The sequence below is a fragment of the Anser anser genome, assembly GCF_964211835.1.
Source record: "Anser anser genome assembly, chromosome: 9".
Lineage (NCBI taxonomy): Eukaryota > Metazoa > Chordata > Aves > Anseriformes > Anatidae > Anser > Anser anser.
In genome coordinates, this window is record NC_139729.1 from 16,528,990 (window position 1) to 17,102,746 (window position 573,757).

The 573,757-nt window shown below is 46.7% G+C and overlaps 5 protein-coding genes and 5 long non-coding RNA genes across 23 annotated transcripts; 4 read left to right on the forward strand and 6 right to left on the reverse strand.

The window, feature by feature from the left end:
- The first annotated feature begins 27,673 nt into the window (after window positions 1-27,673).
- MB21D2 (Mab-21 domain containing 2) lies at window positions 27,674-84,259 on the forward strand. Of its 2 annotated transcripts, XM_083847782.1 has the most exons (3): window positions 27,794-27,911; window positions 80,081-80,196; window positions 80,580-84,259. In XM_083847782.1, exon 3 carries the CDS (start codon window positions 80,582-80,584, stop codon window positions 81,842-81,844), a length of 1,263 nt encoding a protein of 420 aa, XP_083703908.1. In that variant the 5' UTR covers window positions 27,794-27,911; window positions 80,081-80,196; window positions 80,580-80,581; the 3' UTR covers window positions 81,845-84,259. The 2 variants fall into 2 exon arrangements, with proteins under 2 accessions (XP_083703907.1, XP_083703908.1); XM_083847781.1 differs by lacking the exon at window positions 80,081-80,196 and having other exon boundaries at window positions 27,674-27,911.
- A 7,523-nt stretch (window positions 84,260-91,782) lies between these two features.
- On the forward strand, window positions 91,783-319,348 carry FGF12 (fibroblast growth factor 12). Of its 7 annotated transcripts, none has more exons than XM_083847787.1 (6): window positions 91,783-91,880; window positions 108,118-108,245; window positions 243,246-243,356; window positions 249,622-249,725; window positions 310,643-310,841; window positions 318,824-319,348. In XM_083847787.1, exons 2-6 carry the CDS (start codon window positions 108,233-108,235, stop codon window positions 318,940-318,942), a joined length of 546 nt encoding a protein of 181 aa, XP_083703913.1. In that variant the 5' UTR covers window positions 91,783-91,880; window positions 108,118-108,232; the 3' UTR covers window positions 318,943-319,348. The 7 variants fall into 7 exon arrangements, with proteins under 7 accessions (XP_083703913.1, XP_083703914.1, XP_083703911.1 ...); XM_083847788.1 differs by lacking the exon at window positions 91,783-91,880 and adding an exon at window positions 107,917-108,031; XM_083847785.1 differs by lacking the exons at window positions 91,783-91,880; window positions 108,118-108,245 and adding an exon at window positions 185,606-186,010.
- Window positions 319,349-319,498: 150 nt separating this feature from the next.
- Window positions 319,499-431,746, reverse strand: LOC310903836. The gene is made up of 3 exons (XR_014587852.1): window positions 425,984-431,746; window positions 345,740-345,905; window positions 319,499-329,312 (listed from the first exon to the last, which is right to left on the reverse strand). It is a non-coding gene; the product is annotated as an uncharacterized lncRNA (long non-coding RNA).
- LOC310903838 lies at window positions 358,065-367,100 on the reverse strand. The gene is made up of 3 exons (XR_014587854.1): window positions 362,382-367,100; window positions 362,012-362,120; window positions 358,065-359,279 (listed from the first exon to the last, which is right to left on the reverse strand). It is a non-coding gene; the product is annotated as an uncharacterized lncRNA (long non-coding RNA).
- Window positions 431,747-472,444: 40,698 nt separating the features above from the next.
- LOC310903837 lies at window positions 472,445-474,430 on the forward strand. Its single transcript, XR_014587853.1, has 3 exons — window positions 472,445-473,976; window positions 474,109-474,149; window positions 474,255-474,430. It is a non-coding gene; the product is annotated as an uncharacterized lncRNA (long non-coding RNA).
- Window positions 474,431-476,482: 2,052 nt separating this feature from the next.
- On the reverse strand, window positions 476,483-518,840 carry CCDC50 (coiled-coil domain containing 50). 2 transcript variants are annotated; one of them, XM_083847779.1, is made up of 12 exons: window positions 518,657-518,840; window positions 502,822-502,884; window positions 501,394-501,523; window positions 497,102-497,192; window positions 494,005-494,122; window positions 489,797-490,501; window positions 487,044-487,150; window positions 486,410-486,454; window positions 485,772-485,876; window positions 484,770-484,849; window positions 483,596-483,693; window positions 476,483-482,607 (listed from the first exon to the last, which is right to left on the reverse strand). In XM_083847779.1, exons 1-12 carry the CDS (start codon window positions 518,703-518,705, stop codon window positions 482,588-482,590), a joined length of 1,611 nt encoding a protein of 536 aa, XP_083703905.1. In that variant the 5' UTR covers window positions 518,706-518,840; the 3' UTR covers window positions 476,483-482,587. The 2 variants fall into 2 exon arrangements, with proteins under 2 accessions (XP_083703905.1, XP_083703906.1); XM_083847780.1 differs by lacking the exon at window positions 489,797-490,501 and having other exon boundaries at window positions 518,657-518,827.
- A 1,293-nt stretch (window positions 518,841-520,133) lies between these two features.
- Window positions 520,134-521,855, reverse strand: LOC310903834. The gene is made up of 2 exons (XR_014587849.1): window positions 521,782-521,855; window positions 520,134-521,686 (listed from the first exon to the last, which is right to left on the reverse strand). It is a non-coding gene; the product is annotated as an uncharacterized lncRNA (long non-coding RNA).
- Window positions 521,856-521,871: 16 nt separating this feature from the next.
- Window positions 521,872-526,731, reverse strand: LOC310903835. 2 transcript variants are annotated; one of them, XR_014587850.1, is made up of 3 exons: window positions 525,960-526,731; window positions 523,924-524,181; window positions 521,872-523,348 (listed from the first exon to the last, which is right to left on the reverse strand). It is a non-coding gene; the product is annotated as an uncharacterized lncRNA (long non-coding RNA). The 2 variants fall into 2 exon arrangements; XR_014587851.1 differs by having other exon boundaries at window positions 521,872-523,379.
- A 912-nt stretch (window positions 526,732-527,643) lies between these two features.
- On the forward strand, window positions 527,644-538,634 carry UTS2B (urotensin 2B). The gene is made up of 5 exons (XM_083848222.1): window positions 527,644-529,200; window positions 531,213-531,314; window positions 533,841-533,878; window positions 534,784-534,877; window positions 536,587-538,634. Exons 1-5 carry the CDS (start codon window positions 529,077-529,079, stop codon window positions 536,610-536,612), a joined length of 384 nt encoding a protein of 127 aa, XP_083704348.1. The 5' UTR covers window positions 527,644-529,076; the 3' UTR covers window positions 536,613-538,634.
- A 141-nt stretch (window positions 538,635-538,775) lies between these two features.
- On the reverse strand, window positions 538,776-547,535 carry OSTN (osteocrin). Of its 5 annotated transcripts, none has more exons than XR_014588005.1 (5): window positions 547,114-547,519; window positions 546,626-546,724; window positions 544,233-544,450; window positions 541,371-541,535; window positions 538,776-541,143 (listed from the first exon to the last, which is right to left on the reverse strand). XR_014588005.1 is itself a non-coding variant. In XM_083848219.1 (5 exons), exons 1-4 carry the CDS (start codon window positions 547,384-547,386, stop codon window positions 541,451-541,453), a joined length of 675 nt encoding a protein of 224 aa, XP_083704345.1. In that variant the 5' UTR covers window positions 547,387-547,519; the 3' UTR covers window positions 538,776-541,143; window positions 541,439-541,450. The 5 variants fall into 5 exon arrangements, 4 of the variants coding, with proteins under 4 accessions (XP_083704345.1, XP_083704344.1, XP_083704347.1 ...); XM_083848219.1 differs by having other exon boundaries at window positions 541,439-541,535; XM_083848218.1 differs by having other exon boundaries at window positions 541,456-541,535; window positions 547,114-547,515.
- Window positions 547,536-573,757: the final 26,222 nt, after the last annotated feature.

The window sequence follows — 573,757 nt, forward strand, 5'->3', positions numbered from 1 at the left end:
AGATCCCACCTGTATCCATTTCCACATATGTGGTTTTAGCAGTCTGATCGGTTCTTAGTTCCTCCACGCATTTCCAGATTTTACTTGTCTGAATCAGTTCTTGGTACCATAGTCTCATAGTAAAATATACCCTGCTTTGTCTGAAGTACTATCGTTACTATTGCCTGCCACACATCAGCATTTATGTTGTAAAAAGAACTTGCCTTTGATGGAGCTTGTGATCTTTTGGAACCTAATCTGGAAATGCCAGCAGCAGACCATCAGCTGCAGACAAGCTGAACAGATTCAGTGGAGCAGGCTTTCCGTTCCTTGTCCCTCTTCACCAGCCCTTCCCTCTAATGTTTCACAGTTAGCTGTGAATGTTGAGTACTGCCGAATACTTGAGTACTTGAACTGTGACTCTGAGTACAGTCAAGCCTTACAAGCTTGTAAATCACAGTTCTGTTTACCTAGAAGCAAGGAGTTATTACTAAGCTTCATCTTTGTACCTGCAATACTGGACAGTAACACTTCTCCCAGTTATAATGACGGTCTTTTAAACCACAGCTAAATTTAATTTTAAATGATAAAAAGTGAAAAATCATGAAAAAAAAAAAAAGGACCTGTTATTACAGCAAAACATATCTGATCCCGACCCAATGATCAAAAGGTATTTTGCTGGTGTTTTCTAAATCATGGGTTCCAAGACACAGCTTCCAGTCCATCACCTTGGGAACTCACACTGACTACTCTGGTGCATTCATGAGAAACAGAGCACAGAAAATCTGAATACAGATCAGACAGAGAGAGCAAACTGAATGTTGTTGTGGTTCATACAACGCAGAGTATTTGTAGAATGCTGTCAGGAATTCAGGAGTAGGTTTTAGACACCTACTGCTACAATTCAGGAAGTCTGGGCTGTCTCCCAAATCTCTTTATTTCTCAGCAACAGAGAATAGGAATGCAGACCTGAAGGAAGCTGCAAAAATGACAAAACCCAGTCCTTCTGCAACCACAGCAACTAGGCGATCATTGAGATACGCATTCTGTGAGTCCTTCTCTGTTAGGAAGCAGGAGAGACCTGGAATCACTCTTTCATCACGTGGAAACTTCACTCAACCAAGTCTTTCTCCTCTGACTTGGGTAATGGCTGGGCTGTTACAGGAATGCCATGGCCCTTCGTTGCTTACTCTTTTCATTGGTACTGATTAGGAGGGAGGGGACAGGAACAACTGGGGAAGGCTTATTCCTTGGTGGGGGGAAGGCACAAACTCCTACAAGTATTTTCTGTGCCTCATAAAAAGGTACTCCTTTTCTTCATCAGAATTCCATAAGCAAAGCCCAGCATTTTCTTCTTTGGCAATGGCAAGTTTCCCTTGCTTCGGGGTAAGGAGAGAGCTCACCAGTTTTTCTGAGGAAAGGGAGAACCTTATTCATGGGAAGTTCTGAAAGGAAGAGAACACTCAATTCACTGATGATGTAGCCCCAGATAGCAGAAATTAAGGATTCAAAAATACATTTGTCAGTATCAGTATAACTAAATAATAGGGAAGAATGCTGTTCTGCAGGAGATGGCTTTGGCATGCTGCATCTCTCCTTGCTCCAACCCCCTGGCAGGAGGCTGGCCAGGTTACTTGAAATGGGATTTGATTATGGCCTGCCAGCCAGAGCCTCTGCTGCTGTGCTTGGCTGCACAATGTGAGTGTGTCAGGACGAGTTCACTGCAAAGGAAACTCTGCTGAAGTCGAGAGAGTTGTACTAAGAACAAATCCAGCCCATTGTTAAGCTTTCTTCAGGGTGAATTAAGAGCTGATGCAAGCAGGCACAGGTCCCACAAGGTTGGCAGGAATCTCTTAAGAGGCACAGGCCTGTTTATGTGGCAGTGCACTGCTCTACAACCTGATGAATAGTCTAGTGCTTCTTGCCACACAGCAGTCCTCTGCAGGTGGAGATATCACTAAGAACAAGTATCACAAGTGCTTATAGCAGTGGAAAAAACTTAAGAAATATAATCAGAAAATATGTCACTGATAAACTACTACTTACCTGAGACTGCAAACAACATGGAAAACTAATTTTGGGAGATCCACATGCAGTCATCACAAGTGAATTACTGTTGTTACTACCATAGCAGTGCATTTGTCAGTTCCATTTTGTCACTGATCATATTACAGAAGCATCCAGCTAATTTACTTAGCTCATCATCCCAAATTACCATCTATGCCTGTCTGGCCTGCGCTCATTGCCTTCCCCTCCCACTGTTCTCACTGGCTCTGTTTGGGACAGCTTCTGCATACCCGTGCTGAGCTATCAACATGGAGATCAGAACACATGAAGCTGAATATGTGAGGCAGCCTAGTGATTTAAACTTGATTTAAAATAAAAAATGTGTAAGTAGCATAGACGCTGCTCCAAACATTGCATCATTTGTGGCAACCATTAATAGAGGAGAAAACACCAGTTTTTGAACGTATTTGCTACAAAGTTTTAGGCCTGCTGCATTGATCAAATGTAGAAATGAGAGGGCCTGGCTGCAAAATGGAGGCTCAAAACGTTCCATGAGGTCTTCAGCAGTATCCTGGGTTTTTGAAGTCTGTCTTCCTGGATTATTTTCTAAGATTTTACCCTCACTTTCTTCTCTTTTGCAAAACACTCACTGGGGCAAAAGAACCAACTTTGCAACAGGATCTCTGTCACCTAACATACAGTAGCACAACTACTTCATCGCCCCCAAAGGCAACAGAAATTAGCTTCAGGCAAAGGTCTGGGCAGGCATGGTAAAAATTGAGACATCAGTGGATTAACATTTTTCCAGATTCCAGCAATAAATCAAGCATTAGTGTTTTTAGTGGTGGTGGCCATGATATTTTGCTGAAGATCTGTAATGCAACAGGGAGCTTCTGTCCTTTGGTAGTAATAAGCCTGAAATATGGGTCACAAAACACACTACAAGGTCCTTCTGTTACCTGCTTTGCAAAACCTCGTGGACTTTTCATGCAAACACTGGCTTGAAACCATGCCCAGGGACTGTACAAACTTCTTCTTTACAGACAAACTCACCCTTTGCAGGTAGTATTTCTTGAATACAACTTCTGCAGATGTACTGGGCTGTCACTGCAGTGTCACTACACTACTTTTTTTTTTTTTGGTTTTGGTTTTGTTTTTACAGGGCAGAAATATATGTAGTATTCATTTGTAAACAGTATGTCATATTCAGTCAGTCAGTGAATGGCTGAGATTGTACGTGCTGATGTGCAGTCTCTGGCATTTGGGATTTCTGAGAGAATGTTGTAAAGAAAAAAAAGGATCTGATTATTCAAACCAACTGTTTCTTCGTAGAGCAGGGCAGGAAGGGGTGGGAGTGTTCTCTGAAACACTCTGAAATTGAGATGGCAAGTAACATGTGATGGAGAGACCACCAGTGGAACCCAGCCAGGTTTTGATTATGCTGGTTCAGATCAACACAAAAGAGTCAGTGACCTGCTGGATTTAAACGGTCAGCTTTGCTGGCCTGATTCTACCTTTTATGTTAAAACTCATCAATGGTTCTTTTAAGCTATTTTAGAAGCCCTTTGCCTGATGGAGGCTATAGAGAATGAGCTAAGTGCCTACTGTGGTTCAGGGGACACAGCAGTGCTGAAGTCAGGGAAGCCCTGTCCACTCCGCTAATTGTAGGATTTGACCCTGGATGCCCTCATCTGTGGGACAATACTGGAAGGTGGCAGCTTTCCAAAATGTACTGAGTCACGTGTAAGCATTTCATACCCATCTGCAGCTGTGGCCAGCTGTTGTGTTGGGAGAGCAAGATACGTGACGGTGGGAAGCAGAGGAAATAAACAACAGAAATACATTTACTTGTACATGTGAATGCACAGTGCCCAGAACAGGTGAAGTGTGTGCAGCTTTACCTGCAGGGACTGATAGGACAGGCTTGGGAGACACTGAGATCTGTTCTGCATTGTTACATACGTGTTTGTATGTCCACAGACAGATGGCTTCACTTTGCTTTCTCATATTTTTATCCACCTGTAAAATGGGATGTCTGTGATCCAGTTGTGGGAAATTAGGGCTAGAAGCACACTCGGAATAAACTGAGTACAACTATGTGGTAGTCCAGGCAGCATCAACTTCACAATGACTCTAACTCAATTTTCAGTTCAGAATAATAAGGCGCTCAGCTGCTGGTAACATAGCAATCACTCCATCCATTTCTCTTGCCATGGGCTGTGCATGGATAGGGGATTTGGGGTTTTTGCTGTACCCTGGCTTCTATTTTATTTTATTGACTTACATGACACTCTATGCCATGTTTCTACATATGTTGATGTAAATGAAGGAGAACAGGAAGTCTAGTAGGATAAAACAGTCATTTAAAAGGACTGTGCATTTAAATAGAATGCCTTGGGTTGGAAGGGACCTTAAAGATCATCTAGTTCCAGCCCCCTGCCAAATTAAGACGAGACAGCTGATCTCAGTGCCAGAGAAACAAGCCTGAGGCTCAAGAGACTTAGGCTGAGTTCCTAATTCTGCTAAACTCCAAAGAGAGGCTGAATTTAAACATTTTTCCTCTTAGCTGTTTGGCTTTGAACAAGACAGCATTTCTGAGTCTGCTTTCATAAAATGAGGTAGATGTATTCATTCATCTGCTTTACTAAGTTTGGGCTGATTAAGGTCTTCTCTAAACCATGGGCCCGATTCTCCTCTTCCACAAATTGCAATCAGCAGTAACACTGTTAAACTTCAGTTCAAGTGAAAATAAAGCAGATGTTTTCTCGGTGTCCATAAAGTAGGATCCGTCTGTCATTTCTCTTGGTGCTCATTCCCTGGTAGCAGAAGGTGAGTTTTTTACTCTACAGCAATTTTCAGTTTTTGTTGCATCATGCTTTGCCAAAAAGCAATTAAACCACAACATTTAATGATGTATACTAAAACCTTTCTAATACCAGCGCATCTTCTGCAGAATTTAATACGTACATCCATTTATTTAATTTTAGAGTTGCAAACTGCTTAGGCACCTAGTCTCAAGTATGATTTATATCACAATTCCCAATGAAATAGGGAAAATAAGTTAGGTTTAAGTTGTATTGTCAGCTAAGAGGGCTAGAGTAGCATGAAGGTATGTGCAGATTTGTACATATGCATAAATGCAGTCTTATACAACTTCTGCTCGCACCACAGAAGGGAAGAACATGGCATATGTGTATTTCCATAAATAAGGATGAAGAATTTTTTTAAGCTTTCCATAAATAAGCTACAACTGGGAGCAAAGAAAGAAGCAGAATTTCATTATGAAAGGGATTAATTGTCTAAATCTCTGAGGAGAATAAACAGAGTTGTTCAAGACATGGAAATGATTTTTTTTTTTTTTACTATTATACTTGCTATATTAAATGTAGTTGGATTGATATGATAGGCCGGCACGTAAATACATGCAGTTCTTGACTGTGCTTTTCTACAGTTAGTTATTTTGTGTTGTGTGGTGTTTTGAATGCAAATATGTGGCCAGATTTGTAGCTAATGGTGTTTAGCAATTGGTCTAGAAAGCAATAAGAAACTGCCTCCTGTGTACCTGAGTTATCGCTGAATAGGTGAGCAATATCCCCAGTTTATGAATGTCCCCTGAGCCCAGCAGGTCTCCCAGCAGCCTTGCTGTTCATGAAATCTATCTTTGTCACAAATAGCAAATCATAGGCTACGGAATATCGCAATCTCATTATGGGATGTCATCCTGCAGCAAAAATACATTATTCTCAGTGGATTTACAGACAGCCTAGCCAACATTGCCACCAGGACATGACAGATGTACTGGGTCCAGACTTACACTGAAACATGATTTACACTTGTCAGGACAGTGGCAAGAACAGACTGCAGAGAAGACTAGAAATACTGTCGAGAGAGTTTCTCCTTCATGGTTCCTTAGACACCATAATCCCTGTCCTAAAGCATGAGGAGGGGGAGGGAGCAGCTCTCCCTGGCTCTTTTAGTTACAGCAAGATGTAGGGAGTAATATTCTGCTCAGAATTTCTGTTGGTGGGGCATGAACTATACATTCCCTCATGGGAGCAAAGCATGTTACTCCCCTACCAGTAAATCAGCCTTGTAACATCCTTGTCAGCCCAGTCTGCAGATCCTAGAGATGTATTACAGAGGTGGAGGAATAATGTCTATGTCTGTCCAAGTTGCATTGTCTTCAGTGCAAACTGAGTAAGGAGTGAGGCTGCACCCTCAGGTGGCTCTGTAGCAGCCCTGGAAGCACATTTGTGTCTCCCATTTGCTCTGCCATTCCTTGTACACAGATCCGGTGAACTGAGGCCATGCTCAGGGAGCAGGGAGAGGAGGAGCAGGGCCATGCTGCCCGATTGCCACGAGGCAGTTCCACCTTCACCAGCACATGGCCTTCTCCAACGCTTTGCAGCAGTACGCAGTTGTCATTCCCAAACGCCACCAGCAGCAGAGCGCTTCCAGTGCCACGCAGGGAACGGCAGGCCGTTAGGACAACGGGCTGAAAGCTGAGCTCTCCAACCCATGAACCCAGTTGGCTTCTGCTCCTGTGGCACTAATAGAGCAGTCTGGAAATTTACTAAACTAATTGCTGTGTTGGGTCATCAGAAGAACAAGATTAGGCAGGAGACCATGAGGTTTTTTTTCCCCTCAGGAGGCCTCCAGTTGTATTGTGTGAAGTGTGCTGTAGTCCTGCCCTGCGGTCCCCTGAGAACTCCCCCGCAGCAGCTCCCCAGGCACTCCCTGCGTGCTGGGGCAAGCATCTCTTGGCCTGTCTGCTCCCTGCTTGAAAGCAGGGCTGTTGGCTTTTGTGTATGCTTGAAATCCATCCTCCAGCTCAAGCTGTGTAGGAGCCTACAAGCTTTTTGTAAGCTGCAGAGGGAGTTGTGCTCACTGCACGTAGGTCAGGGTACCCTGACTGAAGACAGTTGTCAGTTTACCGGTGGAGACAGGCTATCCAGTGTCCCAGTGAGTGAGGAGTGGGGAAAAAATTACACCAGTAATAACAGCTTGGTTTCATTTAATCCAAGAACTGGTCTCCCTAACAAGGGAAAACATAAATTGTCTGGGAATGAAGTTAAATCAAACGGAAACAAGGAAATCAGCTTTGTGTGAGACTAAAATAAATGGGAGCAGACCTCCAGGCTGCTGTGAGATGAGACAAATGAGAGAGGAAATGATCCACTTAGAGCTAGAGGAGTCCAGTTATCATACTACATGGAGGGGACAGCAGGAAAGCCCTTAGGAGATGTCTGCAGAACAAGAGTGAGAAATGTCACCCAGAGAGCCTGCAGGACTGCTGGTACTCAGTATCATGGCAGCCTGTAAGGGCAGCGTGGAGTTGGTGTTCCTGGGACACAAGGAGGAGACCTTCACTGTGTCTTAATGAGGGAGGCAATCCGAAAATCCTTGCACAAGCATGTAGGGCACGAATATGGGATGCTGCAGGGGAGAGGACACACTGCTTTCTGGAAGTAGAAGCAATGAGGGGTTCTCTGAGGGAAGGAAAGGAGGTTGGCTGGGATGTAAGCAGAATTTGGAGAGAGGAGTGTGAGTTGTGGAGCTCACCCTGCCATCTCGAATGGGATCTGGTTGCCAAAAAGGGGGTAGACTTCACCCTTGCCTGAGGTTTGAACTGTTGTACAAAGCACGGTGCCCGTTCACCTGAAGCAGCAGGCCTTCCGCAGACAAGTGCTGAAGTGAGCTCTCGATCCAAATTCAAGGCCACCCTGGTTCAATGATCCTCTAGCCCAGTGAAATGGAAGCAAAACAGAAAATAGCTGGCATATCTCCATCTAGCAACTAACAACCTAATTTCCATTTCTCAACTATGGGCATTTAAAGCCCAAAGCCTTTCTGAGTAAAGTGTCTGAAAACCAGGGCCTTTCCAATCCAGAGGGGTTGTTTATAGCTCAGGTCTGCATAAGCCTAGTGTTTAAATTTCTCATCTGTGAAATTTTAATGGGCAAGCCTTAGAAATAAGACAGTTTTGCATGGTTTTACAGTAAAATCCAAGACTCACAGATTTATGTTTTAAATATGAGATATCCACTGTCACAGTCAAGTGCAAGGTGAGTAAATGAAAAAAGTAAAAAGCAAATGAAAATTAAATGAAAAAAGAAATGTATCTGCATGAAAGTGAAAATCTGTTGACAGATTACACTTGTTCCTGTGGTCACCAGTACAAATAGTCTGGCTCTTAAGCAAAATGACCAATTGTTTCTGTGTTTCTGCTGGGGATACTTTCTTTTTGCAATGTTAATACTAGTATTGATTCACTCTGGGCTTTAAGTATTAAGAAAAATGGAAGGAATTTATGAAATGCTAAAGAAAAAAAATCATGCAGAAGAGAAATTGATAGTGTTGCCTATGCAATGGCAATACGATGTCCATTTATAAATGATGCATATCAGACACTACCTCTCCCTAAAACTCAGCAGGCTTGAATTCACTGTGTAATCACATTGTTTTCCTAACCCAGAGAGATAGAAAACCACATGCCCACCTGGGAAATAAGCATCTCTAATGACAAGGTAGCTGTAGAAGCAGCATGCAAACATTGCTGTGTCTCATTAGGTCAGACTTCTGGGAGAAAATCCCCAAATTAAGCTTCTACAGCCAGCATTGCAGCATGCAGCATTGCCCATTGTATGGGCCCTGCTGCAAGGAACAAAGTGGGGCTCCTGTCCAGGCAGTCCCTGTTCTCACCTCCCCATTTTCCATCTGCTTAGGCCAGCACCAGTGTTGCTGTGCTGGGGGTCTTGTTGTTGTGTGCTTCATGGCTGCATCCTCCTACACAGCTTTGAACTTTAGCTCTGGGCCCATTTCTCTTGACAGATGAATAATGTTGCTTCTGGATTCAAACTTCATCATAGCCTATCTCTGAGTTTAGGCATTTCTGCTGAGCCAAGACTGCTAAAACAGTGTACTGTTATTTACCTTCTTAAATACATTACTCTTTGGTTGTCTGTGGAAGCAGCACCTCTTGAAATTCAGGTGATTTAAGTAGGCTGTAGGAAATGGCTCCTATGTTGTTCAAGGCTATTGATTAGAGCCCCGTTCTCAACCCCCAACTCCAAACAGTCTCACTAACATCCTGCCTGCAGTGTTTTGCCAGGAGCCTCATGTATCCCCTTTTATTATACTTTCTCCATTGTGCTGACACTGTTACTTCATCCTGGGTTCTGCCTCATGGGAACTCATCCACAGCAGAGTGAAGTCCTCAGATTTACTTCAAGGTCTTCAGTGATTGTTAGATCAGCTCCAAAATTGGTGGTGGGTCTTCCTAAATAACGTGTCTTAATTCTGCCAGGAAACCTTTCCAAAGGTGCTTAAATGTAGTCTTCTAAATCCTCCTTTTGGCATCTGGCTGAAGCATCAGAGCCTTCTAAGAGCTTTAGCTGGCTGGTGTTAGTGACACTGTAGCCATAAGCAAGGTGTCAATAGAGTTTTGCTGTGAAGTTAGTTCCCTGTAGTACAAGGAAAGGTTATATTTTATTTATGGGTGATAGGCCTGTGAATAAATACAGTTATTAGTGCTCATAATCCCAACACTTACTGCTGCTCTACAATAAACATGAAGCATTTCATGGCAGTTAGAAGTATTGCAAGGCAAATATTGGCCTTTTGAGACTCTGGAAAACTTCCTAGGTCTTTCACTCTGTATACAAGTGTGTGTTTTTATTGGCCATGCCAGTAAAGCATTGCCAAAGCCTGTCTCTGTTTCTGTAGCTTTCAGTACTCAGCTCTAAGAAAAGAGGAGAAGGAGTCATCCAGGTTGGTCAAAGGTGATCAGACTCAAAGACGGTGTGACTGCAGGAGGATGCCTACCTTATGTCCTGAGTCTCACAAAAAAATTTAGATCTGTTGTAAGGTCTGCTAAGACTATTCATCTGTCAGTCAGCCTATGACAGATGACAGAAATCTGAAATTTCTACAAGCCTTCCACATTACTGGAAGAAAAATAAAACAAACTTGTGATTTTCACTTCTTTAGAAGTCTCCTTTCCTGCAGCACCAATGGGAAAGTGGTGTTGGGTGAATGTGGGTGCAGGACTCTCCATCTGTCACGCTGGCCAATTGTTTCTTCACAGACTCTTGCCTTATGCTTGTATGAGAGCTCTCTGAAGCAGAGATCCTCCTTTTGATTTTTTTATTTTTTATTTTATTTTATTTTATTTTTTTGTACAGCATCATATACAGTGGGGTTTGAATTTATGCATTTGACTCCTGTGTGGAAGCATAAAACACTTCCAAGAAACACTGTTGAAGCTTTGTTGATCAGCTTTTTAAAAACGCACCTCTCTCTTGTGCTAGGCTTTTGTGTACAGGTAAACTCAGTCCAGTCCTTTGAAATCTTGTTAAGGGTAAGGGTTTCCTGTCCTGAAGATGTGGCAAAGACAACAGTTTAGGGAATTGCCATGCCTACATCTCTTCCTGCTCTAGGGCAGGAAGATACAACCCACTTGGTTGTATCAGTGCAACTGTTTGTGAAGCCCATGCTAAGAATAGGGAACTGATCTGTCTGTAAGAAGAAGAAAAAGGCTAAAGAGTGAAGCTGTATATTCATAGCTGGGCCACTAAGCAGATTCTCAGACTGTAGCACAACTCGAGGGCTTCACTGCAGCGAGTGGGAATCATCAGTAGGGCTGGGGTGAGTGTGCATTGCTGCTAAACACTTGCTATGCTGAAACACAGCCTGGAAGTGATGCTCTAAAGTCTTGTCTTCCAGTTTCTTTTTCACCCCAATGAAATAATAAAACTTCCTACCCACTTATTAAGAGCCAAACATCTCTGCTGTAGGGGAAGAAGCTGGTTAGGGGGGAGCAGGAGCAGTGTGCTTAAGCACATTATCTGAACTAATGGAGATGCCAATCTGGGCCAACAGGGACTGGCCAAGCCAGGCCAGGGGTGTTGTGAGACTGTTTTAGTTAGCTGCTGTGCTCCACAAGCACTGATCTGCTTGCTTTTTCTTTCATCTCATGCAGAACGCATAGTGCAAAGGGACAGGTGCTCTGACTCCTGTGATGAGCTGAAGTTGATGACTCCTAGTTTGCTCATCTCTTAAGCAGGGAAATCAGACAGTTGAGGGTAACATGCCGACGTGCATTTTGCCCCAAAGCCTCTCCAGCTACAGCAGTAAGAAGGGCTTTTGTTCTGCTACAATGGAGAGGAAATTTTTCATGTGTTATTTTAAACAACATGCTGAAAGCAAGGACTGATCTTCCTTGCTAAATCCAGAGAAATTCTGTTGAACTCAATGAAAAACGCATCTGAAATCTCCTGATATCTCTGAGTGATATCAGGATCAGGTCTTGCAAGGTGTGTGTTATGCCTACAGGGTTAACTGCCAATAGCAAATTAATTTTCATTTGATTCTGTCTAAATGAGCCACAAGAATCCAGCCATCATTACAAATTAGCATACTAACACTGGTAGCATTGTCCTTTCCTGTCTACTGCTTCTCTCCTATCCTGAGTTGATTTGGACACAAGTGACAGAAGTGAGAGATTGCAGACAGGATATGTGGATGAGGCAGAGAAGCAAAATCGCACGAGGACCTTGCATAAGTCTGCTTACCTCATGCTCTTACCTCATAAATAACTACAGAACATCTGAGGGCCCCTGGGTGTGAATGAAATTCACAGGTTGTCATAATTATAACTATTCTTCCATCCTGTCCTTAATTTTGGTAACTGAGCAGGTACAAATTCTTGTATCTGCAGAGATTTGCACATACAAAACTGTATTTTAAATTCAGAGGTGTTTTTCACCCTCTGCTTTCACTGCAGAGCACGTAGTTGCAGACTGTATTCCCCTCTGAATTTAGGGACCCTCAAGTAGACTGATAACAGCTTTGAAACTTCTTTTCCTCTGGCAGGCTCACACAGTTCTGCTGGAGGATGCCAGGCTGTAGTGGAGCATCCCAACACTACATAGGCTCGTTAAGAGAAAGGAAGCTAGTGTTGTTAGAGAAACATGCCAGCAAGAAAGTGAGGTTTAACTTACCCCTGACATCTTCATTGTATGGGGCTGTATGGGGAGATGGGCAGACAACTGAGGGGCTGATCAATCTTTTGGCTATAACACACAGCTGTCAGTGTCCACTCCCCAACACACTGCAAGGCACAGTTTCTATTACAGCTTTCCTGCTGGAAATTGAGTAAATATACTTAAAACAAAACAAACTAAAAAGTCACAGTCCATTAACAATAACTGAGCAGAACTGAGAAAGTAAGAACAAGATAGCTCTAGGAGTTGGGAGCTAAATTACCTGTGGAGAGCATAGATAACAGATCAGCAGTACCACTGTGTATTATAGCCAAAATGTCGGTCAGCCAGTCATCTATCCATCTCTGTAACAACCCTGCATTATGGACCTGCCTGCATCTGCTTTCCTGTGCAATACAATGCAGCAGACGTCAATGACTCAATAACTTTTGCTTGTAATATCCCTGGGTTGCCCTGGCTGAAGGCATGATTTGTTGGAGTTTTATCCACAGCATTCTGCAACCAAGTCCGGTGTCTGCTTTACTCTTCCATGAGCATCTGATAGAGTCTTTCTTCTGCGTGCTCAAACTCTTCATTTTCTTCTCCTATAGGAATGTTGTTGTTAACATGCCCTGAGCAGAGTCATCAAAGGAAGTTGAGAGATGGTCAGTTCATTCAGTTTGTTTTTCTGCAGCAGAGCAGGCTCTTTCCTTAAACCTTGGGGTAGCATTATACAATCTACCTCAATTCTCCCTTTGTCCTCAGAATTAAGAAACCAGTTCTGCCCAGCTCAAGACACTGTTTAAAATCAGATTGTGTTTGTCTATACATCAGTGGGAAAAGTAAACATCTGCACTGAATTGCTATCACACTGGGCTCACAGCCACTGTAGTTTCATCCACCTGCTTCATCTACTTTAGTTCAGAGCTCTATATATGAGGAAATCCTTTTATTTCCTGTTTACATAGGGCCTAGCTGATATACAGAAGTCTGATACAAACCATAAAAACAGTAAAATTTGCAACTGAACTGTTGAGGTTTCTAAAGCTGTTCCAGTGGATTTTCTGATGCCTAAACTGATGTTTTAGCAGAGCTTTTGTTACTGCAGCCAGGATACTGAAAATACAAAATAACTGTATAAAAGCATCTTTACACTACAACAGACAGTTCTAAGTCTGAGACTGTTTCCTTGCCGTGCCCTTGCTTCTAGGTACAACCAGTTGAGAAGTACACAGTGGGATGAGAGAATGTGTTGGTGACATCAGGTGACACAATATAGTGCCTACATTAGGACGTGCCATGGTGCACGTCCAGTTAATGGAGATAGGGAAGCTGATCAGGTTTAATCAAATATGCATGCATGCTATTGTTTTAGTTACAGGTGGGCCAAGAGGAAATCATGGTGACCTTCCGAGGTTCTTTGTAAGCAGAATTTGCCTCACTGGCAAACAGATTGGGAAGCAGTCCTGTGGTCATCTTTCCTTATTACTTATCGGTTTTGTGATGTCCTGTATCTGTTTTCTCATGTTTATTTTCTATCACTTAATCTGTGTGCAGGACATGAACAGCTCAGTGGGCCTGTTTCTCATGGCCTTCTCCTCTGACCATGCAATGCAAAACAAGTCTTCAGAAATGCCTCCTCCGTAGACATTTCTCCCCTCTCCATCACAACACAAATGCCTACCGGGGCTTCTCAGCTCTAGAGCAGAGCACAGCTGGATAAAAGGGCACACAGAGGTACTGGTAAACATCTCCCTTTTTTCTCACACCCCTATGAAGGCAGGTGCATGGACAAGGTATCAGTTTTGGTGTCCTGCATGAATGGGATAGGCAATTTCCTGCTGCTTGCCAGGTATTACCATGCTTCACGGGTGGACAAGGTTATCCCTTCCCTTCCCCTCCAACCCACATCAGGAGAGGTGACAGGCTCCCTCTGGGGCCTTCCTGATTATCTTGACTACTTTTACAGGAGCTATGGAAATAAATGAGAACATCAGACACTTGTCAGAGGGGTGGGGGTCTGTCTGGGAGGGAGCTCCTGCTAGTCAGCATTGCCTGGATGTGACTTGAGCTGCCCCTGAAGGAGGACAGATGTGGGCTAACCCACTGCAGACCTGCAAAGGAAGGCTTTTCCATGCCCAGTGTCTTCAGCTGAGGACTTCATCTAACCAGGGATTCATTTATGTTCTAGTACTTCCAAGTAATGTAGGAAAACACAATTAAAAGGACTTCTCTGAGATTCATTGTGCAAGCCAACGTGCAGAGGACAACCCTGTAATCTTTCTTGGTGTTATGGTAACGTACTGCCCATAAGGAATAACACATATCAGCTTCAAATTAACTGCAATACACACGCTGAAAGCTAAGTGGAGTGAATGGGGAGAGACCAGAGATAAAATGGGCTGCTTTCCAGATATTATTCTGAACATTAAAGTGAGCGGATGGAAGATATACATCACAACAATAATCTATTATGCTCCGTGTACTAGAGCAGAACTTTCACCCTTTTAAACTCTCATTAAAATGCAGCCATTTTTGTTTCAAAGGATTAATATGTTGGCTCTAAAGAGGGAGGAAAAATGTGATTCATGGTGCGCATGGAATTAGATATTGTTAATTGAAAATAACCCTAGGCGCTTACACAGTGCTTTTCAGCTCAAAATCTCAAAACTTTTTTTTTTTTTTAATGAAATTCATTCATGTAAAGTAACTGCTGAAGGAGCTGCGTGCAGCAAAAGTCACACAAAAAATACTATGAAAGTTCTTGTGTACCTACACAGTGCACTAAGGCAAACATCAGCTATGGGCAGTAGGTATTTGAAACTGTGGGGTCTCACTGTCACATAGGAACAAAACACCTGTCTGTAAAAATAACAGGAAATGATTTGTGAAGGTTTTGCTACAGCTGAATGAATGTTTATACAGCTAGCTAAAACAAGCCCAATGGAAACTCTGAAAAAAACCACTGGTGCAGTCTGAATTCTGTCACTCTAAACATGGGAAAAAAATCATTGTGAAATGAGGATTTTATATCCATTTGCAAGCTCCTAATCCAAATTAATGTAGAGAAGAAAATGTGCTTGTTGACCACAGTGCACTTAAAGATGCTCTGAGTCCTCCAATTTAACAGGGGAAGAGGTGGGGAGCAGGAGGCTGGGAGGATTTGGAGCATCATAATGTCTACTGTGGTCAACAGCCACAGCAAAGTTCCCAAAAGACTTCAACAAGAGCTCCAAGGTAGGCAGACTGTTAAGGACTTTACTGAATTAGGGTCAGCAGCGCTCAATTTGCCTGCAGAGCAAATAATGCCTGTGCTTGGCAGATGGGGAAACTGAGGCACTCACAGTGTGGTGGCTTGCCTAAGTTCACAGAAGAATTTAGTATGGAGTAAAACAGAAAATCCTTGAGTCCTTTCCCTACCCACTCACTCTTCCAGTGACAAATGAAGAAGGAGCACTGTTCACAAGTTATGGTAATTTCATAAAGCGCAGAGCAAAAGCCTTTAAAATTAATAAAAGCAGAAAGAGCTCATTCAGAGAGCGCTCTGTTCTTCCTTGGTCTCTGGAATATTACAATGACATCCTGTAGTGGTGCTGCGAGGATTTACGCTTTACTTGCTTATACAGTGCTGCCATTGACATGTTGAAGATTTAGCTTTGTAAGCTATTTGTTTCCCAAGTCATTGTGACCTACTTTAAGTTTGTTGCTAAGTGGCTGGGATTTAGAGTGGCTGGGACACCGATGTAATCAAAGCCACACTTTGGTGCGTGGAGGCAGCAGGTCTAGGGAAGTGATTGTGCCCCTGTACTCGGCTCTGGTGAGGCCGCACCTCGAGTACTGTGTTCAGTTTTGGGCCCCTCGCTACAGGAAGGACATGGACGTGCTCGAGCGAGTCCAGAGAAGGGCGACCAAGCTGGTGAGGGGTCTGGAGAACAAGTCTTACGAGGAGCGGCTGAGGGAGCTGGGGTTGTTCAGCCTGGAGAAGAGGAGGCTCAGGGGCGACCTCATCGCTCTCTATAGGTACCTTAAAGGAGGCTGTAGCGAGGTGGGGGTTGGTCTGTTCTCCCACGTGCCTGGTGACAGGACGAGGGGGAATGGGCTAAAGTTGCAGTCCCCCTGCAGACAGGGGAGGTTTAGGTTGGATGTTAGGAAGTACTTCTTTACCGAAAGGGTTATTAAGCATTGGAACGGGCTGCCCAGGGAGGTGGTGGAGTTACCATCCCTGGAGGTCTTTAAAAGACGTTTAGATGTAGAGCTTAGCGATATGGTTTAGTGGAGTACTTAGTGTTAGGTCAGAGGTTGGACTCGATGATCTTGAGGTCTCTTCCAACCTAGAAATCTGTGATACTGTGATACTGTGAGGCAAGACAGGTCACCGATATCAGTGACAGGCCAGGAATTGTGCAGTGCATCACCAGAAAAGATAAATGACTGTGGGATAAAGATGAGGAGGGCCCCATGCACTGAGAGGAAGGATCTGCTTGAAGTGGGGAGAGTATGATGTTTTTATGTGGCTAATTGATGCAGTAACTCCAGCAGAAAGTCTTGTGGCTGATGAGTGTATCCAACACCTCCAAAGCCCTGCTGGAAGCAGAGGTGATGATCATCTCTGATAAGACATTTCTGCAGGCTTCTGTTCTTCAGTAAGGCAAGGGGTGGCTTCTCACAACTTCTAGCTTCTAATGACTTTCTTGTTTTATTAGCCCATTTTCTGGTTATAGGAATAACTTCCTTTTACACTGTGTCTGGGAGGCAGACAATTAGATAGGGAAAAATACAGATCCAAGAATCAGAGAAGAAGACTAAAGCTAAAGTGATTTATTCTCTACCCAGCTTCATCTCTGGCTTTTCCAAAGGAGAGCTAGCTGTAAGCTGCATGTAAAGAAGCCAGCGATATTAAAACACTTGGCTCTGAAGAGATGTAGGATTGAGAAACGAGAAGAAGCCATAATTGTAATTTTACTGTGAGCAGCTTCCTGTTAACCTCAAAGAGTGGTGCAGGACAGGGTGGAATGGAGAAGGCTGGAGGAAAAAGCATGAGGATGTGCAGAGGGCAGTACCTGGAGGGGGCTCATGGTAGGTCCGTGGACAAACCCCTCATACCAGAAACCCAGGGAAGTCAGCAAACAAGCTCTTGCTGTTGTCAGCAAGGTCAGGATTTCACAGAGGTCTGACTGTCTACTTTATGTAGTCCAAAATACAGGTCACAACCTCACAAGGGGAGCTCCCACAAAGCATGGCACAAGAGTGATCTTTGTCTTTAAGGTCTTTCATGTGTCACCATGGCTTTTATGACCTTGTCTTCTCTCATATGTGTGACCTTTTCCCCAGGCTCTGCAGTGAGTTCCCTGCAGAGGCCATTAGTGCCTCTTGTGATGCAGCAAACAGAGAGAAAAGGGACAAAGAAACATTTGGGTTTCTCAGGAGCTCGGCACAATGTTGTAGAAACATCATCTCTGTTTCCTGGACAAGACACAGGTAGGCACAAAGCAAAGTTGCTCCTCAAAAGGTCTTTCAATCACGATTGGAAAAAATAGTAGCGGTGTTTCAATTAACACTCTGAGGGTGCCCAGACATACCATGGGCCTCAGAGCTCAGGGTTCGCTGCAATACTGAGCCTGCATGTGTTAATGGAGTGCAATGCCTCCACAAAGCACACGCTCCCTGCCAGCCCACAGGAAGGAAGTGGCAAAATCACTGTGGTTGTTTGGGTCAAGCAGAAGGTGGAGTTTGTTGTCCAGCCGTTAAAATCACAAAGAGTAGACCTAATCCTTGGTCCCCACTGTCTCCCAAAATTAAGCCAATTTCCCACAGAAATGAAAGGAAATTTTATCTGAATAAATGTCCAGAATTTACTGGTGTTACGTTGCTTAAGTAACCAAGGAGAATTTAAACTGATCATTTATTTTCCCATGGAAAATTCCCATGAACAGTAATAGAGGACACCCTGAAAGGCTTTTATCTCAATTACTACAGAAAATTACAGAGAATTAGATCCTTTCTAATGGTTTTCTGAATCATCCTTTGGGATTTGATAGCAGGAATGTAATTCGCTATTGAATTGTATAGACTAATGGAAAAACAATGCCTATAGAAGAGTGTTCACTATCTATTAATGTCTATAGGGCTTCCCTATAAAAGGTTTCCAAGAGCCTTTTATTTACAAATACTTCCAGGGGGGTCTATTTATGCTGTACACCTCTGTTTATAATGCACACTCATTAGGGTAAGAAAGGCAAAAATAGACAGCAGAGACCAGTGATCTTGTTTCTGAGAAAGAAAGACAGCATGAAATCACAGGAAAGCATCCTCATAACCCCATGAAAATGCATTGCACATAGCAAAAATGGCAGAAAAACTCTGAGATTTTGATCCTGCATAGAGTTCCCACTGGCATACCCTTGACCCTACCTAAACTCTCTAGCTCTAGGGAGGTGCAAAGAGCTTGCTTTACTTAGGATTACATGAGTACACGGACTAACAGTATAAGTTGCTAATGGTGTTTGATTGTACCCTGGAAGCTTGCATGCAAGAAGCCGTGACTGCATGTGTCATACAGCAGCAACTGATCAATTCCTTGTTTGCTTCCTTTAGCTGAGCAGCCTGGTCCCTTAGCTGCAACTACAGACCCCTCCTGGGTGGACTTTGCTGTCCACAGCTTGTTTCTTTCTCCCCTAGTACTCATCAGCCTAACAGAATTGGACTCCCTGAACCCTGCTCTGCCCCCTCACTCCCACCTCACAGACATCAATAGCACCATGGAACTGTAAAGTTTTCTGGGTCTCCATGGTGCAGTCGTTTGCTGCAAATTCAGTCAACATCAAGGTTATCTCTAATGGCGTCAGCTGGAACACTTACGGCTGTCCAGTTTGTGAGGGAGACTCTTGTATTCCCTTCTAGCTCTGGGGAGTTTTCTCTATAGCCATCACTTTTCCTACTTGTTGAGGGTGCTCACGGCACTCAGGCCTCCAGGTCATATCCTACTGCTCCAGTCTCCCTAATGACGTTGGTGCTGCAGGGGATGGGGCTTATGATGAGGAGATGTCATTTCTCCAGCAAGCAAATGACAGTGACAGGAATGCTGTACCCAGAACTGAGCCCTGGAGCAAAGCTATATCCAGTGGCATCTGCCTTGCTTAAGCTGCTGCTTTTTTTATTATTTTTTTTTTCTATTTTCTTTCCTCCTTCCTTCCACACATTTTTTTTTTTCCTGGGGGATTCTTGGATTCAGAGCATGGTAGAGTGCTGTCATGGACTTGGTATATTTTAGGAGTGGTGCTGAGCTCCTCTTCCAAACTCACTGGTCAAGAGACAGTGTAGTGGCTACACAATATCTGTTTTGAGACTTTTCCATTTCTAATGAGCATTTCTGTTCCCTTTTCTGCTTATGCTAACTGCTTTTGCTCTGTTGTTATTAATACAATCCCTGAAGGAAAACTCCTTGCTGACTGTAGTTGTAGGCTTTTCAGCAGATTTGTTATTCTACCACCTGATGGGAGGGAGACATGCTGAACAGCGCCTGACACTAGCGCTATGCTGCAGTTCCCCTGAGTTGAAGCCATGCAGCTAAGGCTGTCAGATGCAAGTGTCTGCTGGGCTGAGAACAACAAGTCAGAGCAAATGTCCAGGCATCCATCCTCATTCACCTCTTGCATGTTCATAGTAGGGGATAGGAAAGAAAGCTGACAGGAGCAACATCAGGATTTGCCTGTGTCTGCAAAGTAGCTGGGGAGGGAAGGAAAAACATGGTGACTTTATTTGATTTTCTTCTCAGGAGACAACATGCCAAACTGTCAGAACAGGAGCCATAGGTGGATTCTAGAACCAAAGGATATGGTTTTGTTCAGTTTTGGTTTTGTTTTGTTTTTGTTTTTTTGTTTGGATAATTCAATTAGGAAAACGTTTCAAAAGTGTCACTGTGGCAAATAACCCAACACTGCACATCCATGCATTGAATGTCCATGGGACAAAAGGTGATTGATAACCTTGAACCAAAGAATGTTCTGCATTTCCAAGGGATCCGTGTGTATTTCAGGTATTTGTATGGCCAGCTGCTAGCACGAAACACTTATCAGGAAATGCAGATCATTCCAGCAAGCAGGAAATAGCATGCCCAGTACTCAAAGTAGAAAAATTATTTTAGTTATTTGATTTATAAGTTGAACTAAAACTAGAAAACCCCATTCATGTCCAGGTCCTGGCACAATAATAACTTTCTGTAGTGAAAAGCACAATACCCTTGATTTTCCGTATCTTTTCCTTTTCCCCCTCATTTTTTCATTATTTTTCATTTGCAAGTGTCTGTCTTGGCAGACAGACAAGTCCTGTGTTCAGGACATGAATGCCTACCCCTTATTAGAGACCACTAAAATGTTTTATCTGACACATTGGCAGTCTGCAACAACCATTACAGGAGATTTTTTTCATTATAGATTTTTGTTGTCTTTTGTTTCTCTTCATCTCAGGTCTTCCCTTCTTCCATGAATGAAACTTTTTGCCAGCTAGAGTTTTGCTGAATTCTGCTTCTCAGCAACAGGAAAAAAAAAAAAAAAGGGAAAAAAAAAAGGAAAAAAAAAAAAAAGCTCTTAACAATGTGTCTGCAGTGGCCAGGGAATCTCCCTTTTGTCATCAGATGTGGAAAGGTGGAAGTAGAAGATGTGTGAAGTAGAGCAGTTAAATACATGACAGAGCTCAGGTCTCCTGGATTTCATTTATGCTAATGTATTTTTATAGAAATACACTCAGAAATCTCTTAGCTCCTCATCCTAAGGAATGGGAAACTGAGAAATCAGTGGCTTGACAATCAGTTACAGATTAGGATATTCTAACGGGGAGCACAAGGTGGGGAAAGGCAGAGGAAAGGGAGTATTGGCTTTTAACACATGACCAAGGGACTGCATTTTCTCTTTGTGTGGATGCTGTTACAGGGAATTGTAGCATTTCCTGCAAACCTCCTGTTTTCCCACTGCTTTCTGCCAACTTGTAAGTAGTGCATTCTTCAGGGACACAGGAGAGTGGCTGGGGAAACTTGGAAAAAATGCCCATCTTTTACAACTACCACCACTGTCCCATAGTCTGGGATTGCTCTTAATGAGGCTCCAAAGTAGTAGCAGGTATGTCTAAATCACAAGGACAGTTGCTATTTGACAGTCTGCATGCAGGGTGCCATGTTGAAATCTGCTCAAGAGCTGCAGAGTTTGATGTGGGGCTTAAACTGCTGCCGGCAGCCACCCTGTGAGCAGCGGGATGATGCAGGAGAAATGGTGTAATTGGTTTTTCTCACCCTGGATCTATCCATCACTGCAGGCACAGACTCGCTGGTAATTTTTCTAAGCTCTGGGAGCAGGAAGCAAGTTGTTGAGTGAGATCTCTGAGTATATACAGTGAAATAAAACAGGAGTGCTAATGACCAGTTCTTCATTATGTTTATATCTGATTTCCAGTACAATGGGACCCTGATTCTCATTTGTGGCTTTTGATATTACTGTAATACAAGTAATTAACTACAAACGAACATCAATGAGTGTAGTCAAGCCATACATAATGCATGGAGATGTGAAAGGGAATGTGTCTTTCTGTTTGTATTCTCCAATCTGCCCAACCAGAATTTATTTATTCTATATGGAACAAAAAGCAAACACCAAATCTGTATCCTCTCTGTGTAGGGGGGAATTTGCACATGGATCAGGTGTTTCATGCTCTGGACATATCCCTGTACCAGAGCTGTAGCTCCAGTGCAGCACTACAACTCCCAACACTGCTCAGATCTGAATCCAAATTTTACTATTTGAGATAATCCCAATTTATAAATAAAACTAATGACAGAAAATTGACATAAACCATGGAAATGAGCAGCAGAAATATTTCCAAACATTGCTTACAGAGGCCCTGAGCCAACCCACTTAGAGTCTATTAACTTTATCATATCAACTTCAAAGGAGCCATTGTACAATCTAGTTATGTTAAACAATGAGATAAACAGATGACCAGTATATATATATATGTATGTATATATTTAAAGGACACTAAGAACAGTAAATGATTTGTCTGAGGTCTTTAAATATTTAGTGTTTGTAGTTAGTTGAGAATCAGGAGTCTACTTCTCAGAACCCTGCTTCAAAAGCCTTGGTAGATATATGAGCTGCAATGATAGATTTCTTGCTTGGGATATGCTCTAAGTGTCTGCTATTTTTTTAGAAAATGTTATAAGCATCCTGAGTATGGATACTTTGAGGTTGGCTATGACAGATGCAATCCCATTGTTTCAAAATGTTTTAATGAGCACAGCTCCAGTGCCATGTGGATGGCTCGATGCTGTGTTCTGCTGACAGGATGTACATCACAACTCTTCATGGGAGGGACATATTCTTTTTTTAATCTGGAGGAAAAGTTTAAGTCTGTCAAAGAGGCGACAAATCCCTTTTTAAAACAGTCTCGAGACTGTGGTATGTGCTGGGTGCTATTGATCTATTACAATCCTCTGTATACAGCAATTGTGCCTGCAACCACCCAGATTTTTACTTACAGACTCTGAGAAATAGTCTCTGGTGTCTGGAGAGAGAACAATGGCAGGGGAAGCATCTCATGGTCTCTGGGAAGTATCTTGGGCACCAGGTGTTTGGAGAGGGACAGAGCTGAACAGAATCCATGCTGCTTTGGCTGGCAGACTTTCACAGCTGGTACCACACATGTCGCCACGTGGAGACAGTTCCAGGTGGTAAAATGAATGGGGTCCACGGGCCAAAAGGACACTGACTTTGCTCTGTAAATTGGGAAATGGGAGGGGGAGCCCTGTGGATACAGGGCAGAAGCCCATTTCCTTGACTGATTCAGATCTCCCAAGTCTGGGTGTGCTCTGGTGGGGCTGCATGAGTTTATGTTCGGTACAGTTCCCTCAAGTCTTGCCAGACTTCATCAGAAAGTCTCTTTTTGCCCTGAGTCTGCACTAAACCTGGTCTTTTTTGATCCCAGCCTTGGGGAGCCTAAAGCCTGCTAGCTGTATCTGCCATTTTGAAGACATTTTTAGAGTGTGTGCAGCAGAAGCAAAGTTTCTAGCACCAGTATGAGGAAGTCCTGATGTAGAGAAGCACGGGGAATGCTTTGGTGAGGTCCTGCCTGGGACCCCCGAAAGGCCCCACTCCAGAGCCAACCTAGGGGCTGCTAGTGGAGGGAAAGATCTGAAGATCAGCAAAGCCGCAGAAGTACACGAGGTATTACCAGGGCAGGATAATGGAAGTGAGCTCCCAATAAACGTGAAATCAGCTTTGGTTTCAGCTGCTCTGGCTCCCTACTCCTGGGACCATCACAGGTCTGGGAATTAAGGCCACGCAGAAGAAGTGAGCAGGGAGGAAAAAAGAGGAGTGTGGGAAAGTGCTGGGAAAGGAGGGAAAATTTGTATTGGGCTCAGCTATCTGTTGGAGGAGCAGAGCCAGTGAAGGAGGGAGGGGGATGGCACAGCAGGATCCAGGCTGCCACTGAGCATCTCCCTGCCTGTGCACGGCTCACTTCCCTGCTCCATGTCACTCTTCTAATCCATGCAGACAGCCTCTTCTATAGGCCAGGACCAGGTTTCTGCAACACAAGGCAAAAAGGGCCCTTGAACACCTTCGGATGTACCACAAAAACATGAGGCATCAATTGCAGCCACCAGGCAGGAGAAATAGAGCATTTCCAGTCAATAATTTTGTTCCTGGTGAAGCCCCTTGCCACATGAGGCTTTGAGCTACAGCTGCTTCAGTGCTAAGGACAGAAAGGAAAGATGCTCCTCAAGTCTACTTGTAGCCTCAGAAAATCTGCGTACAGTTCCTATGAAGTGAGGGATGAAACTAGCTCATTCTGTGGCATACCATAATTTCAATTGCAGTGAAATAGCCTAAGACGATTTATCTGACTCCATGCTATTTCTGTGTCTTGCTCCAATTAATCTCCCCTACCAGTTTTCAGCACCTCAGTGAGATGCACCAAGGGTCAGGCCCTGGCTGTCTGCTCTTTCTCCCTGGGTATCCTGGGCCAGTTGCTCTTCATAGCTACTGCAGACCTGTTTCCTCAGTCTTAGGATGGTGGTATTAATACTCACTTGCTATCCAGCAGTTTTTTGAGAAAGCCTATTCAAGTGTGAAAAGCATTTTGAGGTCTCAGGTCATGCAACAGAAGTGAGAACAGTTATTTCTTCTCTTTCGATTCATTTCTCTGTGGCCTATTCTGTTGCTAAGTGCTGGAAGTGGCACTGAGCAGAAAAGAGGGTATCTGTTCTGCTGGAGAAAAAGATGGGGAAATCTGTTTTGCAGGAGCAAAAGAGGAAGACACTGAAGGAAAGAGAAAACATAGGAGAAAGGAGGGGTATGTGTAAGAGGGAGGGCACAGCTTCCAGTGCAGGCAAGGAACAGCTTAGTAGTCAGGGTGTTCAATCCCTATCCTAAATAAGGTGAGTATCCTTACTGGTAAGTCTTGGACCCACTATTGAGAGGCCATAGGTTCTTCCAAGGTCCCAGATAATGCCCACAGAAAGAGCTCTAGGGATGCTGCTGTGTTTCCACAAAAAGTTCTGTTTCAGAAAGAAAAAAGATTTGGTAGAAAAACCCCTGGCCAACCGTACTTGCAATCTCATTCTCATTTATTTGCTCAAATAATCCCCAGTGCTTGATTTACGTAAGACTTGAATTAACTGTGTATTTATTCAGAGATCTTAAATTGCACTGATGTGATGAGGGAAAATTGCAAAGTGATGCAGTTTCAAGGGTATTAACAAGCATATGACAGTGCAGCAGATCCCACTTGCCACTGAGGGACCCAAGCCCATTCAGAGGTTTCTGAGGAAGACAGTAAGGAGGCTCCTTGTTTTGCAAGTACAATGCTTTTCTTGAAGGTGAATTTCTGTTAGCACTGGGGTGGGGACAGAGAGGTTCAGTACCTGTCAGACTCCTGAAGAAAATGCAATCTGACTGCTCAGTGCTCTTGGTGAGCAGTGTTGGTTTGAGCCCAGACACTAAATGAACACATGCTTTGGGTCTGACAAATGTCTGAATAATGCATGGTACCAGAAACAAACCAAATTCCAGACGAGCAAGAAACATGGAGCAGTTGACACCCTTGTCTAATGGAAACCTTCTGGAAATACGAAAATGACTATAACTTCAGGCAGGGGTGCCATGAAAAAAGACAGTGAAACTGAGATCTCCATTGCTTCTGGCATTTGTTGTCTCTGAAGTACTTTCTGTTTTCCATAGGCATTTCGTGAATTCAGGCAGTCAAAGCTAGCTATAAAACTTACTGAATGGGCTTTAACCATTTTGAACAGAGGTAAAAAAAAGAGAATGGAAGTATGTCTGAGACTGATGTGGGTGGAGAGTTGGTCTGACCATTTGGAGACCCACTGAAGGACAGGATCTGAGACAAAACACTCATGAAGAGACTACTGGAAGTTCCAGTACTGAAATATGATGCAGCAACCAAGATACAGGTAGAGGAGAAAGCCCGCCAGTCCATGAAGCCTGTGGAGAACATCAGCTTGAAAGAGATGAGGCAGGAGAGTTAGGGCTGAAAAGCACAGCTCATATCTAAAGGTCCAGCTACTTCACCAAGTGGTGCCAGCTACGCATGCACCATAGCAGCTGGCAGTTTGCACTCCACAGAAGCGGAACAAGGTCCCCACACAACTAGAAGTGGTTATAGCAGGCATACGAGACCTAGAACAAAACAGAAGGTCTCGGCATGGTTTGGGGTTCAGGAGTTAATGCGACTTCTGTGCATGCTGATGATGGGGAGCGGTGTTATCACAAGAGGGAGCTGTCTGCCTGCATGAGATTGACACCCCAGACAAAAACACTGCAGAGAAATAGCAACAGGGCTCTCAAAACCTGAGGGGCAGGAAGCAAGAGGTTCTGAACGCTCAGACAGACTACAGCAGGGCAGCATGGGTGCGCATGGGCTGAGCCAGGTTAGCAACACCACTCTGGGTAGGCCACCACCACCAAACACCTCTAATTGCTCCTCTGCAATTCAGGTCCCACAGTGTGTTAACACCATCAGTAAATTGGTTTTATTTGTAGGCTTTGCTGGGGAGGGAGATGAAGGAAAGGTGCTTGGTCAAAGTCAAACAGGTTCATGTGGCAATGCAGCTGGTCTCCAAAGGCTCGCACGGAGAATGAAGTCCATGTGTGTCACAGTTGGCTGTGCGTGGCGTCTGTGCAAAGTGAGGCCCGTGCACCCAGCAGAGGGCATGTGGATGCACACTCCGGCACTCCTACCTTTGCCTTTGGGACATAATTTCGTAGATAATGAGATATCAGTGCCCTCAGAGTCTGTGTAAGGCAATACAGAACAAAGCCACAGGCGGTGCCTGTTCTCCTTTGAATAGGCTGTGGTTTCTGCCACAGGGGCCAAATCTACCCTTGATTTTCATTCTTGTTTCAGATAAGGTCCCACTGCCAGGGGTGCTGAGCTCCCATTTCTGACCAAGGTTAGTGGTCCTGTGGAACCAGGCCACAGCCCTGAGCACAGGTCTAAACGCTAATATCTGCATTTACCATGCATCAGGGAAACCAGCCTGTGAACGCTTAGTTCCACCTTCCTGGTTTTTGTCTGAATGCCTCACTCCAGAATTTGGTACAGAGAGTTTACCTTTGTCTGGGACTGAGACAAAAGCTTTGTTTTCTGCCAAGCTTCAGAGGATAATACTTTTTGATGCAGTTTGCATCAGTGCCATAGCACTGAAGTGCCCTGCAGAAGCTAACAATGTATTTGTGGGTTCCCTGGGCAGGAAGACAAATGGATGCAGCAAGGTAGATAACAGATCATGCTATATATGCTCCGTGATGGGACCAGGGTCAGAATATCAGGCTAAGGGGAGGATGTAACTTCAGGTTGAAAAGTCAGTAGGTGTCAAAAACACATACCGAAGGAAAGCATGCTGTCTTGACAGTGGGAGAATGGATGGAGATCAGAGGTTTGGGTCCTTGGCACAAGCTGCTGGACTTTCAAGTCTTCAGACACCTCACCTCTCCTACCCTTTGTCTGTGGAGCTCACGGTGTTGGTGCAGCAGTGAGGATACTTTGTCTTGGTCTTTGCTTCACAAACATACAATAAAATGACTTCATGTATGCATGTGTGTGTGTGTACATATATATACACACAAAACCTACGGGATGCCTTATGGAGCCAGAAAGGAATAAGCACAGAATGCCTCTGGGAACACGGGGGAAGAGCAGAGTTCCAAGCCGATTATTAACCCACTTTCAGGACAAGGCTTTTACTGAAGTTTACAATTCAATTTAAATTAAAAATAAACAAACAAACAAACAAATAAATAAATAAAGGCATCAGATTCTGAGCCGGAGCTCCGACCCCAGCCGCCGCACCACCCCCCAAAACCCACCGCCCCCGGCAGCAGGCGGCCCCCACGCCGCTCCGGCACGGCTCAGCCCGACTCGGCACGGCTCAGCCCGGCCCGGCACGGCTCGGCACGGCTCAGGCCGGCCCCCAGCCCGGCGGGCGGCTCGGCGGGGCCGCGGGCGGGCGGGGGCAGCGCGGCCGCTTGTTGAGCGCCGTGCCCGGCCCCGCTCCGCACCTCCCCGCCCACGCAGCCTCCGCGCCCGGGCTGCCCGCCCGCCTTCTTCCATTGCACCATTGCAAACCCCTCCCGTGTGCGTGTGTGTGTGGTTTTTTTTTTTTCCGCCCCCCCCCCCCCCGGCCTTTCTTTCCCTTTTTTTTTTTTTTTTTTTTTTTTTTTTGCATGAAGATGGCGGCGCCTCTCGCCAGCAAGGCAGGGTCCGCCGGCACTACTAGCAAGCCTCCCTTCCCGGAGCTGGATTTCCGATCGGGAGCGAGGGTGGAGGAATTGAATAAACTCATCCAGGAATTCACCAAGCACGACCAGAGGGAGTACGACGACCAGAGAGCCCTGGAGATCCACACGGCGAAGGACTTCATCTTCTCCATGCTGGGTAGGGCAGGGACCGGGGGCGGTGGCGGTGCCGCTCGGGGACCTGGGGGACCTCGGGGACCTGGGGGACCTCGGGGACCTGGGGGACCTCGGGGACCTCGGGGCAGGGCTCCCGGCCGTACAGCACCGGCAGAGCCTTCCCCCGCTGCGGGCTCTCCGGCCGCGGGGCCGCTCTCACCGCCAGCAAACTGTTTTTTCCTGGCCCTTCCACCTCCCCTTCGGCAGTGCTGTGTGTACAAGCAGAGAGGAAAAGCAGGGTGGCAGAGCCGGCCGGTGCTGGAGGAGTACGCCGAGCCAGCAGGGCTGCAGGCGAGGCGAGCCCGAGCCTGTATTGTTTTTCCCCCCAGCTATCCAAGCTGTAGGAAACACAGGTTTTTATTTTTATGTATTTTTTTCCACTCGTTTTGGTTATTAGACCGGCTGATGCTTGAGCAGGAGCATCCTCTGAGCTGCGGTTCTTGCCTGGGTTGCAAAACTTGCGGCGAGTGGAGCAAGTCAGATTGTGGCGGGGGAGTCCTCGTCTGCGCGAAACTTTGAATCGCGGGCAGGGATCCTGAAACCGGGGTGAGACGCGTTGGCCCTTGCAGAAATCACCTGGGCTCTGGCATGACTAAGGCTTATTAAGATTAGCAGCGGAATGACAAACAACTCTGGTTCTGTAGGCATTAATTTCCTGATAAATATTTACCTTATTTTGACTAAGAGATAACTCGTAGGAACGAGAGCCCTCAAGATACAAAAGGATGCTCTTCGCTTGCAGGTTAGAGTTTAAATCAGTCTTCTGGATTTGAATCGATATCCCAGCCGTTTCTGGGTGTAAAATAAGAACACGGGTAATCAGCAGGTGTGGCCAGGGAATGGTTCTTTGTGGCTCAGAGGTGCACGTAGACCCTTGAAGCATATGTGGCACAAGCCAAATGTATGGTCTGTGTGTACACAGTGAATAACCTACATCACTTTTCTGATTCAGCAGCACAGAGCTATCCCATTGTGATCATAATTATTTTCTGTATCGTGGGGGTATCCTATCCCAGAAATAGACCACTTTCTCTGTAGCCATGAACATACCTACGCTCACCAAATGACCATTTACCTGTTCAGCTGGTTATCTTATAAAGTACCCGGATAAGTATAATTGTCTGCTCTGGGATTTGCACAGACTATTTTGTTTATTGCTTTTTCACCAAGGGCTGGACAGGATATAACAGACTAAATTTAGCTTGAGAACAAGGACAACAAGTTGAAAAGTCAGTAGCATGTATATTTATAGTTGCTGTTATAAATGTTTTTCCCTTCCTGTTTAAAAAAAGTTACATGGTAAAGCCCTGGTTGCAACAAAGTCTGTAGGATTTTTGTTATTGAAAACCTGATCCCATGGAAGTCGTCCACTATTATGATGTGATACATTTTTCTATCAGGGCTTTAAATAACTGGCTGAGGAAGAAGGGCTTGATGAGATGAAGCAGAGAGGACAGAAAACAGTGAGAACAGCAGTTCTCAGTGTTTGGCTGGTAGGTAGAAAAAGCTTGATGTGATCGTGTTAAAGCATTGCTTGTCTTTGCAGGGGACAGGGACCACGGCATTTTTTCCTGTCTCACTGGCAGGAATAGGCAATAGAAGAAAGAATAGGTTGTGGTGTACCTTGTATTTCTGCGGGTGCACCGCAGAAGGTGCTTGCTAAGGGCTTGCTGTTCATGAAAACAGCTTTGGGTTGTTTAGGAATAGCATAGATTAACATGGCTATCTGTTAATGTAACCGGTGGGAGATAAGCATTCTTCAATTTTCAGTGTATAGACTAAAAATGGGTTTAAACAGAAGCTATATTTCTATTGAAGTTACATCTCACAGTTAGCAATGAGACGTGTTTCTGTAAAAAGCAAGACCTCAGGACCAAGCCCACGACAGAAATAGAGACGGGGTATCTGAGTCGTCTGCCTTAGACCCAGAAGTTACATTTGTAGATCAGACCTATCTTAGCCAGAGAGGCTCTTAAATCTAAAAATGATTTAACTTATTAATAAATGGCTCTTTCCCCTGTGCCTGATCCCTCCCATACGTACTGCTCTTATCTCATCGGGTGATGATAGGAAAATTAAACGTAGCTTTTCTGATTTAATTACATTGGTCCGTAATTCATGGATGACTGATAGGCGAGCAGACTTTGCACAGATTCTCAGATGTTTGTACTCTGTGTGGCTTGCCCTCTCGCTCAGATCTTGGCTTTCTGTTTATATTAACTCATTTTCTTCCGTGTGCTGTCTTGCACAGCTATTAATGACTGAACTATGGGAGATCTCAAGAGCTGTGCTGCGATAAAATTAGGGAGAGGTTCTGCTTGCCATACCTTTGTCCAAAATGTTGTGCCCCAAGCATTAGAATAGGGCTGTAAATGACCTGGCTATTGGTTGGGGGAATTATTTTTTGCATGTAGACTATCCGTGGGCATCCCATACTTAATCACCAAAACCAACCATATGGTCCTGCCAGCACCCTGCCCTGAAACAACAGGTGGCTTTTCGTGCCTGTGCTGGGTAACCTCCCATACTCGTGCTGATCTGTGCCTGATAATTACTTGTCTCCAACACAGGTATAACTGAGCCTCAAGGGAGGGGAGGCTGCATTAATCAAGAAAAGGAGTGGAGGAGAGTCTTGTGTCGTAGATGATGGGCTGGCTGGGATTGACTGGGAGACCAAGTCTCTGCCTGCCAGTCGCAAAAAGAGCTGATTACTTAGTCTGTCCGTGACTCTGGTGGTTTTTTGTGCTTAAGGAGTGATAAAGGGTTATTTTTATTGAGTGATAATGTTACAGATGATGCTATTTTGGTTTTTAAAGCACTTGCTGCAATTGTGATGAGAGCACAGCATTAATATTGCAAAACCTTTTAGGGGTACCTAACCTTGAGAGCGTTGTTCCTGCAGTACAAGTACTTCCTGGAAACTTATTTAATAAAGACTACCTGTCTCTTTCTGTTCAGCACCTAAATAAAAAAGTGCTGTAAAGTGCAAATGTGCTAGGCTTAAAAAAAAAAAAAAAGGGGGGGAAAACATATATTATGCTCTTGGGAACTAGAACATTGCATATTAAACAGCCTCTTGAAATTTTTAGTGCTGTTGCTGTCTCGCAGCAGCTCCTGCTGTTAGGGATACTGACTCTCACGTTTTACTTCTTAACAAGAGGAGACAAAAATAATAGAGCAAGGAGTTATGAACAGATACAGACCGTTCCTCCACTCTAGGCACGCACTAGCAGTCAGTTGTCTAGAGCAGTTCTTGAGCTCTTCAGGCTGGCATTTTGTTTCTATTTCCTATCATGAGACCTTTTCTGCTCTGTAGGGTCAGAACGGGGATGCTCAGGGCGTTTCATGCCCTTCCCTTTGCTCTTGTTGCTCTCTCCCCCCCCGAATCGGGGAAAGGACTAGTTCCAGTTGGTGCCCCTCTTTTGGTGCTCCAGCGGCTGCACCTCACTTGTGTGGGACAGGACAGGAGCTGCACACCCCAGGGCTGGGCCTGGGCTGCCGACAGGCTGCACATCAGGGACTGGCAGCCAGCTGCCACTCCGAGCTGCTGACAAGACCTCAAGAGAGCCTGTATCAGCACCTGATACGGGAGAGGTGGAGAGCCTATGCTCGGAGCATTTCCTGGCGCTGAGGTTTGATGATTCCTCTTTTCTGGGGTGTTTTCCCGGTGCTGAGCTGGGTGTGCCAGCAAGTGTTTGCGATGGAGGCAAGTTGTGGCGGAGGCAGAGCTGGTGCCAGCAAAAGCCTTCTGCTGCCAGTACCCGCTTCCCACATGGAGTTACCCTGCTGGCCCCTGCATCTGCAGCAGGGCTTCCAGCTGCTTCTTGGACTGCGGGGCCTCTAAAACGTGGTGGAGGTGCAGATTGCTGTGCTGAGGACACAGGTGTCCTGACAACAGCTTGCTTTTATTAGCATCTTCTACAAGAGAGGCATTTCGTGGCCTCCCTTGCGCTGGAGGTCTGTATATCAGGACAACGTTGGTAGTGTGACTCTGTGTGGGTTTGTGTGGCGTTTTTTCCCATTCCCTACTTGGTATAACTTGCCGATGAAACCTTCCATTATAGTCTAGATTTCAGGCATTGTTGGAACTGTTGCCTGTTCATCTATGATAAATCACAGAAATTCTCTTGTTTCTGTTGTGGCGTCGGGCTGATGAAATAGCAACAGGACTGGTGTGATCTCTCTGGGGTTAAGTCTTTTGTATGTGTGCACCTTTTCTCAAGAGAGGCCAATCATGACAGGAGCACACTGTATACTCGGAGGCCTATGTTAATAAAGGCTCCCTGCTGGCATTCCCCGTGCTGCTGAATGCATAATGCACAGCTGCTAAAACCAGCCCTACTGTACTGCAGATTTCATTTCTGGCTTCTGGTGGGTCCCCACTCCCTGCAGACCACAGGTTTCTCTGCTTGCATTTGAGGTCGTGTTTTCTTTTCTTTGTTTTATTTTAACGGACAGGGTGCTACGCTGGCGGTATAACCCTAGCAAGGCGTCGATAGCTTCCAGTTGGCTGTAGCTATCAGAAGCTAACCAATTTCACCTCCCCTGGGGATTCTGTCTCTGTTACCAGTTAAAAAGGACCGCTAGCCTCCTCCATCTCTTTGTTCGAAGGGGGGTCGCTCGCCATGTGCGGTGCAAATAGCTTGAACATTTTCTCTCAATTTATTTTAAGACACCGGTACTTCACTTGCTCAACTACTGTTTTGAAACATTAGGCTGTGATGCAAAGTATTTAGTGTAATAGCTAGGAACATGTCCTAAGGGCACAAATTCGCATGGCAGGCTTGTCAGGCTGCCCACCGCCTGTTCCTTCAGTCTGGGGAAATATTTGTAAAAGATTTGGGTGAATGCTTGCCAAGCCCAATTATGTAATTATGTTTTAAGGGCAATTTTATAATTATAGTGGAGGATGGTAACCAGGATACACGAGTTGTTGGGTTTTTGACTTTTCCATTTTTCTTCTACATGACTTTGCACGAATGCTGGAACATTTGGAGCAGCTCTAGTCAGAAACCAGTTGTTCAACTTTCTTTTCGGCAGCTGATTATAGGTGAAGCTAAACAAAGGCACGTACAGCACTGCTCAGGAGGGCTGGAGGGCATGTTTTTCTGTAGCTTTGGTGATTTACAAGACAGATGTGTAGTCAGAGAGGCAGAGCAGCCTGCACGCACAGTCCAGCCTGGAGGAGGCTAGGTGCTAGTTCGGCCTGGTCTTCTCAAAGGGAGCCCCTAAACTGTGCAAGTTTTTTGGATAGCGTGGATTGTCTTTCTTCATTTTGATTTGTCAAAAGCCAGGTTCCTGATGACTTTAACAATATCTTGTACAGACAAAACTTTTGCATCTTTTCTCAGGCCTTGTTCCATACAGTTTTGCCCCTGTGCAGCCAATCCTTTGGCTGCAAAGACAGTTTTCCCAGGTACGTCTCTGAAACCCATCCCTGTTCTCTTTTCTCTGTCCACACAAACCCTCCATGTCTGTACTCTGCAAGGTAAGTTAGATGGGAACAGTGTAGAAAAAAATGTGGTTTAGACCGAGAGATGAGCTCTCACTTCCAGTCGAGGGGGCTTCAAATCGCCAGGGTTGCCTCAGCATGATGCTCTGAACAGTGACTGAGGTGACAACGGAGCTCCAGGCATGTCTTTGTGAGACCCTGCAGTGGCAGCTGCAGGTAGAGGTCCTGGCATGGACCTCTCAATTCTCTTGGAGTCTAAGAAAAATAGTCTGCCACTGAATCCATTACTTACGTCTAGGTGATGCTAGTGTATGAACCTGGTCGTTGGACTATGTAGGTGCTAACTTGGAAAGCAAGCGCTGTAGTTTATTTGCTATGAAAAGTGAGCTTTAAGAATTGAATGCATTATGCAGGGTGACATCCCTCCTGAGCTGGGTTTTCCTTTAGCAACTGAGAGCTGGGCTGGGTTAAGTTCTGTATGCTAAAATAAAACCATCAGTTCTGTCCATTGGTATCTTGGTGAGATAGCCTCTGAAAGAGGAGTTAAAATTTCGTGAGACCAACAGTCCATTCATCGCAGAACGTACATGTAGAGGTTTCTTTAATTTGCCAATCTGTAGGGTATGACACAAGCACTAGAGTAGATGGAGCTGTGGGTGAGGAAAGGGTATCTCCCCTGGTTTTCTTAGGAAAAACAGACAATCTACCACGGGAGATAAAGCAGAAGACTGCTTTGGATGCTGCACTTGCAGAACTTCCCTTATTGAGAAAAGAGAGGTGTTCATGCATGGGAGCAAGGGTGAGAGAGCTGAAAAATGACCTTTAGATAAATATCTCAAGTTCTTCGCCCAAGTCTTGTTCAGATCACTAGTAATGGGGTGTGAGTTCAGCAGGCTGAAGTGAAGCACTATTGGAAGCTGCAGCTATACTTCATAGGTTCCCCATCCTACCTATGGATTTTATATCTGGCGAAGTTTTATGACTTCTGTTAGCACAACCCTGTCTTCCTGTCTAACTGCGAAAAATATGGGATTTGGCTTCTTTCTTTTGTTAATGCAACTGGAAGGCAGATTATGAGACATTCAGAATAAATCTTTCAGCAGCAGCTGACGTTCCAATTGACAGATGCTGCTATGGATTTTCCTTTCTTTTTATTGCAGAGAACTCTGCTGTCTGCTTTCATTTCTACCACTTTGCTATATTCCCTTTCATTGCAAAGAGGAATTGTCCTGGACCTAGTGGATTAGTACTTCAGCCAACCTGGCAGGTTCCTGAATCATGTACACCCTTGTCAGATAGACTTCCTTTAGTTCTTTCAAAGCACCATTTCAGTGACTTTCTGGAATTAACATCTGCTGTAGTATTCAGTTTGAGGAAGATTAATTTCCACCCTCCCCCCCAGCATATTTGACTTTTGAGCTTTTAATAAACACTTGATGCTAAGGAAGTTATTACAGTCCTGTTAATGCATTATATTTAATCTGTCGGACAGTATAATTTTAATCTAATTGAAAGTATTTAATTAGAAGGTGGTTAATGCATTTTGTTGTGAGCATGCTGTTGTAAAAAGTACAATTTGCACAGCACCGAATGGGGGGAGTTCATTCCTTTAAGGTTCCTAACATCCTCGCCTTTGAAACAGCAGTGGCAGCTACTCCCGCCCGCTCATGTTTAGGGCTCTGGGCAGAAGTTTGCACTGCTCTGGGTGGTTTCGGCTGGTAGAACAGGAGGTGGGTGGTATCCATTTCACCCAAAGAAAATCACGCTTAAATACTGACTCCAGACACCCTAGAACTATGTTCCATTTTGAGCTGTCCCCCAGTTCACACAGCAACTTTCTGAGGCTAATAATGTGAGACCTCAGTGCTACTACAAGGCTTCCCCTGTCTCCTGTGCTTCAGCAGTTGGTGAAAGGTTGTGGTGTTGCTGTTCTTCATCTTAGAGTACTTTAACCGTGCAACCCTCTGAGACTACAGCTGGAAATGGAAGTCTGCTTTTGAGAGCTTCAGGGAGTCTTCCAGTAGTGACGACAGGTAGTTGCTCTGCCATCATGTGTTGATCTAGTGGTGGCTTTGGGATCAAGTACAGCTCAGCTTCTGGGAGAGACATTACAACCTGACTGGGTTAGGCAGTTGTAGCAAGTAATCTCATTTTATTCTGAAGGGATCCCAAAACTCTGATAAATTAGTTTAAAGAATACAACCTGGGTACAGGCTGTATGCTGATGTAATTTGGCAGAATCTGGCAATGCCAAGCAAGGGGAAAATGCCAGACAGAGCTGAAGCTAGAAATGCTGCTGAGGTAGCTGTAAGAAATTGGGACAGAATCATTTATTGTGTCCTATGACACCTTTCTTAGGTCATGATTTAGATGAAAAGTAGAGGTTTATGTGTGGGATGTTGTTGGTCTTCTTAGATCTTCTCTACTGTGGCTTTCAGTCAGACCATGTGGAATTTCCTTCACCCACTGATGGAGTGAGGGTTCATAAATGATTTGGTCCTGAATTGCTGAGTAGCTAGGGAACATTTCTCAGCAGTTGCATCCAGAAATAGGTAAGTTGGTTCTCGCTCTGTAGCAAAAACAGTTAGGCCATGTGATTTTTCTGTTCTACAATTACTTATTTCAGCTCTCCTGCTCGTGTTGTAGGGTCTTTTGATGCTGTTGCACACCTCTCTCAAGAAAGGATGTTTTTATTCACTGGTGCATATATGACCTGGTTTAGAAAATCAGATGCTGAGACTGTGAGGAAGGGATTGCATTACAGAACTCTCAAAAATATTAAGGCAAACAATGCAATCAACTTCAGTGTTTTTCCCTTCAGGCTTCTACATTTGCATTTTAATGGCTCTCTTGGTGATGCTTTGGGTGATCCTGGGACCCAGTGGAACTTCCTCTTGGAAAGGAATCCTGTGCTAATAGCTCTGGCTGGGCCTGATCCATGGGGCAGGTGCTTGGAGATACTTCATGTTTGTTTTGTGCCTCACTAATTAATGTATAACTTAGTGGTGTAACAGCAGGAAAGCTACGTCTGCTGACACCTCATGATATAATGTTTTAATCCTTTGTGACACAGTCCTGCTGAGTGTCAAAGCTGATAACTAATCTCTGTCCCTAGCTCCGTGTGACAGGAACCTGCTCTAGAGGACATTCTGCAGGAGCTTGTGAGCTCTTGTAGGCACTTTGTGACTGATTCGTATGAACTCTTTTTGTATGTTGCCACTCTTGAATGTGGTTGTCCAACACTGCCTGGTGCACTGAGGAATCTGGAGCTGAGTGCAAGCACAGGAGCTAGCCAATTTCATTCAGATGGAATAAGGCTTGTCTTGGGAGAAGGGACAAGATAGATATCCTAATGTGCTTCCAAATACGCTTCTTTCTTTGCCAGCATTCAGAGTGGTGTGGTTTTATTGATTCAGAGGTGCCTTAGCTCACTGTTCTGTTATATATAGTTCTGAAGCCTGGGTATGGATGCGGATCCGTACACAGGGATAAGCTGTACAGCTATTCTCCCGTGGTCAGTCCCTGCCATACAACCAGCACAGCTTGCTTCTGTTCCAGCATGGACAGTGAATTACTGTTTATTTTAATCTTTGGGTTGAATGGTATTCATAAAACAATTTTCAGCTCTGCAAATAGAGGAGGGAATGTTGCTGTAACAACTCTTCAGGGGCTCTGTTGCCTTCTGCCTCTGCAATTTGCCTTTTGGAAGTTGCATAAAGCGTGGTGAATGGCAGATCAGGTATTGATATTGGCCCCTTGATATTTGGCCCTCCAAGCTTAAGTTGCCGAAATGTCTGTATATCATAGACAGTAGGGCAACCAAGTAAGCAATCACTAGCTTAAGGAAAATGCAACTCTCTGCAAATGCAATATCTCTGAACAAGCTGCACCATTTGAATTAAATGCCTGGTGTTTTTTTTTTCCTCCTGTGTGCAATCTGTAATGCACATCTAAGTGCAGTATTGAGAAAAAGGAGATATTAGAATTTGCCTGAGCATCTGTCAGAGGGGTTTGTTTTATGTGCTAACTTGTCTGTAAAAGCTTGACCCTGTACTCCCAGGTTTCCCCAATACCCTCTGAACTTTGTGAATGTGTAAAGCACGCAGGTGAGGCAGAAGCGTTATCTGAAAACAGCCACTTTGGCAGACTTGCAACACCAAAGAATGACAATATCTCTGCAGTTATTTTAATTATCTTGGGGAAGGGGGGGGTCGTATGTGCTATTTAAGCACAGCATTCTTTGAGTCAGAGCTGGAGACATTAAAGCTACAAGTTAGTCTGGAAAATTAAAGGGAAAAAAGTGATTTTGATCTTCTTAAATATAAATTCTGGCTCTGGAAAAATGAGCACTCCTGAGTTGCTTTAAAAGCCAGACAGTCCCTCTTACTCCCTCACCAAAGCCGCAGACAGGAGGTTTAGAATCATCTTTGTATCTAAGCTGCTTCTTAACAATGCAGGTAAAGAAATTGATGTCTAAAAATTTGCTCTTATGCTGAGACCGGTCTTGTCAGACATCACTTGTGTGTATGAATCACCTCACTCTAATGTGCCAGTGCGTGTCACTCGGAGCTCTCAGCTCTTTGTGACTAACCCTTTCGTTACCCTGGGAATGTGTACGTGTCTTTATGTATGTACGTATGCATTTCTAACTTTGCCCAAACCAAATAATTTAGGTGACAACATTCTGGTAATCAAGGGCATCGATGACAGTGCTTTGGAGTGTAGGAGAGAGGTGTGTGTAGAGAGATGGTGCCGCTGAGGTTTGCAGGTGGAGGGCTTGTCCCATCTCGGCAAAGCTGTTCCACTGTGGCACACAGCCCTGCTTGATGAGGCTTGCAGCAGTCCTATTGAAGAGGCTTCTGTAGGAATGGGGAGAGACAAATGAACAAAATCCCCAGACCCACAGCGTGTCCATAGACCTCCTGTTGTTCTTAATTTGCGTCTGTAAATGGCAGTGCTTTCCGCTGTTGTGCACCAAAACAATAATAAATAACAATCCTTAGCATTTATATACTACTTCACAATTTTCAGAGTGTTCAACACACATCAACTAATTCAGCTGAGATGCAAATATTCTCTGAGCAAAGCCACTTTTCTTGCTACCAGGGGGACCCTTCATTACAGCTGGGACAAGGCTTTTCTTTTTCCCCTTATCTGGAGCTGATGACAGGAATGCTCTATACAGGGACTGTGTCTTTCTTCCTGACGTTTCTAAGCATTTACATACATCCCTGTTTGCCTAGGAATTGGCCTACTCCCAAGTCATATGTGGCACTATTAAGAAAATTATGCAGCAGTTCTGTGCTACAAATATGCAGGCCCACAGTTAATGGATTCGTGGTTTCAGACGCTATTGAGTTAGCAGAGATGTTGATCCATTAAGTGCATCTCTGTGCTTGCATAAGGCCTTGGGGGAACACCATCTCCGGCAGACCTCAAGGCTGCCTGTGCCAATGACCTCGCAGCAGCTCAGGAGGGGAATAAACATCCATCAGTTCTGGACTATGGTGGATCATCAGAGCGTGTGCTAAATGGAATTTAGGATGCTTTGTGGATGGTGTTGGTCCATGTTTCTCTAGATCCAGCACCTGCTAGTGCACCAATCTGTCTTTTGGGGGAGGAGACAGCCCAACAGAAGGCCTGTTGCATGGTAAGGCATTTGGGGGGAGATTAGAGACCTCATGCCCATCGTTCACAATCCTGAATTCCAAGCATGGGGTAATATTTGCATTAGCATGAATCTAATCTTGCTGGCTTTCAACTTACTTTCTGTCATGACATTTTGTCTCTGTGTCTAGTGCTGGTGATGGGGAGTTTGATGCATCTTTGAGCTGGGCAGGACTGGCTCCACTTTTTATTTGGGAGAATGGCATCTCTTTTTAGCATCCCATTAAAGGTCTAGGATATAAGCATCTTTTCTTATCTGGTTACGTAATAACCTGCTTTTAGGGATTTATTTTGGAAGCAAATATTTGGTAGTCTGTAAAATGATGCCCAGTGCTGTAGAGCTGCTGCATGCTTTGTAGTACTAAAATCTTCCTAATTCTTGCAGTTTAGCCATAACTAGGTGGCACTTCTGGATTGCCTCTTTGTCTAACCTTGCGGTAACTTTCTTTTTAAGGAGTGATGGCTGCAAGTCTGACCTGAAACTGGTTCTGAAAGAACAGCATAGATTGTAATTTTCACCTAAATGGCTATATGTGCAGGAACACCATTAGCCTCCTTGTGACCTAATTACACTGGGAGGTAGCAGCACATTTTGAGATCAAAGCTCTCCTCTTGCTGCAGCTTTTCCTTCAGCTAGCAGTGCATGGGAGACGAGCAGCATGTTTCTTTCAGGTGTTGATTTCTCTTTCAGTGGCTTTGATATCCTCATTTTCTCTTTGAAGTTAATGTGCAGATTACTAGGTAGCATCACTCAAAGTGACTGACTGAGCTTTTGTTGACTGTGAAGATATCTCCAAGACAACCTATTTCCTGGTCAAACAGCACATTGGCTTCTTCCACAAGACGTTTTAAGGGAGTTGGTCAGCTGAATGAGCAAGATATTTTAACAGTTTATTATTAGCACTGTAGCTACCAAATACAGCTCAGAGTCTATGGCTGAAAATGTTCCTGTTAAACACTGCATATGAATAGCTTAAAAACAAGGATTGTGCAATTTGACTAGCACATTTGTCAAAGCTGATTTGTCAGGGAACTTCTACCATATAATAGAAATTAAATGTCTACCTTTGCAGTTCATTTTCTCCACTTGCTGTTTGTGTTCCTCTGCTGGAAGCATGGGGAATTTAAGGACCTTCGTTCACTCATATCTTATTATTTTACAGCCAGGCTTCCCTGCTACATTTCAGCTCTGTTTTTTCCAGTGTTAGTGTGCCGTATTTTTTCTAAAATGTGCCCGGAAATTAAATGTTTATTTCCATTTCTCTTCTTCTCTAAAACTCTGAAGTTTTTATTGACTCCTTCCCATTCTGAAGTTAGGATAAAGTAAGCTTAAAGCACTGGATTTTGTTTTCTGCTTTGTCCCTTCCTCCCACTCCTCTTTCTCTCTAGAGGAGCAGTGTTACTGAACAGGTGTAGAGCACTTCCAGGTATTTTTCATCTGCATTTCCATTTTTTGTCCGTGCTTTTTTCCATAAAATACTCCCCTACACATTCCATTTGAAGGGACGAGGTCCAAAACAAAATTTTAAAATGCCCACATATTTTCCTGCCTTCCTTGCAAGCCTTGGCTGTATCGCTTAGCTGAACAAACCCCACCTTTGTCTTCACTTTGGAATGAGAAACAAGCGGGCTTGTTGATTCCTGCTGCATTAACACGATCCTCCTCCCTCACGCTGATGTAGTGGTTATGGGGGGGAGTAGGGTGGAAGCTGCTTGTTGCTGTTTTCATGAGACCTCCCAGGAGGCTGCTGCAGTCCAGATCTCCTGCACTTCTGCCCCGGAGACCTTACAGCATTTGCTTGGGCTGTAACGGCTGGAGGAATGCAAGCAGAAACTGCTTTGTGCAATAGTGGGTGAGGAAAGGACACTGAGGGTGCCAGGCTGAGAATACTTGAAGACTTCCAAAAGCAAACCCTGGAGGGACAAGGAGCCCTGACCTCTGTCCCGTGGCACATCTGAACCTGAACTCTCAGCTAATGACCCCTGAGCCACCGAGCAGCCTTCTCTGAGCATGCCTGCCTGTGCCGGGGAATTTTAGGAATGCGGACTTCAGCACCGTGTGGGGCTGCCGCTGCTCGCCCTCTGTTCAACCAAGAGCTTTAGAAACTGCAGTAGGGTTCGTATCGCCACGAAAAAGCCCCATTGTGGTTGTTTGCAGCCTTCTTTAATTAAAGATTTATTTTTCTGGGTAAGGTTCCATTAGAACAGCAGGAGCCTACATCAAAACGCTGCAGAGAGGCCTCTTCTCTTCCCTGGCACAGCACAGCTTCACACCACTCCCTTCACCACCCCCTCTCCCAATCCCTTTGTTTTTAAGGCATTAAAACTTTAGTGACTGGGATATTAAAGAGGCTGTAGTTAGTGGTGTATCGCCCTAAATTACAGGGGCAATTGACCTAAGGAGGTAAGAGGAGAAAGTGCGTGCGTAGGATGGAGGTGGTATTGCTTTTGAAAACCTCTTTTTGATGTCCTCTCCGTGCTAAAGCAGCCTCATTTTTATCATCCATCCACTTGAATCCTTCCTGTTGAAGGACGTGAAAAGGTCAGGAGCTAAGCTGGTCTCACAAACCCCACCACTTGCTTGGCTTTGTCCACAGCCCTGTGTTGTGTGTCTTTGCCTTGTTGGTGCCTTGCACAGCAAGGTGGCACGAGTCTGTGGTTTTGTTTTCCAGCTACAGGTATGGCAGCAGGGGGTGAAGGGATGGGTCTGTGCGTCTGGTGGATAGGTGAAAGGTTCCTCCTCCTGTCGGCTTTAGAAACCTGCTGACACAGGAAGGCAAAACAGTTTGTGTCCTCAGCGCAGCAGAACAACCGTGTGGCCAGCATCCCTCCAGCAGTGATCTGGGAGTGCCGCCCAAACTGTGAGCATGCAGCGCCTGTACGTGCAGGTGTTAGTGCCCTGCTTAGTAACCTGGCAGTGATTCCAGCTGTCTGAGATGCTAAGAACAGAATGAGAAGTAGACTAGACCCAAATGAGACCCCTGAAGTAAAATGTAAGGTTATTTTTAGGGTTGTTGCTATTCTGTTCTGCACCAAGGAGGACAGTGCTCCAGTTTTGCACTACGGTTCAGGATTGATTCCTCATTTCTTGTCTGTACCTAATCTAACTGGCAACTACTGGTTGCTTGAGTACCTCCTTTCCTGACTCCGTGTCTTAGCATCAAAGGTGCTGGAGAAGGCCATGGTTTGAGACAATCCAAGGTTTGTGTTCTCTGTAAAATACTTTTGTTCTTGAAATTGTTCTTGATTGCCTTGCAGCAAAGCTATTTCTGTCCTACCGGTGGCCTGGCTTGCAAGCTGAAAATGTAAGGATAGGATTTATTATGCTCTGACCATTAAATTTTAAACTGCTTTTAATGGTAGATGTTAAATCACTGCTGTCCCAGTTCCAAGCTCTGTGCAAAACTCCCGAGTTCCTGGGAAGGCATTTCCCCTGCCAGCAGCCTGTGACAACTCTTGGTTTCTGAGGACAACGAGGAGTTACAGGGCTGTTTGTGGGACAAGAAGGTTTGGTGGGGGACCCGTGCGCTATTGGACGGGTGGCTGGGCCAGTGTCCATGTGTAGTGTGGTTTGCTTTCTTTATCCTAAAGCTGGGCATCACACAAAGTCATCATTCAGCATTAGCCTGGTGGGAAATTCTTGAGGCCAGCTACCAAACAAGGCTGCAGAATTTTACTGCATGCTGTGGCAGAGTTCTCCCGAGCCAGTGCTTGACCGAAGCAAGATATCCCCAGCCCTCAACGAGGTATATAAAACCACTAGCAGTGTTTGCAGTGATGGCAGCTGGAAGTAAAGCTCTGGGCCAGAGTAGCCAGATGCTTAAAACCGTCTTGTATTTGATAATTTTCCTCTTACAGAAGATCAGTGCTCTCTAACTGTAGGGTTATTTTACTTTGCTTGCAGTGGGAGAGGCAGGCGACGGCAGAGAATGGAGATGCTGAACCAGGGGTTAAAGGAAAACCACTCTCAGCAAGAATGCTTTCCCTGAGTGGGTCTGCCCATCTCGAGAGAAATGGAGACTGTCTTTTTCTCTGCTTGTTCTCACACCTGTAAAGTTTGAACAGACCATTTTAACAGTGCTGCCGTATGGCTTCTTCCCATATTAGAAAGGAAGGTGCTGCACACAGCCATCCCGGTGTGCATGCGTCTGTCTGTCTGGACCTGTCCCATCAATTAAACACAAGCTGACGTCATATTTGAAGGTCAGCTGTTTTATAACCTAATATTACCATTTTGTTTCCTCTGGGCTTATTATCTCCCTCCAACCTGCAGCTCGGCACCATCTGGTGCAGCCACACAAGGGAGAAAGATTAGAGGAAAGTAAAGCAGCTTTGTTCGCTTCCCCCATTGCTTCCGATGTACAGAGGAGTCGGCAGTCTCTGACAGTATTGAATTTTAAGTGGTGGGAAGGGCTGGATCCTGTTAGCTGTCTAAAGGAGGGTGAAATAGTCTGTGCTTACCAGCAATCTGTCAGGAAGCGTCTCATAATTCTTAAGTGACTTGCTGTGGCCACAGAGTGCATTTCATTGCATTTTATTTTATATTTAAATAGTCTTGTTTATTTATGAGCTGCTTTTGCCAGCACCCATATTTTCCTCACCTGCAAATTGCCAAAAGCACTCCTAAATGATGTGTACACACAGTGCTCACCCAGACTACAGTGTGACTTGATACTGAATTGCTGTGGACACCTGAAGTGCACTTGTATCCGACAGAGCCACCAGACTGACACAGCACAAGCATGTTCTGCCACACAGGGAGAGCTTCATCTGCCCCGGTGGCATCTGTCTGCACAGACCAAGGAGATGTCTGTTCACTTGTCCATCCTCAGCCTTCTGATGTAAAGGCTGTTTGCAAACAGCACGGGTTATTTCCATCTCATAGGCGGGAGGGGTTGTGTCTTCACCCTGCCTCCCACCCTCTTTTTCTCCATCCATCTGGAGGTGTGATTGCTGTCCGTCCAAACTACGTACTCATTGTTTCCTGTAAAAGCAAATTTCTTTCCTTTCCAATAATAAAAAGGTAACAATTCAGGAATTCTGATCTCCTAGGCCAGCAGGATTACTTGCAAACTAGTATCTTATTGTTTAGCTTCAATGCTGCAAATTTTGCATTGGGCTATTTTGAAACAAAATGTCTCTAGCCATAAATAACTATTATGTGTTTAGCTGTTTGGAAAGGAGAGCTAATTGATGTGCTTTGGTTGGATACGAATACACGAGCCAAGTAATGAAGGCATTTGGCGGACTGTGATTCATGGCATGTACATGGCACTGTATCATAAAGCATATAATGTGCAAACAGACTTTTTGTCGTCTGCCATTTCTTTGCTGCTATGTAGCATTCTTCCAAACTGCTGTTTTGGCAGGTCAAGAATACTTTTGTACAAATTCCTAATTCCTGGAAAGAGGGTAATTCAGCTTGGAGGCTTTGGGGGAGGTTCATTATTTCTCATACATTTAAGAAAAATTAAAATGAATTTCCAGCCCCTCCCATTATGTAGAGAATCTTGAACTAACAAACAGTAGACATTCAAAAAGGGGAGATTTACTTGGGAATAAGGAGGGAACTCAGAGTTTTTCCATGTTTTAGGTTGGCAATTCCAAGCGTGTCCTTCATTCTTCAGCTGCCCATCAGGATGGTTAGTTAGATCTGAATACCAAAGACCCGGGTAGGCTAGGGGTCATCTCTGTGGTGCAGGAAGGCTCACTATAAACACTGGATGGTTGAAATTGATGGCATAGCAGCCAGGATGCGTGTGCTTCATGTACAGTGGATTAACAACCCGGAGTCTTGTTCCAGGCAACATGCATTTTTTCCCAGATTAATACGGAGCAGCTCTTGCTTTTGGCTTAAACAGCTAATTTAGTTCAGGTAGTTTGAAAGTGAAATCAAATTAATAAATAATGTCAGCATTTGAATTTGATCTTTTGAATTTGATCGCTTCAGATTGGTTGTGCTATTTAACTGGGCAAGTTACGTAGGAGTAACCATGTGCAGTGCGTTATGCAAAGAGAGACAGACTGAGAGTTTACTTAACGTCCTTTTAACCGGGCTGGGCTTTTCAGGGATTCCTGGTTGTTGCTTCTGTAAGGGAAACAAATCTGTCGTGTAAAGCAGTATCGGGAAGCTCCAATTTGTGACAGAAATGCGTTTGTGTCCTTTCACAGGTGTTTTGCAGCTTAACTGAAACAAATGGTGTCATGGCCTGTAAGATGCCGAGAAAGGTGTTTGATCCTTCCCCCCCCCCCCCCCCCCCCATATTGCTTATAAGGCCATTCTTGAAGTCATTTTGAACGGCATTCATTCCTTGATCACTCTGTCCACTATAGTTTGAGACACATATTACTTGCTGTGCAGACTGGCTCAGTTTTCTCTATACCATAGCACTTTATAATAAAAAGATGCTCTTGAAAAAAAAAAAAGAAAAAGGAAAAAACAAACAAAACTTCTTTGTGGTTCACTGGAAGGTTTTACTCGTTTTTTGCAAGCTTGCTTTGTTTTCAGTGCCAAATGCAAGAGGAAAGGAAGATTTATTATTATTTTTATTAATAATAATATTATTCAGTTTATAATGTTTTTTCAACCTAAAATGCTCCTAGACAGATCAATTTCATGCTTCTAGTGATGTCTCTGAAAAGATCTCTCACTTTTTGTTTCAAGGACAGCATAGGGCAGCATCTCTTGGCTTAGATCATTGTGAAATCCCCTTATCTGCCTGTTCTTACTTTATTTTTCTTCTGTTTCTAACTCTTGTCTTCATTGGTATTGAAAGCATGCAGCCAAGGTTGATGAGGACGAAACCTAAGCTGTGGTCAGTCCTTACTTAACTCTTTGCTGCTTTTCTTTAAGGAGGCCTGTGAGTGAGCAAAGCTTTTTAATCTCTCTTTTTTTCTTTGTTTTTCTTTCCGTGACAATGCAACAAGGAATTTTATTCTGTCTATTGAAGAGCTGAGAGACCTGAAATGGTGTACAGTGCCTGGTGGTACTGAGTGCTCTGCAAGGAGCTCGGGCTCTTCCATCTCTTAGACTTTTCTTCTGGAGGACAGATGCATACACCTTATCTTTACCACAGGTGATATTGTACATGCCAGATTTCCAAATGTCAGGCTTCAAAAAAGAGACGACACGATAGCTGGCTTTGCTACCCAAGATTTCTGCCCCAGAAGAATGTTCTGCTGACAGACATCTTCACGTAGCTCCCGGTGCTGCAGTCAGAGGAGTGCCCACACTCTCCAGTGGGGTCTTGGCAGAAAATGAACCAGCAATATGGGTTCATCTGATACGCATCCAGTAGTGCCATCCCAAAAGTGTCAAGTTAATGTTTGGCAGTAGCGCTTGAACTAGCATATGATGTTGAAAATCAGAGGCTTTTAGTTTATATTGCCAGTAACAATCAGTAGTCTTGGTTGGGGACAGAGCCCTCTAGTACTCAAGTCTGTGCAACAATTAATAGGACACAGTTTCCTTTGCTTTGAAGCATGTCCTTAGGATATAAGTAGCAGTGGCATTTTAAGTAGCCCGGCAGCTTGTGATCCTTTGTTAACTTTTGCTTTCATTGGGTTGTTTTAACCATTGACTGAGCTGTTGCCTTTGACTGTTTCTTTGGTTGCTTTTCTTCATACCTGAGCAAAAATCCCTGCTGATCGTCTTTCGGAGGTTGTCCTACTTGTTCCTGGAAGTTCTGCTGAGGAGCTTGGCAGGGCTGTGCTCACTGTCTGCAGCGATAATTGAGGTGGTTTAGTGAGTTATGGAGAATAAACTAGATTGATTTCTCTTTTGCAGCCTGGACTAGAAAAGCTGATTCCCTCAGTCTGCTGTGTGCTCAAGGCCACAAGCCAAGCTGCTATCAATTTTACCTTCTCCTCCTGTGAAATTGTTGAAGAAAAGATGCTTTCCAGATCACGTGTGTGGAACAGATGTGGTTTATATTACTACATGATTCAGCTAAAAGTGGTGCCAAAACATCTTCCAGAACTCTCAGCTGGCTTTCGAGTTTAGAAGGGTAATAACTTGATCAAACGGCTGGGCTGCGTCTGTAACTGCAGCCATGGCAAGTACAGTTCCTTTTGATTTAGCAAAGGTCTAGGAGAATGGTGGGATGAGAGATGCACACAGACGTCTTGCAATAGTCCTGGTTAGTACATGGAGATACTTACAGACAGTCTGTGCCCAAATTAACACGGTTTCTCCCCTTCCAGGTGTTACTTTATTGTCAAATACCATCAGCATAGAGATCACTGGGGTCTTATTGGCCAACTGTATTTCCTTCCACCTTCTGCTGAGATGGAGGAAATTGTTTTCATAAATAGATGTGTGATTTAGCTCACCTATTTTTCTCTTTGCAGTCATAGTTGGCAGCTTCCCAGAGAGCTGCTGGAATAAGTTTTTTTTTTTTTGGGGTGGGGGGGCGCCTATATATATACACAGACTCATGGCAAAGATGGGACTGGGCAGCTGCCTGAAGTCTTGCACTGTAACTGCATATTTGTTTGTTTAAGACTTGCTTATATAGAGACTGAGAAGTGCAGGAAATGACAAGTGCTTAGTTGCATTTAGTCCATATCTTAGCAGGTAGCTCTTTGGACTATAGCGTTGATGTTGTAAATTGGGGCATTTCAACTCCAAACCAGTTTAAACTTTTATTCAGGGGTTAAGTCCAAGGACCTGTGTGCTGCTCTTGGTGCCTGGGGAGTCCCGAAGAGCAGAAACTGGTGGTTTGGCAACCCATAATAAGGAAGTGTTAAGTTCGACTGATGAACAACTGAACCAGACGTTTTACTGCACAGAGGGAGTTTCTGGTGTATGCAGAGTAGCAAATCTTGGCACTGGGGAATGGGGATTCTACATTTTTGTGTCTGTGATGGTCAGAAGTCCCATTTATGCAAAACTTTTGCAGGGTACCACCAGCTGCCTCCATCATCCAGAGCACCGGGTGCTAGTAGCCTGGCGCACAGACGCATCAAAGAGAAGTACAGGTGGTGGTGGTAGGGCTTGTCTCCCCTTCTTAGTCCAAGAAGAGCTCCAGTTCTGTCAAGTCTTCTGCTGAAATCCATACCATATTCTGCCCTTAATAAAGGGAACTGTAGGAAGAGCTGTGGTTTGTTTCTGTGACTGCTGAGTCAGGAAGGGGTGGAGATGAGAAGTGCAGAGTTGTCATTATGTTCCCGTGGGAAAGCTGTTTGCACCTTGACACAATGGTTCCTCTCTGTGTCTGCCTCTGTTGGAGCTTTCTCCGTGGCTCAGCAGCGCTGCCTGCCTTCACTACAAATTAGGATTTCTTCCTATTGTTCCTCGGGTTTGGACTGTAGACTGTAAACCAGATCTGCAGTGCCAGTGAGCAGAGCAGCTGACACAGCGATCTCTGCTTAATGCCCTTGGTACCTCTCCCAGTAAACTGGGAGAGACCAAGCGTTGGGCTGCCACAGATCACTGGGTGCAGTCTTGGTGTCCTGTGGGAGACGGTGGTCCTTCAAGCAGCATGTGGTGCTCCCTCAGCTCTGTGCCTGTAGACCCCGACAGCTCGGGGAGCAGTGTTTGCATGGTCTGGCTTGCCACTTTCTATGTAATTATTAAATAAGGTTCTTGGGGTCCCAGCTGCGCCTCTCTCATTTCTTCAGTTTTTGATGTTGTGTCTGATGTTCTCTACCCAGCCACTAAAGACTTTCCTTCTGCTTAAAGTGCAGAGGCTGGTGCTTTCAAAGCAGGAAGCTTGCTCTTCTTTCAGGTCAGTAAGGCCAGGCACTGTCAGCAAAATCTTGCGAAGCTGCTCACAGTTTATGCCAGGAAGGCTCTTTCCTGCGTTCACCTGTGTCTAAGCAAAAGGCGGCACCAAGTGGCAAATTGACTGGGCTTATACGGTGAGTGTTTAAGTGGCAAAGCTCTGTTAATCATGAATCACACGCATCTCTTGTACCTTTTGGCTGTGCTGGCAGAAGACCTTACTTCTGGGTTGCTACCAAATTCTCTTAAATATTGGAGTACTTTGTGGTCCCTTTAATGTCATTCAGAACAGCGTGCACACTTTGATGCTAAACAGTGTAATGCTGCATATTGCAGGCTGAGGTGTGAACTGGTAGGTTAAAAACCGCCCTGTTAGCACAAAACCCAAGCCTGGGTGGATGTAAAGATGAAGTAAAATGTATTTACCAAGCCTGTGTTTACTTTCACCACCAAGATTTAAAATGGAAGCGTGGGTGCTGTTTGGATAAAGAGGCTGTTTGTGTATTCAGTGTGAAAGTTTCCAGTCACTTGTGCTCTGAATAACTTGCAGCAGTACCAGGAGTTTGCAGTTCCCTTCCTAGCTCTGTGACCATTGAATAGTGGAGAGGATGCAGTGGGCTAAGGACGTAATTTGGAGAAAATTCATTTCTCCCTGCCCCACCTCTTCCTGTGAGCAAAAGGAGGGGGAAGGCACAATGAAGACATCTGTTCCTTTGAACCCACTCACAGACTTGCAGGGTAATAAAACTCGGGGAGAGGAGGAGAACCTATTGCTGCTGTTCAAGTGGTTGGTAATTGCTGATTGTTGAGCACTGAGGGGGTGAGCTTTTATCATGTTGACCTTCTTAGGGGATATTGAAAAGAAGCTGGCACTGACCCCTGCCAGGATTTAAATCCAGAAGCCTCAGAATCCCCTTGGGCCCCTTTCGGAGAGGAGGCAAATCTCCCTGGTAGCCACGCTCTCCTCTCTGCCTCAGGGTAGGTGCCTCTGCTGTCCTGACCCCGATGCTGCACTCTCCTCTCCTGCACGAGTCTTCTTCTACCCATATACAACCACGCTCTGGGCTGCAGCAAACCGAACACGACTTCTGCAGAAAAAAAATTACCTTGTCATCTGGACCCAAAGCCTGCCCTACCTCCCATGTGCATTTTGTTTTTCGTATGTGTAGTGCCTAATATCTTGTGGCCATAAGCCCAGGGCTGCGGGGCCCTCCCCTTGGCCCCCACTCCTCCTGTCTAATCTCATTGTGCTGCTTAGTCACAGTGAAGACCCCTCTGATGGGTTTAAGCTTCGTGCTCAGCCTGGGCCAGTTGATGCAGGAGATCAGGTTGCACATGTCTACTGCTTCACAGTCTTCCTGTTGTATCAGCAGGTGCACGCATGAGTATTAGGTTTCCCTCTAACTATCATATCTGGAAACAAAAGCTGTCTGGTAAACAGCATGGCAAAAATGCCAAGGGGAACCATTGATCTCAGACCCTTTCGTGAGCTCAGCTGCAGAGTGCAGAGGCAGATGGCACCCTGAGAGTTTTCCCAGGCCCTTAGAAGTGTCTTAAGGCATAATCCTATGGCTGTAGCACCCACCTGCACCGATGAGGTGGTTGGGAGGCATTCTTATGTTGTGGATTTGGAGTCTCCTGTGTATTCCTCCTTGATATCCTCCCTTAGCTAGGGAGGAGCTGTCAGAGAAATGACCATCTGGGAGACAGTATGAGGTCTATAAACCTGGGATGTTTGTTCAGGATGGGAATGGCTCTGCCTTAACCAGAGGTAACAAGCAGGCAGCTGTGGGAGAGAAGAGACATGGCCTTGTGCAGTGATGTGAGCCTGCCGGTGGGTATGTGCAGAACTGACCGAGTTGGACAGGAAAAGTCTGCTTGGGGTGTAACACACACAAAGGTGTCTCTGTGTGAGGGAATGGGATGGAAACCAAGCTGAGCCAAGCAGAGGCTTTCAAGAAGAGAGAGAAATTCCAGAGCGAATTGAATGAGATGGCCAAGGTCTTTGTGCATGCGCCCCTAGTGATTACGGCTCGCAGCACAGCTGGAAGCAGCAGTCCCTGAAAAATTTCTCATACAGCACTATAGAACCGGTCGGGAATCTCACTGGCCTTTCAGTTTCTCTCCCAAGGTGCAAGTCTGATGAAATCACCCAGTGGAGGAGAAATGGGGACCTTCTTAGTGTAGGTGGGACTGGAGCATGATGATGTGACTAAAACTGATGGGATTTTCAGATTTGGGGATAGGCATATTATTACATGATAGAGGTGAGGAAGGAGTATAGGAGCCACCAAACACCTTCATAAATTGTAACAGGAGGCATAACCTGGAGGGAAGAGATGGCTCTACAAAGTAACATTACAAATAGCCTGGTCTATGAAGTTGAGCAAGCCAGCAGGGCTAAGCTGCGGCAGTGCCAGGAAAAAGTGTGACAGCCAAACACTGTTAGAAGAGGGGCAAGTGAGGCTGATAAAGCAAAGAGCAAGAGAGGCTGGAGCTGAGCTAATCTTATGAGCTGGACAGGAGTTTGTTCCTGAATTAAACACTTGAAATATTGAGCAGGGAGACCATTAAGTAGCTAAACTTAATTTCCCTGGTAGGCACAATTGTCCCACACCTTGTAGAGGACCCTCTGAGTGCAGACTGAGAGAAAAAAAAATAAATAGAAAAAACCTGTGTTTCTCCACCCTCTGTTTTTATCCCCCTTCTCTCTCATGTCGTGGAGCATCCTGAGGTGCTTTGAAGGACCTATGGAGACAGATTCAGCCTTAGCAAGAGGAATGGGAGGGAAAACCCAGCACACTGATGTATCTCAAAGCTCCAGAGGAGGCAACAAGTGCCTATAAACAACAGAGGGCTGCTTGAAGCCAGCACAAAAGGGTGTAATATCTGCAAGAGCTCATCAAGGGAGAGGAACACAAAGCCAAGGATGTAACTGATGGAGGCAGCCGTCAAAAGCAGCGTGCATGTAAAAGTCTGTGGGCGAAGTGAGCAGCTGAGCCGGAGAATGATGCTACCAGGAAGCTTCCTGAGGTCAGGGATGAAGCTGTTCTGTCATTAAATATGTGATATTACTACAAGCTGATCTTATTATGCAGATGGCTACTGTACCACTTATGCACTATGTTTGCGTAGCTTCAGGGCAAAGCTATAAGCAAAGACAAGAAGGAAGGGAATGAAGGTCAAAGTTTCCTTATAGTAAATGAATAAAGGTGGGTACACGTGAGTGGCAGGTCCCTCAGTGCTAGGTTGCAGCACATTCCAGAGGCTGGTTTAGTTTTAGTATTAATGGGTACAGAAAAACCACAGGTAAAATGGGTTACTCTTGTCTACCCAGTGGGTAGGAGTCCAGGCTGATAGACCGTAATGGGCGGTCTGGAAAAGGCTTGATTATATGTGTTACCATCAGGAGCTCTCCTCTTTCTTGAAAAATATTGCTTAGCTGGAGTAAACCTAAACAAGAAAACTAGATGGGAGCAGACGTTACAGGTGTATTTGGAGGAGGTTACGACACTGCCTAGTAGAGATGATAATACTACCCAGTCACCTTTGTGGAAAAGAGAAGTTTTTATACTGCAAAGTACCTTGAATAAATTATATTTTTTTTTCCACTAAAGCAGGTTTTCTGGCAACACGAACATTATGCAGCATAGTTATACAACGTACTATGTTCTGTCCTAGGGACAGGGGAATAGACACCATGGATTTGGTTAGGATCGTGTGGTGTCTTCCAAGCTGACAGGATCACCAGGAATGCAACCTGTGCTGAGTTTGTTTTGGAACAAGCCAGGCTTGCTTGTTCTTTTCTCTATCAATCCCCAGCCGGTTCTGAGTCTGTAGTTAAGATTTGTATGCACCACCACTAAGTATGGACTCTACTGCATGCTGGGGACTTAGAGGACACTTGAAAGGAAAGGCTGGAGAAACAAAACCTGTGAAGTATTGCTCTTCTCTGTCCCTTTCTTGAAGTGCTAGCCTTGGGCCTGAAATGTCCTGGATGGAAAAATACCCACACTGCTGTTGGCTTTATGGAAATGAAATCTCTGTGCAGCAGTGCTCTCTCTTCACTCTGCCTTTCAAGACAGTTTGGTCCACGCTGCTGTGGTGCTGCTGGGAAGAGCAAAGGGTTGCAACGGTGCCCTGAGAGCCGCTGCCTGGCCTTGCTGTAGCCCGACAGGCTGAAGGCTGGATGTGAAACTGTCAGTTATGGCTCGGTGTGCTCTCAGGTGTTAGTTTTGCCATTCGCATTGGCCAGTATGTGATGAGCAGAGGAACATCTCGGCACCCTGCTTGCCATTTGGCTAGCTATTTCTTATTTCAGAGCTGTGTTTAGTCTAGAGCTGTTTCTGGAGTTGCTTATTCTTGCTTGACCTGAGCTGTTAAATGAAAGTGCTACTGTGTGGGTAGACTTGGTCAGGATGTAGGAAGGAAACAAATCACCCGGAGAAATAGACCTTAGATCTATTATTCTGCTTCAACAAAAAAAGAAAAAAATAATGCTTTTATTAGGGCTGAGATTATTGTCCACAGATTTTTCTTCAGGTGGGAGTAGAATACACCCGTGGGAGTACGGGACAACAAGCGAGCTTTTGAGGCAGCTTAGAGTTGGCCAAGCAGGAATTTATTTTTGCTGACATCCAGATTCTTTAAAGCAAGACCAACTAAAGCCCTAACCATGGATGGGCTCCCATCCTCTTCTTCTTCCAGCTCTCTGCAGGGTGGGCTGGACAAAGAAACTGTTTTTTGCTAACAAATCCCTGTATCATCCCTTTTGCCATGACAGCATGCTTCTATTACAGCTCTTCTTACAAATCCCTCAAATATCAGCTTCAATTTAGCAGTGCATGGACCAGACAGAGCAAGTTTGTCAGTTCTTTCCCCTAGAGCAAGATCTAATTAGCCAGCAGTGCTAGAAGGGATGTGCGTGCCCTGGTGCCTTCCTCCCTTTGCCCCATCCTCCGTTATGCAATGGGATTTGTCTGGGCTGATAATGCTGATATCGCTCACAGAAGCACTCTGCCCGGACCTGGCATTGGCTGGGAGAGACGATTCTTTCTGATTGCCAGGCCTGGGCCTGAATATAATCTCCCTCTTCCTTCTAAAGCAGCAGTAGAGAGGCCCAAACCATTGAGATAATTCTCTAGAAAAGCCGCAGCTTAAAATAATGAACTCCTGACCTGTGGCGTTTGCTCCTCTGTTTTAAGATGAGTCTCTTCTTTGTGCTAGCCTCCTTTGTCCCCTGACCGGAATGGTAGTGAGTGGTGTGGAGAAGGTGATTATGACAGGGCTTCTGTCCGTTTTCTGCACCACAGAGGAATGACAGGCACCAATAAACTTACTGGGTGGCCAGCGAAATACACACAATTCCCATGGCCTGTGGTTACAGAATGGAGCTTTTTGTCCTGGGCATGTAAAGGACAAAATATAAACAGGTTTAAAAGGAATTGTGCAAATTCAGAGAGAATTTATCTGCCAGGAGCTATTTAGTATTTAGAAGTCTGCATGCCGAAACCTTAAAGCCACTCGCTGCCTGAAGCTGGGGAAGGTGTATCAGAGGAGGTATTGCTCTAAGTTTTCTCTGCTGCTTCACACCTTCCCCTGACGTTTCTCCTACTTGCCACGGTCAGACAGTCTGCGGCAGATGAACTGACCCAGGATTGTTTTTCCACTGGTGTTGAACACTGACTGTTGCTTTGTCAAGCTCTCTCTCCCACCCCTGTCACTTTTGCCTTTTGCACAGACGTGTCGTGCAGACATCCCAGTCGGCGCCTGCTTGTGTGAGGCATCGTCCTAATGAGTGCTGGAGCTTACAGGTTTCACGCAAGTAGGGCTGCTGCTCCGGTGCAGGTGAGAGAGAAAAGAGGAAAGACAGACACAAGTATCATGAGCAATAAGGGTGTTTAAAAATAAATGGCACAGCAGTTCAGTTGTGCAGACAGATCAGCTCTTTTGCTGCTTTTTTTTTTTCCTTTTTATACCTGTGTGAGCTTCTGTGATGTGCTCACCGTTGTGTTTTGCAGCTTGATAACTTCTCGTTGGTTTTCCTCCACCACTCTGCCCTCTGCTAATTGCTTTTCATCAAGTTTATCTGCTGTTTCTTAGTAGACAGGAATGTCACCCACCAGTCAATAGATGCTTTGGATCTCCGGTGAAAGGGCTTCTTCCTAGAGGAGCTTCAGGTTTTCGTGTCCTTGCTGCAAAATTTCATCAAAGGAGGAGGCTTCCCCTGTTGGGAGCGCTGGTCTGTGAAGAGTTAGCTGCTGCTGTTGGACAAGTTTTGCCCTGGACTGCTAGGCAAAGGTATCCTGATGGCATTCACTGCTGAGCTTTTTTCTTCCTGCACAAACTGTTCACACAGCACATCAATGTGACTGGGTTTCTGTTCCAGTTTTCTTCTGATAGGTGTGCCTTTCTTTTCCCCAGCACTCGCTCTGCTCCCTGTCAGCTCATCACCCACCTTGGGGCTCTGGGTGAAAGTTTCAAACACATGCTGGGTCAGCCTCTCCTCCTCCAACAGCAGGTGAGGCAGATGGCTAGGTTGATTTTTAAGGTCATATCTGTGTGTTAGGTTACCTTACTGTGTTTCTGTACCTTCAGGGAGTCTGTGTGCTTGGAAGTAATACAATGCTAGTCTATGTGCTACAAAAATTTGCAACCTAAAGCTCTTTCATGAAGAAAAACTATTGCACTTGTTTAGGACTACTTACTAGTTTCACCTCAACTCCCTTCTCAAAACATCCCATTAAAATTTGACTCCATTCTCAAAAGCTCCATGTATGACCTTTCTGGCCTTTGCAAAAGCGATGCGGTTGGTTTTACTTTAGCTTCATTCCCTAGTTAATCATGAGTTCAGTTATTTATTCATATTTATTAGTTATTTGCAATGCCCAGCTATGTGACCTTATTGCTGACCCCATTCTCTACTCAGTTCTTCCCATCTAGTAGGAAAGAAAATAAGCACATACTGTAGTTTGTGTTACAAATTGCCCTTGTGCTTCTGTATCTCAGCAGTGCCCATGCAGCTGTTTTTCACCTCCACGTCTTGTGGAAGCTTGCAGATTTTAATGTTTTATAGGCTCCAGTCCAGGTCCCACTTAAGGGGAAAAAAAATCATATTGGTTTCAGTGGTCTCTGGATCACTCTTCTTAGCGTGTGAAGGAATGTAGCCGTATTCTTCTGTGGATTTTAGCATGACTGTATGCTGAATGCCATAATGACTGCTGCGATATTAGCCTGCATATTTTCCATTGGGGTGTGAAATCATCTTGATGTTTAGAACTGCTAACATATTTTTCTAAACCATTGCTTATCTCTGCATGGGAGCACTGTGCTGTAATAGCCTTAGGACTGGTTGAATATTGCATGCTACTGGATTGTGAGTTCTCCCTTAATCCCAGGGATTCCTACAGTCTTTCTGCAAACCAGAATAGGGAAAGGGGAGGAGAATGTGAAAAAGATTTTTAAAAGAATTTGTAATGAACCTTTGCAGACAAACAGTTATTTATTACAGGCCTGTTAGTGTGGCTTTCTGAATAAACTGATGTCTTACTTTGAAGCCATTCTGTAGATTTGCATCATATTTTTAATCTTTGTAGCATTATTGAAGCGTATCTAAATAATACCAGGAGGTTTTCATTGACTTAAAGATATGTGGGGTCTCTGACAGTCTTTCAATGCGATACTTAAATATTTTTGGCAGGTTCTGTGGAGTGCTGCATATACACAGACTTTAAAAAGGAGTTTAAAAATCATTTCTCTGTGTTAATAACACCGCCTGTATCAAGACAAAGTAGAGGACAGTGGGTTTTCTTTCTTTATGCTGTCACATTTAACTTGCTGCACTTGAAAAGTTCATCAGAGAGTGGCTACTTTCCCTGCTTCTGCTTTGAGCCTGTTGCTTTCATGCAGTGCCAAAATAGTGGCTATGGATACTAACGTCACACTCTCTGCAAAGAACAATCTTCTTAATAAAAGTAAAAACATGCAACTTCCCCTTCCCTTCCCTCAGGGTCTGGCTTTTCTTTTTCTGTCTGTAAAAGCTGGGTAACTTTTAGCCTCATGCAGATTTCTTTGGAACCGACAGTTCTAGGTAGCGATACGCTGTTTCTCTGAAACAGTTTTGCAAATCATTTCCTTCACATTGCACACTAGGATCATGTCTGTCCAGGGTGGCAGAGGGCACAAGGTAGCGTGCCATCCGCCTTGTTTTAGTTCCTTTTTCAGAGGGATTCTTTGCTGTGGTGTTGTGTTTCTGCAGACCGCTTGACAAGAGTCTTGTATCCTTTTGCATGGCAGTGGGAGAGCCAAATGCCACCAAGCCAGAGGGCTGACAAGATTCCAAGGATTGGCTGCAATGGCTGAACGGGGCAGCTGAAGACCTTGTCTGAAAACCTGGTACCCCACGGACTTTGTGACCTTGTGCAGCATGATGACAATTATTTTTCAGAAAGGGAGCTACCTTGGAGTTTTTCCTACAGTGAACCAGAGTCCCTTCCTTGGGCTGATCAGGAAAACAAGACGTGGCAATAGTGTGTTCCCAGGCCTTGGTGGCAGATGAGAGCAGACCTTCCTTGTGCAATTCCTGCTTTTTCTGGCTTTCGTTGCTCTGTGAGACCCATCTACCCAGCCATGGCAATGAGCTGCAGAGAGCTCCCATCCATCCTGTGTGTGGAAGTGGAAATAGCGGCTTCCAGGGCACCGATGGTGACAGCTTGGGGAGAATTGTCTTGGCACAAGGGGTGCAGAAGTGCTTCACTTGCATTTGGTGCCAGATGTCTGTTTATTTCTGGCTGCTGTAGTAATGCCAGATCTGGGCTGGATGTGGAAAAAGGGATTTAGGCAGTTAAGAGCTGGATGGGGAAGAAAGGTCAGGCCTGGCTGCTCCTCAGTGCCTTGCAGGATCTTACAGCAGGAGCTTCAAGGGGGTGTGTGGCCTGCTGCAGCACCCATGGGCAGCCCTGTTGTCTGTCCCCAGACCCCACTACTGGCTGCTCTCCTGTTTTAACATCCATGTGAAATACGTGAGGGCTGGCTTCACACATGCTTGGCATGAGCAGAGCCATCTGGAGCATGCTTCTGAGCATGGGAAACATTCTCCCTGTGAAATCCAGCGGGGAGCATGATTGCAGTAAGTCAGATATGGATCACAGGGTCAGGATAATGATTAGTCCTACCCTTCCCCCTAGTTGTAATTAACTGCAGTGATGTCACCCTCCGTTCTGACTTCTCACGGGCATTAATTACAGAGCAGCAAATTTCCTGCCTTTCGCTTTTAATTGCTCTCTAGGAAACTCAGAGTGTACGCCCTCTTCTCAACGTCTGCCAGCAAACTTCCTCATCACGTGCTACAGGGCCTAACCTCTGCCTTGCAGGCAGCCTGGAAATAGGCTTGCTCAGGGGGGTTTGCTCAGGCACCTTTCTGATTATGAACTTTCCAGGGTTAGGAGTGCTCCCTCTGCATCTCTTGAGCTTGTGTCCTTCCATCCCATTTCAGTTTGGATTCAGCCCTGAGGGGCAAGGTCCAAGATGTTCAAAACCCACAGAGATGTTGCCTTTCCCCTTAAGGAAATTTGTCCCCTCCAGGAAATACAATTGCCCCAACTAAGCTGAGCTGTAGCCTTAATGCTAGTAGCTGAGGAATTGGTGTAGGAATTGCCTCTTCCTGCTGGAGATACCTTCTGGGCTGGTGGGATGGGGTTGGGGGAGTCTGAACTGGAGCAGTTCTGCATAGTCTGAGTGGTGGTGTCTGTCCTAGTCCTGTGAAGACCCTACAGCCTCTGCTTGGACTGCCCTGCTGATGGACCCTGCCTGTGCGGCTTACTCCTTGCTTCAGGGGCTATGGCGTGGCTTGGGCAGCAGCAGCCTGTGCGAGCTCTGTGCAGCCTCTGGCCTTTGGGGTCGAGTGGGAGGGCAGGAGAGCACTGCCAGAAGGGTGTGGGAAGGAGGCAGCAGTGGTTGCACTAAGTGGTGTCAGGGGAGAGGGATTTGGGCTGTTCAGGGCAGCTGAGACACCGGGGCCCGGGAATGTTGGTCAGCACGAGCCGGCTGGGTCTGTAACCAGAGAGGTGTGGGCAGGCCCTGCGCAGTGCCAAGGCTCCAGGCTTGGAGATCTGTCAATCCCAAACCAGGCTGGTGCCGAGGGAAGGCAGGGAGTCTGTCTCCTCCACTGGGGTGCCGCTCTTAGGATGCAGGTGTAGAGCTGTGCTAATACTCCCCCTGTCAGAGGAGATCATAAAAGCACACTCCTGATCCTGCTCTGAGAAAGCTAAATCCACAGCAATTGTAGTGGCATTTGGAGGATTTACTTCGGTACTGCAGGGTGATATTTCACCTTGATGTTCATGCTTGCTTCACAGCCATTTATTTTCCTGGACAACTTCTTGGCCTTGTGCATTTCGCTCGGTACAGACCTCAGCAAGGTGGCCTCCTGCCTCCTCCAGTCAAGCGTCTCACAGTCAATCCTCCTTTTGTTTTGGGTGTCTCTCCCCTTTGAAGTGGGGCACATCTATCACAATGGATCCGCCAGTAACATGAGGGGAACATATCCCATAATCAGGAACGTTCTGTCTGGAGAGAAGTGTTTATTATACACAACTTGTTAGGGACTGTCAATCAGCCGGGCTCCCTTTGTTATTCCATAATGCATCATTAATGATGGCTGCTGCTATGCATTTAATTTCATGGCACACAAGGGCCTTGTCTCTGTCTCCCCATCCCCTTCCCCCTCTTCATAATCACCAGCACAGGAGAAATTAATAAATTGATCCAGGGAAGGAGAGCTACAGGCTTGCTACAGGCTATGTTCAGTGTCCTTGCTCACACTGACTTGTACCTGACTCTGAGAGAAATCTCTTGGATATTGGTAGAGCTATTTTGGGACTGCTGCTTGCTTCTCATACCGAGGAAGAGGATTGGTATCTGCCAGCACACATGCATGAGCAGGGATAATTGGCCATGTAAAGAAGGGCCAGAGGTATCTCTTGAAAGTGATCTGTTGAGTGCTGGGGATGCAGACACCACATGCTTTTCAGCTCTTCATTTCTGCTGCCACCCCTCTGGATCTTTGAGCCTTGAGAACATGCTGATGTTTGCCTGATTGTCATTTTGCTTGTTCAGCCCAATGCAATTAACTTTGTTCATAAAAGGTGAAGAATATTCAGTTCCTCCAGGGCTTGTGGCTGGGAGAAACAAGCTTCCTGAAGGCTATAAATTCACAAAAAAATGACTAAATAAATAAATAAATAGATAAATGAAAATCCTAAGTTAAGCCTGAGAAGAGGCTAGTTGTAATGTGTTTTGTTTGTTAAATAAACCTAACTTTGTGGTTTGGGATTGGCTTGTTGGAGGCCCTGAAGCGAATTTCCCCTACTGTCAAAGTTTGTGGCCTTCATCTGCAGCTGAAACTCAGCACACCACTAACGGCTAGGATAATTCTGCCTTCTGGCTGGCGTCTGCTGATTACTTTTGGTTGGCCTCCCTATCTCATTTCTTTCTGAATGATTTTCTCCAGGGCTTTTTTTTGAGCAGAGAGGGCCAACCCCTGGTGTGAGCCATGGATTCCAAACTCTCATTTTGTTGCATTTCCCAGGATTAGAAAGGTATGGGCCCGTTCCTGCTCTGGGGACAATCCAACTGGCTCTGTCGTTCTGAATCAGCTGTCTGGTGTCTGTCTTGGCACCAAGTCTGGCTTAAGTCCCGTGCCGGTGCTGCCTGCCCACGTCGTATGTTGCCTAGGTGTGCAAGACGCTGACCTCCTGTGTGTTCACATGGAGACAGGGGTTTGTGGGGCCAGACCGGCAAGAGTGCAAGGAGTGGCTTGTGCTGAGGGTAGGACAAGCTCACAAACATATTTCTGCTCCATTCTCCTTTGTTTCTCCAGTGAAGTGTCCTCCTTGTCCTGATACCTGTTTCACAGAAAGATCCACAGCTATTTCACGTCAGTCCTGAGGACACTGCGTAGCAGTTGGAAGAGAAGGAAATTCGGTCAACTTCAGATGGACTTCTTTAATTCTCTCTCCCCACATCCTTGGATCCAGGCCATACTCTTTTGGGATTTCCCCCTGGCAAACAGCTTTGGCAAAGTGCTCCAGGCTGGATTCCAGCTTGTTCGCCTTTATCCCATGTGTGTTGGGGCAGCCAAGCCTGGTAGCCAAGCCAAGCCTAGGCTTCTGGTATTGCTGGACAGGATCCCAGTTCTGTCCATCCACATGGGCACTACCTCTCTCGTGTGCAAAAGCGAGGGAAGAGGAAGCTATGCACGTGTCCTTCGGTGCTTTACAAAAGGGAAACGCTTGCCTGTGCTGCTCACGGCTGAACATTCAGCCTTTCAGTCATGGGAGCATCCTATTCAGCTCCCTTGTTTTAAACACCTGATAAACACAGCTGTTACAAAAACATTTGACCATTTTCCATCTGAACAGAGTAACTCACAAAACTGCTCTGCCTCAGTTTCCGTTGGAAAGGAAAAATAACAAGACTTGACATTTCTTTTCTGGAACAGAGCACTCAAGTTGTTTTAAAAGCATTTTGCGTATTTTCTATTTCCTATACCCAGCTATCTGAAATATTTTTAGATTCTTCCCTTTGTGAATAATTTCAGAGGTTTTTGGCCTTTGTTTCAACTCAAAAAGAAGTCAAATTTTCAGAATGTTTAAATCCTGATCATAATGTATTCATCATCTGTACAGCTCTGTGGATTTGTTTGATATTTATTTAACATAGAGAGGCACAATTTTTACCTTTCGTTTCCAATTTATTTATAAGACCCACCGTTTCACTAGAGTCACATTTCTTAGGTTCCTTTCTCCACACTGGGGTTTCTTTATCCCTCCACTGAGCACTAATTCTTCTGAGGCCTCCATTGGCTTACCAATGGAGATAGTAGCTTTGGGGGATGGTTGTGAACCCATTTTCCCAGGGTGTCACTTGAGATGACATGTCACCATGTTTTCACCATGGTGCTGAGAAGATAGCAGTTCTTGTGGTGATGACTTGTAGAGTTTATACAATTTCGCAGGGATCCTAAGTTCACGTTACTGGGAGGGAAGTGTGAAGGTGTAGCAACTGATCTTTCCTAAAAGAAAAAAAAATCAAATTTTCTTGTACTTCTTGATTTGCTTCTGTAGGCTGAATGGCCCTTGGACTTCAATAAATATATCCAGTAAAAAGTATTTAACAATTTATCTGCTAATACTTTCTTCTTCTTTAGTAGAAGTTTCTTCAAAGAAGACCTTGCCATGTGAAGAATTGGTGCTGAATTGCAGCTACCAGACAATGAGAGGCTTAACTGCCTAACTCTGTATGATGGTGGGAGACTGAGCAAAAAATTGATGTAAGAAAGAAATTCTCAGCTTCACAGACTGAGTTCTTTGATGAATTTTGTTCATCGCCATCCACTGAATTTTCAGGCTTGCTTTATCTCAAGAATGGAGCTATAAACCTTGGTACTTCCCTCCTCATTCATGGCTGGCAGAGAGCAAATAATTAATTATGGAGTCTTAAATCACTACTTGAAACCGTAACATCAGATTATCATTCCCTTTAAATGTCTCTAGCACAGGCCTGCTGTCTCTGATTTTCATGTCTTACCAATTGCTATTTTTACATGTTTTATACGGAAGAGGCTGCACCAAATAAAGCTACGTGTTGTAGTAAGTGCTTGTGGACTTTAAAATGGCTCCCTCTCTGTTGTGTGCCTTATAACCTGAATTCCCAGCTTAGCTTTTTCCTTATGCCAGGAAATGTCTCCTACCTTTGAAACTCCTCTCAAGAGATAAAAGATTAGCTTTATGCTGTCAGGAGCTGTCATTTCAGGCAATTAGAAATGCATCAGCTGACTCCTGGTGGTTTTGCAGATATCTTCCTTCCCTGTGACTGCTTCGTTTCTGCCTGTTTTTGAAGGTTACGTTTGGGTAACTCTCCCCAGTTGCCCACATATGTTCTTTGTTTCTGGCTGCTGTTTTCTGGCTGCTTTTTCACTGTTTGTGAAGCTTTTGGTAGCTAGTGATGCTGCTGTGAGGTGGCTTTATTTGCAGTTAGAGGGCTAGAAGTGGCAAATGGGACTTCCATTGCTCCCTCCTAGCTAACCCAGCCCCTGAAGGTGGGAACATAGAAGAGGAAATAGAAAGTGGTATTGCTGAAGGCAGGCAAATGAGAAAGCAGTTTTTATTGCCCTGAAGATCTGTCCTCTGCTAGGACTGGGAGCAAACATGCAGGAGCTAGAGAATTGCATGTTCTTTGCATACCCTTTGGCTATGTCTTTTGTTAGGAAGCGCCTGCCAACTGTCTGCTGAGCACTGATCCCTACCTGTCTGGTCCTGTGCTCTCTCCAGATGGGTGCTCCTGTTTAGATCTATTTCTAAGTTAAATATTGCCACCTGTAGGATGCAAGGCCCTAGACAGTTCCCAGAGGAGAGACAGTCTGTGTCAGCTAAAGGCTGGGATCTGTTTCTTTGCATTCTGGAGTGTGGGAGAGCGAGAGGGAGGCTGAGCCATGGCAGCCAGGAGGGGCACAGGCCTGTTTGGTGACCTCTGCAGTTGCCTCCAAAGCATCCTGTATGTGTGTGAAATTACGATCTCCAGGGTTTGGCTCAGCTGCCAACTCCTTTTTGGCTTTCTCTTCCATCTCTTCCAACTGCAATTGAGCTAGCAGGCAGTTAACCTCCGTGTTCTACCTCGGAGATGTGCTACCCTTGACAATAACAGAGTTTCTACCGAACTGTTGTTTGAAAGGTGTCTCCTTGACAACTAAGTTTCTTGGCAGGGATCCGTTATCACTGGATGGAAGCTAAACAGAGAGCCTGGAAGGTAACCAAATGCCAGGAGCTGGCCTGTCTGCTATTTCAGACATCTTCAGTGGCACAGGCAGAGGAGGGTCTGCCTGCATCCAGAAATAGCAAGGCAGGGAGCCTCTTGGCTCCCTGCGTGCACCTAGACACGTGGAAAGACAGACGAGTGATCGCAAGGAGCCTCGTGTCCAAAACATCCTTTTGTCACAGCCTCTCAGAGCTTTGGAGGAGCCCTTTGTAAGGGCGTCTGAAGGACGGGAGAGCAGGGACTGGGCGCTGGGGCTGAGTGCCCGTGCCCGCTGCATCAGCTGCGTGCTGAGAAAGGCCAGGACTTGGCCAGATGGAGTAACGGGGAAGGGAGGCTGGGGAGCCTGGCCTTGTGCCAGCCCGTGGAGCCGGGTGGGCAGATCAAAGAACGGAGCTGGAGGGGGTCACAGGAGGATAATCCCCAAGCAGCGCTGCAGGCTGCAGCTGTTGGCGTCAGAGCGTGGCATTACAGAGGTTTGCTGCTCCCGTGCTGTGGGTGTCAGCAGGAGTCTGCCAGCCCTGAGAGCTGAGTCAAGTCGGGTGCTGATGGTCTTCTCCCCTTCCTTTAGTCAGCGGCCCGGGGGATGTGCTGGGCTGTTCAGCTGAAGGTGGAGGAGCCTGGAGGTGTGCAGAGCCCTGCATGCACTGCATCACTCCTCCCCAGAGAAGGAAGCTGTCTGTCCTGGGAGGCACATGCAAGGCTCTTGCCATCCCTAGGGCTGCAGACAGATCCCCTTTTGGTGTGTTTTCCCAGGGCATCACCGTCCCAGGGGATAACTATCAGTGATGTTCCTTCTGCCCCTTTCCTAGCAGTGCCACCTTTCTGCCCAGTGAGTTTTACTTTGCCATTGTTTTACCAAGTAAATTTGTAGAGAGAGCTGATGCCAGCCAAACAAGGGAAACCTCACAGGGAAGAGCAGTGAGCTGGTTTGCAAAACCTGTGGCACTCAGAAGCTGTAAGTTTGACTCTAAAAATAAAAGCTCCTGGTGTATTTTTACTTCTGTTCTGTTTTCTTCAGCTTTTTTTAATCTTTCTGAGCTTCATCTCCTTCAGGGTATTTTTGGTTATTTGCAGCTGTGATGGATGGAAATTGCTCATTTTTTCCATAAATTTAAGTTGAGACTTTTGCACAGTCTTATGACTTCAGAAACTGGGGTCTTCAGCAAAAGGACAGATGCAGAAGGCTGGCAGGAATTGGTAACATGACCAAATGCTGAGTGTTGAAAACTTGTCAAGCACCTCCAGCATGTCTTTGCTTAGTGACAGGACCCAAACACAATGCAAACGCATATTTATGGCTCAAGATTTGAAATCTCTGGGACGCACAGGTCTGTAGGTGTCTGTTACGTTAGTACGCGGAGGTGGTGGATAAGAATGGGTCTTCTGTGTCATAGCCAGAAACGGTTTGAAGCAGAACATAATGATGATTTCTGCCCAACTGCCAGGGGCCGTTGATAGCTACCGTCATAAAAGTTCAGATGTTTCTCTTTTTTCCCCTTTGTTCACTGGAAAGTTTGAGATCTGGCTTGAACTCTGCCAGCGGTTCTGTGTGAACCGACTGGGGATGCGCTGGAGCAGGCAGATCAAATAGTTGCGAAGGGTGTGAATAAGCCCTGGGAAAGAGCAAGCAGGCGGTTTGTTTAATGTTTGCTTCCTTGTGTTTGTGTGAGTCACGGAGCTGGCGGTGGTCCTGCTTTCACCTCGCAGAGAGCAGAAGTAAGGGTGTAAGAGCCCCACGCTAATTTGCTGAAAATAGCTGAGAGCCAGGCTCTCCAGATACTCATAAGAGATTGCAACTCCTCCATCTATCGATTCTTTTTCTTCCCCCCTTCGTCTTAACAGCTTTTAAAAGACAATAAAACGGGAAGAAAATGCGTGCAACACACAGCGTGCAGCTTTCTGTCCCAGCCCTTGCCTTGGATGGCTTGTGTGTGTGTGTGTGTGACCTCGCAGTGTGTGCACAAGGACTGCAGGGCGCTGAGTGGGATCAGCATTGGGGAGGCAGGCAGTTGCAGCAACAGAGAGGTGGTAAAAATGCCTTCCCTGTTATCCTGGAGACTGCTGGCATGCCGTGCTGCTGTCGCAGCAGCAGAGGGGCAGGCTCTCCACCATCACACACCAACTCTGCCCAGAGTATTCAAGGGCCAAGGTGATTTGTACCTGAGCTGGTGCAATTCTGGTGCAGTTGTGGCGTGCTCCTGTCTTTCTCCAGTGCAGGGGGCAAAATACCAGTTGGGTGCCATGCAGTGTTGCCAGCTCATAATTGCAGTTTTTGTTTCTGTTTTTAATCAAGAGTGATATTAAATTTTATGCTCTCATTAAAGCTTCAACTTCTGGAGTCAGTAGATGATGCTGTGAGAATCCCAGTTTTATTTTTCTGAGGAAGGAAGTCTGGAAATGCAGTTTGGCAGCTTGTAGCCTGGAGGCAAAGGTAGCAACAAACCCCGAGTTTCTTGTGTGTTTCTATGGGCCAGGTTCATACTTGAGCTCCTGTTACAGGCTTTGAACACAGTAGTTGGCAGAGCTGCCTCTGATCTAGCTGGCTGCACGTTGGGAAAAGCAGGATGAGCGCCTCTGCTTGCAGGGAACACAGGGCTTGCGTGATGGCCATGGATTCAGGTCAGCTCAGCTGAGCTGGGGGGGGATGAGAGCGGCTGCTGTCTCTTAAGCTGCTGACATGGGGAATGCAGCTGTGGTCTGGGGGCTTGCTAAACCAGAGCTGTTTACATGCCGAGCATCTCAAGTGGGCAAGAGCCAGCCATCACCCGGCATTTGTCCTTCACGCAATCAAGTGATTGCTCTTCCGCAGTGCGGGCTCCCCTGAAGCCTGATTCCTGTATTTCCTCCTTGCCTTAAGCAATCTTTGCTTCACTTGTTTCCACATTTATTTCTTCTCTTACACAAACTCTGGTCTCAGGCTTGTGAGCTGAAATACTCTTCCGAGCTGCCACGATTTTGCTTTAAACCCAGAGTTCAACAATTGTTCCTCAGGGAATCTGCAGGTTCTGGGGCTATGTGAGGGCTCAGTTCGCTCTTGCCATTTCATTTGCATCTTCTGGTTCCTCTGGTACTCGGCAGTTGTGTGACTGCCCTCAGGGACCTTTAATGTCCCTGCCACCCTGACCTCCCAAACGAGAATATTTCCTCCTGTCGGCTGTGAACTGCTCCTTCTACACAGCCTCCTAGCAGCGAGTGATCTCCCCCTCCTGCCCTAGAGCATCAGTGAACCCATGGCAAGCTGTGCAGGTGTTACGTTCCAGTACCATGGGTTCTGGACCTTGAAATGGGCTTGTTGTATAGATCACCTGTGGTAATGTTTGCCTTGAGCCAGCAGGAGAGAGATGCCAGCAGCATCTCCCATGAGAGCCTCTGAGCGGTGGTTCTAGAGTGGGGAGCATCCTGGGGTATGTGGAGAAACATGTTGGTGTCACCCACGAAGGTTTCTGCTGCTTAAACCTGACATGTGGGTGTACCAATAGCTGTGTAAATGCAGCTTCAGAAGGGTTTGTAGGAGACCCGAGTTTATTTAGTTCAGAAATTTTATAGACTGGTCTTAAACATACAAATGCTGCTTTACAAGGACAGTGTTGTTGGTTTTTTTCTTAATGCTTCCCCTTCCTCTCCACCATCTCTGGGAAGGCTCTCAATTTATTGCCTTGAAACAGCTCCAAAATCCCAGTGCTGCTCCTCAAATACATAGCGTGGATGTATGCGCGTTCGTAGATGACCCCGTCTGCATTTAATTTAGAGTACTCCTAGATTACTTTTGTTGTATTCGCTCTGCTCTGAGGATGAGAATAAATAAGGGAAACTGACTAGTTAAGTGCTGGTCTCATCTTTCAGTGTTTAGTCAGAATCATCCAAGGGATCTCTTCCTTAAAATGAAGTACCTGCTGGCATCGAACGTACGAGCTGTGCCTCTGCATGGGTGCTCACTGTGAGTTTGCTTGTTTTTGAGTGGAGAAATAGAAAATCTAAATGTTGAACTACATTTACCTGTGATTCATTTGGAGCAGTGCTTTTTCCGTAACTTATTAAAATGCATTAGCAATAAATTGTTAACAGTGCTTCTATAACCAGCCATTGTTCTGCTTTGAAGCCACAGTGCACATTGCCGGCTCTGTTATGCTGCTGCTAAAGCGGCACAAATACTCAGAGAAATGGCACAAAAGGCTCCCTGTACAGATGGCTTGGGAAGAACGCTGGCCTTTCCCTTCAGTCCTCATAGGCTGGAAATCTGGCATTAAATAGGATTTGTGGACAGGTTTGCTGTCTGTCTTCTGGCTTATCCATGCTTAGACTTGCATCCTGCTCTCACCCCATGCTCTGTGTGCTACCTGAAGACTTCTAACATACAGTGGATGAAAATTGTATACCAAATGTGGTTTGGTAGGAGACAGCCTGGTACTATAGGTCTCATCTTCTCCCTTGTAGTGATAATTGTGTCAGAGCTGGCTTTCTCTTCATTTTAAACCCTAGCAGGTGGCAGGGAAAGATGTTTGTGTGCCTGCATGTGGCTTCTTCCCTTGCCCATGCTGCAGTGTGAAAACTATCGCCTTTTGTTTTTCCCCGATTCTTTTTCTCTCTGCTCAAATCCCAGAGGCGTGCTGAGCTCTGCAGCCCGGGCACACTGATGCGTTTGTGCCATCTATTGACGGAAGAGGTGATTGCATGTCCCGATTTTCCTGGATTATTATTATTTTTTTTTTTTTACAACTCCTGTGGGGATTTCATACATAGAACAAGAATGAATGTGTCAATACTAAGGGGGAATGTTTCCTGTCTTATTGTTAAGGTGGCTGGATAACTAGTCTGAATGGGGATTTGAACCTCGATGTTATTCTCTCAAGAGCCAGCAGCAAAGCAGGATGTCTCAGTAAAGCAAAGAGATGTTTATTAGCATCGTGATTTCATAAGCCATCTTTTTGCCAAGGGGTAGAATAGTGTTTCTTTCTCAAACCCAAGGCTCTGTGGGATAGTTTTTGCTTACTCAGAATATAATTTTGGGCAGGAAGTTGTGGTTTAGCAGCTAATTCTACTTTACAGGGTCCTTCTAGAAGATGCTTCTGTCTGTAGGCAGGGAATACCGATGCCATATCTGAGCGCAAGCAAACATTGCCTCTTCGGGAACTGGCATGCTTTTGTGCTCCTGTAGGCTATGCCTGTGGGTGAAGGTTGGCTGATGTCTGAGCGTAGCTTGGAGATGCCCCAAGCTCTATTCAGTATGAGACCTTCCGTCCCTGGTGAAGAAGCAAATCTGAGATGTTTTTTTTTTTTTTTTGCCTAATGACAGTGCTCCTCCTGGTGGGTTGTTTTGTGAGGCAGGGAGAGCAGAGCAGCGTGTGTTTGAGTAGAAGAAATTACATAATTGACGTCTGGAGGTGTCCAGAGGACAGCAGGTATCTGGAGATGTATACAAAATCCCAGGATGAGAACAGCAAGGAAGCAAATCCCCCATTATTCCTTACCAGGCAAGACTTTAGCCTCCTTTTCTTTCCTGCACGTGGGCCTGTTTGTGCTCTAGTGCTCTTTGTAGCCCCAGTGCTGTGGCAAAGCTCTCCATCTGCCCGTCGGGGTGACATGTTGGGGCTGCACACGCAGAGCAGGACCGGTGATTAGTGAGTGGAGCTGCCTGTCACAGCAGCGTCTTTCCCATCCAGAAGGCCAGTGCAGCTCAGTGTATGGCTTGTGTTTTGTTGCTGATTGGCTTCAGCTAAAAATCAGTATTTCTCTCTTTCTGCCTCTGCCAGGCTTTTCCCCAAATGCAGCCAGGAACAAATAAGTAGGATTATGCTCAGATGTCTTCGGGGCATGAGCTGTACATCAGCTTTGTCTGACTTCAGGAACGAACATCCTTGTTATAGGGCCATCCCACACCCACATGTTCCTGCTTCAACCGTGTGCAATTAATATATTAACTGTTAGCAAATTTAGGTCTATAATCTTCTTTGTTTGTCCATTAATCATGGGGAGAGGGGCCAGCTGTCAGTGGGAAACTAGTGAGGACACTATCAGTTGTTGCTTCCTTTGTAGCAGGGCTGTGTTCTGACAACATCCACTCCTGTTGTGCTGACTGGGAAGTGTTTTCATACAAAGAATGGCAAGGCCCTGCAGGAGCTGAGCGTCCATGGGGAAATTTTGTAAAGTGTTTTCACAACAACATCTATAAAATATAAGTGAGTTTTCTGATTACTGATTTCATGTGAAAGTTCTGCATCCTCCATGTGCCTGCTTCTTCTAAGCCTAACTTCTCTTTATCAGCACTTGTCAACAAAGCTTTTCAGCATTTTTCATTATTGCTACAGAAATATTAGGGAATTTCATAGAATCATAGAACGGTGTGGGTTGGAAGTCCTGTAAGGATCATCTAATTCCAACCCCCTTCCATGGGCAGGGACACCTCCCACCAGCCCAGCTTGCCCAAATCCCATCCAGCCTGGCCTCGAGCACCTCCTACTCCATGAGGTGTTCTGCATAACTTTCTGACAGTTCTCTGAACCCAAATCTTGCTTATGCCCACACTCCACTATTTTTTCAGATGAGAAAGGACTTCAGAGAGAATGTCTTTGTGGAACATATTTTGTGAATTGTCTATGTGATCAGCAACAATTTTGCTTTTCCCTTCTGTCCAGTCACCTCACAATTTAACTGTCGTCCTGGTGAGCTGGGAGATCACCAGGCCTGCTCTAACTAAATGCCTCTGTGAGGCTCTGTTTCACACCAGGTGAGCATGAAGAGGCTTTGTGACAGAAGTGGGGCTGGTCTCCTGGAATTTCTCCCAAGTGAGCAGAGGAGGCAAAACTGAGTGAGAGTGCTGTGCAAAGGACCGTGAGTGCCTCATGCCTGGACTGGCACTAGCATTCCAAATCCTGTTCCTGGTAGCAGAGCACTGCTCCAAAACCACATCCCTTGTCTCACCGCAGATGTTTGCGGGGCGTCAGGTAGCTGTGAGCACTGCCAGCCCTTGCCAGAGCTCCCCCTGCTCCTCCTCCCCACCAAACACTTCACACCTGGCAGAGGAAGGAAGGCAGAGGATCCTGCAGGGCCACCTGGCTACGTGACTTCTCACTGCTGCTTTCTTAAATCGCAGTGCTCTGCACCTTTGGAGTCCTGTGCCAGACGGTGACAATTTTGTGCGTGCATTCATTCAAGGTGGCCCAGGTTCTGCTGTGTCGTAGCAGAGATTGTTTTGCTCTCTTGCTGAAATTGTCCCAGCTCTCTGCTTCCTGGCCTCTGCCTGTGCTGCGGGGATAAGAGATCCTTGACAGCTGCTAGGGCTGAGGGCTTGGCACTCGATGGAGCTGGAATCCACACAGTGCTTCCTGCTATGCTCTTTAGCAGATAACAGTGCTCAGCCGCACATAAGCGACTCTAAAGTCTGAGAATTTAGGGACTGACAGTCACTGTTAGAAAAAAGATCATCCATTCCCTTCCTTCTGCTTGCTTTCGTGGGCTGTCAAATGCAACCACTGCAAGATGAGGCTGGGGCAGGAGGGTAGGAGCAATGGGACATGTGCAAGCAGGTTTGGAAAGCTAAGGTTTTCCTCTGTCTGTCTCCCATGGAAAGGGAGGAGGAATGCCCCTGCAATTTCTGCCAAGTGTTCCCACACACTTCAGGGGAGCTGCTATGTTTTCTGCTAGCAGAAGATCTGGCCTATAACTTCTTCCTCTGGCAATGTGTATGCGTGAATGTCAAAGCCAAGCAGCAATTTTCTTTCGTGCAGCTGATGCTGTACATGGGGCCTTAACAAATACATTCTGTATAGATATTTTAGTCGATCAGGTTCCACATGGCTTTGGCAATGTTCTCTGTGGTGAGTGGGAAATTGGTTAGTACTGCAGGGAAGCTTGCTGTCAGCTTCATGGTGTTAGGCAGCACGGTAGTGTTTAAGCCTTTTTGAATTCAGCGCTTTCTGACCGAGTATTTGCATTCCCTGCCTTGTCTTGCTAGTCTAATCTGTGCTGATCTGCAGGGACAAAGCAGACTGGTTTGTAGTTCTGGCATTGGGTGGCTCAGATGTGTTTGGCCTGTTTGTCTTGGCTTGTCCCAGTTTTTGGATATGGGATCTGTCAGAGGGGCCAGGCCAGGGACGTATGCATAGAGTCCAATGAATTCTAGGGGATGGGGAGAGGATTTGCATCATGTCTTCTCCACCAGATGCCTCAGAAGGGCTTCTGAAGACACGTGCTTTCCTTTGGCATTTAGAGAACGGAGCTTTCCTGTGTCCAGAGCTCTTTTGAGAGTTGGTTGGTTTCTTGGAATCATCCTTTGTTCCCCCTTTTCTAACCTATCCCATGGTATAATTAAAAAAAAAAAAAAAAAAAGCTAAACAGATTTTAGTCATAGGCAGATGAAGAGGTTGATAGTGACTGAATGGGATGCCATTCTGATCATGTCATTGACCCCAGGAGCCATGTGTGATGGATTTCAGGACACAATCCAGAACAGTAAATTGAATTACAACTGTGGTTATCCGTCAGCTTTCTTATGGCTTCCTGTAGCCATATACACCCCACAAGGAAGTTTTCCTGTATAATTTAGTGACAATTTTTCCAGTCAAGGACAAACGTGTTGCTCTGCAACAAGGCAGAGCTGTTACTACAGAACAGGCAGGCACTGAGGATGGGCAGTGTATGTTCAGGCCCAGTTCGTAAGGAATAGTGCTGTGATTTGCTCGGACTGTGACTTGTCTTTGTAGAAAACACCTGGTCCCCGGGAACAGAAAACTGGCTGGTGGTTAGGCAGCTGGGGAGAAAATTCCCAGTGTGCTAGATAACTGCAAGCAGGAAGCCTGCCAGGAACAGCTCGCAGTGCATTTATGATGGAGGCTCTTGCGTTATTTACAGGACGTGAGGGTGTGCTGGCATTCCTCTGGGCATAGCCCACGGCCGGCACCGCAGCATGAAGTGTTGTAGCATCTGAGCCCTGTCGGGACAGGCAAATGGAGACTAGGCAGGAACTAAGAACAGAAAACCATCCCAGAGGGGCCCAAAGTGCTTTTGCAACCTTGGAGTCACGTTCTGCCCATCATGTACACGTGCCTGTCCGACTGACTTGCAGCACGAGGAGTTCCTGGGTTGGGAAGAGAAGGGAAGGGCTTTGCTCTCCTTTTGCTCACTGCTGGAGCGCTGCCGCATCGTCTGTGAGAGGCACCTGGCGCTGAGTAGCCAGGTCTGGATGGGAGCTTGAAGGAGGATCAGGGTTTTTTTCTCCAGTGCAGTCTCCAAAGCCTTCCCCTGTCCTGCTTGCAGTTATTTTCCAGTGTCATCGATGCCCTTTGTAAAGTGGTGAGATCAGTGTTGGCTTCTCCAGGTGGAATATCCTGAAGGTGAGATGAAATTCTGGGGAGAACTCCATTGCATTGAACAACCTGGCAGTGGAGTGGAGCTACTTTAGCAGCTAGGGCTGTTGAGGTATTTTCCTGTGAAGACATCCACAGAGAAGTCACTTTTTGTGCAAAATGCAGGGTTGGCCACCTCATTTCTTGTAGGGCCCAGCAATCCCAGGGGTCACCCAGGTGTGACATTAACACCTTTTAACCCTAACACATTAACACCTTAACACGTTAAGTCAGGCGTACAAAGCCTAAATAAGCTAGCTTTCCCAGTATGGAGAAAAGTTGACTGGCTGTGCCTTGTAAACTCATGAGCGACCTGTGGAAGGTGCTGCGGTTAGGTGAGTTTCTCCATTTCCTGCCACACCAGCAAAAGGAAATGCTTTCTGGCACCACAGACCTTGTGAAGCAGTGCTGCAAGGCACTGACTCTACCGAAAGCATGAATGATTTACAAAGCAGCGAGACATTCCCAGATAAGTCTGTCAGGGCTGTTAAAGACAAAGCTGTAAATACTTCCTCTAGTTTGGGAAAACCCAGATACTTTCTTTCCCATCTTTCTTCTGCTTGTCATCTGCTCTCAGTCACCATCACACATATTCAAACAATTATTTCACCTGCACTTCATATTCTTTGCTAGGCTTTCAGACCCTCTGATTGCAGTTTGGCTAATGTAACTCTGTTGTAAGTCCATTGGATAAGCCAATCGGCAGGCAGGAAACCCAACATATTTTTTTCTTTTCTGTTTTTCTTCCTTTTCTTCTTTTTTTTCTTTTCCTCTTTTTTTCTTTTCTCTTTTCTCTTTTTTAAAATTTTCTCTTTTTTTTCTTTCTTTTCATTTTTCTCTCTCCTTCCCTCCCCCCTCCCCAATGCACTATGAAATACCCCTTTGCATTGGCATACAGAATTTCAGCTAGCTGGGTGACTTCCACTAGTGCACATGGGAACCAAAAAAAAAAAAAAACCACAAAAAGTGGGACACTATTTTTAAGATTGTTTTTAAATGAGACTTTGGAAAAAGAAGCTGGTTTCTTTTACAAGGGGGTGCTGGGCCCCTGCAGTGTGTTCTGTCACTGTATCACAAGATTTCTAAAAGGAGCAAAATCAGTAGGACACTGGTGTATCAGCCTGCAAAGAGCAGCTTCCCTCGCTCGCCTCCCATGTTTGACTAAATGGTATCACACGGTGCAGTCTCCCCGCTCCCCTCCCACCCCCTGCCTGCTTCCGCCAAGAGCCATCTCACAAAGTGCTTCGTAACTCAAGACACTGCGAAAGAGCTGACTCCTTCAGTTCTGCGTAACAGCAACTCGTGCTGCTCATAAATAGATTTGCAATTAGCAGGAGAAACAGAAGAATCGGTGCAAGCCAGCTGCGCCAGAGTTAGCCTCTCATCCCTGTCTTAAAGAAGCCCCTCACATTCAGCACGCGTCGCTTGGGCATAACTGGGAGACCTCTGCAGGGAGCTTGCCTTTGAACAATGTTCCTTTTCTACAGGATCTGCTGTTTGAAGCAGAATTGTCCAGAAACTGCAGAGTGCCTATCTAGTGTCTTTACTGAAAATGACAAAAGCTTTTTGGTTCTGACTAGATTGGGGTTTCATAGGATTCCTTTCGGCAGTCAAGGTTAAGAATTTGCTGGCCGAAGTGAGAGATCCTGAGATTTATCATGGGTGTACAAATTGGTTCTCTGCTGGTAACATCTGGTTGTGCGTTCAATGCTGTCTGAGCAATTCCAAGAACTTTTTGAGCATCCTGGAGGTCAAAATTCCTTAGCTTTTGGTGCTAAGGGGGGCAGTGGTTTTATACAGAAGAAAAAACAGACCCAAGGTTAAGCATTGAACTAGATACAGCTGGGATGGACTCGAGAGCCCTGATTCCGCTGGGTCCTTTGGACAGATTAACCAGGGTAAAGAAGGGAGGCAAAGTGGTGTATGTGGGTGATTCCTAGCCCTTCCTGTAGAAGAGTTCATTATACAAGGATGATCGGTTGTACATGGCTGCTTCCTAGGCTGCCAGGGGATGAGGGTGGCAGGCACCCAGCATAGTGTTGTTTGGCCACCCTAGTGGAAGGAATGAACCCTACCCCTGCTTTTGACAGCTGGTAAGTCAGCTCCTGCCAACGGGTGGGCTCAGCTATTCTTCCCAATAAAGCATAGCTAGTTTCCCTGTTAGATATTTCTGCATATCTCAGAAAACACGCCTGGAGCTGGGGCATGCAGTTCTACAGACCAGGCTTCCGTGCATGGGACTCTTGCTGCAAGTGCTGAACAACTGAGGGCAAATGAGATCTGTTGAATCAAAACTGCTGCCAGCATTTCTGTCTCCTCAGAGACGTGGTTCCTTCCTGGAACCCCTCTGGAGAGCTTCCTGGTGTGGGAGTTCGCTTGTCCCTGGCACCTTGGATGGGTCTACCCTGGGTGGCTCTACAGGAGAATGTAAACATAGAGCCCTGTTGATGTCAGGGGGGATTTAGGCTGATTTCTTTTGAGGGGGAGGTAGCTATGTTTCTTCCCAGGTGTTGGGGCTGCAGTTGCAGCAGTCTGATACTCTCTTTCTTTCTCTTTCAATGCGATCGCTAAAAAATGTTGCTTAAGACAGTAGGCAGGTCTGTGCAATGCTGGCTGCAAGTAACAGGAGACTTCTGTTAGAGCGCAGGCTAATGGTTTGGAGAGGGCAGGCTTTAAAGGCAAGGTCAACCAATGATGAGTGCCAGAACACCACATCATTGCTATTGATTGAGGAAATGAGCATCCGACTCCCTTGCTTTGTGGAAATCAAGTTACCTGCAAAGTAAAATGGAGCTGGGGCAAGAAGATATCGGTGAGAATACCAGCTTGGGTGTTGGATTTCACAAGAGAAAACCACAGTTTTAATTCTGTAGGCTTTTTCCTGGTGTGTGTGAAAGAAAGGAGCTGGGTGAAGGATACTGCCAGTTTTGTCCAGTCCTCCCTTCCCAGCCCTCTGTCGATGTACGCGTGCTAAGTATGTAAAGCATCTGAGTATCAAAGTTCCTCCGATCCCTCACGGGCTGCACCCTGTCCCTGGGCTGAACCCACAGCGCTCTGTGCCCGAGTGTGGTTGGACAGGGGACCCACTGGCTTCTTCTCAACTCCAGTGCGGGGCCAAAAGGCAGGAACTGGGCATGTTTGTTCTGTGCTGCAGTTATTTGTAACAGCTGGCGCTGTGCAGAAATTCTCAGATCAGATTAGATGGGGAAGTCCAGAGGTGAGCAGAGAAAGCTTGGCAATGAGGAGCAGCAGCTGGCTAACATCACTTTTACTTGCTCAACTCCCTTGTGCAGCTGCCTGTGGGCTGCAGCCCCTTGCTGTTAACCTGGGGTCCTTCTTGGTATCTTTCTGGTTTAGTAGCCTCTTGTTGCTTCCTGTGCTGTTGATGTATAGAACACACCTGTGGTCTGAAGAATTTGAAGGTGGTATGTAAGGGTCCACATTAGCTTCCTGAGCAAGCTTGCAAACACCTCCTTTCCTGGCATCGAAAGCCTGCAAGGACAGGGATGTTACAGTAACTCTGGGTCCCCATAGCTTGCAGGGAGCACCACAGGCTGTGCAGGAGGAAAGTGGAGGCCGTGCACTCTTTGGGCTGTCTCCTCCCCAGCAGGCTGATGTGGAATGTGAGCAAGGTGTCTGCAACTGCAGGCACTGGGGTGTAAGGTGCAGCAGGGAGCAGTGCAGAGTTAGTGCCTGGGTCAGGCTCGGCTCCCAGAAGCACTCCTGTGATATGTTTCTGCTGCATGCGAGGTTCTGAAAGCTCCTCCTTTGTGGAGCCTTTCTGAGCACCCCAGTGCTTTTTTGACCTCTCAATTTCACATGCAGCAGAAGCATCCCTTAATTCAGTGACTGCCCTGGACATCTCCGCACTGAGTTTGATGAGACTAGGTCAGGCTAACATACTGGTATTTTCTGCTCACATTTTCTTTTAATGGTAACAGCTGCGTATATAAGGCCTCAGGAAGGAAGGCATCAAGAAGGAACCCAAAATAAGGAAATGCATATGTTAGAAATAAGTTTTTGTGTAATTTTTTCTTGTGGTCAGTTTCTTCTAAGACAGGTCTGTAAGTTCCTCCTTATTTACACAAAACTGGTCGTGAAATAGCAGCAGATCCCAGCACACACTGTGAAGACTGTGAAATCAGTTCATCTGAAATTCTGTAGTGGCTGGAGAACATCTTTGCATTGCTTTTTTTTTCTTCTTCTTTTTTTTTCTTTTAATGGACAGAACAGTCTCTGTGTCATGTGCATCGGAGTCCCAGTTCATTCAAGGATGTATCCCAAATCTAGTTGTTATGTAAAATTAAAATATCTTTTCTCTGTCCTTTTTTTTTCCTTCTCCTTGTATTTCAGTGCTTGGAGTAAAAATAAATCCTATTTTCCTGCCACTGAAGGAACAGCAAAGAAATGAAAACCTCTCTAGACCTCATTTGCTCACCTGCACCACTCTGAATTCACTGCTTAGAAAACTAACCAGCAAGCCTGGCCTACAGTTTCTCCTTCTTATTTTGTCGTATTCTCTGCTTTCCTCATGCTTGTAAGCCTAGTTACTCAGTTACTTGTTATGATGCTGAGTTTTGTATCTTGGGAATGTCTTAAACTGGTTACACAACTAAGAAAACAGCTTCTTTAAGGCACTTCAGACAGAAGTGGTAACTGAACACAGATCTCTTAGTGAGATGCCAGCTTTGCCAAACAACCTTTTCAAAAGAACATTATGCAAGGTATGGTTGCAAATTGTTTTCCCTAGTAGCAGCAAGAGTCTTCTTAAATAGCTATGAACCTCCTCTGATGCCATGAGAGCTGGTGCTTCTGCTAAGATAAAAATCCTGTGTTTGACCCTACAAGTTCTGGGTTCAGTCCTTACAGACAACTCCATGGGGCTTCTACAACTTCCCCAAGGTTATCTGTAACCCCTCCTGGCTGCTCATGGTACGAAGATAGGAAGATGAGAATCCCAATGGCTCTCTGGTGCTCTTATCTTAAGTACTTGGGTCAAGTACCAATCTTGATTACTTTTCTACATACTTGCACTTGCGTGCTTGCTGAGCTGGAGTACCTGCTTCTGCTGTGCATACACGTGGTTCTCGCAGCTTGCTTTTGGGTTGCTGGAACTTGGGACGAAAGCTTTGTGCCAGGGTAGTGTATGCCATGCAGTGCTGGCTAACGGGATTCCTTGAAATCCTTTCACATATCAAATAGATTTGTGAGTAAGGGGGTCAGTCTGAACATACCACAAACCCCAAAAGCCTTACTGAATCCTGATTTTGGCTGTCCCAGCTATTTATAGAACACTCTATGCTTATTCTAAATATATTTTCCTCAAAGGGACCTCATCTCAACCCCTTGTTCCACAGCTTTAATTGGATCAGCGATGCTGCTGTGACCTGTTAGCAGAAATTCCTTCTCTAGCTTTGTGGCAGAGCTGTAGATGTTCCTGGTCAAAGCCCTGAAGGGGAAAATTTGTGACAGGCATGGCTCAAGGGTTTGGATTTAAACTCTGCAGCCATCCAGGTAGAGAGGTTTTGATGATGTATTGGATCGTTTCCTGTAGCCATTGCCTGATTATTTTTTTATGTTCCTCCTTTGTCGGTAGATCTAGAGTTCTGGAGGGAGAAGAGCAAGTGACTTACTGGCAGTGTACTGCACCTTTCCCTTTCAGGAGTCTTCAGCCTTGCAAACTGGACTTAATGAAGAGCACAACAAACATCCTCTCTCTAGAGGAAGTGTGAAGAGCGTTCTGTGGGCAGAAAGCATTTCCTATTGCAAGGATGTTTGAAATTGGTGTTCTCCTTTTCTTTCTCTCCTATAGGGAAGAGAAGTGTCTCTTCTGTGGGAGTGTCTGTGACAGTGCTCGGACAGCTGTGGCTCTAACTCTATGGGATAGTTCTTACTAAAATGTTTTCCACTCACCAGGAGTAGAAGCCTCTTCTCTGCTACCTGGCATTTTGCAGCCCCTCTGGCAGTAGAGCCAGCTGCCCAGGCTTTGTCCAGTGCAAGCTCTGCTTTGTGCCAATGAAGTCGGGGGCACTGTAAGCTGGCGTTAGAGTTAATGTTGCAGGAGTGGCTCCTGCTCTTATCTGGCTTTGGAGGTAGATCATACGTGTCCTGGAGCTTCATTATTGTTTTCCCAGCAGATGATCTTGGTGTGTTTAAAAAGGCAAGACTTCAGTCTCACTTGCTGTTGATTGAATGAGGTCAGTTCATCAGCCTTATTGCTTCTGAATAAGAACAGAGGATCTCTTCTGGTCACAGAGAGCAACTCATCCTAGCGTAGATTCCCCAGTGCAGAATCTCTACCTTTCAGAAAATTATATGATCTTTTTCAGTCAGAGGTTCTGACTGTAACATAGGATAGAAGTTTTGATGCAAAGGGGACACTACAGAACTTCACAGGATGTTTTTCATCCCTCAAATTAAAAAAAAAAAAAATCTTTAGAAAAAATGCATCCTTTATTGAATTTTGTAGGTTTGAACAGTTTATACTATAGGATGGTCATGTCTTGTTTGTCTCGCTCAGGAACATCTGCAGATCTGTGTGGTGGGTGCCACAGATCACAGTCCTGAGTGAAAAATTCTGGATCAGTGTAGAGGCATGATGGGCCATTGGGACACCACAAATCCTGAATAGCTGTGCTGCCCCACAATAAGGGTTGGTGCTGACTTGTATGCGTGGAAAAAAGCAACTGCTCCCCGTCCTTGTGATGTGATTGACCCAGCCTCCACCCTCTGGGTCTCAAACACAACTTGCGACTGGGGTATACAGCACTGAGGATCGACTAGGGTCTAAAGCAGTGCACTGCTTGCACTGGTTCAATGTTAGGGTTTGGAAGCTGTGTCAGTACTGTCTCCAGAAGTCATATTGATTTAGGTACCCTTTAGAAATCCCAGTCATCTGGGTGCAAGGAAGAAGTGACTGCCACTTACTTGGCCTGCGCAAGGCTTTGTGCTCCATAGGGTAATGTCGTTTGCTGTGTATCTTAGCCTTAGAAAATGTCTTTGAGGTTGACAGAAGCTTTTCTTGGTTATTATCCTTTAAGGATGAATGGGGCAGCATGTGGCAGCATGTGGCAAGATCGCAAAATGGAATTAGCTCAGGTCTTAGCAGGAAAAGTTTCTTAGCACTTCTCCAGAGCTATTTCCTTCTCTTGCAGCCTCTGGAGCTGCATGAAATGAAAAGGGTTATGCCCTTACCTGCCTGGCAGGAAAATCATCCCAGTTCATGGCAGAAAAAGAACTGGGTCCGGTGCTCTTGGAAGCAATAAAACAGGTAAAGTATATTTTACAAGAAATTTCACATGGAGGATTGGACAGAAACACCAAATATTGCCACAAGATGTTTTTCCTTCTGAATTTATTCCTCAAAACGGTGTTGCTGTGTTTTTACAGAGGCTTTTGCTTTTTTCCATTGCTCCTGATATGATGTTTAGGATGGACTTCAGCCATTCCCAGGGGTGCAGGGATGGCCCTGCCTTGAGTTCAGTGGACTAAAAGTTGGCCTGATGTACGTTTGTGTCGCATTAACAGTGATAGATACCCTTGGTGGGGTTATTTTCCTGCTGAGCATGGGATGGGTTTTAGCCCTATTTAAATCCTGTATCCCAAATCTGTTTGCCTTCTCATGGAAGGATTCCTCTTTCTCTCTTTTTGCAGGCATGGTTCAGAAACTTGACCAGAAGCTGCCTGTAGCCAATGAGTACCTGCTGCTCTCAGGCGGTGTGCGGGAAGGTGTAGTGGACATTGACCTTGATGAGCTGAATGTGTATGCCCGAGGCACAGACTATGACATGGACTTCACCCTGCTTGTGCCCGCGCTGAAGCTGCATGACCGCAACCAACCAGTCACGCTGGACATGCGCCACTCAGCGTTGTGCCACTCCTGGCTGAGCCTGCGGCTCTTTGACGAGGGAACCATCAGCAAATGGAAGGACTGCTGCACGATCGTGGACCATATCAACGGAGCTACCAATTACTTCTTCTCCCCAACGAAAGTCGCAGACTGGTTCTATGACTCCATTAGCATTGTCCTCTCTGAGATCCAGAAAAAGCCACAGCGAGGGATGCCAAAGGTGGAGAAGGTAGAAAAGAATGGGACTATCATATCCATCATTTTGGGAGTGGGCAGCAGCCGCATGCTGTACGACATTGTTCCTGTGGTGTCCTTCAAAGGCTGGCCAGCTGTGGCCCAGAGCTGGCTGATGGAGAACCACTTCTGGGATGGGAAGATCACAGAGGAGGAAGTCATAAGTGGATTTTACTTAGTGCCTGCATGTTCCTACAAGGGGAAGAAGGACAATGAATGGAGGCTGTCATTTGCCAGAAGTGAAGTGCAGCTGAAGAAGTGCATCTCCAGCAGCCTCATGCAAGCCTATCAGGCCTGCAAAGCTATCATCATCAAGTTGCTGTCCCGCCCCAAAGCCATCAGTCCGTATCACTTGCGGAGCATGATGCTGTGGGCGTGTGACAGGCTACCGGCCAATTACTTGGCCCAGGAGGATTACGCCGCCCACTTCCTCCTGGGTCTCATTGATGACCTCCAGCACTGCTTGGTCAACAAGATGTGCCCTAACTACTTCATCCCCCAGTGCAACATGCTGGAGCACCTCTCTGAAGAAACCGTCATGCTGCACGCGCGGAAGCTGTCCTCAGTCCGCTCAGACCCTGCCGAACACCTTCGAACTGCCATCGAGCACGTCAAAGCAGCCAACCGGCTCACGCTAGAGCTCCAGCGGCGAGGCAGCACCACCAGCATCCCCTCCCCGCAGTCAGACGGAGGGGACCCCAACCAGCCCGATGACCGACTAGCCAAAAAGTTGCAGCAGCTAGTGACTGAGAACCCAGGGAAGTCCATCTCTGTCTTCATTAACCCAGATGATGTCACAAGGCCCCACTTCAGAATCGACGACAAATTTTTCTGAGCTTTCATCAATGTTTCTTGGGATTTTTTCTTTTGTTTCATTTTTTAAAAACAAAACAGTGTGCAGTTTTTTTCAGTTGGTTTTCCTTGATGACTTAGTCTCTTGTTTTTTACATATCCAGCGTAGATTGGATCTGTTGAGAACAATCTGAATAAATTATAATTCCTGGTTCTGCAGGACGGTGCAGATTTTGAAACAGTATATTAGTATTTCATATGCTGCTTTGATTTTTTTTTTTTTCACGCACCCATCCCCGTTGTCTGTGAGTAGTTTCTAAAGGAGGACAGGCACCATAAACACATATACCAGTGTTATATAGATTTTTTTTCAAGCTTCCATAATTAATAGACACTGTTGGGCCCCCAGAAGGGAGCACTCACCTTCTGCTGCTTAGGAAATTCACATGTTTTTTTCCTTGAGCTTCCATGACCCTAAAGAAATGAGAGAGACTCTGGGTTGGAAAGCACTCCTGGTAATTTGATGAGGCCAAATCTACTGGGCTGAAGCCCAGTTCATCTGTTTTCACATTTCTCACGCTAGGGGAGGAGGTTGACTTTAGAGATGTTGATGCTTTTGGGGGGAAGAGTTGTTTCTGTTTTGATCTACTTTTTGAATGTAATTGTTCATAATTGGACCCTGTACAGTCCAGAGGGTTGTTTCTGCTGCTTTTCCATGCGGAATAAGGTTATGGAATGTTAGTTTTAGTGTGTGTAATTATTCAAAGCCTTATTTAAATTCTATTAAAGAACATACCATTATAAATGTTAATTGCACTAATGAAATCTCTGCCATTACCTCAGCCCCACTGTTTATGTTTCTTTCATGAATTAGCATCTGTTATTAGGTACCGGTTGCTTGAGGCCCTTTGGGTCTCATGGTTTCAGGTGATTTCTTGATTGTCTTTTGTAAAAGACTTCCTTGTTAGCCCTGCTATGTTTGAGAAGTCAGATTTTTGCATTGGCATATTTCTTTGGATGCGTATTGTGTGTTGCAGTGCATATTGCATTGATATGTATTGCATGTTGTTGAAACAGATTTGCCATTAGATAAGGACTTAATGCTAAAGCAGTGGTGTGTGCAAAGTGAATCAGCCAGACCTCGAGCAAAGGAGCTACCTTGCTTCTCTGATGCATGCATTAGGCCTGATCTCTTACGGCAGTTACTAGTCCCGTGACTCTTGTGGACTTTTCTGACTTACCCTGGGACATACGAGATCTTACCTTGGTCTCGTGTCTGCAGAAGTTGTTTGCACATAAACTTGTAGTGCAACACTAACAAGGGTTAGTCTGAGCCAAAAAAAAAATTCCAAGGATAATAACCATACCAAGGATAATAATTCCAAGCATAAAAATAATTCCAAGGATTCCAGCTTCAAGGATAGAGTGGCTTTTTGTGGCTGGCTGGCCAGTGACTGATATTTAGGCCTTAAATCAGCAATTTGGGCTTACTGATTTTCCCAGAGAAGCTGTTCTGATCCAAACTTGATGCATGTTTTAAAATGTGATTATTAGAGCAGGTTGAAGTATTTTTTAAATATGTGGCAGACAAATGAGGAGCGTATCTAGTAAATTCTAACAGATAAAAATTGTGTGTGAAAAATGTGTCACTTCTTTAGCCCAGCCTGACCAGTAAAGAAACCAGGCTGGTGGAGCAACACACCAGCAGCTTTGGAAACTGCATTGCTTTATTAGATAGCAGGGAGGTTTCAATACCTTATCTAGTGCCCAGGTCACAACTTAAAATTAATTTTTGGCTCCTCCATCTCTTGGGCATGCTTGAAAAGTTTATCTCATTGCTGCAGCCAAGATGTTCACATTTACCTGAATCTACTGGTACACACGAGCATGAAGAAGCTCTCAGGAGCTGTTGGCTAGATGGATGTTGGATGAGGATTTAACCTTAAAGCACAATCGGCTGGTGATGGTGAGCCCCGGTGCAGCTGCAGTTATGGCCGGGGAAGGACGTGAATTGACTTCAGTGGAAGCAGAACTGGGTCCTACCAGCGCGGCTACTGCCAAAGATGAGTCTCTGTAAGCCCGTGTAGCCTGCCAGCGGGGGCAAAAGAACCATCTGGGAATCCTCTCCAGAAGCGCTTCGAAAATGCAGATTCATTGAAACCGTCTTTTCCCCTATCTCCAGGACTTCTGTCTGTTGGGAAAAGAGGCTGGGCTCCAGGATGCAATTCCCCATCGCCACGTGAGAGATCTGCTCAGCAGAAAGCCCTCCGGCAGGCAGGGTGCTTTCCCAGGCGCCCCAGCGTCTGTGGCGCTGCTCCTGCGTTGCGCAGGAGCACAGCTCTCAGCCTTCCTCATGCCACTTCAGCGTCCCGATGACCAGCGGTTTGGCTAGCCCACGTCAAGCTCTGGTGTGTGCTCCTTTCTTTTCAGTTTTAATTAAAAAACATGTTGAAAAGTATCCATCTTTGTCTTCATGCGCTATGAGGAAAAGGTGTGTGTGTTTTTTTCTGTGGGGGGAATGTAGACTTGGCCTTTTACCAGACTGGAAAGCAGTTTCCCAGGTAGGTCTGGGGAAGCATTGTATCATCTGCCTGGGTTGTCTGTCTTCCAAGGAGGCAGAATCCTAATCTCCAGGTGCTTTTGATTTGCAGCCTAGTATTTGCTCCTTTCCACAAACTTACAGCGCTACTTAATGAAGAATGTTGTCAGCCCAGAGAGGCATTGTGTGCTCTGTCTGTCAGAGGCTCAGTTTTCTCCCTCTCCTACTCCCTTCTTGCCTCCTAGTATACATCAGGGCAGACCTGCAAAATGCATAGGTCTCTGTGTGGGATTTAGAGCACTCAGGCAGTTTAGATAGCAAAGACCTATTATTCTTCACTACCTCCTGCAAGTTTTGAGGGGACTGCAGTGCTTTTCCTATTGGGGTGTTCTAGAAAGTGCTTCGCACAAGCATTTTAGAGCACTCCATCCCACTGGGCATCCTGGCTGTGGTCCTACTCCTGGGACAAGCTTTTGCCTTTGCAGTTTCCCTAGGGCTTCTGGCCAGTAGCACGATGGGAGAAACAGCTCATTTAACTGGTTCCAGTTGTCATTTCTGGGAGACTGTCTGTGCAAGGCTATATACCTGAGCTGCTGGCAGAAACACCAGCTTGGCAGGGAGTACTCAGAGCACAGGGAGACAACAGAGAGCCCAAGAGCTTTGTGAAAGGCTGCAATCTCTGTTCCTTCGAGCATGCTATGTGAAGCCTCGGTCACTTCTGGCTGGCTGTGATAAATCAGTTTCTTCATGTTTTCCACTACTCCAGCCTGCAGAAATGTCAGTGCCGTAACTAGAAAGCTACAGCTGGGCATCAGTCACTCATTGCAGGAGGTTCAGCAATATACTGGTAATTTAACCATCCACTAGGCAAAGAAAGAGCTATTCTTTGAAGGTCTGCCTTTCCTATTTTCCTCCTGTCACTGTGAGAAATAGCTCTAATTTTGATTTAAATTCTTGGGCTTTCCCTGACTGCTTTGTTCCAGTGGGGAGCAACCTTGCTCTGGCAGCCACGGCAGTTCTGGTCTTGGCAGGGGCACCTGAGCTCTGCACCCTTCTGCATTTGGTGTCCTTATGGAGGATGATAGCACATTGCGAGGCAGACTTGTGTCTGCTACAAAAAGACAGGTCAGTGACTGAAGCCCAAAAGTTGGGACTGGAGGGCCGTGGGACAGACTTCAAATCCCATTCAAGTCCACTGGGACTTGAAAATGTGCTTGAAACTGAGTGTGTATTCTTTGCAGGATCAACTTGATTGTGATCAGGTGAAAAGTAAGCAGACATCTGTCATCTTTTATTAACCTATGCATAATGCAAGCAACTGTGCATAGTGCAAGTGAATGTGGCAGAGGGAAAGGGAAGATAGGCTTTGCTAATGATTATTTCTTCAATTTTTGGTAGCATGTGCATAGCTGTAACCTAGAATTGATTAAATAAAAAAAAAGTCCCTTTTTGCAGGTTCAGCACAGGATACATTTTGCCACTTGGTTTTGTATTAAAGCGAGTGCGTTTGAAAGGTCACTGGGCAAGTGAGTGCAGTGATGTTCAGATTCTCCTGGCACTGCTCGGTGATTAGAAATATTCAGCATGCAAATAGCTTGTTCAACTTCAGCAAGTACATCATCTCCCTCCTGCCAGCTTGCTTGGGGTGAGCTAATGGACTTTTAACATTATACAGCTTAGAGAGTTACTGTCTTTAATAGCTCCTGATTAAGCTCTCCAGAAAGGAAAATAACCATCATGGGGCAAAGGCTAAACAAGGGGCAGAGTGTGGAGGGGGTAAGGGTGCAAAATATCTATATGTATATATAGTAGAAAGTTGCTGGTCTCTTGCTGTCATGTTTTATATTTAGGGAAATTCAGCTTTATATTTAGCACATTTTGAGAACTGTCTGTCAAATGGATCCCGATTTATTTCCTCTGAATGCTTTTAGAATAGTGACAAAATAGTCCGCCATCCCTTCTCCTCCCATTGCCCATTTGTAATCTATAATTTTAGGGCTGATGTGAGGAACTATTGTGTCTTCCCATTATCATTGTCCCTGGCTCAGCACTGTGCTTCCAAGCTGAATGTGGGCTTTTGGGGGTTATTTTTATCTTACTGACCTTCTGTGGTAGAGGAACACACACTCGTTCACTCACCAGACAGCCTGGTTTGCCAAGCAGAGAGATGTGGGTGCATGCAGGGGGCATCAGGCTCTTTAATTGACTTGGCATCAGGCTTTTCAAGTTGATTTGTCTCTCCTCCTCAGATTTTGTGCGTTAGGAATCATCAATAATCAAGGCATGGATGAGGTCTTGCTAGGAAGAGAGAAGCCATTTGAAGATATGCATGATTCTCAAGTGTTAAGCAAGCTGTAGTGCAAGGTGAAAGTTGCACCCAAGCAGATATTTCTGTCCCTGATTCTCATCTCCTCTGACCCCTTTGTTTCAGCTTTCTGTTTGGGAGGTGGTGAGGAGAGAGGTGAGCTGATTTTGTCTACCCCAGTGAGTACAAATCTTAGATTTAGCTTAGGTTGTTAGACACTTTAATTAACGCATCTGTTTATCTCCAAAGCTCCTTTCTACTTTTCATCCCATCATGACATTGGCAGGACAGGACAGGATTTTACGATCTGTCCAACCAATTCACAACAGAACTGTGAGAAGAAAGGAATGGACTTTTTTTTTTTTTCCTGAGGTGCGAATGACCTTGTGTCCTTCTCCTGCCTCCTGTGTGCCAAGGCTTGTGCGCACAGTATGTTAATAGCCACTGCTAATGGCTTCAGCTGATTAGAGAAGAAAGGCCAAGGTGCTGTTGTGCAAGCCAGCCAGCTCCCCTTCCTGACCTTGTGCCTCCTTTGCAGGGTAAGTCAGCACTCTCAGAGCAGACGCGGCTGTTGTGCTTGCAGGGTGCACTGAGTCTGAATCCGCAGATGATGGCAGGCTGGGGGGAAGCATCCTGCACCTCCCACGTCAAGAGATACTGCAAGAGATGCTGAAACAGCACAGACGAGAAGATCCTTCCTTGAGGGAGCCCACTGCAAAATCTAACTGTTGCCATCAGCAGCGTGACCTGTGTAGTGACCATGAGAAGACTCCACGACCAGTGCTGCCAGGAGGGCACGCTTGTGTCCAGGAGCTTGTGAGTGTCACACAGCAGCCACTGAGCTAATGCACAAGAGTCAGGGCAATGAGGAACGAGGACCAGGAACAATGTCTCTGTGAGGGCCGTGTTTCCCCTCTGCCTCCCATACTGTGCAGTACATGTGCAAAAACGCCCAAACCTGCAACCTCCTTTTAGCTTTCCTCTGAGGTTCCCTCTGTTTGCCAATGGTTTTGTCTATTCTCGATCAATGTGCACAGTGTTAGATTCATTACATTATTTTGTTGACCACTGGTGGCAAAACTGGCATCTGTAAGTGATGTCGTTAACCCCTGGACAGCTCTGAGTGTATTTAGATGTTAAATTGCTAAATATTTTAGCTAGCTCCACAAACGTTGTCTCTGCTACTAACAGAAATGGAAGGAGCAATGGTGTGAAGTTGTTACAGAAGGCCTCCAGAGAAAGCACAAGACCATCAATTAAAGGGAAGTGTAGAAACTGAACCACAGGGTCCTGAAACACCATCAGCCAATTGTGACTAAAGGACCCATAAGTCCACCAAGGTGTATGTTACCAGGTCAGTAGTACGAGGCTAGTTCTTCAGTTGTTCTTTCCCCAAGGCACAGCTCTACTCAGCATCAAAATCCACGCTGAATATAGAGAGTGTGAAACCCAGCATCAAGGAGGGATGGAAAGCAAACGCTGCCCAACTGGTCCCTCCCTATTTCACCCAGCCTGCCCTATGCTCCCCTTCAAAACATCTTTAAATAAACTCTCCAGAGGTGTTCTGCTACACAATAATGAATTAAAAGGAAATAAAATGCTGCTCAGAGGAGCTGGATAAATGCATTGTCATTTTTTGTTATAATCGTCTACAGCAACCTCATCATCTGTGTCATCTGGCTCTCCAGCTTATTCATGGAGTGGCGAGCGTCATGGTGACTGTGCAGAAAAGGAAGAGAAGTACAAGTCCATGTGAGCTGGAGTAAATAATTCAGAGGTGCTGGCTTGCTCTTCTGATGCACAGCGCTGCGCAGGGCTGCCAGGCATGCTGGTCCAGCACACACAGAAATCACGCTCTCAAAAGAAACGCAAGCTACGAGGACAACCCAGTCAGTCCTCTGGGCTGTTCCCTTTGCAGCCCACCCGGCAGGTGGAAACCCAGCAGTGGGACTGCGAGGAGGGAAGAATGTTTTGGTGCTTTCTGGAAAAGAGAGGTGTGATCATAATAAGCCAGCAGCCTGTTTTTCCTCTTCAGTGCTCTGTGGTTGAAAGGAATGTGCATCTTCCTCTGAAATCACTGGGAAAGGGAGTAGGACAGTGGATGCTGATGGGAGCTGCTTTATGGGTGAATAATGCCCAGTACTGGGCCATTACAGACATGGGTGTTCTTCCAGGCTGGATTCCCCTCGGGGGAACATGACTTCTCACGTGGGCTGTTTCCTAGCCCTGAGAAGTGTATTTGTTAATAAATAAAAGAAATCAGTACGGGAAGAGAGCAAGCAGAGCTCTGTGGAGCAGACACAGGCTCCTCCACACATGAAGTCCAGCCAGGCTCCTGGCTGTTACCTTTACACCCTTCCTGTGTTCCTGGAGCTTTCCTCTTCTGCTTCTTACTGCAGTGGGGACACCATGGCTCTGTCTTGGAGGAGCTGAGTGAGTTTGGACCCTATTGCAGGAGACAAAAGGCTGTAGGAAGCCCAGACCTGTGCATGGCTGGGCAGTGCTGGAACAGTGCAAACCGGAGTAATGAGGATTATTTTGCCCATCCCTGCAATCAGCCTGAGAGCTGCACAGCACAAATGGGAGCAGCTGGGTTTCGTGGAAAACAGGCTGTGCTTTGAAGGCTGAGAATCAGCTCAGGTCTTGTCACTTCCCCCCTCAAGACACAGTGCAGGTCTCTTGCCTGCAGTCTGATATAAGCCCACACAGCTGTGGATGTTTAAAAAAAATACACTCTCAAAAATGCCTCCTTTCCCTTGGAAAAACTCAAACCATTTAAAAGCCAGTGCATTGTGGACAGTCCCTCCACAGGGCAAAGCTGAGAGGGAAAATGAACTTCATAAGCTTTTAGTCTTCCGGTTTCTTGCTATATCAATGTCTTGGAAGTTCTGATTAGAGAAGGTCTGCAGGAGATATTTCCCACCTCAGTGCTTATGCCTAAAAAAGCCAGGAAGACAGTGCAGTGCAGCAGTGCGAGGGCAAGGCACGGTAGGCAATTCCCATATGATGGGCCAGGGGGTCTTTATGGTGTCTGTAGAGGAGGTCCTGCCTGGTTTGCCATTCCTGCCCTGCCGTGCCTTCACACAGCAGCATGCACAGAAGGGTCTCAGCTGTGCTCTGGAGGCACTGGGAGCAGAGTAGAGGGGACGCCTGGGTGATCGTGTCCGCTTGGAGCCTGGCTGTCCCAGTGGCCCAATCCTGTTAACTGCTTTTATTTCAGGCATGAAAAACTCCGGCTATACAGCTGCACATGGCTTAAAGACCTAAACATATCTTTGCACAAAGCTCGGGGGGTTATGAATTTCTGCAGTTTATTTGTGACCGGGGGTGGGATTTATTTATCACGAAGACCTCAGCTAACCACATCCAGCGAGCTGCCTCCCAAGTAACTCTGAGTGCATCTTCCCAGCAAGTGCGGTCCCTGCTGAAGAAAGAGCCGGTGTGCCCACACAGCACAGATCCATGCGGGACCAGCAGCCAGGGCGGCTCTGCTGCTGCCACTCTCCATGCACGCTGATCTGCTTTTCCCTTCAGCAGCACTAATTAGACCCCATGCAGCTTCTGTTTCTGGGAAGAGCTCTTTTAGCGCCAGCTCAGGTATCTCTCGACTGCACAACATTCTCCAGCTTGGAAATATCCACTCTGCTTACAAATCTAAATAGGAACAAAGCCTCGCAGCAGCGCTGCAGGCGCCCGGTTCTTACTGGAAATAACCTGCTGTTGTCTGCCTGTGGCCTTGTCCTTTCACGTGCCTGGCAAGATCAAACATTTTGATGGCCAGGGTGATGATGGGGAAGATTTCTGCTGTTCTGTTTTACACACAGGACTTCAGCAAATGTCCACGTTTGCCAGCCTGAATTCAAAGAAGAGGGGGATGGGGGAAGTGGGTGGGGTAGAATTCATGAATTTGTTTGTAGAATAATCTCCTATATGCATAACTCACTTTTAATACCCGATTTTCATTCTCCTCACACGTTATGTTGATTTGTACTACTGCAGCCACTGAAATTCCCTAGCAGTCAGGTAGAGCCAGGAATTTCTGTTAAATATATATAGAATTTCTCCAGGTTCATTTGAAGAGAGCGATAATATATCATTGCTCCCAGTGGGGACATAGCTGCCTCCTAGCTTATGTCTGCTGACATGCATTAGAGCTGGGCTTGAATGGTAGCAATCAATAGCGGGAACTGCAGCGGCTGAAACTGCTAAGTGCAGCTCTAATGTTCCTTATGCAAACACTAATACTCACCAGAGAGCACGCCTGCTCAAGTGAGCAAAGAAATAAGATTGACTGCTCAATTTGCTAAATGATTGCCAGCATTTCCTGTTGTTTTCTCATGGTTTGCATATCTTAAGGAAAAAAAAAAAAAAGAGTTGCAGAAACTGGAGATGGTAGCAGCAGCCAAATTAGCAAAATAACACTTCTCTTTTTGGGACAAGTGTGGGTTGTGCACACTCCCAAGTGCAGGTGGGCACACTGTGACACAGCCAGGGGGTTGTCACCCCCAGCTACTTAGTGCCTACTGACACCTACCCTGACACGGACCAGAGCAGGCACATGTGCCCCTGATACAAATCATGGACTAGACTCATACAGGGGCATTAAATCCTTCTGTATAGCTCCTGGGCACCCCGTGCACAGCCTGACACTGTAATTTGCTGACCCCCTGCTCATCCTGAACCTGGGCCCTGCCTGCCTCAGTAGCTGAGCACCTGCTGCTTGTAGCAGATTAACAGGACCTGTGTGAACTCAGGGTTACCAGTGGCCGGACCTGGAATTTGCTCGTGTTAAAAGCCAATTCATTAGCTCTGAACACACAGCTAAAGCATAGAGGGAGAACAATGTTATGACAGGCCCCGAGGGTCTGGGATCCGTTTCTTACTCCATCTGCAAGCTGGAGTAACGACAGCGGTGGCTGAGCTTCACAGCAGCACTGGCTCCTTCCCATCCATAAAGCACAAAGAAGTGGAACAGGAGAAAATCCCTTAGCTGTCTTATTTCCTTCTGCCCAGTAACCCTTCGTCACATACAAGCAGCAGCTGTGGAAGGTTCATACCGGGGGCACAGCCACCTGGGTGCAGCAGCCCAGGTGAGGAGGATCTGTGTTAGCGGCCATTTGGTGGCACAGGGTTATAAAGGAGGAAGGGATGCCATATGAAGGTCACCCTGCTGGGTTTCTGCTCCAAGGAATAGTGGGTCCTGCAGGTAGAGGAAAGCTAGCGATGGACTGAGAAGTAAGTGGGCTTTTAAGTGGGATTAGCGTGAATCTGTGTACAAAATAAGGAGTAGGCCCTGCATTCTGGGCCTGGTCTCCTGAGGAGATTTGGGTAGGCCCTGTGGTCGTGATAAGGCTGAACCCCAAACTGTGAAGTGGTGGAAATTGTCATCTCAAAGGATGTGGGTGAATGTTCTCCCCTTTCCCTTCAATTATTTTGTCAACAGGAGATTTTAACAAAGCTGGAAGCAGACTTGTGAGCAAGTATGAGGAAAGGCCAGAGCTTGGTGGTGTGTGCCAGGAGCTGGTGGGCCTGGAGAGCCAGAGCCAGCCATAGGGGTATTGGAAGTAGCAAGTGCCCTGCTGCCTGGCCTTTCACTGTGAAAGGGCCAAGGTAATAAATCAGCAGCAGGGGAGATTTGCTTGGTGTTGAAGCCTTGGAAACACTGCTGGGCTTAAGATGTCTGAAGGTGATGGTTCCTTGTGTGGTAATAATGCCTCAGCCAGCAACAACTGCACATCTTCATCTGTGGGGAAGAATGTGGTCAGACTGTAAAGAAAGGATGTACCTTGGACCACTGTCAAGTTTACTTGGTACTATTACTAACAAACTGAGCTACCAACAGGTATTTCTTGGTGGTCTTAAACCCTTGCAAAGCATCATGGAGGGAAGGAGAAAGGGTTCCTTGGCTTATGTGATTAATTGCAAGGAAGAGGGCATTCATTTCCATTGGAAGCTGAGTATGAGCCTGCTGAGCCTTGCAGACTATCTGCTTTGTATATGTATCATTGGGTGCTCACCTGAACCCAGCTTGGGTACAGGGGTACATCAGAAGAGCCCCTGTGCTGTGTTGCTGGGTGCGGTGGGCTGAAGCACTGGAAGCCTTGAAGGGGTCCTGCTGTGAAGCCAGGCAGTTGCCCTGCTCAGGAGGGCAGCTGAACTCTCCTGAGCAAGCTAATACAGCTGCTTAGTTAAACCTCACCTCAGGAGCATGTAGTCTGTCTGCTGGTAGGTGGTGGCAGGCGAGCCTGGGCTTGTGAGAGCAGAGCTGAGCTCTGTGTATGCCTGGGTAAGTGAAGATGGGGGAACCTGAGTCGGTCTCCTTGTGCGTGATCCTGGAGACATCTGCAGAATTGCAAATAAGACTCTGAGCAGGAAAATGTGCTGTAGCAAACAACAAAAAAAGATGAGCACTGAATAATGCCAGGTTTCTTCTTGTTGGGCTGTGAGAGGACTTGCCGTTGAATCTCAAAGAACAGCCAAGCACAGATTAGTTAAGCTGATAAGCAGAAGACCATCCTTCCCCTGCAAAGAGAAATATCTCTTTTCAGTCCAGGATCTTTAAGCTCACAATTATTCTCAGCAAGCTCAATTGCTGCTCAGCAGCAGCAGACCTATGCTGTAGATGTGTGGTGGGGAATGGTGTGATGTGAGGTGTCAGTGGTGCAATACAGGGAGACTGGTTCAGCTTGGACACTTCATGGCACTGATACAGTTCTGCCATCAGATCACATCTTGGGCTGCCAGCGTATGCAGGGATATCCCTGCTGTGTGCATCACGCACCTTGCAGAGAGGGTTGTGATGCTGTCCTGGCTAAGCACAGCTGGCAGGGAGGGGAGATGCTTCTGTCTCTAGTTCCCTAATAGGTCACTTGTTGAAATTGTGAGTTAAAAAGAAATATATTGTAATTTGTGGTCTGTGATAAAACGTGGAGCTAGATATGAGTGGAGAAATGTTTTCATCTTCCCACAATTGTCCAGAGGCATCTGAGTTCAGCCTCATGAGCTCTCACAAAAGCAGTGCAAGTTAACAATAACGTCTTTGCTTTACCTCCACTAATGTTGTCCCATGGTGGGACAAAAGGAGGGGGGGAGATAGCTTGTACTGTATGGCAAATGCCAAGTTCCCAGAGCCCCGGTGTGCTGGGCACTGACTGTTCCTTCTGGACTATCCCTGCCTGAAATGCTTGCAGTAATGATTTCATTGACCTGAACAGTGTGAGAGTCCTCAGCAAAGCACAGGTGTGTTGTATTTTTGTTAATGTTAATGTCTGAGTGTCACAGACTCTGTTCTCAAAGTCCTCATTACCTCCACAAAGTTTCTGGCTTGTTAAAATCACAAACTGTGCAACAAGGTGTTCTCCAGTGTATCAGCACAATGATTGTGCTTATTGCACTTTAATATCTTCCTTCCTTCCTATGCTATGCCACCTCATTTCTCCACCTTTCCAAAGAAAGAAAAATAGCCTAGAAAAGCAATTTTTTCCAGCTTGTGTCATTATTTTTAAGCTAATGTCCTGCTCTTGAGAAGGTGTTTAGACCACAATTTCCATCCCATCGTTATGTTGTTCCATCTCCGCTCACCTGTGAACATAGCTGAGGGATATGATTGCACCATCTATCTTCACTGAGCCCAAAGAAGTAAATCCACCAGGGGCTATGGCGGCTGGTTTTGTCAGTCCTGAAATAAGAATTTTAGGCAGGTCTCTGTGCCACAGGTGGCAGATGCATTTTCGTTGCTCTCTGCACAGCCTGATTAGCAGCATATCAGTGAAAACAGGCAGAAATCAGAACTCTCAACTTCAGTTTCCATGACTGAGTATGAAAAGAAAAGCTAACCCCTTTTTCTTCCTGTCCACCTTTTTCTATCAGATTCTAGCAACTGCATCTAGACACTTTTGTGTGAGTTTTTAACTTTCCTCATGGATATGTCTTACTAGGTTCTGTTACAGGTCAGAGAAAGGGAGCTGCCCTGGATTCCAGCTGCTGGATGAATCTGAAAATCTAATGACAAGGATGTTTTTTAAGATCTTTTTATACTGACTGTGTATAAATGCACGATGAACAGTTTCACTACAAAAGTGAACATCTCAGTTCTCAGTGTCTGACTCCAGCCAGCTGCTGTTCCTATTTCCTTTCCCTGAAGCTTAGTGAATGAAGGCTGTTGATTTCCACATGGAGATGGCCTAAAACAGCATTGATGCTCTTGATCTGGTGAATTTTCATCACTGCTGAAGGATGTGGTTATCTCAGGTAACAATCCATTGTCTCTGGTGGGAGATAAGATTGTTTCATGCAGCCATTTATACCCTTGCAATGATAGTGCCATTTTACCTTTGAGATTTTAACAATGCAGAAAGATAGTATTGCATGACCTTGCTTTTGGCAGTGTGTGCGAACTGATGGCAGCCAGCAACATTTTCATCTGTTCTCAGCTCAATGTCTTCCTTCCCAGTCCTCTTCTTCCTGTTCGCCCTTGTAATTGGAGATAAGCTGGACCCACATAGTTATGCAGCATCAGAAATGTAATCTAGGCATCTATTCTGTTTGAAGGGCACATTAGAAATGCGATTCACAGAAGTCAGATGCCTACGGTCTATTTTCTGTGAGCTGCTTGGAAAAAATCTGAGCCGCAACTATTGATAGATACGTGTTTGAGGGACACCTGGAGGTGTCTGATGTTCTCATGAAAACAGCACAATGCCTCTCTGAAAAGCAGCTTTGCTCAAGGACAGCTTTATCCTCCTCCTAAAAGGAGATCAAACTCTTCATGGGAGGGCAGGCAGGGGCCACTAGGGACTTTGATAAGGTGATGAAAGCCTCCAAGTGATTCATTTTTCAAGCAGAGCAGGAGTTCAGTTTGTGCAGGGCTGCAGAAGAGATTTTAAAATACCCTCTCATGCTGTCTGAGAACAATGCAGGGCTTGGTGAAAGATCAGGTACATTTTCTGTCTTCGCGCCCTGTCCGTGCCATTTTATCGAACAAAGCCTCGCTTGCTGTGCAATGCAGCTGCTAGGCGAGGTTCAGGTGCCCGAAGCTGGACTTCCTTCTCAGAGCATCGCCGAGCTCCTAGTTCTTGTTCCAGGGTGATGAACTTGTAGAAACATGGGAAGGAAGGTCTCAGCTGAAGAGGGGCAGGGGTGAGCATAGAATTTTGAAAGTCTCTTGCCTTTGTCCAGATATTGAATTCTCCAAGTGAGGAATAACCCTCACTTCTAGATCTTGTCCCCTCTCCAGGATCTTTCTCTCAAGGTGGTCTCATGGCTTCTGTAAGCACAAGCATTGTTTGGCAAGGTTAAGGCCAAGAAAATGGAAACTTTAGAGGGGGTTATCTTGACCAAAAATGCTGTCCGGAATGGGCAAAGCTGCACCTCCGTGCTCCTGGCAAATGCATTGAGCTCTTGAGGCTTTATCAAAAAAACAAAGTGGAGATTCTGCCCTGACTGCTGGGCCAGGGAGCTCTCAGAGCCACAGCAATTAAGCAAGCTATAGCATTCGACTAAATTTGGGAATTCTTTCCTTAGCCTTCCCTTATGCACTAGTCCTGTGGATGTCTGAGTCCTCAAAGTGGTGGAAATGAGATGTAATGCTTTGGGATGCCCTGGCTGGGTGGTCAGTGAAATCCTGTGCAGTGAGACCCAGTAAGGCTGAGTTATCTGGATTAGACAGAGCATCTGATTATCTTGCTGATAATCCTGGCCTCAGTAATTTAATCAGGATGGGGATTGCGAGGCCAGGATCAGGCAGGAATAATGGGTGATTGTCCCCTTTGTGCATCTGTAGCACTTAGGGCTCTGTTTGCAGCAATATCTGTAATGCATTTAAGTGAATGTACCTGCGTGGCCACTGACATCACAGCTGGAGCCTCCTGTTGTTTTTTCACCATTCATAGGTGGGAAGTCTGCTATGGAGTGGCTCGGGTGAGACAGATTCCTGTAACTGATTTCTCTGAGTTCTCATCAATTGTGCGTGAGAGGGGATGGGTATGTGATGCCAGTTTAAACAAAGTGGAACAGCAGAGAATGATCCAGCCCAGCAAGAAGAGCAGATGGTGTTAACCTGCCCATCAGAGAGAGCAGCAGGCAAGGAGACCTGCTTCTGGGGGAGGGCTGGGTGGTGTGCTCCCTGTCCTGACCCCAGCTCTGGCAAGGTTCTCCTGGTGGGGATTGGGAATGGAGCTGCTTAGGCACGTGTTTGTAGAAGTGCCTGAAGAGAGACTGTGTTTGTGTTGGTTTTTAATTGCAAAAGACAGTGATTGGGATGGCTTCACACCTGGAGCACCTGGCATGCTAAGGTCCTGGAAAAAAAAATAAAAGGTGTCCAATGCAGCCAGCTTCCCCAAGCCCAAACTGGATTAAAACCTTATGTGGCCCACCTGAAAATATGCACGTGGGAATAAGAGCCACTAAAGGGACTGCAGAAGCAATTTTCTCCGTGTGTGCTCTCATGCTCTGCCTGGCCCTAGCAGTTGAGCATAGTCTTAGCCCAGAATGAGTGGTGGTGCCTCAGGATTTGGGATGCTTGCTGTAAGATGCTGGCTAGAGAATAATGGGTGCACTTGGAGCTGCTCCATGCCTAGCTGAGCGCAAGCTGCTTTCTGTACTCCTTGTCACAATTTACGCAGGGCTCTTACCACGGTGCATGTGTGATCTGTTAGGAAGGCATCTGGGCAATGCTAATATGCCTGGAGGCATAAAATATATACACTGCACAGGCCCACAATTTTGCAGGGATGGTTAAAGTAAGCCTACAGTGTGAGCATCGGCTTTCAGAGAAGTGTTTGCAGTGCAGGGGACGGAGAAAAAAAACGAGCTCGCCGTTTCTTGTTCCAGCCAGGAGAGGGCAGAGGTAGGTACACAGCCTCGCGTGGCCTCGGGAGGCTGCAGGCACGGAGCGGTGGCGTTTCGTGGGCACTGCCGGGGGGCTGAGCAGGGGCGGCGTGTGCCCCCTGTGCCTTGGTGCTGGAGGAAGCAGGGGACACCAGCGAGACAGGGCGAGCGCTCAGCCTTGTCTGGGGAGGGAGCCTGCTCCAGCACAGGGCTGAGCAGAAAACCTGAAAAAAGGAGGAACGAAAAACCAAGGGAGAGGGTGGGTGCTGCAGGAAGGGAGAGGAGTATCAGGTGGCGATGGCACGGCTGGGTGCTGGGCAGGGAGGCCAGAGCTTTCCTCCATGTGGTGAGCACGGCTGGTGCCTGTGTGCAGGTGCCAGGATTGCGGTGCCTGTGGGAGGCTGCGGCCGGGAGCTGGGGAGGTGTTTTAGCTGCAGCTCCCAGCCTGCAGGGCTGCCTCGCAGCCTGAAGCACCAGGGCCAGGGGGGTTCAGTTCAGTGTGACCCCTGCCCGCTGCTGGCCCCGGGAGGTGGCACCCTGAGTGCTGTGTTGCTGCACTTCTTGGACGTTCATGACACGGTGAATTTTCAGGATCGGGCAGTAGGTGTTTCCAGCAGATGCTTTCATTCTGGAGATGTTTGCCAGTTCGTGCTTTCTTGGTGCTGGCAGGAAAACATCCCACAGGAAAACAACCCTGTTGCTTTCCCACTTGCTCTTTCTATTTTTTTTGCTGCTGCCAGTTTACTGCATGTGCCATCATTCAGTGTTTATGCTGCACCCAGCCTTGATGTTGCATCTTTTCTGTTTGCTGTCTGTCCTCTTGGTTGCTCCTGCTGGTCCCTCTTCACCCCGACCCTCTCGCTTTCTCACCCCAGTGCAGTGTGGAGCCTGTTGAAGCCCAGTCCTGGTTCATTCCAGCCTTGGCTTCCTCTGCTTCTGTTACTCAGAGGGTTTCAAACTCCACTGCCATGCTGAATGCGCTAAACTTTTCCAGTTCTGCCACCTTGCTGACTAAATAGTTTTCCTTCTCCAGCTTGCTTGCTGGCATGGGATTCAGCTGCAGCTGGCTTCCTGCCACCTTGAGTCACTCCAAACCTCCTTCCTCTGCCTTCATTTCTTTTTCTGACCAAAATCTCTTCTGCTTTTAAGACGTGCAAGATGATGTGCTCTCCTTTCTCCTCCCTGTCTCCTGGATATGAGCGCAGGCACCCTCTCCCATTTCCCAGACTCCCTCTATCTATTCCTATCCATGCTGTTATTCTTCCCCTTCAGCCCACCCTCTCTTCTGGCAGCGCTTCCTTACCAAACAAGCTTGCTGTTCAAGCCCCCACATGTTTCTCTAAATACAGCCTGTCTCTGCACCTTGACTTGCTAAATGCCTTCATCAGAGCCAGCCCTTCTGTCCCCTGATGTCCTACTCGTGCAGCCTGGGACACTTCTCAGCTCTTCCCTTCCCTCTCTAGACTGTCTTCCACAAAGTCCCCTGGAAGATGCTGTGCTTTGGCCCTTTTCAATCCAAATTTGTGCAAGTGTCCCACATCAGTCTGTCTCTGGGCCCTTCCTCTCCTCCCTTTACATCTCATTTGACTTCATCCGAGCAGTAAATTGTCTTTTGTAGGTATTTTGTCATCTCTTCTCAGGCTGAGACAGGAGGAGACAGGTCTAGCCTGAAGATTTCTATGCCAGTTCAGCTATCTGCTTGGTCTAGATCAGAACTCTTCGTTTTTTCCCTCATTTTTGATTCCTGCTTTCCCAGTGGCAGTGGATGTTGCCATTAGCCCCTCAAGCTGTGTGTCACTTGCCTTGGAGATGTCAGTGGCTTCCCAAGCTGTGGCTACTTTCACGCACGCTCTGCAGAAGTCCCCCTTTCCCACACCAGCCCTCCCTGGCATCTTTTCCATTACTTCCCCACGCCTCCTCCCCTGCTGGGGATGACCTCGGGCTGCTCCTCTCCATCCAGAATGTTACTTCCAGGGGGTCCTTTCCCTAGCTCAGGAAAATCTCTTGTAGTTGGCATTTCTGCATTGCTAGCTGGTACATGCCTTCAACATACCTCTGCAGGATGAGTGCAGGACTTCTTCAAGGCCTTCTTGCTGTGTCCCTAGCGTTCACCTCAATTCAATCCAACGGCTAATGCAGCATATACTGTAAAAACTGCCCAAGGAGCTGATTTTCTTCTCACCATTCATCCTCTGCACAGCTGCTCCTCTGACAAGAGAGGAATGTCCTCGTAGTGCTGTGTGAAGAAGCTGCTTGGTTCTGGTGTTCTAGTTGTGGAAAATAGTCACTTTGACTAAGGAAGAGGAATTCCCTTTTGCCTGAACAAAGAGCTAAGAAAAGGGCTCTAGAAATGCAGAGGAGGGAAGATTAGTTCTGTGTGCTGCAGAAAATGAGATCCCAAGAGTGAGCTTTGGAGGGAAGGAGCAGTGGAGAGCCTGTTCTGACTCCTGAAGCACATGGAGGTCAGCTTTGGGCATGGCTGGGGCAGGCAGAGGCAAAACTGCACCTTGACATATCCTCTAACCTGGCTGTTCTGCCAGCTATGGTTTACATACCAGATGTGTGTAATACTGTGACACAGCTAAAAATCTGCCTTCCTAGGGCTTCTGGGCCAGAGCAGGATCTTCAAGGGTAAGGTCGGAGGATGGGAAGAACGTGAGTCTGATCCTACATGGGTGTAAGCTGAGTGCTTTCTGGACTTGGTTCTTGAATTGACCTCTGAAACCCCACCTGGACAGCTCTTCATGATGGGGAAAAAATATAAAAACTTAACGTATGTTGGACTCTGTAGAATAAAGGAAGAATATGTACCGGTGCGTGTGCTTCTACCTCAAAGCTCTATGCTTGCCGCAGTCCATTTGACTATCCAAACAGCAGCAGGTTACAGACACTGCCCACAACCTCAAAACCTTGTGTTAACCTTTGCTGAAAAGCTTGCAACAAGAGCAGAGGTGGAGAAGTGCTGGAGAGTGAACAGGTTTTTGGTATCTTGCAGCTGAGTTTACTGTCAAATTTGAACCTGAGACTTTCCACACTTATATTTCGCTGTCTCTAGAAGATGATGCTGCAATGTTAAGAAAATACTATAGCTAGGTTGCTGTGTCTCATCCACCCATGGAAGGGGACGTACTCACCAGGTAGGGCTGAGTCCCTGCCAGTTTTTAAGCAGCTGTATTTTGCAGACCATGTGGTGAATGTGTGTGGTTTGGTCGTGTGGGTGGGGATGTAGCTGAATCCCCTGCATCCATCTCCTGGCTATGCCGTGGCCACAGCTGGCAAGGGGGCAGCAAGCAACATCTTCCAGATGCTGCTCATACTTCCAGGCTCAGGCATGCTGATTTTCATACTGTTTGGGTTGGTTGCAGCCCAAAGCTTCTGGGATGAAAACAGTGAGATCCCATCAATCAATGAAAGCAAGGCTTAAAGAAATTGCTATTTATGTATACAAGCTAAGCAAACAAGCCAACCAAGCTTTTCTATAAGAAAAACCTCTGCAGAGAAGAGCAGACACATGCAGTATCCTGGCAGACTTTATGAAATAACCCACTGAAGAGTGTTTATGCTTAGTGTCCAGTGGATTTGGGGACAGGAGGCAGGTGAAGTCCCTTTCTGGATATAGAACTGACTGAAAACTAGGGTTTGCTAAACTTTACAGCCTTTGGGCGTGTTCTGTGCATGACTGGTGCTTTCCTGTTGGTGACAGACCCCCTTCCTCCAGGGGAAAAGGATTGTCCTTGCAGCTCTAACCAAGTCACAAGGTCTAGTGTTCTCACTGCACACCTTATATCCCACCGAGAGGATGTAGGAACAGAGAGCAACCCACTCTTAGGAAAGCAGCGTTGCTTCTTGGTGCTAGATGGGCTGGGTGCTGGTGCCAGGAGGTTAAAATGGGGTTGGAGCTTGGCTTCACCAGGCAAGCTAGAGCTAACAATGTTCCCTTCAGGGATCAAGTCTTCCTGCAAACCTTACAACCCTTCACGTCAGGGATGGAAGAACCCTGCATGCTGCCCATTCTTGTGGGTTTGATTTTGGGGAGGACTGATGCAGCTTTTTTCCACTTCTATTTTCCCCGCTAGGAGTGTAGGTGCTAGTCAAGCAAAATGCATGAGTCTGTACTTCAGGTTGAGCATGTGAATGGGTTCTGCCTTTACCATGGCTGTTCAAGTGCTTAAAATTTGTGTCACTGCCTGGGCAACTAATGCAGAGATAAGTAACTTCACACCTAAGGTTGGTCTGTCTTCCTGTTTTGCAGCTGAGTGTATTAGTTTAATTAGCATTACCGTCAGCTTTTGTCATTCTTCTTCCTTCAGTCCTTTTCTTTGTTTCCTATTGCATATCTGTCTCCTAATTGAATTTTGCTGCTGTTGTCAATGCTCTTTGCATGGTATCTGCCAAGAGGAACTCAAGCTCTAGTGGTCAGGTCAAATGGCTGCCAGAGGTGCTGGTATCATGCAGCACTTTTTCTTTCTGCCTTTTCTATTTGGATACACCATTTTTCTGCCTTTTGTATTTGGATAAACTCTGGGTTTCAGCCCGAGCTATCGCAGCAAGATCTGATTCCCTGAGGCAGGGGAAAGCTGCACTGTGAATACACTAATGCTGCTGGTCTTGGTTCTGCAGGTTTGGTTGCGTTTGTTTGAATGTAACATTCCGGAAAATGATGAAAATGAGCAGGGTAAACACAGGCAAGTGGAAAAAGCGTTGGATCTCGATAGAAGGCGACTTCTTGTGCCCGAGGCTCTGCCTGTTCCCTACCTCAGTGATGCTGGGAAGGTCTGGCAACTGCTCAGGATTTTGGTGGGTACCAAATAGTCGTCTTGGTGTGCACCTCACAGGACTGCAGGGTCAGAGGGCAGAGTTCAGTGCTCTAGAAACAGTTGTTACATGGTAGGAATAAGGCAAAGAAATTGCCTGCTGGGAGCTGGGCCTCAGCAGAAGTCAGTCTGCTGTGATGTCTTGTAATAGCATATAAAGGATATGAATGTTGCTCAGCCTTGATGGCTGAAGAGTAGTGATGAGCTAATAGCTTTTTATTGTAGGAAACAGGAGCAGGCAAATAGGTAATAGGATTTTAAGATAAATAGTCCATCCCCTGCAAGCATCCTCGCACTCGGCTCTTAGGAGGGCAGGCTGCCTGCTGCTGCCACAGGTGAGCTGCCAGCAGGAAGCTCCTTCCTGCCTCTGCTCTGAAAAGCCTCCTTTTTCTTGTGCAAAGCATGCTGAATGGATGTAATTACCTTTTTCAATTAAGTCAAAAAGGGGCTAATGCTTAAGTGGCTCCATTGAGCAGCTTATTTTCATATTTACTTTTTTTTGCATGAAAGCCTTAAGCTTCTATAATGGTATAATAACCTGCCTTCTGAAAGCTCTCTGCCCACAGCTGGCAGAGGAGGTGACCCAGGTATTTACTAAACTGAATAACCAGAAGTCCGTGGTGGGGCTCAGAGGGCCCAGGAGCTGGCACTGAAAGCACTTTCTGCAAGGATGGGGAACAACCAGCAGCTTCCCTGGGCTCTGAGGAGCTCAGGATGCTCAGTCCCTCCCAGAAAATGACATTTTGGAGTTGAGGAGTTTGGGTCAGATCCAGCTACCATTAAAGTCAACACCAAGACTCCTGTTAATGGTGCTAGGGTTTCTTCCGGGTGGCTATCTAACGCCCTGCCTTTTTCCCAGCCTGGCAAGACAGAAAAAGCTGGGGGGGAGTTCTCAAGTTATGTTCTGGGGAGCTGCTTGCTGAATGGGCTGGTGTGTTCCAATATACTTCTGCACTTCTAAGGGAGTTTTGATGCACAAATCCTAGGACTTTTTATCTGACCTTTCTTGTGACTTTTTTAATAGCCTGGTGAATCAAACATCTAGTCTTTGAATTCAGTGTTTGAACAAACTGATGCAAACATCCGTCTAAGGATACTTATAAAGAACAGCAGTAGAAAGCTGGTGGTATTCTCCCAGCCCAGTGCTGGTGCTTGGAACGACCTTCTTGTGAGCCAGTAAAAGGCTGGTTACCTTCCTGATTTTCTTCCACGGTGATTTTAGACTTCAGTTGCATGTAACTGCAAAACTGCTCCCTTGTTTTGGTACCTCTGTGGCTTTTAGTGCTTTCTGCTTTACTAATACAATACTGTCTGATCAATCTCAACGTCTGATCAGCAGTTTTATGTAATTAAACTGCACTTGCTCAAAGATTGTGGCATGCTTTAGTCTCTATTCCACACACCAGCTCCTAATGCGCTTGCACTCTGCATGCAGCAATTACTTGGGTGATGTGAGGAAGTGACCTCAGCTGGTGATGGTGTTTCTTGTTCACAATCAGAAGCTGTGTACATCATCACAAGGTGATGGATGGCAGGTTGTAGAACATTTTTTTTGTACTTTGTAAATACTTATTTTCTTTGATAACAGCTTCTGCTCTCTGTTTACTCCTCCTCTTCCCCTGCCCCACTCCTTATCTCAGTAGCACCCGAGGTCCTGCCTGCTGTTGCAGTGTCCCAGCCTATTTTCTTGCAACCTGCTCTTTTGGCTTGTGCTTTTCGGAGCACTGCTCATAGTCCTTGGATGTCTTCTGAGACTGGTGTGGTAATGGAGCAGTCTTATTTTCTGTCCTAAAGGAGTCTTCTACTGGCTAATGATGGCAGTTAGCTAATGATGCCTATCATTTTGGGGGAACAGATGCTACAGAAAATGGGATTTCCAGAAGCACATGGCTGAGCCCTGCTCCCCATTCCTCAAGGGGTGCACTGGTTTCGAGGTTAGGCCCATGCTGACCATGGAGGCAAGCAGTTATTCTACCTCCTTGGTCAGAACTCAGTGCAGCTGCTTTTTGGCTGAACTGCTCCTCATCTTCAGGGTCTCTGGGCAGGGCAAGTGCCTTTCTGTGACCAGCAGTGATAGCAGCAGGAATCTGTCTGATCTGGATGCTGAGGTTGGCTTCTGGGCACTTTGGGAGCCCGTTGTGTTGTTGGCACCTGGATTCTCTCTGGCAATCAAAGCGTAGAACTGAAGCAGGCTGATGGCCAGCTGTGTTGTGTAGTGCTCAGTACAGAAGCTGTCCCCCAGCCCTTGACTTAGTGCCTCTGTGCCTGGGTTTGCTGCCCTTTTTAGGTGGTCATCACCAGAAACTGGCAGTGAGCAGATGAAATCCCACCACTGGTGGTCTGCTCCTTCCTGGTGCATCCACCCTCCCGCAGAAGTGCCCCGTGCAGATCCAAGAGCACGTGCATGGCTTCAGGCACGACCTCCTGGTTTGGCTGATGCCTCTGCCCTCACCAACGGAGGCTCCCTCTGGAGAAGGAGGCACAGTGCCAGGGGAGCAGATGGGCAGGAGCGGCAGCAGCTGGGACACCATGTATGATCATCACACGGGCTTACTCTCTGCAGCAGTGTCGAAATGGCCGCTTGGCTTTGTTGTGTCTGTGCTCAGGGGAGCTCCTAACCTAGCCGGTGCAGAGAGGGGGCAGGCAGAAGTGGCAGGCTGTGCCCCCATCAGTGGGGAAAGCAGCGGGTTCCTGGGGCCCAGAGGCAATGCTTCCAGCTGTGGAGCACCATGGGGGAGCAGCAAAGCTGAGCCCTGGTCGAGTCCCTTTTCATCTGTCCAGGCTGAGGCTTCCTCTGCCACGTAGAAGCCTCACCTCCACACACCCCATCCTGTACCTCAAGGGTGAATAACTCTGCCTTTCCCAACCACAATTCCCTTGCCATGGCACGAGCCAGGGACACACCAGGGCACTATGAAGATGGGGTCTGCACAGGGTGGCCTGTGCTTGGACTGAGCAACCTCCTTGTTTGTACCACGATTCCAGTCTACTCCCAAAGCTTGAGCATGAGAGGAAAACAGATAACAAGAAAGGGAAATGCTGCTGGCAATGCCGTGGACTCAATACAGGAGAGCGGTGCTCCAGAAGCTCTCCTACCTTGGCTCAAAAGGTGCGGGTGGGAAGGGGTCTGGGGTCAGCACACCTGCCTCTCCTGAGTGCCGCAGTGCTCCATCTTTCTGTGGTTCAGAGAACAACTTGCTGTGTTACTGAGATGTTGGTAACGCATGTATCTTTATTTGATGCTTGCTTACTTGGAAAGCCACGGTAGAAACAGATCTGACTTTCCTGAGATGCTAGAGGAGGAACAGTAATGTGATCTAACTCGAGCTAGTCCAACCTTTCTGAGACTTTAATGTAGGCTGCAGTTGAAATGCAGAGAACAGTACAGGCAATATTATGTTCATTTCTAGTGGGAAGTAGTTTGAAAGACTATCTGTGAATGGCAGTTGGATATAGCCACCGGATTTGTTCCCCGAATTTGCTGCTTCAAACTGAGGAGAGGAGCCTTCAAGGGGTGCAACTGTTCTACATAGGAGGGCTTCTCCCTTTTTTCTGTTCTTCGGTTTTAAGAATGTAGATCTTAAGGCTTTGTAATGGTTTCGTGAACAGGAAGGGAGGTTGTGACATCCCAGATGTGATCCACAAAGATCTGATAAGCTGTGATTGAGCATGAATGTGTGGACTGGTGGGGCTGGGTGTTCTGCACAACTCTGCTCCTACCTGTTATGTCAAAGGAGGAAAGGCTTCGGAGTTCAAAAACAAAATAAAAACTGACAAATGTTCTGTTTTGCATCACTGCCCAAGAGTGAGTCCTAATTCAAGTCTGTTTATGTCAAGAGGAGCTCCATGATGAAAACAAAACCTAAACAAAAGCAACCAGTCTTTGCACATGGAGAGCATGTTACAGGTCTCCTTTTCAGGACACTGGAAAAAGCTCCCCAGCTTTTCCTGCCAAGCTGAATTTGCTGGCTGTTGGCTTTCCAGGGAGCATACAGCTTTGAAAAGTCTTTTGCTTCCTTGGTCCAGCACCTGATACTGCAAATGCTGCCTCAGAACAAGTTGTTGGTGACTAGCCCAGCCATACCCTACCAGTTACGGTGTCCCTTTGCCCTCACTTCTTCCTGTGAAAGTTGTTCTTGGTGCCAGGAACCTTAACGTCCTCCGAGAGCTGCCTGGCTCCCTGGCTGTATTCCCTCTCCTGTGCTGCGCGTGGTCTCTGAACAACTTCTCCCTTCACCTCAGTCCATTTTCCTACCGCGTGGTTCTGTCTGCTGGTTGATCAAGATTCACACCAATGTACAAAGTTACTACAAGTCTGCTCCTCCAGCTTTGGCTGGCTGGTTTTAGTTTGTGGGAGCTGATCATTTGATTCAGAGTTTTAAAAACTGGCTGAGGAGCTCTTGAGCACTCTGGTGTGTATTCTGATTGCATGTTGGAACACTGATAAGGAATAATAGGCTATGAAAGACCCATCCCCTCATTGCTTTTTGGAAAGCACACGGGTTGACCCCGCAAATGTAGTCTGGTCAGTTTGGTATCTGTGGTGGGTAAAGACAGCAATGGGGAAGTAGGAGTCCATCAGTAAATTAAAAACTTATAAAACAGTAGAAATTTTGATTTGATTAGAAAGTCAAATTAAGGTAATTGTGCTTTGTCAGTTCTCTGTAATGTATTTGGACTCTGCTCACCCAGAAAGCCTGAATATTGAGTCCTGGAATAGATGAGATGTTCTTCTCAATGGGCTACGGTAGCTTGGGATGAGGTGCTTGGGAAAGCCTCTGGGACCGTTGACTTTGGTTTGCCAGTATTGGGCTGCAGGTGAGAAGGTGAACACAACCACCAGTTTGTATTAGGAAAGGGCAGGAGAGAGGAATAATTGCTCCTTTATTTAGGAATGTACATAGTACAGGAACCATCTATCCTCCATGTGCAGCTCCCAGCACGCAAAGGGGATGCTCTCCGATGCTTTTTCAGTAACACAGCTCATAAAATGAAGCCCAGAACTGTGTTTTACGATCCCTGTTCAAGTAGAAAAGTGTGGGGGGGAAATTGAGAATAATAGAGGAGTAATTCCAGGTTTGGAGGAACTTCCTTGTAGGGACAAACTTAAGGCGACAACCTACTGTCTATGTAGAGGTGACTTGATCCTGGTACGAATGTTTTACCAATGTGTTAGCGGAGGGCTGCTCACTAGTAAGCGAAGGGAGAACAAAATCCAGTGGTGGATGCAAAAACTCAAATCCGTAAGGTGGACGTTTTATGAATCAGCATAATTAATCTCCCAAATCCATACCCAGGGCAGGCCTTAACCTGAGGCTGGGCTTCCCCGGGAACCTCTCCATGTCTGTGGGCGCTGCGGGCTCGGCTTGGCTTCTCCTTTGGGGGCGAGCAGGGCGCTATCCCCCACCCGAGCGGGGCACTTCAGGGGGTCCCCCCTGCCTACGGACCTGCGGGAATTCAACCGATGCCGTGCCCCGGGCTGCTGCTTCCCCCCCCCCCCCAGCCGTGCGGGGAAGGAAGGGCGGGGGGCGCGGCCCTCTCCGCATCCCCCGGCGGCGGGGGGCTCTGCCCCGGCCCCCCCGCAGCCGTGCCCGGCGCTGCCGCGGTGCGGGCGGCGGAGGCGGGCGGCGGGCGGGGCGCGCATGCGGGCGGCCCCCGGCAGCGCGGCGGGCGGCGGAGCCTCTCGCCCCCGCAGCGGCAGCGCCAGCACCGCTCCGCCACGGACAGCGCCCGCCCGGCGCCCAGGTAACGCGCAGCGCCCCGCAGCCCGGCCTCCCGGCCTTCCTCCTCCTCCTCTTCATCCCTCCCCCCCGCTGCTTGCTTGCTTGCAGCTCCCAGGCTGTGACGGCGCCGTCCCCACCGCGGAGCAGGCTCCGGGCTGCGGGGTGAGGAAGGGAGAGCGGCCGCCGGAGACTGCCCCCGGACGCTTCGCAGCAGGGCTCCGAGATGGAAGGCAAAGGTGGGTGCCGGGGGGGCGGCGGGGAGAGCACCGCAGGGGCCGGGCTCCGGGCGCGGAACGGGGCCGGGAGCTGCCGGGAGCCGTGCCGAGCCGTGCCACTGCAGCAGCGGTGGGGAAGGGGGCCCGGGGAAGGCGCCGTGTCCCCCCCCCGGGGGGTGTCGGTGCCTGCCGAGGTGGGGCAGCGCGGCGAAGGGCGCCGTTTGCTCCCGGTTTCTTTGCGCGGAGGGCGAGCCAGCTGGTAGTTGGCGATTTGTTTTCTTAATGCCGGGGATTTGCATAATAAACAGGAGGTCTGTCCCGTGTTCCGTGCTCGGGCAGCGGCGGGGTTGTTTTTAAGAGATTTTTTAAGAGCGTTTCGTAATTTGGATGGCTTTTAAAAATACCCCAGGTTTGTTTTTTTTCGGAGATGGGAAGAGCGGGGCTATAGAGCTCTGCCCTCATTACGCTGCATATTTAACACATCAGAACATCCTGATAGATCGGAAGAAATGCACCGAGTACTGTGCTATTGAACTGTCCACCTTAGGAAGAGGGAATCGTTAAATATCACCTGCCGAGCTTCGTGTTTGCGTGCAGAGACATGGATCCAACCCAGGCGTATGTGCCCCACACGAAAGGATGTGTATTTTTCTGCACGTAGCTGTGTAGTCCTGCACGTTTATTTACCTACCTACCTCTACAATTGCATCAGACATCACACGTTCAACTGGTATGGGAACTCGAAATCTGTAAATGTTAATTGCCGATGAAATATTGATGGTAAGTCAGTCCACGCAGTGACAAGGCCAGCTGCCATTCCCACCTAACCCTAGCTGCCAGCTCTCCTCTATAACTCAACTCCGGTAGCTGCTTAATTGATAGATATCAAGGCAGCGGGGGAATATGGGCTATATTAATTCAAGGAAAATGATGGTAGACTTGTATAACACAATAGTACATACCTTCCAGGGAGCTGAGCAAGCTATATTTAAACCTCAGGTTTATTTTTGTAACTATCTTGTCAATCAGGGCTATAGTTCTCCTGTGTGGGAATATCTGATTATATGCTGATTAAGGAAAGCTATTTCAATCATATGGAGGCAGCATGTCCTACAAAGTACAGTTTCTTGTGAGCAGTAATCAATGGAATTAGTAGGGCTTGAGGACAGGTAAGTTTTTGTTTTAAATGCATCTGCAAAGACTTGATTTAGATCAAAAGCTCATAGCAGTCAGGCTAGTCTTGGTTTCTTTTTTGGCTGCTGACACTCTTTTCACAGTTAACCTGAGATGGGACACCTTTAGCTTTTTGTATGTCCTACTGGTGCGTGCCTTGATGCGAAGCGAGTAGACTGTGACCTCACAATAGCACATTATGTGCCCTGTCATGTGCTGCACATGCAGGCAAAAAGCTTTCTGGAACTTCTGATGGAGCTCACGCAACCAGAGGAGTTGTGCAGGGGACAGGAAGGTAACATCTGCGATGAAATCAAAGGAAAAGGATCCAGCTAGCTGGTGGCAAAAGCAGCACCTGGTAGAGAGCCACCTGATTCCTGTCTTGTGCAAACCGATCTGTTATGGTGCAATCGCTGCCTGAGTTGGGAACGAGCAGCTGGGCAAGGCAGCCTTTTGGGCTGCTGGTACTGGTGTTTGTTGGTTGCAAGACAGGCTCCATGGTGCTCTGCTCCTGGGCTTTTGGCTTTGGTGGAAGGGCTACTGGTGGCGAAACAACCCCAAGAGTCACCCTGTTACGTTTTCCAAAATGTCTTAGCAGTTTGCACTTACTAGAGGTTTTCTGTGTTGGGGTAGAGGTGGGAAACATCCTCTGTGGGTTTGATTTACCTAGGCAGAGAAGACGGCTCTTCAGAGCAACCCTGGCAGAAATCATGCTACCAGAATGGGACAGGTCCAAAGCAGAGATGGCTTTAAAGGAGGTATGCCAGCAACTTTGGCATCTCAATGGAAAAATGAGAAGGCAGGTAGTCTGTTTGTGATAGGGGTCCAGTTGTATTGGCACTGAAGTAATTCTTGAAACTCCCTTCGTGGCGGAGCAGCACGGGAAGGCCTGCGGTGCGCAGATCTAATGGGCTGAAGTTGTGTACTTGGGTAGCGAGGCACGATGCAGGCTGCCTCCCCAGAGGGAAGGTACAAGCCAGGCCAGTCCTTTCACATCCTGAGCTTTTGTGACTGACCTTAGATGGACCTGCAACTGCATTGCCTTGCTAGGGACTTGTTTACATTTTGTGTATGTTATTAAGCAAGCCTCTGCATTGCAAGCCTTGTTAGGAGACTGCTGCTTGTGTACTCCCTGATAAGGCGTTTCTCTGAAGTCATCCCGTGCTTTTGAATGTTTCCTCCTGCAGCCCTCTCACACCCCACAGACCTCCCCAGTGCAAGTCTTAGAACGTCCAAATTCAGCTTTGTGCAGGTACTGGTAAAGAGCATGTGCTATAAAAGAGCATGTGTTAAAACCAACACCTCCCTTCTGGGCCCTGAATTCAGCTGTGCCTAGTGATTTCTGTGGATGTTCCTGCCTGGGATTTGCCATCCCAGGACAACTTGGCTGCCTGGATGTGGCCGGTGCTGAAGCTTTGCAAAAAAAAAAAAAAAAAAAAAAAAGGCCTCTGTAAAAAGGGGGCTGGAGGCTCATCTCTGGAGCTGCTCAGAGCCGCTGGAGCTGATTGTGGTGGTTGGGCGGGTTGGGAACGACGGAGATGGATGCACCCTGGGCTTTGTGCAGCGGCAGCAGGACTAAGGACTTTGCAGTCTCTTGGGCTGTTGCAATAAGAGTGCAGGCAAGGGGGTCCTGGCATGGGCTGGAGAGGGAGGTGGTGGAGCAGCCTGTGCCTCTGTCTAACAGTCAAACCCAGGGACAAATGTTTTGACCTCCCCCAGTGTACAAAAGGATAAATAATTGCTGCCCTCTGCGAATCTGCAATGCACATCCGAGTGGCCTGGAAGTAACGCTTGGCCTCACCTAACTTCGAGCTTCTGTAACAGGCTCGGTTCTGCTTGTTCACAGTCCCCGAACCTTGTCCAGCAGAGAGGAGCTTAAAAGAGTTGTAGCTGCTCCCGAAGCTCTGTAGGTGATGGGGGAGGGAGGACGCTGTGGGTGAGCGCTGTGTTTGTGCATCTGCTACCTGATCCCTGTTCCCTGAATCTCGCCGCTACAGCAGTTCCTGCGGGCTGCAGCAGTAAGCGATACCGCTCGCGGCATCCCGGGAGCTGGGCTTTGCCAAAGCTAACAATAGTTAATGTGGAGGTTAAAGAATACTTGGTCCCTTGCCAGGTTCTTCTGTCAGTCAGAAAGACGTGTAGCAGGGAAGGGAGCATCACACGGTGCTGTTCGGACTCGGAGGCTGGGGAAGAAATCAGCCAAGCAAGAGTCGAGCTGCATGGCCCTAGGCTTCGGGACGGAGCGGGGGCGGACTGCAGGAGCCTTGCTGCAGGGAGCCCTCCTTCGTCCAAAGCTCCTCTACCCTTTTCTCTAGCAGTGGAGATGTAAGGAAATCCCTTTCTTGCAGTGAGAGAGAAATGTCATCCCTTGTACCTTGTCTGAGGTGGGGATGAGGACTTGTGTGTGCTGCATGGGGAGCAGGGGTACGCTGCCCACCTTCTGCCAGGGCCCAGCCAGTTTTCGGTGCCCTCTCCTCCCGTGGAGAGGGCTTGTGCAGGGCAGGCTGCTGGCAGCACTGGATGCATACTGGTGGCTGGGAAATGCAGGAGGACTCATTCTTGTCAGCCATGTGGCTGGTCTGCTGGGACAGCAAAGCTAAAGCAAGATTGCTGGCTGCCCCGCTGGCATCTGGGTGTGCTCCTGTCAGTCTTCTGAGCCACGGTTCTGCCCTGCTGGTTGTGGTGTTGGCCTGGAGATGTATCCCTGGTGCAGCAGGTCCTCTTTCCCTGGGGAAGAGCAGCCTCCTGCCCAGAAGGCTGGGTGGCAGGAGACAGGATCTGGCCTTACAGCTCTCTTCTGCTGGAGAGTCCCAAAGCAGCAGGGCTTTGAGGTGTCTGCAGAGGACATCTCTGCAGAGTGACTGTCCCAGGCAGGTGCTATCAAAGTTGTTTTCTTTCTAGTTGCAAAGACTAGGAACAGGCTTTTTGCTTTTGCAGGAAAGCCACAATGCTGCTGTTCACAGACTTGCAATGTTCAGGCTTTTAAATGAGGTTCTGTAAAAACACTAGTAAGGTCTGGTTTACCCAAGAGCATGGAATTGCCCTTCCTGGGACTGGCTAACAGCTCTGAGGTCTCTGCATCCTGCTGCTTCGCAGATACGTGAATGGGCAGGGGGGTTTGATCGATCTACACCCCCTGAAGCCTCCTTGGCCAGATCCAGCATCATGGCCAGCTTTCTCTGCGCAGCTATCTGCATCCTGTGCCCCAAAAGGACAGCGTTGTCACCTTGAAGAATTTGTGATCAAAACTTAACAGAGCCGGTGAACGTCAGGATTGCAGACAGGCTTTGTGGACAAGGGGAGAGAGGGCAGCGAGTGAGAACAGGCGGTTCTGGAGATTGCTGTGTGCTCTTCCCACCTTCGTGGCTTTCTTTTGGTGATCAAAGAAAAGATCTTGGTGAGCCCAGCAGTAGCTCGTGGCCTGGAGCTGTTTGGGGTGCTGACGTCAAATGTACTTTATCATGGAAAAGGTACTACAGCATGCGTTATCTGGAGGTGTCCTGGTTATTGTGAGCCTGCGGCACGTACTTCAACACAAAGTTTGTAAATAAGTAGTAAGGTGGGTGGCTTTGGAGACCGGGGTCACATGTGTTGTCTTGGTTTATTCTGTGTGACGGAAACCAAGCAGTGGTGCAGTTGCTTTTGTTACGAAACTGTTCCTTTCCCAGGGAACACCTGAACCTCCATCAGGCCGGTCAGAAGCTTCCCCACGTGGCTCCCTTTCCATTAGGGAAGGCGCTGCGTACGCGCTCTGCCTTTCACGGTGCTGTGCTGTGCGGGACGTGTTACTGAGGCCAACGCTTCTCAAAACGGCTGCTTGAGGTTTGACACAGGGAAACATATTTTGGGGTGGGGATAAATGTCCTGATGTATTTTATCCACCCCCCTGCCCCAGGCTGTGCTTTTCCACAGGGGGAACCAGTGTTGTGTGTAGCAGGGGAGCACTTTGGTTGCCTGACCTTAACACCTGCACTTGAAGAGAGAGAGAGGTACTCGTGTCTCTGAGGCTGGGTTTCCACCTCAGCCACCGGAGCAGGGCATTGTGAAGGTTTTGTTCCTCTGCTTCCGACTCGGTCCCTGCTGGAAGATGCTGGAGGAGTGTAAGGCGCTAAGCCACGACTGCATGCGTGCTGTTCTCTAATGCATTTTAGAGAGCGAGTGAAATAAATGTCTGTTCCTTTCACAGACATTAGAAATCACATTAAATGCAGCACAAATATGGCCATGTCCTGGGAGAGCTCCATGATGGCAAGAGCTTGAGTTGCTCTGTGGGACTGGCAAATGTTCTAGTGAGCAAACCTTGGCGATGTGCTGCCACCTAGAAGAGCTGATAACTGGGTCCGTAGTGCCTTTATTAACCATCCGCAGGGAGCTGCTGAGACCCTGTGGGTAGGCCTGGGCAGCTTCTGGATGAGAGGATGGCCGGAGCCCAGCTGATGCTGGGGGCAGTGGGCATGGTACCCCAGAAAGCGGCTGTGCTCCAACACGCCTGATAGCGAGGAGGAAGAAGTGGCTGTGCGCCTGTTCATACCTGCAACCCGCCGTGTTACCAAAACAAAGTGGAAAGAGGACCCTAGAAATAGGCTTAAATATTATAAAATCGGGAGGAGGACTTAGTCATCTGGCTATTATTAAAATACCTAAGGAGCAGACAAATTCCTCCACCCCACTTTTCTGAGTTACGTGGGAGCTGTGGAAGTCGCATTTAGCGTGAATGAAATGCTGGAGTACTTCAAAATGTTTCTTTTAATGTATTAAGTTGTTCTGACATACTGTTTATACGTGCAGTGGCTGGAAGCCTAATCTGTGGATACTTTGAGTAATGACCTGCATGCAACTGTTCCATTCTTAGTTCATTTAGGGTCCTGAAATTTAAAAAAAAAAAAAACAAAAACAAAAAAACTTTTTAAAAGCATTTTTTCAAAAGGCTTAGCTTACTGCAAGATTTTTCTTATCTGCTCTTATCTTTCCCTCTCTGTCTACTCAGCTGTTCAAATCCTGTTTGAATTGCATTCATTTCTAATATGCCATAAAACCTGATATGCAAAATCTGGTTATTTAGGAGAATTGCAGAAACTATTTTAGTCTGTCTTTTGACCTGTAAATGAGATAACATGATTAATTTTTACATGCAAAGTTTGGTGTTTATTAGCATGGTAAAAGGCAAATTGACAATGAAAAATATTCCTGATGGGTGTAATAATTAATGCTTTCACTCAAAGTATAAAGATTTGAATAATGCTGTTATGCTAAAATGACTGAAGAAAGCATTTACTATTTTTCTGTCAGTGATACAAGGATGTTTCCCTTTTTTTATAGCTCCTATATCCCTCCCTGCTTTTTCTAAGTGTTCTTTGTACTCGAAAAGAGTACAAATCATCGAGCTAATTCATTGAGTTTCTTCTCCCAGGTCCCAGGTTTGGATGAACCTTATGATTTGATATTTATGCGGGATACACATTGAAAGCTCCAGCTTTTCCTTAGGATTGAATTAAACTATTTAGAGTGTCGTCATGTTTCAGAAGAGATCTTGTGGCTTGAGATGATGGCTGTTTGCTCAATAGTGTGGAGGCCTGGGAGCAATACTGCAGTGTCTTGTGTACGTACCAGGATGTGTACTTCCAGAAGCAAGGTGTTTTATTCACTATTTTTAATAGCATGTGTGAAACAAATCAGGAAAGTATGGAATAGTGTTTCTAACTAGGAAATCTGTTTTTCTTAATCTGTGTAGCTTTTTTTCATCCCTATGTTGAAACCTGATTTAGATGGACTTTATTTGCCATCAGTCTTGAATAGGTAAGTTGTTAGTTTGCTGAACATGGCTGCTTGGGGGATTTATGAAGAAAAGTCAGAAGTACTGAATGTTTTATTGGCATAATGAGGGAAGGTCCTTGCTTCTCAGTCACTAAGAATGTATTATTAATGCAAAAACACTTTCCTTGATTTTAATGGTATCTGTGAAGAGTCTGACAAGCAAGAAAGCCTCATCAGGAAGAATGAAGCATTTCTGGTCATTAAGTTTCTTATGCCACGCTTACTCCAATGTGAAGTACTATCACTGATTTTCTTTCTCCAAGTCCAGCAAGCCAAGGGTTATTGGTAGGATGGGCGTGCTCAAGACTTATGATAATCCTTTCTCAGGCCTACGTTAGACTAGAGACCTTCTTGAGGTCTCTTCCAGCTGATGTTGATCTCTGACATGATCCTACTGAGGAGTTTGAACCCCGACTCTGGTTCAGAATTCATCATCCACTCAGGTACTTATCCATATCCTCGTTTCATAGCCGAGTGTTTATCACTGCCTGGGCATTGAAGATCTGGCTCCAGGCATTGCAGCTGCAACTTGGCTGTGATCTATACAGTAGGGGGAAAATTACAGGTGGTTATGTCAAATCTTATATGAAATTCAGCAGGGGAATAATCTTCTGCCTTGAAGGACAGCCCTCAGAGCTTCCCCCTTTACTGATGGGCAGTCCTGAATGTGTATTTTGGGAGAGAGCTTCACCGGGTGTAAAACTTGCCTGACCTTTAGTTAGGAACGTCTTAGAGCCATGGCTTTAGAATGCCAAGAAGCAAACACAAAACATTAAATAATGCAAATGGCCAGAATTACTCAGTTTCATCACAGGTAGTCTTTGAGACTGTTTGGTTTTCTGAAACTTTGCCGACGAAAAGACGTGGTATGAATTTATTCTTGAGAATCGTTGCTATGATGCGGAAGTGTGCACTTTGTTGCTGCTTTAGAGTAGTCCCCCATCCAGTTTCCTAAACTTCAGTGGTTCCAATACCATAAACTAGAGGAAAATAGCAGACATGCCAACAAAACCAGCAAAAAAAAAAAGCAGAATCCAACACCTTCTAGTATATGGAGGGGAAAAAAAAACTTATGTAAAAGTTATGTAAAAGAAAACTTGATTTCCTAATTTGATACTAACAAGCCATGCAGTGTAACTGGGTTGACAGCAGAATAAGCTTCCTCAGCAAGACCTGCTTTCTGTAACACTTTGAGCATATTTGATCTCTTCTGAAGGCTGAAGCTGAGCTTTTCAGATATCTTCTAGCCTTCAATTCGTATTTCCTTTTATTATCAACCAGTGAGCCTGGTATTCTGACGTTGCCTATTAACCAATGCCATACATTCCCAAATAATTGCACTGACAAAGTCAGCTGTTAATTTTTAAACTTTTTCTTCCCATCAGTGTCTCCCAGTGGAGAAATTCCATACTGTAAATCGTAGCCATTTTGTTGCCATATGAGAAGTGAGGGAGAAATCAGTGGAGAAGTTTAAAAATTACTGTCCTGAGTCTTTTCCAGTTGAGCTTTTAAATAAAGCCCATGTGGAGCTACCCTGAGCTTGCACTTGAAGAAGTGAATGAGCGATTTGGTCAGTAGGCGAAGGCCAGGTCTCTGCTGCCTTACCTAACTGAGAAGACAATGGAGATAGTTGTGTGATTATAGGCTGGAAGACCTAGTTAAATGACTTGAGCCCTTAATTATTAACGAATTAAGTAGGTTTGGAGAAGACTTCTTTCATATTGGTTTAAGGGAATGTTAAAATACCAAACAGTTGTGGCTTGATTTACTTCTGATTTTCTTCCTGCTGCTTTGAAGGCAGATAGTTTGCCTTATTGGTTGAAATCATATAGCTTTGAGGATTTTGTTAGCAACTGCTATTAAAATCATTATGCACTGTCTTCAAGAGTAAGAATATTCACCCCATCTTAAAAATGACTATGAAGTATGTTTATAACAAGTGGCTATGTGTAGAGACCCCTCGCTCTCATACTACTGAACATAGCACCAGGCATCTAGATTTACCTGGCAATTTCATTTGCATGATTCATCTCTCAGTAACATGAGTTTCAGGCTTTCCTACCTAAACTGTATTTATAGTGCGTTTTCCCCAAAATAAAAGAAAATGCAGCATCTAGTAATAGCAAGACTTGTAACAAAACCAGCTAAGATTAAATTTTCCACCCCCTTTGATTAAAAAGTTCCCAGAAATAGTGAGGACAGGCCTGACATGCTGAAGCAATGCAAGTATGCAGCCGTGGGAAGTATACGAGGACAGAACAGACTATTTAAAAACCTAATTGTTTTTTATAGTAAGAAAATACTGGTTTTGATAAAGTTGCCCCTTCTGTGCACACTCTGAGGATGGTGACAGCAGAACTGAGTGCAGAATTTAGCCTTGTGTTGTGCTGCTTGTGGAATGGAGAGCAGGGAACTGGGGCTGAAGCTGACCTTTGAATGCCCAGGGATCTTCTAGTGCAAGTAATGCTTTGAGCTGTGCAAGTCAGTCAAACGGTGGCAATTTTTAGAGTGATGGTCTGTTATAGCAGTACTTCTATACATATACAACCATACGCGGTTCCTCTTTTATTTAAAGGTTTTCAGGAATAGTCTGGAAGAGTCTTGCTGAATCCCAACAACAGTTAAAGCTGGTGTCACCACCACTGAAACAAGTTTATGCTCACCTGGACACTGAGTTTATACTCGGTAACCTCAAAGGTAAGTCTGGTGTTGAGCTGCTTTACTGCTCTTCCTGAAGTCATCGTTATTACCCAAAAGCTGCACAGCTCTTTAGTCATCCAGGGCAAACGGAGCATGTCCTTAGTGCAGCTTTCCATCTTATCCTGAAAGTGGTTGTGGTGGGCTATAGGCACGGAGACAGACAAAAGGAACTGCCTTAAAAAAAATGTCAGGTTTTCTAGCCTGTAGAAAACCCTCTGCTATTACTATTACCTTGGACCCTATTGGTGTGTGCCAGTGCCTGAGGTGCAATGAACAAAACAACTGTTTTTCAGCCCGACACTTCCACTGTGTGCTGTGTGGTAAGGAGGTACCACAATAACTCTTGGTGATTTCACAGAGCCACTGTTGATTTTGTGCATTGCTTTTAAAGCCTTCCCAGGTAGAGGTACATATGGATTGTAAAGCACTATAATTATTTTCAATGGTATTATTTCCATAATCAGCATTGTAGCTTTTCTGTCTGTCTGTTGAAGTACAGATGTTAAGTTGTTGGGAGAAACAGTTGCTTCTAGCTGTCTAAACCATTTTTTTAAAAAGTAAAGAGTGGTGTTTGCTGGGAAAGGAGGGTCATGCGGGAAATTCTGTATTTTTCTTTTCAAGTGTCTTTCAGTCCCAAATACTATGCTTTACTTTGAATGAGTTTTGAAATTGCTTCACTTAAAAAAAAAAAAAAAAAAGACAAAGCCCACTTCAAACAGAACAAACAAATGCTTCATTTAAAATTTAAATATTTGTTTTTCCATGCAATTCCCCAGGACAGTTAAGAAGAAGTGGTTATGAGATTTTAAGTATTATAATTGACTATATCAGGTATTTCCATGTGCACCTCAGCTACAAATGTTTTGTCAGCAGTTACTGGCTCAAATGCTTATCCAAGGCCCCGTGAAACTGGTTAGCCCCATGAAGGTTGCTGCTCTGGCCTTACCTGGATGGATTATCTTGTAGCTTTATGAAAAAAGTATTACTCAAAACAGATAATTGTCTTGATTTGTGAGCCACGTGCCTTTTGCCCCTGTGTCTCAGAATAGCCCCAGTTGGCACCAGTAGCTACGAGCTACGTGTATGTGTGGTGGTGCTGCAGGGTACCAGAACCAGTGACCACGGTGGCTATCAGCCAACGGTTGCTGGATGTCACGAGTCTAACGAATTGCAGCTTGTGCATCTCCTAGAGGAAAAATGCAATCAAATTGTCTCTAATTGTGCCCCCAGATGATGACAGAGCAATACAGAAATAGCAAAGCGTGGACAGTGAACTCGGTTCTTGCTGGAAGACAAACCTGGATGGGTCTGGTGTCGGACGGTTCATTTTGCTGAAAGACACATCGGGCTGCCTGCTCTGTTCCTGGAGGGGCTGGTTGCAACTGCATGAGGCAATAAATCAGTTGCTGCTCCTCCAGGAAAGAAACCCCTTGGCTTTCAGCTCATCCCCTGCTGGCAAAAAAGTGTGGAGATCGGGAGCCAGGCTTCTGCCCAGCTGTGCCAAGTCCAGGACACCAGCCTGTAAATCACCTGGGTTCAGCCCCTGATGTCAGTGCTCTACAGGAGGAGAAAGGCGACTAAACCTCTGGTTTACAGAAGTTTTTGTGCATGGGGACAGAATGCGTGGTGTGTCAGTCTGGCTTTGTAATAAATGGGATGGATGTTGGTGTCCCGGCAGTACTGTTTGTGCACACTTTAGGGCTGAGGCATGTCTTCAGTACCTATGTAGGGATTTGTATTAGGAAGCCAGTGTGGTTTTAGTATCTTACCCTGCTGATCTCAGACCTCGCTTGGGTGATATGTGCCATTGGCAGGGGTTGGATCCAGATCCTAATGTTGTGGAATTGGCTGGAGAGGTTGGGGGCTTTGGGAAGGGGACTTGGGGCTGGTGTGGGAGTGGAAGGCATGGAGCAGCAGGACTCCAGGCTTGAATCCTCCCTCTGACTTTTCATGTTGCATTGACATCACTTTAAAACCCTGTCTGGTTTGTTGCTGAATGGTAAGGAGATCACTGAGGTAACAGCACGGTCTGGGAGTGCAAATGGTTGTATTTGTTCATACTGGGCTGGTGCTCAGGAGAGTGGAAGCTCATTAGATTCAGAGGTCAGCCGATGCTTGCACCTGAGAATGAGAGTGATGAGAAGTCCAAAAGCGAATTGCCTGATGCAGTGAAGGCAGGAAAGTGGCAGGGGGTGGGTGTACAGAAATGGAGCTGTTCGGGAGAACGAACAGTCTGCTGGAAGCTGGGCACTGAGGTCTTGTTTTCTCCTGGTCGTCCTAAAGGTTTGGAGCCGTTTCACCACTAGAACATGCTTCTGCCTGGGCTGCTGGTGCTGTCAGCTCCTCCCTCTTGTTCTGACTTCGTGGCTCAGTGATGCCCTGAGACAGCCGAGGTTACGGGATGCATCCCACACCTGCTGCTCTCATGGCTAGCAGAGTTAGTGCAGCAGTTCTCTGTTCTGTGGATGATGGGTCTGTTTTTCAGCAGTTCAGCAACAAATAGAGCAGCGGTGTTTAATAACAGAAGGTAAGAGCTTAGTGTCAGGCCCGGAGACATACAGGACATACACACTTGTGCTGCAGCATCCTAAATGGTGGTCAAAGATTGTAGAAGGATCAGAGCCCCCCTGACCTGTTTGGCAGGATAGGCAAGGATGGCAGGAAACCTCTGTTCTGGCTTTATCTATTTGAGGTGATTGCTGTTGTAACATGTTTTGTTCTCCGGTTTTTCCTTTGAGCTCTTGTCAGGTCTGTACCTATGAGGCAGGCAGGATGTGGTAACGTCTCTCCCATGCCTCAGACAAAGCCCTGATCTTGTCCCTAGTAAAGACGGTGTGGCAGAAGGCACTGGAAAGAACTTAAGGTCTGAGAACTGCTTCTCTAACAGTGGGCTGTAACCCAAAGACAGACATCCTTATGGAAATGAAGATGAACAGACCTAAGGAACAGTCCAAGTAATTGTCATGTTTTTGTTGCAATTGCTAATCAGCTGGCATTTCATAACATCTTTTTCTCCTCCTATGCTGTCGACTCCAATAACCGCTTTACAGTCTCATTTATTGTGATGGCAGAAGTTGGGGATTCCATAACTGTGGCTGATTTGCCACAAGACCTGGTTGGATGGATGTTACCTTGAATGGTAAATGAAGCTGTGTGTGATCTAATGCCGGCATGCATCACTGCCCACTTCATGTCTTACGCTGAATGGCGTAACATTTCTATAAGCTATAATTGCAAGACTGTTCCATTTGCGTTTGCATCATTTTGCAGGATACAACAGACTTCTGTCTGAAAGACGATCCCAGTTTTCCTTCTGATAAGGCTTGCTTTATATGCACTTTCTGGTGGGACCTAAATCCTTCAGTATAAGAGATTTTACTTCTATAATACATTTCATATTTTAAAATACAAGAGCATACTTATAAAGCTACAAAAATGTTATTAATCTTGCATATAATCTGCTGCTTAATTTTAAAATGTACAAATGTTATATAGAATTATTACAATAACCTTCTTTTATGAAGTTTTAAAGTGTAGTTAGCTTGAAGTAATAATCTGTAAAGTTTCCATGCACAGTAAATCTCACTCTTCATGCAGGAAAAGATCTTCAGAGACAAATATTTGCAGTAATAGAAAAGGCAACATGGAGAAATAGTGTCAAAGAACATTATTCTTTATATAATTGTTTCTATTCTTTTCCTTACGAATCTTCACTCAAGGCGAATACCTAGGGATGCGTGAATGCGTGCTTCAGCTGTCTGGTACTCATCACCTTTTTATGATGGGAGGGGATCAGGAATTTTGAATGACAGGATTTAGAAGAGTTGTGCTGCCTTAATGTTTGAGATCTCTCAGGCAGTAGCTTACTTGGTTTTGTTGGTGCCAGATGCATCCAGGACTGCTCCAGAGAGATCAGCAAGTCTGTCTCATCGGACCCTGCCAGGGGCGTGCCACTTGGGTCTTGGTTTCATCCTGTGCTGAGGGAGTGAGAGCTGCTGCTGAACCAGTGTGACACGTTTTGCTTCTCAAAGACGTGTTCTGTGTGTCCCCCAGGCAAAAAGGGGACTCAGTGGCTCTAGTCCCAGTCTCCTCTTTTTTTTTTGGTCTAGTAGCAGGAGATGCTTTTGTAATATCTGACCTTGATCCAACCTTTCTCAGCAGCTGCTGCTGAACTCAGGGTGAAGGTACCTACCTGTATGCTGCTGGCTTCTGGATAGCTGTGCACGTGGGAGGGTGTTGTGACAGCCTGGGACTGGTGGCATTTCCCTCCCTAGTTAGAGATACTCATGGAAAACCTTGCATCCACCATTGAAGAAGCCCAAGTCAATAAGCATCTGTATCAGTGAGTGCTTATTTAGTCTCTTTCCCTATTTTTGCTTATTTGGTACTTATTTGGTTTTATTTCCCTAGTTCTTTCCCTATTCGTGCATTTGTATTTACATTGCTGGTACTTAAAGGTGCCCATAGTGCTGTAAAGTTGATATTGTCTGTTCGAATAATGCAGCCATTTCACAAACACACGGCAGATCCCTGGGAAATCAAAATCCTTGTCTGAAATTGTTCCATTTTGTTCTTTTGCAATGCCCAGCCAGGAGCCGGCAGCGTCAGCTCCTTTTGGTGATAGAAAGCTTTTGGAGTAACGAGGCTCATCTTGTATACAGCAAGGGACCCAGCAGCCAATTAGAAACATTAGACTACTTAAAGCCAAGGCCTTTCAAACCTGGTTTAGACTTGAACAACTTTCAGAATATCCATCTTCTGGAAAGTTTGTGTTCCAACATTTTGTTTTGCCCAGACAAAGAAAAATGAGGAAAATTTGTGGGACATAAAAGAATCAGTTCCGCAGCATTGAGTTGTTTTGTTTTGATGTCTGTTCAAAATGAGCTCAACATCTAAAGCATGTTCAGGTGAGGTATGATCATATGAAGGTTACTATTTTGCCAAAAGGGCCAAAATGCTTCACTTCCATTGACTTTGATATTTTCTTTCTCATAATGAATATGGTTTCAGGAGCTGAGTCTGGCAGCTGGACTCCCCTCTTTCCTCCCATCAAGTCAGTCCAGCAGGCGAAACTCCAGCACTTCGTAACGCGCAGCACTCGGTTGGGTATCGGTGCCACAAAACCAGAAGCCCTGAGCATTGCTGGTGTTACAGAGGGAAATGAGGCACTGAGCAGGAGCAGCTTGCTAAAGGTCACCCTCCAAAGTGAAAGGATGAGTTCTTCTAACAGCTTGCAATGAAACACCTTTTCAGGTGTTACATGAGGAAATTCATATGCTTAATGAAAGGCAGACTGCATTGCTTTGTGGAAGATGTAATTCTCCGGGGATTTTCCCTCAGAGAGCAGAGGCATGAGCCACAATTTTTCCTTGAAGCAGTGTGGTAGTAGGGGAAGGTGGCTGAATTTATTAAAGATCTTTTTCAAATATTTGGGGTCAGTTCAACATGGCAGAGTGCTCTTATTGGCCCCGTGTCAGATGCCTCACTGCAGTTACCCTGGTGAGACTGTCTGTGGTGAAAATGCAGATTTTTAGAATTTTTCCCCATTATGCAGGGAAAAAAAATACAATTCTCAATGGTGGTAACGAAGGAAGCCTGGGGGCTTGTTGAGGAAGCATCTGTGGGCCTGGTTCACAAGCAGATGATTTCTCTCAGAGTATTATGTTGTTGCCCTCCTTTGGCATAGAGAAACAGTGAGAAGGTCAGCTTAGAGCAGCAGTAAGTGGCACAGTATTTATGCCCACTTCCAGCGCTTATTACTCCTGGGGTTTAGGGAGCTTTGAGGAAATTAAATGCTTTTCACTGTTGACCCAGGTATGTAAATATCTTTATGTATGTATAGACAGATATTAGAGGTATCAGTTCTCATCTTAAATGAAGATTTTTTTTTGCAGAGTTAAGAGAAAGCTAGGTCTCGCAGGTGTATGCTTCCTTCCTCCACCTGCCAGCATCCTATTTGTCCTCAGAGATTACTGTGGTCCTAATAAATAGGTGCTGTGGTCCTAATAAATAGGAGCTGAATGCCCTGCTGCAGAGCTGTTGGCTGCCTCGTGCCATCAGCCTGCCCGAAGGAGTAACACTGACACAGAAGAGGAGTGCGCTGAGGACAGCGCTGCCTTTGTTTGGGGTGGCGAGGGACGGGAGTTGTGTTCTGAGGCATAACCAAACCTTCAGAGCCAGCCTTTGAATTCCAACTTCAAAAAAAGTTACCGGCAGGAAAATCGGGGAGTCCAGAGGAACAGTTGCATAACTCACTCAAATGTGTATTTTTCCTAGAGGTTGATGTGAGCTGTGCGGTGATTTAGAGGTGTGTGCATGTTCTTGTGGATGTTTTTTTCAAGTTATAGGAGCTGGGGTACCAAGCAGTTAGTAGAAATGGAAGCGTGCAGAAGTATTTCAATGTAGGTGACACCACTGCTTGTAATGGAAAAGGACATATAAGTATTTAGTGTTTATCTCTAGCCTACCTATATAATGATATACTTTGTAAAAAGAGAAGAAACTGGGGGACCAGGAAAGCAGTGTTATGAAGCAGAGTAACTTAATACTTTTTCAGAAAGCCTAGACTTCCTCCATTCTGAAAGTAACAGATACTTCTGGGTAGTGTTGGTTTTTGCTTTTATTCTAAATTCAGAACACTTGCTTTCAATGTTTCAGTGTCTCATGGTTGATTGCACTGTATGGAAGATGGATATTTTTCAAAGATCTCTGCTTAGTGTTCACTGTATCAGGGAAGGTCTAATCTCTGCTTGGATAATATTGAAAAGCAACAAATGAGAAAACACATCTCAACAGCTGGAGGAAAAGAATCAAGGTAAAGACTTTCATAGTGCATCCTTCAAGAAGCAGTGTGTTGCAGAAGAAATTCTCTAAGTTTGTGAAAGTCTGCCCCTTTGGCTGGTTTTCTTCAAGCAGTGCACCCAGGTGACAGGCTGTTTCTTATTTAAGTCTAAAAATTTGGTAAGGCTACATCATATGTGAAAAGTAGTCAGAAACCAAAGGTGGGCATGAGAATTATTTCAGTATGTTTTTTTTTGCTTTCACGAACCATGGCTTGGTAGGTCAGCAGGTATTAATTCAAGCTCTGTATGCTTTCCCTTGTGGTGGTATCTTAAAACCAAAGGGCAGCACTTCACTGAGTGTGGCTGGTGGCTCCTTCTCCAGAGGAATGGATGGAAACAAGCCCAAGATAGACTTGCTACAGACTGAGCTACACGAGGCAGTGCAGAGCTCCAGGATGATCCTGGTGCTGCAGAGCTCGCCATGCCCGTGAACTGGTCCCAGAGCTGGTGCAGTCTCATTTCTCAGGCTTGTGCTGGCCTTTCCCAGTCCCAGGTCTTGTGAAATGTTGATCTGTGCGTAGCTGCCGCAGAGGTGCGTTGTGTCGCGGCTGTCCCACCACTGCTCATGGGTGCTACCCAGGAGGGGTGGGAGCACTGGGTTGTCTCTGAGGTGCTGGAACAGCACCAGCTGCTGCATTGTCTCTCCAGCAGAAGTGAGTTGTGTGCAGATGGAGGCTGAGATGCTGGATGGCTTCTAGAGTTGCACCAGCGTTACAGCTCAGCTTGCTTTTGCACTTCATTCTCAAGCTTGGTTTTGCATATGAAACATTATGTGTAGCTATTTATATATTTGTCAGGCCTTCTCTGAAGCTCAACCAACAAGATATTAATGGATATTTGTCATCGATAAATCCTTTCCTCTGGTTACTTGGGTTTATTGATTTATTTTGAACCACTGCTTATTAGCGTATTACATGGAAGAATTCTATTGAGAGGTATCTGATAGATGTGGAGGTTCCCTCTGTTCAGTCTTTGATTCATTGTCTTTGAAGGAAACAAGCATGGCAAACACAACCTTCACTCGTCTGTAGGCTGTCCTGCTTGCTGGTCTTCTGGGCGCTAGCAGGGATGGCCATTGTAGAGGGCAGGGATGTAGATACTTGGCTATCCCTATCTGTGTAGTCTGCAAAGGTTTTTTCCCCAACTCAGGCTTTAGCAAGCTGTGGGAACAGCCTGGCTTGCTTTGGGGTAGTCATCCCTTTGGATGTTCCGAGGGGACCTGAAAGTTCCTGACCCAAACCAAACTGAGTTGAGGATTATAACCAGTAGAAGGGACACTTTCTCCCCTCTCAGGGCAGCAGTGCTCATGGTTTCTGTGCATGTAACCTTTCCTTCTCTAAGAAAAGTAAACCCTATCTGAATGTCCTGTGGAATTTCTGGGGAGTTTGTTAAAAATGTGCTTGGGTTTGAATGCAGAGAGGGCATCGATGCTTGGTGCAGAGGGCAGAAATGAATGCAGAGATCAGAGGGTGACAAAGTCAGGTAAATCAGGCTTAATGGCACAAGTCATTGGAGCTAACAGAAGGCTGGACAAACCACAAGACGTGAATGTGATGCTATGCAGCCCGAGCAGCTCAGTGGCTCTGTCAGATGGGTTTGGCCAGCAGAGTTTTAGCAATGATTTTCTGGACATTCTTGAGGTAACTGGTGAAAGAGCAGGGTCAAATCCTTGCTTTGGGTGTACAGTACCTGTAAGTCTTGTGTGCGCTCATCTTGAACCCTTGGATTCTTGCGCTCATCTTGAACCCTTGGATTCTTTAGGGGAGCTACATGAGTAGCATACAGCCTGAAGGAGAGTGAGGCTAATCATTTAGGAGGAACCCTTGCTAAGGCAAACATGTATTTTAAGGAGTGCATAAAATGTCTGCTGCAGCAAGGAACTTGCGCAAGACACCCCGATGGGTGCTGAGTTCCAGTAATTTTCACATGGATCTAATGAGATTGCTTGGGTTAGCTGCAATGCACAGTAGGATGCAGTCAAAGAAATTACCAAATCATTGTCCTACAGAATATGAATCTATGAAAGCCTGTTCTCCAACTAAGCACTTTGGAGAAGTTTTAATGTGGATCTGAGCACTGTCCTGGCACTGTGTGTGTTTATGCTTTTGCACCCCATGGATTCTCATTTGCCAAATAAATTAGTCTCCCACAGATGACTCTGTGGAAAATGCAGTCATCCATGAGCGGTCAAAACCAGCCAAAGATGTCCTGAAATAGGAGAAATCTGTCCTTGTTGTTCTTGGACTCTTCTGAGCTTCTTCCCCCAAAACTTCATCCTGTGCTCTGCTGGGGAGTCCCAAGGACTAGGGTGCAGTGTTATTGACGGTGAAAGGTTGGCTGTCTTCAGGAGAAGGGAAAATAATCTTTTAATTGATTTGTTAATTGCAGATCATGCTCAGACACTATGGAAGAGTAATTGGCTTACCTTGATCTGATCCCATAGTAGTCTGTGCTCCCGCATTAGTTACTGCTGGTACACGACCAGACAGTGATTTTGGGATCGAAGGGAGCTGGGATGGGTGAGCAGCACCCAGGGGCAGTGCCTATTGACTTCAGTCTTGGGTGCTGCTGCTCAGATAGGCTTTGCCAGCACAGGATTCACGTGTTTAGAGGCATTTGATTGCCAGGTATAGCTGCTGGTGAGCCTGTGCAGCTCTGGTTTAGCCAACGGATGTCAGGACAGGCAGTGCCTGTGTAGCTGCAGGGAGGGTTACAGGAGGAGGCTATGGAAATGCGATCAGCCAGTGTGCAAGCTGCTGATTCCCTGGTCTGAGCTCCCAAAATAAGCCTGAAGTCTTTTTTTTTTCTGCTCTGAAAGAATGAATTTGCCTGGAAATGAATGTGGTTCTGCTGCTATTCCAGCACCTCAAGAGGGATGGAGGCTGTGATGATCTGTGCCCTGGAGAGCCATTACTTCAGCCATGTGACGGGACCCTGCAGTTACGGCCTTTCCCCATTGTATCAGCAGCCTCTGCCTCAGCCGTGTTTCGGTTCGAAGCAGCAAGGGCTTTGATGGCAAACCGTTCTGCTTTCAGGGCAGTGTGAGGGTAGGGAACTGCATTGTGCTTTGGCTGGAGGAGGGGAGGGCAGGACTGGGGCTCTGTGCGTCTGTATTTTCACAGCACTGAGCCCAAACCTAACTTAATGGGACAGATTTGCAAATTCACACCTGCAAATCCTGCCTTCCCGGGGTTTTCATGCGCAAGCATTTTATTTGGGCCCCAGAGAGCAGCCTGCACCTGTTCCATCTCGCTGTGAGACGGGCAGCTCAGATCCCTTGGCAGCTTGATCTCGGTGGTGAGGAATGCCATATCCTGCAGCACCGGCCTCTTTTAGGGGTGGGGGGGCTCGCCCAGGTGAGCAGGGGCCAGAAGTGCAGCCCTGCCCCTCGGTACACGCTGCTAATGCTGTCACAGCACAAGTGCAATAGAATTCGTGTATAGTACTAGTGTTGCCGAAGCCTGCAGATCTCCAGGCGGTCAATAAAAGCCTTTTTTTTGCTGGTGCCTGCATGAAAAATGTCGAGGAGCTGCGCTACACACTGCCCATGAGTCTGGCCTTGTTTCTGCTCTTTCCTACCCGCAGTTCGTGCGTTGCATTTTTCCTGAGACAAGAAGCTCAGGCTCCCATAACCATGGAAACCTGGTTTGTCTTCCCTAATAGCTTCAGATGTACTTAACATCCGTCCACTCGGGAAAAGGAAGGCTGCAAGCTACAGGTTAGTTGTCTGCACCTTTTGGGATGCTGAAGGCAAAACCCCCTGAGCCCCCAAAGCGTGCACCCGGCCCAGCAGAATGAAGCAGCAGTGCAGAGGTGATGCCTGAGGGGCTTATGAAGATATGCCAGGCAGGAGGGGGAAGTGGGGAGTGAAGGAAGGGTCTCTGGAGAAGCAGGAAGGTGCTATGAAGCTGAGTAAGAAAATGGTGCATTTCGGTTGTCTTGTTCTGTGTGTGTTGGCTTGGCATGCTGGGCACGCGGAGCTTTGTTGTGATTTTAGTTAATGCTTTAAAATAAAACAGCTATTTTCCATTTTGGGTTAGCAACCCTTTAAATAGCTTGTAGTAGGGGAAGAAATCTGGATATGAGCCTGTGAGCATCAAATAAGCTTTGGAATGGAGGGTATGGGCCTCTCTTGCTTTGACAACTGCTGTGTGTCTCCGTACAGCTCCGTGCTTAGTACTGGACGAGCGATTGCTGATAACTGTGTCCCAGGGCTGGAACCTGGTGACAGACCTGTTAACGTGGGGAGAAATGTCTTAGGCTTTAAAAACTGATTCAGGAGGGCTCTTTCTGCTGTGTTTTGGTGTAGATGTGCACACATCTCCTCTATGGGCTGACTTCAAACTTTCCTCTTTGCCTTTCAAAGCTAGGTACGTCAAACAGAAGCTGAGCACAGTCACGCCTCTGAACTCCAGGCTTACGCGAGAAGCCCCTTGGGCATTGCAGGGCCTGGCTGGGCTTCATCCCTTCCCTGAGTCAGGTGTGGTGCAAGCTTTGGGCAATGTGTGGGGAAGTATTGTCTTCCATCACCAGGGCAGTGTTTGGTGCAGCAACCTGTGCCAAGGTGTTTGTGAACTGGGGCAGAAGCAGGACCAGCAGCAGCCTTGGCTACTGGCAAATCCCAGCCTCTGTCTGTGAAACAAAGGTGCCAGTGTTTCCCTGTGGCTGCTACAAGGCTTAGTGCTCATGAAATGTTCTGAGCTTTGGGGTGGTACCTGCACTTATAACAGTCCCCAAATGTCTTCATTGGCACGGCAGGCGCGTGGAAGCACCAGCATCTTCATGATGTGAGGTATGCAGAGATGCTGGAAACGCTCACGAGTTAAAAATCAGAAAGAGGCTTGGCTTAGAAACAAATATTCATCTGGCATCTATCACATGGAGGTGTTCTGAGTAAGAAGAGAAGGAAAATGATAGTAGGTAAAATCCAGGGTTAAGGTTAGTGCCTGGAGAAGAAAAGCTGTTTTGGAAACGCTCCGGACCTCTGCTTAATATAGCTGTTGACATTCTGCCTCTGAGCAGAGCCACCCGTCTGTGTGATGGGTCCAATTTTTTTGTGGACATGACAAGCATAAATCTCTGCTTTCTCCATAGCAGCCTGGAAGGAAGGGTTTTCATGCCAGTTGCTGCAGTGTTAGAAGAAGATTGGACTGAAGCAGGGAACCACACTCCAAACTCGCCCTCTCAGTAGGGATTCTGGCCAGCACAGCCATGCAAGATGTAGCCTTACAATAACAATATGCTTCACAGAAACAGTTCTTAGTTTTCTAGCTCCTTGAGTGTTTGGTGAGCAGAGAAACAAATGCTTGCCTCTTGTCTGTGCAAAATCCAAGTAAGGATTTGAGGAATTAGTCCTGCCTGTGTGAATCCACATACACAGCAACTGCAGTAGGTTGTTTTACTAGCAGTTAAAATCAATGTTTTTTTCTCCCCACAATTTTCTGGTATTATAGATGTTCTTCCTACTCCTTCTTTACACGGACTGAAATGATCTTTGAATAGCTGGGACACAGGTATCCTGATCAGAGTCCTGGTCTCTATTTCCAACTCGGACCCGAGGAACACATTTCTCATGTAAATTTAATCAAGATTGCTCCTTCTAATTCAATCACAATTGAAAGGCATTTCATAACAACAAAACTAATACAAAAATACTAATACAAAAAAAGCCAGCTGGGAGGACTTTTCCCCATGGGGGGTTTCTGGGAGACAGCAGTTCCAGCTGTTGGCTGTGCCAGGGGTGTCAAAAGTGCCCCAGGGCCCCTGCAGCTCACTGGGCTGTTTCAGTGCTTGACCCCATGGTTGGAAGGCACCCTGAATGGCACCAGGTTTGCAGCTTTGTCCTTTGGCATCAGGGATTGCTCTGGTATTACCAAATGGCAGCTGTATTTGTCCAGTGACTATGGACTTAAATGTACATACTGTTGTTTTATTTCTACATACCCCCCTGCAATGCCCATGTTTGTTAATTTTGCTACCACAGCAGCCGTTTACCACGCTGTCTGAAGCCAGTGGGCTACACTGATAGCAAATGGTACCTGAACTATCTTTAGTAGCAAATCAGCATAATTGCAATGGTGATGCAAATGGTGCCTCTTAGTTAAGTCTGGTATTTACATTGCTACACAGCTAAGTTCATGGCTAATCGCTGCATCAACACCTAAGAGTCAGGACTGCAGCTCTAACAATATTTGCTTGATCTGGCATAAACCTTTGTGCGTGTACAAGAGAGACACCTCTGCCTGGTCGCGTATGCAGGGATGGACCTTCTCTGAGCTGTGCTGAAAAATCCGTTCTTCTGAGCCCCTGCTTGCACCCAGGTCAGGATTTGTACAGTGATGGGTCTTAATGATGGAGATGAGTGGAAGTGCGTTTGTGATGGCCAAGTCAGCGTCAGGAATTGGGCAGGCCGTGCTTGTAGATCCATCGATCTGGAGTATCCAGGGTCACTTTGGTTTGCTGGGGCTGGTGATAGGTGCCGGTGCTGTTTGCTGAATTGCACTTTCCTGGTGACCTGCTTCTTGCCAACCCGGTCTATTTATGGATCAAATGGCGAATGAGTGACTGCTGTTTGGGCTGTGTGTGTGGAGCTGAAGAGCCTAAGTGAATGTGAATGCAGAAGTGACAAATCATCCCCTAGCTGCTGCTGAGGAGAATATCTGATGATGACTGCAGTTGTGGTGCAGATCCCACGTACTGTTAATATTTTTGCATCTGCAATGAAGCTATAGTTAGGGGTCAAGATCAGTGGCCTGGTGACTGTGGTCAGGGAAGGAGAACAAGCTGCTGGCATGGTTTCCAGACACCCAGGTAATAACATTGCCTCTCCACGGACTTGCTCTGAGACCTTGGTCAAGCCTCATCCCTCTCTGTTTTTGATGTGCAGCCTGCTTTTTTTGATTTACCTGTTGAGGTTAAGTGCTTGGTGACAGGCTGTACCTCTTGTGGTGTCTGTGTATGATGCTTCATGCTTTTGGTCCTGATTCCAGTCGTTCCTTTGAGGTATTACTGAGCTGAAAATAATCTGGTAGTGGTTATAAAGCATAAAGGAGCTGAATGTGAACATTTAGGCAGACTATTCCCCACTCCCCCCACCCAGTCCTTCAGGGAGGGGACATGTTTGAGAATCTGTTAATGGTTTACACATCTTTAACATCTAGTAACAAGTTCCCTATAGCTGTACGAAACCTAGAAGCAGTGGGTTGATCTTATTAAGGCACAATAGAAAAGAAAACATGGAAAACAACAAGGAATTGGGCAAAACTGGGCATATTTGTCTTCCAGACTGGATTATAATACAGTTTCAATTGCAAAAGATCCAGTGACAGCTTATCTTGTACAACATGCAAGGCAGGGAGAAAAATGTGAATGCTTTTAGTTCTGCTCTTGGCTTTTGTTTTCCCCTCCTGGAGGTGAGATGCCCATGCTGGGCTGCTCGCAGCAGGCAGGGTGGTGGCTCCTGGCTCTGGCAGCGTGGCCAGCCCAAGTGTGTCGGGGCCTGTGCTGAGCAGGAGCAGAAAGCTGCTCCTCTGAGCAGAGAAGCTCAGGGAGGGAGCCGAAGGCATCTGAGCTGTAATCCCAGCTGTTCTGAGGCTTGAATTTTGGGTTGAGTCCCAAATGTGGAGATGCTTTTTTAAGGAAGCAAGTCTTAACTACCGTGTGGTTAAAGCAATCGTGCATGTCTCCATAGGGCGACTTCTGTCATTGCTGCCCTGTGACGCCTGGGTGTGAAAATGTGCAGTGAAAAGGTGGTGGGGTATGGGCAGGGATCTCCTAGTGGTCTGGGACTGCAGTGCCTCTTCTTAGAGATGAGTTGGAGATGCTTTGAAAGGTAACAGACTTGATAAATTGTTGCACATTATCTTAAATGCAATTAAAAGCCATCTGAAGAGTCTCAATTTAGGGCATCCTCAATCACCAGTCACTTCTGGAAAACAAGCAATGCTTCATGTTGTTCGCAGTGCATATGGATGGAGCAAGAGCTGTATGACAGTCTGGAAAGGGACGTGGCACCAATTTCTATATTGTTCCCTCCCTACAGGGAAAGAAAAACACAGAAAAATGTCTCAAACATTCCTCAGCTGGCCAGTTGCTTGTTTTCTTTGGAATAGATTCTTGCCATCCCTTCCTCTGACAGTTCTCTCACTTCATGCTGTCAGTGCCTCCCTTGCTTTTCTCTCTCCAAGATGCCTGTGCTTGATATTGGAGAACCCAAACTCCGCTTTCTACTTGAAAAGCTTCATCTATTAGCTACAGTTAATAAAAGTGAAGGGGAGAAGCTAAACGCAAAGATCTTCCACAGCTGGATGAAAGTCCAGGGTCAATGATTTATGGGGTATGTTTTGTGCATGTGGTTTGAGCTCCTGGAAGCTGTGTAGCACAAAGCAAGGCAGACTCTGAAAGCCCCGGGTTTACGTGGTGATGTGTAGGTTTCTGCTCAGAGCATCGTGTGGAGGTGGCAAACAGGAGAGGATGTTTCATGTTGTATCCAGCCCTGTGGCGTGTGGTAAATGGTGCTGCAGGCCTGGCAGATCTGAGTGAGGTGGGCTCTGGACTGCAGCTCTTCTGACTGAGAGCCTCACGTGTTTAAATACTCCTTTCTTCAGGTTGGACTAGGGGGTGGTGGTTACCCCAAAACAGAGGGAAAAGGATCAGCTCCAGCTGATCCAGCTCAGCCTTCCTCTTCCACAAAGAGCTGAGGGCTGTGCTTTTTTGGGTGACTAACAAACAGGCTCCTGGGGACTGACTGCAGGAACTGAAGCCTGTGTCCGCATCCAGTGAAGATGCCCCGGTTTTGTTTCTAGTCACTTGTGTGTACTGGTGCTTGTGAAATGCCTTTGTGGGTATCAGCTGCTGTGGAGCCTTATCAAGGAAACAGCTTTTTTGTTTAAGCCTGAAAATTCAAGGGTTCTAGGGACTGAAGTCAGCCTCTGAGGGAAATGCAGTTTTCCTTACTTAAAATAACTTTATAGTGTCCTTTTCTCACCAAGGTCTCTTTCAAGGCTCTGCCTGGGTTGTGTTTTGACTTGTCCAGAACAAGTCTGCCTGAGGAAAGAGGGCCAGGAAATTTGGGGAGGGCAGTTTGGGGTGAGAAGGGAAGGGGAAATGCTGATAAGGGTGACGAACGCTTTCACCTTCAGGAGTGGCGAGCTGTGGGAGAGCTGGCTGCAATGAGGGTCTGGCACAGCTTCAGCTTGCGCACGTGGGGATGGATCAGCTGAGAGAAATGACTGCATTTATTCAATGAATTTACATGAGGTGCCTGCGCTGCCAGAAAGGGCTGGGCTCCCTCCTTCCCTCCCTGACATCAGTGGCTCCACGCAGGAGCGGCAGGACCCGGCCGGGGGTGGCAGCGGAGCTTTCAGAGCACGAGGTGAGAGAGCTGGGGCTGGAAGCAGGGAGCCCCAGGGCACCTCGTGCATCCACTGGGCTCCCCCAAAGTATCCCACATGCCTGAAAACCACCTCTGCTTGCTTCTGCTCTTATTCCTGGCTCTGAGGAGATGTCCTGCCAGAGACCTGGGGCACACAGGAATCGCAGCTTGTTATGAAACCATGCTGGAGAGGTTAAATTGCTCATTTCTTAACTCTGTGGGGTTATTCCCCCAGGTGACTGTTAAATATGCTGCCCAGGCCTGCAATAAGGGAGTGTTTATCCTAAAGCCCTTCCAGGGGCATTGGCTAACCTCTGCACAACCTCCTGAGCCAGAAATAAGTGGTTCAAGTGGGGAACTTGAGGGTCCTGCAGCTGGTGCTCTGCTCCCTCAGCTTCCTGAGCTGAAGAACATTTGAAGGAAAGCCACCTCCCCCGTCCTTCTAAAAAATTAATATACAATGTTTAAGCTGAAAATGGAGTTTCTTTAAATAAGGACTTTGTGCCTGGTTATAGGACTGGGGATCTGCAGCATCAGATCTGAGCTGAAGCTCCATGCCGTTGGGCTCCAGGTGAATCCCCATGTCCTACCCCAGTAGTCACATTTTGTGGGAGAAGCTGAGGGGTGAGGTGCTGTGATAAACAGCAGCTTGGAGAAGAATGCTGGGCAGCCCATGACATAGCAGCGATGCTTCAGGCTTAAACTTTTGATTCCTGAGAGCTGCCGGAGTGACAGCCTGTCCCCAGCGGCACGCCGCAGTCCCACCTCGGCGCACCGCTCCTGCTGCAGGGGCCCTGTGGGACGCACAGAGCTGCTCATGCAAAGCCTGTGCTGTGAAAATCCCCTGGCAGCCCTGGATGAATCCCTGCTTTAGCTAGAAAGTTGCATCTGAGGAAGGAAAAAAAATATCATACTGCAATTTTAATGTGTTGGAGAATCCATGACAGCCTTCGCTGCTATGGATTCAGCCTGGTGGGTATCGGTACTGATAACACTGTCAACATCATCGCGAGCTGATGAGCTAGCTGTCATAAACACATATTGCTTTGGGCACGCGTTTGTCCAGTTCCGTGTTGCCTCTTGTTAGACTGTATTTGCTAAAGGACAGAGCTCTTTGATCACATTTCTGTTCCTTACGTAGGTACTTGCAAACTGTGATCAGATTGTCCTGTTAACCTTCCCCTTCGTTCAGGGGAACAGATGGTGCTTCTGGAGCCTTTCTCCAAGCTGAGCTTTTGGTCCTTTAATCGTTCTCTTGGTAGTTCTTTGAGCTGGATCCAGTTTTATTCAGTATCCTTCTTGAATCACAAGCGTTAAAACTTATTGTAATGTTGATTGTACTGATGTCAAACACCACATTAATTTTTCATTTGACATCATCCATCCAAAGTCTCTGAGCTCTCTTGACCTCAGGACTCTTCCAGCACAGCGTGCTTGGCTGTTGTTGTTCGATGTTGTTATTGAGTGTTGACCAGTGAGTTCCTGCCAAAATCAACGGCTTTACAGGATGCTGCTCCCATCACTTAAAATTGCTGCATGTGGCAGTGCAGAAGTCTGTACTATATTTTTTGATGCAGCTTATTTAGCCAGGCAGATTTGTTGGTAACATCTCAGTTGTCAACTGTTTGTCATCTTCAAACTTAATTAGTAATGATTTTAGGTCCTTCTATTCATTGACATGTGTTAACACAGGCTCAAGAACCAGCCTCTGCCAAGTCCTCAGTAGGAACATACATGTGTAGCTGTGACTTAATCGTCACTGCATGAAATGCTTTTTCATACGTTAATACATGTCAGATTATTTTTCCTCATCTTATTCAAATCGTGTAGTATGAGCTTAAATTCTGCATGGAAAATCAGCAGTATCACTTTACTGACAAAATTAAGAGTAAAAGCAAGTTGAGTAACGGTATAAAATAAAGTTAATATCAGATACTGCTGGTTCTGAAGAAGTTCCATTTTGTACAGTTTTATCACTCTTAGTTTGCTGGGGATCATTGTTAGAATTTTCTATTTACCTTTTAAAATACTTGTCACATCAGCCGGTTTTATTCCAGCCACCCCAACTTCCACGTGCCCAAGATGTTTAAAATTGATAGCAATAATAGAGGGTTTCAGGACGTTCTTCTAAAACTGGTGCAAGTCATCCAATCCTGCTGAATTCACGTTCTGCTTAATTAGCTGCAGTCTAAGGTTCTGCTTAGTCGGTAGTAGAGAAAGGAGCGCAGAGATGGTGATGTAACACGCATACAGCACCAAACTGCTGTCCCTGTGCAAAGAAGTGTTAATCTGTGAGGTTTTTTTTGTGCTTCCTCCTCACCACCAAGTGGAAGTGAACAAAATAGCACTGAAATAATCATTAATATCTTAAAAACCTAATCTGTATGGTTCTTAATTTTACTAGCTAGCTTCACCCCTGCACCCTTCTTTATAAATGTACAGCTCCTTGCTTTTGGCTCCTTGTCATCACCTTTCCCTTTCTCCAGGGTGATGTGTTTAATCCTGGGCTTCTAAGTGGCTCAGTGTTGGACACAGCACTTTTGAGTTCGTATGTTGTCATCCGGACGGTGGTGTTAACGTTTGGAGGGCGTTTGGTAACAGCCGTGTGGCTCTAGTTTTTCCTTGCTGAAATCCACTGCAGTAGCACAGTTTTTATTCTCATCCATTCCTGATGATACTTGAGGAACAAGAGTAAAATCTCTGCTTTATCCTTTTTCTGAAAAAAGGAAAGGAAGTTCTCCTTTTGAGAGTTGCTCCATTTTTTCCCTTCCGTACTTATTCCTAAATAGGACTTGTACTGACTTCCCCATATTCTTGGTGTGTGACTGTCTGCCCAGATTCAGCACTGCTGAGTAGCAGAGTTCTCAGAAATGAGCAGTGCTGGCTCCTCTGTGCTAGTCCTGCTTCAGCTGCGCAGACAGATAAAGCAAATTAACCTAATAGGAGACACGCAGAGAAGAAACAAATCCTGAGGTTCATTTACTTCAATTTTTTTCTCAAGCATCAGTGTTTTGCTGTTGGCTTCTCGCTTGTCAAACCTAGAAGAGAGGGTCTTTCTTTAAGACACCTTCTAGCTCTTGGAGGAGCTCTGTAGCACAACGTCAGCCTCCTCTGTGCCCCACAGGGCTGCTTGGTTGGGCACTTTTGAGCTGAAAAAGCTGCTATGGAGGAGCAGCGAGGTGTTCTCTTCCCGTGAATTCCTCCAATGTGGCTGTATGCTATTAGTCCCTTGGGATATTTGCCGGCCAACTTCAGAAGCCCTGAAGTTTGCATCTTGTCTTGGATCTGGGAGGACAGCAGGCCATGCTGCTCTTCTCTTGCCTTCTTGAAGAACACATCCTCTTTCCATCCAATGTTCAAAAGCTGTCAGTGTAGAAGGCTTGCAGGGTGAGAATCCCCCCCAAACACATCCTAATGAAAGGACCATTCAGGGTAGATAAAATGGATTTTTTTTAATGCTTTCCCAGGGACAGAATGGTGCGTTCATCCCAAAACCATCCTCAGACTCATGGCTTGAGCTGACCTGCATGCATAAGCTATTGCATAGTACCAAGAATAAACTAATCCATAGCATCTGTGAAGTACACAGCCTTTGGGTGCAGAGGAGCAAACCCAACACAACCCAGGCAAACTCAGCTTTCCTTCACTGAAAGCTGAGCTGATTCAAGTTATCTCACATTGGGTTTGAGCTCAGGGTTTCCTCAGCTCTGTGTAAACAGGGTTCCTTGATCATCTTGCTGCCTTGTTTGTCTCAGTCTTCTTTCCTGAGAAGGAAGTCTTTGATGGTTTGCGTGGCACTCAGTTAATGGGATTTTTATAATAAGAATCAGCTGATATGAAAAAAAGGCAAATAGAAAATATTTTCTAAAGGCTTCCTTTGAAAAAATAGTGTCTGGGTGTTATGAATGACCTTGATATCAAAACAACAAAAGCATCACACAGCTTATAAGTTAGCCTTTCTGAAATCTCATCCTAGTCTGCATTTGAAGTAGTTCTTTTAAGGATTATCTCCCCTACCCTCAGCCTCTCCCCGTCGTAATTGAAAGTTTATTCAGCAGTCGTGATTTCGATGTGGGGAGCTAGCAAATGTGATGTCTTGAATTTCCTGTCACTGCTGCGACGTGGTGGGAATGAAGATGTGTGTTGTTACACCAGGTAGTAACTGTGCAAAGTTGGAAACTGCAAAATGTGAACCGCGTGGGTTAGCTGTAAGCCCGCATGTCCAGGCTTGGAAATTTGAGCGCTTGCCTGTGGCAGCTGGCAGGTCTCTGTGGGCTGGTTTCTGTGCTATTGGTATGCATGCTTTCAACCTGTGCTCTGCTTTAATGTAGCTTTTAATCAGTAAATATATATGGAATTAAATATGGCCCTTGTCAGGGCTACTGGTTAGGTGTGCTCACAAGTCAGAACCCTTGAGAGTAGTTGCAGGCGCAGGTGTTGCCAGGCACGTGCTGTTCCTGCAAAAGGGAGGATGTCCTTTGGATAAACAGGCTCAGGTTATGGGTAGTTAGGAACTGGTGCTTTAAATTGATCTAATGCAGATGGGAGTCGCAAAGCACATTTTTCTTTCCTTTTACTTTTTATACTGTGGTTTGTTTTTTCTTTTTTTCCTGTTGTAAGTTTGCTTCACCTGCATATGCTCTAAACATTTAAATCAGTAATGGAGAGTGTAGCTACCACTGTTGTGTCTCCTAGCCACAGACTGGAGGTACTGGGTCCTTATTAATTAGAGTAGTGTGGTGGGACTTTTGCCTCTCCCTGCACAGCAGTATGCTGTTGGAATCCTTTCTTCTACCAAAGAAATAGCTGCAAGCTTTAAACTTAATGGAGCGAACCCAGGGCTTTAAAGATGCCTGGGAGATCTCCTTTGTTTTTGAAGCTGATGACCGGTGCATGATGACTTTTGAGAGATGAACAGCCTGTGAGAGATGAATAGTCTGCTTTGGAGAAACTACCCTTTGCCCATGAGCAAGTCTGTCTGTTAGCAGTGGGCTGTGAACTTGTTGTGGGCTAAGTGGTATTTGAGTCATCTCAGAAATAACTTCAGATAAATGATCTTGACACAGGATTGCCTTCAAGAGCTGTATTTTTGCCAGGCACAATGGCAAATTTGAGATCAGATTTTTAGGATGCGGCCAGGGAACTTTACTCCTGCAACCCCTGTCCCACAGTGCTCCTAAATGATCGGTGCTACGGGAGCTGAGGTCCTGGTCTGGGATTGCTCTGGGGAATGGCTCAGGAAGGAAATTCAGGTGCAGCCCTGAGGTCCTCCGTGGAGGGGTTTGGGTTCAACCCCGGGAGCTGATGTGGTCTCGGCTGCGCTTGGCAAGGGCGTTGTGGGTGGGGTTAATGAATGCCTAGATCCCTGAATTTCGGGGGGGGGGGAGGTGTTAAACCCTGAGAAGTAGAAAATGATCACTGAATAAGAGAATACTGTGAGAAGTAGTTAATATTCATGGTGTGTACCTAGATGCTTTTGCTGTGACTGCCTGTGAATGCTCTGGAGGAGACGGGGTACTGGGCTGTGCAGCCCATCTTTCTGTTGAGGGGGGAGAAATCTAAACAAACACGAGTTATTTGTGACAATTCACACTTAAACTTCTTGTTGCTTGTGTGGTAACCATCCTGTCAAATGCTGTGATACTCTGTATTAAGTATACCAATACCTCGGTTCCTTCTTAGTGCTTCTCCCCATTTATTCAAGAAGACAGTTCTTGGCACAAAAGATAAAATATATTTGTTCTTATTGTTAATAAACATCCAGGTACGTTCAGTGGCAGGACAATGAATCAGTGCAGCAGCACACCGAGTGTGCTGAGGCCACTTCTCAGATACACGGTGCTGCTGCGGCCCACTGAGGGCCACGCACAAATGCCTCGTGGGGGTTTTGTTTTCTGCTGTCCAGCTGGGAGAAAATTAATTACAGAAGATGGTAAAAGGAACTTTTTTTTTGCAAGCTACACATGCCGTGAGCAGAGATGAATGGAAAAAGGATTTTGAAAATAACCGAGTCATCATTTTGGAAAAGGTGGAAAAATGATGTTGGCTAATTCATCCCTTGTGGGATTCTGCTGTTATGGAGATAATCACGAGACAGATTTGTCCTTACAGGATGGTATTTCTGTAACAAACTTGCTTGTTTGATGGACAGAAAGGGGTTTACAGAGGTGAGAACCAACCTGGCTGCACTCTGAGAGATGTGCTAATGTGATTTTAGCCTGAAATGGTCCCAGATGTTGACCATGTTCCATGAAAATACTTTAACACTTCGGAACAGTGATGGTCAGTTTCTGCTTTTATGATTTGGGAGGAAAAAGTGTTGTTCTTTTACCTAAGGCTCCCCTTTCTTTCCTTTATTCACTTGTTACTTGGATTAGGCTGTAGAAGAAGTTAAACTTTTTCTTTAATTGTCAGAGGCAAATATCTATTTTATTTTTTGTAATGGACTTCTTGTTATTTGGAGTAATTACGTACATTCATTTTTGTCTCTAGGCTAAGAGCATTCTCCTGCCGTGCTCTCTGTAGAGGAACAGAGGTCCTGGAGTCTGCTCCTTCCCCATGGGCAGAGTTTATCCTCAACAGGGCTTTCTTCCACTGTGTGACTTCGGTCCGAACACATGGCAGTGACATCCAGCCCACCCCCATTGTAAACGGGACCTTCGCTCTTCCCAGAGAAGGATCTGGAGAATTGCTTATAGCAGTGAAATGAATTCAGCATGGGGTTTCGTGTCTGATTTCTTTTCAACTGTGCAAATTGTTATCCTAGGAAAATTGAAGTGAATATAATTTGTCCTTAAAAACAATTACTTTAATTATTTTTTGCTATGCTGCACTCTGGTGTATGTGGCCAGTGGGACTTACTTTAAATATGTATGCCCTTAATATCAGCTCAAAAAGAAAGATAGCTCGGCTGGAAAAAATTAATGTGATGGAGAAAAGTAGATTGTTTTTCCAACTGACCTTGCCTCTGTTTAGTCAGCTCTGCTTTTGACGTTGAAATTTACAAATTAATAATTGTAGCTGCTTGAGTAAAGTTGAGGCAGGGAACAATTATCAACGGCAAACAAATCTCTGCTGTGCCTCGCCCTCAGTCGGAGTGCAGTGTCTGCAGCACGGTTATAATTGTACCCACAGTGGCTCACGTTCCTAATAACTAATGAAAACTAATTACTTTCTACGGGCTGCTCCCTGCTGAAGGAGGGTTTTCCGTTGTGTGGCATGGCTGCGGTGCGCAGGGTGCGTTTACACGGCACCATTGTGATGTCAGGCCCGGGTTTATTTTCTCAGAGCTGCCTCTGCCGGCGGCAGCAGTCTGGCCCGGGCAGTGCAGAGGACTGGTTGGGGCTTTGCATGCTGTGCTGTGTTTGAGCCTGCCCTGGCTCACCTGCTCTCCACCCCGAGCTCGTTGCTCTGAAGGTAGCGTGTCTTGCTCCGTGGCATGCTGCCAGTGCTGTGCGTGTTCCTGCTGTGGCCATGCCGAGTGACACCAGCCCTGCTCCATCCTCAGAGGTGAGTGCCATCCTCGTCGGCTTCTCAACTCACCTACAGCAGGCTAAGTTTGGCAAATACTTCGGTATCTTCTGGATTCGGGAACATTGGCTGTAAAATGGTCTGGTTTGTAGGAGTAAGTCACTGAGCTGTTACGGTTACTAGCAGGCTGTGGCTGAGCTTTGCCTTGGGTACCGTGTAGCTCATGTCTAGAGGCTGAAGCCCAGAGCTATGGCAGTTGCTGGCTGGGTATGAGGCCATAAAGGTGAAGCCGTACAACTCGCACAGCTGACTGCGCGTGACTGTAGCTGTGACTTCCTGAAGGTGCTGCTGCAGGCAGACCTTGCGGAGTGCAGCCTGCTCGCAGAGAACGCGCCGTTCTTGGAAACTCGACCTGAAATTGGCGTTGCCGTCAGGATTTTGTGGTAGAACATCCTGTTACAGCTTAGCTACCTGAGTTTTGGACTCGGAAGGGCTCTTAATCATCTCGTAAATCTAATCAGTGCTGTAATTTGCTGAAAAGCTGGGATTCAGTTTGGAGCTGAATCCAAGAGTTCTTGGAAAAGATCTACATCTGTTGGGGAAAGCAGACCCTCAGGCTACAAGGGTGATGTGGGGGGAGCCGTCCTCACCGGCACTGACAGGCACTGGAGGGCTGTCCCCCACGCTGAGCTGCTTTTACTTCCCGTCTGTGTGGTTTGAGGGTGCTTTGAACCCTGGGCACTGATCAAACCTTTCAACCCTGAGCACCAGATGAAAAGTATGATTGGGAAATTTAGTTATTGCCTCCTTAGATACAGACCTGCTGTACAGGGTCTCCCTTCCCTGCTCCCAAAGCTGTTTCTAAAGCTCAAACCCTTAAATACCGGGGTACTCCAGCTGCTTAGGGGATTCTAAAAGAATTAAATACCAAGTGATCAGCCCCTGCATAACTTTCGGCCCAGCTTTTTGGTTGTTAAGGCTAGGGGAGTCTGAGAGCTGCCTTAGTGCTCTGGCCAAGTAGGAGTAAAACCTCCCTCCAGGTAAGGGGAGTTTTCTGGAGCCTGCTGGGCCTCCCTGACTTCATCTCTCCCTGGATTTCCGTGACTGTGAAACGACTGAGAAATTGTGGGGTTGTGAAGACGTAGGTACAAATAACTGCAGTGCTTCCTGTGAAGAGGCAGTGACACGCTGTTAGATGGCCACTGCTCTGTTGTGCACGCTGGCTGCAGTTCCTGTTACACCAGCGGCAGGGCTGCTGTGATCAGCTGATGGCGTGGTGAGCGCTGGTGAAATGAGCTCTCCTTGGGAATGCCCCAGCTAGTTACCAAACACATTGCCTTCTAAAAGACAAGCTAATGTCGTCATAAAAGGGACTTGGTGAGTCTCGACTGGCGCTGTTTTACAGGTTATATGCGTGGAAGTATTTCTGTTTTATAATCCAGTGATAAATCCAGCTAACCACCCCACTAATTGAGTAGAAGGGAGTTAAAGCAGTAAACTTAAGATACCCTTTTTTTTTGCCTGCTCCGTCGTTCCAGGAACTGGATTTTGCCATATGCCTGGTAGTTCTGCTGGTTCCTGTTCCTGCCAGGAGCGTGGTGGGTTTTACATGTGGTTTTGCATCACATCGTGTATTGTTATATATAACGTGACCTCCTCTCTACCCAGTCCTATCATTGACTTCAGCGTCACTTATTTTTCATGCAAGTGTGAATAGCTCAGTGTGGTGGAAGTCTGGGGGACTGGGACAAAACCTCGATGGAGGAATGCCCCTTCTCCCCAGCTGCTGCCAGCCAAGCCATCGGAGGAGCTGTGAGCACTTGTATTTGCAGCAGTGATTCCCAGCATTTCCCACTACAACACCTGCCCTCACCCTGTAAGTCATTTTGTAGCTGAGGTTTTGCTGGGCTTGCAGCCACACTTCTAACTGTCTTGAGTCCCTCTTTTTGGAAACAACTACGTTTGGGTAAGTGAGAAGGACGCACAGTTCTCAGAGTTTGAGTTTGTGCTTTCTGCTTGTGCCGTGGCCATCTTTGAGTGCAGTAAACTTTCTGTAGCCTGGTTTGTATATCTGTACTAACCCCTACATGCCTCCCTATGGAGGCAAATTGCACTTTTAAACCTCTGGGTTTGGGGTTGGTGCCCAACTTCTCTTTGTTCCGGCCTTGCCTGTGCTGCCTCAGTGCAGCTGATCCCCGTGCAGTGCTTGCAGCCCCCTCCTGCCTGTGCCTTGCCTTGTGCTGTTGGCTGTGCAGCGTTTGGGGGCTGTGCAAGTGACCCAGCTGTGATGCTGGAGGTGGGCATGGGTGCTGGCATGGGGACCATGTGTCGTTTGTGGAAGGCTGCTGGTTTGGGAGGATATGAAAGGGCGATGTCAGCCCTGAGTGTCACGGCGCTGTGCTCCCTGGGAGGATTGCCCGTAGTCCTGCACTGCCCATGCACTGCCCACCTTGCTCATCCAAAATGGGCCTGGGCATGGGCAGTAGGAGCTCTGCCTGCCCCTTGGCTGGGCCCACGCAAGGGTGGGAAGAAGTGAGCTTGGGCAGGCAATTTGGGTGGAAGTCCCAGAAGTGCTCTCAGGGCAGTTTGCACAACTGTCCGCACCCTTCTTCCAGGAAATACCAAAAAATACTTGCTATTCACTTTGACCTATTCAAAGGGTGTTTCTTATAAAAGAGACAAATGTGTGAAAAACTTCACTGCTCTGGTCAGAGGTCACCTATCACATGCCATCAGGAGGTAACGCTACAGATGGGGATCAAATCCCATCTCTGCCTGGAGCTGCTCTGTCCGCAGATCTCCACTATACCCCAGTGTCTGTTGCTTCCACAATCCCAGCAGAAGCAGGACCTGCAGGACACAGATGCTTGTGTTGGCAGCCTGGTAAAACACTTGAGTAAACACTTGTTCCTTCACATGGTCCAGGAGAATCTCTAATTTACATGCTGGTGGCTGCAGAAAAGATGCTAATGAAGCAAGCCTAGCAGCCTCATTTACCCATATGAAATCATTACCAGGAGATAATTCATTCTCCTGGAAAATACAATAATGGTAATGTAATACGCAGAACACAATACTACCCTCTAATAAGTCTGACAGGCAGATTGCAGTGTCTATTTAGGCTATATTAGCCAGCCAGCAATTTCAGATGCTTTTATGTGCAGACCCTTGTTCCTCAACTCTGCTCTTTGCTGGTTAAGCTAAACTAATTAAAGAAAAATGTGTTACAGCTAGAAGGTCCAAGAGAAAGCTAAAAACATGCCTTCTGAACAAAATAACCCTTCCTCCCAAGTGATTGGCTTTCGGTTGTTCTTGCAGGAACACAAGTCACTTTGTTTTTTGGAGGAGTGGACAGGGCAGTTACACTGGGCTTAATTTTGCTCGGTGTCTTGGGTTCCTAAATGCAGGGTGTCATTGAGGACTGCAAGCACTAAACAAGACTTGCATAACCAGGCTCTTCTGCTCCTTACAGCACGAGGTGACAGCTCTGGTGAGACAAAGGCTGCTGGCCATTTAGCGCATGATATATGGCCTGTAGCCTCTAATCACCCGCGCTCCTGCTGTGTGCTTAAGGCTCATCCTGGCTGAGGCTTGCAGTGCTTGGGGCTGCCTCAACACGCTCCCAGGAGCAGGTAGCGTGCGGAGGACTCGCCTGCTGCTCCTTCCACGTGCTGCAAAATGCTGCCCCTCTGCTCGGCCTGATGTGACTCGCCAGGCAGAGGACAGCCGTGTCCTCTGGCAGGAGTGGGAACACCTCCTGTTTCAGGAGCTGCTGTGCTGCTCAGGGGGTGCTTTGCTGCAGGCCAGCAGAAATGTAAGGGTTTTGTGAGGAGCATGATGCCTGTAGCAGTTGTTGGAGAGTTGTGCTTTTGGGCTGCCCATCAGTTGAAGACCTTACAGCTATGGGAGATTATTAGTCTTGATTATGGTTGAGTAAGGCAGCTGAGTACATACTTTGCCTGTAAAGAAGGCTTTTTTTTTTTTCCCTCAGCATTTCTGAGGCAGAGTTTTGTCTTCCTGATGCTTGTCCCCATCTGGTTCCTGTCCTGCCCCAGGGAGAGGGATGGGGATCTTTCACCCTTCCCACTAGTGGGGTAAATACGGCAGGGAACAGGATTGGAGAGGAGGGAGCAGAAGTAGAGAATTCCCTTTCTGGAGCCTCTACACTGGCATAGGGGTAGAGATGTGCAGCCCCTGAGGATGTCCCCTCATCACCTGCACAACTTGCCCAGATGTGAGCACGGGTTGGGCTGGGGGCTGTGCCCTGAGCTGCACAGCAGAAGCAGCATCCTGATCATCAGCCCGTCTGGGACAGGGCTGGTCTCACTGGTGCACCCGCACCCCCGGAGGAGTCCTTTCTGCACCCTGTCCTGGCCCATAGGTCAGCAGAGAAACCAAAAATCCTCATCTCATCTATTTTTTACATGAAGGTCTATAGTTTCTATTTTAGCTCTCTTGCTCTGAAGTGCAGTTTCTCTTTCTGGAGCAGTGAACTTGTGCCTTTGTCTCTCGGACTGCAGACGCTGCACATCGCCAGGACTGTCCTGACGCGCTCCCTGCTCCTCTGAGTTCAGCCTCGCAGAGCCCCGGGCAGGCTCAGCCCTTCCCTTGCTCTCTTCTCATTTGACTTGAGTGATCCGTTCTGATCGTGGTGAAAATTCATGCGGGGCAGAAAACTTATCCCTATGTCACTGCAGACTGCTGCTGGCTATCTTGAGCAGTGGTCAGAACTGAACTTCAGAAAGCGCAGCATGCGGCGGGTTCACTCTGCAGCCTGTGCCGGAGAGGTGCGCTCCACTTGGGCGTTCGAAGAAAAATTGGCACCGTGTGCTGTTGAATGCTGGCCCACTTCAATTACCGACTGAAAGATAAAACACGTTTTGCTCTTGGCTGGCTTCCTTGCTTGCTGATGCTAATAACATCACGAGCTCAGCGTTTCAGGGGTCATCTTGAAAGAAGCAGAGATCTGACCCCCTGCTCCTGCCTCCCCGCTGCTGTTACTGGGCTGACGACCAGCGCTGGGCTCTTCCTTTGCCAAAGCACAGATGACTGCAAGGCATGCTCCAAGGCAGGGTGGTTTGGTTCTTTTCCTTTCGGCTGGCAGGCTTCTCCATGCACAACTTTTATTTTGTGCCTGTGCGAAGGTCAGCCTGAAAGCCTGCAGAGCTGCAGCTTTGACAGCTGCTCTGCACACCTTTATAGGGCGCAAGGCTGAGGGCCACCTGGCTGTATGTGTGTCTTTCTCACCCTCTAGAAAGTTTTGTAGTCTTCTTTTTTTTTAACACTCTGGGGTGCTTCTCTGTCTCTGCCAATTAATTCACTGCGGTTATTTCAATTTTGTTCACAACCTGCTTGACAGAAGTTTTTTAATGCTAGACTTTTCGCACTGAGGAAGAAGGAAAAACCTGAAGCGAGGCTGAATCACCAGTAACAACAGGAGACATAACGCTTAGCCACAAAGAACTGCAAACATGCCTAGAAGCTGATGCATGGAAAATTCGAGTGCTTCCTCAGCTGCCTGCCACTGCGAATGATAAAGATGATAGAAATGAACTTAACTTGTTCATTAGTGTGAAAATCAAACAACTGCAAGGCCAGCTCTTGCTATTCCTATACCACGGGCAGTTCTGCTACAACTACTTAATGCCAATTTTTTCTCCAAGAGTCCTTGTCCCATGTGAAAAGGCAAGAACTTTTTTTTTGCATCTGATAGTGGGAACTTGTACCGTTAGCTCTGATGAAGTTTTAGGTTTTTCTCGGGAATTTAACATGGGTGCTGCTTCCAGCTGCTGTTGAGCCAGTTTCAGGAGCCTGCAGGTCCTGGGGAGCCCAGGACAAGGGCTGCTGCGCAGCTCTTAGGGCCCAGGTACTCAGCCAGGCTGCTGTCAGGAAGGCTTTGACTCATGGATCTTAATTAACCTAAAATTGTTTTTTCGGCCTCCTATGTGGTATTTCTTCCTCAGCACTTACGCTGCTGTGCGGAGTTGGTTTGTTTATTCTGCATCCCCAAGAGTAGCGAGTTTTAATTCTGTAAGCACCAAATGTCTTTTTTGTTTTCCCCACCCTACAGCCTTTCATTATCGTGCTGCTGTAGGTCAGTAATTAGCTACGCAAATGTTTGCAATCATATTTTTTGCTTGGGGAGGGTACAGTAGGCACGGGATGGCAGTGGTTCAGCCAGTCCATATATAGACATATATCGGCAGCCATGCTTTGTCTCTTGGCAGCTTTCTTTCAGTGTGCTGCGTAATTGCTCTAGTGAAAACATTTCCGTTAATAATGGAATAGAACTTCCTAATGTGCTGTTAACTAGATTTTCTTCTTTTGGGTTGACATTAACGGTGGTGGTGGTTCATGAGGCTTTTTGCACGCACACAGATGTAATTGTGCACAGAAGTTGGTCCTCTCACTCAAGGCCACGACTCCCAGGGCCCTCAGAGAACTTCCTCAGCTGACCTGAGGCAATCAGATCCAGCAAATGTGATTTCTCTTAAAAAAAAAAAAAAAAAAAAAAACCAAAACTCATATCGTTGGTTTTGAATGTGTCTTTAAAAAAAAAAAGGCTGCTCTGGGAAAAGGTGGGTGTCCTGTGCCTCAGTTTCCTCTAGCAATGACAGCCCAACCCATGAAATAAGCTGGGTCCTCTTGGGGTTTGATGCTACTAGCTAGTCCTAGCAGGTTATAATTTTACATTTCCAAGGGTTTACTTGCATACAAAGATCTGCTAGGTGGTCTCCCACCAAGAAAAGGTGGCTCGATAAAGCCTTCTCTTGCAGACGTGAGGAGCAGTGCGATGACCTGTGTGTACAAGGGACCTCGTGTCCCTTCCAGCATTGGTGGAGGACTCTCCGTGTCCCATCACAGCTGCTTAGCTCACACCCCTGTGGCTGCTGGTCTTTCTAACTAAAGACTGTGGCAGTTATTTTTATCGGAAAAGGGGTTTTGACTTTTAAAAAGTTCTTCAAATGTATACAGATCTATTTTCCTTCTCCTGGTTATGAATTAAGGTAGTGCTTTCAAGACTCTTTAATTTTGGCTGCAACAAGCCGCGAGGTAGCTGGCAATGATGAATAAAGGGTTTGGCTAGAGCATATGTTAATGCACAGAAAACAATGACACTTAAAATAAATGCCCCTAAAGTGCAGGATCTGGCAGCGGCTGCAGGAGACGTGTAGTAAATGATGCAGTGCTGCCACTGTGCTTACGAGGGACAACAGCCGCCGCTGGCTAGTGCAAGGGTTTAATTCTGCTGAGCTCCCCCAGCAGCCGTGTGGGCAGCGACCTGCAATGGGTGCCTCTGAGCCAGGGTTTTAAAACCCTGATTTGAGCTGTATATAAGAGGTTTGGTGCCAGCTGCAACTCTCCCTGCAGAAGGCTGGGAGTGCGAGGCAGCTCCAGCACCAGCTGCACGGTACGTGGGGGCTCTGCAGGCTCCGTGCATTTGAAACCTGGCTGGAATTTGAGCATTTCTTAGAATAGGCTTCTGGGGTGAACACGGTAAAGGGGCTGCACCTCTATAGCTGGAATATAGGTCCCCTCTCTGCCTGTTGCAGGGTCCCACCTACCAAACAGTGTCCCCATGTATTCATTTGCATGTGTTGCACAGCTTCAGTCAGTAGGTAGAGGAGCAAAGTGCTGTTTGCACTCAGGTGCAGCTGTTTCAGGAGGCTGGTGCTTGTACCACAAGCAGTTATTTAAGCACAGCAAATGCCTCTTGCAAGATTGCTCTTTTTCCTCTTTTCCTCTTTCTCTGTCTTAAGTCATGACTGAAGCAACCAAAAGACATTTGTGTCTTGCAAGGGTTTTGGTAGTAGCAATGTGATGGCCGTGGAAAGGCAAATGTAGTGAAAAGCTTGGGGGGATGAGAAGGGGGAGAACTGCATGTTTTTGGATTAAAGACTTATTTCTTGCCCATGGGCACAAAACCTTTGTTGCACATCAACAGGCAACACTCATTAATCAGCTTAAAGCCAACAAAGCTTGCTAGCAAGGCATAGTGGTGTTCTGAAATGAAGTGGGAGGTAGGGGACAAGGATGACTGATTTGTCATGCAGCAGCAGCTTGGAAACCTCACCAGAAGTTCTGTGCCTCCCAGTGCTGCATCCTTTTTGGGGGATGAGGGGGGAAAAAAAAGTGTAGGTAAAGTTGCTACCTCATTTTTCCAAGAAAAGGATCAATGGAGGGGACAGGGCAGCTCAAGGTAGTGTGGGGCTGGTTCAGGTGTTGAGGAGGGGGTCACCTCCTGCTCCGAGGGGTGGTGGGTTCCTAGCATCTGGGCTCCAGCACTGCGGGGCTGGAAGCTGAGCAGGATGAGGGTCTGTGCCACGTGTCCCCTGGGGTCTGTTGTGTAATTCCATGTCTGCATGCACAGCGTTGCTGAGGCACGTGTGTGGCTGGACACAGCTCTGTCATGGTGCTGGAGCTGCTCCAGCACACCCATGGGCAGTGGCATATGGGGCAGCATGTTGGTGGATGCTGTGTCACACAGGGAGCTGTGTCTGGGCTGGGGTCCCAGCCTCGCAGGGAAACAAACATTGCAAACCACGTGCTGTGCCTTAAACCGCCCCGTGCTTGCTGCTGTGTTCAGGCTCTAAGCAGGCTGTGCAGGGGCACGTGCGGTGGTGCTGAGAGCCAGCCCCTCTTCTCAAGACAGCACATCTAACCCCTGTGGCAGGAGCAAAACGCTTGGCAGTATTTCTTCATTCTCTGACAGAGCAGGGTGGTCACAGGTAACACAAGATCAGTGTCAAACAGCTTGCAGCACCCCCCTTGCCACAGCTAGAAGCGGGCTGGGGAAAGCTGTGCACATCTGTGCCGAGGAAGGAGCCCTCTTACAGGTGGTGGTGATTTTTTTGCCTGAAATGACTGCAGGTATAAACTTACACAGGTGCAGAAACTATTTCTATCATTACCCTAGAGAACTGCTGTGCTGCTGTTGTTACTATGGGAATTTAGGATACTGAATAATAGAAAAATTAAATTCTGGCTGGTAGAGGGATTTCTATCTCCAAACGCTGGTTGGGTATCTTTGCACCATGGTTCTTGTAGATCCCCAATCTGGGCAGATTTACGAAGCCAGCATAGAGCAGCAGATCTGCCAAGTCAGATCTTCCTGGCCTTGTTAACTCAGGCCAAAAGTCACGGTGGAGGTGACAAACCCTGCCACACCTGCACTGGCCTCAGGAGCAACCTGAGGTGCTGGTGCCTTTTACTTGGGATCCTGCCCATGGCAGCAGCTGGGTTTCTCCAGCACAGCTCTACAGACACTACAGACACCAAGGAGCTAGAAGAGAGGCTGCTGCTTAAGGTATAGAAAAAGATGCTTTCCTCCCCCTTTTCTGAAAATAGATGTTCCCTAAACCAGCTCTCAGTGCTTTAGAGCATCTGACAACCCGCCTGGCTATTGCAGCACACTGGGATTTAATGCTGAGTAAAAGCTTGGTTTCCTTTCTGTAGTTGTTCCTTTAATAGGGTTGTGCTAGGGAAACGTCAGTTCAACAGGGAGGAAAATTAAACTGTTAATCCTGTGGGAAATTTTTCCATTTTTTACCCCCAAGTTCTTGCTTTATTAGTGAAATAGAAAAAGAGGTGATTTCAGATTTTTTTTTACAGAAACGCTGATGAAATGAGCTTGTAACAGCTTTTGCTTTGAATCAAGGACTGATACAAATTAACTAAAATATGTTTTGTAGTCTTGATCTTTGATCAGCGTGAGAAAGGTCTGTACTTGTTACCTGTCTCAAGACTAGAAACCTGAGCCTGAAAACCACCTCTAGGACAAAACTAATTTGTTCCCTGAGTTACAGCTTCCGACCCACTGGGACAAGCAGAAGCACAAGTAGATGTGTAGTTGCCCATGCCGTTGTCTCTCACCTGCTCCCAGACCAGTTGCAGTGAGCTAAAACCTCTGGTTTTCCACGTGCTGCTTCTAGCATGTAGCTCTTAGCAGGTGTCGCTCACAACTTTAAAAGTTCTTGCTCTAAATCATCATTCCTTGTGTTAAGTGGCGAAGTTCCTTGGTTCTTGCTAGTATTTCATTGAGCTTAGGCTGCATGGGAAGGCAATAAATGTCACTGGCTGGTGTAGGACAGCGGGACTTTGCGGGTTTGCAGTTGAACTGAGACCTCCCTTGGGGGCTGGCTTACAGGCAGAAAAAGTCCTACAGACTGCATATTAAACTTCCTATTTTTAACTCTGTCAGCTTGAGAGAGCATAGCAAGACAACCCAATTTTCCCCTGAGGATCGAGTAGAAATATCAGGCTGTCATTTCAGTTCACTACTTGGGGATAATTAATTACTGCTGAGGACAATTAATCATTTTAAAGAATTTTTGTTTCTTGTAGGGGGCAGGGACAAATACAAGATAAAAGCCTCCAGCTGACCCAACATGAGGCCAGGCCCTGTGCTATATTGACCATAACAGTTATTTGCTGCTCGGGGTGGCTTTGGTGGTGCTCAGGCTCCATGGCCATGTCCTCGGTGGTGACTCCGTAACCCAGCTGGGACGGACGAATCCTGAGCAGTTTGTTCGGTAGCAGTTCGTGGTTTGGGGTGATTCTGGAGAAAGCTCAGCCTGTGGGAAGGGGCCCAAGGGGGTTGCTCAGAACTGTGTTTGAGTGCAGCTGGGAGGAAAGGGCCTTGTGCCCCCTGGCTCTCTTTTGCACCGAGGCCAGCACCATGAGTCCACCCGTGAGGCACGAAATCATCTGTCTGTGGCTGCATTGCCGGCTGCAAGTGCAATTGGTCTGGGCTCAAAGTGTCACTGACTTTGCTTAGACCCGATAGCAGCTGCTGCTCTCCTACCGGTTATCCCATCCCATACCGACTGGTAGGCGCTTGGCGTGTTGCAGAGCCAGCCTTCTGGTGACATGCTAAAAGAGGAGCTTGATGTGAGCTGCTTTTCTCAAGTTCAGCCGTGTTCTCTCTGTGGGCTTGGCAGGCTTCATTGGATGGCTGTTTCATCTCCAGCTTCATGAAAACAAAGGAGAAGAGTGACCTTTCCCAGGGGTCTCAGCCGTGCTGTAGGTTTTCTGGGATGGAGATGTTGCATTGTAGGAAACCATACAAGTTTTTCTGAGCACTGGTAATATCCCACACCTGTTTTGTAAGCAGAAGGAAAACAATGCTATTAGCAGGCACAACTTAGTAAGTGCCCTAAAACATGCACAGTAATCACTGCTCCTGACAGACCACGAACCTTGTGTACTCCCTTGTGAAGCTCTAATGGTTTGGGAAGGTTGGTTTGTGTCCCTCTGCTGCTAGAGGATGGTTCACCAGTTGGGTTTCAGAAGATGATGTCTGTGCCTGCTCAGATACGTGAGATGCTGACTGTCAGATACCATGGGCTCAGCTGGGCTGAAAGTGCTGGGTGCTGTGGAGTGCTGAGGGCAAATACACACCTGCATGTGTGCTGTTGTACTCCTAGTCTGTGTGCTGCAATGCCCTTTTGTCTCCTGCTGACAGGCCGCTGGTGTGCTGAGCACAAGGGCTGCTTTGTGCCAGTCCTGAAAAAGCCTAGCAGGACGTAGCAGTTCCTGCTTCTACGGCATCATTTCCTCATAACCTGAGAGAATTGCTCAGCTTGTCCTCATGAGTGGTTGGCTGCATTATCCACTGCAGTTTGCACCACCAGTTGTACCGTATGCAAAGCTGTTGCCTGTGCTTAGGCTCCTAAACCCAGCACCAAGGGCTAGGGCTTTGCGAGAAGTTGTAAAGGAAACTGAGTCTTGGCAGTTTTGGAGGTAACATCCATGACAACAAATGATCTGAGAAAGAAAGGGCAGGAATAAATGAGAGGACTTGGCATGTGTTAGAAGCTTACTGTGAGGTGTGCTGAGGGTCCCGCAGTGAGGATCTGGTGTTCGGGATGTCTGTGGACAACCTGGAAAAGGTAGGGAGCAGGATTTAGGCCTGTTGGACTGAAGCGTCATCCCAGTTGATCACTGGTCTCATCCGGTGTCTGCATCTACAGCATTTCAGTGCCTGGCCCAGCCCATTGCTCCCAGGCATCTGTGTTGTGAGCTCATCCTAGGTCTCCTAGTAAAAAAATAAATAAATCATCTCTAAATTGGAGAAACTGGGGACTGGTGCTACTTAACCCCTGGCTCTGTCACGCCCATGGTGGCTTCTCTTTCCCTCTGTAGACTGTGCTGCAGGTGTCAACATAAAATCATGAAGCTGAGTGTGATAACAGGATTTCCGGAGGTGTGTGCAGGGCAATTATTGAATGTATTGATTTCCAATAAAAAGATGCTTAAGAGCTAAGTGGAACATATTTTGGAAACATGCCAGATCAAGTATGCTTCATAAATAAACCATAGCTGTGATATGTGGTATGAGGCTGTCTTATGAATAAATTAAACCGTCTGGGGTCAAGCACGCTTTTCTTAGGTCATCAGAAATGTGAAAGAAAATAAGTCAGTTGTGTCTGTGCTGCAGCTTGTCCAGGAAAACAGGGAAGACTCCACGGTGGGAAGGAGCACAAGCAAGTCGCTAACAGGAAGAGTAATAAATAATGCCCTGATGTTTTTCGGAGAAATTTCTCTGTGGACTGAACAGGCAATACTGCAGTTTCTCAGCAAGTCCCCCAGGCTATGTCAGTGGGCACAAACTTAATTCTCTGTGTTTGCTCTGTCCCCATTTAACCTGGCTTTGTCCTGCTCTGGCTTCTCTTAGGAAAATCAGGACCGAGCTGTCTGGTTTAAGTGCTCCCCACAAGCACAGTCAGTTGTGCAGCGATATTGATTGTAGTGGATATTTGGGAATTTGGGATCCAGGTATTTGGAACTGTGTCCTGAGGAAGCACAGAGAAGAAACGTAGCATGCAAGCGTGTCTCCAAGCGGAAGATCCCTTGTCTCACAGCACTTAAGTAGAAAATCTGACTGCCTGCGCGCTCAGACGCCTGTCACGTACTGTGCAGCTGGTACCTTGTCTCTCCTGGGGAGTCCGTGGTAGACCAAAGCGGTGCTTTAGCATCTGACCAGAGTTAGAGGTGAGGTGCTCCATGGACAAGGACGGTGCCATGGCTGGGTTTTGCTTCATTCACGCAGCAGAAGGCTGGTGCAGCCCTTCTTACTGCAGATGGCTTCCTTAGCCATGGCTGTTCTGCTGCTGGCTGCCTGAGCCTGTGCATGCTGCTAGCTGATGCAGAGGCAGTTTTTTTCACCGCACAGGGTTGAAGACAGCTGAGCTTTTACGTAAGTAAAGTTTACTCCTACATGCATGCACGCAAGCCCCAGTGCTGGCTCTTATTTGAAGCTGGCAGGTTTTGTCCCTAGCCTTGCGGTAATCAAATTGGTGAGTTGCTAGTTTGTTCTTTCTCCTGTCAAACCTCTGCTGAGCTGAGCGGGCATTTAGCAAGAGTAGAGTCTGTAAGAAACGCTAATAGAGAGCAGCTGTTATCTCATGAGAGAAACATCAGTGTGAATTTTCCCTCTTGGTATTTGTGTTTCAAAACTGAAAGACAATATTTAGGCATCAGCTGGCCTGCAGGTGGAAACTGAAGCGTATTTTGGAGAGGTGGGACTGACTAAAATCCCTTCCCAACATAACCTGCCACTATACTGAATAAGGAGGGGCAGAGACCTAGGCCACTTGGCCTGCTTTCCTCCCCCATTGCTAAACGTGTACGTCGCATTCGTGAACTTCAAGTGCCCTCTTAAAAACACTGTTCCTGCTGGGAAACTGTTTCAGAGCCTCCCAGCGCCGATCAAACTCTTCTGATTTCTAGGTTATGTGTATTCCTGGCCATATTTATCTGTACTGGCTCCAATACGGAGGTTGTCCTATAAATACCTCCGGGATGATCATATTCCCTCTTGCATTTGGTTTTGCTAGGCTTAAATGGGCCAAGCTGTTTTAGTCTTTGTCACAGGCGGCTCCGTTCGGCGGCCGATCCTGCTGACCCTGCTCTGCGCCTGCTCCAGATGGACTTCATCTCACTCAGATGCTGTAACACAAGCGAGCCATTTTCCTTAAATATAAAAAGTCTTTCAGGTTGACAAGCTTAAAGATCAACATCTTGTCTGGCATAAGGCTGGAGTCTGCAAATTCAGCATTTGGACTTAAATAGTTTTTCATTTTTCACACATTTTTTAAAATTGCAGTATACACACTAAACAGATGATGCTCAGCAGGGCACTGCATAAGCTGCTTTCTGTTGTGTGTTGCTCTCAGTGACGGCTGAAATTAGGCTTCGAGAGTTGCTGGCAACCTTTTTTTCTGGATGTTGTGTATCCAGGTCTATGTCAGGAGACGTTTTTTGGTGATTTCACTTTCAACTTTTTTGCCAGCACTTTTCAAAGTGCCTACTTAGCTCTGCCAGCCTCCAGAGAGGCTGGGGAACGTAGAAACATTTGGATCCAAATAGTTTGGAGGGTTTAGGACGTTGAGATCCAGCTATGAGTCTGACAAGTGCCAACTAATGGAAATTATCACACTAGCTGGAATTTATGGTTGGTTTTGCCCATTGTTATTTCCCTGACAGCATCCAGGGGCCAGTGCTTTACAGAGACCTCTTGCAGAGCAGCAGCAGATCGATGCTTCTGCAGGAAAAGCCTCTTCCAACATCCAGATTTGGGCTTGTTCCCTAAAGCAGGAATAAAATGTGTCATCCAGTAAAATATAAAAATAGATGATCCTTTGCAGATTTGTGCCAGCCTCTTCCAAAATAAGATACCGTTACTGTGAGTTTCAAAGGTTGTTACAGCCGAATTGTGCTGGGCCAAAATATGGGGAATGTTGGAAATGCTGGGATCCAGCTACAAGTCAGGTTTCTTTGCACTTATGAGTTGCACAGAAAACAGAGCTGTTCAGTGCAGTGAGGACTGAGATTTGATAAGTTTTTCCCCTGTACTCCTAATAGAAGGTAAGAATTACATGAATTTATTAAAGATGCTATTAACGTCCTTAGTTCCACTTTATTGCTGGACCTTAAATTAAGCTCAAGTAATAGAATAAAATATTGCCTGTAACGTGGGATTTAAATGATTTCTGACGCATCCTTTTGGAAAAAGTGGATGTGAAGGGAGCAGCAGTTGTGAGGCGACTGGTTCCTGAAGCTGGTGTAAGCGTGCTGTTAATTAACATTTTTGCAGCACTTTGAAAATGTAAATTGCTCAAGGAATGTTAAGTATTATTATTATGGCAGTCTTGAAAAGTAATAACTTAATCTATGAATTTAGGAGTCTGTTGTTCAGAATTACAAGTGGGACCCTGAAGTGGCTGCTAGTGTAGCAAACGGGTTGGGGCCCCTGGGTTCAGGGCTTGGGGTTTTTTAGTGGGGTCTGTCAGAGGTTGGCTCATGGCTGTTGAGTGCTTGATAAGTGACCTCGAAGGGTAAAGATGAGGACAGATCATTCAGAGTTGTCATGCTGGTGAACTGGAAGCAAGTCACATGTAAAGTGTTGCTTGGAAAAGCATGCATTTGGGTGCAGAGAGCTGCAGGGGTGAGCTGTTCCCGAAAAGCAGCCAGTCTGAAAAGGTGCAGGGCCACTGCCGAGTTGGCTGAACCAGGGCAGCAGGACATAACCGGAGCTCTCCCTATCCCCATCCGTCGTGGCTGTGCTTATGGGTGCTGTAGGGGTGCAATTGCTTCCCTGGAAGAGAAGATTTGCACGGGGTGCCCTGGCTGGTAACTGGCAATAGGCGAATGTCCTCTGTGGCTGGGCACCCGCCGAAATTCGGAGCAGCAGTAAGGTGATCTGAAACTGGCACTGGTGCAATCTCATGTAAAATACCTGAGGCTGTTCCTCATACCTGTAACCAAAAAAAGGACACCGGGGGAAAAATACCAGAAATTATGACCTATAATGAGAGGCTAGAGGAATGTGATTAACTCAATTTATCAAAGTGTGATTTGATCCGTCTGTATCTAGATGGGGAACAGCTCTTTAATGTACAGCAAGATCCAGTGGCTAGAAATAAAAGGTAGGCACATTCTGACCAGAAATAAATTGAAGTTTAACTGTGAAGATAATTAGGCACGGGAGCAGTGTAACTGATACTGAGGATTTCAGTGAACTCTCCATTGCTAGAAATGCTAAAATCGAGACTGAATGGTTTTCTGCTCCAGCTTTCATGGAAATTGATTCAGGACTATCTCCTGGCCTGTTATGCATAATACCTATATAAATGACCTTTATTAATTCACCGTGTGGCTTTGGGCAGGTTTAATGGGGACAGCCTGATTCTAAGTACTGGCAGTGAAGTCCTGGCTCCAGTAGAGTTCAAAGGCAATTTTACAAGTGAATTTGTCAAGGCCAACATTTCTCCTGTGCTGACTTTGAAGAGTGTTGAACACTCCAAAGCCTTTACATTTCAACTGGAGTTTACTCAGCAGCTGTGGAAAATACAGCAGTCAGCTGTGAAAATCAGCATTTCCAGAGGTACATCTCCAATTTGCGCCTTATTATTGTGGTGCAGATGAGGTGAGCTTCCTGTGAAACAGGAGTTAATGCTGCCGGCTAGTTCCAAGGACGTTATGTGACCTAGGGAGCGTTTGCAGCGCGTGTTGCAGAGAGGTGCGTGCAGACCTGTCCCCCAGCGCTGCCAGGAGGCTGACGCTCGCCGGGCTGCCTGACGCAGCGGTGAGCTGACCTGCCGTCTGGCCACAAAACACGAGTTCTGTCTTGCAAAAAAAAAAGTGTGGATTTGGTGTATCTTGCCTGCATGTGGAACTTTTCAGTCTCTTGTGTAAAACCCCAAGGAAAGGGTGTGCAAGCACTGCTCCAGGCTGGGCAGCGCAGGACGATAAATGGGCAGTACTGCAGAAGGGAGCTTGTGCATCAGCACCTCTCCCTGCTTTGCTGTTTTTATTCTTTTTTGTATATATATATTTTTAACTGTAAGCTTCATTTCTAACAGTAATTCCATTGAAAACAGTTCCGTTAAAATGAGCTGGTGTTCTCCAACAGTGGCATTTTTACCTGTGAGATCCTAAGCAGTTCTTAATAACGGCAGAAGGGTCTTTAGCCAAGGAAGACCCTTTGATGTATGTTTCATCTCACAGGGCAAGAGAAGGTTTGAGGCAGGTCGGTGGGGATGGTTGTTCCTTGTGTTGGAGTGTGTATTCCCCAGTTTAGTTTGCCTGAACTCATCTGTCATCAGAATATTTGCTAAGTGAGGGACACTGACATTACAGCTCACTGGTGGGGTACAGCAGACAGAGCTACCTGTCAACAGAAGATTCCAATTTTAAAACAAAATGTGTTTATATTTGCATGCTAACTGTCTAACCCGGTATTAATGGATGCATCTTGTTCTCATATATGGGGAGCCTAAGCATGGTCAGTCACTCCAAATGAGCAGGCATCAAAATTTGACCTATCCAAAGTCACACGTTGAAGCCGAAAGCAAAAGCCAGGAATAGATTCAGGGTCCTGAACTTCCCCAACCTCTAGAATGGGAGCCAAATTTCATCTCTCATTTGTAATTATGGTCAAAGCCTGGGCTGGAAATAAGCAGCACTGATTTCTTTTTCTGCTCTGCAGTAGATTTTGTGTGACCTTGGAGGAAAAGATGTGTCCTTCTGTGTCTCAGTTTACCTCCCCACTAATGGAGATAATTGTACTAGTATGCAGTAAGCTTTAATGGACTCTGTTCCTGCACCTACTGAATTATTGGCTCTCTTTGCAGTGGGAAGAAGACCAGATGCACTATTTGTAGAGCATCTGGATAAAAGGATGTTGCAGAAGTGACAGATATTATTTGTTTTAACATATGGCCCAGATAATACATAAGATTGAGTCGATCACTTACATGGGTAGTAAGGGATAACAATGCAGTCCTGAGAGCAACAGCTGCCTCGACCCTCCTCCTGCTGCCACTGTGTGTGTGCATGGTCTCACCTGGTGCTGCCGGAGCTCAAAGAGGTCTTGGGGGCATTTGTAGGAAATCTTGGACCCTAATCTGGCAATAATTCACGGAGCCAGGTGAGTGCTACATGTGGATGCTAGCGGGTGGTTATGGTGAATAAAAGCAGTGTGGAGAGGGCTCTGCCTTGTGCATTATCTCTCTCGTTACAAAAAACAGCCCATGCATTCCTCCAAGCATGGGGGCTGCAGTTCTGCTAGGCTGCTAGCTGTCCCAGAAATGGGACAACTAGCAACTACATGGGAAAATGAAGCAGCCTGTGACTCACTATGGCTCATAATGCTGAGCTAGAGAAGTTAGCAGCCCCAGCACCGTGGAAATGAGTGCAGCATCACTTGTCGCTCTGTGTTCCTTCCTGAGCATTGCAGTGGTCTCGGTGGCTCTTCCAAAGAACTAAGCTAATGTTGCAAAGCATATGTGATTTGTTTCCTGGTAACTGGTGTCACTGAGTGGAATATTCCTGGCAAGAGTTTTTTTCTCTCTTCTCTTCTGTTAGATGAGGTCCAAGCATTACCGTTAGTTTATACCTTTTGTGCTGATTCCACGTTTCCTAGGCCAAAGGGAAATAAATCATCGTGCGATCTGCTGACCATCCAAAAGTCTGTTAACGTAAATTATCCCACAAAGACACTTTCTGTGCACTTTACTTTGGAGATTTTCAGAACCCGATTAAGAAGTCCCTATTTTGAAGTATCTAGATTGGTAAGGTTTGTGTGTTACTGCGTCCTCAGTGCTAGCAATGGGGATCGCCAGAGCAAACACGTTCTTATTGACGGACACTTGGTTTCCTCACTCAGTGTGGGACTGTGGCTGCCTGATGGAGGCATATGGCTACATCCAGACCTGTCTAATTGCTCTCTTTTGTCAGCTGCTGCAGTAGGTTTCCTTGAGATTTGACTGGGTGAAGAAATGCATGCTAAAAGACTGCCTTCATTGCAAAAACTAATAATTTGGAGAAGATGAAGGGAGCTTTAAATCTCCAAAGTTTGTGTCAGTTTGCACAGGAAGGCTCTTCATCCTTCCTATCCAGGGAGGAAGGTCAGGGTTTTCATTTGCTTGCCATTACGAAGCTTTATGCATACACCCTCCCCTCACCACCTCTTTTTTGGTTCTAAAAGGATTTTCTCATGAAATTGCCCTTGATCTTCAACCTGAGATTCTGATGCATATTTATAACTTTGTACTTTTTTTTGTCACTTGACTTGTCACCAAACCCCAGTCCTTGTCTGAGTGGATGACAATACAAAGCACAAGCTGCAGCCCCAAGTGGGGGTGAAGTTGGAAGGACTTTCTTGTCTTGTCTTTGCCCTACTTCAAGCTCCAGATGAATAAGGGGGCATCATTTCATTGCCTGCTGATGAAGACAGCCAGTGGGCTGCGATCCCATGTTTAGCCAAATCCCCCCAGCCCTCGGAGTCCCGGCTGACTCAGTGTACGGGTAGCTGAAGTCCTCCGTGGGCAACCGAGAAGGGGCAAAATCCCCAGTAGTCCTCCTGTCCCCACATGGCTTCCAGAGGCACATCTCTATAACACTGCAAACGCAGAGCCCAGCTCTTCGCTGGTGCTCGTGTTCACAGCTCCCTCACCTGACTCCGTTTTAACTCACAAATGACTCAGGCCCTGCTGCTCAGCAGCAGCCAAGAGAAAATGGGATTTCTCAGAGCTCCCAGTGTCTGGAGCCATGCTGGAGCAGTGGGGCATCAGGCACCTTCCACCTGAGCCCGTGCGAAGCCACATCACAGCCACGGCATCTCCGCAGCTCGTCCGTGAGGGTGCTGGCAGCCTGCAGCTGCCTTGCTCGGAGCAGCTCCCTCTTCTCCCTGAGAAGCAGAGCACGAAGCAGGACGGCATTGCATCGCCGAGCCCTGGCGGTTGTAATTCAGCAATTCAGCTCATCCCGTGCTGTAATCCCGGGGCCTATTAAAACAGGGCAGCAAGCTGGGAGAGGTTGTTGGGAAGAGCTGTAAAATGGCAGCATATTTTACACTGTCCTTGGCTGTGAGTCATGGAGATCTCCGTCTGCTGAGGGTAATGAGCATTTGTATTCAGATGGCTTCTCAAGCTGCATGTTGTTGAATGCTGGGAAGAAAAAGTGTTTACTGTTGTTGTACCAGGCAGGGACAAAGTGCAAGGTGCTTTATCAAGCTGCTTTCTGAAAGCTGTTCTCAGAGATGGGTTTGGGCTCTTTGCTTGCTCTCTCTCGCTGTGCAGAGACAGACGGGGCTTTGGGTGCTTCCTTTCACCCCCTGTTGGTGTGAGACAAAATAGGAGTCTGCACAGATCTCAGCAAAAGGCCTGGTTGTGGTTGGGCAGGAGGGTTCCTACCTGCTGGCCTTTGTTGCCTGGATGCTGCTGGGGTCTGGTAGATGTGAGTAACACCCCCTGCCTGCAAGAGTTTGGGGTTCTTGTCGTTTTGTTTTTTTATTTTATTTTTAACTGGAAAATAAAGATTTCCTGTAACATGGAGAAGGAGATGCCTAGCCCAAAGCTAACTGGCCTGTCAATGCCAGGGCCCAGGCATCCTGTCTTCTGTGGATGAAAGGAAATGGGCCTCATGAATAGTGCTGCACAGGTGTCCTCTCCTCCTGTTTACGTTGCACCATGATGGTGGCCTGGCAGAGCTGCTCTTCCTGGTAAACCTTCTCAAGAGGTGCTTGTGTCTCTGAAGGCACAGAGGGCCCTTGGTGTCATAGGCCTTGTCCATTGCCACAGCACCTCCCCATGCAGTGACGGTCCAGGTCTGGTGCTAAGTGGGACCCTGCAGTTGGTGCCGTGGATCAGCTGTTGACTGCTGGCTGAGAGCACAAAAAAGGCCACCCCACCGAGCTCACCAGCTGTCAGTGAAATAACTGCATTTTTCATCAGAAGCCACTGCTTTCTGAGAGCCGCAGAAGACGCCATCTCCCCTGGGAAGACTATTTTTGAGCTGCTCTTGTAGAGCAGGTGTGAATGTGTAAGAAGTGGGGTCATCTTCAGTTAAGTGCCCTCACCATCAATCAGCTCCCAATATTTCAGCTCCCTTCCCTGGTGTCTTTGGAGGCATCCGACATCCATCAAATAAAGCAGCCTCCAGATGGCCCCGACATATGGTCCATGTCTCGGAATAGCTGAAATCTAAATGCTCGCCTCCTTGGGAAGCTGCAGCCCCTTGCTGAGTCTCGGCATCCAAGGGAGATGCCTGCTGCTTTAATCAATGTGTGTTCTGGTTTTTTTCTGCTTTGTCATAGTCATAATACTAAGCAAGTCTCGCTTTGGCATCCCTAGCTGCAAGAACCTCTCTGTGCTTGAAATACTAAATGCCTGTTCGTCCCTTCCTTCCCTCTTGTCTTTTCCTTGTCGCTCGGGCCCTACTGATCTTCCTGCTCCTGACAGCACTAATTATCCTTTTCTTCCCTCCCACTATTTGTGCCTTTCCTTCTTTCTTTTAATCTCTTGTTTGTGTGAATTACCAGGGGTGAAGGGACAGTAAATATCAATAAAGCCATTCAAGCTGCTGGTGATGTTTCTGCCCGAGCTCCTACCTGGGGAGCAGCAATTAGTGATGGCATTTATTGGTCTGCCCCACTTCGGGCCAGAGTTTATCTCCCTATGACATCTCCTTGGTCTTTTGTCCTCAACCTCCTTAGCATTGTTAAATGGCAAAGCAGTCCCGGGGTTACTCCTCAAACCTTGCATTCCCTTGAGTCCCCTGCCTGCTGCTGGTGCCACACTCCTACAGGGGCCAGGAGTGCTGTGGAGGGAGTGCTGGGAGCTGGGCAGAGCCAAGGAGAAGTCTCACAGCTTGGGCCACCATTTTCCTTCTCATGTAGGGGGAATAGTGCCTGAGCAAAAACTTTAGATGGAAACTAATGCTTCTGAATATATATTTATACTACAAGAGCGTTAAATTCCCTTTAAAAATGGGGGATGCGACTGAGTATGTGAATGTGTTGCCACACTTAGGGTATGTGAGTAGTTGTGACTCCTACCTGTTCTGTGTGCTTATGACTTTGGACCCAGACCTTGCCTACATCAAAATGTCAATTCCCATTGCTGGAAAGGCCCAGCTCTACAAATACAAAGACAGTGAAAAGGAGTTGTTACTGCAGTGGTAAATCTGTCATTCATGTACAGCTCACAAAGTTTGCCCTGTGAGCAATGTAACTGTGCTGCAAGTGTCAGAGGCTGAGCAATTTGCCCAGCTCTCCAGAGTCCAGGTCCCTTATGGCTTTGCCCCACTGAGCTCTGCCCAGGAGCATTGTTGCAGGGCTGTGTTCACACACCCTGTGGACTGAGATTGTCATTCAAACGGTGCAATCCACTGCTACAACATCTCGCCTTGTGTACTCATCTGTGTAATATGCAGCTCAATTAGTTTAGCCTGTGGCAGCCACTCGCAGGACCATCACACTTTATCTAGCTTGGCGGTAGCTCTCTGCATTACTTGAAAATCATAGCAGATGCTCCTGATGCTCCCCAGACTGTAGCTTTTATTTTAAGTTTTTGAAACTGGAGATGAGGATGAGATTCTGCAATAAGGGAAGGACAGCACAGTATTTCCTATTTCACTGGTAAATTTGGTAGAATACAGAAGTAGAGGGTTTGGGGTTTTTTAAACAGCGAAAATGTGTTGTGCTGTGGAATAAAGTATTTTGCCTTCCTATGTTCCCTTGGGGTGTTCACCTGGTTATGGAAATACTTGATATGAAAAATGCTAGAGTCTTTTGATTTTAAAGGACTGAACATCTTCATTTAAAGACATGCCATAAAATCCTTCCTTTCTTCCCCTATAATCTGAAGGGGGGAAGGAGGAATTGATCCTAAATTTCGTCTTTGACCTTTCTATTACTGTGATGGGCTGACCCCCACAGGGCTGTGAACCTTCACACATTGTCGAGCCCAAAATACAAACAAAGAACAGTCTCACATTCTCCAGCCTAGGCCATTCTTAGCTACAAGGAGGTGTGGATTGACAGTCCTTGTCAGCGTCCCGGCACTGCGGCACAGCACTGACAGCAGGTGACGTCCTGTGCCTGGGCCATCTCTTGGGATGAGACCTTTTGTTGTTCTTCTGTTTGCTGGTGCCTGGCCTCTGCTGTGCCTGCCAGCAGGGATTCCCGTTAGCACCCACTGCAGATAGCTCGATTAAATCTGAGCTATCAAATTTATGTTGGTTTAAGTCACCAAAGAGCCATCGCGTAGCAACAGCTTCCCAGTGACCTTACAGCTGCCCCTTCCTCGTCCTCCCCTTCCCCTGGGATGGCAACGTGCACACGTGTACTGCAGAGCAGCTCCTCTGTGTGCAGATGGCAGCATATTCGTGTCTCTTGTAAATGATTTACAAATCTTGATGCTTATGTGCAGGATGTGTAGGGCCTTGTATTGTGCCAGTACTGGAATTACGGCCATAAACTTAGGCTGGAAATTGGAAGGAAAATTTATGACTAGCAAAAGGACAAATTTCTGGAACAGCCTCCTCTAGGAGTAACAGCCTGTTTGGTTCTTTTTTTAATGTTTTCTTTTAAGCTTTTGTGGTGAACCTGTTTAAAGTGTTGAACCATGCTAGTTACAGATGGATGTATGGGACAGGGCAGTTGATGTTTTGGAGCAACAGCAGTTGTCTGCGGGTTTCATTCAAGATAGCACTTGCAGTGGCTTCCCTTGTTTTTTTTCCTGAAATGAAACATCGTGGGAGTGTCCCCACACTGCTGCCTTTGTGCTGTGGACACCCGGGCAGGTTTGGCTTTAGGTGACTCCCCCTGGGCAGCAGGGCTGGCAAGGCTGCTGCTGAATCAGGTCAGGAAAGTGCCTGCATGCTGGCTGGGGTCTGAGGTGCTGCTCTACTATGCCCCCTGCCCAACCCTCTATTTCCCATTATCCTTCCCCTGCTGTTGCTGAGAGCCCAAAGTATCTTTGGGAACACTGATGAGGGCAGTTCCTAAACACCCCATCGCTTCCCTTTCCTGCTTCTCCTACAGCTCAGCAACTCCCCCGTCCCACGCCTCGTTGCCAGCAGCAGTTCCCCAAGTAGCTCCTCTAAAAGGTGTCGATGCCTTCTCCTCAGTGAACCCGTGGGAGCTGCCATAAGCCCAGGCAGCCTGGAGCCTTCCTTACACCTTATTGTGCTGGTTTCAGTTCTCTCGCTGCAGGCAGATGCCTCTTATAATTGGTGCTGATAATGGTCATAAGACGTCGCTTACGGAGTGCGAGGTGGCAGCTAGCTGAGGGAGAGAAAAATCTTTCCAAGCAGATGGTTGGATCAGCAACAGTGCGGTGCCAAGGTTGGCTCGTGGTTGAATTGGGATCCCACTTTGCTTGCTTACGTCTGCTAGAGGGAAAAAAAGTTTGAGCTGGGGCTGTAAAATTAACACTTCTTGTCATGGTGTCATTGCTGCATTGTCTCCTTGTATATGCGGAGCATACAGCGTTAGTAACATACAGCATAAAAAACATTTCTAGGTATAATGTTTTGGTGTTGTGGTTCTGTGCTGGGATGAGTCAATTCATTCTGTGTCTGCTGAGAGGTGGAAAGAAAATCTCCGTGGCTGTTGTGCTCCATCAGCTTTCCTAATCACTTTGAACACATTCTTCTGAAGGTTGTTGTTCCCTCACCGGCCCGATAACTTAAAATGTGTTTAAGAGCACCGATAGTGTGTGGGTATAAGCACACGTAAGTGTGCTGTGTCTCCGGAAGGTTTCAAGGGTGGCAAGCTCCTTGTTTCTGGGGTTATTCTCTGTGTGTTTATAGGTAGGTAGATGGTAATGAATAAAAGCCTGTGCTTTTCCATTGAGACCTTGTTGGGTCTGTTCATGAGGATGACACATTGAAAACAAGTAGTTTTTGTTCTTCTGAATTCATCCTTGAATATGAAAACACGAGAAAGCTCTTGCCCCTGCAAGCTGATACTGGGAAAAACGTTCAATGTTCTGGGAAACGCTGAAGTAAAAATGGGGCCTCAGGGTGATGGGGAGGTGTGGAGAGGCTTATTCATATAGGTTTGCGGTCTGGGAGTGACTTCTCTGTGACCACTCTGCAACCAGGAGCTGCTTTGCCCTGGAAGCTCTGGGGTGTTGTTATGCCCACCGTGTGGTGTGCCATGACTGGTTCAGTGTTCCTGGGTTAAACTCTGAAACTCACCCTTTAAGTGAGGCAGAGCCTTTTGCCCGTAGATATCAGGAGGTGCTTTAGTGTTTGGCATCGTACCAAGCTGTCGGGACGGACACAGCCAGTGTGTTTTGTCTGCAAATTTTAGATAACTTTTTCTGCTCAACTTTCTCTTTAAAAGCTTCATTTATAGAACTTCCTATCATAGCTTTTACTAGTTGCAACGCTGTGTTGAAATCTTCTGGAAAAAGAAGAAACTGTGAACTCTGAGCACATCTGAGATGGGATGTGTTAGGGATACTGATCAATCTATGGCAAAAAGGTTTTAATGCATTAGAAGAACCCTTTGGGTGCGATCCATCTCAGCCTGTGGCTTCTCCACTGCATCATGTTTTGAATGCAATGAGGGCTGTGTCGAAAGCACACTCACACAACCTGGATTCACTGCACACTAAACTTAATCCATAGGTAAAGTTGCAAATCGGATTATTTTTCCCATGATGTTCTATATCTTCATTAAAAATACACGTATACATAAGAACCCTAAATGGCAAATACGTGAATCAGAAGTTTATAGATATCCTATTTTGAGGATATTCCATCTCTTATGAAGCAATTAGTCTGAAATACTGTAAGAAAATCTGTATTATCTGCTTCCTGAGAATTTGCAAGTAGGGCTTTGAACCAAAATAGAGCTTTAGTGGAGGCAAGTAGCAGTTCTTCAGGTAATCTGACGATCCTTTCCTGTTACACCACATGCTTTGCAAATGCTAGTTTCCCACACATTTTTCTTAGTGGGAAATGTGAACTTTTTCCCCAGTCAGCCAAACTACAATACTTCTTCAAAACTGAGGGGAAAAAAACACAATGACTTTTTTTTTTCTGGAAAATGTCATTAAAAAAAAAAAAAACGTTTTGTGGAGGAGAAACATTCAACCTGCACTGGCCAACACCCATGGCAAAGTGCAGACCAAGCGTGTGAGAACGGGCAACGTGTTTCTGAGGTGCTTAGGGCACTTGGAGATGGTCTTAGAGATGTTTGGGGCTGGGCTAAGGACTGATACAGCGATTTACTGCTCAGCCCTGACATAAGGCTTTTAGCAGGAGCAGAAGCATTTGCTGACAATTCTGGCAAGCTGCTCACGTTGCACGTCATCTGACTTGAGGTGAAAACAGAATTGTCTGGAAAGTCTTTGTGGGTGAGGCTGTTTCTGAGTACGGGTGTCTAGCGCCACTTCGGCCTCCTCAGGAAGCCTGAGATATGGGCACTAGCGTGGGCAGACGGACCGTGGGACCTTCGGGAGCCTGCAGTCCTCTGGAGTGCGTGGAGGCCGGGCAGGACACCCTACAGATCTTTCAGCTGGGGAAACACAGCTCAGCTATTGAACAAATTAAGCAGAAATCTGTAAGCCCTGGTTAGATGAGAGCACCTTCGGGTGTGGAAGCCCGCCAGCAGCATCTGCACAGAAGCCAGAGGGACCAAACCAAGTGGAAAAGCAGGAACGGTGGGAGGTGGTGGTCGTTCACCTGTGTTGGAGTGGCAGGAACAAATGGGTAAAACCCCACTGAGCTGGGTAAACACTGTGCTTTGTGCTTGCTTACCTGCCTCTTCCCCAAAAGCTTTGTAAGCCCTACACAGGCTTTTGACACACTCACAGGGTTACGTTATGCAGTCCCCAAAGCAGGGTGGGAGCGGCTCCCTGCAGACACCAGCGATGAACTACAAATACCTGCAGGACGGGAGGGCACTTGCCCAGCCTCAGCTCCCTGCTAATCTCTGCACCACAGCTCTAATTAGCAGATGAGAAGCCAGCCCTGTCTTTCCCGGGTAGCACTCTGGAGCCAAATTTCTAATGAACTGACACTCATTGAAACCACATGTGCTCTGTTGTTTTTTCCTTGAGCTATAATTGAGTCTGAGCCACTGTTCTTGGCTCTTTGTTAAACTGAGCCTGCAAAAACATGTGTCAGAGCTGAATCTAGAACTGCACTGAGGTGTTGGCTCACAAACAAGGGTGTTCACAGCTGGGGGTAAGAGTTGGAGAAATTTTCTTAGTACAGGGATGCAAATGTGCAAAGACTGAAAGCTGTTGTCTTGCTGTGTCTTTTGTTTGTTTCCCTGGTAAGATAATTTCTGCTACAGTGGGATTTCAGGGGTTTCACGGGAGAGGACTTGTGTCTTCTCAGAGAGCGCACGGTGCAAAGCTCTAGCCCTCGTGCCTTGCCCACACCTGGTCCACCTCAGGTTTTAGCTCTGTGTCACCTCTTCCAGGATGGGGTCCAGTGGCTGAATGGGGCAGGTGCAATATGATGTCCAGGCAACTATCACTTTCTGTAGACTAAGGCTTCTCCTAAACCCATTTATTACATACTTTCTGTTTAAAATCTTGCAGTCTGAGCCACCCATGCAGGCTCTATGTGAACATGTGCAATCTCACCACTCTTAGTAAGCTTTTGCTTTTATTAGCCTTAGGTCCAGATTTTGTACAGTTCTCACATATTCAAACCTGAAAACGAATGCCTTTGTCTTCCCACAGCACTTCTGTGCTTCTTCTGCCTATGTAAACTTGGCTATAACTCCTCTTTTTCTGTTGATCATCTTTCCTCACGCTACCCTGTCTGCGTTCACCTGCTATTGAATTGCCACTTTGGCTACAGAACTAAAACGTTTAGGGAAAAAGTCTGCTTGTGGATGTTCCTTGAGTGAGAAGCCAGAGCTGACTGTTTTATCAGGACATCAGGCATATCCCAGGTAAGGGATAGCTTCATCTCCCTGTACCCCCAGAAAGCCATCAAGTCCAAGCTTGAGCTTAAAATTGCCACTCAGTTGTGCAACAACACGCTCTTGACCCTCTATGCAAAGGGAGCGTTTTGCCAAGGGAGGGCACCTTCTGGGCAGGAAAGACTCATTCATGTGCAAGCACCTTCTGGCCTCCGTCCCTGCCCTCGAGGCTTGACACAGTGTCCTGCAGAAGTCAGAAGGAGCGAGGCCGGGCTCTGGGCCTCCTGACCAGGTTTCTTGTTCCCTGAGCTAATCGCCTGTCAGGCTTCTTCCCATCCGTGCTGTAATTCCATGTGTGCGCAGACGTGTCAGCGGGGGGAAGGTCGTTCCCTTAATTGCTTTCAGTCGTTACATAAAGGCTGTCAATGAGGAGCTGGAGCTACTCAGAAGATTTAATTCTGGCCTGACGTGATGGCATTGTCCTGGCCCGCAGACCTCTGTGGGTGTACCTCTGAAGAAGGTGGCTTTTGTTGCTCCAGGCTGACTCCTCCTCCTACGAAGTTGTTCTCTCCATCAAGGTGACGCTGAGGAACGACGGTGCGACACGTCACTGAGGAGGAGGAGAAGCGCTCAGCGGGGAACTGTGACTTGGGTGTGATGTTATCCCATAGCACCAGGGTCTTTTCCCAAACGGGTATTAGTGACCCTCCAGATTTGCCTATGGCCTCATCCCCAGTAGTCATCCCCTTAGTCATGAGGGGAAGTCACACTCTCCTAAGCAGGAACAGCCAGAAAAATTGGTGATGTGCAGCTTTTGTTGCAGGTGTGGTACCAACCTACAGCTCCTGGAGTCCAGGGAAACTGAGCTGCATGGATGCAGAGCCAGACCCCAAACAGGGTGGGCGAGGGTGCTCAGATCAGCACGTGGAGCCTTGTGCTGTGGTTAGCAGGTCGCTAAGCTCTGTCCGTTTCCCCCTCACAAAACAGAGGTCTTAATTGCATCTGCTGGAGATGCTACGTAGTACCTGCAGTTACCATACCTTGAACTCCCCAGTTTCTCAGGTCTTTTATATATATATTTATATTTGGGTCATTCTTCCCCACAGTTGCATGGAGCTGCTCTCTGTATTCACACAATAGCTTCAATGGAGCTCCTCATGGGTTTGGAAGTAGAGGGTTTAGACGCAGGTCGAACCCCTGAAGTTGTGACATTGGCAGGACTATTACAGACATGCAGTGGCAAGGCCGTAGCCAGGAGAGGACTTTGAGGGCTGCCCATCACCCTCTTTGCCAATTTTTCAGAAAAGCAAGATTCTTCTTTGTGCTTTTTGCAAGTTGGAGAGTGGAGAGAGTTGTCTTGTGAAGGTGTGTACTTAATTTGGTGTAGCAAAAATTAATTGTAGCTTCTTACTGAATGGGGCGGCTAGTGAGATCGTTAAAGTGCGACAGTCATGCAAATGCATAGCAATGAAATGCAGCCCTCCTATTAAACAAGGCAGCTCGTTTTGCCAAGTACTTGCTCTGTTTTGGACATTGGCAACAGCTTTCTTTGTGTTGTGAAACACAAGGATTACTGGGGCAAAAATGATGAAAAGGAGTGGATTTGTATTTGGAAATGCACATACCACACAGTCTGAGGAAGGGGCTGTTCGAGCTCACAGTCTTCTGGAGTGTGTCAGACTGGAGATTAGGGGGAAGTTGGTGGAGTCATTTGTAATAATGTTTATATTAAACATCCAGACGTGTTGGGTGGACAGTGGGGACCATCTCAAACGGAGATGCCTGTGCTCTGACTGTCCTAGCAGGGATGCTCAGTGCTTCCAAAATATCTCGTCCTCCTGAGGTGTCCTAACCTCAGGTACAGGAAAGTGAAGATACCCTTAAATATTAGATACTTTCTTTAAAAAGACATCTAAATGGACCTTGCCCAGAATGTGTTCTTGTGCTGAGTGTGTTCTGTTTCACATTTGTCATTCAAGCAGAAGATGTAATGGAGGAGTGAGCTGCTGGACTGGATTTAGATGATGCTAGAAATTTTTCATGATGCTACAAGAAGATGGTGCTTCTGAGGTCTTTAGCTTTGATAGTGCCTTTTCAGGGAGCTTGTGAGTAAATGCCTCGTTTCAACTATTGATGAGGCAAGGCTGGCAGCTAAGTTCTCTACAAGGGCAGTCATTTTACCCCAAAATTGGAGGTCTGTAATAGCCTTTTCTTTACCTCCCGTTGCTTCCTGACATTGTGACAAAGCACTGATCCTCAGATGTGGCACAGCACCTCTGCAGAACAAGGATGATGCTCCAGTCTGGGGTATAGTTTGCATAAAATATATTTAATGACTTCCATCTCTCTAATATGCACTGAAAGCAGCTGCACTGGACAGATATAACCCAACAATCAGTGCAGTGTGTCAGCTGCACTACAGCGTTAGCCTGCTTGGTGAGATATACCTGTATTTAACAAATAGGATGGCCAAAGGAAGGCTAATTTGTGTATTTTTTTAGCAATGAGCAGATATGAAAGAACTTCTGATTGAGAGGCTTGATGGAGTCTTTGAGCTTAGGTCTAAGCAAACGGAAATTTTCAACTCCGCAAATGCAGCTGGATGAATAATTTGTAGTGAATAATCTATCTGATGGCTCTCACCGCATTTAGGATTGACAGCAAACACATCACAATTTTAATTATTGGGAATGATTTGCTGAAATATTCAGGAGCTATTTTTGGTTCCTGCAGAGTGTGCAAGGAAAAGTTAGCTATTTAAAAGCCAGACTCATTTTTTGCCGAGCTCCTGGCTGGTCTCCTTGTTCCATACAGAGCATCTCCAAACAGGACAGCAGGATTGCTTGCATCCTGATTCGAATAATCCTGGTGACAGTTTCACACGTGGGAGCCTTAAAAATAATAATAAAAAATAGTGCAAGTCTTCCTGCCCAAACACTCAGCAGAAGAGGTGCGAGAGGATCTGGGGCAGGGCTGATTTGTTGGCTCTGGGGGCACTTGCGATGCTAAGGGGCTTCCATGCAACTAGGACGGGAACCTGCAAGGTAGAGAATGGAGGCTTTTGGAGAGGTGGAGAAGGCTTTACAAAAATTAATGTTTCTCCCCCTCCTGTACTTTTCCCGGCTTTGAGAAAGTCAGAACCTCGGGACTGGCCATCAGCGTGTCAGGCAGGGTGTTTGAGTTCTGCATGAGTGAAGCCATTGCAGTAATCCCGTGGCTCCTACTATAGGGACTTACCAACGGGGCTGGTTCACCCAACCTGCTGGACACAGCTTTTTGCCCTCCGGACCCTCATCCCCTTCTCTCTCCTCCCCATCGTGTGGCACCACCGCTGCACAGCCCCTCCGTCCTGGTGGGAGGCTGTGCGCTGCCCTCCGCTGCAGGGGAGAGTTGGCCTGGGGGCAATGCAGGCACTGTGGGGAAAAGCGGGGGGAAACAAGTCTCTTCCCAAGGGGCAGGGCGAGAGTAACACAAAATATAATTTCCCTTCTCATCTGCAAAGAAATCGAGGTGGAATCTTTGAGAAAAGAATGGACAGGGGTGAGTAAAAATGTGACTTACGTGAATAACTGAAATAGTAAGAGGAAGGAAGGTAAGGAGAGCTGCAGGTGCAGATCAGGCTGCTCTGTCTGGGCTCCGGTTAGCTGCTCTCTAAAATGTTTTGCTACCCTCTGGTGGCTTTCTGAGGACTTGTGTGGTATAGTTTTCATTCCTCATTCAGTCCCCTGCCAACTTTTTATAGGAGATGCATTGAGAAACCCAGATCTGACAAGGGAGGTTATTTTTGCTGATTCCAAAGCAGTAGTACAATAATAATGGAAAGGCAGCTTTGATTTGTTCTTCTTTTTCCTTTTGTTTATATCCAGTCTCTTTTAGCCTAGCATTACAGCTGCAAAGGCGGTTTGGCCAGTGAGCTAAAATGAAGGAACAGCTTCGTGCCTAGGTTGGCTGTGCCGTGGGACTGTTCAGTGTTTGGGACCGACGCTGGCTTTGTGACCCTGCAGAAAGCAAACCCGTGTCCTCTGCAGCTGAGCAGAGGACACAAACTGAGTACCAGTGATGTCAGTAACAGCAAAACTCCCGTGATCTCCATGAGCCCAGAATAGGTCCTATTCAGCCTGGTGCAGGGCAGTGCTCACAACTGCACCTTCCTGTCACCGTGCCTTGGTCTTTGTTATTCAGTGACTTCTTGTTTATTTTCCTTTTTCCTTCTTCCCCGCTCTCTAATTGATTCTGTGTCGTGGCTTCATGGCAGAGGAGTCATAGGTAAGGATTTAAAGGGCAGTGGTTTGGCAGATTTTACAAGAAGCTCCTCCCAGGCATTAATTCCTGGGTTATGGGGTCAGAGAGGCAATTGTGATCTTCTCAGTCTGAGCTCCTGCAGAGAGCAAGCGGCAGGACTGCCCTCGATTGACTCCTGCTTGAAGTGCAGCATCGAACATAGAAAACATCGCATCTCGATTTAAAATTGTCCAGCGGTAGAAGATTCACCGTGTTAAATTGTTCCAGTGCTTTATCACCTTCACTCTTCTCGTTTCTTAGCTCCTAGCCTTGGGTTTTCATGTTCCTTTGTGAGCTTGAAAAGCCACGTGTTGCCAAAACTGTGCCCTGTGTAGGGAGGACTAGTGGGCTCGGTCAAGTTGTCAGCCAGGCAGAGCTCTGAAAGGCACCTTGGTTGTAAGAAGCAAAAAGTTGTTAACTGAAAGGGTCCAGGGTGTGAGGCTGGTGTGATGGCACAAAAAAAGAAAAAAAATAAAGGCACTGTTGGAAAGTACGTGGACTTTTCCCTAATGCATTTCTGCGCTGGGTGTTTCCATAGTTCCCCTACTTAAAACATACAGGGAGGATTTATAAGGGTTTTCAGAGGAGATCTAATTGCAAGAGCATTGCAGAGACTGGGTTTGACAAGAGATGCCATGAAATGTAAGAGTGTTGTTTTGAGTGTTTTTTGTAAATCAGCTGCGCTGAGGTCCTTTGGGACGCAGGCTGCTACGTTCAGCAGAAGGACTGTTGGTAGCTTCTTGCACTGCTGCAAATTGCCGTACGTTTAAAACCTCCTCCATCCATCTCAGCCTGGCAGAGGTTCGGGGTGGAGAGCAGCCAGCGCCTGTTGTGCTGGTAGCAGGATTTAGCCTACAAAAACCCTGAGACAGAGGAAGACCAGAAGCCTGATGGGGCAGTAAACACAGCGAGAAGGCCACCTTAAAGGGAAAAAAGTGGTGTGTTTTTTTTTTTTTCAGTCCTGCTGCAATATCTGTGCTTGGAAAGAGGGGACAGAAGTGCCAACCTCAGCGTCTCTGTACAAGATTTGTTAGCCTTGTACGCAGCTGCCGTGGGGACAGCGCTGCTGCCGCTGTTCAGCATCCCCAGTAGATCCCCAATCATCTGGTGTTGATGCTTTCCAAAACCGATGACACGTCCTGAGTTAATGCCAGTAGTCATAGGTATGTCTTACACCATCTTTGGCAGCCAGGTGCAAAGTTGTTTGGGCTGTGTTTTGGGCTGGCTGAACTCACTCTGGTTCAAAACTGCAGGCGGTGTAATTGCTTGGGTGTCGGAGTTGATCCAGGCTCCCAGCAGCCCTAAATTAAGAGCAGCGCTCTGCTGATGAGGCTGCGAGGCTTTGGGATAGGAAACAGTTTGCATCCATCCCACTCAGGGAAACTTCTTTCTTGGATTTTTTTTTGGATTTTTTCTGCAGTTGGATCAGCAGGAAAGAGCTTTTTCAGCTGTGATCACTGAGGTTCCTGGAAGCCTTTGCGTTGCCATGCACTGACAATGGACATCCATTTTGTGCAAAATGGGAGCTCTTCCCCAGCTCCTTGTATAAGAGGGCATCAGAAATGGAGATTTAAAAATAAACACAAACAACAACAACAAAAAAAACAGAGAAAGCGTTGCATCACCTACCAAAAGGAAAAGAAAACAGATGATGAAAAGGGAAAGAGGTCTCTGTCCTTAACAGCCTTTCCATCACATTTGGAAATAAAGCTGGCAATGGTTAGGAAAGAGCACTCCCATCCAAAAGCTTCACCAGCTGGGTTTCGCTCCTGAGAACTGGGAGGGAAACGCACCCCTGAAGCTCCGCTCCTCCCTGTTTTCCAGGGCACTGCACCCTCGGCTGACTTTCCCAAAAGGCACTTTGGGGATGTAGCCTACATCTCTGGAAGGAACAGAATGGGGAACATGTCTCTGCTAATGAAGGCTGCAGCCAGAAATAAGAGTTCTGGAAGAGGAAAACTAGGTTAAAAGCAGCCAGCAACGGAAAGCAGCTGAAGCTGGAATGGGCTAAAGAGCTCTTGAGCATCAGACAGTGGATGGCTTTGCCTCCCTCCAAGTTCCCAGGTAGTGCAACCCTGGCAGACTGACAGGGCTTCTGGGGTGACTTGTCACAAGATGTTCAGCTTGTTGTTTTTTCTCCCCTTAGCTTTTTATTTTTAGTTGAGTTCTCCCACTTACCACACGCTGCAGTGACCCCTGCTGCTGCCAGCAGTGAAGGGCCCATCTCCGTGCAATTATTAAGCTCTGGGAAAGTACTCCGTGTAGTTTTATAAACAGCATCACTTATACTGGCCAAGCCAGCATGTGCCCATCTTCATCGATCCTAAGTCGGTGTGAGCACCCCTGAGAGAAATGCTAACTGGCCTCAGCAAGAATCCCACGTTAAACATCCCTCAGTGGGAGCGACGCTAAGGAAGAAATCTTGGGTACCACAGGCATGAGCCAACAGTTTCTACAAGGTGAGGACCTATGTGAGGAAGCAAGACGGCAGGAATAGAAGGAAGAAATTTTAAAATGAGATTTTCCAAGCAAGGCTGTCTCCATCCCCGACAGACCAGTGCTTTCCCAGTGACTTGTTCCCCAGGAATGGGCCTGCTCTAGTTTTAGCTGCTCAGAGGCTGTCCCACAGGCTGGAGCAGACGTCAGCTCAGAGATTGCTCTTGATTATTAATTTACTCTGTCTTAATGTAGGCCCATTACCCGGCGCTTCCCTGATGGTGTGCAAGTAAAGCTGGCATCTCTGCTGAGAAATGTCCCCTCTTCTTTTGGTTCAGATGAGAGGGCAAAGAGGCAGCTCTGGTGCCCTCCTGTCTCTGAGCCTGGAGATGCTTCGCCAGGAGGCAGGGGTGCAGCAGGTCGAAGGCTCAGACCCCTGTTTAGTAGCTTCAAAAGGTCCCTTGGGCAGTCTGTCCCACGAGAGCATCATCCTGAAAGGATCCTTCTCCTTTCACCCTCTTTGCCCTGCACAGAGTGCCGTTGGCACTAACCTTCTTGGACGCTTGTGGTCCTGTCTGACAGCTCTCGCTGTGACCGGGAGGGTGGCTGAGGGAGCAGGGAGAGGAGCACAGCTCTTCTCTGCCATGCCTCGCTGCCGCTCGCTGCAGAAGAAGTGAAGCAAATAAAACGGGGAGCCTGATCTCTCAGTATCAGTGTCTTCCCTTCCCTGCAGCACTGTGTGCTGTGCCATCCGGCCATGCAGAGCTGGACCAGAGCACTTCTGTACGCTGCTGAGCGATGCTGGGTTGCTTATGGTTGTGTTATGGCTTGACACTGAGCACAAGGGAATAAAAAGCAGATGATGTGGCTGTGACCCCTGCTGTAACTCAGCAGGGGAAAGGAAAGGAAAGCCACCTGGGAGCCGACCTTTCCATTCCTCACACCCTCAAATATCACGTGTACTCAGGAGCTCCTGGCTCTGCCGTCCTGGGAAATGAAGAGCTAAGCTGGTCTTCTACATTAGTCTTTCACAACAAGCTGCTCCAGTGGGCCTTGAGAAAGGACAAGCGGGGACAGGGAAGCAGCAGGAGCTGTGGCTTGGGCAGGACATTCCCCGCTGTGTGTCTGTTTTCCTCATGAAGCAGCCATTGCTTCTCTCCCTGGCACAGGAGCCCCAAGTCAGCCCCATGAGGACCTCGTGGAGAAGTGCAGTGATTGCTCCACAGCCGGGAGCACTGAGCTGGCACCCTGCTAGATCTGTGCTCCGCAGCGGGGTGAGAAGAGAGGTGCGGGGTGGATGGAGGTCTCCTATGGGAGTCTGGGGAGCAGCGAAGGAACCGAAGTGGCGGAGAAAGGGAGTCAAACCTCTGTGTTGGGATTTGGACATGGGGATGGCCTTCCAAATAAGCAGGTAGAGCAAAGGGAGCCCTTGTGGCTTCCTCCACATTTCCTGTTGTGTGTAATATGTACGGAGGGTTTGTGTGAACCACTTTACTGCATAGTTCAGGTTGCCTCTCTGCTGGGGGTTAAGCAGGTGCTTAAGGCTAGCTGCAAGGAAATCATTTGGCAGTGGTCCAGGGGTTTACGTGTGATGTGAGAGCATGCTTGGAGCATTTTTGCTTTCACCGTACGTTTCTTCTCATTTATGCTACTGAATGTGTAGGCCGCAGCTCTGGGAACGGGGAGCGATGGCTGTGGAGCCCCTCGCTCCCGGCAAGAAATGGTGTGTGGGGCTGGGCAGCACTGAGGACTCGGGGTGACTGAGGTCTGCACTTGTGGCTTTTGATTCTGCAGGGGCTTCCTCAGCTCAGGGTTGCAAAGCACTGGACAGGATTCCTAAAATGTAGTACTGCCATCGCGTGGCACTTGTTTGGACGATGTCTGTGGCTTTTCTGGTATAGGCAGGCACAAGGCTAACGCAGGGCTGGCTGGAGGTCCGATATCTCCAGCTGCTGAGGAAAGAAGGATTTTTACCTTGCCATAGGGGAGCAGGGCTTCCCAGGGGCTGATAATCAGCCTGAGCCTCAGCAGCAGGGCAAGGCCATTACTGAGCATGTCACAAGGCAGCAGTGGTTCCCATCCCTGGGAGCTGGCGATGTTACCTGTCACTGGCATGATTATTGCGAAGCAGTGTTGCTAACTTTCAGCAGATTTGGGGCCTTTCTTAAATCCCCAAGCCGTTACGTAAGAATCGCAACCTGACATAGTTAGTTATTTTCTGGTTCTAATGGCTGCAGAGAAACGCTAACAACAGGAACCTTAAAAGACCTGAGTCAAAGGCAGGGAAGAACCCCAAAGGTGTTACTTGGCTTTGTTTCTATCGCCACAGCAGAGGATGGAGGAGATGTCTCTGCCTCGTGGCTGGCAGTGTCAGAGGTGGCTAATATCGACTCTTTGTCCTGAAACCATGAGCAGCCCAAACTCTCCTCGTTCCCGCATGCTTGTCAAATGTTGTGTGAGAAACTTGTGGGAACGTTTTGTTTTAATAAGGTCAAAGTCTCTCCTTGAGACTTTATTTTTCATCATGTTGTCAACCAAAGTATTTCAGCAAAGTTAAAATAATTTAGAAAATGTCATTTTAAAGAAAAGTGAGTGTTGATTTTTGGACCTCTCTGGAGCATCTGCCCCAAACAAAAGCAGTGGTGGTCCCTGAGAGAGGAGGTTCTGAGGATCTTTCTTTCTCTCTCTTATTCTCTGATAAGGATGACACTACATGAGAGATGTTTTCTGAAAAGAACTTTCCCAGACACAAAATCCTGTAAACCAAGTTCATGGAAAAAATGTACGCGGTGGGAAGCCCTATCCTAAGAAGCCAGGATTTTCAAGGTTGGCTTTTCTAAAGGTCTCGTAAATCCAGTCTTCAATTCTCTTGATACATGAACTTTCCAGTACGCGTATAGGCACATTATAACTCCTCTGTAATATTATTATTTAATGCCCAGCTTCTGTCATTTCTTTGCCGTGAGGACCAGCAGGGACAACCTGTGCGTGGGTCTGGCAAAGCCCCCCCAGCTGTAGCAATGCTGCACTGGAGGAACTGGGAGCCGTGGGCTCCAGAGGAGGGGTCTTGCCAGTGCAATCAGGGTTTCAAATGTGTCTTTAGTTGTGATGGCCAGCTACTGAGTGAGGGCCCGAGCAGATGTGTCCTGGTAGCAACTTTGCTGTGGACTAAGGAGCTGTGAACTGGAGCAGAAAGCGTTTCTTGTACTATTGCTCCCAAGGCGGGGAGTTGGGCAAGTACTTGCTTGTCTAGATGAGACTGCGTTACGTGTCTTCTGTCGGTGTGCCTGAATAAACAACTTCAGAGCTGGGCGACAGCACCAGGCTCTGAGTGTCACTGGAAGCAGGCAGATGGGCCCGCTCGTAATGCCTGACCCCAGGGGCACTCCAACAGCAGCAGTGGCAGGGGGAGCTGGCTCCCTGTAGAGGTGGTCTGCCACACTTGTCCTCAGAAAATCTCCGTTATTAAGCCTCCCAGCGTTTCCCTGTGAGACGGATGGATTAGCTGTGCACTCTTAAATGAGGAAAGGGGCCTGCCAGTTGCTCACATGTCATGTAATAGGTCGGGGATGAACCAAGAGCATATCCTGGTTGAACATAGAAGATGCACCAGCATTGAAGTACAAGTTCCAGTGTTGGCTTCATATCAGAAGCCACCTGCTGAAGGCGCAGGAGACGAGATGCCCCAAGGCCTGCTGGCTGGGGAGCTCACCCACCTCCAGGCCCCTTGGCACAGCGGTGAGCTGTTGCCCTCTAAGCATGGGTCATGTCTCAGGCAAAGCTGTTGCTGCCTGTTCTGGATTAATAACCTCAATTACCGGGGCACCGTGGGTCAGAACTTCCCAGCGCTGACTGTATTATGGCTCTTTAATCTGCTTTTCTCTCGCATGATCTCCGAGCCTGGAGGGATCAGCAGACGGGGAGATCTCCTGCCTTCCTGCTCGCTTTTCCCTTGTGAGAGGCTGGAGAGACTGGTCGGATGGGGAGCAGCGAGCAGAGCTGGCAACTCTGGAAGGTGCTTCTGCCACTCCCAGGTGTGAAGGACAATGTGTCAATGTCTGGGGCTTGTGCTGGACTTCAGCTACCTGCAAGACATTGGAACCCCTCTCCCCATGGGGGTCTGGCAGTCAGGTGTGATCGGCTAGGGAAGGGCTGGGGGGATCCTGCCTTCTGAGTTCTCTCATCTGGGTAAAGGTGATCCAGCTGAAGTCATGAACTTGTATTTTGAAGATGTTCCCCCCACTGAGGGGTTCCTTCAAAGAAAACAGGTCAGGTCTCATGAGTGGGGAAACTATCAGAGGAGGAAGAGACATCTGCGGTCCAGCGTGGTCCTAACTGGTCTTGAAGAGCAAGGGGATGGAGAGGAGACAGTTTGCCAAGCAGAACAAAATCACTTGGAGAAAGGAAAGCAGAACTGAGCAGGAAAGAGTTGTAGAAGGATCTCCTGATACGGAGTGTCTGGCGAGCTAACAGCAGTATAAAGCGAGGGGTGCAGGGTAATGCACCCATGGATGAAACACATCTATTCATGGTCATTAATGGTAGGGGTTGCTACTGGGGCCGTTTCCTCTTTGGTAGAAGACCTCAGAGATGCTGTGGATCTGTCTGAAAGTGCTAGCTCAGCAGAAGCAAGCAGAAATTACTGGGAAAGGTACGGAGCAAATGGGAGCTCTCATTGCACTGCAGTAGACATCCCTGGTACGCTCGCACCTCGAATACTGCGTACAGCTCTAGTTATCCTTCTCAAGCAAACAATAAATAAAAAGGAACAGAACCAGAAAAGATGCAGGGAACAGTGACAAGGTCAGCAGAGCATATGGAATAGCTGCTGCCCGGGGAGAGATGAGACAGATTAGGCATTTTCAGCGTCTTCAGAAATGAAACAATTGAGAAGGGAAATACGGCGGAGGCGTCTAAAGCCATGACTGTCATGGAGAACATGAAATTACCATTTCACAGTATAACTACTAAGGTGAGCATTAAATGGAGCTTCCGAGAAGTGGTTTTAAACTAATGAAAGCTTCTCCCGGTGCATGATTAACCTGTAGAACTTCTTGCCAAAAGACAGGGAGGAGACCAGCAGTATTACTGGCTTCAAAAACCAATTATAAAAATTTGTTGCGGAGAAATCGATCAAGGGTTTTTAAATGCATTGTGAGACATCCCGTGGATGAGGAAATCGCAGAGCTGCGGGGCACTGGCAGTGGGTGGACAGAACAATGTATGGCTGCCCCTTTCTTGCTCTGTTTTCCAGAGCATCTGTTCCAAGCCAGTGGCACTACTACCAAAATATGTCTGGAGAAGTCTTAAAAGTTCCAGTTTCTGAGGAAGCGTCCCTGTGCTGAAAAATATCCCAAACAACCACTTTTCACTAACTCCAATTCAAGATATTTGATACATACAACACTAAATTTCTTTCTAATGTCTGGAAACGCAAATACTACGTTGAGCTTTTTGTATGTCTGAGGATAAACCTATTAAACCTATTAAATGATTAAGCCTATGGGACATCTTTATTTACCTGAATCTGCTTTGGCGAGCTGAGAGAAGGCTGAGGTTTTATCAGGCAAGTCTCCCCACCAGCAGCTGGAGTAAGTGGGTTGTTCACGTGCGTTCATGTGAGCTTTGCTTTCTGAGCACGGAAAGGCAACTAAGAAATTGGTCTTTCTCATCAGATGTATGAAATCAAGCTGTCTTTTTTTTTTCTCATCTTCCATTTGCTGTCAGAAGGTGTGTGTGTGATATACTTTTTCCCTGGTAGTTTCCAGCAGAATAGCTGCCATCTTTGCCTTATAATGGGCACTGGTCAGGAAGAGGCTCACTGAATCACCAGACCGAGCAATGACAGGAGATTCCTTCCTTACACAAATCGTCCTGTGGCCTTCAGTAAACCCCTGAACTTTTGCTGCAGTTCCCCACCAGCTCTGGGATGTGTGCTCTGCACCTCGGTGAAGCTGGGTGAGAAGAAGCTGTGTGTGGTTAGCATGGCTCTACAGCAAGCACAGCTCTTGTGCTAGTGCTCTGCCTCACGAAGGAGGGACAAAGGACAGCAGGAATACTCAGAGCACCATGATGACAGCAGGATAAGCGCTTGCACTGTAAAGGGATGTAATTTTTTAGCCTGTTCCTGAGCAGGTTTTGCTCAAATGGCTCCTGCAAAGAAAGATGCTGAGAAGAAGCAGTTACGTCTTCGCTGAGGAAAATACACCAAATGATCACAGATGGATCTATGGGGTGACGGTCGGGAAATGAGCCCCAGGTGCTCCCAGGGAGACGTGTAGGTTTACAAATGGGGGCAAGGTCTGAGGGCTGTATTGGTGCCAGCCTGAACAAAGCTGCCAGGGCTCATGGACCATTTCTCACCACATCCACCCGCACTTGGCCAGGAAATATAATGAGGGCAAAGACTCGCAAAAATGACCTACTTGTGCAGGCTGTTTATCTGCGAACCAGTCATGGTGTTCAAAGGCCTGCAGGTAGTCAATATAGGTAAAAACAGAAGCAGAAGGGACCCACCCAGCACCTTGAAAGATCAGCACCTGCCTTTCTGTGAGTACAAGGGGATTGCATTTCCTGCCTAGTCTCGTCTGAGCTTTTGTTGACTTTCTTTTTGGGGCTTTACTAACTGATAAACTCCTGCACATTATGCTATTTTAATACCTAGCAAAGAGCCTTGTCTGCTAAATCACCTTATTTTTCTCTGATCGGAGCACAGTGTATTCCTCTTTTTAGTAGAAGGTATTAATTTAAATTCCATAATCCCAAACATATTCTCGTTTCTGTTCTGTGCTTCAGAAGGCCAATGGCATTTTAATTTAATAAGGGAGAAACACACATGACACTGTGTTCCCTGCAACTGTCTTCTGACCTCAGTGAGTCTTTCCCAGCTTTCGTTATGTTTCAGCAAATGCGATCTCCGCTTTTATTGAAGAACTCTATTCTTTCTAATACCCAGCTTCTACCTGGCAAAACTTAAATATCTGTAACATTTTCACAGTAACTTTTTATACGTTATTTGCATTATTATTTAGTAATAAAGTCTGTCAGTGGAGCCTTAGCAAGATTTACGTCCCACTAAAAAAACTGTCTGAACATATGCTGGCCTTTTGCAGAGAAATAAATTTTATTTTGGTTTGCTTTGGTTTTGGATTAAAATGAGTTAACTTATCTAGCAATATCTTGATTTATGTCAGCTCCCTTTGTCTTTCCAAGTTCCATAAGCTTTGTTTACTGGGAGAACACTTACCTAATTGGGTACATGGTATTACTGAGTGTTTTGTGGCATGTACACATTTGAGTCATGCATCACGGTTCCTAAAGAATCATCCTTTGCCTTTTTTATGCTTCCATTTTGCTGTTTAAGCTTACTTAAACCTACTTACTCAGTTTGAAAGAACGTGTGCTTGTTGCTGTCCTCGTGCCCCTCCTTTAGAAATGTCAAGGAACACTTGCTCGCTCTTTTCACCAGTTTGATTCTGCTCCCCTTTGCTGTTGTAAGTCAGGATCTGACCCCTTTGGAGCCTGCCTCATGCACAGGTGCTGGCAGATCAGAACCTATCAAGCCTGGCTCATCATCCTGGCTGGATGATGATGGAAACCCCTCAAGGAAATGGGGGTTATTTTGTTGGTAGTTTTGCAGACTTTTCTGAGTAGTTTTTCCAAGAAGTGTTATTTTAATGAACAGAGGTCTCAAACTTCAGCTGCCTGTTGCATTCTAATTTGTTCTTCTTACAGACTTCTGTAGCTTGTCTAATACACATCTTTGCATGTCCGAGTGATAGCACCTACCTCTTCCTATGCTGCCTTAACATAGATAACACCTCAATGCACCTCTCTCCTGGTACCCAGCACTGCACTTCAGCGTTGGCATCTCTAAATCAGAGCCCCCTCCCTTAGCTCCTCCCTGGCTGCTAAGCAAGGAGGGCACCTTGACTTCAGATCTCGCTGTGCTGTCCTTGATCTGCCAGATCCAGAATTGTTCTCGTCTCAAACACACTGCTGGGGCACTTGCAGAGACAGGGCTGTTGCTTTTTGTGCTATTACAGAAGTACCCGAGAACCACCGGTTGTGATTTAGGGCTTCACTGTGCAAGCTGCTTCTGGCCTTGTTTCAGAGGGGCTACAATTTTCCTCACTGATCAGGTACAGCAGAGAAATGAAAGCCATGGGTGGTGGGGAGAGGTAACAGCTGCAATCTCAGTTTGGTGTCAGCCCTGCTAGGCCCTGACAGTGCTCTCCCAATGCTGTAAAGCAGGCATTGCTAAGGGTTTCGGCTGGAACAAAGATCCCGGGTAAGTGGGGACGTGCAGAGAGAAGGGTGGTTCTCTTTGGCTTTATTCTGTGACTTGGTAAGTTTGCCAGGTCCTGTGTAATATTGTTTATTAATAACTAATCCCTGGAATCTGTGCTACTTTGCATCCTTTTAATGGTGCTGAGCTCTATGTTACTGGCTCTGCTTCTAGCTAAGTACTGTTTTCGGTGTACTAAGTAGGACGGACTGGAAAATAAGAGCTTCCATTTCATGAAACATTTAGCATTTTCATTTTTTGTCTTGTTTTCTTCATATTCTAGAGGAAAACTGAAACTGTGGGGGTGTTTACTAAGGGCATGAAAGACTGTGGTGCTCTCACAAACACTGGTTTTGCCACAAATTCTCAATAGCCTCTCCCAGTAGAACAATGTTTATCTTGCTATCCCTGGGACTGGTTCATGTGCCTTGGTACTCTGATCTCCATGTGTTTTATATCTTTTACTTTTCCAACTTAGTGGGATTCCCAGTGCTGCAGCCCAGGTGCTGACTGTGCCTCACTTTTTGTTTTGAGGGGCATCCTGCCATGGGTTAACAACACAGCCTCTGTCCCCACGTGCACAAAGAGTGTTATGTCCTAAGTGCAGCCCCCAGAAAAACTTCAGTGTTTTTTTTTGTTGGTTTTTTTTTTTTTTTTGAATTGCGATGTATTCAGGTGGAAGAGTTCATGGCAGAGGTTGTTGTGTACTGTTTCCCCTTTCCATGGAGGATGCTTCCCATGCAGGCTGTGTGGGGTGGGTTTTGCACTGAGTAGTTTCATAAATAAATCAGACAGCTCTCCAGAGAGCATCTTCCCCCAGGTGCCTGCCTGTGCCCGGGTACAGCCTTGGTCTGTGCAGCTCAGAAACTGAGCTTGGAGTAAATCGAGCTGTGATGGGTTAAAAATAGAGAAAAGAGACCAAACGTTGAGATTGGGCAGAGTGCCCTCAGCCCCGCGCTGTCGCTGTAGGATCTGTAAGTGGAAGCGAGGATCTGTAAGTGGGGAAAAAAGGCTCCAGAAGTGGAAACAAGGACCCGTAAGCGAAAGGAGGCAGGCCCAGCCCTGCCTGCAGGCACGGCTGCTAGTGGTGCCCGAAGCCGAGAGGTGTGTCCTGGGCCCGGCCCAGCCACGGTGCGGGTCCCGTGCTCGGGGCCGAGCGGGGAGCCCCGGCCCGGCGCTGCCCGAGCCCAGCTCGGGGGCTCCCGGCGCAGCCCCGCTGCCGGCAGGGCCGGGGGGCGCCCCCCGTTCCCGGGCGGGTCCCGGGCGACTTCGGCAGGGAGCAGGGGAGGGCAGGAGGGGAAGGGGGGGTCCCGGCGGGGGCCGTGCCGGCAGGGGGCAGGGCTGGGAGCCGGCCGCTCGCGTTTCTAGGGCTTGACGTCCTTCCAGCTAGCCCGACCCCCTTCCCGGCACAGCCTGCCCTTCCCCGGCGGAGAAGTCCCGAGAAGTGGCGGCGGGCCCCCCCCTTCGTCCCCCTCCTCATCCCCCTCCTCATCCTCCCCCGGAGCCCGGGCGCGGCGGGGCCGCGGCGATGGGCCGGGAAGTTTGGGGCCGAGGGGGGCTCCCGGCGCCCCGCCGCTGAGAGCCGGCCGCTGCGGGGCCGGTCCCTTTTCCGAGCAGCGGGAGGGCGCCACAAAGTGAAATCCATGAGGATTCTCGGGCTTCTCCTGGAGAAAGGCTCGCATATGCTGCAGTGTCTCTGTGGAAGGCGCCTGAGATCCAGCAACAGCCCAGGTGGGGAGCGCGCGTCCTTGTCCCCGCCGCCCTCGGCTCCCAGCCCGGGCGCCGCTCGGCCTGGGCTGGCCCCGTTTCCCCTTCCTCCTCCTCCTCCTCCTCCTCCTTCTCCCACAGGTGCCCGGGCTCTGTCCGAGGTGCTGACCCCAAAGCTTCGGCCCCTTTCCCACCCCGCTGCCTCCCCCGCGTTCCCCTCCTGACCTGGATCCCCCATCCCACCGGCAGCCCCCCCACGGGTCTCATTTCCCCCCGCAGAACCCTCTCCTCATGAGCAGCCCTCATATGTGTGTCCCCCACCCCATCGGGAACTCCCCACCCTAGGCGTTAACCCCTGCTCAGTTTAGGGGTGAGCTTCCTCAGGGTGCCCACAGCCCCACAAGACTCAGGTTTGGGGCTGGGCACGCTGTGAGGTCTCCCCGTACCCTTTGTTTGCAGTACCAATGTTTGCATGGAGGGTGGTGAACGTCTTGAGTGGGGATGCCCCTGGGAGCACAGGGAACCCCTGGCTGCTTCCGATGGGGGGTGGGGGGCTCCCAGCCTGTCGAGGAAGGAGCACTGCACGAGGATGGGGGCACAGTGGGGTGAAGGGCTGGAAGATGTGCTTGATCCTGAGCTGTAACTAAGTGGTGTTTGAAGAGGGGACTAAGTATACAAGCGCCTTGGTTTGGTGTGGTACTGCTCCCGAGTTTTAGGGTGATCCTACTGAAGTCCTTTAAGTGGTGTCTCTGCAGCTTCCTTTGTGCTGTGCGTGTTTCAAGAGTCTGACTTTCCCTTTCTACAACACCGGGTAAACAGTAATGGAAAGAAACTCCGTGTTGTTATTATTATTATTTAAGATTTGTAGAAGTTATAGCACTGAGCCTGCTGCTTTGAGCTTGACTGGGTTTTAGTGCCTAGTTGGCTTTCTGCTAGATCTGCCTATTGAACCCTGACCATTGCAATCTTTGGGTACCGGATGCTTACAAGGATGTCTTTATAGTATCATTTTTTAATGCTTATGTTGTTTCCTTATGAGAGATCTTAGTCTCGTGAGAGAGAATTTTCCACACCTCCCGCGTAAGCACTCGCTGTTACTCATCGAAGAGACGGGCGGTGTTTGGGGAGCTGTTGCTGAGGTAGCCTCGATTCCCTTCTGGCCTAGCATTTGTGGTAGCCTCTAACTTCAGTACACCAGGAGCTGGATGTGGTGCCCTGACGGTTACCCTGTTGAGCTGGTTTGGCTTTTCTGATGGATCCCGTCCTAAGATGTGATTGATGGATATGCGGTGACTGAATCTTTCCTCATTTCTTCTGCTTTGGGTGATACTGGACGTTGTATAGTCTGTGTTTCATGATGCTGTGCTATAAAGAGGCCTATAAAAGCCCATGGCAACGCTCTCCAGTCACTACACCCAGCTGGCCTTGTTCTCTGGGTACTAGGCCCGAACCACCACAAGGCCACCAACAGACCGCTCCAGGTGTGCCGTGTTGCTTTGGATCAGGCTGCTCAAATATGTTTCCTCTTCCTGGCTGCATTTGTTCCCCCTTCCATTGGGGTTGGACTTTACGTTTTTAAAAAATATGAAAATGGGGGGGGGGGAAGGAAGAAAGCTGCTGCTTACGATGAGGTCACTGGCTGGGCCTGCTGGAGGAGAGATCTCCTTGCTACTGCTTCACAGAGTCAGCATGCCTCAGGAAATAGGTACATACTCCTGCAACAGCCCTTAAACGTGTGGCATTGTGCCTAGTGGGACTACACCCGTCAGAGATATCAACCAACATAAGAATGATAAATTACAGGAGAGGAAGGACCATGGAATCACAGACTAGAGCAGCAATGGCATGAAGTGCTGTGAGCTACTTCCATGCCCTTGATCATCTTGTCTGAGCAGTTGTACTGATAGCCGGGTGGTTATGCCAAACTGTTTGGCCTTTTGTGCACTAAGGTTACCCAACAGATTGATCAAGACCTTCAGCCTCCTCCTACCTACGTTTTCTTTCATGAAAACAAGTCATAAGGATATAAACGCGTGCTTAAAGTCAGATTCATACTTGTGTGTGGTGCTGACTCAGAGCCCTAGACCACTCCTGACTGACAGAAACTAAGGCATAATACTTCAAAGAAAAACAGCAAAACACTGAAGGTGGTTGTAGAGTGCTGTGCAGCTCTGTTGTGATGCTAGCAGAAATCTTAGCGAGATTTTTGTTACCACTATGCTAAGACACCCCACCTCCACTCTTAGCTATCTCTAGGCTGCTGTTTTTGTATGCTTCGCTTCTGAGGTCTGCTGCCACTTGTCTCAGTCTGTGCAGGGGCAGACTTCTCTGGTTGTTGGAGCAGCACCTTGCAAAATGTGGTTTAATGGGTCCCTAAGGTACCACGACAGTGCAAGTAATTCATAGCAGTACAGAACAAGAGATTTATTCCTAATCCCTTGTGGATTTCTTTGCAAGTATTTTGGCACAGCGATGTCCTGTCTCATCTTCCATGCACATCACTTGTTATCTCAGTTTCACAACTCGTGAGCTGACTGATTGTATTGCACGTGCAGAGTTATTTCCCTTCTGGATGATATCATAATTAATTTTGTTGAATCTTTATTTCTTGGTTAATTTATTTTCTCTGCTAATAAATTTCCCCATTTGCTTGGGATGTGCGGTTTGCCAGAATCACTTTTGCTTTTAGCTTCGAAGTCAAAATAATGAAATAGATTGCTACAATGCGAAGGGTGAGATAAACATCTGATGACCATTGAATTAGAGATATAACTGTCACTGTAGTTATGAAAAAACATTGCAGATGGCCAGTACCTGGTTTGCAGGGACTTGATGTAAAAAAAGCATGTACTAACTACACTAGTAGGAGCATGAAAACTTCTGCTGGTGAGTATTTTAGTCTTCGTCTGTAAGACTTAGTATTTGGCTGTTCATGGGGTTCTGTCTCTTGCCTGTTCTGCCCTAGGCTCCTGTGTAGACTCCCCTCTGGGTGCATTATTGCTAAAACCACAGATATTTCTCACGTTGTCTCATCAACCAGAATGAACGCATCTAGCAGCAACGTTTTCAGCCTTGTTTTTAGTAGTAGAGGCCTGGCTGTGTCCAGAGACTGATCTATTTTCAAACCTCTGGGTAAAAAGTACCTCTCGGTTTAAATCCCTTTTCTGCAAATCAATGCCTTCAGTAGAAATTAAGATCATATTGAAAGTAACCCCTGAACTTGGCCTCACTGGGACTCTAACACTGGTAAAATTTGGAGATGCTCCTGGAAATGTGCTGATTGATGCTGGCTTTATGGCAGATTAAAATGCTGTCTGGCACAGAGTGTCTTTATATTTCTCCATGCATCACAACACTAAGCCTGATATTTGGGGCAATAGCAATGAGCATTCTGTCTAGGTAGGCAAGGTCAGATTGTGGCTCTGCTATTAGCCTGTCTGTTACTCTCCGTACACATCTCTGCATTTGTCCTGAGACTATTTGGGGCACTGCCATAATGTGCCTGCACTTGCAGGTGCAAATGGACTCACACACATAAGATGTAAAATTGCATATTCAAGATTAACGTTTGGCTTACAAGCAAAACCGATGTGCCTTGTTTTGCTTGGCATTCCTTGCTTGGCTTGTGCAGTGATCTGTGCATTTGTGTACACTTATGTACGCCAGTTCTGGAAATTTTTCCCACTGCTGTTTATTCAGGTAGACAGCAAGTTAGGTGTAGGACATACACTGTGCCCTCAGCTTCGTTAGTGGAAGTAATAGTGAGCTGGAGGCAGGAGCTGGTCACGGGGCTGAGAAGCGATGCCGTTGCACTGGGGGTTATCGGCATCGTTTCATTCCTGCGCCAGCTCCCTTACCTGCCGCTGTTCAAAGTGTGTCAGCGTCCCTGCGTGCATTCTGCTCAGGCTCCCCCATCCCGTTGTGTGTCTTTGGGAAACTAATGTGTACTGACCAGTGGAAATTAAGTGCATGTGCTGTTGCAGGGTAATTCCTGTTGTTGACACTCATACGCTAGCTGAAATAATACCTTTGTCTGATTTAGTTTAATTCATCTGGGAGATGAATTAAGCAAAACTATGAAAATTCTTTTTTATTTTGTAATAGGAGCACTCCTCTAGGGTATTATTCAAGAATAGCTATAGCATTTTAAATCCCCGCTTTCCTTTATTCTGAAGTAACCTTCCCGTGTAGACATATGCTGAGTATCTCTCCTGGAAGCTGTGGTGCTGGGGTACCTCTGGCCTGTCTGAGCTAGAAGTGATGGCTTTGATAGAGTTCTTATTTGGTGAAATAGCTTGGCTTCTATCATGCAGAAGTTCGGAGATTTACAATGATTTTAAAGATTATACGTATAACTTTTTCTAAGTGTTCACAGCCAGGTAAGTGTAGCTATGTGAAGGAAAGTCTTCAATTTCATGCAGGGCTTTATGGTTCACTTTGTGATAAAATTTTTCAGAAATCTTCAAATGGGGGGCTGGAGGCTTCCTGGGTGTGAGGTGCGTGGCTGGCAGCCAGGTGGCTGGGCTCCAGAGCTGGGAGCCTGGAACTGGCAGGTCTTCAGCGGGTCTTCTGGGTCTGAAACTTCTCTGGGTCCTACTAGAGCACCACTGATACTGAATATTCGTGAAATGCTTTTCTTCTGGTGAACGAACAGCTGCAGGCAAAGTAAGCTTCATCTGAGCTTCCTTAAGCAGCTGGAATCAGGATGAGAGGCAATCTGAAGCAGAGGTTGGCTGGTTTGTGGCACTTGTCAGCGGGAGTTTTACAGGGTTTTGCAAAGGAGGGAAGTTTCACTCTCTCCACCTCCCAAGCTAAACCAAGGGCGGAGTTTAAACACTACGGGCAATTGTAACACGCTGTAAACTTTAAGTCCATGTGGGAAATGTTAACCAAGAATTTTGTGAAGGATTTTTCCTACTTTTCCATTGGTTTTCCTGAATAACTGCATACACACAGTTCTGTCTTCTGTGTTAATGTTTTTCCAATGTGAAAGTAACAAAATAATCCACGTTCATAAGCAGATGCTTAAAGCGGCTGACTTTCAGAGCAGAAGCTTTCAACATAAGAGCTGTGTGAAGATCATGAGGTCACGTCCGCTCCAAGACCAAGGAGTTTTTCCGGACCTGGGTCTCAGTTCAGCGAACTGTTTAAGTGCACTTTTAACTCTACGCATGCACCTAATCCCATTTTAAGGTGATCATGTGCTTAGCAGAGTCATTGCTTTAGATGAGTGGCTTTCAACCTTTTCTAACAGGCATCACCCCTAAAATTCTTCCTGTTTATCCAACTAATTTGACATTACTGGTGGTAGGCTTATTTTCTGTTTTTTTTTTGCTGGCCATTTTGGAGGTATTCACGAACAGTTTGCAAAGCCCTGTTCCTTAAAGAAACTGAAATCCCATGGCTTTGTTTGTGAGAACGACCTGCTGCTCGTTTACTTAATTTTGTTCCCAAATCAGTTCACTTCCCTTCGCACAGCCCTTTCTGTTGCTTACCAGAAGGAAACTATTCCTTTTTTACTGGTCAAACTGCTGCTCGTCGTAGATGTTTAAAGCCAGGTGGTAGAGATATCATCAACAGTTCAGCAGGCTTTGGGAGCGAAATGAGATTGCTTATGAGATGGTAGTACACAGGGCTTTCAATTGTATGAAGAGATGTTTGCTTAAAAGGCCTCTAAATAGATTCTGCCCCTCGGAAGAAAAGAGATGTGTAACATTTAATAATAAAAATAGCGTTTCTTCCCTTAGCCTGAAATGGCATGGAAGGAGGTAATCATGTTTTGTACGGCGAAGCATTTTTCTAAATGGCATGTTTGTGCCTTTCGAGTATTGTGGCTGCGATTGGCTGCCGGGCCCATTTGCATGTGCTCAATTGCGGTCCTGGAGATCTGTGACAGCAAGCCAGCAACGCCAGGCTCAGCTGGGAGCATGGAAGCTGCTGCTAATTTAGTGATGAGCCACCCACAGGCCCAGCGTGAGTCATTAGCATTGTTTTGTTTTCCACATTCGGCACTGAATGCTTCCAGGATCCAAGCTGGGGATTATCTCTGGAGTTGTATTTATTCCCTCAAAGCTTTGTTTGTTTCAGATAAGAGGGAAAAATTCCATTCTGCAACCCATGCAATAATTAATTGTTTCCTTATTAGTGTCCTCTTCCCGCTTTAATGTGCATTCACAGCCGTTTGGTCACTTGAAAACTCACTCGTGCGTGGCACCACGATCGCGCTGCTCCATCCTCGTTGCGTTACCTCGTGCACCGAGGGGACGGGCGGGCAGCAGCAAGCACGGCGAGGCGAGGCAGCTTGGCTCCGTCAGAGCTGAGATGGACGGTTACTGCCCTCTGTTCTTGTATGTGCCCCAGTACTTCCCCAGCAAGTCTTTTTCTTAAGCGACAGCAGTGCATGGGAGCAGCTGGGGCATCCCGTTTGTTCCAGGTCAGGAGTCTGACCTGAGGCTGTATCCCCAGGTGGCAGGCCTGGTCCCCTCTTGCTGAGATTGCTGGTGCTCCTGGAAACAGGACAAGGGCTTGAAAGAACAAGAAAATCCCCTGCCCCGTGCTGTTTTCATGACAAATCCAATCAGTTTGGTCCCAATTTTTAGCCTGTCTTCCACACTGTCTTCTCAAACAGGCTTCTGTGGCGTGCCAGGGACCAGGCAATTGTGCCTGGGACACCCGGGCAGGATACAAAGGAAGCGTCCAGGAGCAGGAAAATGGGTCTGTGTGGGCATACAAAAACATGGAAAAGTGTTTTGAACGCAAAATTTGGATGCACACTGGGTGGGGAAGACATGGGCAGTGTGGGAGGGAAACACGAACATGGGGGTAGAATGAGGGACCCTCTCGCCAAGGGAGAGGGACGGAGAAGGGGGGACTCTTAATGAAACTGGCTTTAGAAAATCTGACTGAAAATGTTGTGCTGTCTTTGTGAGTAGAAGTGCCCAATGTTCTGCCTTAGTCTAGGGAAATTTCAGGATGGGGGAGTGTGCTGGGGGGACCCCAGGTGTGCAAGAAGGGAGGGACAGGCTACAGCAGCCTTCCCTATGGGGCATGGGGTGGAGCTGGCCGTGCTTAAACAGAGCTTTTGAACTGGAAAAGCAGAAGGACCAGAAGTGTCTGATACTCCCACGGTGATGATGCTCAAGCATCTCAGTGTTGGTATATCTAGAAATGACTGCTGGAAAGGAGCTGCCAAGTCCTCTCTGTTGCAAATTCCTTCTCAAGTTCTGCATTTCCTCTTTTGTTGAAGTGTGAAATGAAAACCAAACCAAACCGAACAATCACTGGTAGCCCGATGGGACCAGACAGCCAACGTGCTGTTAGTGTTTGTCTGAATTCCTGTGACTTACTGTTGCCATTGCTTACCTTCTCCCATGGTGTTTTTTTGCTGGAGGAGACAGCAGCTTTTCCTTTCTGTGTGGGCAGCCCTGACTCTCTGGTCTCTCACAGGGGCTTGCAGGCCATCATCCTTCAGAAGCAAAATCCAGCAGCAGCCAGAGCGTGTTTTAAGTGTGCCTGGCTCTATGCAGAATTGCAGCGGTGAAATTCATGTGCAGACCCTGACGTTTTGGGGACAGCCCCCATGTCCCAGCGCACCGTGCTTCCTTACCTGCTTCCTAAGTTTAGAGGCAGCTCCCCAGCATCGCAGTCGGTGTGGTGCTAGGGCTGGAGGCACTCTTACACGCTGCTTTTGAAAGGCTGATTTCCCCTGGCATTTTTGTTCTGTGTAAGCAGGGTATAATCTTTGTGAATATTTGGTTGGCTGATCAGACAAATTTGTATATAAATATTCAGGCATGGCTCGACTTCCTGCTGCTGGGCTCCGGCGTTCCTCTCGGATGACTGGGGTTTATCTTTTATGGATAAGACAAACTCGGTGTGCTTTTTCCTCTGCTTCAGAATTGCTGGAGTTTGTGTGATGAATCCTTTCCTGTTCTTACCCTTAACCTGGAGAGGCAGTTCTGGGGACAGGATTCATGTCTCTCAGCTGCTTGCAGGCTGCTCAGCAAGGGAAATGCTCCTTCCCTGCCTCCACCTAGCCTGGTAAATGGCTGACACACATCTTGCAACATCTCTGGGGAGATCTGTTACTGCCCTGCAGCTCATTCACAGCACCTCGCCCAAGAGGTGACATGACTTGTTGTTTATTTTTCAGGGTTGGCTTGTTGGTGGTTTCTTCTTTTTTTCTTTCCCCCTTTGGTTGATGTTAGGAAAGGTGAGTTAGAACAATGGGATTTCTTCAGATGACATGTCAAGCGTGAATAAAAAGTACAGTTAAGTGGGAGCACATCCTTTTCTGGTGAAACACTTCTGTGAATTAATTTCACTCCTGTTGGGCATTCCTGGATGCTGAGAGCCTCCCTTCTCTGTACACACAGCCCATGCCCTTTGGGTTGACACTTCCCTGTCTAGCACGCTGGCTGGCAAGCCCCCAGGGAGGGATCCTCCAGCCTCCTGGAGAAGGCCAGGAAACACGGTTTTGATGATAGAAGTACAGAGAGAGAAATGCTGAGCCCAGAGCATGCTGGAAAGGCAGGTGCGTGTCTGCCTCCCATCCAGAAGAGGGAAGGCTGTGTACAACCCCCTTGCACCTGGAGGTGCCTCCTCTGTTTCTCTCCTGGCCCCCTACTCACTCGGGTGAGCTCCACATCTGGTGCCAATTTCAACCTGGCGCAAATTTCAGCCACCAGCCTTCGCTGCTTCTGTGCTCCCAGGCTGTGGAAGGGGAAACCAGCGCAGAGCTGGGGAGGAGAGAAAGGTAGTGCGCCTCTATTATTTATGGGAATGTTCACTTGGCTGGTAAAACATCACTGTGTTTAAACACTGGAAGGATGTGCTTGCTACTGAATAAGCACGTTGCACCACTCACTGCCAAGGGACAGTCTTCTGTTGTAGCACTTCTGTAATCTCTCTTTAAGCCTTGAGACCAGGAGCAAGCATGCCCTACTCCCTGTTTCGGCTTTGCTTTATCCACAGCACTGTTGTGTTATAGAACCAGATCGTCACTGGGTTTGATATATGCTGGAAAGCATTATTTGGCAAAAAAAAAGAAGCCCATTTGAAAAAAGCCAGCAAAAAACCTATATGGAGTCAGCATCAATTAACAGAAAAACATGAGAGCAATTAAAATAGGCCAGAATGAAGTGTCCATCTCTCCCAGTAGTATTCCTTCTCCATTCACATTAAACAGATAGAAAAAAAAGTGAGAAAACAGCAATAGGGCATGTTCCCCAACTGTTCTCCCAGCTGCTATTTTCAGCTTAGGAAGTTTTCTGAGCCAGTCATGGTTCAGTGTATTTCGAGATTGTCAGTGGATTTCTCTTCCATGTGCTTGACCAGGCTCCCCTTGAGTTCACATACATCTTTAACATCCTAGACATCCTAGTGTCCTGTGGAAACGGTTTCCCCAGCTCCACTACCTGATGCACAAAGACGTCTCTCCCTTCCCTCATTTTGCACATGGTTCCTGCTGGCTTGGTTTGACGCCTCCCTGAGACCAGGTACTGAGTGAGCTGGTGCAAAACTGGTCCTGTCCTCTTCTCCCGGCACTTGTGATTTCATAGACCTGAGACATATCCCTCCTGAGCCATCTGTCTTGCAGTCTGAAGTGTCTTTGCTACCTTTCTTTAAACCATTCCCAGTTCTGGTAAGTCTTTGTTGCAACGGAGGGAGCACAGCAGTTTGCACAAACCATAGCTTGAGCATTGCAGAGGTAAAGGGGAAAAATGAACTGAAACCTCCTCTTGTGCTTCTCTCTGGCGAGCTGTGGTGAGGGTGGGCTGCCATGGTGCAGAGGAGCAGCTGATGGGAGGCAGCGGGGAGCTGCTGCCCCTCCTGCCCTTCCTGGTGCAGATCTCTGCAGCCCATCTCGACCTGGGCTTCCCCCACAGCCAGAGTGAGCAACCAGAGTGTCTGGGCACAGCCGAGGTCCTGCAGCACGCATCTCCTGCATGGTGAGACGAGCTGAAGCTTAAAGCCCTCTGATTGTATCAGTGAGGTGTCCACGGAGTGCTGGGGAAGGCAGGGAGATGCGCTCAGCCTGACGTTTAGGCTGTGGGTGTCTGCGTGTAACCACCCCGGGTGGCAGCGCACCTCCTTCTGTCTGTCCCGTCTGTACAGCACAGACAGTAACACCCTTTGTGAGGCGGCTGTGGGACCAGCTCGGGCCACTGCAGAACTCTAGATTTCAAAGTGGTTTGATATTACTCCAAGTCTGGACACTGGAACTGGGGAAATGGGTTTGGATTTTAAGTATTTAGCAGAAAACACTGAGAATTTTAGAGTATGGATGCGATTCCTCATTCATGCTTGGAAACTCGTTTGAGACGCCAGCCATTCACTAAGCTCCCATTAAAAGTCCATGCATTATACATTTCTCGCAGAAAAGTATTTAAGGCTCAGTGGGAATGCAGCTTACCAGGGAGGTTCGGAGGAAGAGATGCAGGCCGTTGCTTTCCAAGGGTTAAGCGTGACCAGGGTTAGAAGGTGGCCGGCGAGCAGCCGGGGTCGTGCAGTGGTGGGTGTGTGGGTACCCACCGCCTTGCCCTTCCGCCTCTCCAAAAAAGCCTTGCTCAGGGAAGGTGTCTGACGCTGAATCCACAACAGCACTCATTTTGAAGTGCTCAGTTATCTTTTCTGCGCGAAGGCAGAGACATTCATGGCACTAAATATTAATGGCAGTGTTTCAGGAGGTAGATTTCATAGAAAAGAGGATTTGGGTTGAGGCTTGCTTGTCGGCTCTGCATCACCTGCAGCAGTGTGCTAGTGCACGGGCGAAGTGGGCTGTGACCTCAATCAGCTAGTTCATTTTAAGCCCGTGCTTAAGTGATTTGCTAAAACTGTGCTTATTCAAAGAAGGGAAGCTGACTGTGGTTTCCTTGCTCCAGGTAGGTGAATTACAACATGTAAGTGATTTTAATGATGAAAGGGCAAATTACGCTTCTGAACAATAATTTAAATTTCCATAAAGAATGTTAGTAGCAGTCAGGATGTCAGATGGTAGATAGTCGTGTTTGTACTTGGGTAACAGCCCCTTCAAAGTTACTTGAGACATTCTTTCGTGCATTTACATTTTTATCTCTGATTTTTTAAGATGAGAGGAGTTCATTAAACCCAAGTTGTTTTATGGCTTGTGTCAATAGAAAACGTTCTGTGAAATGTTCAGAAGGAATTGGTTACAGAAGCGTGGGGAAGATGGGGAAGAGATTGTTTTCCTGTCGTGTTCCCTGTATTCTTCGTCCTCTTGCTTTTTGATGACTAAACTGTTCTGTATTTGAAATTAAGAACTGTTGATTGGAAACTCTTGCAAAAGTAAGACAAATGAGGCTTGATTTTGAAAAATGCATTCCTAATTGTTTGCCTAATTCGTGTGTGCAATTAGCATGATTGCCATTGGAAGTGGCCATCTGAGAGCAGTTTTGGAGATTTCTCTCTTTTTCTGCTCTGTTTTCTCTGTCTCCTTCTTAAGGCACCAGCTTCTGTGATGTCTAAATATTACCCGTGGAAGTTTAACGTGGTAATATGTTTACTGATCTCCGTTCATCTCTTACCTCTCAACTTTCAGACGTTTGTTGAAAGCCTGGAGCTGATTATTCCCTTCTGCTTCCTTCTCAGGTCCACTTGGCGCGATGTAAGAGAGGTTCTTTCATCTAAGGGGGTGATCTTGCAGTTCAGAGACTCAGATCCCATTGGAGTCTATGGATTCTTAAATGGCCAGAGTAATATTTAAGCACTCTCCAGGCACGCATAAAGGATTACGACACTCATCTGTCAAATCTCTTGCTCCCTCCTGAGGAGATCTGTGCATGCAGGGGACATTTACTGGTGTCAGGGTGGCATTTTTGTTTTGTCTGAAATGTGATAAATTGAAAAGGAAAGACGGAAGAACCTCCTGAGCGTTCTCTTCAGAGAGGCTGAGAAACCTGGTTCAGGTTAGGGATTTGTGGGACATGTTCAGTTTTTGGATGGACCTGGAGGTTGTTCTCATGGGATCACGGTACCGGGGCCTCAGTGCTTCCGACATCTGTGGTCTGTGTGCATGTACTCTTGTTCCCTCCCTCTGGGTGACAAGCCAGAGCAGGAAACTAACGTTTTTTCTTTTTTAATTATTTTTGTTAAGGCTAATTTTCAGTCAAATCAGTAATTCTAGCTGAGTCGTTACGGGGCCACGCAAGTGCTGCTGCTGTCAGGAGGGGAAGGGGCAGGAAAGGTGCGGTGGGAGGCAGAGGAACGGGTCATATGGCCCCCAGCGGCAGCTGCCCCCGCTTAGCTGGGATGGAGGCAGTGGGATATGCACCCCTCCTGGTGGCGTTCACATTGCATTCATTGCTCCTGAAATGTTCTCCATCCGGAGATACAGATAAGTCCCTGCTAAAGGCTCGGTGCCTCTCCTCTTGTGGGATGTGACTCAGAGCTCTAGGTGCAGAGGTGGGAGAGCCACGGTTGGCAGCGCTGTAGGAGACAAACATCCCCTGGCTCATTAATCCCGGGGTGGAGAGCACGCCGCCTGATTGCTTATTGGCTGTGGCCTTTCATTAAGGGTAAACTTAATTTTCCCATATCGACAGCTGCCTGATGGAGGGGCCGTGCTATGTGGCAGGCACTGAAGCGCTGAAGGCAAACACCCAGATAAAGCCATATGTCAGGAATTATACCAGCAGTGTGATTCCTTCTTTTCTTCTCCTCCACACTCTCTCTCCTTGTTGAGAAGAAACCATCTCTGTGGATGAGGTGTTAGACGTGCCAGTCCTGGCCACTTCGCTAGCTAGGAAATGCTGGGATGTTAACGTGCTTCGAGTGGGACAGCTGCTTCTTGCTGCTCCTTGCTCATTCCTGGCCTAGGTTGGGACTGATTTAATTACAGAAATGTGTTACCACTGCCAAAGAGTCCTCCGAGCCAAACAAAACTTTTGTTTTCTTCCTGCCCAGTCCTTCTGATCCATCCCAAAGCACACACGTTTATTGTGCTATGAGGAAAAACATTGTAAAGAATCGGGCAGAGCACATTTTGCCGGGGAGCATCCATTTCTGCTGGCCCCAGCAGCGCTCTTCCCACGCCCCGGCCTCTCCATCAGCACAGCTCCCTCGAGCACCTCCCCTCCTCGTTCTGAGAGCTGCTCCAGCCCCTTCCAAACATAATTATACATATGAAAAAATAAACTTGTTCTTATTCGGCACCTGATAAAATGGTGACTCAGGCATTTTCATTTCGCATTGGAAATGCAAGTCCTCTCGCACTCTGAGTGCTCGCCAGCACGCAGCTTGAATCTTAAAAGGAGCTGTGTCTGCCCACTGGAAGGGCAGATACAATGGGTACAAGGCTTTCATGGGTAACTTCATTTGACCCCAGGATTAAGCAAACCGAGGCCACTTACCTGCCTCTGCACTTGCCCTTGCCATGTAGTTATCTCAGCAAGACCCTGACCCACACATAGCAATGGGCTGTGGAGGTTTTGTCTTCATTTATCCATTCCTGATAGGTAGGATAAATATCCTGCCCTTGATATCAGCCTGCAACAAAGGGTTTTCGGCAGACAGGCCCTGATGAGGGGGTCAGTGTTCTGCCAGCTGTGCAGGAGAGCAAAGCACCAGGGGGCGTGCAGGGGAGTGCAGCAAGCGCTGAGACTCTCAGCCCCTTGCTTCACCCACCGGGCAGTGCTTGTGCAGTGCCACCAGGCCTTGGCAGGAGGTGGCAGAGCCCAAGGCATGGGAGGGCTGACGAGCTTCCACAGTCCTGGGGCATCTCCTGAGCAGGGGGACTCCACTCAGTCCTGGCACTGCAAGTTCGTGTGGCAAGGAGAGATGGCACAGAAAGCAGAGGAGCAGCAGGGAGAGGTCTTGGAGCAGGCACTTTGTGGCTTGTCCCCGCAGACAGACTCATCCAGCCTTCTGGGGGATTTGCTTTAGCCAAACGTGCACAAGACTCGTTTGGCTTCCCGTAGGGCTGCCCACGTGCTGCTGGTGACCTGCTGACGCACAGGCAGGCAGGTTGGACCCACAGGAGCGAAAGAGAGGAGTGAACCTGGCCAACCTGGCAGCTAGGAGCCCTCTGGCCAGCCGGGCGTTCAAGGCACATAGTGGAGCAAGGACGCCTGGTTGGGTTTGGGATGGCCCTTGTGAACGTGGTGCTGACCTCCTGTTCCTATTACAGAGATATTTCTGTGCTGTGTCAGGACATCGCTGCTGTGCAGGCTGGAAGCAAGGTGCTTGCTGAAAGGCATAAATCTTCCTAACCAGTTTCAATTGAGTTATTTTTAAGCTCGGGGCAGGCAGTGCTATGAATCCCATCCCATTAGGGCAGGAGGAGAGGCAGCCAGCTAGACAGGCTCTCTGGAGCACAATCCCCTCTTCCTCCCATCCTTGTGCCGAGCAAGGAAATTCTCTGGGCTGTGACAGGGTGACAGGGTCTGCCACCAGAGCAACGCTGCCCTGTCCCTGCCAGGCTTTGTGAGGGGGACTTAAAAGTCCTTGCAGTAAGCTGGGTACATACAGCATGTTGTTTGATTTTGGTTTAGAATTAAGAATTCAGAATTATTTAGAATTATGTAAACGCTGTTTTGTTGTATACGTCTAGAGCAGCCAGAGCTGTGGCAGTATTTGTACAGAACAGGTGCTGCGTTAAGAAAAGAGGCAGCAGATGTACAGATATATGGTTTTGCCCTTGCTTCTACCTGCAGGACCCCGAGGACTTTACTGGAATCAACTATTTGTTATATGCACTCATATAATTCAGGAACCAGAGGCAGCAAGAGGCAAAACCAAAGTCTTCCTGCTTCTCCTCCTCCTTGTGCCCACCCTGGCCCCAAACCCAGCAGCTCCCGGCAGCTTTTCCCAGGAATACACCGAGCTGAACCCAGACCCGGGGCTCGTCCCTCCTTCTCCAAGCATTTACACTGACATCGAATGCTGATGGAGCTGAGTAAAGAGGGACCCCACAGGGGAAGGGCTGTAACATCTCTGAACACGAGCCAGAATCCTTTAATCATAAGGAAATAATCCACTAAGTAATTTGAGGCCAGCAGTCTGCAGGGCATGGGGGCTGCCTTCTGGCTTTGCTCCCAGAGTCAAAAAGTTCTCTGGAAACTGCTGCCCTAGGGAAGGAAGTGGAGGGGAAAGCTGCTAGAAAAAGACATTTGGATTTGGGCTTTTACTTTTTCCCACAAGAACATAGCTTGCCCAGTGAAGAAAAAATAAAAGCCTTGTTTTGGTCTCTCTTTTTGTTGGGGGAAAAGTTGTTCCACGTTGTGAGTAACGCCTCATGATGATGTTTTTGTCTGTGCTGTAATAGTCATAGAGTGAAGCACAATGGGGAACTGGAAAGAGCATTTTTATGTAATTTGTGATACCTGTTAAAGTGCTTTGCATGCTTATCTCAATGAAGCACTTGAACTCCGTGCTGTTTCTGCTTTTTGTGGCACCGTGCAAAAAGCTGCGTAATGAGTGGAGTGAAATAAATGACATTTGGGGAGCAGAGATGCTGATGGGGGGTAATCCACTGCGAATTCCCGAGGGTCGGGGAGCAGGAGCCCATCGAGCCACCTTGGAAGAGTGCCCTGTCAGTGCGGGGCCAATCCCGAGCGTGTCCTGGTACATTTCCATAGCGGAGCAGGGAATCGTGCCACGAGGCCGCCCGATCGACCGCCTGCCCACGGCTCGCCCCGAGCCCCTGCAGCTGCTGCTGCGCTCCTCCCGGCTGCAACCTGGGTGTGATCAGGGCAGGAGCAGCCACGGCTTTGAAACGTTCGGTGCTGTGTGTTACAGGGCTGCTTGTGCTCGGTGCTCGCCAGCCTTAACTGGAGGTGTGCCTGCCACAGCTGGAACATGAGTCCAAAGGATGCAGGACTTTGCTGTCTGCTTTCCAAAGCGCTCACCGCTCTTCCTACCTTCTTAATTTTCCATCGCCTGCACGTTACCGGTCCTTTCTAAAGGCCAGGAAAAATAAGCCCACCTTCCAGTTGCTCTCTGCTGCGCCTGCTGGCACCGCACCGGCCTCGTGTGGGCATCGCTGTGAATGTCACCGCCACTGGCACCCGGCAGCTGCTGGCAGGGGGAGCTGCTTGCTGCGGAAGCAGGGAAGCACTGGTGCTGCTCGCTGCCCAGATGCTCTCCAGGAGCTTACGTTTAACTAAGGGGCAAGCTCCCCGCCTGCCCTGCAGCGTGGGTATCCGGGCTCGTTTCAGGCAGGTGCTGCTCTGCTGGGTGTTTGTGCTCTCTAAGAGGTCTGCGAGTGCTGGTGGCTGTGTTTGTGCAGCTGCGCTTCAAAGGCCGTGCATCAGGCCCTGTTAGTGCGCAGAGCTGACAGCTTCATTAAGTTAATTATGCCCAGGGCCTTCCCTTCACCAGGTGCAATGAGGAGGCACAGCATCCCCTGGATGCCACCCCGTGGCTGCTGAGCTGGGGAGCTGCAGGGGGTTGTCCTCTGCCCCTACAGCCTGGGGCTGGGGAGGGGGCTGCTGCCCTCACCTGCAGAGCCAAATGCCGGGAAGGTGAAGTTGGGCTCCTAGGAGCACGTTTTGGTGCTCAAACAAGTCAGTTCTTATGCTGTAGGGACAGGAACTGCTCCTCAGCCTTCCCAAACCTTCCTCCCTCCGTCAGCAGCCGAATCCCCAGAGCAGCAGCAGCCCTGGCAGGGATAAAAGTGCCACGCGCTCTGCAGCATGTTGGTGACAGGGTGGCAGGGACGGCCTCTGCCTCAGCGGCAGAACCGGCGCAGTGATCACAGCTGGTGGGTGGCTGAGAGCCCCCTCCCTTGGGGGACAGCCTGAAAATGGGCACGTGGCTCTGGGAGCTCCAAATAGCCCTGCTTAGAAGTCCCTTAACGTGTCCGCCAAGCCCAGCCTGCTTCACTTCTCTGCACTCCTCTCTTTGGACCCAGCACAGGAAGGCCTTTTCCACGCGGAGAGGAAAACGAAAGCGCTTCTGAGCCCGGTTTGCGATGCACGTTGACATCTTTAGTGAAAATGAACATTTTTCCTGCAGCGTTTGCAGACATCTGCGTCCCAAGTGTAGTTAAGGAGAGGGGGATTTCAACCCAGCACCTCCCACCGAGGAGCTTGGGAAACGCCTGCAGAAGTGCACCTCTGTGCCCTGCTCTTGGAGCCGTGCTCCTGTGCCCAGCAGGTTTCCAGCCAGCCTTTTCATTCATTAACAATGTTCCAGGGTAATGATAATTAATTACTCACGACGAGTCATTTTGGCTTTTCGGGGGCTGCCAGAAGGTGCCTGTGGGACCACGGGGAGGCAGCCAGGGAGGTGAGACCCGGGCTTGCTCCGTGCCAGCACCGCACTGGGTCGGAGCCTGAGCCAGAGTCCTGCTAGAGCACAAGGGGCTACGCTGCCTTCTGGTCATATCAGTGTAACAGGCATTGCTGAGCACCAGGAAAGCCAGAAGAACCCTATAAAATGGAACTGTCCCATAGAGCCCCTAACGACTTCCTCTGGCGTAAAAGCTAACGAGGTGCAGCACGGTGTTCTCAGGCCGTTTTATTCCCAATAAAGTTAACGCTCAAAACAAAATCTGCTGGAAAAATCGCAAGGAGCACCGGCCCGCTGAGGCCTTGCAGCATCCTGCCCGTACTTGTTACTTGCTGTGATCAATGGCACTGCAAAGGGCACGTCCCAGGGCAGGAAACGCCTCGGTGTACAAACAGGCTGTGCTGGGACGGCACACAGCACCTGGGAGAGAAAGCGGTGGTGCGTTAGAGATAATGGGCTCTCTGAGGGTGATTTTACTGGGCAAGGTAACCTCAAAGATTTATTTAAATAGGCCAGAGATGCGAGGGACTGCTCCGTCGTCCCTTTGTGATGTATGTGCTAGTCGGAGAGCAGCTGGCAGTGAAGTCCCAGCTTTTTCCAGCGTAAGTTCATTTCGGCTGTGGCTCTGCAGTACTTGTTCCGTGGCGAGCTAAGCGATGTCCAGCAGAGACTGTGGAGAGAAATGGGCAGTCAGGCAGGAATATCTGCATTTGTGTCTCTTTTCTGTTTGTTTTCTGCAAATTTTGGAGATCTCCTCGAGAATAAATATTGAGTAAACCTGTTTCCAGAGAAGAAACTCAGAAGCTTTGCCCCCGTGATCTGATCTCAGTTGTTGCTGCAGTCAGGATGTGGGACCAAGTCTGTGGAAATTTCCTTTTCCCAAGCAAGCAACTAGCCGGTGCAGCACAAACTGATCTTTATTCCATTAAAATGGAATATAGCGCTGGATATTAATGCGGTGGTGGAAAGCTGTACGCAGCCTTTTTCCTACGTTAATTTCCTATTTTACAGGACAAATTACAAACGTCCGGCTTGCATGACTGGCAGAGCAAGAACCGCTGGAGGCAACATAAACAAATAGCGCTGAATAACAGAGCGAGCAGGGACTTGCACAGCTCGCAGACAAATGAACAAGCAATGCAGCAAAGGCCAAGCTAGTTAGCTAATGTTTTCCTTTGTAATCTGTGCGTCTGCACTGCCCTGCGGGTTGTAATACCCAGGACTGATGGGGCAGTGCTGCCTGGTGTCCTCTGCTGCTGGGTGATGTGCCCAGGGGCGCTCGCCAGATTTCGCTGGGTGTGTATTCTGGCAGCGGGGGTCTTAAGCTAAGCTTCGCTGTTTGTGTAGGATGACTGTGGTAAAAATGGGTGGTGAAGGAGCAGAAACTGTCTCCCCGCTGTAAATTTTGTGTGTGAGGCAACCGCAGGTCCAGACTATTTCAGGTGCCTCCTGCCTCTGAGCGAGCCCTGGGCTGCAGTGCCCGGGACCAGGCAGGAGGGGAGGAGCATGCAAGAAGCTTTCGTACCCCTCGTGGGGCAGAGAAAAGCACTTGAAACCCTTATGGTCTCTGTGATCAGCTGTAAAACGTGGCCATGGTGATTAATGATGCCCACCCCAAAGCTCTGATGTGCTTCTGACTTGGCTGCTTGGGGCTTGCTTGAAAATTGGTGTCTCCCTTTGCCGGGCAGTGCTCGCGGGGACGTGGCCGGGTGCTGCTGCACGCTGCTGGGGCTGTTCTGCCCTTGCTGGGTGGCTTTGCAGCAGGAGGGGAGGTGACCGCGGTGCGCGCTCACTGTTCTGCACTCTGGGGCAGAGCGAGCTCTGGGGAGGCGAGCAGGCGCCGCAGTGCAAGGTGCAGACCCGGCCCTTGGCGGCTGGCAGCGCTGCCTCACAGCTTGGGCTCGGGGTGAGCAGCACAGGGGCTGCACGGGCAGCTTGAATTAGTGCTGCACAACAGAGCTGGGCTGTCCAGCAGTGCCGAACAGGACGGAGAGAAAAAGTGTAAACTCTGAGTCCAAAACCCCAACAGAAAGAAACGCTTTATTTCTAACTTGTTAAAAATCCATCGAATAAAGCGCACTGAATAAAAGAACAGTCAGGCGTCAGACTTACAGAGAAAAACATTTTCCTGGCTTTCAGTTCGTTCAGATTTTGTTTTCAATCTGATGCTATAAAATAGTGCAAATTCACCAAATATCCTGGTCAAAGCACGTGCAGGTGTCCAGCCCGGGGACGGTGAGACTGATCGCTTTGCTGGCCTGCAGCGCAGGGCACCTGGTGCTGCTCGTAGTTGGCAGGGGAAGCCTGGCTAAGCAGGACCCGGGGCTGTGACATTGTGACAGCAGCAGCAGTGACCGCAGGCGGGCAGGAGGGCCACCAGCTCGCTGCAGAAGCTCTCTCCTAGGTAATCGCATCTGGGGGCTCGCCTCGCAGCCCTGGGGGAGCCCTCGGGGGGTGCAGCGTGTGCTGGCCAGCAGCAGGTGGCAGTGAGCTGCTGGCTGTCACAGGGGATGTCACAGGGACAGCGGGTCCCCGGTCCCCCCTTCATCCTCGCTGTGGGGACACAGGACAAAACCTAGCCTGAGAAAGGGCCTGGCTTTCCTGGGGAAGTCCCTGAGCCCCCCTCCCCCTTTGGCAGGCGCTGAGCATCTCTCTCTCTTGTCACCAATTTTAAGGGCAGGCGTATCTTCAGAGTTTGCGCTGAAATGGTTTACTTGAAGTTTCTGTTCAACCGAAAACCTCCGGGTTTCAGGGTTTGAGTCAGGGAGGTTTATTTGGGGCGTGGTGAAGGTGCTGATCTGCCGCACGCAGCAAACAGGGGCTGCAGTGGTTGCTGTTGGGAAGCAGGGTGCGGAGCTGCCCTGCTCTGCTCTGCTAGCCTGGAGGGCTGGTGGAGGCCCCTCATTTTCCTCACTCCTCTTGAGCCCAGGCATTGAGAGGAGCATTCCCTCCAGCTGACCCTACAGTAAGTCCCGGCCCGTGGCAAACCCTCTGCGATGCTCTGCCCTCGCTGCCAGCGCGACCTGAGCTGTGACTGCAGCTCCACCTGCGGCAGCAGTGTGTGCGGGGGCTGGGAGGGAGGATCTCGGAGGATCTCCGTCCCCGAGAAGCCGGAGGAGGATTCCTCCTGCCTGGGATGCTGCGCCGGGTGTCCTCGGAGCAGGCAGAGCTGAAGGGGGCCAGAGAAGAGGTGCTGCTGGAGTGGGGTGAGCCCAGGCACGAGGGAGCAAGGCAAAAGCTGCCCGGCTCTGGGGCCTGTCACAGTCACCGAGTGGCTGAGGGTGGCAGGGACCTCTGGGGGTCACCTGGTCCGAGCCCCCCCCCAGGCAGGGCCACCCGGAGCAGGTGTCACGGGCAGCGCTCGGGTGTCTGGGGACGGGGACTCCGCGACCTCTCCGGGCAGCCTGCGCGTGGCTCAGCCTGCACCACGCAGCAGCGCTCCCCGGTGCTGAGGGAACCTCCCGTGCCCCAGCTTGTGCCCGCTGCCTTTCCTCCTGTCCCCGGGCACCCCGGTGTTATAAATTACTTCTTTTTACGGGCCTGGCCCCGTCCCGCCCCCAGGATGCCAGGACCCTTCCTCTGCAGCGAGGGCACCGTGCCGGCCCACGCTCCCCGGCCTCCACGAGGACCCCAAACTCCTTTTCTGCCTCGCTGTCTTTCCACCTTCACCCCCCCATCACGTGCGGATGCGGAGGGGTCTGGCAAATTTGGCTTCGGGGGCGGGGGGGGGGGAGGATTTCTGCAAGGGTTTTCGCCTCGGAGCCGGGGGGCGGCGGCGCGGCGGTGCCGAGCAGCGAGCGGCCGCCGGGGGGCAGCGGCGCTCCGCCGGCAAGCGGGGCTGCTGCTCCCGAACAGTGCCCGCAGGAGGGAGGGCTGAGCCTCCCGGTGAGCCTTGTTTCACCGGCTGGGAATTGCGGAGCAAATCCCCCCCCCGGAACGGCCCCCCCATCTCACACGTTTGGGTCCCGGGAAGCCCCAGGGCTCGGCATCGTCCCGGCAGCTGGTGCAGCTGGTGCCAGGTTTGTGCGAAAGGGCCCAAAACACGTCCCAGCCCACTGCCAACCGTGCCGTAAAAAGAACTGAAAGTGTAGAAAAACGTGCCAGTATAAAAATAGTGCTTTTTGGTAATCGGTGTATCTTCTGAAAGCATTTGCAGACATTAATAACGACGGTACTAGAGGAAGGGAAGGGGAGTTACCCCTCCAAAGGATGGGGTAACAGGAGTTGTTAGCGGAGCCCTTCCTGCGAACACGGGGTGCGTGCACCTGTCCGGACTGATGTCAGGAGGTGTTGATTTTATCCTCGTTTTTTTAAACCCACGTGGGTTTGACCGTGGGCTGCCTATGCCTCTTACAGCTGTACGGGGGCTGGCTGGGATGGAGTTAATATCCCCCCAGCAGCCCAGATAGCGCTGAGGCTTTGTACCTGTAGCTGAAACAGCGTTGGTATCACCCCAGTGCTTTGCCTATTGCTGAGCAATAAAAATAAAATAAATAAATGTAACATATTTATAAAACATAAATAAAACCTGCTCCAGCCCCCCACACCAGCAGGCTGGGGTGGGTGAGAGCTGGGGAGGGGATGTCGCTGGCAGCTGACCCGAAGCTACCAAAGGGATATTGCACACTGTGTGCTGTCACACTCAGCAAGAACAGCTAGGGAAGGAGAAGGAAAGCTCTCGTTATGAAACCCTTGGCTTTCCCAAGCAGCCACTAGCGAGTGTGTTAAGGCCCCACTTCCCAAGACATGGCTGAGCATCGCTTGCTGATAGGAAGCAGAGACCAATTGTTTTCTCCTTTTGCTTCTGCGTGGCCTTTGCTATTTTTTTTTTCTTTTCCTTTAATTAAACTGCTCCTTATCTCAAGCTACGAGCCTCTTTTCATCCTATTTTCTCCCCCTGTTCTTTTGAGGCGTGGTGGAGCTGAACTGCTGTCTGTGTGCAACCACCACAAGAGTGCAGGGCGCTGCGCAGGGTACGGGACTGGGCTGCTGCCAGAGACGCCGTAGCGGCTGGTTTGTGTCTCCTGGTCCACCGGAGGTCTGTGGTACCTGGTCAGCCCCAAAGGGAAGCTTTGTAGCTTGGGTAAAGGAAAGTCAGGGTTGTTTTTTTCCTCGCTTGGTTGGTGAGTCTTGTATTTCTGGTCAGTTTATGCAGCAAAACTGGTGCGGGCGGTTCCCCTTGCATGGCAGGTTCTGTCCCTTTCCAGACCCCATATCTGGCTGCTGTCCTCCTCTGTTGCATATCAGTCATTGGATCCTTCCACCCTGGGACTGTCCAGCTTCATTATAAAACGGATGAATTGCACCCCTTCCAATCCCCGTTCAATACCTTATCAGGACTATTCCCTGTGGAAAAAGCAAAAACTGGGGTTGTTGTTATAAACTAGAGACCGCTAGAAACAAAGCTGGGAAAGCTTTGGCTCAGATGTGCAGGGGTGACCAGGGTGCCCCTCACAACCAAAAATGGTGTTGGATTTACAGGCAAAATGAGTTCTGTTCACTGTTTTGGAAAAAAATACCTGAATTTGTAATCTGAGGCGTCCTACGGTGTTCCAAACCATCCTGTAATTGCACTTGCGAGACACATCAAGTTCCAGGATATTTTGCAATCCCCGTCTCCGAAAAAATACAGCGGAAGTTTTTTTTAAGTTTTGGATTTTCACCAAATTAACCTTTTAAGGGTTAAATAATCTGGAAAAAGAAACAAGATTAAGCAAAACAAAGCCTTGCTTGGCACATCCCACGTCCTCCCCGCTTCGGGGCTGCCAAGCTCTCGCGTCTTTGTACTGCTTGCCGAGGGACCATGGTGCTGAACACTGAAGTCCTGGTGGAGCAAGGTGGCAACCTTGTCATTTCCAGCAGTGCCACCGACATCCCGCGAGCTGTAAATCCGCTGAAATAGGCAGCGAGGGGATGAGCGTGGCTGGGGGGGGCGAGGCCGTGCTGCAGCAGCGGGGCCAGGCGCTCTCCTTACAGCCTCGCAGGGGGAAGTAAAATACAAGGGGGTCACGGCTCGTGGTGCAGAGGAGCTGAGCTGGGAGGCAGAGCCGTGTCAGCAGAGGGGTGTGCTGGTCCTTTCAGAACGAGGGGAGCCCTTCCGGACACCTCCAGGGAAGTTTCGTTGTGAGTTTTCCTGTGGTGAAGGCTCTCAAAAGCGTTATCATCGCCCTCGTTTATGGATGGGAGGGATCGGAAGCGTGGGCAGGAGGAACACCAGTGGTCACTGCGGGGCGGTGGCGGACCTGGGAGCAGAAGCGAGCCTGCTGACGTGGTGCTTTGCCCTTGGCGTTGAGGATGGTCTGCAGTGGTCGTGTCCCAAATGCTTCAGTGCTGTGCTCGTGAATCAGGCAGAAAGCCTGCTCTAAGATCAGCCAGTCTGGTTTTAGAGCTGGCATAATCATAATTCCTGTGCCACCAGAAGCGGGGGGGGAGGGAGCAGATAAAAATCAGAAAATTAGAATTTATTACAATAAAAGCCAAAGTGCTAGAAGCCAAAACTGTCATTGTAATGCGAACTCTATTTTGATAGTGTCCTATTACATTGTGTAAGAGGTTGAACACGCGTAAGAATATCTCAGTCGGTAATTATCTGATTTGTGATATGTAGCTAATGTGTATTTGTTGTTCTGCCCTACATTATGCAGCAGCAATTCATTTCTAAACAGCATTAGCTGGCAACGTAGCGCTTCAGTGCAGAAATTATGGGCATAAGCATAAGTTTTCCTTAGGCTGAGTAGTGGTGAAGAGGGGAGACAGCAGTCCTGGCGGGTCTCCTGCTCTGAGCCGTCCACGAACGCAGCTCACCCGTTCCTTTTGCCAGTGCGGACCCGTGTGTTGTATGGATAAAGGGGAACGCTTAATGCAGAAGGTGACACTGCCCGGCTTTGCAAGGGGCTGATGGATCTGTCGTGGCTTTAAGAGCAGCAAAGAGAACCCCTGTAGACAGTCCCTGGAGCAGCACTTGCAAGAGAGTTGGTGGAGGAAAAATCAGGTTTGGGCTCTGGGCAGGCTGATGTGTGAGGCTGGAGGCTCAGCCGGCTCTCCGAGGGCACAGTTTATATCCCTGAGGCTATTTCTCTCCCCGACCCACCCAGTCCAGCAGAACGGCCCCTGCCCCAGCTGACACTGGATCCCCAGGGTGTCCAGCAGGCAGAGCCCAGCGGGCAGGAGGGCCGCGGCTGGCATCCTCCCCATCCTGGGCTGAGCTTGTGGCAAGCGGCGGCCCTGCAGCCCGCGCCGATCGATAGCAAAGATCCGCAGGAGTGGCTTGCAAATTAGATAAGCTTTTGAGCTGCTGTCTGAATGATAGTAACAGTATAAACACTTGACTGAGTACCCTCCTGTCATTGCATCCCTAACAACGCTTACATAACATCGGTTGTGTTTTATAGGATCTTATTTTCTTGCGCTTTATTTAATGACACCACTAAATAAAAACACTCAATAATTGCCGTTGTTTATTTTAATTCATCAGTTAAATGAGAAGGGCCATTAGGATAGATATATTTTAAGATAGAACAATTAGCAAAGGGTAAGGGGACAGTGCTCATTTAAAAAACGTATTGAGTGTACATCAAACGTCTCCCTGTTCTTAGAGCCTTAAAAAGGGGCTTTATAAAGACACAAGTTATTGTTGCTGCAGATGAGAGAAAGGGTCTCCTGGCTTACTGTATTGCAGGCTGTGCCTTGTCATCTTTCCACAAATGTGTGCAAAAATAAGGGGGCAGGATGAGAGCGGAGATGTGCCCGCTAGTCCTCCTGGAAGCGTCTTATTCCTCTGATAGCTAGAAACCATGTCTAATTTCTAGTCTAAATTTATTCTTGGCCAGTTTCTGCCCGTTTGCTCTTGTGCCAGCATTGTCCTTCAGCTTATCTGTCCTCTGGCTGCTGTAATTTATGCCCTGTTTACATTTCTTTCTGCCTGGGCAATGAAGATCTATGAAACATGTCCATTCTACTTTAGTCTGTAGCCAGTTTCACTTTCTTAATTGCTCCAGTGCCAGGGCTTCAAGCAACGCAAGGGAACATCCTTTGTTTTAAAAAGAAAAGCTTTCATTCAAGCTGTGTAATGTTACGGGCATATCTTCAGTTTGATTGAAGGGTTATGAATGCTCAATTTTTTTCACAAAATTGAGAAGCTAGGCCAAATTTGCGCTGACAGAGTCTGTGTGAAATAGTTTAAATAAATAGCAACAGAAGGAAGACTTTTCAGACCCTGCGTTGTACCAGGGGTCAAGAAAGAAAAGTGAGAGGCTTGCATCAGTTGCTGGAGGTATAAAATAACAAGGCTGGGAGTAGCGTGTAGCTTTTTCTAGAATGATTGCCTGGGGCCCGCCTCCTTGTGCTGGCTGGTTTTTGAAGGGGAACGTCGCAGCAGTCTGTCTGGCATGTGTAATTGGGGCGAGAGCTGGTGCGTGCAGCACAGGGGTGTCTCGCATGCCCCAAGTTCAGCCAGGAGCAATGGTAGCACAAGGGGCTGGGGCTGCAGCTCGCAGAGGGGTCCCTGGAACATCGTCAGGTCTGGAAGCCGTCTTCATTCTGTCCGTTTTGATCATCCCAGCCAGCGGTTTTTGGCTCGTGACAGTTCAGACTTGCTAGTGAATAAGCAAGGACCTGAAAGTTGTTGAAGGTAATGAAGTGTCTGTGAAATATGCTCCGTCACAAGGACATGTTTGCGTTGCATATGTTCCTTTTGCTGCTCCTGTCTTTGAGATTCTTTACCTGCATCTTTAATGAGGAGGCAGACACTGTCCTGGTAGCTACGGATCTTCAGACTTAATTTCCTAAGTGCCTGAGGAAGTTGCTGCAGGGTTAGAGGTGGCTCTATTTCTCAGTCACTTCATTGTCACATCCGCCTTTTTATACGAGGGCACCTTTTTTTGAACCCCACAGTTGGCAGCGTTTGAGGTGGGCTGGAGAGGTATTAGATATGCCAGTTTCTGGCAGTACCTGCCGTAGTAGAGTGAAGAAACAATATGCTTCTCCCAGCACTGAGAAGGGGGCACGTAGTTTGGACATTCTTGAAGAAATAGGAGGATCCCCAATGCCAAGCAAATGGGAGACAAAGCCTGCATGAGGCCTGTGAAAACAAGCCAGGGAAGAGAGAGAGCAGCCTTGGAGCCAGTCTCACAACTGACCTGCTCATGCTGCTGATGGAGGCATAAGCCAACCATCCTCAGGGCTGGAACTAGCCAGCATGTTCTGCCTCAGCTCCCTTGGATGGGGAGGTTTTCCAGGGATTCAGGGCCTCTGGAGATGCTGTAGACAGAGGCAGCAGCAGGATCCACCTCTGCTGAGGAACAGGGGCCTCAGGAGTTAGGGAGCCTTATAAAAAACACGTTGTGCATCCCAGGTGGAGAGGATCTGAGTCTGAGAGTAGCAGGGTTTCCTCTTCTCTGTTGCCCTGGCCCTCTTTCAACTCTGAAGGATGCTCTTTGGGCAGAAAATCCCAGCACATCTGTATGGTTAATGGGTAGCTGGTCAGCCCTGCATGGGGTGCTGCTGATCTCTGCTGCCATATTGCCACCTGTACCCAGCACAAAGCCATGTTCTCCTTAATTACTGACAAAAATGTCTCTTCAGAAGCCTCCCAATAATTACTCAAGCACTCACTTAAGTGGCTTTTAATTTAGACTCCCCACCCCCACACTCATACAATTTCCAATTGCAAGCACAGCTAATCTTGTGGAAAAGCTTTGGCAGGAAGAAACACAAATAACTTGCCCCCTGGTTCATACCACCTTGCATGAACCTCGGTGAGCCCATAGCATCCCAGAAGACGACATTTCCAACAGGCCAGAGCAGACGTGTTCAATCATAACGAAAGATGAAAGCTCTTGTTGTGAGTTTCCCTGCATCCGACAACACTTGGCAGCGCTACAGCACCTGTAGTTGGAGTGCTGCTGGCTGCCTTGCCAGCTCGTCACATCACCAGAGGCTGCCCCGTGCCCCTGCTGCCCCGCCAGTGCCCACAGGCTCCTGCAAATGCCCTGGGGCCAGCGGCGAGGATGGGTCATGGCCACTGTGCTGGGTGCCACGGGGGTGGCAGGGAGCTGACAGTGCCTGGGGTGGTGGGGAAGGAGAATGGGGGAGGACGGCTGGGGAAAAGAGAGCTCCCAGTTTTGCAGCCCTCTTTGTGGAGATAGAAAGGGAAACTCAGGGGTTCCTGTGCTGTAACCCCAGCTGTTTTCAAAAGGGGAAGCTTTAGGACAGGGCTTCGATGGGTAAGCAGGATCCATCGCCTGTTTCTCCATGCTTGGTAGAAGGGCATTGCTCTCTCCAGTTATTTCTGCTGTTTTACAGAGGTAGTCTCTGTGCCCCAAATTCAGTCAATGGCTTGTCTGTATGAGGGCTCCAACAGCCCTTTAACTGAGTAATGTGTTTTGTGTTACTCAGCAGAATAAGACTAAAGAAACACTAGCTCTTTCCCTGAAGTGAGTAAAGAAACGTACACACGAAGGGAGGACAGGCAAGCAGGAACGCATAGCCAAACAGAGAGGAGGAAAGAAATCACACAGTACGGGAAATCCTTGCCCAGGATGAGCTGTAGAGATGGTACGAATAAAGGAAGCAAGGGAACAGGGTTGCCCATGTCCAACAGTTCTTGGAAAGCCCTAGAAGAATCCTACAAAGTGGTTGAAGCAGCTATTGCAGCTTCTGCCCCAAGTACTTCTGGAGTTCAGCAGTCTGAGGGCAGAAAAGGCCCAAGATGCAATTCATGGGAGGGAGACACGTGTGAGTGATACGGGTTGAGAGGCTGTGCCGGATGGCTGTAGAAGGAGCAGCCAAACAACTGGTAATGGAGCCTTTTTCCCTTCAAAAATGCCACTTTGTCAAAACTGTGGGAGGGAGAAAGGAAATAGTCATTTTAAAAAAAAAGTCCACTGCACAGGGATTTAAAGTCTCGGTTTCATGGCACTGCTCTGCCTCGTGCAAAAGCAGAGACGTGAGTCCTGGTCTTGAGAGTGGCGTGACCACCAGCTCCCCCGCAGCGCTGCGCTTTCTCGCTCCTCTGGCATTTCACAGTGAGCTCCAAAAGGTCTCATTTTCATTCCTTGTGGGGAACAGATGTAACTTTGAAACCTCGAGGTTTTCTGCAAAGTGGCTTTCTGTTCATTTTAGTTCTGGCACTAGGCGAATCCCAGAGGTCAGGCGGAAGGGACTATTTGTGGTTGCACAGCCTGGTCTCCTGTGTTACTCGAGTCTGCACAGAGCAAGCCCAGGAAGTCTTCTGTGACAGGAATATCAATAGGGCAAGAAAATTCTAGAGAACCGAGATTTGGATGAGAGGTTAGGAAGAGCCATTCCCGGCTGAGGGTGGTGCAGAGCCACATTCCCAAGGGAGCTGTGGGATTTCCACTGCTGCAGGTCCCTCAGCAGGGCTCGGACCAACCTTGTCAGCGGTGATGAAGGCGCTGCTGGCACGGTGCAGGGGTGACCTCTCCAGGGTCCTTTGTACCCTGTGTGCTGTGATATCAGCTCATCTATTTTTGAAAGAGGTTGACTCTTAGGATAAAACGATAGAGAATCCATCACAACTCTTGCCATATCATTCTCTTGATGAATTACCTTTGCTATTAACAATAAATACGAGCCTTGCCTTGACTTATAGCCTCCGGATCTCATCCTGACTTTGCTGGATTGAAGAGTCCCTTGTTTTCAAAATGTTCTTACTGAGAGGTGAGAGATTTATCAGTCAGGGCCAAGTCCTCTCTGTCATTCTTTTGGATGCAGAGCGCCTCAAACGTTTTCCTCCCATGGCCAGACTTTCAGCAACAGCAAACTATCAGTGGCCACAGTATCACCAGACTGAGCACAGCAGATCAACAATAATCAGCTGGCCACCAGACTTCGTGTCTTCTGCCTTAAGGGTGTTTGCAAAATTGGGTATGACTGGAACCTCATTTTTGCTTCTGCCCTGCATTGCTCTGCTGGGGCACCCCAGGGTGGCTTGGGCTCTCTCAGCTGCAGTCCTGCAGAGAGAGCTCTTGTTCGGTCATATATCTCTCACGGCTCCCAGTTCCAGAGTCACTGCTTTCTGGAAAAGTGTGCCCAGTCTTGGAGTAATATAGTCTGCACTCTCTGTCCCCGGGGGTTTGTTCTGGCTGCATTAAAATGAAACTTGTTTGAATGCACTCCATTTCCCGGTCACTTCGGGTTTGTCCCTTCACCAGACCTGCTGTGATCATTAATTACTGCTGCATTAGTCTTTGTATCCTTGGCAAACTTAAATTTGCTTCCAGGCTCCTGATATCTTTATTGTTGTCTGGGTTGCAATAACTGTTTGTGAGACTCAGGGGAGAGAAGATACGCGATTTCATTTTACTGGAGAGATGGAAAAGTTGTTTTACTGCTGGGGAGGGAAATAAATGGCAAAACAAATAGCAAGAGGTGTGTTTTGAGGCAGGGAGGTGTGTGGGGGAAGCGATGTATTCACCTAGGTCGTCGTTACGCTGCACTTTAGGACAACAGGGAATGTGGGAGTCTTCAAGCCTCGTCCTGTCTGTATGACAATTGTAATCTCTTATTTACATTTAGTGTTGAGTATGCCCTTGCAGTATGTGGGAGAAATAAGCAGGTTTGGTTAAATAAGATGCAATCTGGATGCATGTAACTTCAGAGGCATCCTGCGGGCAGGATTAATGTCCCAGCACTCCTGCTCTGCAGGGCTCGATGGCAGTGGGAGTACCAGGTTTTGTAAGAGTCGCTGCATTTCCCGTGAGCTCTCTGAGCTGCAAGGAGTCTTTGCCGAGTGACAGAGCAGTCGGCTGCCCCTTTGAAGCACGGCTCTCCCAACCCGGCAGGATTAGAGATACGACCTGCCTTAGGCTGTGAGCGCTGGGCTTCTCGTGGATTTGGAGACTGCGAAGAGACAAGCAAAGTTTGGGGTCAGGGAACTTTCCAAGGCCTCTTTAGATCTGTCAGAATCCATTATGTGCAGATAGAGAGATTTATGGGGCTAGAGAGAGTTTGTTTGTTCTCCTTGACAGCTTTGCTCCTTTCCTCCCCGTCTTGGCCTGTGCCAGTGCCACACACGTGCATTAATGAGGTTGATGCCACCAAGCCTTGACTTGCTGGGGAGCAGATGGTCCCACAGCCCTGCTGGAGGAATGCAATAGGGGTTTTGTTCTCCCTCCCTTCTTTTTATCATTCTCAGTCACATCATTGGGCTGTTTTACCTCAGCCAAGATCTAATCAGGGAGGCTCTGTTTGACTTTCAGCAAAGTCAGCTTCACAGAAACTTTGAGTTGAAAGGCTTTTCCCCAGCTGTTTTGAAAACAGTTTTGGTTGGAATTGGTGTTTGGCTCCGTGGTTACAACGTGAGGAGGTTTCACTGCGTGAGCAGCTCTCCTTCCTCACGGGGAGGGGAGAAGCGTGAGCAGCACCTCAGGCCTCCTGAGCCCAGGCCTGCGTTGGCCTTGGGCCTGAAACTGGGCCGCGGGGCCACAGTCCCGTCCCCAGCCACACCACATCACCTCAGGGAAGTGGGCACCTCTCACGCTGTGGAAGGTGTGGGCTGAAATGGGCTGTAGCCTGGAGGCTGTCCTCAAATAGGATCAAAGAGAGCGATGGGGAAGGCTGGAGGAGTTTTCTCATTTGTGAAAGTGCCGCTGCCCTGTGGCCCGAGGCCTAGGTCTCTGTTCAGACAGGGAGGACTCTGTATTCAGTCTCAGGCTCACGACCGGGGTGGTTCTGTGGTGGTTCAGCATCTAACTCACACTCTGCATTAAGCACAAGGTACGTGGTCTTTTCCTCTTTCTCTCGTGCTGTGAATACAGATGCAAGACCTGGGGTGAAACTTCAAGTCCACACGCTCCTTCCCCCTGCAGCTCCTGGCAGGCTCCTGTGGCTTAGGGCTATCAGTGGGTGGCCGCAGGTGAAAAAGTCTCCAAGGGGGCAGATGGAGGAGTTGCTGGATGGTGCAGGGAGCCTGCTGAGGAAGAGGAGGCAGGGGGAGGAAGGAAGGGAGGCACTTGTCTGTCCTGTCTTTCAAATGCAGCAGCTGTGGTACAGGCAAGGCAACACTTGGGTCTTCTTCCCACAGCCTGAGGTGTGTGCCCCTAAGCCTAGAGCAGCTGGTTGCCTCTGCGTCCCTTGTGTGGGATGAGAGGCTCTGCCCTGCGCAAGGTTATCTGCAAGTGCCGTTCCTATCCTTTCACTGCTCCTTGGTTGCAGACCCTTCAGCGAGGCTCTCTTCCGATGTGGGAGCAGTTTCAGATGCCTCCCCTGCTGCTAATCCCTTTGAGTCTGTCTGGTGGAGACTACCTTTGCAGCAGGATGCAGGCAGCAGAAGCACCCCTAGACAATCTCATTCCCTGCCGCTTTGAGCAGGTGCTTCCAGAAACTGGGAGACAAAGAATATTCAGCTTCTTGAAGGAAAATGCACCAAGATATTTTCGTTCCTAGACAGCCACAGTCGCCTTCAGTGAAGTAAAGCTTTCTCGCGTTCCCTGCCTCCACCTGGTGCAGGCAACAAGTTACTGAGGAGAAATAAAACCTTTGTTAAGCAGAAATCCTCTCTTAGAAAGCAAAAACTTATATATGAACGTATAAAACCCAAGCAGAACTATTTCCTTTTCTGGGCTCCAGTTGGCTTTGCTGTGTCGCTGCTGCCTGTGGCCCAGTTTTTGCAGCAGTGGTTTCATTCTGCAATCTGCGTAACCGCTTACCTGCTTGGCTCTTAAGGCACAGCCAAGCCCAACTTCTCCCCGGGCTAGAGTTGTTTTTAAAGGCACTGCGTAAGCTAATGAATACTCTCATGATGAGTTGCAAATTTTGTTTTAATTGAATCTTTGAAGCCAAAAAAAGGGGGTGAGGGGCCCATTAAATAATTTATTTTAATATAGCAGTCAGATGATGCAGGCTCTTCTGTGTGTATTAAAAGGCCTAGTCAGCTCAGAGCTCAGCTGTGCGAGAAAAGACCAGAAAGCCAGCCAGTTTCCCTGCTCCGCTGCTGTTTTAGGGCCAGATCTCTCTCCCAGAACAGCAGATTTTTAAGGGGCCATGTGAATTCTTATTAGGCATCCAAACATAGATATAAAGCCATGCATTGTAAACGGAATTACCCTGCGCATAAAACAAGCAAAATACTGTAAGGTCTTTTCTTTTCCTTATCAGGTTACCCAGGCATGTTTTTTAAAAAAGTCCACCCACGCAGAGAGACTGGGGAATGCCAAAGCTGCATGAATTTTAATTATGCTAGACATGCAGCGAAGGGCTACCTTGTAAAGAATAAAGTTAATAAAACATGGATATGGGCTTAATTCCACTTAATAAGCAGACCTGACAAAGCACATATTTTAGATGTAATTTACCCAGTGTGGAAATTGGGTACAATTCTTAAAAGGTGGCTGCATGCAGACTTTCAAACTCAGCGGTGCTTTCCTATTGGAAGAGCTTTGTTGCTATGCTGCTCCAAAATGGTGAATTAGGCCATTCAGAATTACTGGCCAGACATGGGTGTCATTCTTTTCCCCATTCAGCTACAGAAATGCACTTATACATTTTAAAGTGGCATTAAATTTAAATCTCTTCCTTAACTTTCGTGCATGCATTTTCAGTAGCTATGCAGAAAAGAGAGAGGAAAAAATAAAAGGCATACATTTCTACCTGTAGTTAGCTCCCTGTGTACAGAATTAGTAAAACAGAGATGTGTCTAATGACTGAATCTACAGAACATAGCCCATGGCTTTTGAAGGCTCTATGAAAAATAAACAGGATATTCTGTTAGCAGCCCTGCGGGAATTATTGCACTTCGCTGAGGAAAGATGCCAGTAACCTCCGTTTTGACCTAGATAGATCATTCTGTTTAGGAAGGTAAGGGAAGGCAATTCTAGATCTCTTCTCTGCTCAAGCCACCAAAGCCCTGAAATTCATCCAGGTCTTCATTTTAAACCTCAGTACTGAGGAGAGAAGAGTTTATTTATCCAGTGAGCAAAACCTCAGAGATGACAGTGAAATGTTGGCCTCCTTCCACAGCCCGTGCCTGATGCATAGGCTCCTTTGAGCTCAGGGTGCAGAATTACTGATGTTTAATAAGCGTCGGCAGTCTGCTTCTCCGGCAGCGTGCGCAGCCTGACCCTCTGCTCGCTCCTGTGTGCGGGATGGGGCCTTTCTCCACAAACCACAGGAGGAGCATTGGGGTCTCTCCACCGTGATCACAACACGATCTTGCTTGTTCATTTTATGAATGGGCGCTGTTCTCTCCTTCCCTCTTCAAAGCGCAGGCTGTGCGGCTTCCTGACTGGGACTGGAAGTGAGGAGGGAGCCCAGGGGAGAAAAGCTGCCTTAATAATTATATAATATAGAGATATTAATATTCTGTTCGTATTTTTATAGAGAGATAAAAGGACGTGGACAGATAGATAAATAAAGAATGATGTGCCTTAAGGAAAAATGCCCCATTGGCCCAGTTCGCTCAAACAATTCAAGCTCCACTGGCAGCAGCGAGGAACGCAGACCCTGCCTTCGGCCCTGGCTCACGGAGCAGCGTGTGCTGCACCACCCTCCAAGGGGGATAGCTGATGCAGGCGGACATGGATGGAGATGGTTTCAGCTCCGTTCACCCAACTGGAAGTTGGAGGAGAGAACTTCTGCTGGCAGGGTACAAGGCATGAGAGGCTTTTCTGTTTTGCTTGGCAGCCCACCCAAGATAACCCATTTCACCTGCAAGAATGACAGTGCAGGGACATGATGAGATTGGCCTTCGGTTCTCTGGCTCGAGACCGCTCTGGGCTTGCTCAGTCTTTGTGAAAGCATGGGCTGCTCAGAAAATGTTGTGAAGCTGGGGCGGGATCCAGAGTGGTGCAGAGCAGATGCGCATGCCAGTAATGTCACCAGGAGTTCATGGCGCTGTGCCTGCATTGAGAACCAAACCCTGTGGACTACTTGGCCATCTATAAATAAAGACAGACCTGTGTGTTAGCAAATGCAATACTATATTCAGTTTCACAAGCTCTACTTTAATTTAATTCCATCACTGCAGAGGCAGAGAGACCTGGGAGAAGCATTTCTTCTCGGGGTTGCAGCTGCTCTCTTTTCAGACCCACAAATCACCAGGAGAACCTGTGACCAGCTTTGTCACTGATTAGGATCATTTTTAAGTGCAGAGCTGCTGCTTTTCGTTTGCAGCTACACGAGAAAACAAATGAGTCGCATGACAAAGTAAGTGAAACTTATCTAATACAGCGGGGGATAAAACGGCATTCTTCTACCAGAGATTTGAAGACTACGGGCAGAAAGTATCTTCATATAGAGATGGAAAACCTCTTTCTTGGGAAGATATCAGATTTGCTCACATCCTTTGAAGATGAAGCTTTGGATAATTCACTGGCAGTTCAGGCAGTGATTCCCAGATTGCAAACAGCTTTCTTTAGGCTATGCCTGTACCTTGTACTGCAACACTCTTTGATGTCAAGTGAAATAATCCAGCAGAGAAAATTAAAATATGAAGCACTTTAGTTACAGGAAAGGGAAGAAAAATCTTTATTGATTGGGACAGTGAAATCTGCTCCAAAAAAATTGGCAGCGGTTAAAAAGAGATCAACAGCCAGACGTTTATATCTCTCAAACGGTTTTGAATTTCTTCCTTCCCTGTTCTCTCCTGGAGAACCTGATTCCACCTCGTGTTGGCATGCACAGGATTAAGAGTGAAAATCAGGAATTAATGCTAGAGTTTGGCTAATCTTTGTGGTCACAATGGGTGGATATTTCACTTGCCTTTTTCTTGATGCATTACAATAGTTTAGAGCTGACGTTCATGCCGTCAAGTAGTGACACAGATTATTTTGCTGAAGTTGGTAATTCCCGGGGGCATCCCCAGTTGGTTTCAAGTGCCCTCTTCAACCAGTATATGCGCTTCACCCCACGGCTTCTGGTCTGGATGTGCACCAGGGGCAGGTGTTCTCTTCCCAGCTGAGATCCCCTCTCCCGCTCTGTGCTCCCCCGAGTGTTTTACGGCTCATCGCCTTTTCTGCACGCAGACACGGTAGCTGTTACTCGGACCTGAGATCTGGTGAGCCACCACCCTTGTGGCAGCAACAGCAGTTACTGGCGGGGATGACCAGAGGCTACTTCTGCGCCTTCGGTTGTGTTCCGTGCAGCCTAGAGGCTGCAGACAGGGGCTGGGGCGCGGCGCTCTGCCTTGGGACCCCTGGCGGCAGAGGCAGCCCCGGGGGGAGCTGGGGGCTGCTGCCGCTCGCTGCCTGCCCGGAGAGCCGGGGAAAGCCGCGGAGCTGCTCGGGGCTGGGCTCTCGGGAGCCTTGGGCGGCGGCCGAGGAGATGCTGGGGGTGGCCGCACGCCGCTGGCTGCTCGGGGGAAGCCCGGCGGGGGGCTCCCGGCCGGAGGGGCAGAGGCGGCGCGGAGCTGCAGTCTGCTCGCTCTGCCTGCGAGCTTTTTTTTTCTCATCCGAACCTCGATCACGTAGGATTGCGTAGAGGAGGAGGAGGAGGAGGGCGAGCGGGAGCAGCTGCAATTCTCCCCCAGCCCCCGGCCGGTACCGACCCCCCCCCCCCCCCCTCCGGCCGCCGCGGGGCTGCGGAGCTCCCCGCCGCCTTGGCAGCGGCCCCGCTCGGCGTGGGCGTCCGGGGGGGCTTCCCCGGCCCCTCCTTCCCCTCTCTCCTCTCCTCCCCCCGGCACCCCACCCCCCCCCGTTATTCCTCGCTGCCGGACCGAAGGATGCGGGCGAGCAGCGGGCACGGCGCGGCTCCTCCTCGCCCCGCCGCCGTCGGGCGGCCCCGCGGAGCATCCTGAGCCCCGCGCGGAGCGGCAGCCGCACCCCCCGCCCTCCTCCTCTTCCTCCTCCTCCTCCTCCTCCTCGCGTCGCTCCTCCTGCCGCTGCAGCCGGGCCCGGGGCCGCCCCGGTGCCGAGCGGCCGCAGCCCCCCGCCGGGCCGGACGATGCGGGGCGCTGGCGGCGGGGAGAGCCCCGCTGCCCGGGCACAGGCTGCGAGCAGGGCCGGGGGAGCTGCGCCAGCCATGGCGGTGTGAGCCCGGGCCGCCGAGCTGCGGCGATGTGAGCCCGCGCCCGCGAACCGGGACGCTTTTTTTTTTTTTAAATTAATTTTATTGCATCGCCTTTTTTATTATTATTATTTATTTATTTATTTTATTTCTTCGCCGGCCTGGTGCTTTTTTTTTTTTTTTTAATTTTTTCTTTCTCTCCTTTGGGGCTGCTTTTCCTTCCCCTCTCCGCCAGCGGAGCGGGGAGGGGGGAAAAAAAAAAGAAGAGGAAGAGGAGGAGTGCGAGCAGAAATGCAGCGCGGCTCGCCCTGAGCCCGGGAGCGGAGCCGCGGCCATGTGCGCGCCCGGGAGCCGCCGCGCTGGGGCCGGGGCCGCCCGCGGGCTGGGGGGGCTCTGACTCTTCCCCCCCAACCCCTCGGATCCTCCGCGACCCCCCCCCCCCCCCCCCGCTCCGCCGATTCGGCCCCAGCTGCCTCGGACGGACCTTTGCAAGCGGGGCGGCCGCCTCCCGGATTTACAAGGCGCGGGGGCGCTGCCCGTCCGCCCTCCCGCCCACCCGGGGGGCTTCGCCGCCGACCCTCCCGCAGCGGGCTTTGCGCTCTCCGGGGACAGCAACCCCATGGGCGGCGGGGTCCGGCGGCCGGCCATGGTTGTTAGCCCGGGCTCCCTGCTCCGCCTGGCCGGCTGAGCCCTCCCCGCTGCCGGGACTCGGGGCCGCAGCGCGTTAAGCGGGGCGCCCCCGGCCCCCTTCCCCCCGCCCCGGGGGCGAGGGGCGCAGCGCGCCCGGCCAGCCCCGGCGGCGCCCCCCGGAGCGGAGCGGCTTTGGCGAGGCGCGGGGGGCCCATGAGCGGCGATGGCAGCGGCTATCGCCAGCTCGTTGATCCGGCAGAAGCGGCAGGCGAGGGAGTCCAACAGCGACCGGGTGTCCGCCTCCAAGCGCCGCTCCAGCCCCAGCAAGGACGGGCGCTCCCTGTGCGAGAGGCACGTCCTGGGGGTCTTCAGCAAAGTGCGCTTCTGCAGCGGCAGGAAAAGGCCGGTGAGGAGGAGACCGGGTGAGTACAGAGGGTCGGGGCCCTGGGGACCCGCTCCGAGGCGTGGGGCAGCCGCCGGAGCCGGTAGCTCCCGGGGTGGGGGCTCTCCCCCTCCGGCTGGGGACGGGCTCGCTCGGCGCCCAACTTTCGCCCTGGCGCATCTCCTCCCCGAGCCCCTGCGAGCATCCTTCCGAGCATCCCTCCGCCTCTGCCCCGTCTGCGAGCGCCGGGGGTCCTCCGGCGACAGAGAGCCGGTGGCTGGGTCGGGGTTGGCCTCACCCGGGACTGGATTTTTCCACCTCCCTGTAGGTGCGCTTTTTCAACAGTCTGCTCTTAATTTCTGCATAGTGACAAGGAAATCGATGAGCTGAGGATCAATTAGAATCGTGGCCATTTGATAACTAGATCCATCAAGTGCTACTTCTTGAGCGGAGTTGCATAGGGAATTTCATTAGCTCGGAAAGCTTTCCAGATGGCAGCTGCATGACTGTTGCACCTAATACTGAGCTTGCGAGGACCTAGAAATGCATTTTGGGGTTGTCTTTTCTTCCTTGCTTTCCTTTATCCTTCTGTACGTGTGTGTGTGTGTGGTTGGTCTCGGTTCCTTGTGGAAAACTTCAGCCCTGGTGTACATGTTGCTCACATTTCCATGATGAAGTCCCACCACCGCCCACAGTTTCGGTTCCGAGCGGTGCTCTGTGCTCTCAGCTGTCCTTGGTAGGTGTGAGAACTCAGTACCTGGCAGAAGGCCCCTCGTGGTTTCTCAGTGGGATTATTATTTACTTCTTCCTCTGTTTTTCCACTGCTATAAACCACCACTAAAGTAAAGAGAAAAAAAAAAAAAACAACACGGATTGATTTGAGAAGCTGCTATGAACAGGTACTTTTCTCAGGTGTTAGTATCATGGTTAAAAGACTGATGCTTGTTTACTCATCTCTTCCATTATGCCATCAACTTGTGCAATCCTTGCATGGTTCCCCTATACATTAATATTTTGTTGATTAATCTTTTCATGAAGCCTCATTTCCACATCTGAAGTCTTTCAGTCACGACTGCAGCAAGGTGTCAGAGCTAGCTGATGGTTACTCTTCTGGTCTCTGGTTTGAGGTATTTGACCTGCACTCAAGGGAGGAACAAAAACAGAGGAAAAGCCTCTCACCATGAAAGGCCACTTACTCTGGCTGTTGTCAGTAAAGAGGAAAGAAAATTATGGTGTAGCATTGTTGTCAGCATCCCTGGTGCACAGGCTGTGGGGCAGGGATTGCATTTAGCTAGCCAAATGCTTCAAGACTTGCAGTGGGCTATGCTATGAAAACCAGACTCTTTTAACAGTCTGTTTTAAAGCAATTACCAAAAGAGGTTGTAAACTATCTGAAATATAGCATGGCTTGACGTATTTAAAGGGAAAAAAATGCGTTGCCTTTTTTTTCCTCACATTATGGTGAGTGGTAGCCTGCTGGGCCATCCTCTATATTAATTACCCTGTGAGTCCAGACCAAAAAATGGCTCTTGCCCAAAAAGTGTTGTCATTTTGTCTCAGGAATCACTCTTCGTAGGATCAAGAGTGGGACCTGGGAGTCTCACTGATGAAATACTGTCTCATTGCTCTCCATCTCCATTTGCTATTGAATGATGTAACCCAGACCAAGGACTGAGAGGGTGGGAAGTCCAGACCTGCTTCCTAGATACCAAGATGCTTTGTCGCATCACAGTTTGAGTGACTTTTGTAGTAGGATGTAGGTGGTGAGTCTTTATGGGTCCTACCACAGTGCTCCCAGCTGCACGGGTCTGATTCTGCTTCCCTTGGATTCACTAAACGCCTGCAAAGAGTCGCTGAAATCTAAGAACTCCCTTGACTTACATGGACTGTCTTGCTAAGGAAGGTGTTTAATAAGTTACACACCAGAGTAATTTAAAGAAGACTTTTTATTGACTCAGAAGAACGATCAATGCTAGTCAGTGCTGTAAAAATAGAGCTTTTCGGTCTTCAGAGCTGTCAGTCAATCACTTGTAACCAGCACTGTATTCATTTTATAAAATTAAAAATGAAGAGAAATTAATTTGCTTTAAAATGTCAGCTGGCCTTTAATAGGCTATCGACAATTCCTGCTTTAGTTCCCTCTATCAGCCTTTTAAATTGAGTTTTTTTTCAGCGTTACACCCTACTCCTGGACTCAGGTGTGCTGCTCAGGAGGCAGCGTGCCGCTGGGTTTGCTGCCACTCGGATTGTTTATTCAGGGAGTGTATTGTGCCAGATTACTTATTCATTGCAGAGTCACTCTCGTGCATAGAAAATGGCATGCAAATGAATAGAAACTGGTTTAAGGGATGTGCATACATTGTGCAGTGACCCACAACCCCAGTGATTATGTGTACTTAATGATATGCTGGTTCAGTAGTTCCTAAGACAGTGAGAGGAACGTGAGAAACATCCGCGTTCACAAGGGCTAAAATCCCATTTGGAAGTGGTACACTGCGAGGGGAGCTGTTGGTGCCTTTTTAAACGTGACCTTGCTTTCCAGCTGTAGGGAGTAACCGACCAAATCCTTAGCTTTCGCAGAGTGATTTACATCTATAGTACCCAACAGGCTCTACCAAATGGAGAGCATGCTCCCCATTTTACAGGTGGTGAAACCAAGGCGTGGGGCAGTTCCCTGACACAGAGACCTAATTCCCCATGTTCATTCCAGCACGCTGCGATTTAAGCAACCCTCTGCTCATGAGATGGCGATGGTGGAGCCACAGCAGCGAGCACCGCCGCAGAAATGGAATCTGATGGGGCTTGTGTCCCCTCTGCTTGTTGCTTTTGTAAAAGTAGTGCTGGGAGCTTAAGTCAGTTAAATGTTTATGATGTGCAACTCAGTGCCGGAACTAAAACACTCCGTAAGGATGGGTGCTAGCAGAGCTGGCACCCTGTGCTCCGCTTCACAGCTCGTGCGAAGCGAGGATGAAATTCTCCTGCTCCCGTACGGGAAGGGAGAACTCGCATCTGGGAGAAGCTCAGGCTGGCTCAGTGGTGGGCATGAGTAACTGTGGGCTTTGGGAAGCTGTGGGGGAGCAGGTCCGTGCAGGGACATCTTGTATAACCAAAGCTATCAGCGCCTAGGGAAAACAGACTGCAGAGGCGTCTCGTTTGTCGGCCGCAATAAGCACCATGCTGTAAAACCAGCACATGGTTCGTCTGCCTTTTTGACGGGCAAAGGCAGCTCTCTTGCACGTGGTCTCCCTCTCTCTTTCTTGTGTTCTTTCTCTCTTTTATGTGTTTGGCTCTAAGGTGTGGCTTGTCAGTTTGAGCCAGGCCAAACAAGGACACTGAGTCTGATGGACGCAGCTGGAAATTTGGACACACAGGCTTAATTCCATCATTGTGAATTAATACAGGCTGCTGGCAGCAGTGGTGCAGGTGTCGAGCAAAATACGCATATGTTGAAGACCACCTGCACAACTATGTGTATAAAGTACATCTAGAAAAGATTAAAGTACGTGTTTTGTTCTGACTGTGGTAACTTGATAGAGGGTTCAAAAGAAATCAGTGTATGGCATGGCTTTTTGATGCAGGCTCAAGAGATGTAGAGATTCTCTTAATCAGAGAGTGATAGATCCAAGAGCTGAATGCAGAAGACAACACAAATCAGCCCTATACAGCTTCTCAGCCAACAAATGGTTGAACAAAGCTGTTGCATCCTCTTTAGGGCTGAATTAAAGCATCCGGGCATGCTTCCTCCTCAGCTTGATGCGTAGTTCTGCTGGAAGCCCTGGGCTGGTGGGTCCAGCTTGCTCACGAAAGCTGTGGCTGTTGCTTCATTGCTCATCTTCTGAGGCAGAGGGCACCCCAGGGATCTGGGCTGGGCTTGTCCTCTCATCATGGCCAGGCTGCAGAGCAGTTCTTCAAGGAGTTTGGGAGCCTTGCAGGAGGGGAAAGCAGGCTGGGGCAGCGGGCACAGCGTCCGTGATGGGTGGCGACAGGTCTGTCCGAGCAGAGCCCGGTGAAGGGGTGCCCTTCCTCGGGGAGGTGATGTTTGAATTCAGTCACCTTTGGGTCAGGCAGCAGCAGCCATTGCAGAGCATCGTCTCTGTCTCTTCAGGCATCGTTTCTGTAGGAGGGTTTCCAGCTCAGAATGCAGAGCTTAGAGTCAAACAGGTTTTTTCCCCCAGGAAGAAGAAGAACAGCAATGACAACAACCTGTTTTTTTTCCCTTCTTTTTTTCCTTTTTTTTTCTGATATATATTTTGTGTTCCTCGAGGAGAAGGATGCTTTTCCTTAAGGAGATCTAAAGATTTCCTCCAAAGTGAAGGAAATGGCTCACATGTAGGAAAAAAAAAAAAAGCAGTAACTTAAAACATGTTTTCCCTTTGCGGTATTTCTCAGTTTGAATAATACATGGAGATTCGGAATTTAAAGTATATATATGTAGATCTTTTTGCAGCAGTATAAGTAAAATATGAGAGCAACTTTAGTTGAAGGACACAGAAGGACCTTGTTCATTCAGAGATTCATTTAAAACGTTTGAGAAGTCTGTCATCTCTGTAAGCTGTTAAATGCCCCGAGTTAAATCCTGAAGCCCTTTCTGATTTCATGTAGGGTGGAAATGATGATTGAAGCTCATGGCAAAAGCACTTTTTAAGTTCTCCATCAAATTTGTCCTAGTCCTTGCCCGCTTTTGTAGCCGTCCGTCTCAGAAGAGCTGCCATACCTGGCAAACCCGTGGAATTTGGCCCCTCCGGTGTCCGAATTAACTCAGCAGGTAGCTGCTGGCCGCGGGATGGTTCAGGATCCCAGCGCTGTTCTGTACACCGTGTCTGGGTGTGCACCGAGCCGAGGGTGGCCCAGCACCTTCTTCTGCCTGGTGCACGGCAGGGTTTGGTACTGTCCCTTGTCTGCCCCTCCTGTCCTGCATCCGAGGAGTGGGGCAATGGAAATGGCTGGAAATGCTGGCATCGCCTTGCTAGCAGAGCCCTCGGCAGCACTAGCTGGACGAAGGTGTGTACGCCAAGTACTAATAAATGCCAAAGTAATCTGGAGGGGGGAAAAAAGGCTCCCTCCCGGTCGTGACAGCTCGGCAAATAGGCTTCGTTTTCTCAAATCGAGCCCCGGGGGTGGCATCGCTCACATTCGTGACTCCCAGATGAGGGGACTGTCATGGCGTGTGTCTGCACTCGGGTGCGGTGAGGAGGTCGGAGAGCACCCCCGGGCTCTGCGGCTCTGACGTGGGGCAGGAAGAGGAGGCCGCGGGGTTACTGCGGAGTGCGGAGAGCTGAGCCGCCAGCCCCTCGCAGCACGGGCGGCAGGGCAGCGTGTCCCTCAGCGAGCCGCGGCGCTACCTCTGCGCTGGGCGCCGCCGATGCCAAGACAATCTGTGGAAGCCATCCAAGCTGCTGGAGGGATGGGTATCTTTTCTCCCCAGCGGCCTCGGGGGTAGCTGCGCTTGTGGGAGCGGTGGGAATTATTTGCCAGCAGAGGAAGTTCCCTGTTAGAGCAATGCAAATGAATGATTCCACCGTCGCCAGCCAAATGGAAAAGTCAGGGGGAAAAGAGGTCCACGAGCGATTATTTTTGCTCCCCATAGAATAAAAGATGCATATAAATCATTTTATCATTGACTGATGTATCTGGTTTTGGGGGGAAAAAAAAGGTTCAATTTCATTTGGAGAATTTTTCATGTGCATTTTTCTTTAATTTTCAGGTATACTTTTAAACAAAATGCTGTTATGAAATAAAAAAAAATGAAAGCTTGAGTTCCAAAAATATAAAAGGAAGACAAAATTTTCTTCCTTCCTTCCTTCCTTCCTTGCTTTGCTGAATTCAGCATGAACTTAGAATAATTTCGGCAGACCAGATACTGCATATTTTAACAGATAAGAGATCTATTACAACAAAATTCAACAGCTTGACTCGGGCAGTGTGGAGCGGAGAGCTGCCACGGGAGCTGAGCAGGCTGCAGGAATCTCACTTCTGTGAGAGAAAAACGTGATAATGAGCCTCACTGTGGTGAGGAGCAAGTGCAAGCCCACTTGGGCTTATCTGCTTTCCTTCTTTCCCCTCCCGAAACGTGCACACCAGGAGCTGGCAGATAGCACGGTGGCCAGGTAGGCATTTGTTCCGTCCCTCTGGCATTTGCTCCATTAGACCCGTCCCTCTGACCAGCCATGTGCACATCATTTCTGGGACTTCTCTGCTGCACAGTCGAAGCCAAGCTGTGATTTATTATTATTAAAATCAAAGGAAGGGTTTTAACAAGCAAAACACGTGAGGGGTTGACATCCCTTTCGTATTTGCAAGCTGCATGGCTTGGCAGGAGAAGGGGACCAAGAGTACAGAAGAGAGCAGTTCAGGGAAGGCAGCTCCAGAGGGCTAACCCTTAAAAACACGTACGTCTCCGTGTTCTGCCGGCAGAAGGGCTGCACGTTTGCCTTTCCTCCAGCTCGAGGTTAGCATCACTGCCGTGGCTGTGTTATGGTTGTACCTTAGTCTTGGAAGTGTCCTGTGAGGAACCCTGCATCGAAATGCTTGCTCTGTACTGGGGCTGCACACATTCAGTCCGTCAGGAAGCTATCTTTATACTCTCCAGTTTAATACGGGGTTTGTCTCTATTGCCTAGCTAACATGGAATTCTTTGTATTCATACATTATCCTTCGTGAGCATAAGGCAAACTGCTACGTCTATTGTTTAGCTTCTACTCTGTTCTGACACATAGCAGAGTCCTGAAATAGCTCGGCCTTTCTGGAGGCTGGCTTTACTCTGCATCTCGGTTAAAAGCTGCACTGGAGCCCCAGACGTGCTTTGGGCCCCTCACCCAGCGAACAACACTAGCAGAGATCCTGGGAATAAATTCTTTTTAAACGGGGCTTTGTGCTTTGACAGGAGCTGGGGTTTGGCGTGGCTTGGTGTCCCTGCAAGGAGATGCCTTAGGGGTCGTGCTGCTCCCAGGAGAGCTCAGAGCTTGGAGGATGTGGAGCTGTGCTGCAGCCCCTGGTTTGGGTCAGGGTGGCAGGCAGGAATAGCAACACCTCTCCCTTCTCAGCCTCGCATGTCTCTGCTGTGCCTGCAGCTGTACAGGGGAGGAAGGGGGGATTTTGTCCAGGTGGTGCTTCCTTCAGAGGAGGCAGTAGCGTTCATGTTGGGAGAGCTTGGCTCCTTTGGTAGACGTCAGAAAAGGGGAGATGCGAGGTGGCTGGTTGCCTCCAACAGCGGGGGGCTGGATGTGAGGATGAAGATCCCGGGCTCGATGCAGCCACTGTGGTGGGTGCAGCACGGAGCTGCTCCCCCGTACCGCAGCACTGTCCTGGGGCACTCCTTCCCCTCCCGCAGCGTGCTCCGTATAGAGGACGTGTGACTGGTGAACACTACCTGCCATGAATAGGCAGGGCATCCACCGAGAGGCAATACAATTCTGTGACTGGCTCCTCTTTCCCAGCTGCAAGCTGATTGTGGTCAGGATAAAGATATATTAAAAAAAAAATGTTCCTTTCTCAGGAAAAGAAAACTTGAAATATTTGAGCATTTTTGATGGCAATGAGGGAAGAAAAGAGCCAAGCCTTGGGGCTTGCTCACTTAACATGCTCACTTAATTGATATTTATCTAGAACAGCACGGTTTGCTTTCCCCTCCCCTTGCTGGCTGCACAGATAGTTTCTTAGCAGTTGCCACCCATCTCGCCAGACCTGCCAAATAAATACATTCTCTTCATTCCCCAAAGCAAAACTGTTTGCAAAAGGTTAAGTTGCATGGGACTGCTGAAAGCGAAGCCAGGCTGCCAAAAGCCAGTCCACGTCTTCTGGAAAACTGAAAGACAGGGAGAAATTAGCAAGAAGGCACAGCAGCGTTGGCTCCCCGGGGACCCGAGAGCCTACAGGAGGTGCAAGAGTCGCACACATCGGACCCTCCGCCCTGCCCGGGGCTGGTCCTTTCCCTGGCACGGCTCCTGTACCCAGGTCTGGGTCTTAATTGCTGGCTGCAGGCACCTCACATCTCAGTTATCGATCTCCAGCCACTTGTGCATGCGTCCTCCGGGGACCGACATCATGCTCCAGTGGGGATTTCCTGTGACAGTGGCTAAAAGGGCTGGCAGAGCTTGCGGTGCTGCTACCGGTGCTCTGCTGGCTTCTCGTAGCTTGGTTGTCTGCTCTTCAGGACGGGATCTGCCTGCCGGCTGACACACAGCATCGTCATTTACAACTCATAAACATTTATTTTGGCTTTTATTTCATTTCCTTCTGTGCCTTCTCCACTTCCTTAAACATTTCATCTGTTAGTTTTATTTCTTCGTTTTGACAAAAATACATCTCTGCTTTCCATGAAATAAATCCTAGATTTTAGAACTAGAGCCTGCTGGCAGCTCCTGAGTGATGAGAAACCCCCAGCTGAAGTTTGGGATGCTCGATCCAAGTTCCCATGTGGCGAGAGGCTCCTGGGTGGCCGGAGAAGCAGGAGCTGCAGCCGGAGACCTGTTGGACATGCAGGATTTCTTTTTTGCTCTGTCTGCATTGTGTCATCCTGAGCACATGAATCCCTGGGGAGAGATCTCTGTGCTTACAGCTCTCTCCCGAGCCAGCAGCAGGGCAGGCGGTGAACTACCCTGTCTCATTGGGACCCTCGGGGCTGCCCGACGTGGGGAACGAGGTGTCTGCAGCAAGACCCAAACCTCAAAGCATCACTGAGCAGCTCCCTATTTAAAACAGAGCTTTAGATGGAGAGAAGTGGGTGGTGGCTTCCCAAAACCACAGGCATTTTTGGTAGGTTGAAGGAATCTTCTGGCTCCACTGGTAAATTGAAATTGTTGTGCAGGTAAACAAAGCGTATTTTCACAAAGCAAAAGGAAGGAAAGAGGACTTGGAATTGCACGGCAGGCTTTGGCTGGTCTTAGCATTATCTTCTCTTTGAAGTGTAATCTTGTTTCAAGGCAGAGTGTCACAAGCAGCACATTTTCTGTATGCACATTTTGGTGTTGTGTAATAATTGCCGAAATTTAGTAACATCATAATTTTGGGTCAAAAAACGCTTGCAAACCGCTACAGGAAGGCTTAATCTGCATTAGTGCAGTGGAGCAAAAAAGAAAATCTCGAAACACAGCCCGACTGGTTCCAGCTTTGATTTTTCTACATGCCAGGCTCATTACCTGTTAAATAAAGAAGTCTAACGCCTCTCATCCCTTTGGAGAAACGCTGAGGCAGCGCGGGAGGAACAGTGCATCAACAGGAGACCTTAATGCCTGCTGGTACTGCGTGCCTGCACGGTGACACTGGGACCCTGAGCTGCCACCCAGTGACCACACGGGGCTCATCGACAGCATCTCCAGGGATTTCTTTCTGCTCAGCCCTTGTTCAGAGCGTGTTCTGTCCATTTTCTATTTTAATGAGTTTACTTTCCTGAGCTTGTGGAGCCGAGCGGAGGAACGACGTAGGCGTTTCCATAGTGTGTTTTGTTTGCGTGAGGGGCTTCTCGGCATTTCTGCGGTATTTCAGGCCTGTCGGGTTGCTGGAGGAAGCGGAGAGCTTCGGCAGCTGAGAATAGCACAGATCACAGCGCCGTGGCAGGCGTGAACAGCAGGGATGGCTTCTGCTCAGCTCGGGCTAGGACTGTTAGCGATGGGGGGCCTCGTGGGGGAGCAGGGGACCGTGCCGTGGAGCCCTCTGACAAACTTGGGGTGCAGAAGTGTGATAATGTCACCACACAAAGGGGCCACAAGTTTGGCTAGTCAAGCTCTAGCCCTGCACTGATACCAGGCATGCGTCCCCCAGGCAGGTGTTTCTTAATCTTGTTTTTTCACCCCGCGGAGCAGATTCTAGGTCCTACCCTGGTAGCATTGGTAGAAGCATTACCACCGTAAATCTTCTTTGTAGGAAACCAGGAAGAAACCTGGTGAATTCACAGCGAAGAAGTTTTGTGTTGCGCATTGGAGTAAACAAACCAAAACACAACCTTGCTAACATAAGCAGCAAAGTGCTGCCACAAAATCGCCCAGGATTTGTGACCCATCAAACATCTCCTTCGGATGAGGTCCTGCAGGGTCGCACGTGGCCCCGTAGGAGCCCCTTTCCCCCTCCATCCCCATTTGTAGGGTGAGAGGCGCTGCAAGCGTGGGGAGCGGGCAGAGCTGCTTTTCTCTTCCTCCCTCCTTCCAGCTCCGGGCAGCAAAGCCCGGCAGCATGCAGAAAGCAGCAGCTCGGGCATCACCGTCTGAGCCTGCCTTCCCTCCACGCTCTGGGGACAACATAGCTGTGGTGACGCCTGATTGCTAAATCTTACTTCAGCACAGGAGCGTGGATTTTCCTCCCGATGTTTCTTTGCGTGAGCTGCTCGGGAGCCAGCACCGGCGGACGCAGGCTGGGGAGAAGCTGCTGTGGAGGGGCTCACGCGTGGCTGCCTCGTGGGGTCACGTTTGTGCCCCCGTGAAATGCGCTCACGGCTTGTGGGCTCACACATAATGTTTATGCTATCCTCCGTTTCACTCTGGGTGAATATGCTGTAATTTTGGCTAATTACACAATATGTCAGGAATAATTGCAGGGTTTTCCTCCAAATAAATAATATCTCTTGTGCGCTCTGCTGTCCATACTTATGAGCTTGCCTTAGCCTTTAGTGGCCAAGGCATCGACTGTGCTGCAAAATGACAGCTTAGGAGCTTTAGCTACAACTTCTGGTCCGTTAAAATTCTCGTTTTCTTAATTCTTTGCCTAAGAAAGCTCACCCTGCCTAAATCCTGGAACAGCCCTGCATCTCTCCTTCACACCTTCAGTTCCTATCAGGCATTGGCTTTCTCCTCATCAGAGCTGGAGTCAATATAGAAGTAGAAGATTGCGCTTTAAAGGAAAAGATTTTGAAAGTTTGACTGCTGCTGAAACACACTGGATCAACAGCAACACAAACCATGTCCTGGGGGAGAGGAAAACAAACCCAGGAGTGCAGCTGTATGAAGAATTGATTTTTTAGCTCTCTAGTCAAATAAAAGAAGTTTGCAGGGAGGAGGGGATTCAGATCCAATGCAATATTTCATTCTTCTTAAAATGAAACTTCGGCTTTCATCGCCAACTCTTAAAATCTTTTTTTTTTTCATCGCATTTCCAAAGAAAGCATTGTCTCAAAAGAAAAAAATCAAAACGTTTACACTTTTCAGATCTCTTTTCTCCCCATTAATGAGATGGAGTTTGTGTATAGCTTCAGCTGCTCTTACTCTGCGTTTCTGAACAATAAAAGTATTCAGCTGAATAATTGCACCCAGAGGTAGTCAGCGACTCTGTGCCAAAATAGCTGGTGGCAGTGAGGCCATCAGTCCTCTTCCTCTTGTCATCGCATTGCTTTCAGCTGTGGTGGGCTTTGGGGACGTTTTTCGGGCCTTTAGCGCTGGGGTGGCTGTGCCATCCCTAGCTTGTGTGCTGGAACTGCTCACGGGGGGTAGCTTACGTGTCCTGTATGCTAGTTTGGCATTTGCTTTCTAGGAGAACTGATCCAAGACTTGGGACCTCTTTTTCCTTGAGCCCTGGACCCGAGATGGCTGTCACATGGGGTCAGGGCCCAGGGGAGCGGGTGAGCTGCGGGCTGGCTGCTGCCTCCGTCTGGTGCCCGTGGGCTCCTAGGAAGAGGTGGGCTGGCAGAGGCGTGCAGCAGTGGCCCCGTGGCTGCACCCCTCGTTTCCAGTGCTTTCTGTGACTCCTTCTTCTGTCCCTTGCCTCGTGCTCGTGTTAATATCTCTGTAAAGCCGATTCCCTGGACATGGGAGGGCTTGCGTGAACACCAGTGCGGTGCAAACACAGCCTTTCCACCTCCTCTGCGAGGGAGCAACAGCCTTCCCTGGCGGGTCTCGGCTTTGTAGCAGCGAAGCAGGCGTCGTGCAGGGCTTTGTACGTGTCTGCTCCTTGGTAGAGGGGTGCGGGCAGGAAGCTGTGCTCAGTGCCGGAGGGCTCATTACTATTCCTCCTTGCAGACATCAGCACAGGAAAGGAAATCACTTCTCTGGATGCTCTTTTTGCTTACAAGGTGCCATTCTGCTCTAGTGACTCACCGACAGTGACAAGGGGTGATTGCTTTGATGGGTGCTGTCATCAACGTGAGCCCATCATCCTTCTGAGTTAGGGAAATGTCATTTTCGGAAGCCTGTCCTTCAGCTGCAGAGGCCATCCCTGTCAGCACAGCCTGTTATTTCATGTAATGCATCCTGGAAACACCAGTTGGCTCGCTGTAGTTATTAGCCCTGGGTGGAGATTTACACTTGAGATGAGTAAATACACACGTGCCGTGCAGCCCTATTGTCCCCGAGCCATTTTCCTCTCAAAATAAATTCCCTGTAATTGGAGGGTGGCTCTAACCCTGTAATCACGGTGGACTGGAGCTAGGCATGGCCTTCGTTCTGCGTCACCAGGAAAGGATCAGCTGTCTGGTGCCCCCAGCATCACCGTCCGCAGGAATAAATGTCTTAGCATCAGTCAGTCTCTGGTTACACCTCTCCATCCTCCTTGTGGGCTGGGTGAGGTGCACATGTGCTAAGCCCAAGTGGCTGTATCTAAACCAAAGAGGTTTGGGGCAGCTCTGCAAGGTGGGGCTGGATGCCTCGCTTTGCTACGGAGCCTCCCGGTGCTGGGGCAGCCCCCTCGTTCTGCACTGCACACGCTTCTTTGCCCCCTGCCAGCCTGGAGCTCGGGACGCCAGGGGCTGCACTGCCCAGTCCCTCCGGGACCTGCCAGTGGTGGAGCACGTTCCTCCGCTCAGAACGATTTTACTGTGATTTTTTGCTATGGGTAAACATTTTATAGGGCTGGGAAATGCCCTCCTTGCCTCCGCCTGCATGCATTTTCATACTCGGTGACTCCCATGGGAGCCAAAAACGCTCAGCGCTTTGCAGTGTCGTGCCCTATTTGCAGAGAAAGGGTTTCCTGCCTCCGCACCTGAGTGGCACGGTTGGAGTGTCCTCCGGGAGCCCCGCGCGTGGCTCAGGAGGCTCCGACCTGCCTGGTGCACGGCTCGCTGCAGGTGCAGCCCCAGACACCGGTGCACAGCACCTGCTAAACGCTCCTGCTCCACTGTGGTCGCAGCTCGTGTCGCGAGGCACCCCTGCTCTGCAAGGGCAGCGGCTCCCGGCGCAGCTGCCAGCACTGTTATTCCTCAGCTTCCCAGTTTGGGTGGGTTCGGTGAATCATCGTAGTGAGCTGAGCCATTAAACTTCTGCCGACAGTGATGCGTTTAATTGGAGAAAACCACTTACTTCATCTTAACTCCCAACGCCCCAGAGAACCCAGCAGCTCCTGGGTGGGAAAAAACCCCAACACGTTTTTCTCCTGCAGCTTTTCATCTTCTTTTTCTCCCCGAGTTCTGTGCCGATGCCTGTCACCATAGTAATCTGCATGGAGCTCGCTGGTGCATTTTCGTGCCGAGTTAGTACGAGCCTTCATTAACACCGTGCTTCCGAAGGGGGATTTCGGTGCCCTTCCCTGTCAGCGTGTGTTTGCGGTATTTGGCTTATTAAGTATTCTGGAAGCCGTCCTTTTCAGGGGAGGGAAGCTGCAGTTTCCGTGGTGGCACTTGAAATGCGGAGTTAATCTAAGGAAATTAGAAGCAGTTTGCATCCCGACCCGAATGCTGGTTTCGGTGCGGGTTTGAGCGCAGTCAGTGAGTCATAAATCAGCCTCCCATTATGACAGCCGCAGCCTGAACGGAGGAAAATGAGAATAATGGAAGGTGTAAATTCCAGCCTAAAATGCTTAATTGCAATAAACAAACGTTTAAAATACACTTAGGTGGAATACACTCCTGAGATGCATTCCAGGCCCCCCGTTTACAGTCCCATCCTCAGCAGAACTGTTGCACGGGCGCCAGGACAGTCAGCAGGATGCCCGGCCGGGGCTCAGGTCGGCACAGGAGGAGCTCTCCTTCGGCAGACCGCTGTCCTCTGCTGGGCAGCGGGTGCTGGCCAGGTTTGGGAGCCTGCCGCTGGAGCCTCAGCCAGCCTTGCTGTGCTGGGAGCAGGCAGGGGCCTTGAGTCGGAGCCCGTCCTGCTGCAGAAAGAGGGCAAATTGATGAGTCTCCTGTCAAAATTACTCAGTAGGTGCCTTCCTTCTGCCTCGCTGTAGGTTGCTGGATGTAAAATGGCTGCTTGGTGCGTGAGCTAGAGGACAATGACAGCTTATTGTGCGGAGAACAGTAACCCAAGAGCTTCAGAGTTTAAGCTATAGCAAACACAGAGGACCTCTGGCACTTCTGGAGTGAATTTAAAAGCAGTTCTGCACCAGCAGCCTCTGGTAGAGGCCAACCGGAGCATCGCTGCAAATTGCTGGAGTCCTCGGAGCCAGTGGCTCCAACCCCTGAGAGGTCACTAAGCCCTTCATCTTTTCAAGAGGTTATTAAAGCCCTCAGAGATCCCTGCCATTAACTCTGCGTTGAGATTAAGGTGGCTCCTGTGAATGGGGCCTTGCTGAGTCCCCCCAGGTTTCCTAGCCCAAAGCCTCGGATAGACACAGCAGCAACGAGAGGGGTTCTGGGAACTGCAAGAAGCGAGGCCGTGGCAGGCTGCCTTCCACAACGGAGTTTGGGCTGGAAATCAAAGTCACGCCCTATTCCTTGGTCTTTCAAAGCTTGGGGACTAGATTTTATTGAGCCCCCCTGCAGCACATGATAGAGAATAAGGTGGTTTTCACCGTGGGGTTTATGCTGCAGCACGTGCCCAGGCCGTGTTTGTACCGCTGCTTTGCCGACAAGAACAGGTGAGATCGCGCTCTCAGTGGGGCTCTGCTGAATGCAGCGTTGGGTGCACGATCCCACAGCTCCCCTCTGCATTTAGGGGAGTATGTCTTGCTTGTGTGTTTCCCGTTTTGCAGTTATGGGGGGAGCTCCGTATTCACCTTACACAGCAGAAATTAAAGGAGAGGTCATTAAAGAGACAGTGATATTTTTGATAAAAAGCTTTTCTCCCAGTGACTCTGCAGAGCTTTTACTCTCTTTCCTAGCGACGTAGCAAACACCTGCAGCAGTGCCTGCATTTTGGGGGTGAGGGATGTGACTGTTGGATAGCTGATTTCAGCACAATCCCCTGGCCTCTGCAAGCATGTGCCTGGAGAGCAAACAAGATCGGTGTGAGCACCCTGCACTCCTCACATCCTTTGGGAAGCCCCGGGGGACGCAAGCTGCCATACAGCGCAGTGGCAGGAAGCACAGCAGCCCATGCTGGATGGAGATGGCTTTAAGCCCCAGCAGCAGGACAGCTGAACTGCATAACGCCAGCATCGCATTACCGTCTAAGTAGTGACGAGGAGATTAGCAATCAGATCATGACTTAGTTGCCCTCAGCTGTATCAAATGGGCCAGGAAGTTAAAAGCAAGGCATGCAAAGCTGGGGAGCTTGGCCTGGGGAAAGGGGAGCAGGAGAGATGCTGCTCAGGGGAGGTGCGATGAGTTGGTTATTGGGTGACTGGTTTAGGAAGGAACAGCAGTTGAGTGCTGTGTCTTTACCTAGCCTGACAGATGCTGCAGACCAGGAGCAGAGCCATGAATTAGCTCTCGCTCTCTGGTACTGTCCTTGGTCTGCTCTGTGGCTCTGCCCCCCAGGGATGTTTCTGGGGGGCAATCTTCCCCTGTGCCCTCAGGGAGTGTCATGTTTGGGGGATCTGAGTGCGCTGCCTTGGTGTATGCAGTGGGTCTGCTGCATTTTTTCTGCCATGCCTCAGCCCTGAAGGGCTGTGTATGAATGGCCAGAACAGGATCTTTAATGCGAGCATTCTAACGCTTAATGGTATGCCTTATAAAATAAGGACAAAAACATTCCTTTATATATCCCGTGGGGATCCTAATAGCATGGGGCTGCGGTGGGAGTACATGCTGCATGGAAGTCTCTTGTGCTCAGTCAGTACTTTGAGATCAAGGCAGTCATAACTTTTTTCTTAAACCCATTCTGAAATGCTTGGCTCTGTCTTCAGGGAGCCACTAAGTTGCAGCTGAAGCCTTGTCCATGTTAGTTTAGTTCCATTTCTGTAGGGAAAGCTACAGCAGAACAGACGAATGTACGGAGGAGCCTGAGTGGGAGGAATGGGTTTAGCTCAAGTGTGTTATGCCATATTGCTCCTTTAAAAGCAGGGAAATCTGAGTTCCCATTGCTACACGATGATGAGGTTAAAGAATAGATCAGAGCTTGATTTCTGGTGAATTCTGAGGGTTATAGAAAGGAAGTGGTCAAGGAGGGGCTTGTGCTTGGCTGTGCTGCAATTTTTTCCTCCTTTTTTATGGTTTGTTTCTGTCTCCTATTTATTATAGCCTGGGGCAGTATCACGGGGGGAATTTTAGACAGTCTCAGGGTTGTCTTCTCCCCCAGTGTTTATTGAAGGACTGCTCTCTTCTGTTTTTTGTTGCTAAAGTGTGGAAAGCTCTCAGCCTTATTTAATTGTCTTTCTGCCTTCTGCTGTGACTTACCAGGATGTCCCACCATCTTTAAGTGACCAGGAGACCTGCTGCTTCTGGTATTAAAAAAAAAAAAAAAGGGCAGCATAGAAACCATGATTGCTGTAGCATAAGGTGTAGCAATGCTGGAAGACTGATAAAATTGTCATTCTTTGTGGCTGGAAAGAAGTGATGCTAAAATATATGACAACAGTAGAGAGACTCCTAAAAGCCACCTGCAGAGTTTTGCCTCAGGGCTAGCAGGAAAAATCTTACCTTGTGATTACACACCCCTCTTCGAGTAATAACTCTGTAGTGAGCTTTGGGAGGAAGATGGGTGCATCCTTGTTAAAAGCAAGCTTCATGTAAAATTTTGTCTGTAGGCCTCCCAGGCAAATTGCTTGCTGCACGAATAACAAGCCCCAGTGTCCCACTTCATGCCCAGACGTCAGGCAGGAGATGCCCGGGGGTAAAGCAGCCCCTGAGCTGCCACCGGCATAGCCGCTCCTGTTTGCGTTGGTCCCTTTACAATCGACAGAGAAATACGGGCTGTTCCAGCACCCTGTGGAGCTGGGTGCCTGTGGCTTTGGGATGCAAAGGGACTCCTGCTCAGGTGTTGCCTGTGTTGTGGAGCAGCCTGTGCTAGGTGAGATGAATCCCTCATCGCCCGGACAACTCCTTCACCCTCCTGGGCTGTGCCCTGCGTAGGGGAGAGAGCTCGGTGCTGGCTGCGCACGTCTCTGCGCTGCTTTTATCTGTTCAGGAGGGTACCCAAAGGTGCAGCTGCTCGCCAGTGCTGCTCCTCGCCTCTAGGAAGAGACCCAAGGAAATACCGAAACCAGAAGAGGTGAGACCTGTATGTCTTACAAGAGCTTTCTGGCCCTTTGGTGTCTGGAAAAGGCTTTTGTTTGCTGGTGCTGTAGGGCTTCAGGAACAGGGATGCTCCTGCGGAGAAGGATCTGTGCAGCTCAGAGACAGGAACACTGCTGCTGTCAGACGGAGTTAGGGACGGAAGGAACATGGTGGTTTTGTGCGTGGCGTAGAGCTCCCTTTTGCTCCCCTTGAGCTTACTGTGAGTTTGGGAGTGAGCCTCAAACTTCAGCAAAACCAGGTCAGAAAAAAGTGCATGCAAGATAAGATTTCTCTTCCAACCCATCCCTTGGCAGGCATTGACTGAGAAAAGCCCAGGATTACGAAGAAGGTGGTTGTTGAAGCTTGAGTCAGACCTTGGCTGAGTGTTTGTCAGATCCGTGATGAAAGAGGGATGCTGGGGCTTTACCCTGTGTCTTACTGTGGTGACACAGCCTTCTGGTACAGCCGTGTTTTCATCTACAGCAGCGATGCAGGGGGGCTCTAGGGGACCTCGGGTGCTGTTTTGATAAGCTCTAAGATGATAGGAAGCTACTAATGATGAGAAGATCTGCTTTGTGTTTTACTCGGTAGGCTACTTAGTGTAAGTGGGAGAGGTTTTTAACTTCTTACAAAATGATTTGCATGATCAAAGTATAGCTTGGACCCTGAAAGAAAAAGGCCTTCTGTCCTGTGTCTAAATTGTCTTCCCTACAAAGGAGGAAGGGTCAGGACTGGTTTTTTATCTCTGCTCTTATCCTTGAGGGGCTTTAAGACAAGGTCTTTCCCCTTCCCCAGTACACAGAGAGCTTCAGGCTGCAGGAGTGTCTTTAAATCCGTCCTGCTGGGAGCTCTTCCATTTTGTGCAAAGTACTTAAACATTAAAATTTAACCAGAGAGTAAAAATGAGGCTGAGACTCATTCAGGGACTTAAACACAGGTCTCATGCCAGAGAATGCCTGTTAGCGCCCTTACTCTTGTGGTATTAGATAAAGGGGGAAGGGGATGGGCTCAAGGAGGGTGGTGCAGTCGGCTGTGCCTGAGGATGCAGCTTTGCATTTCCTTCCACTTTGACATCTTTGTTAGAAAAGCAAGTTAAATCGAGCTCCTACATCCAACAAAACAGATCTTTCATTTTGGGAAGAACAAAGCAAAACAGTCTTGATTTGGCATATTTTGGCTGGATGGACATCATCTCTTAGTAGATGGCCAGTGTGTACTTAACTGTCCTGGAGCTGGGAATTTTTCTGGGAAAAACCCTGTCTGCAGCCTACAACAGTTGGGCTGCGATGAAACCACTTGTTTAAGCCAGCAGAGAAACCAGCTGACGCTGACTTACTCAGCGGCAAGCACACGCTTCTGTAGATGGGAAATAGGACCTGATCCTCCTCCGGCTGGTGGAGGGGTGACTGGAGCTGAAACCCTTTGCACCTTCAGCCCATCCACATCCACTCTCCCTGCCTGTGGCAGGGGATTTGGGCAGTGGAGAGGTGCGGGATGGGGGCTCCATCCTCGCACGGAGGTGGGACAGCTCGGTGCAAAAGCGCTCGAGATGGGGGCTCCTAATGGGAGCACTTAGCTCACAACGTGAGCGGGGTTACATACCGACTGTGGCTTATTAAACAGCCTCACTAGGGGCAGGAAGGATGGGAGGCTCACTTGGTTTTGGTGCGCTGCACTGTGGTTTTTTTCCCTTTCTGTTGAGCCAGCAGTAACGAGCTCCTATTTACTTTTGGTGGGTGGTCACAGAGCAGCAAACTCCCACCACACGAGGAAAATCCGTCATCCAGCCAGCGTGGCTGCCCCTCCGCGTGTAGCTGGCTAGTTTGCGTTACGGAAGCAATGCATGTGACAAATTGTAAGCCTCGCATGGTAAAATTGAATTTATCCCGAATTTTTGACCACTTAATTTGTGTTTGATCAGTGGGATGGCAGGGAGACTGCAGAGCTCTGTCAGGTGAAGTTATCTCGTAGCCAAATTGTTTCTGCTTTTTCCTCATGTTTTCCTTTTTTTCCTCAGCATGGCTATAAAATGTTGCCGGGGTGGTAGGGGGGCTCCTAGCCCATGGCTGTCTCCTGGTATATGGGGCTGGGAGAGGACCCTGCTAAAGACAAGGAGTGATTCTCACCCACCAGAGTATATGGCACATGTTTGGGAAGGGAGGAACATACGGGATTTAAAACAGAGGCGTTTTCAGGTGCCCGTAAATGCTTCAGAGGTCGTTTTTGGAGGTGTCTCGCATCTGTTCCTTTTAGGAATTTTGCTCCCCGAATCCCACACAGTTGGACTCGCACAGCCTGATTCAGCGCTCAGTTACTTTGGTTTTACACCACTGTAATACCACCAGTTTAAATAGATCTTCATGGGCATAAGACTGGAACTAGATAATAGTGGATCAAATATAGAAACCAGGGTAGCTGGCTTCACAGGCAGGATAAGAAACGAGCAAATGCTTTGCAACATTGCTGGCAAGTTTTCTTCTAAATGAGTGGCATATTCAGAATAGTAAGGTGCCTAAAGACTTGAATTTGGCAGGTAACTTTCAGTGAAGCGGTGTTGCATAAATCTGGTACTTTATGCTGCACCAACTATGCATTGCATTTTACCTCCTTATCTGATCTCCATTTTATTTGCCTGTATGTCTATATGAATATTTTACAACCACTCTTGAAAGGAATCACAGAAAGCTGTCTTATCTGCCAAGCACTTTTTTATTTACTCAGGGTTTAACGGGGACCATGCAAATTCGGTCTCTTGCTACTTGCTGCATGTTTGGTATATCTAACAGTAATTATTATTTTCTTTGCAGAACCCCAGCTGAAAGGAATTGTGACAAGGTTATTCAGCCAGCAGGAATACTTCCTGCAGATGCACCCAGATGGTACAATTGATGGGACCAAGGACGAAAACAGCGACTACAGTAAGAAAAATTAGCCTGTTTTGCAACCCAATTACAATCAAATGCATCACCTAGTGGGTCTCACTTTTGAAGCTTCATTTTTGAAAAGATCAAATTAGGAAGAAGCCAGCTGTTTTCTGCACATTTTTTCCTATCTATACTTCCCCTTTAAATCTTGCCTGTATAATTTCATATGTTTCCTCTCCCATCTTGTTCCCTCCCGCCCCGATTCTGTAACTGCCATCTGGGTGGGGTGGAGAATAAAACCCATGATTTGAACTACTGCCAAAAGAGAAAGGAGATTATATTTATACACATGCCACGTGGGCAAAGGATACGGGGAATTCTCTTTCCAAGGAGGAGGTAATTGTTTTCACTATTTTATCCTGAAAAATTCAGCAAGCATCAGGAATTTCCAGGCTGGAGAAAACCAGCTGTTCACCCAAATCCCGTGCTTTAAGGCTACTCTTAAGGCTGAGGGTATTGAATGACCTTTCTAAATGTTTTCTTCCAAAACCCAATTGAAAGGGATTGGATTCATGCTGTTCATCACAGGTTACCAAAGTGCAGCAGAGCCATGTAGGTTTAAAAGTGATGCTCGTGTGCAGGAGCCATATTGGTTTAAATAAACACAAACCAATGTCCCTTTGGAAAATACATAGTTTTCTTGACACCAAAGCTCATAGAAAGGTTAAAAAAAAAAAAGTGCAAGGTGTTTCCTACAGAATCTCTTCGTTTCACAGGTGTCAGATGGATTCTTTTGAGAGGGCACCAAAGCTCAGGTCTCTTGCGCCACAAATTGAGTCAACAGATTAGGACTCAGGTCTTGAGTTGGGTCATCCTACGTTGGTCTGAAGCTCTCTGTGCCACTGGTGAAAGGACATCACATCTAGCCTGCCCGATGTGGAAGGTGTCGTCCCAGTCGTTACTAGGGATGAAAAAAAGTTGGTGTGTGTGGTAGAATTGATGGAAACAAACTTCATGTACTTTGTGGCAGGAAGAACCTACTTAGTTTGGGGACAAATCATGCTGTTCTATTTTACAGAAGCTCCTAGTTGGACTGAAGGCATTGCTCCTTCAGGAGGGCAGGGTCTGGGCTGCAGGTGAGGGTTGTTTGCAGCGATGCAGCCCATGTAGCAAGGCGTTGACATTGTCCTGTGAAGGTGTGCTGGTACAGGGAGCTGGTGGGGTGCCATGGTGGGACAATGCGTGCAGTTGGGGACCACATGCGGAGCAGCACACGAGAGGAGCTCTGAGAAAGCAGTGACTGAAATCGTGAGAGGCTGGCAAAGCCCTCGTGAAACAACCCAAAAGACTGCGTTCACCAGAAACCTGGCCTGAAGCATGCTGTGTCAGGTCTTAGTCCCACGGTTCACATGCTGGTGCTTAACAAACGAAAGGCCACGAATTACAATCACAACTCTAAGTCATGTTGGAGCAGGAGAACCTGCAGCCAGCCCCCACGTAACCCCTGCACGCACACCTCTGGGAAGGACTGAGCAGGCTTCTTCCTCCAAGAAGTCTGGCCTTGTGCTTTTTTCTCAGGCAGGCACCAACACGTGATGAGCTCAGTGGGCTTTAGTGGGTGAGTGATGACCCAGTGCTGATGACCCAGTGGTATTAGCTGCTTTTTTAAAAGGAAGAAGACATAGGATGTTCTCAGTCTGCAGAAAATCCCATTGGAGGCCTATTTGTCAACGACATGCGAAGAGCTGCTGGAGATGACAGGGATTCATTACCCTCATCTATCAGTGAGGACCGAACAACAAAGTAATGGGCTTAAATGGAAGCAGAGATGAATTTAGGTAAACAGCAGAGGGAAATAAAATGTAAGGACAATTCTGCAATATTTCAGGCTGGCACGGGAGACAAGGGAAGCTGCTTCTGGCTGCACCTCAGTGGGTGCAGGAGGAACCTCCTGAGTCTGACATTGGCACCAAATCACCCAAACGGCTCTTATTTATCTCAAATGTCAGAGATCAGATCGGCGAGGTGCTGAGAACTCGGGAGCTACTTCCCCCCTGTCTCCTTAATTGGAAATAGATGGGCTGAAGGGCACTTCTAGAGCATAAATCCTCCTGGTGAGGCGGCAGCCCTGCCTTGGCAGCTTGGTGGGACAGGAGGCATCTAGCTGAAATGTGCCAAGCCAGTCACTCAAAGTCATGGGCTGTGCTGGAAAGTTTGGTGCCTATACAGGGGATTGAAGTCTTTGAGAGAAGATAGAGGACAAATGTTTCCCCATCCTCTGACCTTAGGGAATATTAGAAGAGAAAAAAAATCCAACCTGATTATATTTGGCTCCTGAAAATGAAATCAAGAGTATGCTTTATTCAGTTTTATTTAACTTCTGATCACTCACTCTCCTTTATAAATCTTCAGTTTAAGTCAATGTTTTATGTTATATGAAGCTTCCTGTTACACCTTCAAAACAAAATCACATTTTTCACCCTGGAAATATCAAAAAGGCGTGCTATTTTTTCTTCCTTTTCCATTCCTCTAAACTTCTCAATTTTTGAGCAGAAAAAAAAGAAGTCAAAGCATACTCATCCAAGTAAACAGCTGCAGACTTCATTGATATTTTTTGTTTTAAAATATTTATCCAGAGGATCCCTGGCCAGCCATTCAGAAGTCTGTGCAGTGTTTCTGTGGAAGGACAAAACTCATGAAAAAGTAGATAACTGGTATTTCCCTCTCCCTGGGGAGGGGTTGGTTAATTTACATCCAGTGTCCGAAGGACACTCTTGATGGCCGTGACAGGGTCCTTGACACCCTGCGTGGCCATCGATGTGTTCTCCCTTCAGAAACCGTCTTAACACAGGTACATGCCCGGTGAGCACTGTTCCATGCATCAGCTCTGCACGCTTTATCCACACCCTGACTATTCAAACTAGCATTACAACAGGAATCTTAGTCTTCATGGAATGCATTAGGTTGGTTTACTCTGGCAAGATAAACATTTAAAATGAGACGCGACATGTCCCTTAGATACATCTGATGAAATTAAAAGTTCTAATAAAAACCCAATTATTTATATAAGAGGAACTGCTAATATTTAAGCAATTTTAGAATGAATTATCTATTTGGTGCCCATTCCGTGTGTGTTCTTGAGAAGCTGATGACATTTATTTTCCACTTCTTCTCTCTTAAAGAAAAGAGGGGGGGGGAACAGGAGCCAAGTTCTAATGGCATTTGAATGGGCATCCAGCCAGCTTCCCGCGAAACAGCTCTTGGGACATCTGTTCCTTCTGCCATGTGGCTAAAGGCACGCCATCTTAATACAAGCATGAAGACAGCTTCTCTTCCTACTTGTGTTGGGATATATGAAGAATTTTCTTTCAATCTGAGCAGTTCCAGGGGTGTAAAAGGCCTTTTTGGGTATAAATTAGTTTAGCTCCTCTGACTGATTTATATCAGCTGAGCATACGGACCGCATCTTCTCTATGGCAGTTCTTGCCCTAGTCTTCCAGTTCTGTAATAAGTTAGCTTGGATCCCTAGCCAAGTAAGCTTTCAGAGTTTAGAAATGCGATGCATCTGATAAATGACCATAACATAACAATGAACAACATAACTCATGGCTACAGGGTTTAGGAATGGAGTATGATAAAAATGGTATCATCAATGAGCAGGATGAGATGTAAGTCTAGGAACGGGTGGAGGTGGGAAAATGTAATGAAGGCAAATTGGTAGACCTCAAACATCTTAATTCTTCTGTCTTCTGCATGAGAAACAAAAGAGCATGTCTGTCTCGTGCAGTTGTCTATAGCATAGAAAATTTACCATGTGCAACAGAAAGATTTAAAAGCATTAGATATTTTTTTTTCATTTTTTTAACATCACACCCTGTGGACAGTCCTACCCTACCACAGCTAGTCCTCTTCCCCATCCCTAATTCTGGTATTTCAGGATTAGCAGAATTTTCAAAGCTTACAAGCTTTGAAATCTGCTCCAAAACAAGATGAAATATCCATTTAAATGCATGACAGCAGAGGCTTTAACTTATTCAAAGATATTTCCCATTTGGAGTGCAGAAACAGTTCTGAGAGTTTGCAAAATTTTGATTGACCCCCAAATGCTTTTAATAGAAGAAAACATTTGCTTCCTAAAACAACTTTGGCTGCCAGTTACCTATGTCAGATGCATGCCCTTCTGTTTGCCTGCCTACCCACTCGCTCCCCTGCTCTGCAGCATGTTGCAGGAGATGCTCTGCCATGCCTAAAAGCCATGACTGGGCCTGTCGCTGCCATGGTCTGCAGGAGGCTCCAAGTGAGCTTGGGAACCAGCAGTGTAACACAGAGCACAACAGGGTTGTTGCTGTGCTCCCTCGGCGTGCAGAAAAGAGAGGTTTGGAGAGGTGGGTGCTTCCAAGTGGAACTTCTCACCCCCTAATTCTGGGCATTATCACCCCACTGCCTAATGGATGCTTTGAGGGGTCTGTCACAAGTTCTCTATGCAAGACAAATTGGCTGTAGAGAATGAATGATGATGCCCATTCTGTTTCATTATTTGCAGTAATATGCTCCATTTTTCAGGGTGGGGGTGGGGGTATGGAATTAGGGAAGGGGAGTTACTTATAGACTTGTTAATTACAGAGGGTTTTAGACCTTCATGGTGGTGAGAGCTGATAGAAATATAAGCCTGCCTTGTTTAGTGAGCTGCTCAACAGCAGAACTGTGCTGTAACACAGCTCTTTGAAGTCAGGTAGCTACACTGCGGTGTGTTTATCTCCTCCTGGGACAGTTTCAGAGTAGTGCCATCCTTGACTCCACTCCTTGACAGACCAGTACCCACACTGGTCTTTGCCATATACTGCTGAAGTCCTTCCCTCGCCTCCATGAAATCACAGAAATACAGGCACTGGGTTTTGTGAGACTTAAGCACACGCTAATGTTGCACTGAATATGGTGCTTAAAGGCAAGGTGTCTGGGGGTAGGGCTCGTTTCACCAGCCGTGATGTGCCTCCCTTCCAGGGAGCTGCCCGAGGGGAATCTTCCTTGAGTCTTCCTTGAGGAAGGATGGAAAGGAAGGGGTGTTCATTTGAAACGAGAATTCATGAATCCCTTTTTGGAGATGACCCTAAAACCAGCTTAGCCTGGGCACCTGACAGATATCTCAAGCAACACTGCTTTCTGTTCCCTCTGTTGTTTTTCAGGTTTTCCATCTGAAAAGGTATCGGTCTGTAACCTTTAAGCAACTCCACCGAGCGTTCTGTTCCATTGTAATCAGGTTCCCATTACGCTAGCCATACCCTTTGAGCTCATTTTCCTCTTAGAAATCGTGCAGTTCCTCAGACGTTGATGAAGCCTGCGCCACTGGCTGCAAGGAGCCAAGCACCATATCCCGAGCTCCTGGGACAGCATCCAGTTACCTGTCCACAAACTGAAGCACCAAGGGTCCTGCCACATCTGGAAGCTCTTGTCCTACAATTCTCAGTGGAAACAAAGCCCCGCTAATGTCTGAGTGTGTAGTCTATCAACGCTCTCAGTCCTTTCCCCGTTAAGCTCATTGTGACAGAGATGATAGCTCATTGCACCAAAGCCTGACCGTACGTTAATGTGTTTACTCAGGGGAAAGGTCTTTCGCTGAGACACAGGGTCTATTTGGAATCGAGCAGTGAGATAAATAATTGAGAGGAAGTGGCTGCAATGCTTTAATCGATAAGATTGCAGTAAAATTGAGTATTGAAAGGTCTTGTCTTCTTCCGTCCTGCCTAGTGCTGCTTCTGAATGTGGAGCAGAGCTCAGGACCAGGGCAGTATCACTTCCTGAGTGCCTTTATTCCTTTGATAGCGGGGACCACAGGGGCAGGCACACAGATGAGTTACGGTGCCTCATTCTGGCCATGGTCCCTGTCTATATGCTTTTAGCATATGGCAAATGCGAGAGTGTGGCTAGGCTTGAAACTGTTTCAGGGTAAACTAAACGAAGTGGTGTTGCTCGTTTGCCACAGGCAAAGACGTGCACACGTGCATTACCACAGCTCAGCTGGCCCACAGAAAGCTGTTAAGATACGCTAGCCTGAGCACATGTAGGAGCCCTTGGCATTGCAAAGGCTGTGATCAGACATCCTGATGGGTATATTTAGGCTTCTGGGAGGCAAACAAGCTCAGTACTTTTTAAAATCTGCTTTTAACGTTGACCCTATGGCTGCAGGTCTTTCCTGTAGCTGGAAGCAAGACGTTTGTTCCCTGTTCGATATGGTTTGTACGGGCTGGCCGTGGGGCAAGACGCAGCGGCGGCCCCGCGGGGTGATGTCTGCCTAACCTTTGCTTTTCTTTTCCTTCCGCAGCCCTTTTCAATCTAATTCCTGTGGGTCTTCGTGTGGTGGCAATCCAAGGGGTGAAGGCAGGTCTGTACGTTGCCATGAACGCTGAGGGATATCTCTACAGCTCGGTGAGTACCTGGCACCTTTGGGCTCCTGGGATGGTTTGGTTTTGTAGGGGGAGGGAGGAGACCCCACTGGGACTTGTAGCCAGCTTTTGTGAAAATGGTCACGTATCGGAAAGCATTTAAAAGCAGGAGTGGTGGGAGCTGCTGCAAAGCCATGCAATGTTCACTTTAAAGTGTCTCCACGGAGTGTCGTCGTAATATTTCCTGACCTGTGAAGATATACTTTGTGCTCCTTTGAGGAGTTACCTAATGTAGGTCGCGTTGTAGAGGAGGCTATACAGTTTGCTGGTTATATTCTGGTTCCCTGTTTGTGAAATGGGATGGAGTGAATGGAATTGCTTCTGAATTGCACCCGGAAACTGTTGGGGGTGGTGCCCCAATGGGTCATACTCTGCTTTTGACTGCAGTGTAAATCCACAGTAATACACTGACTTCATTAAAATGGTTCTGGACTATTCTGTTGGCAGAGTGCTTCACCAGAGCAGAATTACCCTGTATTTGTGTGGTCTTTTTAATGCACATAAAAGATAAGTGAGGCATTTTTTACTGACTAATTCCCCTATAACTTTCTTAGATGGCATGAAAGGGCATGAGGTTATTCATAAGATTCTCATTTGAAGTAAGTAATTGATTTTCACAGTGAATAATTGATTCAGTGATTTATTAAATATGGCAGCCCTTTGCCAGAATTTTTATGCTTCAAATAACTTTGCTCTGGTTCTACATAGTAAGAAGTGATAGTTAATAATACTCTGCTCATTTCTGTGGTTATGATATCTTTAAAACATATAGGCAAGATTTTAATCTCATCTCCATTTGTGTAAATTTACAGTATAATGATTCTGTTCTTGTCTCGGCATTTGCTGTGCTTTAAAAGCGTACGTGAGATCGGAGATAGGACCACCAAAAGGATGACTGTGTAGCGTGGGGCAGAAATGCCCATTTCCCTAACTTGTCTGCTGTGTGCCTTCCTATAAACCTTTGGACCCAAGGACATGCTGTACCATGTACTCAGCCAAAGCTGATGCTTATGCTAGCTCCTACAGTAAGAAGAGGCTGCGGGCTCACAGTACTAGCAGTGTTGGGTTTCCTTTTGTCATTATAATTCCAGTAAGCGCTACCTGCTGTCACATAAGGTGCAGCTTGAAAAAGGCACACCACTTGGTAGCTTGTAGCATAACAAAATGGTACCACCGAAACGCGTTACCACTTACGATATGCATAAGCACACCAGAATAGATCCACCGCTCTAGCTTTGATTTATGCCTCTGATAGCTGTCAGTTAATTTTGCTTTAGGTTTCCTTGTGGGTGTTCTGTGCAGCAAGCTCTTGGTGGCTGTATTTTGAGGTGCTTCCCCTGCAAGGTCACTGACAAGGGATCAAAATCTTTGCTATCATCATGATCCAAGTAGCTTGAGATAAAAAAGGCTGAGTTGCACCTGTGTTTCCTGACCCATATCATCCATCTGCATTCCTGGTCAGTTTTAAACCTCTCACATGGCTGGGATTTCCCCCTTTCCCATGGGAGGTAACAAAGCTCGCTCTCCCCAGCAGCTCCGGGTTGAAAATGGCAAGTCGATGTGTTAGTATGCCTGGCGAGATAGGTCTCAAAACTGGCTGCTTGTCAAAAAGAGACAGAGAGATCAATCTGGATCTCTGTGGATGCCAGACGCTTCCTGTTCTTTCATAGCCCAGTAAACATAAATGACTGCCTCTAAATAAATTACATTGGTTTACTAACAATGAAAATCTCCTTTTTTTTGTAAAGCTATCAAGTCCTAAAGGTAGGTAGATCGAGGTACTACCAAGTGTGGTGTGGTGCTGCATTATCAGGGTTGCTTCCCTGTAGGCACAGTGTCACAGGGGTCAGGACTGAAGTTTTGCCCTGTACCTGTGTAGTGCTGGGAACGAAGGGGTCCTGGCCCAGAACCGTGGCTCCTCGTGCCCCCAGTGCCCCTTACCTGAGCACTGCAGGACAGCAGCGTGTGGCATTAGAGCCACAGCCAGCCGGGGTGGGTCTTTTTCTAGCAGTGGGGGGTCAACATTTTCTGAACAAATAGTGCAAAGGAGAGAAAAGTGTGGGGCTCAGGCAAAAAGAAGAAATGGAGAGTTGGAAGCGTGATGTTTGACAGCTGAGATTAGAGACGATGAGGAGGAAAAGCTAGCTAGCACACGGCTAGCAGGTAGTGAGGCAAAGAAGACGGTAGGAGGGAAGTACCAAGAGATTTTGTTAGCAGGAGGACCACGTATCCAGGAAAGATATCTGCTATTTATATGAATTGTCCTAAAAGGCATCAAATCATACATGTATTGAAATGAAGGTGGTTTAATGGAGCCTGCTTATTCCCAGCAAATGTGCCTGACTTAAATGGGAGGGTTAATAAGGGATGTACCATGATGGCCAGTGTGGTTAGTGAAGTGAACCTCGTTGCATGCTATGGCTTGACAGCATTCAGCTCTGTCTGAACTAATAAGAGAGTAAAGCTGTTAATTTCATAAACATGATTTAAGGTTTCTGTTTGTAGTGAATGCTACTGGCCCATCCCTGCTCCAGGGAGATGGAGCTTCCTGGGCTGGCTTTTCTTCTTGTATTGACTGGTGGCTCTGTCTTACAACAGTAAATCGATAAATTCACTCTGCTTTGGAGCAGACCCCCAGGCAAGAAAGAAGAAAATTTGTGGATAAAGCCTGTTAGGAGCAGGGAGCACAGGTCAAACCCCTCATAGCACCAAAGACGGGATTAGACCAGGGTCCTATACAACAACTGGATGTGGCTCAGAAGATCTCAGCCTATCCAAGCAGACTCTTTTGGATGCTGCAGCTTTCCTTGTGGGGCCGGGATCCCACTCCAAGCCAACATTTGGCCTGGCTGTGTCAGTCTCGAAGGCTGTGCCGGGGAATTGCTTTGGCAGGACCTGACAACCTGCTCCTCTCTGGGGCGAGCAGGCCCCTGGCCACGCTGCCCGGACCTGGCTGCTGCTCACCCTGGAGGAGAAGGGGAACATTGTCCCCGTTCCCTTGCTTAGCAGACCCTGAACTACAGCTTTGCTCTGTCTCGGGCCAGCTTCCTTTGCTGTTGTGCTTGTACCTGCTTTGTCCCCAACCTTTTCTGAGGAATTTTTGAAAAATGGGTCAATATTCCCCATAGCTACTGTTCACTCACGCAGATCCACTGATAAATGAACTTTTTCTGCTGCTTGGCTGCCTCGCCTGCTGTCTGTCCCAGACTAGCCCTGCTAGGACTTGCTGTAACACCCTCAAGCCTGGGACTGCTTTCAGATAAAATGCAGCTGTCCAGGGAAACGGTTCTTTTTGTATTTTTTTTTCCTCCTTTTGAGCCCAGATAGTCTGTGTCTGTAGCTGAACACATCATCGCTGTGGGGTTTGGGTTTTTTTGGTGGTGTTTAATCTGCGTGTGCCAGCTGAGACCTTGGCTGACATCCTCTGCCCTGGATCAAACCAGAAGCTATTATCAGCCTGGTCTTGGAGATGGTTTGTGCCAGCTCCTTCTGAGTTTGGGCCAGTGTGCTCTTGAACGAATGCATTTAGAATAAGCAGCCCTTGGAAAAAGTCTTCCCAGTGCCAATCAGCACAAAAGCAGAGCTGAGTGGGGTTTCGAAAGCCAGACTCAACAAAAAAGCTCTTTGCAGAAACATGCAGTACCCTCCTAGACCAATGTGCTTGGCCACGTTGATATCTTTAACACTGAGTTTCCTCATTTATTCTATGTAGTTAGAGATGGGCAGGGACGGTGTGGGGTTGATTTGTTGCCTGAAGCCATCCCTAGATCCCCAGGCAGCTTTACAGGCCTAAATGCATTAGATGCCAAAGCTTGTTTGCTTGGGAAGCAGCTGTTTATGACTTTTGTGGGTTGTTTACTTACACTCGAGACCTGAGGTTTTTTCCAGACTAGCTTGCTTCTAACTCTGAGGTCTGCTGGGGAATTAGGTGCTGAGTAGGCAAGAAAACCACGTCTTGGTCTGAGGCACCTGGCTTCGCAGACAGCGGGATGCAAAAACACTGTCCTCACTGCGAGCTTGCAGAGTCATTGGTGATTTCCCATTGAGATCTGTTGTGGTATGGGGTGGCTGTAAATTCCCTGGTGGTGCACAAAGGTTTTTATCAGCACCTGGTTTTGGGAGCTAAGCAGCCCTCTTGAGGATCCCCTGTTAGCATTTGACACCAAAGCAGCAATATACAGAATGAATGAAGGGCAGGGTGTTACTTGTACTGCCTCAGCTCTTGGGAAGCTGAGACCAAAGGCTGGTTGTTGCAGAGGACAGGGAAACACAGAATAAAGAGGTACGTCCTGCTCCAGTGACTTTACAGCCTGATCGTAACAGAAGACACAGAACATGCTCTCCTGTCTACCTGTCTGGAGTTAATAGCTTCCCTACCAAATAAATTCCTGCTTTGGTGTAACCTTTCTACGTGGAGTCGAAGCTTTCCCTTCGCTCCTGGCTCCCAGCTTTCCAGCTTGGCTCTCCATCACCCCTGTTGCATCTCACAGGAGCGTAGGGAAAGGATCGCATGAAAAATACTTTTTCTGAGGCGCAAGCCTGGTTCTCCAGGAGCAGATGCTCATCATGGGCTTGTAGAGCCTCCCCAGACCCACCCAATCACTCCAAGTACACCAAAATTGCAGCTCTCTGTACAGTATGTATAATTCAGTGGTGCTGCAGCTGGGATGGGATTTGCCCCAAGTGCATACCGCTTCTCTTCTAAAATGTATTGCTCGCACATATTCCTTGTTGTTTAACTCTGAGTTCTAATTATTTTTGAAACGGCAAATCGTGATACATAATTTATTGGAAAGGCTGAAAAAACCTTAGCAGAGATATGGAATACAGAGGGAAAAAAATGGGTCGCTTACGAGGGCTCAGTATGGTTTTACAGTAAAAACCTGCGAGTTTGAAATGCTGAAACTAGAGCTTGAATCACTTCAAAGATTCCTGCTAATAAGGGAATGATTATGCACAATAAAAAAAAAAATCTAAACAGCACTGAAAAAAAAACAAGTCGTGTTAAGAGCTCAGTGTGTCTTTTCATTTTCCCTTTCTCTGCTTTTTTATTCTGCTCTATCATTTTGCATAATAAACATGTCTTGCATAATAATAAACAAGCATCTGGGGAAGTATGTATATTAACTGTATTTTTTAATCTGCTTGTGATGCTGTAACTATTTCACTACAACTCCTCTAGGGTTGCTGCACTCTTATTTACATCATTTCAAGGTCAGGGGCTGGAATCAAAAACGCTGCATTCTCTCCCCTAATAGGCTTGGGGTGTTAAACTGCTTCTACTGATGCCATTTCTTTAATTCCTGTTTGACCTCCAGTCCTGCTAGCCGATGGAGTCAGAAGTGCAGATATGGCAGGCAGGTATCCTGAGTATCTCCTTTGTGCAGACTTTGCGAGCGAGCAGGCTAGCTGGGGGGATTCCCTGGTTTCCATGCCTCATTAGGGAGCCAGGTCAGCAGAGACAGAAAAATGTCTCTAAAGGCAAAGCACAGCGAGAGCCCGATTTAATGTACTTTTAATTTCCCTCCAGAGCATCCACTCTTCTTCACTGGTGGTTTAAGGGGGCTCACTGAACGGAGGCATTAACTGGGAAAGCTCCTTCTGTCCCCAGGCTTAATTATAAGTATGGAGGGAGCGAAATGGAGGCGTGGGGCAAGCAGCTGTGCTGAGGAGAGCCAGCCCCTGGGAGGAGATTTCTGCCTTGCATCGAATGTTCCTAAAATACAGCTGATGAGTGCCCTGGCACAGCACCCTGGTAGCTTGGAAACTTGTAAACACAGCTATCAATAGCAAAGTGGTCACTTTTCCCCCTTTAGGTGCTTCCACCGTCATGGCTTGGCTGCCCCCTTCTCTCCAAAGCTTTCCTTGGGCCCTGGCAGTACAAGCTCCCTGTCCCCCGTGTGAGTGGTTGGGCGCAGGGGTTTTTCACGATGCTACAAGAGCAGACGTGGCCGTGTGATTGACATGTGCCAGAAACGGGTCTGACCTCACTTGGCAGGACCTCCTGGGCTGCTCGTCAGCCCCGGAGGGCTGGCAGGAGAGCTGGGGTGCTGTAGTACTGTGGCTTTGTGGGCACGTTTCCCACTTGGCACATTCCTGAGGGACCTGTGTCCCCAGGACATCCCTAGCACAGCACCACGGCGAGGCTCCCAGCGGGACGGTGCTGCTCTGCTCCTTGTCAGCGTCACAGGTGGATCGGGTCAGACCTGGGCTTCCTCTGTTCAAGCACGAGACTGTTTGGAGGCCATAATCAGTAACAGCAGGACATAATCCCTTGTTTTTGCTAGCTTATGTAAGAACAGTGCAAATTATAAAGAACGAGTGTGCTTCAATAACAAGTGCCTTCTCTGAGCCTGGGTTGCGCAGGACGTTTAGAAATGTGTTATGCTCCATGTAATGCCATCCAGAGGAGAGGGAATGGGACATTTCCCCTTGTAAGCAGTGGTCTCTCAGTATTGGGACGCATTACGAGCTTTTGCTGAAATTTCATTTTGGAAGAAAATCAGGGAAAAACACTCCAGTGGTGCTGACTCATCTCATTTTGACACTTCCCCAAAGAAATGTTACAGATTCCCATTTTGAAAGAACTTCAGAGTGTTTTATATTGCTTTACCGTTCCTAATAAAATCAGAACAAAATGTTGAGATTTTGGTGGAGCATTTTGATCCCACATGACTTCCTGCAAGTGTGAAAGGGGGAGGAGGGCAAAGCGCTGGTGGGGGGGATTGCTCCACATTGTAAGGGAGGCAAGATGAGGAATCTCAAAGATAAATTGCAGTCAGGGCTACCATCTTCTGCACAGCCTTCTTGCTGCTGATTTCCTTGAGTCCAGGCTTTAACCTTTGATCAGTAGGCAGGCAAGTCTTTGGAACAGGTCCCCAGCAGCAGTAGCATTGCATACAGCTTGCCCATTTTTCTCCCGTGCATGGTGTGCGATCAATTAACCACTGCAGGGGAAACAATAAGGTTGAAGCAGAACAGAGCGGTCGATGCAATCCGATCTTCAAGTCGGATTTTGGAAGGGAACTCTAGAAAATGTCTGGACGGAGAATCGGGCGGCGTGCAGGGAAGCCCTAGTTAGCAGAGGTGACTTGAGCGGAGCAGACTGAAGCAGCTCCTCCAGCTGCGGTGCACAGGGGATAACGCTGCCGCAGATGTGGACCGCTGGTGGCAGGGATGTCTGCATCGCTCTTGTGGATAACTGAGTCTTATAAGGATGAACCTGGGTAACCAGGGTTTTTGAGTAGTGTTTTGAGAAAGGATATTTTTTTCTGGATGGGCAGGGTAATGTTTTCCTCTGTAGGCAGACAGCATTCATTAAAACTCATGGGCCCAGGCTGCGGCTGGCGTTCCACCTCGCTGTGGATTTGGTGTGGCAGAAGGTCCCCAAGGGTTGCTCAGGGTTATGCTGTATTTGCTTCCCGAGTTGTATTTTCAATGTCCACTCATGACAGATGCTTTTACGTGCCTGTGGCACAGGCACCAGTCTGCAAGAAATTAAGCTGGGAACTGCCAGACTCGTTACATTCAGACCAACCCACCCTGTCAGGAGCTCGGGGTCCACAAAACAAACAGTTGTCTGCATTACGGTGTGTCAAAATGCAACAGTGTCAGGCCTGCTAAATGGAGCTGACAGGTCACGGGAAGAACTGCCTCGCTTTCCATCTCCTCCTGGGCAGCCTGCGGCTGCGGGGACCGAGCTGGGCAGGTAACTGCTCTGGCCCACCGTGGCTTCAATGGCAAGAGCAGCTCTGGGTTTTGTTGGTGCTGACACACTTCTCCAGCCCCCACGGTCGCTCTGGAGAGGTGATGGCAGCACAGTTCCCTTTCCTTGCCTTCCCTTTGCATCCTGCTGCCTGGGTGATGCAGGAGCAGCCAGGAACTGAGCTCTTCTCCCTGGGCTATTAATTTGCTTTGCCTCAAACTCGCCAGCTTGCTTTGCTTTTTTAATGCCATTTATCCTGTGTCTGTTTTGCCCATAAATAGGGACGTTGTCTCTTTTCCACAAGCAAAATCTCGACAAATCTCCAGCGTGTCAAAGGTGAGAGTGGGATTATTAACATTTTATTTTGTGGTGGAGGGAGGATAAATATTGTCCTTCCTGGCAGGTTTTGAGCGAGGACATGTTTGGCTGAGGTCAGGCGTGTGTTAATGAACTGATTCGAATCTCCTTTCTGATAGCACCAAAGTCAAATATAGAATGGATAAAACTAGTGAATGGCGTGCCTCTGCCAAACAGTGACTAATGGCTCTGGAGGCGAAGGCAGGAGATACGACAGTCATAGGCAGGCTGAAAAACCCAAGAAGAAACCTTACTGAGTGTGTGCATGTAATTAGAACTGGGAGCCAAGCGACAGAAAACTTTGTAAGTGGGGAACATGGCTGGATTGTAATGCGGTTTTCCAGGGAAAAGGAAGAGAAGTGCAAAATACTTGGGCTGTTTCAGACCGGGCTGGTTGGATCAGTGGGGAATGTAATGTGCTGCAGCAGAAGGGGTGGGGTGGGAGCCTGAACCATCCCTGGCTGTGCTGTGAAAACATACCGTCGTGACTTGGAAGGCAGAAATTATTTTCTCGAAGTCTCTGGATCATGGGAGCTGAGTTCAGGTCCCTTAGCTTTCTGTTGCCAAGTCCCAAGACGTAGGGCTGGCTCCTGGTGCCCACAGTGCATGGTGCAGTGCCACACTCTGCCAGGAGCCTCCTGAAGCTGGAGGAGCGAAGGTGCTCAGCCGGGGTTAGGAGCATGGCCGGGGGGCTGGGATGGGCTCAGCCAGGCGGTGGAAATGCTCCCGGGTGCTCGGCTGAAGCTGTGCTCCCAGCTCTTCCTTGCAGCAGGGATTTGGGCTCTGGGGATCACCCTCTGCTTTCGGCTGCATCTTCTGGCACCTCTCCTGAAAGCGCCGCTCCCCGCCGCAAGGAAAGCTCCCCATCCACCCGCTTTCTCTCTAAGCCAATTCCTCCGTGTAGCTGCGAGCGGGGTGGAAGGGATCTGTGTGTGCTGCCGGCAGCCCCTCGCTGCTGTGCTGTGTTGCGTGCTGGCGGCGTGCTCGGCTCTGCGGAGCGCGTGGGATGGCCACAGAGCGCTCCTTCCACGGCGCTTGCAAGCTGTGCAGCCTCCACGCTCACTGGTGGGGAGGAGCAGCGGGGCACCTTGCCCACAGCACTGCCCAGGGGCATCCTGGCGGCAGGCAGGATGCGACCCGCTCCCGTCCCTCCTGAACCAGGCCCGTGCATCTGGCCTCGGGGTGCCTGGTTCACCAAAGAGGCCCTGCAAGGGCTTTTCTGGGTGTGCTGGTGAGGGCTGAGCCCAGATCTGGCCCTGTGTCAGTGGTCAGGAGAACAGCAGTGAGCATCAAAGGCAGAGCCCGTCCTCTCCCCCCAGCTGGATCCGCTGACAAAGGATCTGACTTTGTTTTATAAATATTTCTGACCCTTGTGGAAGGCTCAACATGTAAGCCCTGAATAGAGGGAGCGGGTTTGTTTGTTTCTTTGTGTTTTGTTTTTTTTTAAATTTTTTTTTTTGGTTGTGTATTCCCGGGGTATTTAATTATATTATCCAACTTGTAAATTTTGAGGGGATGAATAAACTAAGTAGAATCTGGACTTAAAATAGCTTTTTAAAAATACTCTGCTGCAAAGCTTTTTCTTGTTATTTTTTTTCTCTGTAATGGTACAGGAGACTTGAGATCGGGGCAGACAGAATGTTGAGACATAGGATTAGGAGAAAATGAGAGATTTTGAAAATTCACATAGTAAAAGGCAAGCCATGGCCTATTTTTTGTCAAAAATAGGAGGAGAAAATCATGGCTTTGCTGAACACAGCCCAGACAAGATGGTTCAGAGCAGAGTTAGGAATCTGGAATCCTGTCTTGGTCCTTACGTTCCAAGCTAAAGTGAAGTTTCTCTGCTGCACCAGCACTCATCTTTAGACTTCCCAGGACTAGAAAACCAAGTAATCGCGGTTGCAATCATACCCATTAGTCCCTGTATGGTGTACCATTCCCCTTTCTGCCTGCAATTAGGCTACGTGTTTGATCTTTTATTCTTGTGACTAATTTCACTTACGGTTTTTCTGTTCTTTAGTTACATCATCCAAAGGCTTCTGCTGCTCACCTTGTTGCCTTCTTTGTTTTTCTTGTTCCTTAACCACTTTTCACTAATCTTCTGTCAGTGTGGTTTTGGACTACATGCTGAAAGGATTCATCTCGGTGGATGGACACTTGTAGGCCTTCCCTTTAGCTTTTGCAGGACTAAAAAGGGGATCTTTTTCCCCACTGACGCACTACTGATCCCATCCTATGATGAGTGGAGGGAAATGCACTCTGTGGAAAAGCCCAACAAGCCTTAAGACTTTTAAATTAAATTAATTATCCCTCTCTGACATTGATAAATATCCCTCCACACAAATCTTGGGTTAATCTGGTGTTTTGACACCTGAGCCATCAAGAAGGCAGTCAAGAGGCTATGAGAGTGTCCTGGCACCTCTGGCATACTGACAGCATCTGAGGTGCAGAGGTGTTGTGTTTGGGGAGCAATGGTAGGCTTTCATGTTGCTCTTTTTTTTTTTTGTAAATTATCTGAATCCCAGGAAGCTGGAATTATTTTGGTATTCAGAGCAATGTACTCTCCAATCCCCCAAATACATACCTCGGCATCAGCCCCATGCTAAAAGCCTTCCAAAATATGAACACCCTCTTGACATAAATAAGACATGGCATGAAGATGGTAAGTCTTCCTATCTCCTCACCGCTTTCCTCCTGAGAAGGCTGAAGGGTTGACTTGTCTTTTTAAGAAGCTTCCTTGGTCGGCTGCTCTGAAGGCTGCACATCGAATGCATTATTGATACCTGCGCGTGGGAGTTGCATGCACACATGCACACATTACAGCTTCCCAGATGCTGTCTGGAGCACTGCAGAGGAATTACTGCAGCTGGGCAGAGATTGTCTGCTTCTCTCTAAAGCCTCGAAGATAGAAATCAGCATGAATCTCCTGCATAGCCTTTTCTCTTCCACCATTAAATCATTGTAAGCGTGAAATAGAAGAGGGAGGAAAATACAGCCTTGGGGATTTTGAACAAGTCTGCTAGGTGAGGAGGCACTGAGAGAAGTGATGTCCAACTTTCTAGACATGTGCAAAATGAGCTGAGCAGCTGGCTTCAGGGTAATTCTGCCGTTCCCACAAGCACAGTCGCTGTGCTGGGCGATCACTTTCACCAGCAGGAATCTCTCCTAAGCAGGAGCTGAGAAGGGCAATTCTCTGCATCCCTGCCGCAGTGTTCAAGCCCCGCGTACTCATGCCAGGCATCGTGCTTCTTTAAAATGACTGTTTCCCGTTCCTGGTGGGTCGAGGAGCTGAACAGCAACCTCTGATGGGCAACCAGGTCAGAGAGGTGCAGTACCACTTCAGTGTGATGGGAGCACCACTCGGTGCTGTCAGCGTAACGCAGGGCCCAGCCTGCGGCTCTCACATACCAGTTAGAGTCATTGAAATGCAGTCCTTCTGCCTGAAGCTCTATCCCATGATTGGCCTTCAGGATAAGGCAGGTCTGAGGGTGTTTAGGTCATCTGGATCATGGGCAGTGGGAGGGATTAAGTCAGCTGGGGTTGCAGAGGCCCCAGAATGAATCTGTTATCATTTACCTCCGAGTCACTCCTGGGCTCTTCCACAATCTCGGATAATTCTCCACTCACCCTGGAAAGCTTCATTGCATAGCTAGGGAAACCGAGCAAAGAGGAGCGGTGTGACATGCTCAAGGTCATGTGCGGAGACTGGATTAGTCCTTCTCTTCTTCCTGATCCTAATTCTTTGCCTTGATCAGAAGCTCTCTTTTGTATCACTGTGGTTATTCAGGGAACTGGTGCATCAGCAGCAGCACAACTTATGTAGTGTCTCAAGTCTGAGCAAATCAGTCTGCTTTGAAAGCTGTGTAGGCAGGGCTTGCTTCTTGCTCTCTGTCTTCCCATTTCACTTCTTTTCTGGCTCCTCAGTGTTTATGTCCCTAGCAATCTTCATTGAGGATAATGGGAGCAGGCAAAAGAACCACAAGAGAGTCGTACTCTGCCAGCCATCTTCCCTTGCACATCTTAATACCATATGTCAAGTGCAGTTGCTCAAAGCTCCGCAGCTATCTCTTTTTCAGCCTCCCAAGGAGCAGGGGCTGTTTACAGTGTCAGCTTCACAAGATGGCAGGTGGAGAACTGGAACCGGCTCCTGAGAAGCTCCGGATTGCAGCAGTGCTCCAGAAAGAAGCACTTGCGATGTGGTGGTGCCCCAGGAGCTGAGCAGCCAGGTCTCACAAGAAAACTTTGCAGTAACAAAATCAGTGATGTTTTTTTCAGACATTTTAAAGACCAAATTTCAGAGATGTTGGGCACCCAGTGAATAAGAGGTTATCTCATAGAAATAATCAGTTTTGCAAATTGGAAATCATTATGTCTTTTGTGAAGTCACGGCAAGACCTACTTTTCTACTAGAAACCTCAAACTGACTTCCACTAAAGGAGATTATCCAGTTTCTTAGAATAAGAAAACTGAAGTATAGAACCTTTTCTACCTTTTCACCTCGGAAGAAGCTTGTTGGTCACACTTCTCTTTGGTTTGTGACTCCTTGGATGCAAAGCAGGCACAGTATCCCATAGGCCCAGGTTTTTTGCATGACCCTGGCTAATTCCAAGTGGTTTTTTTTTTTAATTCTCCTGCAACCCTGTGAAAGTGTTGGCCACTGGACTCCAAGTGCAAGTGTCTCAAACGTTTTACTTTGCAACAATCTGTTTTTGTAAAGAGCTCCAAGTCATAATTTCTTAGAGTATTTTAATTACAATTTTTATATCTCCAGGAGTTTCTTCCAAAGAACTTCTTTGTGAAGGTTTATTATTCAAATTTGGAAGGGCAGAAGGAAATCAATTTCCTCCTTCAAACCTACCTTTTTTCACCTACTCTACTTGCTTATCACTCTCTGCCTTGCCAGGATTATTCTAATCAGATTTCACATATGGAAAAAAAAAAAGACATAAAAATAATGCCTCTCTTTCAAGTATTCAGGAGGCTTAAGTAAATTAAGACCGTTGCTCAGATTCTGCTCACTGTTGTGGTTGTGAATACTATGGAGGGTACCTGGTGTGGCTGGGGGAAGAATGCTGTCTGATGTGTGCTTTTTGTCCCAGGAGAGAGGCCAGAAGGCAGGACTGAAACCAGCCTCATCCTTGGAGGTAGATTGGTTAACCCTTTGTTTCTGGGATGCAGACCTACCTGCAAGGCATGTAGACACAGCCCAAACCAGCAGGGGCGAGTGGCAGAGAGCAGATGCCTGTGTTACTGCAGGTTGCACTGCAGGAAGATGCTCTGGAAGCCAGGCAACCAGACCTGCCAGCCTGGTGCTTCACCACCACCTCTTTCACTGAGCTGATCCGAAGGGGAACCAAGTGTCTGAACTGCTTGAGTGGTTTTGCAAATCTGTCCTCAGCCTAATGCACCAAATAACAGCTTGCAGCAAGGCCAGCACGGCTTCTCTGCATACAGCTTATTTCTGATTTGGCAGCTGTTTAAGAACTTTATTTGCTGTACATGTCAAGACTGATAGCACTCCTATGGGGGTTCTGACCTTGACCATCCTCCTGTTCTTCCTCAGTGAGCTCGTTGCAAGCTCCTAAATTGTCGAGAGGGTTTTGCCATGAGCTACAATTAAAGTGCCTTTCTGTAAATGCTGCTACGAGGAGGTAGGCTCACCCTTCAGCGTGAGGTCTGGGCTTATGGATGTGGTGGAAGAAGGCTACTCCGATACTGTTTCTGTCTCTTTGTGTGACAACCTGAGTATTTCTATTGAGTTGGACAGAAAGTAGATCCATATTCTGTAGGGGGTTTCTTCTTGAGAGTGGCTGGAAGATGGTTGTGCTCATACTCTGCCAGAAAAGGGACAGTGCACAGGCTACTGACAACCATAGGTTATTTTGGAGGTTCAAGGCACATGAAACTTGGCTTTAGAAATAATATAGGCCTGCAATCAAAATTTAAGAAAAAAAAGCAAATGTCCGTGTTTTGCAGATGAAAGCAGTTCCTGTCCTTAGGGTGCTAGTGGGGCAGTTTGTAAGGTCCAGCTCGTTGCTCTGCCACAAACACCTTGCCTTGACCTCAGGCCCCATCACACAGGATTCAGTGGAGCTGCCTAAACCTAGATATTTATCTCCCTCTGCAGTGTGCCAGCATATTCTGCCTGGCCCCCAGAAAACCATGGTTCTCCCATAGGTCCCGTGTCCTACCTGCCAGCCATGTGCACGTCTTGTGTGCCCCAAGACATCTCAAATAATACTAGAAACTTGCATTTAGGTAACTAAGTCAAGCCTTGAATTTCTCTGCCTTAGCCGCTCATCTATACGGTGAAGATAAGATTTCTTTCCTACTCCCACAGAGACAGTGTGGAGATAAGTGTGCTGGAGATTGACAGGCACTCGGATGCTACGTTGAGGGCACTGTGTAAGAGCTTGAATAGATAAGAGAGCAACTACATGACAGCATGAGGGTTTTTTTTTTTGCTTTGTTTTTTACCTCAAAAGATTTTCTCCTTCACGTGTCCTTTTTCTATCAAGATGCTAGTGCTGTGAAACAGCAATGAGCTTACACGTGCCTCTCACACCTGAAGCCTTCCTGGGTTGACATTGCTCCAGATCTAGCTGCGTTTCCATCTGAATTCAGCCATCCTGGCCCTGCTTGCCCCAAGTTAGTCAGCCACAGAAGTGTGCGTATGCCTCAGCAGCATTTGGAGGGAGCTTCCATTTGGGATATCTCTATTATTCATTAAAAATGAAAAAGCAAAAAGAGGCTCTTGGTTTTTAGGTCTGCCAAGTTGGAATGGTGCAGTGAAGTAGGGGAAATCAATGGTTTGACTTAAAAATGGAATAAATTGACCTGGCACCACCTAAGAGAATCAGCCAGGAACCTAGCTATCTTATTTTTCAGCTAAATCACTGTTCTGGCACCTAGTTACTTCATTGCCAGTGGTGCTGTAAATACTTGCTCCCTGTGGTTTCAGCGGGATTTCAAAGTAATCACCATCCCTGCAGTTCTTTCCCCTTTTATTTACAGACTTCAAAAGCTCAGTTTCATGCTCATCATATAGGACTCTGTTTCCTAGCATCCATTTGGAGACTGTCCGAAAGAAATTTTATGCAGCCAACGATCTTTTCAAATCTGCATACTAGCAGTCTGCAGGACGTGAGACCTAACTAGCATAGGCAATTTGGACAGTCACAGCTACAGACCCCATTGAAACCTGGGGCAGGGTGTTAGGTAATCTCCTTCCTCAGGTCTCCCCTGAAAATTTAAACCATTATTATTTACAACAAAGCACTCCCGTGTGCAGTGGGAGAGGTGGACAAAAACAGGACGTCCATGGCAAGACGTCCATGCTTACCAGCTCAAGATTTAGGCACACAACTGAGTAACCATGTACATTTTTTCTAAAGACCCTGAGAGAGAGACTGCAGCACGCACGCTAGGTGATTATGTCCTTTTATTTATATCCTCTTTCACGGTGTCCCCTTTGTGCCAGCAGTCATCAATTATACGTTCAAATACTTGGGTATAATCTGTTCTCAGTAGTGTCACTTCAGCTTGTAAAATTCTTTATGGTTAGCAGTGTCTCCATTTCTGTGAACAGTCCATTGGTATTATTATCAACAAATATTTCCCCTCCTGCAACTCTTGAATCTCTAGACATTGAAACACCCAGAACCTGAGTACAAGCCAACAAGAGGCCATCTAAGTGCATTTATAAGTCACTGGCATTGCATGGATTCTCCACTCACTTTACTGGGTTTTTACTGAGAACACTCTGAGAAGGCCACGATGGCCACTGCTGTAATTCCTCCCATACGCTGCTAGCAATTGGAATCAGGATCCCTTCGTATACACCCGACTCTTGTTGTGTATTTCTCTGGCCAGTTCAGTAGCCTTATACAATAGCTAACTTATCAAGGACCTGAGCACATCCTCAATTCAAGGGGAAAACTCTTGTGCCTCCAGTTACTCCTCTGCTCAAGTACTTGGCCGAACTGAGGAACTGTTTCCCTCCTGAAGATCCTAGGGGAGATACTAGCTTGTGATCTAGACCTCAGGGCATCTCTTGTGCCCTGCGAAATTTGGTAACATCCATCTGGTGAAAATATTCCACTCTGCTTCTTTCTAACTCATCTCTCTGTAGGAGCCATCTGCCTGTCTGATCTTCCCAGGCGCTAACGGATGGCTGTGCTTAAGAGTCTGACCATCCAAGTAGAGTCCTCTAGTGATGAAACCGGTGGTGCAATGACTGCTAGTACATGGTGGGCACTGTGCAGCCATCCTACAGCCGCCTGCTTGTTTTCTGTCACCACTCAAACCTGCAGTGTATTTTTTAAAATGAACATCCCAGTTGTCCCTAATCTCTTGATAATAATGCAAATATTGACCGTATTTCCTCTGAAAAATTTGTGGAGGAAAGATGGAGGAATGCCTCAGTGGACTGCATTGTCAGATATACAAAGCTAAATCCACATTTACTAGGATAAAGATTAATTTACATACTCAGAATAGGTAGTTGCATAGTGAAGAACACTGCATGCTAGGTAGGTAAATTATAACGCTCTGAAGCTGTTGTAATGATAAACTTGAGGAGAAAAACGAGATTTACATATTTGAAAAAGTAGGCTTACATATGCTTCCTGTTCATTTAGATAAATCGGCTAATATATTAGCTTAATACATGGCGGACTCAATAGTGTGACCCCTCAAATATACATATTCAGAGAAAAATAAAAGATTGAGAAACAATTCTTCCAGTAAATAGGGGGATTATCCACAAATCCAATAAAGTACTGCAGTTTTTATTTCCCTGTTATGGTATTTTCTGGCTTGAAAACATTTGAAATGATGCTTTTTCCTGATTAGGTGCCTCTTTAGAATTCCCTATCAACCATTTTGCTTTTTTTATTTTCTGAGCCTTTTCTTTCTGATAGGTAGTAAAATAAAAACTATTGAATAGTTCTTTAATGCGTAACTGTGGAGTCAGCAGAAAATAACAGTCGAGACTGCAAAGAAGAGCTGATTTAACATGGCATTAGATTGTGTTGAATAAATGAAAAGGAGAAATGTTTTCACTCTTCACCAGTTCAGTAACTGTGCCCTTTTCAACCTCAACAGACTGAATTATCTGCTTCTAAGGAAGTTCTGCCATTAGGTTGTTTTCATGTTTGGATATTTTGTTTTTAAAAGAAGATGTTCATTTCCCATAACAATAGTAATTCTGTTAGGCCATCCTTTTTCTGCATAGGACATGCATCACCTTTAGTGGTGGGATACCTGCAGATTTCTGAGAGGGGCTGTGAAAGGAGTTGCAAGGTAAAAAGTGTGATTAAACTGGCCATTTGGCTTTCTGTGGGAAGCAGGTTGTGAGGCCTCTCTCAAACTTGGTTGAATCATTTTTACCTGGAGCAATATTTTAATGAAGCAACAGGACCAGGACTAGAGGGTTTTCATCTCTCCTTTAAGGAGAGTGAGTGACTGGCTGTGCTCTCACAGCAGTTTTGAAGGAGCCTGGAAAGCTTTATGTTATGTGACAGAGCAGAGCAAATAGTGGACTAATTAGATATATGCAGACACTGAGGCAAAGCAGGTCCTCCAGTCAGTAAAAATGTCATATATGTTTGTGAGCAGGAAGGAGAAGGAGAAAGATTCAAGTCTGGAGGTGAGTCTTGGAAACAGCCTCACAGAGAGTTTCAGATGAGGGTGAGCCTCGTTCTCTGAGCACCCCTGCCAACATTGGCCAGGAAGACATTAGCAAGTTTAAAGCAGAGAAGAATCTTCTTCATATAATGTGTGAGGGCTGTTAAAGACAAGGATACTACAGATCGTTGGAGGCTGAGGCCTGTAGGCCGTGTTTCTGCACTCTTCACCAGTACACCCAGTACCCGTCCCTGCCAGCAACAAAACACCCAGCTAGGTGGGCCTCTGGCTTAAGGGAGCCTGTCTCTGAGAGGACCTAGGAGCCCGGGGGTAGACAAGCATGCACTGAAGGAGCTGAAGGAACCTTCACTTTTTTATAACCTCCAAACATCCCTCAAAAATAGCGATGGGTGTATCAGCAAGGCCGTCTCTCACAAAAAGGCTGACTAGGCCCATTTGACGAGAGGACATCAGAGCTCTAGGACGTTCATGCAAGTCCACCAGCGTCACACAAGTTTGTTGAAGACCGGGGCGTTTACCTAGAATCATGATGAAAATTCATTAGTCTTGTGCCGTAACTCTTGAGCTCATTTTCCTCCCTTTAGCTCGTCGTATTTAATACAGTCTTCTCTCTCACAGCCGTACGTACTGAGTGCATTAGCCCGCAGGCCTGGGAAGCTATGGGGTATGCTTCGGCAGAGCTGGATTTTTCAGCTGGCTCCAAGAGCGAGAAAGTAAATGTCTTTAATCTCCACACTCTCCCTCTTTAAAGAGCACTGCTGGAGAATAAAAGAAATAATATGGATTCAGTTCAGTGCTAAATGTTTCTATGATATCAAAAATTGGCGACTTCAAGGTTCTTTCTTTTTTCTCTTGCTCACCACCTCACATGCCTTGTGATTATAATGATCTTTGCAAAGAATCATGGCAAGTGTTTGGAACACAGAAGTTGTTCGGGAATAGCAAGGAGGTGTGACCTCAAAGAGCCAGGAAGTCTTTATAAGTAAAGCATTCACACAAACCTAAAAGAACAGAGAAGTCAGCCGAACTGGATGGTTTTAAGTACTAATAGCTGGATACTGTGAAATACCCAACCAGAAGGTAGCTGAAGAAAGGAATCCTATTTCCTTCATCAACTATGCAAAATGGATTTTCAGTTTCAGTTTGGTCATCTGTGTTTTGAGAGTAGCCATTTTGTTTGGGTTTGCATATTTGACTGAAAAAAGGGAAGAGAGATGGCATCCTTTTCTCAGGTAGCAGCTACCTCAAGTTGGTTTTTGTCTGGCAGCATGGAGGATTGTGGGCTGCAGAGCTCTTCATTCTGTGGTGCTCATCGAAATGCCTGATTCCTTTTCTTTTCAAAGAACAAACTGAAAAACAAAAATCCAACTTACCCAAGAACCACATTGTATTGCTATTTATATATACCACTTCGTTTTCTCTTGGTTATTCATTTTCTTCTTTAGATAAGAATGTTTGGTTATATTCTGCCAAGGTCTTCTATACCAGAAAGTTAGCAAATTTCCCTTTCTTTACTTCTGACATTTATGGCTAGGTTTTCTACAGTATTTCCCATCAGTAAATTTGACCCCAGAGTCACAGAATAGAATAAAGCTAGGGAATGTATTTAGACGACTTTAAAGTTCAAATGCAAATATGTTGCCAAGATTAGACCCACAGAAACATGCAGCAGCAGAGTAACCTGCTGCAGTAAGCTCATACATAAATATCCCAGCAGAGGGGTTCAGAGCCATCTGCAGAGGCCACTAAAACTTACCCAGGAAGCCAGAAATCAAAGAGATAGGTAATAATCAGTCTTCAATGTCTCAGAAGCATACGGACCTTTTTCTGCATTATGCTACGTGAATGTCTAATATATTGCAGTATCAGCTTTTAGGTGATAATAAAGAGGGGAGGCACAGCAGTGTTAATAGCTCAGATATAGACTGAAGCTATTAACTTTCTGAAAGTCCCAGTTGTTTTGAAGGAACAATCTGGTTACCATTAAAAAAGCAACAATACAAAGGTCTCCCTCCAAAAAATTTTGCAAATTTGCATCTGTGTTCATAGTGGTTTTTTTTTCTGCTCCATAAAATGACTTTTTTTCCAGGAGGTAAGAAAAAACAGTGACAGGAAAGACACTTTGAAAAGAAAGGTAGACTTGGGTGAGGGAGAGTGGGTGGTGGAGGTTATTCATTACATGATGTTATCATCTTCCATGTCCACATTCCTCTCTGTCCAACTCAATACCACCCTAACAAATCTCCACCTCTTGGCTAGTATCCGCATCCAGGGCATATCATTGGTCACTGGTGACAATTACTGTGAGTTGTTATAACCAGGATAGAAAGTCAGTTTGCACAGACTGGCTGGGACTGGAGAGAAATTGTGCTTGATGATCTGTGCTTGATGATGTGTTGTCTGGGGGCTGGTATGGCTGATCGTTGTCCAACTCTGCATTTGTCTTGGACAATAGCTTCTGTTCTTGTGCTAGCAAGTTTTAATGAACAGTGCATTGATAAATGTGTTGCTTCCCTTTCAGTGCACCATCCCTACTCCCAGGCACTCCAGAAACTCAGATGATCCTGCAATCATCAGTAATAAAAGTGTTGCCACTTAATTTGCACTCTCATTTCTGAACGAGAAGATAACATTCCCCCTGATCTGCCGTTAAAGAGAGCTCATTTGTTGCTATTACTCAGAGAGAATCCAGGGAGATTATCTTGCTGGGTTTGGAAACTGCAGTGTTAATTAACAGGTCTCCAGAAACCATCTGTGAGTTTTTATTACAATTTGCGATTTGTTCCCACTGATTCCTAAAGTGGGGGAGAGCAGGGGTTACATGCTGATGGTTTGTAATTGCTTCCACGTTTGTGTATTGATCACTGCGGGGACATTCACAGCAGAAGTGACTAAGGTCAGCGATGTTGTTGTCTCACCATTTTCCCTCTATGGCATTTTCCTCCGGTCACCCAAGTTCCCTCTGTAAGGATGTTTCCTGCCATTACGTATCTGACATTTCGCTGATTGGGAGTTTATTCAGCAAAATTCGTCCAGACATGCTGTTGTGGATTGTTCAAAGCCACAGTCCAACAGGACAGAAGGTGCCTGAGTTAACTTCAGCAGAAGGCATTATTAAAAGTGGATCTTTAGTCCAATAAATCCTCCTTTATGAGTCACAGGTTGGAAGGAATTCAGAGAAGGGCGACAGAAACAGTTACGGGGCTGAGGGCTGAGTTAGAAGTGCTGAGAGTGAAAATAGCTGCATTTGATAGGAGAGAAAATGGAGCAGATAATGTGCTCTACTGGATAAAAATTGGGATGTTTACAGGAAATGGGGAACAAACAGAAAATATTGCAAGAGTGAGTTAGGAAGTTCCAACCTAGTGGTGGGAATGCACTAATTCAGTGATTTTAGCTTAACAAAATGGAGGTTTCTGAGTGTGCAGCCAGTATAGGTGCAGGTATGTGATTTTCCTGTCTTTCCACCGTTAGGAATGTGTCCTTTGATGCGGCCCATAACCAAGGGCAGGGATTTCTCAGATCCTCCCTATTGGTACTGGTATGCAAGGGACATTTTTGTTCTAACAGAAGAAAAATCCCTCTCATTTGCAAAAGATAACAAGTAATTTGGGAGCTGAAGAAAGCTTTTCTTTTCCAACGATTGTGTGTTAATTAACTGTCTGTCTCACAAATGAACTGTTAGTAGAAGGTGCTTAAGTAAAATGCCCTGAAGCTGCCACTTTTCTTCTTAACCATCATCTCCGGAAAAGATGTTGGGATCTGCTGGGAAGCCCGGTCACAGAACCGAGGAGAGCCTGCAGCAGTCCTCCTGCAAGACGGATGCTGGCAGCATTTCCGTCTTAGCTTTTTTGGATCTCTTGGCAGCTTTTCCTTGCAGCGATGACAGCATCCTTTTAACCCACCTGTTATACCTGTTGGGTTTTCCTGGAAGCACCTCTCTGCTGTGTGCTGCATGTGTTCTGGGGCTGCTGGATTTTGGACTTGTTGTGCATGTACATCTAGAATAGGTGCATCGGATGGCAAAGCTATCTCAGAACATCTAGACTCCTGGCTCTGAGCTGATGCTGACCTGTTTTCCCATCTCATTAGGGAAGCTGTATGTGCTCTCGTCCTGACTTCTGACTATTGGGCTCCAGTGTGTCAGGAAGGAGGGATCGTGTCTGTTTTCCTTCTGCTCCATTTTGTGGCTGGAGGTCGTCTGTATTCCCTTGCACTTGCTCCCCTTCTCACTTACCGCCTGCTACTTACCTCCTGTGGTATTTCGTTTCCTGGTGGCTCTGAAAGCGTTGTGGTGACCCCACAGCTTGCTTCCCATTGGGACACAGGGCTTCTCTGTTTGGAGTACATGGGAAATCTGAAAAAGGCAGTGAGGAGATGGGCAAGGATTTGTCCCAGCTTGTCAGCTCCTGTCAGAAGAGATGCGAGCAGAGTGTTTCAGCCCGGTGCCTCAGCACCTCCTTCCTTCATCTCTCTGGGAAGGCAGAAAGCACAACCCAATCTCTGTTTTGACCAGGGTAAAGAGAAAGAAGTGAGAATTACAGCAACATGGCACGAGTCAGTCTGGATTTATATCAGCGTGATTAAAGTGGGCTCATAATAACATCAGGAAAGAAGTGACACCCGAACTGCTTTGCTTACAGCAGGGGGTGGCTGTGCTGTGAAGAAGGCATTGTGGCCTGGGGCTTCAGAGAGGGTTTCCATCAGCAGTGGGACCAGGCAGGGGTCTCTGTCACACAGCAAGGGCTGGGCACCTCTCTGTGCCCTCTGCTAGGGCACTATGGCTTGCACGACGTAATTATTTTATTTGGAATTAACAGGAAAAGTACTTCCTTCTTTCAGTAGGAATAAGGAGGATGTAGAGTGTCAGAATGTTTTCATATGAGCTCTGCTGAAAGCATAGGTACAGAGATATGTAGTCATCCTGCTTTAATGAGATTTGGCTATAATTGTGTGATGAAATTATTTTAGGTTTAAGTAGTTCATAAAAACTGTTTCATTATATTAAGGCATATTCGAGACTCAAAAATCTCATTCATATTATTGGTGAGATAAAAACTAACAGAAATCATGTTATTTTGAGAGTTTTCCATTCACCAAATAGATGTTGGAGAATAAATGCTGCTCCTAATGCCGGGCCCAGATATACCAGGATGTGATAATTCGAGGATTTCTTTTCCAAATAGTTATTGAACTAAGAAAAAGCAATGTAGATTTGCAAAACAGTGAGATTATTACAGAAGACTTAGACATAGGAAGCAACCTTCAGCTGAGAGATCATGAGCTCTTTCATTTTAATTTAAATGGTAGGCTAAACATTCGGCTGTAACTAAGATTCATGATTTCATAAAAGTGAAGGAAACTAGTTACAGAGGGAAACTAGGCAGCAGAGCTCAGGGCTTGAATGCAAAAGTAGCTTTGAAATTTTTTTTTGTTGTTTTTTTCAGCCAGAGAGGAAAAACTGTAGAATGAATATCCCAGAAAACAGAGATCTGGTCTGGAAAGACACTTAGTCAAACAGATTTAAAAATAAAAATACAAGATACTTGATGCAGGCAAGAAGACCACAAAAATGCAAAATGTAATTGAGCAATTGCTCTCCAGTCAGAAAGCGTGGAGAATAAATGAGAATTAAAAATATGAGGAGGAGTTATACCATTAAAAAATAATAACAGTAAAATGCTGTTTGGCTGTTAAAATCAATGCAGGAGAGGAGAAGTGGGCCTGATTTGCAGTGAGGAGGCAGCAGAGATTGAAGGTGATTTAAAGAGATGACCACATACGTGAACAGCAGGAACCGTGCTCCTCAGTGCCTGGCAGGGAGGGTGTTGCGAGAGAGGATGGGGAAAGAGAAGTCTAGGAAGAAGCAGCAGCAGCATCTTAGGAGCAAATAAACATTATAAACATATACAGGCTTGTTATCCTTGTAACTTCAATATTATCCAGAAAAGGGAAGAATCATTCAAAAACATAAATGATATAAAATGTAACTTGAGCTTAATAAGGGTAAATTGCCCGTTACCGTTCTTTATAAAATCACTGACTTTCTAGACGGGGCGACTGCAGTAAGTTTGATTTATCTGGACTTCGGCAAAGCATTTGCTGTCATTTCACACATGCTACTGGTCCAGCTGGGAGGGGCAGGGTTAGCAGCGGAGAGAACTGCAGAGGGAGCGAGGAGCCCTGCCGCAGAGATGCCAGCAGGGTGCGACTGGCTGGGCTGCGAAGCTGCTCGAGTCGGGGCTGGCAAAGTGTGTGGTGAAGCTGGGTGGATCTGGGAGCTGCTGGCACTGCGATAGGCAGCTGGAACATTGAGTCCGAAGAAAAGGGTAGCTCTGGGAGACTGGAGTTACAGAAACATCAGTCACACAAAAAAGTTGTCATAGTAAGTGGACATTAGAGAATTTTGCCTAATAATAAGAATTTCTGAGCTGTTAAGTTTGCTGGAAACAACAGCTTAAACCTTGGCTGTTCTACATACATCAGGCAGCTAAGAACCATTAGTGAGATGTAGCTCAGAAAACGCCAAGTGACAGGGCAGGATGTCACCGGCACAGGTGACCTGCAGAGGGCTAAGGGCATGCTGAAATGCTGAAGAAGCCACTGAGACCCAGTGTAATTCTGCATGCATTTCTGAGTAATTGTATTTAAAAAGATTGAGCAGAGCAAGTTCAGAGAAGGTCTCTTCATGTGATCTGCATTCAGCTGATTTGTTTACTCCCCAGCAAAATGGAAGATGGAAATGTGTTATAATTACTGTGTAAGTTAACACTGCGGGGTAAATACCAGCAATGTTTATGCTGAAGGCCAAAGCTGGCACAAGAACAAATGGTCACTGCCCGGCAGTGAGTACAACCCAATAACTCATTTAGAAGTTAAACTTGATGGACTTACGAAACAGATGATGAGATACTGCCAGGAACTGGACTGTGTAAACCGAGAGGGTACTTTCTAGTATTTTTTCTCTGTCTTGAAACAGCTTTTATATATACATATATATATGGCTTAATAAAAGTCCAGTTATGGTGAGATTTTTTTTAAGTGGAAGTAATTTATAAATGACATCAAGGAGGAAATTACAAACGGCATACGTAAGCCCTGTAAGTATTGCCTTGGAAAATTGCAAAAATGGTTGTAAATGCACCTTTGCAGGATGCTGCCAGTGAATTTGAAGACATAAACGGAAGAAAATTATAAAACATGAATCATGGTGCTACAAAGGATCCTGCAATATAAGCTGGTGGAAATGGCCTGAGCTGTTTTCTTGTTGCTGAATGTCTGTGTCACAGCCTTTGCCAGGGCAGTGGCCGCCAGTCTTGGTCAACCAGCCGCAGACAAGGAGCAGGGCTGGTCAGTCTGCCGGGTTTGCTAGGTGAAGGTGAGGTGTCCCTTGGCCTCCCAGGCTGCTCTCTGCAGCCTGAACTCAGTCTGTTTCTTAGGGCTCCTCAGCAAGAAACCCACAAGACCTCGTGCGTGTGCCTGAGCCTTTGTTCATGCAGTGATGGGGGCTCAGAAGGGGAGACACTTTAGGCTGGGACCTGCACTGGCAATTCCAGCTCAACGCTATTTTAGCAAACTTTTACTTTTCCCTGTAGCTAAATGAAGTTAATCACCTGCTCATCTCTTTGCATTTTCATAGTTCCCTTGCTTTGTGCTGAGAGATACAGGTGTTTGTGATGCTTCCGTCTCACTTGTGGCTCAGTGATTAATGTTCTGCACGTTGCTGAGCTCATGGAGACCCACGATTTCCTGCTTTACTTAAGGTACTTAAGTCAGTCTGGTTTGGTTTTCTTCCTCTTGCTAATATCCACCTGGAGAGTTAATTGTGTAGGAAAACAGCAAGCAGAGGCAAAAAAATGCAGAGAATATGACATCAGGCTCAGTTAGGAGTATTCTGCAGTCCAGACCTGTGTGCATTAGAGAAGGGAGACTGGGTGGCAAAGGTTGCCCTGCCAGAGGAACCTGTTTCTGGTGAAGGTCTCTTGGTACCATCCTGAACCACAGCAGGAGCTGTGTACCCTGTCCTGCACCGTCCTGGCTTCCCTGCAGAGAAGAGCATGAATTTTGCTCTCCCCCACCTTGCTCCTCAGAGGTCTGTACAAGGATTGGTGTGTTACTGAGGGTAAGTAGAGAGAATATTTGTTTAATAAATGTGTCCCCCTCTTCCTCAATATCTGTTCTGCATCTCGTGATCCAGTTCATAGAAAGCATCAATGGCTGGACTGAGGGACAGTGGTCTTCTAAGCTGGCATGAGGGGTCCTTCCAATGTATAGGACCTGGGGCCCGATCCCTGTATAAGTGAAGGATCAGCTATTTGTACGAGGCAGGGTGTGAGCAGCAAGAGACCCTTACTCTGCCCTGATAAACTGTGGTTTTTGTGTTTTTGAACACTTGACCCAGAAACATTGGTATTATTCCTAGTCTCATTGTATCATTTCTTTGGGGTTTTTTGAAGTGTTGAGTTGAAAAAGGAAGTCATCATTTGGGGTCACGTTCACCCCAGAGACCGCCAAGACTGTCTCCAGCACAGACAGATCCTTTGCCTGCCTCACCTCGCTTGGCCCCATGCTTTTCATTTCCAGCCCAGCCCTGCTTCCTCTGTGATCTGTTTTTCTTAATTCCTAGCAGTCCCTTTACCAACTCCTCCTTCATCTTACACTCAGAACTTGATACTCCCAGTAGCTCACTGTATTGATCCCTGCCCACTCGGTCCCAGTTCACCTCTTGCCTGCCTTGTTTCCCATATTTCCCTTTGCGTCTCTTTGTGGCTGCTGGTCCAGCTTTCTCTCATTTGTATTCAAATTGGCCAACGCCTCCATTTTGTCAGGATCCAGCAGAGAAGATAGATGAAAAGAAATCACTCTGCTGTCAATTCAGAGCAGTCCTGGCACAGCCTGTAACCATCCAGAGTTGAAATTGCCAGGAATTTGTTCACTGGAATGCATTCAGTTTGGACAGAATCAGTAGGAAATAACAGCTCTTGAACTATAGCACATCTCCCCTGTACTCAAGTGTGAACTGCTCATTTTCACAGATCATCAGCTTAGCTAAAGCCTGGGTGAATATTCTTTACTCTGAAAGGTGAGGATGAAGGATGTTAAGAAAATTTCATGAGAATTAACACATTTTCCTGTTTTTTTTTGTTTTTTTTTTTTAAACTGGAAATGTATGAGCTGTCATGGCTGAAAGTTTCCAGGTGAGTTCATCTTGAAGTAGTTGAAGTTATCAGTCAAACTTAATACTTGACAAAGTTAAAAGCGTCTGAAAGCAGGGGTTTACCATGGGATTTGTCAGACAACCTTAATAATAGTTTTACCTACAACAGCAAAATTCAGTAATGCAATGTAATTCTGAGGCATCAGCACTACACGGCTGAGCACCGTTAGATAAATGGGGCCTGGACGTGCAGAACACCACTGCCCTGCCCCTTACGGCGGTGCTTTTACCTTTCTGTCTGTAAAGCTTATGAGCGTAACAATAAAGGGGAAAAGAGCTTCTTGTTCCTAAAATGCAAGCGTAACAAGGCCCACATGGGTAGTCCCACGCACTGTCACACCTTGGCATCCCGTCTGGTTCTCGGTCCTGCGTTTCCCCATCACCCGGCTCAGGTTTGAGAGAGATTTGTGGCGGTGCCAAACTGACTGATGGCGATCCCGTTTTCCGAAGTGCCCTCCCTGACAGCACGGAGTGTGCCAACAAAGCTGACTGAGAAAGTCCAGGAGAGCAACTCCAGGCCATTTATCAATCGAGCTTGAGGCTTGCAAGGTAGAATTTCTAACTTCTCCCCGTGTCAGTACCGGGAGTACAAGATATCCATCCCCAGCAGGTTTCCTCCTTGTGTACCGCTCTTCTCTGCTGAGGTGTAATGAACAGATTCATCCTGGAGTCTGCGTGTCAGTTTAGCCCATCTTTGCTGAACAGAATGAAGAGAAAAAGTGTAGGACAAATGGCATATATGCCTCCTAGTTGTTCTCGCCCTCTCTTGTTTGGTTTTATGACAGTTACGGTCAAACCTATTACAAATATAATATTGACTTACGGTGAGTTCAGTTTCTGTGTTCCAACAGGGTACATCTGAAAATGTGAAAACAGAAATGTGAGAGTGACTTTAGTCAAGAAAAAGGACTTTGTGAGTTTTTACCGGGGAAGCTGCCCGTGGCTCTCGGGAGGATATTTTCAACTCTTCTGCAGGTTTTTCAATTCCAAGCCCTGCTTATGAGCAGAACCAAGAGGGACCTGCTCCATGCCATGTGTAAGGTATGATGAAAGTGATTTGAGCTTGAAGGTGTTCTCTAACTGCTAGAGATCAGGATGAGACCAAAATAGGGTACTTCCCTTCCCGGTTACTGTCAGAGACCTTGGACCTGGGCAGCTCTCGTATTTTGCGCAATGTTGTGCAAGGAGAAGATTCCAAAGTCATCCTGGTCGTGGTGGTTTGCCGAGCGGAGCCTGCACACAAGTGTTGGAAGTGCTTTGCTGTGACATTAGCTCAGGATTCTCTTCCTGCTGCAAGGAGCTAGCGTTGCAGTGGGGTAACGCCAGTGGGAAAGGCAGGGCTGCTTCCACTCGCTCTCCTCATTAAATGGGCTCAGTTGTGCTGCACCATTTGGAGAGTTCAGTCCAGGCTCTCCTTCAGCCGGCCTACCCTTCAGAAACACTGCTGCCTAGACAACCAGACAGCTTCTGCATATGTCTGATAGCTGGGCAGGCAGGCAGTTGTCATGGTTATGGATGCTGCATAGGAACCAAAATAGATGTATAGAAAGACAGCGAGAGAAGCTGGCGCAGATCCTGTCTTTGCTGCGCTGGAGCTGACAGGAGGCAGCACCGAGGAACCACCTGTGTCCCGGCTCCCTCCCGGCTCTGCCACAGACAAGGACTTGCTTTTGTGCTTGGCCTTGAGCGCCGCAGACAGCAAAAGAAGCTGAGCTGTCTGACAAAGAAGTCATCTCGGTGAAAAATTCTGGGGAGAAAATAGACAGCTGAAGATGTTAATTTGTTAGGAAAAAAACCAAAACATTTCTTGAGTTTTAGATTGCGTCAGTGTCTGCGAGTGTCAAACTTCCTCTCTCCTTCAGTTACTTCTCCTTCTTGCAGGAAAGTATGAAGGCATAACTTTCCTCCTCTCAAACTGCTTGCCAAATGCTATTTGGTTTTAGAAAAGTATTTTTTACTGTTTCTCATAACCGCAAACCACTTCCATGGGCTTTTCTGTACAAACACAACAAAACTGCAAGGCAGGGGGAGTTCCACAAAAGACACCGCGAGCTCCTCCTCTCTTGATGGCTACTTCAGGTGGCCAGGTGAGTGCAGGCTGGAAGCAGAGCAGCTCCTTGGCTCCGGCTGCACAGGTCCATTAAACCCTGGAGAAACCAGCCCCTCTCGTGCAGCTACGCCACGCTGTGAGTGATGCATAAACCACTGCGTGCTGTGAACCTCAGTCACAAGCTCCTAAGAAGTACAGGAGCGGGCAGAGTGGTTTGCGCAGCACATGGGGTGGGAGGCAGCTGAGAGGTTGCGTGAGTCTGTCTTCTCCTCTGGGTTTGCAGTTGCTCCTGGAGAGCAAGAGAAGTTAGACGACAGAAAGCTGAGGAGGTGGTGGAGAGCTTTAGACAAGGGTGATGCTTCATTTTGGACAGAGCCTTGGTCGGACTCTACCTCAAGCCCTTGCAGGCTCCCAAACAACAATTCAGGTTGAATTCAGGCTGCCGGCATCAGGTGCTTTTCCTCTGTCCTCCTGCTGCTGCAAATCCAAAAACATACCTAGACGTTTCCTTGTAACAACACGAGATAAAGGGTTAGAGCAGAGTGGTTGTTCCGAATGCTTTTTAACCCAGTTCTCCCTCTTGAAAGCCTCTTATGGGAGCGTTTTAAATTGGTTTAGGGACAGAGCCTGAATGTGAAAGGATGTTAGTTAACACAATGGGATAATCAAGTCACTTTGATTTCTCCCCAGGCAAACTTCTCTGCAGTCTATTAAAATGAAATATGATGCCACAGCCATTTCCCCCAGCTGTAGTCAAGGCGATATTTGTTTTAATTCAGCACAAGATTGCCCCACAGGCTCCGATTTCTACTATCCGTATTGACGTTTGTAATTTATTGCCCTTTTACAATAGACACTAAAAGGAAGTTGTATTTGCCAGGCTGCCTTTTGAGGACTTCATCTCCGAATCAGCCTGTATAGGCTACATCGAAATTGTTCTCTGCCGTTAATGTACTGTGTCATACGGTATTAACACAGGCTCCGTTCGTTTTTCAGGCAGCCTTGGGTTTAGCAAAGGACACAAGCAGAATATAGCACATTCATGGAACAGAGTGATATTATCCTGGGTATGATTGAAACGGAGGGGCCCTGTCCCAGCTTGTGTAATTGTTCAGCATGTTTCTGATTAGCTGGCACTTCACCTTCAAATATAAATGACCTGGGAAGGTACGGGGAGCCAGACCACAGTCGATGGTGTGTATTACTGTCATGTTTCATCCAGCAGGGATGCGTTTCATTAAAAGGTGTATAATTTATGAGACATGTTGGGACAAAAGATGCTGCAAAAGTGCAAAACCTTGTTTTAAGCTCCCAGTTTTGCGAGCCCATGAGAACTGGAAGCGATCTGAAGGTTACAGGCACTGACGCCACGCAAAGATGTGCTCGGCACAATCCACAGGTCAGAGTAGGTGATGCAGGCAGCTTCTTCCAGTCCCCTGTCTAATGCATTTTGTAGCTGGCAAATCTGAGTATCAAAAAAATACTTTTTCAAAAGGAGAATGACAGCATTGACAAGATATTACAAATTTTCAATTAGATGAATTGAAACAAAAAATTCAGTTTGGCATTGTTATGTCATAACACTGATTTGATTGAAAATGTCCTTTCTGCTCTGAGTGATTCCACTTTCATTTCTCCCTTTCCTGCCTTTTTTTTTTTTTAATGTTCAATACATCAATATCTTGTCCTGCCTTGAACTGAGAACATTCCAGACAATCCCAGAAAAAATAACCTTTACCTAGCAAGGCTGGTGGTTCACTTCTGCTGTCACATACGCAGTTGCTCGGCCCGTGACGTGAGGCCCTGCAGCCTTTCCCTCTGCTATATCTTGGCTACACATCTCAATATCTCACCAAATTGTTTCTTTGAGAGAGCAGAACAGTGGCAAGATTTGGCCCCACTGCATTCTTGGAACCGAAGTAGTATTGCGACTGGATCTCTCGCAGCACTTTACATTTCTTAAGCCTAAAGAGTAAAATGAAAACAAAGTAAAAGCAAAATCTCTGGCTGGAAAAGGAGCTGTTAAACCAATTCAGACCAGATTTCCTCTGGGCCATGGCTGAGGATTTATAGCTAGATCTCATCGTCCTCAGTTTGTTTGAGATGCGCTGGGGAAGCATGGGGGAGATGCATCAAACCCCTTCATCTTTTCTGTGCGTCTCCTGTTCTTGCCAATCTCAAAGACTTGGCTTATTGGAAAAATACAATAAAAGACTAATTGCAAAGAATGGGGAATTTTAATGGCTTCATTTACATATAGAGAATTAGTCTAAAATCAATATTAGGCTGTCAAAGGAGAATTAGCTGGATGTTTTTGCTGGGTTCTCGTGTGGAGGAATTGTGAGTCTCTATGCAGTGCACTTTGGCATACTCCTTGGGATTACTTTCCTCCTCCTTCCTTAGCCACTCAGCCTCAATCATTTCAAGACTTTTTTCCAATGAAAGTTCAAGTACAAAGGGAACTTTCAATGTGTTTTCTTTGTACTCATGGAAAAAAGCTAGCCAGCTTTATTTGCAGATCCGTTCATCAGATGGTGGCAGGAAGGGGTAGTGGTTGTGTACGTCCTGAAGACAGGGCTGAGAAGGGAACACTGAAAAACACATTGGCTCCAGGAGGAACAAGGCATGTCCTGAAGGTTGGCCTCTGTAAAACTGTGATGCCTGTTATTTTTCATCACCACGTGAGCAGGACATGGCTTGGGTTTCCAAACAAAGCACCAGTGGAGTGACCCAGTGGTTTACAAAAGTTGCACATTATTTTAAACTCTATTTCTGTGTTTGTTGCAGAAGCTGTTTCAGTAGACTTTTCTCCCATCAGCGTGGGGCTCTGCCCCCACCTGGGGTAAAACCAAGTGGCAGAGTGAAGCACTGTCCCAGCTGGGCCCCCAGCTCGATGTGCCACACGTGGTGGGCTGGCCGTGCCTTTTGCATGCAGCGAGCGGAGCCCCTCTGGTCACTCCATTCCTTCCCATCTGCTGGTAACTAAGAATCCCAGTTCTCCATTAAAGCTGCTTTCCTATTTAAAATACAAGAATAAAAAGAAGTCATAAAAAGCTTAGAACTCCCACTCAGTCAGAGACAGTGGAAATAGGGGTTATTTTATGTAAAACATGAAAGTGAATGGATGAAATGGAAGGGAAGAAAGCCTCAGTGACCTCGGCTGGGAAACAGAAGTCACTTTGGGTGATCAGTGATTTGATTTTCTTTCTAAGGCTGATGCAGCCCCAGGATTCAGAGTCTCCTTGTTTGGGAAAACATTCAGAGCAGAGGGAGTGGATCAGACTGTTAGGGACTTTTGGCAGAATGGGTTGGAGAAGCCTCTTTCAGTTCAGCCGGTGTATGGAAAGAATATTCCCAAGTACCCCAAATGGACTTACTGGGGACCCACACTGGCTGTCCTCCTGCTGCCTCTGTTCCATGCTGGAACCAATTCCATGTGTCGTATATATTCACTGCTGTGTCATATCCCACACAGCGTGGTGGTGTGGGCACCTCCCCTAGGACTATGGTGAGTCTTTGGCAGGGTGCTCCAGGTGGGAAGAGCCTCCAGCTTCTGCTTACAATGTGAGCTTCACCTGCACTTCTGAGAGGTGGGAATTCACATTGCCAGGGCCACCCTCCCACACCTTCCAAAACTCAAGCAGCCGTCCTGCATGCATCCCTTTGTCCTCAGTTTGTGCTCCTGGATTTGTTTGCATTTGAAAAGTGCAGAGACTTTTTCTTAAGGAAAAAAAAAAAAAAAAGAAAACTGAGATTCTGGGGAATGCAAAGGCAGTTTTAAAGAGTTGCTGTTTCATTATACTGATATTGATCTAGTCTAACCAGAGAGAGATGCTGTGCTTCTGCAGAGCTGGTGCTTTACTAAACTTGTAGAGCATTCATCTGTAAAATGTGAACTTGTACCCAGGTGCTGAACCCCCACATTTTTGCAACACTTTGGCCCAACTGTGCAATGCCTGTTTTTGCAGGTCCTTGTTGCAACCATGGATGAGGTTCTGTCAATTTGAGACTGACAGGGTTGATTTAGATTCATCTTGCATTTCAAAAATGTTTTCCAATCCTGATACGCTCTGCTTTGGTTTTAAATTATCCAAGTTTAAAGACATAAAGAAAAGGAAAAAATGTCTTAAACCCGAAGATATATATTTAATTGTACATTCAGAAGAACAATTTTTCATCCTGCATTAGGATTTCTACTGATATTTGGATAAGAAAGCTCAGCAAAACAGAACAGTATCTCTTTTCATCTGTGCTAAGGCTGATTCATCACTGACACTAACGTTGTTCCTCTCCTTGCCAAGGGAGGTGGCTCAGCCTTTGATCTTCAGAGCGACTGGGGATGGAAAAGCCCTCAGAAGTCCATAATCTCTTTTTTTTTCTCAGCCTTATCTGCATTGAGAGAAGGGTCCTTGCAGGCTCTTCTATATCAAACTGCCTGTTAAACTTGGTTGAAGGTTCTGATTTTTGTCCCATTCTTCTAGAGGTCTTCCTACACTGCGGTGAATTCACAGGTAGCTGAACATAGGTGTTTGGGCTCCACATCAGGATGAAAATTGTCATGAGTAAACTTTTCAGGAATGCAAACCACAAGTCTAAGAAGAATCAGTTAATTTCTCTATTTGTCTGCCAACCTGGCCTACAACTCCCACGTCTGATGTTGACTACGTATTGCCCACTAACCACCATAATGGTTTAGCCAGGCAGAAATGAATAACACACCTTGAACATCTAGGAACAGCAGTGTTGTTTATCTGAGCGTTGTGAATACAGGCATAAGGCATTTCAGTATCGCCTCTGATGAGGCATCAGAGTGTCCTAGGAACAAACGGTGGGGCAGGGTATATACCCTGCTCCTCACGTCTGTTCTTCTACAACTACAGGTAACTATGTCATCTTTTATTAGATAAAGATTCACAGAATATCCACCCTGAGTCCCACAAAATGCTTCTCTAAAAAGATCAAACTTAAAGGGCATAATAGAAAATGCTGAAGACCACAATAACAGTGTTAATTTTACAACCACAGAGGATAGAAAAGAGGCACTATGTTCAAACTTTTCATAAAGAAACCATACTTTTATATAAATACAAAGCAAAGCTCAGAACATTTTGACCGAATATTATTTAGTGGCTCTTGTTCTCTCCCAAACAGTGTGTTCCGATCGCAGAAAGATCCTTTATCTAGCAGAATATATCCATCAGAGAATCCACTTGCCCGCCTCTTCTGTTCATAAAATATATAATTCCCCAGTCATCATTCACACATACTATTTCCTTGGCTGTAGGGGATGAAAATGGTTCCGTTCAAGCAAATTTGAGAAGAGGAATCAAGGATATCCATGTGTGGGGGAGCAGAACTGAGCTCACAGAGTGAGCCATAAGCCAAGCCAATGCCCGAATTTTCTAGCAATACAGCTGAGCTATGTATAGTGGACCAAGATGATGCAAATGGTTTAGTTAATTAAACCATCGCCAGCCCCCTGTTATTATAATACCTCTTAATCCCTAATATGAACATAGCTGAATATACCTAGACACTGCAAACAGCTTTATGAATTGTGAATTCATTAATACTCCACTTGCCCTATATAGCTACAGATAAATTCTCACTTTATTCTCTATAACCGGTGTTCTGAGTCCCGGGCCTCTCCATGGTCAGTGGCCAGCACAGCATTCATTGCCGATGGGTTGATGAATACAGCATGAACGCATAAGTAAAAGGGGTATGGTTTGTACGGGGAAAGCCTCTGCTGTTATTTCCAGCATCGGTTTGCTAGATGGGGGAAAAAAAAAAAAAGGAGCAGTGACTAAAAATGTCTTCTTAACTGGGAGTCTGTGTTGAATAGGAGCTGCGTGGTGCACGGGGACGATGCTTGTCGCTAACTGGTGTCCAGTTCTGAGTCTCGTGGTCAGGGCTGTTGTTTCTGGTTTTCTTGCCTCATCTTCCAGTCAACAGCTCAGGTTAAGTCTTTGCCTAGAGCACCTCCACTATCCCAAACCTCCTCATTGTGTAGGCTCTTGAAGCCACTTTCTAGGCCTCAATAAGCAGAGCGATGAAGGGTGGCTGGAAATGGTTCTGTTCCAGGGAGCTCGCCGTGCCCTGCAAGCGTGGGAGCTGGGAAACGGGGAGAGGATGAGATGGGGGTGCCGCTCTCTGCTGGAGCACTCAAACCCATGCCTCCACTGTGCAAGGCGTTGATATTTTGATTCTGATGAAGCACTTCTCAATGGATGAAGTTTCTCTTAAGCTTTGGGGTTATTAGGCAGTGCTATGCATCGCTAATTTTTCATTCATTAGCTCTGCCGAACAGCCTGAGAAAACGCAACCTAGATGTACTTCGGGAATCCCGTAGCCAGTCATACAAACCCATCTGGGGCAGGCAGGGCTGTGGCTGTGGCAGGGACGTGCAGCCTCCTTCCTTGCTGCCTGTGGTGTCTGCAAGCTGGAGGGCACGCCTGGGGAGCTGCCCCATGGCCAGGCCTCAGCTGCGGGTGGACAGACTGAGAAGGGAGGCAGCCTCCTCGCAAAGCCCCAGTGCAGCTCCAGGGAGAGGGTCGAAGGCACCAGAAGGAGGGAGATACTCCGCCAGCACCCATGGGTGCTCCCCTGGGAGCACTTTGAAAGATTTTCCATAGGTGAGAAGCAGCCACCTGTGCGGGCTGCGGCTCTCGAGCCTTTCTCGGCCCTCAGCCGGGAGAGATCGCAGCCAGTTCATTTGATGTGTGATCCAAATGAAGCTACGATTAATAAAGCAAATCCAGGGAGCGTCGCAGGCCCCCTTCTGCTGCTGCTGCTGCCTGTGGGTTTGTTGTCAAGGTTGTTTAACAACCTTGACAAATGTTCTTAATAAGTGACAGGCTGCCTTGGCAGGGTTTCTGTGCACATCAAACGTGCTGCTGGAGGTTAATCCAGCCGTCCCGCTCCCGCTCGGCAGGGATGGGAGAGAGTCCTCAAGCAGAGCCTCGTGTCTTGTGGGACCAGGGCCACCCTCTGGTGGGGATGTCCACATGGAGCCACCATAGTCACGGCCCCACAGACACAAATACCAGGGTCTGATGGAGTGGTAATGTTTCTTTGCGTATTTTTTGCATTTTTTTTGTTATCCTTGAAGCTGCAACATGTCTGGGCAGACCTGCCTGTGTCATTTTCCGTCCTTGGTCAGTGTGACATTTTTTATGATAGCCCTTTATAGGCCACATTACCTTCCCTTCTATTACTTAAAAATCTATTACCTTTTTATGCATCAGTTCAATCTCCTCTTCTGCAATGAACTGCGTTGGGGTAGGACGTGGAGGTTCAGGAATGCTGCGGCTGTGGATTTGGCTTCCCCGGGAGCTGAGGAATTGATGCAGTGACTTTTCATTTAAGCCAACCTTTAAGTTTTAAGGGTACAGAGGGAATTTTCCTTGAGGAAAGTTATGCCATTACTGCCATGATGGGAGCCCTTGCACTCTCCCTGGAGCAGCTGGTGCTGCTCAGAGAGGGGATGTTTTATCGGGCAGTCCCCAGTCTCTTCTGATGTGGCAGCTCCCGTGTATAGTAAGAGAACTTGCATGCAAGAAATAAAATCTGGGGCCAGAATTGACTGTCCAACACAGATATTACCCAGGCTTCACTGATGACAGATAAAAACGGAGAAATGCAAGCTGAAAAAAGCCTTGGTGGTTTTGACAGTTAAACCCTTGCAGACACAAAAAGGATTTTCTCGTGTGTCAGGATCATTTATTGAGCTGAGCTCTGCACGAGTCACACCGTCCTTCATTAGCACAGCACCCAGAGGCAGTTATTGGAAATGATCACATCAGTAGATCTCTGCAAATATTTCTTCCTTCTTCCCCTGCCCTTGGTTCAGTAGCCAGTATCCCCTTGGTCTCAGCAGAGCCCAAGTATTAGTTGCAGATAACGGTAAAATCATCAGAAGCTCACAGGGCTCATTTTCCTTCAGGCCTGCCCTGCCAGGCGGTGTCTGGCATTACACACTTGTCCCACCCGGGGACTGAGACTGCTGGGGATGAGAAGCAGGATCTGTGTCTCCTCCCTGACTGCAGGGCTCTCAGCCTGCAGCTCCGCACTGTTATCTGTAATAGGGTCATTTATCTACCAGTTAAATCTGTAGGACTTATGCTGAACAGAGGTACTGCTGCATATATTTACCTGTACAACTATGCATTTTCATGCACCTACAGGTTAAATTTTAGCGATTGGAGTTGGTTTAATCATTTCATTGGATTTACAGCTCCCATGACCAGTAGATAGCTGTCCCCCTGTGTAGCACGTGTGTGTCCATATGTGTCTCCTTGGCTCGCTCAGAGCCTGTCCACGCACACACCAGTGATGGTTTCTATTTTGATCTCAAGCAAGGATTCAGCAGCCGTGGCAGAGTAGCAGCGAGGATTCCTGTTACTGAGAATTAAATTACTTTTCACAATAAGCTGCAGTGGAATGGTCCCCAGCACCCCGTGAAGCGGTGCCTTGCATAATTAAAAACCAAACTACTCATGACAAGTAAATGAACAGAGCATGTCTTGTCAGCTTCCTCCTTTGCTTTTGCTTTGGAGTTTGCAAAACTCAGTCATTTGGGGTGCCTCTTACATCATCAGTATGGCAAACACAGCGAGAGTCATCCTTTCTTGTGATAAGCATAAAACAAAGTACCAGACTAGGTCAGTTCTGTAGTCCCAGCTAGTCCTGCCCACTCAGAGTAGGCAAAAACAAATCTCTAGCAAATAGGACAGAGATAATCTGCGAACCCTACCCCATCCTTCCTGCTGGCTTGGAGAACGGTCTTTAAGATAGGAAGTCTGATTTAAACCAGAATCAGAGTCTTATAAAGTATGTTTTGTCTTTACTGACATCAGTTCTTGATATCCCTGTAATTACTCAGTGTCTTCCAGAAGCTCAGATTCTCATCTGTCATCTCACCTTGCTCTTGCAGGAGGAGTCACAGACTTGTGGGAGGCTGTGGTCTTCTGCATGGTTCCCAGTGCTGGTACCTGTGTTGGACATCACGTCCTCACCTGGTTAATTCACATTTAATAGCTGCATTCTGAGCTTACAGTTCATGCTTTCATACTTTTTTTTTTTAATGTTTAAAATAATCAAAAAATAGGGATTACTCAGTTGGTGCTTGACTTCCATATACCGAGAGATTTTGGTTTCTAATTTCCTTCCATTTCTGCTAAATTCCTGTTTCTTAAGGAAAATCCCTGCCCACAGTTCCAGAAACTGGACTTGGGGGGCAAGAGAGCACCCACAGTGAGACTTGGGCTGCAGCCTGGGGAGTCCGCTCCTGTTGGCAGCAGCACTAGCATAACCCAGCGTAGTAGGGGGTGGTGGGTGCTGTCCCTGCAGGAACTGGGAGCCCTGTGGGAGAATAGCGGGGTGCTGGGGGAGGAAACAGCAGCAATTAGCAAATCTGTGGCCACGGCCTGCAGCAGCAGGAGGTGCAGGCTCCTCGCTCTCACTAGGTCATGTGCTGTTTTGTTTCCAGTTATAAGAGAAATTCATCTTAGCACATTTTTGTACTGTCAGGTGATTTCGCTCTCCATTGTGCTCTCTGGCCCAGTTTCCCTGGTACTCGCCCTGAAAGGATGGCAGCTTGATCCCAAGCTCTTTTTTAGAGAGAACCGCCTGGTTCCCCCTGTTGCCCAGAAGGCAGTGTGGAGGAGAGAGCAGGCTAGCTTTGATTTCTTCCAATCCTGTGGTCCTCCAAAACTATCTTAGCAGGTCTTATATCCTTTAACATCCCCACGAGCTATAACCCAGGGCAGGCAACGCTTTGCTCTGAAAGCATCACCACTGGCCTCTCATTTCAAGGAATCTGAACTGAGGAAGCCCTCGGCAGGTCACGGTGGTGTTGCAGAGCCACAGGAGCACCGTGTACAGCCCCGAGTACAGGGCTGTGCAGGGGCAGCAGCGTGCCTTTGTAGGGGATGTCACAGCCACTGGGACGTGAGCCCATCGTTTCAGATCTGGGTGGACCAGGCACATTGAGCAGCATGCCCATAGCCAGGGCTGTGAACGCTCCCCCAGATATATGTTACACAGCTCTCTAGGACATGGCGTTTCTCTCCTTCTCCTTGGCACGTGCATGTCTTCAGCCCTGGCAGAAGTTGAAACCTGAGCCCATGAGAGAGCAAAATGAGGCATCTTAGTTGCTGGGTGGGGAGAATCCATACTTATTGGCGGTCCAGCATCTCTGCTAAAATTGCTCAGAATCTAGCAGAAATCTCTCTTATCCTGAAAATCAATAAAAGCCAATTAACTAGAGACTAGAAAGGGTCCTTGCTGATAAGCCAAACAGACACTTGGCTTCTTCCCTTCACCTGCCAGGCTCATTAACAAAACCTGAACCAGTTCCAGAGACCCGCTTGCTTCTTCCCCTCAGGGCTTGCCCTTCCTCCCAGCTCTCCTAGCCCACCTCTGTCAAACGGAGCACTTGTAGGAAATCACTTAGCTAGGCAGCTTTCAGATAGCCAGGAGAGCTGGGTTGGGAAGATTTAACTGAAGATAGGTTAAAAAAAAAAAACAAAAGCGAGGACACAGAGGGGCTGTTCCAAGGGGAAATAGTTATTAAGCAGCTGGAGAATACAGAAAAGAAAGCTCTGTAGAAAGAATTAGCTGCATGAAAGTCCATCCACTTTTTATAGACTTACCTTGATTTTTTTTCACACTTCAGTGCTGTTATTAACTACCTGAACCCATATTTCTGAACAGAAAAGATTTATGTATCTAAAAAGCATCTAAGTTTGAAAAACCCAGGCTTTATTCTGCTCTCAGTCCCATTGCGTCTACTCATTGACTTCAGTCAGGATGCAGGGTGATGAGCCCTGCTCGTTTCTTCCAGGACTCAGATCTTGCATTAGTATAAAGCACAAAATGCTGCAACAGATCATTTCAAACCAATTCAACAGCCTTCTTTGGTGGAGCAGCTAACTGCCCTCACAGGTGAAAGGAAAGGAGGGGGGGATACGATGCATATACGATGCATATTGATATTAGTAAGCCTTTTTGAGAGCTCTCCACGAGGCACTACTGTCTGCAAAACGGGCAAAAATGGGTCAGATTAATGGAAGGTGGGAGGACACAAACTTGCAACAAGTGCCCTCAGTGCACAGCGGTGTGTTGTGGTTAAATGGGGAACATGCTCTGAGGAGTCAGGCACAGTCAGTCTTGAGTCTGGCTCAAGCCAACGTTTTCATTAACAGTGCGAGTGATAGGAGACCGTACTCCTAGGAGAGTGTGTGGATTGTACCAAATTGGGATTCACTTTGGAGGATAAGGTCAGAATTCAAGTATTACCGTGATACATTGGAGCAGTAGTGAAAATCAATAGAGTAAAGTTCAGTGAAGATGAGTTTCTCATGAGTTACACTCCAGAAAGAAAACTTAAGCGCACAGATAGAGAAGGAAAATATCAAAGGCAGCAAGGCTGCAGGAAAGGAACAGGAGCTTACAACAGACCACAAATTGAACATGAGTCAAGAATGAAGAGGAAGCTTATAAAAAAGGCACCCTTCATTCTGGCTCTGAATGGGAGCCATAGCGAATGCGTTGTCACTGTGCTCCTCGGCTGGAGGGCTGGAGCCAGTTCTGGGCACTGTACTTTAACAGAACCACAGAACTGGAAAAAAGATGGCAAGGAAAAAAAAGTCCAGAGGAAAATAGTAAGAGTTACAAGGTGTAGAGGGAAATATATAAAATATTAGAAGGATGGAAAATATTTTTTGGGGTTTTAGTTTTTTAGTCTGTTTGTTTGTTTTTTTAGAGAAGATCAAGTACGACACAGAGGCATGTAGATGGACAGATAGACGTAAGAGCAACATTAACAGACACAGAAATTGTCTTGGGATGGTTGTAACCAATTGTTCTGCATATCCATCATGGGAAGGGCAAAAAGCAACAGGTTTAACTCTCAGCAACAAAGGGTAGAAGAACTTCTCTAGCTAGGAAAGCTCTGGACTAAGTAGTTAGGTGTACTGTGGTCATTTAAGACAATGTTAGGCTAATACCCATAAACATAGGTTCTGGTATATTTGCTCATGCCTCGGAGCAGACAGATTTGAGTTCTCTAGAGATACTTCCTGGCCCTGAAGTCAGTGGTTTATATGACAGCAGCATTTTCTCATTAAAATTAGGCTTGACTATTTGAGAGTGTCTTCTAAGCAAAGACGTTTGGAATCACGGTCTGTCCTCACCTGTACACCTGCAGTCACTGAATTAATTGCTGCGTATACATAGCGGGCTGTAGGCACAGGCACGACGTTGACCTGGGAAGGTGAGCTGCAGGTAGGCTGTATATTTTAACTCAATTCGTCTTCTTCCACTTTTTGAGACCTTTTTGATTATAGGTGACATTACAAGTCGTTGAGCACTGTTAATAACCCCAGCTAATCACAGCAGCACATTTCCCCTTGAAAGAGTTCAAACCATGAAAGCGAGCACAGGCAGGTGTAATGCCCCCGCTGCAGAGATGCTGTGCTCGCAGCCCTGGCTGCCGGGCTTTGCTGCCAGGCAAAAAAAGACAAAAAAGAGCTGCAAACACGCAGTACCTCTGCAAGATGGCTGTTCTGTCTTCTGCTGGGATCAGGCTAAAGATTTTTGGATGGTTTTGGACCAGGATAATAATCCTCACCAGCTCTGCATGCAGAAATTTGTTTACTATCTATTTTTGGAGCATTAGAATTTGTCCTATATCCTGTTGTTATTAAGGAGCCCCGTATTTATAATATACCATAGCCACTTCTAAGTCTCCAATAACACTAATAGTTAGGTTACTTACAGTTCTTTATTGGTCTTCTACTTACTTACTTTTCAACACAGATTTTCAGTATTTGGATGTGGAAAGATGCTTACAGAAGCTTTGTGGGATTTACAGATGTGCTTAAATGACTTAGGTGCCTAATTCCCTTTGACGCTCAGCTAGAGCTAAGGTGCCAAAGCTGTTTGATAGCCTTAGTGAGTACAAGAACTACATGTCAAAACTGCTAAATATCTGTCTTGGGAGATGAGCATCCAAGCATGTACTGTTCCTGGGTACAGTCTGTCTATGGCTCTAATTAAAGTAGGAAAGACTGATGGTTTCAGGTCCAGAAACCCAGGGCCAGATTTCCACTTGTGGCCATCCACTGTGATATTACATACACAGATCTGAAACCATTAAACCTGAGGCTTATTACAGAGCTGATGACAAAATTCAGGGAACCATTCAAAATCAATTAATTTTAATGCCATGGGCCTCTGACCCTCGAACCTGAAACCACACCTGACACAGAAAATGGCAGGAGTTGGTTCCAGGCCAGAGTTGGGTACCAGCTGCTCTGCAAAGTAGCTGCAGAGCAAAGGAAGGGAAATACAATGTAAAAACCAAGATGATTGATATTCCTGCAGGTGCTGGGGAGTGACATTTTGATTCCCTAACACCAGTATTAGCATTTTGCTTTTTGTCAGCAAACCTGAATTGATTTTTGGCTCAGTTTTACCCTTTGAGGTAAATCCATGGTAATAAAGTTGTACTTTCACAGTTTACTGAGTGTGCGTGCATGCGTTAGAAAAGGGTGGACATTTCGATGTAAAATGAGAGTCTATATAAAAAGTAATGTAGCACAAAGTCTTTTAGCAATAACCATTTCTGTTAGCCCCTGGTTTGTATTTTCGTGGTGCCTGGAGAGCCTGGGGCCAGGAACATGCAGCATGAAGAAAAGTCCATCTCCCCATTCAGGTAGAAACTCCAACGTGTAGAGGGACCATAGAAAGCAGCTGGAGGGACCAGCATAGAGGTCCCCAGAATAGTTACTTGGGATCCACAGCTGTGGGAGGCTATTTGCCCTGCTGTTGAGGTTATTTGTCTCGGTTTAAAGAGCTGCTTGGTGATTGTATCATTATTGGCAAAAGAGCTCAGAAGAAGGAGTACCTAGCAGTGCAGCTGAGCGCACACTGCCTGCTGATCAGTTGCAGGACCTTTACGCTCTGATTAGAAGCTGAGTGTTACACTTTTTGTTTTCAGAAACTCCCAATTTAAATTAATCAAGCACAGAAGCACGCTTCGGCTGGCAGGACACTCAGGAAATCAGCTGGGAGCCGGGATGATATCTCCAGCTTTCATCTTGTTTCACTCTTATTGCCATTGCTTGGTGACTCCTGATATGAAAAATATTGGCTTAGCAGAAATGGGCTTGTCACCTGTCCAAATAGCCGATCTCCGACATTATGAATGTCTGAAGGATTTTCACTAGGCATGACTGAAGGGTTCATCAATAATATAGAAACAGCATTTAAAATACTGAGGAAAGTTTTGTCAAGGGATCTTCAAGGTCACGGGAGATCAGAAAAGTTTTACCCATCTGTAGGTAGTGCATTTGTATTTGAAGGCACTGAAACTTGCAATTATTTATTGTATTGACAGAACAGTGGGGCAATCCTGCTGCCAGCCACAACCTATCCCATCCCTGGCAGAAGTAGAGACCTTCCAGGAACGACCCCCGGTGTCTTCACCTAACACCACAATGGTTGCTGCTCCACTCAGGCACCATCAGACCAAGGAGGACGTTCAGAATTTGATGAGCTCTTTGATATTTACTTCCAAGATAGACGCAGTCAGTCAGGGTACCCAGCCTTAGTTTAATGCACGTCAATGTTTTTTCCAGTCCCCGCACCGCTGATAAAATATTCAGACTTTGGGACTCATTGCCCTAAATACTCACTCACTTACAACAGAGACTACTCTGGAGTTGCAGATTCCCTGGAGAATCTGGTCCCTGGGTTGTGTGCCCCAGAGGGATGCGAAGATGCACACTGCAATGAATTCCTTGCAGGCAGACCAAACTGCAGCACTGCTTTTGTTTTCTCCAGGAGTATATGAATTTGCACAAAATCAAACCTAAAAAGCACAAACCATATAACGTGCTGGCGCTAAACTTGCTGTCTGTGCAGAGAGCCTCTATTTAAAATGTGCCTCTGTCCTGGAGCTGTCAGGTCCCCTGATTTGTCACAGAGCTGTCCCAGGGTGTCAGGACGTGGAGGCTGTGGTTCTGCCAGCCACTCTCCTTCCTTTGTCACCTTTTCCATCCATAGCAGGCCCTGCCTGGATCATTTCTGGAGATAAGGTGGGAATAGACGGGCAAGAGTTACTGGAATTCCCTCTGGTGATGTGCTCTTAAATATAGGGATAAACAGAAGAGATGAGATGCCTCAGCCTGCCTGCAGTGGTCCAGGCATGTTTTGCATTATAGTTCTGTATTTTTAGGTTAAAAACATGATGAACCCAATAGATAAGAAGTTGATTTTTCAAAAGAAATTTCCTACTAAGAGAAAAAAAAATGGTTTATGTGCAAGTGCTGTGGGAAGTGGATATACCTCCACTCTGCCAAATCAGTGGCGTTACCTTCTTGGGGAGGAGGAGGGATGGGTTTTGAGATGGATTTGAGTTTCAATTTCTGATGGCCTTTTGCATGTGAGAACGGGGCTGCCCGTGGTGCATGCTCAGCTCTGGCACCGCCATCAGTGCGGTTGGTGCCTGGGCTGCTGCAGAGGGGAGCGGCCGGGCACCAGCACGAGGGTTTTTTCTGCTCTCCTGCTCTTTCCTTTCCCCACAGGAGCACTGGCAGCCTCCTTGCAGTGTGCCCATTACATGCAAGCCCCATTCAGTCCCAACAAATACACCCAGGGTCTGAACTTCTGAGGGTGGTGGCTCCTGACCGTCGATCAACTCTTTTCTGCCTTGGAATCACCTTTTTTTATAGAAATTAACCTGTGTGGCCAGAGATTCTCACTGCTGCTGTATGGATTATTTTCAACAGAGTGAGTTGACAACAACAGCAATAAACTGTGTTTGGGCAGGAGCCACCTCTCCTCACCACTTACCGGCTGTTGCAAAGGTGTGGAGGAGGTGGAGGGCAGGCCAGGGGGTTTCTGGCTGCAGAGTTGTGGCAGCAGGACAGGACACTTCTTATCCACACCAAAAATTTCCCCAGGCAAAAGCAGAGAGGTTAGGCCATTGCTCGGGTTCCAGCCAGGATTGCAGAACTCCAGAAATCCCATGAAAGCACATATGCAGATGTGATTGGCACATATCGGATCACGGTGTATATAAAATGTGGCATGTATTGCACTCACCCAGGCTTTTTATGCAGCACCCATATAGTACTGATTCACTAGGACATGCTGAATATATATATATATCTGCTGCCGGGGCTTTCTGTGTTGGGAGGAGACGCTGACAGTCACCTTGGTCCTGTTACTTTCTTGCTCCATCATGTCCCAGAAGTTTCCCCTGGGAGAACAGTACTTTCCTTTCTTACTTTGCTGAAAATGTCCTTATCCTGCCTCACATTTCTGTGCAGTCACTCATGGTGGAAGTGGCCAGAGAGTTCTCTTACGGCCTGTTGAAGTTGAGACAGAGATGAAGTTGAGACAGAGTGTGTTAGAAAGTCAGCCTGTAAATAACTTATGAATGTAAGCATTTGCACTGGATCCAGCAGGACTGTAAGGAACAGTGATACATTCTGTGATTCTGTTATTGTGTCTGAATGTTTTTAGACATAGTGTGGCCTGTATCTGAAGGACCCAGCAGAACAGCTGCATTTCTGGGCAGTCTTGTTTCTGTAAAACTGTGGCTCGGGAAGAAACAGAAGCTCGCTGTGCTGAAATAAAGTGCCAGGGAATAGAGAAGAAAGAATCAGAAGTGGACAAAAGATAATGTAGGTTATGAGTGGAAGGAAGGGGAGAATGTTAACATGATGTGGCACTGCCCATATTGTGAGACTCAAAAGAGACAAGTGGTTTGGGGACAGATTTTACAGCAAACTGGTGTCCTGAAAAGCACAGGAGGGAGCACATCCCTTTCCTAGTCCAGACAGTCCTGAGAAGCAACACCCTGCAGGGTCATCCCTGGAAAGGCTCTTGTCAGATATGATGAAGATGAAATCGCTGTGCTTCCCTGCTGTCCCCAGCACATTTCTTCCGAAAGTGCAGGCAGTGCAGTTGTTATGCATGAGCTGTGAATGCAGACACATCTCCCCGGTGCCCTGTCCTGAGCGCACACCTTCAGCTTTCAAATGGCTTCTGGAGCTGAGGGATTGCCTGCCGCACCTCAGGTGTCCCCAGCTGCTCTGTGGTGGTCAAATTTCATAAACTGTCTCATTTCAGCAGTTCCCCTTGTAAGCACCCTGAGTATCCGACCACAAATTTTCCTAACCCTGCTGTATTCTAGTCACTGTCTGCCCAGACTCATCCTTTGTCCCAGCATCGCATAGGCATGTGGAGCAGCTAACACGGGGAATTTGCTTTATGAGTGATTCAGGCTGGGATGGTAGCCAAAAAGACCTTCATCCTATTCAGCTCAAAACGAACAGCGTGAAACAGCACAATCAGAACTGGGACGAGGAGGGACCCTTGAAGCACTGCGGCCATCCCATATTGCCTGTCATCTCTTTCTCCTCTTCGTGCTGAGCCAAGGGACGTGGCAGCACCCCGTCTTGGGGCCTTTTGAGGAGCCACAGCTCGGGGGGGTTGTGCTGGTGAAGCTGCGAGCTGCATCCAGCTCCGTTTTGGCATCAGATGACTGGGAGGTGCATGTGTTGAAGTGCAGCAGCAAGACTGACAGCGTGCCTCGTTCTCTTGCCTGCAGGGACAATAGCCCCCTGCTTGAAGCTTGTGGTGTTCAGGAGCTTGCCACATTGATTAAGGGAAGGCATATCAGGCTTTGACAAGTTACACTGGAGGCTGAACGTTGTCAGCTGTAGAGTACATGCCAGCATATAGACTGCATACATAACAAGCTATTTATCTTTGCCCAGGGAGAAGCTGCTACTGACGATAGGGAATTCATTTCCATGGACTTTCTGGGGCTTTTTGACGTGTCTGTGCTTGGTATCGCTGCTTGACAACTTCATGTTTCCCAGACAGTGATGCTCTTTCTGCTGCAGTCAGAGAGAAGGGAGAGAAGGGATGGGCCACAGCGATGTTGTGACTCGGTGCCGGTATTTCAGTGCCTTCCTAGTCTGTCCTGAGCACTTACATATACCGAAAGCATTGGGCTGGGATTCAGAAAATCCATGTTCTGACTCTGACACAGCCTTTCCAAGGACCTTATGCAACCAGCCTTATTCCCCCCGTCCTTTACCTGCTCACTGAGGTGGGTTTCCTGCAGCCCTCATAGGACTGCTGTGTGAGCGAGGTAGCTGGCAATATTCAAGTGCTCTGCTAACGGCATCATTTGGTTACGCAGAGAAACAAATCCCCCCGTGCTTGTGGTTTGAAGGGGTTGATCCTGCTTCTGTGGAACTGCCTGTGTGACGCTAGCATGACCCAGCTGAGTAACACAGTGGTCAGAACTGTTTGGCAATTTCTTTTCTCCCTAAAATATCACTTTCTCTTTTCCCATGCCCTCCCACCCACCCCAAAATCTATGAGTTGTCCACGGGCCGAAGCCTGACAGGTCTGGCCTGGAGCCGGGCAGCAGGGTGCAATGCTGGAGCTGCTTTTCCAAACCCAGCCCGGCCAGGAAACCTCGATCCCGTCACGCTTCCCCGAAGCCTCTCCAGGCTCAGACCCCTCTCACCTCTCCCCAGGGAGCTCCGCCAGCCCCTGTGCCGGAGAGGCGGGTGTCCGCAGGAGTCGCTCAGCACCACAGTCTAGAGCTCACGTCCCGTGCATCCTGCCCGGTAATGGGTACATGGGGCTGCTTTGGCCTTTCGTAATAATCGCCCCTTTTATCGCCCTGTTCAAGGGTGGCTTTGTGTATGAGACCAAGAGCAAAGCCATAGCTCATTACTTGATTGCATAATTACATTCTACTACAGTGTAATTTTGTCAGAGAGGTATTTAAATGGATCAAGGTCAGCAGTAGCGCTGGGGACACAAGTGGGGGAAAAAAGGGTGAGAATGCTTTAGGGCAAAATACCACTTCGTTGGCACCTTTTGCAGCTCAGGTTAGTTTCTGTGACCCTGCTGTTCGTTCCTCTGGCCTCACAGGCAAGATGTGAGGGCTGTTTGATAAGTTTTTTCAGTAGAGGAAGGAGAAACAACCAGGAGGAATAGAGGAACCAGAAACAACCTGCAGCAGCGGGCTTCTGAAAAAGCCTTGCAGTATGAGCTGTGGGGGAAAGAAATCAGAGGGTTATAATGTGGAGCTTTGGTGAGAATTGGTGGGCTGTAGCAAGGACTGGATCAAATAATTCAGGGAGCCCTTGCACACTGCCTGCTCTGTCCGGCTGTGCTGGAGGCAACAGCATGTCTCAAGCCTTGTGAAAATGAAGGTATGTCGCTCAGAACAATAACTGACAGTAAGGCACGCAGCAAAGTTTATGAGAGTTGAGCCCTTCAGAACAACCTAGACATCCTACAGGCTTCCAGAGCCTGATATGAATAAATAATTTAATGGCTATTAATGTGAATGCTGCTGATTATGAATCTCAGTTCCTATCATATTAAACCCTGCAGCCAGTTCTGCCCTTAAGGAACAGTCTTTCCGCAATGGCTTTGTATCCATGCAAATGTTATCTGTGCTCTCTGAAGAGTCTAAAGCTAAAAAATGGCTTTTGAAAATGTGTAGCACCAGGATTATCACGCCTCGTTTTTTATCAAGTTTACGCTAACGAAAAAGAAAAAAAAAAGAACAAAACACAAGACTTCTCTATATCAAAGTTAAATTTAGCAAGCAGACTTCTTAAAGCATCCTTGTCAGTTGAAAGGTTATATTTTATGGCTGGCTTAAAAAGTAAAATTTCACAGCTCTCATTATTTTTCTTTTGTGCCTCACATGCCTCATATTTTTTTTACTGCCCTCTTATAAGTAAAACGATCCCAATGGTGCTGTTACTTTCTTTGCATTCCTCCAAGTGCACGGGCTTTTTGTATGTCTTTCTGAGCATATTAGCAACACGTTAATATGCTTCAGTTAGGTCAGTAGAGATGCAATAGTGCAAAACCAGTAAATAAAGTCCAATGATTCTGTAAGCATTCTCCCGCTTGCCTGATTGAATTTCTGCTTCACAGGTTTTCACCTTCCCAATGCTTTCATGTTGTGAAATATGCTGACAGTGGTTTGTGGCTACACTGTTCATTGCCCTGGGTGACAGTTTTGAACAGGGTGGGACACCGTGTGCCTGTTGCTGAGCCCAGCATCATGGACTGTAGGGACACAAGTGACTGTCCGGGTCCATTAGTACAAATACGCCATCACATAATAAGGTTTTGCTAAATCATTTTGCCTGCATGAAGTCCCAGCCTTCGGATGAGTGAAGTCAGACACTTTGGGACTTCAGGTTATCTTTGTGTCTTTTGCTCCATGCACCAGCAGTTATGTTCCCACAGGACTTCTAATCTTCTCCTTCATTTCCCTTGTTATGAAAGTGATCATATCCATTTTAATTGAAACATTCATGAGTCAGTGTTTATTCCTTGAACAGAATGTGTAGTCCAGCTTTAGTGATTCGTAGGGGATCTGATTCTGCTCTTGTTGCTGCATTAATGATTCAGGATTTAGCGTCAATGAAAACATATGAAAACTATGAAATATTGTGGATATTGAGAAAGGACTGTTATGTCAATGAGCAAGATTTCTCTTTTACATTTTTTTTCCCTGCTCTGGGCTAGCACAAAAAAAAAAAAAAACAACACAAGGCAGGTAAGGATACATTCCTTCTCCAGTGGTATGGTCAGGACAGCCCTGAGCTTTTCTTCCCCTTCCTAACCTGTTTGTTAGAACAGATCAACTAGATTTTTTTAAAACTTACTGTGCCAAGAGTATTTTCAGACCTCTGAAGGATCCAGCTGTGACATGTAGTCAGCTTGTAGCTTCCTGCAAGCAGTGTACTGGGATTGAAATAGGCAGGCTCAACAAACGACCTTTCTGTTATTACTGCTAATGTGGCTATTTCTTGTTGTGGATGTTGGTGGCAAGTGCTTTTTTGGAAGGCTTCTTGTGCTTACCCCCAGTGTGATTGTGAGGCATTTCAGATGACGAAAGAACTACTTGAAGTGCAAACCCCACACTGCAGGAGAAGGGGAGCGTGTGTGCAGCCACCACCCGGGTTGCCACGTGCTGCTCACTTCCCTGTTTTCCCAGTGGGCACAAAGGGCCCCCAGCTCCTTTAAAGGACAGACAATGTGCAAGAGGTCGCTGACATTTCGCATCCATCACATGCTTGCTTTATTATACCCTGTTGTAGTAAGGCAACCATCCCAGCCATCTCTGGGATCAGTGTTTTAGTTAGATCAGAAGTGCACTTTTGGAGCAAATATCCGAATTGCACTCATGCTGCTCTTTGGTTCGTGTCACAGAGCGATCTGAGGCTGTGCAAACTTGGTTCCTTTTGGATGCAGGCAAACTGAAGGGTACCCCCCAGGAGTGCCTCTAATGTGCCCGATGTTTATGCCATGGGACTAGGTGACAGACGAGCAACTGAACCCGTCCCAAAACATGCACAGGGCGATTGTTGGGTCCTCGCCACCAGCGCTTTCACTCTACCCATTTGGTCCTGCGTTGTAAACACAGAGCCTGTAAACTTAAATGAAATGCTCACAGAGCTGATGGCAAACCCTAGATCTCACTGAGAGTGTGTGCTGCAGTAAGGAGCTACAAATAGGAGATACCAATTTTTAATTCAGGATTGCTTTGTTGATGTGTTTTGGGTCATATAATTTAAAGACAGTTGCAGAGTCTTCTATATATTAGTAACACAGTAAAATGATCTCCTGCTTTACCGTGCATTGTGCCAAATAGAGTTGCTGTATTATATTACTCTCTCTAGAGTGACTATATTATCTTAGATTGGAAGTTGCAGTCATTAGTTGGCTTCTGAACAGGATCAGATGCCAAAGCTAATCTGAGTTCTCTAGCAAAGTGTGCAACAGAGTGAAAAATTTCACTATAGCCATTGCTACAAAATCCCTCATGATACACTTCCATCTGTCTGATTCCTGGGAAGCAAAGAGTCGGCTACAGTGGGTCACTTGGCTGCCTACACTGAACAGTCGGATCTATGCTGTGGCATAGTTTGGGTCCATTCAAAATGTTTGTGCATTGTCCATGAGTTATTTCACATCAAAATTAAAGTAACAGAAAAAATAATAATAATAACTCAGGCTGTCAGCACGTACGTATCATGGAAATCCATTCAAGGTGTAAATAAGCCCGGTCTTCTCTGTAAAGTTGTTCTGGGCTATGGGATTTGTCAGCTCTTTCAGGCTAAGCAGAGACACCGTGGTCAATATGTGGATGCGATTTCTGTCACAGCAGAGTTGGCTGATTTTCTGACTTCCCAGGAAATAGATGAACAAAGGGCTGTCTGCATTTCATGCCAAACACTTTCTTTCTCGTCTCATTCTCTCTCTCCCAAAAATGTTCTGAGGAGCTGGAGTCTCATTCATTCCTCGGGCTGAATATCCCTCTATTGTGTGCAACCAGAGACAGGCTTTTCATACACGATGAGCAACCTAAAGAATTTTAGATGAGACGGTAGCCCAAAGTGTCTGGCTCAAGGACACAGAGTCTGGAGGACTCAGGACCAGCAGAGGAGCCTGCTGTCAGAATTTGAAGTCCAATGCCTCAGTTACATGATAGATGTTCACCAGCAAACTTCCTCCACCGGCTGTAAAAGATGCTCAGGACCAGCAGAAATGAACCTGCAGCCCCTCTTCACAATCTGCTTTGTAGCATGTATCCACCTTCACTGGTGCTCTGGATGATGAGCAGAGGGATTTGAAGCACTGGGCACGTGGTTGTTTGCTTGGCTGCAGCCGGAGCAGCCTCAGCAGAGACAGGGCAGAGATCTTAGGGTAATCCTAACAGGTTTTAGGGAAGCACTGTTTACTCTTTTTTTTTTTTCTGGCTTGGTCATCAGAAACCATGCGGAGGTGTAGGCTTACAGGTGGAGATCTTGGTGGGTTCCCTTCGGCCCTCCTGGTGGGCAGCAGAGCTGGCCTTCTCCCAAGAACACGCCACGAACCTTTCCTTTTCTCTGTGTAGGCGCTGCAGCAGCTGTAACGAGGGGGAGGCAAAAGCCACATGAATATTCACACTTCATAACATTCCTTTTTGGCTGTGAGATCCAGCCTGTCCGACACCAGCTCACCCCAACCTCAGCTGATGCTTGAGACCGCGGGGCCTGTGGTTAATTGGCTGGTTGTAGCCACCCTGTCAGGAAGCTGTCAAAATATTAATAATCTAGCACCACTCATTTTCAGGGTGGAAGTTTTAGCGGCCAAGAAATTGAATTTCCAGCCCTGGTCGTGACAGCTCTGAAATTGGTTTAATGCAGGAGAGATCTTCCCAGCGTTAGAGCAGATAGGGAGCGTGTCAGTGTGCTGTGTTTCCACCCGGTCTTGTGGTTTGAATCTAAGTCAAAGCCAAGAGGCTATCTCGGTGTATCACCAGCTTACACTTGTAATAGGCCTGGCGAGCTCCTTGGCAAGTCCTCTTACCTGCTGCCCACGTGGTGTGTTACTCCGAAAAGTGAGCTGCACAGAAAATTGTGCGAGAGCCTTTTTTCTTTCTTCGGACCTGTGCTCGGTGCCCGGCTGTGCCGCGGGGGTGAGGACAGGCTGGGTTCTGTCGGCGTGCTGAAGCGCCGTCCGCAGGAGACTGTCTTACAAAGACAGGGGCTTGCCCGCGGTCCTGTTCTCCCCGATGTTGTTATAACTGTATTACTTCATTTATATCAGAAAGAGAGGACCTTTGCCTAAGAAAATGAACTGGAACCCAGGGGAAATAAGTTTCTCCGCTAGCTCTGACACCTCTGGTTTTACAGAGCACTCAGCAAACTGCTTGGTCTTTCAGCGCTCAGGATCTCTGCACAAAAAATGTAGGAAATAAATGGTTTTCCCTTCCTCTTGTTATGGCAAGGGTGTTTTTATTAAATGCCCAAAGTACTCCTACTGTGGTTTGAGCCTTTGAGGATAATTTTAGTATCAATAATAATATGATAAATCTAATACTTACTGCTAGTTTTCCAATAAGAGTTGTCTTTTGTATATCCGAACAAAATAGTGTCGTGTTTAAAAAAGCGTAATCATTATTTTAGTTTATACATTGTTGTTATTATTGTCAACAGAAATAAAAATAGCAATATCGCAAAAGTGTCCAAAGGCCACAAGTCAATTCATTGTGCCCTGTACTCAGGCTGAAATGAATGCCAAGAAACTCTCTGTGGCCCTATGGATAGATGACAGGCCCAAAGCAGCCCATCTGGCCCTGCTTCTAGGGTTCTTACATTATTATTTTTCTTCATGGTTATTTCAGGCTTTAGCAGATGAGGCAGTGTGATGCTAATTTAGGAAATCTGTTTTTCTTGTATGCAACTAACATATCTTCATCTTGTCCCGTCTTGTCTCATGATCATTATCTCTGAATGCAAAGATGTGTTTCTGGGTACCGCTTTGGAGTAAGCAGAGCTAATAGCGGCGTTACCAATTCCAGACACTTTGTTAGAAAAACAGAATGTAGAGAAGACAATAGATAATGTGGGATTCCTAGATTATAAATGATCCTGGGGTTTCACCAGATCTCCAAGCTGCCAGGAATGCGATATCAGAGACAGTGCTGTCAGAAAACCCCTTTGGTGGGAAGCAGTTGCTTCTCCAGAAGAGTGGTGCTGGACTTCATGGGCCAGGTGCCATGTGAATGAACCACGTATGTATGCTGTGATCACTGCTCCAGTTCTTAACAGATCCACATTTTGAAAGACTTCCCAATTCCACCTTGAAATGAGATCCAAAATTTAAAAAATAGTCAGTTAAAACCTAAATATGCCTAATGTTTTGAAAAGAAAGGATACAATTTTTTTCCATCCAACCATGAATTCGATTTTGGGGTCCATCAGTAACAGAAAGTTGAGCAACAGATGAAATATGTGATTTTTCTGTGTGCGTCCCATCTGCGAGTTGCGCAGTGTGCAGCCTTTCCTGGGTAACTGCACACAGAGCTGCTCCGTTGTTGGTACCCAGCTCTTCTTCCCGGAGCCTGTTCTCCCCCAGCCTACCCAGGCTCTCCGGGGAGGCATGGAAGCGAGCAGCCCAGCTTGAGGAGTCGTCCTGAGTTATGTTCTTGTCAGCACTCATTAAACTGAAAGCTGTGTTCCTATCAGGTTTGCATGAGCAGCTGCCAAAAGCCAGTGCAGTGAATCCAGGCATTTTTAACTTTATCAAGTGTTTAGAAGAAATGTGTCTGTGTGGTGAACTGGACAAGAGCTGAAAGCAGAACGCAATCCTGAGGTACAGTGGGATGGACCAGTCTGGGTTTGGATCTCAAAAACTCATTGGGTTCATCTGCTTTGTAGCCAGCTGCTAGACCATGGCACGTGTGGCTCCATACGAGCTCATTTCAGTTCAGGCAGCCAGCTCAGTTTAGGCAACCAGGAGCTCAGCATGTCTTACAGAACCTCCCTGGGTTTTGGTCAATCCCCTGCCACGTGCCTGGGCAGATGTCCTTGCTGCTCTGCGGCAGGGTTACCGTGGACACATCCCCGTGAGCTGCAATCACACCTTTGTCTCCGTTCCTTTGCCAAGGAGTGCTGGGGCAGTTTCTCAGACTCGGCAGACCTGCGCTCCACCACAGGCTTTAGTGTTTTATAATGAAGCCAACACGCCAAGTATGTACCCTGGGCACAGACAGTTCCTGCAAAAGTGAGAGCAAATAGCCTTCTCGTTACATTTTTCAGGGGCGGTAAGTTGGATTGCTAGTTAACGCTGCTTCCCAGCTCGCTGGGGACTGGACCTGCCACGGATGGTGATTTATTTGAAAATGTGTTCCCTCCAACCCACAGATGGCTCGGGCAGAGTCAAAATACTTGTAGATAACCATATTGTCTCATCAAGTGAGTCTGCGCTCTGCAGCAGGGCTGTGCGCTCCCATGTAGCAGCTTGTTATTTTAAAACATATCTGCTCTCTCCTACTTGTAAAAGGCCACCAGGAAGACTTGTCACCAATCTCTCATGGAGCTAGAAGGGGGAGGAAAAGTGGAGTGTGAACAGTAGAATATCACCTGCCATCTGGACAAAGATGTGATGAGATGTACAGTTTGGATGCAGTTTTGCGGTTCTTGATCACGTGCCAAGAGAGCTCAGCCACAATTATTCCCAAGCATTTCAGACAGATGCAACCCGGGGCCGTGGAGGAAGCTACACTGGGCGGGAGGACGCTGAGCTCACTCAGCAGGCTGGACGCAGGGCATCAGCGCCTGGGGGGTGCTGCTGTGGGCTGCAGGGGGGCTTCGCCTGTGCACAGGACCTACAGGGCGAAAGCCCTGTCCTAGGAATAAAGGCAGCAACAAGCACTTTGGTATGAGGTTTGTGGGCATTTCCATTTCCCTCTGGCAGCCCACGTGTCTCTGATAAGCCAGTGTCTTCATCCACGCGGGTCTCTGCGCATCGCTACCGATGGTGAACGTGTCTGTGCTGTTGGCATCAAAGGGGTGCAGATGCTCTGGTTGCTGACAGCTGTCATGATATTTATGATTCCGTATTTACTAGGCGCTCCTTAATATGTTTTAACTGACTTGCTGAACTCTCAGCTATTAGCGCTAGCACTGGTAAATACCCCAAGCCTTATTCTCTGGGAGGGAGCCGTTCGGTGTTTTTATCCCATCGGAAGATCCGGCTCAGTAATTGTGCAGAACATAAAAGAGAAACCCGTAAGTGCTGTAAACAAAGGAAAACTGTTACTCTGGGAGTATGTTAGTTAGATATTTCAGCACTCATAATTAACATCCCTTTCCTAAACTGTGGCACAAACTACTTGCAGAATAGGCTTTTTCTTTTATTGCCGCTCATTTCAGTGACTAAATTTATTAAGTCATTAGGTTTGCATGTGGATGTGTATATTTGCCGTTCTCCTTTGGGTTATAATAAAAGGACATCTTCAGGAAAAAATATATATACATAAAAAGATCTTTATTTATTTATTTGGCAATTTTGAGAATGTTTGTAGGGAAATGACAAGCCATACAAACAAGTGGCCCAGTCCTGGGGGATGCTGAGAGCACAGCTGGGTTTGGGTACGACAGCCAGTGACAGCCTTCCTGCTGCCTGTCACCGGTCCTGCCATGCTCTGGGGACATCAGGGCCTCTCTGCTGCTCGGGGCTTGGCCCAAGCAAAGCAAGGGGCAAGTTGCCCGCTCTTGTGATCGGTACCCAGGAGCACCACGCTGGTGCATAGCGGGGGGCCCTGTATGCACCTCCCAGCTGAGGATGCTCAGGGTGCCGGCAGAGGCGATGCCCCAGCCTGGTACGGGCAGGGGTCAGTGCTTCCCTTGCTTGCTTGGGTGGCTGTGCACTCCTGGAACACCCTGTGCCTCCTGAAGCATCATGTCCACAGGTCTGACAGCAATGTTTCTCCACCAGTGCCTTGTGGAGCTTCTCCGTCCTCACACAAGTGCAAAGGAGAGTCCAATCAAGCTTGTTTTGCTCAAAGCTAAGCTGGGATAGATTTACCTGAGCATGGCAGGTGAAAGATGAGTTAGATTAGAAAAAGTCTGTCCTTCACACATCCCCCCCAGCCCATGTCAGGATTGGGGGCAGAGGCAGCCAGCTGCTCCTGACACCTCCCTGAAGGACCAGACTGGCTCACTTGATACAGAGGATGGCTTGTGCCTGGAAATCCCAACCACATTTCCATCTACAGATGGCAGGAGACACTGCTGGGATCAAGGAAAATTAAACATCTTGTTTTTCTAAAACAGAAACAGCTTTTGGGGCAAACCATGGTATCTTACACTCTTCCTGAGCAGGTCTGATGCACTGAAAAAAAAAACAGAATGCCAGTTACATCCATTTGGCTCCCTTCTTTGATTCAAAATGCCACTGAATGTAGTCTCTCTGATTTTCTGTGAGATAGCTGCCATTTGACTTTTTTTTTTTTTCCCTAAACTGTGTGATTTCCGATTTCCAATAAAACTGGAGTTAGCACAAACCAGACCCACGTTTGTTTTTCAAAGCAGATCTCATTACTCTGCCGTACTGGAACTGCCTTTTGTTCAAGGGGTTGTGTTGAGATACTGAAAACAAGTTGGAGGCAGATGCTAATCATTTTGCATGTAAATGGCTAACATCTCTTTTACAAGTATTTCACACAAGTTTTTAGTTTAACAATTAAAAAAAAAAGATCTGCTTTTTCAAATCATTTTCAGTAACGTCTAGAGACATTTAACAAAATGCCTCAAGCTCTAAATCTCCATATAGTGAACAAATAAATGTATTTATTTCCTTTCTATCTGAAGATAATTTAGTCAACGTATTTTGGCATGAAGATAACACAGACAAGTGTATTTATTTTTTCTCCAAGTCACAATCCCACACTTTGATGAGGAGAACTAGTGGCTTTCCTGAGTGAGCTGGGTTCAGGATGGTGCTGCCAAGGGACGAAGAGCACTGTGGAGTTTGTACAGGAAACAGAAGCGTGATTTATTTCTTTGTTTAAAGACTGCAAAAGGCTGATGATTAAAAGACGAAGCCATCTGTACCTGGTCATGTTATTTCTATCAAGTAGGGAGTTGGGAAAATAATTGAGTGGGGTTTGCAATAAGCCTGTTTTGAAAGGTCCCTGCACCAAGTGAGGGAGAGAAGTGGGTGCTGCTGACCCCAGGGCTTATCACAGCATTAACTGTGGAGGAGGATGTCCGTATGGCTTGCCAGAAGCACGTGGGGGACGCAGCCTGAGGGTCCTTCTGCTGTTTTTACCCACCCTGTGTCTGTGTGATGCTGAGAAAATACTGGATTATGGGTCTTCCCATCTAGCACATTTCATCAACACTGAGATTATTTTAAAAACCAAAACAACCAACAAAGATCTGGCTAATAACTGAGTGGTTTTCCACAAACACCTTCAGGTATCTCCGATTTCAGCCCATGCTGCAGTTGCTGCTAGGAGCTTGGTTAGCGAGAAGCCTGATCTGCCCACCTGCGCTCTGCTCTTCCTTCCCAGTTCTCAGCACAAGACAACTGAACCGGCATGTCCCACCTGCTTTGGCATCATTGCCACAATTAATTTTGACAGCAAAGCGTGTAGAGAGGTTCTGCCATTAATATCCCAATAGCCTTTTGTTATGAGTCGCCACAAAGCCATCAGCAAGAGACTTGGGCAGGAACCACTTGACATGACAGCTGGGCCTTGTAAACTTGGGAGGCTTGACATTGGCCACCAAGAAGGTATCGATGAAGAAAACCATAAGGGTTTTCGTGGTAAATAGGTTTAGACGACACACCAAATATCCCCGGTGCTTGGGACAGTGCTCTGTGTCCTGCTTGTCTGCCTCCTCTCTTTTCTTTTACCTGCTTTTCCGTCTCCATCCCCTTGGTTTTTGTGTCAGGTCCTCACGCAGCAGTTGTGTGAAAGATTTCTGGAGCTGAAACCTGTGCAGAGTCCGGGGATTGCTGATTTGGCAGTATGAGGAATTGTGCTGGGGGACAGTGGGAACTAGTTGTTGCTAATGGTGTGGTACGTGTAATAAGAAAGATAATAATAGTGCATAAAACGGCGTTATTTAACTAGAACTTAGCTGTCAAATCGATGGGTTTTCTAAACCTGCCTAATACAGAGAGCTGGAAAATTGGTGGTGGTGGTGCCGTGGTTAGTGTCAGGAGCTGTATGTCAGCTGAACTGGGGGGACGAGGAACTGACCAGGCAACTCACAGAAACAGTTGGGCAGGCTTGTTTGCTGGTGTCATTTTGAGGGGAGCTTAAGCATTTAGTGGAAATTGTTATTTTTGCTTTATTTTTTATATCTTCATTAAATTGATCCCTTTAAATATACCTGCTTTAAAATACAATATTTTGCTGCTTGTTTGGGCAAGGTGGTAGCCACCCCGCCCCAGAGAAAAACTTTTCAATCCTCCTAAAGGGAATTTTATTTTATTAAGACGTTTGTGTTGGTGGAGTACCCAAGGCTTGGGAAAAGGGACTGAGTCGTCCGCTCTGGTTGTAGAGATGCTCTGCTTGTAGAGATGCTCCCCACCATGGGCTTTGCTGCCTGGCTGGGCGCGGTGCCGAGGAGAGCCCCGGACCCAGGCGGTGGTGCTGGGCAGAGCAGGGAGGACTTCGGATGCAAACTGCCTGAGCCACGTCTTCCAAGGCCAGGCGAAGCCTGGAGATAACGAGTGGATTTAAGGAGTGCTCAAACACTGATCTTTGGGGAAGCTACTTCAAACACCATTTTCTAGTGCTCTAAGTCATCCGGTTCTCTCTCAACTTGCTTCACTCCCTCGTCCTAAAATATTTATTCCTCCAGCAAGGAAGGCTCCCAGGGATAGGGCAAAATGACCCATTGGGCTGAAAGTGGTTTTATCTGCGTGGTGCTGATGGATGCAAGCTTCACGTTTATGCAGCCCAGCTCTGCGCTTTCTGCTGCGCTTTATCTTCTGTGGTTTCAAGCCCGCCTGGTTGCGCAGGTCTGCTGCACACGGGATTTATTGTTGGACCAGCAACACTTTATATAACCCCCGGGGCACTGGGGAATACATGCCTGAGTGTTGCTGAGTGTTCAAAATACGTTCACTCTTAAAATGAGGTCTGCAGTAAATACGTGGCATTACTCCAGATGCTTTGCTCAGACGTTGGTCATGGGTTTTCCATTAGGAAGGATGGGAGAACCTGAGTGGTGAGGGGTTGGGAGCGCATCGCCTGCCTGTAGCAGCACCCGCCTGCACTTACGGGGCTCTGAGACGCCTCCTGCAAAATGGGATTTTGTTTGATAGAACAGTTTTTTCTTGAGAAATGCTTATTCATTGTAGTTTGAGGGTTTTTTGTTTTTGTTTTTGTTTTTCTTCTCAATAATATCATAATTTTAAGGAACCCAATGGGAGCATTTGTTTGGACAGGATGAATTTTCATTTAAGTCTGGGAAAAAAACCATCTCAGACCAATAACTGTGTCTGACTGTGAAGGGTTGGGAGCCCATTGCCAGAGCCCCCTGGCCAGCCAGCTCTTTTCAAAGAGGCTTAAAGCATTTCCCCGTTTTTAAAATCTTGAGAAGTTTGTGAGACACAGCAAGTTTTCCTCCACAGCCAGGCACAGCCTCCTCCTGCAGTCTGTGCAAAGCCAGCACAGGCGGCCCAGGCATAGCCAGCCCCCAGGCACAGCCAGCCCCCAGCCAGCAGGCTCAGGAGACACCTGGGACAGCCCCTGTGTTCTGTTCCTGGGCAGGTCAGAGACCAGTTCTCTGTATCTGAAGAAATCCTTAGATATCACATATGTTTAAAGTGACTTCTCCATTGGTCTTTGATTATTATCATTATTATTTATCTTTATTGAAAGATTTACAGGCGTTGTGCCAGCATTTCCTCCTGCCCCTTTTGAAAATAACTAAGTTGGTTACTTGGTTTGTATTCCCCAAACCCACTTAAATGCCCCTGATAAGCTGCTTTTTGCCCATAAATATTTGAAGAACCCTCAATGTTTCAGACAATGACCACTGCACATTTCTTACCCATCACAGGGAAGGTAAGAGCGAAGCTGGGCGAGGCACTGGGAGTAGCACTGAGCAGCAGGGCTGTCTCTTTGCTTCTCAACTCTCTTGTGTTTTTTGCTTACTATTTCAGCCTAAATCCCTGTTGATGAGACCTGGGAGAACATACACACTTGACAATACTCCACGCAAATGAGGGCATTGCTCTGATGGGGTTTGCATGCTCACCGGGACACAAATTCCTGACTTTTCCTGCACGTTTTTCAAGCCCATTCACTGTGGGTTGTTTTGTAAACCACAGCTCTGCCTTGTCAGGGAAATAAAGCCTTCCCTTTCAGTGGGGAGTGTTCTGGATGAGGATCATTGCTGGGAGCTGGTGTTGCTGATGCCTGTTGTTTTCTATTGTTAAACCAACTGCAATGCGTGACCGCCATGTATCACTCGGCGATGCCTAATTTAGGAGATCAGTGATTAATTCTTGCCATTGCTTTTTCTTCTCTCTCTCCCTCTCTCTCTCTCACTGCAGGATGTTTTCACACCAGAGTGCAAATTTAAAGAATCTGTCTTTGAAAACTACTACGTTATTTATTCTTCCACGCTGTACCGGCAGCAAGAATCCGGACGAGCGTGGTTCCTGGGACTCAATAAAGAAGGTCAAATTATGAAGGGAAACCGGGTGAAAAAAACCAAACCCTCATCACATTTTGTACCCAAACCCATTGAAGGTATGGAATCTCTCCCTCCATCGTTGTGGTGTGGAGGGTGGGTGAGTTTGCAGATACAGATTTGGGGCTGCCTGGATGGGGGTGTTGGGAAGCAAGACCAGAAAGCAAGGGCGATGGTTGTAAAGTTTCAGAGAGGTGCTGGGCTGCACTATTAGTGTTTCATCTACTTGCTTTCCTGTATAATAAACTCTACACGTCATCCCATAAAAGCTTCTCAGCTTTGGCTTCCTAAAGGATGAGTTTAAAAACTCAGCCATATGAGAAGTTACTGGGAAGGGAAAGCAGCCCTGGATCACTTCTCAACATCAGTCAGTGGGCTTCCAGTTCTGTGTAGAGTCACTAGAGGTAGGGTTTATCTCAGCTGATTTTAGAGTACGGGACTGTCAATAGTAACAGGAGGCAAATGGGTCCTGCCAGCATAGCTGGGGATGTGCTTATACATCTACAGGTGCTCATGTTTTTGCTTGTCTGTAAAGACAGCCTTGTAAGTCACTGGGGGTAGAGAAAACTTTATCATAGATGTCCACAGTTGGACAAGATGCTCTCATGCCACATCTTCATCACAGCACGAGGCTTCAGTGGAAATAGTGGAGCTGAATTTTTGCCCTCCTGCTACTGCTGACTGTACGCTACTGAAGCGTGCCACAGGCTCATGCCATGACATTTTTTTATGGGCTGGGAACTGGCAAATGGGGAGAAGTAGTGCAGTAAGCCTATTCATTAACAGATATTAACTTGATTTTGGAAACAAGCAAGCATCCTTTTTCTGTTGCTCGGAAATTCAAGAAAAATTCAGCTCGGCATTCACAGGGCATCTGCAGCCTTTGTGCAGAAGGTGGAGGTGGTGGAAGAACAGAGAACAGCACAAGCTTGCTTTTCTTGTGCTGTCGCTCATTATTTTTTCTGTAGCCGGGAGCCTTTTCTTGTTTATTTGAGGCACCAGGGATACTCACTCCCTAAGCCCACTTTGAGTTTTGCTGAGGAATGGGACCTGTTTCAGGCATGAGGTTGGTCACCAGCTTCTCTTCCGTCTCCTCCTCTCCTGCCTTGGGCGGGACGAGAGGCTTCTGCAAGTGCTAGCTTTCCCAGCTGGGTTTCCAGCTCCTTCTGGTGTTTCTTTGCTGCGTGGCTGGGTGTTGGCACTGATCAGTGGGTTCCTTTGAATCCAGATTTCTTTTTTGATGCAGCATGCGTGGCATCTGTTGAATGGCTCAATAGTTGTCTTCTGCATGCATTAAATTAGGATATTCCTTGTGGCTCTCCACACAGGAAGACTTGCCATAATAGAGGTTCTTGACCCGCAGCGGAGTTCTCATTGCAGCAAATGCCTCTCTGGCTTTCATTTTGAAAAACCCAGCCCAGCCCGAGAGCTTCCCTTTCCTGCATTTGCCTCCTCCCACGCTCGCTTCAATCACAGCTGTCACATAACCTCCCGAGCGAGCGAGCGCTTTGGAAGTTGGCAGCCAAATTAAGGGCTCCTCCACCCCTTCCCTCCTCCACACGCTTTGCAGGCAGCCTCTGCGAGCGCTGCTGCATCAAAGAGCTGGCAGCCGCCCAAGCCGAGGCACGTGTCAGCTTCCCAAAGCATTCAGCTGTCTGGGGCTGTGACTCCAGCAGGAGGACTCTGTTCCCAAGCCCAAGATTCATTGTAGGTAGCAGAGGGTTGTGGGGAGGGCTGGAGTAAAGCGCGCTCAGCTCCACGTGACTTGTCAGTGCCGCATCCATCAAAGTCTCCGTGAGCAGAGCTTGCAAGCAGAGATGTTACAGAACGGGGGCAATTCCTTCCCTGGTTTAACAGCATCTTTCCCTTTGACGTGACTTGAAGGAAGCATTCGAAGCGCTCCCCTGCTATATGTGCACATCCCTTTTGCTGAGCGCCGTGGCATGTCCCAGCGTGTGAGCTCTGCCGCTTATTCAGGCCAGTACTTCCCAGCTTCGACCCGCAGCACGCACCCGGGTTTGCGTTTGCTCAGATCCCACCGCCGGCATTAATGCTGCGACGTGATGGCTGGCAGGGTAATGGATGCCAGGGGATCGTGTCCCTTGGGAAGGAGAGGTGTTGTGTACACTGCCAGGAATCACTTCACCCACCACTCCAATGGCAATTATCTCCGAGCTGAAACTTCCCAGTCGTTCGCCGTGTGCAGAAAAATTATGCAGCAGCTCAGTGAAGGGAACCTTTGCAGGAAAAGGAAACGCAAGAAAGCCCAGGCTGCTCACGGAGCTCATTTGAAGCCTGTTGCTCCGTACTGCTTTCTGAATTCAGGGTCCTTCCCTCAGAATTGCAAATGGGTAATAAGCTAATAAATAACTATGAAATATCCTCCCAGGTAACTTCTAAGGACCACATCTATGCATGTGCATACGTATATATGCAGTAGTACCTGTGTGTGTGTGACCTATCACAGCCACAGTTTTATGCTGTGCTAATCCCACAGGTCGCTTTGTCTCCTGTAGATTATCAGGATGCTGGAGCTGCTCCGAGCAAAAGCAACTAGGAAGGTTTTTGTGCTTCGTTGGTAGGAGCGGTTGGTTTTGGTTTAGTGTAGGTAGATTTGCTTGTTTGTTTTTGAGAGTAGCATCGAGCTTCATCAATATAAAAGCACAAAAAACTTCCTAAGTAACAACAGGGGAAACGTTAAGTTCCTCTCCCATCTGTGCACAGGCAAAGCCAAGGCAAACAGCCTGGCAGGCAGCAGTTAATGTACTGTGTGGGGCCACTTTTGGTTAAAAACACACATACGCAACACATTTCTTTTGATATTTTTATTTCTGATCACTGATCATTCGAGCTAAATGAGCCTTTAAAGTGCAGACATATAGATTGAACCAGACTGCACAAGAAATTAGCTTGAGTATAATTGTCACTTGGACACCAAGTAATCTTTTAAAGCAATTTCAATCTCTTTAAGTGTCTGTAGTGATTAGTGCTGGACAAACACTTCTGTCCGTGGTGCCTCTTGTTCATTTCCATATTTCAGTCACTCAAGTAAGAATTTTATCAGATGCTTATTGTGGATGTGCTCTGCTATTCTTATTTCCTTTTCCTTGAAGACATCACTTCCAGACTGTTCTCTGAAAAGAGCTACATGTCAGTTCATCTCTCACCTGGCCCAAACCAGGATGTACCTGGGGTGGCAAATCTGGCCACAGAAAGCAGAAGATGACTCTTACTCCCTCTGAGTCAGCAGAGCTGCCCCTAAATCCAAACTCACGGTGCCTCAGCCCTTGTGACTTGGACAGGTATCAGATGGGAAGGTGACCTGGTAATGACTAGTCTGAGCCCTTTACTGCCACTGATGGATATCCACACACAAGAAACAGCTGCCAGATCCTTCCTGGTGTGTTTTCCTGCAGAGACAACATCCCAGTTCTAGTAAAGCAGTCTTCAGATGTTGCAAAGAAGTGCAAGACACTGCTGAGTAGGAAGATGTTGTAGGCCTAATGAAAACACTTTAAAGAGATCATCTTAATCCACACAAAATCCTAGAAGTGCTTTTTTTTTTTTAATTGAAAAAAGAAAAAACACCACAATACTCTCAGTCCTACCTAAACACTGCTCCTCTTTTGGGTTTGTCTGTCAGGCAGACAGGCTGTGGTATGTTTGCTGTTCCACACTAGCTCATTTGTTCATCTATCAAACTCCTAATCATCTTATTAGAGGGCAAACGCAATGTATTCTAACTATGCTTTTGCTTGGCTTTTTGTCATCCTGTGCCGTGCTCCTTACCTGAACAAACCGACTCCATCTGGCAGCACCCCACACATTTAGCCGCCGGGTAGCCGTGAGCTCAAACGCCTCTGAAACGCATCAGCTGGGATTGGGTTTGGAACACAGTAATTAGAGGCAGAAAACGAGGGTGCATAATCACCTGCTCCCTCCTGCCCCTAGCTGTTGCTCAGACAATTAATTCCCTCCACCGAAGCAGTAGCTGATGCAGCTGCCGTGGCCTCCTGCTGCTGCAGTGACACCCGGGGCCGTGGCAGCCGCCGAGGGGAAGAGGCCGGGCTGCCGAGGATGCCGTGGGGCCAGGCTGCGATCCCGCAGGGCTGCCCACCCGCCTGCTGAATGGCAACGTGGAGAAAATTTGGCTCCTCCTAGCTCCCTAGGACCTGAGGCAGGGAAAGCCGGGTGTATGGGACATGCACTTAATAAGCTTTGCCCTGTGTTCTGGAGGGAGGCAATGGGTTTGTTGGCACCCCCTGAGCCTCCTCCGCTTGCAGCGATGCTGAGTGAGACATGGCAGGGGTCAGGGCACACAAAGGCGGGTGCCTCCCAAACGCAGCCAGCCCCTGATGACCAGGGAGACCGCAGGGGGTGAATTCCGTTTCGCCGTGTGGGTGGTGTGCCAGAGCCGTGCTTGGGAAGCAGAAACGAGGCTGGGCTCCTGTGCCAGCATGCAGATGAGAGATTCGTGTGTTCCTGGGTGACGGGCGGTCCCTCCGTGCCTTAACCTTTGGGAAGGATGCTCATTGCCTTCCCTGTCTCCCTTGCTTGTACCCCCAGTCCCCTTCCTGCCTAACTGCTTGCAAAATTGTTTCCTGGGTATGCCAAAGGCAGGCACCGCTGGTGCGCAGGGAGGCAGAGAACTGAGAGCTGCAAGCACCAGCCCGGGGCACGGCCCCGCTCTCCCCCTGCCGTTTACGCCCGTGGCTGCGCAGCGGATCAGGCTCGCGGTGCTTTCCAATTACAGCATGAATATGGATGTGTTGATTAGAATCTGGGACATAGGAGCTGATTATCTGATTGAAGCTCCAAAGCATTAGCTTGGTTTCCAGACATTAAGGGCTGTATTTGGCTTGGTGTGTGGGTGTGGGTGGGTGGGAGAAGCGAGGCAAAGCAGGGAGGGGAGTCTTGTTCTAGCCTAATTGCTCATCCTTCCAGAGCTGCCTGGCGCTCTGCATAGCCACAGACCTCCCCGGCGTCCGGGCGTGCCACCTGCCACGCTGCTGCTGGTTCACCTCAATGCAGGTGATGGGGGCAGCGTGTCCCCCCCCACACACAGGGACCCCAAACTCACCTGTCAGCGAGGGCTGGTGATCCTGAACCACAAAGATTTAGTTTAAAGCTGGGAAAATCTGGGCACGCACGGCAGGCCATTTGCAAACATACCCCCCTCCCCGGTCCGTGACGAACAGCTCTGCGTGTGAGTCACGCTCAAGCTTTCCCAGTACAGGGAGTAACAAACTGCAGGCCAAGAGCTTGTGTTGCACAACATGTCACCCTGTCCTCAAAGCCCCACGGGCACCCGTCCGCGTGCATCCCCTCGTGGTGCCGTGCCTACGCACACCGGGCAGCCGCTGTGCACACAGGTTTGCAGCCACCGTGGTGCAGAGGCTGCAGCTCAGCGTGTGTGCAAGCCTTTTGAGACTCTCCAGGCAATATTTGGTACGTGAGGCCATACAAATACTGCGTACCCTCATACTGTAGGGGTAGCTAAATGCTGACGCTACGCCGGTCCTATGCTGCTGTAGATTTCCTGGCGTGGTCTGCTGGCACAGCCTGTCTTGTGCTGAGGCTTTGACAGCGCTGGCTGCAAAGCACAATGTGAGCAGCCTCCAGCCAGGCCCCTTGTCAGTACTTCTATCACCTGCTAGACGGGAAGATAAATATCTAATTCCTGCCTTATTTGCTTGCTAGGTGCAGGGTTTCTTTATTTTTTTGTTGCACATGTTGTTTACTTCTGCAGCCTGATTTGTGGGCCAGTGTAGATGCAAAATCCCAAACTGTGGCTTGAATTTCTCAGCGTGATTCTTTGTCCTTCTGGGCATGTGGGCGAACTGGGGCTGGGAAGACAAGTTCAATAAGCACAGCTGCCTGGTGGGAAGCTCACCCAGGAGCCTCAAGCTCCAGCCTGGGACCAGAGAGGTCAGGGTGAAGCCGACACTGGACTCGAGGCACAACTTTGTGTATCGGACAGCTCTAGGGCAACACCGGCACAAAAACCCAGCCCTCTGGGGCAAGCATCACGTCAGAGATCAAGGTCAGGCTTAGAAGGGATGTGCAGCCTCATCAAAAGACCATACATCTTGGGCTAAGAACCCACAAGGGACCATGAGCACAGGTTTTTCTCAGTCGTTAACTTTTTCCATGTTGTTCTTTAAGCTCTTACTGTCCAGTGCTAGGCCACCTGAGCGGCAGTTTGGGCAGCCGTAAGGTCAGCGCTATGCACACCAGGAAAGTCACTGCCACAAGGTTGTCGAGGAACACGCGCCAAGGTGTGTGGGACAGCTCAGCAGCCCGAAAGGGGACGTGAGCTCACTTCTGTCCTCCTGGCAGGCCGCTGACAGGCTACGTGCTGTCCCTGCAGCACTCAGACCGTGCGGTCCCGCCGGGCAGCTGACGGCGGTCCTGGCATTGCTCATTCTGGCCCTGACACATGGGATGAGTTATTCATGTTCTCTTTTTTCTTGTTTTCGTCAAGTAATGATGCTGCAATAACAGTTTGCAGCGCAGCCCCTGCCTCCCAGACATGTTGGGAGGCCCAGCTAGTGCTTAAACTGCTTTGAAAGCTTTGTGTTAAAGATGCTCTATGGGAAAAGTCATATTTTTTCACTGCTCACATATTCAATGCAATATCCCGCCTATTAATACACAGTTGACTGCACTTTATCTCTGTCCTGTATTGTTGCACACTGCTATAACTGTTTATCTAGCTAGGAGTAAAATGCAGAGCAATAATGTCATTTGCAGCCTGCCTCTAATTGCCAGGATTTATTTGCAAATCGGGGGCGGTTATAAATATAAATGCTTACATCGCTTTTCTATACATGGCATATTTGTTTCATTTCTTCAGATAATTTTTGAAATTTTGTTCTTGTTGATTACCCGGAACCAAAACCTGATGGGCTCTATCACCCGTGTTTGAGCTCCGGGCAGTTGTTTGTGATGTGACAGCTTTACAAAATGAAGCAGTAGGCAATCAGTTCTTTCATTCCTAATTTTTGTAAAGATCCGGACATGAGATTTAAAGTCTGGACCCATCTCAAGTTCTCCACTCCAAAGTGCCTGCCCTTGAAATGCCTCAGTATTTGCAATGAGCTCATCAGAGCTGCTCCTCTCGGTGTGAGCACTTGCCCCTGGTCTGGCACAGCTCGCGTGGCACGAGGACAGCCACGAGGACATAGTCCCAGTGGTGAGTTAGACAAATGCTTGATGCCGCACAGGGCATGGGGATGTGCCACGGCTTGGGCAGACACTGCCTAGGCTCCAGCAGGTTCGTGTTTGGAGGCACACGTCGCTTAGCCAGGGTCTGGAGAGAAGGTGCCCTCCAGCCACTGTGTTCTCAGGCGCTGCCAGGTGACCGTGCAGAGCTGGGATGGTTCCTGGCTTGCCGTCACTGAACTCATCCCCACGTGTCTGCTCACAGTTTGCCCTGGCTGACTGTTGATTTAGAGAGAAAAAAAAAAAAACAAGTGCGGAGAACAAACCTCAGGTCTTGGCTGAAGGCACCAAGATGGGCTTCAGTCACCACTTCCAGATCCAGAGCTTAACACCCAGAAGACTTGGATGGCCCAGATGAAAGTGTGATTTTGGTTCAAGACGCCAGTTACTTTGTGTTGGAGATTAAGGACTGGGCACCAGGTAATTCTTGGACCTGTTATTAGATGGTATTAGCATCCTGAGACAGTAGCTGATGCCGGTAACTGGAATGTTTATTTTATGTATGTGAATGTAATACTAAAAAACAGTAAAGCACACAAAACCTAGAAAGACTTACCTGTGAGAAAGCAGAAATCCCTTGTTTCTATCTGTGCCGTTGGAAGGATCCAGGTACGGAAGGAGGATCTGGCGCGGCAGCAAAGGCAGGTAACAGGTCTTGCTTGATAACAGGATCTACTGCTGGGTCACTGGGATTTTCATAAGCCTGTGTGTGTTTGTATTGGGGTGAAAATTTCAGCTCCATACAAAGAACTAACTCATTCTGGTCACTGACATCTGTGACTTCAGGGCTGTTAACGGGTGTCTTTTCTGTTTGCAGTGTGCATGTACAGAGAGCCATCGCTGCATGAAATTGGAGAAAAACAAGGACGCTCTAGAAAAAGTTCAGGGACACCAACCATGAATGGAGGCAAAGTTGTTAACCAAGACTCGACATAGCTGACAAACACCCTCCCTACCTCCAGCTCCTCCCCTCCCACCCACCTTCCCACCCCACCTGGCGAAACCACACTGAGACGACGACAGCTGAGCAAGGCAGGACCTACCGGTAGTGGCTAGGAGTCCGAACTCAAGAAGCTTTCTTTGTGTAGGACGAGGAAACCGAACCCCAGATCTTGCCTGTTGCAACGTTTTAAACAAAACAAAACGAAAACACACACACACACAAAAAAATAAGTGAAGAAAAAATGTTTTAAATCAGGACTCCATTAACATTTTCAAAAGCAAACTGTTTGCTCTGTGATCAAAGGGGGAAAAAAAAATCTCATCTCTGCATAATATTAATAATAACAACTAATAAATATAATAATAATAATAAAGATGTTACCTTTAAAAATAAAACAAAGCTTTTGGAATATTGAACTTAGCATATGATGTGCAAGAAACACAGACCAGGGCGGTGCTTTCTGTCTTATCCTTTCACCTCACGTTCACACCACTGCCGATACCGTTCCCGTTTCCCTGGGGATGGATGGGATTTTTTACACAGCAGGAACGGTAGGGATGGATTATGGCTGTGTTTACCCTGCTATCAATAAAATATGGCCTGTCCGAATTAGGAGTCTGACAGTTACAGGCAACAAACTAGCAGCTCTGTATTCAGCTTTTTCCATCTACAGTCAAGCACTGTGCAGTTATTTGTTGCTCGTGTCACTATGCGAGTACGTTTGACCCACGTCTGCCCTTTTATGCCTTTTTATCATAATTATTTATATTTATAGGCTTGTTTTACTGTATTAGTTGCCAGGGGAGTTTTAGAAATGGGGTTTCAGGTCTTGCCGGATGAAATGATCATATTTATTAGGGGAGAGTTAGAAGCAAAGGGGAAGGAGAGATGGAGTAAGCAGACATGCACTGCGTGGGGGGGGGCAGGGGCTGCAACGCTGGAACAAAGGCGTAGGTGGGTACAGGGCAGCGAGGGGGTGAGGAGCTGCTGCCCTTTCTGCCAGCATGCAGAGGATCCGCACATCTCATTTTACACCTGTAGCCTAAGCTACAAACCCCTCTAACACAAAGCCTCACCACAGCCAAGTCTGTTACAGGAAGGGAAGCCCTGAGATGATGCGGCAGCCTGGGTATGAGTATGGCCTTACTCCAAAATACAGAGGAAAGCATGAGCTGCCGTTTTCACTTCTGAGTCAGGCTCAGGTGCCAAGAATAAACCCCCTTGGCTTCCTAAAGAGAGCCCAGGGGCATTGCTTCAGCCTGCATCAGCTGCGGTGTGAGCAGGGCTCTCCCTCTCACCTGCTCTCCTTGCCATTTGGGGTCAGCAGCGAACCACACAGCCTCACTCCGTGGGCAGTGCTATGGGCAGCTGGCATTTCTGTGCCCACACACAGTAACGGTGGCCTGTGACCTTCCTGCACCCAGGAGCTGCAGGAGAGACCAGCAAAGTATCGATGTGATGGAGATGCTGTTGTAAAAGCATGCGCTGCCCTGGCTGGGGGAGGTTTTGCTGCTCGGGCCATGGTCGTCCCCAGGATGCTGTGGCTGACCCAGGCACTGAGCAGCCCTCGGCAGCATGGGCACGTGGCAGGGCTGGGTGAGTGGCTGCACAGGCCCCGAGAGGGGAGGGCAAGGAGACAGCCACATCTCAAGGTTATGGAAGACTCCCAGGACCAGCACGAAGGAACGCATTTCAAGCATGGCTTTTTGTGGTTTGAAAAGCTGAAACCATGAAGTAAAGAGCCTCGTGTTGTGGCGGTGCTGCATCAACCTCCAGGCAGCCTGCCTGTGCTGTAGGGACAGCAAGGGACTGGTTCCTGTGGGCTGACAGCACAGCACCAACAGCAGCCCAACGCTAGCTTTAAAAGGCACACACCGGCAGTGAAGCTTGCTGGGGCATGCAGGGGGTAAGTCACACCTTCCCTCCTCAGAACACCCACTCCCACAACACTGGGTCACGAATACAGGTTTACCTTGGGGGCATCCTCCCAGCCCAGTCTTACCTGATACAGCGCGTGGTCTACATTTCAGCTTCCTCACAGACTATAGATACCCCCCCCCCCAAACTAAGGTGGTGGGGGTGTGAGGAGACACGACAGCTGCTAACTCACTGGGGAGATGTGCGGTAAAAGATCTGGAGCCTCAAGAGCAACGCGCTGAGCAAGCAGGTCCCTGAACTAATCAGGCCACCAAGCACCCAGGGCACGGTTTGGGCATTTGTGCCGCAGCCCTGGAGGTCACCGTTCACACGGTGCAGAACTTGCTGTGGTTCCTGCTTCTGTGGTAGCTCCTGGTGGGGGTGAGAGTTGAATTTCAAGTCGCCTGAGAGCTGGGAGCCCCTCACCTCGCACCAGTCCTGGCTGACCTGCCAGGGAAGGGTCTCCCTTCACTTTTAATAAATACCTTGGAGCTACACAGTTGGGCTCTGCTTGCTTTCCCAGCATTTTCCCCAGGGAATGGCTCAGGGCTATGCTAGGCATGAACTTCCCCAGCTGCTCTCCTGGGTGGAAAGCCCAACACCGGCCTCGGCCGAGAGCAGCCGCAGCACCCCTTGGCACCACACACCTTGGTACCACACGCCTCTTCGGGCCCAGCCCTGGGCAACCTGCTAACATCACTGCTGGCATCTCCAGCAGATCCAGAACATGAGACCAAAAATTGCTGTGCCCTTGTGTGCAGGACGCTCTTTGCCAGACCCCAGCGAGCAAACAGCAGCTCCAGCGGGTCCCCGTGCTGGTTTTTCTGTTGTGCAGCTCCCCCCACGCCCACGGGGGGCCTCTGCCTTGCCAATTTTCTTTTGCCAAACTCTGCTACAGCCCCTGGAAATGCCATTTCAGGCCCAAATGTGAAAATAATCTGCTGTTTTGGCCCATTGTGTTTGAGCTAATCACCTCCATGTGACCCTCACTGTGCAGGCCCACAGTGAGGGCTAACTAGTCCTGGTCACACCCAGGGCCTGCACTGCACTGCCTCGGAGGGCGTGGAGAGGAGGTCTCTGCCAGGCCTTGGCAAACAGTGAGCCACAGCTGGTGGCGTCTAACCACAATGAAACCCTCTCACACACCTCAGGAAACACCGTGCACCTCCTGACCTGTAAGGAAGCTGGAATTACCCCTCATGGGGTAACGCAGGTGAAGCAGGACAGCTTCAAACCCACTGGGGCCTCACAGCCCAGCTCCGTGCTGGGTCTGGCTGCAGCAGCTCTTGCCCAGGAGCTGCTCGGCTCCAGGTGCCCCAGCGCTCTCCACATGCCCGGGAAAACTCACAGCTTGCAGGCACCACATAGGGCTCCACGCATTTTTTGACTCAGGTGCCTCGCAGGCTTTCTCTCCAGGCTCCCTCTCAATGAGGCCGTAGGGGTTTTGTCGCCTATCCATCAAGGAAAAGGGGAGTCAGGAGAGATTTTTTTTTTTTTTGTGAGGCTCCTACAGTCTCGTCATTGTTTCTCACTGTTATTTCCCAGTGTCAAAGTCCTGATGAGTGACTTTATTTATTTATTTATTTATCCATATGTGCCACAACCATTTCTGGCGCTCTGTGAATCAGTTTAATGTTATAGCAGCTACAAGCCTTGCCTAGCCTGCGTAATACTACGAGGACAAATTCTCTTCCCAGCTATGGTTGCATGGCACTGGGAGTACCTCTAGCACAGAAAATGGCCCAAAAATGTGTGTCATAAAAGTAAGATGTTTTCATCTCACCTAGCCCCTGGCAACTGTTAGCTCTGCTAAGCCTGCAGCAAACCTTTGCTCTCAAAATAACAGATGCTGCCATGACTTTTGAATGAATGGAAGAATTCAGACATTTTTAAGTCCAACAGCAGAAAGCTCTTCCTCACACAGAAATACATTTAATGTAAAGGAATCGTTATGTTCCACCCTTGACTGTCTTTTAATTGTGATGGCTGCACTGCTCTGCCAGTACATGCTGTACAAAAAAAGCTCTTCTTGCTTATGCATCAAGAGCAAAACTTGATAATACAGCTCCAGTTTGTGCCATCAGGGATTTACTGGGGAAAAAAAAAATCAGAAAAAGCTACCAGCACAAAAGACATGCCAGCAAGTCATGCCACGTGTCAGCACTGCCATATGACGATGTGCTGTAAAGTGAAGCTAACACTCAACAAAGCAAGTTACGAAAGTTGTCTGTCAACACCATTTTTTAAAATTTGCGCTCAGATAGGGTCTGGCTGATAGAGCCCACACAATCCTTCAAGCTGTCACCAGCCTCACTTTGCACCTTTATGCCTTAAAGTGCACCAGTTGTGCACCACGAGTGCGGACTCACCAGAAGGATGCAATGTCCACGTCCCCTCAGCAAAGCTGACATGCAAGCAGTGTAAGCTCCCCAGGCTGATTGCAGCTAGCAGGAAATGAAAAGTGCCATCTTGCCTGGTTTCATGCCAGCAAAGCTGAAACACAGACGTGTGGCAAACATTAAAAAACTGTCTTTTTGAGAGCTACAGTTCCTAAAAGAGAAGGCTCTGAACAGTCATCAGTTAAGCAAACAAAACCAAGCTTTCCTAATGGGCATAAACTCAAATGCATTACTTTTAACACAGGGACTCCAACAATGAGGGAGGGTTTAGACTCAAAATATGGCCAACACTAGAGCCCCAGCAACTGTGGTATAGTCCTGGTCCTAAATGTTTGCATGTCAAGTTCCATCAAGAAAAAGACAACAAGAAAAGTCGTGAGTGTCTGCAGGGCCAGGTTCCTCTCCCCAAACTGGAACTAGGTGTTCAGTTGCTGATTTGGGATGACCCCTGCAAGCACCTATGAGTAAAATCAGGAGAAACACCACGGCACTGCCTCAGAGAAGCAGAATGGTTTCCATGGCGTTCACGTCTTCCCTCTCCCACAGCCAATGCTTCAGCCCTCAGGCTGATTGAAGGCTGTTTCCATGGAGTAAAAGGCAGCAAAGCCTACCTCCTCCTCAGCAGCACAGAGCAAGCCTTGACTGCTCTGCTTTTACTGCTGAAGAATTATCATGGCACCGGCAAATTTTGTGATGGTCTTCTTGGACACCCTGACTAAGGACAATGAAATGCCATAAGCCAGCTGATACATTTTCAGCATTGTCTTTGGGCATATGAGCATCCCAAATCTGCTCAAACCTTCGTGACCATAAAGTTAAAGCTAAAAGTACCAATTCATCACAGAGCATTTCAATTCATGATACCTGGATAACTAACTGCTAAATGCACTGAAAGCTGGATGCCTCCCCAGCCTGCTGCCCTCTCGGACTTTGGGCAAAAGAGGTCTTGGTCACCATAGATCCAGGGCTTATCTCACCAGTGCAAACGTCAGGGATCACTGCGATGTCGTAAGGAGCTCACACAAGCTCCAGAGCATCCCCACCTGAGGCAGTTGGAGGATTTGACCTTTCATAGCCTTCTGGAAAGGGCAAGGAACTCTAGTGAAACAGCTGCTTCGAAAGAGAGAAGATATATAGGTTGTTTCATTTACACTGTGCTCTGGTGCAGGCATGGAGGTAATTCATCTTTGGGAAATGCCATTAATGTTTACTGAGCAATACAAATGGATCTGAGCTCTCCAGAGAGGAAAAAAAATGCATTACCAATTAAAAAAATAAAAAGTGTCTGGTTATGGAATCTGAGGAGGAGCAGAGGATAACCATCCCAAGAGTCTATTAAGAATGGGTTATATATTGTTCCATTTTCCATGCTCATTACAATCACTGCCCCAATAATAGCTACATGCTGTGCCTTTTTCTATTCTAGTACAATTTTCCCCATGGGAACTAAATATCTCAGTTTAAATACTGAGCAGAGCCAGTAGAAGAAAGCAGCGTGTTTCTGCTGTGCTAACCTCGTGTGTTAATCTGCATCTTAGGTAGCTGCTGACTACCCCTCGTGCCCATTGCTTGATACAAAGATGAAGGAGCAGCACAGAGGAGGAAGAAACTGTTGGCCAGGCAGTCAAACTAAATGGCATTGTGAAGGTCGATGTAGGTCAGACAATGTCTTCTAGATGTACTTGGGTGAATTTAATTTCTTTAGCTCTGAGACAAATTGCAAGGAAAAAAGCCATCATTGACTCCATCTTAGTGCCAGTCCCTAAACTGGGACTTTGGTGACATTTAAGTCTCATCCAGCTCCTCCTGGCTTGGCTGGTAAATGCAGTGCTGCTTTCCTTTCTCAGGGGCCGGATTCCCTGGAAGCTTGTGCTTGCTGTGTCCTCAGGGCACCCTGGTCCAGACGAGGCAGAGCCAGCACCCCAAACTCCATGACACGGAGATGTCAGCACCCCTGTGCTGGTGTCCCTGCTCGGTGCTCGTGGTGCACGAGGTCTCCACCCGCTGGCAAGCAGCCCTGCTGCAGGGCTGGGACAAGGATGACAAGGTTTTGGCTTATGAAGTAGTCTGCTATGATATGATAACAGGATATGATAACTATGATAACGGGACCCTGGAAAGGCAAAGAGCTTCCACTTTGACTATGCCTCACAGAGGTCACTTACCAGCTCTGACACTGACACTCCTTCTTATTAATTCTGCTTTCCAACTTACTGCACAAACTGGCAAATGAAATAATTCTGCAGAATTCACCGTTAAACAAAGAGGCAAGCCAGTGCAATTTGAAGATCAAAAAGAGGTGTGTTTCACTTTGTGTTATCTTCGTGTTTAATTTCCGCTATTTTCTGTGCTTCCTGCACATCAGACAGAACAGACAGCAGAAGCAATAGGGAGCAACTCACTGGGAAGACATTGATTTCTGGCATGGATGCAGGAACCACTCACTGTCTCACCAATAAATGGCTACACAAGTAATTCCCATCTCAGCCATAAATCTACAGAAGTTTTCCTCTGAGCTTCAGAGGGGTGGTTTTCACACAGTTTTGTAATGAACTTTCACAAGGTCGCACTCAGGGCACTGCAAGGTTTGCCCGTCACTAGCAAGGCTTGGGTGATTCTCCCAGCAGGGTCACTGGGCTGCAGTGTAGGACATAAATCTGAATTCACACCGTACAGTCAGTGTGTGGCACCACAGCTAATCACGCAGACTCAGAGACACAACTTTGCTATGGAAGAGGCTTAAATTCAAGTTCTCCATCTTCAGATTCTCTTTCCGCATCTTTCCCCTATAGAACAGAAGCCAACTTTAAAATTCTCTGCTTGCCTCTTTTTTCTTTAATCTCCAAATACACATACTGTACTATTTCAGTTGATGGAATAGGCCTCTTATAAAGCAATGGCATTTCAAACAACACGAAGATTAAGAGTGGAATATATCTGACTGTCAAGGATCACGATAACCTCGCTGTAGACCTGCACAAAGTTTGGAGTCCACATCCATATAGAAATCAAGCTTCAACTGTTGCAGCTTAAGACCATCTATTATTAATTCAATAAAACCATTTTTCTGTTCAAAAATACATTCCCTGGGAGAAGCTTCTGCAAACACATCAGCAGGCGGTGGCTTCAAAGAGGCAGAATGGATGCACTCCGGAGAGTCAAAGCTGGAGGTACTTGGAATGGAAAGGCAGGCTCATCAATGAAGTGAAATCTTTCCAAAGGCAGCATGAGCTTGTTTAAGGTGAAGGCTTACTTTTTCTTTGTCAAACAGTTGTCTGCTACTGCAAATCTGCAGGAGTAAGTTTTAAACCATGGTAGCTTGTACTGAAACAATTGGCAAAAACAAACAAACAAAAAAAAAACCAAGAGAACAAAACCCCACATCAGTTCCATACTGCCACCCACCTCGATTTTGCTTTGTTTTGGAAACTCTAAGGGATTCAGAATCAAACTCACCCTTAGGGCATCTCCAATGAAATCAGTGTGCAACCCTGGGAATTAATCTTGCCCAAGCCTCATTTTCTCTTTAACTGCAGGAGCCAAGGTCATTTTCCCATCTGGATTTTGCAGATGCTTCTGCACATACTGATGAGCTATACCTTTTGTCAAACCTTGACCATCATTTTCGGAGCTACAAAATGACTGCACAGTGTCAGAGGATCACAGGAAATAACATAAAGTCTCTCGGTGTTAAAATCCAGACCTTGTATTTGCTATGTGCCAATTTTCCTGTGTCACCCAAAGCTATATACAGTATCTTTCCACAGGGCAGTACAGGGCTTTGTCCTCCTTTGTTTCCAAAACCTCTCCCTTAATGCCAGATGATGCCCCTCATTCTTGATTTTAACTTAGGAGAAGCTCCTCTGTTCCACATCTGCAGGATTTTATTTAACAGTGTTTATCTAACAGCACCTAAGGGCTGGGAAGGACAAGCAGACTGTACAAATAATTTTTTCTTTTTGGAGAGAGAGTGTGTCAGTCTATGTATGGCTGTAGCCTCGTGCCCTTCTTATCTCCCCAGTAATACTCCTTGTGCCAGGACACGTGATGTCTGGATGGATCTGACCCTGCAGGAGCATGTGAAGATAACTTAGACTCTGACTTGGTCAGCACCCTAAACACTGTTTTTGAGTAGCTGAGGGCTCAGATGTACTGCATGCATGTCATTAGGGCAATAATTCCCAGGTCCAAAAGAGCAGATGGGCCCCAAAATGAGGCAGCAATTGATGCAGATACCCTCTCCTTCACAAAGAGGTCTGTGGCAGACATGCTGGCCAAGCCCCTACCTGACATGTCCAACTGTACCTACCCCATGGACACGTCATTCAAACACAGCAGCGATTATAAGTCAATGTATTGGAGAAGAAGGGGCTGCAAAAGCAATGCAAAGCCTGGGAGCAGTCTGCACAAGGCTCTCTTGTGCACAGCCTTTTACCCTAGTCTTAGTATGAGCACATCACCTCCTCAGTCTATAGACCTCCTGCAGTCTGTAGATCAAGCTGCTCCTCAGTTCGTGGTCCCCCAGTGCTAACACAGACAGATGTCAGCTACAAGGCAATAACATGGGGAAAATTGTGGTTTGTGATATTTTAATATCCCGGGCAGAGAATTATTTGCTGTTTAGTGTGCTTTAAAATGGTCTCCTTCTGGATGATTGATAGCTTTACTGCTCCTGGACAGAATAGCAAACAGCCGTGTTGTTAAAATAAGAGAGAGCTTTCGGATCATCTCAGGGCAGCGTCTTGGCAATCCTGGCGCCGTGGTGGGTCATGGAAAGGCTGAGGGCTTATGGGGAAGATTTGCTACCCGGTGCAGGCACTTGCAGCTGTTTAAAGTTCATGTAAAAAAGATCTCACAATTGATTATTTAGGCCAGAAAGGCCAGATGTAAATCATAGCCTTGCCACTTGTGTAGCAGACCCTCACGACGTATGACCAGCAGTCAGAGATGAGCTTGGCCAGAGGTGCGCAGCAGGACGATGGAAGGGCTGCTGCGTTTTGCTGGAATTTGACGTGCCAAAGCTGTATTTACATGATGCAGCAGAGAGTTCATCAAGAGGCTGGAGACCAGGTAATCAGATTCTATACATGTTTACTTCCTGATTGTTTATTCAGTAAGGATCGCATCAAAACCCCACTGGAGGCAGTGAGAGAGTCCTGGTGACTTTGCTGCAGCCCGAATCAGGCCCGAAGCGTTTGCAGTTCAGGCTGTGCTGTACTTCGTGCAACTGGACTTTGGTGCCCATGCTTCCAGCAGTCTGTATCAAATTAGGAGCTCGCTTCTGAATAACGGGTTCGTCAGACATCTAAACCAGTCCGAGGGCAACCTTTTGTAACGTGGTCCACACGGCTGTCCTGCCTTCACCCACACCTCTTCAGCAGAGCCATGACCCTGGCTCACCCACTAACCCCCCAGCTTCGTGGCCCAGGTGGAGGAAAGCAACGCTGGTGAGGATGGCAGAAAAGATGGAGCTGCAGTCTAAGAGAACTGGTGAATTCTGAGGTAAAACCTTTCCGCGTCCAGCTCCACACAAGCCAAATAAAGATGTGCGCCCTGGCAGCTGGCAACATTCGCTACGTGTAAAGGCACCAAAGGGAATGATCTGTCAAAGCCAGGCCATGTCAGATGTGGAGTCAGAGCTGGTTTTATTGTCTGTTGATTGCTTGATAATGAAGATCCTTTGTCTGGTCTACAGAAGATTGAAAATCTAAGTAATATTTTTGGTGAAACATTATTCCTCCAGTGAGAAGAAATACAGTCTCTGATTTGTATTCCTCTGACTTGAAATCATTCATTTTAAATGACTGTTTGTTCTACTAATTTACAATCTGGGCAGGCATGGAAACAATTTATTTTGGTCGGTGAAAGGAGCTGAACTTGAGTTCGTTAAGCGCATGTACGCTTAGTTGCTTTGGGATGCAGCACGACTCCCTGCTAGAAGGAGATTTCTGGAGTGGCAAGAGCTCCTCAGTGAGCTCCACGAAGATCTCCTCAGCAAAGGACCTGTTCTTCACCTTCACTGGGCTTTGGAGCAGACCCACTGATAGCTGTAAGTCAGATAAACAGGAAAGCACAGTCAGTGCCAAAGTGACTTTCACAACCATCCCTACACGATGCAACCCAGACACTGAATCGGTATTCCCAGAGGAACGCTGTCCAACATGGACCTTCTGGATGAACTCTTCCCGAATGGGGACCATGGGACCACTTGGCTCCGAACCCCGACGTGAGCCCTCGTCCCTGCTGCAACAGAGTCCTTGTGCTTCTCCCAGCCTCATCAGAAACTCACTGCTGGAAACATGGAAGCTCTCTTCCAAAAATCCAACCCATAAGGATGCAGATAAAATAAAATTTGGACATCTCTAACGATGCTACTATCCCAGTAGATAAATTATCAGTATTCAGTGCTAATTATTTTTGCTATACCCGTGTCTGCCTTGCAGCGAACTCCCCAAGACAGAGTTCTGATGTCTGTTAACTTTATTTTCCCTAATGTCTAAGCAACCCCTTTTTCTTTTTTTTTTTTTTGAAAAATGCTTGCTATTATTTGAAACAGACAAGGAATTGGTATTGAACAAAAGCCGCATAATGTTGTCTTTCATGATATACTCAGGAATGACTTGGACTACGACAACGTTACATGAGGCAAGAATTTGTTTAAATAGCTTTCATTCTGGTTTTCCACTGAACCTCAGTAATAGTGCATTAAATATGTGTAGTTCGGTACCCCAGCACAGACATTTTGTTCTGTAACTCAGAACGTTTCATCTTACCACTCTGAGGATTCCTGCCAGTTGGCAGCTTTGCACATGTGCTAAATTGCTAAATTTTCAGCATTTACCCACTTATCTAGTTTGACACAGCATGCCTGCATGAGGCAGAGGGATTTGGGCCTGAGAATACAGGCACGGACTTCCAGGGTTATAGCCACTTAAACTGGTGCTCTGCAGTCAGATAGCATGGCAGCAGGCCCCTTGCAATTAAACTGATAAACAGCAAAATATGTTAGGAGCTGGATGAACTGAGACCGCGGCCACCTAGCAGCAGGGTGATTTGCAAGAGACCGCACCGTGAAGAGGAGCCATACACAAAGCCTCCCTAGTTCACTGCAGACAGATCATAGAATCATAGAATCATAGAATATCCCGAGTTGGAAGGGACCCATAAGGATCATCAAGTCCAACTCCTGGCACTGCACAGGTCTGCCCAAAAGTTTAGACCATCTAAGTGCACAGTCCAATCTCTTCTTAAATTCAGACAGGCTTGGTGCAGTGACTACTTCCCTGGGGAGCCTGTTCCAGTGTGCAACCACCCTCTCGGTGAAGAACCTCTTCCTGATGTCCAGCCTAAACTTCCCCTGCCTCAGCTTGACACCATTCCCGTGGGTCCTGTCACTGGTGATAACGGAGAATAGGTCACCTGCCTCTCCACTCCCCCTTGTGAGGAAGTTGTAGACTGCGATGAGGTCCCCCCTCAGCCTCCTCTTCTCCAGGCTGAACAGGCCAAGTGACCTCAGCCGCTCCTCATATATCTTCCCCTCTAGGCCCTTCACCATCTTCGTCGCCCTCCTCTGGACACTCTCCAACAGTTTAATGTCCTTTTTGTACCGTGGTGCCCAGAACTGCACACAGTACTCGAGGTGAGGCCGCACCAGCGCAGAGTAGAGCAGGACAATCACTTCCCTTGACCGACTAGCAATGCCGTGCTTGATGCATCCCAGGATACGGTTGGCCCTCCTGGCTGCCAGGGCACGCTGCTGGCTCATATTCAACTTGCTGTCAACCACAACCCCCAGATCCCTCTCTGCGGGACTGCTCTCCAGCGTCTCATCGCCCAGTCTGTACGTATAGCCAGGGTTGCCCCGTCCCAGGTTCAGGACCCGGCACTTGCCATTGTTAAACTTCATGCGGTTGGTGATCGCCCAGCTCTCCAGTCTGTCCAGATCTCTCTGCAAGGCCTTTCCACCCTCATCCGAGTCCACAACTCCTCCAAGTTTGGTGTCGTCAGCAAATTTGCTCAAAACACCTTCTAGTTCTACATCCAAATCATTTATAAAAACATTGAAGAGGACTGGCCCTAAAAATGGAGCCTCGAGGGACCCCACTAGTGACCATCCGCCAGCCTGATGTGGCCCCATTTACAACAACCCTTTGAGCCCTGCCCGTCAGCCAATTGCTCACCCACTGCATGATGTTTTTGTTTAGCTGTATGCTGGACATTTTGTCCAGTAGGATCCTATGGGAAACCGTGTCAAAAGCTTTGCTGAAGTCCAAAAAGATCACATCAGCTGGTTTCCCTTGATTGACTAGATGGGTGATCTTATCATAAAAAGAAATCAAATTTGTTAGGCAGGACCTACCCCTCATGAACCCGTGTTGGCTGGGACCAATGACTGCATTGTCCCCCAGGTGCGCTTCAATAACTTCAAGGATCATCCTCTCCATAATTTTACCAGGCACTAACGTGAGACTGACAGGCTATGGTCTTCTTTCTTACCCTTCTTGAAAATTGGCACAACATTTGCCAGCTTTCAGTCCAATGGGACCTCTCCAGATTCCCAAGATTGTTGAAAAATAATTGAGAGAGGTCCTGTGATGACGTCAGCCAGCTCTTTAAGCACCCTGGGATGAATCCCATCCGGACTCATGGACTTGTATGGATCCAGGTGGAGCAGCAAATCCCGCACACGTTCAGGGTCGGTTGGGAGTTTATCATTCCCACCGTCATAGTCCTCCAGCTCAGGGTACCCTGGGTCCCAAAGCCCATCATCAGTGTTGAAGACAGAGGCGAAGAAGGCAATAAACGTCTCTGCTTTGCTTATGTCATTGTCTGTGAGGAGACCCTCCCCATCTAGTAGCGGACATATGTTTTCTTTGGTTCTCCTTTTTCTGTTCACATATCTAAAAAAACCTTTTTTATTGTCTCCCACAGACATGGCCAGCTTCAACTCTAGTTGGGCTTTGGCCACACGAATTTTCTCCCTACAAACACAAACAGCATCCCTGTATTCCTTCCTCGTCGCCTGACCCTCCTTCCAGCAGCCGTACACCTTCTTTTTTTGCCTAAGCTCCAGTAGAAGTTCCCTGGTCAGCCAGGCCGGCCTTCTGCCCTGCTTGCCTGACTTCCAATATTTTGGAATTGCCTGATCTTGTGCTTTTAGGAGGTAGTGCTTAAAGACTGACCAGCACTGATGGATGCCACTTGCCGAGGCGACCGGCTCCGGGGCAGACGCGTGCTGCAGCGGAGCGCGGGATCGGGACAGGCAGGGCTATTTTTCGGGCATCGAGCCTACGTGAGGGAGCCGCCAGGCACCGGCAGCCCCCGTGAGGGAGGCTGACGAGGCGTAGGCGGGGCCAGCAGCGTCAGCGACAGCTCCTCCCCCCGGCCGTTCAAAGGCAGCCCTTAGGGAGCGCGAGCGACCAGGAGCGCGGCCAACAGGGCCGGCAAACAGGGAGTGACGCGGGGGGAGTGACGCGGCAGTTAGCGAGGCAGTTGGCGCAGGCAGGGCGGAGCGCTCACACCCGCCCATAGGGACAACTCCTCTAACGGCACTCTCCTGTCGACTGGGCTACAATGGTCTCCACCAGGCACGGTGCCTTCTCTAGGAAGTCAGTGCACACCCAGACCGACTGCCCGTCCAAACATGCGGCAGTTCAGGTCTCCGGATGCGGGGAGTGTCTGAGCCTCTTGCTGCCATCGGCGGGGGGCAGAGAGACTGCTTGCGTGAGGTGCGAGCAGGTGGACGACCTGGTCCGCATGGTGGCGGAGCTCAAGGAGGAGGTGCAGAGGTTGAGGGATATCAGGGAGTGCGAGCGGGAGATAGACTGGTGGAGCGACTCCCTGCAGGACCGGAGGGAGAGGGACCAGGGTGAGACGCCCCAAAGGGGGGTGGACCCCCTGCCCTGTTGCCATCGGGCAGAGGGAGGGGACCTGCGAGTTGAGGAGGAATGGAGACAGGTCCCTGCTCGACCTCGCAGGAGATGCCCTCCCCTTCCGGCACCGCCTTCTCAGGTGCCCTTGAACAATAGGTTTGAGGCCCTGGGGCTCGAGAGACCCGTGGGTGAGGATGAGGTAGGAAGCCTACCCGGGAGGATGCCTGAGGTGAGGAAGTTGACTCCACGCCTCAGGACTGCCTCCACCAAGAAAGAAAGAAGGGTGATTGTTGTGGGCGACTCCCTCCTCAGGGGAACGGAGGGCCCTATTTGTCGGCCTGACCCCACACATAGGGAAGTCTGCTGCCTCCCTGGGGCCAGGGTCAGAGACGTTACCAGGAAGCTTCCAAACCTGGTTCGCCCCTCTGACTATTACCCGCTTTTGATAGTCCAGGCTGGCAGCGATGATGTTGAAAAGAGAAGCCTCAGGGCCATCAAACAGGACTATAGGGGGCTGGGACGATTGGTGGAGGGAGCGGGAGTGCAGGTGGTGTTTTCGTCTATCCCTATGGGGGAAGGGAGAGGCACAGAGAGGACACGGAAAGCTCATGTGGTTAATAGGTGGCTCAGAGGCTGGTGCCAGCATAGAAATTTTGGGTTTTTTCACCATGGGGAGCTTTACTCGGCACCCGGCCTGATGGCCCCAGATGGGTCTCTATCTCCAAGGGGAAAACGGATCCTAGGCCAGGAGCTGGCGGGGCTCATAGAGAGAGCTTTAAACTAGGTAAGAAGGGGGACGGGGCTCAAACAAGGCTTGTTGGAGCTGTGCCGGGGGAAACAATGGCTAGGCCGGGGAAGAAGGCGATGGCCCAGCTGAAGTGCATCTACACTAATGCACGCAGCATGGGTAACAAACAGGAGGAGCTGGAAGCCATTGTGCAGCAGGCAGGCTACGACTTGGTTGCCATCACGGAGACGTGGTGGGACCGCTCCCACGACCAGAGTGCTGCAATGCCTGGCTATCGGCTCTTCAGGAGGGACAGGCAGCACAGAAGGGGTGGTGGCGTGGCTCTCTACATTAGAGAATCTTTTGATGTTGTGGAACTCCAGGCTGGGAATGATAAGGTTGAATCCCTGTGGGTTAGGATCCGTGGGAAGGCCGGCAAGGCTAGCATCCTGGTGGGGGTCTGCTATAGACCGCCGAACCAGGATGAGGAGACGGATGAGGAGTTTTATAGGCAACTGACAGAAGTTGCAAAATCGTCGGCGCTTGTCCTCGTGGGGGACTTCAACTTCCCGGACATATCCTGGAAACACAACACGGCACAGAGAAAGCAGTCTAGGAGGTTTCTGGAGAGCGTGGGAGATAGCTTCCTGACGCAGCTGGTCAGTGAACCTACCAGGGGTGGTGCCCCGCTAGACCTTCTCTTCACAAACAGGGAAGGACTGGTGGGAGATGTGGTGGTCGGAAGCTGTCTGGGGCAGAGTGACCACGAAATGGTAGAGTTCTCTATTCTTGGCGAGGCCAGGAAGGGGACCAGTAAAACTGCTGTCTTGGACTTCCGGAGGGCTGACTTTGAGCTGCTCAGGACGCTGGTTGGCCGAGTCCCTTGGGAGGCGGTTCTGAAGGGCAGAGGAGTCCAGGAAGGCTGGGCGCTCCTCAAGAAGGAAATCGTGATGGCACAGGAGCGGTCCGTCCCCACGTGCCCAAAGATGAGCCGGCGTGGAAGAAGACCGGCCTGGCTCAACAGAGAGTTGCGGCTGGAGCTTAGCAGAAAAAAGAGGGTTTATAATCTTTGGAAAAAAGGGCGGGCCACTGAGGAGGACTACAAGGATGTAGCGAGGCTGTGCAGGGAGAAAATTAGAAAGGCCAAAGCTCATCTGGAGCTCAATCTGGCTACTGCCGTTAAAGACAACAAAAAATCCTTTTACAAATACATCAACGCGAAACGGAGGACTAGGGAGAATCTCCATCCTTTACTGGATGCGAGGGGAAACCTAGTTACTAAGGATGAGGAAAAGGCTGAGGTGCTTAATGCCGCCTTTGCCTCAGTCTTTAGCGGCAATACCGGTTGTTCTCCGGACACCCAGTGCCCTGAGCTGGTGGAAGGGGATGGGGAGCAAGATGTGGCCTTCGCTATCCATGAGGAAATGGTTGGCGACCTGCTACGGAGCTTGGATGTGCGCAAGTCGATGGGGCCGGATGGGATCCACCCAAGGGTACTGAGAGAACTGGCGGAGGAGCTGGCCGAGCCGCTTTCCATCATTTATCGGCAGTCCTGGCTATCGGGGGAGGTCCCGGTTGACTGGCGGCTAGCCAATGTGACGCCTATCTATAAGAAGGGCCGCAGGGCAGACCCGGGGAACTATAGGCCTGTCAGTTTGACCTCAGTGCCGGGGAAGCTCATGGAGCAGATTATCTTGAGGGTCATCACGCGGCACTTGCAGGGCAAGCAGGCGATCAGGCCCAGTCAGCATGGGTTTATGAAAGGCAGGTCCTGCTTGACGAACCTGATCTCCTTCTATGACCAAGTGACGCGCTTGGTGGATGAGGGAAAGGCTGTGGACGTGGTCTACCTTGACCTCAGTAAGGCTTTTGACACCGTTCCCCACAACATTCTCCTCGAGAAACTGGCTGCTCGGGGCTTGGACTGGCGTACGCTTCGCTGGGTTAGAAACTGGCTGGATGGCCAGGCCCAGAGAGTTGTGGTGAATGGAGTCAAATCTGGTTGGAGGCCGGTCACTAGTGGAGTCCCCCAGGGCTCGGTACTGGGGCCGGTCCTCTTTAATATCTTTATTGATGATCTGGATGAGGGCGTCCAGTGCACCCTCAGTAAGTTTGCAGACGACACCAAGCTAAGTGCGTGTGTCGATCTGCTCGAGGGCAGGAAGGCTCTGCAGGAGGATCTGGATAGGCTGGAGCGATGGGCTGAGGTCAACTGCATGAAGTTCAACAAGGCCAAGTGCCGGGTCCTGCACCTGGGCTGCAACAACCCCAAGCAGAGCTACAGGCTGGGAGATGAGTGGCTGGAAAGCTGCCTGGCCGAGAAGGACCTGGGAGTATTGGTGGATAGTCGGCTGAATATGAGCCAGCAGTGTGCTCAGGTGGCCAAGAAGGCCAACGGCATCCTGGCCTGTATAAGAAGCAGTGTGGCCAGCAGGTCGAGGGAAGTGATTGTGCCCCTGTACTCGGCTCTGGTGAGGCCGCACCTCGAGTACTGTGTTCAGTTTTGGGCCCCTCGCTACAGGAAGGACATGGACGTGCTCGAGCAAGTCCAGAGAAGGGCGACCAAGCTGGTGAGGGGTCTGGAGAACAAGTCTTACGAGGAGCGGCTGAGGGAGCTGGGCTTGTTCAGCCTGGAGAAGAGGAGGCTCAGGGGCGACCTCATCGCTCTCTACAGTTACCTGAAAGGAGGCTGTAGAGAGGTGGGGGTTGGTCTATTCTCCCACGTGCCTAGTGACAGGACGAGGGGGAATGGGCTAAAGTTGCGACGGGAGTTTTAGGTTGGATGTTAGGAAGTACTTCTTTACCGAAAGGGTTATTAAGCATTGGAACGGGCTGCCCAGGGAGGTGGTGGAGTCACCATCCCTGGAGGTCTTTAAAAGACGTTTAGATGTAGAGCTTAGGGATATGGTTTAGTGGAGTACTTAGTGTTAGGTCGGAGGTTGGACTCGATGATCTTGAGGTCTCTTCCAACCTAGAGAAATCTGTGAATCTGTGATGCCAGTGCCTTCAAAAGCAGTTTCCCAGGGGACCTTGCTGACTAGTTCCCTGAGCAGCCTGAAGTCTGCTTTCCCCATATCCAGGGCTGAAGTTTTGGTGACAGTTTCCCTTCTGTCACCATAAATTCTAAACTCAACCACTTCATAGTCACTATGACTGAGATGGCCGCCAATTGCCAGATCTCCCACAAGACCCTCTCTGTTCTCCAGCAACAGATCTAGGAGGGCACCTTTCCTAGTTGGCTCTCTTAGCACCTGCACCAAGAAGTTATCATCTAGGTGCTTTATGAACCTCCTGGACTTGCTCGTGTCAGCCGTGTGGTGATCCCAGTTGACGTCTGGCACAAAAGCCAGTCTACACAAAGCCTCCCTGGTTCACTGCAGACGGATCATCTCCTTCAAAACTGAAGAGCGAATTCATGCCATGCTCTGCACCAGCTATCCGTGGGTTTGAAGTGAGGTTTGGTCCCAGACCAGAAAAGCATTTGTCTCTGTGTCTTGGGCCCAGCTAGGCCGGAGCAGCCATTACCTGCTGCCAGAGCTGGGTCTGCCCCTTGCGTTCACAGTGCCGTTCACCTGCCCCTCTCTGGGGTCAGTCGAAAGCACTAACCCAGAAGACAACGACTTGCTGGTGTAGCCCCTGACCAAACTCACCCCAGAGGCAGCCAAGAACAGGCACTGGCACGTGGGACGAGAGCTCGTGTCCAGCAGTGAGGAAGAGCCTGGCTGCAGGCCCGCGGCTGTGGGAGCAGGCAGCCCTTTGGTCACCTCATCCGTGGTATCAAACCATGTCCCCAGCACCAGCTGTCCTCACCCCAGGCAAAACGGCTGGATCAGGGGGCTGTGGAAGATTTCTAGCCACCACTAGATCAATGAGAGATCCAAGGCCCTAGGTTGGCTTTTGCTTTGAACCAAACCAGGCCTTCCTTCCTCTGCTGGCCAGTGTCAGACATGAAAATTAACGAAAATGAACACGAGCACATTAAAGCCATGCAGCTACGACGGATACACAGAGACAAGGTCATCTCAGCACAGATGGCTGCTCGGAGTATTTCTAGCAGTGTTTGTAACCAACCAGCCCAGAGACAGCCGGGGCCACCACGGACCCCCAGGTCCCCCAGCCATGTGTCCACAGGCAGTCTGCAGAGAGCGATGCATGACGGCAGCCTGCTGACAGCCTGCTCGGCCTTCCTGACAGCAAATAAATGGCCTGAGCTTCGTAGCAGCGCTGTGCCAGGCTGCCAGCTGTGCTCTGCTCCGCTCTGGGTGCACCAGGGACACGGCTTCAGCCATGCCCGTGCTGACAGCCTGGCCTCAGAGCTGGGAGCAAGTCTGCTTATTTATGTATTTAAACCAGAACCAAACAAACAAAATCCAACCAAACTACAACAAAAAAAGCCCTTTTTACTCAAAAGTGAAAGAGGCTTGTGGCCAAAATTTCCCGTTTTGCAGCATTTCAGAAAGCTCCAGTCTTTGTTCTGGACTGAAACTCCAGCCCAGTTGGCATGAGTCCCGTGGGTTTCAGGGCAGCTCTGATTTCTTTCTCCAGCTTACACTGCTGAAAGCACTGGCTTACAGAAGGTGAACAGCTTCTAAGAGATGGGCTGGAGCCAGCCCTGGCCTCCCTTATCACTGTTTTCCAGGGCTTTTGGTGCAATTGGCCAGCAACTAGCTAGCAGGGGAGGGCACCCACAGTAGAAGCAGAGAGCCGAGGACTGCTGGAGACAACAGCCCCTGGAACAGCCTTGGCTGAGGTGTGCAGTAACGTCACAGTGAGACTGCCCATAAAATGCTCTGGAAAGGAGTTAACTACACTTCTACTGGACTCTTCACCTTTGTGATAATCCGAGATAGTTATCCTCCATGCAAAGCAGCAGTGCTGTGTCTCCCCATGGTAAATAACAGTGTTTTACTGAAATTGAATGAAATAGCACTTCTTTTGTTGGGTCAAGCTCCTGAGCTGTACAAGGGGAAAACTAACAAATAAAATAAAAAAAAATAAAAAAAAAAGCACATTGCTAATAAATCTGCTGTTCTGAGCCTTCCCAACCTGCAAAGGTCTGGATGCTGCAGTAAATGCCAGCTGCCTCTGGCAGCCTGCTCCCAGCCCGCCTGCCCTTGCCCACCCCGAGGGGAGCAATTCAGCCTTGTGCTTGCTATGCAGACCCCAGAGCAAGGCAAGCTGGGCCCTGCTCCCAGCCCTCCCTCTGCTTTGTGATGCTGTGCAGCTCAGAGCCCTTCTCTGAGCCTCAACCCCCCTACCTGTACCGAAAGGACAAGCCACTGGTCTCTTTGCAAAGCTCCAGGCACGCAGTGCAGCAGCAGGGAGAGGGAAGGACGAGAACTCTCCTCGCTGCTGCTCTGTGTGCAACAGCCTGAGCTTGAGGGATGACGAGAAATGGGCTCAGGCCTCCTCCAGGTCTGGTTTTGGATGCAAACACCCTCTTTGCTGAGGATGTACAAATCTAAATCTCCTTCCTCCTGTACTGCTGCTTGTTTTCCTACAGTGCCAGTGAAAAATGACATTTTTTTTCATTTGAAAATAAAAGTGCTTAGCTGGCAAGAAAAGCTCCATTAAAAAGGCAATGGAAGCTGTCACATCTGTACCGCCTGAACACCATCTGTCTCCCAAGTTTATTCTGAAAGAAAACAAATCCCATCCAGTTCTCAAGCCATATATCAGTAAAATGCTTGGCGGTGGCACTAGGAGAAGGAACGAACACATTTCAATTAGACAATGGCATCATAAACCACCAGCTCAGTAAATAAAAACCTGGAGGTTAACATTTGTAGAGATTAAGTAGTCTGTTAAGTAAAGTTTACCATGGCACGTTAGGCTTTTTGTAATACATAGCTGTGTACATGTAGCATCCAAAACACGCTTCTTGGCTTTCCTATCAGGCTGTTAGTTTTGCTTTAGAAATATGTGACTGACTCTGAAGAATTACCTGAGACTCGTTTGGAGCTGCAGACACCTGCAGAACAGAGATGTCTCTGTAGCGAGGGGAAGGACAGCAGAGTGATGGAAGAGGAAGGCAAAAAGGCAAATCTTATCTCTGCTCAAGTGGCTGGTGACCAATGCTGGAAACAGAGGGTAACTGCTGCAAGTGGGCTAGTTGCCATTCACAAAAACCTAATTGCCAGGATACATGGAAGTGGATGCCGGGGTAATATCTTACTGAGAGAGTCCTGAAGTATACGCATTGCCACTAATTTCCAAAACTGTATAACCACTACAGATATGAGATAACTTACTTCCTTCTGTCTCCAAAATCTCAAACTGGCCTCACAAATATTCTGTCCTGGCAGGATGGAGGGGCAGCCGAATACACAACAAGCCTAAGCTAAGGGCGGATTCACTGTGCCTTGGCTGGTTGCACAGACAGCGTTTACAGCTAAAGCAGAGTGAGCCTGGGCAGGCTTCAACTACTTCCCAACTCAGCTAAATGCCTTTAAGATAAAGCAGTACAAACAGTCAAGAAAGCTACTCCTGCAGAGTGCTCCTGGGGGAGCAGGTCCCTGTGTGCACAGGCAGGTCTCACACTGCTTCTGAGAGACATAGTGTCCTCTGCCAGCTTCAAGTGGCTGCTCAGAGCTGTTGTCACTGTGACCCTCTTTATGAACAAGCTTTGGGACAGAATTTTTTCAAAGCACCTCGGGAATCTTCAGCATAAAAGCCACCAGCGCATTCACGCTGCAGTGGATGGGGGCATCACAAACAACCCCTTGGGAGAGCCAGAAACACCGATCCCACCTTATACTTTAGGAAATGAGCCTCAGACAAATGCAGTTTCACAAAGATGCAACTTCCACAACCCTCCAGTAACGAGTCCAGATCGTCTTGGTGCAAGCACTCCCAAAGAGCTGCTGAAACCTCCCGGCTGCTGAAACACCCCGGCACTGCTGCGCTCTTGCTCCTGTACTGCCAGTTCTGCTTCCTCGTTCCTCCTGCTTTTGCATCACTTTCCCCCCCACGTGAGCTGAGAAATTATCTCAATTATTCCAGCTGTTGTGCTGCACCCTGCGCCGTGCTGAACATAATCAAAGCTAACAAAGCATGCTTTGCTGGCTCCATTGTAATCTGGCACTGAAAGCAGAAGATCCTAAATGAGCAGTGCTTCAGATGATGTCATACTCAAGGGAGTTTGGTGGGGAGAGAGGAGGGAAGAAAAAAGAAGCAGAGCTGTAGATTTTACATGGCTGCTTTTTTTAATCATTAAAAAACTTCAGAAAGTGTTGATGGGATGGGATGGGAAGAAGTCACGGTTCTGGGAGTGCATCAGTCTCGGTATCTTTTTGATACGCAGCATTCTTAGAGAAACATCCCCCAGGACACCTCAGATTATGAATGCAGATTTACCTGGCGCTGTGCTCATGCAAAGCCCTGGATAGCCCTGCAAATTAATTCCCTTATACTGACACAGGCAAGATACAGTCTTGCACTTTAAACACCATGATTAATACAATAGTGTCTTGCAGGCATCAATTTCAAACAAAATGAAAGAAAAAGAATGAAAAGACTGTAGAGAAGACCTCACATTATACACACTCCCAGGTTATTTCCTCAAGCAGAGAACCCACCACCAGCTCCAAGGTGGATGATAATAAAGGCATACTGCTGGCCATAGCCCTAGGCATAAAGTCCATCTGCCCACCCTGCCCCACCCAGGCCTGCTGCAGTCAGTGCACAAAGGAGCTCTCGGGAGCTCACCATGGAGAGGGAAAGAGGAATGGAAATCAGTTGCCCAACGGTCAGCAGAGAAGGGACTGATCCCAATCCAGTGTCCACGTGGTGAGAGCAAGCACTGGTTGAGCTGGAGCAGTGGCTGAAGATGCTTTGCACTTGGGCGTGCCCTGGCCCTGCTTTTCTAACTGGGCTTACCTCTGAGAGCATCTGCCAGCAGGTTACAGGTACGTGGTCCCATTCCACTTCTACCTTTTTGGCAGCTAAGTCTCACTGCAAGAATCTAAGAATACCCCACATGCCCGTGAAATGGCATTCCCCTCCCATGGCTGTTTTTCCAAGTTCTACTGGGGGCTGCCTCACCCCAGGTAAGAACAGCTCTATCAGTGTGAGACTAAAAGTCTGGCACCTTGGGGACCCTAAGGACGTCTCCAAGGAGTAAGAGAGCAACAATTTCCTGAATACCACTGATCAAGACTCTCCACATCATGGCCCCACTCCTAGAGACTTTGAAGACACTTAGTGCTTTTGAAAAATTCATGGTGGCATTCGCTGTCTTTTCCCAGATGCTGCAAAGGCCAGAAACTTTGCAAGTTTTCCTGCCGCACCTTTTCAGCAGGCTGAGAAATATTTGTTGGCTTCTCACAGTTTATGTTGACCACAGCAAACTCTTCTCCATTACCATCCTCTAATACTGCATCCGGAGATGTACATTCCAGGGACACTGAGAGCCTTACAAGTGCAGAATAATCTCCCAAAATCTAGGTACAAATTGCCCAGAATGAAGAAGAAAGCCCTCTGTGTGCTGTAGAGCTATAGTACACAGCTGAGAGGCCAATCCCCCTCTCATACAGAGCAGCATTAAGCATACAGTCAGCAAATCTGGGGCAAAGTTTGTGCACCCCTCTGCAAGACATCATGCAAAGGTGATACCCACGTGAGCACATGGATCTCTCACCCAGCACCTCAAGGGTTAATGTGCCACAGCAGACACGAGGTAATCTCTGAAATGAGGACAGGCCTCCAAGAACAGATTGATCCAGGGTTGCCCTTTGGTTCCCAAATGCTGACAGACAGCAGATTGATCACTGTGGGGTTTGAATTTCTCTCCTGACAATTCAAGCAGGCGAGGGCCGGGAGCTCTGCAAACACATAATCTGTGTCTGGCACTCGCTCGCTCCACGCTGAACAGCGATAAAACCTTTTCAGCAAGCTGTTTCTTCTCTGGTCAGCTAGTATTCATGTCCAGCTGAGCTCCTGGGGCGATAAGTACAGCAGCCCTCCTCCTCTGAGGCAGGTAAGTGAGACATACTGTAAAGAAAAGCACGGGGTATCAGCACATCTCTCCCAAAGGGGCTGCCAGCAGCTCAATGCCACAGTCCCTGTGAACCAAACATGAGGAATAAAGGGTATTTTTTTTCCAGGGAGCCTCTGCTCCCTCTCTGCCATCCTCACTAGTAACTGATCCATTTTTTGTTCCTCCTTCCCCCTGGCTCGGTGTCCAAAGAGCCGTGCTCCAACGCAGGCCCCAGCAGCATCTTTGGTAATTCTCAAAGTGCCACCTACAGTTTGTGTGAGTGCATGCGTATGAGCACATGCATTCAGAGGCAGAGACATGCTATAAATATGTATATATATATATATACACACACACATACGAGTACTGAGAAATGAGTGAACCAGCCCACAGCTCACATATGAGAGGGTAGAAATCCACCTGGAAATGCTTCTGCACTTCTGGGGAAGGCAGCAGCGGGTCCTCTAACTACTGGGAAGACTGGGAATGAAATAGGTGGCTCTGGCTGCACCGGGTATGCTTTGTGAGTGGGCCTCGGTCCCTAGCTCAGCAAGCACAGGGAAAGGGAGCTGGTCACTGCTTTCCTCCCTGACCAAGTACAGCCCTGGATCTGGCAGTACCAGCTCCCCTGAGGCACCAGGCAAATGTTGGCAAGTGGGAGCAAGAGCTAGCGGGGAGCAGAGTGATGACTTCCAGAGTTGCAGTGATTTAGCAGTCACCACCAGCACCTTGCCCCACGTCCCCACTAACCAAATGACACAGAAGAGCCCTGCATGATGGAGAAGGCTTTTCAGAGAGCAAGGCAAAGGACGTGAATGCAACAGCTGAGACGCTTGGGATTTAACCAGAACTGGCTTTCTACTGCTTTCTTTCTTCACTTATTTTCAAGGAAAAATATCCAGGTTTATAAGAAATATAAAAGGTTTTTGAACTAAACAAAACATAGCAAAACAAAACAAGCCTGTTCTTTACTCCCTAAATATGATTGAAATATATATACACTTCAAATCATTTTCTTACAGAGGTACTTTAAGAGAAATAAAAGAGGGCTTGACAGATCATATGTTCTACAGCTGTCAGGCTAGTTGAGATGCTCACAAGCGCCATCCCTAGATCCATGGGAAAAATAACAAACAAACACTCTCAGGAAGAAGCTTTCCTTGGAGATTTTCCTCCCGCTTCATCTGGGTATTTCCACTCTGTTTCCACTCACAGTTTTCCTTTTCCTTGGGGTTTTATTCATCCCAGAGAAGGCTCTGACGAACTGACACCATCAATGAAAACAACTGGCCAGATGTCAATCAGTGTACGGGCAGGCATCAAACAGCCCCGTGTTTGCTGAAGACCCTGGTCCTAGCAGGAAAACCACCTGCAGGATGGAGCAGATGCTCACAGAAGATCCTGGAGAGGCTCGAGTGCTCTGCTCTGGAGCTGCTCTTCCTCTTTGCTCCCTGCTCCAACCAACCCCAGAAAAAAACACCACCACGCTCTGTTTTGACATGGACACACTTGAAAATAGTTATTTACAATGATTTCACTCTGAGTGACAAGAAAACAGGAGCACAGAATGGTTTTTAAATGCACCCTGTGGCTAAAAGCCCAAAAGCAGCTGGCCTCTGGCCAGGCTATGAGGATGAACAACGATATTTTGGGGCAGAAGCGGCTGCGAGCCCAGCTTCTTCCTGCCATTATTTGACTCTTTGAAATGTACTTAAATGGAGAAGTTGTTAACTAATTGGATGTCTTTCAGTCTGACTCTTTGCTTTGGCTCATGATATAATAGATATACAAACAGCGCATCTCCAATACCCACTTCAGCCATCAGTTATTGCTCTCACCAGCCTTTTTTTTTTCCTAAATGTTTCTTTGTTGTAAGTTTAAGCCTTCTGTGGGAAAAGGAAGATGGAAGACATTTCTTCCTTTCTGTGCATGAGAAACATTTTTACTCTAGATTTTAACTGATTTCTTGCCTTTTTAAGAAGTAAACAAAATGTTAGAAAGTCAAAATCAAAGATGAAGTATTGAGGTTGCCCCAACTCCTTGTTATTTTTCCAAATCTGATTTTAATTTCTGTTCCAAAACCCCAAGCATCATTTACAAATCTGCAAAACTATCACAGAAAAAAAAAAAAAAAAGCAACCCATAACATTTGCACAGAGCCATCTGGAAAACTACCGTGTCTGCTCCAGCTCCGAATTCAGTGGCTCAGACCTGGCCTCCCCAGCCGTGGAGGCAGGAGCCAGCTCCGTCCTGCAGGTGATGGGACCACATTGACTCCCCCAGCAGGAGGCCCGGTTCCTGCAGGGCAGGAGGCCGCAGTGGCCTGGGACTTGTCCTGCACCGTCCCACGCTGACCACGCACAGGGCACAGCCTCACTGAAGGCTGACCCGACACCACCAAGAAGGGCAAGGAAAGCTCCCTCAGGGTGGGCCTGGCAGGATTTGGGCCTGAGCATTTAAACGGCTTCTCCTGGGATAGGCTCTCAGCACTGCTGAGCAATACAAGGATAACTAAACAGGCCTTTGATTTATTATTATTTTTTTTATCTGCAGGTGATTCTGTATCTGGCAGTTCTTTGCCAGGCACTCTGCTCTCCCGGTCTTTTCCTGCTAGAGAGACAGAAATTTGGTGGGGGTGGAGAGAAGCAAATTGAAAATGCAAAAGGAAAATTTGACCAGACTACTCCCACTCTTCAAAAACTCATGTATGAGCGAGCTGGCTAGATGGGAGCTTAAATCCCAGATGTAGATAGAGTCATGCAGCAACATCCTTATTTATACCCTGCCTCCTTCCCTCCCCCTGCCTCTCAGTTTGGAGCCTCACGGCCACCCACCAGGCTGCTACAAACCCCAGAGAAAAGGGGGAGTCCTTGGCCAGGGACCATCCCCCAGACTCACCACCACATGCCTGTCTGAAGGAACTGCTGTCCTTGCTCTCAGGAGCTGAGCCAGCCTGTCCTGGGAGCTGCTGCAGGTGAAGCCACGCACGCGTAGCTGAAGGTCCCCGTGCATTTAACCACAGCAGGGTGGGGAGAACTTGCTCAGCCCAATTGTTGCTGCAGAGCTGAAAGGCACAAAGACAGAAAAATAGATTTTGTGGAATGCCTAGCTGCCCTGTTTCCGATGAAAATGTGGCTTTTACAGTCATGCTGCAATGCTGTAGGCTTCTGCTGAAGCCTCCTTTCAGCAGTCTGTTGGAGTGGGTGAGGACAGGAGGGTAAGGGAGTTCCCATCAGTTTTCTGAAACCAGGTGTCTGAGTAGAGGAGACCACAAAAGCCCTTCAAACAGGGGACAGACTACAGAGATGTCACAGAAGGGACAGAGCTAGCCACATGAAGCTCCGACAACACAAAAGGCCTTTTGTTCTTAGAGATCACAGTCAGCTAACCACGGCAAACAAGCCCAGAGGAAGTTAGACTTCATTAACTCCAGCTCTCACACAGGGACTCGTAGCGTGCTGCACTTTGTGAGACACCCCAGCAAAAAAGCTGGGTGAGAAAGTAGGCTGGAGCTCAGGAATAAAGTAAAAGATCACCTGCAACAGCTTGATCAAAAGGAAAATTGTGGTCCAGTGCATTTGGTGACCTGGATCCAAACTCTGGCACGGCCACGGAGCTGCTGCATGGTCTTGCACAAACCCCTCACCCAGAGACAGGAGAGCAAGGTCACGGTTCCAGGGGCAAATTTTGCATCAGAAGGAGCAGTCTCCTTTCACTGCCTGCTCAGAACTGATGGGCTGCCTGAGCTGGCTTTCTCCAGCAGAGATCAGTCTCCTGATCTGCCCCACTCGTGGAAATGGCTCTCTGGGTCCGTGTCTGAGCTGGATTGGGATCTTCCCTGTGCCTCTTCAGACACTCAGCAAACATGCTGCGCATACAAGCAGTGCATGAAAACGTATGTGGGGAGGAGTGTGCAAGGCTGAATATGCAGGGGGAGAAGAAAGGAGAACATGAGAAGCCAGACATCTAACAAAAGAGGAGGAAAAATGATCAGGCAAAGCAGTGAGATGAGAGAGAACTGTTATTAGAAGCACGAAGTGAAAAGAGGCAAATTAAACACTGGTTCAAACCACAGTAAAAACAGCACAGGAGGAAAAGGAAAAAGAAAACACCTGCAAAGGAACCAGCCCGGTGCTTTGCAGGAGGTGCTATCACACTCACACACCTGCTCTGCCAGCTCCTCACGGAGCACAGCCTGGAAATTCACTGTAGGGCAGGGGGGTCCCTGGGCCGCCCCCCTGCCAAGCCCCCAGGCCTTCTGGTGGCTGCAGCTGGACCAAGATATCGAACCTGGGGGCTGGTTCTTGGTCACTGCGCTTAGTTATCTGCAGCAAATATTGAACTGAAGACAAAACAAAACCTTGGCAGATTAACTCTTTGGTTGATTTCTGAGACATCATTACTTCCCCTCATCCACAGAAGGAAGTGGGGCTTGGGCCACTGTGACTAAATACAGCTGAAAGCAAAAGTTAAATCCGGAAACATGATTAATTGGTCCAGAGTTCTTCATGTAACGGTCTCAGGTGGGAGCATTTCTAGTAGGATATCTCAGCAGGTTGTTTAAGATGAATCCAAATGTCAGTGTACCAGCTATTTGCTTTAACGCGAACATAGGTCCTTCGGAAAAAGAGAAGAAGCTGTGTTTATGTGCTTGTGTGTTAACAAGTGAGTTGGATATTTAGGTTGGAGATGGAAGCATCAACTAAAGATTTCTGTGTTGTGGTTTTATAGCTAGGACTCACACTCTGGGCTTCTTAAAGAGCACTAGTTTTACCCCTACCCCAGCCTCCTCTCCTCCTGCCACTGCAGGCTGCGTTGCTGCTCTGCCTCGCGAGTTCTGTAGCGACGTATTTACTGATTCAGCTGGCAGCTGGGGAAGGTTGAGCTGACCTTGCTGTGTGCACGCTGTCTGGGTAGGGAGCCTTCTGGGGACCGCGTGTGTCTGGCTAGCACGGCCTCCCCACGCGGTAAGCCTGCCACTCGCCGGAGTTAATATTCACACCCACTCGGTGCGGGGCTTGCAGATACCCAAGGAACAATTAACCTGCCACGAGTGCTTGTTTCATCATTTCTTATTCAAGGTGTTGACAGGAAAAATTGCATTTTCTCTTACTTGGCTTAGAAGAAGAAGCACTGAAGTCTACAGGTTTAGCAATTAAATGCTTCCTAAAAGAAATTCTCTGACAATGAGTCCTGCGAACAGCCTCTCCTCACCCTGTGCTTTTCATGCAGGGAGGAATTTAAATTTCCCATGACTTGTACCTGTGAGGAAAATGCCCTTTTAAAACCTACTGATGCCTAGTGAGTGATGGAGCTGCTTTGCAGTAAGAAAGAAACAGTTAAAAGCAATGCATTAAATCCCATGACAGAGCCAGACCTGCTGTCTCTGATTCCTTTGAGTTAATCAGCACATTGCTGCTGCTGTAAATCAAAGGCAATTCTGCAGTATGACACCATGTTATTTAGCAGGTACTGCCCTGCAAAGGTAGATGCACCTAAGCAATAACTGTGAGAATTAATTCATTGCTTATAATCTCCCAATGCTTTGTGTATAGTCTAATTAGTCAAACACATTATTTTAACTGACATATATAAGCTAAGTACCAAAGACACATATGTATAGACATAGACTGTACATATGTGCATACACCACACATACATATTTATTGCAGTGCACAAGATGATGGAATCATTGTTATAGCTTGTATAAGGCTGGACGCTGCTTTCTATATCATGCTAATGTCTGTTTGAAAACTACAGGCTATTAGCCTTGGCTATTCTAAATATATTCTCAGCTCTTGAGGAGCTGCAAGAAAGCAACTTATATTCAAGTTAAAACTGTTCCTCGGGAAATATTCACATTCTGAATAATGTGATTTTTCAGGCCAATGTAGCTGAAAGAATTTGGAGCAGAAGAAATACATATGCAAAATAAAAGACTGGAGAGCACCCTGAGAATACTTGTATTGTTACTTACCAGATAGGAATGAAGTATTAGTGTATGTTATCATCATTGTATGCTTCAATATCATATCAGAAATGAAACAAGGCTTACGGTTGTAGAAGGGTTTTGTGATTATTTTTTTTCTACAAACCCACAGCTTACTATGGATTTGTCTACTGTGGTTTTTGCTCTTTCACTAGATGCTCAGCAGCAGAAGCATGGCTTTACTGAAGAGCCAGAGAATGGCTGAGCAATTCTTTCTGGTTTAGGATTCCAAGTCTTTTCAAGAACTAGGTCCAACCCAGCTGCATTGCTCCCTTTTCTGCAGTACAGGCTTGTGAGTGCTTTAGCTCCAGTATGTATGCTCTGAGCATCAGGAACCACAGAAATGCCTTGCAAAACCCCGTGGTGAGCACAAGATGCCTTACTCTCAGTGAAAGTGGGATCAACCGCAGCTTTCCTCATGCAACAGTGTAATCCACACTCCACATGAACCTACCTGATCCTTTACGTATTGAAGACCAGAAATAAGCATAGCTATAGAAATGCTGTGATCAGGAGATGGCTCGCAGAGCACCTTTCCCTGAAGTCTGGATAAAGCAGTGGATTTCAGCTACTGAAGCCAAAGACTTATGGCTCAAGGAAAAAAAAGCAAGTTTTGTTTTGTTTTGCTCTCTTTTTGCCAACTTTACCTTCAATCAGTGCCTCAGGTATTGCACCAATTTCTTAGGCCCCTGACAGGAAGCACCATGAATGCTGAAAAGAGTGGGAGCTGAGCTAGCAATAAATCTTTGATACAGCAGCTGTCTGAGGCAATTGGCAAGTTTGTAAGTACTAATGCTTACATATCTGTGCTCTGTGCAACTGCGCCGTGTATGCACGTGAGCAGCAAATTCCATGTTAGAGCTTTATGTAGATATATACACCTTATATAAACACACAGACCCAGAAGATGTATTTTCTAACATAACCCGCAGCTATCCCATATGACCTAGATAATTCAAGGGCAGGAAAGCTACATAACACAGTATCTTTGCTGATAACAAAGCAATAATCCCCTTTCTGAGAGGAAATGACAGGTTTGAAATTGCTTTGTGTTCCCAGGCTTTAAACTTGGCAGCATGTCGGTTCTTGTAAATGTTTCACTCCAGAAGAGCCTGGCTATCCATTATTAGCAGCTAATTCACTGTCAAGCACGTGGGCAACACTGGAACACAGGCAATGAGGCACCAGCTGTTAGGCTGCTGCAGCTCCCCGCATGTTAAAGATCAGGGGATTTTCTGGCACAGGAATTTACTCCACGTATCGTGGGTCACTATTCTGATGAGTACAGTAATTTGAGCAAAGACTGGGCCTTGCACACCGTATCTTACCTGTTGAAGGTAAAGCCCCACTGTCACCTGTCCCATGGCCAGTGGAAAAAGAGCTTATTTTACAGTAAAACACATGGGGAGAGGAGAAATGTGAGTGCTTGAAATTCATGCCAGCCAGAAAAATCACTGTTGCACTGGCTAAAAGTAGATGTGCCTGCTTGACAATCTTCCGTGGCTGCTGACTTGAACGGGGCAGTCTGGTTGATGTTAATTTCTCATAAACATACAGTTCAATTCTTCCATAAAGCTTTTCCTTTTTTTTTTCCTTTTTTTTTTTTTTTTCGGTAACCAAGTAATTATCACTAATGAACAATTACAAATAACCTTATAAATATCAGCATGCTCTTAAAAAGGAAATGAATAAGTTCATTGTACAGCTTAACTGCCACAAAAAGATTCAGTCAGTTCTTCTATTTATAATGGCATCTAGCTTAACTAATTAGCAGCACTAACATTTGCAGGCTGTTCTCCAGTAGGATCCAAAGACCCTCATCTCCTGGTCTGGCCCTGGATAGTTTGGATCATACTTGTCTCATAAAGTCTTTCTTCTGATTATGTCCTCAGTAAATCAAGATTATCTCATCTTTTGACCACATCCTTTTCCCACTGCCAATGGGAAATTGGCAATTATTCTGCCCTGCAGTCACATCTGGATATACACAAGGCACAATGAAAAACAGCACCAAAATTCTGGCCAAACTCACCATCGTCGCAAGTGCTCAGTCCCATTGGCTGTATCATCTCCAATTGCTCTGCAGAGCCATCAGAGATGTCTCGAGCCTTTCAGGAGGCACAATATTAGATCTTTGCCTGTGTCAGAGTGATAGACAGAAAAGAAAAATCTTTACAGAGTAGATGGGGAAAGCCAAATTATTCCAAGCGAGAGCAAGACTGCTGCTTCAAAAAGAGGTTTTGATATTAGACTGAAGCAAAAGGAGAGAGTGAGGAGGAATAAGTCCTCAAATATTTCCCTTTGCTGGGTTGTCTGCCCTCTAGGAAGTAAGGTACGTGAGGTTCATTGGGAAACAGACTGTGAGGGCAAAAGCTGTGGAGCAAGCGAGGTCTGCTTGGGGAGAGATCAAAAACTGTGGAGCTGGCAGCAGTGCAGTGAAGGAGAGGAGGAAATTCTGTCCCAGGACTGACACTCACAGAGCTGCAAAACTGTGCATGGAATAGATGTCAGGCAGCAATTCAAAACTGGGTGGGGAAATCCAGCAAAGATACAAGCTGTGCTGGTGGCTGCTTATAAAGGTAGGACCTCTAAGAAGAGGGCTGTAGCATTTGTGCTGCCAGAAAGTATGCAGAAAGCACTGCACTGTGCTCAGGCTATTTACATGGTGATTTTCCTGGCTTCAGGAAGTGTTCATGCTGTCCCTCTGAGAAGCTCATTTTGTATTTATAAGGCTTTATGAATTTGCAAAATCTTTCAGAAATTCTGATCTCTGCATAATTTCCAGTGCTTTTCTTCAAATGCTTTTCCTCTCCATAAACATGTGTTATTAACTTCTGAAATCTTACCACATGACTTAAATTCAGGGGAGGCTTCAGAGCACTGAGTCTAAATGTTAGAAGCTGGTCCACTGGAACTAAAGGACAAAGATGTTCTGGGAGACAAGAGAGGGCAGGAGGATTATAAACATTCTGTGTAGGAAGAGAAAAAGGTTGGAATTGTTTAACAAAGCAAGCAGACAGCCTTGTGTTCTTTCCTCACAAGAGCAAGGTACAGTGAAGCCAAAGATCAAAAAGGGAGAAGAAACCAACTTTTGACAGTTTCTGAATCATTTTCAATATTTCAGACTGGCTATTGCAAAACTCACTAAAGCACTTTCTCGGCGCATTTTTCATGACCAATATTTAATCTTCATCCAAGCAAATGCACACAAGCACCCAAACTTTCCCCTGGAGGTCGCTGGGTTCCTAGTGATCGTATCTGCCACACACCATAAGCCACAGCCCACGTGGCCATTACCCTGTCTCTCCAGGTTTCAGAGATTTGTGGATGCCAGAGGCAGAACAGAGCATTTGTATTCCCTTGCGTAATGCAGACCAGAGGATACCAGTTGGCACATCTTACACCTGGTAAATAATTCCGATTAGTACCAGCTCATCACAAGGAACGTCATCCAACTGCAAGAAAAAGATCACAAACAATGGAGGATCTACTCTGTCTCTCATCTGTGTGTTCCAGCACTGGCTGTCTTCTTGCTGGAGATTTGAACTCTGCCTTTAGATCAATCTTTGCTAGCTTTGGAAATTGTAGAGCTGCCTGGTTGAGCACAGAAGTTACCTTTGAGAAAGGAAGGAGTTGAGACCAGCTACTTATTTCTAGCTTGAACATCTCTGCATCTCTGAAAATACTACCAATTTTGACAGGTTTTCAGTATGTTGGTCCACCTACGGAGCTCTGTCACCTTGCTTGCTGAAGCAAACTAAAGAGAGACTTCCTTTGGCTCAAGAGAGAGGCCTGAGTAGTGGCGAAGCCTGTCCTTCCTCAGGCATCCCAGCCAGCAGGGACTAGCCTGAGCCTCCACAGGCTGTTACACTGAATCAGTGGCCAGAAGCAATCAGAGAGCTCGGCTGGGTGTTTCGTCAGCCTGCGTCCCTCAGACAGCCCGGCTATCGCTGGTGGTCAGAGGCAGAACAGTCTCTCTCTCAGCCACATTACCAAAACACATCCTCTTCTCCCCTGACACAAGGTTATCGCTAGATGTGTTCCAGATGACCTCGTGACACAGAAGAAATAGAAGCATTAATAAAGGCCAAACCAGTCACATAAGCCCATCTCCAGCCGCTCCACCACTGCCCGTAGCACACAAGCTGCCAGCCGAGCCGCGGCCTGCTCCCAGCACCTCTGCCCTCGCCCTGCGGCCTTCTCCAGAGCAGCACCATCCCCACCAAGGGGCACCTCCTCCCAGCACAGCCCGGTTCCACACGTGCCTGGCTGTAACACTCACTCTTTAAAGACGTTCAGCAGTGGCTGCATAACTCACAGTCTGTGCAAGGAAGCGGGTGCTGGAGCTTTCTGCGGTCATTGCAAAGTTTGGAGCGAGTGTTTTGTGCAAAGCCCCTCCTGGGGCAGGAGGCCCAGGGGAAGGGCTGGGGACTGGCCTGTAGGGCTCCAACAGCGAGCTGCAACCCATCACCTTCCCGCTGCACCCTCTGCCACTTGTTGCACTGGGTGTTTGCAGACTCCTACAGCTCAAGACAAACTCCTGCCTTCATCCCCACACTGGATCCCATCGTGCTCCCCTGCATAGACTTTGTCACTCACCTTAAAAACAGCAACACTGGGGCTTTTCCCTTTTTGTGACACTACCAGTGGAAAAGGGGAGAAATCCCAGCACTGACCTGACCTGGCCCCTTGCCTCCAGGAGCCCTGATAAAGGCATTTTCCCCAGGTCCCCCGGGTGCTACACAGCTGGCTCTGGGCACCTCACGCACCAGGGAGGAACAAAGCAGCGCGGTCTGATTTTGACTCTTCCTTCCCACAGCATGGAAATATCAGGGCTGGAAAAGTAATCAGTATTTTAAATCAGTTGGTGAAATTTTCCTCTCTGGAAGTCACAGCCAGTCAGATAAATTTGGAATAGGCATTAGAAAAAGATGGATGTGGCAGGTCTGATTAATCCAGGTGCTTTTCTTGAATAACGATAATTGGGGTTTAGCATGGCTATATGTACAAAATCAAATTTAATCAGCAGATGGACTGCCTCCAAACTTACTGCCAACCCACCCTCACATTTTTCTAGGGCTACTGCTATAATTTCAATGAAATTGGATTTTTCACCCTGAAAAATTATTTTCTCACCTCCGATGCCATTTTCATCCTTTCCTTCGCAGAATCCAGATTTGGAGTTTCACTCGAAGAAGTGAGGACTCTAAAGGTCAGTGAACTCCGCCTCACCTGGGGCTACAAGCCTCTCCTAACGCACAGCTTAGAAAGAGAAAACGGCAGGGCAACGCACTGACCTTCAGCTAGGTCTGCTAGTGGGAAAATACACCCGGAGGAATTGACTACAGCAGCTCAAGGGGCAGCCCTGACCTGGTAACTGAAGTTGGCCTTGGACACCAGTGGCTTACTCGGTCACAGCAGATACAATATGGCTGGTTAGTACCGCAGCACATAGGCATAAGTATGATTTCAGTAATTACTCAACTCAGCTACCCTAAGCAGGCACACCTGAGCACCATCCTTTTGGACAGCCAGAGGACCTCAGGAGGACACCTGGAACGTGTCATGCTCTTACGACGACATGGAAGGATCAGCAGAGATTCTCCAGGTGGTTGTGAGGCACCTTCAAGGCACTCCCTTAATATTACCTTGCTATTTGTTTACTGATGTATGAGCTGTTGTGGTTTAATATGAGGCTGCAGCCCCATCAAATCAGTGCAAGACAAACTGTGCTCCAAGAGAAGAATAAATCCAGCATACTAGGGCTCAAACCTCCCTGGCCAACAGTTGGTAGCTCTGACTTGCCTCCAGCCCCAGGATCTGCTACAAGACCTGTGACATCCCAACATGCTTGCTTTGGCTCTGGCCTTCGACTTGCTTGCAGACCCCAGGCAAGCTGTGCTTAAAGGACTGGATCACCTGTCTGGAAGCAAGGGGGCTTGAGCCAGGACCCCTTGAGAAAGCTTCTGTGCAAACAGCTCCCCTCAGCTGGCAAGGTGTAAATCAGGGAGCTGCTCCCACACATTGCTGCAAGGGTGAGATAAGGAGGCCTGCGGGGAGATAAAACAATCATATAGGAGGTCTTGAAAAATATCCACACCCTTTTATTGATAAATCTGTAATTCTGAACAAAATTATGGGGAAAAATATAGGTCAATGTACATATATGTATTCCTCTTTACATAACTACCATGCAGTGTCTGTTGCAGAATTCCCAGCTCTTGCTGTCCACATAGAAGTACATTAAGATTTCTATTCTGAGTATCTTACTGTGTCTATTTCACAGAACCATTCCTGCAGATTTGGATTTTTTTTGAGCATTTTTGAGATTTGCCTGAGAATGGGCTGCTGTGGCATGACCCCGAGCCCTGGGACCTGCCAGCGCTCTGGAAGGAAGCCAGTCCTACCATTTTCTGTCCAGGCATTTCCTCTGGGTTTGCATCTCTGTTCTCCATGGGTATTTTGTAATTAATTTGTAATTTATAGCTTTACGAGGAGGTTTGCAAGTGTTTTGTTATAACAAGATGGGCAAAAGCCAACTCTGGGGTAATAGCTCAGGAATCTCCTTGTATTTGTATATGGGAGAAATTTTCTGCTGGAGTTTCTTGGATGATTAAGCCCTTAATTTACAGGCAATTCTTGTTCATAAATATTAAATGACCATCCAAATAACAAACTTCCCTGCGATGATTTGGTTCTTAATTTAAATAAGCCACTAACTCCTATATCAATAAATCTAATCCAGTGTCTTAAAACAAAAACCCCTTACCTCACAGAAAGCATCCTCAAAGATTTATCTGGGTCTCTTTTAACATCTGATATTTACTTGCTCTGCTCTGCAGAAGCTATTGAACTTGGCTCTATTCAGGCCGGCAGCTGAGTCAGCTCTTTCCTTACTCAAGACACAGTTGGTCTCCTTTACCACCAGGTAACCTGGCTGGCATCATCAGGAGGGTTGTTTTAGAGGACGTTTTTGACTCTCCACAAGACTTTTCTAATTCTTGGCCGCCAAGGGAAATGCTTATACGTGTCCATGTATACGCCTGAACGTGTACAAGCTGCTCCTCCTAACTTACACCAAGTACTAACTGGGTCTGTGGTTAAATGATGGGGAGGGAGGTGGATGCAGGAGGAAAAATTAATAACAAGGCCTGGAGTGGTGCCCTGGGCTCCACCCCTTCTCTGTGGGCTCTGCTGCTGTGAGGGCTTGGCACAGATGCTCAACAAGCCCCAAGTCCAGCCCCAAAAGGACGAAGGAAGCACTTCTGCTTGCAGACCCCTGGGATCACTCTGCCTCTCTGACACCAGCCTGCCACGGCTGGCACAAGGCAGAGCGGAGCACTCCCTGCCTGGCAAGGAAATGTAGTTTTGAAAAGCCCTCTGTAAAAAGTATGTGAACAGAGCTGCAGGGAACACAGGCTATGCGTGGCAGACACAAGTGCTGGTATTTGGGGTCTGGTCAGAGAACCAGGCAGACTGACACAGACCATGAAGAGACCCCTGGCACAACGTCAATGAGGACAGGACCAAGGAGATTCAGAGACAGACCTGGCTTAAGTATTCCCAGAAACAAAGAGAAGGAAATTGCTTTGAGACATCAAACCCTCAGGCTGGATGGTATTCCCAAATGTATTCATATCAAAAATGCTAATGAAAACAGACTTTTCCACGGATAAAAACTTATTTACCATGCAACATGGGAGCAGACCTGCAGCAGGTGCAGTGGGATGGTAGCTGTGCACAGCATGGTAACGTGCACTGATGTAGCACAGCTCTGCAGTGGGTTTGACCCGGGAAGAACTTGGTCCAAGCCAAATCTATCCTTAACCAGAAATAATCTCTCTGCTGGGAACTCCCCCACTCATCTGACCAGGATATAAACCTACTCCCAACCTGGAACGGGGAAATAATAATTAAAAAAAAGCATGTTGTTGTTCCTCACGGTCACTGGAGACTAGCTGCTTGAATCAAGCACAGGCTGAATGCCCTTCCCCAGTGCCTGCAATATCCATTTCTTGTTGTTTTGTTTTTTTCTTTTTTTCAAACTGCCCCATGTAATAACATTAAAGATCAAACCACAAAATCTGCATCGCCCCTTAAGCAAATTACCTTGCAATTCAGGGGCAGGAGAGGAGAGGAGAGCTGGCAGCACTAGATGGCTGTATCACTCCTGATGCTTCTGCTGGGAGCTGCATAGCATTTACCACTAGCTGTGTTGAAAAAGATTAATTTGTGCTGACAACACCCTACTGGGGCGAAGTGCTAGAAGCCTGTGCTCTTCAGAGGTCTGAAATGCTAGAGGTGTCCTTTAGCATCTGCACTTGGGGAAAAATTCTTTATAAGGTGCTTCAGGGTCTGGGGAAACCATGTGAGCGCAGAGCTCATGTGCAGGCAGGGCTGACACACTGAGGGCTGGTTTTGGCAACCCAAAGTTGCACCTCTCGAAGCGAGGAGCTTTTATCTCCTATGAGAGGTTTGCTCTGGACACAACTGGTGCCAGCGGAGTAATCTCACCTCTCTGTGCTGCGCACGTGCCTGTGCTTCAACACCAAAGGGCATTGCTTGTCCTAATCCGTGGCATCTGGAGTTCAGGATGAAGCCAATAAATTAGATTTAAATATAACTCCTACAAAAGCATCTGGAAATGGCACAAGTGGATCCTGACAAACAGCTAGGAGAAACCAGGCCCAAATGGTTTTGCTTTGGTTGCCAGGACAAACTGGGCCTGCCCGTGACCAGCACAGTACAGCAGTACCACTCGACACTAGCGTTAACTTTCTGAACTTGAGCTATAACTGGAGAAATAATCAAAGAAGGAGGCACAAAGTTAAACGATGTGTGTTCAGGTGATAAACTACATCACAGAAGGCAGTAGGCATTTCTCCCTATCAAAATGCCTGTCCATTTAGATGGAAGAAATTCATAAAACCGCACATAACAGCATTGCCAAAAGGCTCCCCAAAAGCCATAAAATGCAGCTGAAATTTGCCATGCTACGTGGAGCTCAGACCACCGCTCCTTCCAAATGGCTCTGCACAGCCTCTCGTTTGTTAACGGCTGGAGATGCTGCATGACTTTTTCTTTAAAAAATATTATTAAAATCCTACCATTGTAGTTGAATGTTGGGATATTTGTGATTACAGCAAGAAGTGTGCACCCCAGTAAAGACACCTGTGTAGCACAGAGGACCAGAGGTGCCCACTGTACACAGAAGGGCCACGTAAACCTACGCAGTATCACAAAGGACTGCCTGTGGAGAGGTGTGCTCGCAGCGTATGGCCTCTTCTCTCTAAGAAAACATGCTAAAACCAAGAGAAGATCTCATCCCCTGAAATTCATCTCTGAAGTTTACTTAAAATAACTAATTACCTGCTTTAAATTAGAACACTTTAAATGATCTAGCATTATAAGCCTCCCTCAACCTGAGAATAAATATTCATCTTTCCAAGATCAACAGATCACTCCTCCAAGGGCGCCATCCCTCTCTTTCATCTGAAACTGCTGCAGCACACAGAACATTTATTTTCTATTAAAACAATGTATATTTTGTAAAGGCTAAATACTTTCTTCCTCAAACCCGAAACAAAACTCTCATGGGCTCAAGAAATCTTCTCCAGGCCTCCTTTAATTGTAAACCCGGACTTGTATAAATCTTATTAATTCCACAGTGGTAAGGGATATGTGATTATGCCATCTTTATTTGATTATATTAGTTTGCTCTTCAGTGCCACAATGCTTAACCATTACACAAACAGAGATAAGTTATAATTAATGACTTTGGGAATGTTCTGACGATCACTTGTAATTGGCAGCAATAACAAATAAACTCTGATTCATTTAATTAGGCATTTGATGGATATTATGACTTGTAAAATGTATCTAAGCTTATTGATAAGGAGCATTTATGAAAAGCAGCTTCTATTTGCTAAAGGAGCGGTAGCACTATAAACTCAGTGTTAGATCTGTGAGTTTTTCATTAGGATCTACATGGTGGAGAGAGAGTTTTCTCTTAGCAGAACGAACTCCAAGAGGCTAGGCTGTACGCCAGGCTGGAGCTGCTGGTCCTGGTATGATGGCTGTGCTCTACTGCTCCTCAGTCCACGCTGACGCAGTGCTGGAGACCCTGCTGCATCCTAGGGGCAGCCATGGGGCATCCCTACCGTGGCTGTGCACAGAAGCATCTTCAGAGCCTCCTCACTTTTTGGAACACAGCAGCCACCAGCGCCCCACACCCTGGGAAGATCTCAAGCTTTCCATGGGAGGAGATAAGCAAAAAATGCAAACTTGCTTTTTTTGCTGTAGTGGTTCAAAGGATCTACAACACGATGGTAAGGACGGCATAGTGTTTCTGCAGATTATGGACTGCTCATACAAACGCAGATGAAAGTTAGCTTAAGATCATGTCCAGAAGTGCTGTTTTCAGACCAGTGTCACAATAACACCTGCAACCTGGAGAGAGAAATGAATGTTTACAGGCCCTCAGAAAAGGGTTACCGCAAAATGCCGGGTATCATGACCCGAGCGTTTTTATTTCAGGTTACTGAAAGATATTATCATTTGCACAAGGTCTGGAAACTGGTCTCCCACTGTGCTTTTAATGACAAGGGAATATCATGATTTGGCAATCTAAGCAACTCGTCAGGAGGCTGGGCTCTTAAATGATGTTTAAATTGAATGGTGGGTAAGATGTTCTCCAGAGCATCCTCTATCAGCTTTATGTTTTGAGTTTTGTCAAGCTCAGGATAAAAACTATAATTAATTTCTCCTTCTCGAACCTTTAAATTATAATTAAAGACAACACACATAATAAGAAAGTTTTCTCCTGATATTACATGCAATGTTGGAGTTAATTATTATAATTTTAACTCAGGGTTTTTATCATTCAGAATGTTAATCTCCCAGTTACCCTGAGAGATTGAGGAAAAATAGGAAAAACCTGTATTTGCTTTTTCTCCCCAAAAATGCTTCTATGCACAACTTGAATGAAGCATGCACCTAATTTTAACCAATTCCTTTAATAGGCTACGACTGCAAAATAAACTTTGTTCTGGTCCTCAGGAGGTTTGCTCCCTGTAAGAACAACTCTTGGCAATTAAAGAAAGGTGAAAGACTTTAATACACAAAATTGCATGTGCTGTTTGGGTGGGATGCCGTGCAGCCTCCACAGGATGCAGCTTTGCTGGACCCTGCTCAGGAGACCCTGTTCTCCCTGCATGCTGGAGGCAGCAGCGTTGGGACATCAGTGGAACGACCACCGCACCTTGCCAGGGTCTGGGTCTGCTGTGCGCACAGGTTTTAGCCCCGGCAGCTGATGTCCACAAGCAGCAGCGCTCCCTCAGCAGCTCTGTACAAGAGAACGTCCTGCTGAGGTCAGGGAGACCAGCTCGGGGCTCGCGTTAAATACATTTTCAGGCTTTGCAGGGTCAAGGTCCCAGTTTCTCTCTGAGAGCCATTGAGTCAGTGCAATGCTGCACTGCGCTTTTATTACCTGTACCACTTTCGATTGCTTTCAAAGCTGTTTGGTGGAGTGTTGCTAGCGTCCTGGCAGTGCCTGCCTTACTAATAAAAGCGACGGCGTTTATTGTTGTGCTAGCAAGCAGCTCAGTGGGGTTTGTAGTGCCACAGGCTTTCGACAGCTTATTGTGGGCTTGGATCAAAGGGCTTGGATTCAGATCTTAACTTTGTCATCAAGTCGATACGCAGCCACAAACAAGCTGCTGAATGTAAGACACCCAGCCTACTGGCTTCCCTTCTTCCTGCAAAAATCACCCATATTTTGGTACTGCAGGGGAGAGCTGGATGTGTTAGAGCATCCACAGCTCAGCCTGGCTAACCCAGGTAATGGCAGTGGCTCAAGAGCAGCAGCCCTGGCATTGCCCTGCCCAAGTCCCTGGGAATTTTTAGTGCCTTCATTTTGCTCTCAGTTTCCGTGGAGGTGACAGATCCAGCTGCAGTGCTGATAGAGCTGGAGGGGAGATGAAATAGCCTTGCTCCTGCTCTGCATCAGGAACACAAATGCTACACAGGGCAAGTGTAGAAAAAAAATCTTTTTTCTCCCCTATAAACCCATAGATACCATTGATTGACCTCAATTTGCTCAGCCTCCACAAGAGAGCCGTGAAACCACACTGACTCAGATTGGGCACTGCGATAACACATTCCCTAAAGCCAAAATTGCAGCCTTCCCATCCAACCTGCTGAAGCGCATGAGCAGCTTCAGGGTCCTCCTGCCTTCCTCCATCTCCCAGGACGGCGAAGATCTCCCTGCTTAGTCTTTGTTTACCCTGTCCTCTGTCAGACATCCCTCTGCAGACAAGAGGGGTGATGTTTGAGATCACCCCTCAGCCTCTTTGAGTGCCAGCCCCTCTCTGCAGCACCCCACAGCACCCCGTCTTTCACTGAGCTGAGGTCTCCACCTCCAAGCACAGCACTTCTGAAGCACCCAGGTTTCCCCGTCAGAGAAACGGTGCTTGATGCAGTGCCTCCGAAGCGAGCGATTTGTCAAGGTAACTGCAACGGGAGGACATAGCGTTGCTAGAAGCTAATGTATTACTGTCCTGATAGATTCGTGCTGTTAAATTGATGACTGACATTGCCGGACTTCTCCGTGGAGAAACTGCCTGGGCCATTGAAAATGCCATGGTAAAAATACCAGTATTTATTGCTTACAGGGTGCTTTATAGCCTTGGAGCTATTTACAAAAATTAACCAGCAGTCCTCCTCCAGGTTCCTTGGTGGGTAGCCTGCGTAACTAACATCAACCTCATCTTACAGATAGTGAAATTTGAAGACTTAACTTGATTTTTAGCACTAGTTGAGCACCCACAGAATGAGCTGAACATGCTAAGAGTAACAAGAAACATGCACCTGAGCCATAAACCTATAAACATTGGGCTACAAGAAGACGATTGGTCAAAAACAAAATTGATTTGTGAATATAGAAGAGTATAGAAATACAACTTATTTGTCTATTTTTAAGCCATGATACCATATCTCTCTGTTAGAAACAAAGAAGGAAATCTGAACTGCTGAGGTTTCACTTGGTGTCATGCCCCAAACCCCATTTCTGATGTCCCAACAATCTCTTTGCTCATTAATATCAGATATCATAGAAATTCAGTCAGCTTCTCAATGGGAGAAAACACAAGCAATGCAGTGTTCAGATGTTATTTTAAGTTCACCTTTTTTGGGTAACTTTTGCATCAGTTCGAGAACTTTACATCAGGCCATGCAAGACAATCCCGTCCTCCAGAAACGTCCCCATCGGCGTCACGTTTCCAAATAACACGTCTATTTTGAGAAGAGATCACAAACAAACATCCTGGCAAAGCACAGCCTCACTTGGCTGCCCAGTAATTCCTTCTATGCATTAAAAAAAAAGTAATAAAGAAGAGTTCTCCCTGTTGTCTCCCACAACAGCAGCGCAAGGCTGTTTGTAAGTGTTCCTCTCCAATGCCTGACTGCAAACTGTGCCATGCTCCTGGGAGCTCCCACACACCAATACTTTATATTATTTAGAAAAATAAGGATGTAATTTCTCCTTCTCCTCACCCTTCCAGCTGTCAGTAGAGCACACTCCAACCACAGAGGCCATTCCCTCCTGCCCCTGTGGTGTTCCTTGCCATTAGCAGGTACTACTGAAATAGCTCTGGGAGCTGCAATTATCACTGCCTGGCATTTTTCTCTGCTGGTTTGCGTTTACAAATTGCTGTATCCCTAATAAAGGTGAGGCTTTCAAAGCACACAAAGGGAATGCTGTATTCTTCTCCAAGAGATCTTTAAAATGGGAATTGAGCACCTAAAATTCCAGCTGGGCTTTTGCTAAACCTCTGCTCCCTGGGTGAAAGTAAGCGATACAGCATTTTTGACATCTGCAAAGCAAACTACTGGATGGTCCGACCTTCCCTACCTTTAATATTAAATACTGACTTCCTTTAGTCCCCGCTCTTGAAAAATGCATCAGGCATATGTCTCTGTTTGCAGAGGACAAAACCCAACCCAGTCAGCCCAGAATAGCTTTGATCTTATTTATTGAAGTTGTCTTTGTGAAATATGTTCCTTTTAAAAGTCGGTTATTAGAAGTTCAGAATAATGAGACCATTAAAATAACTCAGCACAGGCTGGGATCAATTAAAATAAATGGGGAGGAATAAGGGCCTTAAGAACAAGTTGCTTCATCAGGGAATTCAACACTCAGCTGTGACTACCTTGGCTTCGGTATATACAGCACATATATTCCTACTGCCTCAACTCAGAGTTGTATATAGCTGAATGTCATGGGTACTGAATCAACTAAAACATAGTATATAACTTTTTTTAAGGTAGAAAGATTGTTTTTTAAAAGCACAGTGTGTTCCATTACACTGACAAGGAATTTTTAATGGTCTCTTTTACAGCCAGATATAATTGTTGTATCAGCTCTCCAAGTATATGAGCACATGCTGAAGTTTATTTTGATCCAGTAAATCAGGTATTTAAGGCTAGACTATTCACAGGGCTGAACGCCTTTCAGTGGGATTTGGGGAATTTAACCTCCTTTTGTTGAAAATTGCAGCCAAAGTACTTAACTGGATAGGGACGAACAAGCTTAACTGGAATTTTTTAAGCTCACCAAATCTGCTGCTTTCTTCCCAAAGTCGAACTAAATATAAAGAAGGGGAGACGTTGCTGAATACCTTACATAGAGAGAATTTTTTTCTGATGAGACACAAACCAACAAAGCAATTATCAGCATGAAGAAGAGATCCAAAAAGAAACACAGCAGCAAGAGAATAAAACTTGGAGGAGGAAATAAGATGCACAGAGTCTCTCGTGGCTTGAAAGCAGGTGGGAGTCCTTTCTTGTTTACATTCAAAACAGAATAACTTTGCAAGATTGCTTCAAGATCCGAATAATACTTCCAAACCTAAGATGCAGCGTATCTTTCCAATCTAGAAAAGCAACCGAGAAAACTGTGGTTGAAGCACTAGACAAGGACTCAGAGTCCTGGAGCTGCAGGACGCAGGGCTGCTGGAGCCCAGGCTGGCACGGCTCCCCCAGTACAAGCCCTGTCCTATGGGCACAGGTGAGGCGCTTCAGCCTTCCCAAAGAAAGATAGAAAGCAGGGGAACACAGAAACCCACAGCTTCTTCATCTTGAGTGAAAGGAGAAAAGACAAGCAGGAGGGCAAAAGCTGCCAGGAGTAGGGAAAAACTAGAAAAATGATGGGACATGGCATTTTCGTGTGCATTTTTAAGAAGGAACATTTACTTCTAGCACACTTCAGCTTAATCTGAGAAAGCCACTGCTCTCCAGCTGTCCGTCTACACCAGGTTTAGGTGAAAGGGCTGCGAGCTTTATTAGTTTTCCTTCGGATTGATTTTTGTACCTCTGTCTACACATGAATGTCACCTAAGCAGGGACTGTGCATCATGAGAAATTGCATCTCAATAACAAGCTTCATGCGAGCAGCAGCTCTCCAAGGCAGGGAGTTATTAATATATTTGAGCAAGCTAGTTAAGCAAGGTAATTAATATATCTCTGAACATTAGGTATGCATGGCCAACTCTGATAGCTGTCAGCAAAACATAATCTAGGTAATTTCTAGCATATAAATTGAATGTATTCTTGAAAAACAATTTCTAATTATGAAGACTAATTAATTTTGGGGAAAAGCTTGCTTTTGTTTAACTGGAACAATAAATTTAATTATGATAACAAACACCCAGTGGACAAACAGTTCTGAAGAACATCATCTCTGTCCACAAATAATCAGTTTTCTTTTATTTAAATCCTGATCCTGTTGTGTTACCAAGAAAAAAATAACCGCTCATTGCAAACATGAACATGATTTCCTGTTATATTTAGGGACACATCTGGCATTAAATACACTTGCGATGGTGCCAACTGAATGCACATACGCCACTAGGTATCATAACCTGCCTGATGCTCCAAAGTGTGGGCGAGACATTCAGTACCACAGGAAATTGATAAAAAACAAGTAGCTGGAACAGAAGGTGGTTTATTTAGTTATTTTTATATATTTTTTTTTATTATCAGCTTCCAGCAGCCTGATTAGTGAATAGTAGAAGTAGTGGAACAAAACAGGAAAAAAAATAAGTTGAGCTGTGCCAAGCTTTCTCTTTTTCTCCTCAAGACAGCAGTCACCCTTCAAAGCCTGCAAGGCACAAGTCCCTGTCTCTCCATGTCCCCATCACTCCCACTGGTGTCCTGGCCAGAGGAACCTTCCCAAGGCTGGGACAGAGTGGGTATCGTGGTGACCCCAATGCCAGCCCTTGGGCAGATGTGGCCTCAGTAGCATTGGGCAGAGGTGGCCAGGATCCCACCTCACCACCTCCACCAGCCCGCTCTGAGTTTTGCTGCTCCAGAGATGACGGTGATGACCACGAGGCAGTTTACAAAAACCCAATATCCTCCTTCGGCCCGGGGCAGAAGGCTGTTTTTATTTTCTCAAGCGTTACACTCTGCCCTAACTCACATGGGACTTGAGATCAGAGAGTGAAGTTCAAGCAGCCAGCTAAAATTGCTGGGATCTGGAGAGGGAGCAGCACGGAAAGCCTGCATTCCCCTGAAGCAGGACAACAAGCCTTTGAAGTCTTTTTCCTTTGCTCAGCCGCCTGACTCGTGTGCAATTCATGGCCCCTAGGGTGGAGGATTTGCATCCCAAAGGAAAGGACTTGAAAATAACTGGTTCATAGTGCTCACACGTACAAACCAGAGACCTCTCTGACTTCGTGGGGAACTGCGGCGCTTTTCTCCGAGGCCTCTGTGACCTTGGTGCTAAGGAGCTGCTCCTGTCGGAAACCCTGCATGCAGCTGAGTCAGGCAAAACACAGGCAGGGAGGTGGCAAGCTTGCTTACTCCTGTTTTTCTTCATGATCATTACTTTCCCTTGCTGAGTACCTGGCTTATCAGGGCGAGTTCTTCGCGAAAGAGTGCTTCAGCAATGAGACACGCACTTGGATGACACAGGAAAGGCCACAGAACTAAAATAAAGGCAAAGAGAAAGGGGGACTTGGGCCGGCTGAATCGCTGCCAAAGGCAGCTCGGAAGCACGGAGGGGCATGGGATGAAATGCAGCTCTGACTTTGATGTACGGTGCACGTGAACTAAAGATCATCCTGATGGAAAGACAAACACACCCTGCACTCACAGCTTTCTTCTTTTTACCTCCTGCTACTTTAGCCTCATCACAGCTGGAGGTTTCTCAGCTGTGCTCCCAGGAGGCACCACCTGAGACCTGCTGGCTCTGCTGTCCTCACGCTCAGCTCCAGCAGGCAGAGAGAAATAGGGACAGGATTTGGGGATTGCCCATGACTGTTTCAGGCTCTCATTTGGCTGCAGGCAAGGCACCAGAGATGGTTCTTTCAAAAGTCTCCCAGAGACTTTGGAGCCCAGTTAAAATAAAGAAATTAAATGGAGTTGAACCAGCCAAGCAAAGCTTGTTTGGGAAAGAGAAGGGGACCAGGAACACACATCAAATCCAGCCGGGGTAAGTCTGCTCCTCTGTGGGGCTTCTGAAACCGTGACAAGTGAGCCCGGGAGGACAGGCTGGGCAGGTCGGGAGAGAGATAAGAAAAGACACCCATCATCACAGAGCAGCCCCGTTGTCTGCCACATCAGAGCACAGATAATTGCAGCATAAAGCCACATCTAACAACGAGAAATGCATTTGGAAAGAACTGAGAGCTAAAGGGAAGATAAAAAGAAAAATTCTGCAAATGTTCAGCACAAAACATCAACCTGATAGCGCACAGCAGGAGCAAGCAAGATTTCTGTCACTGCAGAAAGCGCCCTGCAGCTACCAGCACGCCTCATGGGAGAAGGGAATCCTTGCAGAGGCACGAACAGCAGCATCTGGCTCTGGGTGGAGTCCCAAGGTCACTTGTAAGCAGGGCAGGGATTCAGAGGCTGCTGAGCCTGGAAAAGCTGCACAAAGCGTTGGACTGGCAGAGGCAGGTGGGAGAGGTCCACGCAGACCCCTGCAAGGAGCAGCAGTGCAAGGGGAGGCACATGCCACGGCCACGTAACTCCCTTCCTTCTCCTCCTCCTCCCTGAAGCATCGTGGCACTTCAAGCAATGACCCTCTTCATCCAGGCAAGCACCCAAGAACACACCAGGGGGTGGAAACAGGTGAAGTTTTTATAATCAAAGCTGCATTTCCATTTGATTATTTCACATTGTAAGCGAAGCAACTGGCTCTCAGGTCGTCCGCCCTGCAGAGGAGCTGCTGCTTTGGCACAAGGACTGCCAAAACTTGGCTGCTTTTGACGAACGGTCCCTGCAATTGCAGGATTCCTGGAGAATGTCTGATTTCGAGAAAGCAGCTTTTTTTCCTGGTTGGGAGCACACTGAAGGGCAATTCCAGCCAGCTGTAAAGGTGATCTCCTTTGCTTAGAGCAATGCAAGGCATGGGAGGTAATCTTCACTACAGCGTCCGCAGCTAAGCAAGGTGCAGAAGGAGAACCCTGACTGCAGTGTTTGCTTCAGGTACACAAGGGCAACCCTCATTAGCAAGAAAGTCATTATTTAACACAATCTTTACCTTCTCCTTGAAGAGACGATTGTTATGTGACTGAAGGTTTTGTTCGCCACCCACCAGCCTGCCCCCAGACAAAGCCATCTTAAATTTTCTCATTAGCATTTCTGCAGGACTCTCCTACTATGCAATTTGGATGCTTCATAAAAATTAATGAATTCATTTTGCCAGCAGGTCTGTGATATCAGGAAGTATTACCTCCCACTTTGCAGACTTTAAGCACACAGACAACACCACACACTTGTTTTGGATGCCCAGCGTGAGACATGTAAGCCTCAGGGGCATTTAGGGTGCCTGATATCTTTATCCTCCAGAACAGCTCCCAGAGAATTCGGTTAAAGAAGTGACCAGGAAGCACTGGGAATAGAGAAAAAGATAATATGTTTTATCCTCATCCTACCCTACTTCAGGCACCCCAGACAAGTCAAACTGGGGCTTTATTTGCTCTGTCTTCCTCTGTCATTTCAGGAGAAATAAAGCATCTTTTATCCACATGGCTGTCCAATACCTTCCTTAGGTCTCCCTCCATCTGTCTTGCTCTTGGGGGTGGCATGCATTTCCTCAAATGTAATAACGAGCATATTTGCAACAGCTTTTGTGGTTCAGCTTCCTGTAGCTCAGCACTACTTTCATTGTCCTTATGGGGTCAACAGTACTTCCAAACGGACCGGCTGCAATGCAGCAGTCCCCAGGATTGTCATGGTGCACGTGTACACCCTTGCTTTTGATGCTGCACAAGCCTACAATAAAATGCCAGTCTGCTCCAAGAGACTGATAATTACAAAGGACCTACTTATCCTTCTAATAAAAGAGTGATTAAGGTATTCAGAAGGACCAGTCTGTGATACTGTCCATTTATCACAAAGATGTTAATTAAATTTCATTACATCGTCAAGGCTCCGACTATTTGCAAAGGAGCGCTGTCACTGTGCCTGGCCACGAGCAAGGTGTGGTCTCAGCAAGGAGGCAGGAGCGCTTTTTCCTTCCTGACCGTGCATTATTTTCAGCCACTAGATGTGCATGTGCCAAGCTTTGGTTTGCAAAAGCACACGAGGGCAGCAAGCGCCTGTGTGACTGGAATCATTGTCCAGGTTGTGGACACAAAAAACTCAGCATGCAAAATGAACGCAGCTAGCAGTCCTCTCTTCTTCCTTAGAAAGAAAAAAGGGCCCAAGGACCACCTTGTAAATATGTTCTTGGATCGTGAGCTGCTGTTGCAGCTGCAGTCTGCAGACCGAGGCTTTCAAAATGCAATAAAAGTATAATTTGAACAAGAGGGAAAGAGCGTGATATGTACTTTAAAGCTAAATAATTAACAAAATGAATTGAAAGGACTGAAATATTCATAGCTTTAAATATTTATAAATTAATTTTAAAAGTCATTATACAGTATTGAATTATCTTTAAAAGTCTGCCAATCGAGGAGCTCTCAGTTTCATCCCCGCTTGTTATTACAGTTATTAACGTTCCAAAAATGACAGGTGTTTGGCAAGAGAGACGAAACAACTTCCAAAACAACAACGGAGCTAACATTTCTGCACTGGTGCAAGATCAGCTGCTGTGCCTGGAGGCAACTGAGACTTCCCTACTTCTCTCGCAGCGGATGCACGCAGCTGGCTGAGCTGCTGAACCCCACAAAACACCCAACACCCCTGCTTCTGCCTGTCTGATAACGGGGCGAGTTGCAGCGCCCCCCTGCCTGGCATCCTTACCGGACCGCTTAGCAGAGATAGTAGAAGAGAGTCAATGAGAGCAAGAAAGGCCAGCTTGACAAAAGACCCCATTCACTGAAGTTGGTTTTGATTCCTTCTTGTCCCCAAAATACTCTGCACGTTTTAGCAGGATTTTCACCTTTGTTTGTCCTAAGATAAATTAAAAATATGAATGGTACGGTCGGTGATCTTGCCCCCCAGTCCCACATCACTGTGCAAGAGGAGAGCAATGCCAACACTGCTGCCATTAGCGCCTGACAACGCTCACCATGAAACACAAGCAGATTTTGCTGGCGATGCAAACAGCCACACAGGCAGCTCCTCCTGGCTCACAAATGCCACAGACACCAGAGCATCTTGCGTTGCTCTAGAGTGCCCCCTTACAAACACACGACAGCAATTATATAAGAACACTGATCCCTTTCCAATATCCCTACAGTATGTGGCTCTTTCACTCCCCTTTGACACTCATTTCTGATAAATACTCTGTATTCATATAGCAGCAAGAGACCGTTACCATTTGATAACAGTCCGTTTTCATTGACATTATCTCCAAATTATACTCCTTTGATGTAATCCAGATGGGTTATTTTAAATAGGCTTTGGCAGTACTTAGAACAACAACAGAAGATGTCAAACTACCTTTTTTTTTTTTATGTCAACCACAGAAATCAAATCATTAATAAATAAAAAATGATTTCAATATTATAAATATGTGACTACCAGGAGCTTAAATCTTTCCAGATCAGCAAGATATAAAGGTCATCTTATGATCTACAGAAGAAATAGTTCAAGAGTTTCACTTATTTTTTAAAAAAAAGTTAAATAGTTTAATCCAGAGCATTATTTTAATTGTGGCTTGGGACTATACCTCAAATAGGGCTGGATGCCGTATTAGACCAGACAACCACATATATGAACAGAGCACTTCCAAAATGGGAGAGTGGTAAGAAATAACCAGTAAGTGGAATAGGTCTGTAGGGATAATTCTCAAGCCACAAGACCATTCCTATGAGTGTTACCTTACCATATTTGCAACGAGTTCATTTTCTGTTCTGACTGGGGAAGGTTTTGTGCTCTTGTTGCATCTGCACCTGAGCCATTCTGGTCCATCACAGCCCCACACACGATGGGAGATGAGCTCACAATAAGCTCAGATCACCGTCTGCCTGGTGGTGCAGATTACCTGAATTTCCCTGCTTTTCACTGACGCTTTCTGGCAATTTCCTGCCTTGACTTAATCTTTAAAAATCAGCTCATTTAAATAACTATCCTTCTCTGACAGTCGATTGCTTTCTCCAAGTAAGCTGATGTAAATCAAGTAGGTGGCTTGTCATCGTACCACAGAAACAACAGAGATGCAACAAACTTTAGCTGGTTGCCATTGGTATTTTCAGATCAATTTTTGTCACCCGTTTGATCCTACCTCTGCTGGTTGCTCCTATACTGAGGATTTTTCTTCATGACCATGGATATTACTCAAAACAGTTTTAACACTTCTTCCTTTAGAACCACTGTATTTATGGGATTGCTTATTACACATGCAGGCAACTGAATAAATCAGAAACAATTTGGAAGGCAAAATGTATCCTTTTCCAGTTCAGAAAGTGTCTGTACGGAATGCCATCCTCTCAGACATCCAACATGAAACCATTTGTTGGCTTATTTTTAAGATTAATGACAGCCTTGTAGCTTGTTAGTGAGAAGTCTGTTGCAAGGACACGGTATTTGTAGTCTGACCTTTGAATTGGAAACAACAGCTGGAGCGGTTATTTCTTATCTTTGAATAAATTAAAGTAGTCCTTAGAGCTAGGACTTCACTTTGGATTCTCAAGAGCCTGAAAAGGTCTTTCTGCAAATCTCTTAAAGCTTTTGCTGCAGCAAACATTGGTCCAAATAATTGCCTGGAGTTATTTTTTAGTGTTGGTTGCAATAGAGTTGAACCAGAAACAGGGCAGGCAATTGGTGGCGGGTGGCCTGCATGATGTGCTGCTATGGCAAGCAGCATTGGGAGGGCTGAGCAGAGGTGGGGACACCTTCCCCATCCCAGCTGGCTCAGTAGTGGCCACACTGACAGCTAACACCCAGCTCAGGCTCCCAGCACGATGCCCCCGCAAGCTTCCTTGCCTCCCTTCCCCTCAGAAGCATTGCTGGGGGGCTGATTTCTTCCTCGGTTACAGCTGAAGAGATTTTGATGCAAGAAGCAATCAAAAAAGATAGTTTAGATGCTAGGAGGATAATCCCTATTTCTATTTACTTCTATTTTTAAAGCGGATAGACGTCTGCTTTAAATCACAGAGGCACATGGGTTTATTTGGCTAGAAAGCACAGAAGTACTCCCTGACCTGAAGGCAGCGGGAAATAACCTGCAGGGATATTAGCTACAGCCAGGACTGGTGCCATCAACAACTGCAGAACCAGCGGAATTACAGTGCAAAACAAGCCCAAACTTTAGACCCTCCCTTTCCTTTACAGCACTCCTAAACATCTCTACTTTTATGCTGAGGTCAGGGACCACAGATCAATGTCAAAAACGTGCAAAATATTACGCTTAAAATCCTGTGTTTCTGCTCACCCAATGCCGCACACAAGTGTGAGGCTTCCTCTAGCTGACAACGAGGAGACAAGGGAACGTCCTTTCAAGCCAAGGCTTTCAAAGTGAGAAATTCAGGCCCTTCCAGCAGTAAACCCACTGAAGGCAAGGCTCTCAGTCTTCCCCTCTGTTCTCTGGGAAGAAAGAGGAACTAAAGAATTCATATTGGTCAACACCTCTATGGGTGCCTGAGATTTCCATTTCAGGATCTCCAAGGTTTAAAGAGAACCAGTTCCTTACCATTTTAAGGGACATGATGCCAAAGCCTTCAAATGGCTCAGGGCATTCCTGCGTTCCACCAAAGTTTTACTCATGCCCTAAATAAATTAAGTCCTTACAGGACTTTTGCATCCAGCGTCCATTCAGCCCTCATGAAAAGCAGACAGAATATTTATTTACTTATGTAAGATTGTCTCCTCTGGGCACTGGGCCCAAGTCTAACAATCAACCTCTATTGAGGAGATGGCTTTGAACCAAGCCATCTTGAGGAAGTATTTCTTGTCGTCTCATTTACAGCTGTGTATCAGCCAAACAACCCGGCTACGAACAGAAACACCAGCAGGAACTGCACAAATACCCTGGTACTTTGGAAGTGAGCTTTTGCAGAAAAAAAAAAAAAAAGGAAGATCCTTTGTGCTGCTCTTTTGGGCTCTTTGATGGAAATTGATGCTTGCAAAATGATTTCAAACCATGTAACACACTCATGAATAGCTATTGATAATGCAGACGAGTGAAATTAAACAAGCTAACTAACATTAGAAACAAAGATATCCATGGCTGTGCTTCTTGTTACTCTAGGCATCTAGAATGAATATCCAATTCACATCAGATTTGGAGGAAGAATCAATATGTGTGTAAAGATATACATACATATATAACTCTTCTATTGCAGCAAAATTATTAGTACAGTGGGACAGAGACATTTTCTAACAACATTTTTGTCCACGCTGTGCACAGACCTTATTTTGCTTGCTAAAAATCTTTTTTTTTTTCTTCAAAACATTTAAAGACTTTCAATGAAATAAAAATCTGTATAAAAATCCATGACTTTTTTTTTTTCCTCTGTGTGTGTCTGCTTCCAAATTGTGATTTTTTCTCACATTTCTCTTCTGGTGAGCAGACACTGACAAAGAGTTTACGGCTTTTTGAGGCTGTTCGTGGCTCTTTACTTGTCAGGTTCCTAGGGAACCTCACACCACACAGCCTGCAGAGACCTTACGAGCATGTCTGAACTCCAGGACCCAGGACCACTTTCCACCCTTGCTGTATTCCACGTCCTCGTGAGACCCCCCCAAGCACATATCACTGCCTGGGTCAGAGGTGGGGTTTTGTGGGAAGGAAACCAAAGCCGACCAGTGGGATCACACTGGCCTGGCGAGGTCCCTGATGGGGGCAGGCAGGAAGCCAGTACCCCTGCTCCCCATCACCTTGCCCATCGTCAAAACCCCTCCAGTTCATCAGCAGCACAGGTGGCTCTGGAGGTGTCACCCATGGTGAGAACAGATGCTGTTCACCAAGCGCTGGTGCCTGATAACACACCTGGGTGCCGAGTTTCTGTGAAATGCGGAGAGACGAGATTTTAAATTCCCTCATACCTCAAGGACTCAGGTCCACACTCAGAGGTCAGAAGCACCGAAAAGCAACGCGTCCCTGATGCAACCAGCTTGAGGAGATGCAGAAAGGATTACGGCACGGTGCCTGGCACTGACAGGCGGGGAGGGGAAGGGCTGGGTAAATGTTTGCTGAGATGAGGCAAATGCAAAATTGATTTTCTTCTTCATTTAACACGTTTTTCACTCTCTTCCCCCCTTCTCCTCCCCTTTATGATTAAATTTAAAAACAACAGAGAGTTCAAGAAGCAAACACACTTAAAAGTTCAGAGTAGAGGCGAAGGGAAAGGAGTTCAGTGGAGGAGAAATCTCTGTACCCAGCACTGCGAGGAAAACTCCTGCATCGGGAAAGGCTTCAACCAGCTGAAGGGGTGCAGGAGTGGTACGAAAAAGGATTCCCTGGGGAAAGAGAAAGTGGTGGTCTTGGTTTTCATTGTGCCTCATTGTATCTGAGCACCTGCCTCCTTAGAGAAGAGGGCAGCATGGCCAACAAGTCACAAGGGACCGTGCTCACAGCTCAGCTTTAACTTGGGCGGCAAAAAAGCTTCCTTGTGTTCACCTTCCGTCAAATATAACAAATAGAGATGAATTGGAGAACTTCTGCAGGAATAAAAATTCACCGTGGATTTTAAATGATCTTCAACAGACATTTAAACTGTCTTTCACCTGGCAAAAGGCTAGGAGCGTTTTGAAGATCTGTACCGTTACCCTCATTTACTGCACAGCAGGAGCGTCCTTGGGGGAAGAAATGGGATGTGAATGTTTTACACTGCAGCTGTGAAAGCGTGGTTTCAAACATCACAAAACACTTTCCAACTTTCCTATCTAATTCAATCGTTCAGAGCTGGCCTGGTTTGCGAATCAGAATGAGAATAAAAAAAAAGGGGGGTGCATTTCAGGTTTTTAGCTTCACTATTTTTAATTACTTACACAATTACCGATCAAAACATCTGGAAAAGAGAGGAGGCTGGGAAGCAGCATTCAGCAATAAGCCTGCAAAGGAGAAATACCTTTCTCCTTTGCATTCAATTATTGCTATATTGGGAACAATCTCTCTCTAAAGCTTTGCTGAAACAAATATTCCTGATCCCTTTGCCTCCTTTACCATAGTTTTGCATCCTCAGCTCTGCCAAAGCTTTCTATGTGGAGCAGCTCTGGACACCCTGCTCCCAAGGGACATGAGCCTCTTGGCCTGTGCCATCAGTGCACGACTAGCGAAGATCAACTCGGGGCTTATCCTTAGAGGCTTGGCTCTGCCTCAGGGCTTCCCTTCAGGACCGCACTGCCAACACGCTCCCTCTTCTTCTCCCTTGAGAACCTGGGGCAGAAATGAGCCAGCAACCTGCTGCAGTGAGCCAGCAAAATCCAAACCCAGCAAGAGGTAGGGGGGATGTTCCAGGCAAAGCCGAGCCATGCCAAGGCACCCTCCAGTATTCCCCCCCCCCCCCCCCCCCCCCCAAAAAAAAAGAAATTTGGTGCCCCTCACCTCATCTTGTGCTAATTTATTTCTGCAGCAAGGAGAGGTTTCTGCGTACTTATTAACTCTCTCCAGGATGTCTTCAGCAAATTACACTGCTGCCTCTCTCCTTGAATGCATCCCACTGAAATCTGTATTCCTGTCACCTGCCCCCACCTCTCTCCATGGCAGCTACTCCGTTCAGCTGCTCCTCTACTTCACGTTCCTGGTAGACTTGTAATATCTGCATAATATCTTTGGGGGGAAAGAAGCTTTTGAAATACAGCTTTTGTTTTAATGACAGAGCAGCATATGCTGTCACTCCTCCAAGTATTTTCTAAGTGGTGATAATGCTCTCAACTTCTTCTTTAAGTACAGTATTTTTCCAGTGAGGCTCTCTGTGTAATAATGCTCCCACCTCGTTATGTTTCAGCAGTGGTGCTAGCAAACAAGGCACACAGAAGCCAAAACGATACAGGTTGCAACTCAAACAGACAAGAACTGGTTATGGATGGCAACAGACCTGAAAAAACTGGACCCAAAAATAAACCAGGAGAGTCTGACGTGAGAACTCTTTGGAACAGTTACAGGAAAAGAAGACAAACACAGCCTGGGCTCACTGTCTTTTTGCGTTGTGTGCTCAAGAAATGCCTTTGATAAAGGATGCCTTTTGCAACAAACCACTGATGCTGCACAAACATCTTCTGTGCCACTCGGTGGTTGGCTATGAAAGTGCCTTTGGATCACGGGCAGGCTCCCATCACCAGCTTGCCATATGCTTCCTGCCTGGCCACCGTCGAACCGCAATGCTCTGATGTGCAGACCTGCGTGTGGCTGCCTGCCCCTGCTGCTGAGATGGGGAGTTACTTTCAGGAGTTGAGCTGTAGAGGTGCCCACGGGTGAGGTGAGAGGGTGGGAGATCTACCCACAGCAAGCAAGAGCCATGGTTAGTTCTGTACAGCAGACATGGGGAGCACAGGCACTCCCTGACAGCGTGCTTGGCATGTGCAGGGAGCAGCGCCCAGGACCTGGTCCTGGGACAAGACAAGTGTAAAACAGAGAGTAAAGGGCAGAGGCGGGTCACAAAATGGAAGACCTAAGAAGCTCTCTCTGCCCTGTCTCCATAAGAGCTTCCTGCGGCTCACTTGTGCACCTCTCCCATTCGAGAGCATCTTTCTGCCTCTCCTGGCTGAGAGCAACTGTGCCTCCAGATGGTATCCGCTCCCATGCGAGTCCCACTCAGTGTGCTCGCACACACGTCTCGACTTGTTTTGTTTAGATTTGCAATGTCATCATCCCTGGCTGGACAAATGCAAAGTGACTTACTAGCAAAGAATTTTGAAAATTATTGAATTCTTTACCTACCTTAATACAGATAGGAACCTGCTCATTAGCTTTGATTACTTGTGACCATGGTTGATTTAAACCAAATTTGCCCTTCAAATTCAAAACACAAACAGAAATGACAGCAGCAACAAACTCAGCACCAATATCTGTCAGCTCCAGACCTGATCAAAGGAACACAGGACACAAGTGAACCTTCCTGCAGAGGAAGAGGGATTTCTCAAAACCCTCAACGCTGCTTTCTCTCCCCTGTCCACAGGGGATGTTTGTTCATTTCCCCACTGGTTCCAGGAGCAGACACGTAGGGCTTGTGCAACAGCTCCAAGAAATCCCATGGTAACATACACACAAAAACAGTGGGCATCAGAGATGAGGATGCATCTGCATCCCCTTAAAATAAAGTCAAGGAATCCCCATAACCTACCACGTACGCTTACATTCACAGATTTGTTTCTACATTCAGGAGGAAAACACAAGTTCCAATGAACTACAGACACCCCGTCTCTGCTCTAGCATGCAGGTGACACACCTCAGATGGGCAGCTGGCTCTAGGCAGACATGTAGCTGGCTCTAGGCTTTTCATTTATCTCAGAAAATAGTTGAAATATAAAAGCGAAGACAGACTGGAAGAGTTCCCCAGGCCTCAAAATGTCACCTTGTTATTAAACCAAAGAGTACGTAGGGCACTGGCTGAGAAAAGGACAGAGCTTATTTTATTTTTATGAAAGAACTGAATAACTTCTGTTCTCCGGCTGTTGCCTGCAGCTTTGTTGACTCTTCTGCTAATGAAACACCAGGACCATACTGGATGTGCCCCAAAGCAAGCCTGCCCACTGGGGAGACAGGGCTTCCTCCAGCTCATGTCCTGGCAGGGACACTTTTCCACACGATGCCTGGTTTTGGACGTGCTGCCCACATCAAAGAGGGCTACTCAGGACAACAGGAGGTGGCGTTGAGGTTACCACCCAGGGCTCCCCTTGGCTGGGAAACGTAGACTGTTGGGGAAGAAATAACACATCCCTTGGGGTGATCAGAGGCAGTTCCTCAGCCTGGAGGAACATTACAGCCGGCTTGGGAGCTCACAGCCAGAAGCAGCAGTGTGACACCAGACACTACTCCCACCTGGGAAGGATTTGGCTCTTCCTGCTACTGGCAGAGCTGCGAGACCCAGAGACGGAGCAGCCAGGCAGCTCAGGGGAGCTGGCTGGAGGCAGAAAGAGATACTCTGAGTATGCACGCTGTAGGTGCTACTCAAAGTTAGCTTTTACCATTCTCCCTGCACGTCCTTCTAGGACTCATCTTGCCCTAACGGAGTTCCCAGACAGATGGCAGAGGACGGGGCAAGTTTTGCAAAGAAACCTATCCTGTTGTCCAGACCATCCAGGAAAAGGCACTTGATTTGTTATTATATATTCACTGTCCACCTCCCGGAGTGGCAAGTCTCCCCAGCCGAGTAGCACTGAGGCAGGACCTGGAGGTGGGTCCTTCCCTGTCCTGCAAGCTCACCTCTGTGCTCTGCAGCAGTACTTCAATGCAGGGAGGAGAAGACATCAGGAAATATCACTGTCATTTTCATTTTTCCACAGCTAATGCTTGCCACGGGTGAAAAGAAAGCAATCTGCTCTGCCGTCCCACTTCCAGGCTCCAAATTCACCTGAAAAGCTCCTCAGGGTTCCCGAGCACTGTCACAGGAGACCAGGGAAGGCTCAAAATACCTTTTCCCTTACCAAGGTCTTGGAGGAACCACTACTCCCGGGCACTTCAGGGGAGAAGGAAAGCTCCTGCTGCTGCTGCTGACTTGGGAGGCAGAGTACCAGCAGGTCCTGGAGATGCCATGGATCTGCATTAGCTCACTTTGGGGTTTTACAAGACAAAATTAAACAAAATAGGTGAGCCACAGTGGAAGTTAAAGCTTGCTAGTGGCAGCTGGAGTTGGGCTGGAAATGCCTGCAGGTGAGTCCACCAAACCCACGTTGAGCTGCCCCCTCTCCAACCACTCCGGCGAGGACAGAGCTAACCGTGCCTTTAGCTGAATCTCAAAACTGGGTGTGATATAAACACCAAAGAAACTATTTCTCCCATTCATCCAGCAATACTCTTGGCATATCTGAAAACCCTCCCAGACAGGCAGGTGCCTCCAGCGCGCGCCAGCCTCTGCCCAGGAGGTCGGTACCTTACATGAGGCTGTCCCGTACATCTCTCCACACTCCAGGCCATCACATGAGACCTTGAGGAAAATTATAAATACTTGATTTACTTATTTTATGTCTCACTGCCAACCTGTTCCAGGTCCAATGTCATGAGGAGAAAGAAAGGGTGCCAGAACATCTGCTAGTTTCAAAAATCAACCCAAGAATCTTATCTGTAATTTAAAAACGCATCTTAAAAGATCGGAACTGAAAATACTTGTTCCCTTTAATCTGTCCCAAACTGGGCTCAGTGACTGACTCCTGGACACTAAATGTATACGAAGACTCACCACCGTCACTGCCAAGTGCAGCAGTCTCAGTGCAGGGTTGCACAGTCTGTTGAAACCAGCTCCTGGTCTCTCCCCTGCATCGCCAGAGCCCTTGGTGGCTCTGACCTGTTGCTCCTGTGTACGTTTAAGGACGTACCCATCAGGAGGACCGTGGTCCTCACCTGGCTGCACATGCAGTCCTCCAAAAGACGAACCAACCTGCTTATATGAGAGCTAGTCTGGTGGCTGCAGCCTAAAGATCTGAAAAAATTTAATGCTTCTTTATGAACTATTGGAAAGCGATCCTTGAGCTCCCACCGCAGACCATCGCTTTGAGGCTGTGCCTCTCACATTCCTTCACTTTAGCCCCGTGCTGAAGGTGCCAGCAGGCCACGAGGTAAATGAGCTCGGCAGAGCCGCAGGAGCAGCGCCTTGCTGGTGTCGAGGGTAAGGGGCTGACTGGTCCCCAGGCTCTGTGCTAACAAGAGGCACAGGCTTGTGTTCAACTCAGCTTGATCCTCCTAACAAGGGAAAGAGGTTGTGCGAGGCACTAGCACTGAGAATGAGTCACCTCTGCCTGTCCAGCCCCTGGGAAATCGCCAGCCGTGCATCTCTTGCTCGGAGTAGGCAGGGGCTTCTTGTTAACGCCTGCTTCTCCCTTCCTTCAAGGGGTCCTTGCAGACTCAGAATAAAAACCACCAAAAAAAGCAGCTGTGCATCCCTGCCCAAAAGGCAAAAAGATAAATGCCTCTCAACTTGATTTTATCTCGCTTTCTCACTGGGCAAGATCAGCAATTCCATGTGAAATTACAACGTGACATTGCAATGAAGGGGATCAGGGGAGCTCCTTCGGGTTTTAAAGTGGTAAAACAGATGCCAGACCTTAAAGGCAGATTATCCCCCTGCACAGACAGGCAAATGAGGCAGGGCTGGAGCGATGCAGAGGAGCTCAGCACCAGCCCTGCACCATCAGCTGTTGAAGCTCCCTGCTCTGCTGGGACTCCCCTGCCCCTCGCTCCTTTCATCCACGGGGAGCTGGGGACTGAACTTTGTGCTCTGGGCAACTTTCCTTTAAACATTTTAAAAAGTGAAGTAGCCACCTTCCTGAACCACACCAATCCCCTTTTCCAATGGAGGGGATCTGAGCCGGTTCCCAAGCCCTTTCCTTTCCTCCCTCTTGCAACCTGTGAAAAACCAGGGCGTTTATTCAGACAGACAACTGGAGGGACACCAAGTTCCCGCTAGGTTACGTGACAATTTGCCAGGGTCCCGAGGCCCCTAGGAAATAGCACAGGGATGATGGATGAAGGTGCAGAACAGAATTGTCACTCCACAGCTGAGGCATTAATCAACTGTCAGGACGGCTGAAGAGCGTGGCAGGCAAGCCTGGGAAGGGGGCAGCGCGCTGCCAGCCAGGTCCTCGCTTCTGGCACCTCATGCAGAAGGAAAACACTTTGGGAGTGACTTCAGCTACACGACAGCAGCAGCCCTGGTAATTCCCTGTGCTGTTATTCCTGGTGGGAGCACGCACCCGTTCCTGCAATTCAGAGGGAATTTGTTTGCGAGCACTGCTGCACGTCCCAGAGCCCACTGCCAGCTCTGGGGGTGGGAGGGCTCATAAGAAAGCCCAGTGCTTGCTCCATGTCAAATGTTTTTATTTCTGGTTTGCTTTAAGTGTCATTTTGAGGTTACTAGATTCCTCTTCAAGGTTTTCATTTTTTTTCTCTCAAGTGTAGATAATTTTTTAAAATAAAAATGCGCATTGCAGCAGAAGTGGCCTTTTTTCCTCTTTAAAAATAGAAATTGAATCTTCCACCACTTGAAAAAAAGCTCCCTTTATTTTGTAGTGAAATTATTCAGCAAGAACAAATTCAAAGACTTTTGATCCTCTATAAAACTCAATTGTTAGTTGATGCCCCTACACCTCAGAAATACCAGCGCACGTAGAACAAGCCCTGTAGAAAGTGAGCTCAAGACAGCTTCTGTGGCCACGGAGCGATTTCTGTTTCTTCTTCACCCCTCCCTACTTTTCATTTCCATCTTCTCCCCAGGCTCACACATCTGTAAGCTGTGCTCAGAGAAGCTGATGGAGCACTGGCACTGACCTGCAGGCTTAGGGTTGGGGGTACATTAAAACAGTGCACTCTGTGACGGACATAATACAATAAACTCCGCTCCCTTGATGTTTACAGGACTTTGATGTGTGGTTTAGCAGGAGCACGTGAACAGATATCTCCCCCATATTTTCATAACATTATGCAGACCTCTTTACAGATGCATTAATAACCAGAAATCAAAAGCTGGAAATCACATTGCTGAAGTTCCGTGTTTCACGGCACATCTGATATCTCTGAGCTTGACAAACTTGAACATCCCCTCATCCAGTGATATTAAATTTTCCTACTGGGCCTAGAAAGATTTGAAGGATCAGATCACCATTGCTGACAGGTTTAAGTCATAAATAACTGCTGAGCACAGCCCAGAAGGGGTAGTGTCAAAACAGGGAGAGATTAGCAGCATCCCCTGCTTTCTGGCCTGGAGTAGTTCTCATTTGGTGCAGAAATACTATTGCCTCAGGCACACTCTGAGCGCTAAATTGTCCTTTTTCTTCATGATCATGTTTTGGAAGAGGGCTAGAGCCCAGCAAATGACTTTCAGTAGCCTGCTGGGAGCAAGAAGGCGCAGCCCCAGCAGGCACAAATGTGCAGTTACATGGTCTGCCTCTCGCTCGTACCATGGTGTTCGGACAGGCCTGAGATCCTGAATAATCTGGAAGATTTTGGAAGACTTTTGGCAGCAGCTTTTGTAGCGTCACTGTCCAGACAAACTTGAAGCCTGAGTGAAAATGCTGTGGAGAAGGCACAAAGGGTGGCAATCCTCCCTCAGAGCTTCAGCGTGGTCTCACAAAAGTATTCCAAGGCAAAAATAACTGCTCATATCTTTGCTTTCTTGGTGAGCCAGGAAAACTGCTGCTAGACTCACGCAAAGCCTGACTGGTCTGGAGATCGCTTTCAGTAAGGAGTCCTGAGGTTGTGCTGATGTCCTCAGATACGCCATCAAGCAAGGCTTTTCCAGCATCCTTCCTGGAACAATGCTATTCTAGGTTCTCGTGAAGGTCATGAAAAACAGAGCCAAATCATGAAGCCTGCAGACTACACCACCTTTGGAGACAACTTCCAGTTCAATGCTCAAAAAATTTCTCCAAGAAACTTCAACTTCATGCCTGCACTTCCCACCTCACCCTTCCCCCCAAACAAAACACCGAGGGACTTGCATTTTGCATTCATCACATGGTCATGAAAGCAGCAAGTCAGGGTGTACATCTTGCACGCATGACAACCTGTCAGACACAGTCCCACAGTCCTCATTTAGTTGTCTGCAGTCCTGACAGGAGAAATCCACAGTGCTGCTGGAGCATACGAGTGTTCAGCCTCGTTCTGTAACCAGGCAAGAGGTGAAAAACCAACATGCCAAGCAAATGGAGTGCATGTACTGGAGCCAGTCTGAAAAGGCTTGAAGTGAGGGAAGGATGGTAGATATCATAAAGGTGCCAGCAAAGTTTTCTGTGAGACGCGTAAAACCCGAATTTTAAAAACGCAGAGCAGAGAAAGTGCAAGGTGCAAATACCAGCATGTGGGAGCGCCAAGACCTCCGTGCAGGACATATAAAATTTGATGGGTATGGCCAGTTCTTTCTACCTCCATCTTCAGCAATTACTCATATACCTTTCAGCACAGAGAAATAGTTCTCACTTCTTTATTTGCTCCCAATTCTTGCTATTAAATACAACTCTTAAACTCCAGGGTGAGAGGCAGCTGCAACAGGAGAACTTTCCCTCTCTTAGGCATCTTTTCACACCACACAGAGACAAAGGAAGTGTCTGTCTGAAGGTATTGTCACAGCTAGCAAAAAGACTAATGGGGCTATTCATTATCTTTAATTATATTCATCATCTTCTGGTGATTAGAACACAGTCATAAATTAAGATACATTTAAATCTGGTACATTTGAATGAACTGTGTATCGTTAGAATGCCGTACGGGAAGTGAATTTGTTGGGAGTAATGATGCTGTCACCTTGACAGGGCAGAGGGGATGCTGTGGCATGTCAGGAAGACTGGAGGTCCTTGTGGTACACTAACAGTGGAACCAGGAGAGGAAGGAACTGGTCTTTCCTTTGGTTTATCAGGGCTGAAGTTCCTGGGAGCTCAACTCCCAGATTTTGGCAATTTCTTGAGTACTGAAAAAAGAGAACCCACAGCACTGTGTGCTTCTGGAATATCTTAATTTTTGTTCTTTGCAACACATGATCTGCCTGTGCAAGTAGCTACCCTTGTGTCCAAGAAGTGATCATATATATAATATACACACGCATTCATGATGCACATTTGGGAGTGTTAGTATTTATCCTAGGAAGTAGTTAATGGGAACCAGCATTAAGGCCCAGCCCTTCTAAATCCTCCACATCCCAGTGGCTGCACCATACATTAATCCAGTGGAAAGGACTCTACAGAAACCCCTACAGATCTTTGCCATCACCCCTTACCAAAGGCTACTGGCCTTCTGCTACCCACAGGAGGAACACACCTGTACCTCAGATGTCCAGGTTCACTCTCTGGCATCTCAGTGAAAACCTGTACGGATTGCAAAAGCTAACCCCATCCGCCTTGTGAAAGAGCGAGCCTACAGCTCTGCCAGCTGCGCACTGCATCTGAAACTTGGCCAAGTGTAAACATTGCTGGGTTTTAGTGTGGACTAAGGCACACTGATGAGGTGTGCCAGTCTGCCAGCTAACATCAGCTGCTCCTCAATGGTACCAGTATGCTTGGTTATTCCTCACGCACATTATATTACCCTGCATTTGGTGTGGGAAAAGAACATGCGGCCAGAGAGTCCCCATGGCTTGGGTGGACTTGTGTTTTGCAAAGGGAACCTACTTCAGTCCCACAAGCTTCCCCGACCAAGAACAAGCAGCCATAGGGGGAACTGAAAGCACTACTGTTAGTTGTGTATAGATAAAATTATTGTTGATAAACCCCTGGAATATCAACAATAATTTTACATCATAAACAGAGTGTACATCAACAAGTCATACAGCTTATGTCAGCAGCCAAACAAACCATTGCTATTAAATGATCCGCCTCTGCCAACACAAACACCTCATCGTTGGCAGCAAAGAGACACCCTCTTTCCAGATCTAGATTTAGCTACATGAAAGAATTTGTTCATGATCAGATTATTCCAAGTTGCTTTAACTGAGTTTCCATTTTTTTTTTTGGAGAAAAAAAAAGACAAGAAAAGCTTAGCCAGCTTAAAAGTCTATATGGAAACGGATACCTGTTACATTACTTTTGAGAAGTAAAATATTTGATCTAACATCTATCTGTGAATACATCTGCAGGGCCAGGATTATCTTGAACCAGGATTTTAGAGAAGAATCTGTACTCAGTCTTAGCAGCTACTAAGAAAATGTTGAACGTCTTTAGAATTTCCTCTATTCCTACCCTTGTCAAGGGAAGTCTGGTGTAGGTTGCACACACAAAAGCTTGTAATGCAATGAATAGGAGCTGAACTATAGCACTAAACCTGAATCTAAATTATTTCAAACAATGTGAAACAAACAAACAGAGGAATAATCAAAGGCAGCCTGGAGCAGAGGTGAACAAAAAAAAAAATCAATAGAGATCATTCTCACCTGCTGCCTAATAAAATAAAGTGCACAAAAATAAAGGAAAAAATGAAGTAAAGTACAACCAGAAAAACATGATCTTAATAAGAAAATGATTCCAACACGTTTCCGAATAAAAGTATTTGCAAGTAATAAATGCCTTCAGAGCAAACACATTGCTCCATGTGCTGATTTACATGGTGCACATCCAGCTTCATCTGACACCTTACATTGAGGCCCCAAAATTTCAGTGCCACCCTAAGTGATACAAGATAGAAGAAGAGACTCCAGGTTGTTGCAGGTAATGGAAGAAAGTCAAGGCGATATTTTAGTCCTTCAAAATCCCCCTAAGAGGCTGTGCACTCTGCAGTAGGCCATCCTGTGGTTGACACTAGGCCTAGGCAATAAAGAACACATTTATCTTTAATCCCTCCTGATTATGTCTTTTCTTTGTATTTTACGTTTACTTCTTTAGACTCACACTTTCTGAAGTTTTAACAACTTCTAAATGAACAATAAAAGTAAATTTTAAGACATACAAGGAAATAATCTCCTCAGGAAGCAGTTCAGTAAATCTACGTGCTTTCCTTACTCTAAGTCACAGGGCGGCACCTATTCCAAAAATACTTTGAAGTTTAGGCTGCAGAACAGAAGAAACAACAGCTTGTGGAGAGAAAAATGTCATCTATTTAGCAGAATAAGGTACCAGAGCTAATTCCTAGCACTGACATGAAAATAGCAGCTCTTTTCATTTGTGACCGTTCCGTCAGAAACACTTGGCTACTTGTAGCAGTGGAGATTGAGCAGCCAAACCTAAACGTCAATTTTCCTGACAGTAGGCTTTAAAATTCCCCCTTCTCTCCTTCCCCCAAAAGATCTCCCACAGGGAGCAATTACACTGCCATCTAGCCCCTGAGCTCATGTAAGGTGGATTGCTCTCTGTGACTAAATAAGCCCATAAAAATGTGAAAAGCCACCAATAATTGGACAGCTCTAGGTAACGACCTTTTTCGCACCCACAATGGGAAAACATTACTTTATTTTCAATTCATGCAAGTAATCAAACCAAAACTATGACCCAGCAATATCTGAAGATAAAAGTATTCAGCTGATCTGGATAAAAACTTCCTCTGTTTCTGGTAAGGATGAAAGCACACCTCCCTGTCTTTGTCGTTAGCTATCTGAATAAAGTTTGGGGCTGTAGTTTGGATGCGAACGTGCAATTTGAGATTAACAATGCATTTATATATCCTATTACACATCCCACATGCATTTAGCCTCTGAACATGATGGCGTCCTTAATTTTCTGTTACATCTCATTGTTAGGCTGTTTAAATTCATTTGAAAAAGTCATTAGCTTTACATTAAGGATTGCTGTGGCATCTGGCAGATGATCTATAGATGCAAATTGTGTTCGTGTGGAGTCCCATCACCACCGCTCATAGACTGAGAAGCATTATTTAAGAAAAGGACCAAGCTAATGGTATTTGACACACAAATACACGCCCATGATCATCAATGAATCACACAGCGCATTATCCATGCTAATGTTCATAAGACCCCCATGGAGTAAGTAAGTAGGATTGCTGAGGCTGCCAAGATGGGGAAATGAGGCTTAGATACTTTAGAAAAGAAATTGGGCTACAAATAAATAGTACATCGGAACACACAAACGAAAAGGAAATTAACTCAAGTCTCTATTTCTCCTCTGCCTCTTGAAACACAAAGCCATCCTGCTCACCCCATCTATCTGGTAACTGAAAAGACATGGAAGTGTGTGTGGGGGTGTCAAACATTTAGGATCCTCCAATGTTTTAGCTCCATTCCATCACCCAACCAGCAAGGCTTTTCAAAATACAACTAACAGCCACCCTGGCCGAGGCCAACAGATCTAATTACCCTCCTTCTCCCGGCAGTAAGTCAGGAACCAACTCTGATGGAAAAAGTGTTTCTGACAAGAAGACTATCAGCAGCACTGGACTGATGAGCCTTGTCATCTCCATCCATTACTGCTTTGATCAGGAAACAAAATCTCCATCCTTCAAGCCCACAGGCATACAGAGTGAAAAGATGCAGATGATGGCTGGCAAGAAAACATGCGGTTTTGCATTACGGACTGTTTTATACATATTTCTTTATTTTTTATGAGCACTAGGAAAGCAATTCCTGAGTATTCCGTTCAACCACACTTTTTGTTTGATAAAATAGTTTAAGTCAGCAGAGCAAAAATTACAGGGGAAAATGAGAGGGTTTAAATACTCCATATTGCAGAGAACAATAAAAAAATGTTTTAAGTTTCCAGTTTTTACAAAACATAATGGACCATGTCTGCTCCTGAGAACAGCTTAAACACACTGCACCCCACAAGATGTTTTACTTAATCATCCATGTTAAGAGTCTTTTTGCTTCAATAAGGCTTGCAGACACATTTTGCATTAATGCTTGATTTTACCTTCAGTTTGAGAAAGACACAACAGGCGTCTTTTAGACTAATGACGCTTGTGCTAACAGTATCACTGTCCCATACACCCAACACAGTTGAAACAGGCTTTCCTTTTTAGAAATATTGTCTTTGTCCCGGAGCTTTGTTGTGCAACCCATCTTTAATGACTGGACTTTGTTTCAGCAAAGAGCAACCCCTAGGTTTTCACTGCTACAGAATTACTTGTGGAACAATTCACACTGGGACAGGGTTTTCCCAACAAGAAAGCCAGCAACATACAAGAACTTGGAGTAAAGATCAGATCACAGGGACTTACACACTGCCATGATGTAGGAAACTTGTTTTCTGTAAAACTCCTCTCAGTTTGTTCCATCAGCTGGGCCTGAGATTCTTAGGAGTTAAGGTGGATTTCCAAGAAATGCCAGGTCTTGATGTAAAGCTCCAGACAAACTGTACTTGTTCACCAAAATAAACAGGAGATAACACCACTCATCTGGACTTTCAGAATTAGTTTCTGCAAAGGAAACCAGCATCCTCATTTTCACTAATGCATAATGCAAGCAGTGAGCTCCTTACGCACTAAAACTTCAGCTTAGTGAGTCTGCAAATATTACTAACCTCACCTAATCTGTCTGAAGATTGAGAGCAGCTCTGCACCTATTCAGTGACCAGTCCTTAAGCCTCTTCTTGAAATTTTAGAGTGCTACAGCTTGGCCTGGAAGCCATGAGCTCAGCAGATCATTCCGGAAAGGTTGCAAGGCTCTAACCCCAGCTTGACATCAGTAGAGGAAACTTGAAAAAGAAGTCAAAGCAAGAGCATTTAGGTGGTCAAACACCTAAAGCAGACCTCCATGCTTGAAAACAGGTGCAATTAAGAGTGTTTGTCAGCATTTGGACCTGGCAGAGTTGTCACAAAGATAATATGAAGTCCCATTTGGATTCAGTTCAGCCATGTGGGTTCTTGGGCCAAAGTTACCTAAACCAGATTGCCAAGGGGAACCAGCCCAGGATGAATATTCCCTCTTGACTAACAAGGAGGGATAACAGAGACAAGACCTGATGGAAAGCCATCAATAGCCTGAGGCCTTCTCTTCCCCTAGCGATCCAAACATAACAGTGCAAACCTTGGCACCGCGTCAGCGTCAGACTGCGCAAAGCACAGTGGGGCTGGTGAGCAAACTCCTAATGACTTCTGGAGAAAGGCAAAAGGAGTTACACAAGCAATAAGTGATGTTATAAAAATGCAGACACCGTCTTGGTATCAGGACAAACAAAAACACAGAGGACTGGGAAGTAGCTGAGGTAATGAAGGCTTTTTAATCAGTGGCTGAGGGGGGCAATTTATGAGCCTGGCACTAAACCTTATTTGCTGACCATTTGTTGATGGGATTCAAATCCAAACACCTTGAGTATACAGGGCGTACTGCTACCCTTAGAGCTTAACACTGCAGCGTGTTGCATTAACCCTATCACTACCTGCTGTATATCCTGCAAACAACTGTTACCAGCAATTACAGAACTCAAGCAAACATCTGAATTCACATTCTGGATACATAAACTGCACAACCAAGCAATTATTTATAGAGAAGAAGAGGGCAAAACCAATACTTCTGCTTTTTTTTCTCTTAGAATCATGTTTTAATAGGTCACATTCACATCATCCTAATCTCTAAAGAACTTTGTGCAGGACTGGCAAGTACCCGTTTCATACTGAAAACACTGTACCCAGTTAGTGCACAGAGCATCACCTAGTAGGAAGGACACCCTTTTAACTGCTACTTTTGTAAAGATTTTGTGTTATTTGAGTATTGTTCTTGCTACGAGGCAGAAATAGTTTGCTCCAGCAGCTATTCTGCTGCTGTTCTGTGCCCAAGGAGAGAGAGGACAAGAAACACAACAAGAGCAGATATCCACGAGCGCATTCTTATAACATTGGAACGTGGAAAAAGTCTGCTCAGTTTTCATCCTTCCACCCCAACTCCTCTGCCTCTTGGTTGTGACTACAGATCTGAGTCTTGCAGAGGGCAAACCTTGCAGAGCAGCCCCTGGTTTAACAGCAAAGCAGATTATAGGAGGCACAGAAAAAGAATAGAATAGTTCAGTTGGAAAGGACATCCAAAGATCAAACCCAACTGCTTGACCTCTTCAGGGCTAAGCGAAAGTTAAGGCACATTACTGATGGCATTGTCCAAATGCCTCCTGAACACTGACAGGCCTGGGGCATCAGTCACCTTACCAGGAAGCCTTTTCCAATGTTTGACCACACTCATGGGAAAGAATTTTTTCCCCCAATGTCCAGTCAGTCTGACTTAGGCAACTTTGTGCTATCCCTGTGCATTCTGAAAAGGCTGGATAAGGTTGGTTTGTGTATTTAGGGGATTTCTGACAAAGGTAATTTCCAACAAGATTACTTCTGTAATTCACTATTGCAAAATACAGGCAAAAGTAAAGTTCTTGGAGGTCCAAGATCTTCAAGATATTTTAACTTTTTTTTTTTTTAAATCACTGAAGTAGGGGAAAGAGGGTGTTTCAGCCCTGAACTAAAATATTGACTTACACCTGGTGGCTCAGCAACTGGTATTTATGACTCAGAGTGCAACACCAACACACAGTTTGGAGAGAGATATTTTCATCACTTCTTCCTTTGCTCTCAGCTTTGCAGAGATTTCATGCACTCTGAGTTTGCCAATTACCTTCCTGAGCTGGGACAGTGTGATTTGTTTTTAATGCATGTACAGCGAGTTTTAATAGCCTGTTTTGTTTTTTTTTTGCATTTGCAATTTCATGGGGACAGAGTCAGGGACAAATATACAGGGAAGACTAAGAGGGCACATAGCCTTGACGAGCACCACAAAGGTTTCCTGGAGGTTCGTCACACCCCAGCCGGTAACATATCCCACTCCAAACTGGCTCCTAATAGCCCAGCTATCACCGCTGACTTCACCCTGCAGTCTTTTTGCTTCTGGCATCCGTTAATCTGTTATGCAGTTCTCATGCTGTGAGTTTTGCCCTTCCATAGAGTGGAAACGACGCTGAGGGGTGATACAAATACGCTGCAATGCAGAAACCTGTAAGTTGCAGGTTGGATTGGGGAAGATATTATTGCAAGTGTTTAGGGGATGAGTGTGCCAAGTCAGTCCAGGAAAAGATGTCTTGACAGAAGGCTATGAATGTAGGATGAGGATTCAGTATGAACCAGGAGGTGTGAGGGCAGCTCTCATGAGACGCAGGCTGCTAATTTTATAGTTTGCAGCCTCGGATTTAGGATTTGTGAAGAAGTCAAATAGCCTCTCATCTATAATTCAATCCTCTTTCATTTTGTTCTGGATTCCTAAAGCCCCAATTTTCCCAAAAGATGTGTCCTGCCCGAGGTCATAGGTACCAATAAATTGAAAATGTCACCATTTTGTCATATTTGTCACTTTTAGCAGCAGCAAACTCAAAATAGGAAAAGCGAGTGAGTGGATAAGGTGCACAACCAGCCAGAGACCACAGCATGCACTGAGGCTGGCTGGGATGATGAGTACCACTGAGTGAAATGCCAATTCCCAGAGTCATTGAAACTAGTCAGGGTCAGATAGCATAGAAACTCTTAAACACACCATAAAAATACAAGAGACTGATTTCATTATATGAAAACACTATACTGATTTCATTAATATGCCAAAGGTGGAGAAGAGGTAGTGGTAAACCAGATCAGTCTGCATTCTCTGGATTGCGTGGTACAGATGGAAAAGGGAAGACTCTGGTGTGGAAAAAACAGAAAGTGAAATACTTGAGGGAATACATGTGAAACTTACTTGTAAATGGGCTGCTGGAACAGCCCAGGCAGGATAAGCTTCAGTTTCAGCTGAAGCGTGAAAGTCAATAATCTTCTCTGTAACCTTTCTAAACTCTGCTTTTCTATCACTTATACTGAGGCTGAAGAGAATTAATCTATTCAAGGTATAAGTAAGGATGCAAATATCATATACAGCAGAGGGCTCCTTCAAAGAGAACTAGTTACTCAACAGCCTGTCACATGCTCAGCACTAGTAATATTTAATGTGTCATTTATCTTACCGAGAAATTCACAAAAAGCAGGAACAATGCAGTTACCATTACCCTTCCAAAGAAAATGAGGGAGGTGGAAGGTGAAAGATGGTCCAAATTACTCTTTTCCCCTTTAAAATATTAGCCTGTAAGGTCTCTTAAAATGGATTTCTCATATGTATTGTATTTCTATAAACCACTTTATAGCTATATGCACTGTACATTAAAAATAAAATTGGGAATACGTCTTCCTAAAAGCTCTTTCTAAAAATGCCATACTTACCCGTGCTGTCTTTGTCCTTTACGTTTCTTTGCTAGTAGAAGACGTGCCCGAGCAGAGCAAGTCATCTCATTCTCAGAGGGCTGTGTCTAGTTTCTAGTTGTGTAATTACTTTGGGTAAGTTGTTTTATCCAAAATGAAGAAGTCTGTTGCAGTCCACGGAGGGTGTCTTTCCATCTGGGCATCAATTAATAGATACTCCAGGCTAAGACTTGCAGTTACAGGACTGCTCTAATTTTTACTTGACAGTAATGAGACTGTCAGAATAATTCTTATCTCAGTAGGAATAATCTCTCTTGATCAGCACTACACAAGAGGGAAGACTGTCACTCACCAAGCCTCTCTCCTAGAATGGCCAAACCGCCAGTGATAAAATCAAACAGAAAAAGCCATTAAGGCCAGGTAGCATTGCCCCTGTCAGTGGAGGGCTCTTTCTTACTAAATGGTTTCCAAGCTTTTATTAATTATTTTGGCTGCCCATGACACCAGACATTTCGAGTTCTTCTTGAGAAAGGCTACTTCAGACAGGAGTTTTCCAGGAAGCTAAAAGGGCTGTCAGACCCTCTCTCTCTCTCAATAAATGAATGCTCTGCTATTTAAGACACTCAGGTTGAGCTTAGGAAAGCATCATTGTTAGTTACATGCTCAAATTTATTCCGCAACAGAAAAGCCCAGTTTAATATCTATAAAAAAAAAAGAGGGTATGGTTTATAGACAGAAAGAATATTATCAGAACTGAACCCAAATCTCTTGGGTGAAGAAGTGATGAAATTGGGATTTACTTTTCCAGTGCATTGGAATATTGTGCAGATAAGCTCTTTCACCCTTTGTGGAACACTCAGATATCGTGGTGAAGGGACCTACAAAAGTTTGAGTTGTGCTTGCCTGTTTTATGTTTATTGCAAATTGTTAATTTTAAGTAAAGCAGATTTACGATAAGCAACGACCAAAGATGGAAAAGATCACTGTTGCAGGACAGCACATGCACCCACAAAGCTAGTTGCCTCGGCAATAAAAGGGAAGAGAAAGCCACCTCCGACAGGGTCTTTCTTAGGAAGACATTTATGGCTGGACACCAGAGTATCTGAAACTGCCAACACAATGCGCCATCAACTCATATCAAGGCTCCAAAGGTTAAGCTACTGTTTCTTCTACCATGAAGAATGACATTGCATGTTACAAAGAAATCAAATAAGCAGGCGTATGACTGGTAATAAACGGAATCAATTATTTCAGGACTTCTGGGAAGGAAGTGGGGAAGAAACAACAGGGATAAGTGGACTACTATTGAAAAAAGGCTTTGCACAAGATGCACTGATGGCAAATAGCCCAGTTTTAGTGGGCTAAGCTATGATATCTATAGATAAATTAAAAATGCAACTGCATGTACCACCAGACTTACAAATTAACAACATCAATCTTATAAGTGACAGAGTCCATTGCTTTTTTGTTGACAAGTACGAAAATTCTGCGCACAACCATGTTCTCTGAGCCAGCGATTTTAAAAGATCAATACTACAAATGAAACAAAAATAGGGTTTTCCTCCTCACCCGAGGAATCCACATTTACCACTAATAACTCTGATGAATGTGTGCATAAACGTAGAAAGTAGAGGATGTCACATGTGACATACTGACCTAGAAGACTATGACCATGACTGCTTCATTATACTTCTCTGCAGTGCAACAAAATTAAAGAGGCAGTGGAGAAACGTTCCTGAAGTCCAAAACATGTCAAGAAATAAGCAATTACTTTTTATCTGTCTAAACACACGAAAACAGAGTATGGGAGTGCCAGGGCTGGAGCACTGCTGGCTTGAATCTAGCTTCCCTCCAACCCCTCCGAGCTCAAGTATGAAATCTATGCATAAATTATTTTTGACATTTAGAGCCTAATTATCATGGATGAACTTGATGGGAGCCTGTAGCAACTGCATCTGGATTTGGGATGGACTGGAAAGCAAAAAGCATTTCTGTGCCCAGTGCAGTGTACCTCAGCCCAGCAATGCTGGGGTGCATGCAGCATATGGAGGGTGAAGATTGTTTTTGTAGGGTCTATACCCAGTTCTCCACTCTGTAACACTAATATAATTGCCAATGCTATACCTATGCCACCCAACAGACAAAGAGCTCAAGGTAACAAGTAAATTTAAAAGGTAACTGCCACGTGACTTCAATTGCTCTGCCACTTTCTTTCTGCTTGTTGGTAAATTGCTCATCTGGCAATTCTTGATGGGGTTTTGGCTGATTCAGTTTGCTCTGCTGAAAAGACGAAATAAAACAAGAAGAGATGGAAAACAATGAAAAACACTTCCCCCAGTTTCTCATCTGACAACTTTCACCCTGTTTCACCGAGTACATTATAGACGTTGACACATATTAATTGCACCGCGTACAGGACAACACAAAGCAATTAAGGCTTCTCGTGTACTTCATGGCTGCTCTCCACACTGTTTCCAGGGGGAGTTATGATAAGAAGTCTCATGACTAGTACGAAACCAACTGCAGTCATCGCTGAATTCATATTTCTCCATGTCTGCCTAACACCCTGCTCAGTGCCAGCTGGTCTTTCTCTTATAGGCAATCTGGCAGCCTGGAACAGCAGATCTAATTTCTACAGATATGGCATGCGACCAAAGTTACCCACGTCTGGCAGAACTGGAGAGCTGAAGGAAACCAGAAAGCGTTTGATAACCTACCAGCACAAGGAAGGATTTCCAGTCCTGGTTTCTGGCTTTGAACAAATAATTTGATCTCTCTCAAACCTGGAATAACCATGCATCTGTCTCCCATGCTGTCTCCCACTCTTCACTTCTCGGTGTCCTTTAGTTACTGGACCTATTTCCGTATCCACCATGCATCCCAGCCTGCCCTCTACCAGTGTGTTTAAGTGCACACATCACTGCTGCATCTCTGTAAAATTTGCTAGAAGTACATGCAGTATCTAACACAACCTCCTAAGCTTCACACAGGCTTACAGCATTAGTGGAATGCAAATAATACAGCAGCATGCTTAAGATGAAAGATATATTTGTGAGTTAAAGCATAAAAACCACAGGGATTGCTGAGCTCTTCTCAGATCTCCAGATCTGGAGCTCTCATCTCTACAGACAATTTGATTTTATTAAAGACAATTAATGCGGGCACTAAATCGCTGGTGGAAGGGGATGGGGAGCTGGATGTGGCCTTCGCTATCCATGAGGAAATGGTTGGCGACCTGCTACGGAGCTTGGATGTGCGCAAGTCGATGGGGCCGGATGGGATCCACCCGAGGGTACTGAGAGAACTGGCGGAGGAGCTGGCCGAGCCGCTTTCCATCATTTATCGGCAGTCCTGGCTATCGGGGGAGGTCCCGGTTGACTGGCGGCTAGCCAATGTGACGCCTATCTATAAGAAGGGCCGCAGGGCAGACCCGGGGAACTATAGGCCTGTCAGTTTGACCTCAGTGCCGGGGAAGCTCATGGAGCAGATTATCTTGAGGGTCATCACGCAGCACTTGCAGGGCAAGCAGGCGATCAGGCCCAGTCAGCATGGGTTTATGAAAGGCAGGTCCTGCTTGACGAACCTGATCTCCTTCTATGACCAAGTGACGCGCTTGGTGGATGAGGGAAAGGCTGTGGACGTGGTCTACCTTGACCTCAGTAAGGCTTTTGACACCGTTCCCCACAACATTCTCCTCAAGAAACTGGCTGCTCGGGGCTTGGACTGGCGTACGCTTCGCTGGGTTAGAAACTGGCTGGATGGCCGGGCCCAGAGAGTTGTGGTGAATGGAGTCAAATCTGGCTGGAGGCCGGTCACTAGTGGAGTCCCCCAGGGCTCGGTACTGGGGCCGGTCCTCTTTAATATCTTTATTGATGATCTGGATGAGGGCGTCCAGTGCACCCTCAGTAAGTTTGCAGATGACACCAAGTTAGGTGCGTGTGTCGATCTGCTCGAGGGCAGGAAGGCTCTGCAGGAGGATCTGCATAGGCTGGAGCGATGGGCTGAGGTCAACTGCATGAAGTTCAACAAGGCCAAGTGCCGGGTCCTGCACCTGGGCTGCAACAACCCCAAGCAGAGCTACAGGCTGGGAGATGAGTGGCTGGAAAGCTGCCTGGCCGAGAAGGACCTGGGAGTATTGGTGGATAGTCGGCTGAATATGAGCCAGCAGTGTGCCCAGGTGGCCAAGAAGGCCAACGGCATCCTGGCCTGTATAAGAAGCAGTGTGGCCAGCAGGTCGAGGGAAGTGATTGTGCCCCTGTACTCGGCTCTGGTGAGGCCGCACCTCGAGTACTGTGTTCAGTTTTGGGCCCCTCGCTACAGGAAGGACATGGACGTGCTCGAGCGAGTCCAGAGAAGGGCGACCAAGCTTGTGAGGGGTCTGGAGAACAAGTCTTACGAGGAGCGGCTGAGGGAGCTGGGCTTGTTCAGCCTGGAGAAGAGGAGGCTCAGGGGCGACCTCATCGCTCTCTACAGTTACCTGAAAGGAGGCTGTAGAGAGGTGGGGGTTGGTCTATTCTCCCACGTGCCTGGTGACAGGACGAGGGGGAATGGGCTAAAGTTGCGACAGGGGAGTTTTAGGTTGGATGTTAGGAAGTACTTCTTTACCGAAAGGGTTATTAAGCATTGGAACGGGCTGCCCAGGGAGGTGGTGGAGTCACCATCCCTGGAGGTCTTTAAAAGACGTTTAGATGTAGAGCTTAGGGATATGGTTTAGTGGAGTACTTAGTGTTAGGTCGGAGGTTGGACTCGATGATCTTGAGGTCTCTTCCAACCTAGAAAAATCTGTGAATCTGTGAATCTGTAAATCACAGCTTTGGGCTGTAACTTGCTTTCAGCAAAATCCCCCACCGGAATCAATTCCAGACTGCAGGAATGACCTTGCTCTCCTGACTAATCTTATCATTGTTGATGTTTGGTTTTCCAAACCTCTTCCCCCAGGCCTACTGTCAGCCTGTTGCTCTTTGCTACCTCCTACCCCTCCCTAACAGCCTGGCACCGGGACTGAAGGGTCAAAGGGTCCAGCCACAGGCAAAAGGGGAGGCCAATTGACCAGCTGAGGGGGCTCACGCCATTCATTATGCCAAGGCCAGCAATGACCAGGCTCCGCTTTTAGCCGTGGCAGTGTCTGTGTGGTGCTGCCCAAGCTCCTTCTGACTGCACTGCTCTGGTGGTTGCAGATACTCAGTGCACGACACGGGGAGGGTGAAGTGAGGCGTTCCTCACCACTGAGATAGCAGCATCGCTGCGTGTGTAGGTGTGTTCTTTACTTAGTATCCTATCTCTGTAGAAAACAAGTTACCGTGGCACTGGGATTACAACTTGGCAGGCCTCACCGATTAGAAGAGGGAACCAAACTCTTGGGGTCCTTTTCTACAGCAATGTATTGCAATTCTAGAAGCTGTAATGTTCTGAGCGTTAAAAGCCAGACCCAGAAATACACCTTTTTGTCTCAGGTTTTGATGCTGTGCTTTGCTGCAAGTTAATTGGCAAATCATTTTATTTGCATATCTCACTGGGCTTTTAGAATTCTCTGCACAAAATTTGATTTAGAAAGGAAAGCCTGAGAACCTTTTAAGCTGAGCAGTTGGCAGACACATAGGAGGGTATATAATGTATGCCTATACCATAAAGACATACAGCAGTAGTGGGTGGACTGTATATTTCCCTATGCACTTATTTCTATTTTATGGTATTTTAAAATAGGAAATACCATTTAAAGGAACTGATTGCCTCAGGCTGGCAAGAATTTACAAGGCTCGCTTGAAATGGTTTTGCTTAACACCAGAAAAAAGTATCATGCAGTTGAAAGTGAAAGTTTCAATCACTCCAGTCCTGGTGACCTCTTCAAGGTATTAAGATGCTATCAGCAGACAGGTCTCTTAAAAAGATAAATCTTGGCTTTCCACAGCAGCAGAATAGCATTTGTTTTCATGTCAGGGGTAATGGCATTTCAGAGGGACATATTGATTTCATACAGATTTCAGAGAAAATAACAGCTGGCCAAATACATCAGCGATGCCAGAACACCCAAGCACAACTGAGTGATCCTCATAGCTGTGCCTTGGGTCTGGGGACAGAAGGCACCCTGGATCTGAGGGCCAGAGAGCACTGAGCTGCACCCATGTGGTGTGAAACCAGGAGTGCTTTTGGATAGTCTCTGAGGACCACCTGAGCACAGAGCCCTGACGCTTACAGCAGGGCTGCAAGCAAACAGCTCCATTTCGTCCTCCACCCAGGCAGCTCCTCTACTTCACAAAGAACAAAAAGGCACGTTTTACCCCTGGGAACACGTGTCAAATACATGCTTTCCTGAAGGTGGACTAACAGTTCTAGGAATGCAAAGTCATCCAGCTGGGAAGGCAGAGACTGAGGTCTTCCATCTGTTCTCCTGAGGCTTGGGGAATCTTTAAGAAGAAAAATAGAAGCGTCACATCTCCAGGCCAGAGAACAAGCCACTAAGGTAACCACAGACAGAAGGAAAACCCATTAATTTGAGTCTTGAACAATAGTCTAAGCTTCGATTCATAAACACCTGAGTTCTGTATTAAAAGGAAACCAACCTCAAACTCAAAAACCACACTACGAGCCTCCAGGGTTTGGAGGGGCAGGCCATAACCGCTTGTTTTCAATACCTGGTGAAGCCAGGTATCTCCCTACCTCACCAGAAAATCGTGGGTACTGAGCAGTAGCTGCTGTGGCAGAACAGCAGATCTACCATTGAGGAAAAAAATCATCCCCATCTGCATACACATACAGGGTGGCTGTGTGATATTAAAACAGATGGGTCTTCCAAGCGCGACTGCTTCTTTTGGGGATAATAATGCCATTAATAGCATCCAAGGAGGCACAGCTCGCCAGAACTGAGGGCTCCACTTCAGGATGAAACAGACTTCAGACAGAAACAACCCCAACCGTATTCATAATGTCTCCCCCTGTTTTGGCATCCTCCCCTTCCCAATTCAATTTTATTAACAAATATAATGACTGGGCAAATATTGAAATTAGATACTCAAACCAGCTGGCAAACTGTTCCTGAAAACATCTTAATCTTCTGGAAAAGCTCGTCATTTCTAAAGCAGTTGGTGACAGTCTTTTAGAAATTGGTACAATCACTGACTTAAGGGGGTTTTAGTACTTTTCTTTGTTGATTTGGAATCAGAAGTAGAATCACTGAGGTTTTTAACATGACATGCATTTATTTTTAATAAAATGGTCTAAAACAGAACAAAAAGACTAAAGTGTTTATTAATGCTTTTTTTTTTTTTTTTTAAAAAACAACTCCATTTGCAATCATGGCAGAGCATGCAGGGCTTCGCTACGTTCCTAATGAAGTCCCCAGCTGGGAGCCCTGTGCCTTGCTTTGGAGGAGGCTTGGCTGGTAAAAGGTATAAATAAAATTTGCAACCCTTCAGCTGAAAACAAACTTTTGGGGCCCAATTTGATGAGATCACATTACCAATAATACATTCTCATTCACACTTTTACCAAACCTACTGAATTCCACAGAATTATTGCAGAAAGAAGCCCTTTATTTTAAGGGAGAACAGTTCGGGCCTTGGCTGTAGGAGTGTTTTGCTGAGCTCAGGTAGGAGTAAGCCCAAGGGAAAAAAGCATCTCAGGGTTTAGCTGTTGGCCTGAACCATGTATCGTACAGGTCTGAAAGCATTTGCAAAGTCACAGGAGTACCCAGGGACTTTCTCCGGGGGCAAGAAGGGTGAGGACTTCACTTTCCAGGCACTGGGTACAGGAACCATCTCCATCACATCCCTACCCCCGGTCTCAAACAGGAACCAGTCCCCTTCACCCAAGCAAATTTAAAGCCTTTTGTCAGCATCAAGAAGAAATGTCAGCTCTCACCGATAACAATGCAATTTCCAGTTAAGACCTCACCAAGCCCATTGGACAGCTTCACATGGGCATGTTTGAGACTGATTTAAAGTAGGTGCAATCTCAAAATAAACACGCTGCTGGCCTTTCAGCTCCTGATCTCCTGCAGGACAGAGGTGGCATAAGGAGAGCAATTGCTATGACCCACGCTTCCCTTACCACTCTTATCTCCCACACTTGAAACGTATCTTCTAGTGACAGAGAAGAGAGCAGAGCTGGCTCAAAATAATGGTGTTTTTAAAGTCTGTGTGTGTGTTGGGGGGAAGGGAGTGAAAGGAAAAAAGGAATGGCAATGTTTTTTTCTTGTCATTCATTATAAAGAACATCTGACAAGATTTTAATGAAAGAATCTGATTTTTGAAGCAAAAATAGAAGACCAACTTCCAAAGTTATCTGAAAGCAAATGTGATAGTTTAAGAAGTAAATAGCATCCCTCACAGAATTTGCATTCTGTATTCAGCCTTGGACTAACCACACAGTGCAGGGCCCCTGGCACCCCAAAAGAGCTCCCAAGCTTCACCTCAAGCTTCAGTGCAAGCCAAATGGCCCCAAAATGGGGGATCTGTTTCACATTACTCTCATGGAAATAAAACACAAGTCCCACTGAAATAAAGCACTTTTTAAGATCAACAAAGACAGCCCTGAGGCTTCACCCCTCTTTCTGCATCATGTGCAGCCTAGGAGAGCCTCAGAGTGCTCTGGTACCTGGCTGCTCTGGTACTGCTGCACGTCAGTACTGAAGTCACACTGCAAGAGAGGCTATGTAGAGGAACCAATTTAGGATGAGAACCAATATGATTTAGCTTTAAATTATGGAGCTAAGATGTTCTCCACCTGTCAAAGAGAAAAAGTATTTCCAGCTTATTAAATAGTCCACAGCTGCTGATCTATATATTACACTAAAAGGCCCAACTTTTTACGAGTGGTGACTGAAAAGGGTGAAGAACCACCTGGTTACAAACAAAAGACTTCCCTGAAGTGGTAGGGTTATGTTCGACTGACATTTTGCAGAGGAAAGAGGAGGATGCCTAGGGCAAGGAGCTGCAGTTCATTTCTGCTTTTCTGAATTACTGTTAGTAGGACTGAGATTGGACCCAGGAGCCTGACTGTTGATCAGGCTTCACCATGCTTAGCAGCGTGTGAACACAAAATAAAATTGCATTCTCCTAAGAGTCATTTTCATGCTTTTAAATAAAGTCACTAAAGTCATAGCTGGATTCCTCTGAATCTCATTTATAAATCAAAATAATTATTTTAGCAAGTGATGACAGGTAATAAGTGGCACGGTTTCTTGTCTTTTCCATGGCAGGCTGAGCCACTTCCCCTGGTTGCAGGATGATTGCCCCATCACTCCACCCCACACTCACATTTCTCCCCTCACTCTTCCCTCTTCCCACACCCAGAGCTGGGAATTTATTCAGCTGAGTGCTAGATGAAAAACTCAAAGACAAAGATTATGTTATCTACAGAGCAGCAAAGGCTCTCCTTACTGTTTAAGCACCAGTAGAAATCATATTTGCCAGTCTTTACAGATATGGCCTACATATCTGCTTGCACACACTTCACAGCAAGACATCCCACAGCTGAACATGTAATTCTCACATTCAAAACCACCCAAGAAGGAGGGAACTGATTGAATCACTTTGGGGGCTAGCACCAGAGATCTGCACCTTGCTGGTTTCATTACCTTGGAGAACAGCACAGCAGATTCATAAGTCACATTTGAATCACTATTAGACACATCCAAACCCTGGGTGTATAACCAAAATCTTGGATGGGAGTCTGTTTTATCCCATTTTTAAATCTCCTGTGTTTCTGGGATAACAAGGACTGAAATCATGGATCTCAAATGAGAGTGGGCTTCATCATCTGAACCACCAGCAGGGGCTGAGTTAGAGGGATGGTCTAGCCCCAGGAAAGAGAGAGGAGCCCAAATCCCGCATACCAGCATCCAAACCTGAGGACAGAGCTTCCTTGGCATTTAAACCCAGCCTGTATTTTAGGACTCCAACACAACATATATCACAATCCCACCAGCTGACCACAGATCTACTAAAGCTGTGCTGTTGTAGGGACTGTGCTCTGGCTGATGATGGAATAAGGCACCCGATGCCATCTGCTTTCACTCTTTTAACAATATACAATACTATTATTTTTTCCCTGTTCCCGTCTTTTATATCCTGGAGGGACATTAAGTGCAACACATTCCTATCTGTCACTGGCAGAGAAACAGACTTCAGATTAATCTCAATATCCAAGAAGTGATGCCACTGGTCACAACAGCTCTGCAAAGGGGTTGTGGTGGGATATGGGAAGGAGAAAGCACCAGCAGCACAGACACTTGGCATAAAAGAGAGACCTCCTCACAACTTGTGAACAGGCTAGAAAAGAAGGTGGTTCCCCACCAGGAATACAGACAGGTTGGTTAGGATGGCTGAGTTAGAAACAGTCTTCTAAGGAGTTTAGAGCTGAATTTTGCTCGCATACCCAACATCAAGGATTGAGCTACAGTTATTTCTCCAGATTTCTAGAACTTATTTAAAAGTTTTTAAAAAAAACAACATTAAAAACAACATAAAAAAAAACAAAACCAAAAACAAACAAGGGCAGAGAAAACAGGTGTGAGGCATGAACAGGAAACAGCACTTTTCCAGTGGGGGTGAAGGCTCACATCCCTGAGCAGTCCAAGTTTCCACATCCCTAACTCTTGACCCATCTCACCCCTCAGCAGATGGTGCCTGAGACTTTCCTCTCCTGCTGCCTGCATCAGAAAGCAGGCACAGGAGGCAGATAGCCTCAAAATGCTATTTTAAAAGCATTAGTGTTATGGATAACATAATGCCTGGAAGATGTGTTCTCCTCTTGCTCTGGAGCTACTTGTTTCCAGTAAAGCTCTGCCACAGATGCTTGCCTGTGCTGCTGGCTGCTGCTTGCACCGCTTACAAAAAGACAGAAATCCAGTTTCAGCTGCCTGTGTGCTGGTCTAGGAGGAAGGAGTGATGCTGACAAGCTCAGCGGCCATCCTATACAAACCCAGTCATCCCTCCGCCTGCCCAGCTCCCCGGGGAAGCCGGTTGCAATTCCTTACAATAACCAGAGGCAGGATATTTCCCCAACTTGTTCCCCCGCTCCCCGTGCGAGACAACGGGGAAAGCAAACAAGATTTAAGGCAGCCATCTCCGCAGCTCAGGGGAATCATTCCAAAGATTAAATCAGCGCTCTGCCATCAGCTGAGCTTAGCACATTGCAGCTGGCGCAGTCATTTAACTCCGTGGCTGCCACAGCCCGAGCTGTGGGATGAGAGGCAAACCCCTGCCAGCCACCGCCCAGCTCGGCTGGCTGGCAAAACGCAGTGCAAAAGAGGTAAGAGAAAAGAGCAAGGCAACGCAGGGCTGGGCTGGCAACGGGGCACCGAGTCCCTGCAAGTGCTGGGGCTCTGCAGGGCTGGCTGGGCGCACGGGTGGGCAAACAGCGGGAGGCTCCCTGCCCGCTGCTGCAAACTGCAGGTGGACTCTGGAGGCTGAAGCTTATGCCAACAGCCAGGCCAGGGAAACCCACCCAGGAAGAGGTGAGCAGGCGGTGAGCAGGCTCACAGCTCGGGTGGGAGGCTGTGCAGGCGCAGCAGAGTGCAGCTGATAGGAGAGAGCACTGCGGTTTAACCAGAATAATTCACCGCCACAGGAGTAACAATCACCAGTTATGAATGCTATTATGCTACAAAAGCAGAGTTCGGATCTTTGCAGTTTTAGCAGCAAAATCTAGGGCGCCTGGGGGTTTTACATAATTTTTATTTTTTGCTTAACTTCACCCCTCCCGTAGCCAAAGGTGTGTGCAAAACCTCACATAGGCTTTCCTCTCACTGATGTACTCATAGGTTTGGATGTTTATGCAAAAAATTTCTTGCAAGTTCAGGAAGTTTGTTCTCAAACTGGTTGCCTTTTTTTTTTTTTTCTTTTTTCCCCAGTCTGAAAAATGATGTAGCAGCCATGGTCATTTTTCATGTACATTTCTTCCCTACACACATACAAACAAGCCCTTATATAAGGTGATGTACTTCTTTACGGCTCATTTCCTTTACTTTCCAAAAAAGTAAAGAAATCTGCTTTACAATAAGGTTTCCCTCCATCCTCTTAAAAAAAAAAAAGTGGTTTTGTTTTAAGTAAGTATGAACTCATTTATTTTCTTTAATGGTGGGCACTTATTTTTCTTTTCAAGACAGGGCCATCCACAGAAATTGCATCTTCTACTGAGATTGTAAATGCATCTAGATAGAGAAGCAAGGTAGCTCTCCTGGAAAATAATAATATTATAATAAAATATATATACACAAGCAAGGGCAATAGACTGCCAACTGACTTGGAGCATCCACGGACATAAAATCCAAACAAGAAGCATCAAAGAAAGGACAGAAATAATATGCTAGACTGGCCCTGGTGTTGAAGATTATGGTGCCATCTCCCTGTTTTAATGCAGGTTCCTTACAACCTTGGGGAAGTCACCCATGTTAGTGGCACATGGAGTCTTGCTTGGTGAGGAGGACAAAAAAAAAGAAAGGCTGCAATGTCTCCTCCTACTTTAGGATTCAAAAAGCAAAGTATTTGCAAGGGAGGGCTTGATTTTGCCTTCACGGCAGAGAAATGGATGAGATGGCACTGGGAGGGATTCCCACAAAGCATCTCTTGTTGCTTTGCAGCTGAGAGCTGTTAGCAGCTCTGCTTTGACTGCAGATCAATGGATGAAAGGGTTAATGTTTGCGAAGATCATAACACTCAATTTTGGGAATTAAAAGCAATTACAAGATTTAGATGGGAAATGATATAAGCTACCTGAAGCCATGAGACTACTTAACTTAGATGAATAAAATAACCTTTGGACCAACTCAAGTTCAAACCATCCCTCATATAAACACTCCATTAAACGTGTATGTTAAAGAGAAGAATTTCCCTGGGATGCTTGCTCTGGAGCCAGCCTGGAGCCCACAGCTCTACACACGAGGGCCAGAAGAAGCTGGGTCACTGGTCTAAGAGCTGCGTCCCTGCTCTAAGCTGGCCCACCAGCTTGCATTTCCGTCTCATCCCGGCATGTGCTGCAGCATTCCGCCCAGCACGTGTGGGCAGACCACTAAGCAGCTTTCCATAGCATCGTGTGCCCTGGAGGGGCAAAGCCCAGCCAGCACGGGGAGAAGCACGCCTCTGTGCACAAGGGCTCCCACATCAACGGGACGCATCGTGCTCCATGTCACTACTGGGCGTCACTTGTCCTTGTCCCAGCTGCAGCACTGACGGAGCTCCAAACCCAGCATGCGGCACAGCATCTTCAAGGCAATTAACTTCTCCTCGCTGGGCTGCGCGGCCCCTCAATCACTCAGGCAAGCAACTAAAGCGAGCAGGAGAGTAGTATCGGCGCAGAAAAAATATGGCTGTCTGGAAACAGCCACTTAGGCTGATTTTATTATGTGGATAAAGAAGACATCTGGTTAGTAATAAGTCTATTAAAATGTTCTGGAGGAAAAAAAAAAACACAAATGCATCAATCTTCAGAGGACATCTGCTCTACAGATTAAGCACTGGTTTGGGACTGCAGAGACTCTGATCCCACCCCCAGCAACTACCAGGGTCCTGGACAACCTTGGCTCGGTGACCTCACATCTCTGCAGCTTGCCTCCCCTGCGTTCAGGCTGCAGGGGGCTATAGGTGAAAAATCCATAGGGAAACACTTTCATGCTTCATTAGGTGCTTATTCAGAGCTTAAAGGCAACCTGTTGCCCCCAAGATAACAGTAACTTCTGACATACTTAAACAGCTCAAACAATATCGGGTTAAAAACCTCCTGAATGTTTTATTCAGATATCACACCTAGCTGTCCCCAAGTCACTTTTCTGGCATCAGTTGAATTACTCCCAGTTTACACAAGGGAAAAACATTTAAATGCTGCTACGCACAATTCAATACATCATCATGCAGATGACGACTTTCTTTCAACAAAACGAGGTTAAGGTTTCGGTGTGAACTATCCAGGAACCCTTCCACTTTAATAGGAGCTGAGGATGGTGGGCTCAGAGCCAACATTGCAGTTTTCAGAGCAGGTGTTCACTGTCTCCTTCCCCTGACTTCTCACTAGAAAGATTTCAAATCAATACTTGCAATGCATTTACCAACAGTCAGGTCCTATTTCATACATTAAAATAATAAAAAGAGCTCATAGCCCTTTCCTGCTGGAGTTTAATACTGCCTGGAAGAAATGCAAGTGGATGACACTTCCATTACCAGATCACTGACTGAATGCCTCTTGTACTTGCAGCACATGCTGCATTTGCAGGCACAACCTAATATTTTTTAAAAAATAATATGTGTATATATATATACACACACAAACTCCTTGAGACCTCCCTCCTTATGATCAGGAGCTAGGTGCTGATAAGATGACTGAATGCTCAGTGTTTCTTGAGCTCCAACTATAGAAACAAATCCTACAGGCAAGAGATAAATCACCCCACTTAACTCCTTGAAAGTTTGCTTAGCACAGAAAAGAGGGAAAACTACATGCATAAGGGAAATAGCTGTCAAAGGCTGATTAAAAAGCAATCTCAAATCTCTCTGAAGACTTAGGAAATAAAGTATCTCACTTGGCTTCAGTCATTTCATTATTTCTTTCTGAAAATAAACAAGCAATATTGCTTATCCTTTCCATCATCCCTTCTCTCCATAATGCAAATTGCACCTTGTCCTTCACGTTCAGTCCTCAGATGCAGAGATCAGCCCCAAGCTCCTGCTTCAGTGCAAACCCAGCCATCAGCTCCAGGTGTTCCTGTACAAGGTCTCTCACCTCTCTCCTTCGAGCAAGGCAGTAAGGCTTTAGAGAGATGACAAGCAATGGAGCATCTAATGTGTCTTTACGTAAACTATTCTAATACTTGACTCATTAAGAGTCTGCACATTATTTCTAGCGTAGATTAACTACTGTCAGCTTACAGTCTTTTGACTAAAGAGCCTGGCCTGATCTTCTACCATCTTCAGTTCTCTCCTATACAGGAGTTCATAAACCATGACCCATCTCTAGGCTGCTCTTGAATGAGGAAGATACACTGAATGTCTTAAATCACTTTTGGAGATTCTTCAGCTTGGGATCACCTGAACACCATGTTTCTAGATGACTTTCAGCTTCTCAGTATCATTTTGAAATATGGACACCAGAAACAGCATCAGTCTTGCTGTGCCTCTCAGAGAGGCAACCTGGCTCAGCATTCCCAGGATCACACGTGCCCTTTCCCTCTACCACAGCCTCACACTAGAGGCACAACCTTACTCAATACCTCATCATAGCCTTAAAGAGATGTTCAGCGGTGCCAGTTTCCAAGGCATTAGCAAACATGACCCACACGCCATTTTCCCAAGCATGAAACCTTTCATTTGGCATCTCCCAAGCATGCTAGTTAGATGACTATGCTCCTCTAATAGTGGGAAATGGAATAGTAGCATTCAAACTGTCTTTTTTTTTTTCCTTCCAAGGAATTGGGACTACTTTGACAGCAGTTTCAATCATTTATGATGTATGCTAAGTCATGAAGTCTTTTTTTTTTTGTTTGTTTCTTCCATGCTTCTGTGGAAGACTACAAAGTTTTGCTTAGTTTTTACCCTGGGGAATAATAAATAATCAGGAGGCGATGCACTCATTTGACACATCCCTTGGTTTGCATGCAGATTGGATATCGGCAGGAACAGCAGGCTTCCCCAGAACATATGTGCAAATATTCAAGAATAGCAAACAACAAGGATAAACATAGTTGGACCAAACAGCTTTGCTGAATAGAAGTGAATGTTTGCAAATGCTGCTTTGCAGTATTTGACCTGCACTAATGAGCTCTCTGTATTCAATAACCGGGTCTTTCAGGCAAAGAAACCTTTCTGATGAAGGGTGCACGCTCCTAGCATCCCCATGGGGCATGAAAAAGGGGTTCTGATGGAGCATCTGAGACACCACCGGGTTATTATAGGTGCATATAATTCCCCAAAGCAACCACCTTAAACATATATCCTCGGTGAGATCTGATATTCGCTAATTATTGTCATTCAAATGAATCCACTGAGCCTGAATGCTGTGTTCACATTAGAACTTGACATTGAACTATATGGTTTTTAGCTTTTATAATTTGTACCTTGTCTGACTACTGTATAAATTAGCTATGTATCCCTAGGATGATCCACTGGACTCTGTGCCAGCTGAAGAACATTGGTAGTTTTGAGGGGGATACTTCCATATTTTCCAAAAGCAAGCAAGAAAACTGAATATTCAGATTCCACAAAAAAAAAAAAAAACATACAGCGAGCACTAGAATTTACTTCTACTAGAAGAATAATAGTATTTATCTGAAGGAGCACTGGCTCAGAATAGATGCTGCCAAGATGAACGATTAATGCATATTAATTGTGGTAAAGTTTTCTATTTCCAAGTGTTTTTGAATGAAAAATTGGGGATTGCATTAAAAAATCCACTCTTCTCGTTCAAGTGCCTTTTAAATCTGTTTTTTCACCTTCTAAAAGGAAGAATTTGCATTTAAGGGACATTTTTAGGAAAACACATAGTTCAAACTGGAATCAGTTTCTGACTTTTCAATTGCCAATTTATCGCCATAAAAAAGGGGGTGGGGTGGGGAAGGAAATGGAAATGGGAAGGACACAATACAGGAAGAACAGTTTGCAGCCAGCTCTAGCATACTAATAAGCAGACGAAGCAACCCAGAAGGATTTCTCTTTGGTAACGTTGGTTTGAAGAACATTAACAACAGTTGCCAAGGAATGGAAGCAACATCTGGTAGAAGAAGTTTGGAACCAAGTTTCATTCATATTCAGCTTTCAGAAATGAAAAGATCAGTGCTGGTCAGAAAAGTGTTTTAGCTTTCCTTTTTTTTTTTTTTTAAATCTGCATGTACATTTGCAATGGGGGAAGGTGCTTTTTTAGTACAGAAAATAAAGACCAAATACCGAAAATTGACCACTTTCCCAAATAAATTCACCCTGAATGCAAACGCAAGCCCCAGTCCTTGTGTGTCCCACCAGCTGCTGGGTAACCCCGGCTACCTGAAGGAACAACCTGGACCAGTGCATCTCTGGTTTGCAAGGGCCATCCCTTCCAGAGCAGCCTCGAGCACCACAGCCCACCCCACACACGTTGCTACTGCACAGGCCTCCCTGGAAGAGACCATTTACCCAGGCAGCACTCCAACAAGGAACCTGGAGGCATCCTCCTTTCCTGCCTTTCAAGAATCCTCTCCAAACTCAGACAGGACAAAACAGCCTCATTTATCCGTACGCGAGCTGCAATTTTTAATCTCAGCCTCTCCTCTTTGATTTTACTTCAACAAGTCTCTTTGCCATTAAGTGCTTCATCAGACAGCCGTAGAAAACGCTGTATAAAAACAACCTACACGCATCTTAGACCTCCTTCAATTTGTCAGCCTCCATTTTAGTTCGAGCTGTTGTTTCTTAACACCCTGCTGAGCTGCAGCTTGCTTAGCTGAGCAGGGGATTCCTCAGTTTTGCCTGGCTCTAAGTATTTGCGTGGCAGATACTGTTTCTTCCCTTGGAAGAAGCACTCGTTTCCTGACAGAGAAGAAAACAGAACAAGAAGTTTCCAGGGGAGCTAGGTGGTGAGTTTGCTCAATGCCCTCCTTTACCTCTGCAAACGAGCACAAGGTCAGAAAAGATATTGGTGTTTTAATTTAGGCATCAGCCCCTTCACTGAAGAGAAGCTGGTACAGCTCTAAGGGTGATTTAGAGATAATTCTTGCTTAAATACATTCCTAGCATCTGAGACGAGATCCCACCATCATGACCCATCTAAACTCCCCCCCTTCTGTGGAGAGGGGGAACACTGGTGTAAAAACAAGTTACCAGCTCTGCCCAAAATACCTAATGTGGAGAGAAACACACTGGCGCATTTTGCTTCCACAGAGCAAACTTTGGCAGGGAGGAAGGCTGATGGTTGTCAGAAGAACCCAGATTTGTTTAATGCCCAATGTTCACCATTTCCTTCATAAAAATATTGCATTCCTAATGGCTTTTATTCTGATTCCATCTGTAAAATTCCCCTATTCATTCATTCACAGCGCAGCTGATGGGAATCCAACTGCCTGTATAGAGAGAGCAATAAAGATTCAGGCAAAGGAATAGTCACAACCGCAGGGATCAATCTCCATGAAGGATGCCAGGTGTCAGCATCCCAACAGCCTCGACAGGACTGCGGGAAGATGGTGTCCCCGCTCTCAGGGCTAAATTTAATCAAGATACAATGCACCATGCAAAGCCTGGCCAAGGATTATGTGTGTCTGAAACTTGGATTTACTTTGATATCAGTAGCAAGTGTTCCCTGTGCAAGGCACAAAAGCTGAAATTGCCCCAGATTTCATGTTTTATTTCCATGGAGACTCTTCACTGCTCTGCACAAACCAGAGTGTTACTTCCTCAGCACAACCTGGGAAGTAAACAGTTGATCAACATAAAGCAAGGTAGTGCCTTGCTTAATTAGCATAAATTGGGAAAACTTCCACTGAAATTGAACTGTAAGGTCCCCAGGCCTGAGTTTCATATTTGGAGCAAAAAAAATTGTTCAAGTACAGAGCACACAGGGGACAGGAAGCATCAGGAGCTCTGCCACCTGAGTAACCTCTCCAAAATGCTGCAAGAAAAAGTGAACCAGAAGGAACAGAAAGCTGGTCTGAGGCTGGGAAAGTGAGTCAATGCCTACACAGAAGGTGAAGCAGCAGCAGCTGCCAGGTCAAGATGAGAGGGGATGGTTCGAAGCAGGAGAATAAGGTTAATACAAAGCTTAGCTCCAACATGTACCCTAAATTTCTCTTTCTACTCTGTATTTCTCCATAATTATATGGCTAGATACAAGGCCTGCTGACAACAGAGGAACCTGGAATCAGGGACCCGAACATCTGCTAGTTCAGAGCAGGGAGTGCTACATCACTCAGTTAACTGCACCAAGAACACTTCACCCAGGGGGAAAATGAATGGGCACAGCTGAAAAAGAAGCTAATCAAGTTGGGATGGATGTGAGCTCTTTTTCACATTTGTATCAAGGAACATTGTCATTTTTTTTTCCTAGTTTTCCTTTCAACAACATCAACCAAACAATAAAGAGGACTAGGACTATTATGCACAAGTAGCATTCCTTGTGGAGCAGCAACAGCAGCTCTGGGAAGATAACGTAATCCATCAGAGAGGAAACAAGTGCTTTGTCCAAGCAAGGTCCAGTGCCAACACTTTGATTGTTCAACTGTATGTTTTTTAAATTAAGTTTTCAAAGAATGTAAGCGGAATATTTATTGCAAGCATTACTCAAAATATATTGCTTCTCAAAAACTAAGGTTTAATAATAAGCATCAATAAACAGTTTAAGTAAATATTTTTGGTTAAGACAGGGCCAAAACCAAAATGAAACCAGAGAAATAAGGAATTTTCTCTAAGGTTTTGTGCTTAATTCCATTTGAGTAGCTAACTCGCACTTTCAAAGGACTCCAGTTCTCTCCACAAAGTGACACTCGTTTTTTGTGCCCCCCTCCTACAGGAGCACGCCATACACCTGCCACAGGATTTAACACCCACGACCAAATTATGGATCATTTTATAATTGTAATGAGACCCAGGCTAATCCTCTTACCCTACGCTGAGGTACATGATAACCTGTTACCTCTGTCTCTCCCTAAGACTGCACTCTGAGTATGTCGTAAGAATTAAATTTAACTCCCACTCCCCTCAGCCCGTGCCTTAGCTAGTGCATTGGCTTAAATTCACAGCTTTGCCAACCCTAAGTGGAATCACCAAGAAAGAGGAAAGGAAGAAAGAAATGAATAAGGATGAGAAAAGCCAATAACTCCCCCAATAAGCACCGCAGCTGAGCTAATACTAGAAGTGTGCATTAAATGGGGAATATCAAACCAATAAAAAGAGACTCCCTGCAGTGGAACATACACGAATCATTTGTAGTATCCTTAAAATCTTATGACCCTGACTTTAGCCAGGATTTATAAAGCAGTAATCAATACTGTTTCAAAGACTTCAGTCTCCCCAGGGTCTCCTCTTGCAAAGCCCCAAGGCACTGGGCCTCTCCCAAGCACATCAACAATCCTCATGCACCAAGGCACGGATTTCATGTCACTGCCAGCCCCCAGGCACAGCTCAACCCAGCAGGCACCGGAGTCACTCTCGGTGTGTTGGCCCCACAGCAGGTCAGGCAGTAGCTTCTCCACACACCCTTGCATACCTGTGGGTACATCAAAGTATTGAAGAAGAATCTAGATTCTAGAAGATTTTTATATGAATACAAAAATTTGCTAGTTTTTTTTATACTTAATGTTTTAAATCAATATTTTTTGGTTGGATACCAAGGAGAAAAGCATATTATAAACACAGCCTGACCAAGCAAATTATGTGGGAAAGATGAGTAGTAGAAAAGGTGCAAATAAATTAACAGAGATGAAATGTCTGTTAAAAAAAAATCTCAATATTCTAAGTTATAGAGTATCCATCCCTCCTGAAGAAAGTAACAGAATATGCAGATTTTATAAGAAAGACTTTTCAATAGTTCAAGGCTGCAGACATAGCCTTTTAGTTGTAGAACAGGGTCTGTATTTAAGAAACAAAAAGGAAACAACCTAGTCTATTTGGTAAGAAATCTATTAGCCTGACTTTAATAGCCTCCAGGTCTTTAGAAGATGTTTCGAACCAAAGTATATTGTGAGTAAGTGGAAACCAGAGTCCTAACACATATATTACCTACAGACAGTTTGAATTTGGCAGACCCAACATCCTTCCCTGTCAGGAGAGGCAAATGAGACACAGGCACTGTAACCTTTACTGATGCTTTAGGTGGCATTTCCAACAATTGCTTCCCATCTCGACATCACAAGTACTCCCTAGCACTGAGAACAATTGTACATTGATGACATTTGCAAGTGACGCCAGCTTTGTAGGCCTCACCAGGACAGCAGGGGACTGTAATATCATGCAGGTATGGATGACTGACTACTCAATTAACAGAACTGGTATCTAAAATTTCAGATCACTCCAAAAATAGCTTAACTTTGAAGTACAAATTAAATTCCTGTTTTAAACTACGTCTATACTTAGAAACATTCGAAGAATCCTATGCTGACAGAGTCACCATAATGAAGCCACAAAGGAGGTTACTGTGATCCCAGCGTACACAAGAGGAGACCCAGCCCCTGGAAGCGTGGCTGTGCTCAATACCATGCGCAAGGCACCTGTGAAATACGCATCTTAAATGGTTGCCTGCAGTTCTAGCACAGTTTAGAAAAGACAAACTCAGAGGGAGAAAGGACTTAGCACAGTCTGAGTAATGGAAAGATTATGAGAACTAAAATTGAAGCTCATACTCCTTAGTTCCCAAAATCTCTTAGAGTAAAAAGAATCTGGAGAGTGCACTTTTTTATTTTTGAAGGACAAGATAGGTCCTCAATTCCCCAGATAACAACCCGCATCACAGTCCTGCAGCCAGTGTGGACAGCCATAGAATGCCTTTTTTTTTTTCTTTTTTTTCTTTAAATCTTTCCTTCATTGCAGCTTGCCTGAACATCCCATAAAAAGAGGAATTACTACAGTGGAAGAGTGAAATTGATTATGCAGATAGCACTGTCAAATGCAGGAAGGAAAACAAACTAGAAAAAATAGAGCAGAATAAATTGTTTCTGCAATCTCAGAGTGAGTTACTTGTAAAAAACAAGATAAGTGAGAAGGGCAAGGTGTTTTTTCACTTGTTTTTATTTCTTTTAAAGTTTCCACTGTCCTTTTATATCAAAGATGTACTTATGATTGTACTTTCCTTTTTATTTCCCCTGCACAAACATGAATATCCTGGGAAATCATTGGCAAATTACCCAAAAAGAAAGCTGGAAAAAACTGTTTAGCTGAGGAACCAATCAATAAGACTGCTCAGAGCAAATGCTTATCTGCATCCTGTTCGAGATTGACACGGGAGGTATTAATATTGTATGTGCTTGTCTAGTGGATAAAATAATCGAGCACCATCAAAATGCAAAGCAGCTCCTGCAACTTTGCTTTCTCCAGCAGTGAAATCTGCTTTTCCATCCGAATTCCCTTTCTCCTGCAATGCCATCTAGAGGAAACCAGGCAGATGAAAAGGAGGGCAGAGACCAAGGGATGAGAAGGCAGCAGGTGCCGGGTGAAGATGAAACTTCCCCCAGACCTAGCTAATGAAATGAATTAGGCTTTCCAATCTATGAAGCCATTAGAAGAAGGGCAAGCCCTGGCTCGGATGCCTTGCTGGGACTGGCATAGCAGCTCGCACCCGAGTGGCGGGTGACTCAGCAAGAGGATTTCCCACGGCACCTTTCTAAGAACTGCACTGCTTCTGTGCTACGGGTCTCTGGCTGCCGAAGGGAGATGCAATTCATGAGGATTTCTGCAATTTGCATTTGCAAACAAGTGAAAGAAAAGCTTAAACATCCCCAGATTTGACAGGAGATATAAAGGAAAAAGAAAAATCGGGAACTAACATTTGCAGTGAATTACAGATGCCTCTGGGCAAACCAGCACAGCGCCAGGGATTTGGCTAGGGAAGTCTGGACCCTGATTTTCACCCTCACCTGCATGCTCCTTGCTGGGACCTTGGGCACTAATTCAGCTCCCTATTAACTTCCTCTCAGAGGGGTCGTTTGTGAAGGACTAAGACTTTGAGACATCCAGATGACAGCACATCTGCACGCCCAGCAATACGCTGTTCTGGCAGCTTCAGCCCTGTTCCGTATGGCATCAGGCACTGCAGCCACTGTCCCTTAACTCCACAGGGACTAACACGAGAACAAGCAGGATTAAAACTTAAGCAATAAGCTTGCCACATGGAATATAGAATAATATTGGAAATGCATCACCCCTTTCGCCTAAACAGAATTCAAACTGTTTTTCTCAGATCACAGCTCCCATATACTATTAATACAGATGTTCCTACCTGAGGGCTCAAGCTTTATCCTTGGAGTTTCCCCTCACTTTAAAAAAAGTATCAGTCACTCAGGTTGGGGAACAAAAAAACACACACAACCAATTCTTAGATTTTGGGGAAACAAAACAGTTCAAAATACTTTGTTTTGACAAATGATGGCTGTATTTTTACCCTTGAAGCCTAAAGGACATTTTAAAGTCATAAGCTTGATGAAATCAGCAATAAGGCCATATTACCACATCTTGATGCTTTTAAAAAAAGATCCAACCAAAAGAAAAATGTTATTTTATTTGGGTCTGGACATTGCCTGGTGTTTTTTTTTTCTTTTTATTTTTTTTTTCCCCTAATGACACGCCTTTACAATGTACACTGTTAAAAAGGTGCTTTAAGAAAATTCGCTTTTCTGGCACAAAGTTAAAGAAAAAGATAACTTTCAATGGTAAGGCAAAGGGAAAAAAATGAGAGCTCTGGATGCACTGCTCAGACAGATTCCTGTGACTAACAGGAATCTCCATTCTCTACGAAGCCTATCATTTAAGACTGGTCTTGCAGGCAGTTAGCTGAAAAGCAGGAAATTTTTACACTGTGCTCCAGGGCAAATGTTATCCCCAGTACAGCACATCCAGAGTACTGAACACTACTCGAGTCCGTGGTTGGCTCTTGATTTTGTAAAGATTTGTTGCTTCCATTTTTACAAGGATTTTCATCATTCACATAATTAGTTCATGCTTTATGTTAGTTAATATATTTTTACAAAATTATTTTAGTTGGAATATACCAGTTGCCTACAAAAAAGAAGCTCTTCCTAAGGTCTAGCCAATAGCCACACCTTGCAAGACTCCATTGCAGAGGTACAAGGATGGATAGGACGTTAGAACTGAGACGTAGTTACGGAAATACCACCCTCATATGCAGAAGTGTGTGGGGTAATGGTCATACACTGACACAACAGGCCTGGCCACGCTTAAGGTGCGTGATCACCCTTCCTGCAGGGCTGGTCACATCATATTTCTCATATGGGCACCTCCACCTCCTCTTAGTTATTTTATACCTTAGCAACTCAAACATCCCAGGCATCAGCTGCCTTGGGACCCTTTGCTAGTTTGCAGGAGGGTTGTTCCCCCTGCTTCATTCACTTTGACAACATCCTCATCCCCACGTTACCAAACAAAAGAAAGGGATGGGAGGGTATTTTTATTATGATGATTTTTAAGAAGTCCTTACACCCTCTGCCTCAATGTTGGTTTAAGCTGATGGCACACAAAGAGGCACAAGGACATCTCTGTGTGCAGTATAAGTGCAGATAAGGCTTCTTTCATGAAGCTATTGCCCTGCCAGAGACAGCAAAGGCCAATTTCCATAGCTGCTCTCCAAAACCTCACAAATGATTCAACAATCAAAAAGCACAACACATGAGCTCAATTTACAAAGCAGCAGCTTTGTATGCCTCATGCCTAAATAGCCCGACTTCTCCCAAGTGCACAGAGGAAGCCAACACATTTGCTGCCTGCACGAGTGACTCTGCCCCACAGCTCCCCAGCAGCCACGGGATTTAAAACCCCCTGGGACCCGATCACAAAGCTACGTCTTATTCAGGTACGCACTGCAAACTGGCACTGACAGCAAGGAGGAGCCCTGAATATTCAGTAACACGAGTACATCGTAGTCAAGTGCGTTGCTGTCAGAGGGAGCTGAGATGCTCTTTTAATTTGTTCTGTCACAAAACAAGGAAAGTTAAAAATCAAACAACTAATGGGAACACACCAGAGCCGCTGTTTGAAGCGGATAAAACTGGAGCTGATTTTTATTCTTTGTAGAGTGGCTCTCGGAGAATTTCAGATTTGGGACTACACATGTCACAGTTTTAATGGCTTTTCTGGAAGACTATATAAAGGTAGGAGAGTTTCAATAAAATACAACAGTTGAGTCAATGAAAAAGAGACAACTGCAGCAAAGCAGTCATTAACCCCCAAGGATGATGGAAAGGTTAGTTTGCTGAGAGCTTAGCAGAGGCATCACCAGCTGCTAAGCCAATGAAGGGTGGGCTCTGAGTACCAAGGCTTTGCTATAGATTCAAAAGAAACTGGTTCTCCAGAAGGAGAAAGAGTTCAGCTGCAGGAACTCTGAGCAGCTTTGCAGCCAGTTGCAATTCCCATGGGGCACCAGAAGCACGGCCACACTGGCAGGCACCCACCTACTCCTGGGATGGGGAAGGTTGGAGAGACGCCCTGGCTCTGGGGAAGCTGTCCTTTCTGATAAAGCCTCATCTGCTCCAAAACAGAAGGCTGTATTCCTTCACCAGGAGCAAGAGGGACAGCAAAGAAATGTGAGATAAATCATGCCTGACACTGCTTTTTTAATACATTCCTCCAAGACAGCTAGACCAAAAAATGTCCGTGCACTAACCTTGATCCAGAGGTTATTTGTGCTCAATATATTAAAAAATGGTTCATGAAGAGTTCATCCTTAAAAAATATCACTTTTGTTGGGCTGCCAACATCAGAGCATGCTTTGCTTTTTTGGCTATGTCAGGACAGAGAGAAGAATGGGGCTGAAGTCAGAGCACAGCTTCCTTTCTGGAAAGCTACTTTAAGAATCAAAGGTCGCAATATCATCTGCAGAAAAAAAGATGATACTTGTATATGCTCTGCTTTTATTACATGAGCCTGTAGACATGAACTTTCTCTGGTGGCCTGGGCTATACCATTCCTCATGCTCACCAGAGAAGTTTCCAAGTGATTCTCAAAGTAAGTTGGGGGAAAAAAATTAACTTTGCAGTATGTCAGCACCCAGCTTTCAGCAGCTGCTGGAAAGAGGTGCTTTGCAGGACAAGTGTCTCTGCAAATCATGGCCTAGGCAATCCCTGATGGCAAAGAGCATTGAATGAGACTTTGCAAATAACTGTATAAGAGGACAGAGTATCACAAGTCATGAGTTCAGGGAATTTTTGCCTGTTATTTGCACTCTATTTTAATGTCCCTTGTGGAAATCTCAGCATGTTTTGCAAGCATTTCCATTTCATCTAGAAAATGCTTTCCTCTCCCCACACCACATTAGGTTAGGAAGACACTTGCATTTTAGCACCAGAAAAAAAAGTGAGAAAAGCCTCTTATTTAAAAGCTGCCCTAAAAAACAAGTGAAAAAACCCTGTAGGCAGTTTTCTCTTGAGGGCTGATGGCTCAGCAGCATTGTCCAAGATGGATATCATTGTAAATCTTTCTCAGGGCTGCTCTTTATATCAGCCCATTTCCTAGCACCCAGGAACAGCAGCTGATGTAGCTGTACTGTTAAGTTGCTGGAGGTGACAGCGATGTGACTGGGTTGTGGCAGCAGCAGAGGGAGCCCTGGCTTGGTCACTCCAGATCATTTGTAGGCTTAAAACAAAACAGCAAGAAAACCACTTGCCCTGAAGAGCGAGGTTCAGCGCAATACCAGCCTAATATCAATCCTGGAGTAGCAGTACAGAGTTGTTTTTTTTCTTTTAGAGACTACTTAAAAAACACAAGACAGGGTGTTTGTATTCTATGGGTGTGAAATTCAAATGTGAATAGATAGAAAAATGTCACTAATGCCTTTGCAAACATTCCCCAAGGCTGAGTTGTTGCACATTCCTGATCAAAAGCTCAAAAGCAAGCTCTGTGCATAAGAGCTATTCCTTAGGGATTGGAATAAAATGTTTCAGCCATCTCTGATTCAGTGTGCTTTTAATCCCATAGGCATTGCTGTCATTTCAGGAACTGGTAATGGATGAGAGGAGAACCTGTGCTTCATTCTTACGTGGTGGTGGGGAATAAGAAAGGAGTGTTAATTCACCCAGGATGGTTTGTTTATGCTTTAACATTTTCCTTCGCCTCATCATTGTTGAGAAGGTTTTGAATATTTCCCTCAAACACCCTCTTCCCATAATGATTGTTCTGGACAGAAAATACATTCTTGTTGCAGTAACACAGCAAACTGTTACACCTCCAATCCCTTATAGCTCCCAAGCCATCCTGGGCATTCGGTTGTAAGGAAGGGTAGTGTGTCCTTGAGCACAAAGGCTAGGCAGGGTGCAAACAAATACAGCAAGATGCAATATAGCTCCTGTCCAAGGTAAAGCGTAGCAGGGGATTCTCTTTTATTCTGAGGATGCCTGAAACATTTCAGGAAATAATTGATGTCTCTAGATTAGTGGTTTAGTTCAGAGCAGGGGGATGCTTTTGAAGCAAATCTCCCACCCATCCTTTGTTACAATGCTTTGGCCTGTATCATGGAGCAGTCTAAACACAAGAACTCATCTCTACACATTTCCTTCCAAACAAGACTGAGAAGTGCTCTCCTGGTGGGTACCAGTGTGCTCCAGCTGCTCGCGTGTCCCAGGTTAGAGCTAGCAGAGCGACTCCTGGACATCCATATTGCATAGACATCAGCTTCTCAGCACCACATTGCTCTACAAACCTGTTCCCACCACAATGTCTTCCAGACAGAGGGGAAAGAGTAAGTGGGATTAACCTGAGTTCCCATGAGGTTGGATAATGCTCTGTGGGAAACTGCCACTGGCAAATGGCTGAAACGCCACCTACATATGGCCATTATCAGTCTTGGAGATAAGTTATCCACCAAACAATCTGATTCCCCTGATCCGTTCAGAGTTAACCCTTGTTTAAGACTTGTCTTAAAGATTTGGGATAAAGCACTTTTATCATATGTTTACATCAGGATCCTGTGAAACTTAAATCTAACACACTCAGAGCTCATGCCAATAACTAAAAAAAAAAAAACCAAAACACCAAAACTTTCTATTCACGTCTGTGTGGTAGGTATATACCAGGGTGCATTTCAGTAAGAAGTAGCTTTGTAAATGAAGGAATAGGAACGCATTTCTTTTAACTAGAGGCAACAGGACAAACCCCTTAAAATGACTGTTTATTATCAGCCGTATACACTATTAGAACAAATTGCCCATTGAAAGAGTCACACATACACACAGTTTTATCACTTACTAATGTTGCTCTCTGAGGCTGTAGCTTGCCCTTGTTAATGGGTATAACAGAGCTTTAGGGTACGTCCTGCTGTTCAGACAAAAGAATTAGCAGTTCGCAATAGAATCCCATTACCCAAAGCCATGGTCTCTCTCTGCAGGTCATCTCTCAATGATGCTGTAACTAGACTGAGCCTGAGAACCTCCCTGTGGGATAAATGCTCCTAAAGCCTGCTGACTCCAGGGGAAGCTGGGGACAGTCAGGGTCCCCAGGTATCTCACCTTCTCCACCTTCCAGGATGGCTTCACTTAGGTTGTAAAGGTGCCATCATGCTGAAGGGTTCCTGGCTGCGTTCACCATGCAAAAGCCTTTTACAAACACAGCCATTTCCTGCCTTCTGAAAAAAAAGGATCAGCAAAAGATTCCCCAACTGAATAGGCAGGGATGTGGGGGAAGAGGACATAGCACAGCACCAGCGCTGACGATGGAGGCACCACACATTTCTCTCAAGGGCAGAAGCAGCCTGGCTCCCTGGGGCTGACACTGCAAGATCTGCACACCACCGCCACTAACTGGCTCTTGACCATTTCTCACCAGCTTGGCATCCAAGCCAAAATACTCAGGATACCACCAATCTGAAGTTCGAAAGGAAGAAAACAGGCTCATCTTTACCTATGCAGTGATATTCTCTTGGTTTGCTCAGCTCAGGAAAGGACATTAACATTATCTCTGAATCATTCAAAAAAAATTAGTGGAATACAAGCATCTCAGCTAACTGCCATCAGCTGAGCTATGAAAGCAGCAATTTAGCTCAGCCTAAGGGTAGCATATATAATAGAAAGCAGACTTTTTTCCTGTGATATAATTCAGATAGTCTTAATGGATTTTTTTTCCCTTTTTACTTTTAAACAGCTGCAGCAATGTAACTCACAATTATCATATCTTCGATTAAACACACTGTGGAGCTTTTGGGGGACCTAGCGTGAAAATGTTGTCTGGAAAAAAAAAGTTACAAGCTGCTAAGTGTTAGTAGTAAGTTAATTAAGTGAAGATTGCCAGATTGCCACAAACTGGTATGGGATTCCCAGATTCTCTTCCCCACAAAAGTCCCTGGCTGATGATGAAGGTAATACAAAAGAAGAATAATCAGAGGCTGGTGCACCTGGAGAGCTCGTGTCATATCAGATGTCACATGTGCTGGTGCACTTGATCTTCTGTTGCATTTACTGAAGAGAAAGCTATGTCCTGAACAAGCAGTATATGGTGCAAGAGAGGAAAAATAGAAGAGTTTTGTGCAATCAGAAATGAATTCCAGACCATTTTCTGACCCCACAGCAGTGAGACCGGTGTCAATGTTTAAACAGATTAAAATTCCTTTATGATCAGTCCCTACAAGATCCTTTCTATATACCACTTCAGGCTGGCTAATATAAAGAAAGTAATTGAATGCATTACAGCGTACTGCACTCAGTGTTCACGTACTTCCAATTCCTAGCCATCTTCTGAAGGCAGCAGTTTATGAATAAATAAAGCAGCAAAGTGCTTACGAAACCCGCGCATAAAGAAACCACCTTGTTTCAGGCTGGAGTATTCCTGTATTAGTAACAGCCCCTGAGAATCCAAATAGGAAGAACTATGCCTCTGACACCTCTTAGGGTCTTTTTTTAAAAAATAAATTAAAAAAAATCCTCCCAGAGTCTTCAGCTCTTGTCAAAGCTACCTGCATGGAGACCAGGGGAAACCAGCAGGAAGGGCTTTAACACTTGCACACAGAGGTTGTGCAGCCTGCCTCAGAGATCTGCCCCTTTAGGAGGATGCACGGGGACATGTTTTATGGCAAGAAAACCAGTCCCCAGGAGAGTGCCCCAGCTCTCCTTGAAAGCCCTGAAGAGATTCCTTGAACACCGTGCAGTTGCTCAGCAAAAATGTTTGGGCTTTAATGAGAAACTAAGGTGAAAAAAAAAGTATAAAGCTGTCAAACAAACTAGCTATCTAAAGGATCTAGCCAAAAGGAACAAGCCTATTAAAGGAATCGTTTTCTGCACCAGTATGTCACTGCACTATACTCTGTGCATAATGATGACTTAAATCCAGCCATCCCATGCATTATTAATAGGACCAGCCAACCTCAAGTCCCCATGCAGCCCTAAAGCAGATATATAATATATTCCCACAAGAAAATGGGCAACCATCCGTTTTCAGCAATAGACTACACAGGTAAGTCAATGCCTCTTTCAAGCTGGCTTTGTTCTGGTGTGCTCAACAAGGCTGCTCGCCCCCATCCCCCAAAGAGCCTTTACTGTCAACTTTGAGCAATATTTCCACACCTCTCCACGAAGCGTGCAAGTTTATCCTTATCAGGACAAACAAAATCTTGCGTAGTTGCTGAAACACACTGGGAACAGAGCAACCTAAGCAAACCAATGACAGAAAAGCGAGACATAGCGGGGAGTCAGGACAAGAAGATTAAGGATGGGAGAAGGGTGAGGAAGAATTAGCTACGCTGATATTGCTGCTGAGGGCAATGGAAGAGTCTGTACGCCCTCCTTGCATCTGCTATGGCTAGGAACTAGTCATCAAATAGAAGAACATGCCTATTTACCAGCTTAGAGTTCATCATCACTCAAATTGGAGCTCTTGAACCTCGAGCACTTCTCACGTACTCCTGTACAAAACAGTGCCCTGTCTTCTTCACAATCTCCCCTTATTATGAAGTGATCCAGTAGCATCCCATGTCAAGCATGATTACCAAACAATTCAAAATAACAGGGCTGCTAAGCTTAAACGCTTCAGCGGCAATCCAAGGCAGTTCCCACAAATTATATGGTGGGAGAGTATTTGCTATGAAAATGTTTGGTTGGGGATTTAAAGAGGCAAGCAATAATAGAACACGATCATGCTTTGCTTAAAAAATACGTGAGGAAAAAAGGAAAAGTCTAAATAATAACGCCGTGATATTTAAGAGTGCATTCTTCCAGCACAAAGAGCAGAGAGGACAGGAAGCAGAGATGAGACACCAGTGCTGGAGAGCACCGGGAAGTTTACAGCCCTGTTTGGCTCTGACTGCTGTCAGAGGAGTGGTGCGGCACATCGGGTACGCGTTACAGCTTTTTCTTACAGAAACAACATGTCTGAGAGACAAAGATATTAAGCCAGCTGGTTGTGAAGGTAGCCCCTTGGGCTCTGGTTTGTTGCTGGGAAGCCTGGAGTACTTGACATTTCTTATCATTAGAAATGAGCCCTAAAGGTTTCCTGCTCACAGGAGGAGGCCCAGCAAACAGATGAGGAAAATCTCTGAGATGCTCTGTCGTGCAGTTCTGTGGAGGAGTGAGACACTCTATGTGATAGTTATCAATACCTGCAAGTATACTTAAAATAAGATAAAAGTTAATTAGTTCCAACTTCTGTCCTTCCCTTCCAGTGATAATCCTTTTTTTTTTTTAAATCAGTCTGTAAAGGACAGCAAAAATCTAGCCCCCAAATCAGACTGCTTGAAAACCTTAATTCCCCCAGTGACATCCTCCACCAAATCCTGAACTCCCTCTATTGTGGTTTTAAATTACAGCATGAAATATAGCTTTCTGCATTCCTCTCCCACAGCACGGCAAATACCCCACCGCGATGTTACAGGGGGTTGGAGGAGCAATTCCAAACAGGCTGTTTTCAGTATCAACAGCCTAAAGATGATATTAGCAGATTACTTGAACAATATATTGCTGCTGAACCAGAATGCGTTACAAAGCACTGAGTCATGCCACCAAATTAATCAAATTCATTTTAAATTACCAATTTTCAAACTAAGCTTCAGCATAGCCTGGGTTCTTTATGAGCTGGTGTAATCTCCCACACACAAAACCCACTTCACTTGTGGTTTCACCTTGTGCCTTGCATGAGTGAGGGGTAAAACCCGAAAGCTGGAGGTCACAGAAGTCCAGACACCAAGCTCTGGAACAATAAACCACCAAGTATCACAGTAATATTTAAAGAGACACTTTCCTCACCCAAGCTCCCTGATCAAAAGATGTGCTTTTTTGGGTCTTAGTTCAGATGGTCACCGACGACGGGGGTTAACCTGCAAAGGATTTAGAACACTGCTTGCTAGGGCATAATAGGAAAATCATCAAAAGCAAGCATTTAAAGGCAATAGCTACCTGCACCACTGAAATGAGCTGTTTTGCAGGCATCTTGAGGTTTACTGCAGGGATCTTAAATCTTGGAAATTCACCTTACTTTAAGTGTATTTTTATACTTGAGTGTTAGACAAAAGAAAAAAGGACTGTCTTGGTTCTGCCTTCCCCGCCCCCCCCAAGGGTTTGTTAGATATTGTGGGAGCGTAAAGAGGTAATCTGGCCTCAAAACCTCCTCTTCCTTATGTTTATATCCAGCCAGACCTGCTGCTTATCATTTTGCTATTCAACTCCCAAGAAGATGTAAGGGAAGAATTAGCCTGGCAGACCCCCACACCCCTTCCTGCGAGGGTCAAGGTGCAGACAGCAAGAAGGGTTGTTGGAGGGAGCACCACAAGCTGAGCTACTGCTCTGAGGTAACCAAACCTTTGGAGGCTGGACCTGCAGTTGTTTCTTTGTCTCCCTTCAGTTTAGCTCCTATTTTAGAGCTCAGAGCCTTTGTCAGTACTCAGAGTGTAGCACAGAGTTTTGGTTTAGTGATTAGGATCCTGCTCTCGCAACTTAAAGTATTTGGATCTGAGCATCTCTAGCTTGTCTTGCTTTTTGGTCCAAGAGGAAGGTCTCGTACACATGGAGTGCCTGTATACAGAAGAAACCACTCCTTTGAGGATTTTTCCTCTACATTTTTGCTGTCCCATTGGCCTCCCGACTAAGTCTCAGAAATTTCAGTAGATGGAAAAAGCTTTGGTGCAAAGGCAGAGACTGCTCTAGGAAGAGCTTTGTCCTGAAATGCATCAGCCTCTTCTCGTTAACACACCATGCAAGCACAGCTCAGTGCTTGCATGGTGCATTAAAGTTCATCTCCTCAACCCTGTTCCTAGCTCAAGCAAATAAAGTAATTATCTTAACATAAAAGCTTGGTCTCTGCCCTGAAACTACATTTTGAGATTTCAGCCATGTTGTAGAAAAGGTAACAAGCATCAGGGAAGATAGGGGGCTGAATGTAAGAGATGGGAAAGACTGAGCAGATACTTTGGTAAGTCCCAGTCAGGACTTCTAAAGACAAAGCTTTAAAATAAAGATCCTGCTCATTCGTCATGAACACTGCAGGCCCAGGAAGAAAATTTCAGTATCTAATCCAAAGTTCAGGGGGACTGAAGGGTGTCCTGGGAACAGTAACAGAAACAGCCCATACCAAGAAGACACTGTGAAAATTAAGACAGAGCAGAAGCACAAAAAAACAAGAGGAAATAGGACAGATAGAATAAGAACCATTAACCCTGCTCCAGCTGTGATTGCCCACTAGCACTGCAATGCACTGTGTGTTCCTCACAGGTTTTGAGGATGGGCACAAAACAGGGAACAGGTCAGGGGGACCCTTTTGCTCAGGTGCAAGCAACAAATAGTTGCAATGTACATTATTGCTCTTAAAACATTCCTGGGGTTCCCAGGAGCAGAAGCTCATTGCAACGTACTCCAAAGTCTCAGATCTAAACCAGAGTCACACACTAAGGCGCAGAAATTATGCTCCAGACTTGATTCCTGTCTGCTCAAGAAGGCAGAATAATGAAGCCATCCTTCTTCAGTACTGCCACCAGCCGTACCTCTAGCACACCTGCTGGAATTCGCTGGCATTTGTTCTTACCCTGCTTTAGGCTCTATTCCTCCCACATTTCTTTGGCTTCTGCAGGAACCAAGTCCTTGCTAGCAATGCTACATCAGACTGTACACCTTTCAGGAAAAGGCATGCTAGCATGTTGGACTGCCATGTCTTGAAAAGGGGAGTTCTGGTAATTCAGGGTCATTGCAGCCAATTACACCATCATATTTTTCAGTGATTGTGCCCTTGACACTGAAACAGCGGTTGGTTTCACCCTCCTGCAACATCACTTGTGTTCCACCGGGGTCTTTCCGAGCCAGGGATGTACACAGCATCTCTGTATTTGAGAAGTCTCCTTTGTGCTGTGCACACTGAGTTGCTCTAAGTCATTGTTGGGGGTTTCCATCTAATCCAGATACCTGAGGCGCAGCCCACAAAACGGTAAATGAGACTGACAAAGAATTAGGAAAAACGCTGTCCAGGGGAAACACTGGCTCCAGCTTAGCATTTCTAATTTCTCTTTTCATCTGAATGGGAGTAGAGGGAAAGAGGAGGCTCTTGTTTCCCACACCCTTCCCAATTACAATGAGACTCTCACAGCACCTGAAAGATCTCAGGCTGCCTTATTAGAAAAACCAAGCAACAATCAGTACAACAGCTCCTAACGCAGTTATCTCAGGTGAAGGTTGGGATTTCAGCTGCAGACAATAAAGCAACAGAGAAGATATTTTAGCCACAGCCTCCAAGCACAGACTTGCTCCTCAGAACTGTCCCAAAATCACTATGCCAGGAGGAAAAGGCTCTGGACAGTTGTCCACAGATGTGGAAACACACGATAAACACGAGTGTGTCACAGGAGGGGGAAGCATCAGGTCAACCATGCCAGCACACCAGCTGGAGGCCACGATCCCATGTCTGCTTCTGCAGCACGCTCCCCCCTCTCCTGCCCTGCTGAAGGACTTCTAGCAATGGAGAAAGTGGCCCAGGGACCTAGCCAAGAGACTCACGGCTCTCACACTCTGCAAACAGCCTCCCACAGTCAGAGAGAGAAAACGTTTAACTTTGGGGCACATTTAGAGGAGGGAAAAGAATCAGCCCCAGGCTGCACCTTCAAGCAGCTGACCAAGCTTTCCCCCATGGCAGGGAACCTCCGCAGATTTCCTTTGACCAGCAGTCCCAGCAGTCAGCCCAACTGTCTCACTTGTACTTGCTCCGGATCAAACAGCTTGCCACCAGGTTGTACTGGGAGCACAGCTCAGGGCTGGAAGCATTTAACACCTACCGCACCTACTGAGCGGGGCTGGCTGGGGGCTATTTTTGCTACACACTTCACACAGTGCTCTGAACAGCCGCGTGCCCTATATACATATAGCATAAGAGGTTATTCAGCATCCACACAGAAACCTCCCTGCAATTCTCAGCCTAAATGCATTCACAATTTTATACCAACACAAAACACTTCTCCGAGGGGTACCTCTTACCTTCGGATGACCCAGTTCAGCTGCAGAGCTCTTAGGTGTAGGGACACAGCCAGGCTGTGCAGTACAAGACATATTTTGCCAGTGGAGTCATAACACATCCCGCAGGTCTTAGTAAAACGTCCTCACCAGCCAAGCTCAAAATCTAGAGAGCAGGCAAGGCAGCACAACTGCCCTTCAGGGGAAGAGGACTAGCTCCCTCCCAGGGCTTTAAGACTCAGAGTTCTGCAAATGTGATTGAGAACAGATGAGGAGGCAGAGTCAGGTGCGCTCACAACCCCCCACTCACACTAAAATGGACGCGATGCTACTTTTTTCTTATTTTTTTTTCAAAGGCTTCTGGCCTTTTCAATGAATGTTTTTCAAAGAAATGAAGCATTTGAGCAGGTTTGAATGTGCGGATCTGTTGGATTGTATTCGACATGCTTGAAAGCACAGTAAGGATAGGCTGCAACTAGTTTTCTAGATTGCATTGTGTAGGGCTAATGCTGGGCAAAGGAGAGAGGTTAGTATGCATTAGTCTACAGAAAAGAAAGCTTACGATCAAATTTAGCAGCTGCTTTAATTCTTGACGCTCACTTTTCTAAGAAGTCAACAATCTGTGCTTACTCTCCCTGCAGACAGATGAATGGTTATTTCTTTTATGAGTAACCTTAAGTTTCTTTTAAAGGTAGAACTGAGGAAAGTCTACAAGAGCCACAACAGCCTTGGCTATTTTCACAGTGTTCTAACAACTCCACCCATAACTCCCAACTAGCCCATGCACTTTTTTTACTGCAAAACCTTCATTTGAGTCCATCATCTTGTCTTTTAAAGATGAAGTCATACTTCTAACTATTGAGCCCTGACCTCAGGCTCAGTCCCCAGCCTCACCTGAAATAAAGGCCAATAAACTAGCACCACTAAGTACCCAGCTGCCTGCTATTTAACTGTGTGCACCTGGAACACACCAGCACAAGTTCCCCATGCTACCATCGACGTTAAAACTAACCTACTGATTTTTTTTTTCCTAAACTGAATCACCTGCCAAATTTTCTGAAGTGGTTTTAACATTTTTATTTCGAAAAATATTTACAGAAAGGTAGGGTTTTTCTCCGCTTCCACAGTTTACCATATCATCTCCTAACATTTAGTTACAGGTATCTTACAAAACTACTTCTCAGTACCGGGAATTTTAATGCCATTGTCCTGCTAGATCTCTACCTTTTTCTATTTTACAAGAAATTTTGGCTGATTTGTCCACCACAATACAACAGTGCTGTTGTGAAGGAACTCTGTAGGGGAGTTATTCTGGATTTACATCAGTGTGAAACAGATCAAGATCTGACCCATTAATACTGGGGAGCAAATGCCATCCATTAGCATTAAAATGGGGCAGACTAGAGTGAACAGAGTAGGGTTCATATGGGTCGATAAAGCATTTTAACAAGATCATCCTATCTGTAAGGCCAGAAGAAAAGAAAAACTATGTCCATAGGCTGGGTTTGCAAATAATCCTTTCCCATTGATGTACAGTTACTGGAATTTGTGCAGTTAATTGATAAATTAGCTTCCTATTGGGATTTTGTCAGTGATTTAAGGGTAAAATAAGTATCTGGCAAGTCCTGGCAATGACTTAAGAGGTGATAATGTTCAGCTGACAAGAAGGAAAAAAGTGCTACCTAACAACAGTAACAGCAAAAAAGACAGCATCACAGACTATACGTCCTCGGAAAGAAAACAAAAGATAGTCTGCAATTACAATCCTAGTCCAAATTAGTGTCCTTGCCAGCACTGTGCCAAGCTGTACGTGTTGCACAGGCCCAGTGCTCACTTCTGCCTGGATACTCCCAGCTGTACCATTTTGGTGCGATGCCCCACATCTCAACACAAGAAGGGAGAAGTGTTCAGTTGCTGGGACAATGCTCAGGGTTTGTAACACAGAGGCAGCATCAGGAAGGAAAGGAGCTTCAGATTTAGTGGGAGAGAGATGAGCGATGATCTTAAAGAGAGAGATGCTGTGCTCATGATGCCATGGCCTCAGCATCACGGTGTGCTGTGCGGCACTGTGCAGGCAGGACCCAAACCAACGCCAGATATTGCACTGATGAAGTACCCACTCAGGTACTTTAAGGACAGGAAAGCCTTTCCTTTTGGACTGAGTGCTCCCAGATTCAGCACATAATCCTATTTTTCTACATTTTTACCCCTGCGTGTCCTATATTCACAGTCCCACAGATGTGCCTCTCTGCAGATGCAGCCACCATGTTCATGGCTCCCCACGCACACCGCTCATCACGCTGTTGGCTCTCCCATCAGTACCGGCTTGCATGGATCAGGGCCAAGCAGAAATCTCCAGCCTGGACCCACAAACCAGAGGGACAGTTTTGCCCCATCCCCGCTAGCAGGGTGCATCAGAGCATCCTTCTGAGTACATCAGGAGGCATAACAGCCTGCGGGATGCTGGTTTCCAGACCTCTTCCAGAGGTTACTTCCCCAAATGCTGCTTCTGCTGATTCATCCCCTACCAACTCTGCTGACTTCCTGTAAACGCCTGACCCGGGAGCATAAATTACCATTAAGGCTGACAAGGATATACCCTCCGCGCCAGTAACTCACGCGGCTGCTGTTTCCGAGCACAAAAGAACATCCCTTTTGCTTTGGCACAGTGAGAACATCATTTGGGATTATTAATGTGAGCATCTCTCACTGACACTAATGAGGCTGGTGCACTCCTGACACAGGCAAACAGCCGTCCTCACGCCACGGGCCTTGGGCACAGTGTGGCGACCATCGTCCTCTGGGGGAAGAGCTATTTGTTGCAAAGGGCTCATTTCTTAATGCCTTCATTCTCAGCACAAACCTTTAAATGGTATTACTCATCCCTTGTGCTACACAAGATATCCCAGAAAACGGCCACTGCTGCTAGGCAGGATGGAAATTATAAGGGCTATCAAATCCGTCCCAAGGCTTCAGGAGCTGATCACCAGACGGAAATAGGAGGAAACCTCTCCTCAGCAACAGTTTTACTGCAGAAAGGTGTGGACTGAAGTGATCTCCGAGCTGGGAAGGCAGGGATGGAGCTTGGTTTTCAAACATGCTTCGGGCCATGGCTAAGAGAGAGCAATTGCACTAAATAGTTACAGGAGCCCCTGTGAAGACAAGCAAAGTGCAATGTCTTCTCCTTTCCTACGGTAAATTTCCGCAATGCTCCACCTATCATAAAGCAATCATATAATTCAAGGTTAATGCTTCGAGACACTCTTAAAGGTACAAACTTGTTATAATGTGCAGTACTTTAATTACACCTAAAATTATTCCCAGCATTTTCACTTTGGCACTGAAACATCTGTTTGCATCCGCAACGAGCCTCTCTTATCCCACAGCAAATTGCATAATGTTTTCATTAGCACCATCTAGCAAATGACAAGACAATATTCCAGTAATGTTTCTCTCACTAACAGATGTGATCTCGTCGAAATCTCTCCCTTTGGTTCTCTTTACCTTCTTGCTCCCCTGGAATGAGAGGATATAGAAACAGAGGAGAATAAAACATCACAATAAAAGGGAAGTTAAACAGCCTTATTACAACCAACCTAGAGCAGCAAATGACTTGAGGTCTGGAGAAAGGGAGTTTGCACATTGTTTGCACTTACTGTAGATGAGATGACCAACAACGTGCCTCCTAACCCAAAAACCTTATTTTAAGTGATGTAAATGTTGTTGTCACTTTTAAGTAAGATGACTGGCTGCTTTACAAGGCTGGTCTCTGCGTAGACACAGTCACATCTTGCCAAGTACATTGCCTCTTTCAGTCCGATTTCTCAGCTGAGGATGGGATCTCGAAATTTAGCCCCTAAGGACAGCACGACTGTCCTGATCACTGGCCTGCCTGAGTATTCCTCATCCAAAGCCTTCATCCTCCAGCAGTATCCCAGAAAGTCTGGTGAGCTCTCCCATGCTCCCATGTCCTCTTGTCCTGTCCCCGTGCTGCCCAGCCCCAGTGGCCTTTTGTAAAAATGCTGCACGTAGGGGAGACATTTCAGGGAAAACGTGAGAGTGCATAAAAGGTAGTGAATGAAGGTAGGGAATGAAGCTTGTCTCTAATCACACAGATGTAATCGGAGTAAGCCACCGATGAAACAAGACAACACGGATGCAAGTGTCTGGAGGCTGGCGTAGGGAGTCTCAGTGTAAGCACACAGAGACTGCTGTCAAAAGCAGCAGGAAAATAATTCTTTTCTTTCTCACATTGTTTATAGTCTATTTTCTAGTAGTACCCAGAATTAACGGAATAAATCTTGCAACCCGTTTTCAACAGAGTCGTGTTTGGTGTCTGGATCTTTTATGCAGCTTCCTGTTCCTCTCTTCCCCCTCCCCTATTAAGCAAAGGCAATTCACCTACACAAGAAACCCTGACGGTGCAGTAAAGACTAACTTTATGTCACTGATCGAACACTCACAGCATTCCTGAAATCACTGCATAGCAGTTCCACAGCTGTAAGAAATCCTTTTTTATTCTTCTCACTTAGCTTGGACTACATCAAGGCTTGTTTTCCTGAAGCTGTTATGTTTAATTTGCTGGGGAACCCCTTAAGTGAGAAGAAGGTCAGATTTATTGCAAGAGCTGCAGTGAGGTGTGAGTACCTCTTCCTCTCCTATTGTGTCTCAGTATTGTCCTTCAGGGATCACTCCGAAAGGACTCACCACCCTATTGCCAGTTTCTGATCCTGAACAATGTGTTTTAAGTGACTTGATGGTCCCTGATGATGAGGCCAATAATGGTTCACAGATTGCTAGACTGAGCCTGACATGAATTTTTGTACTACCGACACTTTCTGCATCTCATGCAAAGGTTATCTGCCTGAAAATATCTCCGTTGTGTGTTTTAGTGTATAAGAACACAGGAAACTGCACTGAAAAATAATGTAACTGTCACAATAATAAACATTTGTTTCATTTAAATCTTTTCACTTCTTTAGCCTTTAGAACTCACTTTTTAAATCTTCTCTCCCCAATCCTGAAGGCTACAAAACAAACAGAAGCTGAAAATCTCCTCTAGTCAAGTGTGAAATTAAAGAAAAATACCTCTTACAATGGCTGGCAATACCATATTCTCACACACCATCAATAACTGTCCAGCAAACAACGTAGGTCCCCTGCCAAAATTCTTCCTTGCTCAAGTTTATTCCTGGAAATTCCTTAGGCAAATCAAAATCAGCTTGGGTTACCCTACGTGTCTGTGCTGATCTGCTCTGTGGATGTGTCCTTGTTGCAAACCTCATTTAGAGGATGTATCTATGACGTCCCACTCCCCGACTGCTTGAGCGGAGGGACCTCCTCAGCATCTCCTCCACAGCCCAGATCCCTCCAGCCTCTTTACTCACCCAATGTGCTATAATTGTGTTTCTATGGGACACACTGCTGACCTTCTAACTGCTTTGCATCATTTCGAAATTAGCCAGAAAGCCAGGCGTCGTGGAAAGTTGTTTGGACCATATTCGTATTATGGTTCAAAGACACCAACCAAATGATAATTCTCTTGAAATAAGACTTAAAATGGATATAATAAACAAAAAAATCTGATTATTTCAGTTTCAAATTGAGCAACTGAGGCACAACAGGATTAAGTGTATCATTACACTGAAAATCTGCAACAAACAAGGCTTGCACCTGGCATTGCATTGCAGTCATTACTTTTCTTAGCCTTTTGGCTGATTATCTGCTCTCGGAGTGGTCCATACTCCGCTTCTGAATTGACACCCATCGCCTGCCTTTATTTTCTTTCCCTCTTCTTATAACCTAGGCATCTGATTGATTACCCATTCTTTATTTCATGAATGTTGCCAAACTTTCTATTCGCCTATAACTGTGTTCTTGTGTTTCTGGATCATTAAGCATGTAAATTAAATTCAATTGCAAATTGAATATATAATTGTGCATATGTAGGGTCTTGAAGAATAGAGAGGACTTTAATGAGAGGAGATATTCCCACATCTGTAATTCTGACCTACTCAGTCATTCAGAAAGGAATTGCTCAACAGATTTGAAATTGCATCACTTCAAATCATATTGGCAGCTTTTATAGTCAATTATTTTTTTCTCGTTTAAATTTTTCTAAAGCAGAAGGGCAACCCTTTCATCCCCTGCTTCTGGTTGGGAATGTGTCTACTGCTAGGGTGGGATCCCTGGGACTTAAATTTAGCTACTTAAATAAAGGCATCCAAACTAAACATACAATATACCTTGCTTTTCAGTAGAAATTTTAAATAAATAAATAAATAAATAAGCTTGTTTGGATCACAGAGCCTAGGCAAAGACTGGGCTTTGTCAATCCTGGTGCTGGACCCCTGCAGCTGGAGTACCTCGGCATGGTGGCTTCAGAGATGCCAGTTTTCCTGGGAATCACTACAAAAATTGTGACAAGTCAGACAATCCACTTAACTTTTTGCTGTCTGATGTAGGATATCCTTTTTTGATAAAATTGAAATGCATGACCATTCATGGGGAAAAAAAAAGTCACAAAACTGCAACAAGTCAATTTCTGTATTTTCTTTTCCTCAAAATAAATACAAAGGGAAAAAATCCATTTACAAGGATTTTTCTCCTAGAATGAACTGTCTCTAATTCACTCATGATGCAACAGCGTCGAGCTTTGCCAAGGATGTATCCTTATGGGATCGGGTTTGCATACATCGCTCATTTCTGACACCATACTTCACATACGATTCCCAAAGTATCAGCAAGACTCTCTGAGTACTGAAGTACTACTAAGTGGGAAAATGAGATCATAGTCAGCTTGTTTGGGATTAGTGGTCGAAAAGGACACTTTTGGCAAGGAAAGAAGTTTTATCCTTCCAACCTGCTGGATTCAATGTACTTGTATGGATGCAAAGGACTTGCCTTGGATGGATTTTGCGTTGCTGCTAGGCCATTTTAAATACCTAAGAGTGCGTTGACAAAGCAACAGTTGCTTAAAAGGACAAAACTAATCCAGTGTTAATGCTATAATCACCTTTGCAAGTCTTCTAATAAACAAATAAATCCACTGTGTCTTGGCCAAATTCCAGCCACATTAATCATTCACCAGCTGAATAAATTATCTTTGATAGTTAGTTTATGGCATAGCTTTTGCCACTTTGTTTTCTCAAGGACTATTTGTGACCTGATATTGATTATTTCAGGTAAATTGATTATACAATTCTATTAATTGCACTTACTAATATATTTTATTTCTCGGTATGCTGTTGATGGCTGACTTGCAAGCATGTAACCATGGGACTTTGGCATCCATGAGGCTCTGATGTGCTGCTTTATAGCACCTTGGCAGAACTGCCCACACTATGGTTTCTATGTCTTGGGGAAAGAGGATGACAATCACTTTGAGGGAAGTTTTAATTTCAGCTTAGTAGTACATGTAACTCTAAAATTTACTTTACTGAAAATTTTGTCAGTAAAACTTTATTGCTAGTGAAGCAGAACAAGAATTGTTGAAGTCGTCACATTTTAAAATTAAAGAATTGTAATAGACATTTTTATTTTGCAACATTTGTCCAGTAATTATGCTGTGCTTGCCTAAAATTACAGCCTGCAAGACAGTGAGTGAAGTTATTCTTGACACCTTATCTAAACTTCTTGTAATTCCTCAGTACTGTAGACATCTGCTCATTTTACTGCTGCATAGTGCTACTTCATTAGCCTCCCAAAGATTTATGGGCATGTGGTCTGCAAAGTGCTTTGGGGGTGCTGATGTTTGGGAAAGGTACCAGCAGCAGCCACTTTCTGCTCCATCCTTTTCCTCAGAAGATTTTGAAATGAGCATCATATTTGACTTTGTTCAGGTTACTCTTCAAGGCAAAATATGCAAATAGCCTAGAATTAACCTGCACAATGGCTATGCATGTCTTTTCTTTGAAAGATATCTGTTCACTCAGCTTGCAAACTCTTCATCTCCAACTGTCAATTCTGAAACATTAAAGTCAACAGCCTTAATTATTTATTGTTCTCTATACCTAGTAATAACCTCTTAGTAGTGGTTTTTGTTGGTGGTGTTTTTGTGTTTGTTTTTTTTTAATGGGATATTTTTGGAGGGAATCAGTACATTTTCATACTGTGGCATTGTCCCAGCCTAGAGAATTTATAAAAGGTTCTTAATTTAGTACTAAACAACTGACTTTCTTTAAAACATTCCAGCTTCTGATATTAATTTGATCAATCTTCATATCTTGTCCTGATACACTGCTCCTTCTGGCTGTGGGATATTTACTGCAACCCCCTGGAGAAATGTAGGGTCTGCCTGGTCCTGCTGCTACCTGGATTTCCGGAGGGGTGGGAATTTAGCCCAGGGTGCAGGGTGCAGTGCTGAGTATGCCAACAGTGGGATTTGATGAGTGTTGCTGTATTATTTGCTGCCTGTCCTCATCGGATTGTACCATGTCTTCAGCCCCTACTCTAGGACTGACTCCTACTCTTCTCATCTCCTACCACAAACCTTCCCAAGTTGCTCTGCCTGGTTTTGGACTCTGGCATCTTGTTTTAAACTGGCCAGTATCACTGTCAGTACCTGTAGCATTCTCTGCTTCTCATTTTCTTCTTCTAATCCATCCTGGTAGAGTCTTTTTGATTCCACAATGAAAGAAAATACCAGGTGAAGTCACTTTCTAGGGACTGCAGAATAGATGCTTTCTTGTCTTCTGCCTTTTTTTTCTTTTCTTTCTTTCATTTTTCTTTTTCTTTTTGTGGTGTTTTCTTTATTTAAAAATAAACAGGAGGATTCTGAAGTACTCACCAGAAGCTGCCAACTGACAGAAATAAAACATCCTCAAGGGAACTGATACCAGCATTTCTCCGCAGAGATTCACTGTTCCAATGAGAGTAGTAAGACATTTTAAAAGAACCAGCTCTTCATGTCTCTGCTTATGTGAGCACTACATCTTCTCTCATCGGGTAGGGAGAAGGTTACGGGAGCAGAGCCTCCACTTGCACTTTCCTACTTCTGCATTTTCCTGCTCGATTTCAAAGGATGCAAGCATTGAAACAGTAACTGAGGATGAGGAGTTATAACTAAAAAGTAGTACAAGTGTTGGCATCAGTTTTGATTATACCCATTTTCCAAGACCTTGGTAGCATGTGCAAGCTACAGGAAAACTGGAAAACTTTGCAGCTTGTTGCCTTGTCATCTTAATTCCTTTAACCGATATTGGAAAATTGTTGTTAAATATTAAAAATAACTCAGCGATGAGTTTGCAAGCTGCAGTCCTGAAACCTCATGTTTGTGTACAGGTGAGCCAGAGCCCAGGCAGCCCGCACCGTAAACTTCCCAGCTCTTTCCCAGCCTCCTCCTGCATCCAAGTCCTTTTCCAAGAGAAGCCACTTGTATGAGGCAAAGGAAAGTTTTGTTCCCTGACCATCCCATTTACCAAGGCAGCTTTACAACACAATCTGCTATGCATTGGGAACTGCACAAGAGCTAAGGACACTCCCCACTGGTTTTGAACACATCCATCAGCAAGCAATGAGCTTGAGCTGATCTTAGCCTAATGAGCTGGAGAAGAAATGCTCTATATTCCCTTCCTGCCCGCTGCTGCTGGCCGGCTTCCCCAGCCGCTGTGGTACACGGCATGGGCTGCAGTCACTGAGCCCTCAACCAGCAGTGAACAGGGCTCAGAACACAACACGCTAAATGGAAATAGACACCACGGTTAGATTTGCTTTCATTACCTCTGCTAATTAACTAGCTGGTGAGGAAAGTCCATAGAGATTTCAATGGAAAAACAGAGGAGCTGTTAGGAAACCCTGTGAGCATTTTGAGCAAATATTTGTAAGGACAACTGCTAGAATGGTCTATGGCAGAGTAGCACCATCAAGGAAAACAGGAATTATAAGAAAATACAAGATGCAATTAGTGCATAGAGAGACCAATTAATGATGATACTGCAGAGGCCCCCATTTACTATTGGAAATCACTAAAAACTTCTGTTGTACAGCAAACATAAGAACCAGACAGAACTTAGTTCACATTTCTTGTCAAATAAAGTGGAAAAAAAATAATTATTCTAAAACCAAACCCAATGACAATTCCCATTTTTGTCAGATGTTGAGCAGAGGAAAGCAAAGGTTCAGTGTAGGTTACTGTGTAAGTGTAGGTTACTGGCCTAGCATCCAGCATTCTTTTTAGGACTGCAAAATAGCCAACAGCTGGCACATTGCTCTGCCTGGTGCCTACTAACGGCCTCATCTCTGTAGCTGGCTACTGAATTCAGTTCCTGTTCCCTTCTTTCAGAGCACAGAAATCAGACTGTAGACAGGGGACTGCTATAAAGGCAGCAGATGAGAACTGCCTGTCCTGTCCCTTCAGGGCTCACTTTATTCCTCTCCAGATAAATATTGTCAACAGCAACCATGTTCAGTAGAAATGACAAGTGGTGGGTCAAGAGTAGACGAGATAAGTAAGGACCTCTCAAGAGACCACTAACCTATTTTTCTGTAGTAAGAAGCAGCTAGGATGAAATTCCTTGCATGAAAACCACGTATTTCTAATGAAAAAAAAAAAAAGTATTAGAATATTCATTTAATACTAGATGCAAGGGCTAGATTGAGATCTCAGGAGACTGAGGCCTTGTCTGTACCCCAAACACCAATATGATCCAGTAAAACAAAAAAAAAAAAAGAACATTTCACTGCTTCTATCAGTCCTGTCGTTGACTGACCTCTGTTGAAGGGCAAAGCAGCCCTCATCACAGCGCTGCTGATCCTAAACCTGGGCAGGAGTGTCACGCTGCTGATTAATTAAAGCAGTGCCCCACTTGACAGCTGGCAGAATCTCCTCCCTGTCAGCACACCTATGGCCATGCTGCGGCTTGGCTGACATATGCTGATATCAGAGAGAGCGTGTGCATTTTTTTGTGTCCTCCCCCCGGCATCCTCATGTAAACCACGCCAGCCTCATCTGCTTCAATGCCATTCTCACAAGGATATCCTCCTTCACCCAAACGTGACGCCACAGCACAGTCCCCTTTCCAGGATATTCCAAATCAGTTCTCCCCAGTCTGCCTGGAAGCTGCATCTCAGATAGCTCGTCTGGCTGATTTGTAAAGCAATGCAAAGCATCTACCTCAGAAGGACAAAATAAGGAAATCTGTATTCCGTCCTCCTCTCCCCACATCATTTCCATCAAGCTGTTTTTCATCAGGTATGTGACAAGCAGAGCAGGCATTTAAGCACCATGTTACAGATGCTTAGAAATAGGATAGCAAAGGTGCCGGGCACCCTCCTGGCCTTGCTGGCTAACAGACCTTCCTAAAAGCGAAGAGAGTAGGGCGATATGATTAACTTCAGATAATGAAGTGACATGTTCATCCTCTCTCCCTTTATTCTTGTAACCTTTAATATGAATAATAAATAAAAAACAAAGGAAGACTTTGTAGACATACTTTTCCCCTTAAGCTAATGGAAATATATCTTTACACCTGCTCAGTCAATTTTTAATCAAAAGCAAAAATACCCTCTTTGACTTTTTGTTCAGAATATCAAAGGCAGTTTTCAAGGATCTTAATATCAGTTAAGCATCCAGACTCTGCTGAAAATAAGCATTCATTACATATTGAATCGCTTCTACATATATCTTCAAAATTCTCTCATAGACCTAGAAATATATTGTATGATGCAGTGAATTAGCTGGATATAAGCAGAGATGCAATTTTAGTTCAGTGCTTCACCAGGGTTCATTTATCCTGTTCAGAAATATGCTCGTCTGCTTCTGGTATTCCACCTAGTTTGGATATATTATTCACTGAAAATACGCCCTGCAGATAACAGGAAACACACACAAAGCCATTTCACTATAATTAATTCTTCTGTCAAAATGATATAAAAACAAAATAACTTCATAAATATCTGTAGAGAAAAATCTATGCTTTGTCACTAAGATCAGAATTAGCTCTCTTGAGTGAGTTGTTGAAGATTTATGATAATATATATGAAAAATCAGAATCCAAAGATCAGAATATAAATGCCTATTCAAGAATGCAGATTGTTTATGCACCTACACACACTACGTCTTACATGTTAATCACTGACGGTACTACTGAGTGTAACGTACTGTTTCCACGGGCCAGTGAGTGCCTTAATCTACGTTCCACAGGACAGTGAGTGCCTATATTCCTTAACAAAGACGCTTCAGATGAAAAAACAGTAATTACGTCTCATGTATTGTGAGTTCACACCACGTCATAGTCATTGTAGCACACCTGGATCTATCTTCTCCATAGCACATGGACACTGGTGACATGGCCTATCTCAGAAGATGCTATTCATGGAGATGAAAGAAGTCCTGGAAGACTCTTTCGTCTCTGCTTTCATTATTTATTTATTTATTGTTGTTATTATTGTTGTTGTTTATATTTAATTTTTGAAGATCCTGACTCTTAAATATGATCAGAAATCTCCTACCTGACTTGCCTTGTAGTAGCATCTGCACTATAACCCAATATAGTAACCCAACTGAGCAACTCATTTCCAGCAGCAACAAAACATGGCGCGGTTTCCTTCTTTGGGGTCAATTGTTTGTTTGTTTGTTTTTTAATGGTAGGTAGTTAGAATTTCTTCACAATGAGGTCTTGCTCTCAGAAGCTTTTCTTCCATTGTTGCTGTTTATCGATATTGAATTTCTTGTACAGCCCTTAGGAGAGCATTTTTAGGAGAAACAATAGTTCTCTTGGCTCTACCAAGCACATAAACCAGAACTTTGTAGAGTTTTGTTTTAGAGGTTTTCTAGTAAGTCTCCCGCAATTCTACGCCAGCTTTTCTAAGCTTCCATTTCAATCACAGTGCATGCGAAGCTTCGAAATTCTTTAGATCTGTAAACTCCTAAAAATGTTCAAACAGAAATGTGGCCCCCTGTGGTTGCAAATGTAAGCCTACAGATGGGAAGCTTTTGTTTTTTGAAGTTATTTTCCACAGGCTTGTAAAACTTAATCCTTAGATCAATGGGGTTCCATGGACCACAGCTTGAAAGCCTCCAAAGTAATTCACATAGAGATTACTCTCTCCTGGCATGCAGGAACAGGTGGTATTCTGCAGAAGTAGGCTCAGTAAATTACATTCTCACTGTAAAACAGTACAGATGATACACGGGATCAGAAAAAAAAAAATCAGGACTGCAACTCCACTGAAAATGCAACAGAGATCAAACTTGTGCTGTTTAACGGACTTGAATATCTCAGCCAAACAGTTATTCCCACAGGAAACTGTAGGGTCAGGATTTCTTTGGCATCATCAGGACATCTTTTATGGAATCTTCAGAAAGGAAAAGGTTATTTTCATGAAAGAATATCCACAGAGAAAAATTTTTACAAAAAAAAAAAAAAAAGAATTTTTTGCAGTGGAAATTTAGGACTGCCTAGAACTGGCTTGAAAGGCAACTAAATAGGAAATTGCAGAAGGAAAATGTCCCTCCTCCACCAAAAGTTTCAAATTTTAACTAACCAGAAGGTGCTGATTTTGACCACCTCTATGGTTGGTTGAAACTGAGATTGCCATCAAACTGCCAAGACCAACACTCTTTAGAATTCCAAAATTTCAGAGGTTGTGACATATAGGGGAAACAAACAAACAAATAAAGCTAGTGACTGCTCATCAGCGATGAGCTATATGATCCTGCTAGGTGAAAGACAGTGAACCAGTGATGTCCAAAAGGTACAAAAAGCACACCTGAGACTAGTGGGAATTCCCATTTTTCAGAACTCAGCAACACCGATGGCAATGTTACCATCTCAGCTCCTCACGACTCTGGGGCCATTCATCGGTCAAGAGTGTTGCATCTCTGAAGGAAAATCCCAGCATGTCTGGGATACAAATGACACATCTAAAAGCTCTGAAGGCTTTCTCTGGTTTCCTCCATCCCTGCTCACTATTTGGAAAGAATCATTTTCTCCCTTTCAGAATTAACCTGTGTTAATCTGTCGGTCATCTCCCAGCCTGTCCTATCCTGCATCTCCTTTCCAACCTTTCCTTTAATCAATATTCCCTCCAGACACACAAAGTGCAGTTCTTCTTATAAATAAATTGGTTGCTCTCACCCAGGAGATCTGACATTCAGACAAACTAAGTGGCCCTTTTCATCTAAATAATGTAAGGTATCTGCATCCCTTATCAAAGACTAATATAGCAGACACTGCCAACAAGACACCTTCATTGTTCTTCAGTGTGTATTCAAAGTACATTCCCTCTTTGGCAGAAATGCTCTGCTGAGAGCCATGGAGACTAGAAGATCACTCCACAGAGTAGTTTCATTACAAACAATAGCAACACAAGACTTGAAGGTAGGAAGGAACTGTTGCCATCATCTACCCCAAACTGCAGATCATGAATGAGGGAAATTCACCCAGCACACCCATGACCAGCCAATGTCTCATAGTTGAACTCATGAACATCTCAGTGTAAAGCTTCCAAGACTCCCCGCATCTTCAGATAAGTTTTAAGTTATCCTCACTGATGAGCTTACTTTTTTCATTTCACCAGAAATCTGTCTGCAGCTTCCAGTCACTAAATATTACATCTGGTCAGTTAGTGCTGGCTTTGTGCTCAAAAATCTCTTCCCCATTTCAACTCTGAGCAAGTCACCTCTGACCTCTCTTTCTAAAAAGTTTAAGCTTGAGGCTGGTTTTTCTCTCTTGTATTTCCGTACATGCTGTCTTTGGAATAGTGTTTCTAAATGCCGGATATCAGAGTGAGAACACGCTCCATCTACACAGACATTCCCCACAGAGCCCCTCTGATGTCTTTCCCTCCTCTCCTGCAAATGTCACCTCCAGGGCATGGTCCTGTGATCCTCTGTCTCTTTCTCTGGTTGTGCACGGACATCAGCTCTGTACGTCTGCTGCGGCAGGGGAAGCTGCAACTGCTTCTGAAGCTAAATTTTGAGGCTGGTTCCTTGAGAATAAGAAATAGAGTCAAACCTTGTGACCCAGACAGCAGACTTCAAATCCAAAGTTTGCAGACTGAATTGATTTTCGTGGCCTCATCTTTAGGGTAAGGTTTCTAGAGAGGAGAGCAGCTGATCAGAGCTATTTTCTGTGCACAGTGCTACTAGGGAAGAAAAATGAAACCACTTCTTTCAGATGCTGGCACCCACAGTAATACCTCTCACTTACAAAATAAAATAAAAAAAATACAAAGCACTAGGAAATTCTTCCTGTCTCCTCATCTATCCCTTTGTCTGGGTGCAACACACCTGCTGTTACAGTATTGAAAAGGATAACCACAAAATTTTATCCACTCTTTAACAAAAACTGATGCCTGATGTGAGGAAGGTGAGGAAGGCAGTCAGTGCCAATAACTTCAGGAGAAACTTCAGGAGGCAGCAATGGAAGGAGCTGCACAGAAAGAAAGCTTCTTCCTGCCCACTATTGAGACTGAAGCTCCCCCAGGCAAGGTCTTGCAGACAGAGACAGGAGAAAAAATCACCACACTCGATGCAACTTGCATCCTTCTCTCTCTTAGGGATGGGGGCCAGGGAGTAGCTGAGGATCCCGACACACGGAGACGTGGCTTCTTATGAAATTAACTGTGCCTAATTGAGTGGGAGACCTTCCTCCATGACCGGGCAATGCAAGGACTGTACAACTAATTTCAATCCATTACTGCTAGTGAAAGAGAACTGTTGCCATCTGAAGTAATAAGGGAATTTTTCACTGTGTCATTTATGCAGGAGAAAGGATTGTAAAATAGCTCCATGACGGATAGCTGCACTGCCGGAGTTTCCTTAGTTTGTCATTGCACACAAAAGGATCTCAGCCACCATAAAATTAAATTTCTCCACATTGCAATTGTTCAGCAAGGAGACAAACCAAATTTTCTGCTAATTGAATGTGCCAAGCTACTTAGACATTCATAGCGAACTGGTGCATCCAGCGCCGCTGCGCTCAGGCTCTGCGGGAGCCTCCCAGCCAGCGAAGTCAAAGCCCAAAGCTGCAGCTGCTGCTGGCAGAGCCCAGTGGCACGGCCACCGAGCCACCCGCAGAGCCTCTGGCATGGGTAGGAGCCAAGGTGCAACCTCGGTGGTGGTAGGGGGTTGTCTGGAGGTGGTGTCTCTCTTACTGCCTTGCAGAAATGGGACTGGGTGGCCCAGGGTGAGCCCTGCTTCTTCCAGTTCACCAGCAGCTTAAGATCACTTTTTCCTAGCTTGTTAACCTCCTGCAGTTCAGACTGTAATTCTTCAGTAACCTCTAGGAGACTTGGAGGTTTCTAAACACAATTCCTCCTTACCTGGCACGTAAAAAGCCCTGATTTGAGGTGAGGCACCCCTTGTGAATGCCTGTGCTCCAGTTTTCTTGCTGCAGCAGGGACATTTCAGGTTGATGTGAGCATCCCGCAGAGCACCTGGGATCCTCTCCTGCCAGAGTCATGAAGCAAACACACTCTGAACATCAGAGTCTCTCTCTACACTCTTGATTAACTTTTCCAATGTTTGTCAGCCTCTGATATTAACCATAGACAGCCTTGCTTTGAAATCATATCCCTCTCCCCAGGTCCTGTTACCTAGGTTTGTCTGAGTTTCCTAGATCAGTATTCTAACAAGCTGCTGTAACCCCTGGTGTCTTCAGTGAAATACCATTACTCCGGCCCCTTTTCATTCCTGGCTACACTATTTTGCTCATCAGCGAATTACCCATGCAGATGTGTCTCTCAAAAGCACATAATTTGACACAGTTAATCTGTTCCATTGCAGAAGAACCGAGAGATAATAAACAGAATAAGGGAGACATAGGAAATAGAGCCTGCTTGTAAACACACAGAGGCATTTGCATATTGCTGGCTGTCGGGGGACCGGGGTCACACAACTGAGTTCTGCCAACCTATTTCATATTCACCGTTGTCAAATTTGCCTCGTCAGTGTGAGTTTCAAGACATTTTAATATTCCTCTTGCAGCTCCAGCTCCTGGAATTATCCTGTTTAAAAATTTCCAGTTTTCGTTTTCTTAAAGTACTTTTCTCATCTCCATGGTTGCACAGAGCAGCTTGAAGCAAGTATACATTCAAGTCAAAATAACATATGGTTAAAAAAAAAAAAAAAACCAACTTATAATTTTAATCCACTTTTGATCTCTGAGTAATAGACTTGATATTTTTCAAAACTTGCATTTGGCCAGATTGGATTTTATGTATGTCTGTGAATGTGTATGTACATGCTCACGTGCCCATCCTTCAGACAGTCTATCCAAAAGGACATAGCAGAAAATGAAGTAAAAACTAGCAGTGATTTCAAGGATGCATTTGGGAAGGCACCCATTCCAGTTCTATATATTGCTTTGTTAAGAACAGAATCATCTCACAAATGCCAGAAAGTCCCAGCACCCAGAAAAATGGGGTGCTAAGACAGCATGTGCTGTCAGAAGCAAGCAGAGCAATCCCACCTTGATTTAGTACATAAGGAATCTTAAAAAAAAAAGGGTAAAAGTCTGTTAGAGGCCAAAGCATGAGGTTTCTGTCCTCTAAAATTATTTTGGACAATACATATGAGCTAGGTATCTACAGGTATTAAGGTGTCTAAAGTCTTCCTGAGGTCAAATTCCCAGAAAAAAAAAAAATTGTTGTGGACCTGCCCCTATATTCTGGACACTGAGAGCAGAAGAGCTGATATAAAGCAGTTCCATTTTCCCTCTTCTGTTCTGGAAACTATATCATTCCTTGTCAATGGGTCCCCAGAAGATGAGTTGGGTTCATCAGAATAGAAATGTGGGTTATGCATTAATGAGGGAACTGAATTTATGCACAATATCTCAGGTAAGTGCATTCAGACATTTTGCAGCCCACCGTATCAAGGTCAGTTTTAATCTCAATATGCAACGCTGAGCTCTGCTGGGATCTGCGTGGGCTGCCGACAGAGTTCTGCTCACACTGCTCATGCATTAATCCATTGATTAGTTTAGGCGCTCACAACGTTTTATTTCCACTGCATACCTTTGCTATTATCTTTTATTCCTCCTGCATTTCAGGAGTATTATGGGGATCTTTTATTAACACATATACACGAGAATGAGATTTAATCTCTCTAATTTATTACCTATTGTATTTCTAGTAAACCCTTCTTTGCAATATCCAAGCAGCACCCTGATGGTAAATCTCCACTGCTGAAAGACATTACAGAACTGCAAAGTATTCTTTATTAAATGTTTTATTTTATTACCCAAACTCCTCAAATGTCCTTAATATATTGTTCAACCGGTTATCTTTGGCAGTGAAATGACTGATTCTTGCAAATCTTTTGTCTCAGTGCTTAACAAGTGAAATCTGTATTCACAACCAGGTACAGAACATCCCGTGGTTTCCAATAACAGAGACCCCCTACATTTTCCCTGTGTGCTACAGAGAGGGTCACTAAGCCACATTTGGTAGCCTAGGAATCGAGCAGGTCCGAAGGGGATCATGAAGACTGGCTGGGTCTTGCAAAAGGGGCTCAAGCTTTGACCACAGGATCTGCGTTGGAGGGAGTTGCACCTTCCAAACGTAAGAGGCAAATGAAGCAAGGACTTGATTAATTCAAGTATGAATTACTTGAGCAGGGAAAGTTGAGACACTGAATCTTGGGGGCCCTTCTGGCTCCAAGAAACCAAAAGTGGCTTTGCTCACTGCAAGCCTGGCCCAGCATGAAGCTTTTTTACCAGGCTGTAAAGCAATGCCCAGGAGGAACTCCAGCTGCAGAAACAGAGCTTCACCGTGGCCTGACCTGCCTCCAGGTGTTATACTGTGCATGCCCACTGCTGTTTGTGGTGTGTAATTCCTCAAGCCCAGTTTTCACAGAACCGTCTCAGAAGCCTGTTGAAAACTGGAGCCAGAGTCAAGCTGCAAATCTATTTATTGACAAGCTGTTCCTCAGAGGGCACGCTGAGGGAGATAATCCATTGAGAAAGACCACACCAGTGTAAGAGTATCAGCTGAGCCCAGCACATTTCCTACCCCATCTGATGATTCTGACCATCGCTTTGCCACAGTGAGGTATTTTGCTGACATGTCTCTAAAGCAAACTGAAAAAATTCTGGCATTTTTCTATGCTGCCCTTAGAGTCTTTGAAGCGGAGTTATCTTTTTAAACTGCCTAGACAGTTTTCTTATTTTTCATTAAGCACCATTTAGCAACCCTAAAGAACACCAAGGGGTAACCATCTCACAAAGAAACCAAGCCTTCAGTATCAATGTCTCTAGTCCTTGTAAGCTTTGGGGACAGGAAATGTTTGGTGCGTTTGGCCAGTGTTTACCACATGATATGTGCACTGCCAGACTAAGTTTCTAACATCTTCCACCTTCAGATTCCTAGATGAACTGTTTATTGATTAGCCAACACCATCATTTCTCCTAGATCTTCTACCACTCTTCTAATAATTCACATATTTCATTCTTCAGTGGTAAAAAGAGACCAGATGTCTCTTTTAAGGCTTACAGGGAGCCAGACATTCACAAGGAGCAAACCCTCAGACATTAACCCAGAGTCCTGAGTCTCATTCTGTGGTAAAGCTCCGAGACCACAGTGGGCAAACCTGAGACTTCTCCACGGTCAGCTTCACCACGAAGCTGGCAGCTGTTCAAAGATGACACATTTTTAGCAAGTTTTTTTTGCCAGTGTGCTGTCTTTGAGGTTTCAGAGAGGAAGCTCAGGCAACGCACTGAACTCAGGGCTCATCCGCTGCCTCCAGGGGATCTGTGCTGTCCCTGCTTCTCTGCGTGCCCCTGCTAGGTGTGAGCGAGAGCGAGCTGCCCAGCGTTGTTCCCGTGGAATTCAGCAACAAGCCTGACTTCCAAGTGATGCAACCACTTCTAAAATGTCAGAACACCCCCAGGAAATTAGCTTTGGGATGACGAACAGATGCTGAGGCTGAACCCATGCAAGGCTAAAGCGGCTGGAGCTCAGGAGCAGATTGTATTCTGCAGAAACAGCCCTGACAGACAGTTTCTCCTAGGCAGTGGGGTCCAGCGGGACTCCCTGCTGAGGGGATGAGTGGGAAGCCTGGATTTCTGGCTGTGCTTTTCCTCCCCTACCTTCCTAGGGTGCAGTGTCCTCTCATCTTAGATGAGAACCTAAGAAAATGTTCTTGCCACGTGTCCTGACATAAGCACAGATGGATGATAGCAACTGAACACCCCTTTTCCCATTGGGGCTGTATCTTCTGGTTGTCCTTGCAGGGCAGGTAGCTGCAGGTGTCTCCTCCAGGCTGTAGCTGCAGCCCAGCACACACAATATACCTGATATGGGGGCACCAGCTGGTGAGGAGCAGAGCTGGGTGCTGCCCCATGGGTTGTTGGGCAGCCCTGAGCAGGGCAGGGCTGGGAGTAGGGCCCGTCCCCTGCCTCTGCTTCGAAGTACAGGTCCTCAATTTCCAAAAAACCCAGAGGTTAAGCCCTGGCTATGTCGACGCCCTCACTTCTCCCCTACATCTCCCGCTGTGCACTCAGAGCAGCTATGCTCCCCCAGGACTGTGTCCCCCAGTGCAACTTCTGGGAGCTGGGGAGAAAGCGTTATCCAGCCAGGGGGCCAAGGCAGGGACTGAGCACCCCCAAGGAGACCAGCTCCTCTGTGTGGCTTTGTAATGCCATCCCCTGTGTGAAAACCCTTTCCCTGAAAATCATCACTTCCAACCCAAACACAGTGCCTGCCTGTTCTTGTTTCTCCTTCCCTCCCACCCCCAGAAAAGCTCTGCTTTAAATGGAGCTTTGAAATGAGAGAAAAGGGCTGGGCATGGCAAAGGCTGGGATTGTTCCTGCCGTTCTGTGAAAGGCACGGAGGAAGGCGGCTGCTTAAATTTCTCAGACAGACAGACAATGATAGGTAACAGATGGATGGACAGGATCCCTCTGGGACCAGACAATGAATTTCATTTTCTTACAGCACTGCCGGCTGCAGAACGGGGATGATACTGCAGTACGTGTGCCAAGTTCCCCTTGCTGTAACAGAGCCTGCACAGCCCCGACTCTTGTACACAGCACAGATCTTTATATACTAAACAGGAGAGAAAAAGGGCTGACTTACAGCTTTTGTCTTCAAAATCCATTCACTGTAAAAAATCTAACAGGAAGAGGAAGGCTGCCCCACTTTTTGCAGCGCCAGGAGAAGCTCCGAGCCGAACAGCCCCTCCAGATGCTTCATGGGTTTGCACAGCAATTGCTGTCCTCACCACCGAAGCCAGGTGCTTGTTGAGAGAAAGTTAGCGAGCACCGAGCAGCGCACACAGCCGCAGCTTAGGGCACACAGCACAGGAGGAATCACCCAAAAGGGGACACCCCTGTCCCCAGCATCCCGTCCTGGCAAAGGGGACGAGGTTCCCATGGCGGATCCTGGTCCTCCTAGCTGGGGACAGCTGATGAGCAGCACAGGGCCGCCCCCCTGCCAGCAGTCCCCTGGTCACAGCAGCCGTCCCCTTCCTCCCCGCGGTCACATCCAGCCACCTGCAGTCAAGGTGAGATGTGAAAGGCACAGGGAAGGGGGAGGGAGGAGGTTTGCTGGAGTCATCCCAGGGGCTGCAAGGCCCTTTAAATGATGCGGCCGGTTTGAAAATGGGTTTAGAGGTTTCCAATGGTAAATTTCAGTCTGAGCACGCTGCTCTCGCTCTCTCTGAAATAATGTGTGTACATACACATAAATATCTCCAGGCTGCAGCCAGCCCCATCCATCCCCATCCTGGAGCTCCCTATTAGCTCCAATATCCTGGCACGCAGCCTAAGACCTTTCAAGGGATGCATTTGGGGATGATCAGTTGTTCTACCGTAAGAAAAATAATTCCCTGAGCTGGGGGAGACGACTCGGCAATGAAGACAAACATAATCCACATCTACTTGCATTTCAGCTTCGGGTTATTTCCCAAATGAAATACCTGCAGAGCACTGAGGCAGTGGGTACTCCCGACCAGTACAAAGGTGCTTGGTGTGGAGAGCATATCAACCCCATCGTGGCCAGCTAGACTGTCCTGTCGATGCTCTGCCTTCTCATGCAAAAGCCCTTAAAGCACTGGGGTTGTTTGCCCCCACATTTTGTGCTGCTAGGATTAAAATCAGCTGTGCCTCACCTCAAGCCTGAGACCCAAATCATGCTCCCCCTGGGGCCCTGCAATGCCACTGACTACCCCGAGGGCTGCAGGTATCCTAAATTTCAGCAGTTAAGACCAGGTAAACATCTTCTCTATGGCTCTCAGAATATTCCTTGTCATTTAAAAGAAAAATAAATAAAAAAGGGAGAGTGCTGTCCTCAAAGTAAACTGTTAACTCCCTCAGCTCTGAGAAGTATTGTAATATTAAGGCAACTGATTCCAGCAAATCTAAAAATGCAAAGGAAGTGCATAATGCTGAAGGTGAGTTGTGGGAGGGCACAGAGAGAGAGAATTAACACAGAGCCCCACCTGAACTCTTCTGCGACCTCTTCCAAGTGTGACACTTCTGATTCATTCCTTTCCTTCCTGAGAGAGGCTCAGCCCTTATTTCAAACCCCTTATTTCTACACACACTGCAGTACTTGAAATCTCCATCCCAGCTTTCTACCCTGGCAATGGTAGCTTTCACTTGTGATTCTCACCGGTGAAGTTAACAAGATGCTCTCTGCAAGGAGTGAGCAAGGTGAGCCCGTCTGAGCACGGAGATGTCCTTACAACACCATCATCCCACTGTGCGAGGCACCCAGGCATTCGTACCGCCACACAGAAATCATCGCACAGCCCAGGGCTGAACCCTGAGCTCTCGGCCAGCCCTGTTTGCAGGTTTGTGCTAAGTGTACTCAACTCCCTTCAGGACCTCCATTTGGGGAACTCCTGGGGAGGCAGACTTATAAACTCCATAGGCAGAAAATGAGGCTGAGCAGTAAATTAGAAGGCACCAGCAAGGGCTGCCCTCCCAGGTCACCTGGAACCACAAAGGCGGGACTGCAGCTATCGCCATGGCTATTCTTCAGACTGTATTTTATAGTGACCGCAAGGTAAGTCTGCCTGCTACTGAGTGTAAGTGCTGGAAGTGAATGTATGGATAAGGTAGAAATAGATGTACTGTCTCTGATTATCCTCCCTAAAGAGACCCTGAGGTTCAGTGGAGAAAAATAAATAAATAAATAAATAAATTAAAGCATTCTTTAAGTGGCAGTGGCCCCTAAGGCTGGGAGCACCTACATCCTTCCCGTAGTTCTCATTCTCATCAGAATGCCAGAGAAAATTTGTAGAAACCTGCAACTAAAATCCTCTGCAATGGACTCATAACCAGCCCATTTCAGGGATTGAATTACGATAGGTGCCTACCATTTTCACACACAGCAACTATTTTCACAAAGGGAACAGAAAGCATTAACTGAAGTTGCAAATACTGGCTGACTTCTGGAGGGTTTTTTAATTTTCTTGCTCAGTACAAAGAACATCTTTAAACTTGCAAGTTGAAGTCATTTGTCTTTATGATGCCAGCTGCTGACCACAGGGAAAAGGTCAGTGCTATTACCAGTGACAGCATCCCAGCAGATCTTCCTCTCTTAGCATTTTTCCTCCTTCATTTCTTCCTTCAACAGAAGGTCAAGCGTCATCTCTCCTCCAGGGAGGAGAGACTACTAACATTTCCTCTTTGCATTAGGAGCAGTTAATGGAAATGGCAGTATATCACCCTTCATATTCTCATACAGACAGAGAGCAAGGACCATCTGCTTGTCTGGATTTCCACAAGGAGACATAAGGGAAAGACGTTTTCTTCTTCACATAAACATTAACTTTGAATCCACAGCATTATTAAAAGTCATGGTCCAAGCCGCTTTCATTCAAGCTTAGAGGAGATGCTGTTGGAGCCCTTTGTGTGGCAGAGGGGAGGGCAGGACAGAGAGAAGCTGCAGTGACTCCAGATGTCCATAGCGGTCCCCAGGGACCTGCCAGTGCAGTCTCCGTGCTGGGTGTCCCAAGGTGGGCAGGGGGAGATGTATCCCAGCACTGTCTCCTCTCCTTGTCTCAGCTCTATTTGTTGCTAGCAATGTCATATCACCATTTCATTGCCCTAGACAAAACCACTGCAGTAGATCCTCTCACAGACTCTAAGAAGTCAAAGAACCCATAGTCCCAATGTAAAGGGCAAGTATGTGCAGCAAAACCCAAGTGGAGGGGTTGACTGAGATCACAGGACAGGGCCATGCCACAGCTGGACACAGTCCTAATGACCCGAGGCTGCCCTGCTGTCCCTAGGGGACACTGCCACCTCCCAGGCTTGCAAAGTTTCCTGGAATCTGACCCGTATGTAGGGAAACAGGCTGGGGGTGGGCATGGACATCCCCAGCCTGTGCAAGGAGATGCAGAATAGCATTGTCCTGCAGGTTTACATAGGGAATATAGGGAAATATGGGCAAGAAAAATGGTACAACAACTAAAATGTGTTGTATCCCAGTCCCTGTTTCCCTTTTTCAAACACATTCTGAAATCAATGGATGATACAGAAGACAAACTCAGCCATACAGTGAAATGAAGGGGAGGTACAAAAGTATGAAAGTCTCACAAACAGCAGTGGTGGTGGTAGTGTGGCACAGGTGCCAGCTGGGGAGCTGGGCTAATGAATTTCCTTATCTCATACGCTAATGTAAGGCAATCACATACTGACAGTACAACAGATTTGCAACCCTGTGTCACCGTTCATTGCGTTTTTAAGAAAAGCTGATGGTTCTTCTCATATTTTATCACTTCATTTTTGTTACTATCGGACATTTGCAAGGTATGCGGCATGAAACAAGATCCACACAGACTTAGATGAAGGCATAATTAAATAGGTTATGTTTAAACAGTGTCTAAGTAGGTGACAGGTTATGTTTAACATGTTCAAATAGGCTGTTTACTTTTTTTGAAGTTTAGTACTTAATCAAACAGTCTGCTTAGCAGGTATAGAATGACTGTTCCCAAGGCAATAGGAGTCGAGACAGAAGGTAGCAAGATTGCCTTTTCCACTGCTTGTGCAATGACAAAAACAGCACGCTAGGTTTTGATACATACAATGGCCACTCAGTCACACCAGGGACCTCATCTGTCCTAACATGCTTCGTTTATTTCTTTTCTATATGGCAAGCAATTTGGAAAGTCAGCTTCTAGCCAAGTATATCAGCAAGTCACCCACACTGTCCCGTAGCCGTGCCCCTGGTGCAATGCAGTCTTCTGAAGCATTACCTGGACGCTCAGCTTCATCACTGCTGAATTATGTTGATGGATGCAGAGCAGAAAGTGTAAGCAATGTTTCTGCCTTTCTGAGTTATTTTTTTTTCTGATGGAGAAATTGTTTTGCAAGGCAGTTGCAAACAGTCTTAATTTGGAAAGTGATAAGGCGACTAGGAGCTGTAAATCTCTTATCATACATAATTCCCACAAATTTCAGCTCACCGGGAATTACAGTCCTACATTAATACAACCTAACCCTTGTTTTACCAGAAGTGTTTGCAGACTTATCAGTGACCTTTATGTTTATCTACCAGCACACTGAGAAATGTGGGGTTTCAGAAAGCAACATGAGTTTGAGCAACACCAGCAGGTGAATTGTGAGTCTAGATTTAAAGAGATGGCTCATCTGTAGGGTGAAAGTGATGAGGAATCACTGGCCAATGACAACAAAAAGAAATATGTATTTTTCCTCTCCTTTCTGGACCCTTCTCAGAACTCCATGAGACAGAAAACTCACATGAAGAGGAGACGAGGGTGGGGGAAGACTAATATAGAGCTGCCTTTCAGGAATATTGGAATTAAAGGTTATTGGACATTGCTACATACTCAGGTCTCTTGAGAAGATGTTTATGAGATAGTCACTTCTACTTGTCTAAGGTTAGGTGATACTGTGAAGTTACAGTTCCTCATTCTGTTCTTTTCTATTTTTTTAATCATTGTTGGTTTATTTAACAACAGGAGAAGGGTACTGTAGGAAAATAAGAACTACCTTAGTCATTTTTAGTACATGCCAAGAAAATAAAGAGAACCAGTTAGCCGAAACAGCAGAGTTGGATAATTCCTCCTCTTCCTGGGCACCCTGTGCCATACTCAGACGGGGCTGCGGCCTTCCCATCAGTTCCCAGTCCTTCCTTTCCCTGCCATCCCACGTTTGATGACACAGCTGACACCTCTAGACTGAGGAAGAGAGGTAGGAAGCAAAATATTTTGACTTACTCACCGAAGAGGGAGATTTTCTGTGAACAGCCTGGTTTCTTCTTTGTTTCTCTAAGAAATCAATGCATGCTCTGTCGCGTTTGCTTCTGTCAAGCTTTGAGGGTTGACGTAGGCTTCCTCTTGCTTTCCCTGAGATTCCTTTGAGGACTTCCACTGAAATAATGAGGAAAGAAAACTTTCAGCCTACCTAAACTCGACCATTGCAGGCACTTAGCTCACCACGTCCCTTTGATCCCATCTTATGGGAAGACAAAGTGTATTTGAAAGACAATGTAACAGTTAAAAAAAAAAAAAAAGTTCTTTTCTCTGAGGCCAACTCACTTTGTGCTACGCTCTCAGAAATAGCTTCTAAACCTGCAGATAAAAAAGAGTTTGAGCTTCCTGCCTCACTGGGGGAATCCTGTTTTTATAGCTGCCTTATCAATACTTTGCCTTATTTTAAAACCTGTGAAAGGCACTGAGGAGACGCAGACAGTCCCAGCCCCTGTGACAAAACCACAATTACTAAATCAGATCTCTCCATGGCCTGAAATGAGCTCCACAGCACCTCGGTCACGCAGGGCACTAGCAAGGAACCAGACCTGATCTCAGCTCCAACCAAGCAATTCCCCTTCCCACACCTTGGTTTTATCTGCTTAATCCTGGTTGCTATAAACTTCCCATTTCAGGAGATACCTACAGGGAAAATTTATAGAAAAGGTTGTCAATAAGCTCTGCCATCCATGTGTCAGATGCCACCAATTCCTCCTGCTCCCACCTCTAGTACCCGTTACCCCCATGAAAAGTCCCCACAGGGGGTGACACCGTGTCCCCCTGGACGTGCAGGGAGGCGATGCCTTGCAGTAAGACCACAACGCTTCATTTGCTTCGTTGCTCCGAGCCTGCAGCACCCTGGAAATATTGTTGGCAGAGCTGCCCTTGGAAGGTGAATCAGGCAGAGCTGCTGGTGGCTGGCACCCGTGGGCAGCCCTCTCCCTTAGCCCAAGGCATCAGACAGGTTAAGAGCTGTTGGACGTCAGGGCGGGTTTTGGCAGGATTACTGCTGCTCGGCCGTAATCTGCCTCCCTCTCATTTGTTCTCATTTGCTCTGGAGAGCCGTGCTCCTGACAACTCCGTGGCAGCCCCATCCTTCAAAGGCCAGCGGCCAGATAAACAAAGCGGACTGCCTGGTATTTCAGCAGCAGGTCTCAGCCAAGGAGGAAAAGCACCTTGGGCCTTGGACCAGCCAGTGTAATCCCTGGGGAGGGGAAGGGGAGGTAGAACTGCCTCCCCCCTTCCAGGCTTCAGCCCTTGGAGGGACTCTGGCTGCTCCAGAGATGGGCAAAGATGTTTGGGGCTGCCTGGAGAAGGGAGGAAGGAGTGGAGCAGGGCACTAGGGGAATGCAGCCACTGCAGAAAGAGGGGGAGAAAATAAGAAAGGGTTAATTCTCAGGGGAAGTTCGCTTTTCCAGCCCAGCTGTTAGATCAAGGTAAGGTAAGGAAAGAGGGAGCAGGACAACCAGGGAGCTGCTGGGGAGGCACATCCAAGCACACTCAGAATTTATTCTGGCTACAAGTTCTGCTGCTAAGGCGTGAGGTTTCCTCCGTGAAAGCTGCCACCACCCATCTGCCGTGATCCAAGCTACAGAAACCTCCTCCCGTAGGTGTGAGCAGCGGCTGAGGAAAGGCTCTGTCTGCACAGTTACCACGCTGCGTTCAGGCTCAGTGCTGCAGGGCTCCTCCCGTCCCTGGCGGGGCTATTTGTGGCCATCCTAACGAAGTAGTGCCGAGATGAGACGTTAAGGTTTTGCGGTATAACCTATACCTGATTATCAAGCAAATTTGGCCTTTGTGTCGAGTTAACGAAAGTGCTATAAATTCCTAGATGAAGAATAAGCCGTTTTTGCAGTAAAGCAAGGGTGTTCAGAGGAATTTGTCCCTGTTTAATTAGATTCCAAAAGTGGGTTTAAATGAGCTTTAAATCTCTAATCTGCCAGGGAAGCCCAGTATTTCACTTCTGCGCCCTGTGACGATAAATAACCTTAATGCCTACTCCCCCACACAGAGTTCCCACCTTCCAGGGCTGGGCGAGCAGCGTATTTATGTTATTGATTGAAACAACAGCTTAGCCTGCCACTCAGTTTTAAAGGATGAACCCGAGAGCAATCAATCCCGTTCAGGTCCATCTCCCAGCCGGCGCGTGACTGCCGCTGTCCCCGCAGCTGCGCGTCCCTCCCGGGGGAGCCGCAGACCTTCAGGACAGCGATGCAGATTTAGGGGAGATCTTCATCACGCAGCGGGGAAAAGGATGGTATAAGCAAAGGGCTTGCTCCTCCCCTTCAGAAATCCCCTCGCAGCTCACAGGTATCTCCCGAAGCGCAGAGCTGCAGCCTCGACCTTCCAGGCGTGTCTCAGGAGTGGGGTTTTGATGGGGTGGGGGATACCTCTGGGCGAGTCCATTATCCTCCCATTTCATCATCTAACAGTTCCCGGCAGTGCAGCAACGGCATGAAGAGGCTGGGGGCTGCCTTAATTTGCTGCAGGTTTCATCTGGGTAGCTGTAAGAGCAGGGCTGTGATTTTCGTTACGTGATGCAGCAGCAGCTGCTCAGCCCCAGCTCTGGGATGGCTCTTGCCCAAAAGAAAAATGAGGAACTCATTTACATCAGTTGCACTTTTGTTTCAGAAAGGAAACAAATTCACCAATACAGCAGGACAAACCCACCTGACACATACATAGGAACAGCTAACGGGTAAAATAATAATAAAAAAGGGAAACTGTACAGTGTTATGGAGGAATAGTATATATTTCTGTAGATTAACAAGGTTAGTCTGCTAACCCCGAAAAGCTAGACAAATGAGATAATTTGATTTAATTCCTCATATTCTAAGTAACCAAAGCACTTTAGCTGTGTAGGGTAGTTCTGACCTCTAAGGAGACTCACATACCTGCATGTGTGCACACGTGCACCTTTGGTGATGAATTCTGACCAAGTTACACCCCCCTCAGTTGCACCCACCTTTAACAAGCAGGGACAGACAACTCAGCTTATTCCTGCGCTTGAACCCGAAGAGCAGCTGCCTGCCCACCTCAGCCAGAGACGTTTGTCTGGGACAAATGGGCTGAAGAGGGGAATTCAGGTAAGGTGTCCTTAGTCCTCAGGCTCTAGCCTCACTCAGAGCAGCGGCGCTCAGTCCCTGCCTCTCCTCGCCTCCAGCTCTCAAAGCCCCTCACAGAGGTCTTCAGGACCCACAGCAAGCAATGGGCTTGGACAGCAGCAGAGGAAACTCAGAAACTACTGCTGATGTCTAACCAAGCAAAGTGGACAGACAAACACTGGAATTGCCCTCGCATAGGGAACCTGGATTCTCCAGCCACAAAGATCTTCCAAGAGCAGTTTAGAAAAGCATCTGTCGTGGCCACAGCAAGGCGAGCCAATCCTGCCTTTAAACCAGAAGAAAGGCAGTCACTCTTGGGCTTTCTAACCCAATTTTCTGCAGCTCCTGTGACTTCTATTGTTAGTGCTTCCTTCACTGAAATGGAAGTTTCTCATCTTCCTTGAACATATTTTGCCAAAGACAGAGCAAAGGAAAAAAGGCATTTTAATTGCAGTCTTTCCCATTCGCCTCCTTTCCATCTCCTACAAAACAGAAAAACAGTCAAGTCATCTCTCCCTAACCACATTCTCCCATGAGGTTTTTGCAGAGAGGAAAAACTCCAAATCTATTAAAAAAGCAATATTGCTTTTCTTATTGAAATGAAAATAACTAAAAAAAAATCTTTTCCCAACTGAAAAATAATGAGAGGAAAGGAGGAGCGGGAGACATGCTTTATCGTGGTGTTTCTCTCTGAGTTCATCACAACTCCAACGATGCTAAGTTTGGGGGAGGGCATGATTCTGCATTCTTAACAACCCAGAGCGACACTCTAAGTTGGAAACTTTGCAGTATAGTAATCTCCTGTAACCTGCTGAAACTCTGATGTGCAGGTGGGATGGATTTAGGCAAGCAGAAAGTGAGTTCCTTCTCAAGTAAATTAAGCTCAGGTATTTCTGAAGGCTGCAGAATTGACTTCAAAAAAATCTCATGAGTAGCAGCTTCAAATGGATTATTCAGATATTTTACATTTATGCTACTGTTTGCAACAGGCCAGGGTTTTTAACAATTTTTTTTAAATTATTCAAAGAGAGTCACCAAATTCAAATTGGGGTCTTAAAACAAGCTGAGAGGTTTCTTTGGGATCACACTCAATTAGTTCTGAAATGTAACCATGCAAGCTCTTTGCAGACACTGACTCTGTGTCTCCATTCTGCTGCTGGTCAAGAAGAATGGTCTTAAATTTCTTTATGCACATAAACACACAGAACAATTGTATTTTTTTTTGTTTGTTTTGTTTTCTGGCTGATTCCACATAAAATCCCTTTGCAAATATTGATCTGAGAATTCTGGCAAGAGCCAAAAGCACTAATTGGGGCAAACTGAACCATAACAGAAAAACTAGGAATAGAGCTGGAACCAAAACCCCACAGAAGTTCATCTGCCATCACTCTCAAACTACTTCCAGCAACATTTCATGAGTCCAGAGGATGCTGAAAACTCACATGCAAGCACCCTGCACAGGCATCAATCACATCATTTTCTAGGCTAGCCAGAAATTTGGGCTGGAACATTTTCCTCCTCCCACCCATGTTCTGGATGACTGGCAAAGCTATTAGACTTCACCTGATCTTCTCACTGCTTGGCAAAGCCTAGAAAACAGCTCCAGCTAAGAGGGAAGTCAATCACAAAAGAGAGCCTGTCCTTGTGGGGACAAATCCCGAGGGTTTTGCAACGCACCTCCCTCAAGTCCTGGTTTCAAGGTGCCATTGGTACAAGTGTTGAACGGACCTTTACACACGGGCTTTGCAGATACTTGCAGGATCTCACATCAGATCAGTGCAGAACAGAGAACTCCAAGGACCAGGGCACTTTAATTGCTACAGTTTCCCTCTTGTTATTTTCTAATAAAGACCACAGGAAATGTTGTCACTTAAGAAATAAGTTATTAAGAGGCAAGACCCCAAGAAATCCATTTGCAGGTTCTCCTGAGGACTCTGCTGCTGCAGCTGCCCAAGATGAATGACACACCACAGAAAGGGAGAGACGGCGGCTCTCATGACAGCACTAAAGCAGACTTATTCAAGAGAATTGAATAATCTGTCTGATAGAGTAAATTTTGTTATGAACTGGTGAATCACAAGGAAGGAGTCTGAAATATTACAGGAGGAAGGGACAAGCAGCAGCTGACTTCCAGCTGGCTAACAACGTGCACCTTCTCAGGCAATGCTTATTCTGTTTGCAACTGTCTCAAGAGGTTTTTAATTCAACTTTTTTACCCTTTTCACTGGAGACAAGTTCTCAGTTGGAGGAAAATGAATTATTCTTAGCTATCACGGTGAAAATTAAAAAGCACCAGCAAGGCTTGCCTAACATCTTAACACGTTCCACATCTCTTCCAAACCCTTATTATCACCCTGAGCAGAACAGCATAATCAATCCTCCTACATTCTTTTCAGTGCTCTAAGAAGTAACCTTTTCATAGCTGTGATATTGTACAGCTGCAAACCACCAGAAAGGTCTTAAATAAAATAGGAAAATGCTTTGGATTCCCTTTCCCCTATGTTCTTCCTCTTTGTTACAAAAGGAGCATCTACAAAATCCTGCAAAGTCACCATATTCGTGTGCCCTCGGACTGGTCTGAATGGTCCAAATATGTGGCACCGAAGCTCCATTTTCTGAAAATGGCACTGATTTCAGTTAACTTGTTCCCAGAAGTTACAGCAGTTTGGTGAGTGTATTTGAATGGTAGCTCCATGTACTCATATCTTCATCCTGAGGTAGCTGTCAAAGCTAGCTGAAATGGTTCCAGTCTAAATAGATTGTGTTTCTTCTATCCTGAAGAGAGACAGCTAAGGGGAATAGAAAAATATCCATAAAATCAGGAGTGACATGGAGAAAGGGAACAGGTACTGAGTGAACATGCACTCTCTCAGAACAAGAACCAGAGGGTATCATACGAAACCATCATAAAATCAGATTCAAAACAATCTAAAGGAGGTCATTCGTCACAAATGCATATTGCAGCCAGGGAAATCCTTGTTCAGGATGTTGTGGATGGTGGAAGCTGAGACAGGCTAAAACTGGAAAAATTGCATTGAAGAAAAATGTACAAAGAGCTGCTAAAAAGAAAGACGCTGCCTTTGTTTTATGAAAACCCTGAACCGCAAACTGCTGTAAGCAAGAGTGTTTGGAATGCTACCACTGTGCTTGCACCTGTGCTGCTGTAAATGAGACACTAGGCTTGTTCTTATATTCGTATAAGATTTCTTTGGACAAGACGAAAGATTGCTGGGAGGAAAAACAAGGCTAGGAGATGATGTTATTGAATGCTTTAGGTATTCTGATAAAAAAAGGAAGAGAAAGATGTAATACTGTTCCAAAAAATTCAATTGAAAACAACATCTATAACATCCTTCCCAAATTGTAGTCATACTTCTTGTTCCAGCAGTTACTTTGGTGTTGTGCCATGTACTCCTCATTATGCTTTTGAGTGAAACTTGCTCGGAAACGTTATTATGCCATACAATCCATTCCTGTGCTTTGCGTGTGTCCTCAAACAAATCTGCCGGCCTGAGCGACAGAACACGTTTCTGCTCCTTTTAACTTGTTTGCCTTTAGAAATGAGGAGCTTTACCTTCTGCCTGTCACCAGGAAAACCAGCTGATCAGTCAAGCATCTGAGGAAAGCCTTCCTGAAGGTAGCAAGGGCTGCATGAGGAGTTTGTGCTCGGCCTGCACGACTTTTCTTGAGATGGGTAACTCAAGGGAAGGAGCAGACCTGGAATGGCTCCCAGAAATACCCCTTAGGAATAACAAGCTACCACATAGCTTGTAAGGAAATGCATATTTCTAGTAAAAAGGTCAGGCTAAGAGCTTGTTTGTGTGCATGGAAAGCTCTTACTAGCTTAAAAGCACAGCAATTAAATGAACAAGCATTCAAACTTACAATTGTATGTGCAAACCCTGCTGAAACTGTATGCTTGCAGCTACCATTCCCACCACAACCAGCATCTGCAGGACCAGGCTTTCTGTCCTGCACCATACAGCTCCGGTCAATACTGGGGAATTGCACGTTGCTTCTTACATACAGAGAGCGAGGTATTCAGAAAAAAAGTCAAAAAACAAATAATTCTGTCTTTGGGGGAACAAAGCTTAGAGATCTCTCAATTTCATATGGAGGAAAGGATTGGTTTGGCTCTTGGCGACAAGTCAAAGTTCTGGCCCACCATTTCTCCAAGGTATGGGAAGATGGAGAAGGTGAAATAACCCACAAAACTTCAAACAATCATAATTTTCTGTAAGTATTATGGGATTTGGAGGACCTAACTCAGACCTAAGGTGTCCAGATAATGCTTCATTTCTAGCCCCATTTCCACAACCTAAGTGACGCTCACAGCCCCCATAAGAGCTCTCTCAGCTCTCGATGCTCTGATTTACAAATTTATTCCTAGAAAAACACTTCAGTCATCACCGAGCTGTGATTGCCTCTTGGGTGGCATGCGGCACTTGTTAGACTCTTCAGTGCTTTAGGATGCAACAGGAAGAGACAGAGCCGAGAGAATTGTACCGGTCTTAGTGCTGCTTTGCTGAGGGGTTGTCATGCAGCAGGCTACCCAGTGTCCACAGCCAGTCCGAGCACTGGCATTTACATGCCTGTATCCGTGCTCTCCAGATCCGAGCAACTCACAGCCAGCTTCCAGCCCACACAGCACCAAGCTTCTGCAAGTCTGAAAAATTAAACTAATGGAACAAAGTGCATAGACGGGCATTATGGGATGCAAATTACCAGGATTGCTATGGCAACAACACAGAGTGAGCGAATGACTTCAAGGCCGTGACAACATATGCATTTTATAGGAACAGCTAATTGTCTGAGTCTGCTCACTGACACCACAACATATTTTTTGCTAAATACCTTGATATTTGAATTTTGCTGCCTCCAGCTACTATTAACATATTTTGCATTCGTGCTTTGTATAAATCCCCAGTAATGTTTCTAGTTAAAGTTCCCAAACATACATTCAATTTATATTTAATGAGACAGTGTGAGTTAAGTAAATGAGAGCTAATTAATTAAAGCATATGTATAGTGGGCTGTGAGGATTAATTAGTTAATGTTTGCAGAGTGCTTTAAAAATGTAAAGCACCGTATAAACATGAACAGTGCTTTGGGAGAAAGAAGGAGAGTGAGGAGATGAAGAGATACAGCATCTTGGATCTAACCTTTAATGAATGCCTGTTGAATCTCATGCACGGCTTGTCATACAGTGTTAATTGTAACAAGACGGCAACTATACATTACTTAAGATCTAGTTCATCAGCTGTTACTTTTCTGTTAGAAGAATTTGGGCCAAATTCTGCAGTTCTGTCTCTTTGGGACAGATTCTCATGTAACGCAGCTAGCCAACGTTATCCAGAGCTACTGGGTACGCTACCGAGAGGCCGGTGACTGCATGCTCCAGGGGCAGGAGCAGCGTGTGAAGACTCCCCAGCTCTGGCTTTCCGAGTCCTGGTGGTCTCCAGCTAGATGCTGGAGCCAAGCTTTTCTAATGCACCCACTCATTTCAAGCAACTCCGCCCCCAGGTCGGGTACCCAGCCTTGCAGCCAGAGCTGCCGAGTCCTGCGGAACAGCCCCAGTCCGACGAGGACAAACACAGCCTGGCTCAGCTGGGCAGCACTGGAGGAGGTGGGCCGTGCCCAGCGCTTTAAGGTACAGGCAGCTTTCGGCTGGGATTTGTCTTCTGAACACACCGTGACCTGTAGGCACCTGGCTCTCTCCCACGGCACCCAGCAGGGCCCTGAGCTCAGCACAGGAGCTGCCAGCTCCTCGCTGGCCTCCGGGTGGAAATCTCCACATTCACACCCTGCCGCAGCAACCCATAAGCACAGCTTTCCTCTCCTCCCTCCTTCTCTTAATCATTTCAATTATTCTTGGGCCCCGTCTGCACACTTGGAGACCTGCCTGGCAGAGCGAACGAAGACAAGAGCACGGAGAGCTTTCTAGCACGGGCTGCTGCCGGCAGCCAGAAGCCAGCTTGGTCACTCCGTTGCTCGCCGGACCACCCGCTGCGACGGATCACAGATGTGGCCAAAGCTATCAGACATCCCTTCGCTATTTCATTAACCTTCCTCGGCACTCAGGGGATAGCCAGGGAAGATCTGTGGGCAGACTGCCAGGAAGATTTCGGTGCGTTTCCTCGACTTTTGCCAAGACACTTTGTTTTACACAGAGTTGGAGAGAGAAGGGGCAGAACAAAATAAGCCACCTAGGGAAGACTTCTTCAGACGTATAATTGATGCAGGCTGCATATTAGCAGAGATTTCCAGGACAACACACTGGTAAACCTTATGCTCCCACAAAGCAGCCCTGGAAGTAAATCTGGCTGCCTGTAAGCAAGGAGTAAGACAGCCTGCCTGACTTCAGGGTGAGTTTTTCAACCAAAAAGGCATAAAGAGACAGAGGCAATGTGCTTCCACCTTAGGAAGGGGCACAGCACAACACCTGTGGGGTTTTCTGCCATGGTGGGGGGCTGCTGGGACTTAGGTGGCACTCCTGGTGCCATGGGAGGTTCCAGCAACACCAGGTTGGCCAACAAAGCTTGCCTCTGGATCCTGCCCTGCAGCCTTAGGTACGGTACTGGCTGCAGAGGCTGTTCCCATCCTCATTACCTTCTGGTGGAAAAGACAGCAAGGGAGCAACCAGATGCTTTTTGCAAAGTGAGAAGTGAAGGGATGGCAAGAGGCTGAGCAGAGAAGTGCTGGGATTTTGCTCATGACATTGGTGTCTGCTGCCCTTGTCTCCAGGGCTGGATGAGATCACTGAGTGGACCCCAGTCGCATCTGAGCAGCAGCATTGTCCAGATCCCCCTTCAAATGGTTCCTAAAATCCCAGCTGAGCTCTAGGACTAGGGGACACCAGGACAGTGAAACATTTGGGGCTGCATTTGGGGAGCTTTCCTACGTGGTTCCACAGAGCACGGTGGGTAAAGGGTACCCCTGCCGGTGTCTCCAGCGTCACCACAGACCGGGTGCTGTGCAGTACCAGTGCAGCCCAGCATCCCACCGGCTGCCCGCCTGCTCCCCCTTGCTCTCCCACCTGGTGCTCAGCCAGCCCGTGGCTGTCCCCAGCAGAAAGGGACTGGAAACCTCTCCGACAGCCTGTGCTCTGAGCTGCTAGAGCAGCCATCATCCACTCAGTCTGCAGCTGCTTCCCCACCAGAGACGAAGGGTTATCAGCTCGGACCAAGACATCTGCTCCAACAGTCAGTGGCTGCAGCCCACGTGGGTTCCCTGCAGGGTGGGCTCCATGGCCAGCACCCAAAATCCTGAACCACAAAGCCATTCAGGTACCTGTTTACCCCTGAAATCAGCGGGAATCTCCCAGCTCTAACCATTAAAATTCCCCTACGAGAGGGGACAGTCTATTTGAACAGGCTCTGGGCTGCCTGGATCCACCTTGAAAGCCCAGATAAAGAGCACTGCAGCCCCAGGAGCATCTGGTTAGCTACAAACTCCCACTTAACACAGCCCCAGGGGTGGAGACCACTTGCATTTAAGCCCCTTCCCCACAGCTGCTGCAGGTAGGCAGCTTCTGGCTTTCCCCTTGGGGAGAGGTGCTGGCTGCTGCCCCAGGCACAGCTCCCCACGGGTCAGGCAATGCTCGTGCAGTTTGTCTGATGCTGTTCTGCCCTTGGGTAGCAGGGGCTGAGAAGGCAGAAAGCCCAACAGGCGGATGCTCAGATGCAGGGGGGCAAACCAGCACAGGACAGCTATAGTCTCCAGAAACCTCTGCCGCTGGATTTCATTATCCTCTCCCCCAAAAAGGAGACAGTGACCTGCCTGCACAATGCTCCTGTTGTCCCGTCAGCCACACGGGTAGCTTGCAGGGCTGTCCAGGCAGCATTCCCCGTGAAAAACCTCAGCTGCTCGCAGGCCTCTGGGCAGCAGCTGCCAGCAAGCCTGGTGTGCTGCCTGGAGGAAAAGCTCCTCTCCTTTCAGGAAAGTAATCTTCATTTGGGCAATACACTTAGCAGGGTCCCATTGGTAAGGAAAGCTCGATGATTTATTCAGCAGTGCCTTTCTCCTGGAAGGACATAAGCCGTTCCCTTAGGAGACCTACAGAAATCACATTTACACTAACATGGTCTTTGATGATTAGAGAATTTCCCTGGCAACACTCCAGCAGTGCAGGCTGGCAAAATATATTGCCATAATTGGGGATGGACTTCTTTCCCCCTTCTGCATTACGAAGCAATCCAGGCAAAGGGCTCCAAGTAGATTTTTTTTAATTTATTTATTTTTTCATCCCGTGTCATGGTATCAATTAAAAGCACCTCCTCTGAGATGATAGAAGGAGAACTTTTTCAGGAATTTTCCCATACTGCCAGTTGTGCACTCATGGTTTCATTTAGCACAAAGCAAGCAGCTGTTGCTCTCCAGCTTATGCAGCATCTAGCTGGACGTTTAGTGTTAATTATGATCACCATTAATAAAACACAGATTTGGATTTATTGCCACATTTTATGTTCAATAGGCAGCTCTTGTTCATCTCTTAGGTACTTTGTCTTAAGTTCTCAGACTCTTTTCCCTCCCTTCTAGGTCTCACTGCCAGGCCATAACCTCCCTTAAGCAACTGCCTCAGCTCTTGACTGGGGAAAAATGGAGACATGGGAATTTAATTTGGATCTGGGGTTTCTTGACACTGCTTCCATCTGCCCACAGACAGGTTGTGCTGACACAGCCGGGCTGGGGCACTGGAGGCCCGTGTCCTTGCAGGAGGCTGAGGCAGACCCTGGAGGCCAGCTGGCCTCAGCCACCGCCGGAGCCACGTGTTCACAAAATCTCTGCCAGCCTCTTCCCTGCTGGGCTCCCTCACTCCAGCGCATAGCAAACACCATCAGGCACCATAACGCGCTATGAATGACTTCTAGATGAACCAGGTATCTGCACATCACAACACAAGTCAGACACCACAGTGCCTTGGCAGTTCCCAGTTCTGTGAAAAGTTTCTGGCTGGTCCTTGACCAAAAGCTACTGGCTTGAAAATAAGCTGATTTCCAGAGAGCAATCAGGTCATAAATATGAAACACTAAGAAACTTTCCTGTTTTGGCTTGCTCCCTCTGAGAACCTGTGTGAGCAGAGGCTCTCAAGAGCCCCGTGCGTCTGCCAGACCAGCAGTGCCACCCAGACCCATGCGTCCTTTGCCAGGGCACCAGCTGACTTGGTTATTGCAAGAACCCACAGCCATGAAACTTGCTGGGAGAGACCACAGCAAGCGTGAGAGCAGCTATCACATCAAACACTGGTCAAACTTGCCCAGGTCTCTGCTTTATTCTTCGGTGGATAATACAGTCAAGACCGCTAGCATTTGCTAGAAGTATTGGCTAAATTCACAAGTAGCAGCACCAACCTGAGGAAGCCAGCCTGGCCGTACTTGTCTATGCAGCTAAGTCTTGTCAAACACTACCCTGAGAAAAGACAGGAGATTTAGGAACTGATACCTGCCACGACCTGTTCCATTTTTTCCCCAGTCTGACTCCTGAAAAAAAATTCAAGCAGCTTTTAGCCTCAAAGATTACTCCTGAAGCAATCACTGGTGGAGAGACAGAGCCCTAATCTCTCCACGAAGCTGGGCTTGAAGTCTAATAAAGGGTCCTGAAGAAACATACAAAGCACAAATTATTTCTGTTAAAAGCAGAGAATTAAAGTTATGCTAATAGAAGTCATTTGGCCATCTGAGCAGTCTCCTAGCAGTTGCATAAATTACTGCCTGAACAAGGAGTTTCAACCAGAACATCATCTTGGCCAGACCCTGACTGATTTTCAGGCAAGCAATAACGAGCACTCTGGGGGGAGCTGCTCTAGCCTCAGATGAATGGAGTTAATAAGTCACAGGAAGCTGTTTAATAAACAAATTCCTCCTTTTTCTCTTGTGAACTGTACAGAAACAGAGTATGTGAACAGAGACGCCTGTTTTCTGCACATTTCCCAAACCATTTCCCCATCGAGTCCTTGCCCTTCACTTTAAGAACTTCTGAGCCCTGAGCTGCTTTCATCTGAGGAGCAGACCCCATGGTGCTTCTTTGTGAGCGGGTTCCTCATCCCCTCTGTAACTCTATATGCCTCACTCAGAAAAACAGTTCCTCGTTCCACTGGTCTCTGCCTCCACAGGCAGAGCAGCAGGATTTGGGTTCAAACGTGTTATTCTCCTCTTAAGACGCAGCCATTTGTAGCTCATGAAGAGCAATTTAACAGATAGATTGAGATGTTTCAGGTTTATCTTCCCACACAAGTAACAGAAAATTGTAGCATGAGATTTGTACACAATTTTTCTCGAGCACCCTGAGGCTGGGAAGCTGCCTGATGAAGCTGTTTTGCTGGAGCTGCACATTTCCCCACTCCCCATCTTCCCAGTACAGCGCTCTCCTGCCTCTGAAGTAGCTCTGGCAAATGCAATGGAAGCACTGCAGGCAGAAACATTACAAAATATCCAAAAAGAAAAGCCATGCCGTGAGCTAGAGCTGCCTGTTTGAGACAAGTCACTGCAGAACTTTTTGTTGAGCTGGGAAAAGAAAAAAGGTCATTTATAATTTAAAAATAAAAAATAAAAAAAGTTATCTGATTTATATACGGCTCTGTACATTCCTAGGGAGCAGCAACAGACCTGCTGAATCACCATGACAAAAGCCTGTATCCAGGCAGATTTGTGTTTTCAGAAGCAAAATTTCAAAAACTCTTTAGGACTGGAAGGGTTGGAAAGAAATCTGTAACTGTGCACATACACACCGTTTAGCATGGGACAGCTGGGTCCTCCAGCTACTATTGCAGTGAAGTTCAGTACTCCCAACAGAAATTGCTAGTGGAAACTTCTTTCCCCGAGGCATTTCCATGTGCAGCTCTGTCTGTAAACACATCCAGTTTTATCTACACTGTGCCCAAAGCAAGCTCAAGCCCATCCATCTTTCCATGTCCTAAGGCATAGAGATACCACAGAGTCTGGCTCCAGCAAAAGCTAATCTAGATTTTCAGCACTCAAACAGAAGCCTTGTGGCAAACACTGCCTTTAGGACTGTGAGGATGTAGGACTGGAACAAGCACATCTGTCCCATCTGAATCCTCAGTCCTTGCCTGAATGTCCCTGGGTGCCTGGTCTCAGAGGAAGCGTCACGCACCTGCAGCAAGCCACGGGAGTAGCCCCGTGTCTCCTTATGATGCACCCCACACAGAGCTGAGTTTTACGGTTTTGGCAACATATGGCAATCCCCTCATGCAGGACCCCATGAGAGAATGGCAAAGGTTTCAATCTGATATATGCTAAGCAATTATTTTGATCTGATTTTTACCAGGCCTCGCCTCCCCCTGCACGGAGCACACCGCATGACCCTGGTAACTCAGACCCTTCCTGCCATGGTGTTTTGCCCGTGGAGGAAGCAGGTGGAGTATGGGCCGGCCAGGACCCCTCACCTCACATTTCTATGGGAACTTCTTGGTTTATTTTACACCTGCAGCACACATCGGCGCAGGCCCTCAGCAGCTCCTTTGGATGCTGGACACCCGAGTCTCCCTGGCTCCCCAGTTCAGCTAAGCATCTGAAGCCCATTAAAAGAAACAGAGAGAGGAAAGGGAATTGAGCTAATCCATCAAGCCTCATCTCTGAGCAGCAAACCTATCTCCACCGCTGCTTCCATGCAGCTCCAGTTCTAACTTGACCTCCATTTACCCAGGGCTCTCCACAACCCACAGAGACATCAAGTGGCCAAAAAATCTAATTGCACATACAGAGATGCTGCAGAGTTTGCCGGGGATGGCTAGAGAGGACAGCGAGGCACCTCAGCTTAAGCAAAGCTGGGCCACCCACAGCTCAGCAAGAAGTTGTTTTCCTCTGTGTCTTTACTATATGGTATTTCATTTTATTCTTTCTCTCTCTCTTCTGATTAGGAGCCTATCAAAAGCAAGGTAAAAAATACACAAGATGATCCCTGGAGAATGAATTGTCTGGACACATCCCCACTCCCCACCAGCAGCACCTCTGACAAAGGGACAAAGCCCCTCACAGTCTGCTGAAGCAATCCCAGGCACTGGAGCCTGTGCTCAGGAAAGAGAGACCTCAGAGTAAGTCATTAGGCTGTGCAACTTATCTCCTCAATTTTGCCTTTTCTCTTTCTCCCTGTATAATGTAAATCACTTTTTTTCCCCTGACTCCCTGGTGTAGGGTTATCAGCAGCACAAAGCGTAATGGAAGACAGCCTGGCAAAGCTGGAAATCATTTGCTGTTGTCAGTACCACAGGGAGAAGCCTTTCTCTCAGAGCTGAAAACATTTCAAAGTTTATCCTAGCCCAAAGCTCCTGTCAGCTGCTCCTCCTTCCCACACCTTGCCCTGTGATAAGCAGGGAGTGCAGCCGAGGAGCTCACAGCAAGCCCAGGAGCCCCAGTGATGCCGGTCGGTACCAACCCTGGCTGCTGATGCTGTCAGAGGCCTAGCATTACCTTAGGGGAATCAACTTACTGAATTTTGTATTACATACATTGATTCAAATGAAGTTTCTCACACAAGAAACCAAGAAAGGGAGGAGTAATGGGGTAATTGTGTGCAGGTGTAAGAGGTGGAGGGCAGCGACTGCTTTTGCAGGCCAGGCCTACAGGTTTCCTGTGATCAAACTGCCAAACCCCGCAGCAGGGAGCAATCCCAGACCTCGCTGCTGTAATTACAGGAACATGATCAGCCCCTCCTGCTTAGAGTAAGCAACTCTCCAAGTTTCCCCATTTCCTAGAAGGAACAAGAAGGAAGAATCCTGGGGCAGACTACAGACCCTGAACGGAGAGGCCAGGCCGAAGGCCTTGCCCCAGCCCCAGCGTGCAGGCCAGGCTGGACACCAGGGTACCCCGAGCTAATTCCGCTCTCAGCCACCCTGCTGCAAGTTACTTTTAACAGGAAAGATACTCGTACCTTGGTACTGTCCGACTGTCTCTGCCCAGCCTAAGCGGAGCTGGCTGTGAAGGGCAGCGGGGCCCTGGCACTGATGCAGGTGCCAGGCCCGGCCTCCTGCTCCCAGCCGCCAGGCACAGGCCCCAGCTCTGCTGCCGGGGAAGCACGGGCGATGGATGCAGGCAGAGTTACAGAAAACCTCTGTTAAACCTGCCAAGAGACCAATGTTTCACAGTAAGGTTCTGCCACCCACATGAGTTAGCAGCTCTTGTATTTCTGAACAAAGGCAGCATGCCAGATTCCCCCCTCACACCCAGCCTCTTCTCCTTCCCTTCTCCCCAGTGTCCCACTGCTGCCTCGGGGGGGTGGTTCAATACCTGACTCAAACTCACCTATAGGTTCAAAGATCAGAGGGACACTGACAGACTTTTTCCACCATCTGAACCATAGGAAGCCAGACAAGGAAAAAAGTATATCCCCCCCGAAAAGTACTTCCTCCCAGGAGAGTTTCTCCAGCCCTGTGAATATCAAAGAGAGACAGCTCTATTAAACTCAGAGGACAATTGTCCTCTCTGTATTTCAGATTGGACTAAAACTGTGCTACAGGGGACAATTAATCTTCAAAATCAATTTTTTGTCAGGAGGCTAAATTTCAATTGTCTCAGGAATGGTGGTGCTGGGCTGGTAATTACCGTCTGATGAGGCAACCTCTGAATTTGCTGCCCCAGAGAACACTTTTTATTAATAACTTTCACCACAAATCCCAAGTCCTTTTTTGACTTTGAAAAAAAAAAAAAAAGGAAAAAGAAAAAAGAAACATGTTGCCTTATTTGCTCTGTTAAAAATCTCAAGCTGTCAGGAGTCAGATGATGTGCTTTGGGTTTTCATTGAATTGCAAGACAAGGAGTAGATATTTCCTATTCCCCAGGAAGGCAAAGCAAAAACCCCAGTTTGTTCTAGAGGCAGGATAATAAAAATGCTAATTTGCTTTCTTTTGCATTTGCATCCTTTTCCCCCATGTCCCACTCTGCACAGCTGCAATAACCCTGACTCCTCATCTCCCTCTTTGTGCAAGACCCAATTCTTTTCCCCCTGTGAGCACCCACACAGTTGCTGGTTGTTTGGTCACTGCATACACCCATTTGCTTCCGAGGCTCCCTGCGTGCCAGCACCCAGAGGGACACAGCACCCAGAAGACGCTCCGAGCACAGCCAGCAACAAGCCTCAGAAGCCACGGAAACTCCAACTGGAGCCACCTGCCCAAGAACTGGGCTCCCTGAAATGTCAACCTTGGTCCCTACAGCCAGGATATTTCAGGATATAGTGCAGTGACAGCATGAAATACACAAATCAATATAGAAGCAGAACTGGTCCAGGGCTCCCTCCTTCCTAGGGACACGTAAGGCTTCCCCTGGCCCAGGACGTGCTCAGTTCACCACAGGGCAGCAGAGCTTGATCAGCAAGCACTGCAGAGCACGGTCTTATCAAACTAAACTTGTGTAGCCAGCACACTCTCCTGGCACAAAGGAGACATAGCTTTGTAGCTCAGTGAGCAGAAGAATTAAAACCCAGATTTCCAACTGGCTAACTATCTACATTTTGGATGCAGAAAATTGATGTGCTAGTGCTTTGGGTGCTGCCTGGAGGGAATCTAAGTGCCCTCAAACCATGAAAACAGATGCCAGCCCGAGCCAGGCGCACGCACCCATGTACCATTTTTCCTGGTGAATAACACCAAGCATGTCAATGCACTGATTTTCTAAATTATACCACCAAAATACCAGATTTCCCCAGGAGAAGCCTGGTGCTGGCAAATTATTGCCTAATCCTTGCTGGGGGTCAGGCACCTCCTGGTGCAGAACTCCATGCTTGCACCCTTAACTCGGCCTGGGAGTTTGCATTGATCTGTCAGATGGACCCAGCTCTCCAGCCCCCAATTCAACATTTTCTGCCACTGTTCCCTCACAGTGGAGAAATCCCCTCTGTTTCAGAAATTTGGGCTCTTCAAGAGCTACATTTTACTAGCAAAGGGATTCTGCTGAATTGAACCTCCTTCCTGCCTGCTCTTTATTTTCCAGCTCACCCAGCTAAAGCTCATTTGATTTTAAAGATAATCCAATAAACATCAATTAATAAAATTGACTTTGCAAGGATTGGATTTTCCTAGTGCATGAGACCAAGATTAAGGGACAGGCCAGAAAGGAAATAGGGCTGACATTTCTGTTAAGATAAGATGTTTCTGTTAAACCAAGGACATTTTCCTTTGTACTAATGAAGTTTCAAAAACTCCTGCAGAAAGCCAGGACAGCACTGTATGTAGGTGTCCGGGTTCCTCCTAGGCATCAAAAGAGGCACTGCACAGGTCTTGGAAAACAAGCTGCGTCCATATAGGTTTTGCAGGCCAGGAGAAGTGGGAATGCTGCTGCAGAGCAGACATGCCAGGTTTGGGTACACTATTGCAGGCTCTGCTGTTCCCAGGTTCACTCTGAGCCTTTTCCAGTGTCCATGGGCTGGAGTTTCTCCACAATACAAGTCTATAATGATTTTCATTAGGAATGTAAAAAATAGAAGGAAGACTCCAGAAGAGAAAGGAATGCACAAAGGACAGTCGTGTCTAAAATACCTATCGCAGTGCTGTTTCTTTGCATCCTGTAATACGTGTATTAATATTTGCACTAGCTGCTCACGGCTGGAAGAATTCATTCTTCAGCCTTGAAGACCAAGTGAAGGCGAGCTTGCTAAAAGCCCCCAAACCTGAAAGGTTTGGATAAAGCTCTTTGCTGCCCAAACATTCTGTTGGGTGCTTAGCACCAAATTAAGGTCTTTCATTCTTAATCACAGAATCATCCTTTTGCCACACACTGGTAAGCTGGAGAGACCGCTTACATGTACCTGGCTACATGGAAAACGCATCTGAAGGGCTCTCCCGAGCTACAGACGTGTCTCCTGAACTGTTCTTCCTAGCTCCAAAATGGGAGTGATCCCTTTAGAAACCTCAGTTACATTCTCAAGCACAAAACATATTTTGGCACCTCAATTCATATATCATGAAAACACCACTTATGTCAAGGAAAAAAAGAACAAAGCTTTTTGTTACAAGGAAATGCCATTAACCAACAGGCTAGGGTTGCTGTAAGACAGTTCAGCCCATGAAAAATTAAAGGCAACATAGACCTCTAATGCATCATGTATCAGGAGAACCATTAAGTAATCAGTCGGCATCCAGTTTTATAGGGCATTTTGGGCATAATTCAATCTTCATTCATTTTAGATCATTTCCTTAATGAAGTAATGCACTGGACATAAATATTTCAATGCAACTCTCTAATGTCCTTTAAGCAGCAAGCAGCCTTCAGTAATACAGAACCCAATTAAGCTGTAAAGGGTAAATACTGCAAAAAGGAAGAAGGGCAAGATACAAGAACAGTTATGTGCTTAAGACCATGGGATTCAGGGAAAAAAATACAGCTGTGTTTTTGGACCAAAACAAACTTAAAGCAGCAGAAACAGCAGAAAGCTGGTATTTCTGTAGCTGGACTGCTTTCCTCTTGCGCAGGCACCTCAAACAATTTGGGGCAAGAATAGTTTTTCCTACTTCAAGCTGGTAGAGCCCCAACAGAGGGATTTTCAGGTAACCCCTGCAATGGAAGTTACTCATATCCTTCACAGCAGTGATGCTTTTTCTGCCTTCACATACAGAAAAACTGGGAATGATTTAGCAACAGGGAGGTTTCCTTAAATGCCTTTTGCCCTCCTTTTACAGCACTAAGTGGGGATTTTGCTAGAGACCATCTCTCTTCCACAGGATACAGGTAGATCAATGGGAGCTTTAAAATAGCCCCTGGCAGCGTACAAAACCAAACGGCTGCGGGGCCTGGGCACTGCTCTGTAACAGCCCAGAGCTCACACGGAGCTCACGGCGCTGCAGGAGCCGCCTCTGGCTGATCCCCGGGAGAGAGGGCAGCAAGGCCGCGTTTTCAGGCAGACTGGTCAATGCGTGGTGCCCAGCGCAGCTCCCCGAGTGCTGCACAGCGAGAAGTTGCATCGCTAAAATGGAGTTTTTGGAAACAACCTTTAAGTATCACACAGGCGTCTTTGCCATCGGCAGCCACAGGTTTCTCTGGGATCTTGCTCACACCATGGTAAGAAAAGGATCCCTAAAGCACAACAAAGCACTGCAAACCAGAGAAACCCATTTGCTCCTTTTTGAACCGCAGGCTTAAGCGATTCACACCAACAGCTAATGCAAGCACCTAGGTGAGGAGGGAAGCTCCGAAATGCACTTTAGCGTGTAAGAGCATTCCTAATCCTCTGGGAGGGGTTGGGGACCAAAATACTCACAGCACAAGCAGAAAGAACTTCAAATCCCTCCAAGGGCTGGGAGAAAGCATCCTTCATCCTTCCCAGTGTGAAAGGGCCTGTCCTAGGGCAGTGGGCTGGGTGAAAATGGCTGTAAGAGGAAGGAGCCAGATGCTGGAGGGTGCCAGGAGCTTGTAAGAGGCTGGAGTTGGGGGTAGGTGCTTTTGCTGCTTGTCAGGAAACAGGGCTCCCCATTCTTTGGGACGTTATTTATTTATTTATTTATTGCCTTTATTTTTTTTTAAATGTTTAAGTTGTTCAGGTGCAGCAGTCGCGGCTCGTCACCCAGCCAACTCACCCCGGGGCGAGGCACAGGCCCAGGGGAAAACCCTGACCCTGATCTTGCCCAAGCAGCGAAGGAGCTAAATTAACATCACCTGGGTGATCCGAGTTCTGCCGCTTCCTAATTTGAGTGCTTGTCTTTGCCAAACAAGCGACTTGTATTTACAAATATGTTTTTGGCCCGTGATTTCTGTAATTAACACAAGCTGTACACTTCTGTAGTGCAGCACTGCCAATAGCAAAACGGCCCAAACCTCGCCCTGCAGGCCACCAGCAGCCTAGGTGCCACCAGGCCATTACCGACCTCCCTGCCAAGCGCCACCAGAAGCAGAGGGCTCCCAGGTTCCGGCTGGAAGGAGCAAGGCAGCAGCACGGCTCCCAGCACGGCTCCCAGGCCGGATCAGGCCCTGCAGGCCCCCATCTGCCGGCAGGGAGCCCAGAGCCCAGGGGTGCGGGGCGCTGCTGCTCTGCTCAGCTCCGGCCGCTAGAGAGAGCCCCGGCATCAGGCGTGCTGCTCCCACCCGCAGGTGGAAAAAAGATTAAAAAAAAAAAAAAACGCTGGAAAGAAAAAGAAAGTATTTTTTTGCCACCTTACTTTTTTTCTTTTTTCTTTTCCCCTTTTTTCTTTTCCTTTTTTTTTTTTCCCCCTACAAGATTGCTGTCTTTTATTTTTCTTATTACTCCGAGTTTGTTTTCATGCTTTTATTTTTGATCTGCTTTCAGTTTCCTAGGGAAGAGCTGGGCTTGGAGAAGGGGTAGGCAGAACTGACACGTAGTTCTCATGCTTCTTCTATGGGATATTCTGGGGGAAAGGTTTCTCACCAGAACGGACTGGATTGCATGCCATGGCTGACACCGAAGCTGAGTTCAGCCATGCAAGGAACGGATGAAGAAAACTGATAATATACCAGTAACTGGGGGCTTAAAGGCATCAAAACACCTCCATGGGAGCTAGGGGCCCATTTTCAAAGTGTTACCTGTGATGGAGTTTTATCCAAAAGTAACAGCAGTTTAGTTCGACCCATTATCTGAATATATTTGCCTTGCAGACAGGCCGGGTTGCGTGCTCCAGCCCCGAGCCACGCTCATGCAGCTGAACTGCTCTGGGGACTGATCCCAAAGCTGCCCAGAGCTGCATTTTGCACACGTTCAGGTCACAGGGCGATCAGAGCTAGCTTTGATCTTCACACTGCGTGCTGCGTGGTGCTCCCCTCCTTGCCCAGGTTCATACTGCCTTCGTGAGTATCCCAGTAACAATTACAGTGGTGATAATTTGTATTTAAATGACCTGTTGTTTTATTCCTGCAAGAACTCCCAATCCCCTCTTGGTGATTTTTTTAAAATTATTTTATTATTATTATTATTTTTAGGGTTACCAGCTCATTTTGAATATTTTCTGTTCAAAATTAAGGTAGGCTGGACTGGGTCACAGGGTTTGGTAGCCCAGATGGTGAAATCTTCCCTTGTTTCTGGGAATCTGGGGATTTGCTCTATCTGCACACTTGCTCTTCAGCAGATTGGAAGAATATTTAGGGAACACAAAGTGCTTCCAGCTGAGCAGCAAGCAACTTCCGAGTTGCAGTGAGTGGTCCTGGGGGTCTCACCAAGCAGCATGTCCTGATTTCCAGCAGACAACTTCTATCCAACCTGCCTGAGGACCACAGAGAAGGGCCATGGAGAAGAAAAGCCCCCCCCCCCCGCTGGACCTACCTGCTTCTGATGGGGCTGTTCCTGTTGCTCAGGACCTGTGAGGGTGCTGCTCTCTTCCCAGCTGGAAGTGCAGAGGACTGAGAACAGGAGGGCTCGGAGGTATCAGCCTCAGTCAGCTGTTTCAGTCCCCTTAGCCTACAGAGAATCAATTTGGCATTAACTTGCTGAATTAACTCCTGCCATCAGGAGAGCTGGGTTAGGATCCCAGAGGAGCAAGCACCAGGAGGACCTGGACTTCTCCTGCTGGAGGCAATTACAAATTACATTCCTGGAGCACTCTGTGGTGACAAGCACATGTACGGCCTTGCAATACGGAGTGCACTTTGGGTTTGTGCTCAGGCCAGGTGCTGGTGTGCTTCTGCACCAGTTCACCTGCTGCACGGGTCAGAAACCCTACTAGTGAGGCAGGCACATGCTCCTCTCCCTCGTAATTAGACAGTGGATATGTCAACCGTGTTTTAATAAAGATGGGGCAGCATCCAAATCTAAAACAGGCAGGGAAAAAAATATCCTGTGATGTGGCATTATGCTAGTAAGATGTAAATAGGAATCACGTGGTGGTGCTGGAGCCCCAGCACCAGCTAGGGGCTGTTTGTGTTTGCTTGGAGCAGGGTCTTGAAAGGCCATAAGTGAGTCACTAGAGTTGAGCTAGGAAGACAGTTTTGGGGAAAGGGCAGCCCAGGGGAGTGTTTAATAAGGCAAGAGCAGCATCAGGGGAAAGGAGACTATGTGAAAATTGAGGTGTCAGTGCTAGAGCAGCTGCCTGCCATCAGCAAAATGAACCAGGGGCATTTGGCACAGCCAGTGTGGCGTGGAAGAAGAGCATCAGGGAGTGTGCACAGGTGGGAGAGGGCAGCTGCAATCTGCACATCCTACCTTGCAGAGCAGGATGGAGCAGCCAGATTGGCAACTGGGCTGCTGGGTACCCAGCAATGCTGACTTCAAGCAGTCTCTGCTGGCTTACCTTTCTCACAGGTGGAAAATACCTGGGAAACTTGGATCCATCGCCAGCAGCATGATGGATCACCAGCCACATCCGTACAGTTTGAGCTGAGTGTGACTTGGAAACCCAGAGATCAGCAATTCCTCTGGTACAGCCAAAAATCTTTTAAAAGTCCCCAGGCACTCTTCAATGTTCCTTTTGTGGCTCCCACATACAATCCTCCATGCAGGCATTCACGCAGCAGGTGAGAGATGCTGCTCGGGGCTCCAGCTGGCCCCCTTCCCACCACAGCCCAGTGCAGCCTAACGCTTAAACAAGTGCCAAGGCTGGCATGAAAGGAGCCTTTCAAAGGAAACAGACCAACCCAGTAATTTCAGACAGGAGGCTAAAATAAATTGTAAGTTGGCAGAGCTCTTGGCACTTCTGAGTGCCCTGTATTTACAGGCTCTTCCTCCGCTAGCCATGTCCCAGTATTTTTAATTATCTGTTTTGTTGGTCTCTGCCTCTGCTCACTAGCAATACCTAAGGGACTCTGAGATGGAGGCGGTGGGAGGTAAAGAGGATGTAAAAGCAATTCAAAGCAGTCAGGCAGTGCTCTGATACAGGCCCTAAAATATCAAAATGAACTCAGCTGGAGTCAGAGCACTCATCCCTGCACAGACCTGAGCCCAAGCCCTTGGAGGGACAGCCTGGTGCACCCCGCACTGTGAAAGGGTGCTCTGCTCCCCCGTGCAGCAGCTATTCCTCGCAAGCAGAGGGGAACAAGTGAATAAACAAACATTTAAGAAAGGTTTTTGAGTTTGGGCTCAAGATTTGCAGTTAATGTTTAGCAGCCTGCCCTGTTCTTTCAGTGTTCTGCTGCAAACTGAATTCATGACTTGGAAGTGGCTTCATCAGCTCGTGTTCGAGTTGTGTGGTTGTATCCTCACCTGCTGCCTTTGAAGACATTAGCCACTCATAGGGCATTTGCCACGTTTTCTTATTGCCTTCCATCACACCACTGCAGGTCTAAGCTGTTAATGGGAAGTTTCAAGAAGGTATTTTGCAAACTAAAAGCCATGTTAACAGAAAGGGAAAAAAAAATATCTTACTTTTGCAAATAATTACACAGCTTTATTATTCAGTATCACAGTCTCAGGAAATGAAACAGTCCAGATCCTTTCCAAGACATTACACAGCCTTTTTCCATCTCTCTGGCCACAAAATAATCAAATTAAATACAAATCGTTGTTTTGCTACATCTATTAAATTGGAAGAACATAATTATTGGTAGAACCAGCTAAGCTCCAGGAGTTAAGGGTGGAATGAAGCACTGCCTTCCCCTTCTCTTGCATAACCCGCGGGAGGGCACATCCAACAGAAGGACACACTGAACAAGTCTCCAACTCACAGCAGAGAAAAAAAACCCAATTCAGTGTTCCCAGAAAAGCACACGGAGGGACAGAAGGATGCAGTCAATAACAAAATACAATGGTTTATTGAACAAAATGGGGCAAGGCAACGTTCCCTTTACATTCAATGAATTCAGGAGTATGAAGCAAAACATGCTATACACACACGGACATGATACTTTGGTTAAATGTCATTCAGAAGTTCTATGCCAAACCTGGTTAAATTAGAGTGAACAGTCAAAAATAAGAAAGAATAGGCTTGCATAGACAGATTATTGTCAGTGCATGATTTATATATTTAAGAATCAGCTGTTGCAACACAGGATACACTTGCAGCTCTGAGGAATTTAAACCGATCGACTAATCCATCTCATCGTATGGCTAACATTTAGATTCAACAGGCTGAAAGCTTACCCTGAAGAGCTAAACTAGACAACCGCAGTCTTTCTCTGAGGCAGTTAGCAATATTGCAGTACGCAGATGCAGCTGGAGACACACTGTGGAGTCTACTTAGAGTGAACACTGATACAGTGAAACTTGTTTGCTGTGAAATAGGAAATACTTGTTTGTGTGTGCCGTTGTCCTCTCCAGGACTCTCCTGTGAAGAGCATCAACTGCACAGCTTAAGCCTGGCCCTGTGCTACCCAAGAGGAGGCAGCAGCCGAGGATATTTCCAGCCCAGAGGCCGAGGGCAGTGCAGCTTCTCAACACAAGACCTGTGTAGTGCAGCCTGTCTGAGGCATGGCAGTCCAAGTGGCATGTGTGCAGCACAGCTCAACCCTCCACGACAGCCCTGCATGGCCAGAAGTGTGTTATGGCACATTTAAGAGTACAGATAACTGGAGTCTCTGTAGGTTTATGCCCGTCCTTCACAAGAAGAGACAAGCAGCCTGTGGTGTATGTTATGTGAGGGGCACTGCTGTGCCTCAGTGCTGTATCCCACACTCACCTCCCAAAGCAACCGCAAAACTAAGCACTGAGCAGAGGGAGAGAGTGGGGCAGAACCAGAACAGTCCCTCTGCTGGGGACGGATATAGGGCAACCTCAAAGTCTTCCCCAAACGGGAACTCCTGCTGCAGCAGCTGCCTCCCTGGGCATCACCGCCACAAACAGAACAGCAGAGAACTTGGTCGCCTGTCAGTCCCTGCTCTGAGCTGTGCTTTGTTTCCTACTGCACCTGAACACAGCCTTGCAGCATCAGTGCTGCCATGAGGAATAGCAGGAGCAGTCTGATCCGGCTGGCAGATGCCCAGGAGAATTACTTCTTGCAGAGAATATGAGTTTTATGGACTGGCTGCACTATATTACAGGAGTGTAAACTAAGTAGGGGAATCCTCACACTGTCTCCAAAGTGCTCCCCTTATATATAAATTAGCAATCCACAGTTAGTTTGCATACAGGTTAATATGAATTAAAATAAAAACCTTGATAATAAAAAATATATAATATACACATTGATCAATAAACTGAACGAATACCCTCTAATGTAACAGTGGCTGTAGTTTGGCACAAAATAAAAAACTCAAAGGTCTAGCACTGTAAAAAAAATCTTTTTTTCTTATGATTGTTATTAAACTTGATTCATATCCTGACAGGTGGGAGTGCAGAGATATAAAAATACTGTACATACAAGATCCCTTTTACAGAGTGAAGCAGACTGCAGCATTTGCAACTTCTACCCTTTCTCCCCACAAGGAGGAAATTCAATGATGAGACTTAATCTGTCCCCTAACAGCTGATATTTTCCCACCCCCATTAAGTTCAAAACCATGAAGTTCTTTAAAAAAAGATTAACCTGTTTCATCTATTCCCGTGACGACAACCGCTTCTCACTGCAGGAAGCTGTACAGTCCAAGTTTTAAGACAGTATTTCGTAGCAAGGTGACTCAGATCAGACTGTCGAAGACGTCGAGTATCCCTGCATGTAAGGCACGATCACTCGGGTTCGCCTCACCTCTCTTCTGCGGACCATTGTGCTTTGGACGGAGGCGAGGTGGCAGCGAGAGCTCTTGCTGGTGAGATGTGCCTGCTATGGAGATTAGGAAGTGCCAGGATTTCACGCTGATGGACTTTCCACGCGGTGCTTGTTGCTTTGTTAATGCACATGGCAAGAAAGGGATGCAAGAGCTGAGTGACCTGGGCAGGGGTTCCTGCAAGAGCTCTGACATGCTTATTACATCCAGAGCAAAACCACAGGCAGAGCTACTGAAACTCGGTAATTGAAGACACACACACACAAAAGTTGAACATTTCTCTGCCATGGATGGGAGATTTTGCTCTGGCTGTTCCTTTGTAAAAGAACGGCTTCAGTGATGCTGGTTTTGCATCTCCCTGACTCTCAGCAGAGCTGTGGCTGCTGAGCTCTAAGAAGAATTGGCTCCTTTTTCATCCCTGGTCTCAACTCTTGTTGACTTCAGTGGGGCCACGGGAGTGGCTACTAAACATGTAAAGTCCAGTTGCAACTTCTGCCTCAGGAACCCCGTGTCTGCACAAGGCCCACAAGGCATGTCAGATGAGCAATCGCTCTGTTTATCCCCCAGTTATTAAATGCTTTTCTCAGCTACCATTCTTAGCATTTCTCCCTGTAGACAGAGGTGCCAGCTCCCTTCTAGCAAATCCTCGAGGCCCTCCTATTTACAAGGGCTATAAAAAAATCAAACAGGAGAAGAAACACAAGGGACAGCAAATGAATAAAGGCAAGGAATAAGACTAGAAAGTTAAGTACTAAGGGAAGACAGAGCAAAGCAGCCCCAGAGCATTCAGCAGTCCCTGAAAGCACCCAAGTAGCAGACGCTCCTGGGTCCTTCCCTTGAGCTCCCTCTTCTTGGTGCCACAGCTGGACACCTCGGCTGGCCCGAGGAGGCCATTAAGGAGATCCTGCAGCTTCACAGAGCAGGCACTGGGGCATTCTTTGGACTTTACCCAGCTTCCAAACAAAATCAACCATGATTTTCTCTCATGACATTTCCACCCACTCCCACCGAAGTCAACAACCTGGATACTCCTAAGCATCTCTCCTGATTTAATAGGTTCTTCCTGTGTCAGCAGGCTCAGGGCCTTCATGACTTTCCTGAATAGAAGAAGACAGAAGTTACATCAGCCAACTGCAGTGCAAGTCAGCTACAGAAGCCCAGGGAGGGCTGAGTTCTTAGTTGGTAGTTTCCCCTTGCCTTGTGCAGAGGGTCACCAGTTTCCCATGGACAGTGAGTACAAAGCACAACTGCTTTCTTATTTGGTAGGATTTTTCCCCATCCTATTTTCCTAAGTGCCCCTGATGATACAAGCTGGGGTATTTGTAAAAGTATTAGTATGTAAAACCCCACCAGGCATCCAATTCACAAAAATATGCACACTCTAATGGCAAGGAGGGGGAAAAAATCCCACACACAAAAAAAAAAGGCATTCTCAACAGTAGAAATTTTGAGTGTTACATGAAATACAAAAATAAACTTTTATAAAGTAAAATCAATTCAAATGAGGTTGCCACATTAACCCAAGTTATCTAACAAAAAAAAATACGGTCTATGTTGTTGTTTTTTCCTGATCATTTAAAAACAACATTAACACTTCTGAATGGACAAAGATGGAAGAAAAAGAGGGCACAAGGCAAGGACAGTAAAATCTAGCCTCTGGCTGGAAAATTTCCTGAGAAGAAAGAGCAAACAAGCAAGAGCTTGTGACTCACTTAAAGACTCATGCAGGTAAGCAAGCCTATGGGCTGGAAGCAAGGGTACACAGCTAACAGGTTGCTGCTGATCCAGTCTATGTTGCAACGTTTTTGGCTGGTGCATGCCTGGAGCAGAGGCCTACCGGGGCTGTCTGGTACTTCACAGGGAGTGAGCTGGTGCCAACATCCCAGGGGGGTAAGAGATGAGTTGTTGAGCAAGGCAAGGCATGGGCTCGTGCTGTGGTATTAAATGTTCTCCTTGCAACTTATGTGAAAAATGAGTTGCCTCGTCTTCCTAGTGATTTGTCTCTGTAGCTCTCCTGACCAAGGACAAGAGCCAAGGTTAAAGCCTTTCAGCTGCCTTTGGGCTTGAATTGTGCATTAGTGCAAGAGCAGAGAGCCATGATCTCTTCCGACTTCCTATCGGTGCTCCACGCCAGCATTCACTCTCCACAAAGCTCCACAGAGCTGTCAGGCTCCTTTCCCAGGCAGCTGCACAGATCGGTGGTGAGGGCGAGCACAATCACAGCTCTGCCTGCCCTCCTCAGCAAAGCCAGCAGCAGGACTGGCAGCTGCCAGCAGCAGAGCATGGCAGGACAGGCTCTGTGCCGGGCTGTAAGGGAGCAGGGCTGCAGGGGCACCAAGAGCACTGCAGGAGGCTCTGCTGCCATGAGTGAGACTGCCAGGTGAATAACTAACCTGTACTGGCTGGGCAGACTCCAAGCCAGTGTCCAGCTACTCAGCTTTGCAGTTTAAAAATGCACTTGAAAAAAACATGGCAAAAAAAAAAAAAGGAAAAAAGGTTAGCAAGACAAAAGAATTGGAATGACAGAAGGCAAAGGGAAAAAGGCTACTTGTTACTGCAAGAGCAGAATGATTTTCAAAGAGTGGAGGGAAAACAAGCCATCAAAAGGGGAAAAATAAAGAAAAAACAGTGCATGGGCAGATCTATACAGAGAACTTAAACTTGAATACACTGCTGTACCCTGGAGAGCAATAGTTCTAACCTGACTGGAGCCTGCCTGGGGTGCTGGACGGAGCAGCGCAGAGAGGAAGCAGTTAGCAGAGACATTTTGCAGACTACTTGGCACTCTGTGTCTACCTCAAAGTTGCTTTTAACCATAGCTTTTGGATTCAGTGCTCTATGTCCATACGGCCCTCCCTCAATCCTATGTTTACAGGACACACTTGTGTTCTGACATAAGTTACTGTGCTCAAGTGCATCAGCAGCTGAGCTAGGAGTTACAGTAGCTCCTACTTGGCTTCAGTGAAATTCCTTAGCTTGTACCACCTGGAAGCTCAAAGCAGGTGACCACAGAGATGCCCTCAGGCATTGAAATATGTTTGCGTGATTATTCCCAATCCACAACTCCCAGCTTCATCAACTCCCTGGCATGCCTTAAAAGTCATGCACATAAGATCTAATTTCAGTTGAAATAGTTCTTCCTCTTAACTGTCCTACCCTATATCCTGGAGCTAAATGCGTGGTTACGCACCCTAACCAAATTGCTGGAAACCCTAGAAAGAAACACAGCACTTAAGAAGTTTTGTTCTAGAGGCAATTTCTTCCTCACCAGTCCCAGATTCTAGCTTTGGATGGCATACACTGTGAGGACACTCTCTCCTTCCTGCAAGCTACCATGACTGTCAGATTGGCTCAGCTCTCTTATCCAGCAGCAGAAGAAACACACATTCCCTTTAACAACTCTTTGCTCAGTCATCCTAATATGGAAAGAACTTGGACTTGAGATGTTCTGCTGCGTTGCCATAACCCAGCTCATATGTTGGATTTTTCTCCCTTTTGTATGTGCATTTCTATTCGTCCTATTTGTCAAAACTCCAGCCAAAGTTTAAAAATAAATGAAAGCCTCAAAGGAATATAAGAGGGAGCTGTTAAATCAGCTAGTTGCTTCACACAGCTCAGTGGCGGCTAGATTGTACTGCACTGCTTAAGTGATCACATATGAGTAGGAAATTGAAACGAACAAGTGTTCCTTATTAATACGATGACACTTAAAAAGGAGATCCTGGGAGTGGAAGGTGGACCCCCCATAGGGTAAGGAATTGAGAAAGTTGCCTGGCAATTCCAGTAATGTTTGCTACAGAAGAGTCAGTACCAAAGCGAAGGCTAGCACAGTTTACTGCTTCCTACGGGAACCTGGAAAGCAAAACAGAAAGGAGAAACAGTTTGTAAGGATAGGTCCTGGTAAAGAAAGTTCTACCTGCAGTCATCTTACTTGTACTGCCCTCTTGGATCTCTGTGTGTCAAAGGGGGAACTGTACACTACTCCAGCAAAGGGAAGGATAGATCCACAAGACACCCCTTTCTCGCAGGCTGTGAACGGCACCGCAGTCACATTTCACAGCCTTGCTAAGGAAAACGGAATAAACACCGGGCTTACAGGCTATATAAACTGCTATCAACTTTCCAGCTCTTTTGATGACTACAGAACACAAAAGCTTCCAAAACTTTAAATTTTGGCATGAAAACTGTCCACATTTAAGTTACAATCAGTGGAGTTGGAAGAAATCTGACTGAGTCTACCTCTGGCTGCACCTTTCTTCCCCAGAGCCTCTAAAGATAACTCAGACAAGTGGCACACAGATTTCAAGAACTGGGGGGAGGGTGATCCCACACTGCTCTGGTGCCAAATTATTTCAGGAAACAAGCCAACAAAGCAGTGCTGAGATGCTACAGGAATAAAACAAGCCTGTTCTCAGAACAAGCTTCTGTACAATCATCCCATGCGCATACCAGACAGGAGATACTCTGAGACTTTTTTGTCACATATTGGATCATTTGATATTAGTGAGTCACCTAAAACTCATCACATCATTGTCTTCATGTTATTTCTCCTTCACTTGCTGTCTGGATTCACAGTCATTCATCATTAAGAGATCACACAGGACAAGCAGAGAGCAGTTTGACAAACTCAAGGCAAACCAGTTCAGGTTTTCCCTCTCAGCCAGCAATGTGCTCAGCAAGTAGAACTCACTGAGTAGCATCACCTGCCTGTTGGGGCAGTAACATGCATTCCTCCATTATTAGCATTCCTCTTTCAAACACCCTTTCCTTCAGGCTGGCTACACAAGGAAAACAACCCACAACAACCCACATGTTAGGCCAGCTATGGACTTGTTCCTACCTTTAGGAGAGTGCTCAGGTTTGGAAAACTGACGTGAGGGGCTGGGCTGGCTTGTGTAATACCGAGCATGTTCAAAGTCATTGAGGAGAGGCTGTGACCTGACAAACACACGGTGGCAGAAAGGAAAAAAAATGTTAAGAATGTTGCAGGTGGGCACAGTGGGGACAACAGGATGGGACAGTAACAAAATTAAAAGGCACGAGAGTATGGCAAAAGGATCACCTCAGCTGCCTGGTGTGTCCCTGCCAGTTTAAAGCAAACTGGTTAGGGATTTCCACTTGCAGACCAGCTCCTCTGAGCACAGCCTGATACTGTTCATATGGTGAGAAATACCTAGCATTCACTACTTCCCATGGTCTGCTTTCATTTAATAATGGTTTCAATTTTTCAGGAAACAAAGAACTTCCATTATGAAATTTGATGCAAACCTCACTCAAAAGGAAAGAGAAACGTTTCAAAGTGTTTAATGCTTGCCTTGCTTTCACCCTAGAACATTTTAAAGAGATCTGTCTTCACCTGCACACCTTCATTGTTTTGTTTGCAAATTAGACAAAAGCTTCTAAGCTCATATCAGGATTGGAAATCAAAACCACCAGCGTCACTTACAGGATTCTGTCCCACACCAGGAGCATTAGGCCAGGGTACAAAGTGATTCAGAAGATGCACTGCATTACAGCACGTTCCCATCACTTCTGGGATGAGGCACCCCAAAGCACAACATGCACGCTGCAGTGGGGTGTCCACACACAGCAGCAGCAGTGTACAGGGCATAAATGGGGAGCAAGGACACAAGGGAACAGCTGTGCAAATGCAGCACGATTATTCCTTCCCGCCCAGAGATGACATTTGGTTTCACATCCCCAGAAGTTTTTTTTAACCCTCTTGGTGCTTCTCTGCCATTTTACAAATGTCACTGCACAGGCTCATCCATCCCTGTCAGCGCCAGGCAGGAAGACCAATATGGCCAGAAGCCACAAGCACAGCGAGTGACGCATGCCACCGAGCACCTCGTGAGCTCTGTGCCAGACGTCTCCTTTCAATGCTAAAACCTCTGCTCTCTACCAACCCCCTCGTGGGTCAGGCTGGTCGCCCCACGACTGCTCCCCAGGACTCAGCTTGCGTGCAGCTTCCTGAGTGCATCTCCCCAGTTTTACTAGCCACGCGTTCAGCTCACCTTAAAGACTTGTCACCTTTGTGTCGCTGGGTTTCAGGCCCTTCTTTTGACCTTGAGCGCGGCGACTCACTTGCATCATGCTGACGAGAAGAATAAAAAGCAGTTCAACTGGCTGTCTGCATGCCTTGCGAGACACCAGCCATCGTGTTGAGACTGCCTCAGCTCCACACAGCCCTTTTGTGCTCAGCTTTTGCACACTAACCACAGCCAGACACGTGCAAATGGCTGGATCAGGACTAACTGACGATAACTGAAACTCAGCCTTGCTGAGCCAAACTTAAGCTTTGCTCTAAATTCAGGTTCAGTGCTGGGGGACCCATCCCAAAGCTGAGGCCAAGTGCATACAGTCCATGTTAATGACTGCACGCAACATGGCTGAGCATGAGGGACCAGCTGCACAAAGCTGTGCTGCTGCAACTGCTCAAACATGGTAAGGAGTCTGAAAACATCAGCTACCTCCAGCTGGCCCCAAGATTAACAGAACAGCTCCTTTAGCACATTAGGAAGGCAGATTATGAAATCTGTTCCTTATCACCTTCCACAACAGCTAGCCAAGATTCTGCAGTATTACACTAAAACCTAACCTAGGCTTGATATACTCATTACTTCATAATAAAATTGGCTCAGCTGTGCTGTCCCTGTACCTGTGGTGAACAAACAGAACCAACTACTGCTTTTACTGTTACAGCAAGGACTTCGGCAGAGAAAAAGTCCTGCAGCAGGAGGGCTGACAGTGCTTCAGGGAGGCCACGAGGTGCTGTGACATCCACCACCAGCCTCCAAGGCCACAATCTAAGGCATATCTTACTTGAGACTGAGTCTAAAGAGTATCTAACCAAGGACAGGGCTCCAAAAGCTTAGGAAGCAGCTGAGTAACAGGCAGCAAGACCCTTTGCATGCAAGGGTCTGTACCATTCCTCTTGGTCTCATCACACACCCTGGCCTCCCTCTGAAACAATGTTACAGGATTTCATCTGGGAGACCTCCTGAAGCTTGACATACCTTCCAGTCTTGATCATGCCTCCTCCTTTCAAAGGAAGACTTTTCTCTCTCCTTCCCTTTCTTGAAAGCCTTTTTTTCCTCAGCCATCAAGAGACGGGCAATTTCCTGAAAGGGAAAATACAGACAGCATGTCAGAGGTTGTACTGCTCTTCTCGGTTTGAGCTGTTTAAAATCTCTCCTATGGACAGCTGCTAAGTCAGATGGGTGCAAAGCCAGGATTCTACCTGAGACTGTGATCAGTGACCAAATGACAGAGCAGAAGCAAGACTGACTACATGCTGCATGCCCAGAGGACCCCCATTTGCCTGGTTTGTTTGCAGAGCCTTTCAGCCCTGTGTTTCTTTTCCTTCAGTATTGGGTTCATCTTGCAGCATCTCTGATAGTCTCCTACAGGGTTCAGTTACAAGAGATGCTCTTCTACAGCCATGAAGAGGAATTCCTCTGTCAAGGCTGCAACACGCAACATAGCACCCCGTTAAACTAACCTGAACATAAACATGAAAACCAGCCAGAAACACCCCACTTGAGGCCTGAAATTCCCCTACAAGGGGAAAAATGAGCAACTAGAGGGTCAGAGAAGACAAGTAGGGCTTAGTTTCCATAAATAAAATACTACAAACATTTAGCTTCCTACTCACCTCGTCCTGAGCCACTTGAGCTGCCTTCTGATCTGCCTGGTCGGCCTGAAAAGAAAAAAGAAAAAAAAAAAAGAGACAAAACAGTAAAACCTCTAAAATTATTAAGAGGCATCAACCGACTGGGCAAGGCAAGCATCCACACAAATACACTACCATCCTCTCCAAATATATTAAATTAACTCAATATTTACCTAATAATCATAACCCAGTAACAAAGTGGCATTTCAGCTGAGTTTTGTCCCCACCTATCTGGGAAGCCACACCACAATACATTGCCCACTCCACTGCCCTTTCTCCCACCCCCAGCCCAAGACAGGCTCTGGCCTGTTTCACTTCTCAGCTCACCAACCATACTGCCCAAAGGCCATCTTCACCTGCCTGCAAGTATTCATTTAACATCACCCTGCTTCTGCCATTTAGTTTTCGGGTATGTAATTTAGGAAAAAAAGGCTCTGCTGGCTCAACACCAGCCTTTACTGCATGTGCAGTTACAGGAGACAGAGCATCACAATGCACAGCAACAAGGCCCTTGGTCTTAAAAGTCACAGATACATTTTAGCGGTTTGCAAATTCAAGTTGTCACTACTGAGTACCTTAATTTTTTCAAGATGACTAATGCATCCCCTCTACTCACCAGGAGCTCTTCCTCTTGCAGTTTCCGAGCAATCTCTGCATCAGACAATTCCTGTTCCCTTAGGGGTTTATCATAAGTGGCTTGCCTCATCCCCCTCAACTTAGTTCCTACAGAATTGGGAGAGAGAACAATCAGCTCACCCATTTCCCAAATGCTTCAGAAAGGAAATCCCCACCATCTCCTCAGCCTCCTGCAGAGCCCCCACTCGAGGGGACCACAGACCACTAGGGCGTACTTGCCAGGCAGACATTTTGAGAGTACTTTTCGCTAAGGTGCAGCACACACCTTAGAATAAGTTTTTTCTATACATATAGTTACACCATGTCTTACAAGGCAAATGCAACTGTTCGCTAGAAGAGCCATGCCTCTTGCTTCAGCTTTCAGTGACACAGCGATACTAGCAAAGGAATCAAATCGTAGATTTTTCACACACCATTGATTCAGACAGGGGAGAGCAGCCTAATGTGCTACAAGCACAGCAGAGTCCTTAAACACACCTCTGGAGCAGCGTGGGCTGCAGGAGATGTCTGGGACAGATGCACAATGTTTCTGACAATTTCATGCTTTGGCCTGACCCACGAATTTTACAATTCGTAGTGAGAAAACAGACACGTAAACAGTTTTGGAGTTCACACAAGGTTCAGTTCTTGCTTTGAGTACAGAGGGTTTTTTTGTTTTGATTTTTTTCTGAAGTGTTTATTTAAAGGTAAACCACCTACAAGTGATTTAAATGTTGCATTTTGAGAGTCTCTCCGTGGTCTATTTGCAATAGGCCAAAGGAGTCCCCCTGTATCCCCGTTATAAAATGTGTGATCTCATTTCCATACAATGAATGCTTTCTCCTTCCATCTGCAGCCTGAACTGTATTGTTCAGCAATCTCAGATATCTAAACGAGCTCTCTGCTTTATGTCTGAGGTACACAAACACTCCAGCTGTCTGTCTGTGTCTCTCCCATCCCAAACTCAGAAAATAAGCTTCACTCAAAACCTTCATGCTTCCTGCACTTTGTTTGCACACTGATTATAAATACATTACAGCTCAGTGGGCCACATATCAGTTTACTTCTGATCAGATAAGACCAAGGAAAAAAAGAGTTTTTAGAGGTCAATAGGTTACCTTCTGTGCATCTATCAAACTACGATCGTACTCCATCAGATATCCCAAATGCTTCAAACTGCAGGCCAGAGACCTCACGCATTAACCCCAAATCAAAACGTGGAATAGGAACACACTGGCTCTTCAGGTATTAAATGTGGTATATGGGGTATTTTTGCTTTTTTGCTTTGATTAAATTTAAGTCAACAGATCCAATGACTTTAAGCAAGTAACACCCCTCTTACACATGACCTTAGCATAAAAAAAAAAAAACAACAAAACTTTTGGCACTTCTGACAGTTACAATTAAGTGTACAGCCTGGCCTTGCCAGAACAGTTTGATTGATCCAAGCTGTGAAAAGCTGCAATCTCAAGCCAGCACAGAAATTCCACTGAAAAGCATCAGCTTGGTCAGGGTTATATTATTCAGACTGCTTCCAAGGCCACTGTAAGCACAGTTCTACCCCACTGGAACAGCTTCACTGACAGACTTTCATACACCGTTGCCCCCATGAAGAGCAAAACTGCATTTCCAGGAATTGTTCACTGAACAGCCATGACTGAGCTTGCTTTATACACAGACTGCTACCAGTCTTCGTTTGTTCAGAAAGCAACAGCAAACATTACTCGCACATCACTTCTGCCCGCACTCAGGGGAGCACAAAGCCCGCCCCGATTCCCCCAGGAAGAGGATGTGAGCTTTTGGCTGTCCTGACTCCACGTGAGGGTGATCAGAGACTGAGTCACTCCGTCCCATGCTGTATCAGGGCACATCACAACTTACTGACTATATGAAGGCCCGATTAACACCCTCCACTTCCCCAAAGAAAACTTTTGCATGAAGACGACAAAGAACAATTCTCCTGGCATCTCTGAACACAGACATGCATCGTCTTCCTCACCTTATCCACATAAGGACCAGCTGGATGCCCTAAAGCAGGAGTTTCCCACCCTGTGGCAGGCACAGTGAAAGCGGGAGTTCAGAGACTTGGATCTAACAGACAGGTCATCCCATGAGACAGGCTCACTCCCATGCAGGTTTTAAAATCAGAAAGATGTATCTGGATTTCAAAAGCCAGCAGCCCTCAAGTATTATTGAACAAAAACTACACAAGTACATGTTTCCTAGAAAAGTTCATTTCTAGGGAATTTGTCAAGAACACCTTAAAATATATCACAATTGGACACTTGTGAGCTTTGTCTAAAATCGTTTACATTTTCAACATTTTTTTTCAATAGGAATTGGATGGACGTTGCTGGCTTGTTAGTATTAAGCAAACTTTCCTCATTTACAGCCTTGCATCCCAAATCAAATCCCATTTCTGCGAGAGAAAAACCACAGCACAAATTATATCAGTGAAAATATAAGGGAATTTTTACACAGGATACCGAGGGCACCGTTTCCAACAATACCTTCTTACTCCTTCTCTTTGATGCCAGGGGACACGTCAGGAAATAAACAGTGAGAGTCTTAGCGGATGAGAAGAATCTCATTAAACAAGGGAGAAACCCAAGCAGGATTCACCATGTACACATTGCAGACTGATATTGGAGGTTAAAAGTCTTCAGAAGAAGCACCACCGATTTCAGACAGCAGGACGGGGCAAGCAAAGGTGCGTCCCCACACGTACGTACACCTTCCCCATCACCTGGTTACCTGAGTCTCTCTGGGAGTCTCCAACCTCTCCCCGGCTCACAGAGTGTGGGGAGGGGGAAGGTTTCCTGTGTCCTGCGCTTTTGCAGTCTCTCTCCTCACCCCTCCTATGATCTTCTTGGAATTCGGAGTCACGGAGCTTCCCGTCGTGCTCTGTCCTGTGCGAAGAGCGGCCCCAAAGGCGGGATTTACGGTTTTCAGGGCGTGCCAGCTGGCTGCCGCCCCGACGCCAGGTCTCCTGCTCAGCCTCCAGCTCCACGTCAAGAAGAGGAAGACGCTTTTCTCTGTCTTGCCTTGCTGGCTTTCTGCTGCATCGTGCCTGGTCTGCGAGTCCATGCTCTGACTCCAGGTCAAGGCTGAGAGGTCTCTGAGCCTTCTCCCTGCCGGCTGCCCTCCTCTCCTGCAGCTCCCAGCTGCTGCTGTGCTTATGGGCACCACAATCAGCCTCTCTTTCCAGGTCGAGGCTGGGAGGTCTCCCAGACCCACCTTGGCTGGCTGATTTCTGCCTCTGTCGATGGCCATCAGTGGCCTCGCTTGGTTGAGGAGATCTGTGATGATCCTCCGAAGGGACACGCCTGTGTTTGGAGGCGCCGTCAGACAGAGGTGAGTGTGCTTTTTGGCGCTCTCTCCGCCGGTGCGCGTGCCTATCATCACCACGTGCCCTGGGAGACTCAGAAACCTGCTCCCCAGGATCACCCCGGAGGTGCTCTGAGCAACAGGGGGGACAAACAAGGAGGTGGTTAGTGACACGGGGGTTAGCGGCTGCTCAACGAGGCCAGAATTACAGCACGCAGACGAAAGAAGCCTGAGGCAAGGGAAAGGTGGAAATGCAGGTAAAGCACAGTGGGGCTACAAAGAAAATAACAGGGATATAACACTTGTAGGATGCAACAGGAGACAGAGAGAAGCGGCAGCCTGGCCGGCACCAGGGCAGCACAGGAGGCAAAGGGGTTGAAGCAGAAAGCACGGCTACAGCCCCAAAGTCTGTCCAAGCACCTCCTAAGGCAAGGGCAAGCCACTGTGAAGATTAAGGACTTTTACTGATGCCATTAGGGATGGAAAAACAGAGAGCAGAGCAACTCGCCTCCTGGCAATCTGTCACTGCTGCAGGATATTGGACTCCTGATGAGAAAAGGGCTTACGAGGGAAAGCACAAAACAGAGGCAAGGCCAGGAGGCCCCGAGCAGAGGGCCGTGTTGGAGCCTGGTTTATGAGCACCCACGCCTTGCCCTGGCTTCACCACAGGGTAATTCCCCAGAAATAACAGCCTTAACTGAACAGGGGGAAAGACCCACTTTTTGTGAGTAAGAAGAGAGAGGGGTGGGACAGCATTTTTTTTATTATTATTTTAAAAAAGACATGATGGATAGCTGCAGTATCCATACACTTTCCACCACATCTCTTGAAGACTCAGGAGTTTCGGGGCCTGCACTTACTGCTTCAACAGAAGTTTAGACTGTCTGCAGAAAGGGCTACAGAAACTTAAGGGCAGGATAAGATTTCACAAAAGTCAAGCTCCTGACCTCAGCAGTGTTGCTGGAAAAGCCGCTTACTCAGCGGCTTAGTAGGGTTGTTTCCTCTGTGCTTTTCAGAAAACATGTGGAAATTTGCTTTGCTTTAGTTTCAGTAACAAAACCTCCACAACTATGAGGATGCAGAAGGCTTCCTGTATACAACCTGCTAATTAATTTAATCTCAATCAACTTATTTGATAAGAAAAATTATTGCACTGAGTGAACTGTTATCTCTACAGCAGCTTTTCAAAGTGCAGAAGAAATTTCCTTGAAGCAGAGGCTGATTACAAACAGAATCATACAAAAATCAGGATAAGACTTCCCTTCTCCATTGCTAAGAGTTTTTATAGCATCTTAAAATATTTACTATATTTCACTGCACCTGAGCTGCATTCTGTTTTCATAAATAGCTCTGCCTTCCCTACAATCATCCAAGTTTCAGAAGTAAGAAAACAAAAAAAAATGCCACCCAAAAACTGAATGTTCCCTTCAAGTCATACTGTTCAAAAAAAAAAAAAAAAAAGCTTTTCTGAGCCAGCAAAAATAGAGCCTACTGAAAACCTATCTTGAAAACAAATGGGTTTTGTTTGTGTGACTTATCCGGAATAGATATATTTTTAAGAATCCAAGAACTGTAAGAGTAACCACAGCAGTTCCTGTTAACTGGCAGGTTTTTCTGTTCAGTTTTAGATTGTGAGCATGATTTACGGAATTGTTATATCCAATAAAACAATTTCAGAGACTTACTGAACAACATACACCAGAACCCAAAAGCAAGAGTCAGGATTAATTATTTATTTTTTTAAATAATATTAGCAAGGGTCTAAAAATTAGCTCAATTTTGTCATTTACAAAAAGCTCAATATACACGTCAGCATGGAGAGGAGATCATGAAAGAGCAAAGCATGGCTGCATTGGGAAAAGATCGATGCAGGAAACACAATCATGCTAGACAGCCCAAGCAGGACATCTGTTTTTGGGGTATCTCAGGGCAATTAACTCCTCAGCAGGCACTGGTTCCTGCAGCACCTTTTGCAGAGCCCAAGTAAACACTCCTTAGGTCCTGGTGTTACTCTCTCAAGCAGCAAGTGACTAAGCGAATACAGAAATGTTTTTCATGGCACAGACACGTCTGGGAGGAACTCAGCTTTCTTTCACGTTTATTTTTCCACTCTTTAAAAAGCTCGGTTTGCTCTCAAGTAATAACTCTAATCCACACTCCTCCTGGATGTGGATAAATTTTTATTCAGTCAAGACAGACTAAAACCCAAACAAAGCAAAAGCTTTTCTTTTGAGTATAAGATCACAAGTAACAAGGACAACATAAAAGAATGCTGAAGTCTAATCAAATGGTGCCCCAGTATTTATGAGGTTTCAGATCAATGTACTAGATGGTCCAGACATCAAAATCCACTTCAGTTCTTCCATTCTATTTTATTTTTTTTTTATTATTTTTTTTTTTTTTAGGAACAAGGATCAAGAACAGCACTACTATAAATGGTCATGCAAAAAGTGCCTTCCACCTCACCTCCAAAACTACAGATTACAGCACGAAGAAAAGTTAGACCCACAAGATATCCTGCTTTTCAAATCCATAACAGAAAAAGTTCAGAGAATCATAGACTTCTGTCAGCTGCTTTCTGTTATAAAAAAAATCCATCCTGTCATACCATCTCTGCCTGGCAACACTTTTACCTATACTGCATTTTTTCAGAGACGTAACCCATTTAATTCTGAAAAATTAAAGCATGTGTTGGCCATAGAACTCTCAGATCAAAGTCTTTTCCAGCTCTGCACACATACCAGAACTTGGGGCCATGAAGTTTCCACCTAGTTACGGTTTTGCACTCTGTGCTGTGCATTTTCTTGGCCTTCCTTGAACTTGTTCCCAATTGGAACTAAAATACTTGATGTCTGAGTTCAAATAAAGACATTTAAAATTGCCAGTAGTATGGATGTTAAAGCGAGAAATAAGAGGTTTGATCTTCATCTTCACAATCTGTTAATCAAAATCAGCCTGTCTCTGCCCCACCACATACATTTTGAAGCAAGAACACAAGAACCACCACCAGTGCACAGCAAAGCAATCCCCACATTACTCCATAATTAAACACACCCCGATTCTCTGCTCCCAATTTAAAGAAAGTCTGTATCTGATCGTAAAAGATGCCGAAAAGAAAGCAGTGCAGTGCTGTGGGTCATATCTTCTTCACGAAATACAGTCCCAGAGGATAACTGCAGCAAAGACATTCTGTGGATATGACCTTGTTATTCAGTAAGTCATTCAAAGAAGTTGTGCTAATTTTAGGGATTGGATACATACCTGCAAGAGGTTATTTTTGAAAGGTTGTTCCATGAACCAGCATTTATTCCTTAATGCACGTACCAGTGTCAGCATCACAGATGAGCACACACATTCAAAGAGAAACAGTTCCAAGTGCGGAGTTGTGTCTGCATTTCTCCCCTACGCACTTGCAGCATTACGTAGAAATAACTGTGACTTACCAGTACCCTCAGCTGCTGTATTTTCCCACAAGTAGTTCCTGACTCTAGAATGAAGTTAGATCCTGGCTTTGGAAATTTATGGAATGCTACAGTACTGAATGCAAGTAATGGAAATCTCCCTAACTAAGTTGCTAGATCACCAGGTTCACCTATAATACCACGATCTTGACACTTTATGAAGGAAGAACTTACCTCCATTTTCTGAATAATAGCTATCTTCATACACTTCGTGTCCCTGGGATCCTGGGTAGTGCTTCTTGCGCTTTTTTTCTTCCTGCAGTTCTTTCTGTTGTAGGAGACGGGCAATGTCCTACGGAGATTGAAGAAAAGAGTCATTACCTTCCCCTAAAAAACATCTTCAGATGCTTTTATTAAAATACAACTATAAAAATCCTCAGTTTTGTTTTTCAGACACGTAAGTGACAAGATTACTCTTGAATTCAAACCATGTGCTAGAAGGGCTTCCACCTTCGTGGCTGACATAAACGGCTATCTCAGCAATCAGCACACAACCTCCTCCAGGCCCACCACTGAACTTACAAAGAACTTGCAGGTTCCTCATCTATCTGCATCCAAGCCTGCAAAGCCCTAATGACCGAAGAGGGACAGGAGGAATTTCTTGGGCAAACTCAGGCTTCCAGCAGCATTTTGGTTGTTAGATAAGAGCACAACACGCTCACACAAGCGGTGTGCTGGACCTCCCTCCTCAACTCCACCAGCCAAGGAAAAATACCCAGGCAAAGACTCTCTCTAGCTGAAGGCACTTCTGACTGAAAGGACTTCCTAAACCAGCCTGTGAACTCACTTCAAACCAGGTGTAATTTACAGGGACTGTTGGATGCCAAGTAGGGAGATGCATCACTTTGACAGAGGCTGAACGAAAAGAAAAATCGAATGGGACGTTAGGAAGAGAGGAGCTACAGACACCACAGGAGTGCTGTGGGAACTGTAGGCCGTTTATCTCCTGTCACGGTTTTGGTAGACATGCCATCAAAGAGAACAGCACTCCATTTTCTTAATTGATTTTCTTTCAGGATGACTAATAGTTCAACAAGGCCTAGCAATAGTAAACAGCTCTCTGGGGGCTTGCTCGCTTGGGGCCCAGAAGCTTGCGAGTCAGAGGAGCCAATCTGAAGCTAAGAAGAGAAGCTGGAAGATTCTACCAGCAGGTCAAGCTCACCCTAGGCCAGTATTCATTTAAGCCTCCCTAGGCCTCAGGGCCTTTACAGAGCTGTTCATGGAGAACATACGCTGCAGGCAGGAGAGGCATCAGTGAAATACAAAGTCAGAAAAAACTTCCAAAAACAAAGCCAGCACTGGAGGACAGTAGATGGGTGTTCAAATACAAGCTATTATTTCAGGATTCAGATCAGATTTGTACAGTAAACAGCTTTGTCAAGGACCTTGGGACACCACAGGCTCTTTACCAAAAAATTTCCTTCCCTCGGCACGGTTAAACTCTACCAAGTAGAGCAAGTCTATAAATACATGGGCTTAAGCACATTATCTCCAGGATTGAGACAGTTCAGGACTTGCAAATCCGCATAAGCCATTTCTGACAAACTGAACCTGTAACCAGGTAGACTGAGCACTTTATTTAAAAGCCCTGCACATCTGGCTGGATCTGCCCGAACGCTGCCCAGTGGTGGCATAGCACTGCTGGCCACTCCTGGTATCAGTTACCGCATACGCTGGACAAATACCACACGCTCGCGTGTGACAAATACACGATGAATTCGGCACACATCCAGCATCAGTACAATTCAGCACGTCCTGCAGGGTGTGTGTACTGATGCCATGTTGAGGGTCACAGGAGCTGCTCTGATGGGGTCCCTGCTCTGCTACCTGACAAACCCTTGGGCACTGCACAGCCCCACTCACATTGCTCAGGCCCTGCATCAGTACAGGAGCCCCCTCAGAAGAAATAACACTGGTGAGGGTCCTGGAAGGACAGCAGGATCAACTCCAGCTCTCCAGAAGTCCCGCTGTAAAGGCAGTGACAGGCAGCACTGCTGCACCTTGGTACTCAGCTGCAGCCTAACCCAGCACACGTGTGTTTCAGCCACACTTCAAAACTTCCCACTTACCAGCGGGAAGAGAAAGAATATTTATGGCTTCTCCTCATCATCGAGACATATTCATTTGAAGATTGCTCCTGACATCAAAAGAGGATCACCATGCTGGTTTGACAGGTTGCAGGGACCTGCTGTCAGATTGCTGACATCCCAAAAGCTCTCTGCTTAAAGCTGTGTGATTGCAATACCAGAGCCAGCACGAGCAGTATTGCATCCCCTTTGCTTTCCCCAGAAAAATAACATAGATGGTTACATTTACAAATCCTTTAGCCAGTGTTCCTCCTACTAGCATTACCACAAGAACCTCTGAAGACCTCCTGGCCAGCCTTTCAGTACTTGTTCGGACATAATGGTACAAGAATAAAATGAGGTCTTGAACAAGCAAACTTATGCATCTGTCACTTACAGACTAATTCTTATTTCAGGTTCTTCCAAGAAACAGCCTTGCGTTCAAGTTCTTCCTATAGACGAAATGTCACTAGATGCCTCTTCAGCATCATGAGACTACCTAGACTTCTTGGGGACCTATCTGTAATCAAATACAGGGCCACACTCCAGGCTCAAACAGTCACAGATAGGACTAGAATGTGTCTCCCAAAACCCCAATCTGGTACACAATGAAGTGATCAACAAGCAAAATCCTTTGAAGGCCATGGACAGACCACACTGACCACACTCAGTCAAGAGCAGCAGGGTAATATTCTGTGATCACAAAAAGAATCTGCTAGCAATTAACTGCAACAGGGTGTTCAGGCTGTAAAAATTAATCTGAAGATGAAGAAAGGTAAGGGAGAAGCCAGAAATAGACAGCTGGGCTAAAGATCCTACTCAAGTCTTTTCACCAAACACCAAAGCAATTCTGACCCAGGATTCTTACAGAAGTAGTACCTGTCTTCTTGCATTTGAGAAGGAATATCTCAGACTGTATAAACAACTACTTCCCAACACCACAGCAATGAACGCTTCAACAATACCTACTACTACTCGCCTTCTTTGTTAGCAAGGCAACTGCCATCAACAACCCTTGATCATGAAAACCATGGCTGTATCTTATCCCCATAACAGGGCTGCCTGAAAGCTCTGTGCAAGTGTAGATCTGTGAGGACCAGGACTAACACCATGCAAGCCAGCTCCTGTGGCTACTGACTGAGAAATGCCTGTCCCAAAATAACTGCCACGAATAGCCCTGTCACCTTTGCAGCTTTAAAGGTTACCTCATCTTTTTCCTCCTGTCTGCGTCGCTGCTCGGCTTCAAATACCAGCTTCACTTGGATTTCCTGAGCGATCTCAGAGTCCTGTCGTTCTCTAAAATAGAAGGAAACAAGGATTATAAGTAGCTAAAGTCAGACATCAGTCAGCCTGGAAAGAGAGATAAAAGCTGAAAGAAGCCATCCGATTTACTACTTAGCAATAGTGCAGAATAAATGAATCCTCGCCAGGAACGAAGTCTCCCTCTACTTATGCTGGACAAATTTAGAAAATAGGTCCCAAGACACTCACAATCAAAGTAAAAGCAAGAAAAAACAGATTCATAGGCAAGATGCTAAGAAAGGAGATAGGAACAGTAAGACAAAGCAGGCCAAGGCAGTGCACACTCATCTTTGCAAACAGCAGTCTAATACTGCTGCGGAGTATTTGTGGTGCATAAGGAGGGGTTTCAGGGTAAGGTTAACACAGATATTTCTAGGAAGTGTTTTTGATGTGAAAGCCAAGAAAGAGAAAGTGCAGAAATGCTTATACCAAATGCAGTATGTAGGCCAAGCGGAGGCTGGAGGTGGCAGTTCAGTAATGAATGAGAAATGCCACCGAGGTGGGACGAGATACAAGAGCAGAGGCAGTGTCAAGAGGCAAAAGAGCAATATGCATCAAAACAAGGGGTGGGAGGCAATCGTCACAGCACCACTGCGGATGCAGGTGTAGCACAAGATTGCATTAACCAGGGACAGAGAAACGTAACAGAGTAATTGAGACATGAAATCAGAGTTTCATCTGTGTGGATAGACCAGGAAGAACATATTTCTGGAGTGTCATACAGAAAGCATCTGCAAGAATTGTTCAATATTCAGCTGCATGCTCTGATGCCCAGCAAACAGGCTGGAACGATGGCCAGGGTGTTCTTAAAGCTAATCCAGAAAAGTGCTGGGGGATTTGAGAAGAAAGATTAAGATCCTTCTCCTTCAGCACTGTTGAAATTAAGCCAAAGATTTGCTCTGAACAGGTCATATCAATCTCAGATATCTCTGCAATCAAGACTGCTGAAAGGTAAAGCATAGAAGGAGATGAAAATGGGAATAACAACAGGCAGAGATTGCTTTATTAGAAGACAAAATCTTGAAGAACATGGTGGCAGTGATCAGATAGGTGATGGGAGGACTACTGAGAGCGTTTTATGAAGTCAAGCAAATATTGCAAGAGAAGCAGGTTCAACTATATCGAAGTTACACAGGAGCGCTATGGGCTGAAGCACTTGTTCTGGCCTTGAGCAAAGACCAGGGCATAAATGACCTGGCAAACTTGGAGGCAAAGGACTGGAAAGAAGTCTAGGACAAGAGCTGATGAAATTAAAAAAGTGAGCTTAGACAAGCACTTTCAGCAGCAGAACAGAGAAGCGGCATTGCTGGAGCAATTAGTGGCACGACACAGGCTTCTTTTATGGGAAATGAAGAACAACCCAAGTGGAAGGAGTGGGTAGGTGGCTCACGGTGGGGAAGGACACTGCAAGAAGAATGGTTAGAAAAGAAATGCCATCAAGAAACATCTAAATTTGTCCTACAGAAAGAAAAGGAACATGAAGCAGAAGGAGGGAAAAAGAAGTTTCTTTATTTCTGTCAACTGCTCTTTAGAAGCAGACCTACAATTGAGCACTGCATGTTATTTATACCCCCTTCCTCAAACACATGAGAGCCCCAAATCTGTGTCACAATAGGACAATTCCTTCCCTTTCCCAGACCACACTTGTGAACATTTATGAATATCTATAAGTTGACCCAGCTTAGAGACAGCCTGGAAGAAACTCATGAATTTCAGTGTTTGTAGGGCTGTAGTTATCAGTTATAGGCAAGCAATTTCAGACAGTTTCTTTCAATTTCATTAGAAAAACTGTTATTTTGTGAGTGTGTATGTTTGTGCTTTTTACTTGACTCCAGGCTGAGACCCTTTCAGAAGCACACAAGCTCACATGTCTGCAAATCTAGTTCTGGAACCTGCCTTATAAAAGTGGAACCTTGTCGAACCTGGTACCAGCAGGGAACCAGTCCCAAGCAAAACAAACAGCTGAACACGATAATACGATCCCCAGGATTCACAACGTGCCTAAAACATTAGATCTGTCATGACTCCAGTCTCAGAGGACGTGAATCCAAGTGGAAAACAGAAAGGTCAGACAACAACATGATGCAAGTCTCTAATTCCCCGGGGAAGCTGTGAACAGAGCTAACGTGCTTAGTTCACCAGCACCGACTGACTTGCTACATTCTTAAAAATCCATCTTGCTGCAGACAAACAGGAGACAAATAGCTATCTGTCTTCCAGAGGCAAGGCAGTAAGGTCACTGCCCCTCCATTCACAGCAAAGAACACCAGGAGTAATGCACAAGCAGAAATGTTTTCTGTTTCTGATGACATGCATCTTGGAATACTCCATATCAAGTTCTTTCGAAACACTGAACAGAGGACTGCATTTTGTTTTTTGTTGATCAGTGGTAATTAAATACTAAGACTTGATTAGTTATTGAACATAGGCACGTCTTTCAACTTGACTTGAACATAAGCACAAGGTTAAAGAGCTTTGGCAGCTCTTCTTGTCCTCTAGTTTCTTTGGTGTGTATTCAAGCGCCCATCAGTCCCCAGGAATCAGCCAGAGAAGTATAAACATCATCAGCTCTGAACATCGCATCGATGTGTCCTTCATTCCTGGGCAGCCAGAGATGTTAGTGTCAAGGAAACCCTACATCAGCTTAGAAAAAGAATTAAAAATGTCACTGATTAGAAAGCTCCCATTCACACTGGCTGTAGCAAGTAATTGTTGCCAGATGAGACAAAATAAAAGGGTTTAAGGGAACTGTTCAAAGGAACCGTTCACATTAGTGTAACAGAATCATTATGGCACCGGGAACAAAACAAGGAAAGCGTATTTTCACGGTGTTTCAGGCAGTTATTTTAGCAACCTTGCTACTACACTTGGCAGCATGCAGGCTGCTCAGCTAGATGTGAGAGATGCTTTTAAAGAAGCATGAAAAAAAGGTTTGATGCTTCCCTGAATTCTTAAAGAGAAAAAAGTTATTTCTATTCTTGTTTATCTTCACGTTTTTTTTCCTAAGAGAATCTAGGATTTGAAAGACAAAGAAAAAAGCTCTTAAGTTTAAAGAGCTTTTTTATGCTCCCTGTTTCTAAAGGGACCACCCAGTTCTGCCTCATCTTTCCTCAATCACCTTGCAGCGTCAGATTGTCCTACAGAACACAAGAACAGTGAGAATCATTTTGGTGTCAGACCACACTGATCTTACACAAGGAAAAGACAGTGGGAATGTACAGAGAAGTGAGGAAGAAACAGATCCAGTTACAAAAGGATGCTTCCAACCTGCCTCTGCCCCCCTCTCCCCTTTATTTATTTTTTTTAAAGCACTGTTCTTGCAGAAAAGCTCATGCTTTCAGGAGCGGGACTTCTGCTGACATAACATTTTGCATCAGCAGTTCTGCCTGTAACTTGGCTCACAAAGTTAGCAAATCTCATTTTGCAAAGTCCTCCAACAATAAAATGGTTTGCAGTTCCCAGCAAGTATCAAAAAGGAATCATCTCGGTCACACAAAGCTAATTTTTACGTTGTCACTTACACGCTCACATCTCTAATCGCTAATGAAGATAAAGCTATTGAAATAAAGCACAAACTTCAGAGATGCACACATACCTTCTGCGTGTGCTTGTAACATTGAAAACGGGCTGATTTGTCACGTCCCAGCCTTTCAAATCTTTTATGAGCAGCTCCTTTGAAGCCAGTCCTGCACCACACACATCTGCAATACAGAGCTCTTCTACTCCATCACCATCACTGCCAGATGAACCACCCAGGGCTTGTGATCTACCACCAACTGCATCTGATGGGTGGCATCACAGAGCAAGGCACAAGCCGGGATGTGGCGCAGCAGCTGGGAAATGCATCCTGCCTTGCAGACCCTGATTTTGCAGGGAGGCCCATCAGAAAGCAAGCTGCTGTCTCTCGTCATTGTGATCTGACAAAGCCCTGTCACACAGCCACTTTATAACTTCTCACACATTGCAAGAGCTCAAGTGAGAGAAAAAAGAAAAGAAAAGCACTAGTGTCAACTCCTGTCCTCGCTACTCTGTGCCGGAGCCCAGTATCAATGCTTTCACAGCAACAGATAATTCAAAGGCAAAAGACTCATCAACCTGGACCCCACATACCAGCAATCAGCTTGAAACAAAGCAACTACTTTCAGTTCTCTGATCAAATGGGATGAACGCTTAAACAGCTCCATCCCCAACTCACAGGTCTTTTTGGCGCTTCTGGATTTGAGCACGTGCTTTCAGATCCTCCTCCTCTTGCAGTTGCTTGGCCACCTGCAAGTCATGCTGCACCAGACGATTACGTTGAATGTTTGTCGCCAAGTGATGCTCAACTAGAAATAAACATAGACAAGAACCCCGAAATCAGCCTGAAGAACTTCACGGTGTCAACAAGATGAAACAAGTGAGAGGGATATTCCAGGCTAGAAAGGAGGAGTTTTCCATAGGGTAACATCATGTAATATCTCTACAGCTGGGGTAGGTACTTGAGACTGCCTCATTTCAACTCTGAGGGGGCTGCATATATGTGCCTGTTACCAAAACAAGATCTGCATATATTAATTGCATACAGATTTAGAGGGAATTCTCTTTAGGCTTTGAACTTCATTTTCCGGTCACAGGAAATTATCCTTGATTAATAAAGTGGTCTGGAAGAGACCACTAGAACACAGTGAGGATGAGCTGAACCTAAACCACTTCTGATGGATGCTTCCCTAATTTCTTCTCAAGAACCTCCAGAGACAGGAACTCCTCTCCCTCTTTATATAATAGGTTCCAGAACCTCACTACCTTTATATTTAGCAACAGAGCAACTGAATACTACATTGAGTCCTTTACCATACATGGATACTGCCTGCAAGAAAAGATGGCTACAAGAGCTGCAGCTGAGAGCCAGCTTTAGCTCAGTGCTCTCAGGTTCCAGCAGCATGGGCACTTCAGTGCAACCTGCACGCCCCAGGAGCGGCTGGAACAGCATTAGCACCTCGTACCATACACACCAATGGGGCTGGCACGCTGCAAAACAGATTAGAGAGGCCACCACACCTCAAACTGTAATGCAAACATAACCCATGTAAAAATCACCAGGCACTCTGAAGTCCCTGGCCATACTCTCCTCCCCACCCCACCCCCAACCCTTTTTTTTTTAAACCCTTGTAGCATTCAGCTGCCCTACCTCAAAAAGACCTTAAAGGAAGCCTCCTTTCTGAAGGCAGGCACTAGCAATTCTGAAAGAAGTAAATGAAGAGGTTTCTTCTGGCTGCACCTCACGTCAGCCTATAAAATCTGAAGTTTCCAAAATTGCTAGTCATTTCTAAAAACCTTGCACAGCAGCGAAACTTCAAGTGCACTCCCACATACAATCTTATTATAAACAGCATAAACAAACTCAACTTTAAAGGAGAGTTGCATTTCATGTATTCAATTTTCTAATATCTCTAGGGTGCAATGTAAGCTGGGGGAGAGCACGTAGTGGTGTTATAATACAGCAAATACAGTAATAATGATATTCCATACTCCATTAGAAAGAATAACAAATAAAAGCAGGGAGGATTGTTCTAAGCAAAACCAACAAAACCAACTATCTGCTGGGACAAATTTCCTTCAGTTTGTTCCAAGCATTGTTACTTACTCTCTTGTTCCTGCAAGTTATGGGCCAAGGTATGATCTTCCAGAACAGCGAAGTCTCGACATACTGTACAGGGAAACAAAGCCAAAAGAATTAGGATCAGGAGGTGAAGGAAAAACAAGTACACCAAAACCATCAAGACAGACACGAGGGTCAGGAAAGCATACATAAACAGATTATAGACACACTTACCGCCCACCAGCTGAGGTCTGCACCTGATTTTTTTCACACTCCTGCACTTGCAGCTATTTTTCCACACCCTTACTTTTTTGCCACTACGTGCACTACGAGTCTCCACTTTCCCCCCCACCTCAGCTTTAGCTTAAGCCCAGAAGTGCCCCGTACCACCACTGTACCAGACCACATGTACAAAGCCCTGCACACCACTCAGCCACCTGCATTTACACCAGCACCCACACTGAGTGCTTTCAGCTAAACCCAAGCTCCAGCATTGGTGCTTCCTATGGCTTCCTTTGCCAGGTTAGAGCTGGAGCCTACAATTTTCCCTGCCTGAAGGCACGTGCACACTGCCACCCCCGAGGAGCAGAGCAGACTGTGCTCCACGGCTCTCCCTGCAAGGCATTTCGGCTGGCTCGAGAATCACTTTACAGTCGTCTCCTATAAGCTCCATCAGCTTTAAGCGCAGATGGCAGGCATGTACCGAGAGCCCCCACGTTGCTCCCGCGAGCACACACTCCCCTGCTCAAACCAGAAGCAGGTCAGTGCTCAGGGACCACAGGTCCCTTTTGTGCTCCGTGCAGCACTGGAAACACCCGCTGTTGGGCTGCTCATCCCCTGCAGCCTTTCCAGAGCCTCTGCTCTTCATCATGCAGACTTTGAACCTGCATTCCTCATGCCCAGCTACGTCCTCCTCACGTGCCTCTTCTAGAGCACAGCGTGCCTGAAGCGAGCCAAGTTAGCGATACAGACAGCTATGCAAACATACCCCACCTCTGGTACACGCCTCCCCGGCTTTTGAGTCGTCACAAATTCCTAACAACAACCTCGTATTTACTCTGACCGAGGATGAAAGTGCCAAATGGCACTGGAAGTAGCACTGATTGCTGTGCAATCATGCTAGAAACACCCCTGATCTCAGCCGACGTGTAGTCACCGGTAACGCACACAAACACCGCACACAAATATCTAATATAGAAAGTTAAATAACAGAGACTTCAGTGGCTTGAACATAAGACGATGCTGTAGCAAGAACTCATCCTGGCTAAATCCTGCAGCCTGAAATCGGGTGCATTTGGCACAACCCACGTTCCAAGGAGGCGCCTCGCCTGGCATCGTTACCCCTCCATGCTCTGAGACTGTACCAAGGAGCACCACCAGCTTTCCCAGCGCTTTGCCACAGGTCCCAGGACTGCTCTCCCCCAGCAAAAGAGTTTGGGTAAGGCAACTGCAGAAAAAACAAATCACAAATCTAAGGCCCACTCAGCAACCATGAGACTTCGAGACCAAAAGAATGACAGGAACCTAACTTTTTAGTAGATAGGCCCAACTTGGAAGCGGAAAAGGAAAATGTTCTCTCTCCAGCCTCAAGACAGGACTGGCTGGCTGCAGTCCAAAACTGTTTCACCGACCTGCAGGTTCTGAAATGTGAGTAGTCTGATCTCTACTCCTATTCTGAGAACTAAGAAAAAGTTTCTTTTTTCCATAGACTACATGAATAAGTACTCAAAACCCATGTAAACCCTCCTTCTTCCCTCCATCACACACAACTCAGCCTGGTTGAGCTCAACACATCGGGGTCTGCTGAATAGCCCCCAACCCCAGAGCCACGTCAGCCTGCTGGGCATGCTTAGGCCAAGGGCTATTGAGTCATTTTTAGCGCAAGAGCAGTTTCTGAGTTAATTAATAGACTTCAGACAAAATAAAATGAGTTCCATAGAAAACATTTTATTTTTGGCCTACAATTTAGGGGAGCTGTTGGGGTGAAACGCAGCTGAGGCTGTGTGGATGAGCACACCTGCAAACGCGGAGCTCCCATTCGCTTCAACGGGAGCTTAAGGCAGGGGCACCGAAAAACTGAGAACAGAGAGGTCTGACACCTGTTCTTCCTGGATGCAACAAGCTAAGCTGCTTAACAGTGCCCAGGAGAGGAATGTCTCCCGTTTGAGGTGTACGGCACAAAGCAGAACTGCACCGTGCTCTTGAAGCTGCGAGCAGATGTATGAACCGCTTCCGCCCGGCTCCAAAGGTAAAGCCTCCGGGGAAGACCGAGGTTTCTCTTCGGCAAAGTAACAGCCTGAAAGAGAAAGTGAAAACAAACAAAATCCCCAGGATGTACCAAAGCTACAGGGGGGATTTCTGAGGAACCTGTTCGTGAAAGCGTTCAGAGCCTGAGCGGACAACGCTTCCACCACTGGTAAGGGTGGAAACCACGGCGAGGGAATGAGCAGGGAGCTGCGTGCCCCCGAGCCACAGCCCCAGGGAGGTAAGGCTCCCACGTCAGGCAGCAACCCAACCGGCAGCCCTCGCTTCAGGTCAGAAACAGTGCTTCGGGGAAAGAACAGGCAGCAGGGCGGAGATGAGGACGCCTGTGGTCATACAATCCCCTAGTGACTCTATTTAAGCGTGTATAATTCTGGATGGTGCAATTAAGGTTTTGTCATTGCCTTCTTTTTATTGCAACTTCTTTTAAAAAAGGAAAGAGGATACTAAATACTGAGCAGCACCGAAACACTTGCAATTGGCCTTTCTGTATAAAGACATGCTTCCTTAGCCGCAGAACTGGTAGAAAACACAGCTGGGTTTCAGGCAGCAAAGCCATTCACAGGTAACATACCCAGCGTACCCAGGGTTCATGGACTCATTTTTATGGGATAAGGCATGGGGACAGATCTTGTGCAAAGAGACTTTATCTCTGTGGTCTCTAATACTACTGCAGCTTCACAAAATGATCACAAAAAATCATCTTCCATTTACACAAGTATCGTCCAGCCTGCTGGAAGGGCACCTCTGACTCAGAGGCTTCAGCCCCGCCATCAGGTTAGGGCTAAGCAAAGGCATCTCAGTACAGCACCACCACCAAAAAAAAAAAAAGAGGGAAGTGCTATTTTTAACTGCAAAAGGTCTGTGAGCGAGTTCATCGCACAGCTGCATGAACAGCTGTACGAGCAAGAGGAGGGAGCACAGGAGCAAGGACAAACATTTCAGAGCCACATACTTAAAGACTGCTGCAAAGATTGTGAAACCGCATTCCAGCCCTTCCCAACTCCTTTCTGCACAGGCCCGTTCACTGCTCTGCTCCCCATCGCACTGGAGAGCTTTGCCTTCGTCAGTCATGATGCTGAGGGTGCTGGCAGATCTCTGCTCCATCCTCCCCTCCCCAGAGAGGCGCATATATGGAAGAAGACTTCAGATTTTTTTTTTCCTGTTCTGCTCACACCCAGCTACACTCTTCTATTTGTTTGGGGAAAAACACAGCGATGGAAACATGCTTGGTGTGCAGGTGAGAAAGCAGAGGGCCTGGTAAAACAACACGGCTCTTTTGTTGACAGCCTTGCACCAACCCCGCGAAAGTCTCATTCCTACAAGACAGCAGGGACTTTTAACCTTTTTCTGAATGATGGCTCACTAAGAACTTTCTAAAGCAAGCATGGACCAATTAAACAAGAAGGCCAAGTGCATACACTGTTGTATTGTTTAGATGGGCCTGCTTCTAGCTGCTCCTCCAGAAATCTCCTGGAAGAAGTTTACAAATCTCCAAAATCAAAACCACACAGCCCTCTGGTCCTCGCTTCCCACAGGCCACAGCTGAAAGCTGCTGGATGCATGAGACATAAAGCAGGGCCCAAGGCTCCCTCTGGGCTCTCCTGGCTCTCCAGGACGGGTCTATGCCACCCACAGCTCAGCACCACGGGGCAGGAGGGCACGCAGGGCCCAGGGCACCACCACGTGCACTTCCCAGCACATGCCCAGAGCTGCCTGGCTCAGCTCTGCAGCCACTCCTAACGCAGCCACACAGCACCCAGGCTCCAGGCTGTGCTTGGCCACCACCTCACCCTGCCTCTTTGCACGGGGCTGAAGTGAGAAGGGACAGTGCCCTGGGACGTGCCACCGAGCCAGCAGGGCCTAGGTGTGAGTACAGGGGCTGTGCCTTAAAGCCATGATGATTATCCCACCAAGATCCAGTAGAGAGGAGGGACACCGGATGGCTTTTCCCACTGTGCACATTGCGGAGCAAAGGCACACAGCACTGGAAAGCAGGAGGCCCCCAGGTGTGCGGGCTCCACATTGCCCCCAGCTTCCAAAGGAAAGCAAGCAGAGCAAGCTCGCATGGCAGCAGCAGCCCTTGGGTTTGCTCACACGTGTGGAATCATTTGCACATTGCTGAAGCAGCCGCTTGGCCATGTTGACACCATGTTAAGCTGCTCTTCTAAACCCAAAAACGGGCAACTGGAGCACACAGCCCTCGCTTTGTGCTGCTGAAGCTGCTGGCAGGGCAGAAGGCACGAGGAGACCTTTCGTCACCACCAGAAACTTGGCTGTACTGGCTGCCTCTAACTCATTTGAGCACATTATTCCAAGTCCCGTCAGCCTAAGAACAATGTGCAAAGGAAGATGAGAACATCCCATTACGAACACAATGGAGCACTGTCAGCCAGCCATGTGGCAAGAGACGGGACACCTGGAACTCCCTACCAAGTTTTGGGGTGATGGCAAGTGCAGAGCACTCCCTTAAGACTGGACCTGGTGCTCATGGCACTGAGTCAAGCACGATTGCAACTGCAGGTGAGGCCAAGAAAGCCAGCCCTCCTTCCTTGAGGAGGCATCCAGCAATGAGGGAAATTCAGAATAGCTGGAGATGCAGACCGGTCAGATGTGGTCTGAAACAAAGCTTCAGCAACACAAATCCTCACCCCCTGCCCAGCCTCAGCCTGGCCCCAATACTCATTACTAGGTATTACCTGCACTGGGCTCGTGCTGAGAAATAGGACGGCCCCAAGGACAACAGACCCACAGTTCCTCTTTTCCGAGAGGCTTTGTGCCACGGGGGAAAGAAATCTCTTCCCCTATTCCCTAATTGCACGGCTAAGAAATGAAAAGGTAAGATTAACGTACGTTCACCGCTGCGAATTAACTTGATTTCCCATCTCCGGGCCCTGGCTGCGAGCCACCAGACGGCCAAACAAGCAGCAGGGGTGCAATCAGAGCAGCTCTGAGCAGCAAGCCCGGCGAAGTGTGAAACATTAACAGCAGGTTTGCCATAGTCTGATTAAGCCAATCTGCCCTGCCGCAGCAGGGAGCGGGCCTGGGCTGTGCTCTCCTGGCACAGCTGTGAACGAAGGAGGTGCCAGCCCAGGAATGCCAGCCGCTTTCGCAGCCACAAGAGCCAGCAGAGGAGAAGGAGGGCAGAAGTATGGCTGGAAGCATCACCCTGCGCAGCAGCGGCACCCACGAGCGAGCTCACTCGCTGCAGGGACCCAAAGGGCCTCTCTGCGAGCTCCGTGCACAGGCCTTCTTCACTGGTAGGTGTCCAGCCCCAAAAGACGCCTTTCTAAGCATCGCTGAAGCATGAGGCTCTTGTGCGCACGTCTGCAAGTCCTCCCTTAGGTACAACAACCTGACAAAATTTCACAAAAGAACCTTTTCCTTTTTATATTCTGCCATCTGCCTCGCTAGCTTCCTCCCGGTGTTCCCTTCCTCACGGCCCTGCACTGCTTCAAGGGGAGCGAGGTGAACGAACCAGAGGAGCGAAGGAGCCTTCGATGGTGGTGGTATCACGGAGGTACGTGACAGAGGTAAGGTCCAGGAAAGGGCAGCATGAGTGTGCACTGCCTCTGGAAGGGGTCAGACCCCACAAGCTCCTCAAGACGCAGCCCACCTGTCCCTGAAGTCCCAGAGCACGCTCTGCCACCAGCTGAAGGGCCCGAGGGCCGCCTCGGTGTGTGCTGCCCTTCTGACAGCGCCCCAGGGCCCACACACACGCTCCAAGCATTTCCTTTTGGGCCTTCAAAAACCCATCTCTTGCTCCCACCCCCTCCACTCCCAACCTTTTCCCCACTGACATCACGCGCTGGATAATTCATAAAATAAATGAGAAGGCGTGAGTCATGCTTAGCTCAGAACATCTGCAGTTTTTGAATCCTGAAGCGAAGGACAAGAGGAAGGGGGGGGGGAAAGTGATACAGGAAAAAACAGTTTCAGCCGCTAAAACCACTTTTTAAGGCCTGCAGAGCTGACCAATTAAGTGGAGAGCAGCAAGCACAGCCCGTTTCAAGCCAGTGATCTCGGGAAGCTGCTGAGTTATTAAAAAAACCAAAACTGCAGATGAGAAAGAAAAGCTGGGACCTCAGGGACTCCTATCAGCAGGGCCCGGTCTGGCATAGGCAAGGGCTCCAAGGCCTGCAGATCGTTTCCTTGAACCCCAGCTAGCCTGACCAAGCTGGCACCAGCTGGGGGCGAGGGGCTAACCAGGGGCAGTTTCCAGAGGAAACGTGGAGTCAGGACATCCATCGCCTGCTCGCCCCCGGCCAGCAGCGAGCGAAGCCTCTCGTTTCCTTCCTGCCTCTCCCGTGGCACCAGGAGATCCCTGAGCTCGTGCTAATCCACGTGGCGCCTGGGCAGGCCAGGACACGTCTCGGCTGCCAGGGCTGGAGTTACAGACGGCATTCCTAGGGCCTCCATCAGCACGGGCAGACGATGCCAAGGAAATCAGACTCGCCACAGGGAGAAGCTGGCCCCTGGGCGACGGGCAGGGCAGCCTGGGGAAGGGATTTCTGCTCCTCAGCACGGCGTGCACAACCCAGGCAGCGTGAGGAGGCTGGGCAGCCCCACTGGGAGCCAAACGACAGGTCTCTGCCTCACTCTGAAAAGGGCAAATATGCAGTGCAAGAAATAGCTCCACAGAACCACAGGTTGTTTCTTGTTTTGTTTTTATTGGCAGTCTTGGCACGGAAGCTAAAAACAGCTTGGGATTTGGGAAGGAGGTTATCCTCTCTGCTCTAAAGATAATGCCTTGTGGTCAAGGGCAGGAGAGGTTTGTGTTCTGCCTGCACCTATCTCCAACAGTAACCTTTCACCTCCCCAATCAATGCTTTGAAAGGAAGACCACATACATTTTTCGAACCAAACCTTCAGAACGTGAGTCGATCTTTTAACTTGCCTTGAAATGGAAATCAGCAGCCCTCCCTTCACAAAATGCCCTCTCTGAGGCCACTACCTTGGCACTCTCTCTCCTTTAAACCCGCCTGTGAACTGTGCTGTAGAGCAGTCCTCAAGCTGAGATAGCATCTGCTGAGCACTCCAAAGCAGAAGGTGATGAGCTTGCACAGCATAAACAGGAAGCTGGAGATACCTAAGACTGCAGAAAGTAGCACCACAAGGGACCTCAGAAGGTCATCTTAGACCATGCCCCACCACAGAACTTGATAAAAACCCCAAACTATTGTTCTGCCTTTATTACAAAAAACTGACATCTTTTTCACCACTGGATAACTCCATTCTACGTAGCTTCACCTGCAGTCTTTCTAGATAACTTTCTAGATAAGGGCAACTCTTTTTATCCCTCAAGCCTAAAACACAACTCATAGGTCAAGGATGTTAAAGACCACATCCTTGATTTTCAGAAGAAAATACTGAGCTGAAGCACTTCAAGCTTGCACACGTACTTGATAATGACTTTGAGCCTTCAGGACTACTGACACATGCTTCAAAAACTCAGCCCTTCCAGCCAGGTCCCAGATTTGAAGTACTCCGAGTCAAAAAAATCCCCCCCAGTTGCTGCTACAGCTGCTGCCTCCTGTTCCACAAGTGCAGGCACATTGGAGAAGCTGAACAGTATTTTGGCACCTTAAAAGTAGAAAGCAGAAAGACAGAAGTTTTCCTATCAGCCAACCCTCACCACTGCCCCCAACCATAGGGCATAGCAAAACAAGCACTGCTGCCCCGACCAAAATCCCTGGCTCACACGGATGTCCCCACAAACACTGTTATAGCTGTAAATCATGCCTTCAATGGTGTCCCACAAATCATATGATGCTGTTCTTCTCAGGAGGATTTTTGTGTGTGTGATTTTTTTCCCCCTTCTCTCTCCCCTCCTCCCCAAACAGGATGTCATGGCAGTTTTAGTTCTAAGCCCGACACCACTCATTTAAAGCGGTGTAAGGGAAGGAAAAAGAAAAACAGTCTCCTCTCATGCACAACGCTGAACAGCCACCCACTCAGAAAACTGCTCAGGCATGGAGTTCGCATCTCAAGGGATTTGCACTCTATACGCTCCTCTCCCCCGCATCCATCTCAACAGTGATTACCGTATTTTACTTTGATTTGTTAAGTAGCTTTCACTTCGGCATTTTCAGCAATTTCATACTACACAACACTGTTGGAAGGACACACTAATTTCCCAGACAGGCAAAACTTCTGTTCTCTGCTCCATGCAAGCCTAAATCCCTCGCTCAGCGCAGCAGCAGCTCTGCGGAGGGCTGGCAGTTCCACCCTGTGCTTCGGGGTGGCTTTCAGGAGCCACAGCACGCTGGACTGTGGGTGCTTCATTTTAAAACCCCCAATTTTAGGTGGTAGTGAATAAGCTCACACAGCAGCGCCACAGAGATGGAGCCAGGATAATTCAAACTGCCAGCTTTCCCAGGCTTCTCTTCCAGCTTAACCCTAAAAGATAATGCAGAAAAGACAAGGAAGATGGGATTCAGAGAGGCACTGCTCAATACCCTTCCAATACTCACTGCACAAGACTAACTTCTGAAAAGCTAACGCCCACGTGAAGGCGCCAAGTGCCAAGAAGAGTTCTAGTTCCTCTAGAAACCTCACTGTGGTTTTACACCCTGAAGGACCTGCTGTCATTTAGAGGAACAAGAAGCAGAAATGCCACTTTCTTTTCCATGCCCAGGTGACTGGAGCCAAACCTGAGACTGCTCCAAGGCCCGTAGCTAAAACAGAGCTGCAGCTGGGCGGACTGCAGCATCAGCACGCAGGTTTCATTCATCTGGATCAGATACCAAGAGAAGCGAAGCTCCAGCAGGATGGGCCTCAGGGCAGCCTCCCGGGCTTGTTGGAAACCTGGCCAACTGCTGCATTCAAAGCTGAAGGTGTCTGAAGGGATGCTGCGACCAGCTCTGGTTCTTGCAGATTCCTATCAGCTTCCTTCTTCCTAGAAAGGAGCACTCCCGCCTGCCGCCCGCGCTGCAGATGAGCCTTCTCTGCCCTGCGAGGATAGCCGTCTTGTATCTAACAGGTCAAGGATGCTCTGCTTCATTTTTAAAACACCCCCCAAACCCTTTTCTTGTTTAGTTTTTGCTCTGCCAGCCCCTCTCGGGTACTCTCCCCCCCTTGACACACACTTCCCACATTTAAGCTCTCCACGTTTATTAGTCAGCTCTGGAGAACACAGAGTACCAAAGCTGGCCCCGGATCAGTCAAACTCCTGCATCCCTCTATAAAAGAGTCACAAGTCAGTAGAGTTGCAGCACTAACAATACACGTCCCCCTTCCTGTCAGAGCCTTGTGCTGGCACCCTGCCCTCAGCAGCTATGATTACAAACAGCAGCATAGGAGGGTGAGAACACGGCCCCAGCCTCTGGAGCAGACGGGCAGGGAGGCGAAGCCTGCACCACAAACCTGGAGCAAACTGCATCTGGGCATCTGCGTCCAGCTCACGTGCATTGCAAAGCACTTGTAGGGCTGACAGCCTGATTCCCTCGCATGCCTGCTCTGAGAGCACAAAAGAAGCTTCAAGACAGTCAGAAGTAAGCTTTTTTTTTTTTTTTTCCTTTTGAGGACTAAATCACCTTTAGGTGGTACTGCATACACACAGCTTGGAGGGGAAAAAAAAAGTGGTAGCATATACGCACAGCTTGGAGGGGGGGGGGAAAAAAAAGACTAAAATCAGGACCTAATAGGTTCACCTGTTGCGCAGCCAGATCTGACACTCTAGGCACTGCCAACAGCCTGGAGCAAAAGGCAGCCGGTCTGGAGGCAGAGCTGCCTGTTCCTCCTTGCAGGATCGGGGTGGCGGGGAGCATGGGCAGGGCCACGCACCCCGAGCCAAGCACCCAGCCCCTCAAGCACTGCGAATCACGTCAGGGGAGCCCAGCCTCTTCCCAACACCAACTTCCTTCGGAAACCTGGCGCCGGCTGAAAGGCCTGCAGGAGAGCAGAGCCCTGTGAATAGCGGCGCTCCCTGCGCGCCACGAGAACAGCCAACACCCTGGCGGCTTGGAAAAGTCCCAGGTCTCTCCTTGCTGTCCTCTGCTGCTTCACCCCAGCCCCGCTGGAGAAGGCTACAGGAGACACTGATGAATTTAGGACCTAAATCCCCACTTCCACACCAGCACCCCGGAATAAAACCAGCTTCAGAACAGAGGGATGCCCCAGGTAAGGTTTCCACGCCCGCAGCAGGCGCACCTGATAAGCTCAGACACCTCTGCAGAGCAAAAGCCATCCTGATGTGCACCAGGCTTTCCATCCAAGCCACCCTGACGTGTGCCCACGCATTTGGGCACAGGCTTTCCACCCAAGCTGGTGAAGGCTGCCTCCAAGCCAGGGGTCAGCAGTGATGGTCCCTCTACAAGGGACATCTCGGGCTGCGGCACACTCCAGCCTCTTGTCCTTTCTCGTTGTTAGTGGCCAAAGCTGGGTATGCTCGCTTCACAGTACCTTCAGGTATTTCTCCTCTGCCACCACTGACTGAACATCACGTATTTAGCCCACATAAGTTTCCTCTGTAGCTCATTCCTTTGACCGCTGACTCGGTTCGGCAGAACGGCTGGTGAAAGTAAGACCCACGCACATACACACACATGACCTCAGCATTTCGCTGCACGCAGTTTTTTAAAAAACCTCCTTTGAAAAGAGAAGTGAAGAAGAGTGAGTCACCTGCTAACCCACCTCGACTTTCTGTCCTGAACAGCACTCACCGCAGGCAGGGCTGCAAGGAGCGCGCAGACCAAACCCCACCAGCGCGGCCCTGAGTCGAAGAGATCAAGCCACTCTTACGGGGCTGGCAGAGCAGCGTGGTGGTGGCACTGTGGGCTAGCGTGCAATTAAAATAATCAGCGGTTCAGCTTCCAGAGCCTGACACAAACCACCCGGGTACAGGCAGAAGGGCTGTGCAGCGGTTCTGGGCAGGGTTTCACCCATACCTTTCTCCCCAGGGATGGTAATGCTTCTGACAAGTGCTGATAGCTTAAAATACAGGGCGCCCAGGGTGACTGAGTGGATTTTATGAGCACCAGGCCTCCTCTGCTGAATGCGAGGCTCATGATAGCCCTGCTAAAAGGATCTCCCACCTGCAATATTGCGCCAAGGCCTTATAGCACTTATAGTGTTAACAAGCAGCACGGTGTCTTTTCACATACTAAGACAGAAATGGTGCAAAGGGCCCAATTTCTGTTTTTAAAAGGGAAATATGAACGAAACGCCAAGAGACTTCCCTGTGGCCCAAACCCATCCAGCACGGTAAGGAGAGCACAGAGCACCCCTGCGGGATGCCCTGCCTTCCCAGGCGGCAATGCCCAGCAAAGGGCCGCTAATGCACTGCAAGGCAGGGGCAGCAGAAAGGCAAACACCTTTATCGTCCTTTCAGAGGAAGACAAAAGGACAGGTCAGCAGCAAGCACAATGCCAGAAAGCGGAGTTAAAGTTCTGAAGTTTTACGGCGGTTTTGGCAGCAGCTCAGCCACCTCCCGCAGCCTTTCAGCCTTCAAACCAGCACTCAGCAGCCGGCCAGCTGCACGCACGCTGGGAAGGGGACAAGGAAGCAGGGAGGGGACATGTCACCTCATCCATAAATCGCCACATTCACGCGAGCTGGGTATCTCTCATCAAGAAGAAAAACAAGGCTAATTCCAGCAGAGCAGAGGCGTTTCACACAGCCCCAAGGGCATATCCCAGCGTTTCCCCGAGCAGGGTTTCCTCGCACAGGCCCATCGCAGGGCACAAGGGGCCCGTCCTGCCGTCTCTAACTCCGCCTGGCACACAAGCCCTTTGACGTTGCTCACGGCCACGGGAAATTAAAGATTAAACAGAGGCCCACGGTCACAGTAAACACAATGCTGTCTGCAAGGCACTGCTCAGGCAGCAGCAATGGGCGCCAGCCAACGTCCTAGTATTGTGAACTCCCTCTGCCTCCTGGCCACCTCCAGGAGTCAGGACAAAACAGGCTGTGCACCCTTCATTCCGGCCCTGAAACTTCTCTGCTTGTCAGTAACTACGGAAATATCTGTCTGCAGAAGGCATCAACTTGAGTTTGAAAGCCTTTCTCTGCCAAAGACTGCTTTTGGGGCAATCTTTTTGCCTTGGTACAATGCTCATGGCAGCTCACGGAGGACAGCGCGAGGGTTTAAGGGCTGGGAGGAGGCAGACCTGCTCGCTCAGAGCTGAGTTCTGGAGCCACGAGCAAGAAATGCTAATCCTGCCCATCTCCTCTGCCAAGCACTGCAGACCCAGAACAACTGAATGCATAATAAAACTTTCACCCAGCTTTAACCAGAGGCAAAATGAGCACCACAGCCGCAGCTACTGAATTCATGCACACTGGAAAAACAGACCTCCTATTACTCAGAAGGGCTGGACATGAACCAATGACCTAGAAAGAAAATCTTGTGTCCACGTCCCATCAGCCTCCACCGCCCCGCTGCCCTCGAGCCATCCAGCTCGCCTGAATTTTTCAGAGCACTTCTCAGAGGAAGTCGCAAAGCAGAGAGCTGTGACACTGCACATCATGCTCCATGAAAAAAACATCAGCTGGAGCCAAAGGGCACGGTGCAGGTGGCTTCACGGCGACCTGGCTGACCGTCAGCCGCTCTCACAGTTGTCCCGCTGACACCAGCTGATGTTGAACCCTTCCTTCACACGAGCATGGCTGACAGCTCACCCCTCAACACCACCCTCTTGAAAAATCCCACAGTGGAATCCATCCCCACACACTCCTCGCCAGATACCGTGCCAGCCATCAAAGCTTTCTGAACCCACTTGCATTCTGACAGATATCGAGTTCCTTCCCTCCACCGTCGTGTAGCTGAGCGCACACACACCGCGAGCCCTGCCGTAAGCCGATAAGGTCGGCAGTCTGTCCCTGGAGGTACCCGTCCGTCGCTTCCAGCCAGCGGGCTTTTGTTGCAGGAGTCTCAGTGAAGGTCAGGTTAAGCTGCAGGGGTCAGAGGGAAGGTGCTGTGCCTGGGAGGAAGACGGATGCTTACAGCAAACTTTTATTCCGTGTCTGCTAAAGCCAGCTAGTCTGCCTGTCCCCGAGGCTGCCTTGCCAATAAGTCCAGCCTCTCCTGTTTCCCTGTGGCAGCAGCTGGAGGTGCATCTTCTGCTTCCACGTTTGGGAAACAACCAGCAGCATTTTAAAGTTCGGATCAGGAGCTTCAGGAAGTCAAATTAGACAATAAATACAAGAAGCCATAAGGTGAGCATTGCTGCTGTGCCTCTCGCAGCGCAGGTGGGGGTGACAATTCGCCTTTGTCAGGACTGGAGCTTAAGTGGCAGCAGTGTGGCTGGGTTGATTGTAATTACTGGCACAGGCACGCTGCCTTTACGCTTTTTTAATGCTATTAAAAATAAAATCAAATAAAAACTTAAGCCGCTGCAATTTTCTTCAGTTCCAAAGAGCCAGGTACTGCCCAACCAGAGAGATCTCTCCTGCTCTGCCCCCTGACTCCCTTCTGTCTCCTCAGCAGTGTCAGACCAGCACCGAGATCAGGAGCACCGGGGTTTTCCCCGCCACCACCAACCACACGGGTAAGGGACTGAGCCTCAGCCTCGGCTGCCAGGTGGTCCTTCCACAAAGCACTGTCACTGACCTCAGCCCTCTGGCAAAGGCAGACAGGACCACAGATGGACCCCCCGGGGAGGGACAGGTCTCCACAGCTCCAGAATTACCTCCCCGGAGCTTCTCACACAGGGGCAGGGACACCTCCAGGTGCTGGGGCAAGGCACGGTGCTGAGCTGGGCTGCAGAGCTCATTTAAAGCAGGCAGAGAAGCCCTGCCCAAGCTTCACTTCATCGGAGCATAGGAGAGGAAAGACAGAGAGCAAGCAGAGCTCAAGCCAGTTTCTTTTACTCGCTTTATAAGTAACTAATTAAAATAATATTTCCAGGATGCTTTTGTCCCTGAAAGGCTCGCAAATTAGACCTCCAGTTAAAAAAAAAAAAAAAAAAAGATTGACACACAGACAGCTGAGCGATCCCCCGGGGAGGGTCAAAAGAGCACGCGGCAAAAGCTGCCTTGTGAAAAGAGAAAATGTCACAGGCACTTGAGAAGCAAGTGGAAATGCTGGCAGAGATGCTCAGCCCACATATTGCAACCACCACCAAAACCTTCAGCAAACGTCTTACAAGAGCTTTACTGACCACAGCGGTCAGAACATGAACTCTGCATGCCTGGAAAAAGCGGCTTGGTAACAGCAGGCTGCAGCAACAAGCTCTAGCTTACTCTGGGAGAGTGTTTTGAGGTTATATCTTACAGCAGTAAACTCCTGCCCACTAAGCAAACTGGACTGGCTGAAGTAGTTTTCACCAGCAAAGCTCCATCGACGTCACGCTTTCAGCTAATATAAATGCCTTTAAAAATAAAAAAATAAAGGAAGTAAGCACAAGTAGTAAGCACCTAGCCACAGTCATCAGATTTTCCCTGCCATCCTTGCAGGGAAACGACCCCGCCTGTAGAGCAGCTTTGGAGCCCACAACAAAGGAGCAGGACGACACTGTCGTGCAGCCGTCCCAGCCACCCCCGACCAGGGAGGAAAGCTGGACGTGGACAGACAGACAGACACCCCTCCAAAAGGGGAGCAAGTGAAGAACAAAGTACTGGAACCACAACAACGCAGCAGCACCGTGCTCAGTTGTTAATGAATGACTAAGCTGACCTTTGCCCAACACGGAGAAAGGGGATGTCTTTCCCGAAGGATCAACAGTGATTTCTGTATCGGGAGCAATAAATATCCCCCCAGGTACGGAAGGCGATGCTTTTCTTTCCTGCTTGGTGTTAACGCTGGGCACGACAGCACCTAATGCAAAGCATAGCTCGGATTCAACACTTCGCACGACAAAAGCAAACGATATCTCTGAGCTACGAGCACGAAACCCGCCCGAGGCTTTGCACAACGCAGCTCGGGCCTCACCTACTTTGCCCTCAGAGCTGCTGGGGACAGCACGTTAATCCAAGCGCTATCTGGTATCAACAGCTCCCGTACCAGGGCGCTCCTGAAACGCCATCCACGCTGCCCAGAGGTGTGAATTCACAGGGACGGGCTGAACTTCACCCCATCGCCACGCTTTCGTTCAGCATCAGCCGCCCCGACCGAGCGCGGCGAGCTCCTGCAAGCTGCAACTCAACGTTATCTGCCCGCTGCAGAGATTAATTTAACCGGGTTAATTTCCTCGAGTAACCACGCCGGGCAGGCTCTAAGGATGAGCCCCTGGCAGCACCGAAACGACCGAGTGCGATTTCTCTGATGACCATTAACAATTTCGCTGATGACCCAACGGGGCCAACGCTAAGCCCTAAAAGTTCAGCAGGCAGCCGTGGGGTTTTGTCCACAAGCACTACGGGAGGCGAGGGGTCAGCTCCCTGCACTAACACACACCCCTTCAGCTCCCGACTAGCCAAGTAGCCAAATTCAGGCTTAATTAAAATAAAAAATAAAAAGAAATTAGGAATAAATACACGAGCAGCAAGGGAAACAAGTTGGGGAACACGGGCTGCATACGCATGGGTTGCAGAGCCAACCCTAGCCCTGACGGAGGGCGGGCTGGGCGGCCGGGAAGGGGCTGCAGGTGCCCCCCGGTGCCCCCCCGGTGTCCTCGGTCCGCCCCCGGTCCCCCCCGGAGCTCCCCCCGGCGGCACGGCGGGCTCGCCCCCGCCCTACCTTCCTTGACGCCGGGCAGCTTGGACTGGTCGATGCCGATCCCGGCCATGCTGCCCGCTCCGCTCCGCTCCGCCGCTCGGTGCCGCTCCGCGCCGCGCCCCGCCGCACCAAGCCGCCAGCGGCGGGCTCCGGCGGCAGCGGCCGTACGGGGCGGCGGAGGGGACAGAAAGGGCCGGGCCGGGCCGGGCCGGGCCGGGGGACGGGGCGGGGCGGGCCGGGGGGGCGGGGGCTGCCGCTGCCGCCCCTCTGCCGCCCGCGGCCTCCCCCTGCCTGCTGCGGCCGGCTGCCTCAGTCTGTCCCTTTTCCTTTTTTTTTTTTAATTCCTTTTTTCCCCCCTTTTCCCCCTCCTTTTATCTTTTTTCCCCTTTCTTATTTATTTATTTATTTTTCCTTTCATTATGTCTTATTTACTTCTTTATTTCTCTTCTCCTTTATTTCTTTTCTTGTTTATTTCTAAAACCCCTTCTATTTCCACCCCCCTGCCATGGGCAGGGACACCTCCCCCCAGCCCAGGCTGCCCCCAGCCCCACCCAGCCTGGCCTCGGGCACCTCCAGGGATGGGGCAGCCACAGCTCCTCGGGGCAGCCCTCTGAGGGAAGAATTTCATCCTAATGTCTGATCTAAACCTACCCACTTTTAGTTTAAAGCCATTCCCCTTTGTCCTGTCACTCCCCAACAAAGAGTCCCTCCCCGGCTCTCCTGTAGCCCCCTGTAGGTACGGGAAGGGACAAAACAAGCTGAAAGCCTGAGGCGTTCACATTCACATGGCACCTTCAATACATCACAGCCAACGCTTGGACCCTGCATTCACAAACATGATCTTTAAGCTCTCGAGCCCAGCGATCCTCAGTTTTCCTCCGTGCACACAGCTCTTTGCTTTGTCTCCTGTAATGGATTTGTACCATCTTATCTAAGGCCAAAGCCAGCCGCTCAAATTAGTCAAGATTCCTGCGGTTCCTGGTTTCCACTATACAAATTACGTGGCTCCTCGTGCCTTCTCCGGCTCCCTTAATCAAGCAAACATGCTGCTTCTTGTGAGACCCTGCTGGGTGACAGCAGTGGGGCTGTGAGCTCTACTAGGGCCTGAGGAAACTTCAGGCTGACACCGTGCGTGGTGCTGAGGTCTTGGTGCTGGAAACGAGGGGAACATCTCCAGAGCTCAGAAGGGCTCTCAGAGCCCAGAAGGGCTGGATCAGCCCCCCGTGAGGGGCAGCACGAGTAAAACCAGCGAGCAGCATCTCTCAGCGCCATTCCCCAGCACGGGGCCCTGCACACAGCATTTTCTTTGCCTTTGTGACATTGAACTTCTCACATCTTAGCTTGATCTGGGGACACTCAGATGAAAACTCTGAGGCTGGAAGATGGCATGAATTATGTGAAGACTACAGAAGGTTTCAAAGACCTACAAAAACATGAGAATGACCACAGGGGGCCTAGAGATGAGAGAGAATTAAGCAGGATCCAGGAAATGTGAAGCTAATGTGAAGCTGATGTGAAGCTAGCACCGCGGCACAATGAAGTTTTATGCTCCCAAAGGGCTCCTAATTGTGGTGGATCTCAGATCACCCTCCCGGCTCTCACTTGTGTCTAAAAGCTGCCGCCACCAGGCAAAAGCATGGAAGGTGTCCCTTCTGCTAGACTGACATAGGCTTTTCCTGTGCAAATTGTACAGCAGTTAGCTTGACAATAGACGTTGCAGTGGATAGATTAATCCTGATAAAGCTAGGAAAATAACCACTTTATTTAAGATAAGAAAACACTCCAGTCTTTTGTAAAAGAAAGAACTCGCACAAGAGCTTAATCTCATAGGAAGACAAGCCCATCTCATTTCCCAGGACAAAAGCAGCTGGGAAGCTGATCCAGAATTTGAGCTGAAGTGCACGGCACACGTTTAACTCCTTTTTCATGGAGCACCTTCATTTGGGAGGGATATTTGCAGAGCTTTAGTCCAACCTCTGGCTTCAAAATGTGATGGGCTTGCTCTGGGCCTTGACCAGGTGAGTTTTAAGGATCTCCAAGGCTGGAGATCGCACGACCACTCTGAGCACTGTTCCACTCTTTTCTCATTGTGTTTTTTCTCTTAAAAAACAGGTGGATTTCCCCACGCTGCAGCCCGCAACTCCAGCCCCTTGTCCTTGCACCGTGCCCCATCTCTCTCTGTAGCAGACCCTGAGGACCAAGCACGCCACGACCAGAGGAACGTGGTCCATCAGACAGCTGCAGGCAGGGTCTCAGCGATGGCCGGGACTGTGCTACTGGGCAAGTCTCAGTCCCCAGGGAGCCCAGGCACTGCCCCAAACAGCAGACATGTCATCCTGGGGCACCACACAATGCCCTCCCAGCCCTCCGCATGCTCCTGAAGGGATGTGTGATGCACAGACTGGAACTATTAAAAACAGCTAAAAGCAACGCCATCTGGACTGGCCCCGAGAAAAGCCACAGTGAGATTTTGGGGGCGGGAGCTGCTAGGACCAGGAGCTGGGAGCACCTTGTGCTGCTCCGTTCCTTCTGCAGGCCAAGAGACACAATTCTGTGCTCGCTTCTTAAATAAACCGGGTACTGCTCCAAGTGTCATGCTGTCATTTTAGGTCAGCAGGATAACAACTGTGAAATAAATTGGGCCTCGTCAAGATGTTTGCTTTCAGCAGAACAGGCTTTGTTAAAGTTTCCCTAATGACTGCAAGGCTAACCCTGACTGATGAGGCTGTTGTGGGGGCAGACAGAAGATAATGATGCTACAGGCAGGAACGTGTGTGTCAGTTACTGGTCAATGCAAAGGGATGGAAAAAACGGTTCTAGGTGTTTCGTGATATCAGATGCCATACAAACCTGTGTCCAAAACCCATGAGGGTTTTCCAACTGAGCAAAGATGCACTTTAGGAGAGATTTCAAGTCCTGTGCCAGAAAGGGCTGATGAGAGGAAGCAACGTTACAGCACTTGGCAAGGAGCAACAAGAAGCAGGTGTGCAATTTCCATAGGTAGCTGAAGGGTTCAATTCAGGCTCCCTGGAGGAAAAGTGGAGCAGAAGCCTGCAAGGATTAGGGTATTATAAAACAAAGCACGCCAGGGGTTATAAATGGAGTGATTGCAACAGAAGAGCAAAGGAAACAAAATCCGTGCTTACGTGTAACATAATGGGAGGCAGCAGGAAAATCGTGAGCTATGCACTTGCAGGGCTTCTGCTGACTTTCCAGTTGTAGAGAGAACCCATACAACGAGAAGTCAGGTATAATGCTGCTCACAGCTCAGCTACACGCACAGATCAGATGTTTGCACAGGCTGCCCAGGAAACTGCAATGTGCAAATGAGCTCAGCATCTGTGCCCGCAATTTTACATATGCATTTGCAAGGGTAGTAGTTCACCCCCAGCCCCAGTGAAGCAGTTAAGTTTCACATCAGCAAAAGAGACCAAAAGCGTTCCAAAATTCTCCTGCAACGAAGAAAGTGAGAAGTAATACTAAAACTGGTGGATTTACCGCTTTTCCCTCATCTGCTGTGCATCATGCTCTTTCATTTACTCTTACAGGTCAGAAGAACAGAAACCCCCAGAACAGATATTTGTTCTTCTCTTTGTGCTCCGCAGGGAGCTGCCTGCAAGCCTGCACAACAGAGGCATAAGCAACCTAATAAAAGTGGCAGGTAGTGGGGAAGCCCCTTGGCCTACCATCAGTTATTCAGGCACTACGTCCTGAATGAAATTCAACACTGATGTTGTCGGAAGAACTTTGGTGTGGGCTGAAGTCAGTGCAGCTCTCATGTGGCACCAAGCTTGCTATATTCCACTGTAAACAACTGCTAAATTTACCTAAGATCGCCTTTTGATTTCCACCCTCCCACCCTTTGCTGGTTAGAAAAAAATAAAATAAATCTTGTGTTATCACTTCTGCCAGCCTTGATTTCCAAGGCCACTTCTAGGGCTTTGTGATGTGAGGAACGGATAGACCCTCAAATCTCAGTGGTATTCCTCATTTCAAGTCATGATTTTATATATACAAGTTTACATCCACAAAACATTGATGTTCGCTCAACAAAACACATTTTGCATGTGCAGGAGCTACCAGAGAGTCTCAGGAGCCCTGTGTGCAAATGGCAAGCTAGGTAAGAAGACAGACTCTCAGAAATGCAAGTATTATGGTTGCCTATGCAAATTTCCTCAAAATAAAACAGATATATTTACCCTACAAGACCTCCCCTGGGTGACCATTAGTGAGAACATTTTCCAAAAAAAAAAAATACCAACACAAAAAACAAGTAATATTTCTCAATAAGTCAAAAGACCATATAATGTAAACTGAGATGAGGAAGAGGGTGAAAGGGGAAGGACAGTGTGAAAGTTGGCACCCTTTGCAGACAGAGTTGACCCCCATAGCCCTAAAAGTGCCCCAGCCAGCATTTCTAGCAGCAAATCACCCCGTTTTGTTTACGGCCATGCTGCCCAAAGTACATGTACAAGCTGCATTCAATTTAGACTTACTGAGAATGGCTGATGGAAGTAGAAAGAAATGTGCAAAATCCAAGCAAAACATTCAGAGACGGACGGACACATGCACTCATTCCCATACAAAGGTTTCTGGCCACAGCAAAGGATCCTCGCAGAGGTCCTTGATGCAGGTAGCATTCAGCATCTTCAGCCCAACACTTGCAACAGGACAACTGAGAGGCGGCTCATTCCTCCTCAGTCACACGGGAAGCTGCCAAGTCCACATCAGCACGTACAGCAGGCTGCAAATTTTACCAGCTGGTGGCTGCGGCGTGGTCTGGAGGACACACACAGTGCCCCACCGACAGCAGCCCTCAGGTGCTGGAGGGCTGGGGCTTGCTGAGGACAGTTCAGAATGTGCTAGCTCTGCAGAGGCTGCCTCAGAACCAGCACAGGTGCAGCGATAAAAGAAGGGGGAATGGCTTTAAACTAAAGGAAAGTGGTTTAGATTAGATATTAGGAAGAAATCCTTTACTATGAGGGTGGTGAGGCACTGAACAGGCTGCCCAGAGAAGCTGTGGATGCCCCATCCCTGGAGGTGTTCAAGGCCAGGTTGGATGGGGCCCTGGGCAACCTGATCTAGTGGGAGGTGTTTCTGCCCATGGCAGGGGGTTGGAACTGGGTGGGCTTTAAGGTCTCTTCCAAGCCAGACCTTTCTGTGATTCTGTGGAAAAAAAGGAGCTGAGGTCTGTCGCTGTTAGCAGGGTGATGGGCTTGTAACTGCTTTTGTGGAGGGCAAGTCCCAGCTCTAGGGCAGAAATCACATCTTGTTTGCTGCATACTGACCTGTTACCTCAGTTAGCACTTCCACAGGTGGCTGTTCTCTAATGTCCTATAGCTGATGAAGAGGGAAGAAGATGTCCTGAAAACCAGCTCCTGCTCCAGATCACTCCCAGCCTTCCTCTTTCTGTAGGCCAAGGTAGATTAGCCTCTGTAGGGTAATACTGTTCTTGTAAGGAAACATCACAGCATCGCTTACTGGGCACTGAGTCCCTGCTGAGCTCAGGGACACTGCTCACACATCATCCGGGTTGGACTCAGGGCCTGCAGAAGGTGAGTCAGAACAGAGAAGGATCAAATTCAGAGTAAATCTGATGGTGTAACAAGGTCATTCCAGATCACACCACTTCAAGACGCTGTCCTGGCTCAGCTAAATAACCCTTTGTGAGGAGGGATGGGAGACAGGTCTGGTCTGGAGGAGGTGCTCCAGCTTGGGATTAAGAGGCAGAGGTGCAAACAGCATCACGACTGCCTCTGGTCCCTGTTTTCTGTCCACAGGCTGCCTCCTCTCACACCCCATGCTTTAACAGTCCTGCATTGTTTTCAGCCCTCATTCCAGGAGAACACTTTGGAGCTGGTTTATTCTCTAAGAAGTTGAGTGGTCTCCTGGCAGCCCTCAGAGTGGACGTGAAAGGCAGGCAGGAGGACCAGCTGCACTTCTTGCCCTCCTCTGCCTTAACCACGAGGCACCGCTTCTCTTTAGTGTGATCCCCCTCTGATGGGAGCTGGTGATGCTTCCCTCTGTGCCCTCCCTCGGTTGGCTGCAGTGAGGTGACAAGTGGAGCCATTTCATGCCCTGCCCGGGACCTTCATCTCTTCCTTCGCTAAGCGAGGAGACTGTTAAACCACAGCGTCTCATTTTATGGCAGTAACAGGCCAAGCAACAGCTGAGTCCCAAAGACAAGCACGTAGAAGGGGGAACAAATTGCATGAGTCAGACTAAAAGCTTCATAAATATTGACTGGTTTTAACAGTCCCCTGAGGAACAGAGAATCTCATTTTATAACTACATCTCCCTCCCCATTATGCACTCCCTCCTCTCAGGGAGCTGCAAGGGGGGCCGCTCTTCTGGCTTATGCGCACATTATTTTAATTCCTTTCCGCAGTGAAGCTGTGCTGTCCGAGACTTTGCACCAGCCAGCAGCAGGGTATCTGAGCACCTTCCAGTGGTGCTCTAAATAACAGGACCAGGTTGGGCTTTGCTCTCTCAGGTTCACTCTGGGGTAGAAGTGACACAGGCAGAGAAGAAATCAGATATTAAATATATAAAGAATGAAGGCTGAAGAGGGCAGGGTGTTTTTCAGTGTCTCCTTCTTTGATTCCTATCAGGTGAAGCACCATTTGAGAGAAAGAGGGACAGACAGCTGCAAGAATAAAGCAGAGAGAAGAGACAAGTGGTGTCAGGTCTATGATGGTTATGCAGGGAAGGACAGACACTAGGGGACTGCAGGGACTGCGCTACTGAGGAGGGGAATGGTTTAGTGGGCACACAAGTGGACAGAGGGGGTAGGGGTATGCAATGGGATGGGGGAATGCACTGCGAGTCACTGCTCAGGATGGGAGGAAAATGATTCCCGCCTTTCTGAATTCCTCTGTGAAGCTCACCTCACCCCTGCTGTGAGGGCAGCTCTCCTTTCTTGCTGAGAAAAGCTCCCTAACTCCTCCCTCTTGCTGAGGCTGTTTTGCCTCTAGTCTGCCTTTCCCTCTATGGAGCACAATCCCTCCTTTTTTCCAGCTCTGTCATTCCCCACCCTCGTCTCATCCTTGGAAATGCTCTGTGCAAGAAAGCAGAGACCCAGGTCTCCCCATATGGCAGTGTAAAAATCCTGTCTCCACCAGCTGAGATACCTGGTCTCAGCCAAGTCCCATCCTTGGTGCAGAGGTTGCAGGACAGTTTACACATCCTTCCTCCCAACCTTAAGCAAAGGCTCTTTTCCCACAGGTCCTCCCCGAGCAGGTTGTTTGCTTTAGGACCAAACAAACAAAGCTTAAGTGGAGGCCATAAGACCACAGTAAAGCCTGTGAACACTGCTGAGGCTCACCTGAAATATATGATGCATGCGATGTTCTCAGTTGAAGCACTGGAAAAGAAAAATTCCTCCCTCTCTTCAAATCCCAAATGCGCAGCATGCAAAGTGGTTTGGAAACCTGCCACTCTAAGCAAGGCTCAGGCTCTCCTGCTCACAGCAGCTCAACACTGCCTCCTGCATCTTGCAAGTTGTTGAAGAAACATGTTGAATTCCTCTAGTCTGAGGCTTATTCCAAAAAAAGAAGTGTTACTGCTTTGAGATTAAGCTGGTTATCTGGGGACTCCATCTCTTCTAGAGATATCCATTAGATTTAGAAGCAAAGCTCAAAGGGCTTCAGAGAAATGGGAATTTCATACAGAATACCTAGAAGTCTTTACTGCTCCAAGGTCTGCCTGGTAAAGAAAAGGGGGGGTCAGCACACAGAAGCCCCCAAAGGGTCAGCAAGCCACGCACAGCAACACAGCCAGCAGGGCAGGTCCAGAGACAGCAGTCAAGTTCAATCATGAGCCCAGGTCTTCAGTCAGGTCATAAGGAAAGTCCACAGGGATGAGGCAGATCCAAGGTCAAGCTAGAAGCCAACCCACCGGTCAGAACCAGGTCCAGTGATGGCAACCAGGGTCAAACACACCCCAGTGAACAACAGATGTACACGGTGACAGGAGGGGTCTGAGGTCAAGCCAGGAACTCAGCGTACGGGTCAACATCCAGACCTGTAGGTGCTCTGGCCAGAGATACAGCTGACCAGCACCCCTCCAGCATAGCTCAAAAAGAAAGATGGGTCAAGGGCTGAGCTTAAATGAGGCTCCTCAGCCTGCAGCAGAGAGGGTGGGTGGAGGCCCCAGCTGGGGCTGCTCAGGGCCATTAAGGTCTGTTAATGCCCTCGGGCATAGCAGCTGAGTTTAGTGGCATCTAGCTTGCCTGGGCCAGGTCTTCTCCATTCCCACCCCCTGGGCTGGCTGGTTTTGTCCACCCTGGTCAATTTTCCAGTTCGATTGGGTTGGATTACCAGATGTTTGCATGTTTTATGAAAAGAGAAACTTCTATATGAAGAGACTTAGACAAATTAGGACCATATGAGCTCCCATCTTCAGGTTCTCACTATCTTTGAGCTCTAGACACACGTGCGCAGTGGATGGTGTAGAAGACATTATCACTGAGTGAAGTAATTGAGAGAATATGGACACTGTTATTTTTCTATTGGGAATAAAATATGTAAGAACAATAAAATGGAATAATACTGCCAGCACCCAGACAAATGGGCTAAAAGCAATGATATTTCCCAGATGGGAGTCTTACTATAGCCTAACACCTCACATCAACCACCTCATAACTGCAACAAGTGCCAAAAGTCCGCTGGCGTCTGGCAGTGGCTGTCAGGCATCATTCCACCCACTCACTGAGAGCATCCACCCCTCTCCCTTCCAGTGTGTAAATGTAGAAAGTGTCCCTCACTGTCACCAGAGCCCTCACTTGAAAGCACTGGCATACTGTGTTTGCAGGTCACTTGCAGAGCTACAGGACCATCCACCCCGGACTCCTGTGCAAGGTGGTGCTCATCGTGTTATGGCCTCGGCTTCTTGGGGGCTGCTCACTACCGACCAGTTTGCTATGGGCAGCTTAGGGAGAGAGGTGGCTGGAAAAGCACTCCCAGTAGGATGTAGGTGTCCTTCAGCCCAAAGAGAGCTTGGTGGAGAAGGAAGGGGAGTACTTCAGCTGGTTCATCATTAGTTCATAAGGCTGAGAGGAAAGAAGAGTTTATTTCTATATATTATCTCTGCAGGAAAACAAGCAAACAAACAAACAAACAATTTCCTCAGTAGGGAAGTATTCCTTAATGGAAATGTCCCATTTACTTTCAGAGACGCTTCTTGCAAAAAAAATCCATATTTTTTAGTAAAAAATAAATATTAAAAGGGATATTAAAACCACGCAAAGTGCACAGCAAGTTGTAGGGAGAGCTGGGATCAGAAGCCAAAAGCCCAAACATGGAAATGACATTGTCTCTTAATTAAGATGAAGTGCAGGTACCATCAGATGAAGCTATGTTGGGTAATCTGGCTTGATGTAGTATCAAAAAAGCACAAGAGGTGAGTCACTAGGAGTGCATGTACAAGTCAGAGCTTGGCCAAAGTATAGTACAGATGATTCAGTTCTGCAGATGATGATTGGCAGAAGAAGCAGAAATGAAGAACAAAGTCTAGTGCTGTTACTATTAGAGCATTTTTCTTCGTAAGGTTGTAACTGAAAACCAGTAGCAGGTCCCTGATCAATAGTGATGGACAAACAACAAGGAGAAAACAAACCAAGATGAAGTCACGTCCTGAGAAGACACGGAATATGTGTGATGTGCCTCAGTACTCTGCTCTAAACTAATAAAATATGGCTGTGCACCCAGAACTGGCATCTGACCTTCCACTTCTTCTTTTCCCCAGAAAAAAATTGAAGACAGTTGCCCATCCTTGATGTATTCCATATCTGCTGCCAAATCTGCACTCCCCCACTCAGACAGAATCCCAAAATAGGGTGTGATGCCTTTCCCGTTGACAAAGCCATAAGTCACTGTGAGCAAGACGCACTCAATACCATCCAATCAGCTAAATGGAAAGTGCCCCTCTGTTTCCCACCATTTCAGCATTCGTTATATCTCACGTTAATTAATATAGGCACTAGGAAGTGCAATGATAAATTACAAAAACCCATTAACCTGATTCTGTCCAAACTGGTGACATATGGCAACTGGTACGTTAGACAAATCTTCCTTGCTAATGTGGGAGTCCTCGTGTCTGAACTCCATTAACACTAAAGCCATGAAAAAATATTTTTAATGTATGTACGTATGGAACGTATATCAACGTGCATGGACAGTGCATGCCTGTGGGAACATCAAAATTCATTAGATAAGTCTGATATGAGATATATTGAACAGGTTCCATCTGACGTCTGTTACTGGGTCGTTCTGTCCACTCCCAAAGGAGTGAATCATATTGACAGGTTGAATTATATCTCAAGAGATATTTTTCTCCCCTCCTCCAAAGGCCATTTGCAATCACGGCACATCCACTGCCTCTTAAAAGTGAGCTCATCTGGCACTGGGTTGCATTGAAGTCCTCCACCGTGCCTGAAGGAAGAATGCTTCTGGGTGGTGGGAACATGGAGAAGATGTGGTCTGTCCAGCTGTCCCTTGGAGTGCTAACCATCTTGACCATGACTGTGTACATCCCGTCTACACACGGAGAGCCTTTTTTACTACAAGGTAAGCTGGAATACAGGCTAGGTGACACAGGTAGGTGGCTATCTTTTTACTTTGCTTTGCTGTTTGTCATGGCCATGCAACACTTGCTTATTCGTGAAAGAAAATACAAGCAACCTTGAGCTATACTAACCAATCAGTCAACATGGGTGCTACCCAGAGACTTGGTCGTATTAGCATGTCCTTCTGCTCTGCAGCTGGTCGTATAACACATTTTGCTAATCAGTAAAAATAACAGATCTGGTGATATCTGGTAAGGGTGTTTCTTTCTCTCCTCCGAAAAGAAAATTTCTAAGGAAATATATTAAAATATCAGAGAGTAGCAATTCCAGTATGTAGCATATGAGATCTGACAGCTCCTAAATGTCAGTAGTAGGGTGCTGCTGAACTTTTTTTATTCACGAAACTTCTGTTTATATGTTCTTCTCCCATAATTTAAATTAATCTTAGCTTGAACTTATTCTGCAGGAAAATGTCAATCATTCATCTTCTTTCTTAGAGAGATTTGGCAGCAGAAAAAAAAAAAGCAGTTAAATATAGGCTAGAAAATAACATTGCTTTTCAAACGATTTTTCCTCTTATATCACCTATTTATTTTTGTAATGACAACCAAAACATTCCTGAGGCCACTCTATCCAAATACCGCTTCTGTTTAGTTTTTCCTACAGTGTTTATGTATTTTTTTTTCTGTATCAAATCCCTCAAATGACTAAAGGTAACTATTTTAAAATCATAACTGACTTCTAGACTTAGGAAGGAGGTTTATAGCACTCCACGCTAACTGCAAATCTTACACAGTGCGGAGCCCTGCTGCATTCCTCAGGCTTATTTCCTGAGATCACAGACAGCACCCATGCCTTCAGCCACGGCATCGGGTGGGGATAAGCCTGGCCACGTACCCGGAGCATCACTTGGGCCGGGGACCCTCTGCCTATGCGGATTTCTGTGGCTGTGGCTACTGGGATGGATTCCACCACCCTCTTGAGCATCCTGGGGGCTCATCTCTTACAATGTTTTGTCTCATGTGTGTCAAAAATATTTGCATTCGTCCCATCACAGCTATGTATGGCTGATGGCTGTACGAGACCAATTGCTCCTTTCTCACCTCCTCGAAGGGAGTGAGCAGAAGTCTTTAAGGTCCTAAAAGGAGAGGAACATATGTCTTTCTGCATCATTTCTTTGCATTTTATATGGGTTCTGTAGACATTTTCTAGGGCTTTGCAAGATCTGCGTGTGGGGCAGGGGTAAACAGACCAAAAATTTTGGGGAATAACTGCTCTGCTATTTCATGCCCCTCCCCAAAATGAATGCATCACACAGGTTTCAGATGCTCCTGGAAATCTGTTTGGCAGAGCTGGGAGGGTCTCAGTGCCTTGCTGGCTCTGATCTTCCGATCCCCTGTGTCTATCGGATACTGCTGAACCCCTGACCTTCACAACCATTCATTTGAGGGCATAGCCACAACCACTAGAGAGAAACCACTGACAAATCTCCCAAAACGGGCCTCGTAGAGAAGCCCAAATTGCTGGGGGAGCCTGGGGAGGATTTTCCTGGAAAACAGGAAAATTATTCATGGCTGACAACTACCATAAGAGGATTCCTCAGGGAAAAAGAGGCTCACTTTAAACTCCTTCACACCTTGCCTATGGGCAGGAAGAATCCTGTGCCACTGCAGAATGCCGTAATCCTGCAGTCAGCCCCAGTGCTAAGCAAACGCAAGGTTAGATGTAGGGCTGCAGGGCTCTCCAGCTAAGGTGCATGCATCCACCCTCACGAGGAGCTAGCTCCCACCTTCACCAGCCCTGGGGAGAAGGATGGGGTTGGGGTGGAGAAGGGGGAGCGCCCCAGATTTGAGAAGAGAGGGTTCTGTGGATTGGTGTCTGGCTTTGCAAAGGCACCTGATACACTTGGCTTGCAGGAGACATCTTAGCCTTAATTTTTGTTTTACTGTCGGGGGTTGGAGGGTCCATCCTTTTTGGCACGAGAGACCAAGAATGGCATTTTATGTGCTGCAGAGAACCGAGTGCTTCCGGAGAGAGAAGACACAAATCACGAGGACACATTGCTGACTCTCCTTCTTAATAAGAAACTCGCATGGCGGAGACCAGAAAATATTGGTAAGTGAAGGGAGATCCCAGCTTCTTGCAGCTGTGTTCGTATGAATGCAAGGAACCTGCTCCTCAGGTTCCTCAGCAAAGTCTGACTGCTCAGAAAGTGGAAGCCCCGTGTGTCAGTGTGATGGCTATATATGTGATGAGAGCCAGATGCTCTGCACCATGGGGCTTTAGGACCTGCTTTTGCAATGAGGTGTAAAGCTGCCCGAAAACATGCACCCTAGATCCTCAGGCTCTCAACACTGGAGCCATCTCAGCCTTTGGAGCCACCTTTCCACCCACACCCCATAGAGTCCCACGCACTTTGGAGCTGCAGCTCTGTGTGGTGCTGGCACGTTAAAAACAGCAGCATCTTGTGAGCACACAGGGAAGGGGGAGTTAAGATTGTGCAGATTTTTGCAGAGGGGAGGTAAAGATTTTTCTGCCTTTGTTATGTGAACAGACACCAAATCTCAGGCCGTCCTGTATGTCGGGACAGACTCCAAACTCAGGCTCACTGGAGAAAAACTTGGGCTTTCCAGGACGCTACCACCCAGCAAGCGGCCACATGGAGCACAGAGGTCAGATCTTCCCATGGCCACCACAGTGAGGGAAGGGGCTGGGCCGTATGTGGTGGTCTCGGGGCAGGAAGCTGGTTTTCCCTGTGAAAACAGCAGAGAATGGGGCTCAGCAAAAATGTTACCATGAAAATCCATTCATCAGAGTCACGCAGTACTCCTCCCCAGCCCCTTGTTAATGCAGTGAGGCAGTGGTAAAATGATCCTGGGACAAATAGATAAATACAAATAAATCAAGTCCTTATACTAACAAAGGCATTCTTCTTGCAAAGGAGATGCATTCAAAAATAACATTTTTATGATTGCTTTATGGATTATTGCACTTATTACTCCTAGAGGAAAGGCTGCATTTTATGCCAGACAATTGAATATAATGAATCTCTGAGCAGAGCACAGACAGAGGATTTACAGCAGGCAGTTTCTCAAGGCATCATCCATAAATTAACTTCCTTCCCCCTGCTTGAGATAATCTGTTCCAAAATTCGACCGCTGTTCATTTTCTATTCATAGCAGCCACTGGCCAAGCTTACGCTTTGTGGGAAGTCGAGCCAAAATAGGCACTCAGAACTCTGAAAGAGACAAAAATGTGTAAAATAATAATAATAACAACAATAACAATAATAATTTTAACAATAATAATAATCTCTTAAGTGGCACTTTTCACATACGGGTGCTTAATGACATGTTTAAGAGGCATCTGCCTGAGGCTGCTGCTGGCAGTGCCAGGAGTCGAGCCCCACCGCCTGCCTCCCAACCTGTCCCCAGCACCCTTCTGCCTCTCAAACCTAGCCCTGGTGTAAAGGGTTAGCTTAGGAACTGCTGCTTTTCTGAATACCTGAATGTTTTATGAACATCTGTCTGAAAATATTCAGGATTTTTCAACTAAATTGTTGCCTTCTTGAAGGAGAAACTGTGAACGCATGCAGCTCTTTTTCTGGCACCCTCCTGCTCAGCCTCAAACGTGAAAAAAAAGCCCAAGTCTGGCAGGGTGTCTGTGTGCTGAAGGCTTATCTGAAGTCAGGGGAATGATATCCTAAATCCCCTCAGAGGTGCAGAGCAACGCCTGCCGCCACGCCAGGAGCAGACAGAGCAGGCAGCTCCAGGGCTGGTTTTTGGCTCTTGCGGGGCCTAGCAGAGACATTCTTGAGCAATTTCCTGGCTCTTCTGCTTATTTTAGTGCATATTTTCACTAACTGGCACTTCAAAGCAGCAGACGGCTTTGCGCTCTCCTTCCAGAAGAACTGCTGTGGTCTGGTCACTCAGCTTTGGCCGAGCTCGTTCTGTGTGGTACTTTCCATTGTTTCAGCTATCGTGTTTAAAATAATTATCTGATTTTGGCTTCGGATTGAGTCTGGAATAAGGTCCCTCAGCCTTCAAGAGGAGCGAGATGAAGATCCTGCAGCCCTTCCTGCAGCTTTCCTATTGCTAGCCCAGGCCTTTCCCAGCTCAGGTGGGGGCTTTAGACCCATCCACCAGCACCTGACCCCCCCTGTCCTGGACAAGGTATCTCAGGGCGCTTCATTCATCCATGAACACAGGCTTGTGACCGCCTGGTATGGTGCTGCTCAGTCCCAGCTCAGTCTGATGCAGGAAGCTGGTGCCCAGCACCCAGCTACTGCTCAGGGAAGGGCCCACACAGATCCTGCCACATCTTATGCAGTTCCCAGGATAAAACTTAAAATGCAGCGAAGAGACTGGCAGGACCATGTGGGGGCCAATGCCCCCAGAGCTGGTAAACCCAAGAAGCCTCCCTTAAAATGGAGAGCCAGGGCCAAGTCCCATGGGACTGAGCACAGAAACCCTGCTTCTCTGTCACTGTTTCTGCTACCTCTGATTTGGAGATGACTAACAGGAATTAAAGGTTAAATAGGCCTTTCCCTGTCAACCCTTAAAGACGTTACATGAGGAAAGTGCTGCTGATTTGAGCTCTGGGGAGCAATGCCCGTACTGATGTTGCTCTCCCTTCTTGCAGACTGGGAGCTGGCAAAGAAGTTTGAAGAGCTTGAACAGGTGAGAGAAGGAAATGCACAGACACATACATGCCTACGGTTGTGTGAATAATACCTCAGCTACACTATGTATGCTGTCTCGATGCCTTCTCCTTCTGCCTTTACATCCTGCTACTGCTCATTCTGCTGCTTTAATGTAAACGTGTCCCACAAAAGGCAAAGCAAAACCTTGGGCTAAACAGCTGCAGAAGCTGGGAAAGATAAAACCGGAGAAAAGCTGTAGAGTAATGCAGTCCAGGCTGAGGCAGCTCTTGCCTCCACCACTGCTGAGAGGCCAGCAAAAGCCACGCTGGAAAAAAAAAAACAGATGCCAAAGGAAATCTCCATGGAAGAAAAGGGAGGGAGAAGGGGAGGCTTGCTGCCTGCCGCTCATTGCATCAGCGGGCTGCAGCTGAGACTGGGCTCAAGCGAGGGGGGCAGCCCCTGTGCATCTCACCCAGACTGACTCTTCCTGGGGCTCTTTACGAGCATGGAAGGCCCGAGGCATGGCCGGAGCCCTGCCGTACTGTGTGGGCATGCACAGGCACACGTGGATCCTCAAGCTCCTGCTGAGCTCCACTTGGCATCTCTCACTTCTGAGTTAAAAACCACCACAGGGGGTGCCAGGCTGCCAGCTCCGGCTAAGCCCCTCACTCCAGGGCTGAGGCACGTTGAGCTCTGTGAGCTTTCCACATAATAACCAAGGGAAGTCAGCAAGAGCAAGGGGTAGGGACACAAGGAGATGTGAGTGCTCCAAAGGCAGATCCTCCTGGTATGGTCCCGCTCCGGGGAAGACCCTGCCCTCCCCAGGGATGCTGCCGGCCCGGCTGCCTGTTCTCCCGGCCTCTCCTGCGCCGTGCTTGCCAGTAGGCTGTGGGGCTCTTCATGACGGAGCAGTTACTCACTGCTGTGTCTGTTTTTTAACAGCTGGAGAAGTTGAAGGATCAGCTCTCAGCTGAGGAAGGGTCAGAGGTGGCCTACGCTTTGGAAAGTCTCTCAGCATCCCAGCCCAAAAAACGCGGTAAGTTTTGGGTTAGAGCCCCGTCCATGGGTCTGGCTCGGCTGCAGCCGTCCCATTCAGCCCTCATCTCCAGGGCTTCCTTTCTGCCACAAGATGGTGACAGTAAACATGCCCCAGACAGGCTCAGAACAGCGTTTCCCTCCATGCCAGCCCTCTCTCGTTGCTGGCTGGCTGATTTCGCAGCTGGGGAGCAGGGCCGGGTGCCCAGGCGGCCGGCTGTCGGAGCAGGCCCAGGCCCCGCTGCGGGCACTCAGGGCCGCAGCCCCCTTTTCATGGATGACCACGGGGTTATTCGGAGGTGCCTTTGGTCCCCGCAGCGCACCCCTCGCTCTCAGCTGGACGCAAAGCTCATGCTGACGAAATAATGAGGCATGTGGTCTGCAGGCGCTCCCCTCCGCCAAGGTCACTGCCTCCCTGCAGAGAAAAAAGGAGCAATTGTTTGTGCTGCTGAAAAGCGGCAAGAAAAGGGATGTGGAAATCAAGCAGGAATGCAGGGAGCTAATATCTAGAAGGTCCCCAGTCAGTCCCCTCTGCGAGGAAAGCAGGACTGCTCCCTGCAGCACGTCCCCTGAGCTTTGTCTGTATCCAGCCTCTCAGGAGCATCCTGCACCAGCACTGCTGCAAGGCAGGACAAGGACAAAGCCATTCACGCTGGCTTCCAGAAGACTCCATCACAGAGCAGTGGCAGCTGTAAAACAGAAGTCACTGATGACAGATCTGGCCTAAAGCCAAAAGAGCTACCCCACATGCTCTGTGCGTGTGCAGGCTGCCGACCTGCCAGACAGGCGAGGGAAAATCCCCCTTTGTGCAAGGCTGGCTTAAGCACTTAGGTGATCCTTAGGCAATCTGCAATTTATAAGCAGCCCTGGAGGCTGTCATTAATTTGGCTAAACTAATTCATGCCCCCACCAGTCTGGAAGTTTCAACTGTACATAAAACTGCTTCTCCCAGCCAGGTTTAAATCAGATTTTGCCAGATATTAAAGCAGAGAGTGTTTGCTTTCATCTAAAGTCCTTCCAGTTTGGGAGGAGCTTGTGTCTTGGCTTGAGCACTGCTGATCCAGTAGAAGCTTTCTCCCAAGATCCAGCTCTCAAAAAACAGGTAGAAAACCCTTCTTATACCTGACAATAGGAGACCTGCACAGGGCTCAAAGAACCAGACGTGCTGGCAATACAGCTATTTTTTCTGACACCAAAATCCACATCTATCCCTAATCTATTCTTTTTGGAAGATCCCACGGTGATCAATGTTGTTCGGTAGCTGGTAGCAAAATGCTAGAGTGATTGAGCTTTTGAAAAAAAATGTAGTGTCCAGATCAGGTGTCTGCAGGTCAGTATCTGGCTTTTCTGGTTAGTGACAAGTGAGAAGACCTGAGGCTGCAAAACTGCTGGCTGGTAGACAGGAAAGAAAAAGCTGATTCCTGATATTGCTGCAGTAGAGCAAAGGAATAGCAAACCATTATAAATCGAGCTACACAGAAACAAGTTTCAGACCACTTCTTTGTATTTTAAGAAGCCGAAAGAGTCACCTCCTAGAAGTGTTATATGAAATCAAAGCTTATTACTGGGATGTGCCTGGAAACCACAATGCTGTCATAACACCCAACTCTCTCAAGACATTGGGCTTCTGAAAACCCACTCCAGGGCTGCAGTGGGAAGTTGGAAAAAGTCCCTTGTATGCTAAAACTCTTCTCTTGTATCCCTCCCCAGCCTGCTTTTGGAAATACTGCATCTGAAGGCTTGCCAGGAGTGGAAGACGAAGATGGGCCTTTCCCCAAACTGCCTTGCTGGGTATTAAAGTGTTAAAAGTTTGTTCTGTTCTCTCACCGTGCTGCTAACTTGGATGCCATCCTCCGTGACTGCACCACAGCCAAGTCTAACAGGCACCGTGACAGGAGCCCGAGTGGCTACGCGCGGCCGCTCTCCGCTCCTCCCTCCTTCAGGCTTCACCTTCCACCATCTTCTGCTTGGAAGATGTTTCCCAACTTTCCTTGCTGTCCTGTGTGTGCCATTCAGTCTGCTGCCACCACACCCTCTTCCCCTTCTCACCAGGTCCCCCGAGGCACCAAACACCAACTCAGTCTCCCTGAGCTTGGGCCTCCGCGCACATTTGCAGGTGTTGCTCATGGTGGTGCCTGGGCTTCCTGTTACCTCCCACGAGCAGGTCAGTGATGAGCCAGCACCCTCCGTTACAAAAGGAAGGCAGGCTGGGTGCAATGAGAAAGGTTCAGGGCTGCCTGCCTTACCTAGCCGAGCCAGAGCTGTTCCTTGTCGTGTCCTGCCAGCGAGCACAGTAGGTTTGGGGGAGGACAAGCACAGAAGTCTGGACCCTTTGGATATCACTCCAATAAAGATTTTCTGTTGCACAGAAGTATGTGCTGTTTTCTTTCTCGTCCCTTGCATAGGCCCAATGGGGGGAGCATGTTTGTTACCTAATGGGTCATGTGAAGTTTAAAATGAAAAATACTCCTATTAAACACCTAGCAACACGTTTGCTGTAATATGCCTGAGGAATAAGCCCTTCCTTTGGCCAGAACTGGGAATGAGAGCTGGGTCTGCGCCGTGTGTGGGCTGCTGTACTCATGGGACTGGACCAGTCCCACTCACTTCTATCTGCTCACCCCAAAGAGAGGTTTTGGGAAGACATTTTTTTTCTCTGGTCAGTGCAGATGCTAGCTGTTTTCTCCTACTGCAGAATTATGTCTGCACCTGCCCAAAAGGAAGAGATCACAATCCCTCTGTGGGTCCTACATGTAATCATTTTAAGTTCTGTTATCCAAGTTTACTTGCAAAGCAAAAGGACCATGTTGACTGACTTTGACTAGAATTGAACTGTCTCTCCAGGCCTGTCTAACTATGTTATTTAACTGCAGCTTGCGTACTATGTATTCTTCAAAACTTTATCTCTCCCAAAGCACTAATTACCATGCTACATTCATTGCCTAGGGCTCTGGCAAGATGTGCATGCTTACCACAGCAGTACGTTGTGTGTACTTCATCAACAGGAGATCTATTCATCTTACTACAGGATAAAGCTGGCATATATAGAATAAAAACAGTTTGATTATATAGGTGAGGTCTAATCATATGGAAAACAAAGCGTGCTGTTAGCGTTAATTCATTGCTATTTCCTTAGTAGTGATTAGGAACAAATTTCCCCTTTTCTGTTGAATTTGTGAATGTGAAAAAGGTATGCGGGAACATACATTCACATACCCTCACTACAACATCAAATTCAGGAAAAAAAAGTATAGCCTATTGCTAAGAGAAGGATCTCTCTTTCCTTTTAAGCGTTGGGTGCTGCAAGCGAAGGGGAGCTATACCGAGTGCCCCAAGGTGGTGTTCAGCACAGGTGCCTTCAGCTGGCAGGAAATCCCAGTGCAATGACAGGCTGGAGCAGCAGCAGGCTCCATCTGTTACCTGCTAGCTGGAGCCATGCGTCCCCTGCCCGGTGTGACAGCTCACCAGTGAGTCAGGAAAAGGAATGCAGTGTCATGGCTATTTAACATCATGCTCTGATCCCATACACAGGAATTCCCTGGGGTGCAATGCACCTCTGCATCCTACCAGTGCAATTACTTAAGTGTTCACGGTACCCAGACCACCCCACCATTTCCTATCCTGCTGTGTTGGCTGCTTCTGCCGGGATGATGAGCATCAGTGCTGAATGCAATTCATATATGAGTTCGGAGCAAAGGTGGTGAAGCTCTTGCAAGACTCACCATCAGTGTGACACTGTGGAGCTCCTGTCCTTCCTCCTAAACACACAGGGCAGAAAACGTTCCTGGGATGCCACCTCCACATCATGGCTGCTTGCACCTTACCCATGCTTGGGCAATCACTCCTGCTAAAGCTAATGACCCACAGGCGATAATTAAAGGGAATTCACTTAGGCATCCTGGTAGATCATGTTGATTTATTAGCAGAAAATCCTCACAGGCATCTGAATGGGTTTGCAAGCAGGCAGCACAGGGCTAATCTAGCATGCAATGGATGCTGTAGTATATCCTCACTTCATGTTTGTTGACCTGCATGCTATGCACGATGACTAAAGCTATCCAACATTTACCCATGAACAAATGATGGCATTTATCCTTTCAGACATCATTGTACTTTAAATAGTGCCTGTTGATGAATGGATTTTAAAGTGTATTTGAGCCACAGGAGACTGCAGTTTGCTCTGAGGTGGATGGGGAAGAGAAAGGCTGTTGCTTTCTCCCAGGTAATCCATGCAGTGCAACAAGAGCCAAGAGCAGGACTGAAGCTTTCAGGTCACAGTTACAGTCAACACCGCCACAGAGGCCTCTGTCCTGATTTGCTTTCATGTTTTCTTTCAGATGGAGGACATTTCTGCACTCAACTATGGGCTATAAAACCCCTCTTTATTTAGAAACCCACACTAATACTAACTGTCTGTTGGAAAACTTTTATGATCCAGCAGATCTGGTACGTTAGCATTGGATTCTTCTGATCGGAGTCTCCCAAAATACGTCCTGCAATGACTGTGACCATGCTGCTTTTAACCGACAACTATATGAGGGGTCAGGAACACACGACTTCCATAATCTGCCCATACTCCGTACATATGGCTGTATCACAATCAGATTATCTGCAGACTGTCTGGGTGAGCTCAGTGCAATAAGATAACTGTTTACTAAACCCCAGGGCACACTCGGGATAGGTGGTTGCAGCATGCTCCAGAGGACAGGGGCTGAGACTGTCTGGGATTGCATTTACGGATTCTTTTCTAGCATGGACAGAAAATCTTGTGTCAGGTCAGCCACTCAGCCCCAAACCCTTCATCTGCAAGCTTAAAGGTAGAAAATGAGCACTGGGACTAGGGGACATGTACTTGATGCTGCCTGCCCTTATGAATGGGGACCTCTCCTCCCACTATGGCCTATACTGGGGCAATTGCCCAAAGGTGCCAATCCTTTGAATAGCTTTAATCTCAAGGATGCATTGACTTCCCAAGTCCTTTCCTACAGCTGACTGAGAAGCTGACTGTATTTTTCCCCATCTTGCTAGCTGATTGCCAGTTTCTTTGTGCCTCACATAAGATCAGGAAATACACACTTAACTTCTATCTCTTGCCTTACTGCAACCCTCTGCCTAACACAAGGTAAATATGTGGCAAGATGTATTTTGTTTTCCTAGTTCTATATAATCCTTTCTCAGTGGATCATCTTTTGCAATTCTAAGGATGATTTATACCCAAGAATAGCAATCCAAGGCATTTAGCTGACATGGATCATAGTCCAGAAAGGAGCACGTGAGGTTTAGAAAAGATCAGCTAGGAATCTGAGCACAGAGATGTCAGCAAACAGCTTTTTTCTGCAATATTTTATAAGCTGGAAAAAAGTGAAAAGCAATGAAGCAGGATTTAAAATTACCTGTTTTACTCTGAATTGAAATGGAGAGGACAGGCATACGTTTACATGTTATCAGACTAAGAAATGCTTGAACTTTTACAGTTGGACATGTGATTATGCCCCATGCATGCATCAAGAGGCTAAAATAAGGCATACGATGCAGATGGCTTAGGAAGTAGATGACTTCATATTTGGACGCTATCCTATGTTATGCATAGGGAGGACTGAAATGTATTCATCAGCTTAGAGGAGGAAACTAAAAGTCTCACCACATTTCAAGATATGCCATACAATGAAAACATTTCTAAATTTGGTGTGGAGATATGAGAAACACTGTTAAAAGCATCAGTACAAATCCTAAGGTATTTTCATTTTTCTTATTCAGACTAACTCCTATGATATCAGTATGTTTTTTTCCCAAATAGCAGTTCAAATAAAACCTGGGTTTGTCCCGTAACTGTTAAATTCTCCCTTCACCTACCAGACAAACACCCTCTTGAAAGAAATGTGCAAAGCAAACTGTCTGCTTCTCATGGACTGCTGTTGGCTTCTTTGAAAGTTTTATTTTAAATCAAAAAATTCTAACAGTCCTTGCTAGGAAAATGAACTTCTGCAGGTTTAAGAGAGAAATGCCATGCAATCAAACTATATACATATTTTCTGTTTCCTCCTATCAGTGGCACTGTGCACAACTGTGAGAGCATTCTGACCTGATGAACTGAATTTGTTACTATCTGTAAATGCAATGTTTGTAAAATGCAACGTGAAATAGATTTTGCAGGAGGTCATTTCCTTGAGTGTTGAATCATTAGTCAATGACAAGACATGATCTGGTGCATCTTCCGCATTTCTGTGATGTTTCCAGTACAGCATCAATCATTCAGAACAGAAGCACCTGTAGGCAGAAAAGCAGTAAATATTATATTTTCCCAGATCAGGACTGCAAGGCTTGGACAAAGACACAGTAAGAAGATGGAAAAGCTAAGGAATACTTGTTTTCTTTTAAGAGGGTACCGAGTTCTAATTTATGGGCTTCAAGGTAAGCTGCGTCACAAACCATGTTAAAAGAAGCCATCCTTTCCCAGGGCTCCCTACCCAAACCTACTGGCACGACTTGAGTACCTCCGCGTGACAGAGCAGGTGGGGCTCTCCATGCCATGCATGCCCACACCTGGAGTACTCTGGCTTACTTGCAGAAACTGCTAACCCTTGGTGTTGCCAAGACGGCTCACTCCGATCCGGTCGAGAGGAATCCCAAACCGTCTCTTAGGCAGCTCCACCACTTTCCTGCAGGGGGAGAAAGGGAAAGAAGGACGGAAAGAACTGGGAGAAGACATCATAGGAATAATCAGAAGTGTTACTAAGTCTTTGATTCCTCCATTCATCCCACTCGCAACTTTATTGTACAGACAGAAGAGCTGTGCTGCAGCAGCTGAAAATGTGTTTAAAAGAAAAAAAGCTTCACTTGTCTCAAAAACGAATAGTCATGAGTTGCACCTGTTTTACAGACTGACGTTGATGTGCTATCCCTGCTTTTATCTGACAGCAAACAAACAACTTCACAGGTTAACTGCTATTAATAAAAGAAGGGAGATGCACAGCCCTCAGTCCCCTGTTCTCAAAAACCTATAGATCAAGCACTTTTGCACTAAGCCGTAGGGAAATCAAAGTGGCTCAGGGCTGCTCCTCAGCTCATCACCCCACAGGCAGCACTCTGCCCCCCGCACAGCGTAGGCACAATCTGATGGGGGCAGGTGGGACTTGGGCTGCTGGAGCCGGACTGAGCCTGGTTTGATGAAAAGGGGACTTCACTTCCCAGACTGGTTTGCGTGGGGGGTTTCTGCATCTGCATCAGTTGCAATACCGCCGTGGTCTGCAGTTAAACAGAGAAGGAGACTGTGAAATCATGTCAACGGGGAAGGCTGAGCCGTCTTGGAGAAGTTGTGCAGCTGAGCTTCCCCTCTTGTGGCCGTCTGGGGCCATAACAGGACCATCTGCCTCCACAGCCTGCCGCTCATCTTCCAGGTAAAACTGCCCATTTCAGCACTTACTAGGGACAGAGTGATCGTTTCTATTTAAAACAGCCTTTTTAAAGATCTCCAGAGTTTTTTCCTTCTCTTCAGCTACAGAACCTTCCACCTCTTCTGAGAACTTTTGCTTTTCCCATGCTTTCAAAGCTATATAAATTGATGTTGACAAGCAAGGTTAGGATCTACGCCCACCTGTAACCAGTGGGTGCCACAACAGGGGTTGCTGTTAAGTGGCCCTGCATTTGATTTGCTCTCTTCCAAAAGTTTCTGTTATTTTTGGCAGGTACTCTGCCTGCTGTATTGCTTCAGAGGGTTAAATCTATTTAACAACTTTCGTGCTTCAAAAGTCATTAACTAAAGTCTCTATAGGTAATCCTCTCAGACAGTACATGAGTGGACAGTTATCTGCTGTGGGCACAACAATGACAGGCTGCTCAATCCTCTGTTTTATTCCTGTGAGTGCAGCAGCCTCTGCCTGTTTCCACCTGAAGGTACAGCCTTTCGACTGCTTCACAGCACGCATCTGATCCATGGCTCGTGCTGATGACAGTGTCGGACTGTCAGTGCAGTCAGAGCAGCTCAGGTGATTCTCATAAATGTGTCAATCCCAAACTCAGAAACTAGTCAGCTCCTCAGAAGTGATAACCTCAAAGCCAAACTGCAAACTGTGCTGATGATGCTGGGAAAGGAGAAAAATTTTGTACAGCGTCTCCCTCACTTGCACGATCTCATTATTCAGAGACAAGCTGTTATAAAACCTAAAAATTTTCACCACAATTTCCCCTTTGCATGTTCCCCCCAACCCTTGTATGGCACGTAGAATGAAACAAGATTTCCACACAAAAAGCACGTGACAAATTGGGATTACCATGTACTTTTGCAAAAAAGGCACTGTGGCTTCAAAGATGAACTAGAATTTCTTCCCCTCAGAAGGGAAACAGGCTAAAAAAGCAAACAAAGAATGAACTGATTTTGATCTCTTGAAGTGATATACAGACAAAATAGTTCTACTCAAGGATTTAAAAATTTTATACTTTAACACTTTTGGCTGCATGTATAAAGTCCTAGTAGCAGACTGTACGGATAAGTGGAAAAATGACAAGAAAATATTGCAAAACACTGTCTAGAGGGAAAAAAAAAAACAACCAAAAAAACCTGTAACATTGACTGGCTTTTGTGAATACTTTCCATTTTCAGATTAAGCTTTAAGCATGTTATTAAATACTGACCGCACTGGGGATTCCATTCAAAAAGAAGACAGTTACCAGAAGAAGGGAACAAGACACTTAAGCTCTCTCAGGTACGGAGAACATCCCCTTGAGCGTTGCACCAGACATGCTGACTTTCCCCAGCCGTAAACTTGTTTATCTTCCAGCATGTACTGTAAAGGTACTGGTGTACTGTTGTATTGATTAAACCCTGACTTATCATAAGTTGATCAAGATCTTGAAGCTTTTTTCCTTGGAAGCCCATTCTATACCCTGTCCATTTTCACAATGTGATGTTTGTCTTGCCATTCAAGATGCGTACCACCATACCTTCTCTTCATCCCACCGTTGGGAACACCTAACCCTAACCCCTTAGCTTTTGAACCTCAGGCATATTTTGGCTTTAAGAAATCTCAGAACCAAAAAGGTAGCTTTAAACTGAATGTTAGCTCACATCAGTGAAAAGAAGCGTACTTAAAAAATGCATGTCTTTGAACTTTCTTTGTTAGCTGGATGGCACTTTGGGGATAAAATGAACTACTGCATATATTATTCATCACAACTGAAGAATTACATATTGTGCAACCAGAATGCTTTCTGAAGAGTTTCTGGTACCCTGTTCTGAGGCACCTTGTGACTGACCAGTGAAATTACTAGTGGCTAAACCTAAGCCATGTGTATCCAGGACAACCTGCCAGCAGCCTTCTTCCAGCTTTATCACTGGTAGGAGCCATCTAAGAATTTACCTCTGTTTGCCTTTAGTATCCACAGAGGTCGCAGAAATTCTGTCGATTGGGGAGCCAAATCCTGGGAAACTTCTTTTCTTCTTGGTCTCAGTCACTTCATTCTCCAGAGACACCAGCTCATCAAGCAGGAACAGTTTGGCTGCCAGGTTGGAGGCTGCCTTCTCTTCACTGGCAGTTGGGTGTGCTTCCATGCCCAGAGCAGCAGAAGGCTCCAAAGGCTGCAAAAGAAAGCAGGGATGTTTGTTTGCTGCTGAAGGTCCAGAAAAGCCTTTTCAATCAATATCAAAGCAGCAGCCCTATAAATACACAATTACTAGGATACTAAACCTGAGCCAATGTTTTAAAACTAAGTTTTTTCTGTGAAACTTGGTCATAGTCCAACCACAGGAGTTTGATATAAAAGGCTGGAATACTTTCTGGTGGAATTGAACTCCCCTTCATTATTATTGAAAGACTCATCAAAATCATAAAGACTTAGGACTTCACAAAGCCCATTTTTTTGTGGGAGAGGTCACTATTGTTATCTCAGCAGTGTGATCAGTATCACTTACAACATGAGCTGAATAACCATCACAGAGGTGACCTAATATGCTTATATCTACGTGGTCCACACCATAGTTGTGGTGGTGACACTTCCTACTACTGGTGGGTGGCATAACGAGCGACGGAGCATATAAAATTCTGACCTTTATATAAGGAGGAGCACATGACCACAATAATCACAAGAAGGAAGCAACATTTAATATTTTCGTAAAGGACCTCATATTGTCCTCTAATTTTCAAGTGCCATTGAGTGGTCCTTTCTGTTCCTTTTCAGGGCTATAAAACTTACATAAAGGTCTACAACAGAATTATACCTTCAAAAAAATGAATGAACTCTCCCCTCTGATTAGTGGGGATAAATATGTACAATAAGGCTTGAAACTGGAAAGTAAAAAGTAGCCTCTGTTCTTGAGAGCTACGTGCAGTTTTACTTATTTCATCTTTAAAAGGGTATTATAAATTTGAAAAAGGAAAGAGAATGCTTAAATGATAATCAGAGGTAGACAAAGGTTTTCCTGTTATGAATCACCAAACAAAGCACAACATCACAGATAAGCAAAAAGAGGAGTGTTGGAGCAAGGGTACAAAGGAGGGTTTATAAACAGAAAAGACGTGAATAAAAGAGACTAGTAAAAACTACTAATTTTTCATTAAAAAAAAGGAAAAAAAAGATTGCTCACTTGTTTACTCATTGAAGTCACCAGATTTAAAATAAATACAAGCAGTTACTTTTTTAAACGCATAGATGAAGTTGAATGCATTGCCAAAGGATGTCACAGATAACAAGACTTTGGTAAGAAATTCAGGCTCCCCATCGACAGCTAAATAGAAAGCCCTGGTCCAGTGCAGTTTCTGGATCAGGAAGTCTCTGAAGATGTTGTGTTCCTATATTCTTTTCACAAACATCTGTCTGTAATAGATACAGGATACCAGGTCTCTGTGGTATCACAACAGCAGCTGCTGCAGCATTAGTATGGGGAGTGGTTCCCCTAAGCCCTATTTCCTATAACAAATATTATTTTTTAAAATCAGGACATGCTCACTTGAAGCCAGAGAGCAAGGCAGAAGGATCCATCAGCATTCTCCAGTATGCATCTAACTTCTAAGCTCATCTTAAAAACCTGTGTAAAGATCCTACAGCCAAACAGTGCTACTTTGATTAAACTTTATATCCTTGATTTTTATGACATGAAACCGTTACATAAATATCTTTGCTGCCTCATCTGTTTTACGTCAGGATGACATAAAAGAGAATGCACTAGAAATATTTTCAGGTGCAATCTCTACATATCTTACTGGATGAAATGTGAAACAGGAGTTCTCCCATTTCATCCACTGCTTTCCTTCGCAAGATTAGGCGAGTTACTTTGCTCCTTCCCTCTCCTGATCCCTTGTGTCTCCTTTCATTTGTAAGTTTTGAGCAGGGGGTCTTCTGCCCAGGCTCTCCTTATGGCTCCTGGAAGCTGCTGACTCCTCAGGCTATTTGTCTTTTAAGAAAGAGAAGGAAACTCTCCCTTCAGTGTTAGCTTGTTTCCCCCCTCCCACCACCCCGTTTTCCCCTGCAAGGAGTTCTCTCTCTGGAGTCACTGGACAATGTTTTAATACAGGGAAATGGGACCGTGTTTGAGGAGAGCCTGTGTGAATCTGGGTGAGACTTCATTCCACCTGTCCTTTCAGCACCATGCGCTTTGCATCCCTCTTTTCACTGGGCAGGTTTTCCTGCCCCTGTTTTGCCTTTGCACCACCAATATGCGCTGATCATCTTTCAGCGTGTGCCCTCCACAATCTGTGGCCAGGAGCAACTTAGGAAGAGCCGGGTTACGTGACAGCTACCAGAAACATTCACCTACCTCTGGAGCTGCCTCTGCTAGGAGCATCAAGCTGGAGTGCCGCTGCAGCAGGGTAATCACGAGGGCCAAATGCACCACAACAAGCTGAAGCTGCAGCATCTGCAAAGGAGAACAATCATTAATGGCTCCATAGCCACATTCCCAGATGAGAGAGAGAAGGCAGCAAATACCCATGAAAGGCTCTACAGACTGATGGTGGAAAGATGAAGAGGATATCTCACTTCAAAGTTCTTTAAGAAGTAAAAAGGAGACCCTGTTCCCATGGTTGTTCATAAATCTTATCTTACAGAATCACTGGGTAAAAATCAGCAACCAGTCAGTGTCAGCTGAGCACCCTTCTTTTCTGGGTGCAGAATCAGCTCCCTCCTCTTCACTCCTTTAGGGCTCTGTAGATCTTTTAATTCCTTTCTGCACAATGGCCCACTCCTTGCAGCGGGAGGAGTAACGAATGCAAAATTGGGTTAAAACGAGGTAAATTAGACACTCACTTGTAAGCAGAGAGAATTTGGCTCAAGACCACCCAGGTTAATCTTGACCTCCCCATGTGGTGGACAGGTGCCTAGAGCTGTTACAGAAATCACACGTCTCCCCAGCAGCATTTTGAAAGCAAGGCTGAATTTCACTAGTCTCTGATGTGAGTTAATGGTAGCCACAACTTCCAGGATCTTCTTGGGATCTTGGAAGAAAGCTTTATAGCTTCCACAGCCAGGAAGAAGATGCATAGGAAGACATTGCTGAGACTGGTATTGTTGTGACCACATGCTACCACTGCAGAATTGCAGATGCCTCCAGAGCCTTAAAGTAAGGCAGAGAGGTTCAAGTTTTGGCAGGCTCAAGATCAGGAAACTGCAGGGATTTCATTGCCCATGGACCTGGGCTAACATTGTTTAAGTCCTTGACTGGATTTAGCTCTTAAAACCTGACATGCCTCTGACTTGACCAGGTGGGAATCTTTCAGCTGATGTTAATAAGAACCAGCCTGTTTCCAGGTTCAGCCCCAGAGTGTAATTCAAGCCTGCTTCTGCGACTCTTTGCTGACCCTTCTCTCAGCAAAAGCAAAAATAGAAAGGAGGTATAAATACATTTCTATGATGTACAGCAGTTGTTTTATCCTTTGCTTAGAAAATCTCCCATAAGACCAGGCAGAATACACATGGTAAAAAGTATTTGGCTTTGCACTTTTTCCTGCACTACAAAAGAGAGAAGCCACAAAAGTGCTTGGAGTCCAGTTTTAACAAGATACATCATTTATACAGCTTCTTGAAACTCTGTTTCTTGCTTGGTGGCTTGTTTCTTTTTAATATGTTTTGCATGTGCTTCTGTTATCTGGTTACCCTATTATGTATCTTCTTTATATTGTTCTTGAGGATTCATTATAGTGAGGAAGAAAGCAGCTAGTTGTTCTGCAGGGGTGAAACAGTCTAAGTTCACTGGGATCAAAGGACAAAGACAAAGCACAAACGAGGTGGTACCACTGTCTCTCAGCTTGATAAGAAGAGCCATTAAAGCCAGACAAGGGTTTGGCTTGGTGTTTTTAAAGCTGTAGCCCTCTACAATGTATATTTTTGTACGTGGGTGTGCATTGAAATTTGAAGTAGTAGTCTACTACCTTCACAGGTAACCACATCCTGATTATTTGGATACAGGGACATAAAAATAAATGGCAAGGTTAAAAACACATGTTTATTATGGTTTAAGGTCTGTGCTGGTATTCATTCATCCCAAGGACCAAAGAGCTAAAAATAGCAACTGGTACACTAATCAAAATAAACATTAAGGCACCTGCAACACAAAAGACATTTGATTAGCTGGTCAGAACTCGATGCCAGTGAAATTAGAAGCAGAGGAAATTGTAAGGACTTAAAACTTGGCTCTAATTCCCATGGAAATCAGTAGCAAAGAAGAAATGTCACTGGTTTAACAGGGAGCAGAACTCTGTCCAGCAAGATCAAGTTGTGCTGGATTTTCATGCGGTGTTGTGACCAAGGCAAGAGAAAGGAGCAGTTCAACTCGAGAAAAGTTTCTGCAAAACTTAGGGTGCAACAAGGACTATGGGATCATAATTAAAATCACACTGTCTTCTGCCAGAATGGAACTTAGCTTGCTACCTTCAGCCGTGTCAAATGATCTTAGATGTTAAAAGCAGCTGTTGCTTTTTGTACTCGAGCTTGTCTGTTGTGATTGTGCACTCAGAGCTCCCCCAGCTGAAAGGGGTTTCCCAAACCTTGTAGGTACCCCTCCCAGCCATACACTGGTTATTGCTTCACCCTATCTACATTATGCCTTGTCCTGTTCCCAGAGAGACCTAAAGCGAAGTTTGAGAGCATTTGCTACTGAAGGAGAGAAAAAACAAACTCTGACAAACACAAGGGCCTTTGCAAGATGCACCCTTCCCACTTGGACTGAATTTCCAGCCTTCTTACTCATTCTAAAAAACACTTTTCCACTGGTTTCATCTAGACAGGTCAAGGGATTGGGGTATTATTCCATGTCTTTAATATTTCAGGGTCTGGCCTGGTGTTATCTGACATAAAATATGACTTACCCTTCACTAAATGTAATTGGAAGTCTGAAAATCAGACATATTTATGTATTCTAATGATATTTTAGCTTGAAATGTGTCAAAACTCAAATTCCTCATACAGTTAGGTATCTTTGTTGCAGCTCCAGTTAAAATACAATCAAAGATAAAAGGGAGAACATTATTCTACCTTATCAAAGCAGGATAAACATTCAAAACTTTTTTAAAGAATCTGTGCAGAGACATTTTCCAAGAAAAGATCACAAGAAAGCAAAATTCTTTACCAAACAGAAACTGTTAAGTCTCCAACATCAAACCAAAAGACTTAAAAGATGTTTTTCTTTATAAAAAAAAAAAGCAAACCCACACCACAAAACTCCCCCCCCAAACAAAAAAACAAAGTGACATCCTGAAGATAAGTGGGCTGAACAAACCCCAGACAGAGTGTAATTCATCACCAAGCTCCAAACCCATTGCCTGTCAAAAACAGTAACAGCTGTCATTGTTCTTACCCATTTGAACTATCATATTTCACATTACTGCGGAGATTACTCTGCAAGTATAAATCACAAGAGCTTTATTTTTCTTGCTAGCCTGTTAGCAAGAGAACTGAGGCAAGACATCATGCCTTGCACTGCAATCTTTCACTCCAGCTGCCACTACACGTTGATGACTGTGCTCTGGCTGTTGTCACAGCACCAACGCAGGACGTGTCCAAGCTCACCTGCAAATGGGGACCTTGCTCTTGCAGTGATGCGGCTGAGCCCCGAAGCCCCTGGGGCTTTGTGCCACGTACACCCAAACCGAGCTGCCTCAGAGCCAAGCCCTGATTGTCCCCTGGGCACTGGGAAGCTCCCGGCAGCACCCATTAAGGCTCCAGTCCTGCTGTATGAGCACTGGGATGGTGCTGGAGAGCCTCCATCACCTGATAGCCCTCAGGGTCTCATGCTGTGCAGGGTTCAAACAGTTGGGGGAAATCATGGCTGTGTCTGCAAGCCAGCTACTGACTCATTGTGTTGCTGCTCTAATGCCATAAAAGAGGAAATGAACTGCTGCTACCCATCTTAAATCTATCACTGAGTCTTAACACTGGCCTCACCAGCCTTGGATGGGACACCTCATGGAAATCTGCCTTATAAACAAGATTTTGATGGGTGAGTTTCTTACCAAGAGAACAACTTATAAATAGCTCATGGGAAGGTCTGAGAATAAGCCTGCTCCTGCTAAAACCAATTTGCCCTACTTTTAAAAGTTGTAGGATGGATCCTCTGAGCATATTCATTACCACAAAGCCAAAAATATGCCCATAGCAGCAGTCCTAGTGATTTCAGAAACTCCTAAGAGACTATGTTTATCTGAAGTGTAATTTTCTAGCCGTGTAAATATCAAAGAAAAGGGAGAAAAATCAAAATAAATCCCACCCTCAGAAAAAAAAGCAGAGTCCAAAAATAGGTTAGAGTGGTGTTTTTGTTCTCACCCCACAGATGAGATATAGAGCAAATCTTACGTCCTGCTTTCTAAAAAGATACTGAAGCACGACATTGAAGCATGGGGCTTTGTGGCAAAAAGAAATGCAAGCAGTCAGTGTCAGGCACTTTATGTTATTAATAATGTGCTTCCTGGAGTAGGTTTAGGTTTTTAAGTAATGCCATATATTTTATTAGATATATGGTATAGACACTGTCAACTTCTACAATGTAAATTTCCCTCTATTTTCAGTTTCCCAACTATGTAGATAAATAGATGCAGACAGATTTCATCTGATGTAACTTTAAATTCCTGAACTTATGCAAGAGGTTTAAGTGACTAGTGGCTAGACTAGCAAGAGGACTAGTGATTTTCAGAAAACGTCTTGGTATTTTTGTGTCCTAAATGAAATGTTTTGCCTGTCACTATTTCAAGGACAAAAGTGTTCCACTTTCTGAAAATGAAGTTCCTCGAAGGTTTCTCAAGAAGGCATTTGGGACCAGTCATCATTTTTCAATGTCTTCATTTTAATAATTACTTTCACTGTAATGATACAGCTTCCAGTGTTTGGTACTAACTACCTGTGTTTCATCACAAATTATCTTAGCCCACATTTTACTGCAGTTTCTATTAAAAATGCTGACCCAGCTACTGATAGCTGGGCTTTTGGGAGCAGACGTGGCCAGAGGATGCTCATGCATACAGCCATTCATCCCATCTGTACCAGTTTGGTGATGGTTTTGGTGGTCCCTGCAGGGCCTGCCCAGGCTCCCCACTGACCCTGCCCTTGGGGGGCTCAACAGGTGTGGGAGCAGTGCTCAAATCACACCGCTCGTACCAGGAAAGGCTGAACACGTGGCACCCTGATTTCTGTGCAGAGTATGGACACCTTGCAAAAGTGACTACACTGCCATTTCTAGCAGCACTTTTTAGCAAACTCACTTCAAGACCATGAAAGTAGGAGACTAGGAAGTAGCAGACACAACCAGAAGTCATAAAACACATCTAGAAGCCTAAGGACTATCAAATAAAAAAGATGCTGTGTACTATAAGAAAACATCCCTTTACGAGAAGAGCCTATTTCCACCTTTCCTAAGTGAGATGGTTGAGTGAGTTACAGTATTCTTGGTATGCACAATGGAAAACAAAACATTATTAGATTATTATTCATTGCCAACAAACTCTCAGCCCTAAATCATTTATATATTTACGGAATGAACATGCCAATTTTTCTGAATGTTTCTAATAGCTTTACATTTAATTTTCTTCCTTCATCTTTAGCATGAAGACTAAAGCCTTCATTGTTGGAGTGCCATTTCCAGCATTTAAGATAAAAACAAGAAGCCATTGTATCAATAAAAATTGAGAAATACATTGTGTTTTCCTACATTTGGAAAATTCATCTCCTTTTCTAACAGCATTGGAGTGATAAATGGAAATTCTTCATGCTTGGTATGATGAGTATATTATCATAATATATTACCAATACAAAGACATATGACATTTAAAGGCCAGTAAAAATATCCTTCAAGATATGCCTTCAAGATAAGCTCTTAAGAGGCAGGAATGGCATTGGAATTTGTTAGTAAGAGAATCAAACCCTTACAATGATTTATTGGATAAACATTTTTAAAAGTTTTGATCAAGGATATTAACATAAGAAGAAGAAAAGTCAATTACTTGGATGAATTGCAAATGGAAATTAGAGATTAATCTGGTTCTCTGGGTTTACTTAGAAGAAAAAGAAAGCTGCAATCACTTGCAATTTTGGCAGGGTCAATCAAGAGAGTTCTTACACCACTTGTATGGTTCAAACTTTTAAATTAACAGACTAAAAAGCCCAGAGAGGTAACTCTGTCATTAATTTAAAGAGGGAAAACCAAGCCCTATTCTGCTGAAATCAGTGTGGCAGGTATTTATAAATACTGACAAACATCTGGTCCAGCTTGAAATATTTTGTAGCTTTTCCATCATTTATACCATAGCTTTGATGTGTTTGTTTGTTTGTTTGTTTGTTTTGCCCGTTGCTCCTCATTATACTCAAGTATGTTACAAGAAAAGTAGGCTGAGTTGCATTTTGAACACAGGTGAGCAGAGATAGATAAGTGTAATAATTTGCCCCAGGCTCCCTAAAAGAATCAGTGGGTAGGGGCACAAAATGTCCTCGCAGGTCCTCAGCTTTCAGCTCTGCACTCCCCATGAGAGGACGGTCACTCCAAATTGAAAAACCAACTAAGGAAAGCTAAAGGTAGTGTGTGCTTCTGCTTCGAAAATTAGTGGGATCTGAACTTTACAGTAGCCTCTGGACATCTAAAGCAAAGGTTATACACATGTATTTACTTGTATGACTCCAGTCTGGGAGGCAAAAAGAAATGGTGAAATAGTTTTGAACCCAGAATGGAGAAATTACAAATGACTATCACTGAATCAGTCTGACTTCATTTACAGTGGTACAAAGCTGAAGTAATCAGATCACTGGATAATGATAATTACTCTGTTAGTATAGGAATGTTTTTGCAGGATTATTCTGTTATTGCAGGAATGTGATGGAATCTGGATCATTTTTCTAATTTGGGACATTTATCTAATACGGGACTTAATAAAAGCTTTTGGCAGATTTATAAATTAAAGCAAAAATATTCCCCTACATCAATTGTTTTTACTGTATTTTACAACATACTACATGCAGCTAACTTGTCTACTGCAAATGATATTTAGTAATGCAAAGGAACTATTCTGTCATAGTTCTTCAACTTATTTTAAGAAGTATTATGCATTTGACAATAAGACACAGAGAAAAATCCAAAACAATAAAAACAGACAGCAGTTTACTGCAAAGCACTGCAAAAGCATGAAAGCAACTAGTCACTGTTGTAAAATGCACTGACACATCTTGTTTAAATATTGGCTGGTTAACTGAAGGAAATAAGTTTCCACAGAATAATATTAGTTCAATTTTAGTACCAAAAATACTAGGTGATAGGTACCTTATTAGCCTAATCTCAAACTGGAAAAAGAAGCTATACTTTTCCCTTCTGACATGGGCATGTGTAGACTTCGTGCATGCCTGTTAATATAAAAAATTAGAAAAAAAAATATAAAAGAAGAAAGCACAGGAGGGAAGAAAGCAGAGAAGTAAACAGAGCACAAAGACACACCAAACATCCCAAACCCCTCTCTGTCCTCACTCATCTTACCTTGCATTGGGTACAAGCAATCCCAACCTTAATGGTCCTGCTATGTTCTTTCCCTTAACTTATCCCTAATGTTCAGCTTTCTTTCAGAGTTTTTATAGTCTCTGCTGTAGGCTACAAACTCCAATCCCTGCCTGTGCTTTCTCTTACATCATTTCTAAAGATTTTCCACTGATCCTTGCCCTAAACCTTCCTCTGTCTTGCACTCTCACACACATACTTGCCTTACATTTGTTACATTTATTGCTGTGATCAAGATGATTAGGTTATAATTAAAGGTCTAGGCTTTTGTTGTGTGTGTGTTGTGTTTTTTTTTTTCTTCTTCTTTCAGAGAATGAGACAGCCATGGGAGTGGAAATATTTTCAGCATCATCATCATTTCTCTAACCTCTCATTTCTGCAAACTGCTGTAGAGAAACCTAATGTCCTGAAATATATATATATATATATATATATGTATATAAAATTGTATTTCCTGGGGACAACAGAAATAACTTCAGAAGGACTACATTTACTTTGGGAAGAAATTAATTACTATGTTTACAAGAGCAACAATATTGTAAGCTAAGCAGTAGAAAAGGAGTGTGTTTTGTAAAAGCAAGTCACAAGAACTTAAATCTTTCAGACACCTTATTTCAGTTAATGAAATGACTGCAGTGAGCTATGAAAGTATCTTCCCTAGGCAGTACCAGAGGAACTTTTCTTTCTCTCTTTGCCTGTGTACTAGAAAGAGTCTATCTTCTCTTTTGCCCCTTTTTGTTTTTCTCATTTCTTAAGTAATTTACATAGAAATTGTAGAACAATTTGGGGGTCTACAATTCCAACCTGTGCAGTCTCCTTAGCAGTTTATTCATAATTACTTTATTCTCTTAACAGATAGTCACAATACTTTCAAAATAGTTTTTAGTCTGACTTTCCAAAATCCTTCCTACAAGGAACAGAGAATAAAAGGAAATTTCAAACGTAGCTTTGCATTAGGTGGGAAAATGTGCCAGCCAGGATCTGAGCCTTGGATTTCATCATCTGTCTTGATCAGAGTGATTAGAAAAAGGCAAGAGGTTAATCATATTTTAACACAGCTCATTTCCTAGATGAAGATGGCAGCAGAATTTTGCAGAGCTGACATGAAGTGCCAAATCAGGATTGTTCACTGCAGGGCATGTTTTTGCCACACTCCCTGAATGAGGTATCAGGAAATAAGAACAAATGGAGAATGAGAGGCTGGTTTGGATCCTGAAGACAACACAACTGTACAGCCGCAGAAGACAAGGAGCTATAAAGCAAGTATTTCTACAGCATCTCTCAGTACAGGCAGATATTTTAAGTATGGCCTAGTCTAGTGCTGCAAAAATACACATTAGCTAAGGAGCACCCACGTCACACTCTAGCACGTAGGTTAGGACTGTTTTCCACTACAGGGTATAACAGAGCAGTGGTGGCAGCAGCAGGAGCCCAAATGGGCTCTGTGGATACAAGAACTGCAACAGAACCAAAACCACAGGACCAAACAGCACTGAACTTGTGAAACACAGCTCAAAATGCTGCCACTGGAAGAGCACTGGAACTGCCTCAGCTTTATAGGACTACCTGCTTTAGGTGGAGGCTGGGTGCCTGAAGTCTAAGGACACAGCAGTACTTGACTGATCTGTATAACACATGCAAGCAGAATCTCAGGAAAAAAAGATAAGCGTGGTATAATCACAAGTTATTATTAGACGTGTGGGGTACTTTTGCTACTATGACCATGAGGTGTTGCTGAGCAGCAACTGCAGCCCTATTCACTTGGTTTCTTTCTTTCTCTTTTTGCTGTTGGACAGACACAAGGTGGCACTCACCAGCATTTACTCCTCTTGGGGGAATTTTTACAGGTTTTGTCTCAGGCTCTTTAAGTAAGGTCTCTGCAGGGCTCTTTTCTGCCACCACATTTGATGTGGATACGGCTGGTAGGATACACAGGCTGTACCCGCGTGAGTACGCTGAGCACAGAGAACTGAATGCTTGTAACCTAGGCATTTCAGCATTTCACATCAAAGAGTGAAGGCTGGAGCATGGCTGAGACTCAACCAGCTGGGACTCAGTGCCTCACAAGCCAGGAGGATGCTGGGCTGGGGAAAAAGCAGGAGGAGAAATCCAGACATGTTATCAGCTGCTGCGACTCCAAGAGGATGTCCAAGACTAGGTCCAAAAACTTGCTTTTACACCCTCTGCTGATTGATGATCCTGTAACAAAGCTCCAGTTACTTTTCTACCACCTGGACCTACTATGAGGTCGTAGCTCTTCCTTTTAGGTAAATAATACAGGCTTTCTCTATTTCAGTATTAATGTATCACTGTTCTCTTCCTACAAAAGCATAGAGCCAAAATGAATTCAGAAATGGATACTGATACACACAACTATCAGGAACTCTGACCAGAACAGCTGCTGATGACCTTTGAAAAGCATATATGGTACCAGCACTCTCTCTCTCTCTTTTATTTTTTTTTCTGGGGAAAAAAAAAAAAAGAAGAAAAGAAAAAAAAGGAATAGAGTGTTAACAGTCAATTCCCTGCTCTGAAGTGACTTAGATTTAGCAACAACTTACAGATATCTTTTTGACACCTTCTGGAGAAGACTGATAAAGAAGCTTCCCAGATAATGAAAAATGTATATGGTGGTTATTTGGCTGGCAGAGTGCCCAAGGAACAGATGTGCTCAACTCTGGTGTGGTTTAATTATACTTCCAATGTACTTAACTAAGTTAAGGCAACCAGGAGTTTGGTAGGAATCTTTATTGTCTTAACTCTAAGTGAATAAAAAAAATACGATTTTGTCTGAGGGAAGGCACAACACTTGAAGCTCTTTTTGTCACCCTTCAAGAGACAGACAAGCTTGCCTCCCTGCTGCCATCATACTCATTCTGTATTTTTGAACACTAGTTTGCAAATCAATTATTCAGGCTCAAAAATTTCCTTAACTCCTTCAGTAGACAAGTTCTTATTCAACTCAGGAACTGGTGTTAGCCAGGGTTCACCTGTGTAAGCGTTGAACAGTCTTGGTCTTCATCAGCCTTGCCTGTAGAAACTATGTTTGAGTTTGTCAGACCTTGTCTTTAAAGTCTTAGGAATGACACACAATTATGGTAACGTATACTTGCTGGTTTTGCTGTATCATACCTTTAATCTTTTTCTTCTCTCACCAAAACCTGTGCCAATACTGTCAGATCACTGTGATCTAAGTCACAGAAGCCTTCCCCTCCTCTCACTGTTTCACGGGAAGCCTGCCTTCCAGCCTCTTCAAATCATGTCGTCCTTTCCAGTGATCACTGATTACTCACATAAAGTCACACATCTGTCACTAAATCAACACGAACGGTGCTGGGTCCAGAAGGTGTTCTGGCCAAAGCAGTAGATCTGTCCTCAAGAATTCCTGAATTGGCATGAAATAAAAGCATGGGAATTGACACACTGACTGTTAGGATTTTTCAGTTTCAGTGAACATTCTAGTTCACTAGCAATACAGTCCTGCATTAGAAATACAGTTCTGGTTTTAGTGTGGGAAATAAGGACAACACTGAAGTCATAAAAAGTAAATTTTGTTTCCAGTTTTGAAAGGTTTGACTCAAAAGTCTAAGAAATAATCAGAGATTCTTTTTCTTTTCAAGTAAAAAACTACAAGATTTTTTTTTTTTGTTAAAGAGCTGATCTCCGCAAGTTAGGTACTTGTTAGGTACTTGAATCAGCCAGTACTGATTCATATGGCTCTGTTTAGATAGCTGAGATATTCTTATTTATGGTGCCTTCAGTTTATTTTTATTTCTTGAGACAATCAACTGGTCTGATAAAATGGGCCCAATTCTGATCAATCTGAAAGTGGAATAGCATTCAATCAGGTTAACCAAACACCCAGCATTTTACAATTACATCACTGGTTCAGGGAGCACATCCAATATTACTTCTGTTGCTGTTCATCTCTTGTTGAGAGAAGACATTTCAGAATAATTATCATGGATTCTCAGTCGATATGTAAGAGGAACTTTCAGAAAGCAAGCTATTCCCACCTACTTTCACGTAGATGCACAGAGACAGAGAGCAGATGACTCACTGCAAGACAGAGCTACGGAAAATAGACTCTACATTAACAATGTGCATACATGTTTTCCAATTAAAGGTGTGTGTTACCTCGGAAGGAAGAACTATCTTAGCACAGCTATTCTGAAATCTGTAAGCTATCCAGGTAGCTTTTCTTGTGTCACTTCCATTTAAGATGACTCCTTGCAGCTAACCGATTTTGAGAAGCAAAGCCCACAAAGTGGAGGTAGTGTATAAAACTGAAGTCAGTAACATTTTGCTAAACTTCCTACAAGCAGTCTCTCTGTGTATACTTTTAAGAGGTCCTTTGTGCCATAATTAAGTGCTTGTGATATGCTCTGGGTCACGACAACTAAGAATCCATAAAAAGTACTGGCAAACCAAAGCAAAAAATCCCAAACAAGGAGAGTTAATTTAAATGCAAGCTTCTTTTGTAACAGTCATGCTATGATGCAGAAGGATGTGTTTGGAAATAAAAAAATACAGTTTATCTTCTGTGCCCATGCCACTGGCTCATGGCCCAAGGTGGTCAGGAAGAGTGACGGGGCCTTTTGTGCTACGGACACAGTGGTCCACAGGGCAACAAAACCATCTAAAGAGGTCTCAAAAGTACTAAGCAAACAGCAATCACTCTGAGCCATCACCAGCCTGGCACTAATTCAAACTGGCGAGACAATAATGAAAGCCAGGAGACTGTGTTTCCATCCCCTGTAGCCATGCTACTTGGAGTCAATGCTCAGTATAAAGATGCCATACAGAGAAGCAGCCCCATCTTTCTGTACTGAGAGGGCTTGGTTATGATGTTTTCACGCTGCCTCTCCTGTCAAACAAAGACGTGTGCTGATGTCACCTGTCACTGAAATAAACTTTTTGACCCACGAACCCCTGTGGCATGGTGCAGTGTCACAGAGCAGCAAAGTGTGCAGCTTGGCTCCAGAGCACATGCGTCAGCCCCGAGCTAATTACAAACCTGGCAATGCAGCACAGCACTGAATGCACGGCAGCAGCTTGAATTCAAAGACATGCTCACAAGAAGAAAAAATATGTCTGTCCTTATTTCACACCTCTTTTTAACATAAATGTTCACCCTTTTCTGTCCAGAGCTGAGAAGCAAGGTGGAGTTTGGTTCGTTGGCAGTGGGAGAAAGGATACAGAAGAATTAAAGCAAGCAGCTAAACAGCAAAATGCTGATGACGGTCTAGGGGAAAAGAGGAAGATGAGTGATGTTCTTCAAACATAAGGAGTGGTCAGGGAGCTGGGCAAGGCTACATGTGGACCGCTCACAACATCACAGGAGGCTGCAGCAAACGTCACCACTCGTTTCTTACCTGGCACGCAGGTGGGGCTGGGCAGCTCTTTCTCCCTGGAAGCAATTCACATCCACCAAATAACGTTAATAAGGCAGGTACTGTCCTCCCATTCCTGGTAAGTCTGTCCCTGGAACAGCAGCTTGCACAGTGAGACCATTTTATGCTGGAGGCCAACAGGAACAAGTTGTTAGCAAAAACTTAGGAGTTTAGAGCAACTGAGGCAGACTGATTTGATTTCCTTCCCTGTTTTGCTCTGGTTTAAATGTACTTATGGCTTGGTTCCTGCAAGGGACCTCACAAGCAAAAGATGTTCTAGAAGTGAAGATCTCTGGTATTTCTGATAATTAAAGATCTCACAACAGTTTGTAAATTCATCCTAATGTTCTGGCCTAACTCCGCTACATTACTTGGCCACATTTCCTCTATCATTTCAACTGGACAGAGACGTTTTCTTGTCGGACTCACTGCAGCTTTCTGCGGTGAAGCTGTAATTTGCTAAACGGCTGCAGCATCATAACTGGATTAATCCAGGATAAACCAGTAATCATTTTCAATTACAGCACAAGCATTAGTCAGTCAATCACCGCCCTCTAGAGGTGGCCACAGTCCGGGCTGGAGCAGATTTGGCTCGCTGCACAGGAGCTATCTGACGGACCAAGCACTTCTGTATGCAGCAGGAGGAAGATACTTGCTGATTAGAGTAGATCCATGTGCTGTTACAGGAACAAATTACTGATTGTGCTGATTGTCAACGCCTCGATTATTTTGTCCCTTTCTTGCCTGGAAGGTCACCCAACCCGAAGCATTTTTCATTCATATATTTTGTAGCCAGGGTTCTGCAGGTAGCAGTGAAACTCAGATAGAGAGCTATATGACACAGCTATCATAAAAAGCAGTAAAAATAACTCTCAGACCAATCTCTCTTCTGTTACAGCTTATTTTTCTCAAGCAACGTGTGTAAATTATACCAGTGGCACAACTGACAGAATTGAGTCCCCACAAGTTGGATGTGTTGGTGTCCCAAAAGCAGCAAGCCTTTACGTATAAACACAACTACATACCCTCATTTCTTTTCCTTGGCTGGAATTGCCAAAAGGTTTTACAGGGAAAAGTACAAAGAGTGATAAATAGCAAGTAACCCACCACTGCAATCAAATGATGAATATACTGTTTCTGGTGTGTGAAGACATTATTCGAGTAGGTATTTATTCAAGGAGAAACTGTTATGTGCAGAGACTTAGCACAAGATCCTGGAGGCAGGAATAGCTCATATCCAGGTTTCCCCAGACACATCCTCTTTTTTCCAGCTGGAAATTCTGTCTAGGTGGAATTTAGTAATTTTTCACATTTAATTTTTTTCTCTGGCAGGCTGACCGGAGGCTCTGGCTTGCCTCCGTGTGCCGGGATTCTCCAGGTATCCATGCATGCACAGACCACCTGCGCATGTGCAGCCCCACACCTGAACATATATATCTGTTGGCAACAGTGAACTGAAAAAGAGCAGATGTCCAGGATCCATGTAAACATTTCATTGTGAACATTGCTCCGGCATTCAGGAGACTTTATTCCATTACATTTATTCAAGAGAGGATTCTGTTAAAAAAGAATCACAGCACTGTGGAAGTTGGAAGAGACCCCCGGAGAGACCGCCTGGTCAATTAAAAGAGCTCGGTCAGAGCTTGGTCAGTTTAGTTTTGAATATCCACAAGGATACAAAAATCTCCAGACTGTTTCACTGTTCAGTCACTGTCACAGTAAATAAATAAATAAATAAATAAATATTTTTCATATGTTTAAGTGGAATTTCCTGTATTCAATTTCTGACTGTTGCCTCTTGTACTTTTACTGGGCACCACTGAAAAGAGTCTGGCACTGTCTTCTTTACTTCCACATCAGGTATCTATACGCATTGATCACCCCTGCCATACAGTCCCACCCTACCCACGTACACCAGGTGCTCCAAATCCTTAATTATCTTTGTGGCCCTTCCAGTATCTCCATGTCCCTCTTGTACAGGGGAACACAGCACCCCAGACCTCTGCACACACTAACACACTGTGGGATGCTGTTGGCTTTCTTTGCTGCAAGGGTACTGCTGGCTCACAGTCAACTTGTTGTCCGCCAAGACCCTCAGGTCTTTTCTGAAAGCTGCTTTCCAGCAGCTCAGCCCTCAGACTGTGCAGGTGCATGGGGCTGTTCTCACCTTCACTTCTGCCTTGACTAGATATCCTTGGATGAAGCTCTCCGGGCCTTACTATCCACAAGTGTAATACAGTGTTGATGATAATGTTCGTCTTTGTAAAGAGATTTCATACTTTGGTTGTCTGAGGGAGGTATCACTTTTATTTGTTCTTCACAGGTAATTATCTTATTGTCCTCTGTTAGTGTGTGGGATTTTGTCCTGATAACATTCATTTCCATAAGGGGCATTATAGAAATCACTCTCCTGCTGCCTAGATGCCTCACATACTTTAATTAATTTATTTTCTCTGCTGTGGTGTCCTTTCTTTATGAGCTTACACACACACATTATTCTGCTATGTACACTACAAGTTTAGAAACTGAGACAGAATGCTGAGCGGTGTATAGCATCCCACAGCCAGGGGCTATAAAGTCCTCTTCAGAACATAATGACAAAGGATCTTGGACCTTACCAGCTTTTTTCCTCTGTTGCTGCAGTACCCTATCCTAACCAAGAAGCCAGGAAGAACTTCTTATTTTGTTCTCATACGGAGTACAGGACAGTAAACATTATCCAGTCCCTTCTGCGTGGAACTGAACAATTTGTACCTGATTAATGCTGAGAGACTGCCAACTTCAGAAAGCACAAGGTCCTAGGACTGCCTGCTTATTCTCGCTGTATGTTTCTTTGTCCTTCTCTGCATCACATCAGCCACTTTGCCAGATCCTTCCCTTCTGCAGGCCTAAGTTTGTCTCTCATGAGAATTTTCACGAGTATCTCAGTAAACCGGATTCCTCTGTGGGTTTTTCTCTCCCAGTTAAAGTTGTAGTGTCCAAGTGCTTTGGAAATAAACAATGATTCATATATTTTCACAACACCTTAGGGGCAAAGAAGTATAATTATCCCCTGCCAAATTTCAAAGCCTAGCTCTAAAAGTGCAGGTTTGTCACAGCTTCTCAACATAATTCTTTCCCTAGTCATATGCAGCAGAAAGCAGGCTTGTATCATGTGCGGCATTAAGTCACTATAACTATAGGCACTGCTGCTGGCATGCTAATGAAGCTATATAAATCATTATTGATTCATATGAGCAATGTAATCCTCCAGGCTTCAGTTACTCGCACCAAGCTGGGCTATGTCCAAAAACCACACACTGCCCTCTTTGAAATGCAGCTGCTCTCCAGAGCTCTTCGCATGAGCCTGCTCAGTGCCTCTCCTTACCTGTCCTTCTCATGTCCATCTCTGCAGAGGGCCTCCACCTTCCAGTCCTTAGAAGACAGGAAAAAACATCTTCCTGCCACTTGGCTGGTCAGGTTATCCCAGGTGTGAATCAACTGGCTTGCATGTGGGAGGAGATTGGCCCTCTACCTCCGTAAGTGCAGACACAGAGGAGTTGTGCTTACTTTACAATTAGACTTGGAACCCAGGAGCAAGAATGCAATACAGTTTCTTATGTAACCATATATTTATTTTGGTTACGTGCGGCTTCAAGACAAATCTAAAATGGTGCTGGACCGTGCTGCTGCTCTCAAAAGAAGTTTGTCAGCAGAGTAACAATAATGTTCTGCTTCTGAAAATGATGTGCTGGGCTTTATGGTCAGCTTTTAGGTTTGAACGCTTTTTTTCTGCTTTGATATTTGAGCCCTCCCCTCAAAGCAAATCCTTCGAGTGTGTACATGGCTCTCCAAGCAATGGTCACGGGAGGACATAGACAAGCGCAAAAAAAGCCGCTGACTGCATCTGAAAATGATTTGCAATCTCTTAGCCGCATGAGCTCAGTCGCATTAACATAGTGATTTAAATACTGTGGATGGCTTTTCTGATGTTCTTTTAGAATTTTCTTATTGGAATTATTAGGCATCCAAAATACATTTAAAACCAACCAACCAGTGGAACGAAACACAACAGATAATACTGACTAAGCACTCTGAGCCCTATCTTGCAGTCCCAGATCAAGAGCACTGCCACCGAGCACACAGCTCCAGTGACTAGACAGGAGAGGATACAGAAGTGGGCTACTGATGGCATCATGTCACAGTAACGTGGGCATCGGTTCACAAGTAGATCCTTCATGGGTCCGAAGCATCTATGCTCACTGTAGCACTGCCCTGCCATAGCCAAGCCCAGTTATCTTTGGAAAACAAAATGGCATCGTGAGGTTTTCAGTGCCTTGCACACTAGATGTACTTAAGGTAAAACTGGAAGGAATGGTTGGGTTGGTTTTTTTTTGGAAATACTGCAATAAAATTACAAATAATGACAGTAAGCGATGAAGGTGTGTTCTGAATACAAAAAAGCCATGGGCTGCTAGGGCTGTATGGCACTGGTTGCACACAGACGTTACTGGATGCGTAATGATGCCACTGATGTAAGTCCTGCTCCTTCAAAATGCTTGGAGGCTTCCAGTGCTGTCAGGAGCAGAGAGTGACCATTTCACTGAGAACTGAATTTGGCTGTCACTGGATCAAGCAGGGAGCCAATAACTGGAAAACACAGCCAGCTGCCTGCCAGTCCTCGACTTCCCATCCCATGTACAGGACTGGATTCTCTGCAGCCAGGTTACAAGTGGAATAACTGCTCTGAAGTCAAAAGCCCTGATAACAAAATGTGCTGGCATCGCACTGAAGTCAGTGGAGTTATCTGTGATTTTCACAAGCATGAACAAAATCAAAGCCTGGCTGCTTGGAGTGAATGGAGAGAAAAATCAGACCCTTCCTCAAGGCACTTACGGCACAAAGACACTACCAGACACACCTCATTCCTGCCCTTCTTCCAACCCTTTTTCTACCTGGCACTTTAAGCTCCTCAGACCAATGGCTGTCTTTTATTATTCAGTGTTTTTTTTTTCCCTTCCCCTCCATCTCCAGCAGGTCCCTCACTCGACTGCCATGCAAATACTGCAGTGTAACCTGCGTTACCCTTGGGTGCATCCAGGGTTAATGAACAGCATTTGACTGAACCATGAAACCTCTCCTTCAGCCTGTTACCTGCATAGGCACTCAGCTCTCAGGCAGCTGGATGTACAAACCAGAGGCTCTCCGGGTTGTCTGGGGGGGGCTTTGTCAAATACAGCATCAGAAAAAGGAGTTTAGGCTAAGCACACATAGTTAGAAAGCAGAGAAACCTCAGCCTGGAGCTGACAGTGACTGATGACTGTAGGTGCTGTGAGTATTCACTGCTCCTCATGTTACCAAAATGTCAGGGTTTTAAAGTGATGTTATTAAAGCACCACAGGAGTGCAAAGATCTGTGTAAACTGAGAGGATAATCACCATGTGAGCGGAGCACGATCTGTTTGACTGTGTTGAAATTATGTTATTTGGTATCCCTCTAATTTGTCACATGGCTTGATACACTGAAAAAGACAACCATATTGTGCTTTTACATTTTGGGTCTATGACAATTGCCTTTCCTGCAGCAGACAATGATTTGTAAAGTGACTTCTTATTCCCAAACCACTCAAAATTTTGCAAATTGGTTTCCACGAATTAGGAGCGGTTTAGAAATAACCTTGGCTCTGGGACTCGCTCTGCTATGGGGCTTTCACTGCCATGACAGCTAGCTGGGGGAAGATAGTTATTTCTAAATTACTCTATTTTTACATTAATATTTCTTTCAGAGCCAAACAGCAGTTAGAAGCAGCATTATCTCTGTTGCTTGCTCTGAAACAGGACTGGTTCCTAAGAAATGCAACTTTTTATCATCCTATCACAGGCATCCCTGGTCATTTCCCATGAAAATTTATCCCCTGCCTCCCCAGTCCCAAGCCCTCAGTGCGGGGGTGCAGGGAGCAGCCCCTTTTCTCCACTGTGCTAGCAGCTGCCAGCAGAATATATCACACTGCCAGACAGCCTTGCGTGGACAAACCTCACCAGGCCAATCTCACATAAACCAAGGTGGCCTTTTTCATGACATTAAAAATGGTTCAAAAAGATATGGGTTGGGTTTCTCATTTCCCGGGAACCCATCAGTTGGCTACGAAGCAGTGATAATTGCTGTTCGCTGTGGCTTGGGGCTGGATTTGAATCCACAGTGCAGAATTTAATATTGCTATACTTGACTCACGTAAGTAAGTCAGGAGCCCTGATACTCGATACCACATATGTTTAAGCTCAGAGGGGTGGAAGAGCATCCTCATGTAAAGCTCTGCAATCCAGATCAATCCAGAGCTGTCCTGTCCCCTTCTATCGAGCACCAATCTGTTTAAGGGCACAGAAACCTTGAACAGAAAAGACTGAATTGATGCTCTCAGTCAGCATCCTGGTCCCTTTGCTCCTGTTTTCACTGCTCACTGCCTCCTACAATCAGGGCCTGATTTTGCAGCCCATTAAAGAGAGCAGCAACAGAAAAAGCGGGGAGGTGCCACCTGTCCTGTATTGACACAGAGGGAGAGGCAGCACAATATGCTGAGCACTTCCCCATCTGCACAGAGATCAGCTTACAGGGACATCAAGGATCAGACCTGACATTTTCAAATCTCTTGTTCCAGTAGCAAGGACCCAGATCTGGTGTCTTCTGAGTGCTCTGAGGATCTGAGATATGTCTTGGTCTTGGTCATTTCACTGGGCTCTTCACACTTCAGGAGATCAAATGTGCAATTTTAAGGTTTTCAAGTAAATTGTAAAGGTGATTTAATGTCTCATTTAATTTTAAAATATTTATCATGAAGAGAGGAGTCCAACAACTTACTGTGGGGATCAGGAAGAGGGGAAGGGAAACAGTAAACAAATGAAGAGAGGCACAAGACCAAACTGTATTTCAGGCACACACAATGGAAAATGCAGGCTGGTGCCAGCAGCCTGATAATCCAAATTCTCTTTCTATGCACCGACCTCTTCTGAGAAAAGGAAAGAATTTAAAGGAGCATAAATGATAACTGTACACATTCTGGAAGCAAACCTAAAAGCTCTGCCAGGAAAAATCCCCCTTCTCGTTACAGAAATATTAACACATTCCCTTCCCCTCCCGCCCTGGGTAGCAGGGAGCACACACCTACCAGCGGGAGGACAGGAGGACACTTCTTGTCCAGCAATGCACAGCCAGTCCTCAGCACAGCAGGATGACGGACATTAAATCTGAGCGGCCGACATGGATTACAGAACTGGTAGGACAGATGCACGTTCAGGGGAAAAGCCACTGCAACATGCTGAACGTTGGCACCCAGGTAGTCAGGGCAGCTTTCTGGAGAAGCAAGCACTACACCTAAGGGAGATCTCTGCAGACAAGGTGCAGGTCTCTTGTTCCTTCCTTCCCACAATGAATGAAAAGCACAGCTTTAGGTACTGACCTACAAAGAGCTGGGAACTAGGGAAACTGTCCTAACTGCTTCTCTAGAAACCATCAGCCGTGATTCACCCCTTTTGCATGCTACAGATGGCTGTAGTAGCAACAACAGATTCACCACAACCCTAGCAGCTACATCCACAGATAACATAAATCTCTGCAGTTTTATTTTTCCTTTTTCTTCACACAGCTGTATCCCCACACATGCACTCTGTATCACAGCTCTCTCTTCTTGCCATGCCATACCTACCCTCAGCCCCAGTGAAATTGAATTCTTATTCATTTTGCACACCCATTCTGTACATATTTTCTGGCCGGCTTACAACCTGACTAGGTCTGATTTGCACAGATATTCAATGCAAATCCGTCCCCAGAATTTCCAGTGGAGGATATCCTTGTCTACCCCAACTTTGTATTTGGCCTATTTGTCATGGTCCTTGCACGGCTGAGGCAGCATCAGTATTACAAGCTGTGAACTAAATGTTCTTTTGCTGGTGAAAATCCAGAGAAATTCACTAAATCAATGGAGATATTCCAGATGAGGGAGGTATATGGCTCAACAAGAATAATGGAACAAAAACCACCCACAGATACAGGATACAGGAGATGCTGTCCAGATGGTTAACCTCGCCTGGTGTCTGTCACGAACACATCCCTTAACACCCATGCAAAAACTTTTTGCACTGTTAGCCCATGACACTTATCTCCCTGTCACTGGCCCAAGACCGCTGAGTTCAGTGCCTCACGCTGACTTTCGCTGGGTGAAAGCTTAACAACTGATATTACCGTAAAAACACATCTGGGGGGGTGCTCAGCAGAGGTTCCCTGGGTACCACTGCCAGTGGGCTCCGGAGCTTACCCCGCCGGCAGTCAGACTGACTTCATGGGGAAGACGTGGGTCAGGAGACCTGTGGCTGATCCACTGCGCTGAGACAGGGTAAAGGACACACGAGAACACATAAGGACAGGGTGATGGATAAAGTAGAAAAATAAATAGCCTTTTTTTTTTTTTTTTTTTTTAATCTCACAGTATTATATTGGTGTTACAGCTTCTCTGTTCTCAGTAACATTTAGTTTGGCATAACTGAAATCAAGTTGTAGTCCAGGAGAACTGGAAGACTCTGAGACCAGCTGAAATCAGAGGAAACACCCCTGTACTCCACCAGCTTAAGCAAGTTTCCAGCGGGGCAAGTGAGCACAAGTACCCTGAAACCAAGTGGAAACAAATCACGGTATGGAGCCGCATGGATTTGCACAAGGACTTTGAATCACCTCAGCTTTCCAGCAGCTGAGATTTTGGCCAATAACCTTGACTGGAGCTGAGCCAACACATCAGGCTGGGATCCTGCCTTACAGCAAGTCCTCTGCAAATCCTGAACCCCGTGTGAGACCCAACTGCGCTGAGTGTGACAAGTGAGCTACTGATAGGATGGAGTCTGAATGCAAGCCAGTATCTCCAAACATAAATCAGAGCTCTGGCTGCAGCTGCAAAAGAAAGGATACACACGGTTGGACATTTAACCACCAGCCTGTTTTGGACAAGTACACCTGGACTAGACAGTTTAGCTGGTGAACTCTCACATTTCCTCAGAGAAGTAATGTCTGCGTTTAATGCGCTCACCCTACCCAGATTTGTCTATCAGAACATTAATCCGGTACAACAACAAAAATAACAAACCCGGTCACCAGCTGTGGGGTGGTAAAACCAGGCAATCTGGCTACTTCTGGAAGTTTACTAGGTATGTATAAATAAGCCTGGAAGACTCCAACATTGCAGCAGTTTAACAAAGTGCTAGAATCCCTTCTGAAATGTTTATGAGGTGAAAATAAATAAACAACCTCTCATTTGCCTCTGCAAAACCAACTGACATTTTTCAATTTATGAGGCATCCCATCTCCTAACATCTATTATTTCATATGAAGATTTTAATTTAAAAACTGCCTTTCTGAGCTATGCTGAAATAGGAAGGCTGCTGGGATTCTGGGCTGGCATCCCAGGAACTGCAGTAGATTGCCTGGTATTCACAGTCTAGTTTTCTAATAAAGCAGTACACATTTCCAAAATGTCACTGCACAAATGGCCATTGGTGGAGTTATTTTAAGACACTGGTTCAGGAAGGCACTTAGACTTGTTGTGCCTGTTCCTGAATCTACAGACATGCATTCCTTGAACTTTCTTAAGACCCTGCTGTGAAGAGAGACTTTAATGGCAAAGATAGCTCCAAGATTACTTACTGGAAGAGATTTTTATCACTTGATTTTCTCCTCTTTGTACTGGTGTCAATTAGAAAAAAAAATAATTGAAATCCAGGGAGCTAGGTCTGGATAAAAGCAGACTGAAGCCTGAATTCAGCCATCTAAAGCAGCTTCTGTTTCACACCGCTGGTATTTTCCCCTGATAATCCACAGCAGGACAGAGGGGAGCTACAGGGAAACAACCAGGTGGACCACCACTACCTGCAAAAGTTCATTCATCTTGCTTCACTTCTGACGGTTACGTGAGCATGCTCTAAACCAGGGCTGCTAGTGTTTCAGGTGAGATGTGCCTCTCCTGCACCTCCACCTGAGTGTCGGCAGTGGAACCACAACTGCTGCACACGGGGTGGCCATGTGAGGAACATGCACGGTGCCAGCACGGCCCTGGCTATCAGGACCACCACAGTCCCTGCAAAAGGGATTTCTTGGGCCCAAAGGACTCTCCCAAGAAAGCCTTATCTTCTGAGACTCATTTTACCATGCAACTTAAGAGAACAGATCTTTGAACAACATTGCCCAACAAAGATCCTGTGCGTGTTGGTACATCATTAGGAACCACCTACACAAAGCTGAGGAAATTTTTTTTTTTCTTGTAACTAGATCGTCCCCATTTACTCCTACTATCCATTTCTTGCATCACCTTTGTACTCCAGAACCTTGTCCCTGAACTGAGACCCCACTGAGTTGGATCCCTCTGAGATAAGTCAGTTTTCCCCAGTCGTGAGTAACCCAAATTAAATAAAGTTACACCTGCAAAACTCTGCAAGCTTCCTATTTGTTCAGTCGTTCCAGAAATTAGTACGTTAAATTTTACTACTGAACCTTAAGGTATCTGCTGCTGTCCCTTAAGACACATTGAAAATAATTTGATTCCTTTTTTTGTCCACTGCTCAGTATTTTATCATTCCTTCCTGACTACTCAACTTCTCTAAGAACATTTTGTGACTGACTTTGTCATAGGATTAAGGGTGCTGTAAACAAATTACATCAGCTATGTCTACTTTAACTACTGTTTTCCAACAAAGAAAAGGCAATTCATTGTCATTTATGGAAGAAAATGCTTACAATTTTTCTCCGGTGCCTTTTTCATCTGTATAAATGTAAGCCTTGACTATCCTCTATGATAGAAATTAAAAAGCTAGAAACAGTGACACTGTAGCTTGTTACATATACTTTGTACTGGGGGAAATGACTACAGGAAGTGCATGCTTTGGAGAATGCAATACCTATATTCAAAAATTAAGTGTGCATGGTCACAACTGGTATTGAGAGGGTGCAGCAGAAGAGGAGCAGAACCCCTACAAGATCTCCCTCCCCTCGTCACCCCAGCCTGTGCTTTGCCACCCTTCACATTTCTTCTGGGCTGATTTATATTCTCCTTTTTTATCCCATACAAACTGAGTTTCCTGTCCCCACTTATCCCTGCTTCTACTTCAGTTCAGTCATCTTCCATTCTCCCAAGAAATTTATCAGAAAGAAGCTAGAGAGTGGACAGTTTTATGTAGCAAAAATAACACACTAGAAGTGGAAACAATAGCTTCAGGGAGTGGGTAAAGGGACATATTGGGACTATTTTCATTCCTTTCCTACTAACTGGACTCTTCCCCACTTCTGTTTTTTCTTTTATGTTGGGGAAAAAGTATCATCTGAAGGAACAATGGCTTCTGGCACACCTCAAAATTCCCTTTTACCAGCAGGTTTGGGCTGAAATGTCCCACTTAAATTTGCTGAGAGGTGACAGCTGACTCTATTAGGAACTTCTGAGAATCCCATCTCTAACGAAGATATCCACTACCTTTACAGCTGGAAAGGTTAAACTGACTCAGCGCAGGAGATATTATTCTAGAAGAGATTTAACAAAGGACCAGATAATAGGAGGTTCAGGAGCCCCAGCTAATGTTTCTGGGGCAGGGGGGTGCTTTACCTTGTGCAAGGTGGTGGGTGTGCTGCTGTACAGCCCTTCCTCCTTCATACAGGTGTTGTTATATCTGACAATCCTACACAGGCAAAGTGCCACAGAAGCCATTAGGATCCTTTCATGTTGAACTATCTGGAAAAAGGAATTTCTGATCTGTGAGAAATTCCAGCATTTTGAAATTTGTTTTTCTTCCAGATAGGAACGAGAAGCCAAAATTCCACAGGCCGTGTGGAACGGATCTCCTGGAGAGGAAGGAGGGGAAGGAATGGAGAAGATTAAGAAACTTTATTTAAAAAAAAAAATGCTGTTGATATTTTTTGATGAGGTTCAGCAGGGGCCAAAACAGACCCCACAGAAGACCCACACAAGGTCTGCGACAAACTGGGATTCTGGGAGAAATACATGAAAATGAAGCAAACAACTAATGATCAGTCAAGGTTGATAGTCAGAAGCATTCTGATAGGTTATTTTCAACCTACCCCTACTCATACACTGCAAACAATTCACATATTTTCAATATTCACAGACAACTTTGCCATCCCTTAAGTGGCCCAGGGAAGCATTTAAGTACGGTTTTCAATTTCAGCATATGTACCCCCATTGAAAATATTTATTCCAGCACGTATAGTTAGCCATTCACTCAGTTGCCGCCCTGGACTTGTTCTTATTCATTCTTAACCCAGGGACATTATTTTTATATCTGATATAACACCCTACTGATTTCTGAGCAAGTCTCAGAAGTCTCTCTCAATTTCTGTCACTGTTGGGTCTGCTATTCAGGCAAGATCTGCTGATCCTGGGTATCTAAAGTCTTTAAGGTTATATAAATAAAATGGACTAATCTTTCAGTGAAGCTGAACATCCATAGTTTCCTTAATTATTGTTAAACATCTGCAGCATTCCCTTTAACATGACCCATGACATCTTGTGATACTGGCGGCAATAGCAAAACACATGTTTATAACAATACTGTCTCCTACTTGAAGTCTCTCTTCTATCATATGAAAGGGTAAGAGCTGCCCAAAGAAAACTTAAAACTTCTATCTTGACAAAATATGCCTTATGCAATGATCTAGAAAAGATAGACAATAGTAAAAAGACACTTCACTACTGATAATGCGGTATTCCAGGTGTTTAGGGATGATTATGAGAAATTTCAGATGAAGACGACTCGACAGAGTGTCTGGTGAGAAAAAGAGAAGATGACATTAAGCTTCTATAAGTGTGAAGTGATGCACAGAGGAAGAAACAACCTTAAATATCTCTATTTGTCTGCATGGCAAAGGGCTTTGAGCTGACTGTTACTACTCTGAAATGAGGACTGAGATAGGGTTTGGCAGAGACAGGCCTTCTAAATGATTGCTTCCAATACAACAGCTTGGGACTTTCGATAGAAAATGACAGGAAATAGGCTCAAAAACCAGAAAGGAGCTTTCTTTGACCAGTGTGTATTTAAACAGTGGAACTCCTCACCATATTCTAGATGCCAAAAGCTTTCACAGATTCAAAAACAAAGTCACCAAAGGAGAATCCCTCAAAGACTATTAAGGACAAAATATCGTGTCTGGTTCTAAAATCCCTCAGCCACAAATTGCTGGAGGTTGCGAGAATATATGAAGGAAGTGTCAAATAAGCTTGCAGTGCTGGCCACTGTCACTGAGCTAGACAGACGGTTGGTCTGACCTGGTATGACTGCTCTTGCAGTTTTATAATGCATTTTTCTGTTTCTTTATTTTCAGAGATGGCTTAAAAAACATTAACTGAAACAAACATAACATTTACATCTAACGTCCAACAGAGTTGGCATGGAAAATTTCAACCCAAAGACTTCAAGATTAGTAAATTTATAACTAACCAAAGAAAGGCAAAAGCTAACTGTTTTCAACTTTAATAAATGAGTGTTATCATCCCTACCTTTAATTCAAAAAAATGTATTTTGAGTTCAAGTAGACAGTACACATCAGCAGTTTAGGATAATATGCAATACAGTGATGATATAATTATCCCTAAAGTGAGCTTTGTATACTCAAGACGTTCAGAGTTAATCTTAAAGTTCAAAGAAACCCAAATATGCTGAGATACAAAAACACATACATATTATGCATCCAGACATAGTGTGGTAACATTTGCAATGTTTCCCACAGTCTAAAAGACTCTAGTGGTTTTCGAGATATTCTTTGCAGTTAAAATACAGAATACTAGTAAACCTGATAATATTCATCAGTTTGGTTGGAATTTCTTGTGTGTGCCCATATATGCAATGTCTTTGTTTGAGAGGCTGGCATCTATTAAATTTAACTGCTTCCCCTATGGACTTAAATCAAGGGTGGATACTAAACTAATATATTATTATATATAGCCTGTTTATAAGTCATTCTTGTTTAGCAGTTGCACCTTTTCCATGTAGTTCAGAATAGAAGCTGCCCTTGTTCTCTAGCACAACCTTTACCATGAAAGAAAGAAAAGAAAGTAATTACATTTAACAGTCACCACCCTTGTTTAACGGTGTGAAATATCCCACTGCCAGTCCTATGCTTGGCACACAAGGAAAGGCTAAACACATTAAACATCTGCAGCTCAACTGAATGCCAGTGAAATGCTGGAGGGTATACGATAACCATAGACAAGTCCAGAAGAAATGGAAACACTAAGAATGGAAGAGCATTGTTTAGGATAATACCTACTCACAGAATGATAATTTAAAAGTAAGCACAGAAAAAATGATGCTGGAAACATTTCCTAATGGGGAGACCTAATAGGCTGTGGAATAATCACCCAAGGGAGATGGAGAAAATCCTTTTGACTGAGTCATTTCTTTCTGGACTGGGCAAAGTGTTAAGCACACTACAAGGAAAAAAATGTACTGGCAGATGGAAAGGCTACCAGGTCTAGTGCTCAGAATCCTCAGACAGCTTTGTTCTCAGCAGTAGCAGT

Coding starts and splice junctions, on each gene's coding strand:
- MB21D2 (XM_083847781.1), top strand. CDS start 27,701: ATGAAGATGGCGGCGCCTCTCGCCAGCAAGGCAGGGTCCGCCGGCACT. Junction 27,912..80,579: donor CTTCATCTTCTCCATGCTGG/GTAGGGCAGGGA, acceptor CTCTTTTTGCAG/GCATGGTTCAGAAACTTGAC.
- FGF12 (XM_083847783.1), top strand. CDS start 223,050: ATGGCAGCGGCTATCGCCAGCTCGTTGATCCGGCAGAAGCGGCAGGCG. Junction 223,249..243,245: donor GCCGGTGAGGAGGAGACCGG/GTGAGTACAGAG, acceptor TTTTCTTTGCAG/AACCCCAGCTGAAAGGAATT. Junction 310,842..318,823: donor TGTACCCAAACCCATTGAAG/GTATGGAATCTC, acceptor TTCTGTTTGCAG/TGTGCATGTACAGAGAGCCA.
- CCDC50 (XM_083847779.1), bottom strand. CDS start 518,705: ATGGCCGGGATCGGCATCGACCAGTCCAAGCTGCCCGGCGTCAAGGAA. Junction 494,123..497,101: donor GACAGGAGGAAAAAGATGAG/GTAACCTTTAAA, acceptor CAATCTCCGTAG/GACATTGCCCGTCTCCTACA. Junction 482,608..483,595: donor ACCTGAGCACTCTCCTAAAG/GTAGGAACAAGT, acceptor TTTGCTTTCCAG/GTTCCCGTAGGAAGCAGTAA.
- UTS2B (XM_083848222.1), top strand. CDS start 529,077: ATGCTTCTGGGTGGTGGGAACATGGAGAAGATGTGGTCTGTCCAGCTG. Junction 531,315..533,840: donor GCGGAGACCAGAAAATATTG/GTAAGTGAAGGG, acceptor CCCTTCTTGCAG/ACTGGGAGCTGGCAAAGAAG. Junction 533,879..534,783: donor AGTTTGAAGAGCTTGAACAG/GTGAGAGAAGGA, acceptor GTTTTTTAACAG/CTGGAGAAGTTGAAGGATCA.
- OSTN (XM_083848218.1), bottom strand. CDS start 547,386: ATGTGGTCACAACAATACCAGTCTCAGCAATGTCTTCCTATGCATCTT. Junction 544,451..546,625: donor TAGCAGAGGCAGCTCCAGAG/GTAGGTGAATGT, acceptor TTTCTTTTGCAG/CCTTTGGAGCCTTCTGCTGC. Junction 541,144..541,455: donor CCGTCTTGGCAACACCAAGG/GTTAGCAGTTTC, acceptor TTCTGCCTACAG/GTGCTTCTGTTCTGAATGAT.